The sequence below is a fragment of the Corythoichthys intestinalis genome, unplaced genomic scaffold (genome assembly GCF_030265065.1).
Source record: "Corythoichthys intestinalis isolate RoL2023-P3 unplaced genomic scaffold, ASM3026506v1 HiC_scaffold_23, whole genome shotgun sequence".
Taxonomy (NCBI): Eukaryota; Metazoa; Chordata; class Actinopteri; order Syngnathiformes; family Syngnathidae; genus Corythoichthys; species Corythoichthys intestinalis.
Genome location: NW_026651592.1, coordinates 1,182,276 through 1,758,991, shown reverse-complemented (window position 1 = coordinate 1,758,991; position 576,716 = coordinate 1,182,276). Strand labels below are relative to the sequence as shown.

The window sequence follows — 576,716 nt, the reverse complement described above, 5'->3', positions numbered from 1 at the left end:
GCTCTTAGACATGAGTCATTGTGATAATAACAATATATAGGTAAAATAAATATTTAGGAGAATCTATTTAAAGAGTATTTTGTGTGCTCCAGCTTCTATTTTGTTACTTCCAGTCTCCAGTCATGTGAATTTGCATATTAAGCTAAATATTTAGTTCCAACTGTCTCCAGATTAAGCATTTAGGATATAGGATATAAATTTAGGATTAAAACATTCAGGTAAAAAACCTTTTATTTAAAAATGAATATTTAGGTTGCTAAATAATGTTGTAAATGTGCAAAAAAAAGTGACACTAAAATTTTCACACCACGTTTTCAATAATGTGTGGCGCTAAATGTGAGAAAACGTCGTAATTTTCAGCATGTGCTGCTTTACAAACGGCGCCCCATAACAAATTGCCAATTTACACAACCACTAAACCAACAGCCAATCCAAGCAAAGAGTTGAAATTAAAAAATAGCGAATATTCAAATCCAGTAAGCGGCATATTAATGAAAGTACAACTTTTACAGAAACTAAATTTGAAAAACTAGGAAATCGTCACCAGGCCCCCCACATGGTGTCAACTGGAAATACAATTACTAACGATAGTTCAAGTCTAGGTTAACATTGCGTTTGAATTCATTTCTTGTTGTTTTTGTTCTTCTCTTCTGTCTCTCTCCTTTTATAATTCCCTTTCTGTCCGCATCACCTCTTCCTGCTCACTGCTTTCTCGTAATAAACGAAACACAATGAATAATCATTATAATGGGAGTATATCATACTCCCATGTGATACACTAATCCTGTTCAGACCAATAGGACACTCAGATTCTCATTGTCCGTGTCAAGCAGCTGAGCAGGACAGGAAAAAAAAATAAAAATAAAAACTAGAAAATGCCATTTCAGGAGAAATTGTTGTAGTAGCTTTGCTTTTGCACTTAATCCCCTTGGGGTCACGTCCTGTTGATTTCAGGGCACGTTCTCTTGATTTGAGGACATTTCAGGGTCACTTCTTGTTGATATCAGGTCACTGTCTGTTGATTTGGGGACGTTTCAGGGTCACTTCCCGTTGATATGAGGTCATTTCCTGTTGATATTTTGACGTCAATGGCATGGACCTACATGGCCATCAATGGCAAGAGCATACGGTGTATCACAAAAGTGAGTACACCTCTCGCATTTCTGCAGATATTTAAGTATGTTTTTTCATGGGACAACACTGACAAAATGACGCTTTGACACAATGAAAAGTAGTCTATGTGCAGCTTATATAATAGTTAATTTCCTTTCCCCTCAAAATAACTCAAAATATAGCCATTAATATCCAAACCCCTGGCAACAATAGTGAGTACACCCCTTAGCAGTACTCAATTTGGACATTTAAGGGTGTAGTTTCTAAGGGGTGTACTCACTTTTGTTGCCAGGGGTTTGGATATTAACGGCTATATTTTGAGTTATTTTGAGGGGAAAATAAATGATTCAATTGAAATGAAGATGGAAACGAAAGAAAAATATGAGCATGGTGTCTGCGTCCGTGAACTGGCTCGACAATACGTCCATAGAATGTTGATCACGACGGTTCTCCTCCGACCTCCGTTCGCCAGACTTTATAAGTCAAGGTGACAATTATTTTTTTTGGTCACATCGCCAAAGAAATCACCAGCTTCCTCAGGTTTCTAATCATTTATTCCATCAACTTGTGCGACAACCAAACGCCTATTCTCCGCTGCAGTTGACGCCACCGACCAGCCAGCAACAAAACATTAAAAGAGAATAAAGAGAGAGTAAAATAGAGCTGCACTCACTCTCACCCACCAAAGTAGAACTTTTTGGGAGAAAAACAGCTTCTCGTGTTTGGAGGAGAAAGAATACTGAATTGCATCCAAAGACGTCGTTAAGGCATCGTTAACGTTAATAAGCAACTCCAGTGCACTGCCTGACCAACAAAGAGCAGGGAGAGGGAGTGAGACCACGCGATCAGCTCATCACAGCTTGTCTGTATTTTTTTGAAAATCCGCGATGGACTGTTTGAAGGAAAAAGTAGAGGATCCCTGTATTTTATTTTGTTTGTTTTCTAATATTTGATATTTTAATGCACATTATTTTAATACTTTAAAGTCACATGCTGATTGTTCTGTATAATACAAGTATTGTTGTTTACCTCTAATAAATGCATGTACGTTGAAGTACATTGGATTTATTGTCGATTTAATTTTGCCGTGGTATCGAAATGGTATCAAGAATCGTGAAATTTAAATAGTATCGGCTAGAGATGTCGGGTCCGATCACGTCATTTTAAAAGTATCGGAATCGGCAAAAATATATCGGCCATGCCTTTTTTAATTTTTTTTTTTTTTTTTTATTAAATCGTTTTCTAATTGTATTTAACGTTACAGACATAATATGTTACACTTATCCAGAGTCTTTAGTTTAGGCTTAAGGTAGGGTTATCAAATTTATCACAATATCCGCGGTGTTTAATTTTTTTAAAAATGTATCATGTTTAAATTTTGAACGCAATTAATGCATGCGCTGCATGATCCACTCACACATTGTCGCGTTCCATCCATAATAGCGCCGTTTAGCCTAAATAGAGAGCTAAAAGGCAGCGTATAATGAGTAGAGTGAATTTGGGCAGCCTTTGGAACCTTATTTTAATTGGCTACAGTCTTACAATCCCTCTCCCTACAATTAGAAATATCATGGGAAATGCGGGGAAGCAAGGTAGCAATTGATCTTTACTTGATACCTTAAGTTATATACCATCGCAGAGAAGATAAATGAATTGGTAGCACTACGCACAGTCGTGGTTTCACTTGTCATGGTTCCACTTCCCATCATGCATTGGGCATGGCCTTCAGTATCATTTACTGAAAGCTCAACAAATACACTAGATTGCAATATTTATTCACAATATACAAAGTCACAGGTCTTTCTATCCGTGGATCCCTCTCACAGAAAGAATATTAATAATGTAAATGCCATCTTGAGGATTTATTGTCATAATAAACAGATACAGTACTTATGTACCGTATGTTGAATGTATATATTCGTCCGAGTTTTATTCATTTTTTTCTTAATGCATTGCCAAAATGTATATGATCGGGAAAAATTATCGGGAATGATTGGAATTGAATCGGGAGCAAAAAAAAAAGCAATCGGATCGGGAAATATCGGGATCGGCAGATACTCAAACTAAAACGATCGGGATCGGATCGGGAGCAAAAAAACATGATCGGAACAACCCTAGTATAGGCATCGACTACTAAATTTCTGGTACCGTGAAATCCCTACGTAGGCGCAGCGGCGCCAGCTAATCCATGATTGTTTTCTGCCAGAGCAGAGGTAGAAGTGATTACTGTAATAAGACGCTCCCGACTGGGATAAAGAGGATTATCTCATTGGACCCGCGGGACATTGAGCCACGGTGCTAAACACAAGATGTAATAAAGATGTCTAATTGTGAAGCGCTCGGTAAAAACAAATGTAGGGAAAGATGTTGGACGTTCTCGTGACAAACTCATTTAAATTCACAGCAGAAGGATGAGAAGAGCCAAATGATTGGACACCGATTATCATCGATGCCAGTGAAAAATCAATGGTGTTTCTTATGTGAATATTGGGGACAGACAATCACTTGAATTATTATTTGGAATTATATTTTCAAAAACATTTCATGGTCCCTGATTTCAGTTAGTGGATTATAAAATTATAATGACATGGCTCACAGGGTGTCCCCACTGTACATAAAGTCATGACTACTTTTTAACGCTACTTATTAATGTAGCATGTATATTCTATTACGCTTATGTTGCATTATGTATCTATTCTCCGTGTCTGTTTTTTCTATCTGTCCCTTTGAATCCTTTTCTGGCTGGCTGCATTTTATATAAACATCACAAAACAAACAACCACAGGGGGAGTATTTCAATCTCCCCTGCGGCATAGCAAAACTGTTTCAGCATGAAATGGCATTTAAAGCTGTTTCCAAGCAGCTGAAAGGGACAGCATTTGCATTAATTAGCAGGTGTGCAAAAGTGAAAAGAAATTTGTCTTTTAGTGCACAATATGTGTAATTTTCTTTGTTTGTTTGGCTTTACAGAGATCGATCTGATGTTTTTTTTTTTTGTTTTGTTTTTTTTGCATTTTCCATCTTTCATCACGATCTGAACAGCAACCTAGCCCTAAATCAAAGTACCAAATCTTTCAGTCCATAAATTGCACCTGTGTATAAGCCCCACCAGCCAAAAAATGCACAATGAAAAGGGAAAAAAAAACATATTAGTAGCACTGGTCGCATTTTTGAGGAGACAGTTTTTTAATTCATCAGAAACCAAGATCAAACTATCAGTTAAAGGTTAAAGTGCCTATGACACCAAAAAGCATGTTTTTTTCATATTTTCCGCGGTATTTTATGCTCCTGAATGAAATGGACTGCTTGGATGTGTGTAGAAGCGATCGCTATATTTATTTAGTTTTTTTTTAATTCCGCGCCATGAAAATGAGTGACTTCCGGCTCCACTCTCAAGTTGAGAAAGAGGGCGCTGTGCCGTGTACGGTTGAAGAAGTCCTCTTCACCAGCAGTACTGTTGTATGAGAAGGACTAAGGATTCAGCTGATTTAGCGGATTTATTTGTTTATTTTTCGCATCATGCCAGCCAAACGGCTGCAGATAAATGTTGTTGCACCAGGGAGATGCGTGTGAACCTTTTTGGGGTTTCAAAAGGTTCCCATTCACCGGTGGATATTGGCCAAAACAAGCCCTACGACTGTGGGACCATGGGATTTACGAGGAAATGAGTAAACATTGTGTTTTGTATTACGTCAAATACTGGGATCATTTTAATACGTAGGTACAGTGGGGCAAATAAGTATTTAATCAACCACTAATTGTGCAAGTTCTCCCACTTGAAAATATTAGAGAGGCCTGTAATTGTCAACATGGGTAAACCTCAACCATGAGAGACAGAATGTGGGAAAAAAAAAACAGAAAATCACATTGTTTGATTTTTAAAGAATTTATTTGCAAATCATGGTGGAAAATAAGTATTTGGTCAATACCAAAAGTTCATCTCAATACTGTGTTATGTACCCTTTGTTGGAAATAACAGAAGCCAAACGTTTTCTGTAACTCTTCAAAAGCTTTTCACACACTGTTGCTGGTATTTTGGCCCATTCCTCCATGCAGATCTCCACTAGAGCAGTGATGTTTTGGGGCTGTCGTTGAGCAACACGGACTTTCCACTCCCTCCACAGATTTTCTATGGGGTTGAGATCTGGAGACTGGCTAGGCCAATGCAGGATCTGGAAATGCTTCTTACGAAGCCACTCCTTTGTTGCCCTGGCTGTGTGTTTGGGATCATTGTCATGCTGAAAGACCCTTTCACGTCTCATCTTCAATGCCCTTGGTAATTGAAGGAGATTTTAACACAAAATCTCTCGATACATGGCCCCATTCATTCTTTCCTTTACACAGATCAGTTGTCTTGGTCCCTTTGCAGAAAAACAGCCCCAAAGCATGATGTTTCCACCCCCATGCTTCACAGTGGGTATGGTGTTCTTCAGATGCAATTCAGTATTGTTTCTCCTCCAAACACGAGAACCAGTGTTTCTACCAAAAAGTTCTATTTTGGTTTCATCTGACTATAACACATTCTCCCAGTCCTCCTCTGGATCATCCAAATGCTTTCTAGCGAACCGCAGACAGGCCTCGATGTGTACTGGCTTTAGCAGGGGGACACGAATGGCAGTGCAGGTTTGAGTCCCTGGCGGCGCATTGTGTTACTGATAGGAGCCTTTGTTACTGTGGTCCCAGCTCTCTGTAGGTCATTCATTAGGTCCCCCCCATGTGATTCTGGGATTTTTACTCACCGGTCTTGTTATCATTGACGCCACGGGGTGAGATCTTGCATGGAGCCCCAGATCGAGGGAGATTATCAGTGGTCCTGTATGTCTTCCATTTTCTAATAATTGCTCCCACAGTTGATTTCTTTACACCAACCGTTTTACCTATTGCAGATTCAGTCTTCCCAGGCTGGTACAGGTCTACAATTTTGTCTCTGGTGTCCTTCGACAGCTCTTTGGTCTTGGCCATAGTGGAGTTTGGAGTGTGACTGACTGAGGTTGTGGACAGGTCTCTTTTATAATAAGTTATAGTTTACTGTTATTTTTGTATATTTGTTTACTGTTATATTGTTATAAGTTATAAATATACTTGATACTGAAATAGTAGTTTGGTTTAGCCTGAGAGGATTTTTGAACAATTTTGGAACTAATGTACAAAACATTAAAAAAAAAAAAAAAAAAAAGGAGGGGGGTGCATCAATAATCGTTTTATAATCGAATCGGAGCCTCTGAATCGTAATCGAATCGTTAGGTGCCCAAAGATTCCCAGCTCTAGAAAATATGGTACTCTTAATTTTTTTCCCCAATATAGGATGAGAATCGAGGGTTTCAAACTGTGAAGACTATAGTCGTGGGTTAGGGCTCACCTTGGTCACAGTTGACAAATGTGCTGACAAGGCCGGTCCCCGCAGCCCACCTGGGCCCCTTGTCACAGTGATGAAGAAGTAGCAAATATGCAATCAGGTTCCCAGAAGAAGAAGGCGGCGGGTCAGAACCGCTCTGAATGAACCCGTCCATGTGTATTAATGTGTTTGTAATCTCCCGCTATAGATAATAAATCTCGCAGCAAGAGAAGAGGAAATTGCCATGAACCGTTCGCAGGCCCGACCCGCGGACGATTCGGGAGTCTCTCGTTTTCAGCGGCGCGTCCCGAATGACTATGAGTGAGCCCGAAAATTTGCAATTAAGATGGGTTGAAGGACACTTTCTCAAAGGGGGAGAGGTGAACAGATGTGAAATCAAGTCGTCGTTATTAAGTCGGGCCTGGCAGCCCGAACGCCGCTGGGAGAAGGAGCGGGACCTACCGCGGGCACCTTATGGAGGGTCGAACGCCATCCAGATGGGGTGGGCGCCTCGGTGTCAACGACGAGGTCGGTGCAGCATATTGTTGGCATGAGTCCAATTAGAATATTAATACAGTGATACGCTGACTTAAGAGTTTAATTAGTTCCTTGACTACAGATGGTTTGGATCTCAAGTCAACTTTCCTCATTTAATAGAAGATCAGACCCACATGCATATTAACGCATGCTTTAAAGGGTATTAAAACACTAAGGGGCTGTGAGATATCAATAGAACTGTTATGTGGCAAGATAACAAATATTAATAAAGTTAACAAAAAAATAAATCGCATTCATGAGCAATTATCCAAAATAGATCGAAAATTACGAACATTTCCGAAAGTATTCCGGAAACAGCCGAATGGGGCAGAGACGTCATAACAAGGAAACGAAAGGTCGAGGCAGGTGCAATCGTTGTTTATCGACGAGAGAGTTGCGTTCGTGTTTTATCAAAAAAAAATCGCTAAAATGGTTCAAACCTGTCATGCTATGTGGTCTACAAATAGCCATTTGTCGCAATGTAGTACTCATGAGTTCCCGAACGCGAGAAAAAAGAGCTGGACCACGCAGACAATAAGTAAAGTTCTTCTGTGCTAAGAGGGCTAATTTTGCAGACCCAGCCTCCGGCACGGTTTTGTGTGGTGCGCGTTTTACACCTGAGAGCTATTCGAACCATACACGCGCAGCCACCTAAATGTCCCGAGATATCAAGAAAGAGGACGACTGGCTCAGATGAGACCACCCCAGGTTAACCAAAGGAGCGGAGCAGCCAAGCTCGAAATGGCCAGAGTGAGTACTCTTTTATAATAAAAACATATTACGCATTGGATAAAGGACTGGACACATGTATAAATTATCGCTCGTAAAATATATAGAACAAATTCTCGAATCCCATTCATATTTGTCTGTTGGCAGATCGAAAACCTATGATAGCACAATAAATGATAATTATTTTATACATTACATTATTTTGCAGTCACGGTGTATCAGCTTCACAAAAAGAAATGCAAAACAAACCATTTGGTGTTTCCCAGCTGATGTTGCCAGTGTTTCATCAGTGTGATTGCTCCTCTCAATGATCCTTTCATTAGGCTGCATTGGCTTTCGTTTGGGCTCAAATTGATAATCCAAAACACCAAAGAAAGGTTCATAACTCTCCTCGTCACCATTAGAAGAATGTTCGTTAGGTCGGATTCGTCGCTGCAACTAGAAACAAAATTGTCCGCTATCATTGCCGCCATTCAGTATTAAGCACTGAGCCGGTTGTTTCCTTGTAGTGACGTCGCGCACACAATATGCTAGATTTCCGGGATCTCGTGGGCGGGTGCTTTTGGCTTGACAATCGATCCAAATTTCTATCATTTTCTTGGTGTTGCGATTTGTGTAATTACATGAAGTGGCATGATATGAATCCAAAAGGCATGCATTTATGGATAAATGATGGAATATTGGCATTTCCCCAGGTGTTGTCATACCCTTTAATCAGTAAACTAGCACTCAAAACAAGAAAATGCTGGTAGGGTTTACTTGTTAATAGCGGGTAACTTCCTGTTGATATCGCTTCACTTCCTGTCATTTCCTGGGTTGCTTACTGTCGATATCAGATCACTTCCAGTTAATTTTGGGGCATTTCATGGTCCCTTCCTGATTTCGGGTCACTTCCTATTGATTTTAGTACATTTTCTGTGTCACTTCCTGTTGCTATGAGTTCACTTGGACTGTATTTTTCATAACGGAGGACACGTTATTTGTATTTTCTGTCGGTTATGTTGGAGGTATTCCCTCGTGAGCAACTGATACGAAATATGAATGTGATGATGTCTCTCCCCTACGCTTTCCTGTCATCCATAAATATGACAAGCTCCACTCTCTTGCAACCTCAACTAGTTTTCAGCCTGTGCGCTATTCGCTGCGGTCGCCGCTCAACACGTTTGGGAATAAATCAGCAATGGGGTATGAGGTGATCGATGGAGGTCTTTATTAAAGGAGATGTGGTCCCTTTTTCCATCGGTGGCGCTTTCGGAAACACTTCTGCAATCATCTGCTGTGGTGACCGGACGCCGTTAAAGCAGGATGAATGACTAAGCAGCCGGCTGCTGTTCCACGGGGGCGTCTATTAGGTATGGCCTTGCATTCACCGGACTCATTAGGTCGTAACCATTTGGTCCTGAGCTGAGTGATCAGGCTCTGATCCTGCCCTGAATACACACAAGGGTGATACAGTGCGGCAAGTAAGTATTTAGTCAACCACCAATTGTGCAAGTTCTCCTACTTGAAAAGACTAGAGAGGCCTGTAAATGTCAACATGGGTAAACCTCAACCATGAGAGACAGAATGTGGAAAAAAAAAAAAAAAAAAAAAAAAGGAAAATAACATTTTTGATTTTTAAAGAATTTATTTCCAAATTAGAGTGGAAAATAAGTATTTGGTCACCTACAAACAAGCAAGATTTCTGGCTGTCAACGAGGTCTAACGAGGATCCACTTGTTACCTGTATTAATGTATTAACTCATTATCGGTATAAAAGACACCTGTCCACAACCTCAGTCAGTCACACCCCAAACTCCACTATGGCCAAGACCAAAGAGCTGTCGAAGAACACCAGAAACAAAATTGTAGACCTGCACCACGCTGGGAAGACTGAATCTGCTATAGGTAAAAACGCTTGGTGTAAAGAAATCAACTATGGGAGCAATTATTAGAAAATGGAAGACATGCAAGATAATCTCCCTCGATCTGGGGCTCCATGCAAGATCTCACCCCGTGGCGTCAAAATGATAACAAGAACGGTGAGCAAAAATCCCAGAACCACACAGGTGGACCTATTAAATGACCTACAGAGAGCTGGGACCACAGTAACAAAGGCTACTATCAGTAACACAATGCGCCGCCAGGGACTCAAATCCTGCACTGCCAGACGTGTCCGCCTGCTGAAGCCAGTGCATGTCCAGGCCTGTCTGCGGTTCGCTAAAGAGCATTTTGATGATCCAGAAGAGGACTGGGAGAATGTGTTATGGTCAGATGAAACCAAAATAGAACTTTTTGGTAGAAACACAGGTTCTCGTGTTTGGAGGAGAAAGAATACTGAATTGCATCTGAAGAACACCATGCCCACTATGAAGCATGGGGGTGGAAACATCGTTTGGGGCTGTTTTTCTGCAAAGGGACCAGGATGACTGATATGTGTAAAGGAAAGAATGAATGGGGCCATGTATGGAGAGATTTTGAGTGAAAATCTCTTTCCATCAGTAAGGGCATTGAAGATGAGACGTGGCTGGGTCTTTCAGCATGACAATGATCCCAAACACACAGCCAGGGCAACAAAGGAGTGGCTACATAAGAAGCATTTCAAGGTCCAGAGTGGCCTAGCCAGTCTCCAGATCTCAACCCCAAAGAAAGTCTGTGGAAGGAGTTAAAAGTCCAACGACAGCCCCAAAACATCACTGCTCTTTTGATTTCATCTGACCATAACACATTCTCCCAATCCTCTTCTGGATCATCCAAATGCTCTCTAGCGAACAGCAGACGGGCCTGAATGTGTACTTTCTTCAGCAGGGGGGCACGTCTGGCAGTGCAGGATTTGAGTCCCTGGCGGCGCATTGCATTACTGATAGTAGTCTTTGTTACTATGGTCCCAGCTCTCTGTAGGTCATTCACTAGGCCCACCCGTGTGGTTCTGGGATTTTTGCTCCCCGTTCTTGTTATCATTTTCACGCCACGGGGTGAGATCTTGCATGGAGCCCCAGATCGAGGGAGATTATCAGTGTTCTTGTATGTCTTCCATTTTCTAATAATTGAGTTGAAAGTCCGTGTTGCCCAACAACAGCCCCAAAACATCACTGCTCTAGAGGATATCTGCATGGATGAATGGGCCAAAATACCAGCAAGAGTGTGTGAAAAGCTTGTGAAGAGTTACAGAAAACGTTTGGCCTCCGTTATTGCCAACAAAGGGTACATAACAAAGTATTGAGATGAACTTTTGGTATTGACCAAATACATATTTATTTATCATTACCCATGATTTGCAAATAAATTCTTTAAAAATCAAAAAATGTGATTTTCTGTTTTTTTTCCCACATTCTGTCTCTCATGGTTGAGGTTTATCCATGTTGAAAGTTACAGGCCTTTCTCACATTTTCAAGTGGGAGAACTTGCACAATTAATGGTTGACTAAATACTTATTTGCCCCACTGTATAACTGAAGTCATTATGTAATGCAAATAAAGTGGGGACAATTTGAGCATCCTGAAAAGTTGATAGTGTTATGTCCCTACCGTCCCTATGCAAACCTATGCACTTGGTTGAACGTCCATAACCGTCAAGGACAATGTAAAAGTTCAAAACAGACTGAATATTTTTGCAAATTCTGTTCACCTAGCACATAAGAAGATCAGTCATGAACTGAGTTATCATCCCCTGTCCACATTTCCCCCCTCCTCTACCCTACCAGCGGGGTCCTAAATAGCCTGCATTTGTTCACGCTGCTCTTAAAAAGGATAAAAATCAATGAGCAGCACAGCCGGACTGTAATGACGACAGTTCATTTAGCTCTGCTGATCATCCCAGTAATGAGCACGGTCACAGTGATTGGTCATCGTGTCTCCATTCGGCATCGCCTCTAGGGAGTACATGGCTCATTTGGGCGAGGCGTTCAGGGTCCGAGCACATTTTTTTGGGGGGTGATTCAAGTGTTTTATACAGTAAATCACATCGGGGAACTTGTCACTTGAGTGTTTTTCTGTTGTATACCTTCAAGAGATGCTGAGTTTACTCATTGCTATTAACAGCAATAAACATTTTAACTGGGATCGCTAGCGTTGAATGATCTTGGTTCAGTTCAGTCGCTGCCAGCCCAATTTTATTAGACGTCTATTGCCATCAGATGGATTTGTGTCCAAGATAGACTCTGCTCTCATTTTAAGGTCACTTGCTATAGTATTTCTTTCCACCTTTAAGTCGCAATTTCACCAAAATGTTTGAAATAATGCTTTATTTTTTCCAAAAACTGTTATGAGAATGCAGCTAGAGGTTGAAGTGAGAATGAATAGAGATATGCAAATGAATTGTGATGATGATCAATCACGGTTTTTGGACTGTACGCAACGTTATTTCACTATTGACTAGAATTCTCTTACTTTCTTGTCTTTCATTGTTATAAAAGAGCTCTAATTTTAGATCTAAGTCATATAGATTTTCTAATCTGATTCATCTGAAAACAAAGTCGAAGAAGCACAAAGAATCAAAACATCTCTTTATTCATGCTTATTCGCTCCAATGCAGCCCTCCCTGTTCAAATGGATTGGAATTGCATCCCCATCAATTGTAGTGAATGAGTTAACATTAATCCATGTAGACCACGTTAATTAATTGAATTCCATCCAAATGAATTGCCGGATGATTGGACGGAGTTGCTAGAAGACAACTCGAGGGAAACCACACCAGATATTGTCCAGAGGAATTTAAAAGAACAATCTCCACCTGTCAGAAATGGCGGAAGACAAATTTCTTGGTAACGAGAGGCGCCGAGCCACACGCGTTGCCTTCCAAACCGCACGACAGACGGCTTCTTTATCAACACTGGCACTGAATTACAGGAAACGGAGAGCTAATGGCTTCAGATGAGAAAAGTTTCTCTTCTGTGGTTCTTCCAAAAGTGAAACTCCTCAATCTGTGCATCTTTCCATTTCCAAATGGGAGTCAGAAAACGATTTGATGGTTTCAGCCCGTGTCGGAGGAGTTCCAAAACGGCGAAGGCTTCGGCTACATCGTGGCTTTCCGTGCAAACGGCACCCGAGGCTGGAAGGAGAAGATGGTGACGTCGCCCGACTCCACCACGTACAAGTACCGCGACGAGACCTTCCCGCCGCTGACGCCCTTCGAAGTCAAAGTGGGCGTGTACAACAACAAGGGCGACGGGCCTTTCAGCCCCGTTGTCATCATCCACTCTGCCGAGGGTGGTAAGAGTCGATCTGACTTCCCCTGATATGCTTTTAAAATGCTGAAACAGTCCAAATATACGTTTTTTTTTCCACATAGAACCCAGAGAAGCACCATCTGATGTGAAAGCTTACGCTATTTCAGCTTCACAAATAAGAGTCACGTGGAAGCCACCTCTCCCCGGTCCTGGAAGACCCAAAGGATACGAGGTACGCTCGCACTTATCTATCCGCCAGAAACAACATTGGTAGGGACAATATAACAGCATAAACTGCATGTACACATTTTGCTTGGGATGGGACAAGCCCTCGACTTTGACTTAGCCCAGCCCACAAGAATCGCTGTACGAAGGGAAACACAGACCCTCTAGGGAGGTCCGGGGGCATGACCTACCGGGAGAATTTTTTTTTTTTTACATCATATTGTAAAATGCATCAATATACAGTATAGTTTATGACTTTCTTCGCAGTATGTTAGCCATTTTCTATCTGTGCCATCTTTGCGTATGAATACTCTTTGTACAGTCAGGTGTTTTGTCTTCTTCTGAGGGTGCTACAGTGGGGCAAATAAGTATCAACCACTAATAGTGCAAGTTCTCCCACTTGAAAATATTAGAGAGGCCTGTCATTGTCAACATGGGTAAACCTCAACCATGAGAGACAGAATGTGGGGAAAAAAACTATTTAAAGGATTTATTTGCAAATCATGGTGGAATATAAGTATTTGGTCAATACCAAAAGTTAATCTCAATACTTTGTTATGTGCTCTTTGTTGGCAATAACGGAAGGCCAAACGTTTTCTGTAACTCTTCCCAAGCTTTTCACACACTGTTGCTGGTATTTTGGCCCATTCCTCCATGCAGATCTCCTCTAGAGCAGTGATGTTTTGGGACTGTCCTTGGGCAACACAGACTTTCAACTCTCCTCCACAGATTTTCTATGGGGTTGAGATCTGGAGACTGGCTAGGCCACTCCAGGACCTGGAAATGCTTCTTACGAAGCCACTCTTTTGTTGCCCTGGCAGTGTGTTTGGGATCATTGTCATGCTGAAAAACCCAGTCATGTCTCATCTTCAATGCCCTTGCTGATGGATGGAGATTTTCACTCAAAATCTCTCGATACATGGCCCCATTCATTCTTTTCTTTACACAGATCAGTTGTCCTGGTCCCTTTGCAGAAAAACAGCCCCAAAGCATGATGTTTCCACCCCCTTGCTTCACAGTGGGTATGGTGTTCTTCGGATACAATTCAGTATTCTTTCTCCTACAAACACGAGAAACTGTGTTTCTACCAAAAAGTTCTATTTTGGTTTCATCTGACCACAACACATTCTCCCAGTCCTCTTCTGGATCATCCAAATGCTCTCTAGCGAACCGCAGACGGGCCTGGACGTGTACTTTCTTCAGCAGGGGGACACGTCTGGCAGTGCGGGATTTGAGTCCCTGGCGGCACATTGTGTTACCGATAATAGCCTTTGTTACTGTGGTCCCAGCTCTCTGTAGGTCATTCACTAGGTCCCACCGTATGATTCTGGGATTTTTGCTCACCGTTCTTGTTATCATTTTGACGTCACGGGATGAGATCTTGCATGGAGCCCCAGATCGAGGGAAATTATCAGTGGTCTTGTATGTCTTCCATTTTCTAATAATTGCTCCCACAGTTGATTTCTTTACACCAAGTGTTTTACCTATTGCAGATTCAGTCTTCCCAGCCTGGTGCAGGTCAACAATTTTGTCTCTGGTGTCCTTTGACAGCTCTTTGGTCTAGGCCATAGTGGAGTTTGGAGTGTGACTGACTGAGGTCGTGGACAGGTGTCTTTTGTACCAATAATGAGTTAAAACAGGTGCCGTTAATACAGGTAACAAGTGGAGCCTCATTAGACCTCGTTAGAAGAGGTCAGACATCTTTGACAGCCAAAAATCTTGCTTGTTTCTAGGTGACCAAATACTTATTTGTGTGTGGTTATTTTTTTTCTTTCTGTCTCTCATGGTTGAGGATAACCCATGGTGACAATTACAGGTCTCTCTAATTTTCAAGTGGGAGAACTTGCACAATTAGGGGTTGACTAAATACTTATTAGCTCCACTGTATATTGGTATGGGTTTGATATCCGCATCGGATTTTTGGAGGTGGACAATGGTTGCTGGATATCGGTTATCGGTTAAAAGTCATTATCAGACAACTGTAATGGTATGACATTTACCGAGATGACTCAGTTTGCCACAATGCAAACTGATTCAAGGGCTTTAAGGCATGATGACGTTTTACACACACAGTAGGAAAAAGTGTTGGCAGAACTTGAAATTTCAGGTCAACCAATTTCACTTTAATTTTCAAATTTTGATGGAAAATCCATAAAAACAAGTTAACAGTTTAAAACTCAGTATTTTAAGCAACTGGATTTGGTTAACTCATTGCCTGCCATACACGGTGATAAACGTGCAATTCATTTGAAATGGCATTGGCTGACACTGAGTTAAATAGTTAGAATTCTAGATTTTACGTAAATCGGACTTCAGTCGTTTGAACGCACTATTTTAAGAAAACTTTTGCTTTGCATTAAATTGCCTCAGAAAATTTTGCTGACATTGTAGGGGATTCTGATTGGATTTTGATTTTTTGGGGGGCAGAATTGGCTTTAAATTCTGTTCCAAGCAGTTTTGTAAAGGTCTTATTAATTTTATTTGATGAAATCCAATAGGAACCCTATTAACCAATCATGATATCAATCTCAAGCGATGTTACTTTGCACTCCTAATTAGGATGCTATACACTTTTAAAATTATTGGAAATTTAGCAACTCCACCTACCACTTAGATACTCACTGAGATTCTTTGTGTTAACAGGTGAGCTACTGGAAAGCGTCAGAAAAGGAGGATTCTGGTTGGAAACAGAGAACCACCAAAAACGAGACCTCCATGGTCCTGGGTGGTTTGGAAGGTAACAGCCTGTACGAACTCACCGTCCGGGGCTTCAATAGCATCGGACAAGGTCCTGCTAGCACCTCCGTCACGGCCAAGACCAGGAAAGCCCGTAAGTTTAGTAGTTTTGCTTTTCAACCCCTTTTTTGGCAGCTGATTATTTCTTCTTCTTCAGCTCCTGTGCAGCCTCCAGGCAACCTGCTGTGGATCCAAGAGGGCAACAACGTGTCTTTAAGCTGGGACCCGGTCAAGGCCAAAGAAAATGAATCTGATGTCATTGGCTACATGGTAATTGTGCTATTTTTCGGACCTAAAAGGAGAGCAATTGTTCCACGTGCTGGCATTAGAAATGCCATTTTTCAGAACATACAGGATCTGAAAAAAAAAATCCTTCATGACTTTACCTCGGTCATTGCCATTGACAGAGATAGACGTCCAACCATTTGAAATGGAAGAGCCTTGCAGCAAATAAATGTTGCTAGCCCTCCCAGTTCAAAGGGACGGTACATGTTTATGCTTGCGTCAAAAAATGGGCAAATTTATGATAAATATTCTTTGAAAACTTAGTTTCTTACCATACAGAACTTCTTGTTCACGCTCCACCATTTTGAAAGAAAAAAGTCGTCCCATCTCGAAAACTCAGGTACAGTGGGGAAAATAAGTATTTAGTCAACCACCAATTGTGCAAGTTCACCTACTTGAAAATATTAGAGAGGCCTGTAATTGTCAACATGGGTAAACCTCAACCATGAGAGACAGAATGTGGAAAAAAAAAACAGAAAATCACATTGTTTGATTTTTAAAGAATTTATTTCCAAATAAGAGTGGAAAATAAGTATTTGGTCACCTACAAACAAGCAAGATTTCTGGCTGTGAAAGAGGTCTAACTTCTTCTAACGAGGTCTAACGAGGCTCAACTCGTTACCTGTATTAATGGCACCTGTTTTTACTCATTATAAGTATACAAGACACCTGTCCAAAATCTCAGTCAGTCACACTCCAAACTCCACTATGGCCAAGACCAAAGAGCTGTCGAAGGACACCAGAGACAAAATTGTAGACCAGCACCATGCTGGAAAGACTGAATCTGCAGTAGGTAAAACGCTTGGTGTAAAGAAATCAACTGTGGGAGCAATTATTAGAAAATGGAAGACATACAAGACCACTGATAATCTCCCTCGATCTGGGGCTCTTTGCAAGATCTCACCCCATGGCGTCAAAATGATAACAAGAAAGGGGAGCAAAAATCCTAGAACCACACGGGGGGACCTATTGAATGACCTACAGAGAGCTGGGACCACAGTAACAAAGGCTACTATCAGTAACACAATGTGCCGCCAGGGACTCTAATCCTGCACTGCCAGACGTGTCCCCCTGCTGAAGCCAGCACACGTACAGGCTCATCTGCGGTTCACTAGAGAGCATTTGGATGATCCAGAAGAGGACTGGGAGAATGTGTTATGGTCAGATGAAACCAAAATAGAACTTTTTGGTAGAAACACAGGTTCTCGTGTTTGAAGGAGAAAGAATACTGAATTGCATCCGAAGAACACCATACCCACTGTGAAGCATGGGGGTGGAAACATCATGCTTTGGGGCTGTTTTTCTGCAAAGGGACCAGGACGACTGATCTGTGTAAAGGAAAAAATGAATGGGGCCATGTATCGAGAGATCTTGAGTGAAAGTCTCCTTCCATCAGCAAGGGCATTGAAGATGAGACATGACTGGGTCTTTCAGCATGACAATGACCCCAAACACACAGCCAGGGCAACAAAGGAGTGGCTTCATAAGAAGCATTTCAAGGTCCTGGAGTGGCCTAGCCAGTCTCCAGATCTCAACCCCATAGAAAATCGGTGGAGGGAGTTGAAAGTCCGTGTTTCCGAACGACAGCCCCAAAACATCACTGCTCTGGAGGAGATGAAATACTTGTTACGAAGCCACTCCTTTGTAGCCCTGGCTGTGTGTTTGGGATCATTGTCATGCTGAAAGGCTCAGCCACGTCTCATCTTCAACGCCCACTCAAAATCTCTCGAGGTGCCATTAGTACAGGTAACGAGTGGAGCCTCATTAGACCTCGTTAGAAGAAGTTAGACATCTTTGACAGCCAGAAATCTTGCTTTTTTTGTAGGTGACCAAATACTTATTTTCCACTCTAATTTGGAAATAAATTCTTTAAAAATCAAACAATGTGATTTTCTGTTTTTTCTTCCACATTATGTCTCTCATCGTTGAGGTTTACCCATGTTGACAATTACAGGCCTCTCTAATCTTTTCACGTAGGAGAACTTGCACAATTGGTGGTTGACTAAATAGTTATTTGCCCCACTGTACCTTCCATAACAGCAGCAGCATGACTACACTAACGCCCGGGACCCGCAATACATGTACAGCCTGCAGTTTGGACGTCCCCCATCATTTTTTACCAGAACCCATGCTTTGTGGTAAGGAGCATTGAAGCACTGGCTTGGTTCAACATACACCGTCATGAAGACACATTCAACTTTGCGGCTGTGCAGGTACTGGAATGCCTCAGAGCGTTTCAGGTTCCTGATGGTGTTTCCTTCCAATGCCATAGTCAATAAAATACGATAATATTTTACTTTCGGTCACCCTCGGCCATTTCTCAATCTTGTCTTTCAATTTTGAGATGACAGAAGGATACGGTATTTCCAAATCGTGTTTTTTCAGGGTTTTTTTTTTGTGAGCGATGCCACTCCAGCACCATTGGGGTCAATGGCAAAAAAAAACGTGAAAACGGAAGTCGCTTGCAGAAATACGGAAGTAAAGCAGAAGTAGTTCGGAAACCTGTCGATAAGAAAACATATTTTGGGTTAAAAAAAAACTGGAAGCACATTCTGAAACCTGTGAGCACTGCTACAATGCAGGCTGATGTACTCCGCATACAATATGAAAATGTCACAGGTTGTCAACATATGACAGAAACTGTCGCATTTTTGTGTCGTTCTCGTCTCTTCAGACGAAAACTAGCATTCGTCTAGTTATGTTTTAGTCTCCCATTGCAAGTTTTCAGCTCGTAGTCATCCCCAAAAAATTATTCGTCGACGAAACATTTTTGTTCGCGTCATGGTTGACGAAAACGTCGACCACCAACATGGCGTCTACAACCACAATCAGCCACCCAAAATAGCGCTCATGTCGCTTCCGTGCAGGTATTGCTGAAGCAGGAGGGCCGAGGCCACAACCAGGTGACTCGCACAATCAACCCGTCCACCACGTTGTCTCTACCAGAGGGCGGCACATACGCCATCGAGGTGCGGGCCCTCAGCGAGGGTGGCGAAGGGGCGGTCAGCTCGCAAGTGCGACTCGTTACCTCCTCGGGTAAGATAACAGCAACTGATTCTTATTTATATCATCTGTTCTAATTAAGCAGTCAAAGCTGTTGCGTGGGCAAAGTTTTCTTTGCCTAATACTCTGTTAATTACCTCGCCGACGCACACACAAAGCTTGAGCGATTTATTCGGCCAATTAACCCGCTGTTTTGCAGCGCTGTGACCAGGCGAGTCGAAAGCGGCAGATGTTTTGTCCTCAAACGCCGGTTCACTTGCTGTATTTATTTGCAACTGTAATTAGTTGGACTCAGTTGTTTGCCACGATAAATGGAGCTTGATTGCACCCCGCTGGTCAAATGAAGCTTGTTTGAAATGAAGACAATGCAATGAAATTCAACATGTTTTTTATTTTCTTTTTGAGTGTCTTTACAATTGTGTTGTCCAGGAAAATAAATAATAAAAATCATGAAGTAATAACAGGTTGAATCCAGTCTAATTTCGTGTTTTCAAATTCAAAAAAAGTAAATGCAAAAATATCTTTTTTTTTTTTTTTAAATTCCAAATACAGATGCATATTTTTATTCATAAAATTTTATCACAGCACTTGGAATGGATCATTTAAATCAGTCATGTCCAAAGTCCGGCCCGGGGGCCAAATGCGGCCCGTGGACAAATTTGATTCCGGCCCCCAGCCTCTGTCCAAAAATTAATAACGTCTGGCCCACACACAGACTTAATAGATTGGTCAGCAGTACTGCTACCAACATATGAAGTGGCTTACACACTAAATGCTGCCCCTCATTTACCCACTAAAAGGCAGCAGCACTCTAAGCAACATTACCCCGTGTGACCCTTTACTCCGAAATTTCTAAAATGGCGACAATCAGCTGCGATGGCCGACGCTTCAAGGATAGGTGGAAATTGGAATATTTCTTCTCTAAAATACGCAACAACTGTGTCTGCCTCATTTGCAAAGAGACGGTCGCTGCTTTTAATAGTTCAATGTGAGGCGATATTACCAAACAAGACACACTGACATGTAAAACAAGATTACAGGGTAAATACGTAGCTATAAATTGAAGCAACTTGAAGCTAGTTTAATTTCACAGCAGCAGTATTTCACAAGAGCCCGAGATTCAAAAGAGTGCGCCACAAAGGCTAGTTGCGAGATTGTTGAAATTATTAATTAAAAATAAATAATAAAGCAAATGTGACACACAGAATGGCTTGCTAAAATTTGCTTAAATATATTGTTCTACGTAAAGGACGTCAGCCAAGGTCGGCCCCCCACATTTTTACCTCACCAAATCTGGCCCCATTTGCAAAAAGTTTGGACTCCCCTGATTTAAATGAAACCATGACTAAAAAAAGTACCCTAATTTTCGCACTATAGGGCGCACCAGACTATAAGCCGCAGCCCACCAAATTTGGCACGAAAACGGCATTTGTTCATAGATAAGCCGCACTGGAGTATAAGCCGCAGCCGTCCTCACTGTATCATGGGATATTTACACCAAAAGATATAAACCGGTAAAATTTTATCTGACAGCGGCATCATACGACTCTCATAAGACCAAATGAAGCACCATGAAGCTTTGAAGCAATTGGCTGCAAAGCTTTATTGCTTCAAGAAGCTTCATTTGTCCATCACTGCTTCCTTGGGGGAGACAGTCAACCTCTGCTGCCACCTGGTGTCAACACTGTTGTCATCCAACATGCCTCTTAGCATGCACTGCAGCGCCAGAGATGTAAATAACAATCAAAAATCATGTTCTGTAAATATTTCTTCAGTTACTGTTCCAGTTGTTTCATCAATTGCTAGTTATGGTATGTGCTAACACTTTATTTGACAGTGGTGCCATAAGACTGACATTACACAATCATAATTATGACACGTCTCTGTCCTGAGCATTCATGAATGCTTATAACAGATGTCATTAAGTGTTATCCGGCAAATGATCCCACTTTTGAATGGATGTAAGAGATCTAAGATGGACATAAATGGAGTTAGTGACATAATTTGCAAATGACACTTAATAACATAAGCATTCAGTAATGCCCATGATAGTGTCATGTCATAATTTAGACGGTCTTATGATGTCGCTGTCAAATAAAGTTACCTAAAAAAAATCAACAAATAAGCCGCACTGGACTATAAGCCACAGGTATCAAAATGAAAGAAAAAATGTAGCGGCTTATAGTTTGAAAATTTCGGTACGTAAAATCCCCTACTGCTGCTCCTACGTCGGATGAACAGTGCGGGCCGAAAGTATTGGCACCCCTGCAATTCTGTCGGATAATGCTCAATTTTTCCCAGAAAATGATTGTAATTACAAATCCCTTGGTAGTAATGTCTTCATTTATTTTGCTTGCAATGAAAAACCACGACAGAGAATGAGAAAAATAAAATTAAATCATGATCATTTTACACAAAACTCCAAAAATGGGCCGGACAAAAGTATTGGCACCCTCACCCTAATGCTTGGTAGCACAACCTTTAGACAAAATAACTGCGAAAAACTGCTTCCAGTATCCATTAATGATTTTCTTAAAATGCTCTGCTGGAATTTTAGACCATTCTTCTTTGGCCAACACCTCCAGGTCTCTGAGATTTGAAGGGTGCCATTTTCAGATCTCTCCACGGGTGTTCTATGGGATTCAGGTCTGGACTCATTGCTCGCCACATTAGAAGTCTCCAGTGCTTCCTCTCAAACCATTTTCTGGTGCTTTTTGAAGTGTGTTTTGGGTCATTGTCCTGCTGTAAGACCCATGACCTTTGAGGGAGACACAGCTTTCTCACATTGGGTTGTTGTTGTCGTCGTCCTTTCCCTCTTATCCGAATCCGGGTCGCGGGGGCAGCAGCCTCAGCAAAGAGGCCCAGACAGCCCTCTCCCCAGCCACTTCCACCAGCTCGTCTGGGAGAATCCCAAGGCTTTCCCAGGCCAGCCAAGAGATATACCCTTATTTTCGCACTATAAGGCGCACATGACTATAAGCCGCAGCCCACCAAATTTGGCCCGAAAACCGCATTTGTTCATAGATAAGCCGCACTGGACTATAAGCCGCAACTATCCTCACTGTTTTATGGGATATTTACACCAAAAGATAGTAACCGGTCACACTTTATTTGACAGCGGCATCATACGACTCTCATAAGACCAAATGAACCACCATGAATCTTTGAACCAATTGGCTGCAAAGCTTCATTCCTTCAAGAAGCTTCATTTGGCCATCACTGCTCCCTTGGTGGAGACAGGCAACCTCTGCTGCCATCTGCTGTAAACACTGTTGTCATCCAACACGCCTCCTAGCATGCATTGCATTGTACAGATGTAAATTTTAATCAAAATTCATGTTCTGTGCTAATTATTTCTTCAGTTACTGTTCCAGTTGTTTCATCAATTGTTAGTTGTGGTATTTGCTAACACTTTATTTGACAGTGGCGACATAAGACTGTCATTAGACAATCATAATTATTGACATGACACTGTCCTGAGCATTAATGAATCCTTATAACAGATGTCATTTAGTGTTATCCGGCAAAAGATTTCACTTTTGAATGGATGTAAAAATCCAAGCTGGAAATTAATTAAGCTAGTGACATAATTTCCCGGATGACACCAAATGACATAAGCATTAAGTAATGCTCATGATAGTATCATGTCATAATTATGACTGTCTTATGACAGTCTTATGATGCCGCTGTCACATAAAGTGTTGCCTATTAACTCAAATAAATCAACATATAAGCCGCACTGGACTATAAGCTACAGGTATCAAAATGAAGGAAAAAAGTAGCAGTTTATAGTCCGAAAATTACGGTAATCCCTCCAGTGTGTCCTGGGTCGCGCCCGGGGTCTCCTCCCAGTTGGACATGCCTGAAACACCTCCCGAGGGAGGCGTCCAGGGGGCATCCTAACCGGATGTCCAAACCACCTCAACTGGCTCCTCTCAACATTGAGGAGCAGCAGCTCTACTCAGAGTCCCTCCCGGATGACCGAGCTCCTCAGCCTATCTCGAAGCCTAAGCCCGGCCACTCTGCGAAGGCAACTCATTTCAGCCGCTTGTATCCGCAATCTGGTTCTTTCGGTCATTACCCAAAGTTCATGGCCATAGGTGAGGGTAGGAACGTAGATTGACCGGTAAATCGAGAGCTTCGGCTTCCAGCTCAGCTTCACCACGATAGACTGGTCAAGCGCCCGCAACACTGCGGACGCCGCCCCAATTCGCCTGTCAATCTCACGTTCCGACCTACCCTCACTCGTGAACAAGCACCCGAGATACATAAACTCCTCTACCTGGGGCAGGAACTCACCCCTGACCTGGAGCAAGCAATCCACCCTTTTCCGGCTGAGAACCATGGCCTCAGACTTGGAGGTGCTGATTCTCATCCCAGCCGCTTCACACTCAGCTGCGAACTGTTCCAGCGAGAGCTGGAGGTCACTGTGTGATGGAGGCAGAAGGACCAAATATTCCGCAAAAATCAGAGATGTGATCCTCCCACCACCGAACTCGACCCCTTCCTCCACCCGGCTGCGCCCAGAAATTCTGTCCATGAAAGTCACAAACAGAACCGGGGCCAAAACATTGGGCCTATGCTCTAAAATTTGCTGGTAGTCTTCAGACTTCATAATGCCATGCACACGGTCAAGCAGCCCAGTGCCAGAGGCAGCAAAGCAACCCCAAAACATCAGAGAACCTCCGCCATGTTTGACTTTGGGGATCGTGTTCTTTTCTTTGAAGGCCTCGTTTTATCCTCTGTAAACTCCCTAAAAGCTCTACTTTTGTCTCATCTGACCAGAGAACATTCTTCCAAAACGTTTTTGGCTTTCTCAGGTAAGTTTTGGCAAACTTCAACCTGGCTTTTGTATGTCTCTGGGTCAGAAGTGTTCCTAGGTATCTTACCATAGAGTCCATTTTCATTCAGACACCAACGGATGGTACAGGTCAACACTGTTGTACCCTCGGACTGCAGGACAGCTTGAAGTTGTTTGGATGTTAGCCGAGGTTCTTCATCTACCATCCGCACAGTCTTTCGATGAAATCTCTCGTCAATTTTTCTTTTCCGTCCACATCTAAGGAGGTTAACCACAGCACTGGGAGGGTGGCAGAGAATGAACGTTAATTCGCTGCCATCCCTCCCACTCCAAACGGATAGAACGTCTATGGCCGTCAGTGGCAGCCAATGCCAGGCAATGAGGTAATTTTGGGCCATTTAAGGTCAATTACCTCTTGATTTTCTGTTACTTCCTGTTGATTTGGGGGTATTTTATGGGTCACTTCCTGTTTATTTTGAGTTACATAACAGGAAGTGACCTGGGAATCATCCAAATACATAGGCAGTGACTCAAACTCAACAGGAAATGACCTGTAAATGCCCTAAAATGAACTGCAAGTGACCTGTAAATGCCCTGAAAATTGGACAGAATGACTGGGAATGCTCTGGTTTCGAATGAACGAACGTTTCGAGTCTAAATGGATTGGGCGTCGAGCACCGTCAATGCAGCCTTAGAGTTAACTGAGACACTATTATGGTGAAAAATTTTGGTAGCAACTTTTTTATTCCTTTTTATTTATTTATTTATTGTGACATTGACACCTTTTTAAAACGATATCTCGATTCTTGGCAGAAGCATATCGATAACCTTTGGGGATACAAAGTATCACGATATATCATCATTTCGATATTTTGTCACATCCCTACCCCAGACCGTCACTGATTGGGGTACTTGACACTGACTTCAGGCATTTTGGCATTTCCTCCTCCCCAGTCTTCCTCCAAATTCTGGCACCTTGATATCCGAATGACATGCAAAATTTGCTTTTATCTGAAAAAAGTACTTTGGACCACTGGGCAACAGTCCAGTGCTGCTTCTCTGTAGCCCAGGTCAGGCGCTTCTGCCGCAGTTTCAGGTTCAAAAGGGGCTTGACCTGGGGAATGCGGCATCTGTAGCCCATTTCCAGCACACGGTGACTCTGGATGTTTCTACTCCAGACTCAGTCCACTGTTTCTGCAGGTCCCCCAAGGTCTGGAATCGGCCCTTCTCCACAATCTTTCTCAGGCTGCGGTCACCTCTTCTGGTTGTGCAGCGTTTCCTGCCACACTTTTTCCTTCCCACTGAGGTGCCTTGATACAGCACTCTGGGAACAGCCTATTCGCTCAGAAATTTCTTTCTGTGTCTTAGCCTCTTGCTTGAGGGTGTCAATGATGGCCTTCTGGACAGCAGTCAGGTCGGCAGTCTTGCCCATGATTGTGGTTTTGAGTAATCAACCAGGCTGGGTGTTTTTAAAAGCCTCAGGAATCTTTCGCAGGTGTTTGAGTTAATTCGTTGATTCAGATGATTAGGTTAGTAGCTTCTTGAGAGTACCTTTTCATGATATGCTAATTTTTTGAGATAGGGATTTTTGGGTTTTCTTGACTTTTTTGCCAAAATCATCAATATTAAAACAAGAAAAGATTTGAACTACTTCAGTTGTGTGTAATGGATCCAAAATATATGAAAGTCTATTGTTTATCAGTACATTACAGAAAATAATGAACTTTATCACAATATGCTCATTTTTTGAGAAGGACTGTATTATGCAGAATAGAGTTGGTTCCCTATTCTGGCTCAGCAGGTGACCTTTTCTCTGCAAAAAAGCTGCCCAAAGACGTCTGTTTTTCAGTCATCTTCGCTAATGTAATGCAATAAGGTTGCTTCATAGTTGGTGGAGACAATTTGACCATCCTGAAAAGTTGGTAGTGTTATGTCCCTACCGTCCCCATGCAAACTTTAGCCCCCATGCAAACCTAAGCCCTTGGGTTATAGTAAGTAAAGTATAATACTAAGAGTTCGCATGGATGAAGTTGTGCTGGGAAAAAAATATGTACCATTAATTTAAAAAATTAGGGCTGTCAAAATTATCGCGTTAACGGGCATTAATTATTTTTTTAAATTAATCACGTTAAAATATTTGACGCAATTAACGCACATGCCCCGCTCTAACAGATTAAAATGACAGCAGTGTAATGTCCGCTTGTTACTAGTTTTTTGGTGTTTGGCGCCCTCTGCTGGCGATTGGGTCCAAATGATTTTATGGGTTTAAGCACAATGAGTGAGCATGGTGTAATTATTGACATCAACAATGGCGAGCTACTGGTTTATTTTTTGATTGAAAATTTTACAAATTATAATAAAACGAAAACATTAAGAGGGGTTGTAATATAAAATTTCTATAACTTGTACTAACATTTATCTTTTAAGAACTACAAGTCTTTCTATCCATGGATCGCTTTAAGAGAATGTTAGTAATGTTAATGCCATCTTGTTGATTTATTGTTATAATAAACAAATACAATACTTATGTACCGTATGTTGAATGTTTATATCCGTCTTGTTTCTTATGTTTCCATTCCAACAATAATTTACAGAAAAATATGGCATATTTTATCGATGGTTTGAATTGCGATTAATTATGATTAATTAATTTTTAAGCTGTAATTAACTCGATTAAAAATTTTAATCGTTTGACAGCTCTAAAAAAAAAAAATACACGTGGTTGTATGCATCACAATGTTACTCATTACTTGAGTAGTGGTTTCAACAAATTCTTTTTTACTTGTACTTGAGTAAAATTATTTAAACGTAATGCCACTCTTACTTAATAAAAAAAAAAAAAAAGGCTACTCTACCCACCTCAAAAAGCTCAAAAGTAACAACAAAACGCCACTTTAGCATTTTTGCTTCAGACCCTTTCCGTCTAAACGTGGCTTTAGACTGAAAATGTCTTTTGTTCCTCATGTTAGGTGTGCGGGCAAAGAGCTGCAAGTGCAAACCCAAGCTGACGTGGCCCGTGTTGCTCTTGGTTCTGCTGGTGCCTTCAGCGTCCTGGTGAGGCCGCTTCACTCCCCCGTTTTTCTGATTCCTCTTGACGCCTGCTTTGGCCTTCCCGAGGAGGAGGAGGAACGCTTCTAGAAGGGGGTCGCGTCATCCGCTCACTCGTTTGTTTACGTGTTCGACATAGCGCATCGTGTTGTTGTCATGTGCTGTGCGAGGAGAGGTTCTTTTTCTTTTTTTTTTCTACTGCTCATCTCACTGACTCACAGGTTCTACAGAGCGTGACAACATCTCAGAGAGATGCGGCGTCCCCCTTTTGCCGTCCTCTGACTGGCAAAAATACTCACTCGAGGAAAGAAGGAATTTTTTTTTTTTTTTTTACAGATTACACCAAGATGACTGGGACTGCTTTCCAAGACTTGCTTTTTGTACATGGTGTTACCTTTTAGAAAAGAACACCCGTGGTGTGTATCAGCTTTGTTTCTGTGGGTAGCAGCGCTTCGGTACTCGGTGGTCAAGTTTGGTGAAAGTGCAGTCGGATGACTAATAAATGTGATGTATATTTTTGAATTTGGTTTTCTTGTCATACTCTTGTCGCGATATTAACTCATTCACTCCCAGCCATTTTCACCGGTGCAACCCCCTTCGCTCCCAGCCATTTTACTGGATTTGGACTGATTTTGCAAGGCCCACAGAAAATTCTGTTCTATTGCTATAGACCCCAATCACGTGACGTCACAACTCCGCCCCCCTTACTGGTGCCGCCATATTGTCCGTCAGCTCATCGTGTTTACATATTACCGATACGTACATTCCTCCTATTAATGCGTGTTTTTAAGCTTGTCTAAGGAATGACCGCCAAGTAAACAAACCCAAAAACCTTCTTGACAATCGTTAACATTGATTAATCAAAATGGTGAAGGCATGTGTGGCAGTTGCTTGCAGTAACAGAGAAGATAAACGGTCATTTTAGTAGTTGCTGTGTGCCCATTGTTAAAAGGGCAAATCTCGAAACGCACGGTTTGTTTATCTCGGTCCATGATGTGTTTGTGTCGACAGCCGTTAGACAGCGGCGAAAACATCAATATGATGCCAACACGATCGCAGACATCATCAGACGGAGACTACGAAGCTCGTCGCCACGTTCGCGCAGCAAGAGGGTGAGCGCAACAACAGTTGTTGTCCCGAAAAATAGCCGCCCTGCGTGAAATGTCCCCCTTGACGGGAGCGCCTACACGGAAACGACTTTCTTGTACCGTAAATATGTATTATTTTACTCTGAACTAATAAATGTCATACCTGTGTGATTGTCATTGGGATATGGTCGTGAAAACCTGTAGACTAATACATTTCTGTTCAAAGATGGTTATGTGGCCCAGTCCACGATTTGTTACTAAAATACAGTACTAATATTTTGTGTAATTTAATTATTTAAAACTGATCTTACGGTCGAAAACCCATTACTGTAATGCGTCCATGAAAGCATTTGATGTTTTCACGTCAATAAAGCGTTATAAATAAGCGCTCCTGTCAGGGGGGACATTTCACGCGGGGCAGCTATTTTTCGGCACACACCGGCACCGATCAAGTTTTATTTTACAATCTTGACAACGGTGACGCTCAGCTGACCAAATGTCGGTTTATATTCGGGCCGGTGCCGATTTTGGGTACCCGACTGACTCTTCATCGTGACATAAACTGGAGTATGATTGGAAATTTTGTGGTCTCAGGACGAGCTCTGACGCACGGGACGGGACCGGACGAGAGGAAACATCAGTTTTGGCATCAAATATGAATCTGGCGACTAGATCAACCAAAGCTTTTCCAAATAACGGCTTTTATGCAACTCATCCAATGAGTTTACAACGTCTGAAAGCACCGGGGCTTCCATAATTTGCAAGTGAATCCACCTTTAGAAACTACGACCATTGACAATACGGACACACAATGACAGACAATATGGCGGCACAATACAGCGATCACGTGATTGTGTGACGTTGGTGATTGGGGTCTCTATAAACATGGAACCTACCAAAAGAAAGACTCTCTTCTTCCAGCAGGAAAAAAAGTAAGTTCATATCTTTTTCCATTCTTTAGAAATCAGCATTAGAAAATAGCTTAGTTTGAGCAATTTTCCAAATCCTGATGAAAAAACAGAGAAATTGAGCTTTTTGTGACAGCATACATTTCAAACATAACTTTGACTTTAACACAGCTATTTTTTGCTTTGGTTACAGTACATCCCAAACATCTGAATAATGTTTTCCTTTTACTAAATAACATCAACAACAAGACAAATAGAGCTTTTGATAGCAAAGTAACAATTTATTTACACATAACTAACTGAGAGATGACGCTGTTGACACCGCAACAGCCGGGTAAACTTTTCCCTTGTCACCGCCTGTCTCATGAAGATGGATTTTTTTAAGTCTCTGCGGGGTCTGCTCGGCGAGCAGCACGGACTCAACGACATTGTCTGCTGCACTGGTGGTCCCGGTCGTTCTGCTCGGTCATCCAGCGTCTGGCATGCCGGTCGTCCTCTAGGTTGTTCTGCTTGGTCGTCCCCCGCCTGGCATCCTGGACGCCATTCGGTTGTCTTCCGCCAGCGGCCCGGCCGCTCGTTGCTGTTGAATCGGGTCTTACCAAATGCGCTACTGCCCTCCAGTGGCCAGTTGTATTTCTTTAAAATGGATTTTCAGCTTTGTGCTTTCGAGCTAAATTGAATCAGAACCCAGAGATGTCTCTTGTAAAACAAAAAAACATAAAAGACATATAAATACGTCTTTGGGACACTGAAACAATTAAAAATAGAACGTATTTATACATTTATGGGAGCAAATGAGTTAATATTTTACACTTCATATCGCTACTCAAAGAAATACAGTGGTACCCCTACTTACGAAATTAATTGGTTCTGGAAGTAGTTTTGAAACTTGAAAATTTTGTAAATTAGGAGTGGGAACCTCTTGGTACCTCACGATACGATACGATTTGCGATATAAAGCTCACGATAACGATGATCTGACAATATGACAATACAACGATTATCGATACATTGGTTAGGAAATCATTGTAGAGGACACTTTTTCCCCAATCTGGTGTTTTACAAGTGCAATCAGTTGATTGCAGTCAGGTGTGGCTTGTTTTATCAGAAGCCTCATTGGTTCAACTGCCTCTGCTGGATCGGCTGGAACAAAAACCAGGACCCACAGTGAGCCTTGAGGACTGGGTTGGAGACCCCTGTCGTAGAGAATGACTGTGAATGCTCTGGTTTCGAATGAACGAATGTTCCCAGTCTAAATGGATTGGGCGTCGTGCACCGTCAATGCAGCCTTAGAGTTAACTAAGGCACTATTATGGTGGAAGGTTTTGGTAGCAACTTGTTGGTTCCATTTAATTTATTTTTCTTTTTAAAACGATATCTCGATTCTTGGCAGGACCATATCAATAACCTAGTAGCACGATATATTACCATTTCGAAATTTTGTCGCACCCCTACTGTAAATAGAGCCGCGTTTTTCATGTAACGTATTGGCCCGAATATAAGACTGCCCCGATTATAAGACAACCCCCTCTTTTTCAAGACTCAAGTTTGAAAAAAAGACTTTTTGAACATCAAATGAATTTTTATACAGAAAATAATTAGAGTACATACGAAACAAATGATTATAACAATATATTTGAGAGAAAAAGCATGTTATTTTCCTTCATTCAAATCTTAATATCTGAAGAGTTAAATGTGTAAAAGTGCAATCACATTCGTAAATGAATGGCTTCTGGTTTTTGAAATGTAAATAAACCAATCTATTGTGATAAAACAACAAAATTGCAATAACTGCATTAACCATCAAAGTGAAGTCTAACTGTAACTGGAGTCTTGAAACAAATCTGAATAAGGAAAAACATTGCAATAAAATAATGCAAACTGGTTTAACTTGAGAGTAGCTGAGATCTGTCATGACAGAACATCGCTTCAATGATATCTGGCGCCATCTAGTGTCGTGAATGGGTATAACGTTTTGACCCCAATATAATTCTAATTTCAATGCAAAAAATACCGTCTTATATTGGGGCCAATACGGTAAATGCCCTAATTCATTCCATCCCCCATAAATTCAGACGTAAATCTTCTATAATGCATAAAAATACATGAAGACATGTAACAATTAGATAATTGCACAATAAACATATAGTGTGTCACAAAGTGAGTTCATCACTCGCATTTCTGCATATCTTTTCATGGGACAACACTGACAAAATGACACTGACACAATGAAAAGCAGTCTTTGTGCAGCTTATATAATAGAGTTTATTTATTTTCCCCTCAAAATAACCCAAAATATAGCCATTCATATCGAAACCCCTGTCAACAAAAGTGAGTACACCCCTTAGAAACTACTTACATCCCTAAATGTCCAAATTGAGTACTGCTTGTCATTTTCCCTCCAAAATGTCATGTGACTTTACAGGAGTGCTGTCAGCATTGCTGCAGAGATTGAAGAGGTGGGGGTCAGCCTGTTAGTGCTCAGACAATACACCGCATTCTACATCAAATTGGTGTGCGTGGCTGTCACCTCAGGAGGAAGCCTCTTCTGAAGACGGTACACAAGAAAGCCCGCCCGTCTCATCAGACCATAGGACATGGTTCCATGTGCTTTGTTGACATATCTTCAGCAAACTGTTTGCTGGGGGTGTACTCACTTTTGTTGCCAGGGGTTTAGATATTAATGGCTATATTTTGAGTTATTTTGAGGGGAAAATAAATTAACTCTATTATGTAAGATGCACAAAGACTACTTTTCATTGTGACAAAGTGTCATTTTGTCAGTAGCCACGTTTACATGCTGACTTTTATTCATACCGATTCAAATCATTCCGAATGGAAATTTCAGATCAGCTGTTTACATGTCACTTCATCTATTCCGATCCAGCGTTTACATGTGACTGCCATTATTCCGAAAGGACGTTTGACAACTGCCGTCTGACATGCGCAGATTAATCAAAACAAAGCGTCACGTTGCAAAACATGGAGATCGATCGTCGGAGTGCTGCTGTTTTAACTGTAACCCACTTGTTGTGTTTGTGGGGTCGTATCCGCTTCTGCTGTTTTCCTCTTTTGCCTTGTAGTAGCCGGTTTTCCACCGGTGTTCGGCCATTCCTTACTACGCGGCGAAACGTCCTACACAATGCTCAGGGCGCTTGCGCATGCATCTACACGCATGCGCACATCGGTTAGAAGCGGCGAGTACGTCACAGCGCCCTCTTCCTCAACTTGAGACTGTTGTCGGAAGTCACTCATTATCATGGCGCGGGATTCAAAAAACTAAATAAATATAGCGATTGCTTCCACACACATCCAAGCAGTCCATACCATTCAGGAGCATAAAATACCGCGTGTATGTTGAAATAAACATGTTTTTTCGTGTCACATGCACTTTAAATATCTGCAGAAACTGTACTCACTTTTGTGATACACTGTAAAATCTGAGTTGTGCGTAACGTAAAAAAAAAAAAAAGGAAAAAAAATAGAGTAAAGAATAAAAGTTAATACACTCATGTAAAGCTGTTGGAACATGAGGGGCGAATGAAGACGCTGTGATACACACATACAGGAGAAGTCCCCATTGAATGCCAGGAATGCAGTAGGTACGATAGATTACAGAATAGATTACGTTCAGTAAACTCTGGGAGCTGCGGGAACCAGCCCTACTGAATTTTTGCATTTCTTATCCTGAAACTTCTTTCATAACAAGAGGCAATATTGTCCCGTTGAGGCGTGTCTCAACCTGAAAATTCTGTATGTAGAGACGTTCATAAGTAGAGGTACCACTGTACTAGTTTTGCTTCTACATGAATAAAAAAACTATATTTTTTTCAGGCTAGGCGAGTTAACTCAGAGTCAACTCGCATATTAATTAATAATCATTTTAACTGTGTATTAACCCGTTGCAGGATAATATATTGTGGATTTTATTTAATAAATATGCCTACATTAACAAAAGAAAAGTGTTAAAATAGCCTTTTCAATTCATTGTTAAACAGAATGCAATTAATTACTTTTAGTGCTGTCAAATTTATCGCGTTAACGGGCAGTAATGATTTTTTAAAAATTAATCACGTTAAAATATTTGAGTGCAATTAACACATGCACGGAATGACCCATTCATGCGTTGCCTCAAACAGTTTACAATGACGCCGTTTTAGCACATTGAGAGCGAAAAGGCAAGAACTATAAGTATTGTGGCGAACAACGTGGGGAAGTATGACAGGAGACGATCATTTTCTTAACACGCTTAATTGAACACAAAGCTGAACATACTGTTTACCATTTGCAGCCACCACTGACAGTCATGGTTGCCCAATTTCCCATCATGCATTTGGGAGGAACAGTTAAGTCGCTACAGTATCATTTGTGACTGCCCAACAAAATTAATATTCCTATCTCTCAAAAAATAATGTTCACAAAAAAAAAAAAGCGCTCAATGCAATGCAATGCAATCAAAACTTACTCACTTACTTTGCCATGGCTAGATCTCTAATTAATTCAAAACTCGCCAGTGACACCTTGTGGTGTATTTCAATCACTGTCTTAAGTAGTTAAAAACACTGTGGAAGAACGGCAGGGAGCCCACATAACGTCCCGCTCGGCGACGTCAACAATGGCGAGCTATTAGTTTATTTTTTTTTATTGAAAATTTTACAAATTTTATTGGAACGAAAACATTAAGAGGGGTTTTAATATAAAACTACTATAACTTGTATTCAAATTTATCTTTTAAGAACTACAAGTCTTTCTATCCGTGGATCCCTTTAACAGAAATAATGTTAATGCCATCTTGTGGATTTATTGTTATAATAAACAAATACAGTACTTATGTACAGTATGTTGAAGTTTATGTCCGTCTTGTGTCATATCTTTTCATTCCAACAATAATTTACAGAAAAATATGGCATATTTTAGAGATGGTTTGAATTGCGATTAATTACGATTAATTAATTTTTAAGCTGTGATTAACTTGCTTAAAAATTTTAATCGTTTGACAGCCCTAAAATTGATTTTATCTGCATTATAGACATATGATCCATTTGAAGTGCAGCAAATGAACGAAACGTCTATCGTTGTCAACAGAAACTAATGAGTTACGATGGATTATTATTCAGGCTGTCAAAATTATCACGTTAACGGGCGGTAATTAATTTTTTTAATTAACCACGTTAAAATATTTGACGCAATTAACGCACATGCCCCGCTCAAACAGATTAAAATGACAGCCCAGTGCAATGCCAACTTGTTACTTGTGTTTTTTGGAGTTTTGTCGCCCTCTGCTGGCGCTTGGGTGCAACTGATTTTATGGGCTTAAGCACCCATGAGCATTGTGTAATTATTGACATCAACAATGGCGGGCTACTAGTTTATTTTTTGATTGAAAATTTTATTAAAACGAAAACATTAAGAGGGTTTTTAATATAAAATTTCTATAACTTGTACTAACATTTATCCTTTAAGAAGTCTTTCTATCCATGAATCGCTTTAACAGAATGTTAATCATGTTAATGCCATCTTGTTGATTTATTGTTATAATAAACAAATACAGTACTTACTGTATGCTGAATACTTATGTTGAATGTATATATCCATCTTGTGTCTTATCTTTACATTCCAACAATAATTTAGAGAAAAATATGGCATATTTTATAGATGTTTTGAATTGCGATCAATTACGATTATTTACGATAATTAATTTTTAAGCTGTAATTAACTTGATTAAAAATTTGAATCGTTTGACAGCCCTAATTATTATTATTATTATTATGGCAGTACATTTTAAACAAAAGTACAAATTGGTACCTTTTGAATTCATTATTTTACAGCTTGTGATCATTCGCGATTACTCTCATGCAATTCATCACGTCATCACTACTACTATTAATCATGACTACAAGTAAAATCCACAGCCAAACACAGAAAAGATCCAAACTGGCACCGACGGTCAGGGACCTTTTCTGGTCGGCAGCTGGCTTAAAATGTCAGCAAACATTTCATTTGTCACGGCGTGCTGCCATTTCGTTTCGTCGGCCCAACAGGACGTGTTCCAGCGTTCGGTACCCGCGAGATGCGGGATCATCAGGCAATTGCAACTCAAGTACATACAGTACAGACTAGGGCTGCAACAACTGATTATTCTGATAGTTGATTAATCACCGTTTACTTTTGCGATTAGTTGACTAATGAGCTCACATAAAATTTACACTATTTATTGTTTTAATGCTGTGGGATTTACATTTTAGCTGAAAATGTGCATTAGAACTGAGAAGTACGTGCTGAAAAATGTTTAATTTGTTCCAGGACCTAGTTTATAAAGGCAGAGTTATGCTTCTGCGTTAGACCTGCGCCGTCAAGGAAGACCCGATTTACGACCCTCCGCCGTAGCCTCTCTGGCTCCTTGCTTTTTTTTCTGACTTCGCGTCACGTCACTACGTGTGACGTGGTGGAAATGAACTATGATTGGTTGCGATAGGAATCAAAATCCGATTCCAATTCCGAACCGGTTCCTAGTGTTTCGAGGCCTCGACATCACAATTAAAAAGCCTTAACGATCCCTTTAACGATTCCTAAAGACGCATATTGCGTCGTGACGTGTCTTGTTGTCCAGACGCATCAAACTAGCATGGTGCCAAGAACCACTCGCTCCAAAGTTTGGCTACACTACACCAGGAAAGAGAAAGTAAAAATGAAAGGTTACAATGGTTTAGCACGAGCATTGCAGCCGTAAACATAACAATGACAGCACGTAGGTTCAAACGCTCGAAAGTGTGTCTTCACTTCACGAGGAAAAATTACAACAAAGCGACTTGCAGTCTATGGAGGACCAGGAGTGCAAAAATTCAACAAATAAATACACAATTAAATAAATAGTTAAAAGTGTCATTAAAATGTTTTTATTTCAATATTTATTTATTTATTTCAATATTTATTGCAATTTTTATTTATTTATTTAAATTTATATTTATTTATTTCAAGTTGTATTAATTTATTTATTTCAATTTGTATTTACTTATTTCAATTTGTATTTATTAATTTCAATTTTTATTTATTTCGATTTATATTTTACTTATTTCAATTTATATTTATTTATTTCAATTTATATTTATTTATTTCAATTTATATTTATTTCAATTTTTATTTATTTATTTCAATTTATATTTATTTATTTCATCATTTATTTATTTATTTCAACATTTATTTATTTCACTTTTTATTTATCTCATTCTTGCACTCTTGTTCCCCATGTGGCCGCATGAAATAATTTTATCTGTCATTGGCTCATCAAACTCGGTGGGCGGGCGTGAACTAGGCGGGGTTTGAGTTGATCGAGTAATAAGCGATTGCTTCGTCCTATTTCTTCCCAACATGGCGTCGTTGTCTGAGATTTTGCATGAGCTCTATCGGGACATGTTAAATTTCTCAGAACAAATTGAAGCAGGACATTTGGACCCTGAGTACGTGTCCCACAAAACAGAGCAATTAATTAACGTTATTGGCATCATCTCGGCTCTGTCAGATCAAGATGTTGATCGAAGAGTTTTCGATAGTTTAGAACTGCGGTCAAGCCAGCCTCCACTTGTAAAAACGAAGTCAAACCAGCCGCCCCTCATTTGGATTATTGTTTGCATTCTGTGCATTACGGTAATGCAATGCGCTGGCTTCAGAATGCAATGAGGTGGCTTCAGAGCGCAAGTCCCTTTATTAAATATATGAAAAAAAACGGTGACCTATTCGACAACGGGTCCACTTTAGAGAGACACTGGAGCACCCCTAGACCCAAACTAAATCATTATGATGTAAAAATGATGTCGGAGTTCAGAGTAAAGCTACTTAGAAAACTGCTAGTTACTGTATTTCTGTCATTTAGCCTTATTTCAAAACTTGATTTAAAAGAAATAATAATAATAAAATCTGGGAGATATCCTAGGACCGTTCCACTTCTGAGGTATACTAGAGTTTCCCGTAAGCAGACATAAGCCCGCTTAAAGGCGCTGGCCCGCGCGATGTAAAAGTCACAGACTGGACTCCACCATGGGCTGCTGGTGGAGTTCTCCTCAGAGTTTCCTCGATTAAATTTGCTGCTTCTCTGAGCAGCTGTGGGCACGTTTTGGACATATGTATGTTTTGCTTGGACAACACTCGAAATGCGTCAAGGCCTACTACCGCTACACTGACCACGCTACTAATCTTCGTCGTCTTTGTGATTTTGAGGGAGCAATTATTTTTCAGATTATACGGATCTACACTGCCACCTTATGTATCGGGTGTACATAAAAATTAGCCAATGCCTCAGGCGTCAATCTATTATCTGAGATCGACTAGTTAAGACTTTGCTGAGCAACCAGTCAGACGTTAGAAACTTTGACGAGCAAACGTGACAGATAAAATTATTTCATGGTTGCACCTCCGGAGGAACAAGAGTGCAAGAATGAAATAAATAAAAAGTGAAATAAATAAATGTTGAAATAAATAAATAAAAATTGAAATAAATAAATAAAAGTTGAAATAAATGAATAAAAACTGAAAGAAAGAAATAAAAATCGAAATACATTTTGAAATAAATATAAATTGAAATAAATAAATAAAAATCGAAATAAATAAATAAAAATGGAAATAAATAAATAAAAGTTGAAATAAATGAATAAAAATTGAAATAAATAAAAATCGAAATAATTTTTGAAATAAATAAATATGAATCGAAATAAATATAAATTGAAATAATAAAAATTGAAATAAATATAAATCGAAATAAATAAAAATTGAAATAAATAAATATACATTGAAATAAATAAATAAATAAAAATTGAAATAAATAAATAAATATTGAAATAAAAGCATTTTAATGACACTTTTAATTATTTATTTAATTGTGTATTTATTTAGTGAATTTTTGCACTCCTTGTCCTCCATAGCAGTCATTGCAAGGTGGAGATAACTGCATCGGGAGGGAAAATACGACTGCACTGTCCTCACCGAGACACTAAGGCTCAGTCCTGGCTATACAGCTAGCTAAACTCCATAATGACGATGCAGAAGACGTTGGTATAATTTGTAGGGCTGTCAAAATTATCGCGTTATCGGCCGTTAATTAATTTTTTTAATTAATCCCGTTTAAAAATTTGACGCAATTAACGCACTTAGCCCAGCTCAGACAGATTTAAATGACAGAGGAGTGAAAGGCCCACTCGTTAATTGTGTTTTGCGGAGTTTTGCTGCCCTCTGCTGGCGCTTGGGTGCGACTGATTTTATAGTGTAAGTAATTATTGCCATCAACAATGGCGGGCTACAAGTTTATTTTTTGATTGAAAATTTTACAAATTTTATTAAAACGAAAACATTAAGAGGGGTTTTAATATAAAATTTCTATAACTTGTACTAACATTTTTCATAAAGAACTACAAGTCTATGGATGGACCAACAGTCCATGGATCACTTTAACAGAATGTTAATAATGTTAATGCCATCTTGTTGATTTATTGTTATAATAAACAAATACAGTCCTTAAGTACCGCATGCTGAATATATATATATCCATCTTGCGTCTTATCTTTCCATTCTAACAATAATTTACAGAAAAATATGGCATATTAAATAGATGGTTTGAATTGCGATTAATTGCGATTAATTACGATTAATTAATTTTTAAGATGTAATTAACTCGATTAAAATTTTTAATCGTTTGACAGCCCTAATAATTTGCTGACTTTATTCAACCATCACTTGAAGAGTGAAACTAAAAATAGAAATGAAACAAATCAATTTCGTCCTCAATAACAAACAGGTTTGCTTCAACGTAAATCAGCGATGATTAGCTGCGAATACAGTACTAACACAAATGGTTAGCATGCGTTCGCTAGCATTAGCACATCGTTCAAACCATTACACAATTGGATTTAAGTGCCCGATCGCGAGTGGAAACGCACAACAACAACACAAAAGATGACACATATAGGCGTTGCCTCTGTAGATGTTTTACAAACATTAACAAAGAACGTAAACAGTGTTTTCCCTCTCTCTCTAACTCGCTCCCTCGCTTGGATGCGGCACTTCTTCGCGTGTAAGCACCCTCTTCTTCACGTGAGTGCGTTCTTCTTCGCGTGAGGAATCGCAAGGGTGCCCCCACTTGAGCGTGAAAGCACAAAAACCTCTGTTATTGAGAAAGTTGGTACGCCTCATTAAAATAACAGAGGGAGAGAGTTGGTACGCTCCATTAACATACGTAACATAACAGAATTGGTGTCCTAACAAGTGGCACAAACGAATGGCACAAATTCGGAACCATTTTGCAGTAAATGAGGGACTTAGAGGGACGTCATTACTCGAAATTAATATCTCAAGCCCCCAATTTACCTCAAAATGGACCCGAATTTTTTTGTGCTCTGTTCGTGCTAGTTGTTAGGACACCCCTCTGTTATTGAGAGAGTTGGTACGCTCCATTAGCTGAGGGAGCTAAGGTAAGAAAAAGCTACGAGTGACGTACCCACTAGAAATTAATAACGCAATAAAAGCATAATACTGTATCTACAAAACCGTTGCAGCACAACGATTAACATCATTTTTATATAAATTTGCGTCTGATGGGGGGGGCAACTTTACAGAGGCCCGTAGAGATGGTCACAAAGCACTTATTTATTATTATGATTTATTTATTTATTTTTTTTTACTCCTGGGTCATCGTCTTTGCAATTGTCATGCGAGCCTTTTGCGGTCGTGCTGTGAGCCATTTGCTGTCGTGTTGTGGCAATTGGCGTTCGTGCTTTTGCCAATTTGCAATCGCGCTTTAGGAATTGGGGATTGTGTTGTGGCAGTATGCTTTTGTGCATTTTTTCTTTTGCAAAGCGTTTGCAATTGGGGTTCGTGCTTTTTCTATTTGCAAAGTGTTTGGACTTTGCATTTCGCCTGACACCTCTCGGCCACCGTACAGCACAGATCCAATTCATTGGCAAAAATATTAACTCGGGGAAAGGAGAAGTGCCTTTTTTCTTCTTTTTTTCTCTTTTTTTTTGTAAGCGGATTCCAACAAGATGACTTTCTACTAGACTTTTTACTAGACTACGACTTTCTATACTGAGACTGTGTTATCATACATCCAGTTCTGCGTTAACAATGTTACAGTCGTTAAGCACATTCGTATATTTTCCAATCAAAAGCCCTGGATGACTCGCGAAGTTCAGAGTCTCCTTAAAAATCGTAATAGCGCCTTCAGGTCAAAAGATAAGGCACTCTACAGCACTGCCAGAGCGGAACTGAGGAGGGGCATCAAGGTGGCAAAGGAGGCCTACAGGAGAAGAATAGAAGCCCATCTATCACAGAACAACCCTCGGGGGATGTGGCAGGGGATACAACACATAACAAACTATAAAGGCAGCGGCAACAGCACCACACATGCTGACGCCTCACTGGCTGAGGAGCTGAACTGTTTCTTTGCCCGTTTAGAGGCTAACAGGCCCGCTCCAGTATCCCCGCCCCCACCAGCCTCCGACACGCGCACACTCTCACTGCAGGAACACGATGTGAGGCGTGTCATGAGGTCTTTGAACCCGAGGAAAGCTGCTGGACCGGATGGGGTTCCAAACAGAGTACTCCAGTCCTGTGCTGACCAGCTTGCCGGCGTATTTACCAGGATTTTCAACATCTCCCTGTCACAAGCCTGCATTCCACCCTGCTTAAAAACAGCCACCATCATTCCTGTGCCGAAACAGTCAGGCTCCACAGACCATAACAACTTCAGGCCAGTTGCACTCACTCCTGCTGTGATGAAGTGTTTTGAAAAGTTGGTCTTGCGTCACATCAGAGCCAGCCTTCCTCCCTCCTTTGATCCTTGTCAGTTTGCCTACAGAGCCAACCGGTCAACTGAAGATGCTATCGCCATAGCAACCCACACAGCACTGAGCCACTTGGAACAACAGCAGTGCTACGTCAGGATGCTTTTCATTGACTTCAGCTCCGCATTCAATACCATCATCCCCGACATCCTGGTGACCAAATTGCTTAACTTGGGCCTCCTCCCCTCCATTTGTTCCTGGGTCAAGGATTTTCTGATTAACCGCTCACAGTATGTTAAACTCGGCCACTACACATCCCATACCATCAAACTTAGCACTGGAGCCCCTCAAGGCTGCGTGCTGAGCCCGCTTCTCTATTCCTTGTATACCCACGACTGTACACCTGTCCACTCATCAAACACCATCATAAAATTTGCTGACGACACAACTGTTGTTGGTCTCATCTCCAGAGGAGACGAAACCGCCTACAGAGATGAGGTACAGCGACTGTCAGCATGGTGCTCGGAGAACAACTTGGTTCTGAATTCCACCAAGACCAAGGAATTAATAGTGGACTACAGGAAGGTGCCTGCCTTGGAACCGGCACCTCTCTGGGTAAACGGAGTACGTGTGGAGCGTGTAAAGACCTTTAAATTCCTCGGCGTACACCTATCTGATGACCTCTGCTGGTCAGCTAACTCCTCGGCCATAGTGAGGAAAGCTCGCCAGAGACTCCACTTTCTGAGGGGCCTCAGAAGGAACAACACGGGCAAGGAACTAATGACTGCCTTCTACCGAGCAGCTATTGAGTCCATCCTCACCTACTGCATCCCAACGTGGTATGGAACCTGCTCGGTAGCGGACAAAAAATCACTGCAGAGGGTGGTGAAAGCAGCGGAGAAAATTATTGGCTCCTCTCTGCCACCTCTGGAGGACATTGCTGCTGCGCGACACCTTAAAAGAGCTAGGAACATTATTAAAGACTCTTCCCATCCTGCCCATCACCTGTTTGAACTGTTGCCCTCTGGCAGGAGATATAGGGCGATGAGGTCACGTACAACTAGACTCAGAGATAGTTTTTTTCCTAGGGCCATCCGCGTTCTTAATACTGAACAGCACTAATTCCTCATGATGCTGCTATGTAGCGACTTTTGCACAATAATTTATTCTTGTCTTTTATTCAGTGCTATATTTTAGTTGTATGTTATTTTATAGTCTTGTGTTTTATGGTCCCACGGAGTAGCTTTCCAATTTCGTTGTTTGCTCTGCTTGCAATGACAATAAAGGAATTGAATTGAATTGAATTTCCAAAACTTGCTTTTTTTACATGATGTTTCCTTTAAAAATAAATAAATAAATAAAGTGGTGTGTATCAGCCCTCCCACCGACTGTAAATAAAATTCCAGCAAAAAGTCATTTTTTCAGAACTTTCTGAAAGAAGCTGATCTCAGCAGGTCGACCGTTCGGGACTGGAGCACACTGTGTACTCACATTGCTCCGAGCGGTTCCTTGAAAAACTTTTTTTATAAGTAGTTCACTGGGAGGACGGTGGTAGTTAGGCGAATCTGTTCCAACTTGTGTCTGGACTGCACAAGCATTGATTTTATTTTTAATGCATTCAATTTGTTGTGCAGCTTTTCGACTCACGCGCACACAAGTGCTAATGTAGCGACCTTTAATTATTCATGCAGCTGCTGTCTGCGTTGGCACATGTGATTTATAATAATGGATTATGTTTCGAGGAATGGGGAGAGCCACAAGCTACAGTGTCAGCAATTATGGCGCAAGACCCATCCGTGTGCACGTGAGTTTGAAAAAGACTATTTCAAAAACACTGAAACTGCATTTCAGTACACTAGTTTTGGCCTTTGAGTATTACTGCCGTAAATTCCACCTATAAACCTTTTACATCAAGTATCACCCAAAACAAAAGTTTTTACCTCTCCAACATTAGCCTATAATAGAGCAATCATTTGACTCATTGGCTGCCATTGACGGCATTATACTTATTTTGCCCGGACAAGTCCTACTTTCACGTAGTATCCTCGTCGTCCGGGCGGGTTTTATAAATTCATAAAAATGTCCGGTCTATATGATTTTTCACGGGACCAATTTGAAAAGAATCCCTCCGGCCGCTGGGTGGCAGTGCCTGCCTGCGATGACATGGCTCCATGTAGTAGGGAGGAAAGGAGTAGTTCTTCTTGTTTTTGTTGGCAGTTTACCCCAATCATGAGGCATTACCGCCATCTACTGGGTTGACAATTTGGCCAAAACGCCTGCCCAGTTGTTAAGTATTTTTACGATAAATAAGTATATAAAGGCAACTGTTGACTTCTGTCGGAGCTTTGACTGTAAAATCCTGTTCGGTGTCGTATCGTTGCGCTGCCGATGATTGTAAACTTTTATAGCAAAGTTAGAATTTTGCCTCAGCTAGCTATCAGTAAGCAAAACTACACTAGGCATTATGGGAAACGTAGTTTTTGATCTGCTACGTTTGGAAACATGCTGGTTGAATAGTTTGTCAGTTTATTTCGGTTATATATACATATATATATAATATATATATGTATTAGGGCTGTCAAAATTATCGCGTTAACGAGCGGTAATTAATTTTTAAAATTAATCCCGTTAAAATATTTGACGCAATTAACGCACAAATGCCCCGCTCAGACAGATTAAAATGAGAGCACAGTGAAAGGTGTACTTTTGTGTTTTTCGGAGTTTTGCCGCCCTCTGCTGGCGCTTGGGTGTGACTGATTTTATAGAGTTCAGCCCCCATGAACATTGTGTAAGTAATTATTGACATCAACAATGGCGGGCTAATAGTTTATTTTTTGATTGAAAATTTTACAAATTTTATTAAAATGAAAACATTAAGAGGGGTTTTAATATAAAATTTCTATAACTTGTACTAACATTTTTCTTTTAAGAACTAAGTCTTTCTATCCATGGATCGCTTTAATAGAATGTTAATAATGTTAATGCCATCTTGTTGATTTATTGACATAATAAAGAAATACAGTACTTATGTACCGTATGTTGAATGTATATATCCATCTTGTTTCTTATCTTTCCATTCCAACAATAATTTACAGAAAAATATGGCATATTTTATAGATGGTTTGAATTGTGATTAATTACGATTCATTAATTTTTAAGCTGTAATTAACTCTATTAAAAATTATAATTGTTTGACAGCCCTAGTAATTATTGACATCAACAATGGTGAGCTACTAGTTTATTTTTTGATTGAAAATTTTACAAATTTTATTAAAACGAAAACATTAAGAGGGGTTTTAATACAAAATTTCTATAACTTGTCCTAACATTAATCTTTTAACAACTACAAGTCTTTCGATCCATGGATCGCTTTAACAGAATGTTTATAATGGTAATGCCATTTTGTTGATTTATTGTTATAATAAAGAAATACAGTACTTATGTACCGTATGTTGAATGTATATATCCATCTTGTTTCTTATCTTTCCATTCCAACAATAATTTACAGAAAAATATAGCATATTTTATAGATGGTTTGAATTGTGATTAATTGCGATTAATTACGATTAATCAATTTTTAAGCTGTAATTAACTCGATTAAAAATTTTAATCGTTTGACACCCCTAATATATATATATATATGTATATATATATATATATGTTACACTTATATAGCGCTTTTCCATATACAAGGGCTGTCAAAATTATCGCGTTAACGGGCGGTAATTTTTTTTTTTAACTAATCACGTTAAAATATTTGACGCAATTAACGCGCATGCCCCACTCAGATTGACAGCAGTTGAAAATGACAGCAGTGTAATGTCCGCTTGTTACTTATGACATGTTTTTTGTTGTTTGGCGCCCTCTGCTGGTGCATGGTGTAATGACATCAACAATGGCGAGCTACTTGTTATTTTTTTGATTGAAATGTTTACAAATTTTACTAAAACGAAAACAAGCTTTGCTGCATGTGCAAACCAATTGGCTGCAAAGCTTCATTGCTTCATGAAGCTTCATTTGGCCATCACTAGTTTTAATATAGAATTTCAATAACTTGTATTAACATTTATCTTTTTAGAACTACAAATCTTTCGATCCATGGATCGCTTTAACAGAATGTTAATAATGTTAATGCCATCTTGTCTTGCCAAAGGGAAACAGAGGTGATTAGGAAGCGTTACATAAGTGATAACACATGTGCATTATTCACACAGGCCTATGCCTCATTATTAACCCCTACAATAGCTCCAGTGGAAGAACTTGTAAATAGTTTCAGTTCCGGTGTGATGACTGTAATGGACACTATTGCCCCGATTAAGACAAAAACTTTGTCAAGAAAGAAGAGGTCACCCTGGAGAAATGCCATACTAGCTATAAAACAAAAGCAAGTTTGTAGACGAGCAGAACGCAGATGGCGAAAAAACAAACTCCTAGTTTTTTATGATATCTACAAAGAGAGTCTTCGCAAATACAACCAGGAACTGAAAAATGCTAGACAATCATATTTTTCAGAGATCATTAGTAGAAACACCAACAATACTCGCACACTATTTCTGTTGTTGACAAACTGACAAACCCACAAGCATCAATACCTCAGGAATTGGCATCTGAGGTGTCCTGTAATAATTTCGCAGCATTCTTTACACACAAAGTACTAATGATTAGACAGACTGTGTGCAACTCCGGATTAACAAATGTTACACTAAATGCCTCCCAACATGTCCCCCACGTCAATCTTAGACAGTTTAGCCTCTTGGACTATGCCACTTTAACAGAAATTGTGTCGAAACTAAAGCCCACAACATGCTGCCTTGACATCCTTCCTTCAAACTTTTTCAAAACTGTTTTTCATGGCATAGCCCCAGACATACTTCAGATTATAAATACTTCCCTCCAAACAGGAGAGTTTCCTCAGACTTTAAAAACTGCAGTAATAAAACCTCTCCTAAAAAAACCTAATCTGGATGCCTCAACCATTAGTAATTACAGGCCAATATCAAATCTGACATTCCTGGGGAAAATTATCGAAAGGGTTGTGTTTGAACAGATCCAGACTTTTATGATCCAAAACAATCTTTTTAACTCATTTCAGTCTGGATTTCGGCCACAACACAGCACCGAGACTGTGCTTATCAAAGTCCTAAATGATATTCGTCGGAATACCGATGCAGGCAAATCATCTGTTCTGCTACTATTGGATCTCAGCGCCGCATTTGACACGGTTGATCACAACATACTACTCAGCAGATTGGAACAGTGGGTAGGGCTTACTGACACTATTCTTCAGTGGTTCACATCCTATTTACATGATAGGGATTTCTTTGTGTCAATCGGAAATTATCAGTCAGAACGAACCAAATTCACGTGTGGAGTCCCTCAAGGGTCAATTCTTGGACCACTCTTATTTAACATCTATATGCTTCCGTTAGCTCAGATAATGGAACAGTATGACATCTCCTATCACGCCTATGCAGATGACACACAACTGTACATTTCTGTGTCCCCACATGATTATAGTCCCTTAGTCTCCCTGAGTAAATGCATTCATCAAATCAATGAATGGATGTGCCAGAATTTTCTCCAGTTAAATGTGGAGAAAACAGAGGTGATCATTTTTGGGCCAAAAAAGGAAAGGTCAAGATAAGCAGCCAACTTAGCACAATGTCACTTACAGCTACAAATCAAGTCAGAAACCTTGGCGTAATTATTGACTCAGACCTAAAATTTGATAGCCATCTAAAGTCCGTCACTAAATCCGCTTATTACCACCTAAAAAATATAACCAGAATTAAGGGGCTTCTGACTCAACAAGACATGGAAAAACTTATGCATGCATTCGTTTTCAGCAGATTGGACTACTGCAACGGTATATTTACAGGTCTTGATAAAAAATCAGTCAGGAAGCTGCAGCTAGTAAAGAATGCTGCAGCCAGAGTCCTCACAAATACAAGGAAGCTGGACCACATTACACCGGTTTTGAAATCGCTACACTGGCTTCCAGTGAGTCAAAGGATAGACTATAAAATTCTACTGCTCGTCTACAAAACACTTAATGGCCTTGGACCAAAATACATGCTTGACTTGTTAGATTCCTATGAGACATCTAGACCCCTAAGGTCGTCTGGAACGGGTCTTCTGCATGTTCCAAGAACAAGAACCAAGCAGGGTGAGGCAGCATTTAGTTATTATGCTCCTCACCTCTGGAACAAGTTACCCGAACGTCTGAAGTATGCTCAAACTGTTAGCTCCTTTAAATCAGGGCTAAAAACGCTTTTGTTTAGCACTGCATATCCATTACTGTCTATATATTTCAATCTACCTGCCTTCTATTCCTCTTGTGCTTATCTCCGTTGCTGATTTCAATGATTATTAGTAGTAGTAGTTTTTGCTTTATTTCTATTTTTGTTTTATTTTTATTTATTTATTTTTATTCTGTGATTAAATGCGATCTTTTGTCTTGGTTTTTACGTTGTGTTGATTTAAATGTGATTTTTATGGTTTTCATGTGATGTAAAGCACTTTGAATTGCCTTGTGTTGAATTGTACTATATAAATAAATTTCCCTTGCCTTGCCTTGCCTTGCCTTGCCTTGTTGATTTATTGTTATAATAAACAAATACAGTACTTATGTACAGTATGTTGAAATTATATATCCGTCTTGTGTCTTATCTTCCCTTTCCAACAATAATTTAATGAAAAATATGGCATATTTTATAGATGGTTTGAATTGCGATTAATCACGATTAATTAATTTTTAAGCTGTGATTAACTCGATTAAAAATTTTAATCGTTTGACAGCCCTAATATATATATATTTTTTAATGATTATTTAATTCCTTTTTTTTTTTTTTTTTTTTTTTTTTTTAGGAATAATAAAGCCTTTTGAGTAACCTCTGAGAATTTGAATTTGTGTCTTTGGTTATATACCATATGGATATAATTTAAAACCAAAAAATAATAATAATAATAATTCTTCCATCCATATAGAGGAGGCACACTTTTAATATATTCAAGTGACATTGGCATCTTTGAGTGAACTTCGAGTAAAATTCAAGTATCTTGAGGCCAGGCCAAGTGTCTTCTTTTTTGGAAATCAAAATATGGTCACCCTACTTTAGTCACATTGTTGGTGTTTGTGCCTTTTGCTTGTTTATGCTAATGTACTTCTTCTTCCTCCATGATGTTTGGTTTTTCAGCCTCTTGCTGTTCGGAGGTAAGAATTATAGGGACGCATGCAATGTGCGGACTAACGTGAACAAAAGGATTAAACGGCAGCAGCTGCTTTGGAGCTCGAGTCAACACATCCCCCCCCCCCGCGCTTTCGCCAGCCCGCTAATCGTGGCCGCCTTAATTGAAGTCGTCTTGTGACCTCCAAAGCAAAGAGAAGCGTGCGGGGGAGAATAAAGGCAAACTGCTTGTCCTGCTTGACTTTGACATTCATTTGTTTGCTTCAACTTTGGATTTGTGTTCCTTGGCAACACTGAAGAAAAAAGAAAGGCAGCCCAAGTTAGCCGTGTTTAGCGATTTTGCCCCACAGTCACGTTTATCTGTCAAAATTGTTTTTACCGTATTTTTCGGACTATAAGTCGCAGTTTTTTGCAGAGTTTGGCTGGGGGGTGACTTATACTCAGGAGCAACTTATGTGTGAAATTATTAACACATTATGATATCATTTCACATGTTATTTTGGTGTTTTGGAGTGACACTGGTGGTTTGGTAAACTTGTTAGCATGTTCTTTATGCTATAGTTATCTGAATAACTCTTAATACCTATGGCCACGTTCGCGTTCTGCCTTTGACAATGTGCGTTCAATGGCGTACCGCAAGCAATACGTCACTTCCGCTCATTGATATTCATGATATTAGCTACTGTTGCTAAGTAGGGACAAGCCACCATTTATCCCTAATTAGAAATGAATGGAAATCATGTAAGAAGGAGATGTTTACAGAGCTAAACCTACCAATTCTCTCCGAAAATGATGTTCCTGGTGCCAAATTGACTGGCAAAGATGTGGAAGAACATAAAAATGTTCAGTTAAAGAGATGGCTTTAGTGTCGAAGGCTGAAAAAGACGAAAAAAAACGAGCCGAACTAAGCATAGCTTTAGCTTTTTTATCGATGTCTTTCTTATATATCCTCTGGTTGTCCTACGTCTCTTACCGTTCTTGGGGGTAATTTAGTTAGCTTTGTGTAGCGATCGCAAATGCTACTCAGTGGTAGCCAACGAACACTTTTAATTTTTTCATTGATAACACATCTTAATCCTATAATTTATTTACTCTATACATATATATATATATATATATATATATATATATATATATATGGCGGAAAACACAGACCAGACTGAAAAAACAGTTTCTGCTCTTGGACTCCTCTTTAAAAGAAACTGCTGTATTTTAAGCCAAAACAACTATTGGGTTTGATAGAACAATATGTCTCTATGCTGCCATAGCAGATTCATGGCGCATTAAGCCCCAGAACTATTTTTAATTTATAATTTTTACCCTGAAAACTCCCATTTACAGACGTCGCGCAACCGCTTTTGTTTCAAACAAAGGTAATTAATTATATTTAGTATTCAAAATGTCTGTCGTTTTTACCTTGGAATAATTAATTGATGTCTCATATTTCATTTAAAAAAAAAAAAAAAAAAAAACGACTATAAAAAAATATTCACTCACATATTTTAAACAAATTATGTCACAATGAAAAAAAATGGCGTCTGTAAAAAAGTCACGGATATCTACCTCCTAACTATCGCTCAATTGTATTTTTTTTTCGTTATTGTCGCATTTTCTCCGATTTGTTAGATGATAAATAATCGATCCAGACAAAGAAAAATAGGAAAAAAAAGTTTAAAAAGGTAAATATATGAAAACGAAAATCTCGACCACTCCTTGATGTCTGCGATTCCTGCATCGCGACCCTTGTCATATTACCATGTTTCACACATAAAATTCCAAAAAAAATCCAGCTGTGGCCATTCACAGCTGGGACTTGACACTCAGTAAGACATGCTACATGGAGTTTTTGGATCGAAACAAGGTCAGTACGCGATAATATCTCGTTAAAGTCGCGGCGTCTGTAATTCTGCTCTTGCGTGCTCTCACCTCCAGATAGGTTTTTGCTGTTTAAAAAACTTTTTTTTTTTTTTTAAATGCCCTCCTGTTCATAATTTTCCTCCCCCCAGAAAATTGAGATTTTAAGCTTTCCAATGATATATCGCACATGCATATCAGACAATTTTGAAAGTTGGCCAATTTGGACATCTCAGAGCTGAACTTCAAGTCACCTGAGTGTTTTCCGCCGTATATATAACAGAAACGGTAACAGTGGCAGTCAGATACCATTGTAATTCTTTTATGGTCATTCATTGTCAGACAGAAGCAGTACGGCACAACGTTACGCTAAAAAAATAAGTTAAAAATATAAAAATGGCTAACTTCTTTGTCCTCTGAAAGACAATGCCAACCCAACATAATGTTTACTGCATATGAAACGTGAATGGATTCGCCGAGCTGGTGTTAAAGTCCGCGCAAGTCGATTCGGTCTTCACATTTTTTTCCTCCTGAGTTTTTGGTTTCCGGAAACGTATGAAGAAAAAATCCTTCATGTGTCATAATGTCTAGAATCGTTTCTCCAAGTTCCAAAAAAAGCAATGCGTGATCGGCATGTTCGTTTTTGAAAGATTACCGGAGAAAAGTAGCACTAGTTGCGTTGTGTCAGTGCGAGGGCGGATCTATAATGTCCCACTTCGGCATTACTTCCGCTTTACGATGTGACGTCACGGTCTAAAAATAGCCTGCGTGCGGTACGCCGTTGTGTTATTGACTTTTTAATATTGAAATGCATGCTTTTAGTTTGTGGTGCTTTCACGCCCACGTGGGGGCGCACTCGCACTTGTTTACACGAAGAAGAGCGCTCACACGACAGAAGAAGATGGACAGCTACGCAGCTCTGAGTGAGAGAATGAGTAAGTGGGCGAGTTAGCGAGAGAGACACGGCTGCGAACCTACGTTCATTGTTTATGCTTGTAAAATATCTCTACAGAGGCAACACCTGTGTGTATCATCTTCTCTGTTGTTGTTGTGTGTTGCCTGTCGCAATATGCAATAATTCCATTTATCGCACGATAAATACAAATGAAGGCGGTAATTTTTCTGGTGCGATATATCGCCTAGCGTGCATGAGCATGCACGCGTGCAGCAGACGTGCTGTTAAAAGTTTGGATTCCTTTCTACCAACTGTGCAAAATGCATCTTCGTTCCAGGTCTGGCAAAAAATAGCGCCGGCGCCAATAGTTCCTATTATATCCTATTGTTCAACGTATAACCTACCGGCCACGTCAGCGCTTCGGTTTGACTGCGGACCATCTCCGGCGCGCCGGTGTTGTTAACGCGTGGGTGCTCCCGTCAAGGGTGACATTTCCCGCGGTGCGGCTATTTTTCGGCACAATGCCGGATATTTACAACTAAGTCCGCCAAAACATTGTTGCCGACTTGGCTGCTATGAACAACCACGCTTTGACACCAGACAGCTGAATGGAAATGATGAACATTGAGTGGCAAATTATGAGCGCTACGCTTCAAACTCGTCCTGTTTATGAAAGTCAATTGTCATATGCTGGTGTTGTGCAGTAATGAGCAAACGTGACTTCAGCAGCATTTGCTAACTTTTTTAATGCGCGCACACACTGGATATCATGAAATAGCAAACTAGATGTGCTACGTCCCATGAGATAGGCTACGTGAGCCCAGAGTGATTATGGGACACGTAGTCCATATACTACATCTATGAATTATAAACCGCCATGACTGAATGGAAGTTAAGAAGGCCAAATCAATCCATACCAGTGACTATAGATAATGCTGCAAATATTGTTAATTCAGTACGTGACACAGATGGATTCGGACCACAAATAGGATGTTTTGCTCATGTAGTAAACCTACCTGCTAAGAGAGCTGCGTGTGTGTGTGTGTGTGTGTGTGTGTGTGTGTGTGTGTGTGTGTGCGTGTGTGTGTGTGTGTGTGTGTGTGTGTGTGTGTGAACAGTGTGCCCCGCCTCAATTTACAAACAGTATTGTTCTCAGCACTTTTATACGAGATTTCTTCAGATCAGTAAGAAGTAAGCACATAGATATTATGCACTAAAACGCATGTTTATATGATGGCAATTTAATTTTTTAAGGATTAAATGTATTGAATCAGATCGAAAATCATGTCCCCCGTATCGAAAATCGTACCGAACCGTGACTTAACTGTATCGTTGAATCCCTATGGAACACCATTGCAGAAGCTATGAGGGGAAAACTTTTCATTTGCCTAAATGCTTAAGTTATTAAGTGCATTTTTTTTTTTTCTTGAAAAACACATTTTATTTATTCTGTTTCTATGCGGTATTAATATTGTTGTTTTTTACTTAAGAGGCATGGTCTATTGTTTTTAGTTGTGATTCCTTATAGTATTCAAGTATTTTGTGAATTTAAGAGTAAATATTTATCACGTTTAAATGGGTGTACTTGATCTATTAATATATACCATATTCTTACTGTGTTATTGTAAATTGTTTTTAAAAAACAAAAAAATTGGGGGGCGCAATAATATCGCATATCGCAATAATTTATGAGATAAATTATCGCACACTAAAATTTGTTATCGCGACAGGCCTAGCGATCGGACACTTAGAGCCAGTTGTGTGGTTGTTTGAACGATGTGCTAATGCTAGCAAACGCATGCTAACTGTTTGTGTCATTGCTGTAATAGCACCTAATTATCATTTATTTACGTTGATGCGAACCTGTTTGGTATCTTGGACGAAATTGATTCGGCAAGTTATACGGACGTCCAGCATTGTCATTTGGGAGTTTAGCTCGCCGTATAGCCAGGACCGAGCCGTAGCGTCCTGGCCGTAGCTCCATGACGTCACTTCCTTCCAATTTTCATCACAATTATATTGGAAATATGGCATCACAGCAACAAGGCAGGGGTAGAAGAAGGTATTGAACTCCAGGAGAAAACCATCCAGTCCGTAGGAGGTGAGTACAAGCTGTAAATTATGCCGAGTCTGATGAGGAGCCTCCAGAAAGATCGGACATGGATTTGAAGAGAAAGGAAGAGGAGTTGATAAACAATGGGATTGGTCCCCTCAAAGAAGGTAATACAATGAAACAAAAAAAAAATAGCCATTTATCATAAACATATCAAAGACCCAGTTAAATTGGATCAGATTTAAGCCCTCCAGACCTACCTTTAACCTAATAATGCTAAGAATCAATAACATCTCGTATTATTGCCCATATTAGCAAAGACAAAAAAATATTTTTTTTTCTGTTTGTGTACTGCCTGCTCCATTAGAAACCAAAAAAAAATTGATAGATTATGACATTACATTATTATATTTTACTTTTATAAGATACTCATGTGTGAATTTAAAAATACAGTGTGAAAATGGCTATTCGTAAACAATCGAATATATAGAATTTGTTTCTCTTCAGATTGACCCTGTGCCAGAGCTCCAAGGACTGAGAGGCCAAGAGGAAAAGCCAGAGGCATGAACAGAAATCTAAAAGATGAAGTTTCATTTCATTGAAATGAATAGAAAATGTTATTTTCCAAATTTCATGACAATAATGTATATTGTTTACAAACTACTGTCAAAAAGTGCCGTTTTTGGAATGTAAATTACTCCGTGCTTATTTGCTCAACCTCGATGCGTAATATGTTAAATGAAAGTGAAGATGTTAAATTTTTATGATCAGTTGTCAAAACCTGAGATTTATACACTCACCGGTCACTTTATTAGGTACACAATGCTAGTAACGGGTTGGACCCCCTTTTGCCTTCAGAACTGCCTCAATTCTTCGTGGCATTGATTCAACAAGGTGCTGGAAGCATTCCTCAGAGAGTTTGGGGTATAAAATTTCAGACGCACCTTCTGATGATGATCCAGTTGTTTTTTATTGCGATCCAGGTGTTTCGAAGCTTGTTCACAATCCAAATAATGGTGAGGGATTTCTTAATGCAAGTTTTGTAAATGGTCAGTGGTTATGAGTCATGGTCGTATGTCTTGTAGGTTATAAAAAATGTTCAGATGGTTTAGGTGGTCAAAAACTGGCTACCCCGTCTGTGTCCAAAACAAAACTGGCTTCTCACTTCCATTGAAACACACCTGATAGGTGTCAGTTGATTAGTGCACCATTTGCAGCTACCGTACCATCAACTACAAAAAGGGGGAGCCATCTTTCCATAAACCAAACCAATTTCTTTCCAAAATGTAACAAACCAATACAATGAGTGACCAACACCGAAACAACACAACTTTGCCAATGACTAATATGGCTCCAACAGTCAGCAACAATATTCAGGTAGGCTGTGGCGTTCCAACAATGCTCAATTGGTACCATTGGGCCCAAAGAGTGCCAAGAAAATATTCCCCACACCATTACACCACCACCACCAGCCTGAACCGTTGATACAAGGCAGGATGGATGCATGCTTTCATGTTGTTGACGCATAATTCTGACCCTACCATCCCAATGTCGCAGCAGAAATCGACTCATCAGACCAGGCAACGGTTTTCCAATTTTCTATTGTCCAATTTCGATGAGCTTGTGCAAACTGTAGCCTCAGTTTCCTGTTCTTAGCTGAAAGGAGTGGCACCCGGCGTGGTCTTCTGCTGCTGTAGCCCATCTGCATCAAAGTTCGACGTACTGTGTGTTCAGAGATGCTCTTCTGCCTACCTTGGTTGTAATGGGTGGTTATTTGAGTCACTGTTGCCTTTCTATCAGCTCCGACCAGTCTGGCCATTCTCCTCTGACCTCTGGCATCAACAAGGCATTTTTGCCCACAGAACTGCCGCTCACTGGATATTTTTTCTTTTTCGGACCATTCTCTGTAAACCCTAGAAATGGTTGTGTGTGAAAATCCTAGTAGATCAGCAATTTCTGAAATACTCAGACCAGCCCTTCTGGCACCAACAACCATGCCACGTTCAAAAGTCACTCAAATCACATTTCTTTCCCATACTGATGCTCGGTTTGAACTGCAGGAGATTGTCTTAAACCATGTCTACATGCCTAAATGCACTGAGTTGCCGCCATGTGATGTGCTGGTATGAAATTAAGTGTTAACGAGCAGTTGGACAGGTGTAAAGTGGCCGATGAGTGTAGTTTATCAGTAATCAAGCAATGTGTGTGATTTTCCACATTTGGCATTTCAATTTCTTCAACTTTAGCTGGTTGTGACACTTCTAAAAATATAAACATTTTGGAATAAGTTAATGGCATAATCCTTTGATGATTTAGGAATAAAAAGTTGTGCAACAAGGCATGTTTGAACTGTGTTTTTAGTATATAAATAATCAAACCCTAATTTCCTCTCCCAAAAAAATGCTCAGAGTGTAAAAGGTTAAGCGGCGGGTTACATTACACAGCTACCCCCTGCCCCCTTTCCCCACCGTGCAAGAACATAAACGAAGAATAGGTACATTAGCGTAGCAGACATGCCGTGTAGTCGAACTATACACTTTTAAGGCTATTATCCGTCAAAGTGCAGCTGTAGTCTGACATTTTGAGAATAACGTAGTCATGCTGTACGAGTGAAATAAAGGCTTCAAAATTATTTTGAGGGCGTGAGTGATAAAAATCACCTTTAACAAAGATGCTTTACAACCAAAATAGAAACAGTTGAGTGCGAGCAGGTGGGCCTGAGAGCAGATCTCAGCAGGGGTGTTAAAAAGTGAGCTGTTGTTCTCAGCAACACCCCGACAGAGGTAAGAAGTGAAGGCGAGAATATAAAGTGACAGACTAAACACACTAGAACTCAAATCTTGGCTGTGAATAGAGTTAGGTTAGTCGCACCTTTTGTTTTTTCGTATCTCGTTTGCTGCTTTTAACAGCTCCAGACATCCAATCCAATTTGACTGGGGGGCTGGCAGCCATTGAACAATCGTGTGAAACATGATCACTCACTCAGCAATCCCAATTGAAATGAATTTGATGTCTATAATTGTTAATGGCAATGAATGAGTTGATGATTATTTTGCGTTTTTGTTGTTGTTGTTTTTTTTAATAATTGGACACCTACTTTTGTGTCCCCTTCACTGCCATTGATGAGTTTACTCATCAGTGTTGTTAATCTCACTTTAAAAAAGTAATTACCGGTAGTTACAGTTTCAAACTACTTCTCCCAAAAATGTAGTAACTCACTTACCTCTTTGTAAGAGTAATTAGTTACTCAGCCAAGTAACTGATGTTACTTTTCATGTTCTATACCAGGGGTCATGAATTAAAAATCCTCTGGGTCCGAAATCAAAAAATTAGAACAATCTCGGGTCCGGAAATATTTTTAATGCTTTTTTTTTTTTTTTTTTTTTCCAAAAAAGTAGACATGGTGTACTTGGGGGTTAAAGGCCTCACCTTTTCTCCTCCAAACATATTGCTGGGCGTTTGCTGCTGATCATATGGACAAAGATAAGACCTTCTGGAGGAAAGTTCTGTGATCAGACGAAACAAAAATCGAGCTGTTTGGCCACAATGCCCAGCAATATGTTTGGAGGAGAAAAGGTGAGGCCTTTAACCCCAAGTACACCGTGCCTACCGTCAAGCACGGTGGTGGTAGTATTATGCTGTGGTTCTGTTTTGCTGCCAATGGAACTGGTGCTTTACAGAGAGTAAATGGAATAATGAAGAAGGAGGATTACCTTCAAATTCTTCAAGATAACCTAACGTCATCAGCCCGAAGATTGGCTCTTGGGCGCAGTTGGGTGTTCCAACAGGACAATGACCCCAAACGCACATCAAAAGTGGTAATGGAATGGCTAAATCAGGCTAGAATTAAGGTTTTCAAATGGCCTTCCCAAAGTCAAAGTTAAACCCCATTGAGAACTTGTGGACATTGCTGAAGAAACAAGTCAATATCAGAAAGCCATCAAATTTAACTGAACTGCTCCAATTCTGTCAAGAGGAGTGGTCATAGATTCAACCAGAAGCTTGCCAGAAGCTTGTGGATGGCTACCAAAAGCGCCTAATTGAAGTGAAAATGGCCAAGGGACATGTTACCAAATATTAGCGCTGCTGTATGTATATTTTTGACCCAGCAGATTTGATCACTTTTTTCTGTTCACCCATAATAAAGTCATAAAAGAACCAAACTTCATGAATGTTTTTTGTGACAAAGAAGTATCTGTTCCAATCACTCTATCAGAGAAAAATCAGAGTTGTAGAAATAACTGGAAACTCAAGAGAGCCATGCAGTGGGAGGCATTAAGTCTTCCTTGGAAAGTGACGCTGGAGCGATTTAGCAGTGCACTAAACCGTTCCACGTTGCTTCAAAAGATGATTGAGGAACACAGGTCTGACGTTTCCAAGCTTAAGGTGTCCACATTGATAGCTCAAAATGAAGTGGTACATGCAGCCAAGGAAATTGAGCAGGAGTCTGCTCATCATTGGTGGGATATATTTACTGGTATGTCTATGACAGCAAGACAATATTTTGTACCTCCGATGTTTATATTAATCATTGTATTAAGTATAATCACTGCTTTGAACGTATGTGTTTTTTGCTATGTCCGAAAGGTAAAACGGTCATTAACTAATAAAATGTATACTCTAGCCTATCAATGAGAATAATAGTTCGAACAACAAATTCTTGGTACAATCGTTATGTATGTGAATTGACTTTGCATCCCGAAGAGGTAGGGATGATAGACCCAATCCGGGTCAAAGGGTGGGATGAATGGAGAAAAACACTTGTATGACCTTTGTGACCTTGATGAATGGAGAAAAACACTTGTATGACCTTTGTGACCTTTTTACGACCCAAATTGTGTTCTACATATATAACTGCACATATATTGTATGACTAGCAATGACTGTCTTTGAGAGTAAGAGGAACTAACTGTGTGCTCAATGTGCGCACATTCTTTTGGACTGACTGTTACTTCTTATCAGGTTATTCTCGCCACTCTGGCATAGTTTAGCTCATTGCTATGGTACCCAAGATATTAGATGCTGCTAAAGAGGTACAACGAGTGAACCAATTATATTTGGACACGAGACTCATGTCCTTAAGATGTTGAGCAAAACCTTAAAATTACCATGTTTGGGCAGGCAGTGTGTCTCCTGAGAGCAGAGGTCGGCCCCCTCTGTTCTCACGTGACACATGCCAATAAAGAGCGGACATTTCCGGGCCACGCCAGGGTCGGTCGTAGGATTTTACGCGTCAATCGCTCGGCCGTGGTTCCTTGATTGCTCAGACCAGGAACGTGTGGCCCTCCGTTCATTGTCGACAGGTAGGAGCTTGATTCATTATCATGGAACTCGTTGTGCTTTAACTTTGGCGTGGGGGTATTTTAGCTTCGACAACTGATTTATCTAGCGTCATTGTTTCTTGTGCTTGTGTGTTTTAACTGCATCGTGGGTTTTTTTTTTGACGGACAATCTGGACCTAGCGTTGTAGTTATTCTGAGTTATGTTTGTTATTCTGAGTCATGCTTGTTTTTGCTTGCTTTTGTGGGATTGTAATCAATAAAACTTCATTTATTCATTTATTTGCAATTTCTAATCAATAAACATTGTCTATTAAGCAAAAGTGTGCCTGTTGCTGACTCACTGCGAACCTTGACTTTTTCGTAAAACATCTGTCATGACATTATGTTCTTCACAAGTGTATGTAAACTTTTGACCACAACTGTATATATATATGTCTCCATCCCTGTACCCGTTTATAATGTGCACCATGTATATATATAGGTATAGGTATATATCTTTTTTTTCCTCTTCGTTGGGCATTTTATGGCTGGTGCGACTTATACTGTACTCAGGTGAGACTTATAGTCTGAAAAATACGATAGTTTCAAGATCTTATTCATCCTGAATGGACTTCTTGTATTAAGAATTCTAACCAAGCCAAAAATTGCTTGTTCCATTGGTAGAATTTTGTTGTTAAAAGCAAATCTAATCTTATTTCAAGTAATTTTTTTTACTCATTTGAGAAGTGGCATTTTTTTTCCAGACTGACCCTTTTAGTCCAAATGGATTGCGCATCTATAGCTGTCAATAACATTTATAGATTGCCTTTTGAGAATCTCTGTCACGGTCATGTAATTGGTTCACCTCCAAATCCAAATGTGCCCTTGATTTTTCTCTGAGAAAGTAATCATTTCTCTCAAGGTCACGCTGTGAAATGCGCACCTGTCATCCGGCGCAGCTGGAAATGCCGTTTTCAAGCCCCTTTTGAGCTTTCTGTGTAAATTGCACGGAATCATCCCGTGGCCCTGCTCGCTCAGTTTTTAAGACCTTAATAACAAGTGGATCTGAGCGTAATACCTCATGGTTTATTCATGGTATTTAGATCAAAGTCTAATCTGTTCCTATAATGCACTGGCTTCTCCGCGGATTGAACCGTCCTGACCTGTCCCCCGTCCGGCCGGAGGAAAGGTAAACGCGGCAACCTTTCTTGGTGCTGACATATCGGTTGATTTAAAGGTTCCCTGAGCTCCAGCCGAGTATCAGTCGGGGCCAATCCGAAGGTTCCTTTAAACTGAAAGAGAGTGGTAAAACAGTAAAAGGGTCGCCGTGCACTCGCTTCCTCACCGTAGCCAATCTCTGCTCTGAAATTGGCTCTTGTGAAAACGCATCTGCGGGCCACACAAAGATATGACAACTAATAACGCCAGCCAGCAGTGACATTCTTCTCACAGTCTATCGACTCCAAATCAAAGTGGGGTGCACACATCTTTCACGTCTTAATAGATATGTCAACTTGTTACAAGGGAAATGAAAAAAAAATCAAGTTTGTGCTTACTGCTAGTGCATTTTTTAAAATAACATTCAGGCTACAAAAATATATCATGTTTGATGAACAAGGAATCAAAGTGAGATAGAATTTCAAACCTTGTGTTTGGTGGCGCTCATTTTAATGAAAGCAGGCCATGAAACCGTCGGCAATTAAAACAACATTGCTGTTAATGTTTAAGCTTTAAAGAGAACCTCAGACTTAAAGACTTGAAGGCTCTAATAAGCCACAATTGTTCCCTTTTGATTTAAAAATGTATTACATTTAGTACATGTTTTGACCTATGGAGGGCGCCATGTTATATGGACACTCGGGGTGATGACTTAGTTTGTCACTGTCACAAGACGAACACTACCGGTGTTCTGCAATTCCTTTCTACACGGAGAGACGTCAAACACATGTGCACATCGGTTAAAGACCAAATGTGAAGTAAGTTTGGCCAACCATGTTTTTGAATAATATCAATGGCTAAACAATTATAAGCACACTTTCGTTATTTTTTTTTTACACAAACCTTCCAGATTCTTTGTTTAACCCATAGCAACGCCCTTGACAACGAAAATGCTTTTCTTCGACAATCTTCGGAAATCTTCGGAAATGACGTCACACCGAGAACTGCGAGGCAAGTCTGCCATAGAACAGTATTGTTGCATTGCTTCTCGGTAAGATGCCACTGCGGTGTGTGGCGATGTATTGTTTTCAATTTAAAGAAAAATTGTATGAGTGGCCAAAGGATAGCAGGGCACGTAAATGGATATCTTTCTTTTGCACGAAGCGAATCAATTTTACGCCATCATCGAGTCGTGTTCTCTGCTACAAACACTTCGAAGATGCCTGCTTCCTCAACTGGTCTGCTTGTGATCAAGGATTTGCAAAAAAATAAGTGTAATTTTTGGATAGATGACTGATGACTGTTGTGGAATGAACAGCAGAAGGTAGCGACGCTAGCCAAAAGGTAACTCGAGGCAAAACCCCGATCATGTTGTGGAATAAACAGCAGAAGCAAACTCGTGGCAATCTCCGATCATAGTTGTATTGAGTTCATTTTGCCAACACTTATAAATTTGTCAAAACTTTTTTTCCCAGGCAATAGTAGGTGGTTTATTTACCTGACATGCCTCGGCGAACACCCCCGCCCCCGTCAGAGGGTCCGAAAGTGGAAGTGTTCGCCGAAACATGCCAGGCAAACAAAGGCTAACGTCGCTAGCCTCCCCCGTTCATTCCACAACACGATCGGGGATTTGTCAAAACTTTTCCTTTATCCCAGGCAATAGTAGGTGGTTTATCCAACTGACATGCCTCGGCGAACACCCCCGCCCCCGTCAGAGGGTCCGAAAGCGGAAGTGTTCGCCGAAACACGTCAGGCAAACAAAAGCTAACGTCGCTAGCCTCCACCGTTCATTCCACAACATGATCGGGGATTCGTCAAAAGTTTTCTTTTATCCCAGGCAATAGTAGGTGGTTTATCCACCTGACATGCCTCAGCGAACACCCCCGCATCCGTCAGAGGGTCCGAAGGCGGAAGTGTTCGCTGAAACATGCCAGGCAAACAAAGGCTAACGTCGCTAGCCTACACCGCTCATTCCACAACACGATCGGGGATTTGTCAAAAGTTTTCTTTTATCCCAGGCAATAGTAGGTGGTTTATTTATGTGACATGCTTCAAATCATAAAAATAATAACAGCCTATATCTTACCAATCTTGTAATCTCGATGGGTCTTGTCTCCATTTCATGTCAGGTAGTCTGGGCACATTGTTTGCATCCTGATTAGCGTCTGGCTAATACATGTACGGTCCAACATAAAATTCCAACCTCCTCCTCTTCCTCCAACTCTTCAAAAACTTGGATCTCCTCACTTGCGCTCGATCTATCGCTTATATCGCTGTTTGAATCATCGTTTGAAGGGCTTTGTATGGCAGCCGTATGGAGCGCTGTCATCGCCGTTCTCGGTGTGACGTGTCACTTCCGGGTTCGTCCCCTTTCAGGCTCGAACTTCGGAAACGCGATTATTTTGTCAAATATACAACATATAAATTATTTTTTCATGCTTTATTTGTTGGACAATGTTAAATTACTTTAATTGTGACCCTATTTCATGAAATTACTTCACATTTGGTTTTTAAAGGCGGCGAGTAATTACTATTTGTTTTTATTGAGTCTTTTATAACCTTTTCATTGCGTCAAAATACTTTTTGCATTTGTTTCCTTCTTATAATTTTAAGCATTGTGTTTTCTTGAAGAAGCTTTAAAGCAGATTGTTGACCTGTTGACCACATTAGTCAAGTCGCATATTTAAACCAAACTTATATGATATCACGACGTTTAAGTATTTTATTAAGGCATCTTTAAACAAGCTCACAGCGTACAGTAGTACTTTGGGTGTCAAATTCGCCTTTTGTATTACGTTTCGCCAGTGTAGCACGTTTTGGCAGAACACCTTTTTTTTTCTTCTCTCGTCTCATCCCGTCTTTCCTGTTCATTTTGCTTTTGTTGCTCATTTTGTGAAATATCGACAGTGCTGTCATGCTCATTAATGTTCCTCTCGGGTTCAAATTGAAAGGATTGAACAGATGACATGTTTATTTCGCTAGAGTCATACTCTGTGTCAGGCCGACATGACGAGGCGGGCTCACCTGCGGAGTTTCAGGCAAAAACTTTTATTGAGAAAACAGAGGTTCTTCCGCAGGCATGCGGGGATGAGGAAAAATACCAAGAAAAAGCTTTCCAAACGGAGGAATAAGTCAGGATAATCACAATCAAAAGCTCAAACAAAAAGCACTCCAAAAGGAGGAAAATTACAAACATAAAATGCTCCCAATGGAGGAAAAAGCCAAGATAACTATGATCAAAAGTTCAAACCAAATGCACTCCAAATGGAGGATAAAATCTAGACAACTATGACTGCTGCGAAACCAGGCCGAAGTGACTAACATGGGTGTAAATGGCGTGTGGGTCTGTGAATTGCGGGCACTTCCGTTTTTGCATTTATTTTGAAAGGCACCGCGCACAACCCCATGCTCCCGTGTTTTTCTTAATGAGGAAATTTAGCACACCTGTCTGTAAACCTGTACACACGCTGCACTGTCTGAGAAGCAGCGCAGCCGCATCGTAGGTGAGTCCACAAATAAATTGCAAGGGTTATTATTACTGAGGGAATTTATGTTTATATTCGTTTGGCTTGTATTTGTTTGTGTAAAGACTGTAGTGTGGAGAGGTTATATTGGTCCGATTGAAGATAGCGCGCTTGGAAAGCAGATGGAGGTAGGAGAAATGGAAATGTTTATTGTTGGTTTTGTGAATTGTATTTTAATGCCACACCGTTGTTACGTTTCTGAAATTTTGTAGTTTTCACGGTGTCAACTAAAGAACAAAAAATGACTGAAAATAAAGTTAAAGAACACCCGTCGAAGCCCTCTGCGTGTCGCATCATTCCGAGCGGTCAGCTACAGTGAAAACTCCTCGGCGGCGACCAGCGCATGTTTCCCGGCTGCAACGGATTGCCATTTCTGTGGAGGCCCGGACGCCCTACTACCTTAAATTCATCGATCGTCCAACAACAAGCCAACTAAACTAACTCCACTCCCATCGGCATCTTGCGCAGGGAAAAGCGCATTCAAGGTAATCTACGGACACAGACACATGACACAGAGCGACAAGGAGCAAAGAGGAGGGACATACGCACCCAATCTGGCAGTGGAATTGAAGATCCAGCCATGACAGCTCGCATTAGATGACGACAAAGTAATTTGTGGCGTAAATTAAAAACTTTGGGGCGCAATTTTGGTTCAAATGTTTATGGTATAATATTACATGACATGTCTGTTTATAAAAGGGAAATACGGTTGAAGCTCTATAGCTATTAATGTCTATTTAGGGATTTCCATTAATGGCATTTTTTGATTGTCACTGTGTATGCTGAAATTCTATTTGAAGGTCCATAAGTTTTAAATGCTTGACAAAGTGTTACTCTGTGGTGTAAAATAACTGCAGCTTATAAGTATAGTTTCAAGCGTGGGACAATAAAAGGTTTCAAGCAAATAAGACAGTCAGAAAAAAAAAAAAGAAAAAATTAAAATGTCACTTCAACCCGAGAAAACAGACAATCCCATAGACATGCCACTCAGGTCTAGCTCACGTGAGAGAAAATTAACAGAAAAGGGCCAAGAGATGCAGAAGCAAATGGCTAAAAAACATGCTAAAATATTTCATAAAGCTTATAACTCTTGGAAATTGACGGCGAGGGATGTAAGGACACAATTAAAGAGCCTCTGCTCAGCAGAAGAACTCAACAAATTAAAGCAAGATGTTGAAATGAAGCACAATGCCGTAAGAGAGCAATATGAACCTATTTTGAGGAACAGTAACACCACACCTGAAATTGTCAACAAAATGGACGCCTGTGTTACTTTAACTAAGGAAATAAGTAATTTAATAGTTAACCGCCTTGAAACTGTCAACGAAGATTATAATGATCAACTTGAGAAAGAAAGAGTCAGAGCTGCTTTAAATAAAAATGAATATGGCTCAGTTTTTGGGTACACCATAACGGAAACTACAAGTTCATCTGAAACAACAAGTGATCATTCTGGGTCAAGCAGCACTCAAAGCAGCAGAGTAGAGGCCAAAGCAGAGTTAGCCGCTAGGATTGAACGATCCAAGTCCATGGAAGAAATTCAAGCACAGCAAGCCCATGTCCACAAACTGGAAAGTGAATGGAAGCTTAAAGAAGCAAAAATGATGTCGGAAATGAAACAAAGGGAAGTTGAAACGCAGCAGCAGCTAGAGCAGGAGAGGGCCAAACTGCAGCAGTTACAAGCAAAAAAGGAGGTCGCTATTGCAGCAGCTCGTGTGAGAGCATATGATGGTTTTGATGGCTATGAGAATCGCAACGAAGGAATCAATGACAGAATTAACCCAGTATGTCACAGACGACTTAAAACTGAGCCTTCATTGAATCCAGGTGCAGCACCGTTTCAACCTCGCCAAGCATCGTTTGACAATACGACGCAAGAGGAAAGTAGCCTAGCACAAGCAATTGCTAGTTCTTTGAGTATGAATCGGTTACCAGTGCCTGAACCCACCATGTTTAGTGGCGATCCTTTAAAATTTACAGATTGGAAAATGTCGTTCATGACTCTCATTGACAGAAAGCCCCTCCCTGCAAGCGAAAAAATGTTTTATTTAAAAAATTATCTTATTGGAGAGGCGCGCAGAGCTGTGGAAGGTTTCTTTTACCGAGATTCCGAAAATGCTTATAACGGAGCTTGGAAAGTTCTACAAGACAGATATGGAAATCCGTTTATTGTACAAAAAGCGTTCCGTGATAAGCTCTTAAAATGGCCAAAGATAAACACTAATGACCCACGAGCACTACAAGAGTTCTCTGACTTCCTCCAAAGCTGTGTTGAAGCAATGCCACACGTCAGTGGTCTAGCTATTCTTAACGATTGTGAAGAAAATCAAAGGTTGCTCAAAAAACTACCTGAATGGATTGTTAGAAAGTGGAGTCGAATTGTGGTCGATGAACTCGACACAACAGGCAACTTTCCAGACTTCGCATGCTTCACTGAGTTCCTAAGTAAAGAAGCGAGAATCTCTTGTAATCCCCTTACTTCTCAACTGTTGACAAATTTCAGAACTATAGATGACAGGAACCTAAAGAGAGCTAAAGCCTTCAATACAAACACACAACCAAGAGATCTTGCACACGAAAGCCAAGTAGCAATTAGCAGTAAACCCAAATGGCCTTGTTTTGTGTGTAAAAATGAGACACATGTCATCACAAAATGTCCCACCTTTGCAGCTAAGAGCATTGAGGATAAAAGAGCCTTTATACATGAAAACAGACTCTGTTTTGGATGCTTGAGAAAGGGTCACATGACCAAGGATTGTAAAAGACGACACACCTGTAGCACCTGCAATCGACGTCACCCAACCTGTTTGCATGAGGACCGAAGGCAAGAACTGGTGGAAGCACGAACTAGTAACTCTGCTGCCACAGAAGGACATGAAAGTCAAGTGCCACACCATGCTGTGTCACACATATCAACACAACATACGTCTGCCACCTCAAGTATTGTACCAGTTTTTGTTTCATCAGTTCAAGAACCACACAGAGAAGTACTCACATATGCAATGCTGGACACACAAAGTGATTCAACATTTGTTTTAGAAGATGTGCTCGACAAATTAAGTGTAAACGTCCAACCAGTAAACTTGAAACTTAGTACCATGACCGCAATTGACACAATTATACCCAGCAAGTGCGTTCATGGTCTACAAGTACGAGGACTCAATTCTGAGATCCTCATTCAAATACAAAAAGCCTATAGTCGTGACTTCATCCCAGTAGATAAGTCTTATATTCCAACAAAGGAGACAGCATTGCGTTGGCCTCATCTCAAAACTTTGGCATGCAAGATGCCACCTCTTCAAGACTGTGATATAGGGCTCTTAATCGGATACGACTGTCCTACAGCACTGGCTCCTCGTGAAGTAATTTTAGGTGACACAAACCAGCCGTTTGCACAACGATCAGAACTAGGATGGAGTATAATAGGTTCAGCAAACCCCCACCTAGACAGACAAGGAAGTCATAGCTTTGTGCACCGGCTCACAGTCAAGGAGTTGCCATGTCCAACAACGACAGATGTTATAAAGGCCCTTGAAGCAGACTTCAGTGAGAAAGCGTACGAGGATAGGTACGTGTCACAAGAAGATGTCCAGTTTATACAGTTTCTCAGTAAAAATATTAAGCAAAATCATGACAGCCATTATGAGATGCCCCTTCCTTTTAAAGGTGACAGTTTACCTAATCTGCCAAACAACAAGAAATTAGCTATGGTTCGCTTACAGTGTCTCAAAAGAAAATTGAAGGCCAATAAACAATATTATGATCAATACAAAACATTCATGGAGGAAACTATTAATAAGGGCGATGCAGAGCCTGCCCCTACAACATCGCAAGGTCAAATAGAGTGGTATCTGCCGCATCATGGCGTTTATCATCCTAAAAAGCCAGATAAGTTAAGAGTTGTGTTTGATGGTTCTTCAAAATTTCATGGAATTTCTTTAAACGACACACTGCTAACTGGACCTGATCTAATTAATCCCTTAGTAGGAGTGCTTTGTAGATTCAGAAAGGAAAAGGTAGCCATTATCTGTGACATCGAAAGAATGTTTTATCAATTTTCTGTCTCTCCGGAGTCAAGAAATTATTTGAAATTCCTTTGGTGGAAAGGTGGTGATCTGGAGAAGGAACCACAAGAGTACAGAATGACAGTTCATCTCTTTGGAGCCGCATCGGCTCCGGGATGTGCCAATTTTGGCCTCAAGCATCTAGCAAAACAATACAAGGATAATCATCCACGGGCATTAACATTTTTGGAGAAAAACCTTTATGTCGATGATGGTTTAGCTAGTGTGTCATCAGTGGAAGAAGCCAAGAAACTGATCACCGAGTCACAAGAGTTGTGCAAAATGGGAGGCATGCGCCTGCATAAGTTCAAGTCGAATGAAGATGTATCTCCGTCAGAACAGTGTCTCTGTGTTCAGTGGTCAATTAAAGAAGACGCTTCCAACTTTAACATATCTGCAAAGGATCAGCCTTCCACCCGCCGTGGCTGTTTGTCCGTCATCGCCTCTCTCTTCGATCAACCTGGATTCATTGCCCCATTCATTCTAACAGGAAAGCGAATCCTTCAAGAGCTTAGTCAACGCAACACTGGATGGGACAAGCCATTCTCAGAAGATATTAGACCACGGTGGGAGGAATGGAGGAATGATCTTCTCAAATTGAAACAGGTTGTGAATCGTGCTGAATTAATTAGAAATGACAATGATCCACAGACTTGGGAACTTTTAACACCAAACCATCTCATGTTGAAAGCACAAGTTTCCCTTCCTCCTCCTGGAGTATTTGTAAAGGAAGATTTATATGGGACAAAGCGGTGGAGGAGAGTCCAATATCTTATTGAACAATTGTGGAGTCGGTGGAAAAGGAAATACTTCCTTAACATATGCACAAGAAAGAAATGGCACTTACCAAAGCGCAACCTAAATGTCAATGATATTGTTATCATAAGGAACGATCACCTTTCAAGAAATCAGTGGCAATTAGGACGAGTAGTTGAGGCAGTCCAAGATGGCAATGACTTAGTTCGGCGAATCAAAGTTGGCGCACGCAAGGCGCAAGAAATTCAGAGTTCCTCCTTTAAAAAGTCCGTTATCGAGACACCAATTCAAAAACTAGTTCTTCTCATGGAGAATTGACAGTAGTTGTACACGCACACAGTTGAGAAATTCTGTACAATTCATTTTACTGTTGTGTGTTCATTGTAACAGAATTTGGTGGGAGTGTAAATGGCGTGTGGGTCTGTGAATTGCGGGCACTTCCGTTTTTGCATTTATTTTGAAAGGCACCGCGCACAACCCCATGCTCCCGTGTTTTTCTTAATGAGGAAATTTAGCACACCTGTCTGTAAACCTGTACACACGCTGCACTGTCTGAGAAGCAGCGCAGCCGCATCGTAGGTGAGTCCACAAATAAATTGCAAGGGTTATTATTACTGAGGGAATTTATGTTTATATTCGTTTGGCTTGTATTTGTTTGTGTAAAGACTGTAGTGTGGAGAGGTTATATTGGTCCGATTGAAGATAGCGCGCTTGGAAAGCAGATGGAGGTAGGAGAAATGGAAATGTTTATTGTTGGTTTTGTGAATTGTATTTTAATGCCACACCGTTGTTACGTTTCTGAAATTTTGTAGTTTTCACGGTGTCAACTAAAGAACAAAAAATGACTGAAAATAAAGTTAAAGAACACCCGTCGAAGCCCTCTGCGTGTCGCATCATTCCGAGCGGTCAGCTACAATGGGTAGTAAGACAATTTGGCACAAGACAAGGGAGATGCAGAATTTTTATACACAAGAGGTAATGGGGAACAGGTGGAAACAATAGGTGATTAGGTGACAAGAGGAAGGGAAAGTGTAGAGACACAAGGAGGGTGAAGCCTTCAGAATAAAACAGGAAATGACATGACACACTGGAAGCCCGGCAGCGTAACCATGTGACGTCACTGCCCTGCGACGTCAACACCAATGGCGGACCTATTAGTTAAACTAATTTTACAAATTGTATGAAAACGAAAACATCAAGAGGAGTTTCAAAATCAAATTATTTTAACTCATAATGCTTATATTTTAAGAACTACAAGTCTTTCTATCCGTGGATCCCTTTAAGAAAAACAATAAGGCCTCATTTAGGTTCCAAAAGTCTGACCGTTTGCCATGTATACGATATTCTTTTAAAGGGATCCTCTATTTTTAAGACAAGTAATTCTTAAAAGATAAATGTTAGTATGAGTTATAATAATTTGATTTCAAAACCCCTCTTAATGTTTTTGTTTTAATAAAGTGTGTAAAATTATTTTAAGTGATAGGTCGCCATTCTTGTTCCGTCGCAGTGCGTGACATCACTGGGCCTGTTGCCGAAATTCCAGCGTGTCACTCGTTAGCTTTCCCAACATGTCGTCAGTTCTACCCTTCCTATTTGAACCAGATCTGAAAAGTGAAGAGCAGGACAGCACTGTCGGTCATTCACAAGACGTGCTTCAGGGAAAAATGCGTGCAGCAAATACCTGATAAGACAAAAGTTGGGCAAAAGTCTCAATGACAACAGAGCGAGAGAGCGTATGCTATTGGGAACTCTGGTTGGGAGCGAGAGTATGCTGTTGGGAACTCCGGTTTTATTAGCAGACATTCAAGGTAAGCATATTGCGTTTTCAAACTTATCCCAATATAATTATGTAGATTGTTAGCATCCAGAGCTGTCGTGTGCTTTACATACAGTACAGGCCAAAGAGCACAACTTGTGTAATCCATGTCTTGTACATTGTAACGCGTGGTAGGTAGGATACGTGTATAAAAGTACCAAAAAGGGGAGAAGCTTCCACTTATGCACATTTATTCACAAAAAATAATATTTCCACCTTGACCACTCTTCACTCGGGAGCTCAGCAGTACGCAAACACGTATTCCCTGACGAACTCCAACATTGTTGTAAGGTCCACGTCAGAGTCACTGTCGTCACTGTAGCGTGCCATAGTGCTTTAAATATTTAGTATGATTTGGGGAAAACTCCCACGAAGAATAGTCAACAAAAAAGATAGCAATAGTAATCCAAATCCGTGTTTTCACTCACTTGAAGATCCAGGAATTAGACCGATCTCATGGCAATGTTGCAGCCGCGATCAAGCCATCGATTCCACAAAATAGACTGATCCGAAAAGCCGCTGTGGGACCGACGAATCAAAAAAATGGACAGATCCGAAACCAACATTGTGGACGCGGTGGGACCGTCGGATCCAGAAAATAGACGGATCCCTTACTTGACTGAGGATCCAGGAAAAATGTTCGGGCGCCAGTTGTAACGCGTGGTGGGTAGGATACGTGCATACAGGGACCAAAAAGGGGGAGAAGCTTCCACTTATGCGCATCTATTCACTAAAAATAATAATTCCACATTGACCACTCACTTCACTCCCCTTGTTTCCATTTGACTGGAAATTGCATCCAAAAGCAGCACATCGTGGCATTTTACTTCGCGAGTTTAGGCAGCAATAAGCAATTGATGAACACGCAACACATTTGGAAAGATCCAAATGACGTCATCACTGCGAGCCCGCAAACCATGGTGCCAACTAACAGTCAAAATATGTAGTAAATATTATAAAATATTGCCATTGATTTAACATTTTATGTGTTTCTAACAACATATTTCAGTACAAGAGAACAATTGTGGTTTATTAGAGCCTGCATGTATTTAAGTTAGAGGATCACTTTAAAGGTGCACAATGTAAGATTGAAGGCCAAAAATGATACTGCAACTATATCAAAATATTGACAAGCACAAAATGCCCTCACCCTTCGGGTTGCCAGAATACTGCCTCACATTGGAGAACTTGCAGAAAAGAACTTTAAAGGCCTTTTCACAATAGCGTCAGCCCAGTGTGAAGAGCGGTCCACTGCAAGCGCAAAACGGGAGGAGCCAAGTAGCCTGACGTACACGCAGTTATTATCAGATCCAGCAAGGGGGCCGCTGTCATCCCTCCGGGACCCAGGGTGGTCCCCCGGAGCATCCGCGCCCCCATTCACTGGCCTCCAGGGAAGGGATGAGTAGACACGCCACCACCACCCACTCACACGGCCCACCATCCACTGCTCCAACCCCCCAGCCGACACAGCATACCGTGGGACCCCCACAGCCCACTTGGCCCGGGGCAGGACAGGATCGCCACCCAAAGTGGGCGACATCCCGCCAACCCCAACCAGCACCCAGGCAGAAAAGAGAGGAGAAGGCAGAAGCAGGAGACCGCTGAGAAGCCACCCCAATTCTCGCCCACCACCGCAACCGGCAGTCAGGCAAAGAGGGGGCCATGCCCCGGGAGCGATGCCATAGAGAAAAAATGTGGGACTCACCTACCGCCCTATTACTGTGGCTACCAGGTCCCTGACTGGCAGCCATTACCCAGTAATGTCAATAAAAGTCACTAAAAACTCAAATATTAAGTACTCGTCGCTTTTAACCGATGTGCGCATGTGCAGTGTTGTTAATAACGGCGTTAGAATATAACGGCATTACTAACGGCGTTATTTTCTTCAGAAGTGAGTAATCTAATTAATTACTTTTCTCATCTTGGCAACGCCGTTACTGTTACTGAGACGGGAAAGACGTGCGTTACTATGCGTTACGATGTTGGTTGACTGACACGAGAAAAGTCTGAAAAAGACGGACTCACGGAAACGAGAGAGCAGAGCAGGAGTGGGGACGAGGCAAGGGAGTGTGACGCCGTTGCAAACGCGATGCTACTATGCTAGGTGGCTCCAATAATACCTGACTGTAGCCGATAGCCTACAAACTACGCCCACATGATGCTTCGGTAGATATCACATATATACAGAACTAGATGCAAATGACCAACACGGCGGCATTAGCAACATGTATAATAAAGAACTAGATGCTTTAGTAAACAGCCGCCATCATAAAGCAGTAGACTTCTCAGGAAGGCTCTGTTGTAGAGAACCTTCCTAGCGAACCTAAGTAACTTCGTATCTAAAATGCTCCTAAATCGGAAAAAATTAACTTAAATCTATTTTTAAATGATGAAACCGTTTTAAAACTTACACATGTCGAAAGTAGACAGAAGGGAACTAATGCAATAACGGGAGCAATATTAACAACTTTAAAGGTTGATTCACAACATTAAATGACTTCCACACAGAGCAAAGGTTACGACCTATTTATTGCAATATCCGCAATACCCCTGTGTCTAGTTAAGTTTAGGGTAAAATTGCCTAGGGCCAACTGTCCCCAAAACCCTTTAAACTTCATTTTGTGTGACCTGTTTTTATTTATTTATTTAAATTTTTGAGAAAAAAAAAAAAAAAAAAAACATGAAAAATATCACCAGTTACTTTGCCAAGTAACTAATTACTCTTACATTCAGGTAGCTGAGTTACTAACGCAATTACTTTTTGGGAGAAGTAATTTGTAACTGTAATTTCTTTTTTAAAGTAAGATTAACAAGACTGCGCATGTGTTGGACGTTTCGCCGTGTAGGAAGGAATTGCAGAACACCAGTAGTGTTTTTTCTAGTGATAGTGACAAACTACGTCATCACCCCAAGCGTTCATAAAAAATGGCGCTCTCTGTAGGTCAAAACAGGTACTGAATATTATAGATTTTTAAATCAATGGCAATATTTTATGTTTCTAATAACATATTTTAGTAAAAGAGAACAATTGTGTCACATCTCGGAAGTCTTGTTAATGTTTTATGTTGGTTCATAAAAGATTATTTTATACTGGTAGTGGCGTGCCTCCTTGAGTTAACTTTACTTCCTGCTCTCGCCAATCCGGCCGATCGTGTCCACCTGTGACCCTCTGTATATACTAGTCCTTCTAAAAAAATTAGCATGTTGTGATAAAGTTCATTATTTTCTGTAATGTAATGATAAACATTAGACTTTCATATAGTTTAGATTCATTACACACAACTGAGGTAGTTCAAGCCTTTTATTTTCTTAATATTGATGATTTTGGCCAAAAAAAAAAAAAACAAGAAAAACCAAAAATCCCTATCTCAAAAATTAGCGAAAGATTCCTGAGGCTTTTAAAAACTCCCAGCCTGGTTCATTTCTCAAAACCAGAAGGCCATCATTGACACCCTTAAGCAAGTGGCTAAGACACAGAAAGAAATTTCTGAACGAATAGTCTGTTCCCAGAGTGCTGTATCAAGGAACCTCAATGGGAAGGAAAAAGTGGAAGAGGTGACCGCACCCTGAGAAAGGTTGTGGAGAAGGGCCGATTCCAGACCTTGGGGGACCTGCAGAAACAGTGGACTGAGTCTGGAGTAGAAACATCTAGAGCCACTGTGCTCAGGCGTGTGCTGGAAATGGCAGAAGCTTCTGATCTGGGCTACAGAGAAGCAGCACTGGACTGTTGCTCAATGGTCCAAAGTCATTTTTTCAGATGGAAGCAAATTTGTTCATGTCATTTGGATATCAAGGTGCCAGAGTTTGGAGGAAGACTGGGGAGAAGGAAATGCCAAAATGCCCGAAGTCCAGTGTCAAATACCCACAGTCAGTGATGGTCTGGGGTGCCATGTCAGCTGCTGGTGTTGGTCTACTGTGTTTTATCAAGGGCAGAGTCAATGCAGCTAGCTATCAGGAGATTTTGGAGCACTTCATGCTAGCATCTCCTGAAAGCTTTGTGGAGATGAAGATTTCATTTTTCGGCACGACCTGGCACCTGCTCACAGTGCCAAAATCACTGGTAAATGCTTTACTGACCATGGCATTACTGCGCTCAATTGCCCTGCCAACTCTCCTGACCTGAACCCCATAGAGAATCTGTGGGATATTGTGAAGAGCATGTTTGGAGACACCACACTCAAAACTGTGGATGAGCTTAAGGCCGCTATCAAAGCATCCTGGGCTTCCATAACACCTCAGCAGTGCCACAGGCTGATTGCCTCCATACCACTCCGAACTGAAGCAGTCATTTCTGCAAAAGGTTTCCCGACCAAGTATTGAGTGCATAGCTGATATAATTAATTGAAGATTGACATTTTTTTGGTATTAAAAAAACACTTTTTTGTATTGGTCGGATAAAATATGCTAATTTTTTTTTGATAGGGATTTTCGTTTTTTCTTGATTCTTTTTGCCAAAATCATCAATATTAAAACAATGAAAGGCTTGAACTACTTCAGTTGTGTGTAATTAATCTAAACTATATGAAAGTTTAATGTTTATCAGTACATTACAGAAAATAATGAACTTTATCACAATATGCTAATTTATTTAGATGGACTAGTATAGCCTGCTTCTATCCTTGCCCAGTGTCAGTTTGGCTGCTATCCTGCCACGTCCTCCGCCATCTCCTTGTGTAAGCCCTTTTTTGACAACGATTGATGTTTTTTTTTTAACCTATGCCTTTTGGTTTTTTGGAGCTGACTCTGTTGATTACTTTCCAGCTATTGCTGTGAATTTTTGTCATTTCCTTTTCTGAACTTTACTAACTGGAGAATAAACACTTTTGTTTGAGCACAACTATTGAGCATTTGGGTCCTTGATGCATCCTTGTCAAATTGTGGTTTTTTTTTAGAGCCTACAAGTCTTGAAGTCCAAGGTTCCCTTTAAGAATTTCGAAAGCAAAAATGTCTCAATTGACGTCAGACTTCTGGACCACATGATCAATGAGTGTGGGGGGGGGGGGGGTCCATTTGCCCTCCAGAAATGTGCATTTTAGAGTCTTTACTCACAAATTGCGCCAAAATAGATTGCTGATTATCGAAATGAATACCAATTTCATTTGAGATGTGACCACAGTGTCCATAGGCGAATTAGATTGACGGTGATGCTGAAAACTAATCGTCTACAACATCCGACGCGTGTCGATACGTTACCCTAATTGAAGGCCAGAGGAGCTGTGCCACATCTCCAGCTGCATGTAGATGCACAAAGCACTCAAAGATTCACACCTAATGAGCTCACGCCCGGATGCTGACTTTTCCTTTTTTTTATGTTAGCAGCGATGATTAATATTGTGGATTTGACCTTATTGACTTTAAGTTGAGTAGAGGAAATGGCTATCAGTAGTGCCTGCGGTTGGAGTCGACGAATCCATTCCATTTTATTTTTTGTCTGGAGAAAGTTTTTTTTTTTTTTTTAATACTTTTTAAAGTCATCAATCATGATGTTTTATTTCAAGAAACAACTGATTTGGGTCCAACCTAGATGACCAAGAAGTAAAATTGACGTTGGTCGGCAGGGCATCTGCCCCTGATGTCCTAGTCGATTACGCTAGCAAAGTTTCAATGATAGCTCCCTTTCTATGGTAGGACAAGATTGCGCTGTTGGTGAAGATTTATGAGGGGCCATACAAGATATTTTTCATTCTGGCACTCTCACACACATACATACTCCTCTCACATACTGTACATAAATATTCACTCTCACACACTTACAGTATATTCTCCTCTCACATACATATATATTCACTCTCACACTTACAGTATACATTTTCAATCTCACATACATTCTCCTCTCACATACACATGACGGAAAACACAGACAAGGCTGAAAAAGCAGTTTCTGCTCTTGCATTCCTCTTTAAAAGAAACTGCTGTAGTTTAAGCCAAAACAACTGCTGTGTTTGACATAGCAATATGTCTATATGCTGCCATAGTAGATTCATGGCGCATTAAGCCCCCGAACTATTTTTAATTTGTCCGTTTTATCCTGAAAACCCTCATTTACGGACGTCGCGCAACCACTTTTGTTTCAACCCAGCCACAGAACGAAGGTAATTAATTATATTTATTATTCAAAATGTCCGTCGTTTTTAGCTTAGAATCATTAATCGATGTCTCATATTTTGTTTAAAAAAAAAAAAAAAACGATTTAAAAAAATTATTCATTCACATATTTTAATCTTTTAAACAAATTATTTCACAATGAAAAAAAAGTCTGTAAAAAAGTCAAGGGTATCTACCTCATAACTATCGTTTAATTGTATTTTTTTTTTGGTTACTGTCCCATTTTGTCCGATATGTTAGATGATACATATTCTATCTAAACAAAGAAAAATTAACAAAAAAAAAAAAAAAAAAAAACATTGAAAGGGTAAATATATGAAAAAGAAAATCTTGACCACTCCTTGATGTTTGCGATTTCTGCATCGCGACCCTTGTTATATTATCGTGTTTCTCCCATAAAATCCCCCAAAAATCCAGCTGTGGCCATTCACAGCTGTGCCTTGGCACTCAGTGATACATGCTACATGGAGTTTTTAGATCGAAACAAGGTAAGTACGCGATAATATCTCGTTAAAGTCATGGTGTCTGTAATTCTGCTCTCGCATGCTCTCACCTCGAGGTAGGGTTTTGCTGTTTAAAAAACATTTTTATTTAAATGCCTTTCTGTTCAAAAATTTTCTTCCCCCAGAAAATTGAGATTTTAAGCTTTCCAATGATTTATCACACATGCATATCGGACAATTTTGAAGGTTGGCCAAATTGGGCGTCTCAGAGCGGAACTTCAGGTCACCTCAGTGTTTTCCACCATATACAGTATATTCACTCTCTTACACACATATATTCTCCTCTCACATCCATACATTCTCCTCTCATATACATATAAATTTCACTCATACACCTACAGTTGTGGTCAAAAGTTTACATACACTTGTGAAGAACATAATGTCATGGCTCTCTTGAGTTTCCAGTTATTTCTACAACTCTGATTTTTCTCCGATAGAGTGATTGGAACAGATACTTCTTTGTCACAAAAAACATTCATGAAGTTTGGTTCTTTTATGACTTTATTTTGGGTGAACAGAAAAAGTGATCAAATCTGCTGGGTCAAAATATACATACATGGATCTGAAAAAGCGAATCATTGACTTGAACAAGTCAGGTAAGTCACTTGGAGCCATTTCAAAGCAGCTGCAGGTCCCAAGAGCAACAGTGCAAACAATTGTAAGTATAAAGTGCATGGCACTGTTTTGTCACTGCCACGATCAGGAAGAAAACGCAAGCTATCACCTGCTGCTGAGAGAAAATTGGTCAGGAGGGTGAAGATTCAACCGAGAATCACCAAAAAGCAGATCTGCCAAGAATTAGAAGCTGCTGGAACACAGGTGTCAGTGTCCACAGTCAAGCACGTTTTGCATCTCCATGGACTGAGAGGCTGACGTGCAAGAAGGAAGCCCTTGCTCCAAAAGCAGCACCTTAAGTCTCGACTGAAGTTTGCTGCTGATCACATGGACAAAGATAAGACCTTCTGGAGGAAAGTTCTGTGGTCAGACGAAACAAAAATCGAGCTGTTTGGCCACAATGCCCAGCAATATGTTTGGAGGAGAAAAGGTGAGGCCTTTAACCCCAAGTACTCCATGCCTACCGTCAAGCATGGTGGTGGTAGTATTATGCTGTGGGGCTGTTTTGCTGCCAATGGAACTGGTGCTTTACAGAGAGTAAATGGGATAATGAAGAAGGAGGATTACCTTCAAATTCTTCAAGATAACCTAACGTCATCAGCCCGAAGATTGGGTCTTGGGCGCAGTTGGGTGTTCCAACGGGACAATGACCCCAAACGCACATCAAAAGTGGTAATGGAATGGTTAAATCAGGCTTGAATTAAAGTTTTCGAATGGCCTTCCCAAAGTCCTGACTTAAACCCCATTGAGAACTTGTGGACAATGCTGAAGAAACAAGTCCATGTCAGAAAGCCATCAAATTTAACTGAACTGCACCATTTCTGTCAAGAGGAGTGGTCAAAGATTCAACCAGAAGCTTGCCAGAAGCTTGTGGATGGCTACCAAAAGCGCCTAATTGAAGTGAAAATGGCCAAGGGACATGTTACCAAATATTAGCGCTGCTGTATGTATATATTTGACCCAGCAGATTTGATCACTTTTTTCTGTTCACCCATAATAAAGTCATAAAAGAACCAAACTTCATGAATGTTTTTTGTGACAAAGAAGTATCTGTTCCAATCACTCTATCGGAGAAAAATCAGAGTTGTAGAAATAACTGGAAACTCAAGAGAGCCATGACATTATGTTCTTCACAAGTGTATGTAAACTTTTGACCACAACTGTACATACATTCTCCTCTCACATTCACACATATTTTCGCTCACACGCACACATATTTTCTCCTCTCACGACATACATTTTAATTCTCACACTCACATATGACATATTGACTAGCTTCAAACTTCAGAAGCTGTGAGGTCTTTTGACCCCAAACCAGTGCAGGGTTGAAGTACTTTACTTGGAGATCAAGGCCCACCTCTTAGTTTTCCTATGTATCTATTCATAATTTTTTAATGTTTTTTTTTTTTTAGTTAGTAACTTCAAACTTCAATAGCTCCTAGACCATATGACCTTTTGACCCAAAACCAGTGCAGGTTAGAAGTACTCTTCTTTTAGGCTGGAGCACACCTCTTAGTTTTCCGATTTAGCTCTATTCATTCATTTGTTTTTTTGACTACATTTTCACTTGAATAGCAAATTGGTCTAGTGACCTTTTTTTTATCAGTGCACATTCATAGAACTCTCCTTGCTGTTTCTCGAACATATTTTTATCATTAAGACAGCTACATATTTTCTATTTGTTGCTGTAAATCATAGCACAAATTGAATATGATCTGTCAAAATACTTGACACAATTATAGAAAGTGCATGCTTGATTTTACAATATTGTCTTCATTAGTCAGGCAGCCATTATTAACTTTTTATTGAGAAAAATACAAGTAAACGAAGGTCTCTAGCAGGATTTCAACCCACACTGTCCGAGCCACAGATGACCGATTTTACCACTGGACTATTCTACTGCTATGAATTCCACATTACCAAACGCGGCTCAGTTCACCGCAGTTTTTCCAGTGCTGGGAGTTCCAGTTGTTAAAATGGTGCGTCTGATATCGCAATAACTGCCGTGACGATCCTCCAGTTTGGGCACGTGTCACGTTAGCTCCCGCTTGGACTGCTAAAAGGATTTGGGAGTTGCTTGGTCGGAAAATTTCTCTCATCTCACTTTCAACTGCGTTATTATGAGTGAAGTTGGGTGAAGCTGATCTTGTCCTCTCCCGCTCGAGACAGCATGACAAAGATGTGACTGTTTCAGAGGTCGACAAAATATTTCGTAATAGCCCAACTGCTTGCCGAAGTGCTTATGTCTCCTCTTCCATGTTAACCCGCCTCAACAGGAATTGTTTCAGCTTCTCAGCCAATCAAAGCTAGCCATTCAGAGCTGCCTTCCGTTTCCACTATACTCCTTCCGTTTCCACTATACTTTCACTCACACATACATATATACTTTCACTCACACATGCATATATTCTCCCCTCACACAGATATATATTAACTCTTATACCGAAATATTCTTCTCTCATTTACATACATTTTCTTTAGGGGTGTCAAACGATTCAAATTTTTAATCGAGTTAATTACAGCTTAAAAATTAATTAATCGTAATAAATCGCAATTAATTGCAATTCAAACCATCTATAAAATATGCCATATTTTTCTGTAAATTATTGTTGGAATGGAAAGATAAGACACAAGATGGATATATACATTCAACATACGGTACATAAGTACTGTATTTGTTTATTATAACAAGAAATCAACAAGATGGCATTACCATTATTAATATTCTGTTAAAGCGATCCATGGATAGAAAGACTTGTTGTTCTTAAAAGATAAATGTTAGTACAAGTTATAGAAATTTTATATTAAAACCCCTCTTAATGTTTTCGTTTTAATAAAATTTGTAAAATTTTCAATCAAAACAATAAACTAGTAGCCCACCGTTGTTAATGCCAATAATTACTTACACAATGCTCATGGGTCTGATGCCTATAAAATCAGTCGCGCCCAAGCGCCAGAAGAGGGCGACAAAACTCCGAAAAACACAACAAGTACACGTTTCACTGTGCTGTCATTTTAATCTGAGCAGGGCATGTAAGTGCATCAAATATTTTAACGTGATTAATTAAAAAAAAAAAAAAAAAAAAATTACCACCCGTTAACGCGATAATTTTGACAGCCCTAATTTTCTTTCTACATACCTATACACACAGGGTGAAAATGAATGAATGTGAGAGTAAAAATTAATTAATATGAGATCGAGAACGTATGAATGTGAGAGTAAAAATGTATTAATATGAGAGTGAAAATATATGAATTTGAGAGTGAAAATGAATGAACGTGAAAGTAAACATGTATGAATGTGATAGTGAAAATGTATGAATGTGAGAGTGAAAACAAATGTGAGAGTGAAAATATATTAATATGAGAGTGAAAATGAATAAATGTGAAAGTAAAAATGCATGAATGTGAGAGTAAAAATGTATTAATATTAAGGGTGTAACGGTACATGTATTTGTATTGAGCCATTTCGGTACGGGGTGCTCGGTTCGGAACGGAGGCGTACAGAACGAGTTTCTGACGTAATGTAACCCTTGCTTTTCGAGGCTGTGAGTCGATCGGGTTACAGTTTCTTTGTGTAGATTAGATTTACTCCGTCTTCTCTACTATAATGAGGACCAACACGGTAGGACAAAACGTCAACGGCGCGACAACGTGGCCGCCGCGAGAACGCAGTGAAACGCGGGCGTTAAAGTCAATCAGCCAATGTACACCAGTCGCAGTGCGGCCGCGTGTTAGACACAACCCAGAAGCGGCTCAACGCGACGCACGCAAAAAAAACGGCAGAGTTTCTTATTTGACGCGAGACGCGGCCCTCCTGCGTCAATACTACTTGCTAGGATCGGGCAGACCGGAAGTCACTCGTGTAAAAATACGATGGATCTGGTCGATTTTCAAACTAATATGCAATTGTAACCCACTTTTTGAGTCCATCAGATCTCTTGAGTGGTAAATCGGGGCACAGTTGACTTGTCTTTGTTGATTTACTGCTGTCTCCTCTGCTATAATAATAACCAACACGGCCCCGTGTTCAATACAAAACCCTCCTACCACAACAAAAGAAGTAGGAACTAATATTCAAATAGGAAATAAGGTTATTCAACATAAAATATACAATATAAATGAATACTACATCACATTTGTAAAATATAAACACATAATAAAATAAATAATAGCCCATTTAAATGAAATAAATTGAAATGAGCTAAAACACCTGTAATTAAATAATAAGAATAATACACAGATCCTGCTTACACAATTACATTTTTTAATTTCTGTGTGGCGCTTTAACTTGAGAAAATCCACCAACAAAGCTTTTTAAAACAGTTCATAAGAAAAAAAATTTGATTCATTGAGGCATTTCATTTGTAAAATACATGTTAAAATCTTTGTCATTGGGATTGCTTTTCTCTTTAGCACAGGACTTCTTTTTTCTTCTTTCTTTCAGAAAGAAAGCTGACCAATACGCGCGGTCTGAAAGGCAAATTGTTGGAATAATTGGATTATTATCTTTAAATACCCTCTACTTTTTGAATAGAATTCTAGCCTACTTTCGGCTAATGATCCTATTGTTGAAAGCATAAAAGTATGTAATATACAACTTGTACATTTAGCACTTTCTCTTTAGCACAGGACTTCTTTTTTCTTCTTTCTTTCAGAAAGAAAGCTGACCAATACGCGGGGTCTGAAAGGCAAATTTTAGTTGGATTATTATCTTTAAATACCCGCTACTTTTTGAGCAGAATTCTAGCTTTGTATACGCTAATGTTCCTGTTGTTGAAAGCACAAAAGTGTGTAATAAACAACTAGCACATTTGTATTTTGCATTTTGTTTTCTTACTGTACCGAAAATGAACCAAACCGTGACCTCAAAACCGAGGTACATACCGAACCGAGATGTTTGTGTACCGTTAGACCCCTAATTAAAATGAGAGGGAAAATATATGAAAATGAGAGTGAAAATGAATGAAGGTGAAAGTAAAAATGTATGAATGTGAGAGTGAAAATCTATGAATGTGAGAGAATATATGTGTGTGAGAGTGACTATATACTGTATGTATTTGAAAGGAGAATGTATGTGTGTGAGAGGGCCAGAATGAAAAATGTCTTGTACAGCCCCTCATAAAGATTCTCTTCCATTTGGAGCTGCAAAAAATCAATGCAAAAGTGCCGGTGTCCCAACTACGGTCCAACGACCGAGTGGACAAGCTCATGGGGCCTTGTGTCAATCTCTATTTAGCATTTGCCACACAAAAGGAGAATGCTAGGGTCGGGATGTGACAAGTTTTATGCGGCTCATCAGACAAATGTGACGAGAGATTATTCGCAGGAAGAATGCTGAAGAAGATTAAGTGGATTAGTAAACAGGCAAAAAGCCACTGACACAAGAACTGAATGGTTTATTCCAGCATTGGAGGACATTTGGCTTCCAAATTCTTGAAAAATAAATAAAAAATAAGCCTTTTCTGATTTTCTGCTACATACTGATTAATAATAGGTAATAAACTATCAAAGTAAACGTTGTCAAACTCGTGGCCCGGGGGCCAAATCCAGCCCGTCGCATCATTTTGTGTGGCTCGTAAAAGTAAATCATGTACATTAACCTCATTTTTTTTTTCGTTCAAGAAAATGTATGTAAAATTTCCTTTTTTATTCGCGTCATTTTTTTTTTTTTTTGTATTTTTTGTGCTGAATATTTGTAAAGGAATTAAATATAAAAATAGGAAAAACATGGGAAAAAAATTACATTTCCCCTTTTTCAATTTAAGTAAAAACATACTATTTTAATATAAATAAAAAAAGAATACAATTTTGTCCTTTTTTCTAATTAAATGAAAACATAAATTGGATAAAAATTACGAGAAAGTTTTTTGCTTTTTTTACTACTTTTTTTGTTGTATTATTAATTGTAAATAAATAGCAGGCAAAACAAAAGAATAAATAAATTCATTAAACAAGAAAGTTTTTTATTAAATTAAATTCAAATTTAAAAAAATACTATTTCAGTTTTTTTTAAAGGGAAGTAATAAAAGAACAGTGGAAGCGAAGAAAGAAATTTCTTTTGGAAAACTGTCTGATGCTTAATTAAGTACAAATATGAAGTAGTACTTTTTACTTTTACTTCACTATATTTTACAGCAGGCATCTGAGCTTTTTACTCCACTACTTTTCAAATTGTGGCTTACGTTACACGTTAATTTGTTTTCTTTTTGGCACAATCGATAAGCCCCGTGCAACTATACCGTAACTGAGCACTGGAGGCAGCAACACAAGTACAAGCAAGATTGGGCTGACATTGACCAATAAAAACCACCACACTCTTGTACAGTAGGTAGCAGTATGCACCTGATAGTTGCTTGCAATCCGCCATTAGGAGTTTTTGGAGCTTGTTAAACTTCTGTTTACAGTGCAGCCAATTTTATTTCTTTTGTTTTTCCATTCTGCTCAGTTCCAAATAAAACTGAGCAGTACATGAATGTTTTCTTTCTTTGAATATTGACTCAGATCTCTGTTTGTACAGCGGTACCTCGACATACGATCGCTTCGACATATGATCTTTTCGACATCCAAAATATGACTTGCCATTTGTTTCTACATCCGACGACATGCTCAAAATACGACGATTTATGACAGCACCGCAGTTTCTTTGTTTTGCTGCAAGACGGACACACGGCGGATTTTCATGTGAGAGAAATATACACTGGTTCCAAGAAGGTTAGTGCAGCTGGTGAAAAAATGAAAACGCTTACCATGGAAATTAAGCTCAAAATGATAGAAAAATATGAGCGTGGTGTGCGCATTCGTGAACTGGCTCGACAATACCACCGTAGAATGTCTGCGAATTATTGTGGTAACATTGGCAAAGAAATCGCCAGGTTCGTCAGGTCTATAATCATGTATTTCAGAACTTGTGCAACACAACACGCCTTCTGTCCGCACAGTTGACGCCAATAACGAAACATTAAAAGAGAAAGTAAAGCTGTCATGTCAGCTACGCAGTAATCTAATAGCTAATTCTGAGTTGCAAATAACTACTGAAGGTCTACCAATTGAAAATGTACATGAAGCAAAATTTCTCGGTGTTATAAATGACAACAAGTTGTCTTGGAAACCTCATATCAGATACACGAAAAACAAAATCTCCAAATGTATGTCAATCATAAATAAAGCAAAACAATACGTTGATGCACTTCGTATTTTATACAGCACTTTGGTACTCCCATACTTTTCATACTGTGTCAAAGTATGGGGGAACGCTTACCAAAAGTGCATTAAATCCATTGGTTATATTACAGAAACAAGCAATTCAGATTATACACAAAGTGTTTTTTTTTTTGACCACACTCATAATTTATTTACTCAATCTGAACTGTTAAAATTTAATGATCTTGTAAAATACAACACATCAATATTTTTATTTAAAGCATTTCAAAAATTATTACCCCTCAACTTACAATGTCTTTTTACAGTGCGAGAGCAAACTCATAATTTGAGAGGATTTGCCAACTTTTTACGACCAAAATTTCGTACTACCATATTTTTCGGACTATAAGTCGCACCTGGGTATAGGTCGCACCAGCCATAAAATGCCCAACGAAGAGGACAAAAAACATATACAAGTCGCACTGGAGTATAAGTCGCATTTTTGGGGGAAATTTACTTGATAAAATCCAACACATAGAACAGATATGTCACCTTGAAAGGCAATTTAATATTAAAATACAATAGAGAACAACATGCTGAATAAGTGTACAGTATGATGTTACATGATGCATGAACAACGAAATGCGAATATGCTGTCCTCACCAGGACGCTACGGCTCGGTCCTGGCTATAAGGCGAGCTAAACTCCCAAATGACGATGCTGGACGTCCGTAGAATTTGCTGAATCAATTTCGTCCTCGATACCAAACAGGTTCGCATCAACGCAAATAAATGTTAGTTAGGTGCTATTACAGCAATGACACAAATGGTTAGCAAGCGTTCGCTAGCATTAGCACATCGTTTAAACAACCACACAACTGGCTCTAAGTGTGCGATCGTGGGTGGAAAACACACAACAACAACAGAAAAGATGATACACATAGGCATTGCCTCTGTAGAGATATTTTACAAGCATAAACAATGAACGTACTGTAGGTTTGCAGCCGTCTCTCTCTCTCTCTCTCTCTCTCTCTCTCTCTCTCTCTCTCTCTCTCTCTCTCTCTCTCTCTCTCTCTCTCGCCCACTCGCTCAGAGACGCTACGTAACTGTCCGTCTTCTTCTGGCATGTGAGCGCTCTTCTTTGCGTAAACACGTGCGAGTGCACCCCCACGTGGGCGTGAAAGCGGCACAAACTAAAAGCATGCATTTCAATATAAAAACAGTCAATAATACAATTGAACACACAATGCCAAAGGAAGAACGCGAACGTGGTCATAGCTATTAAGAGTTATTCAAATAACTATAGCATAAAGAACATGCTAACAAGTTTACCAAACCATCAGTGTCACTCCAAAACACCAAAATAACATGTGAAATGATATCATAATGTTTTAATAATTTCACACGTAAGTCGCTCCTGAGCATAAGTCGCACCCCCAGCCAAACTATGAAAAAAACTGCAACTTATTAGTCCGAAAAATACGGTACTTGGAAATGATTCTGTGTGTCTGTATGTGGGGTAAAACTCTGGAACAGTTTGGGATTACATTATAAACAGTGGCATAGTATCCAGAGATTCAAATTGCTGTATAAACATCAGGTCAGGTCACGATATACAGAAAGAGGTCTCGAAATGTCTTGAGTATATACTGTATAGAAATACTACATGTTTATGTTTTATGTATAATAATTAGTACACATGTGATAGTTACTCATATGTATTATTACTGATGTGTATGTACACACACACACACACACATATATGTATATATATGTATATATATGTATATATATATATATATATATATATATATATATATACAGTATGTATACATGTACTATACGACTATATATACTGTATGTACTTTTACTTGAACAATGTTTATCTTCAGTTCAAAAAGCCAATGATGTAAGCCATTTTACTCTTTTTCTCAAATGACATTGATGGATTCCTTGCTATCAGTTTGGGTTTTTGCCACTCAGTGACTAATTGTCTCCTAACGACGTGATTGCACACTAAAACGTGCGTGGACACTTTTCATGTACCCGAGTAAGGATTTTTAGTATTCCCGCGGCACACCTGGCAATGTTGCAGAGACGATGTTGATTAGATAAATCACTCCAAGCGCTTTCCATCAGCCCAAAAGAATTAGTTTTTTTTTTCCTAACGCTTTCTCTGGGAGCCTGAAATGCGATTCTGCATTCTGGCTTTTGCTTCAAAATGAAAAGCCCTTCAGTTTCCTTCGCTTTCCCAATACCACTTGAGTTTTTATATAAAATGAAAAAAAGACCTCTCAGTTTAGTAAGTGGCTTCTCCTGGTAGCGATCACCATCCAAAATGTGTGCAGAATACTGAGTTTATTTCTTTTGATGAATAAATGGTCATTTAGTAGAACGCAAGGAAGGGGGGGGGCTTTCTTCTTCTTCGTTTTTGATCATTCGTATTTGATCATACCGTGTGCAAGTAGAATACAATACATGGAACAATTGTGATCACTTTTATGAAAATCCATGTTAAACACGAAAAGCAGCAATACTAATATCTAACATACTTTAGAAAATACATCTATCTCTTTCTCGCCCCAAAAAAGAAGGATTCGCAGATTTGCATTCTTTGTGCTAAAATGGGAATAAAGGCACTTCATTCCATTCTAATTAGAGGTGGGACCAGTCGCCATGTAGCCACAATCCTAAAACTGAAAACTTTGTGCTGAGAAAAAAATACCATTGTTTATTCTACATGTGACACCATAAAAAATCTTAAATAGCGTGAATTAAAATCATATTTTTAGACGATTCAACTATATCGATTTGGCAAAGCGAAGATAACGAGAAATACGTCTTTTAATCTGCCGTTTAGCTGCGCCTGTCATTATAGTGCTCTGGGGCCTCCATCTGGGTGATGAACAGTAGAGTAGCAATTTCAGCTGATTTAGAATTCAGCCCAATGGAGGAGGAAGATTCAGAATGAGGAAAAAGGCAGCGGAGAGTAGACTGAAAAATGTCATCATTGTTTTGATCTCTCTATTCCATTATTTTTACAGGATATTCTTTGTATTTTTCCCCTAAAGCATAAAACAGCTATGTAACCATTCAGATTTAAAAAAAAAAAAAAAAAAAAAAAAGAAAAACATCCTAGATGGTCTATAGCAGGGGTCCCCATCTGCCACCACCGCGGACCGGTACCCGTCCGTGGCATTTACTACCGGGCCACACAGAAATAATAATTTATTCACGACCGCATTCCGGCCGAATTAACCCTGTGCCCCTGCTTAACACACCAATATCCCTGTCTACTCTAGATATAATAATACATGATTGATTAAAATGTCGACATCCATTGATTGGACTGCGAGCAGTACATCTTGTTTTGTGTATATATAATATACAGTGGGGCAAATAAATATTTAGTCAACCACTAATTGTGCAAGTTCTCCCACTTGAAAATATTACAGAGGCCTGTAATTGTCATCATGGGTAAACCTCAACCATGAGAGACAGAATGTGGGGAAAAAAAACAGATTCTCCAATGTTTGATTTTTAAAGAATTTATTTGCAAATCATGGTGAAAAATAAGTATTTGGTCAATACCAAAAGTTCATCTCAATACTTTGTTATGTACCCTTTGTTGGGAATAACGGAGGCCAAACATTTTCTGTAACTCTGAACAAGCTTTTCACACACTGTTGCTGGTATTTTGGCCCATTCCTCCATGCAGATCTCCTCTAGAGCAGTGATGTTTTGGGGCTGTCGTTGGGCAACTTTCAACTCCCTCCACAGATTTTCTATGGGGTTGAGATCTGGAGACTGGCTAGGCCACACCAGGACCTTCAAATGTTTCTTACGAAGCCACTCCTTTGTTGCCCTGGCTGTGTGTTTGGGATCATTGTCATGCTGAAAGACCCAGCCACGTCTCATCTTCAATGCCCTTGCTTATGGAAGGAGATTTTCATTCAAAATCTCTCGATACATGGCTCCATTCATTCTTTCCTTTACACAGATCAGTCATCCTGGTCCCTTTGTAGAAAAGCAGCCACAAAGCATGATGTTTCCACCCCTATGCTTCACAGTGGATATGGTGCAATTCAGTATTCTTTTTCCTCCAAACAAGAGAACCTGTGTTTCTACCAAAAAGTTCTATTTTGGTTTCATCTGATCATAATACATTCTCCAAGTCCTCTTCTGGGTCATCCAAATGTTCTCTAGCGACCCGCAGACAGGCCTGGACGTGTTCTTTCTTCAGCAGGGGGACACGTCTGGCAGTGCAGGATTTGAGTCCTTGGCGGCGCATTGTGTTACTGATAGATAGTAGCCTTTGTTACTGTGGTCCCAGCTCTCTGTAGGTCATTCACTAGTCCCCCCGTGTGGTTCTGGGATTTTTGCTCTCCGTTCTTGTTATCATTTTGACGCCACAGGGTGAGGAGGGAGTTGAAAGTCCGTGTTGCCCAATGACAGCCCCAAAACATCACTGCTCTAGAGGAGATCTGCATGGAGGAATGGGCCAAAATACCAGCAACAGTGTGTGAAAAGCTTGTGAAGGGTTACAGAAAACGTTTGGCCTCCGTTATTGCCAACAAAGGGTACATAGCAAAGTATTGAGATGCAAATAAATTCTTTAAAAATCAAACAATGTGATTTTCTGTTTTTTTTCCCACATTCTGTCTCTCATGGTTGAAGTTTACCCATGTTGACAATTAGAGGCCTCTCTAATATTTTCAAGTGGGAGAATTTGCACAATTCATGGTTGACTAAATACTTATTTGCCCCACTGTAAGTAATGGTAGGCAATGTGAGGAAATTAAGAAGTGATGTAGGTGGGGAGTGTGGGCACTTTTCTGTATGCATCAGCTGAGGCGAGAATTATTTTTATTTTATGGAACATCTTTGTGCTCGTGGTCTTAAAACACATTTCTCAGACAGGAAATAAAAGATTCTCGCCCATTGCCATGGCAACGCCAAATGTTGGGAGGCTAATGTTGAGAAAAGACACCCTCACTTCATAACTGTCAGATATGTTTATAAGGTGCTTTTGCAGGATGTGATGTTATAGTATGAATGATAAATAGAGGTGTTTACTAACATTGTTAAACCTTTGAAAGTGTCATTTCACAAGTATTCCTTTTACAGACAAACATTCCTCTTGTCTCATTACAGCAAATGTCAAGTTGTTACATTCCGGCAGGCCCGAAAGCGAGGTCGCCAGCGAGCGCTCGCCTCCGAAGACGGTGCCAAATGCGGCCGTCCATCCATTTTGTCTTCAAACAGCAGCCGGTGACAGACGCTCGATAATCCAAGGTCGCGCCATTTAACACACACAAAACAAAAAGGGCTTATCCGACCGCTTCACTCAGGCCTTCACGCCGTTTGGCACGCATCGACGACAGGTCGCATAGATTTATGCAAAGTAGAAAGGTTGCGTTTGGCATGCTGGCCATGCTGTTGTTTGTTCTGGAGAAGAAGAAACAACAAAACTTGCTCAGGGAGATTTTTTTAAGGGAGCATTTTCTCAAAGAAAACAAGAACAATGGAAAGGGATTTTGGCACATTAAACTGTCTGTCATTCATCATAAATGCCTTAAGGGAACGACTCCTGAAGGTCAAAATGGGGAAAAAAAACGTTTTCAAATGTCTAAAAGCAAGACAAATATATGACAAAAATAAGTAACACTTTATACGGCACTCATTTAACTCATTGGCTGCCATGAACTGTGTTAGACGTCCAGTTCATTTTGACTGGGAGATGATGGCAGCAAATGATGGCCTCTCCTAGTCAAAATGAATTGGACATCTAACACTGTCAATGGCACTGAAAGATGAGCATTCACAGCCAGTCCTTCCAATCTAAATGGATTAGATGTCTATCATAGTTAATGGCAGGCAATGAGTTAAATACTATGCAATTTCAAAAAATTTAAAATAAAACCTTTAAAAAATACTAGGGGTGTCAAACGATTAAAATTTTTAATCGAGTTAATTACAGCTTAAAAATTAATTAATCAAAATTAATCGCAATTAATCGCAATTCAAACCATCTATAAAATATGCCATATTTTTCTGTAAATTATTGTTGGAATAGAAAGATAAGACACAAGCTGGATATATACATTCAACCTACGGTAAATAAGTACTGTATTTCTTTATTATAACAACAAATCAACAAGATGGCATTACTATTATTAACATTCTGTTAAAGCGATCCATGGATAGAAAGACTTGTAGTTCTTAAAAGATAAATGTTAGTACAAGTTATAGAAATTTTATATTAAAACCTCTCTTCATGTTTTCGTTTTAATAAAATTTGTAAAATTTTCAATCCAAAAATAAATTAGTAGCCCGCCATTGTTGATGTCAATAATTACTTACACAATGCTTATGGGTGCTGAAGCCTATTAAATCAGTCGCACCCAAGCGCCAGCAGAGGGCGCCAAAACTCCGAAAAACACAACAAGTACACATTTCACTGAGCAGTCATTTTAATCTGTTTGAGCGGGGCATTTGTGCGTTAATTGCGTCAAATATTTTAACGTGATTAATTTAAAAAATTAATTACCGCCCGTTAACGCAATAATTTTGACAGCCCTAAAAAGTACTATTAAAAAGAATATGGTGGAAAACACAGACAAGGCCGAAAAAACAGTTTCTGCTCTTGCACTCCTCTTTAAAATAAACTGCTGTAATTTAAGCCAAACTGTTTTGTTTGATTGAAGGCAGAAAACACTCAGGTGACTTGAAATTTGGCCAAATTTCAAAACTGTCCTATATGCATGTGTGATACATCATTGGAAAGCTTAAAATCTCAATTTTCTGGGGCAACAAAAATTTTGAACGGGAGGGAATTTCAATAAAAAAAAGTTTTAATTTAACTGCAAAACCCTAATTGGAGGCGAAAGCACGTGAGAGCAGAATTAAAGACGCGATGATTTTAACGAGATATTATCGCGTACTTACCTTGTTTCGATCAAAAAACTCCATTTAGCATGTATCACTGAGTGTCAAGACACAGCTGTGAATGGCAAAAGCCATATTTTTTTTTTTTTTTTTTTTTTTTTTTTTTATGGGTGAAACATGGTGATATAACAAGGGCCACGATGCAGAAATCGCAGACAACAAGGAGTGGTTGAGATTTTCTTTTCCATATACAATGCCCTCCATAATTATTGGCACCCCTGAAAAAGGTGATTTTCAGCATGCGCATCTTTCGTGGCACGCCAGACCCACTTAGAGTGTTTGTTGCCAAAAAGCTCAATCTTGGTCCCAGGCTTCAACTGGGACCGTGTGCTTTGGTCAGATGAGACCAAGATTGAGCTTTTTGGCAACAAACACTCTAAGTGGGTCTGGCGTGCCACGAAAGATGCGCATGCTGAAAAGCACCTCATACCCACTGTGAAGTATGGGGGTGGGTCAGTGATGCTGTGGGGCTGTTTCGCTTGCAAAGGCCCTGGGAACCTTGTTAGGGTGCATGGCATCATGAATGCTTTAAAATACCAGGACATTTAAATCAAAATCTGTTGCCCTCTGCTCCAAAGATGAAGATGGGTCGTCACTGGGTCTTTCAGCAAGACAATGACCCTAAACATATGGCCAAATCTACACAGAAATGGTTCACCAGACACAAAATCAAGCTCCTCCCATGGCCATCTCAGTCCCCAGACCTTGTTCTGTTGGCAAAAGGGGGTTGTACAAAGTATTAACACCAGGGGTGCTAATAATTGTGACACACATTATTTGATGTAAAATATTTTTTTCTTTATGTGGGATTTTTTTCCCCACTGAATGAATGCACTTGTATTGAAGGTTGGATTTTTCTCTTTTTTCGATTTAGGTCCCATATTATTTGAATTTTTTAAAAAAATGATTAGAAGCCAAAAAACACATCTTTTTCAGGGGTGCCAATAATTATGGAGGGCACTGTAATTACCCTTTTAAACGTTATTTTTCAATTTTATTTATTTTTTTTTTTGGATCCATTATTTATCATCTAACATATCGGGTAAAATATGACAGTAACAAAAAAATACAATTAAGCGATAGTTATGAGGTAGATATCTGTGACTTTTTTACAGACGCCAAATTTTTCATTGTGACGTAATTCGTTTAAAAGTTTAAAATACGTGAGTGAATAATTTTTTTTAAGTCTTTTTTTTTTTTTTTTAACTAAATATTAGACATCAATTAATGATTCTAAGCTAAAAATGACAGACATTTTGAATAATAAATATCATTACTTACCTTCTTATTATGGCTAGGTTGAAACAAAAGCGGTTGCGCGACGTCTGTAAACGGGGGTTTTCAGGGTAAAACGGACAAATCAAAAAAAGGCTTAGTGCGCCATGAATCTGCTTTTATCAAACACAACAGTTCTCTTGGCTTAAAATACTTCGGTTTATTTTAAAGAGGGGTGTAAGAGCAGAAACTGCTTTTTCAGTCCTATCTGTGTTTTCCGCCTGAACAATATGTCTATATGCTGCCACAGCAGTTTCCTGGCACATTAAGTCCCCAAACGATTTTTAATTTGTCTGTTTTACCCTGTAGACCCCCGTTTACAGATAGCGCCCAACCACTTCTGTTTCAACCCAGCCATAAAAAGAAGGTAAGTAATTATATTTATTTTTGGAAATGTCTATCATTTTTAGCTTAGACTCATTCATTGATGTCTTATATTTAGTTAAAAAAAAAAAAAAAAAAAACTTTAAGAATTATTAACTCGCATACTTTTAACTTTTAAACAAATTACGTCACAATGAAAAAATAGTGTCTGTAAATAGGTCATGGATATTATACCTCTTAACTATTGCTTAATTGTATTTTTTGGTTACTGTTGCATTTTCCCCAATATTTTAGATGATAAATCCAAACAAAGAAAAATTGAAGGAAAAAAAGTTTAAAAGGGTAAATATTTGAAAACGAAAACCTCGACCAATCCTTGATGTCTGCCATTTGTGCATTGCGACTCATGTCATATTACCGTGTTTCACCCATAAAATCCCCAAAATGTCCGGTTGTGGCCATTCACAGCTGTGTCTTGACACTTGGTGAGACATGCTACACGGAGTTTTTGGAGTGAGACAAGGTAAGTACGCGATAATATCTCGTTGAAATCATGGTGTCTTTAATTATGCTCGCTCATGCTCTCACCTCGAGTTAGGATTTAGGGTTTAGGGCAGTGGTCCCCAGACTATGGCCCGCGGGCCGGATACGGCCCACCTCCACATTTGCTCCGGCCCCTGAACAATACCAGAGAGCATTTTGATTTTTTTTTTTTTTTTTTTTTTCCTCAATAGTATTATTTCTTTCCTGGCTTTTTTCTGTGAAGAACCGAGAGAGGGTTACTTGATTATTATCTATTGAATTAATAGTGTTATTATTATTACATTACATTACATATTTTTATTTTATTTACTTTTGTTCCGTGAAGAATCCAGAAAGTGTTATTTGATTGTGGCTTTCTGAAAAACAATACGTTTTTACATTTACGGAACTCCTGCAATCGTCACTAGGGTTGTTCTGATCATGTTTTTTTGCTCCCGATCCGATCCCGATCGTTTTAGTTTGAGTATCTGCCGATCCCGATATTTCCCGATCCGATTGTTTTTTTTTGCTCCCGATACAATTCCAACGATTCCCGATAATTTTTCATGATCATATACATTTTGGCAATGCATTAAGAAAAAAATGAATAAAACTCGGACGAAGATATACATTCAACATACAGTACATAAGTACTGTATTTGTTTATTATGACAATAAATCCTCAAGATGGCATTTACATTATTAACATTCTTTCTGTGAGAGGGATCCACGGATAGAAAGACTTGTGACTTTGTATATTGTGACTAAATATTGCCATCTAGTGTATTTGTTGAGCTTTCAGTAAATGATACTGTAGCCATTAGTGATGTGGTGGTCGCGAACGATCCGGTACAAAGAGCACGGTTTGTAGGCCTTCAAAATGAGCCGAAAACGCAGTAACATTTGGAGACATTTTAATTGGTCAGATGACAATAGGGCAGAATGCCGTGTCTGCAAACTTAACCCCTTATAGCCTAATGCATCACATTTGTGTATCACTTAGAATTTCATTATTTTGAGACTCTAATTTAGAAATTTGAATTTCTTTTTTTTTTTTTTTAAATGATGGATGCAAGTCAACACATGCATCTGCCGGTTCCATGAGGGAAAAAAATCTGGATTTAGCTAAAAGACTGGACAAATAATTACTGAGAGAAGGAGCTGGATCAGTCCGTTCAAGTTGAAGTATTTAGTTTTCTTGAATGCAAATTTAAAATAAAGCAAGGAGTAGCTTATGTTTGTTAAAATAAAGCAAGGAGTAGCTTATGTTTGTTTTTTTCGCTGCCACTGTATCAGTTACTACTCACTATTTTTGTTATGATGCAGCATGTTTGATTGTTGTTGGTTGAAGCTTAATTTTGTTGCTTGTTTATTTATTGTTTGGAGCCATTTTAATGTTCAATAAAATAAGTAAAAGCCCTTTTCTTTGCTTGAAAATTGTTTCTATTTGCAGTCAGTAGAGTGCAATATTTAGTTCACCAAGTAATTTATCAAAATATATGCTAAATTTGTCATAAATATTTAGAAGAAAAGCTAAAGTTAAAAGAGCCATTTGAAAGCCAAAAAGAGCCGGCTCTTTTCACTGAGCCGATCCAAATGAACCGGATCACCGAAAAGAGCCGAAAATCCCATCACTAGTCGCCATGCCCAACTGCATGATGGGAAGTGGAACCATGACTGTGCGTAGTGCTACCAATTGATATATCTTCTCTGGATTGGGAAATAATATAAGGTTATAAGAAATAAATCAATTGCCACCTTGCTTCCCCACATTGCATCCCATGATATTTCTATTCGTAGGGAGAGGGATTGTAAGACTTTAGCCAATTAAAAAAGGCTCCAAAGGCTGCCAAAATTCACTCTACTCATTGTACGCTGCCTTTTATCTCTCTATATAGGTAAAACGGCGCCATTACAGATTGAGCACGACAATGCGTGAGTGGGTCATGCAGCGCATGCATTAATTGCGTTAAATATTTTAATGTGATACATTTTTTTTAAAAATTCATTACCGCCGTTATCGGGATAAATTTGATAACCCTACCTTAACCCTAAACTAAAGACTCTGGATGAGTGTAACATTATGTCTGTAACGTTAAATACAATTAGAAAACGATTTAATTAGAATATATATATATATATATATATATAAAAGGCATGGCCGATATTTTTTGCCGATTCCGATACTTTGAAAATGACGTGATCGGATCGATCGTGACATCTCTAATCGTCACACTTTTTCTGTTACAAACTGACCCGGCCCCTCATCAGAGAAGGGAAAAGTTATGTGGCCCTCACCGGAAAAAGTTTGGGGACCCCTGGTTTTGTTAAGGTGGCTGGATGGTGTGACCCAAAAGCAAAGCAATGAGAAGTCTAGAATTCAAAATCCAAGGATGTGTTTATCAGACAAAGAGAAAAAAAAAAAGGAAAGTTGGTGGGAAGTGGTGGCAGATTTCTTGATTGTGCTTGAAGGCTGAGTTGGCTCAGTATTGCTGTAAGAGAGCAAGTAAAAATGAGTCACAAAGTTAGTAATTAGAGTGGCCTGTACTTTTACCATAAGAGGTGAGATGAAGCTCTGGCGTTGAATGACGTGCAGACTTGTCTCTTATAGTGGCAGGCAGTTGATTGGGAAGTGGAGGCAGGTGTGGAGATTGGTGACAGCCTGACAGGTGTGCACAGCTGAGTCAGTGAGGCGGTGGAGGAGGATGTGACGGTGAAGTTGAGCAAGCCATAACAGGTTTAGGGGTTTAATTTATATTTTTTAAAATGCTCTCCAGAAAATTTCAAATGATATATCACACATGCATAAAGGACAATTTTGAAATTTGGCCAAATTGGGGGTCTTCGAGCGGAACTTCAAGTCACCTGTGTTTTCCGCCATAAACAAAAATACATTGATGATTAATAACAACAAGTACTCCTCCGCGTTAAGAGGAGCCAACTGAGGTGGCTCAGGCATCTGGTTCGAATCCCTCCCGGACGCCTCCCTTGAGAGGTGCTCCGGCCTGTCCCACCGGACGACTCAGGACACGCTGGAGGGACTACGTTTTTCGGCCGGCTTGGAAATGTTTTGGGAGCCCGCTGGAGGAGCTAGTTGAAGTGACTGGGGAGAGGGAAGACTGGGCTTCCCTGCTAAAGCTGCTGCCCCCGCGACCCGACCTTGGATTAAGTAGTCAATAATGGATGGACTTACCCTGTAAAGGGTTCAGATTTGTTTATTTTTATAATGTACAATATTTAAATAATAATGATAATATATTTTTTTTTAAAGACAAGGCAAATTTAGTTGTACAGCACAACTCAACATATGATAAACTGCTAGCATGACAGAAAATTACTACCGTAATTTTCGCACTGTAAGGCGCACCTGACTATAAACTGCCACCCACCAAATTTGACACGAAAACAGTATTTGTTCATAAATAAGCCGCACTGGACTATAAGCCACAGCTGTCCTCACTGTATTATGGGATATTTACAACAAAAGATTTTAACCGGTAACCTTTGTTTGACAGTGGCATCATAAGACCAAATGAAGTTTCTTGAAGCAATGAAGCTTTGCAGTCAAAGCTTCATGGTGTTTCATTTGGTCATCACTGCTCTCTCGGAGGAGACAGTCAACCTCTGCTGTCAACACTGTTGTCATCCAACATGTCTCCTAGCATGCATTGCATCACTACAGATATAAATAACAATCAAAATTAATGTTCTGTGCTAATTTCTTCAGTTACTGTTCTAGTTGTTTCGTTGTTGTTCCAGCAAATGATCTCACTTTTGAATGAATTTAAGATATCAGAGCTGGAGTTCATGACATAATTTGCTGGATGACACTTAGTGACATCTGTCATAAGCACTTCTTATGGCGGCCGTATGACGCCATTATCAAATAAAGTGTTATCTATGAACCCAAATAAATCAACAAATAAGCCGCACTGGACTATATGTCGCAGGATTCAAAATGAAGGAAAAAAGTAGTGGCTTATAGTCTGAAAATTACGGTAAATTGCTAGCAAGAAATCAGCAAGACAATTATAAAAAATAGTCAATGAAGACTATCCATCTGTCCGTCCATCATCCATCCATCTATCATTAATTTTCTCCCGATTATGCAAATGAAATAAAGAGAAAATCAAAACTTACCTACATTAAAGTGACGTTTAAATCAAGTCACAGTTTTAAAAAACATTTAAAATAGAATATTTACATTTATTACAATGTTTATTTATTACAAAAAAGGGTGAATACAGTAGAATATAATTGTCCAATATTTTTGGGTAGCCAATAATATTGCCCAATAAAAGCATTTCAAAATTATATCGGATAATATCGGTATCTGTTTTCATCATTTGGGCCATGCAGGTTGGATTTCTCGCAAAGACAACCTGAGGGACAAACGCCGCAGGAGGAAAAAACGCGAACCCTCAGCGGTCGTATCTGATGTCACCTTCGACTACAGCTATTGCGGCCGCACCTGCTTATGTCGCATTGGCCTTGTCAGCCGCGAGCGTGCCTGCATCGTGGGCAACCCCCCTTCATGAAATCTTTGTTTGCAAAGCCAAGTCAAGAGAATGTAGAAGCCTTCTGCCTTTGTACAGGGGCTGCTCACGGCTTAGCATAGAAGTTACGCTTATTGACCAATAGATACAGTATATCCAAACTAAGATGCTTGGGATTTATTTTGTGAGCAGACCATTTGCATTCCTGGTGCAAAAATTAAAAGAATAATAAATGATTGAAAAATGAATACGTTCCATGACCGCATATTCAGTATCGGTTTGATATCGGTATCGGATTTTTGGAGTTGGACAATATCGGTATATTGCTTTTCCGTTAAGGTTTAGTATGCTACAGCATACAATATATGTATTCAGGAAAAAAAAATACTTAGGCAAATTTTGGTCAAATGATTGATCAACTTTTGAAATACTTGTCGATTGTTTTGATAATTGATTTGTAGTTAATTAATTAATTAATCGTGGAAGCCCTAATGGCAGCTAAGTGTGGTATGAGCAGAGGTGGGTAGAGTAGCCAAAATGTTTACTCAAGTAAGAGTAGCGTTACTTAAAAATAATATTACTCGAGTAAAAGCAGTCATCCAGAAAAATATACTCAAGTACAAGTAAAAAGTATCCAGTGAAAAGAATACTCACGTATTGAGTAACATTTTGAGTATACTGCTTATTTTTGTTTGATTTATTTTTCAAACAATGGTATTTTTTTTCTCTCAGCACAAACTTATCTATATGAACTGTTGTTATAATGATACTGTACAATAACCCATTACGTAACCACATTAAGCCAAATAAAAAAATTTTTAAAAAATCATTAAAGAGAGAAAAAAAACAGTAATGAAGCATTATTCATCCAAAGAGCATGGGAGCCCTGCCCTCTAATGGCGAAAATAGTTTGGAGTTTGAGTAATGAATACTGTAGTAGTTACTATTATGAAATTAAAAGGATCATATATCCGGTTTTCCGTGGTCAATCAGTGCCAAATAAAACCTTAGAGAGAATTTTAAATCCACAATTTCAATTCATGTTGACGGCAGCCCTCTATGTCAAATACTTCATTTGTTACGGTCAGTGTTGTTAATAACGGCGTTACAATATAACGGCGTTACTAACGGCGTTATTTTTTTCAGTAGTGGGTAATCTAATTAATTACTTTTCTCATCTTGGCAACGCCGTTACCATTACTGAGGACGGAAAGGCATGCGTTACTATGCGTTACTATATTGGTCGAAAAGTCTGAGGGAGACGGACTCACCGAGACGACAGAGCAGAGCAGGAGCGGGGAGGAGGCAAGAAAGTTGTGACGCCGAGCAAACGCGATGCTAGGTAGCTCCAATAATACATGTTGTAGCCGATAGCCGACAAACTACGCCCGCATGTTATGGTAGATATGGTAGACATGGTAGATATCACATGTACTGTATATAGATAAAACTAGATGCAAAATGACAGACATGGCACTAAATGAGTTAGTAGACAGCCGCCATCTTAAAGCAGTAGGCTTTTTAGGACGGCTCTGTTGTAGAGAACCTTCCTAGCGAACCTAAATAACTTTTTATCTAAAATACTTCTAAATCGGCAAAATCTTGACTTGAATCTATCTTTAAATGATGAAACAGTTTTAAAACTTTCATATGTCGAAAGTAGAGAGAAGGGAACTAATGCAATAATGGGAGCAATTCTAACAACTTTTAACAGTTGATTCAGGGTAAAGGGTAAATTAGGGTAAAGAATTGGGCTCGGGCCAATTGTACCAAAAACCTCCACAAAAAACTTCACATAGTGTGGCCAATGTTTTTTTTTTTTTTTTTTTGAGGGAAAAAAAAAAAAAAAAGTAATTATCACCAATTACTTTGCCAAGTAACTAATTACTCTTACATTCAGGTAATTGAGTTACTAACGCAATTACTTTTTGGGAGAAGTAATTTGTAACTATAATTAATTACTTTTTTTCAGTAAGATTAACAACACTGGTTACGGTGCTTTAAAGGCGCGATTGAACAGGCTTGTGTCTCATTGGTGTAATGGAGTCATGTGATTATTTTTGCGACATCTCATTGATGAAATTAGTAGCGCTACTCTTAGCAATAGCATCGCTAGAAAGAAGAAAAAAAAAACCAATATGTAGAATAAAGAGGAAAATGTAACGACCCTTGTGTAGCCCAAAGTAGCGGAGCAAGAGTAGCGTTTTTTTCTTCACAAATCTACTCAAGTAAAAAGTATGGCTTAGTAAAACTACTCGTAGAAGTACATTATTCTCAAAAAGTTATTCAAGTAAATGTAACGGAGTACATGTAACGCGCTACTACCCACCTTTGGGTACGAGCAGCACTAGTGAACTCTAGTGAATGCAAAAGCACTACATTTCAACTAAATCCTATTCATACCTGTCAAGTTGTACGGTTTCGGCTTAATTTGTACAAGTGAGCAGTGATTTTTAAATGTGTACGCCGTACGTTCAAAATCTGTACGTTTTTTGTGCATTACGTTTTTTTTCTCCGTTCTTATTTTGTCACCATTTCGACAACAAGACAATGTGCGTTACTATCCGTTACTACGTTGGTTGAATGACGCGAGAAAAGTCAGCAACACGGAGAAAGAAGAGCGGGAGTGGGAAGGAGGGAAGAGTGTTGTTGCAAACGCAATGCTAGGCTAGGTGGCTCCAATATTTCCTGACTGTAGTTGACAGCCTACAATCTACGCACACTTAATGCTACACTACATATCATATGCATATAGAACTAGATGCAAAATGACAGACTCGGCGACGTAAGTAAACAACCGCCATCTTAAAGCAGTACAATTCTCAGAAAGGCTCTGTTGTAGTGAACATTCCTAGCGGACCTCAGGAACTTTTTATCTGAAATACTCCTAAATCGGAAAAATCTTGACTTGAATCTATCTTTAAATGATAAAACAGTTTTAAAACTTTCACATGTCGAAAGTAGACAGAAAGGAACTAATGCAAAAACGAGAGCAAGTTTAATAACTTTAACGGTTGATTCACAACATTAAATGATTTTCAAACATAGCTGAGGTTAGTATGTTTTTTTTCTTTTTTCTTCTAATTACTGTTACATTCAAATAACCGAGTTACTAACTCAATTACTTAATGGGAGAAGTAATTTGTAACTGTTATTAATTACTCTTTTTAAAGTAAGATTAACAACACTGGTCACAAAGATGCAGTCTGCAGAATGAAAAGTGATGAAAGCGGAGATTTTATTCTGTCAATTTGTTGCCAAACACAATTTGACTGCAACTATTGTTGATCACCTCTCAGAATTAAAATGGTCCCTGACTCAAAGATTGTAATGGTAAGTTAATTTTATCAATAGACCTTTTTAATTTATAATTGGACACACTTACCTTCAAGTCTAACTGAATTGCGAGCTGAAGTGCAGCCATCAAAATACATTATTGAAATTGCCAAAAGTCTACATACGATTATAACAAAAGACACTGTTAAATTTTTGTAATCATGATGTAGCTGAAGATATTGATTGTTCTTTGATTGTACCAGGTTATAGGTGACAATATTACCAATAAATTCATATTATTTTAAAAATTGAGTTTTATTTTTGTTTCATATTGCACGCAATACATAACGTTGTAAGATTTGTCATCAATTTGTAAGGGCATACATCACTATTTGTAAGATTGCCAACGGCCTCGGGTTGACAGGTATGCCTATTCAACAGAAAATTTACAATTTTTTATGAACCCCAAAAACTGTGCATTCAAAGACCCCGTTTCAAGAATAACTGTCCCATTTCAGTCTGGCTCTGCGGATAATGAAAGGGTCACCGGATGCATCGTTGGTGTGCGTCGGTGGAGGTAATTGCGTGGAACGGCTCATCGTCTCGGCGACTCATAAAGCCGACGCCGGCGTGAGATTGCTCTGTCAAGAGGTAAACAACACGCGAATGAGGAAGGACTCATTTGATAGGAAATGTCACAGCATGATTGGATTTATTTTTTTCTAAAGTGTAAATTAGGGTCATTAATCATTAGCTGGGAAAACAGCGGCAGCTTGGAGAAGGAGCAACGATGCGCCACCCGGCAACAACCTTCAATCGGCTCCACGCTAATTTGACTGAAGACCTCTTAAGTGGACAAAACACATGATGAGATTGAGATAGAGCCACCTCGCTCAAGGCTTGTTATGCCCCTTTTAAATGCAAATGTTTGGTCAATGGCGTCAGAACGGCACATTTTCTCAAATTAACAGTCATATGAGAACATTTTCACGAGGGAATCAAAATTACGGTAACATGAAGAGGAATGAAATGTGCATCGGCAGATCTACGAGCGGCATTCAAAAAGTAATGCACTCAAGTGCATTGCTCGTACAGGATTTTACCAAACTTGTTTATATTTGGCACAAACATGATACGACACACTTTTTTGCGATTGCTGTATGTATTTTCTTATTTTTAGATTTTTAAAGCTTAAACTACCTTCCAAAATGGCTGCCCCTATTGAAGCTCGTCAAAAAGTTCAAGGCCCAAAAGTCAACTGGCAAAATTATGACCACCGTTTTTTGGGATTCTTAAAACGTAATTCTGTCATGCCTGGGTGAGGGTTGTCGTGTCTTGGTCCATATCCTCTTCCTGCTTTATTTTGAAGCCTCACCCTCCTGTTTCCACCGCTCACCCTTCCTGCCGTCTCACCTGTCACTGATTATGATTACCTATTGTTCCCACCTGTGCCCCATTCCTCATGTGCTTAAATTGTTTGTCTCGTGCCAAAGTGTCTTCGCCCTTCGTTGCCACCAAATCCAGACCATAGCAAAGATATTCTAAGATGTTTATAGTATTTTTGTCATAGCTCTTTGTTATTTTGTGCCTCATGCATACCCCTTTGTTGTAGTTGTAAACTCCAGTGCATTTTGCCTGGCTCTCTTGTTTCACGTTTGTTACATTTTATTTAATAGCTTGTTATTTCCTCCTTCTGGAGCGCCCTCAGTTTGTTGCTGCTTCTTATAGTTTGTGTTAAATAAAAGACTGAACTGAATTCTGCACGTGAGTCTGCTCCGTTCCGTCCAAGTGTGACAAATCCTTGTGGATTTTTTGCCGAAGGGGGAAACCATTAACCCTGAGGTATACATTGACACTCTCAGGAAGCTCAAAGCAAGAATGCCCAACTTGGACATGGCAAATGTGCTCGTCCAGCATGACAATGCACGTCCTCACACAAGCATCAGGACCATGGAGGTCATCACTTCATTTGGATGGACTGTGATACCACATCCACCATATTCTCCTGATTTGGCACCGTCAGACTACCACCTCTTTGGTCCAATGAAAGAAGGACTCCAGGGCAACCGATATGGCAATGACGACGAAGTGAAAACTGTCAAGAATTGGCTTAGAGATCAACCGGCTGAGTTCTACAACACTGGTATACATGTCCTCGTTCATAAGTGGACTGTAGCTCTTGAGAGGGGTGAAATAAAAATGTAATCCTCACACTTGTACCATTCTTTTGATGTATAGTAAATGTTGCTATTATAATTTGTTTGTACACAATAAAGTTGGGTGCATTACTTTTTCAATACCCGTCGTACTATTCAAGCAAAGTAGACCATCGTCTTAGGCACACAACCACTAGGGGCCCCAAACCAGATGCCCTTGGCCCAACGAGCAACGGCTTGGGCTACCGGAGCCAGCAGCACCCCCAACTATTCGTCAGATATAATTATGTCAGCATACCAAACAAACAAATAACAGCACAAAAAAGAAAGCCCTTTGAATGCTGCATTTATATTACCCCCCCCCCCCCCCCCCACACACACACACACACGCACTACAATGGACTGTTCCAAGACCAAGACGACGGACTGAGTATCAGTCGCTTAGCTTCATTTAGTGCCGTTTAGCATCGCTTAGCTGTTCGTTAGCTTCACTTAGCTCTCTCGCGGTTTTCACGCCACTAAGCTCGCTATTTTTACAGCTCACTTGCTACTTTGCACGTCGGCGATCATTTATTTCGAACACATGAGCGAACGTGCTCTCCATGAGAGCCAAAGTGCAGTGAGGGAGAAGTTGAGAACTGGCCTCTAATGCATCTTTTAACTTCTTCTTCTTCACACCGAACTAAAATACACGACAGCACACCTTGTGGCGAAACAATGTAGTACAGTTCCAATCAGTCATACAATAACACTCAACAGCTGGTAAACAGCAAAAGCACAATATGTTTGTCATATAAATAATGATTTCTGGAGTTATTCCCACATACTTCAGAATTAATATTATAATGTGTTGAGTAAATACTACATAATACAGATTCTACACTAAGAATAGCTTTCAAATGACACTCTTCATGACAAATATGATTGGCGATGAATAATTATTATAATTATTATGCTACTATTATATATAGTAGTATACTATAATAATATTGCTAGAATTTTTTTTTTTAAAGAATTGTTTTGAATAATCTTGGAAAGGCAAAGTCAGTGTTCTGAATCTGTTTACTTTCCATTCTTTTGCACTAGTAAATGCTATCAGCATTTAACCCTATTGTTTATTTGTGATCAATTATTGTTATTTACATGATTATTTGTACTTTAATAAAGAATTTGTGTTCCAAAATAGTTTTGTGAATTAATAAGCGTCAACAAAAATTTCATTGCTAAATTAGTAAAAGAAAATGAAAATTATTAGATTAGTCGATTAATCGTAAAACTAGTCGGCTGACTAATCAGGAGAAAATTTGTCGTTTAGGACAGTTCGAGTGTACCAGAACATATTTTTTTTCCACACTCTTCTCCCCTTTTTAACCCCTGACCCATGAAGAAGGCCCCTGGATATGTTCACCTTAGGCCCCAAAATTGCAAAGCCCACCACTGGAAATGTGTAATGCTGAATGTGACAGGGGGATGCAATGAGAGATTTCTGGTCAAAGATGGTCAAATTTGGTCAAAAATTTTGAAAATTTTGTTAATATTTTCTCATGCCAATGTGTGAATCGAATATAATATCAAATTGTCATGTGTGATGCTATATGTGCCAATGGGATTTATTGGGAAGCTTTTGGTAAAAAAGTGAAATGGTTTAAAGCAGCCAATGTTAACCTTACCTACAAACCGGAAATTCAACTTTGTTCTGATTTCAATACAAAAAAAAAAAAAAAAAAATCTAATCTCATGTTCAAATTGTGTTTTTTTCTCAGATACAATCAGAATAACAAGCTCTGCCAATGTTAGCTTCTCTGTACTCGAACGTTTTTTCCTTTTAAATAAACTCTTTGTGGCGGAATTATCGGGCTTTTTCTCGCTGCTAGGTGCAACCACTCACATCTTCACGACCTCTTCACACTTGGAGCTGCACTTTCAAATACCTAATTAAAATATAACACATATGTACTAATGATACAGTCAGTCGGCTATAGAACTTTTACAGTTGTACCACAGTGGAAAACACTTTGAAATCCAAGAGAGAAATTCCAAGCATCACTTCAAACTTTTCCACAGGCTGCAAAGTGTAATTGGAAACCTAATGTCTTAAATCTTAACCTTAGTTTGCTGCCAGACCTCCCAGTTCAAATAGATTGGACCATAGACTTCATAATTATATTGACGGGACACATTCCACAGACACTGCGCCACACCTGCAAGTAGGGGGCCGTCCCACACTCCGCTTCAGTTACTCACAGTCGGTCACAGTTATTCAAAACATGCAGCAATCCAAGGCCAGATTTACAAAAGCTGTACCGCATACAAACAGGAAGGTTTGTCTCAGGAGTGATTTGTTCGAGGATTCAAGGTAATTATAATGTTTTTCGTGCCATGCATGCATTATGAAACGTTGTGAAAAAAAATCAATGAGAGAAATTAACCCTTACTGCATTGGCGTCATATTTCGCAATATTGAGGTAAATTAAATGCCTCGGCTGGGCAGCACAGGCCACTTCTCTTGTCGTCCGCTTCTCTGGCCACGCTTTGGCAGTGCTGCACGATGCGCCCCTCATCCTGGACGTCCACCCGAAGATCCTGCTTGGTCGTCCAACACCTGGCATCCTGGACGTTCATTCTGCTCCGTCATCCCACACCTGTTGTTCCGGACTTCCTCCCGATTGCCCCGTTCGGTCGTCCCACGCCTGGCATCCCGGACGTCCTCCCGATCGTCCCATTCGGTCATTCATCGCCTGGCATCCCGGACGTCCTCTCGATCGTCCCGTTTGGTCGTCTTCTATTTGGCGCCCCGGGCGTCTGCCCCATTATTCCTTTCAGTTGGGTTACATCTAGGGCTGTGAAACGATTAAAATTTTTAATCGAGTTAATCACAGCTTAAAAATTAATTAATCTTAATTAATCGCAATTCAAACTATCTCTAAAATATGCCATATTTTTCCGTAAATTATTGTTGGAATGGAAAGATAAGACATAAGACGGATATATACATTCAATATACTGTACAAAAGTACTGTATTTGTTTATTATAACAATAAATCCACAAGATGACATTAACATTATTAACATTCTTTCTGTTAAAGGGATCCACAAGAAAGACTTGTAGTTCTTAAAAGATAAATGTTAGTACAAGTTATACTAATTTTATTTTAAAACCCCTCTTAATGTTTTCGTTTTAATAAAATTTGTAAAATTTTCTATCAAAAAATAAACTAGATACACTAAATACACCACAAGGTGTCAATGGCGAGTTTTAAATTAAATTAAAAATCAAGCCAAATAGTGTGTTTTGTCCCTCGACTGATGCCGTAGTTTCCTGTTTACTGGTCAATCCATTGTAATTCACGTCATTTGAGTGCTGGCTTCACACTACGAGACCTCTGATAGTTTGTATATTGTGAAATAAATATAAATATATATAAATATAAATATTGCCATCCCGTGTATTTGTTGAACTAAAATGTTTGAACAGAGTTTGACCAAAGTCTTGAGTAAGTTTTATGTGTATGTTGCATAGCTATTTTGATTGGGAATGCCAGTTTTCTTTACGCTGTTGTTTAGCTGTGTGAGAATAGGGCCTCATTAATTCAGATTGAAGCGCTTTTCTTTTTGTGAACATTATTTTTTTGAGAGATATTATTTTTGTTGTGCTTTCACTAAATGATACTTAGGTTTGTTGTGAAGGAGTTGCTGAAGCTTATGCCAATAAACGGTGTGGTCCAATGAAAGCCTGTGTCCACTCGCCTTTTGTAATATTCTGATATAGAATTATCCAAGGCACCTTGAAGTGCACGTGGCGCCAAAATGTTTACTAGCATGATGCAGGAGTGAGTTAGAGTTACGGCCTGCCGAGAGCCGTAATCTATGTTAATGTTGAAGCTAAATGTGCTAATAAAGCAGTGCTTCTCAATTATTTTCTGTTACGCCCCCCCCAAGGAAGACGTAAATGTTTCACGCCCCCCCAAACTCTGCCCCCACTGTAAATAGTATCATTTGTCTATAAAATTCCTATTATAAATACGCATCTGCCTAACACTGTGTACTTTTTTTCTAATAAAGAAAAAAAGTAACATAGATCAACTTCTAATAAGGTAAAACTTTATTAACATTGTTTTGTTTGTAACAGAGAAGACTTGACGCGCATCAATTTGCCTGAATTTTAAAAAAAGTCACATCCAAACTGTAAAAATACACTCAAGGTACATTTTTGACTATTTGATACAGAAAAATAAAATGTAATAAAATCAGTAAATAATAACAAATTTAAATTGATTAGAAACATTCACTCATAGGACAATATGCCCAAAAATTTGACCGATACATACCGATAAATACAGTACAGTGATTCCTCGCTACTTTGTGCTTCAAACTTCGCGCCTTCAGTCCATCGCAATTTTTTTTTCAATTAAAAAAAAAAGAAGAATACAGCTGTCCCGTGCCAATAGCGCAGTCTCACACTCCCTCCCTCCCTGCTCTTTGTTCGTCAGAGAGTGAACTGGAGTTGCTTATTAAAGTAAACGATGATTGACAGATGGTTGAGCTTTGATCTTGCCAGAGACTCGACCTTCAAAGCGCCCCATGTGTCACTCATCGCTTAACTTGTTATACAGTTGCTGTGGCAACTCATTTTATTTTCAGTGGACACTTAATGAAGCATTTAATAAAGACAAGCTTCTTTTTTTTTTTTTTTTTTTAACTTTTTATTTAATGGATAGGGCATCTACTTTTTTTTCTTTTATGAAAATAATTCTGTGGTACAGTAACATGTTCAAAACGTCATTATTACATTTTAACTCATTTGCTCCCAAAAACGTACAAATACGTTCTATTTTTAATTGCTTCAGTGTCCCAAAAACATATTTGTTTTACATTTGTTTTGCATTTGTTTTGACAATCGGTATCATTAGGTTTCGATGTATCTAAGATGGAATGCACAAAGCTCAAAACCCATTTTAAAGCAATAAAACTGGCCACTGGAGGGCAGTAGCGCATTTGGTAAGACCCCCAACCCAATTCAACCAGTAGAGCGTAGTTGAGTCCGTGCTGCTCGCCGAGCAGAGCTCGCGCCGCCATGCTCACCGCTCGCGTCCCCCGCACCCTCCAGTGTCCCGAACGGAAATGCGCACCGCTAAACCAGTTCCCCCCAAGGAACACAAGTTCCCCAGGCAAACGAGACAGTGGTCACCACAGAAGAAAGACAAAAAAAAAAAAAAAAAAAAAAAATCCATCTTTACGAGTCAGGAGGCAATGAGGGAAAAGTTTAACCTGTTGTTGTGGCCACCAAGCGTCATCTCTGAGTTAGTTATGTGCAAATAAATTGTTACTTTGCTATCAAAAGCTCGATTTGTCTGGTTGTTTATGTTATTTTGTAAAAGGAAAACATTATTCAGATGTTTGGGATGTAACGAAAGCAAAAAATAGCTGTGTTAAAGTCTAAGTTATGTTTGAAATGTAATGCATTTACAAAAAGCTCATTTTCTCTGTTTTTTCATCAGAAATTGGAAAATTGCTCGAACTAAGCTACTTTCTAATGCTAATTTATAAAGAATGGGAAAAGATATGAACTTACTCTTTTTCTGCTGAAAGAAGAAAGTCTAATCTTTCTTTTGGTGGGTTCCATGTTTATATAGTATATTACATAAGTTTTTTAAATTATAAGTCTTATATGTTTCTCTTTCCGATGATACATCTGAATAAATACATTGAAAAAAAAAGGGGGGTGATACTTTGCGGTTTTGCACTAATCGCCACCGGTTCTGGTCCCTATTAACCGCGAAAAACGACTGATCACTGTAGTGTAAAAACACTACAATTCATCCTAATTTGGATCACATAAAACAATGGGCAATTGTGTCAATTGGGCCGAAATCATTGTTAATATTTCCTCATAAGCAAAGTTTAAGGGGGGGAGGGGGCAGCCCCCCCCGTGGCCGAAAAGTGTCATTGCATGTAATTGACTTTCCTACATATGTAAAAGTTGTAAAGCATTAAAGCAAACAACAAAAATGAATAAAAAAAAAAAAAAAATGTATAATGGGTCAAAATTATTTTTCGAACAGATCATGTGAATAGCACGTTAGACGGTCATTTGCTTTGCATATTATTAAAAAAAAAGTAGGGGAGGGCAATTTTATTTTTAAAATGATTTTTTTCTATGTTTGAACATTTTTTTTTATTGAAGCAATTTGTTTGAGGATTGAATGATTTAGACACAAATGCCCCACACATAATATTAATAATAAATTATAACATAATAAAAAAAAAATTATTAAAAATTAAGTGTTCTAATGCAAATATTTGAGTCTCAAATAGTTTTTCGCATTCAAAAACTTTTTTTCTATGATTGAATTTTTTTCTTTTTTTGATTGAAGTGATTTTTCGTTTGAAAATATATATGTTTTGTTTGAAGCAACTTGTTTTTTGATTGGATAATAAAGGCAGAAATGTCCTGGCCAAAATGTGGCCCAAACGCAAAACAACATAACTTATATCAAAAAAATTGCTTCAAAAAAAAAAAAAAAAAAAAAATTCAAAAGAAAAATAGCTTTCAAATGCATTTTTTTGAGTTTCAGATTAATTTTAGTATTCAAACACATTTTTTTTTTACTGAATAATGAAGACAAAAATCTACCTCCATATGGCTCCGCCCAGGGGATACAATTTTTGACTAGGGTAACTACATTGGCATGACACCGGCGGGCGTACCAAATTCAATGGATGACGATCTTGGCGAAAAGTATTGCTTTAGCAGCCTGATTTAGAATTCCCCTCAAGAATGATGGCAAACAAAAAAAACGCTCATGGTCAGCTTATTATTTTAAATATTCTTGTAAGTTAATTTTATTGCTTACACTGCGTTTTGGGGTCATCAACATGTTGTGCCGCCCCCCCCCACCAATAAAGTCAAACTCCGCCTATGTATGTCCTCCTAATAACTTCATTTATATTTAGAATTTTTGAATGAAGTAAAAGGGGCCAACAATGGTTAGGTAAAACGGATTACTTAAAAAAAAAAATATATATTTTTTTGTCAGAGTGCCTACTAATTTGCAAGCCTATTTCATTCACCAGCAGGAGTCACACGACCACCGTGATTACTGTGGATGCCCCCCACCCGACTACAAACACCAGAGACCCGGAAGAGAGAAGCAGAGCCGCCGAAACTTGGCTGCCAGCGGCGGCGTCTTCTCTCCTTGTACTTTATTGCTGGAAGGAAAGTTATCAAGTATGGGCCTCCCCACGCTGGAGTTTAGCGACTCTTTTTTGGACGGTCCAGACTTCCGAGAGCGCCTCAAGTGTCACGAAATCGAGCTGGAGAGGACCAACAAGTTCATCAAGGAGCTCATCAAGGATGGAAATCTGCTCATCGGCGCGCTAAGAAGTGAGTCCAAAAACTTTAGCTAAGATGTTTAGCTTGTGTTAAACGCAAAAAAAAAAAAAAAAAGGTTTGTTTTTGTTTGATATTAGTTCCACGTGGAAACAAGCGCAGTGGTTTGTTTGTGGAGATTTTCTGTCGGGTTGCATGCTGAGACCTGTCTTAATAATGAGCCAGCGTGAGGCCCACAACTGTATTTTGTTTTTCCCTGCGACAGTACATTTGTCATGAAATAACACTTCAAAAATGGTCAAACAAATAAGAAAAGTTGTTTTGAAATCATTCATTTGGACGCAAATGGGTTTTTAGGAAATTACGCCTTATTTAAGTTGTCACATTTACAGCTGAAAATTGGCATGAAAATGTCAAAACAACCACAATAACAACAATTTCAAATGTTTTAATTGAACTGTCTACCATTGACAGTGAGTAAACTGTACTACAGTGCCCTCCATAATTATTGGGACCCCTGAAAAAGATGTGTTTTTTAGCTTCTAATATATATATTTTTTATTGAAATGATATGGGACCTTAATGGGAAAAAAGAGAAAAATCCAACCTTCAATACAAGTGCATTCATTCAGTGGGGAAAAAATCCCACATAAAGAAAAAATTATTTGTGTGTCACAATTATTAGCACCCTGGTGTTAATAATTTGTACAACCCCTTTTGCCAACAAAACAAGGTCTGGGGACTGAGATGGCCATGGGAGGAGCTTGATTTTGTGTCTGGTGAACCATTTCTGTGTAGATTTGGCCATACGTTTAGGGTCATTGTCTTGCTGAAGGACCCAGTGACGACCCATCTTCAGCTTTCGGGCAGAAGGCAACAGATTTTGATTTAAAATGTCCTGGTATTTCAAAGCATTCATGATGCCATGCACCCTAACAAGGATCCCAGGGCCTTTGGAAGCGAAACAGCCCCACAGCATATCTGACCCACCCCCATACTTCACAGTGGATATGAGGTGCTTTTCAGCATGCGCATCTTTCGTGGCACCCCAGACCCACTTATAGTGTTTGTTGCCAAAAAGCTCAATCTTGGTCTCATCTGACCAAAGCACACGGTCCCAGTTGAACCCTGGGACCGTGTGTATTTTTGTGTGAGACCAAGATTGAGCTTTTTGGCAACAAACACTCTAAGTGGGTCTGGCGCGCCACGAAAGATGTGCATGCTGAAAAGCTTGTCAATAATTTTTTCTTTATGTGGGACTTTTTTCCCCACTGAATGAATGCACTTGTATTGAAGGTTGGATTTTTCTCTTTTTTCCCCATTAAGGTCCCATATTATTTGAATTAAAAAAATATATATTAGAAGCTAAAAAACACATCTTTTTCAGGGGTGCCAATAATTATGGAGGGCATTGTATAAAGTAGCATTTACTCCAGATTATGTCAAGCAGAATACACCTACCTCCAAAATGACAAACTTTGACAAAATGGGAAAAAATGCTCTACTGGCATTTCTTTAACCATGACATTACTTTAGAACTTAAGCAATAGAAAACACCTACTATAAATGACTCACTATAAGACAAAAGCTTGCACAACGTATTTAAGTACCGTATTGGCCCGAATATAAGACGGCCCTTATTATAAGACGATCCCCTCTTTTTCAAGACTCAAGTTTGAAAAATGACTTTTTGAACACCAAATTAATTTCTATACAGAAAATAATTACAGTACATCTAAAACATGATTATAACAACATATTTGAGAGAAAAAGCATGTTATTTTGCCTCATTCAAATCTTAATATCTGAACATTTAAATATGTGAACTAAAGTGCAATCACATCCGTAATGTTTTCGAAATGTAAATAAACCAATCTATTGTGATAAAACAACAAAATTGCAATAACTACATTAACCATCAAAGTGAAGTCTGAGTGTAACTGTAGTCTTGAAACAAATCTGAATAAGGAAAAACATTGCAATAAAATAATGCAAACTGGTTAAACTTGAGAGTAGCTGAGATCTATCATGACAGAACATCGCTTCAATGATATCTGGCGCCATCTAGCGTCGTGAATGGGTGTAATGTCTAGAACGCTAATATAAGACGACCCCCACTTTTTCAGTCTTGTTTCAATGCAAAAAACACCGTCTTATATTCGGGCCAATACGGTATATAAATTTCCTTTTTCTTAGATGTCTAATAATGAAGAAAATGTTTACACCCCAAAAATGACATCACTTAATAGGGTTTCCCATAGTATTTTTTTAAACTGTGAGCTGCATTGGAGTCAGACAGCCCCACCATGTTGTGCTGAGACGAAATTATTTCATATAATGATAAATACATTTTTTTTAACAACAACATTTATTTCTTTCCAAGAAGAACCATTAAAAATATCTACAGGTAGTCGCATGGTTACGAACGAGTTCCGTTTCTACGCTGGCGACGTCACCGGAATTTCCGCGCAAGTCGGAATTAACCCCTTAAATATCAAAATAACTATCCGAAAAGTCCAAAAGTATTGTATTTTGTTTAATGATGGAGGATACACTGCCCTCTGGTGGCAGCGTTCAGTCTGGCTGGACTGACAGAGGAGCTTACACATTTGTTTGACATTGGTAAAGGATAGCTGCACTTTGGTTTGGGCCACATAAGGCTGTAAGTACTTTCAACTAATATGTTTGTATGCATTTGTAATTCAGTGTAGAGCTAGTTTGTGGAGTTATGTGTGAGCGATTTGCTATGAGAATTGTAGAGGTGCACGTCTGCACGATAATTATCGGTCCGATAATAGGAATTATGACGTCATCCCAATAACGCCAATAACATTATATATTATCGGGCCTATTAGTAATATTTTTGGCGCGGTGTCGGATTGGGATGTGAGCGTTTGTTTCCACTCCTGTTTTGCCAGTATGCAAAATTTTGTCAGTGTTCTAGAGGCTGTATTTTTACTTCAATGAGTTATAAACCTTACTATGGCAATTAGCAAATGTTTGCATTTTACAGTGCTATGTTTACAAGTTCTTGAGAGGCCTTTTGGTTATTGATAGGCTTGCTGTTCTATAATTGCCAGGTTAAGAAAGTTGTTTCATTGACCAAGACGACAAAAGTCTCCTCTCCTCTGGCACCAAATGTTTTATCTGCTGACAAAGCACAATACATGTTGGGTCTATGTTTGTTTTAGATCAGTGCTCATTGTTAAGGGCAACACATCGTCAATGATATTGACTGATTGATTGTAATTGACTCAAATTTATTCGAAAAAAATAATATGGGCACTTTTTTGAAGTCAAAACTGTTCTTGTCTTTGTTTTGTTCATTATAATAATGTTCATGTCATCATAAACATTGTGGTTTGGTCAAAGGCAAATCCATGCTGAATCAACCACGAGTATTTTTGACCTACAGGTGTTCAAAAACTCAGGTAAATATACATTGGAAAATTATATATATATTATCAGTTCTCGATAGCGGTATCGGTGTCAAGAAATGGATATCGTGCACCCCTAGAGAATTGTAAATACCTTAGCATTCATAGCTATTAGGATAGCGGTCCTTTGCTTGGCAAATTTAATCTAAATTTGCATATTGATCAGACTAAATGGACGTTCGAACACCAATTGTTTTGTATCAAGTGTTTTATTTTTAAAATGTGTGTCGTTTTGAACATAAGTGTACATATGTGTGTTACAGTTTAAAAAAATTTCAAGAGTAAAAGAGGTAAAAAGCTTCAAAAAGCTGGCGTCGTAAAGTCGAAATCGCATAAGTCGGGTATGTCGTAACCCGGGGGACTACCTGTATTTGCAAAATGTGCATCCTGCCTGGGAACGCTTGATTTTTAGGTGGCCCTTTTAGGGCACTATCACATTAGATCAGGCTCCGGTTTGAGAGCGTCCTTTTGACAACACTTGCAAATGACTTGTTGAAAAGGTTCAGTATTCACACTGCGCCAACTGAACTTCCCGAATTGCATCACGTGGGTGAAAAGCGCGCTCATTGATTGAACAAATTTAGAAGAGGAAATACCTCCCTCCAGGGAGGGCAGGGAGCGTGGAGAAGCACCATGCTGTGACGCTACTTGTAATGTAACATTAAATTAATTAACTGATCAAAATGAATGAATTTAATCAATTTAATAGGACAAGTAACAAGTAAGTAATTTTAACAAATTAAAAGTCATGTCGTGCCATTGGTGGTGGTCACATTTAGTACTTGTAAAGCATGAACTAAAAACTTGAAGTTATGTACAATACTTGTATTCAGCTAGTTACGCTTTTTAATTTTTAATTTTTTTTAAATTTTTAAATGTACCGCAATGGATTTGGCACATTCTTTTTGAATCACGCTGTATATATTTTGGCTTTTATTTTGGTGTGGCGGTACATCACGATCTATTATATGTAGGGGAAACCCTGCTTACAAGTTCAGCCTTTGTGTGACGAATGTAGTGGTGCAACGATAAATCGATTAATTTGAGTATTCGTTTAAAAAAAATTCAAATTAAATTTATTGCTTTGAGTATTTATTTAATTAAAGTGGCATTGTAATGGTTTGTTTTGAAAGTGTTTGCATTTACTTTTATTGATTAGGGTGGATACACTGCCCTCTAGTCTGCCTCATTTCACATGGCTGAATCCAACTGCTCCCTGTTAAGACCAACGTAAGCTAAGTTTTTGTTTGAGCAAATTTTTTTTTTTTTTTTTTAATGCATTTGTAATTTAGTTTATTGGTATATTTAACCTGTTTTTGTGGGAATATGTGTCTGAACCATTTGTTAAGAGTATTGTTAAAAAAAAAGAGGAAAAAAAGTTAGCATTTTATAGCATTTAAGCTAGCTGACTTTTGCTATACAAGTTAGCCACTTGTTCTTTTGTTGTACATAGATCCTCATTTTTTTTTTTAATACTGTTTGAGGCTCAGCTCAGGTATTTTAATTTTTCATATTCCTTATCCGATTACTCGATTATTCGAACTAACCAGCCAGGGTGGCCATGGCCACCCCTATAAATTGGTTGGCCACCCCACTGGCCACCCCACTTGCCAGTATATCGTTAGATTGTTGGAGCATCAGTTATGCATTTCATCCCAAATGAATGCATTTATTTTGAATTGTTAAATGTAGGGCTGTCAAATTTATCGCATTAACGGGCGGTAATTAATTTTTAAAAAATTAAACCTGTGAAAATATTTATCGCAATTAGCACATTCGCGATACGACTTATTCACGCATTGCCGCAAACAGCCTACAATGGTGCCGTTTTACTTATATACAGAGATAAGAGGCAGTGTCAAGTGAGTGGAGTAGATACAAGCATTCATTGGGGCCGTGCTTTTAATTGGCAAAAGCTTTGTCATCTCTCCCGCAGCAACTATAAATATTGTAGGAAGGGACGTGTGGAAGAATGACAGGAGTTGAAATTTTTCTTAACACCCTGTAGTGTACCCAACGCAGAGAAGATCTAGCATTTGCAGCCACCATACACAGTCATGGGTGTACCACTTCCCATCATGCATTTGAGCAGAACAGTTAAGTCGCTACAGTATCATTTACTGAAAGCTCAACAAATACACTAGATGGCAACATCTAGTCACAAAATACAAACTCACATTTATCCTTTAAGAATTACAAGTCTTTCTATTCGTGGATCCCTTTCACAGAAAGAATGTTAGTAATGTTAATGCCATCTTGTGGATTTATTGTTATAATAAACAAATACAGTACTTATGTATTGTATGTTGAATGTACTCTATATATCCGTCTTGTCATATCTTTCCATTCCAACAATAATTTACAGAAAAATATGGCACATTTTAGAGATAGTTCGAATTGCGATTAATTACGATTAATTAATTTTTAAGCTGTCATTAACTCGATTATAAATTTTAATCGTTTGACAGCCCTAGTTAGATGTACACCTTATGCCTAATATATACATAACACAATAAAACAATTGTTGTGGAACTCAAAATGTTGACTGGACAGTTATGAACGATGCACATTAAATCATTAGTAACATCAAATATTACACAATACACCAAAGTATATTAGTAGCCGTGTCCTTAAGTCTTTCTGATAGTTTTCCCCTGACCTTTTTACTGCAATAATATAATGAAAACCTGAAATTATGGCTTTTAGTTTTGGCCGCCCCAAGATTTTAAGTGGCCCCATCCGGCCACCCCTCTGAAAAATTTCTGGAGGCGCCACTGGAACTAACTATTTCATCGATTAAGCGACGACTAAAATAATCGATAGCTGCAGCCCTAGACGAATGTGACGTCAATCATGCCACACGCAGACAGCACATGAACGCTAGCCTGTTACACCCAAAACAGGTAAAAAGTAGCTAAGAAAATAGGCACATACACTTTATATATTCTGTATCCGTTCAATCTGTCGTTTTCTTTCTCCGTCTGAGATGCAGACTCCTCGGTCCATTAGAGCCAGTTTCTCCAATAGCCGCGCGTATCACAGTGAATAGCCAATGCGTGACGAGTCGGCAGGATAATCTGACATAGGCTACTCACTCTCACTCTCACTCTCACTCACTCTATTGGTTAAATAGTATTGGCATTTAAAAATGTATGATGATGGCTAGATCACCTACTTACATGAAATATTGGCTTTTATTTACATTTTCTCCAAACATCGGAAAAAGAAATTTAGCATTTTTTCACTTTATCAAACGATACTTTCTGAGTTCCCTGAGCGCTTGATCAGGGTATTTCCTATCATTTTAAACCTTTAATTTGAAACTCTAACCTAGATTTGACAAATTTAAAACCCTTAAGCAAAAGCGAAACTACCCGGAAAATTCCTTGCTGAACTGAATCCCTGCAGGAATTGCTGAAAAAGCAAATTTTTGCATGAATTGATTCACTTGATTCCATTGTGGCCCTTCAAGGTTTAATAGTCAGCAAAAGCGACTAGTCAATAAAAGAAAAAAAAAACATCCTGCCTTTATTCAAGGCTCCTTAAATTCTAGCGGCTGGCTGATAGTCAACTTCCTGTTATCTTGCCTTTCGCCAAATAGGCCCTCATTAGACCTATTTGACCCATTTTGTGTGGAAAAGCTCTGGAAATGGGTTGAATTGTGTCTCCGGAGTTATGAGGCGAAATGGAATGCAGGTATTTATACGGAGAATGGAAGTCAATCATTGATTTTCTTTAACTTTGACTGGTCTAAAAGCCAACATCAGCAGGAAAATTTGCGCAAGACCTTTTGTCATTTCCTTTTTAGCAATTTTATCAACATCCTTTTTGGCATTTACACAATTAGCTGTTATTGTATGGCGAAAAGAGAATTATTGATTACATGGTTGACGGTCATGCTGACATATTAAATGTCGTTTCATTAATGCTTTTTTTGTTGATGTTGTTTTTTTTTTCTGTTAGTAAATTCATTTTGTTTTCACATATTATTTTAAAAAATGCCAAATTTCAGATTGATGTTAGTATATTTTGGCCTTTAGTTTTATTAGTAAGAGATAAAACAACAATCCATAAAGCAGAAGTTTTACAATAACAAACGAAAATAAAAGGTAAAAATTCAATAGAAACAGTTCAATATGACATTTCAATATTGGAAGAAATAATAATAACTAGGCCTGCAAGCAGGACTGAACGGGCCCTCGCAGTGTGGCACAATGCCGACGTTACGCCGCCCCCCTCTTATTATCTCATGAGAAACTAACCTATGCTCGAAACTCACCTCATCTTTTATGTGGAACGTCTTTTGTCTTGTGGCTATGGCTGACAGAGATGTTTTTGTATTACCCGGAGATGATAAATACATTCACACACCTAGGTGAAATATACCCTATTGAAGATGGTTCTACAAAAAAGGAGGCGCTACTGTGCTGTGCAGCCACATCCTTTTTCAAAAACAAAATGAATCTTTTAATTGAGCCAATTCGACCAAGTGTCCCATATTTTGTGGCTTTATAAGCTGCCTATGTCCCTGAAGAAATCTACTTCCTTTCAATGGCGAAGAAAGCGTCATCATGGTAACAGACGGGGACATGTCACATGAGCCTTAAAATGTAGTATTACAAAAGGGCTCGTAACAACACTGACCAACCTGAGAGGAACTGAACATGCAATGCAAAATGATTGACTTTCTGTTGCCAGGAGTCTGCACTGTAGGGTTGATGCAAATGACCCCTACAGGACCCTTCAGGGTACGACTCACATCAAGCATGTGAAGTTTGGTGCAGTTTGCCAAGTTATGATTGTTCAAAATTTGTGGGGAGACAAAATGGCGATGGTCATTTTCACTTTCCTATTTGGACCCCGTTGCTTCAACCAAATGTCAATATTTTTCATCAAGCATGTCTTGAGGCTCCCCTGATGCAGCGTTGAGGTCAATTGATGTTTTTTTCCCTTGGGAAGGAGCTTGTCTAGTAAATAAGGGTGTTTCCTGTTCCCAGCAGGGGGCGCCAGGGCTAATGGGTAATATTTCAATGCAGTCGTGTTCAGGCTGGGATACCTCTTATACCTCTTATAAACGCCAGGTATGAAATAGACTGAAACTTGGATCTGGGTGCTATTAGTCATTTAATGAATTTGGCGTGTTGCCAAAAAAGGTCGAATCTGGCCCCCAGCCTAGGTCAGGCCCGTGAATGAAAACTCACGATTTTTATAACTTTAGATGTCATACGTCTCATGAACCATCTCATCAATTTTAAGGAGGATCAAACTAACTCCCTAGGCGCCTATGTCTCAAATGTGCACCCTATAAGTTGACTAAAATTGCAATTTTTTTCACATACAATCCAAAATACCCGATTTAGTTAGCATCATGCTTCCAGTGTTTCCCACAGGATTTTAAGAGACTGTGGTGGGAGGGTCTCTGACCATAGGATTTTTTGAAACTGTGGTGGTGGGCTGCATCGGAGTCGGACAGCCACACCATGTCGTGCCACGGCGAAATTTTTTTTTTTTTTTCATTATTTTTTCCCCCAAAAAGAACCATAACAAAGATATATTTGAAATATTTCATTAGCTAGGCTAATGTTATAGCTCTCAGCTACGGTACATGTATGTAAAATGCGTTGCTGATTACAGCTACGTTACCCTATGTAATAATGCGACTTTTTTTCTCGTAGCAATAGTACGACTTACATCTCGTAGTGACTCAGGGTTGGCAACCCAAACTGTTGAAAGAGCCATATTTGACCCCCCCCCCCCCAAAAAAAAAACTGATACAGTATGTCTGGAGCAGCAAAAAATTAAAAGCCTTGTACAAGCCTTATAATTATCAATACTAGCTATATTAGCCTACTATAAAAATGAATAAGTTGGCTAGAAATACATAATTAGCCTTCATGATTAAATGTTTATTTTCCCTGCAGTGGATCCTATAGCGCACCACGTGACTACTCTGTTGTAAGATGACACCACAAGTTTAACTTCATTACAATATTAATGAATTGAAAGAATGTTTGTATCATGTTTGTCCTCCTAGAAATCCTATTAAAACAAAAAATATATTTCCCTCCCCCATCTTTTTCCATTAAAAAAAAAAAAAAACTCCGAAGCAGCACTAAAGAGCCGCATGCGGCCCAAGAGCCGCGGGTTTCAGACCGCCGTCGTAGCCCTCCTTTTTCCTTTTTATTTGACCCTCATAAGTACTACATTACCACAACAATAACAGTCCTTCTGTCAACTGACCCATTTACAGGACTGGGGGAATTCTAATGGCCATGTAAAGTTTTTCTTGATTCGGTGAGAAGGTGAATAGTTTTTTCCCCGTTGTCCGTGAACTAAATTTCCACACAAACGCACATCGAGGTACCATTAACTTAGCAAGGAGAGGTATGAGAGTCATTTTTCGAGTGTCCCAGAGCTCGCGAAATTGGGGGGGCGGGGGGGCGCATTTATCCAACTTTCGTCAGCCGTAATTGTCTGAAGTTGGCGCGTCGGTGTTGTGCCGAAAAATAGCCACTCCACGCGAAATGTCCCCCCGACGGGAGCGCCCACACGTCACTCGTACAAACAGCCTTTTCTTACCAATCGATGGACACGGAAACGACGTTCTTGTACCGTGAATATGTATCATTTTACTTTGCTTGAACTAATAAATACTTTACTGTGACCAACGCTCTGAAAATAGAGCAAGGCTTTATTTTGGGCCCCGCCTCTCTGCGCAAGTTCAATCAAAGTTTGCTTTCCGTCCAAGACGGCCGTCCACCGCTCACTTTCGCCGAAAAGTCCGATCCAAACTATTGTAATGCCCCGGATATGGGGAAGAAGGAGAGAAGTCTGTATTTGCTTACCCACTTGATTGTGGTAACAATAATAAAGAAAAACAATAACAAAATAACAGCGGGCTGCTACGACATGCGACCGCTATCTCTCGCTATCTCGCTCGTTCTCCCATTCTTCCTACTCGTTCCCCTTGCCTCTCTTAAATGAATAAAAAAATAAATAAAATACTACTCTAAAATGCTGCTCTCACTCGCGCGGGTAGTAGAGTGGAGTGGGCTACAGCTGTGTAATCGGCTGACTGACGCATCTGATTAGTATCTTTTTTTTTTTTTTCCCGGCGGGGGGGGCGCAAACGAGACTGGCGGGCCCAAACGAGACTGTGGCGGGCCGCCACAGTCTCTTTCATTGGTGGGAAACACTGTGCTTCTGTTTGATTTTCTGATAGCCACGTGACTTCACGTGTAAGCACACTGGCTGTACTTTCTGAAAGGGGAATGAGCATATCCTAACTACGTATAGTGAATGTAGGCTGAAAAGACTTTCATTTTATCGTTTCATTAAAAAAACAAATTTACGGACATGGTCAAAATTACGTCGGTCATCGTGAATCAACTCGTGAACAGTACATTTTCGGCATACCACCGGCTCTACTTTAAGCGTCTGTGAGTGTAGGTTTTGCTTCGAAGTACCCTCGATAAGTATCGAAAATCGATCATCGAAAAAATCGGGGTACAGAAGGAATTGCCTGATTTTAACCAAATTTGACAGACTTTCAGAGTGTGACATCAATCGTGTTTCTCAGAAGTTCCAACGTTGCAGAGCTTTCAATAGTGGAGAAAATTGACAAAATCCCCAAACTGTTATAGTCCGATTGCTCCCGAACCGTATGTCATATTTTTAACAATAATTGGCAGATTCGTTGTTTGGGTCATTGACAGTCACCATGAGTATTTTTACACCGGAGCGCCCCCAAGTTGAGTGACAAATTGTCAGTCAATAAACCGTTAATAGGACTACTTTCAAAAGTGTTTTTGGAATATAGGTAAATGTAACCAATAAACTCTGCCTTTGAGTTTTCTTTCTGGTAAAAACCTGTTGCACGCAATAACACAGAATCTACGTATACGTGTAAACCAAAAATCGGGGTTAAAATAAACTGAATCCATGTCAGGGGTTAACAAATTGAATTTGAAAAAATGACATTCCCCTGACTGTGTTAAACAGTATTTGGGCCTTAGAATGATATGGTCTGCATTTGGTCCTGCAAACTGACTTTGAGACTCATTTTTCAAAACTTTTTACCATTTTAACAACTTGCGGCCCAAGGTGGTAGGAATGGAATAACTCAATTGACGGCAAAATATCACAAGGAAGCCCTTATTTCAAGGTTTCCTACAGTGGGGCAAATAAGTATTTAATCAACCACTAATTGTGCAAGTTCTCCCACTTGAAAATATTAGAGAGGCCTGTAATCGTCAACATGGGCAAACCTCAACCATGAGAGACAGAATGTGGAAAACCCCCCCAGAAAATCACGTTGTTTGATTTTTAAAGAATTTATTTGCAAATCATGGTGGAAAATAAGTATTTGGTCAATACCAAAAGTTAATCTCAATACTTTTTTATATACCCTTTGTTGGCAAAAACGGAGGCCAAACGTTTTCTGTAAAAGTCAGGGGGCCAAAACTGACATTGTCACTGATGCGGCCATTTCAGGGTACAAGCTGACAACCTATAAAATATGAATATTTGACCCCTCGGGATGTAATCTAGACTGGTTGTCAGCTTGGAAATTTAGATTTTGTCCATTTTATGACTGTATCTTGGCCAAATCGGAATTAATCCCTAAGTATTTCCTTATTCTTCTTAACCCCTGCTGTACTCTTGGACATACTTCCAATATAATCAATCTTATGTGCAAATATAACCTTTAATAAAATGAATAATAAGCATAGCAAATGAGTATTCCACCACAGGGGCACTGTTTTGTTACCACAGCTGTGCTGAGGCCGGAAGAAAGAGGTTCAGTGAAGATCACAGAAGGTGTTTTCATAGGAATTCATTGATTAGATTCACATATAGTGGGGCAAATAAGTATTTAGTCAACCACTAATTGTGCAAGTTCTCCCACTTGAAAATATTAGAGAGGCCTGTAATTGTCAACATAGGTAAACCTCAACCATGAAAGACAGAATGTGGAAAAAAAAAAACAGAAAATCACATTGTTTGATTTTTAAAGAATTTATTTGCAAATCATGGTGGAAAATAAGTATTTGGTCAATATCAAAAGTTCATCTCAATACTTTGTTATGTACCCTTTTTTGGCAATAACTGAGGCCAAACATTTTCTGTAACTCTTCACCAGCTTTTCACACACTGTTGCTGGTATTTTGGCCCATTCCTCCATGCAAATCTCCTCTAGAGCAGTGATGTTTTGGGGCTGTCGTTGGGCAACACGGACTTTCAATCCCTCCACAGATTTTCTATGGGGCTGAGATCTGGAGACTCCAAGACCTTGAAATGCTTCTTACGAAGCCACTCCTTTGTTGCCCTGGCTGTGTGTTTGGGATCATTGTCATGCTGAAAGACCCAGCCACGTCTCATCTTCAATGTCCTTGCTGATGGAAGGAGATTTTCACTCAAAATCTCTCGATACATGGCCCCATTCATTCTTTCCTTTACACAGATCAGTCGTCCTGGTCCCTTTGCAGAAAAACAGCCCCAAAGCATGATGTTTCCACCCCCATGCTTCACAGGGGGTATGGTGTTCTTCGGATGCAATTCAGTATTCTTTCTCCTCCAAACACGAGAACCTATGTTTCTACCAAAAAGTTCTATTTTGGTTTCATCTGACCACAACACATTCACCCAGTCCTCTTCTGGATCATCCAAATGCTCTCTAGCGAACCACAGACGGGCCTGGATGTGTACTTTCTTCAGCAGGGGGACACGTCTGGCAGTGCAGGATTTGAGTCCCTGGCGGCGCATTGTGTTACCGATAGTAGCCTTTGTTACTGTGGTCCCAGCTCTCTGTAGGTCATTCACTACGTCCCCCTGTGTGGTTCTGGGATTTTTGATCACTGTTCTTGTTATTATTTTGACGCCACGGGGTGAGATCTTGCATGGACCCCCAGATCGAGGGAGATTATCAGTGGTCTTGTATGTCTTCCATTTTTTTTTTTAATAATGCTCCCACAGTTGATTTCTTTACACCAAGCGTTTTACCTATTGCAGATTCAGTCTTCCCAGCCTGGTGCAGTCTACAATTTTGTCTTTGGTGTCCTTCGACAGCTCTTTGGTCTTGGCCATAGTGGAGTTTGGAGTGTGTCTGACTGAGTTGTGGACAGGTGTCTTTTATCCCAATAATGAGTTAAAACAGGTGCCATTAATACAGATAACTAGTGGAGCCTCGTTAGACCTCGCTAGAAGAAGTTAGAACTCTTTGACAGCTGGAAATCTTGCTTGTTTGTAGGTGAACAAATACTTATTTTCCACTCTAATTTGGAAATAAATTCTTTAAAAATCAAACAATGTGATTTTCTGTTTTTTTTTCCACACATTCTGTCTCTCATGGTTGAGGATTTCCCATGTTGAGAATTACAGGCCTCTCTAATCTTTTCGTAGGAGAACTTGCACAATTGGTGGTTGACTAAATACTTATTTGCCCCACTGTATGTGTCGATTTGTGAAACCTTGGCCCTAACAACCCAGCACAAGTAGTACCTGTACGCTCGGCTATACTGCTTGTGTATTTATATATGCGCGTTATATATGTCTTTCATACATTCGCGTTGCGTATGTGATATTGATGTAAAATTCAGAATCCTCTATGAGTGTAAGCAGTCTCTGAATGTAAACACGAGTTACATATATGTATGACATTTGAACATATTTTGTCACAGGCAGTGAGGTTTCGACTGCTAAAAAACAAAACAAAGCGAAAAACTGTAGTTATAGATGTACACATGTCCACGCATCAAATGTAGAATTCGCAAATCTTCACTTCGGTCGGAGTTTTTAAAAACCCAAATTTTTAATATACGTCTGCGTGTGGATGACAGGCCAAAACCTAGAAAAAGTTCTATTTGCGAGATGCCCTGCAACGTGTGGACACTGTCTAAGTCAAGGAACTACATTTCCCTCAAATTTTTTTAATAGATGCTGATGCTAAAATCAAAACTATATTTAATTCTGCTTGAGTCGTAACGATAAAAATTCCTCTTTGGAGCACCAGCTGTTTGTCCTGTCGCTTTAATAAATGAGAGTCCAAAGCATCCTGAACTTATTGTGCCACGGATAATTGATTCCAGCTGCAAGTGAAATCAATCTGCATCCGCCCAGCTACTTGATATTCACACCTGCTCTCTGTAACCACCGCTGACTTGTATTAATTCCCTCGGTGTGGCCGCGCTAATTGAATACACTAATTACGTCTTTGCGGGCCTGGGGAGAATGAGGCCAATAATGATGCATCTTGGGTCAGTTTCAAGGAATGAACATGTTTCAATGCCATTGACGGCAATAGGCATCCATTTGCTGCCGGGCTGCCATCCCTCCTAATTCAAATGGATTGGATGTGTCTAGCCCTGTAAGTGGCAATGAATGGGTTAACTCTTTCAATCCCATTGACAATGACAGACATCCGAATATGTGGCGCTTAAAAGCGAAAAACTCTATAAATGAGTTTATTGCTAGTAGATATCCAATCCATTTGAACTTGAAGGATTGGTCAGGCGTCCCAGTTCAAAATGACTGGCCCTCAATGGAAGTGAATAAGTTAAGAAACCTGCCAAAAAAAAAAAAAAAAAAAGAAAGAAAAAAAAAAACAGCACAGGCCAGCACCAGCTTAAACTAAGATCCAAATAAATGCAAAAAGAATTGATACCAGATTGTATACAGTTGCACCTCTTCTCATGAAATTAATTTGTTCTGGAAGTAGTTTCTTAATCTGAAAATTCTGTAAGTAGAAACTCATTTTCCATGTAAATGCCCTGTTCTAACACACATCTTTTATAAAGCATAAAAATGCATCAAAACATGTAATAAATATATGATATGATAAGATTATTGTACAAATTGTGCTTCGAATTGTGCTTTATTTTTAAAAAATAAACAGTAAAAATGATGGTCATTTACCTTTTATCTAATTTGCTCCAAAAAACGTAAAAATACGTTCTATTTTTAATTGTTTCAGTGTCCCAAAGACGTATTTGTAGGTCTTTTACGTTTTTTTTTCATAAGAGACATCTCTGAGTTCTGATTCAACTGAGCTTCAAAGCACAAAGCTGAAAATTCATTTTAAAGCAATAAAACTGGCCACTGGAGGGCAGTAGTGCATTTGGTAAGATTCAACGGCAGCGAACGGCCGGACCACACTGCCTGGGCCCGGTGGAAGGATGCCAGGCGCTGGACGACCGAGCAGAAAGACCGGGACCACCAGTGCAGCGGACGATGTCATTGAGTCCGTGCTGCTCGCCGAGCAGACCCTGCAGGGACTCAAAAAAATCCATCTTTATGAACCAGGCGGCAATGAGAAAAAAAGTTAACCCTGATGTCGTGGCCACAACAGTGTCATCTCAGTTAGTTATGTGTAAATAAATTGTTACTTTGCTATCAAAAGCTCTATTTCTCTTGTTGTTTATGTTATTTTGTTAAAGGAAAATATTATTCAGATGTTTGGGATGTAACTAAAGCAAAAAATAGCTGTGTCAACGTTATGTTTGAAATGTATGCTTTCACAAAAAGCTCTATTTCTGTTTTTTCATCAGAAATTGGAAAATTGCTCAAACTAAGCTATTTTCTAATATTGATTTCTAAAAAATGAAAAAAGATATGAACTTACTGTTTTTTCCTGCTGAAAGAAGAGAGTCTAATCTTTCTTTTGGTGCATTCCATTTTGATATAGCAATAGAACAGAATTTTCTGTGGGCTTTGCAAAATCAGTCAAAATCCAGTAAAACGGCCAGGAGTGAAAGGGGTTGCACCGGTGAAAATGGCTGGGAGTGAATTAGTTATTTGCAGTCCTCATCTCCTTTTGCCCTCACCAATTGTTTGAATTTTTGCACAAATTCGTTGGTCTCTTTGTGGTCGGTGCTACTCTCCTCACCATGTTGAACAATGGTCCTCTTTTTGATCTTCTCGAACCATTCACACGATGCCTTAAAGTGCATGTGACATGAAAAAGCATGTTTATTTCATAATACACATGGTATTTTATGCTCCTGAATGATTTGGACCGCTTGGATGTGTGTGGAAGCGATCGCTATATTTATTTAGTTTTTTTAATCCCGCGCCATGAAAATGAGTGACTTCCCGCTTCGGTCTTGCATTGAGGAGGAGGGGGCTGTGACGTATACGAATAAAGGCGACCTCTTCACTATACAGTCGTACTGTTGTGTATGAGGACTAAGGGGGTTCAGCTGATTTTGCGGATTAATACGTTTATTTTTCGTATCACGCCAGCCAAACGGCTGCAGAAAAATCTTGCTGTATGAGGGAGAGGCGTGGGCGCCTATTTGTAGTTTCAAAAGGTTCCCATTCACCGTTGATATTGGCCAAAACAAGCCTTACTACTGTGGGACCATTGGACTTACGAGGAAGTGAGTAAACATTGTGTTTTGTATTATCTCAAATACTGGGATCATTTTAATATGTAGGTGGCTTGCATTTTGTGGCTGACATGCATGCGGGGCGGCTATTTTTCGGCACAACTCCGGCGGCTTGTCGCACATCCACCCGCCCAGAGAGCACTATATTCGGCTTATTGTGCTCAAGTGCCCGGTGTTCTGTCAAATTTTCCGACCAATCAGAAATTGCAACTTTGAGTTAAAAATAGCCGCGAATACAGCGATTACAAAGTAAACACTACAAACTTTCTTTAAATTAAGGACTACTTACGTTTGATCATTGATAGGCATGTTAAAAGCTCTCCTCATGCACATTAGCTGCACGTTAGCTGCACATCAACTGCAGCCGCCCTCCTCCGGGGAACGAGCTGTAAATTGCTCTCCGGCGAAGACAATCGACAACCCAGTAGTCATGTCAAAACATCCGGGCTAGTTATGTGTGATTTTTCCGCTTCAAAGACTTTGAAACATCACTCTGTTCGGGTTAGCATGTCGGCTAGCGGTCACGCCTCTTGGTTTGTTTACATTCTCCGAAGCCGGGGAAGGGAAATGACATATGTCCGATTTAGGTGTCACAAAATATTGTTCGGGAGGTGCGACAGTAAAGGTGAAGTCGACAGTTTTTTGTCAATAATTTTACCATTTGGTCCTGAATAAAGAGCATTTTTATTATTTCATATTCCATTTTGCACAAGACTGTTATTTGTCATGACCATGCCATTTATTTAGCGATTCGGGAAAATACTTGGATAAAAAGAATATCCTGTCAAAATATTGAAGTAAAGAGACAGAAACAAAGAAATTTTGCAGCTCTCTTTGTCGCGTTTTCCTCGTTGTGAATAGTTCCCCCTCGACGGGCTGACTGGTCCTTTTCAAACCATTTATTTAGTTATTGGGGAAAAATATTTGGATAAAAAGAATATCCTGTAAAAATATTGGAGTAGAGAGACTGAAACAATGACATTTTTCGGCTCTCTTCGTCGCGTTTTCCTCGTTGTGAATAGTTCCCCCTCGACGGGCTGACTGGGCGTTTTCAAGCCATTTATTTAGCTATTGGGGAAAAATATTTGGACAAAAAGAATATCCTGTAAAAATATTGGAGTAGAGAGACTGAAACAATGACATTTTGTGGCTCTCTTCGTCGCGTTTTCCTCGTTCTGAATAATTCCCCCTCAATGGGCTGAATAGTAAAACTGATGAGCCCAGTCTCCCGCTGACGTCATCCACCTGTTGGGGACGCTAGAGCCCTATAATGGTAGGCGTGGCTAACCGGCAGATTAAAAGACTAATTTCTCGTCATCTGCGCTTTGCTAAATTGTTGTATATAGTCGAATCGTCTCAAAATATGATTGTAATTTGCATAATAATGCTGTTTAAGACTTTTTTTCTCCTGTCGTATGCTCTTTAAACCCACGGTGTTGTTTTTGCACCGACGTTTTAATAAGATGCCGATTGTTGATTTATTATGGCCAGATTCCTTGGTGAGATTAAACAAACGCACTTTTTTTTCATACTTTTCTGTTATCTCTTGCTTCTCTTGTTTATTAGACCTCGTTAGAAGAAGTTAGACCTCTTTGACAACCAGAAATCTTGCTTGTTTGTAGGTGACCAAATACTTATTTTCCACTCTAATTTGGAAATAAATTCTTTAAAAATCAAACAATGTGATTTTCTGTGCCCAACCCTAGTGACCAAATGAGAAAGAAGGCTGCGCTCAAGTGTTATAGATTACTGGTACATTGTGTCGGCGCCCTATTTGTACTCGTCGATACAGATACCGCCATTTTAGTGGCGGATCGGCCCTCCAGCTGATACTGGTATAGGGGCATCATTAGTTATTATGCACAAGAACATGCCATTGTTCCGTAAACAACCTTTTCACTTGTCCTGCCACATTGTACAGTTTCGCCAAGCGACACCATATGGGCTCAGTTTCGAAAATAATAATAGGGATCTGTTATCACATTTTTAGGGAGCTCTGGGACATTTCTGTGTTGATATGAGGACAGATGACGCTTCTGAGGCTCGGCCAAAGGAAGTGTGCTGTAAACACACTTGCTTGTGCAATTGTCAGCCCCCTCTCCTGTCCTCGCGCTGCAGTTGGCTTGACATCACTCTGCTTTGCTGCGGGGGAGTGTTTTCTTCTAAGTGTGTGGGTGTGGGTATGCGTGCAGGACTACAGTTGTTCTGTTTGATGTGGAATTTGATATTGTTAAGTAAACCAGCACTATTTGCGGGAAAAAATGTGAATCATCTTATGACAATATTAGAGCTGCACACCAATCGACAATATTACAGCTGCACACCAATCGGTGGTGTAACTTGGAAGTGTCTACATTAGGAGTGGGAACCTCTTGTTACCTCACGATACGATACGATTTACGATTCAAAGCTCACGATAACGATGATCTGACGAAATGGCGATACAACGATTATCAATACATTGGTTAGGAAATCATTCTAGGATATTCTACAAACAACTGATAAACAGAAAAACAAGCTTCTGCTGCAAATTTGAATGAGTTTATCACTAATAGACGTTCAATCCGTTTGAAGTGGGAGGGATGGCAGCGAATGAACGAATATATGGCCGTCATTGGCAGCCAATGGCAGGCAATGAGGTCATTTTGGGCCATTTAAGGTCATTTACCTGTTGATTTTCAGTTCCTTCCTGTTGATTCTGGGGTATTTTATGGGTCACTTCCTGTTTATTTTGTGTTACAGAACAGGAAGTGACCTGGGAATCACCCAAATGATTAGGCACTGACTCAAACTCAACAGGAAATGCCCCGAAAATCAGACAGAATGATTGCGAATGCTCTGGTTTCGAATTATTGCTGCAACAATTAATCGATTAACTTGAGTATTAGACTAGAAAAAAAGATTCAAATTAAATTTTGATGCTTTGAGTATTCGTTTACTTAAAGTGGCGTTGTAATGCTTTATTTTGAAAGTGTTTGCATTTATTTTTATTTATTTGGGTGGAAACACGGCCCTCTAGTCTACCCTATTTCACATCGCTGACTCCATCGGCTCCTTGTTAAGACCAACATAAGTAAAGTTTTTGTATGAGCTAATAATTTTTCTGAATGCATTCGTAATTTAGTTTAAAGGTATTTTTAGCCATTTCTTGTGGCAATAGGTGTCTGAGCCATTTGTTAAGAGCATTGTAAAAAAGCGTTAGCATTTTATAGCATTTAAGCTAGTGGACTTTTGCTATCTAAGTTAGCCAATTGTACTTTTGTTGTACATAAGTCCTCTTTTTTTTTTTTTACATTTATATATATAAACCGTGGGAGGCTCAGGTTAATTTTTTTATGTTCCTTATCAGATTACTCGAATATTCGAATTAAATAGTTAATCAGTTCATCGACTACTAAAATAATTGATAGCTGCAGCCCTATTTCGAATGAATGAATGTTCCCAGTCTAAACGGATTGGGCGCCGAGCACCGTCAATGGCAGCCTTAGTTACCTGAGACACTATTATGGTGGAAGATTTTGGTAGCAACTTGTTGGTCCCTTTTTAAACATTGACACCTTTTTAAAACAATATCTCGATTCTTGGCAGGAGCATATCGATAACCTTTTGGGATACATAGTATCACGATATATCAGCATTTCGATATTTTGTCACACCCCTTGTCTACATTGCCGTGGAACTAGATACTGTGAGAGAATTTTATTCATGCTTAAAACACAACCTTTATACATCATATTTTGTATGGTTTTGTTATGCGTGCATGAGAACATTGTAGCGTAGAACATCATTGTTATATTAACCTGTTTGAGTGTGCCTTCCCATAGCCTTGACTATTGTAGACTCTATCACAATATGCCCAAATATGGACTGTTATGTTCCTGTGTTTTCCAATATGCCCTGAATGAATACAATGGGCGATTGTGGCTTATCAGACAGAGCTCATCATCGTTCTAGCCAGAGCCGGTGTTCAAGGTCATAACTTGAGGTGTTTTTCCCCTACTAGAGATGTTTTTCTGTAACTTCAGATGTTTTTACCTGGATATGGTATAGTAAGTTTTCGGTTTTGTTTCTATGATGTCAACCCATAAATAGAGGCATGCTCTGCATTTCTCTTTTGTCCACATGCGGAGAGGAAGCTTTTTGCGTGGCTCCGCGTCTGTATCCGAGAGCTCTTGTTCATAAAGCCTTCGAAGCAAAGCAATCCATGGTTAGGGTCTGATTCATTTCTCATCGAGCTATCGAGTTGACACTTGTCTTGGAGTTCAAAGTTGAATTTCCCTGACAGATACCCAGATAATTATGCTGTATTTGAGGAAGGTGGGAAGTCAACATTTTCCAACAGCTGACTAGGAAAAATATCATTGGAAAACCACTCAAACAGGGCGGTTCTAGTCGCGAAGTCCGGAAAAAAAAGGTACTCCGACTTCACGAGTTGATGGCCAAAATAAAAAAAAAAACAACATGTCGCGATCAGCCATCTTTGCTGTTTACATTCGCTTAAAACGCTTTGAGGTCGCACCTGGTACCATCCGAGTGGTAAGTCCGACTTCCGACATTCCTCAAATGCAGCATTAGTAAGTGTTCACACTGATGTGTTGAACCGTTTTGGTTTTATTGTTTTGCATTTTTTGTCCTCATAAATTTATTATTAATGTGAGTGAAGTGTCTTGTGCGGAACCGAAGTCCTTTTGGAGTTTCCGCAAGGGCGCAATAAGTGTCTGACACTGAATAACGAGTTTAGAATTTACAGCCTGTAACGTCCTGTAAATAACAGGCATGACAAATGCACGCGAGAGGCAAGAGTACCTGTCAACTGATATACCGGGCCAATATATGGACTTTTTTCCAACATTGGCCATCGACTGATTAACACCAACAACAACAAAAAAAGCTGACAAAAAAGATTTTGATCAGGCAATTGTCGCCACCACTGACTGACGGTAAGACTGGGCAGCAGCTTGAAGGCAGGCTGCTACAGGAAGCTTCAGGCTTGCCTGTTTTGTAAATACAGTGCCTTGCAAAAGTATTCGGCCCCCTTGAATCTTGCAACCTTTCGCCGCATTTCAGGCTTCAAACATAAAGATATGAAATTTAATTTTTTTGTCAAGAATCAACAACAAGTGGGACACAGTTGTGAAGTGGAACAACATTTATTGGATAATTTAATCTTTTTTAACAAATAAAAAACTGAAAAGTGGGGCGTGCAATATTATTCGGCCCCTTTACTTTCAGTGCAGCAAACTCACTCCAGAAGTTCAGTGAGGATCTCTGAATGATCCAATGTTGTCCTAAATGACCGATGATGATAAATAGAATCCACCTGTGTGTAATCAAGTCTCCGTATAAATGCACCTGCTCTGTGATAGTCTCAGGGTTCTGTTTAAAGTGCAGAGAGCATTATGAAAACCAAGGAACACACCAGGCAGGTCCGAGATACTGTTGCGGAGAAGTTTAAAGCCGGATTTGGATACAAAAAGATTTCCCAAGCTTTAAACATCTCAAGGAGCACTGTGCAAGCCATCATATTGAAATGGAAGGAGCATCAGACCACTGCAAATCTACCAAGACCCGGCCGTCCTTCCAAACTTTCTTCTCAAACAAGGAGAAAACTGATCAGAGATGCAGCCAAGAGGCCCATGATCACTCTGGATGAACTGCAGAGATCTACAGCTGAGGTGGGAGAGTCTGTCCATAGGACAATAATCAGTCGTACACTGCACAAATCTGGCCTTTATGGAAGAGTGGCAAGAAGAAAGCCATTTTTCAAAGATATCCATAAAAGGTCTCGTTTAAAGTTTGCCACAAGCCACCTGGGAGACATACCAAACATGTGGAAGAATGTGCTCTGGTCAGATGAAACCGAAATTGAACTTTTTGGCCACAATGCAAAACGATATGTTTGGCGTAAAAGCAACACAGCTCATCACCCTGAACACACCATCCCCACTGTCAAACATGGTGGTGGCAGCATCATGGTTTGGGCCTGCTTTTCTTCAGCAGGGACAGGGAAGATGGTTAAAATTGACAGGAAGATGGATGCAGCCAAATACAGGAACATTCTGGAAGAAAACCTGTTGGTATCTGCACAAGACCTGAGACTGGGACGGAGATTTATCTTCCAACAGGACAATGATCCAAAACATAAAGCCAAATCTACAATGCAATGGTTAAAAAATAAACGTATCCAGGTGTTAGAATGGCCAAGTCAAAGTCCAGACCTGAATCCAATCGAGAATCTGTGGAAAGAGCTGAAGACTGCTGTTCACAAACACTCTCCATCCAACCTCACTGAGCTCGAGCTGTTTTGCAAGGAAGAATGGGCAAGAATGTCAGTCTCTCGATGTGCAAAACTGATAGAAACATACCCCAAGCGACTTGCAGCTGTAATTGGAGCAAAAGGTGGCGCTACAAAGTATTAACGCAAGGGGGCCGAATAATATTGCACGCCCCACTTTTCAGTTTTTTATTTGTTGAAAAAGTTTAAATTATCCAATAAATTTTGTTCCACTTCACGATTGTGTCCCACTTGTTGTTGATTCTTGACAAAAAATTTAAATTTTATATCTTTATGTTTGACGCCTGAAATGTGGCGAAAGGTTGCAAGGTTCAAGGGGGCCGAATACTTTTGCAAGGCACTGTATTATATTTTATATTGATTTTTTTTTTATCTTGCATGAGAGAATATGCAATGTTGCTTTCGCCTTTTGAGGTGCTTACTGAGTGATCCTTACACTGTAAATGTGACTCGTAGCGTTAGTTAGCGTAGCACTCGCGTTAGCATTAGCTTTAGCATGGCGAGCCTCTTAAACTTTACTCTCTTTTGTTTACATCTTGTCGTGATGTCCTGTGGTTTTTAATTATTGACCTGGTGTTTTTAATTATTTGAAAATAATGTACTGTTCTTAATGAGTGTGCATAATCATAAAAAGTTCTGCATTTGTTGGTTTGGTAGCACAAGACCGAATTAATCCTTTAGGTCTCAGGTCATAATTGTAAATTTGAAGCTGTTGAAGCTATTTAAAAAAAAAAAAAAAAAAAAAGCCTTTCATAATGTACGTGCTTTAAAAAAAAGGATACTGGCTTACAAAATCGGCTTTGGTTACCGGCAGTCAGCTGAATTTTTTTTTTTTTTTTTTTTTAGATATCTGTATCGTCCTCGGCACTTGAAAATCCCATATTGGTCGACCTCGAGTCTTTAGCTAAAAGACTGTGTTACTTCACTACTGTTGGGCTGGCCTACCTCGAGCGATCTTAAATCCCCAAATCAGGTGTTTTCTTTGATGAAGACTAAGGTTGGGCGTCAAGCATCGATGGGATCCGGTTCTCACACGCCAATGCTCCCGGAACCGATCGAATTTTTAAATTTCAATTCCGTGTTTCGATGCCCTGACCCCCGAGCGGAAAAAATTGCTCCCAAAAACCACGAAGAAGAAGCCACAAGAAGCGTGTATTTGTGCATTGCAACTTGATTACAACCATGGACACGGTGCTGCGGCGCTCAAATGTTTGGCTCAATTGTACAAAAAAAAAAAAAAAAAAAAGACCAGTCAACTCAGTGCCACATTTGCAACACAACTGTATCATGCAAAGGTGGCTTCACGACCATTATGATTAAACACCTCCAACTTCATGGAATACAAGTGCTGAGTACTTGACACGCTGCACTGTCAGAATCAGGTAAGTAAAACAATAAATTACATCTGCTGTCCCCGTGACCCGACCCCGGATTAAGCAGCAGATGATGGATGGATGGAATAGTACGAGAATAAGTTGTATTACGTCGGGCTTTGGTAGATATCTCATGTATATAGAACTAGATGCGAAATGACAAACTCGCCGGCATTAGTAAACAGCCGCCGTTTTAAAGCAGTAGACTTCTCAGTCTATATAGCCTATATAAGCAGATACGTACTTTACGCATCGTGTTGCCGCCTAAATTATACAAATTAAAAATTAGAATGGATCTTTAAATCATTAAAAAAAATGCATTTGCAAGGCGTGGCAGCTTTTATTTTGGTGTGGCGGCCCGCCACGATAATTCCTATGTAGGGGAAACAATGCTACCTGTCTGCAAAGTAATTGTCAGCAAAATGCTCGGCCCTAATATGGTTAAAGACATTGATAAAGTCCTCCTGTCTGATAATTCTGAGCTTTTCAAGCCTAACTGATATAAAAAAATAAAAACAGAGACCGAGAGCTGTTGAAGAAGATTCCTGCCAGCATATCGGCTTTGTATTAATCTAAACAGACTTAAGTTTCACACTGAGTAAGTATAAATTCTGGGAAATAATTTTATAGTTAAATAAACTGTACAGAAAGTAATTTTGGAACATTTTTGTTTTGTGGTGCACCGCGAGATTTTTTCCAATGTAAAAACGTGCCGTGATTCAGAAAAGGTTGAAAAACACTGTGTTAAGAGTCGTAAGTGAGGAACCCGTTCAATCGTTACAATCCCAATATTAAGTCTGACATGAATAAAGTTGGTTTTTGTTTCCCAGACTGCAGATGGTGAGAAAGATTGCATGCGCTTGATGATCTCACAGGCTTGTCTTTGGACCCCGCTGTGCGACTGACAGGCTTACGCAATGAAGAGTTACCTGAAGTCGGTCTTCTTCTCTGTTTCATTTCCATCAAATTGCCACAATGCATTCCAACGTTTCTTCACCCACCTCCCTGTGGAGCTGCGCAGGATAATAGAAAGCCTCCCCTTTGGAAAACCTCTTCGCCCCCAATCAGCAGTGATGAAATGGTGTTTTTTTTGCACAATGTAACCGGGGATTGAGCGTTGGCGGGACAAAAAGAAGCTCATTGTTTCCAGGATGCTTTTGTGCTTGTGTTCTCACCTTTGTAGGAGACTGCTCGTGAATAGTGTTTGTCTGGTTGTGAATGAAGAATAACACCTTGACCACTTTCTCATGAGAGACAAGAAGGTAGATAGAAGACGGATAGTACTCAGAGCACTTCTTTTTCCCCTTTGTGGTTCCAATCCAGACCTATTCCAAAATGGAATAAATTCACGTTTAGCTCTAAATTCAACTGACAACATTCCTTGACATTATGAAATGTTGTGCACTCGAGACCCGTCTTGGTTGAAGATAATATTTTGAACTCCCAAAAGTATTAGCCCTGAACTTCGTTTTTATCTTGTTTCGGCTTTGGTCTCGGTCCTGGTTTGTTTTAGTCTTTGTTTTGGTCTAGGACTTGGCGTTTTCTTACAGAAGTCTTAGTATTTGTCTCGGTCTGTATCTTGTTCTGGTCTTGTTTTTTTCCTCTTAGTCTTGCTGCTGGTCTTGAAATTGTTTCTTTTTCATGGTCGAGGTTTCGGTCTTTACTCCAAAAGACTTGGTCTTGTTTTGGTTTTGGTCTTGTTTCCATCTTTGTCTTAGTCTCTACTACTGGTGCACGATAATTATTGGTCTGATAATTATCGGTCCGATAATAGGAATTATGACGTCATCCCGATAAATCCAATAACATCATTAATATGACCGATAATATGTACTGTGCTGGTTTTACAGTTTACACACGCACTAGTATTGGAAATCAGTTGACCATTTGCGGGGCATTGCTCCCACCTGCTGGTCAGAATAATTTGCTGCATCCATTTTTTGTTACAGTCTGGTTCACATTACAAACTCATTCACTTACACATTGCGGTGTCTAGCGGTAGCATTGACAATCGTGAATGCTTTCTGTTACGTTTCCGCCTTGGAAATATATGTCTGTATTTTATGTTTACTATAACATATGGATGTGCAACACGTTTACTTCTGTGGTGAAAGGTCATATGTACGGAACTTCATAAGTTGTTGTGTTATAGAAGCCAGCAAATGCTTTAGTAGCTCAAGTTAGTGTGCTATACTATACATATAGACCCTACTCACCAACGTCACAAAATGACGTGTCGCTGTATCCGGCTGCCATATTGTCCGTCATTGTTTAGCCCTATTCTCAATGGTTTCAATTAGTCGTGCAATTTATAGAGCCATTTATGGAAGCCCCGGTGTTATCTGACGCTGTAAACTGATTGGATGCGTTGCATAAAAGGCGTTATGTGGAAAAGCTTCAGTTTATCCATTCGCCAGATCCATATTTGATGCCTAAATCGATGTTTTTCGACCCGCTGTCTTCGCCGTCTCTGCCTGACATCTGCTACCCTGATATCTACAACTATCTTGTCCACAGAAACTCAGCCTATTCTCAAGAAACTTTGAAAAACTTTAAGAGCAGCACTCTAAGCAACATTACCCCGTGTGACCCTTTACTTCCAATTTTCTAAAATGGCGACAATCAATAAAAAAAAAAAGTTGACTGCGACGCGTCAAGGATAGCTGCATATTGGACTATTTCTTCAATAAAATACACAACTGTGTCTGCCTCATTTGCAAAGAGACAGTCGCGGAAGATACGCAACGAGAAATTAAAGCAACTTGAAGCTAATTTAATTTCACAGCAGCTGTATTTCGCAAGAGCCCGAGGGTTGAAAGAGAACGCCACAAAGGCGAGATTGTTGAAATTATGTATTAAATAAAATAATAATAAAGCAAATGTGACACACAGAAGGGCTTGCTAAAATTTCTTTAAATGTATTGTTCTACGTAAATCAGCCCAGGTAGCCCCCCACATTTTTACCACACCAAATCTGGCCCCCTTTGCAAAAAGTTTGGACACCCCTGTTTAACCGATGATCCGTAGACGAGGCCAGCTTCTTTCACTTGTTACCAGCTAAATATTATTAAAAAAATAAAGACGGTGGAAGAAATAAGCATCTTGAATTTGAAACGGTATGTTGTCGGCGATTAGCCTAGCAATGATCTTAATTGTGGTTGTCAGCCCCAAACCCTCTAAATATATATTAAAGGCATCTTACCACATATAAAATGACTATTACATAATCTGTGGTAATCGTTTGGAGCCCAGTTTTCTCGTCCAATTGCAGCAGTCCATCTCACTCTTCTCTCTGGGTCTCTCGGAATACGGTAGAACTTCAAGTCTCTCCATCGATCTTCTCTGTTATTGCAACCGACCACCACACACGCCTTAACCATTTTGATTATTAATGTTAACGAGCAGAAAAACACGCCATAATAGGAGGAATTTACGTAGCGGTAATGCATCAACACGACGAGTTGACGGACAATATGGCGCGGGGGCGTGGTTGTGACGTCATGTGAGTAGGTTCTATAATAGTTGTGTATATACTGTAAGTGTATTGTGCAGTTTGTTGTATATTGAGTACTGAATATGTGTATTTTTCTGTTGTACTTTCACTATATTAAGACGAGTGTCTTCCCATAAAAGCAAGAAAAGACCAAGCCTTGTGATTTATGGAAGTGCATTCATTTTTAGCTGGCTGTTGGGCAGTGCAGAAGTGAAACGCACTGTTTTGTTCATGTCATTATGGTGAAATCAAAGGCAAATCTATGCTGAATCAACCACATATTTTTTAAACCTCCAGGTGTTCAAAAACTCAGGTTATACATTTAAAAAATTATATATTTATTATCGGTTATCGATATCGGTATCGGCTTTTAAGAGCAGGAAGTTATCGATATCGGTATCGGTTTCAAAAAATGGATATCGTGCACCCCTAGTCTCTACACCCTTAAGGCTTGATCTTTTTTCGTTGTAGCCTCTGTGTTTGTCTTGTTTCAGTTTTTGCTTTGGTTTTGACTCCCGGACGTCTTAGTGATTTGTGTTTTCAGTCGAGTCGTGGGAATGTCTTTGACGTGGTCTTGATCACCACTACCAATGGATTGAGAATGGCAAAATTAAATCTCATTAGCTTAAGTCGTCAATGCCTTTGTTCGGAAAAAAATTTCATGCACATTTGAACACACTTCCAGTCTAAAGTCTTTCATGCCATGAGCTTTGAACACTTTGCAGCATCTCTTAGACTCCCTCAGTTTGGAATGGGGCTAAATGGTTGAAGTCTAGCCTCTAGCTAAGAATAGTGTCATTGTCATTGAAAGAAAATCTGTTTTATTCGAGTTCAAAAGCCTTCTGGAATAGTTTTACATCGGTGAAATTTCTCAGTTTCTGCCACTAAAAATATCTCCACAGAATAATATTTGGCCAGATCAATCAATCAATCAATCAAATGTATTTATATAGCCCTTTACAAAACCCGCAAGGTCCCCAAAGTGCTTTACAACAAAGACAAACATGGCACATAGTAAATAAAAGGCAGGAAAGTATTATACAATGACATTAGGAAGGAAAAAAAGAAAAAAAGAAACGAACAAGGATATTTGGCCAGATGATGAGCATTACCTAGAATCTAACAAACAGGACAAGACTGAGTTCAATCTTTCCTTCTGTCTTTGTCTCAGAGCTGATAATTTTGTCTCACATGGTCAGAGTCTTCCTGGGGCTTTGGGAAAACTCCAGGCAGACAGGCTGCTATGATGCGTTGACTATAAGGAGTGACTTCTGTCTTACCAGTCTGACTATAGGCTGATCGGCAATTTGCTGTAAAGATGTTTGTCTTTCTAGAAGATTCTCCCCCTACTGCTGATGAATACTGCAGGTCTGTCAGTGATATTCAGGTAATTAGTTAGAATCCTGAGCCATAGTTCCCCTAATTCCTTTGAGTTCATGCTTAGTTTGTGCTCTGACACACACCGTCAACTCCGGGACCTTGTATATTTGGTGTGTACATTTTCAAATCATATTGAGGTAACTGCATTCACCACAAGTGGAGTCCAAACAAGCTGAACTATCTAGGAATGTCCCCGATCTGATCATGTGATCGGAAATTGTGCCTATTGGCCCGTTTAGTTAGAGGATCGGGATCAGGTTTTTAATTAAAAAAACAAAAAAACTTATAGTACCGGCGAGAGTCGCCGGTGTTAACAGCCAGTTGACATTTTACAGTACATTACTGCCACCTTGTGGTCATAATAATTCATTGGAGCACAGGCTCACTTACTTGCACTCTTCATAGCCTGTCGGCGTCCTACCCTGTGCCGTCCCGTCGCCGGTCCTGGCCTTGTCTAGTTGCGTTTGGTCATGCGTGAATCCCGTCGGGCGCGCGCTGGTCTCGCAGGTGGGTGGGGGTGCCGCACGGGTGCCGGTCCGGGGCCGCGGCCCTTCCCCGGCCGGCCGGAGTGGGGGTTGGGTGGTGTAGGCGGCTGCCATAGTTTCCTACCGGGACGGCCCGGCCGTAGCGGCGTCTCCTTGTACCATGTACCGGGGAGGTGCCCCCTGGTGTCATACCGCACCCCCCCCCGGCCCGGGGGTGGGTTGGGGGGGTTTGCGCCTCCGTCCCCTTGGTCTGTCTCCGGCCCTGTCCGCCTCTCTGGACCGCGGCTTCCTCTTGGGGCCCGCGGGGCCTTGGGTGGGGCTTGCTGTCCCTTGCCAGTGGGGTGGACATCCCCTGGTCTCCCGCGCTTGGCATAGTGCCTGCTCGGGGTGTGGGGTGGGTGCTCGGGCGGCGGGGGGAGGGATGGGCGGTTGCGGGTGCGCCGCGGGTGGTCTAGGGTGGGGGTTGATCGGGGCCCTGGCGCTTCTCCCGCCCTGCGGCCGGTGGTTCTGGTGGATGGGGCCACGCCCGCGGGAACCTGCCTCTTAACTCACGCACTCCTCACTTCAGCACTGTAAATACTCTTTCATTTCTCCGGGAAGAGTTGGGACGGGGCCATACAGTCCCGGCCCGGCTCCACCCTGTGGGGTAGGTGGTGTGTCCCCTCTTGCCATCCCTGAAGGCCGGTTGATGGGTGGATGGATTTATGACAGCGCCGCAGTTTCTTTGTTTCCCGCAAAGAGGGACGCACGGCGGATTTTCTTGTGAGATTAATCAACATGGGTTCCAAGAAATTGAGTGAAGGTGATTAAAAAAAAAAAAAGAAAAAGGTGACACTTACCATTGAAATGAAGATGGAACTTACAGAAAAATATGAGCGTTGTGTGCGTGTCCGTGAATTGGCTCGACCATACGGCTGTAGAATGTTTACGATCTCGACGTCCTCCTCTGACCTCCGTTCGCCAGTCTTTATAAGTTAAGGTGACAATTATTATTGTGGTAACATCGCCAAAAAAATCGCCAGCTTCGTCAGGTTTTTAATCATATACCATATTGGCCCAAATATAAGACGGCCCTGATTATAAGACGACCCCCTCTTTTTTTAACACTCAAGTTTGAAAAAAGACTTTTTGAACACTAAATTAATTTTCATACAGAAAATAATTACAGTACATATGAAACAAATGATTATAACAATATATTTGAGAGAAAAAGCATGCTATTTTGCCTCATTCAAATCTTAATATCTGAACATTTAAATATGTACCGTAAACTAAAGTGCAATCACATTCGTCAATGAATGGCTTCTGGTTTTTGAAATGTAAACAAACCAATCTATTGTGATAAAACAACAAAATTGCAATAACTGCATTAACCATCAAAGTGAAGTCTAACTGTAACTGTAGTCTTGAAACAAATCTGAATAAGGAAAAATATTGCAATAAAATAATACAACTGGTTAAACTTCAGAGTAGCTGAGATCTGTCATGACAGAACATCACTTCAGTGATATCTGGCGCCATCTAGCGTCGTGAATGGGGAGAGTAGCTGAGATCTGTCATGACAGAACATCGTTTCAATGATATCTGGCGCCATCTAGCGTCGTGAATGGGTATAATGTCTAGACTGAGAATATAAGACGACCCCCTCTTTTTCAATCTTATTTCAATGCAAAAAAACACCGTCTTATTTTCGGGCCAATACGGTATTTCAGAACTTGTGCAACACAACATGCCTACTGTATGCCGCAGTTGACGCCAGCAACAAGACATTAAAAGAGAAAGTAAACTCTCTACCTCACCTCTCTCACCGGTGCGTTCAGGTACCGGAGGCAAAACACATCTGCTACATTAGAACCCGATTCGTTACATTATTACAGGAATTATTATTATTTAGTATACAGTATTATTCTGATTTTCATTTATTTTTTTATACTATGTGTATTTGCCCTTTGTAATAGTCCCAGCAGTATTTATTAAGGATTTAGTGTAGGTTTTCGAGCTGTGGAACGAATGAATGGAATTATAAGGTATTCTTATAGAAAAATCGTGCTCGACATACTACCATCTCGACTTACAAAGAAGGTCCTGGAACGAATTAACTTTGTATGTAGTAAGTATTGTAAGTACTGTAAGTATTTTACATCTATATCAACCTCTTAATATGCAGTATATGTGTGTTATTGGGAAAAAGCTATATGAACAAAATTTGTTAATAAGTCCTGTTTTATGGAAGCTAACCTATACTTATAGCTTGAAGCTCAAGTGAAGTATGGTGTCTATTAGAGATGTCCCGATCCAATATTTGGATCGGATCGAACGCCGATATGGGCAAAAAAATGCGCATCGGTATCGGATCGGCCGACACGGAAAAATTCCGATCCAGAATTCCGATCCAGTTTTTTTTTTTTTAAATCCTGTCCATGTTTTCCAGGGCACCGATTTACATAATCCATTCCAGTTTTTGCTTCGGTTTCCCTAAAATCCGGTCCGCATTTTACGGCACACCTTCAACACACTACATTACCGTCTCCCAATTTACCGAGAGACTATCGGTAAAAATGTCAGCTGTGTGGGATCATTTCACCTTAAAGGACGACAAAGACGAAGAGGCAGAGTGCAACATACAGTGCTGCTCAAAAGTTTGTGAACCCCCTCAACATTTTGGAATTTTCTATTATTTCAACCTGATTTCCTAATCAATCAATTCAGTAGTTTTTTTTTGTTTTTTTAACAGTTGTGTTGTCGAGACTAAATTAAAAAGAGTTTTCATCAACTGATGTAGGTGCAAAATTGAACTGTTTGGTCACAACCAAAACCGCCATGTCTGGCGAAAAGTCAACACTGCATACCACCAAAAGAACCTTCTCCCAACAGTGAAGCATGGAGGTGGGAATGTCAAGATCTGGGCTTGCTTTTCATCCTCAGGACCTGGACAACTCCACATAGTCCAGGGAATCATGAATTCTGAGGAATATTGTCAAATCCTAGAACATAACGTGACGCCATCTGTTTTGAAGTTAAAGCTTGGCAGAAGGTGGATCATGCAACATGATAATGATCCAAAGCATTCCAGCAATACAACCAAGGAATGGCTGAAAAAGAAGAAGATTCGTGTTCTGGACTGGCCCAGTCAAAGTCCTGACCTAAATCCCATTGAAATGCTGTGGCGGGACCTGAAGCGAGCAGTTCATGCCAGACGCCCATCAAACCTCTCTCAACTGACTGCGTTCTGCAAGGAAGAATGGGCAAAAATCCCCCAAAGTAGATGTGAGAGGCTGATTAGTCACTACAGAAACCGTTTGGTTGAGGTAATCTCTGCAAAAGGAGGCGCAATATCCTATTAACTGAAGGGGTTCACATACTTTTGCACACATGATATCTGAGTTTTTCTTAAATCAACCACTTTTGTTAAATAAAGAATGACAATATAACTATTTCTTTTGTTTCAGTCCATTATTTGGAATGTCAGTATTGTGGATTTGGGTATAACTTAACATTTAATAAGGTTATTTTAGTTTTTTTTACAAAAAATCTGACCATCGCTGTGGGGTTCACAAACTTTCGAGCAGCACTGTATGCCACAATAAAGTCAAGCGTGGTGGTAAAGCTGTAAGAAGTTTTAATACAACCAACCTAATCAAGCATTTAGCGAAATACCACCACAAACAATATGAGGAGTATGTTAAGAAAACCGAAGACAAAAAGAAAGGTCCTACGCAACTAACACTGGCAGAAACTTTTGCTATACGTGACAAACTGGCACTCGACAGTCCCAAAGCCCAGGGAATAACAAGAGTCATTGCCGAAGAATTCATTCTGGATGACGAGCCATTATCTCTCGTGAGTAAAGACGCACCATCCAACACTTAGAACCACGGTACAACATGCCCAGCCTTCATTACATCCTTGAGCGATTCGGCCGTGGAAGATTTGAGAACGAGTCACAAAGATCCAAATTCCGATTATTGAAATATGTCAAGTAAAGCGGAACTAATACACAGCGCGGTCTTTGGGACGCAATGAGAAACGGACCGCATTGCGTCCCGAGAGTAAACATCATGCTTGTCATAGACCCGGGTAATGCCAATGCTCAACTCACGGCTTTAGCTCAACTCATGCCACTAGATAAAAAACACAACAATACCTGACTGCTGCTGACAGCCGCTACAAACTACGTCAACGTCGTTTTACTGTAGATAATAGATTTCATATGTATATAGAACTAGATGCAAGATGACAGACTCGATGGCGTTAGCAACATTGAAGTATTGAAAACTAGATGCGTTAGTAAACAGCCGCCATCTTAAAGCAGAAGACTTTCCTAGTAGGCTGTTGTAATGAACCTTCCAAGCTAACCTAATTCACTTTTTATCTAAAATATTCCTAAATCGGCAAAATCTTGACTTGAATCTATCTTCAAAACAGTTTTAAAACTTTCACATGTCGGAAGTAGACAGAAGGGAAATTATGGAATAACGGGAGCAATTTTAAATGAATTGAATGTAGTTTAAATCTGCTGATACAGAATGGGGACTTGAGTATTTTATTTAGTTTTGAAATGTTAACTTGATACTGAAATAGTCGTTTATTTAAACCTGAGAGGCTTTTTATACATTTTTTGTAACTAATGCACGAAACATTAAAAGCATCTAATAGCTTCGGGGGTTTGTGGGATTTTCCACTGATGTTGTTTGTGTGTTTTGCTTTTTTAAGACAGTCAACAATATTATTTGCACGTTTTACTGACTGACTATGCCATTTCTGTTTGTTATTTTTAATGTTTTGTGTTTGTCACTGAATAAACAGCTGAGTTTCTTGTTACCAACCATTGTGTGTTATTCAAACTCACCTAATTCAGCTGGCTAGTTGTTATCAAGAGTACTAAAACCCTTTTCAACATGAGTCTGACAACTAAGTAAGGAGGCTAAATAACTTTAAACTTTAATACATGCTCAGATAGGCCGGTATCAGTATCGGCCAGTATTGGTATCAGATCGGAAGTGCAAAATAATATCGGTATCGGATCGGAAGAGCAAAAACCTGGATCGGGACATCCCTAGTGTCTACATGGTATTTTTATACCGGCGTGTATTATGCAGTTGTGTTGACTGCAGGCATGTTTCTTTGTTACAGTTTCAAAACCGTAAACGAATTACTTCATATAAAAAAAGAAAAGATCAAGCCTTGTGTTTTATTGAAGGACATTGAATGTTAGCTTCCTGTCGGGCAGTGCACAAGGAAACAAAATGTTTTGGGCAGCGTACTTTATTTTTCAAGGGCTAAAAAGTAACAAACTATTGCAGAAGTACAGTGGCCTTGCCAAAAGAAAACAAAAATAGATACATTTTATACTCTACAACACTCCCGGAAGAAGAGGAAGTACTGTAAACAGTACAGTACTGTATAACATATTTGGAAGTTTTGTTCAAAATAAAAATTCCGCATCGGATTGGCAGTCTGTATCGGCAGATTCTCAAAATCAGGTGTGCAAAATTATGGCATCAGAACATCCCTTGTTGTAGTATCACATTTTGGAAAATGAGTAGCTGTCTTTTTAATCCGAATTTCAACACTGAGGGAGCATGTGGCGAGTTCTGACAGGCACGGCCTCCATGCATGCTGTTGCCCAGGAGATGAAATTGCTGCGGTCCCCCGAGGCGCAGCGAAGCGGCATCTCATACTCCGGCTGCTAACTGACATAGCCATGCCATTGGAAAGCCGAGAACATCTATTTGTGATTATACCTGCTCACAAAGATGCCCCCGTGGCTAATATTGTTCTCGCTCCGGACCCCCGCAGAGCTGAAGGATCATTTCAGCACAAAATAATCACACGCTGGGCTCCATCAAATGCTTGTCGAGCATAATAAAATTAGATGCGGCTATTTTAGGATCCTGGATGATCTTCTAATGAGAGCAAAATGCTTCATTTTACAGAAGCGAGATGCTTTCATCATGTTGCTCCACATGGCAGGCTTCGTGTTCTCTGTAAGTCCATGTAGTCCTTGAATATCTTACATACCTCTTTTTTTTTCCCTTATTACTCCTCCACGCTCGCCACAGCTTCTCTTCGCCACATATAATAAAAAGTGTAGCACACCAAATTCGCTCCTCTGTCAGACGAGATGAAGACGAGCTATCTGGGGAGCCGTGACATCTCTACTTGGCACGCAACACTTCAGAGTGGCCGCTTCATTTGGTGGTTTTATCCCTTATTTCCCTGCAGCCTTGCAGAAGATAAGCTAATGGGACCTCTTGTGTTTGTCGCTGTATACCAGTTAGGCCTTTCCTTCTTGTTGACTTCATGCTGAGATCAATCATTTTACTGGAAAATTCATGTGGAGAAGAAATTATGCTGAATTGGTGACAAGCGGTGTGAGAGCCTTTTGTCCAAGCTTTCAAGGCTCGCATATAGGGGTGTGACAAAATATCAAAAATGGTGATACAGTGGGGCAAATAAGTATTTAGTCGGCCAGCAATTGTGCAAGTTCTCCTACTTGAAAAGATTAGAGTGGCCTGTAATTGTCAACATGGGTAAACCTCAACCATGAGAGACAGAATGTGGAAAAAAAAAACAGAAAATCACATTTTTTGATTTTTAAAGTGATCCTCTTACTTAAATACATGTAGGCTCTAATAAACCACAATTGTTCTCTTGTGCGAAAATATGTTGGTAGAAACACATAAAATGTTAAATCAATGGCAATATTTTATAATATTTAGTCCATATTTTGACCGTTAGTTGGCGCAATGGTTTGCAGGCTCGCAGTGATGACGTCATTGGGATCTTTCCAAATGTGCAGCGTGTTCAACAATTGCTTATTGCTGCCTAAACTCGCGAAGTAAAATGCCACGATGTGCTGCTTTTGGATGCAATTTCCAGTCAAATGGAAACAAGGGGAGTGAAGTGAGTGGTCAAGGTGGAATTATTATTTTTAGTGAATAAATGTGCATAAGTGGAAGCTTCTTCCCCTTTTTGGTCCCTGTATGGACGTACCCTACCCACCACGCGTTACAACTGGCGCCCGAACATTTTTCCTGGATCCTCAGTCAAGTAAGGGATCCGTCTATTTTCAGGATCTGACGGTCCCACCACGTCTGCAATATTGGTTTCGGATCTGTCCATTTTTTTGGTTCGTCGGTCCCGCAGCGGCTTTTCGGATCAGTTGATTTTGTGGAATCGACGGCTGCGACATTGCCATGGGATCGGTCTAATTCCTGGATCTTCGAGTGAGTAAAAAACGCGGATTTGGATGACTATTGCTATCTTTTATGTTGACTATTCTTCGTGGGAATTTCCCCCAAATCATACTAAGTAATTAAAGCACTATGGCACGCTACAGTGACGACAGTAACTCTGACGTGGACCTTACAACAATGTTGGAGTTCGTCAGGGAACGCGTGTTTGCGTACTGCTGAGCTCCCGAGTGAAGAGTGGTCAAGGTGGAAATATTAAATATTATTTTTTTGTGAATAAATTTGCATAAGTGGAAGCTTCTCCCCTTTTTGGTACTTTTATACATGTATCCTGGCTACCACGCGTTACAATGTACAAGACATGGATTACACAAGGTCTGCTCTTTGGCCTGTACTGTATGTAAAGCACACGACAGCTCTGGATGCTAGCAATCTACATAATTATATTGGGATAAGTTTGAAAACGCAATATGCTTACCTTGAATATCTGCTAATAAAACCGGAGTTCCCAACAGCATACACTCTCGCTCCCAACCGGAATTCCCAACAGCATAAGCTCTCTCGCTCTGTTGTCATTGAGACTTTTGCCCAACTTTTGTCTTATCAGGTATTTGCTGCACGCATTTTTCCCTGAAGCTCGTCTTGTGAACGACGTACAGTGCTGTCCTGCTCTTCACTTTTCAGATCTGGTTCAAATAGGAAGGGTAGAACTGACGAGTGACACGCTGGAATTTCGGGACATTAAGAGGGGTTTTAATATCAAATTATTATAACTCATACTAACATTTATCTTTTAAGAATTACTTGTCTTAAAAATAGAGGATCCCTTTAAAGAATTTACTTGCAAATTATGGTGGAAAATAAGTATTTGGTCAATACCACAAGTTTCTCTCAATACTTTGTTATGTACCCTACCCTTTGTTGGCAATAATGGAGGCCAAACGTTTTCTGTAACTCTTCGCTTGGTGTAAAGAAATCAACTGTGGGAGCAATTATTAGAAAATGGAAGGCACACAAGACCACCGATAATCTCCCTCGATCTGGGGCTCCATGCAAGATCTCACCCCGTGGTGTCAAAATGATAACAAGAACGGTGAGCAAAAATCCCAGAAACACACGGGGGGACCTAGTGAATGACCTACAAAGAGCTGGGACCACAGTAACAAAGGCTACTATCAGTAACACAGTGCGCCGCCAGGGACTCAAATCCTGCACTGCCAGACGTGTCCCCGTGCTGAAGCCAGTACACGTCCAGGCCCATCTGCGGTTCGCTAGAGAGCATTTGGATGATCCAGAAGAGGACTGGGAGAATGTATTATGGTCAGATGAAAGCAAAATATAACTTTTTGGTAGAAACACCGGTTCTCGTGTTTGGAGGAGAAATAATACTGAATTGCGTCCGAAGAACACCATACCCACTGTGAAGCATAGGGGTGGAAGCATCATATTTTGGTGCTGTTTTTCTGCAAAGGGACCAGGACGACTGATCTGTGTAAAGCAGGGGTGTCCAAACTTTTTGCAAAGGTGGCCAGATTTGGTGTGGTAAAGATGTGGGGGGCCGACCTTGGCTGATGTCCTTTACGTAGAACAATATATTTAAGCAAATTTTAGCAAGCCATGTTGTGTGTCACATTTGCCTTATTATTTTTTTTTAATCAATCATTTTAACAATCTCGCAACTAGCCTTTGTGGTATTCTCTTTCAACTCTCAGGCTCTTGCGAAATACTGCTGCTGTGAAATTAAGCTAGTTTCAAGTTGCTTCAATTTCTCGCTGCGTATCTTCCCTGTAATCTTTTCGTACATGTCAGCGCGTCTTGTTTGGTAATATCGCCTCATATTGAACTCTTTAAAAACAGCGACTGTCTCTTTGCAAATGAGGCAAACGTAGTTGTTGCGTATTTTAGTGAAGAAATAGTCCACTTTCCACCTATCTTTGAAGCGTTGGCCGTCGCAGTCAACTTTCTTTTTTATGATGCTGATCACCATTTTAGAAAATTGGAAGGGTCACATTGGTAATGTTGCTTGGAGTGCTCCTGCCTTTTAGTGGGTAAATGAGCAATAGCATTTAGTGTGTAAGCTACTTTATATGCTGGCAGCAGTACTGCTGACTGCTTATTAAGTCTGTGTGCGGGCCATATATTATTGATTTTATGACATTGGCTGGGGGCCAGATTAAATTTGACCGCGGGCCGCATTTGGCCCCCGGGCCGGACTTTGGACATGGTGTAAAGGAAAGAATGAATGGGGTCATGTATTGAGAGATTTTGAGTGAAAATCTCCTTCCATCAGCAGGAGCATTGAAGATGAGACGTGGCTGGGTCTATCAGCATGACAATGATCCCCAACACACAGCAAGGGCAACAAAGGAGTGGCTTCGTAAGAAGCATTTCAAGGTCCTGGAGTGGCCAAGCCAATCTCCAGATCTCAACCCCAAATCTGTGGAGGGAGTTGAAAATCCGTGTTGCCCAACGACAGCCCCAAAACATCACTGCTCTAGAGGAGATCTGCATGGAGGAATGGGCCAAAATACCAGCAACAGTGTGTGAAAAGCTCGCGAAGAGTTACAGAAAACATTTGGCCTCCGTTATTGCCAACAAAGGGTACATAACAAAGTATTGAGATGAATTTTTGAGATTGACCAAATACTTATTTTCCACCATGATTTGCAAATAATTTCTTTAAAAATCAAACAATGTGATTTTCTGGATTTTTTTTTTCCAGATTCTGTCGCTCATGGTTGCGGTTTACCCTTGTTGACAATTACAGGCCTCTCTAATATTTTCAAGTGGGAGAACTTGCACAATTAGTGGTTGACTAAATACTTATTTGCCCCACTGTATTTGGTTTAATGAGTAAAACAATGTTAATTTTTGTTGTTTACCTTTTCTAGAGAAACATAAAAACAAGATCAGACATTGAAATGTAAACATTGCTTAAGAAAGAACTGAATATTTAATGGGGTGTCCTAATTTTTTCACATAACTGTATTGATGTGTCACGAGGCACAGGCCAAAGTTAATTCAGCCAGAATGCGGTCATTAATTATTTATTATCTCTGTGCGGCGCGGTAGAAAATGCGCCACAGACGGGTACTGGTTGGTCCTTGGCATGGCAGTTGGGGAGCCCTCATTTATGGCAAAATCATTTTTCAATCATGATTTTTTTTAAATTCAAAAAGAAAAGACAAATGTATGTTAATCATTGAATCTATCAGGGATATATCTATGTATCTATGGGATATATCAACCCTCAAGGGGATGTGACGTCTGTTCACACATGTGCAGTAGTAATCCATCGCAATTCGGTAGCGACAGATGTCACTTACAGACATTACACCCAAAAAACACAAATAATCCACCAGTGTTATTGTTTCAGTGAATACATGCCGAATTCTGTCCTTCTGTTTTACCAGAAACTCCACAAGAAGCATACAACACGCCACCCGTGTTTGTTTGTGAGGTTTACGCCTGTCTGAATGTCAGAGCTCAGAGATCATCCATTATTGATGGCCCTGCGAGCGCGTTTAGACTGCTAGCGAGGTATTGATCCCAAAATCTGCAGCCTCACAGACAAAGTGAGAGCGCGTCAGCGGCGTAATACATCTTGTGGAAACGTTGCTCTCAGCGGCACTCGGGGCGGCCTTTGCCGCATTTCAAGCGCTCATCGTTCACTATAATGTAGATGCCTCAAAAGAGGCTTTCAATCTGAGGTCTGGCTGAGTAACTCTCATATACAGTGGGGCAAATAAGTATTTAGTCAACCACTAATTGTGCAAGTTCTCCCACTTGAAAATATTAGAGCGGCTTGTAATTGTCAACATGGTTAAACCTCAACCATGAGAGACAGAATGTGGAAAAAAACCCGGAAAATGACATTGTTTGATTTTTAAAGAATTTTATTTGCAAATCATGGTGGAAAATAAGTATTTGGTCAATACCAAAAGTTCATCTCAATACTTTGTTATGTACCCTTTGTTGGCAATAACGGAGGCCAAACGTTTTCTGTAACTTTTCACAAGCTTTTCACACAATGTTGCTGGTATTTTGGCCCATTCCTTCATGTAGATCTCCTCTAGAGCAGTGATGTTTTGGGGCTGTCGTTGGGCAACACGGACTTTCAACTCCCTCCACAGATTTTCTATGGGGTTGAGATCTGGAGACTGGCTAGGCCACTCCAGGACCTTGAAATGCTTCTTACGAAGCCACTCCTTTGTTGCCCTAGCTGTGTGTTTGGGATCATTGTCATGCTGAAAGACCCAGCTACGTCTCATCTTCAATGCCCTTGCTGATGGAAAAAGATTTTCACTCAAAATCTCTCGATTCATTCTTTCCTTTACCCAGATCAGTCGTCCTGGTCCCTTTGCAGAAAATCAGCCCCAAAGCATGATGTTTCCACCCCCATGCTTCACAGTGGGTATGGTGTTCTACGGATGCAATTCAGTATTCTTTCTCCTCCAAACACGAGAACCTGTGTTTCTACCAAAAAGTTGTATTTTGGTTTCATCTGACCATAACATATTCTCCCAGTCCTCTTCTGTATCATCCAAATGATCTCTGGCGAACCGCAGACGGGCCTGGACGTGTACTTTCTTCAGCAGGGGGACACGTCTGGCAGTGCAGGATTTGAGTCCCTGGCGGCGCATTGTGTTACTGATAGTAGCCTTTGTTACTGTGGTCCCAGCTCTCTGTAGGTCATTCACTAGGTCCCCCCGTGTGGTTTTGGGATTTTTGCTCACCGTTCTTGTTATCATTTTGGCGCCACGGGGTGAGATCTTGCATGGAGCCCCAGATCGAGGGAGATTATCAGTGGTCTTGTATGTCTTCCATTTTCTAATAATTGCTCCCGCAGTTGATTTCTTTACACTAAGCGTTTTACCTATTGCAGATTCAGTCTTCCCAGCCTGGTGCAGGTCTACAATTTTGTCTCTGGTGTCCTTCGACAGCTCTTTGGTCCTGGCCATAGTGGAGTTTGGAGTTTGACTGACTAAGGTTGTGGAAATCTTGCTTGTTTGTAGGTGACCAAATACTTTTTTCTAGTGTTGCACCGATACCATTTTTTGGGCCCGATACAGATACAGATACCTGGCTGTGCAGTATCTGCCGATACCGACACCATTCCGATACCACTCTGTTTGGGAAAAAAAAAAATACATATATATATGTACGTATAAGGGATGCAACAATACAGTTAAGTCACGGTTTGGTACGATTTTCGATACAATTCAATACATTTAATGCTCTGAAACAGAAAATAGAACTGTTATTATTATTATTATTTTTATTTATTTATTTTTATTTGCTAACAAGCAAAAATAACTGCCATCATATAAACAAGCATTTTAGTGCATAATATTTATGTGCTTACTTCTTACTGAGCTGTAGAAATTTTGTATATAAGTGCTGAGAACAATCTTTACTGTTTGTAAAGTGGGGCACACTGTTGATTGCTGCAGCTCTCTTAGCAGCTATATTTACCATATAAGCAAAACATCCTATTTGTGGTCCGAGTCCATCTGTAACATACTGAATTAACAGTATTTGCATCATTATCTATAGTCACTGGTATGGATTGATTTGGCCTGCTTAACTTCCATTCAGTCATGGCGGTTTCTAATTCATCAATGTAGTATATGGACTACGCGTCACTCTGGGCTCACGCAGCTAATGGCATGGGATCTAATGTAGCACATCTAGGTTTCTATTTGATGATATCTAGTGTGTGCGCGCGAGAGTTGGCATGGGATCTAACATAGGACATCTAGGTTGCTATTTGATGATATCTAGTGTGCGCGCTGCGCCGCTAGAGTGTTTTCTGGCCACAGAAGTCACTTCTGCTCATTACTGCACAACACCAGCATATGACATTCGACTTTCATTAACAGAACGACTTTGAAGTACGCCGCTCTTAATTTGCCACTCATTGTTCATCATGAAACCATGAGTTTGCTTCGTCTCCCACGGTCTTAACCTTTCTGATCCCATCGGCGCTACAACAACAGGCGTTAGCTTACGCATGCTAATCACTTGTGAATGCCATGTTAGATGAGCAGTGTAACATCGCAGATATGCGTTGTAGTTTACATCCTTAATGTTGAAAACGAAGGTGTTAATTTCGTTTGGTAGTTTCGAGACAAAGACATACAACTGTCATGCATCGGGATTCGCGAAGTTAGCTCACGTGGAGAGGACAGTACATTTGCGTCCAAGTGATGCCAGTAGATGGTATCGGCGCCCTAAATGTTGGTACTCGTCGATACTGATACCATCAATTCACGTCGGATCGGCGCCCCCTGCCGATACTGGTATCGGTGCAACTTTACTTTTTTCCCCCTCTAATTTGGAAATAAATTATTTAAAAATCAAACAATGTGATTTTGAGTTTTTTTCCCACATTCTCTCTCTCATGGTTGAGGTTTACCCATGTTGACGATTACAGGCCTCTCTTTTCAAGTAGGAGATCTTGCACAATTGGTGGTTGACTAAATACTTATTTGCCCCACTGTATATCATGGAATTCTGTGTGTTTTTCAAATGTATTCACAACGCTACTCTGTCAATTTCATAGAAACAATTTTCCATGTTATAGAACAAGTAAACTTCTGCTACAGTCATTGCTAGATACACTTTTGCTTGTTTAATTATCTTTCAGCATGTGAAAGACAATTATCACATAGTGTGAAACTGCACACTGGCTTCGTAATCACTCACTAATGAAGGTTTGGGAAAAGATGTGAGAGGGTGTAAATGGTACAAGGTGTCAAGAGCTCTGCAAGAAACTTCATAGCAAGCAAAGATGAAATGGTGTCATGTTAAAGTGCATGTGACATGACGAAAAAGTTAAATAGCATTATTATTGGAATTAAAATCATATTTTGAGATGATTCGACTCTCTGCAACAATTTGGCAAAGTGCAGATGACAAGAAATTTAAATCTGGCGTTTAGCTCCTCCTGTCATTATAGCGCTCTGGCACCTCCATCTTGGTGATGATGTCAGAGAATGAGCGATTTCAGCAGATTTAGCATTGAGCCCAATGGAGGAGGAAGCGTTTTTGGTTCAAGTGCGGATTTTTCGAACGATATTGTTGATTCCAGAGGAAGTATGTGACATACAGCCATATATGTTTGAGTCGTATTTGGAGGAGGAGTAAGATTCAGAAAGAGAAAAAGAGAAAATTAGAGAAAATTAAACCTCCGCTAACTTGAAGACTAAGATTTATGTGAACAAATTCGATCTTATTCAATTCAATTATTGGATAGTCAAGTACATGCGATGATACTTTTCTGTTGTCATTCTTTTGTTGAGGCGGCAAAAGTTGAAAAATTGGTAAAAAATAACTGATGAATTACTTGTAAAGTAACTTAATCAGTAAAGTAACTAAATTACTTTTTTGAGGTGTAATCAGTAATCAGTAATTACCTTTTCAAGTAATCTGTGACAACACTGGTCAAATAACTGACAAATAACGGTATTGTGCTAAATGGTATATGAAACATAAAAAAGCATTTATCAAGTTCGACGGGGCTAAATTACTGCATAATGGTCAAAACTGCCAATTTTTTAAACCTCCAACGTTGTGCCAACGGAGTTAGTCCGGCTCTTGTCATTTCCCAGCCAGGGACTCTGAGAAAGAGGAAAGAGTGTTAACAAAAGAGGAGGATGAGAGCTAGGCTACATGCTAACCCAAACTCAGTGGCTCTTCCAAGTCTCTTCCTCGCCTTTTGAACATGAAAAATCACACAAAACTACCCCAACTCATGCCACGTGCTTGCCTTCACCAATCGGCCAGCCCCTGGCGGCGAGCAAGTTTCAGCTTGTTGTTGCCCTGCTGCGGCCCCGGCAGGGGTACTCGTTGCCTGGGATGTAGCAGGGGATTGAATGCCAAAAATGGCGAATTTTCGGTGGACAAACCGGCCGACGTCGGAGCACGTGGCTGCCCGAGCCCAAGCCGGGTATAGCGCTCTCTAGGCGGGCACGCTAAGAGGGCTGAGTGGGGTGGAAGTCTCGAGAACTGGCGGGAGACGGGAGCACATAGCTGCCCAAACACAGGCGCTTCCTCCTACATCGGCTGCTGACCATGGTGTGTGACAAGCCGCCATACGGCTAGGTGACCGAACTTTGTCATTTGGGTGCGTGGTTTTGCAATAGTTCCATTAAGGAGATGATTCTTAAAATTCTCCTCATACGCTGTGGCACACAAACACTTTGACACAGCGCCGCCAACTGGCTGTTTAGCCATGCATAGTTCTAGCTTGATGGCTACCTTTTTAGGAATGAGGAAATTTCAATTGCCCCAAATAGCCACTATTGATGCTTACTCTCTATTATTTATTTATTTATTTATTTATGTATTTATTTATTTATGTATTTATTTTCCCTTCAGGTATGACAAATCCAAACATACAGCATTTATATGTGTTAACAATTAATTCAACCCAAAAAAAAAAGGGCTGACGGGAGAAGCCGAAGCTTATTGAAACTCGTCCCCAGTATACCATATAGGACGCAGAAAATATCAAATATCGTAATTTGACATTCAGATTTTGTAGTGCTTACAAGTTTTTATTTATTTATTTATTTATTATTATTATTATTTTTTTTTTATAATAACCATCCCCTCTGATTATTTTCCCAATAGTCCATTGTCGATCGTGGCAATGTGCTCGTTATGATGATTAGATCCAGTAGATTAGTTCATAATTCAGTAATTAGTTTATTCCGTTGATTCGATCCAGAGGATAGGGGATAGCTGAGGACCGATGGTAGGCTGTGTCCGCCACCCCCCCCTCTTGTCGACTTAATCCTCGTCGCAGTTTTCATTCCTTGCTGGCTCCTGACGGACATTCATCTCAAGGTTGGGCAGCTTCGTAGTAGGTTGCATCGCCATTCCGGTTGTGGACTGATGGCCTGGGGGACTGGCGTCGCTAGGTTCTTCAGTAAGGACCATCCCAGCGATCACTGTCCCACCTGGCACAATCAGAAGTATTTGATACACTGCCAATGGGAAAACCCATTGGCAGTGTATCAAATACTTGTTCTCCCCACTGTAGGTAAAACGGCGCCATTACAGATTGAGCGCGTCAGTACGTGAGTGAGTCGTGCAATGCGTGATACATTTGTAAAAAAAAAATAATTTCCGCCGTTATCGGGATAAATTTGATAACCCTACCTTAAGCCTAAACTAAAGACTCTGGATGAGTGTCACATATTATGTTTGTAATGTTAAATAGAATTAGAAAACGATTTAATAAAAAAAAAATTATATATATATATATATATATATATATATATTAAAAAAAAGGCATGGCCGATATTTTTTTGCCGATTCCAAAATTTTGAAAATGACGGGATCGGACCCGATTGATCAGGATGCCGAACGATCGGGACATCTCTAGTTTTGGGTATTTTAAAGTTAAATGATGTTTTAAGTCACGACCACATAGCATTCCTATGCAAATATATGGTTAGATGTCTGACTTTCTGGATTTGGGGGCATGGTTTTTCGATGAGTCCATTGCACATGTAGAAATTTAAATAATGTATTCTTTATATAACGTATGCCGTCTGTTCAGAGCTCCTGATTATAGACCCTACCCACCGACGTCACAAAATCACGTGCTCGCTGTATGGTTCCGCCCACTTGTCCGTCATTTTGTGTCTGTATTATCAATGGTCTCAATTGATCGAGCAATTTATAATGCATTTCATGGAAGACCCGGTGCTTTCGGATGCCGTAAACTCACTTGATGCGTTGCATAAAAGGCGTTATGTGGAAAAGCTTCAGTTTATCCATTCGCCAGATCCATATTTGATGCCTAAATCGATGTTTTTTGACCCGCTGTCTCACCCGTATTTGCCTGACATCTGCTAGCTACCCTGTACAACTATCTTGTCCACACAAAATCAGCCTATTCTCACGAAAGTTTGAAAAACTTTAAGAGCTTGGAGGCTTATAAATACTTCGTTGCTGGTTGGGTGAAACAGGTCCTCGTCCACGAAAATTCGGCAGGAATCTATTTTGTGCTTGGAAAGGTGAGTTACGAAATTTTCAATTCAAAATCTTTTGTTATTGCTAACATCCACTGTCAAGGCTAATGTATTTCATGTCGTTTGTCAATGGAGTTAGGGCTTTTAATGTTTATATGGTTTAGCGATAGCACTCTCACTACATACATACGTGTATGTTGTCGGCGATTAGCCTAGCAATGATCTTAATTGTGGTTGTCAGCCCAAAACCCTCTAAATATATATTAAATGCATCTTACCAGATATAAAATGACTACTACATAATCTGTGGTAATCGTTTGGAGCCCAGTTTTCTCGTCGAATTGCAGCAGCCCATCTCGCTCTCTTCTCTCCGGGTCTCTCGGAATCCGGTAGAACTTCAAGTCTCTCCGTCTTCTCCGTCTATCTTCTCTGTTATTGCAACCGACCGCCACACACGCCTTCACCATTTTGATTATTAATGTTAACGAGCAGAAAAACACGTCGTAAATAGGAGGAATGTACGTAGCCGTAACAGGGAAACATGATATGTTGACGGACAATTGGGCGCCACCAGTCAGGAGGAAGGAGTTGTGACGTCACGTGGGTAGGGTCTATAGTGGGCGTGAAAGACGAACAAAGAAAGTGGGTACTTGCATACTTCAAATCAGCACGAGGACGTGATTGTAATCACGTAATATATATATAAAAAAAAAAAAAAAACACATGGAAAAACACACTGTCATTTAGACCAATCTTTAACATGAAATAGTTCGACATATTGGACTTAGAAGAGTGCCTTTTATCATATCAGGTTTATGTGTGTTAAAAATTATTACAGTAACTGAAAGACTAAATATGATCTTCATGATAATTACAATTTGTAACTGTATCGCTAATTTTCTGAAATTATAGTTTGATTTGTCAATAAACAATTTCATACTAATCAGAGAGATGCTTAGGGAGCCATAAATCATTAGCTAACAATGACATTTTCTTACAGTCTTCCTATACAGGCATAAGTCATTAGAGCTTTTTTGGAGACTACTCGTTTAGTTCAATAAACAATTAAATGTTCATGAACGATGATCAATGAAAAGTAAACACTTTTGTACTTCATGTAACAATTAGACAATATGTTAAAGCAATTCGTATTCATTTTCCTGGTTTTGAGGCTTTCTTGGTTGTATCGTTGTCCAGATCTTTCTGCCGCTGTCCAGAAGTTCTCCCAATCGCTGCAGGAGTTCCAGTTTGAGTGCCTTGGCGACGCCGAGACTGACGACGAGGTTAACATAGGTGAGTTTTTTGGAGTTAATTGCAGTCTTCTTTTTTGTAGAAGTATGGATGCTTACTGTACTTCAAATTAGTTTCTGAAATATTAGTGATTTGTTTTAGAGTTATGTTCTGTGAAATTTTTAAGATGACTTACAGTAATAGTATAAATAGAAAAAACAACGTATAAAGTGCCAGCTATAGTCATACTGGAATTTCTCACATTTCTGCATAAAATTACCATCAAATGTGATCTGCTCTTTGTCAAAATCACACAGATAAAAAAAGCAGTGTTGGCTTTAACTAAAACCACCCAAATATTTATAGGTTTTCATATTTTAATGAGGATAGTATGCAAACAATGACAGAAGGGGGGAAAATAAGTAAGTGAACTATCACATTTAATATTTTGTGGGCCCCCTTTGGCAGCAATAACTTCAAACAGACGCTTCCTGTGGCTGCAGATCAGTCTGGCATATCAATCAGGACTAATCTTGGCCCATTCTTCTCTACAAAACTGCTGTAGTTCAGTCATATTCCTGGGATATCTGGCATGAACCGCTGTCTTTAGGTCATGCCACAGCATCTCAATGGGATTCAAGTCTGGACTTTGACTTGGCCTCTCCAGAACGTGTATTTTGTTCGTTGGAAACCATTCCGAAGTTGATTTACTTCTGTGTTTGGGGATCATTCTCTTGTTGCAGCATCCATCCTCTTTTAGCTTCAACTGCCTGATAGACAGCCTCGGGTTTTCATGCAAAACATCCTGATTAAACTTTTGAATTCATTCTTCCATTAATGATTGCAAGTTGTCCAGGCCCTGTGGCAGCAAAACAGCCCTAAATCATGTTGCTCTCTCCACCATGCTTCACGGTGGGGATGAGGCTTTGATGTTGGTGAGCTGTTCCATTTTTCCCCCACACATGAAGTTGTATGTTACTCCCACACAATTCAACTTTGGTTTCATCAGTCCACAAAATATTTTGCCAAAACCTCTGTGGAGTGTCCAAGTGCATTTTTGCGAACATTAAACGAACAACAATGTTTTATGTTTTTGGTTTTTTTGGACAGCAGTCGCTTTCTCTGTGGAGTCCTCCCTTGAACACCATTCTTGCCCATAGTTTTACATATAGTAAATGTGTTCACAGAGATATTGGACTGTGCCAGTGATTTCTGTAGATCTTTAGCAGACATTATAGGGTTCTTTTTTTACCTCTCTGAGTATTCTGCGCCGAACACTTGGCGTCATCTTTGGTGGACAGCCACTAATTGGGAGAGAAGCAACAGTGCCAATTTTTAGACAACTTCTCTGAATGTCGATTGATGAACATCCAGACTTTAGAGATATTTTTTGTATCTTTTCCCAGCTTTATACGAATCAACAATCCTTGATATTAGGTCTTCAGACAGCTGTTGACCGAGCCATGATGCACATCAGACAATGCATTCCATCAAGACATTTCTTAGCATGTGTGTGTTTTGAAGTGGGCACGGCAGCTTTAAACCACTCATCAGTGATTGGGCACACAACTGACTTCAAATTTTGGGTAAAAATTGCTTTCAATTGCTCTTCAAGTCTCCTTACGCGCAGGGTTCACGTACTTATTTTATAGCCTTATGTCATTGTTTGCATGCTATCCTCATTAAAATATGAAAGCCTATGACTGTTTGGGTGGTTTTAGTTAATGCAGACACTATTTTTTTTATGCAGAAATGTGAGAAATTCCAAAAGGTTCAGATACTTTTTCATACCACTGTAGTATTCTGCAAGTGCTGTCTAACAGTGAATACATGAAACAGTATTCGCCTTGGTGTCCAGCTTGAAATGTTCCCACACTTTTGACATTTTCTGCTTTGTATGTGTGCCTTTCTCTTCGTTTTCGTCTGTGTATTCGTCGTTACCTCTATATTCATGCATGGTTGAAATCAAATATATGCGCCGCCTCTGTCGTCTTCCTGTATGCACGTGACATCAGCGCATTGTGCCGCATTAAAAGTTGTTTTGGCAAAACGTCACGCTTTGAGCTGGCAAAAAAAAAAACGATTCCTCGAGGTGGGGAAAATTCCTCGGTCAACGTTTAAAATTGAGTCACTCGAATTTTTCCAGTTATCGTTTCAGCTCTAGTTAACTCTTTCAGTGCTATTGGACGACGATGGATGTCCAGTCATGTGGCTGTTTTGTTCCTTTTGTCTTAAAATTTAATATTTATTTGTCACTGGTAAATTGCTGTCAGCTGTCCAAGTTTGAGTGTATTGGACGTCTATAGCCGTCAATGGCAGCAATTTAATTTATCATTTATCAGATGAGGGGCACGAATGTGTATGGTGTGTTATCGTTTTTTTTTTTTTTTTTTTTTTTTTTTTTTTTTTTTTTTTTTGTGACACCCTTGGTTGTAGATTTTCTACAGTAAAAATGTGTCCAAGTGAAAATTGGATTCAGCTGTCAGATTTACAGCCCTTCGCCATTTGCTCTTCCTCTACGGTTGATAAGTGTGAAGAACAATCATTTAACAAAATCTACAATTCTAAGCCATTAATTAATCAATTATAAGAGCCACCTTAAATGCAAATCTTGACTGTATGTTCTCAGCCTCTCCCTCTCAGATTGTCTGTTTGCCACATTTATAATTGATGCTTATGTGGCTTCCTCTGTAGGAGATCAAGGTGACTAATTGTGTGACCAGTGTCGGAGATTAATGAAGGTCTGAACTGTTGAGCCTCCAGGAGGAGTATGAAAGCATCTGTGCAGAAATCTGTCAGTCTGGATTTTCTTTCTCTTTTTCTCCCATCGTCATTGTGCCGCTCATTATCCTCAGTTTGAAGCCTCGACTATATGGCGGGGAGGCTGCAGAATTACTGTCCATCTGCGAGGGGATAGCGACAGTCGACCTCCTCGACATCGTAGCCGCCATAAAGGCTCCCTGAAAGGCCGCTTTTTGCGAGGGGCCAATTACACTCGCCATTGTAGAAAGAAGACATGCTGAAAATCCTCAATAACAATGGGCTCCCTTTCTACAGGATGTCAGTCAGGAACGAGTTTGTTTACCCTGATAGCACAATTGACAGCAGGACTGTTTACCACTCAGGGACGATGTGTAATTAAAGAAAATGTGTTTCTTTATTGGGAACAAAGAATGCATGGACACTTGGCAAGGGAAAAACATTATTCTGGCATTGGTTGGGCTTACACAATATACAGTAATGAGACCCAACACAAGGCCTATGTCAAGAATATCGCCTTCATAAAGGCTACGTTCATACTGCAGGTTTTAATGCACAAATCCGATTTTTTGTCGTATGTTTTTTTGGCATGCCCGTTCAGACTGCCTTTGTCCATTGAGACCGTTCAAGTATTACGCATGGACACTAAAGGCCGAGTTATACTTCCGCGTCAGACCTGCGCCGTCAAGGAAGACCCGATTTACAACCCTACGCCGTAGCCTGACGCGGTCCTATTGATTTTTCAAACCCTAGCGTCACGTCAACGCATATGACGTGACGGAAATGGACTGTGATTGGTTCGCTCAGACTGTTGTTTCCGGTTCAGCGCGAAATCGCCGCCATTGTAAAACATTATTTTTCTAGACGCAAAAATGGACCAAGCCGATGGGAGTATAATTGAAGAGCAAGTCTCGTAAAGACATCATAAAGTTTGCCAAATGGCAAGGTCAGCGATTGAATGCTAAAAAATGGAAGAACCACCGAGACGTGTGTGTTCGGAATCGAGTGGCCACACGAAGCGGTGACCCAGTCGGCCAAAAACTGTCAGCTTTTTATCACTTGATGTCGTATTTCTGGTTGGTGCACTTCATCATTTATTGGGTACATGTGTTTGCTGTAGGGATGTCCCGATCCAGGTTTTTGCTCTTCCGATCCGATACCGATATTGTTTTGCACTTCCGATCCGATACCGATACCGGCCTATCTGAGCATGTATTAAAGTTTAAAGTTATTTTACCTACTTAGTTGTCAGACTCATTTTAAAAAGGGTTTTAGTACTCTTGATAACAACTAGCCAGCTGAATTAGGTGAGTTTGAATAACACACAACGGTTGTTAAAGTGATCCTCTAACTTAAATACATGTAGGCTCGAATAAACCACAATTGTTCTCTTGTACTAAAATATGTTGTTAGAAACACATAAAATGTTAAATCAATGGCAACATTTTATAATATTTAGTACATATTTTGACCGTTAGTTGACGCCATGGTTTGCGGGCTCGCAGTGATGATGTCAATGGCATCTTTCCAAATGTGTAGCGTGTTCAACAATTGCTTATTGCTGCCTAAACTCGCGAAGTAAAATGCCACGATGCGCTGCTTTTGGATGCAATATCCAGTCAAATGGAAACAAGGGGAGTGAAGTGAGTGGTCAAGGTGGAATTATTATTTTTAGTGAATAAATGTGCATAAGTGGAAGCTTCTCCCCCTTTTTGGTCCCTGTGTGCACGTATCCTACCCACCACGTGTTGCAACTGGCGCCCGAACATGTATCCTGGATCCTCAGTCAAGCAAGGTCCCACCGCGTCTGCAATGTTGGTTTCGGATCTGTCCATTGTTTTGATTCGTCGGTCCCACAGCAGCTTTTCGGATCCGTCTATTTTGTGGAATCGACAGCCTGATCGCGGCTGGAACATTGCCATGGGATCGGTCTAATTCCTGGATCTTCGAGTGAGTAAAAACCGCGGATTTGGATTACCATTGCGATCTTTTTTGTTGACTATTCTTCTTGGGAGTTTTCCCCAAATCATACTAAATAATTAAAGCACTATGGCACGCTACAGTGACGACAGTGACTGACGTGGACCTTACAACAATGTTGGAGTTCGTCAGGGAACACGGGTTTGCGTACTGCTGAGCTCCCCAGTGAAGAGTGGTCAAGGTGGAAATATTATTTCTTTGTGAATAAATGTGCATAAGTGGAAGCTTTTCCCCTTTTTGATACTTTTATACACGTATCCCAGCTGGATGCTAACAATCTACATAATTATATTGGGATGTTTGAAAACGCAATATGCTTACCTTGAATATCTGCTAATAAAACCGGAGTTCCCAACACTGTCGCTCCCAACCCGAGTTCCCAATAGCACTCTGTCGCTCTGTTGCCATTGAGACAGCGAGTGCATCACCAGTTTTGCCCAACTTTTGTCTGATCAGGTATTTGCGGCACGCATTTTTCCCTGAAGCTCGTCTTGTGAACGACCGACAGTGCTGTTCTGCTCTTCACTTTTCAGATCTGGTTCAAATAGGAAGGCTAGAACTGACGACATATTGGGAAAACTAACTATTGACACGCTGGAATTTCGGCATCGGGCCAGTGACGTCACGCACTGCGACGTAACAAGAATGGCGACCTATCACTTAAAATAATTTTACAAACTTTATTAAAACAAAAACATTTAGAGGGGTTTTAATATCAAATTATGATAACTCATACTAACATTTATCTTATAAGAATTACTTGTCTTAAAAATACAGGATACCTTTAACAAGAAACTGACCTGTTTATTCAGTGACAAACACAAAACATAAATAACAAACAGAAATGGCATAGTCAGTCAGTGAAACGTGCAAATAACATTGTAAACTGTCTTAAAAAAGCAAAACACGCAAACAACCTCAGTGGAAAATCCCACAAACCCCCCAAGCTGTTAGATGCTTTTAATGTTTCGTGCATTAGTTACAATAATTGTATAAAAAGCCTCTCAGATATAAATAAACGACTATTTCAGTATCAAGTTAACATTTTAAAACAGTAAATAAAATACTTAAGTCCCCATTCTGTATCAGCAGCTTTAAACTACATTCAATTCATTTAATTTTGCAAATCAACTGTTAAAGTTGTTAAAATTGCTCCCGTTAATCCATAATTTCCCTTCTGTCTACTTTCGACATGTGAAAGTTTTAAAACTGTTTTGAAGATAGATTCAAGTCAAGATTTTGCCGATTTAGGAGTATTTAAGATAAAAATTAGGTTCGCTTGGAAGGTTCACAACAGCCTACTAGGGAAGTCTTCTGCTTTAAGATGGCGGCTGTTAATTAACGCATCTAGTTTTCAATACTTCAATGTTGCTAACGCAGTCGAGTCTGTCGTTTTGTATCTAGTTCTATATACATATGATATCTATTATCTCCAGTAAAACGATGTTGACGTAGTTTGTAGCGGCTGTCAGCACCACTCAGGTATTCTTGTGTTTTTTATCCAGCGGCATGAGTTGAGCTAAAGCCGTGAGTTGAGCATTGGTATTACCCGCGTCTATGACAAGAATGATGTTTACTCTTGGGACGCAATGTGGTCCGTTTCTCATTGCGTCCAGAAGACCGGGCTGTGTATTAGTTCCGCTTTACTTGACATATTTCAATAATCGGAATTTGGATGTTTGTGAATCGTTCTCGAATCTTCCACGGCCGAATCGCTCAAGGATGTAATGACGGCTGGGCATGTTGTACTGGGGTTCTAAGTGTTGGATGGTGCGTCTTTACTCACGAGAGATAATGGCTCATCATCCAGAATGAATTCTTCAGCAATGACTCTTGTTATTCCCTGGGCTTTGGGACTGTTGAGTGCCAGTTTGTCACGCATAGCAAAAGTTTCTGCCAGTGTTAGTTGCGTAGGACCTTTCTTTTTGTCTTCGGTTTTCTTAACATACTCCTTATATTGTTTGTGGTGGTATTTCGCTAAATGCTTGATTAGGTTGGTTGTATTCAAACTTCTTACAGCTTTACCACCACGCTTGACTTTATTGTGGCATATGTTGCACTCTGCCTCTTCGTCTTTGTCGTCCTTTAAGGTGAAATGATCCCACACAGCTGACATTTTTACCGATAGTTTCTCGGTAAATTGGGAGACGGTAATGTAGTTTGTTGAAGGTGTGCCGTAAAATGCGGACCGGATTTTAGGGAAGCCGAAGCAAAAACTGGAATGGATTATGTAAATCGGTGTGCTGGAAAACCCGGACCGGACTTCAAAAAACTGGATCAGAAGTCTGGATTGGATTTTTTCCGTGTCGGCCGATCCGATATCGATGCACATTTTTTTGCCCATATCGGCGTTCGATCCGATCCAAATATCGGATCGGGACATCTCTCGTTTGCTGTGAGTCTGTGACTTATTTACGTGTCACACTTCAAGTACAGTATATGAAGAAAAAAAGCACAGTTTTGGTGTCAAAAGAGTTGTTTTGATCTTTAATTTTCAATAACAAACAGTTCACACACGATACCATCATCACTGATTGAGAGTGCCTCGGTGCTTTTTATGATAACGTTAACATCAAGGCTTCCAACGCAGTTTGGGAAGTTCCATAGACGCCAAATATCTGCTTTAGCTTCCAACTGACTGGTTGTAGGACACGGCAAACAAATCGGGCCGGAGGGCTTTGCAGACCACGGACAAAACGCCGGACGCAGTGTTCGATGCCAGTTTGAAGTCAGCCGCCACAGCTAGCTGGTTTTCACCCGAGGCTAGAAGAACACTATGCGGCATCAAAAGTTGGCCAGACCACCTCAAAACAGTCTTCTGCGTCGCCTGCGCCTCCACATCTGTACGATCAACATTTATTCAATGTTGATGAGCTGAAGATCCACATTCAAGCGTTCCATCTTGCATTGTTTTTTTTTTTTTCCCCGTTAAACTAGACAAGAGGAAGTCAACAAGCATGCCCCACTGTGCAAACATAATGCAACACTCCTCTAGTGGCGTGGCGGTGAATTACAGAGCAACGCATCACCTGGCCGGAGAACTATCGAATGTTGAATGACGCCGTAGTCGCTGCTCAGTCACCGCAACGCAGGAGCATAACTCAGGCTTTATTCACAGTCCGCCACGCGCTGAGCAAGAAGACCCGCATGCGCAGAAGCATCAAAACAAATGACTACACATGCTGGCTATCATTCGTCATTCCAGGGCGATCATATTTTGATTTCCAAAAAGAGGACACAAATAACAGACATAAATAATCATAAGCCGTTTAGGCTTATGTTCAAAGTTTCTGTGGACCGATAGCATGCACGCAACTGTCCGTGCATGTCAAGCACACATACGGGCAGTTTGCTTACACGGCCGAGAGTTGGGCAATCTTGAAATATTCCTCATATAGAGCTAGGGCTGCATCTATCGATTATTTTAGTAGTCGATTAATTGATGAACCATTAGTTCGAATAATCGAGTAATCGGATAAGGAACATGAAAAATTAAATTACCTGTGCTGAGCCTCAAACGGAATAATAAATAAATGAGGATCGAGTTTAAATGCTATAAAATGCTAACTTTTTTACAATGCTCTTAACAAATGGTTCAGACACATACAGTGGGACAAATAAGTATTTAGTCAACCACTAATTTTTCAAGTTCTCCCACTTGAAAATATTAGAGAGGCCTGTAATTGTCAATATGGCTAAACCTCAACCTTGAGAGACGGAATGTGGGAGAAAACAAAACTGAAAATCACATTGTTTGATTTTTAAAGAATGTATTTGCAAATCATGGTGGAAAATAAGTATTTGGTCAATACCAAAAGTTCATCTCAATACTATGTTATGTAGAGGTGTGTGAAATTTCCGATTCTTAGATTATTCGGATTCGGCCGTGGAAGATTCGAGAACGATTCACAAACATCCAAATTCCGATTATTGAAATATGTCAAGTAGGCATGTGCCGGTATGACATTTTGACGTTACGATAACCGTGGGCAAAAATACCGCGGTTTCACGGTATCACGGTATTGCAATTATAGCTCCAAAATGTGTTATTCTGAGATGTATGGGTTAAAAGTAAAGTTGCACCGATACCGATACCAGTATCGGCAGGGGGCGCCGATCCAGCCCGAATTGGTGGTATCGGTATCGAAGAGTACCAACGTTTAGGGCGCCGATACCATCTACTGGCATCATTTGAAAGCAAATATACTGTCCTCCCCACGTGAGCAAACTTCCCATATCATTACCTCTGTATGACTTTGTCTCGAAATTACCACACGAAATTTACACTTTCGTCTTCAATATTGCTTATGAACACTACAACGCATATCCGCGATGTTACGCTGCTCATTTAACATGGTATTCACAAACGAATACCATGCGTAAGTCAACGCTTGATGTTGTGCCACCGATGGGATCAGAAAGCTTAAGACCGTGGGAGACTCAGCAAACTCATGGTTTCATGATGAACAATGAGTGGCAAATTAAGAGCGCCGTACTTCCAACTCGTCCTGTTTATGAAAGTCGATTGTAATATGCTGGTTTTGTGCAGTAATGAGCAGAAGTGACTTCTGTGGCCAGAAAACACTCAAGCCGCAAAGCGCGCACACTAGATATCATCAAATAGCAATCTAGATGTCCTATGTTAGATCCCATGCCAACTCTCGTGCACACACAGTAGATATCATCAAATAGCACCCTAGATGTACTACATTAGATCCCATGCCATTAGCTGCGTGAGCCCAGAGCGACGCGTAGTCCATAGACTACATTGATTAAATAGAAACCGCCATGACTGAATGGAAGTTAAGCAGGCCAAATCAACCCATACCAGTGACTATAGATAATGCTGCAAATACTGTTAATTCAGTACATGTTACAGATGGACTCGGACCACAAATAGGATGTTTAAATATAGCTGCTAAGAGAGCTGCAGCAATCAACAATGTGACCCACTTTACAAACAGTAAAAATTGTTCTCAGCACTTATATACAAATTTTTTCTTCAGATCAGTAAGAAGTAAGCACATAAATATTATGCACTAAAATGCTTGTTTATATGATGGCACTGTTATTTTTGCTTGTTAGCAAAAAACAAAAGCAAAATAATAATAATAATAATAATAACAGTTGTATTTTCTGTTTCAGAATATTAAATGTATTGAATTGTATCGAAAATCGCTCCGAACCGTGACTTAATGGTAACGTTGCATCCGTTATACGCACACACACACATATGTATATATATATATATATCTACTGTATATATATATATATATATATAATATATATATATATATATATGTTTTCTTTTTTTTTTTGCAAACAGAGTGGTATCGGTATTGGCCGATACTGCACAGCCAGGTATCTGTATCGGTATCGGGCCCAAAAAATGGTATCCGTGCAACACTAGTTAAAAGGATTTTTTTTTTTTTTTCAGAACATAGTTGCAAATTGGAACATGAATATATTGTTAAAATAATTAGCAATTAAAAAAAACACAAATATTTTAAATACAATTAAAATAAATATAACTTGTAGACTATACCCGCAGCCACAGCTCAAGTTACTCAAGATTAGAGCAAGAACAAAATAATTTCTGTAAAAAAGTAAAAACACTTCTGAAAAAATTTTTTTTTTAAATTCTTCTGCATGACTTTTTTTTGAGGGTGGAAAAGCTCAAGTGAAGTTTCGCCATTTTCAGCCACTGTGTCAGCTCCACTCTACATGATGTCATGCCTATGTGTTAAAAAAACATAAAGAATTCATAAGTTAATAAGTTAGTTAAAAATGTATAAGTTAATTTAAAGTGTAAATATTGTTGTGGATAGGTTTCATCAAAAAAAAAAAAAAAAAACTGGGAGTGAGACCTCTCCTTGATCCAGCGAACGTGGATTTGTGCTTAGGGCAAAAGCATCTTTCTCAATTAGCGATCTTTGATGCTATCCCCTTTTCCCCTTCATTCAAGCGAATCAAGCTTGTTTTCTCACTCTGCGGCTGTAACACTCGACGAAGTTGCTCTCCCAGCTCAACCTAGGCTAACATTCGTCTTTGTAAGCTTTTAGTTAGTTTGTATATTGAATTTGAAAGGAAAATGTGTGTTTTGTTTTTGGCGAACTTTTCATGACGCTAATCTGTTGAAGCTACTCACACATGGAAAAATACAATTGTACGTTTTAAATGTATTCATTTTGTATATTCCACTTACCACGATTTGAGAGCTCAATACATTGAAGAAAAGTACGCCTTATGTTTGGAGTATTTGTTTTTGGGTTCACTGGCTGTCTAGCCGATAGCGTCACTTTGACACACAGCAACAAACGGGAGGGGGTGAGCGCTGCTGCGCCAAGCCACTTCTGGCTGCATTTTTGACACATGAAAAACAGCGAATACCGCACTACGGTCTGACGGAAAATTTTAGTGGTTTTGAAACCGCGACGTTTTCACACCACGGTATACCGTGAAACCGGTAACCAGCACGTGCCTAATGTCAAGTAAAGCGTTAAGTAAAACACACTCAACGCGCCGCGCGGTCTTCGAGACGCAATGAGGAACGGAGTGAGAGTAGCTAAACACCATGCTTGTCATTACCCGGCCCCTCGGGTAATGCCAATGCTCAACTCACAGCTCTAGCTCAACTCATGCCGCGAGATAAAAAAAACAACAACAACATACCTGACTTCTGCCGACAGCTGTTACAAAGTACGTGCACATAATTGTACGGTAGCTATCATATTTATATAGGACTAGATGCAAAATAGACTCGGTGGCGATAGCAGCACACGTACAGAAAGCTAGATGTGGGCGTTAGTAAACGGCCGCCATCTTAAAGCAGTAGACTTCCCTGCAAGGCTGTTGTAGCGAACCTTCCAAGCGAACCTAATTAACTTTTTATCTAAAATACTCCTAAATCGGTAAAATAATCACTTGAATCTATCTTTAAAATAGTTTTAAAACTTTCACATACATGTCGAAAGTAGACAAAAGGGAAATTATGGAATAACAGGAGCAATTTTAACAACTTTAACAGTTGATTCACAACATTAAATTAATTGAATGTAGTTTAAAGCTGCTGATACAGAATGTGGATTTGAGTATATTATTTATTGATTTTAACTGTTAACTTGATACTGAAATTGTCATTTATTTAAGCCTGCGAGGCTTTTTTTGTTTTGTTTTTGTTTTTACAATTTTTGTAGCTAATGTACAAAACATTAAAAGCAGCTAATAGCGGGGGGGTGGGGGTGTCTTCAATAATCGATTTATAATCGAATCGTAGCTTCTGAATCGTAATCGAATCGTTAGGTGCCCAAAGATTCCCACCTCTAATGTTATGTACCCTTTGCTGGCAAAAACGTTTTCTGTAACTCTTCACAAGCTTTTACACACTGTTGCTGGTATTTTGGCCCATTCCTCCGTGCAGATCTCCTCTAGAGCAGTGATGTTTTGGGGCTGTCGTCGGGCAACACGGACTTTCAACTCCCTCCACAGATTTTCTATGGGGTTGAGATCTGGAGAATGGAGGGATGGCAGCGAATGAACGAATGTTCATTCGCTGCCACCCTCCCAGTTCAAATGGATTGGATGTCTACAAGTGATAAACTCATTCGAATTCACAGCAGAAGCTTGGTTTTCCCGTTCATTAGTTGTTTGTAGAATATTCTAGAGTGATTTCCTGACCAATGTTTCGATGATCGTTGTATCGCCATATCGTCAGATCATCGTTATCGATCGCTTTGTATCGAAAATCGTATCGTGAGGTTCCCACTCCTCATTCAAAATGTACATATTTTTCTTTTATTGAAACCAATTTTTTGACAAATTAGGGTTGCATCCCTAATGTTGTGGGCGTTGTATCTCCAGCCACTGAAGGTGGCAAGAATAAAAAAAAAAAAAATAGACCTTGATTACTTTTTGAAAGACACTGTAGAAATCAATGGAGGCAGAAGGGTGAACCCGGCCATGAAACTCCCCTGACCGACACGGGTGGACCTCGGTGTGAATGCCAGCCGTCATCGGAGTGCCTTTGTTTGATGCTTCCAACTTCCAACACGTCACGTCAGAACCCCGCAGGCGAGTTGGCCTGACCTTCCATCGATTTGACTCTGTGACATTCTCCGGTGAATCGATGCCACCAAAGGATTGATGCTAAGATAGAAATTTTATGAAATTTTAAAAGTTGCCTGCCCTTTTTGTGGAAAGTCGATAGAAAAGCCTCCGCCAACGAGCCGAACTTTAAATCTCCATCAACCCTCTAACCTGAGTTACTATATATATTGTCTATTGGAGCAAAGTCTTGATAGGGTATGGATCCACTTGTGCTGTTGGAGAGAGTTTGGCATTACTAACCATTTGAAAAAAGTTGAGTTGTTTTTTCGCTTTTCCACCCTTTTGCATTCCCTTTTCTCATTAAAGGAAATGTGGTACCTCTGGGTGACCTGTCAATTATCATTGCACTGTATGTGCCACTGCCACAATCTTTTTATGTTCCTTTGGCAGGTTGAAACCAGGGCTGCAGCTATCGAATATTTTAGTAATCGAGTATTCGACTGAAAATTCTATCGATTAATCGAGTAATCCAATGAAATATTTTTTTTTAGGTAAAGAGCAATTATAAATATGGCGGAAAACACTCAGGTGAGTTGAAGTTCCGCTCTGACACCCCCAATTTGGTCAAATTTCAAAATTGTCCGATATGCATGTGTGATACATCATTGGAAAGCTTAAAATCTCAATTTTTGGGGGGAGGAAATATTTTGAACAGGAGGGCATTTTTAATTTTTTTTTTTTTTTTTTTTAAACAGCAAAACCCTAATTTGAGGCGCGAGCACGCGAGAGCTGAATTAAAGACGCCAAGATTTTAACAAAATATTATCACGTACCTACCTTGTTTTGATCCAAAAGCTCCATGTAGCATGTATCAGTGAATGTCAAGACTAGAGCTGAAACGAATACTCGAGCAACTCGAGTTTAAAAAAATGATCCGAGTAATTTTATTCACCTTGAGCAATCGTTGAATTTTGCCAGCTCTAAGCATCACGTTTTGCCCGGACTACTTTTAATGCGGGACAACGCGCTGACGTGACATGCGTAGTGGAAGAAGCAATAAAAAAAATACCTTACTGCAGCCGACAGCCGTTACAAACTGTCCCGACGTTGCTAAAAACTACGCCCGCATGTTGCTACGTGGTAGCAGGTAGCGTCTGTATGCGTGTCATAGATATCACATGTACGTAGAACTAGATCAGAAATGACCGACTCGGCGGCGTTAATAAAACAGCCGCCATCTTAAAGCAGTACACTTCTCAGCGCTCATAAATAAGATTAACGTTACTGTCACTCGCTAACGTAACGTTATCCCTGTGGAGGGCTAGGTTTCTATTCACTATGACTACTGTCGATGCGTGGCTAACTCTTACATACAGGCTTTATTTAATATGTGAAAACAGTGCTGTAGAGTGATTAGGGTGTAAAATAAAAATTTAGTAATGCTAACTGTCAATTTTAGCTCAGTAGTCATTGCTGGATAAAACACCAAGTAGCACTGGTGCCTAATGTGCTCCAATACATTCATTCATTCATTTTCCATGCCGCTTTTCCTCACGAGGGTCGCGGAGGTGCTGGAGCCTATCCCAGCAAACTACGGGCAGTAGGCAGGGGACACCCTGAACTGGTTGCCAGCCAATCGCAGGGCACAAGGAGACATACAACCATTCACGCACACACTCATACCTACGGACAATTTAGAGTGTTCAATCAGCCTACCATGCATGTTTTTGGGATGTGGGAGGAAACCGGAGTTCCCGGAGGAAACCCACGCAGGCACGGGGAGAACATGCAAACTCCACACAGGAAGGCCGAAGCCCGGGATTGAACCCTTGATCTCAGAACTGTGAGGCAGACGTGCTAACTACTCAGCCACCGTGCCGCTCCAATACAGCACAACATTTATTTTGAACACTGCAAAAACTCAAATCCTCTAAAGACATACAGTTTAGCCTAACTTAAAACTTAACTAGAACTTATAGCTTGACACAAGTGGAAATTCAATTGAAACACGTGGGAAAAACACCTAATTTTTAAGTGATGTGTGTTATCAAGCGTAATGACATTTTTAGGTAAGAAATATATATATTTTTTTTTATAAGATCTGTAAGTTTTTTGAGTGAAAGCAGTGAATTAGTCTTTTTTTTTTTTTTTTTTTTTAAAGTCACATTTGAGACACAATTGTTGGCTGTTTTCAACAATGTAAGTCGAAAATAAAGTTATTGATTGACTGAAAATGGTTCAATATTAGATGAAATGTCTTGTTTTCTCATCTATATTTATAATTGCTCTTTACCTAAAAAAAAAAAAAAAAAAAAAAACTTTTATCCGATTACTCGATAGAATTTTCAGTCGATTACTCGATTACTAAAATATTCGATAGCTGCAGCCCTAGTCAAGACACAGCTGTGAATGGCCACAGCCAGATTTTTGGGGAATTTTATGGGTTAAACATGGTGATATAACAAGGGTCGCGATGCAGAAATCGCAGACAACAAGGAGTGGTTGAGATTTTCTTTTTCATATGGTTACCCTCTTAAACGTTATTTTTCAGTTTTTCTTTGTTTGAATCGAGTTTTTATCATCTAACATATCGGGGAAAATGCTACAGTAACAAAAAAAATACAATTAAGCGATAGTTATGAGGTAGATATCCGTGACTTTTTTACAGACGCCAAATTTTTCATTGTGACATAATTTGTTTAAAAGTTTAAAATATGCGAGTGAATAATTTTTTAAAGTCGTTTTCTTTTTTTAAACTAAATGTTAGACATCAATTAATGATTCAAAGCTAAAAATGACATTTTGAATAATAAATATAATGACTTACCTTCATTTTATGGCTATGTTGAAACATACAAAAAGTGGTTGTGTGACGTCTGTAAACGGGGGTTTTCAGGGTAAAACAGACAAATAAAAAATAGTTCGGGGGCTTAATGCGCCATGAATCTGCTATGGCAGCATATAGACATATTGTTCTATCAAACACAACAGTTGTTTTGGCTTAAAAAACAACTGTTTCTTTTAAAGAGGAGTGCAAGAGCAGAAACTGCTTTTTCAGTCTTGTCTGTGTTTTCCGCCATATACATGAGGAAAAAAAGACATTTAATCCAATATTGAACCATTTTCAGTCAATCAATGTCTTTATTTTCGATGTACATTGTTGAAAACAGCCAACAATTGCATCTCAGATGTGACTAGAAAAAAAAATTCACTGCTTTCACTCAAAAAACTTCTAGATCTTATAAAAAAAAAACAACAACAACGTATTTCTTACCTAAAAATGTAATTACGCTTGATAACACACATCACTTGAAAGCTATGTGTTTTTCCCCACGTGTTTCAATATAATTTCCATTTGTGTCAAGCTATTTTTAAGTTCTAGTTAAGTTTTAAGTTAGTCTAAACTGTAAGTACTCATAGGATTTTGAGTTTTTGCAGTGTTCAAAATAAATGTATGATACCTGCTGTATTGGAGCACATGAGGGACCAGTGCTACTTGGTGTTTTATTCAGCAATGACTACTGAGCCAAAACTGACCGTTAGCTTTATCACGTTTTAATTTTACACCCTCATCACACTACAGCGCTGTGTTTTTACAGATTATATAAAACCTGTATGTACAACACGTTAGCCACGTATCGACAGTGGTCATAATTAATAGAAACCTAGCCCTCCGAAGAGCTAACGCTACGTGACCAAGTGACAGTAACGTTGTATTTATTAGCGAAGTGTACTGCTTAAAGATGGCGGCTGTTTACTAACATTGCCCAGACGTGGCCGAGTCTGTCATTTCGCATGTAGTCCTAAATGCATGCGACATCTATGAGACACATCGGACACTACCTGCTACCAAACTAGCATCATTCGGGCGTAATTTTTAGCAAGGTTGGCGTAGTTTGTAGTGGCTGTCGGCCGATGTAAGTTTTTTTTTTTTTTTTTTTTTTTCTGCATTTTCCACTATAATTTGGAAATAAATTCTTTAAAAATGATCAATGTGATTTTCGTTTTTTTTTTCCAGATTCTGTCTCTCATGTACGAGGTTTACCCATGTTGATAATTACAGGCCTCTCTAATATTTTCAAGAAGGAGAACTTGCACAATTGGTGGTTGACTAAATACTTATTTGCCCCACTGTAGCTTCAAATTTGTTGCATGCGCATTTTGCAGGACAAGATGAAAGTCACTTTGAATCAAATTAACACTTTTTAATGGGCTCTAATTGGCAGACAATAAAAATGACTGCAGGTTTCTCACCTATTTCATATTCTGCACCTAACTAGCTTTAAAATGACTCATTATGCATTGTGTGTGTGTGTGTGTTTTTTTATTTTTATATAAATTAGGGCTGTCAAAATTATCGCGTTAACGGGCGGTAATTTTTAAAAATTAATCACGTTAAAATATTTGACGCAATTAACGCACATGCCCCGCTCAAACAGATTAAAATGTACAATACAGTGTAATGTAAATGGTAAATACTTGTATAGCGCTTTTCTACCTCTCAAGGTACTCAAAGCGCTTTACACTACATTGCCATCTACCTACTGGTGACACAGCACCAGGAGCAGTGCGGGGTTCAGTACCTTGCTCAAGGATACTTAGGCGAGTTCATCAGGGTGGAGAATCGAACCCACAACCTCTAGGTTGGGGGACAACTACTCCACCACTTAGCCACGCCATCCTCAATGTCCGCTTGTTACTTGTGTTTGGCGCCCTCTGCTGGTGCTTGGGTCCAACTTATTTTATGGGTTAGTACCATGAGTCAGCATGGGGTAATTACTGACATCAACAATGGCGTGCCACTAGTTTATTTTTTGATTGAAATTTTTAAAAATTTTAATAAAACGAAAACATTAAGAGGGGTTTTAATATAAAATTTCTATAACTTGTACTAACATTTTTTTTTTTTTAAGAACTACAAGTCTTTCTATCCATGGATCGCTTTAAGAGAATGTTAATAATGTTAATGTCTTCTTGTTGATTTGTTGTTATATTAAACAAATACAGTACTTATGTACCGTATGTTGAATGTATATATCCGTCTTGTGTCTCATTCCATTCCAACAATAATTTACAGAAAAAATATGGCATATTTCATAGATGGTTTGAATTGCGATTAATTATGATTAATTAATTTTAAGCCGTAATTAACTCGATTAAAAATTTTAATCGTTTTACAGGCCTTATAATCATACATTTTATTATAGTTTGTGTTTTATTTAAAAATAATTTATTGTCTTGCAATAGGTGATTTATTAGGATTTATTCTCACAATATTCATGGTTGAATAGGTTAAAAAAAAAAATGGCAATAATAGCAGTAATTTATGAGACAATTTATCGCCTACTAAAATTTGTTATCGCGACAGGCCTAGGTGCAGCCATACTAGAAATTGTATTGATTCACCTGGGCACTGCTTTTAATTGTGGAAATATCTGAGGCATAATGTCATGTAGTCTCTTGGTGCATAAGGTTCCTTTTTCAAGGTTGTCCGTACTTATCTTTCCTCCATTTGAGTGAACTGCAAGTCGTAACCACCTTTGACTCCAATTGGCTGTCTTTTGAGTGCCATCAGTGACTCCCTGAGAGCTTTTGTGTGCCTGATAAAGGAGCCGCTGGATTTAATGGGAGGCCGGGTGAGCAAAAATCATTGCCCCCTTCACTTTAAGGCTTTGCTGCGGAAATGGGCCAACATTTCTACAGTGATGCATAGCTTCCGACGCCCGGCTGGTAACGGTGTCAGTTGGCCGACACGAGGGCTGGTCGAGGAAGTTGCTTCATCCGACCCCGCGGCTTGTAATATACTGTAAGCTTCCTATTGGCAATAAGGCGTCGTTAAACAACCCAGCAGGGGAAAGAAAATAAAGCGAAGTAATCAATGCTCTTCCCTCAATTTCAAGTATTGCTTTTTTGGTTCATTTTATTGCTCTACTTTGGACAGCTGCGCAACTTTATTACGTTTTAAAATATGCTGTGGCGAAAGCTCTGAGGCTACGCTTCCATAAAGATTTTAGAGTTGCGCCACTGCGCTCGCGCCGAGCATCTGACGTTTAACGACTCCATTGCGACATCAACGCCCCTTGTTTAACTAACAGTGTTGCATCTGTAAACTGATGTTAAAAGTTTCTTTTTGGTTCCATTTCAGCCCAGTCTTTTAAGGAGTTCTCCAAGCTGCTCAACACGGTGGAAGAGGAGAGACGTCGCTTGGTAAGAATGCGGTTTGGATCATTTTTACTCGTTCTATACTCAGGTTTGTCGCTCGGCTTTTAAGAGCAGTCGCCGAGTTGTGATTGAAATAAATCTTTTGAAAACAACGAAGACCTGACATCGTTACTTGGGATGTTACAATCGATGCTCAGTTATACTCTCACCACTTGGAAAATAAGAAATAGAAACAAACGGTGTGGCGCTACGAAATGCCGTGTGCCGTAAGGCAGTCAGCACATTTCTATTTTTTTGTGTGGCAGGGTTCCTGCCACCCTCCTCAAAGTCAATCAGTGCCATTGAAAGCAATACAGACCCCCTCAAGATATAAGATACAGTGGGGCAAATAAGTATTTAGTCAACCACCAATTGTGCAAGTTCTCCTACTTGAATGTTACTCCTACAGAATGTGGAAAGAAAAACAGAAAATCACATTGTTGACACAATCACATTGATTTTTAAAGAATTTGTTTCCAAATTAGAGTGGAAAATAAGTATTTGGTCACCTACAAAGAAGCAAGATTTTTTGGCTGTCAAAGAGGTCTAACTTCTTCTAACGAGGCTCCACTCTTTACCTGTATTAATGGCACCTGTTTTAACTCATTATCGTTATAAAAGACACCTGTCCACAACCTCAGTCAGTCACACTCCAAACTCAACTATGGCCAGGACCAAAGAGCTGTCGAAGGACACCAGAGACAAAATTGTAGATCTGTACCAGGCTGGGAAGACTGAATCTGCAATAGGTAAAACGCTTGGTGTAAAGAAATCAACTGTGGGAGCAATTATTAGAAAATGGAAGAAATACAAGACCACTGATAATCTCCCTCGATTTGGGGCTCCATGCAAGATCTCACCCTGTGGCGTCAAAATGATAACAAGAACGGTGAGCAAAAATCCCACAACCACACGGAGGTTACCTAGTGAATAACCTACGGAGAGCTGGGACCACAGTAACAAAGGCTACGATCATTAACACAGTGCGCCGCCAGGGACTCAAATCCTGCACTGCCAGACGTGTCCCCCTCCTGAAGAAAGTACACGTCCAGGCCCGTCTGCGGTTCGCCAGAGAGCATTTTGATGATCCAGAAGAGGACTGGGAGAATGTGTTATGGTCAGATGAAACCAAAATAGAACATTTGGTAGAAACACAGGTTCTCGTGTTTGGAGGAGAAAGAATACTGAATTGCATCCGAAGAACACCATACCCACTGTGAAGGATGGAGGTGGAAACATCATGCTTTGGGGCTGTTTTTCTGCAAAGGGACCAGGACGACTGATCAGTGTAAAGCAGGGGTGTCCAAACGTTTTGCAAAGGGGGCCAGATTTTGTCTGGTAAAAATGTTGGGGGCCGACTTTGGCTAACGTCTTTTACAAAGAAGAATATATTTAAGCAAATTTTAGCAACCCATTCTGTGTGTCACATTTGCTTTATTATTATTTTTTTAATTATTAATTTCAACAATCTCGCAAGTAGCTTTTGTGACGCTCTTTCGACTCTCGAGCACTTGCAAAGTACTACTGCTGTGAAATTTAACTAGCTTCAAATCGCTTCAATTTCTCGCTGCGTGTCTTCCCTGTAATCTTGTCGTACATGTCAGCGTGTCTTGTTTGATAATATCGCCTCACATTGAACTTTTTGAAAACAGCGACTTTCTCTTTGCAAATGAGGCAGACACAGTTGTTGGGTATTTTAGTAAAGAAATAATCCAATTTCCACTTATCCTTGAAGCGTTGGCCATCGCAGTCAACTTTTTTTTGTTGATTGTCGCCATTTTAGAAAATTGGAAGTAAAGAGTCACACGGGGTAATGTTGCTTAGAGTGCTGCTGCCTTTTAGTGGATAAATGAGGAGCAGCATTTATTGTGTAAACTACTTCATATGCTGGTAGCAGTACTGCTGATTAATTTATAAAGTGTGTGCGGGCCAGACATTTATTGAGTTTATGAGAGAGGCTGTGGGCCGGATGAAATTTGACCACGGGCCGCATTTGGCCCCCGGGCCGGACTTTGGACATTTGTGGTGTAAAGGAAAGAATGAATGGGGCCATGTATCGATAGATTTTGAGTGAAAATCTCCTTCCATCAGCAAGGCCATTGAAGATGAGACGTGGCTGGGTCTTTCAGCATGACAATGATCCCAAACACACAGCCAGGGCAACAAAGGAGTGGCTTCGTAAGAAGCATTTGAAGGTCCTGGAGTGGCCCAGCTGGTCTCCAGATCTCAACCCCAGAGAAAATCTGTGGAGGGAGTTGAAAGTCCGTGTTGCCCAACGACAGCCCCAAAACATCACTGCTTTAGAGGAGATCTGCATGGAGGAATGGGCCAAAATACCAGCAACAGTGTGTGAAAAGCTTGTGAAGAGTTACAGAAAATGTTTGGCCTCCTTTATTGCCAACAAAGGGTACATAACAAAGTATTGAGATGAACTTTTGGTATTGACCAAATACTTATTTTCCACCATGATTTGCAAATAAATTCTTTAAAAATCAAACAATGTGATTTTCTGTTTTTTTTTTCCCCCACATTCTGTCTGTCATGGTTGAGGTTTACCCGTGTTGACAATTACAGGCCTCTCTAATATTTTCAAGTGGGACAACTTGCACAATTAGTTGTTGACTAAATACTTATTTGCCCCACTGTATGTCATATTGAAAGGCGATTTAAAATAAAAATACAATAGACAACAACATGCTGCATAAGTGGACAGTATGATAATGTTACATGATGCATGAACAACGAAATGCGATCATGGCCGGTATGTTAACCTAACATAGCTATTAAGAGTTATTCAGATAACTATAGCATAAAGACCATGCTAACAAGTTTACCAAACCATCAGTGTCACTCCAAAACATCAAAATAACATGTGAAATGATATAATATTGTGTTAATAATTTCACACATAAGTCACTCCTGAGTATAAGTCGCACCCCCAGCCAAAGTATGAAAAAAAACTGCGAACTATAGTCCGAAAAATACGGTATATCCTGTACCATTGACGACAATAGACGTCCGATCAGTTTTGACTGGGAGGGGTGGCAGCTTATGAACGCTGGCAGCCTCTGAGTCCAAATGCATTCAACGTCTATCACCGTCAATGGCAGCAAATGAGCTCACTAGATGCATTTTACCTCCGACTCCGAGCCTTTCCAATCTTTACATTTTGCTTAGTTTATTATTTTGATTGTTTAAGCGAAGTGTCGTACAGCGACCGAGAGGCTGAGTGTGAACTTCAAAAACATTTTCGAACAGTTAATAATCCTTCGGTACATCAGCTGTGTGTTTACCAGCCACCAACTGGGAAAACAATAACAGGCGCCCTTGATCAAGATGAAGCATCGCTATTCAAGCGTTTCTCTTCAAGAATAAAATTACAATTCTATGTGGAAATTACATTGAACAACACAGTCTTCCATTTATGTTGACAGCTAATTCAGTTGGAGCACTGATTTTGTTTATCGTGATGAATTACCAGTGATCGTAATGCAGTGAGGAAAATAAGTATTTGAACACCCTGCGATTTTGCAAGTTTTGAAATGATGGGCGGGTTTGAAATTTTCATAGCACGTGCTTGTCCACTGTGAGAGACAATCAAAAACAAATCCAGAAATCACAGTGATTTTTTAACAATTTATTTGTATTATACTGCTGCAAGTAAGTATTTGAACACCTGTCTATTAGCTGGAATTAAGAGCCTCAAAGACCTGTTAGTCGCCTTTAAAAAGTCCAACGAATAAGTGAAGCGGAGGTAGACTTTTTGAATCTGACTTTTTGACCTGTTTGAGACTTTTAGCTGCATATAAGCACCTGTCAACCCCATACAATCAGGAAGACTCCAATAGCTAATATGGTCAAGACCAGTGTTGTTAATCTTACTGAAAAAAAGTAATTAATTATAGTTACAAATTACTTCTCCCAAAAAGTAATTGCGTTAGTAACTCAATTACCTGAATGTAAGAGTAATTAGTTACTTGGCAAAGTAATTGGTGATAATTACTTTTTTTTTTTTTTTTTTTTTTTTTTTTTTTTTTGAGGGAAAAAAAAAAAAAAAAAATATTGGCCACACTGTGAAGTTTTTTGTGGAGGTTTTTGGTACAATTGGCCCGAGCCCAATTCTTTACCCTAATTTACCCTTTACCCTGAATCAACTGTTAAAAGTTGTTAAAATTGCTCCCATTATTGCATTAGTTCCCTTCTCTCTACTTTCGACATATGAAAGTTTTAAAACTGTTTCATCATTTAAAGATAGATTCAAGTCAAGATTTTGCCGATTTAGAAGTATTTTAGATAAAAAGTTACTTAGGTTCGCTAGGAAGGTTCTCTACAACAGAGCCGTCCTAAAAAGCCTACTGCTTTAAGATGGCGGCTGTCTACTAACGCATTTAGTGCCATGTCTGTCATTTTGCATCTAGTTATATCTATATACAGTACATGTGATATCTACCATGTCTAACATATCTACCATAACATGCGGGCGTAGTTTGTCGGCTATCGGCTACAACATGTATTATTGGAGCTACCTAGCATCGTGTTTGCTCGGCGTCACAACTTTCTTGCCTCCTCCCCGCTCCTGCTCTGCTCTGTCGTCTCGGTGAGTCCGTCTCCCTCAGACTTTTCGACCAATATAGTAACGCATAGTAACGCATGCCTTTCCGTCCTCAGTAACGGTAACGGCGTTGCCAAGATGAGAAAAGTAATTAATTAGATTACCCACTACTGAAAAAAATAACGCCGTTAGTAACGCTGTTATATTGTAACGCCGTTATTAACAACACTGGTCAAGACCAAAGAGCTGTCCAAAGACACCAGAGGCAGAATTGTAGATCTCTCCAAGTCTGGAAAGGGTTACGGGCAGTGTTGTTAATAACGGCGTTACAATATAACGGCGTTACTAACGGCGTTATTTTTTTCAGTAATGAGTAATCTAATTAATTACTTTTCTCATCTTGGCAACGCCGTTACCGTTACTGAGGCGGGAAAGGCGTGCGTTACTATGCGTTACTAAGTTGGTTGAATAAAAAAAAGTCTGAGAGAAACGGACTCACGGGGACGAGAGCAGAGCAGGAGTGGGGAAGACGCCGTTGCAACCGTGATGCTAGGTGGCTCCAATAATACCTGACTGCAGCCATAGCCGACAAACTACACCCACATGACACGGTAGATATCATATTATAGAACTAGATGCAAATGACAGACACTGCTGCATTGCCAACATGTTTTAAGGACTACATGCGTTTGTAAACAGCCGCCATCTTAAAGCAGTAGACCTCTCAGGAAGGCCCTGATGTAGAGATCCTTCCTAGCGAACCTAAGTAATTTTTTTTTTAATCTAAAATGCTCCTAAATCGGCAAAATCTTAACTTAAATCTATCTTTAAATGATGAAACAGTTTTAAAACTTACACATGTTTAAAGTAGACAGAAGGGAACTAATGCAATAACGGGAGAAATTTTAACAACTTTAACGATTGATTTACAACTTTAAATGACTTCCACACATAGCAAAGGTTACTAGCTAGTTATCGCAATACCCTTTTGTCTAGTTAAGTTGAGGGTAAAGAATTGGGCTAGGGCCAATTGTCCCCCAAACCCTTTAAGCTTCACATTGTGTGACCTGTTTTTTTTGTTGTTTTTTTTTTTTGAGAAAAAAAAAAAAATATCACTAGTTACTTTGCCAAGTAAATAATTACTCATACATTCAGGTAACTGAGTTATTAACGCAATTACTTTTTGGGAGAAGTAATTTGTAACTGTAATTAATTACTTTTTTAAAGTAAAATTAACAACACTGGTTACGGGGCAATTACTAAGCAGCTTGTTTCTATAAGAGCCACCATTGGAACAATTACTGTATTTTTCGGACTATAAGTCGCACCTGAGTATAAGTCACATTTTGGGGGGAAATTTACTTGATAAAATCCAACACATCAAACAAATATGTCATCTTGATAGGCAATTCAAAATAAAAATACAATATAGAACAACATGCTGAATAAGTGTACAGTATGATAATGTAATGTGAACATGATGCATGAACAACGAAATGCAAACGTGGCTGGTATGTTAAGGTAACAGAGCTATTAAGAGTTATTCAGATAACTATAGCATAAAGTACATGCTAACAATTTTAGCAAACCACCAGTCTCACTCTGAAACACCAAAATAACATGTGAAATGATTTAATAATGTGTTAATAATTTCACACATAAGTCACTCCAGAGTATAAGTCGCACCCCCAGCCGAACTATGAAAAAAAAAACTGCGACTTATAGTCCGAAAAATACGGTATTGGAAAATGTAAGAAGCCAAACATGAATGTCATTCTCCCACGGACTGGGGCTCCATGCAAGATTTACCTCGTAGCGTCTCAAATATCCTAAGAATGATGAGGAATCAGCCAAGAACTACTCAGGATGAGCTGGTTAATGACCTGAAATGAGTTGGGACCACAATTTCCAAAGTTACTGTTGGTAATACACAACTACGTCATGGTTAAAAATCATTCATAGAACGGAAGGTTCCCCTGCTAAAAGCAGAACATGTTGTTGCCCGTCAAAGTATTCCAATGACCATTTGGATGATTTAGAGGAGTCATGGGGGAAAGTCATGTGGTCATATAAGATTAAAATTGAACTTTTTGGTCTTACTTCCACTCATAGTGTTTGGAGGATGAAGAATGATGTGTACCATCTAAGCTTGAACAATATATCGTTTAAACATCGCCATCGCGATGTGCGCATGCGCAATAGTCCCATCGCAAGGACGTGCGATAGATTTTTTACATTTTTTTTTTCCAATCCACAAAATTTTGTTCTTCATTCGCTCGCACAGCCTCCCTCACTCCCTCTCCCAGCTTTCAGTCACTGCGGCACTTGCTTATTAAAGTTATCGATGGCTTTGATCTGGCCAAAGAAGCCGACTTCACACGGCAGCAATCTATCAATCATCGTTTAACTTGTTAAAAAGTTTCTGCAAGGAAGTGCGGGCTGGAATGAATGTGTGTGTCTGTGGGGGGGAGTTCGAGACATAAAATAAACGCCAGGAGTGATTATGAGGAGTTTGTAATTTGTACATGTCACTCCAAGAGTCACAGCCATGTTAGGTAAACAGAAGCATTTAATAAAGCCAAGCATTTTTCTACTACAGTACTTTATTCTTGTTAAAAAATGATTCGGTGGGACAGTTATGTTTAAAACTGATCATAATTATTACATTTGAAGTGCTTAAAAAGCATTTATTAAAATATATAAATATATGTATATATTTACATTTTTTTAAATCATACTTTGGGGGAAAAAGTGCGAAAAAAACATGTCTTATATGTATCTCTTTCCAGTGCTAGATCTGAATAAATACATTGAGCGCACACACGCACACACACAAAAATGAGGGGGGGGGGGGGTGTTATGCACTCTACTTCGCGGTTTTTCACTTATCGCGGCGGGTTCTGGTCCCTATTAACCGTGAAAAACAATGGAATACTGTACACTGTGGTCATGATGAGTCATCCAAAGTCTTTCCAAGCAGCTATTTAAGTAATCTAGTAAAAGTTTCTTTAAAAAAATAAATATTTTTTTAGTATCGTAATATAATATTGCAAACCCCCCAAAAAATCACAGCAATAGTTTTTTTTCCAATATTGTTCAGGCCTAGTACCATCCCAAGAACACCATCCCTACTGTGAAGCATAGGGGTGGTAGCATCATGCTTTGGAGGTGTTTCTCTGCAAATGGGACTGGACGACTGCACTGTATTAAGGAGAGGATGACCAGGGCCATGTATTGTGAGATTATGGGGAATAAACTCCTTCCCTCAGTTAGACCATTGAAAATGGGTCATGACGAATTCTTCCAACATAACAATGGCCAGAAGCAGACAGCCACAAATACCAAGGAGTGGCTTCGTAAAAAGGTTCTGGAGGGCCCTAGTCTGTCTCCAGACGCAAACCCAAGAGAATCTTTGAAGGAGGTTCAAACTCCATGTTTCTCAGTAGCAGTCCAGAAACCTGATTGATCTAGACAGGATCTGTGTGGAGCAGTGGTGCAAAATCCCTGCTGCATTTAGTGCAAACCTGGTGAAAAGATACAGGACTCGGGTGCAAAAATATGTGATCGAAACATCCCTATTTTTCATAACTGTCATTGTTAACCAGTGTTGGGCATGTTACTTTAAAAAAGTAATTAGTTATAGTTATTCACTACTTCTTCCAAAAAGTAACTGAGTTAGTAACTGAATTACTCTGTAGTAAAAGTAACTAGTTACCAGGGAAAGTAACTATTTCCGTTACTTTAAAAAGAAGTTGTTGTATGTCAAAGAATTTGAAATTCTCTAAGCAGTATTCGAGTCAGTTGAATAGAGAAGAACAGACAGGTAGTTGTGTTATAGTAACACAATATGTAATATAACATTGTATTATTGTAATAATACAATATTGTAATATTTGTAATATTTATTGCACCTCACCAGCAACAGATGTATCCTACACTTGAAGTGCAACAAAAATAAACAGTAAACAATATAATAAAATAACAATCAGCAGTAAACAATATAAAGTGAATTTAATAAATTAAATCTAACTCTCACAACCTGAGACAACTGGTCAAGTAGACCTGATTGGCTTACCATGACACATCACTCTAACCCTCAGCCAATCACAATCACTTCCATCGCATCTGTCCGGGGGTGCATTCATGTAGCCTCGTCCCCCTACTCGTCCCGTCACCCTCAAAGCGTCTGCCGTCCTCAAGATGGAAGCAGCATTCTTGCTGGCTGACAGTGGGGGATGGGAACGAGGCTAGCATTCCGGTGTAGCAAACACAGAAACGTTAGCAAGCTTTGGAAAGCATTGTCTAATTGAATGAGCAGGGACAAACAGCCTGGAGTCATAAGAAGTACGTGCTGTAATATTCTGATACAGAATTATTCCAGGCACCCTAAAGTGCACACGGCGCCATTATTGTTTTGCTCACATGATGCGGGAGTGAGTTAGAGACACGGCCTGCCGAGAGCCGTACATTTGTGTTAAAGTTATATGTGCTATTAACCCTTTAACACTGAACGTGTCGGATGCGACACGTTTACGCATACCATCTTTGAAGACTTGCAACGCTGTAATTACGTCACCCACGTGCCCCTGGTTGTTCTCATTTGAAAGTTTGGAAGTTGATGTCCACACCAGTTTTTATTTGAAGTCAATCGACCAAGTAAAACGGGAGATAATGTCATTTGAGTTTTATAGTTTTATTGCACTCATAAATATGCATTAAAACGCTGCATGGACCTTATGTCTATTTCCATATTTCCATCATTTCTTGTCCTTTTTCAAAACCGAAGGCAGCACAAAAGACTACATATAATACACCTAATGTGAACATTTTTAATAAATTGCCGAGCTAGGCGCCAACTAAGGAAAAGGAGACACGCAAAGCAAGCAACGGCCGGTTGGAATGAGCGAGCGACTTTGAAACGTGCATAATGAATCGAAAACTAAATTTAGCGCAAGCTAATGCATTTTTTCATTAACTCAAGGAATTGGATGAGCTGTATATGTCGTTGTTTTCCTCGGATTAGTCGGTGTCTCGGCTAGTAGAAGTGACAGCAGTGCTCAAACGGCGGAAGAGTGACAGCTGTGTGACGTATGTGACGCAGCTCGGTGACCTGTTCAAAAACAAACTTTATTGAGTGCGCAAAAAAATAAAAAAAACTTTATTGGGTCGCATGCCTGAAAAAATTGAATTGAACTGAAGTCATTCATTACTTGTCAATATTTTTTAAAATACGTTTTTTCAATGTATATATATTTTTTTCTTCACTATGAATCTTTTCAATTTTTATATATACTGTAGATGTGTGTTCGAGAAGCTTGATTGCATGTACATATACAGTGTACCTTTGATAAGGTGATGGGTACAATAACTAACTTCACAAAGAGATATCCTCCAAACCCTTTTTTCTGTTGGATGATATATATGATTTTTTTTCTCACAATTTTGCACTGTATATAACCTGTTTTGACCATAGTATGTGTAAAGGCCAAAAACGCCTATGACCATACCTGCTGCTTGTGTTGAATTGTCAAACATAAAACTATTCAATCTTATTTTTTTCTATTGAATGTTTATCCTAGCAAGTTAAATAAATATTATCAAGCTTCAAAACGGTTGGTCGAGCATGTTTGCTTGTCAGTGGGACATCAATATTACAAATTTGGAGAAGAGATTTTGGGATTTTTTTTGTCTTTTTGGGTCCAAAATGTGGATTAAAATTGGTCAGTGAAGAAAACAAACAGTTTGTACATGAAGTTCAAGGTATCCTGAAAAAAGACGGACCCAACTTGGCCATTGTGAACAATTTTTTCTTTGAATTATAAAGGCAACATCAAAGGCATGCAAATTCGGCCAAAATAGGCTTAGGTGTTAAAGGGTTAAAGAAATAGAGTGCCAGCACGTCCTGTGTGGTATATCTTTGCTAAGAAAAAGCACAAAACAAAACACGTGCGCTATTCCCGAACCTGAAGTCTTGGATGACAAATAAACAGACAGACAGACAAACAGAGCAGACTCTCTACGGCTGGTAGTTTCTTCAATTTATTCAGCGTAAGTAACGCACCGCTTTTGACCGTCAGTAACGGTAATGGCGTTGTAACGGTGGAAAAATTAATTGGTTAGATTACCCCATTACTGAAAAAAATAACGCTGTTATGTAACAGCGTTATTCCCAACACTGTCGTTAACGGATACAATAATGATCAGGACTAATTGTCATTAGTGTCTATTCGGTCCAATGATGGCAGCCTGAAAAGCGGTGCATCATGCGGGTTTGTCCGACATTGGATGCGTGTATGCCTCAAGCAGTCCTGAAATCAGAAGGCAATCTCAATTTTACCTCATTTTAGAGCTTTAATTTTATGTACTTGCTGATATTTTTATCCATTTTGATTTTGTTTTAGTGCAACAAGCATTTACAAGACATGTTTTCATCACTTTAGAGGATGTTTAAATGCGCAGCATGAGTTTGCCATATTTTAGTGAGCTCGTGTCATCCTTGACGTCCTTGTTCTTGCGGGTAAAAAATGGCACCCACAGCTTCATCCAAAGGTCAAGAGATGAGCACACGACGTGGGTGGGTGTTCACAGACAAAGCAGGCGTGGCGTTAAATGCCAAGGTCATGTCCGCAACCACTCCAAAAAAAGTTTATTTTTAGATTTCGCCCTATTTTAACACTCTATTTCTATTACAGTCTACAACCTAACTGCAAATCCATAAACCAAATGGTTTTGACTTTGTCACTCATATTGAAATAAAGTATATTCGCATTGTGCTTTTAACATAGAGTACAAAGACTGTTAAATTAAAAGCATTTCAGGCTGTAGAGATGTGATATAATTTATTCAAGCTCTGGCTGTATTTTTTTTTTCTTCCCTCCTGATGTTCAGAGGACAGCTAAATGTTTACGACAGAGTTGCCCTTTAAATATATGGGTCACCTGTGTGCCAGTGAAAGATGATGTAGTGCGCTGATGTAGCATTTGTGACCCAAAGTCAGACCATCAAAGGTTTTACTACCTGGTTGGATTTCTTATATATTCATTTTTGCACTATACACTTAACTTATTGGCTGCCATTGATATGATCGGATGTCTTTTAGCTAGGGCTGTCAAACGATTAACATTTTTAATCGAGTTAATTACAGCTTAAAAATTAATTAATCGTAATTAATCGCAATTCAAATGATGTCCCGTCATCCGGGATATCATATTTTGCTTTTCAAAAAGAGGACACAAATAACAGACATAAATAATCCCTGTTTCGGCTTATAGTCAAAGTTTATTTATATGGATCGATAGCATGCACGCACTGTCCGTGCATGTCACACATACAAACAGGCAGTTTGCCCCGACTCTCGTCCGTGTAGTTAATGTTAAAATATTGCTCACATAGAGCAGAGAGAAAACCAATCATTCTCATGCTTATCCTCGCCCAGCCATTCCCAAAAAAAGCCGTGTTCACTGCAAGCTAGGCGCTAATAACGCACAGCTGCACCGCTACTTTTGCGTCATTCTCGCTATATGATGACGTAATTGCTTCATGAATTCCGATTTGGGAGACTGGACAGAACAGACCGCCACGACAGTCTGGAAAAATGTGGCCCAGATCGGATTTGAACCACATACCAAATTGACCCAAATGGGATTGAAATGGTCCAGTTCTATGCGACTTGTTACGTTCAGACTGTCAAGTTAATGCCTGACTCGAGTTGGAAAAATACGAAAACATCAAGACCTGTAGTATGAACTAGGGATGTGACAAAATATCGAAATGGTGATATATCGTGATACTTTTTATCCCAAAAGGTTATAGATACGCTCCTACCAAGAATTGTGATATCGTTTTAAAAAGGTGGCAAAGTTTAAAAAAAAAAAAAAATAAAAAAAAATAAAAAAAATAAAATAAAAAGAAAGACCAACAAGTTGCTACCGAAATCTTCAATCATTAGAGTGTCTCAGGTAACTGTAAGACTGCCATTGACCCTGCTCGACGCCCAATCCATTTCGACTGGGAACGTTTGTTCATTCAGAATAGGGCTGCAGCTATCAATTACTTTAGTAGTCCATTAATCGATGAACTATTTAGTTGAAATAATCGAGTAATCGAATAAGAACATAAAAAATTCAAAATACCTGGGCTGAGCCTCACACGGTATATGGGAAAAAAAAAGGATCTATGGACAACAAAAGAACATTTGGCTAACTTACATAGCAAAAGTCCGCTCCCTTAAATGCTATAAAATGCTAACGCTTTTTTACAATGCTCTTAACGAATTGCTCAGACTAGGCATGTGCCGGTATGAGATTTTCACGGTACGATAACCGTGAGCAAAAATACCGCGGTTTCACGTTATCACGGTATTGCAAATATAGCTCCAAAATTTTGAGATGTATGGGTTTAAAAAAATAATAAAAAATTCCATTGAACAGGATTTTTTTTCAAAACATATTTGCAAATTGGAACATGAATATAATGTGAAAATAAATAAACAAAAAATAACAAATATTTTATATAAAATTAAAATAAATAGAACCTAGACTATACCCACAGCCACAGCTCAAGTTGCTCAATATTAGAGTAAGAACAAAATAATTGCTATAAAGAATAAAAAGACTTCTAAATAAAATTAAAATTATATACCGTATGACTTTTTTTGAGGGGGGAAGCTCAAGTGAAGTTTCGCCATTTTCAGCCACTGTGTCAACTCGTCTACATGATGCCATGCCTTTGTGTTAAAAAGAACAAAGAATTCATAAGTTTATAAGTTAGTTAAAAATGTATAAGTTAGTTTTATAAATTAGTTAAAATGTAAATATTGTTGAGGAAAGGTTTCATCTAAAAAAAAAAAAAAAAGTGAGGAGTGAGATTTCCTTTATTCAATTAGCGATCTTTCACGCGATTCTTTTTCTTTCCCCCTTTCATTCAAGCTTGTCTCTCACTCAGCGGCTGTGAAACCTCGACGAAGCTCCTCTCCCAGCTTAGCCTAGGCTAACATTCGTCTTTGTAAGTTTTAGTTAGTTTGTATATTGAATTTGAAAGGAAAATGTGCGTTTTGTTTTTGGCGAACTTTTTAATGGTGCTACTGCTATCCTGTTGAACCTAATCACACGTGGAAAAATACAATTGTACAACGTTTTAAATGTATTCATTTGTGTATTTCACCACGATTTGAGAGCTCAATAAATTGAATAAAAGTACGCCTTGTGTTTGGAGGGTTAGCTGGCTGTTTAGCAAAATAGCGTCACTGACACGGCAACAAACAGGGGAAGGGTGAGCGCTGCCGCACCAAGCCACTTCGGCTGCATTTTGGCACATGAAAAATAGCGAATACCGTACTAAGGTATGACGGAAATTTTTAGTGGTTTTGAAACCGCGACGTTTTCACACCACGGTAAACCGTGAAACGGGTAACCGGCACATGTCTAGCTCAGACACATATTCCCACAAAAAATGGCTGAATATACCTTTAAACTAAATTACGAATGCATTAAAAAAAAATCATTAGCTCAAACGAAAACTTATCCTGGTCTTAACAGGGAGCAGATGGATTCAGCCACGTGAAATGAGGTAGACTAGAGGGCCGTGTATCCACCCAAATCAATAAAAATAAATGCAAACACTTTCAAGACAAACCATTACAACGCCACTTTAAATAAACGAATACTCGAAGCAGCAAAATTTAATTTGAATTTTATTTTCTAATCGAATACTCGAGTTAATCGATTAATCGTTGCAGCACTAATTCGAAACCAGAGCATTCGCAGACATTGTCCGATTTTTGGGGCATTTACAGGTCATTTGCATTTCTTTTTAGGGCATTTACATATGATTTTCTATTGAGTTTGAGTCACTGCCTATTCATTCGGGTGATTCCCAGGTCACTTCCTGTAATGTAACTCAAAATAAAAAGGAAGTGACCCATAAAATACCCCAAAATCAACAGGAAGTAATTGAAAATAAACAGGCAAATGACCTTAAATTGACGAAAATTACCTCATTGGCTGCCATTGACGGCCATAGACGTTCAGTCCGTTTGAAGTGTTCAAAGTTCAAAAGTTCAAAAGTTCAGTTCAAATGGATTGGACGTCTACTAGTGATTAACTCATTCCAATTCACAGCAGAAGCTTGATTTTCAGTTTATTAGTTGTTTGCAGAATATCCTAGAATGATTTCCTGACCAATGTATCGATAATTGTTGTATCGCCATATCGTAAGATCATCGTTATCGTGAGCTTTGTATCGCAAATCGTATCGTATCGTGAGGTAACAAGAGGTTCCCATTCCTAGTATGAACCCAGCCTTAGTCGCTATCGAAGTTGATCAGAGCTGCACATATCCCAGCTTTCTACATGGCAGTGAGAACAGCCATATCGGCTTAAAAAAACAGCCCAGGAAAGAAAGTTCCAGAAGAAAATACATATTCATGCAATTGTTACGCCGGCATTCCATTTTGTATAGAGATGGCAACGGCGCGGACTGTGGAGGATAACAGAAATTGAATAGTGGAGGAGGAGATGAGGGGGAGACTTGCAGTGTTGCATTTGATAAGACGGAAACTACAATTACACACACGCACAGTAGCACACACACACACACGCATGGATATCTCTTGATATTGTCTACGCTTCACCTCAACAGACCTTGGAGTGATTTTGCCTTGACGAAGTGGCCTCTAAAGTCAATCAAATAACAGAAAGCCGGGGTTTTGGGGGGGTCCAGGGATCCCTTCAGAGGGAAATGCCGCAGAATATTTGGTTCCGTGAAATAAGAATCTACCTGGACAAAGTGTAGAGTATATGGCGGAAAACACTCAGGTGACTTGAAGTTCCTCTTTTAGACCCCCATTTTGGCCAAATTTCAAAATTCTCCGATATGCATGTGTGATACATCATTGGAAATCTCAATTTTTTGGGGGGGGGGGGGAGGGGGATTTTGAACAGGAAGGCGTTTTTGGGAAAAAAAAAAAAAACCAGCAAAACCCTATCTGGAGGTGAGAGCACGCTAGAGCAGAATTACAGACGCCATGACTTTAATGAGATATTATCGAGTACTTACCTTGTTTCGATCCAAAAACTCAATGTAGCATGTATCACGGAGTGTCAAGAAACAGCTGTGAAAGGCCACAGCTGGATTTTGGGGGGATTTTATGGGTGAAACATGGTAATATAATAAGGGTCGCGATGCAGAAATTGCAGACATCAAGGAGTGGTCGAAATGTTCTTTTTCATATATTTACCCTTTTAAACGTTTTTTTTTTTTTTTTCCAATTTTTCTTTGTTTGGATCGATTATTTATCATCTAACATATCAGGGAAAATATGAAAGTAACAAAAAAAATACGATTAAGTGATAGTTATGAGGTAGATACCCGTGACTTTTTTACAGACACCATTTTTTTCATCGTGACGTAATTTGTTTAAAAGTTTAAAATATGTGAGTTAATAATTTTTTTGTGTTTTTTTTTTTGTTTGTTTTTTGTTTTTGTTTTAAACAAAATATCGGACATTAATGAATGATTCTAAGCTAAAAATGACATACATTTTGAAATATAAATAGAAATACTTACCTTCTTTTTATGGCTGGGTTGAAACAAAAGTGGTTGCGCGACATATGTAAACGGGGGTTTCCAGGGTAATACGGACAAATTAAAAATAGTTCAGGGGCTAAATATGTCCCAAAAAAATAAAAACAAAATTAACAGCAAAACCCTATCTGGAGGTGAGAGCATGCGAGAGCAGAAATACAGATGCCATGACTTTAATGAGATATTATCGCGTACTTACCTTGTTTCGATCCAAAAACTCCATGTAGCTTGTATCATGTAGTGTCAAGACACAGCTGTGAATGGATTTTTGGTGGATTTTATGGGTGAAACATGGTAATATAATAAGGGTCGCGATACAGAAATCGCAGACATCAAGGAGTGGTTGAAATGTTCTTTTTCATATATTTACCCTTTTAAACTTTTTTTTTCCCCCCAATTTTTCTTTGTTTGGATCGATTATTTATCATCTAACATATCAGCGAAAATATGAAGGTAACAAAAAAAATACGATTAAATGATAGTTATGAGGTAGATACCTGTGACTTTTTTACAGACACAATTTTTTTCATCGTGACGTAATTTGTTTAAAATATGTGAGTTAATAATTTTTTTTTAGTGTTTTTTTTTTGTTTGTTTGTTGTTTTTTTTTTTAAACAAAATATCGGACATTAATGAATTATTCTAAGCTAAAAATGACAGACATTTTGAAATGTAAATAGAAATACTTACCTTCTTTTTTTTTTTTTTTTTTTTTTAATTTTTTTTAAAAACATTTTTTAATAGATTTATTAAAAATAATAAATAAATAAATAAAATAAAAAAAATAAATAAAATAAATAAAATTAAAAAAAAAAGAAATACTTACTTAATACGGACAAATTAAAAATAGTTCAGGGGCTAAATACGCCCAAAAAAAAAAAAAAAAAAAAAAAAAAAAAAAAATTAACAGCAAAACCCTATCTGGAGGTGAGAGCACGCGAGAGCAGAATTACAGACGCCATGACTTTAACGAGATATTATTGCGTACTTACCTTGTTTCGATCCAAAAACTCCATGCAGCTTGTATCATGGAGTGTCAAGACACAGCTGTGAAAGGCCACAGCTGGATTTTTGGGGGATTTTATGGGTGAAACATGGTAATATAACAAGGGTCGTGATGCAGAAATCGCAGACATCATGGAGTGGTCGAAATGTTCTTTTTCATATATGTTTACCCTTTTAAACATTTTTTTTTCAATTTTTCTTTGCTTGGATTGATTATTTATCATCTAACATATTGGAGAAAATGCGACAGTAACAAAAAAAATACAATTAAGCGATAGTTATGAGGTAGATGTCTGTGACATTTTTACAGACGCCATTTTTTTCATTGTGACATAATTTGTTTAAAAGTTTAAAATATGCGAGTGAATAATTTTTTGAAGGTTTTTATTTTTTTATTTTTTAATCCTCAAAAAGATATATCCTCCAAACCCTTTTTGTGTAATATGGTAAATATATGGTATACAGTGTACCACAAAAGTGAGTACACCCCAAGCATTTGTGCAGATATTTAAGTATATCTTTTTAATGGGACAACACTGACAAAATGACACTTTGACGCAATGAAAAGTAGTCTGTGTGCAGCTTATATAAGAGAATTAATATGAGTTAATTTATATTCCCCTCAAAATAACTCAAAATATAGCCATTAAAAGCTAACCGCCTGGCAAAATATATATATATATATTAGACATCAATTAATAATTCTGAGCTAAAAACGACACACATTTTGAATAAGAAATATAATTTATTATCTTCGTTTTATGGCTGGGTTGAAACAAAAGCGGTTGCGCGACGTATGTAAACAGGGGATTCCAGGGTAAAACGGACAATTTAAAAATAGATCGGGGGCTTAATGCGCCATGAATCTGATATGGCAGCATATAAACCTATTGTTCTATCAAACACAACAGTTCTTTTGGCATAAAATACAGCAGTTTCTTTTAGGGCTGCAGCTATCGATTATTTTAGTAGTTGATTAATTGATGAACTAGTTAGTTCGAATAATCGAGTAATCAGTTAAAGAACATAAAAAAATTAGAATATCTGAGCTGAGCCTCAAACGGTATAAAAATTAATAAATAAGGATCTAAGTACAACAAAAGTACAATTGGCTAACTTACATAGCGAAAGTCGACTAGCTTAAATGCTATAAAATGCTAACTTTTTTTTTTTTTTTTTTTTTTTTTTTTTTTTTACAATGCTCTAAACAATATACCTATAAACTAAATTACAAATGCATTAAAAACATAGACTTTTGCTATTCAAGTTAGTCAGTTGTTATTATTATTATTATTTTTTAAACTGTTTAAGGCTAAGCTCAGTTATTTTAATTTCCTTTTAAATGAAAGGGCAATTCTGCATAGTTTTTGAGAAACACTCAGGAAATTTGCGTTTAATGCTCTTTTGAAAGTGCAATCTTAGCAAGCCTTTGTTTTACGTTTCCTAAAATGTATTATGCAGTGCATTAAATACTCCTAATCTGATTACTTGAACTAAATAGTTAGTCGATTAATCGACTTCTAAAATAATGGATGGCTGCAGCCCTAAGAGTAGTAGGAAAGACAAATGTAGCCAAATGTTTTCTTTTTTCCAGATAGTTTTCTAGGAAAGTGTTATTTTAATAAGTGAATTTCAAAAACATTATTCTTGTACTATAGAGCCTACCCACCAACGTCATAAAACCACGTCCTCGCTGTATGGTTCCGCCCACTTGTCCGTCATTTTGACTCTGTATTAGCATTGTTTTCAATTGATGGCGGAATTTAAAATGCATTTCATGGAAGACCCGGTGCTTTCTGATGCCGCAAACTCACTGGATCTGTTGCATAAAAGGCGTTATGAGGAAAAGCTTCGTTCAATACAGTCGCCAGATCCATATTTGATGCCCAAATCGATGTTTTTCGACCCACTGTCTTCGCCCTGTCTGCCTGACATCTGCTACGCTGATATTTACAATTATCTTGTCCACACAAAATCAGCCTATTCCCACAAAAATTTGAAAAACTTCAAGAGCTTGGAGGCTTATAAATACTTCGTTGCTGGTTGGGTGAAACAGGTCCTCGTTCGGCAGGAATCTATCTTGTGCTTGGAAAGGTGAGTTACGAAATTTTCAATTCAAAATCTTTTGTTATTGCTAACATCCACTGTCAAGTCTAATGTATTTCATGTCGTTTGTCAATGGAGTTAAGGCTTTTAATGTTTATATGGTTTAGCGATAGCACTCTCACGACATACATACGTGTATGTTGTCGGCGATTAGCCTAGCAATGATCTTAATTGTGGTTATTTGTCAGCCCCGTAGACGAGGCCAGTTTCTTTCGCTTGGTACCAGCTAAATATTATTCAAAAAAATAACGATGGTGGAAGAAAGGGAAGTCACAAACATCTTGAATTTGAAACTATGTCGTACTACGTCGCGATTAGCCTCGCAATGATCTTAATTGTGGTTATTTGTCAGCCCAAAACCCCCTAAGTATATCTTAAATGCATCTTACCGGATATAAAATGACTACTACATAGTCTGTGGTGATTTTTTTGGTGCCCAGTTTTCACGTCGAATTGCAGCCGTCCATTTCGCTCTCCTCTTTGGATCCCTCGGAATACGGTAAAACTTCAAGTCTCTCCTTCCATCTTCTCTGTTAGTGCAACCAACAGCCACACACGCCTTCACCATTTTGATTATTAATGTTAAGGAGCAGAAAAACACGCCGTAAATAGGAGAAATGTACGTAGCCGTAACAGGTTAACACTATGTTTTGACGGACAAGTGGGCGGTACCATTCAGGAGAGCGGAGCTGTGACGTCACGTGGGTAGGGTCTATTGCATCATTTATATTGAAAAACATTTTTTTCTCAAATTAGTCCAATACCCAATTAAGATTCCTCGTAAGTGTTCTACGAAAATCAAAGCAAGCCAACCTCTGTTAGTATTAACAGGCAAAAATAACTGAAAGACAGAGGAATACTTTCTTGCCATCAACTTAAACGTTATCATTCTTTGCCAAGTAACTTTGTGTGTAGTCCAAAATTAACCAGGATAGTAGTGCTGCAACGATAAATCGATTAACTCGAGTAGTTTGATTGGGGAAAAAAAGCTTTGAATTTTGCTCCTTCGAGTATTTGTTTAATTCCAGTGGCGTTGTCATGTTTTGTTTTGAAAGAGTTTGCATTTAAAGTTATTGATTTGAGAGGATACACCGCCCACTAGTGGAAACAGTGAATATGACATAACTCATTTAATATGTCTGAATCCAGCTGCTCCCTGATAAGAACAACATAAGGTAAGTTTTTGATTGAGCTATTTTTTTAATGCAGTTGTAATTTAGTCTATAGGTATATTTAGCCGTTTTTTTGTGTGTGTGTGTGTGCGAATACTGTATGTATTTGAACAATTTGTTAAGAGAATTGTAAAACAACGTTAGCATTTTATAGCATTTAGGCTAGCACACTTTTGCTATCCAAGTTAGCCAATTGTTCTTTTGCAGTTCTTAGATCCTCATTTATTTATTTATTTTTTTATGCCATTTGAGGCTAAGCTGAGGAATTTTAATTTATTTTTAAATTAAAGTCCAATTCTGCATAGTTTGAAGAAACACACAGGAATTTTATTTTGTATTTGCATTTAATGCTCTTTTGACAGTCCAGTCTTAGTAAGCCTTTGTTTTACTTCTCCTAAAATGTATCCTGCATTGCATTAAATGTTCCTAATCCGATTTCTCGATTATTCAAACTAAATAGTTGATAGATTAATCGACTACTAAAATAATTGATAGCTGCAGCCCTAAAAGTAGTAGTAAAGACAAGTAGCAAAACATTTTATTTTTCCAGATAGTTTTCAAGGAAAGTCTTATTTTAATAAGTACATTTCAAAAACATTATTCTTGTACTTGTTCTTGCATCATTTATATGAAAAACTTTTTTTCTCTCAAATTGGTCTAATACCCAATTAAGATTTCCCGCAAGTGTTCCACGAAAATAAAGTCAAGCAAACCTCTGTTAATATTAACATGCAAAAATAACCCAAAGATGCAGGAGTACTTTCTATCGCCATCAACTGAAACTTTATGCTTCCCTGCCAGGTAACTTTCGTCATTTGGGTGACCAGTCATGGGTGTAGTCCAAAAATCAACCGGGATAGGCTCCATTTCAGCAGAATAAACAACGGATGGATGGGCCAAACCTGCTTTTCTGCTTTACTGCCCATCACACTGCCACCTTGGCGTGAATCGAACTGTCATAAATAATTGAAGACCATTTTTTATTTTATTTATTTATTTTGGGCGAGTTGTGTGTGTCTGGGCCACATAAATATAGAGCTGGCATTGAAACACACGCTATTAACTGATCCTATTCCGGCCCGAGTGATTTAAATGTCCATTAGGCGAGAGGTCAGAGACTCGTATCAACCAGTTGTAAATTCAAACAAGACGGATGTGCTTTTATGGAATATACCATTAGATTACCCACTCGCTGCCAATAAACTGCTGCATGGGTGAAATGTAATTTGCACTGTTGGTTGCTGGGCTAATTTACAGCAAACAATAAAGGAAGTGAATCGAGGGAAACTTTGCTTTGCAATTTAAACACAGCCTGGCAAGCCCTCGTACGCTATAGGTAGTCCACCGGTTACGATCGAGTTCCGTTGCTGTGCTGGAAACATAACCCGAATTTCCGAGCAAATTGGAATTAACCCCTTACAGGGATCCACGGATAGAAAGATTAGTAGTTCTTAAAAGATACAGTAGGGCAAATAAGTATTTAGTCAACCCCTAATTGTGCATGTTCTCCCACTTGAAAATATTAGAGAGGCCTGTAATTGTCAACACAGGTAAACCTCAACCATGACAGACAGAATGTAGAAGAAAAAAAAAAAACTGAAAATCACATTGTTTGATTTTTAAATAATTTAAAATCAAGTTTTTAAAAGAATTTTAAATCATGGTGGAAAAAAAGTATTTGGTCAATACCAAAAGTTCATCTCAATACTTTGTTACGTTTTCTGTAACTCTTCACAAGCTTTTCACACACTGTTGCTGGTATTTTTGCCCATTGCTCCATGCAGATCTCCTCTAGAGCAGTGATGTTTTGGGGCTGTCGTTGGGCAACACGAACTTTCAACTCCCTCCACAGATTGTCTATGGGGTTGAGATCTGGAGACTGGCTAGGCAACTCCAGGACCTTGAAATGCTTCTTATGAAGCCACTCCTTTGTTGCCCTGGCTGTGTGTTTGGGATCATTGTCATGCTGGAAGACCCAGCTAAGTCTCATCTCCATTGCCCTTGCTGATGGAAGGAGAGTTTCAATCAAAATCTCTTGATACATGTCGCCATTCATTCTTTCCTTTACACAGATCAGTCGTCCTGGTCCCTTTGGAGAAAAACATCCCCAAAGCATGATGTTTCCACTCCCATGCTTCACAGTGGGTATGGTGTTCTTCGGATGCAATTCAATATTCTTTCTCCTCCAAACACGAGAACCTGTGTTTCCACCAAAAAGTTCTATTTTGGTTTCATCTGACCATAACATATTCTCCCAGTCCTCTTCTGGAACATCCAAATGCGCTCTAGCGAACTGCAGACGGTCCTGGACGTGTACTTTCTTCAGCAGGGGGACACGTCTGGCAGTGCAGGATTTGAGTCCCTGGCGGCGCATTGTGTTACTGATAGTAGCTTTTGTTACTGTGGTCCCAGCTCTCTGTAGATCATTCACTAGGTCCCCCCATGTGGTTTTGGAATTTTTGCTCACCGTTCTTGTTATCATTTTGACGCCACGGGGTGAGATCTTGCATGGAGCCTCAGATCGAGGGAGATTATCAGTGGTCTTGTATGTCTTCCATTTTCTAATAATTGCTCCCACAGTTGATTTCTTTACACCAAGCGTTTTACTTATTGCAGATTCAGTCTTCCCAGCCCGGTGCAGGTCTACAATTTTGTCTTTGGTGTCCTTCAACAGCTCTTTGGTCTTGGCCATAGTGGAGTTTGGATTATGACTGACTGAGGTTGTGGAAAGGTGTCTTTTATACCGATAATGAGTTAAAACAGGTGCCATTAATACAGGTAACGAGTGGAGCCTCGTTAGGCCTCGTTAGAAGAAGTTAGACCACTATGACAGCCAGAAATTTTGCTTGTTTGTAGGTGACCAAATCCTTATTTTCCACTATAATTTGGAAACAAATTCTTTAAAAATCAAACAATGTGATTTTCTGTATTTTTTTTCCACATTCTGTCTCTCATGGTTGAGGTTTACCCATGTTGACAATTACAGGCCCCTCTAATCTTTTCAAGTAGGAGAACTTGCACAATTAGTGGTTGACTAAATAGTCATTTGCCCTAATGTAAGTGTTATTACGAGTTAAAATAACTTAACAGAAACATGTCATCTGTTCAACCCTTTCAATTTTAACCTGAGAGGAACATTAATGAGCATGAAAGCACTGTCGATATTTCACAAAATGAGCAGCAAAAGCAAAATGAACAAAGAAGACGGGATGAGATGAGACAAGAGTAGGGAAAAAAACTAGAGGTGCTCGATAGTTATTGGTCCGATAATTATCGGTACTATAATAGGTATTATGACGTCTTCCCAATAAATCCAATAACATTATATATTATCGGGCCTATTAATATTAATTTTAGCACAATGTCGGTGGATTGGGATGTGTGAGTTTGTTTCCACTCCTGTTTTGCTAGTATGCAAAGTTTTGTTACTGTTCTAGAGGCCATATTTTTCCATCACTGAGTGATGAACCTTAGTATGGCATTTAGCAAATGTTTGCATTTTACATTGTTATGTTTACAGGTCATTGAGAAGCTGACTCGAGTCGGAAAAACACGAAAAAATCGGATTCGTGCATTAAGACCTGTAGTATGAACCTAGCCTAAAAGACTCAAAACACAAATAGTAAGTACAGTGCCTTGCAAAAGTATTCGGCCCACTTGAATCTTGCAACCTTTCGCCACATTTCAGGCTTCAAACATAAAGATATGAAATTAAATTTTTTTGTCAAGAATCAACAACAAGTGGGACACAATCGTGAAGTGGAACAACATTTATTGGATAATTTAAACTTTTTTAACAAATAAAAAACTGAAAAGTGGGGCGTGCAATATTATTCGGCCCCTTTACTTTCAGTGCAGCAAACTCACTCCAGAAGTTCAGTGAGGATCTCTGAATGATCCAATGTTGTCCTAAATGACCGATGATGATAAATAGAATCCACCTGTGTGTAATCAAGTCTCCGTATAAATGCACCTGCTCTGTGATAGTCTCAGGGTTCTGTTTAAAGTGCAGAGAGCATTATGAAAACCAAGGAACACACCAGGCAGGTCCGAGATACTGTTGTGGAGAACTTTAAAGCCGGATTTGGATACAAAAAGATTTCCCAAGCTTTAAACATCTCAAGGAGCACTGTGCAAGTCATCATATTGAAATGGAAGGAGCATCAGACCACTGCAAATCTACCAAGACCCGGCCGTCCTTCCAAACTTTCTTCTCAAACAAGGAGAAAACTGATCAGAGATGCAGCCAAGAGGCCCATGATCACTCTGGATGAACTGCAGAGATCTACAGCTGAGGTGGGAGAGTCTGTCCATAGGAGAACAATCGGTCGTACACTGCACAAATCTGGCCTTTATGGAAGAGTGGTGAGAAGAAAGCCATTTCTCAAAGATATCCATAAAAAGTCTCGTTTAAAGTTTGCCACAGGCCACCTGGGAGACACACCAAATATGTGGAAGAAGGTGCTCTGGTCAGATGAAACCAAAATTGAACTTTTTGGCCACAATGCAAAACGATATGTTTGGCGTAAAAGCAACACAGCTCATCACCCTGAACACACTATTCCCACTGTCAAACATGGTGATGGCAGCATCATGGTTTGGGCCTGCTTTTCTTCAGCAGGGACAGGGAAGATGGTTAAAATTGACGGGAAGATGGATGCAGCCAAATACAGGAACATTCTGGAAGAAAACCTGTTGGTATCTGCACAAGACTTGAGACTGGGACGGAGATTTATCTTCCAACAGGACAATAATCCAAAACATAAAGCCAAATCTACAATGGAATGGTTCAAAAATAAACGTATCCAGGTGTTAGAATGGCCAAGTAAAAGTCCAGACCTGAATCCAATGGAGAATCTGTGGAAAGAGCTGAAGACTGCTGTTCACAAACACTCTCCATCCAACCTCACTGAGCTCGAGCTGTTTTGCAAAGAAGAATGGGCAAGAATGTCAGTCTCTCGATGTGCAAAACTGATAGAAACATACCCCAAGCGACTTGCAGCTGTAATTGGAGCAAAAGGTGGCGCTACAAAGTATTAACGCAAGGGGGCCGAATAATATTGCCCGCCCCACTTTTCAGTTTTTTATTTGTTAAAAAAGTTTAAATTATCCAATAAATTTTGTTCCACTTCACGATTGTGTCCCACTTGTTGTTGATTCTTGACAAAAAATTAAAATTTTATATCTTTATGTTTGAAGCCTGAAATGTGGCGAAAGGTTGCAAAGTTCAAGGGGGCCGAATACTTTTGCAAGGCACTGTACTTGCCGCCTTTAACCGATGAGCACATGTGTTGGACGTCTCACCGTGTAACCTGGCAGTATTCGTCGAGTGACAATCTACATCAGGGGTCCCCAAACTACGGCCCGCGGGCCGGACACGGTCCGCCGCCACATTTGGTCCGGCCCCCTAAACAATACCAGAGAGCATTTTCTCAATAGTGTTATTTATTTTCTGGCTTTTTTCTGTGAAGAACCCAGAGAGGTTTATTTGGTTATTATCTATTTAATTAATAGTGTTATATTATATTACACTATATTATATTATATTATTTTTATTATATTTACTTTTGTTCCGTGAAGAATCCAGAAAGGGTTATTTGATTGTGGCTTTCTGAAAAACAATTTTAAAAAATTTTACATTTAGGCACTCCTGCAATCGTCAAACTTTTTCTGTTACAAACTGACCCCGGCCCCTCATCAGAGAAGGGAAAAGTTATGTAGCCCTCAAAGGAAAATGTTTGGGGAACCCTGATCTACATCATCACTCCGAGCGTCGATCGCGTGCTTAAAAAAAAAAAGGCGCCCTCTGTAGGTCAAAACATGTACTAAATATTATAGATTTTAAAATCAATGGCAATATTTTATGTGTTTCTAATAACATATTTTTGTATAAGACAACAGTTGTGGCTTGTTAGAGCCTACAAGTATTTCAGCCCGAATGTCGTATTAATAAAATTAAGGAAAAAATAAGATACTCTGAGATACATTGTGTAAAAACCCATTATATTCAATATTCAAGAAGAGTCACCGGGGAAAATCAGCAGCAGCCTTAGGAGAACAAGAAATTTGGATCTGAAGGCAGAACTCCTGGTCAAAAGCAACTGCAGGATGGCAGCGACCCTGCTTTGGGGAGGAGGGGGATCCTGACGTGAAGAACGGCATCGGGAACTAGGTACTCTTTATGCGACTGAAAAAAAAACAAAAAACGACTGGAGACAGAATACCGGACTATCAGGCGTCCCCTTAACCCTAACCCTAAGACGAAATCACGTAAATCAGGTACATCGCAACCCAGGGACTATCTGTACTTGCAAGAATACGCAAGCTTTTGATTCCGACCTCCAAAGTGGAACAATTTTTGGTCCGGTTTGGACACCCCTGCACTAGAGGGCAGTGTATCCACCCAAATCAATAAAACTAACACTTTCAAAACAAACCACTACAACGTCACTCTAATTCAACGAATCCTCAAAGCAGCAAAATTTGATTCAAAGCTTTTTACCTAAGCAAATTACTCGAGTTAATCGATTAATCGTTGCGGCACAACTTTAATGTCAATTGTGTGTGTGTGTGTGTGTGTGTGTGTGTGTGTTATTTGTATATATTTTTTTAAATCATTTAGGTCAATATCAATAAACTTGACTATAGTGTTTAGGTTAGGAGTTAAAATTAAAGTATCAAGCCTTAGTAAGTGTTTCCCAGTTTTGTCAAATTTGAAAATCACATTTTCAAGCAATGGTTAGGATTTCCAACCAAGGTTACAATTTCAAATAATGCTTCTAAGATTGTCAAAAGGTTATTGGAGAGTTTCAAAAGGTCAATTCAGTTTGTTAACTGCGGCAGACAAAAATAATGACGCTTGACGCTGTGTTATTAATAAAACCTGGCATTATCTTGGATGTTTTTAGGTACATGTGTTGGTGGGACTATTTTCTTTTTCTTCTACTTTTCCTTTTTCATGTTTCAGAGGAGTGTCAAGTCTAATCCAGATTGGCCCTTTGTCATTTTTCTCCAATTTCCCATCTGGACTCAATAAGTGACCTAAAAATAACTTCACTGATAAGCTTCCTCGTCAAAAGCCAAACCTTTCAGAACAAATAAGGAAGAAACTTTTTTTTTTTTCCCTCCCCTCATTTTCCCTTTTCCCTCACATTTAGGATTGACTTGTTCCACAAGTCCAATTTGCACTGTGTCAGGCATGACACTATTTATTGTCTGCTGGCTTGCTGGGAGACCAACCTTGAAATCATGTTGTGACTGCCGGACTGGAGAAGACTAAATTCTCTCTCTCTTTTTTTTTTTTTTTTTTTTTTTTAAATAATACTTTTCTGAGTTAATTCCAACCTGTTGGTGAAAGTCTTAGCACCAAAATCGTAGACGGGTTGTGCTGGTAAACTGTGATTTAAATTACAATTCTCCCTAAATAATATGCTTATTTACCGTAATTTCCCGAATATAACGCGCACTGTTTTCCCCAAAATCAACTTGTAAAATCATGGTGCGCATTATAAACGGGTAGAGGGATGGAGACAAAAATTGATATATATATATATATATATATATATATATATATATGTGTGTATATATATATATGTATGTGTATATATATATGTGTGTATATATATATATGTGTGTGTATATATATATGTATATATATATGTGTGTGTATATATATATATGTATATATGTGTGTGTATATATGTATATATAAAGACCAATTTTTTTTTTTGACACGGCCATGTTGTGTTGAAGAAACGTATGCGGTGATCTGTTGCCGACCATTACGGTACGTGATGTCACCATTTTGTTTCGGTCGTGGCGAGCTAGGGAAGGAGTCGGAGGTGGGGTATCAAACAACGGCGCTAATCCGCGTTGCTTTATTGACATTTATGCTGCAACAAAATACGGTAGCAATGTCTGTCTCACATGCAACCCGCGGAATATAAATCTTTCCGGCTGTTCCCTCAACAAAATACTTCCCCCCGGGAACTATACAACGTGCCAACATAAGTTCCGCCGGTGAATTCTATTATAACTCGTTACATGGTAATACCTCACTCTGATTGGTCGAATAATTTCGTCTGTGTTAAATGCTTTTTTCACTCTTCATAAAGCACAAAATTTAGTTTCTTGAACTCATTTGAGTCAACGTTTATTGTAGCTCCGCAACTCGGACCGTAACAAATATAACACAACACAGACTCATTGTCCTTCAACTATATCTGTCCCTCGGGAAACTGAAACCCAAATAACAATAATTCCTATTGTTACTGTCGTGTCGAAAGCGATGAGCTCTCTCGGATTTCCGACTTATGTTCTCACTTTCATTTTACTGTGTCAATACATGGAAGAAACATTTATTCATCATGATGAAACGGGCAAGTTATACAGCAGCCTTTAAAAGAAAAGCCACATCTGTTTTGTTTTCTCCTGGATTCTGGTAAGTTGGAGAAGTTGTCAAATGATATTATTACCGTACATATTGTCAGTTTAGGGTAATGTTTTGAACTACCAATGTGCTATGCTTGTGCTGTGTTTCAAGAGTCAGTAAAATGACATTTCTGTATCTGTACACAAGCTCTGTTTTCTTGTATTCTTCTATTTATTGGTGCTAAAATTAGGGTGTGCGTTATACACGGGTACAATAATTTCCCCTAGATTTTACAAGTAAATTTGGGGTGCGCGTTATACACGGGTGCGCCTTATATTTGGGAACTTACGGTAACTAATTCACTGCTATTGGTCGCAATAGATGTCCAATAACATTTTACTGGGAGTTTGTCAAAATGAATTGACCGTCTGGCGACACAACACGAAATTCCATGTGAATCAGAATTAAACCATCAAATACCCTTAAATCTCCTCCAAATCTCAAAATATGTATCCAAAAACCTGCGTTATACATCATTTTACTTTCCTCGCCAAGACGTTGGAGCTAAGTCCTAACTAGACAGCAGTGTTCTTTTTGGCAGCCATTTTAATTTTCGTTTTAGTCTTAGTCTTTTGGACGAAAATACTTACTAGTCTTAGGCTAGGTTCATACCGCTGGTTAATGCACCAATCCGATTTTTTGTCATATCTGTTTGTTTGTTATTATATGTTATTCTTTGGGGTGTAATGGTACACAAAAATCTCGGTTTGGTACGTACCTCGGTTTTGAGGTCACGGTTCGGTTCATTTTCGGTACAGTAAAAAATACAAAATGCAAAATATAAGTGTGCTAGTTGTTTATTACACACTTTTATGCTTTCAACAATAGGAACATTAGCCGATACAAAGCTAGAGTTCTGCTCAAAAAGTTGCGGGTATTTAAAGATAATCCAACAACAATTTGCCTTTTAGACCCCGCGTATTGGTCAGCTTTCTTTCTGAAAGAAAGAAGAAAAAAAGAAGTCCTGTGCTAAAGAGAAAAGCAATCCCAATGACAAAGATTTTAACATGTATTTTACAAATGAAATGCCTCAATGAAATTTTTTTTTCTTATGAACGGTTTTCAAAAGCTTTATTGGTGGATTTTCTCACGTTAAAGCGCCACACAGAAATCAATAAATTTAATTGTGTAAGCAAGATGTGTGTATTATTCTTATTATTTAATTACAGGTGTTTTAGCTCATTTCAATTTATTTTATTTAAATGGGCTATTATTTATTTTATTATGTGTTTATATTTTACAAATGTGATGTAGTATTCATTTATATTGTATATTTTATGTTGTATAACTTTAGTTCCTATGTGAATATTAGTTCCTACTTGTCCCAAAAAGCTGTGTTCAAGGCAAGCTAGGCGCTAACGCACAGCTGCACCGCTACCGTAGTGCGCCACCCTTCTCGCGCTTCGATGACGTAATTGCCGAATGAATTTCGATTTGGGAGACTTGACGGTTCCGACCGCTCGCGACAAAAATGTGGCTTAAATCGGATTCATGCCACATACGAAAGAGACTCAGATCGGATTTGAAATGGTCCACTTTTATGCGACTTGTCCCGTTCAGACCGTCAAGTTAATGCCTCACTCGAGTCGGAAAAAATCGGATTCGTGCATTAAGACCTGCGATATGAACCTAGCCTTTGTCATATTTTAGTCAAAATGTTTTCGTCTTCGTCTAGTTTTAGTCAACGAAAACAAATTTCGTCAAGTTTTAGTCGACAATTGTCATAATGTTTTTGGCTATAAACTTCAAAAGTTTTAGTCCACGAATAAATAAATCAATAAATAAAAGGTTTCCAACAATTTTGAATGAAAATGACCGATAAGCACATAACTGTAGAGTCTACAGCAGGGGTGTCCAAAATTTTTGCGAAGGGGGCCAGATTTGGTGTGGTAAAAATGTGGGGGACCGACCTTGGCTGACGTCCTTTACACAGAAGAATATATTTAAGCAAATTTTAGCAAGCCATTCTGTGCGTCACATTTGTTTTATTATATTTTTTAAATTAATAATTTCAACAATCTCGCAACTAGCGTTCTCTTTTGACTCTCGGGCTCTTGCGAAATACTGCTGCTGTGAAATTAAACTAGCATCAAAAGTTGCTTGAATTTCTCGCTACATATCTTCCCTGTAATCTTGTCGTACATGATAGCGTGTCTTGTTTGGTAATATCGCCTCACATTGAATTCTTTAAAAAAGGCGACTGTATCTTTGCAAATGAGGCAGACACAGTTGTTGCATATTTTATTGAAGAAATACTCCAATTTCCACCTATCCTTGAACTTCAGCGTCGCAGTCAACTTTTTTTTTTGTTGATTGTCGCCGTTTTAGAAAATTGGAAGTCAAAGATCACACGGGGTAATGTTGCTTAGAGTGCTGCTGCCTTTTCGTGGGTAAATGAGGAGCAGCATTTAGTGTGTAGGCTACTTCATATGCTGGTAGCAGTACTGCTGACCAATTTATTAAGTCTGTGTGCGGGCCAGACAATATTGATCTTATGACAGAGGCTGGGGGCCGGATGAAATTTGACCATGGGCTGCATTTGGCCCCCGGACTGCACTTTGGACATGTCTGGTCTACAGGGACGTCAGAATTTTCATGATGATAATATACACTCAGCAGGAAAACAGCTTATTATTTGCAATTAATTAAACCCACCTGGACGCCACGAACTGTATTTAAAATGTTTTCCCAAGAGTTTAAGACGACACCGAGTCACCGCGCTAAATAGTAATGCTACCGTGTGCACTATACCAACGCTACAAGTTAGTGTATGATGATTGCTCAGCAAATACCTTTAAAGGCTAAAGCAACATGGCATATCTAGCTAAAATAAGAAAGCAAAACTTACCAGGCAGCACCTCACACACAGCTTGGAATGGGCAAAGGCTAGTAAGCGTGTGTGTGGGGCAGGGGGTCGGCGGATATGCGCAGCACATCACATGAGTGACATGAACAAACACTGCTAAATGTGTTGTAACTACACATACAACAATAAAATATCACACATTGAGCATTTATAACGCAAACTATGGCAATTTTTCATCTTGTTCTCGTGTAGTCAGACTTCAACTGGCATCCATCTCGTTATGTTTTAGTCTTCCAAGACATGTTTTCAGCGCGTCGTGACGTTATCGTCATGAAAAAAATTGTTTGTTGACAAAATATTTCTGTTATCGTCATCGTTGACGAAAACATTGCTAGGCAGCGAGCTAAGCTCCAAAATGACGATGTTGGACGTCAGTGTGGTTTGCTGACTTTATTCAGCTGCACAGGACATTAACACTTGAATGAAAATAAAAATAAAAATGAAATTACATCCGTTTCATCTTCAATAACAGTGTTAATGTGCGCTGGGAAGTGGACCCCAAAGCAGACAAGAGAGTGGCTGTGGTGATTCTCAAAAGTTTATATTAGGGCTGCCAAAATTATCGCGTTAACGGGCGGTAATTAATTTTTTTAAAATAATCACGTTAAAATATTTGACGCAATTAACGCACATGCCCCGCTCAAACAGATTAAAATGACAGCAGAGTGTAATGTCCGCTTGTTACTTGTTTTTTGGTGTTTGGCGCCCTCTGCTGGCGCTTGGGTCCAACTGATTGTATGGCTTTTAGCACCATGAGTGAGCATGGTGTAATTATTGACATCAACAATGGCGAGCTATAGTTTATTTTTTGATTGAAAATTTTACACATTTTATTAAAATGAAAACATTAAGAGGGGTTTTAATATAAAATTTCTATAACTTGTTCTAACATTTATCTTTTAAGAACTACAAGCCTTTCTATCCATGGATAGCTTTAAGAGAATGTCAGTAATGTTAATGCCATCTTGTTGATTTATTGTTATAATAAACTTATTCCAACAATTATTTACAGAAAAATATGGCATAATTCATAGATGGTTTGAATTGCGATTAATTACGATTAATTAATTTTAAAGCTGTAATTAACTCGATTAAAAATTTTAATCGTTTGACAGCCCTAGTTTATATATGAGCGCACGAGGGTCGCAGCAGCGCACGTGCACTTGAGCTTGTAGCTGGCAGGTGTTGGCGGGAGGTCAATCAGGCGTCGGTACAATTCTGCGAGCAGGCACAGGGAATCGGGAAAGCTGAAAGTTTGGTCTGGCGATGAGCGGCAACAACAAGCTGGCTTATAAAGGCGGCTGATTCTGATGGCTCGCAGCTGTCGTTGTCTCCAGCCTGCAATCAAGGAGCCCTAACAAACAGCGATTCAAATTTGCGTTTAAAACTAGTTGCTTATACAGCAATAACAATCCACACAAACGATTAGTATGTATCAGTTAACGTCCTCACATCATCAAAAACAATCACATAAACTCGCCCCAAGTGTTCGACCACAATTGCAAACGCACATTACACAGTACAAAAGGTGTGATATACAGGTGTTGCCTCTCTGGATGCTTCACAAGCAGCCCCCCTCTCTCTCACTAGGCTCCGGGACTTCTTCGTGTGTGCACACATGCGCCCTTCTTCATGTGTGCGCGTGTGCTCTTCTTCGTGTGCGCTATTACACAAATTTTTGCACTGTAAGTGCACCTGACTATAAGCCGCCACCCATCAAATTTGACCCAAAAAGGGAATTTGTTCATAGATAAGCCGCACTGGACTACACGCTGCTGCTGTCCTCACTGTTTTATGGGATACTTACCCCGAAATATATCAACTGGTTACACTTTATTTGACAGTGGCATCATAAGACTTTCAGAAGACCAAATAAACCACCATGAAACTTTGAACCAATTGGCTGCAAAGTTTCATTACTTCAAGAAGCTTCAATTGGCCATCGCTGTCCTCTTGGGGGAGACAGTCAACCTTTGCTGCCACATGTTGTCAACACTGTTGTCGTCCAACATGCCTCCTACCATGAATTACAGTGCTACAGATGAAAATAACAAATCAAAATTCAGTGTTTATTATTTCTTCATTTACTGTTCTAGTTGTTTCATTAATTGCTAGTTATGGAATTTTGTAACTCTTGATTTGACAGTGGCGACATAAAAATGTCATAAGATCATCATAATTATGAAATGACACTACCATGAGCATTAATGAATGCTAATGGCGTACCACACGCATGCTATTTGTAGACCGTGACGTCGCATCGTAAAGCGGAAGTAAAGTAGAAGTGGGACATTATAGACCCACCCTCGCATAGAAGCAATGTAAATTTTGCTACTTTTCTCCGGTAATCTTTCAAAAACGAACATGCTGATCACACATTGCTTTTTTGGAACTTGTAGAAACGACTCTAGACGTTACGACATATGTAGGTTTCTTCATACGTTTCCCGAAACTAAAAACTCGGAGGAGAAAATGTGAAGACTGAATCAACTTGCGCAGACTTTTAACGCCAGCTCGGGAGTAAACATTTATGCAGTAAACCTTTTGTTGGGTTGGCATTGTCTTTCAGAGGACAAAGATACCTCTTTGTCCATTTTGATTTTTTTAAACTTATTTTTTGGCTTGACGTGCCGTGCTGCTTCTGTCTGACAATGAATGACCTGAAAAAAATTAAAATGGTATCTGACTGCCACTCTTATTTTTTCTGTTGTAAAAAAAAAAAAAAAAATGTAGTAAGGGGGAAGTGTAAATAAGTTATAGAATTAAGATTTGTTAACAATGAAAACATTAAAAGTGTTCGTTGGCTGTCACTGAGTAGCATTTGCTAACGCTACACAAAACTAACTAAATTACCCCCAAGAACGGTCAGAGACGTAGGACAACCAGAGGATATAATATATAAGAAAGACAGGGCTATTCGTAAAGGATAGCTTGTTGAAACAGGAGAATATCATTGTCAGTCACGTCGATAAAAAAGCTAAGGCTATGCTTAGGTCGGCCCGTTTTTTTTTCGTCTTTTTCAGCCTTCGACACTCAAGCCATCTCTTTACCTGAACTTTTTTATGTTCTTCCACATCTTTGCCAGTGAATTTGGCACCGGGGACATCATTTTCTGAGAGAATTGGTAGGTTTAGCTCTGTAAACATCTCCTTCGTACATGATTTCTATTCATTTCCTATTAGGGACAAACGGTGGCTTGTCCCCACTTAGCAACAGTAGTTAATGTCATGACTATTAATGAGTGGAAGTGACGTGTTGCATGCGGTACACCATTACAGATGTCACTTGGTGTCACCAGGCAAATGATCTCCCTTTTGAATGGATGTAAAAGATCTAAGCTAGACATAAATAAAGGTTAGTGACATAATTTACACTGATAATATCTGTCATAAGCATTCATTAATGCCAATGATAATGTCATGTCATAATTATGACTGTCTTGTGGCAGTCGTATGACACAGTTATCAAATAATGTTTTACCTATTAACCCAAATAAATCAACAATTAAGCCGGACTGGACTAAGTCGCAGGATTCAAAATGAGGGGGGAAAAAATTGTCAAAAATAATTAAATAATGTCGGGGCTCACAGCACAAATAGGGCAGAGAAAGATATTTGAGACAGACGTTTTGCATTTTCTTTTCGTAAAACCTTTAAAATTTGCTCCAAACAAAAAATGTAAATCAAATTCATGTTGAAAAAAAACCTAGGATGTTATTTTTAAGCCATATTGTGCAACTCTTCTAAACGTGACATTTATATAACTTATGAACTGTTGTTATAACTGCAGTACAATTTTGCTGGTGGTGGCTTGTAATGCGATAAAGTTCTAATCAATAAGACTTCGTTTTGTCCCCACTAAAAGACAAATGTCTTACAAATACTGCAACACAGTCGTTTCAGACCGCTCGAGGGGAGATCGGTCGACAGATTTTGTTTTTTTCCCTTCCTGTATAAACTTTAGGAAGTCAATAAAGCCCGGAGCATTAGAGAGTACATTCTCAATTTCCTTTTTTCTTTTTTTAAAATTTATTAGAGTACATATTGTACACACATATTATATTCTCGGCAATAAGTGCCAGGTTTTAATTCACATTGTAATTCACGCCTTCTCCTGCTGCTTTTTAAAATGAACAACAAAAGCCTCCTGATCCCTTAAGTGCTGTTTGGCTGTGCAGACTGGTATTTATTTCCCACGTTGACACTTTTCTTTAGCTTTACATTTCCTTCAATGGACTTTAAACACGTTTAAAAAGCATTTTGACGCCTGGGCCAAAGTTTGTATCTGTGTGAAGCGGGGATTTTTTGCGTGTGTGTTTGCGCAATGACTTGACTCTGTGGGCACCTTTTGTGTGGACCCGTGACTTCAGGAATGTTTCCAATGACCCTGAAACAACAGTGCCAAATAAAGGCAGCCCTTGTTCTCAACAGACTTAGGCCAGTGTGTGTTTGATGAGCGTTGGAAAACTATTTGGAGCAGATGATAAAAAGTTGCTCCACAATGAGACTCGGAGAATGAGTGGCCAAATGAGAATATCAGCCCAAACCTCAATAATGCTAAGAACTGCCAAATGTCAACACTAATGAATGATGTATGTAAAATGAAAGCTCGCAGATTGGTTGTAAAATGTTTAAATTTGATTTTGGGATATACAGCGGTACCTCAAGATACAAAATTAATTCAGTCCATAGGGGCTTTAGTGTCATGATTTTTTTTTTTTTTTTTTTGTATAATGAATCGCATTTTACATGTAAATTGTAAATTTATTAATTTGTTCCAATCTCTATTGAAACACCACATTAAATGTTATAATCACAATAAGACCAGAATAAAATAAGAGCCAAACACATTTGATCTAGGGCTATCAAACGATTAAAATTTTTAATTGAGTTAATTACAACTTAAAAATTAATTAATCGTAATTAATCGCAATTCAAACCATCTATAGAAAATGCCATATTTTTCTGTAAATTATTGTTGGAATGGAAAGGTATGACACAAGACGGATATATACATTCAACATAAGGTACATAAGTACTGTATTAGTTTATTATAACAATAAATTAACAAGATGGCATTAACATTATTAACATTCTCTTAAAGCGATCCATGGATAGAAAGACTTGTAGTTCTTAAAAGATAAATGTTAGTACAAGTTATAGAAATTTTATATTAAAACCCCCTCTTAATGTTTTCGTTTTTTATTAAAATTTGTAAAATTTTCAATCAAAAAATAAACTAATAGCTCACCATTGTTGATGTCAATAATTACACAATGCTCATGGTGCTGAAACCCATAAAATCAGTTGGGCCCAAGCGTCAACAGAGGGCGCCAAACACCAAAAAACAAATAACAAGTGGACACTACACTCTGCTGTCATTTTAATCTGTTTGAGCGGGGCATGTGCGTTAATTGCGTCAGATATTTTAACGTGATTAATTTAAAAAATTAATTACCGCCCGTTAACGCAATGATTTTGACAGCCCTAATTTGAATCATTCAATATACGTAACTCGGGCTGCAGCTATCGAATATTTAGGTATTCGATTAATCCATCAGTTTATTCGAATAATCGTGTAATCGGATTACAAACATTTAATGCATTGCAGGATAAATTTGGAGATATGTAAAACAAATAAACAAATGTTTATGCTTGAAATAATAATTATTTTGGCTTACTAAGATTACACTTTCAAAAAACATTAAATACGAATACAAAATAAAATTCTGTGTTTTTTCAAACAATGCAGAATTTCCCTTTTATTTCACAAGAGCAATAAATGCATTTAAAAATGAATTAAAATACATTATATAAAAAAATGAGGATCTAAATACAACTTAAGAACAGTTGGCTGACTTGCATAGCAAAAGTCCGCTAGTTTAAATGCTATAAAATGCTAAACTTTTTTTTTTTTTTTTTTTTTTTTTTTCACAATGCTCTTAAAAAATTATCCAAACACGTATCTCCACAAAAAAACTGCTAAATATACTTCTAAACTACCGTATTTTTTCGGACTATAAGTCGCACCTGAGTATAAGTCGCACCAGCCATAAAATGCCCAACAAAAAGAGAAAAACATAAGTCGCACCTGAGTATAAGTCGCATTTTTGGGGGAAATTTACTTGATAAAATCAAACTCGTATAACAGATACAGTGGAGCAAATAAGTATTTAGTCAATCACTGATTGTGCAAGTTCTCCCTCTTGAAAATATTTTAGAGGCCTGTAATTGTCAACATGGCTAAACTTCAACCATGAGAGACGCAATGTGGAAAAAAACCCCAGAAAATCCCATTGTTTGATTTTTAAATAATTTATTTGCAAACCATGGTGGAAAATAAGTATTTGGTCTATACGAAAAGTTCATCTCAATACTTTGCTATGTACCCTTTGTTGGCAATAACGGAGGCCAAACGTTTTCTGTAACTCTTCACAAGCTTTTCACACACTGTTGCTGGTATTATGGCCCATTCCTCCATGCAGATCTCCTCTAGAGCAGTGATGTTTTGGGGCTGTCGTTGGGCAACACGGACTTTCAACTCCCTCCTCACCCTGTGGCGTCAAAATGATAGCAAGAACGGGGAGCAAAAATCCCAGAACCACACAGGGGGGGACCCAGTGAAGGACCTACAGAGAGCTGGGACCACAGTAGCAAAGGCTACTATCAGTAACACAATGCGCCGCCAGGGACTCAAATCCTGCACTGCCAGACGTGTCCCCCTGCTGAAGAAAGTACATGTCCAGGCCCGTCTGCGGTTCGCTAGAGAGCATTTGGAGGATCCAGAAGAGGACTGGGAGAATGTGTTATGGTCAGATGAAACCAAAATAGAACTTTTTGGTAGAAACACAGGTTCTCTTGTTTGGAGAAAAAAGAATACTGAATTGCACCATACCCACTGTGTTTTTAAAAAGCTTCAAAAAGCAAAATTGCTTTGTTTGCTGTCTGTCAAGATGAACAACTTCCTGTTTAGTGAGGACAGAGCAAGTCATGTTAATGAAGGAAAGGTATAATTAGGTACTGTTTGTAAAAAAAAAAAAAAAAAAAAAAGACTGGAGTCGTAAAGTTGAAATAGCATAAGTCGAGTACTTCATAACCTCGGGACTACCTGTATCTCATTTTTTACTTTATTTTATTAAAATGACGTATAATGCATCTTTTTGGATAGTTATTTTGAGATTTGGGTCATACTTAGGGGCACTTAAAGGTTAATTCCGAACTAAGCGGAAATATGGGATACGTCGCCAGCGTAGGAATGGAACGCGTTCATAACCCTGGGTCTACCTGTACTTAAATTTCGTTGCATTTATTGTCAAAAGCTCGCATTGAAGTCCAATTTCTTCTCGTCACACAAAATTTAAAAAATTGATCAATCAAAAGATCCTAAGTCTGTGGACTCGTAAATTTTTGTGGGTCTTTTTGTGGGGCAAAAAGCCAATATCTTTGCTGGTACTCTTCCCAACATGGTAGAAGGATGTTTCTAGAACCGTTTAAAGCTTACTACTCATTATGGCTGTAGTCGTTAAATTCATCCATGCATGAACTTCAATATCAAACGTTATTTCCAACTGTTAACAGTTGGTGGACAGTGCTTGGGAAGCCAACTGGCATTTCTCCAGGAAGCACTTTCAATTTTCCGGGAATGGCCAGTAAGCGGGTCCACTGCTTTTTCTGTCTGGGGAATTTTCCACCTTCCAGTCTCAAAGCCAATTTCTTACAGCGTGGATTTGTCAATGTTGGTTAATAAGTGCCTTCGGGGTGGTGCGATCGGTTAAAGATCTACATTGCTATAGACCCAAATTTGTTTTGTCACGCCACAATCCACGATGCACTGTCATAAGGGTGTAATGGTACAGGTATTTGGATTCAACCATTTCGGTACGTGGAGCTCGGTTCGGAACGGAGGCGTACCAAACGAGTTTCTGACGTAATGTAACCCTTACTTTTCGAGGCTGTGAGTCGATCGGGTTACAGGTTCTTTGTGTAGATTATATATACTCCGTCTTCTCTACTATAATGAGGACCAAAACGGTAGGACAGTATAACCCAGAAACGTCAATGCGAGAACGCAGTGAAACATGGGCGTTAAAGTCAATCAGCCAATGCACACCAGTCGCAGTGCGGCCGCGTGTTAGACGGGTCCCAGAAGCGGCTCAACACGACGCACGCGAAAAGAACGGCAGAGTTTATTATTTGATGCGAGACGTGACCCTCCTGCGTCAGTATTGCTACCGGTAGCTAGGATCGGGCAGAACGGAAGTCATTCGTGTAGAAATACGGTGGATCCGGTCGATTTTTAAACTAATATGCAATCGTAACCTACTTTTTGACTCCATCAGATCTCTTGAGTGGTAGATCGGGACACAGTTGAGTTGTCTTTGTTGATTTACTGCTGTCTTGTCTGCTATAATAATAACCAACATGGCCCCGTGTTCAATACAAAACCCTCCTACCACAACAAAACAAGTAGGAACTAATATTCACACAGGAACTGAAGTTATACAACATAAAATATACAATATAAATGAATACTACATCACATTTGTAAACTATAAACACATAATAAAATAAACTAGCCCTGCAAGCAGGACTCAACGGGCCCTCGGGAGTCCTGTGTTGATTTCTCCAATTTCTTTTCGGTGATTTTTTGGGGGGGTCATTAGGTTCTTTCCCCTTCGAGGAGGAGTCGGTCTCGTAAAAAAGGCCATTTCCTGTTCCCAGCAGGGGGTGCCAGGCCTAATGGGTGATATTTCAATGAAGTCGAGTTCAGGCTGGGATACATCACGTACATGCCAAATATGAAAAAGATTGAAGGTTGTGTGGGGGAGTTAGTCATTTTCTGAATTTGGTGTTTTGTCAAAAAAATGTCCGACTTTGGCACGATGAAAAATACATCGAATCTTTTTTCTCCTACAGATGAAGTAGCAGCGTGTGAAGCAACAGCCTTAATGAGTCAAAGCAGTTCTTCACTGCTGTCATCAGATGAACCAATTTATCCCTGATATATTTCATTGAGAAGTACATAGTATTTTTTTCTTCCACAGAAGTCGTTTTATCCCTAATATATGTCATTGAAAAGTACATAGTATTTTTTTTTTCTCCCACAGAAGAAGTAGCAGAGTGTGAACCCTAAACCCTAACCCCAAAAAAACGCCCCGCACAGGTCAGCCCGTGAATGAAAACTCACCATTTTGATATGTGCAAAATTTAGTGAGTTTTCGAGCATGTTCAGAACTTCAAATTGGCCATTTTCATTTGCCCTGAAGAAGCCCTAACCCTAAACCCTAACCCTAATCTCCAAATAAGCCCGACTTTGGTACTCCGCCCAGGTCAGGCCCGTAAATGAAAACTCACCATTTTGATAACTTAACATCTCATATGTCTCATGAAGAGTCTCACCAATTTTGAGGAGGATCCAACTAACTGCCCCGGCGCACTGGTCTCAAACGTGCACCCTGGTTTTCCACAAATATGGCATGTTTTTCAATATTCAACCCAAAATACCCGATTTCCTGTTGGGTTTGGAATATGGGTGCAAGAGACTTTTTGAAGGATTTTGGCCCAAGGTATCGACTCCCCAAATTTCATCGCTCTAGGTTGAAAAACCTAAATTGAGAGGCATTTTTTAAAAAATTCCAGGGGCGCCAATGAGCCATTTTTTGACATTTTTTCACAACGTTACCAAATTATCAAAATTTTCACGAATCTGCATGTTTGTGCAAATTTTGGTGAGTTTTTGAGCATGTTAAGACCTCCAAATGGGCCATTTTCATTTGCCATTAAGAAAGAATGATAATAATCCTTTGCAGAACAATAGGGCCTTCACACCATGTTGGTGCTCGGGCCCTAATAATAGCCCATTTAAATAAAATAAATTGAAATGAGCTAAAACACCTGTATTTAAATAATAAGAATAATACAGATCCTGCTTACACGATTAAATTTATAAATTTCTGTGTGGTGCTTTAACTTGAGAAAATCCACCATTAAAGCTTTTGAAAACCGTTCATAAGATTGGGATTGCTTTTCTCTTTAGCACAGAACTTCTTTTTTCTTCTTTCTTGCAAAAAGAAAGCTGACCAATACGCGGGGTCTGAAAGGCAAATTGTTGTTGGATTATCTTGAAATACCCGCTACTTTTTGAGCAGAATTCTAGCTTTGCATAGGCTAATGTTCCTATTGTTGAAAGCACAAAGGTGTGTCATAAACAGTTTTGTTAATTTTACTTTTAAAAAGTAATTAATTACAGTTACAAATTACTTCTCCGAAAAAGTAATTGTGTTGGTAACTCAGTTACCTGAATGTAAGAGTAATTAGTTACTTGGCAAAGTAACTAGTGATAATTTTCATGTTTTTTTTTTCTCAAAAAAAACAAAACAAAAATAAAAGCAGGTCACACAATGTGAAGTTTAAAGGGTTTTGGGGTAAAGAATTGGCCCTAGCCCAATTCTTTACCCTCCACTTAACTAGACACAAGGGTATTGCGATAACTAGATACTAAAGTAACCTTTGCTATGTGTGGAAGTCATTTAAAGTTGTGACTCAACCGTTAAAGTTGTTGAAATTGCTCCCGTTATTGCATTAGTCCCCTTCTGTCTACTTTCAAAATTTGTAAGTTTTAAAACTGTTTCCTCATTTAAAGATAAATCAGATTTAAGTCAAGACTTTGCCGATTTAGGAGCATTTTAGATTAAAAAAAAAAAAGTTACTTTGGTTCGCTAGGAAGGATCTCCACATCAGAGCCTTTCTGAGAGGTCTACTGCTTTAAGATGGCGGCTGTTTACTAACGCATGTAGTCTTTAAAACATGTTGCCAATGCAGCCGTGTCTGGCATTTGCATCTAGTTCTATAATATGTGATATCTACCATATCATGTGGGCGTAGTTTGTAGGCTATGGCTACTGTCAGGTATTATTGGAGCCACGTAGCATCGCGTTTGCAACGGCGTCTTCCCTACTCCTGCTCTGCTCTCTCGTCTCCGTGAGTCCGTCTCTCTCAGACTTTTTTTACTCAACCAACTTTGTAACGCATAGTAACGCACACCTTTCCCGCCTCAGTAACGGCGTTGCCAAGATGAGAAAAGTAATTAATTAGATTAGTCATTACTGAAAAAAATAACGCCGTTAGAAATGCAGTTATATTGTAACGCCGTTATTAACAACACTGGTCATAAACAACTAGCACATTTATATTTTGCATTTTATTTTCTTACTGTACCGAAAATGAACGGAACCGTGACCTCAAAACCGAGGTGCGTACCGAACCGAGATTTTAGTGTACCGTTATACCCCTACACCTCAGCATCAAACAGATCACGTTAATGGAAGCTCAGTCATATTTACATTGCTGTTCCTGGAAAAAAAGAACAAAGGATCCTGTTCATGTTCAGCACTGCAGGCAGCAATCATTTTCTTTTTTTTTTTTTTAGTCCCGCAGCCCGTCGTCGTACATTTCCGACAACAACACCGGAGCGAGCAGCCATTCATGTCAGTGTTGCTAGCTCGCAGCGAGGAATCCATTGCTTCAGTAGGGCACATCAAACAGCTGCAGGGAAGTAAACTGCAGCCTCAAACCCTCCATTCAAGCGGCATCGCAATCAAAGAATCGTACGGGGAAAATCCCCCGAGGAGCCGCAAAGCAGGTCCTACGCGCACTTGTTTAACAGCCTACGCCAATGAAACGTAAGGCGCCCCTGTCCTGTTGACTGGCCTGTTTTGAGGGGTGGTTGGCCTTCATCTCCACTCGCTCATAAAGTATTCATACCAGCGAGGTCGTGCTTCACATAGAAAGAGAAATAGTGCAGCTTGACCTTTCCGACTCTGGTAGTTGCTCGTCCGCCCAGGGAAATACAGGCCAGTAAAAAATAATTGGATTAGATTAAATCGTATCAAATTATTTTTTGGTTGCTGCTGCACTGTGAAGCTATTTCTCGTTCTTAATTGGTTTCTAGTACTCATTTTTTATGTTATTGCCATGGAGGAACCCCAGATTGGCTGCCATTGACAGTGCAAAACGTTCCAATCCATTTTGACTGGGAGAGGCTGGCAGCAAATAGCAAGCAATGGATTAAATACAGGTAGTCCCAATTTACGAACGAGTTCCGTTCCTGCGCTGGCAACGTACTCCGGATTTCCGCGTGAATTGGAATTAACCCATAACTCATTCACTACCAGCCATTTTCACCGGAGCAACCCCCTTCGCTCCCGGCCGTTTTACTGGATTTTGACTGATTTTGCAAGGCCCACAGAAAGTTCTGTTCTATTGCTATTTAAACATGGAACCCACCAAAATAAAGATTAGACTGTTCTTTCAGCAGGAAAAAAACAGAGTTGAAAAACTGTTCGGAGTAATTTTATTCACCTCGAGGAATCGTTTAATTTTGCCAGCTCTAAGCATCACGTTTTGCCCGGACTACTTTTAGTGCCGGACAACGTGCTGACGTCACATGTGTAGAGGAAGAAGCAATTAAAAAAAAAAAAAAAAAAAAAACTTACTGCAGCCGACAGTCGCTACAAACTACGCCAACGTTGCTAAAAACTACGCCCACATGATGCTAGTGTGGTAGCAGGTAGTGTCCGATGCGTCTCATAGATATTTATTATTTATTATTATTATTTATTATTATATTCATAGATACAGTGGGGAGAACAAGTATTTGATACACTGTCAATGGGAAAACCCATTGGCAGTGTATCAAATACTTGTTCTCCCCACTGTATTTCATAGATAGACACTTCTCATCGCTAATAAATACAACGTTACTGTCACTCGCTCACGTAACGTTAGCCCTTCGGAGGGCTAGGTTTCTATTGATTATGACCACTGTCGATGCGTGGCTAACGTGTCTTACATACAGGCTTTATTTAATCTGTAAAAACACAGCGCTGTAGAGTGATGAGGGTGTAAAATTAAAACATAATAAAGCTAACCGTCAGTTGTAGCTCAGTAGTCATTGCTGAATAAAACACCAAGTAGCAATGGTCCTTAATGTGCTCCAATACAGCAGGTATCATACATTTATTTTGAACACTGCAAAAACTCAAAATCCTATCAGTACTTACAGTTTAGATCAGGGGTGTCCAAACTTTTTGCAAAGGGGGCCAGATTTGGGGTGGTAAAAATGTTGGGGGCCGACACCCTTTACGTAGAACAATATATTTAAGCAAAATTTAGCTAGCCATTCAGTCTGTCACATCGTTTGGCCCAAATACGTACTACATTACCACAACAAAAATAGTCCGTCTGTTAACGGACCTTTGTCCGTTGACAACTTAAATATTTTCTTAATACTTCAAAATACTCATCTGAAGTACACGAAGATTCAATTTTGTCTCTGGTGTCCTTCGACAGCTCTTTGGTCTTGGCCATAGTAGAGATTGGAGTGTGACTGACTGAGGTTGTGGACAGGTGTGTTTTTTACGGATAATAAGTTAAAAAGGGTGCCATTAATACAGGTAACGAGTGGAGCCTCATTAGACCTCGTTAGAAGAAGTTAGACCTCTTTGACAGACAGAAATCTTGCTTGTTTGTAGGTGACCAAATACTTATTTTCCACTCTAATTTGGAAATAAATTATTTAAAAATCCAACAATGAATTTTTCTGTTTTTTTTTTTTTTTCCACATTCGGTCTCTCATGGTTGAGGTTTACCCATGTTGACAATTACAGGCCTCTCTAATCTTTTCAAGTAGGAGAACTTGCACAATTGGTGGTTGACTAAATACTTATTTGCCCCACTTTATACCCACACATTCCAGTCTTCTTCCACACACATACAAATACATCAACATCTTTCCACGCATACTCTTATCTGCTCATTGAGTGATTGTCATATCAAGTGCCATTGCCTGTATATAATTGTGCCTGTTGCCAAGTTGGATTTAAAAGTGCCAAAGACCAACTCCGCTCCTTTTGTTCTAACTGACACACCGAGGCGTATGAACCATAAAACATATTGAACCCAGAACCTCATACAGTCCATTAGTCCAAATTAGAATTGATAAGGGAATCGATAAAGAATCGAATCGTTAAGCAATATCGATAATGGAATCGTAAAAACCTTATCAAATCCCATCCCTACTCACCGCCTTGCGACGTCAACAACAATGGCAACTAGGGTTGTTCCGATCATGTTTTTTTGGTCCCGATCCAATCCCGATTGTTTTAGTTTGAGTGTCTGCCGATCCCGGTATTTCCCGATCCGATTGCTTTTTTTTTCTCCCGATTCAATTCCAATCATTCCCGATGAGTTTTCCCGATCATATACATTTTGGCAATGCATTAAGAAAAAAATGTATAAAACTCGGACGAATATATACATTCAACATACAGTACATACTGTAAGTACTGTATTTGTTTGTTATGACAAAAAATCCTCAAGATGGCATTTACATTATTAACATTCTTTCTGTGAGAGGGATCCACAGATAGAAAGACTTGTAATTCTTAAAGGATAAATGTGACTTTGTATATTGTGACTAAATATTGCCATCTAGTGTATTTGTTGAGCTTTCAGTAAATGATACTGTAGCCATGCCCAAATGCATGATGGGAAGTGCGACTGTGCGTAGTGCTACCAATTGATATATCTTCTCTGCGTTGGGAAGTAAAATAGGGTGTTAAGAAAAAGATCAATTACTACCTTGCTTCCCCACATTGCTTCCCACGATATGTCGAATCGTAGGGAGAGGGATTGTAAGGCTTTAGCCATTTAAAAAAAGGCTCCAAAGGCTGCCAAAATTCACTCTACTCATTTTACGCTGCCTTTTAGCTCTCTATATAGGTAAAACGGCGCCATTATAGATTGAGCGAGAGAATGCGTGAGTGGGTCGTGCAGCGCATGCATTAATTGCGTTAAATATTTTAACCGCCGTTATCTGGATACATTTGATAACCCTACCTTAAGCCTTAACTAAAGACTCTGGATAAGTGTAACATATTATGTCTGTAACGTTAAATACAATTAGAAAACGATTTAATTAAAATATATATATATATATGTTAAAAATTGGCATTTCCGATATTTTTATGACGATTCCGATACTTTGAAAATGACGTGATCGGACCCGATCGAACCTACTAATACTCGTAACTATTTTTACAAATTGTATAAAAACGAAAACATCAACAGGGGTTTCAATATGAGATTATTTTAACTCATAATAACGTTTATTTTTAAGAACTACAAGTCTTTCTATCCGTGGATCCCTTTAAGATCATGGTTTGGTTAAATCTGAACCCAATTCAAAACCAAGAGAGGTAAAGCTTTATGTAGTTTTGTTATGCAAAAGCCTAACTTTCTAGTCTTGCTGCAGGTACCATTTGTGCACAAGATAAACTTTTCACCGTGCAATGAGATTGTTCCGCCGGCCTCCTCCTTCTGCACGCCTACCGAAACTAATCTACACTCTGCTTTTTTAATAAAGGTCATTTCACACCCTCGGCATGAAATGGGAGATTTTATTCGATCGTAATGACGAGGGTGGAATGTTTATTAGGCATTCATTCGGTTTTCGAATCAATTTAACGAGCGAGGCTAATTTCTTGAGGGCAGCGCGTCTGTCGTTGTGATTATAGTTGCAAGTGGTAGCTACTGTACATTTTTTATTCCATGCTGCTGGCGATCATTTGCGGATATATGGCTCAAAACCAAGAAACGGAGAAAAGTTTTTTCTTTTCGTGAGCGCAGCATGTTTTATTAACAATTGACACCTAAAAATTTGTCTATATTGTTATTTTAAACTGCTAATGTAGCTAAATATTGTTTTAAACTCTTACAACTTAAGATATAACAGCCTGATTGGCTTCCTAATGTCAAACTGTTCACTAAAACCCATGTTTCAGACCTGTTTTTTGTTCACACATCTTTACATCCTTTAGTGACACGACGTAACGCCTGCGGGTTTTTCCTCTTGAAATCGAAGCCGAGACTGGCCCTGAATCGATATTCAGCTTTATATTTGATGTCGACTTTGGTTGTCCCTGCAAGATGCTGTTATTTTGGTACTTCTTGACTTTTCTACACTTCATTTGCTCGGCAGACTGCCTGTTTGCTGCAAGCACCACGACCTTAAAGAAATCAATATCAGACTGAGAGCTTGCTCCTCGTTACTGATAATGCGTCATAAATATGCCCCTGCCAACATGGATAATAATGGATTTGGAAAAGACTTAACACCGTGTGCAACAGAATTACGGTTGTTATCTGGTCTAATGATTGTTTAGAAAGGTCTACTATAACTTATTTTTTAAATAATTTACTCAAAACCGGAATGAATTGAACCCTTACACACTGCTTTCCTGAGATGTGCGTTATATCACAGGGCTATCTCGAGACTACAATAACAAGTAGGAGTGGGAACCTCAGGGCACCCTACGATACGATACGATTCGCGATACAAGGCTCACAATAAGGATTATCTCACGATATCACGATACAGCGATTATCAATACAGTGCCTTGCAAAAGTATTCGGCTCCCTTGAATCTTGCAACCTTTCGCCACATTTCAGGCTTCAAACATAAAGATATGAAATTTAATTTTTTTGTCAAGAATCAACAACAAGTGGGACACAATCGTGAAGTGGAACAACATTTATTGGATAATTTAAACTTTTTTAACAAATAAAAAACTGAAAAGTGGGGCGTGCAATATTATTCGGCCCCTTTACTTTCAGTGCAGCAAACTCACTCCAGAAGTTCAGTGAGGATCTCTGAATGATCCAATGTTGTCCTAAATGACCAATGATGATAAATAGAATCCACCTGTGTGTAATCAAGTCTCCGTATAAATGCACCTGCTCTGTGATAGTCTCAGGGTTCTGTTTCAAGTGCAGAGAGCATTATGAAAACCAAGGAACACACCAGGCATGTCCGAGATACTGTTGTGGAGAAGTTTAAAGCCGGATTTGGATACAAAAAGATTTCCCAAGCTTTAAACATCTCAAGGAGCACTGTGCAAGCCATCATATTGAAATGGAAAGAGCATCAGACCACTGCAAATCTACCAAGACCCGGCCGTCCTTCCAAACTTTCTTCTCAGACAAGGAGAAAACTGATCAGAGATGCAGCCAAGAGGCCCATGATCACTCTGGATGAACTGCAGAGATCTACAGCTGAGGTGGAAGAGTCTGTCCATAGGACAACAATCACTCGTACACTGCACAAATCTGGCCTTTATGGAAGAGTGGCAAGAAGAAAGCCATTTCTCAAAGATATCCATAAAAAGTCTCGTTTAAAGTTTGCCACAAGCCACCTGGGAGACACACCAAACATGTGGAAGAAGGTGCTCTGGTCAGATGAAACCAAAATTGAACTTTTTGGCCACAATGCAAAACGATATGTTTGGCGTAAAAGCAACACAGCTCATCACCCTGAACACACCATCCCCACTGTCAAACATGGCAGTGGCAGCATCATGGTTTGGGCCTGCTTTTCTTCAGCAGGGACAGGGAAGATGGTTAAAATTGACGGGAAGATGGATGCAGCCAAATACAGGAACACTCTGGAAGAAAACCTGTCGGTATCTGCACAAGACCTGAGACTGGGACGGAGATTTATCTTCCAACAGGACAATGATCCAAAACATAAAGCCAAATCTACAATGGAATGGTTCAAAAATAAACGTATCCAGGTGTTAGAATGGCCAAGTCAAAGTCCAGACCTGAATCCAATCGAGAATCTGTGGAAAGAGCTGAAGACTGCTGTTCACAAACACTCTCCATCCAACTTCACTGAGCTCGAGCTGTTTTGCAAGGAAGAATGGGCAAGAATGTCAGTCTCTCGATGTGCAAAACTGATAGAAACATACCCCAAGCGACTTGCAGCTGTAATTGGAGCAAAAGGTGGCACTACAAAGTATTAACGCAAGGGGGCCGAATAATATTGCACGCCCCACTTTTCAGTTTTTTTATTTGTTAAAAAAGTTTAAATTATCCAATAAATTTTGTTCCACTTCACGATTGTGTCCCACTTGTTGTTGATTCTTGACAAAAAATTAAAATTTTATATCTTTATGTTTGAAGCCTGAAATGTGGCGAAAGGTTGCAAGGTTCAAGGGGGCCGAATACTTTTGCAAGGCACTGTATATTGGTCAGAAATGTGATACATGATATTCTACGATACAACTGTTGAAACGAGAAAAAAAGATATTTCAAAATAGAAAAAAATACTGTTTAAGTCATTTACTAAACAGTGACACCTTCTCAGTGCATCATTGCTGTAAAACAGTGCTTCTCAATTATTTTCTGTTACGCCCCCCCCCCCCCCCCCAAGGAAGACGTAAATGTTTCGTGCCCCCCCCCCCAACTCTCTGCCGCCACTGTAAATAGTATCATTTGTCTATAAAATTACAATTATACGTAAGGCACAGACACATAGCGTTCAGTGTCTGGTAGGGATGGAAAAACTGAGGCTTTTCGAAACAATGAACCACTTTTGAGACAATTGCCCTAAATCGAATCACTGTTTCAAGGCGTTTGACACATTGTAAGAGCTCCATCTACTGGATAAACAGTGAACGTTTCTTTTTAAAACTAAACTTTTCAAATTGCCTCAGCATTGCATATCTTCAATAGAATTAAGTGGATGTCGTCTATTTCAACCGTGGGATCGTGTCGTCATTAAGTGTTATTTACACAATTAAAGTTGACCTTTTTAAGCCTGTGTCATTGCTTTGTCTGTGAAGATGTGTTCAAAGTAGGGCTGTCAAACGATTAAAATTTTTATCCCATGGATAAAATCCATGGATAGAAAGACTTGTAGTTCATTGTTGATGTCAATAATTACACCATGCTCACTCATGGTACTAACCCATAAAATCAGTTGGACCAAAACGCCAGCAGAGGACGTCAAACATACACACACAAAAAAACAAGTAACAAGCGGACATTACATTGTACTATCATTTTAGTCTGTTTGAGCGGGGCATGTGCGTTAATTGCGTCAAATATTTTAACGTGATTAATTTTAAAAATTAATTACCGCCCGTTAACGCGATAATTTTGACAGCCCTAGTTCAAAGCAGTATTTGTAATACACGACAGTGCTAGTCTTGTAAGTTGCTCGTCCTAGATGTCGGGGAGTAACTCTGTATTGTTAGTTTTTTGTAAAAATTACAGTACAGTAAGCACAGTGTTTGGGAACAGGTATATTATTTATTGCATACTATAAGGATTCCAAAATCATAAGATGGAAATAATTGAGCAGAATAAAAAGCAAATGTTTGTGAATTGTTTTATTTTATTTTTTAATTAAGTATCATTTCTGGGGCGGTGGATGTGTCGTATTTGTATATATTCTAGGGCTGTCAAAATTATCGTGTTAACGGGCGGTAATTAATTTTTTAAATTAATCACGTTAAAATATTTGACGCAATTAGCGCACATGCCCCGCTCAAACAGATTAAAATGACAGCACAGTGAAATGCCAACTAGTTACTTGTGTTTTTTGGAGTTTTGTCGCCCTCTGCTGGCGCTTGGGTGCGACTGATTTTATGGGCTTAAGCACCCATGTGCATTGTGTAATTATTGACATCAATAATGGCGGGCTACTAGTTTATTTTTTCACTGAAAATTTCACCAATTTTATTAAAACGAAAACATTAAGAGGGGTTTTAATATAAAATTTCTATAACTTGTACTAACATTTATCTTTTAAGAACTACACGTCTTTCTATTCATGGATCGCTTTAACAGAATGTAAATAATGTTTATGCCATCTAGTTGATTTATTGTTATAATAAACAAATACAGTACTTATCTACCGTATGTTGAATGTATATATCCATCTTGTGTCTTATCTTTCCATTCCAACAATAATTTACAAATATGGCATATTTTATAGATGGTTTGAACTGCGATTAATTAATTTTTAAGCTGTAATTAACTCGATTAAAAATTTTAATTGTTTGACAGCCCTAATATATTCTAAATATCTAAACGTATGCCACTATCTAGTGTATAACAATGTGAAGGAATTTAACTAAATTAAAGTGATACTGATATTCTCACTCCTCAATTGAAACTGAGCAAATGTTTGTAGCAGTCGCAAAAATTCCTCCTCTCCTGCCACTTTTTATTGCGTTCATACCAATTGAACGGGCGGGCTCCCATCGAGTTTTAATTTTCCCATGGAAACAGTGTGACTCGCTGACACATCTATGACGTACGATGCCTTCGTCAGCAGCGGTCACACGATTTTTGGCTTGCTCAACGCCATTTTCGGAACACTGCTTTCACACGCCTCTACTTTATTTGCTCGAATCGGATTCGAGCAGGAAGGCTCGAGCGTCCTATCTCTCGTTTCAGGTCGTCAGCGATTCAGCAAACTCTTGCGTGTTGACCGTCCATTACCGATTCGGCACACTCTTGCGTGTTGACCGTCCATTACCAATTTACCTGTTTGTTCTCTGTGCCTGCCAACATCAATAAAATCCTGTGTTCGCGTTACCCAACTGGTTCCTCCGTCTCGTACCTGACACACATGTTGCTCAGGGCGTTTCGGACCGCGACTTTGTGCGCATGCGTACTACATTTACAGGCTCAATGGAAAAAGGCAGTCTGAACGGGTACGCCAAAAAGACAGATATGAAGATAATTCAAATTTGTGCATTCAGAACTGTGGTATGAATAGGGTTGGGCATCGTTTGAATTTGAACCATTCAGATTTCACGTTTCGATTCCGGTTTCAAACAATTCTTGATTCTGATTCTTTTAATAGGCAGGGTAAAAAAAATTGCATACCGTATTTTTCGGACTACAAGTCACACCTGAGTATAAGTCGCACCAGCCATAAAATGCCCAAAGAAAGAGAAAAAAAACATATAAGTCGCACCGGAGTATACTGTAATTTCCCAAATATAAGGCACACCCGTGTATAATGCGCACCCCAAATTTACTTGTAAAATCTAGGGGAAATTATTGTACTCATTTATAACGCGCACCCTAATTTTAGCACCAATAAATAGAAGAATACAAGAAAACAGAGCTCGTGTACAGATGCAAAAATGTCATTTTACTGACTGGTGAAACACAGCACAAGCATAGCACATTGGTAGTTCAAAACATTACCGTAAACTGACCATATGTACGGTAATAATATGATCTGATAACTTCTTGAACTTACCAGAATCCAGGAGGTAACAAAACAGATGTGACTTTTCTTTTAAAGGCTGCTGTATAACTTGCTCGTTTCATTATGATGAATAAATGTTTCTTCCATGGATTGATACAGTAAAATGAAAGTGAGAACGTAAGTCGGAAATCGGTAAGAGCTCATCGCTGTCGACACGACAGTAACAATAGGAACTATTGTTATTTGGGTTTGAGTTTCCCGAGGGACAGATATAGTTGATGGACACAGGAAGTCTGTGTGCTTACGTTTGTTATGGTCCGAGTTGCGGAACTGCAATAAACGTTGACTCAAATAAGTTCAAGAAACTAAATTCTGTGCTTTATGAAGAGTGAAAAAAGCAGAATTTAACACAGATGAAATCATTCAGCCGAATAGAGTGAAGTATTACCGAAATAAAATGGTGACATCACGTACCGTAATGGTCGGCAACGGGTCGCCGCATACGTTTCTTCAACACAACGTGGCCGTGTCAATTTTTTTAAAAAATCGGTTTTTATATATATATGAAATATATACATATTTCTATCTCCATCCATGTACCCATTTATAATGCGCACCATGATTTTACAAGTTGAATTTGGGGAAAAAAAGTGCGTGTTATATTCGGGAAATTGCGGTAAGTCTCATTTTTGGGGGAAATTTACTTGATAAAATCCAACACATAGAACAGACATGTCATCTTCAAAGGCAATTTAATCTAAAAATACAATAGAGAACATGCTGAATAAGTGTACAGTGCATGAACAACAAAATGCGAATATACTGTCCTCACCAGGACGCTACGGCTCGGTCCTTGCTATTCAGCGAGCTAAACTCCCAAATGATGATGCTGGACGTCTGTATAATTTGCTGAATCAATTTCGTCCTCGATACAAAACAGATTCGCATCAACATAAATAAATGATAATTAGGTGCTTTTACAACAATGACAAAAACAGTTAGCATGCATTCGCTAGCATTAGCACATCGTTCAAACAACCACACAACTGGCTCTAAGTGTCCGATCGCGGGTGGAAAACAGACAACAACAACAGAAAAGATGACACACACACACAGGCGTTGCCTCTGTAGAGATATTTTACAAGCATAAACAATGATTCGCAGCCGTGTTTCTCTCTCGCTAACTCGCCCACTCACTCAGCTACGTAGCTGTCGGTCTTCATGTAAACAAGTTCAAGTGCGCCCCCACGTGGACGTGAAAGCACCACAAACTAAAAGCATGCATTTCAATATAAAAAAGTCAATAATACAATTGAACACACATTGCCAAAGGCAGAACGCGAACGTGGCCATAGCTATTAAGAGTTATTCAGATAACTATAGCATAAAGAACATGCTAACAAGTTTACCAAACCACCAGTGTCACTCCAAAACACCAAAATAACATGTGAAATGATATAATGTGTTAATAATTTCACACATAAGTCGCCCCTGAGTATAAGTCTCACCCCCAGCCAAACTATGAAAAAAAACTGCGACTTATTGTCCAAAAAATACGGTAATTTAAATTAATTTCTTAACGCCTCGATTATTTTTTTCCTCCTCATTTTCCTCCTTTTTTATGTATTACACTGGATCAGAGTGGAATTGGTGATCTGTCCAATAAAATGCATTTACAAGAACGCCCCCACTATTTGCGGCAGGGTTAAGGGTCTGTGTTCTTGTTTTAATTCAATGGCTTGGATTTAATTGAAGTGCCCCTTGTCTCATTCCCCTATATTTAGGGCCCGAGCACTAAGCGTGCGAAGGCCCTATTGTTTTGCAAAGGATTATTTTTTTATTTTATTTTTTTTTTTTTTTCAGGGCAAATGAAAACGGCCAATTCGGAGGCCTGAACATGCACGAAAAGTCACCAAAATTTGCACATACGTGCGGAAAATTGTAAATTTCGATAATTTTGCAACGTTGCAAAAAAATCTAACAAAATGGCTCAGTGGCGCCCCCTTGAAATTTTAAAATTGGCCTATAACATTAGGGTCTGTCAGCGTAGGGCGATGAAATTTGGGGAGTCTATACCTTGTCCAAAACCGCTCCAAAAAAGCATTTACACCCATATTCCAAACCCAACAGGAAATCGGTTATTTTGGATCGAATATGAAATTTTTATCGATTTACAGGGTGCACATTTGAGACCTTTTCGCCGAGGGAGTTAGTTGGATCATCTTCAAAATTGGTGAGAATGTTCAGGAGACATATGAGAGCTTAAGTTTTCAAAATGGTGCGTTTTCATTCACGGGTCTGACCTGGGCGTGGTGCCAAAGTCGGCCATTTTTTCGGCAAAATGACAAGTTCAGTAAATGACTAATAGTTCTTTGACACAGCGTTCAATCTTTTTCATATCTGGTATGTATGTGCGGTATCCCACCCTTAACACGAGTGCATTGAAGTATTACCCATTAGGCCTAGCGCCCCCTAGTGAGAACAGGAAATGCCTTTTTTTACGCGATAGGTTCCTCCTCCAAGGGAAAAAAATCTGTTGACCTCAAACCTGCATCAGGGGAGCCTTAAGACCTGTGTTCAGGCGCCTGATAAAAAATATTGAGGTTTCGTTGAAGCGGAGGGGTCCAAACAGGAAAGTGAAAATGACCGTCAACAATTTGCCTTGCAAAAAACTTTGAACAGTCATAACTCAGCAGATATACAACATATCTGCGCCAAACTTCCCATGCTTGTTGAGAGTCATACCCTGAAGGGTCTTGTAAGGGTCATTTGCATCAACTCTACAGTGCCAACTAGTGGCGACAGAAAGGAGTTTTAAAAAAGGCCTTTCCTATTGGGTTTTTTCAACATAGAGCAATGAAATTTGGGGAGTCTATACCTTATGCAAAACTGTTCCAAAAAGTCTCTTGCACCCATTTTCCAAATCCAACAGAAAATCGGGTATTTTGGATCGAATGTGATATTTTTATCCATTTGTAGTATAGTTTACATTTGGAGGCCTAAACATGCACGAAAACTCACCAAATTTTGCACATACATGTGGCTTTGCGTGGATTTTGATAATCTAGTGATGTTACAAAAAAATGTAACAAAATGGCTCAGTGGCGCCCCCTTGAATTTTTCAAAGAGGCGTTTCCTATTAGGTTATTTTAACGTAGAGCAATGAAATTTGGGGAGTCGATACCTTGTGCAAAACTGCTCCAAAAAGTCTCTTGAACCCATATTCCAAACCCAACAGGAAATTGGGTATTTTAGATCGAATGTGAAATTTTTATCAATTAACAGGGTGCACATTTGAGACCTTGTCACAGAGGGAGTTAGTTGGATCATTTTCAAAATTGGTGAGACTATTCAGGAGACATAGGAGATCTAAAATTTTCAAAATGGTGCGTTTTCATTCATGGGTCTGACCTGGGCGTGGTGCCAAAGTCGGCCATTTTTTCGGCAAAATGACAAATTCAGTAAAACACTAATAGCTCCTTGACACAACATTCAATCTTTTTCATATCTGGCATGTATGTGCTGGATCCCACCCTTAACATGAGTGCATTGAAACATTACCCATTAGGCCTAGCGCCCCCTAGTGGGAACAGGAAATGCCTTTTTTTTACTAAACAGGCTCGTCCTCCAAGGAAAAAAAAAATTTATCTGAAACCTGCATCAGGGGAGCCATAAGACATGTTTTCAGGTGCCTGATGAAAAATACTGAGGTTTGGTTGAAGCAGAATAGTCCAACAGAAGAGTGAAAATGACTGAAGCCATTTTGTCTCACAACAAGTTTTGAACAGTCATAACTTCTACAACATATCTGCGCCAAACATCTCGTGCTTGTTAAGTCATACTCTGAAGGGTCCTGTAGGGGTCATTTGCATCAACCCTATAGCGCCAACTAGTGGCAATAGAAAGTCACTCATTTTTCTAATATATTTCCTGTTCTTTTCAGGTTGGTCATTGTAGTTTCAAGACCTTTTGAAATACTTATTTTACGGCCCATGTCCACATGTCTCTGTCTGTTGCCGTGATGACCCTTTATTCACTCCTTTTTTGTAGTACTCTCTCCAATAGGGGTTTTTATCTCTTAGGTGTGTGAATGTAAAGAGGCAACTTTCGAGCATGTTAGGTTCTAATGAGATGATTAGAGAGGATGATCTGCCACCACCCTGACCTGCACACTGTCCGAGTTGCGCTAGATTGCGAGGGCCCGTTCAGTCCTGCTTGCAGGCCTAGTTCTTTATCGTATCTTGTCTTTTTCATTATTGATTCTCAGTTGTTCTTTGTGCCTTAATAAAGGGTACACAGTACATGTGACGAAAGCTTTGTGATGCATGAGTGTGATGCAATATGCTGAAACATTAATAGCTGAAACATTAACACATAACACCTTTCTCATTCTACGCCCTCTCCAACCATGGATTGACCCTTCAAATGTGGCAGTCAAGCTGACATTTGAGCCAATAGTCCAGTCTAACTTAAGCTACCAGCAGCCTAGATGTGCTAGGTTAGATCCCATGCCAACTCTCACGCGCACACAGTAGATATCATCAAATAGCAACCTAGATGTGCTACGTTATTCTTAAACCTGAATGCACCCCAAGTCTTGGATGACAAATAAACAGCAGAGTAGACTCGCTACGGCTGGTAGTTTCTTCAATTTATTCAGCGTAAGTAACGCACCGCTTTTGACCGTCAGTAACGGCAACGGTGTTGTAACGGCGGAAAAAATAATTAGTTAGATTAGACCGTTACTGAAAAAATAACGCCGTTATGTAACCGCGTTATTTATAACGGCGTTATTCCCAACACTGATCACGATACATCACCATTTCGATATTTTGTCCCACCCTTAGACATAATGTGCTACAGCAAAGCTGCTATGCTAGCACTGATAGCTGTTAGCCCTGAGTTTTATCAAATAGGCCTACTAAGAGGATTTGTCGTGCGGAAATTACGGTAGCTGCGAGCTACATATTGTTTTACTCACATTACCATTTTAGACATTAACCTCTCCGGTTCATCAAGCTGCGTATTTAACAATCCTGTCTGTTCAACTGGAATTGGACAAGTGAGAACTATTAGACGCCTTTATTGGAACGTGCAACGACACACACTGCAGGCTCAATTAGAAGCAAGCACGGTGGAGATAAAGCGTAGGAAATGACATTACTGCACGGGCAGATAACTCCCGTGCTTGCAGATAACACTTTCAGTCGGTGGAGGGATTACAACCGGGCGCCGTTTGACGACCGCCAAACGTCCTCCAATTGAGTGTCACACAAGTGCTCTCGCGGTGATTCTGTGATTTAATACCTCCATCTTTTCTTCGCTCCCATTTCCAGCATTTGAATGGATTTTTTTTTAATATACGTGTGAACAGGCAATACTAAAAATGGAACTGTCACCGCTGGCGAGGAAAACAAGTTACGAATTCGCTGACCTTATCTCCGATGGAGTGCATATATCACATGCTACGCTAATGAGAGCGAGGCCGATCTTCCGGCAAGTGGGAAGAGAAAAAGACTCTGTCGCGTCAGCCAATTTGTCACCGAAAGCTGTGCACATTTAAAACCAAGCTATATTTTAATGAGTCCTGCAGTGGAGGAAAAAAATACTACACTGTGTTGGTTCAAATGTTAATCACCAGAAAGCAAATTAAGCAGCTTGAATGTCAGATCTTCTCTTTTGCACTTTGTACTTTTTGGGAGTTGTAATTGGAGGCAAGTAAGTTGGGCTACTATACGTTCAAGACAAATCAGCTTTCATGTGAAACATACAACAGGAGAGTCAGGTTTCTATTTATTGAGTAGATAGCAAAGTATAAATACCACGAGTTTCTTTTGACATTGATAGACGTCCAATACATTCCAATTTCAAATTGTTTGTGTTTTTTATGGCTTCAGGTGTGTACACGTATCAGATTAAATCGATCAAAGGTCCTTGAATCGACTCTTATCAACGAAAACTTTGAAATATCAGCAGGGTACATGTATAGTGGGGCAAATAAGTATTTAGTCAACCACTAATTGTGCAAGTTGTCACACTTGAAAATATTAGAGAGGCCTGTAATTGTCAACATGGGTAAACCTCAACCGTGAGAGAGAGAATGTGGAAATAAAAAACAGAAAATCACATTGTTTGATTTTTAAAGAATTTATTTGCAAATCATGGTGGAAAATAAGTATTTGGTCAATACCAAAAGTTCATCTCGATTCTTTGTTATGTACCCTTTGGTGGTAATAACGGAGGCCAAATGTTTTCTCTAACTCAAGCTTTTCACACACTGTTGCTGGTATTTTGGTCTATTACTCCATGCAGATCTCCTCTAGAGCACTTATGTTTTGGGGCTGTCGTTGGGCAACACGGACTTTCAACTCCCTCCACAGATTTTCTATGTGGTCAAGATCTGGAGACTGGCTATGCCATTCCAGGACCTTGAAATTTTTTTTACGAAGCCACTCGTTTGTTGCCCTGGCTGTGTGTTCGGGATCATTTTCATGCTGAAAGACCCGGCCACACCTCATCTTCAATGCCCTTGCTGATGGAAGGAGATTTTCCCTCAAAATCTCTCGATACATGGCCCCATTCATTCTTTCCTTTACACAAATCAGTCATTCTTGTCCCTTTGCAGAAAAACAGCCCCAAAGCATGATGTTTCCACCCCCATGCTTCACATTGGGTATGGTGGTCTTTGGGTGCAATTCAGTATTCTTTCTCCTCCAAACACGAGAACCATTGTTTCTACCAAAAAGTTCTTATTTTGTTTCATCTGACCAATACACATTCTCCCAGTCCTCTTCTGGATCATCCAAATGCTCTCTAGCGAACCGCAGACGGGCCTGGACGTGTACTTTCTACAGCAGGGGGACACGTCTGGCAGTGCAGGATTTGAGTCCCTGGCGGCGCATTGTGTTACTGATAGTAGCCTTTGTTACTGTGGTCCCAGCTCTCTGTAGGTCATTCACTAGGTCCCCACGTGTGGTTCTGGGATTTTTGCCCACCGTTCTTGTTATCATTTTGACGCCACGGGGTGAGATCTTGCATGGAGCCCCAGATCGAGGGAGATTATCAGTGGTCTTGTATGTCTTCCATTTTCCAATAATTGCTCCCACTGTTGATTTCTTTACACCAAGCGTTTTACCTATTGCAGATTCCGTCTTGCAAGCCTGGTGCAGGTCTACAATTTTGTGTCTGGTGTCCTTCGACAGCTCTTTGGTCTTGGCCATAGTGGAGTTTGGAGTGTGACTGACAGGTGTGGACAGGTGTTTTTTATACCGATAATGAGTTAAAACAGGTTCCATTAATACAGGTAACGAGTGGAGCCTCGTTAGACCTCGTTAGAAGAAGTTAGACCTCTTTGACAGCCAGAAATCTTGCTTGTTTGTAGGTGACAAAATCCTTATTTTCCACTCTAATTTGGAAATAAATTCTTCAAAAATCAAACAGTGTGATTTTCTGTTTTTTTTCACATTCTGTCTCTCATGGTTGAGGTTTACCCATGTTGACAATTACAGACCTCTCTAATCTTTTTAAGTAGAACTTGCACAATTGGTGGTTGACTAAATACTTATTTGCCCCACTGTATTTCCAAGGCAGAAACGTAGCAGAAAGCACTCACGAGTGTCAATGCGACCGACAGACACAGCACTGTGCAAGAAAATGACAAGGCGTGGCGGCTTTTATTTTTGTGTGGTGGGGAAACCCTGATCAGTAAATATCCGATCATTAGCGACTTTTAATGGGATGTCTTAAGTATTATTATCATCGTAACAATTATCAATCACATTTTGCTCTATGTTTATATTTAAAATATCACTGTAGGCAAGTAGTATCATCAATTTCAGAGGAATGTCTTTTTTTTTCATGGAAATTTAATATTTTATATTATTAAATATTTTATATTTAATATTTTATCAGGGTCTTTTTTCTTTAGTAAAAAAAAAAAAAAAAAAGTCTTCCTATAACATTCACCACAATATGTTGGAATCGAAATAGCTTTTATTTTTGCAATGGTTTGAGCCGCACCTCAGGGGCAGGACACATTTGCAGAGGACAGTCCAGAGGGATACCCCAGGGGTCCTTTTCGGCCCCGCTGCTATTTTGCATGTATATGAATGACCTATCTGAAGGACTTCCTGTGGGTTAGCCAGCAGATGCATGCAGATGATAGCATGATTTATACATGCTGGAAAAGGTCTGGCAAGGACAATTGTAACCCTTTTGCATGTCTCATGGCCACCGTTTGAAAGTGCATTTGTGGTCATTAAAATAAAGAATGGCGCAATCAACGAGGTCCAAAGCACCTCTTGGAGCTTCCATGTAGGCCAAACAGATGTTTGTGATGCCAATATTGTTACTGCTTTGATTAATGATGCCAAACAAAAAAACTCGAGTTCTGCCGTGCAGAGGTCCCCGAACAGCAGGGCATTTAAGAACTACTTTTTCCAAGTGATTTCTTTCACATTCATCCGGTATATTACTCCAAAAGAAAATTGCTTTAGGAGAAATTGGGAGATACAGATCTTAGACCTGCCCAGGTTGAATTTGGGACATTTCTGGCAGTGGCGCCACCAGGGGGTGGCCACGGCCACCCCTATAAATTGGTTGGCCACCCCACTGGCCACCCCGCTTGCCAGTATATCGTTAGATTGTTGTAGCATCAGTTATGCATTCCATCCCAAATGAATGCATTTATTTTGTTTTGTCAAATGTAGGGCTGTCAAATTTATCGCGTTAACGGGAGGTAATTATTTTTTTTTAATTAATCACGTGAAAATATTTATCGCAATTAACGCATTTGCGGTACGACTCATTCACGCATTGCCGCAAACAGCCTACAATGGTGCCATTTTACTTATATACAGAGATAAAAGGCAGTGTCAAGTGACTGGAGTAGATACAAGCATTCATTGGGGCCGTGCATTTTAATTGGCAAAAGCTTTGTCATCTCTCCCACAGCAACTATAAATATTGTGGGAAGCGACTTGGGGAAGAATGACAGGAGTTGATCTTTTTCTTAACACCCTGTAGTGCACCCAACGCAGAGAAGATATAGCAGCATTTGCAACCACCACACACAGTCATGGTTGCATCGCTTCTCATCATGCATTTGGGCAGAACAGTTAAGTCGCTACAGTGTCATTTACTGAAAGCACAACAAATACACTAGATGGCAATATTTAGTCACAATATACAAAGTCATATTTATCCTTTAAGAATCACAAGTCTTTCTATCTGTGGATCCCTTTCACAGAAAGAATGTTGATGCCATCTTGTGGATTTATTGTTATAATAAACAAATACAGTACTTATGTACAGTATGTTGAATGTATATATCCGTCTTATCTTTCCATTCCAACAATAATTTACAGAAAAATATGGCATATTTTAGAGATGGTTTGAATTGCGATTAATTACGATAATTTCATTTTTAAGCTGTGATTAACTCGATTAAAATTTTTAATTGTTTGACAGCCCTAGTTAAATGTACACCTTATGCCTAATAAATCCATACCACAATAAAACAGAATTGTTGTGGAACTCAAAATGTTGACTGGACAGTTATGGACTATGCACATTAAATCATTAGTAACATCAAATATTACACAATACACCAAACTATATCAGTAGCCGTGTCCTTAAGTCTTTCTGATAGTTTTCCCCTGACCTTTTTACTGCAATAATACAATGAAAACCTGAAATTATGGCTTTTAGTTTTGGCCATTACAAGATTTTAAGTGGCCCCATCCGGCCACCCCTATAAAAAATTTCTCGAGGCGCCACTGATTTCAGGGACACTTCCTGTTGATTTGAGGACATTTAGGGGCCACGTACCTGTGCAAATCGGCGTCACAGGCGGTTTTTGCTATGGGCAATGTGGGCGACCGCCCAGGGCGCAATCTATTTGGGGGCGCACAAGCGCCCTCGAGAGAGAAAAAAAAAAAAATCTGCTTGTTTTTTAGACGAATACCGCTCATTTTCACGTCGAGTTAGTAGAGTAGACACTAGGGCGCCCCTTACTATATTGTAAACTGCTGCTGAGAGTCGTAATTGTCAGAGGAAACGGCAGGGCAGTCGAATCAGCTGCTCGCATCCACAGAAAGAGTGACCAGAATGAGTCTCAATCTCTCACAGAGGAATAGCAAGGAGGGGGGCGGGGCCTCATACCCTGTATATACCCTGTACAGTTTTTCACAGGCGGGGCCCCATACCCTGTACAGCTTTTCACAGGCCACCTCATTATTCATGTGACTACTTAAAGAAATGGTGATTTTTTTCCAAGAAAGTCCATTAATGGGTCTATCATATTCCTCGTTCAATACTCTATAAGAAAAATATAACATATATGCATCTAAAATAATCCTAAACGATTTTATTAGCAATTTTAATACTCCTTTTAGCAAGGTTACTTGGGTATGCGGTATGCCGCTGCGTACGTTCCCATAGCAACCAGTCCTGTTATTGTCCTACGTCAAAAGCGCTGCATATTCTGAGAACGAGAATAGGCGTAAGCGTAAGGTGCGCATTTTGAGCAGAGGACGGCCACCCCACCTGTTAGGATTAATCTGTGTGTCCATGAACGAATGTAAGTATTTCCTCTTCATGCCATAAAGTTCTTATGATAAGTTAGAGCCGTCATCAGCGCGACCGTTTCGTGTTTTTCCTGTTACGTCAGCTGGTTGATCACACTCGTTCTCGCTGCGTCGAGGAGAGCGTTCTTTACTTTATATTCGCATTGCACATTTGCTTTAAGAGGGAAGGTGTTAGTTTAGCATCTTAAAATGATGTTGTACATCCATATGAGTGTAAAGTGCTTAGTTTTCGCCACTTATATGGCCAAGATGACCGCACGCAGCGTGCACTCGAACCCCCCGCCCCCACCTTCGTGTTCATTTTATGGCACAAATATGTATGTGTGTCACGTGACTCAGAGTGAGTGGGCGGTGATCGGGCCCTTTTTTAATTGGCAAAATGAAAAGTTATCCATCTGGAAATAAAAAAAGAAAGAAAAAAAAGCAGAAGAGGAGAAAAGGAAGCAAGACAGCGGTGAGTGTACTACTGGGGTACTGTTATTGTAGTTTTATGTCCTAATGTAGTCGAAGCACTGCAGACTAGTAGTAGTAAACCAATTAACTGCCTTAACTTGTTGTAACTATCTATTTAGCGTTTGCTAACAGCATTGCAGCATGCTAGCATTTCTTCATACATAAAGATGTTACCTAGAACATTAAATCAGTGTTTAGAATCACCATACACACTGATCAGCCAGACTGATAAGATGTTACATGATTCACTTCTGTGCCAGAATGTTATCCTTATTAAGTAAAAGCAATATAACTTACCAGCTAGTCAGTAGAATACGGTATGTGTAAAGGTATGTGTACTAAGCACAATAATAATAATATTAATAATCTGAAGTACATTTTGTTTATTAAGGCAAATGTGTGTAAATAATTAAGGATAGTGTGAAGTGAATGAATAATGCAATGGGGGGGGGGGGGGGGGCACTTTGAGTGTCCAAAAAAGCGCTCTATGAGAGCGAGGCTTTATTAGACTTTTATTAAATATGCTATTGCTACAAGTCCAACTGTCCCCCTTACTTGCACATGCTCAAAGGGCCCCATGTTGCCTGTTGCCTAGGGCCCCCGGGGACCCTAGCTACGCCTCTGGGCGGGGGATAGACTATTTTCATAAAATAACGTAAAAAACGTAACACATTCTTGTGTTTGATGTCGGCGGGGGGTTGGGTAGTTTGGATGTCGGGGGGGAGGGGGGTGCTGACGGGGTGGTTCACCCAGGGCGCAAAAGTAGCCAGGACCGCCACTGATCGGCGTCCACGCAATGTAAATGCCATTGGAAATGAATGGGAAATGTGGACGTACATGGCCATCAATGGCATTGACCTACGTATGCGTTAGTGGAATCAGAGTACATTAGCATCAATAGAATTGACATACATGGCTGTCAATGGCATCCGTGTACATGGGCGTCAATGAAAAGTAAATGCCTTTGGAAATGAATGTCCAATTTAGAGTTATATGGCTGTCATCGCGATTCCATTAGAAATGAATGGGAATGTTTAGGGGGAACCGTAAATTGTTTTCCAAATTCTGTATTCAACTTTTATGACCCCTCACCGTCCCGGAATTTTTGATGTCCAAATTATGTGATTTGGTCAAAAACTGTAGGACTAGATACATTTTTAAACTTTTTTTTTTTTTTCCCAAAAAAAAATCTGCGTTTACGGGTGAACAAAAAATATTTTGGGGCCGTTCGAAAAATTCCATGTGTCACAAAATCCCGTCGTTTCCATATTTGAACGGTGCCGCTCGGTCAAATGGTTTGGGCTGTGCGGCGCGCCGACAAAACACAGAGAATAAGACTATGACAGAAAGAATACCCCATTGGCTCGAATATAAGACAGTGTTTTTTGCATTGAAATAAGACTGAAAAAGTGGGGGTCTTATATTCGCGGTCTAGACATAATACCCATTCGCGACGCGATATGGCGCCAGATATCATTGAAGCGATGTTCTGTCATGACAGATCTCATCTACTCTCAAGTTTAACCAGTTTGCATTATTTTATTGCAATGTTTTTCCTTATTCAGATTTGTTTCAAGACTACAGTTACAGTTAGACTTCACTTCGATAGTTAATGCAGCCAATTTTGTTGTTTTATCACAATAGACTGGTTTATTTGCATTTCAAAAACCACAAGCCATTCATTTACGAATGTTATTGCACTTTAGTTTACATCAGGGGTGTCCAAAAAGTTTTTGCAAAGAGGGCCAGATTTGGTGTGGTAAAAATGTGGGGGGCCGACCTTGGCTGACGTCTTTTACATAGAACAATATATTTAAGCAAGTTTTAGCAAGCCATTCTGCGTGTCATATTTGCTTTATTATTTATTTTTAATTAATAATTTCAACAATTTCGAAACTAGCCTTTGTGACGTTCTCTCTCGACTCTCGAGCTCTTGCGAAATACTTCTGCTGTGAAATTAAACTAGCCTCAAGTTGCTTCAATTTCTCGCTGCGTATCTTCCCTGTAATTTTGTACATGTCAGCGTGCCTTGTTCGGTAATATCGCCCCACATTGAACTCTTTAAAAACGATGACTGTCTCTTTGCAAATGAGGGAAACACAGTTGCTGCGTATTTTAGTGAAGAAATAGTCCAATTTCCACCTATTCTTGAAGCGTCGGCCATCGCAGTCAACTTTCTTTTTTTTTTTTTTTTTTGTTGATTGTCGCCATTTTAAAAAATTGGGAGTAAAGGGTCACACGGGGTAATGTTGCTTGGAGTGCTGTTGCCTTTTAGTGGGTAAATGAGGAGCAGCATTTAGTGCGTAAGCTTCTTCATATGCTGATAGCAGTGCTGACCAATTTATTAAGTCTGTGTGCGGGCCAGACGTTATTGATTTTATGACAGAGGCTGGGGGCCTAATGAAATTTGACGATGGGCCGCATTTGGCCCCCGGGCCAGACTTTGGACATAACTGCCCTCAAATGAACATCAAGTGACATATACATGCCCCCAAAACCAGGAACATTGGCTGCGAATGTGCTGTTTCAATGCCGACTTTAGACGTCATCTCGATCTTTGACCCTCCCAGTCATAATGGATTGGACGTCTAGCACAGTCAATGGCAGCCAATGAGGTAAAACCGACTCTATTTTAGTGAAAGATTTTGGTAGCAGGCAACCTGTTTTTTAAAAAAGATTTATCGATTTATAGCGTAAGCATATCGATAGCCTTTTTGGGATACAAAGTATCGTGATACATCATCATTTCGATGTATTGTCACAGCCCTATTTGAAACCCTAACCAAGATTTGAAACCAACTTGAAAACCGCAACCCAAACTCAAACACAGACTCGAGCTCTGGTTATTGTATCACCGTCAATGGCAGCCAATGACTTAAAGACCTAAACCTGTTATAGTCAAATTAAATTCCAAACCTTTCTTGACAGTGAATGTAGAAATCTTAGACCTCTTTGGTTAGATACCTTCTCTTAGGTTCTAATACATACATTGAAACTCAAACCATGCCTTAGAACCACTCATTGAAACCCTAAAACTTTATTAAAAACCTGGTTTTAAATGCTTCACTTAGGCTTGAAACCTAAAGAATGCAATAAAACCCAAACCCAGATGACTTTAAACCCCAGGTTGAAACAATATTTTTACCATAATTTCATGATTCCCCCTGCATCTGTCAAACACTGAATATGTCAAATGCTGCCGATCGTTTACAGCAACTATATAAAGCCTTTTAATTTTCACAGGCTGACATTTGTCTTGATTTGTTTTGTCTCCCTCCAGATTCAAAACGCAGACGACGTCTTGATCACTCCGTTGGAAAAATTTCGCAAGGAGCAGATCGGTGTCGCCAAGGTAAGCAAAAGTGCCGCCGCGCACGAATTATGATTTGACGGCATTGCACTCTGCAGGATGATTTTAGCTTGACACCCCTGATTTGAACTTTCAACTCAATTTTGAAATTCAGATTCCAAACAAGGATTAGTGTTCGAAATTAGGGTTTCTTTCTAGGAATGAATTCAAATTGACACCACAACTAGGATTAAGGTAAACCTGTGTTGAGTCCCTTTAAGGTCTGTGCCTATTTTGTCCGATTTTGCATGCCACTGATGTTGCCTTTATATTTCAAAGAAAAACATGTCCACTATGGTCTGGTTAGGTCTGTTTTTTCAGGACATCATAACCTTCATGTTTAAACTGTTGTTTCCGTCACTGACCAATTATAATCAACATTTTGGACCCAAAAAGACAGGGGGGAAAAAAAAAAATCCCTCAAATCTTTGTCAAAATTTCCAACATTTATGTCCTATTGACAACCAATCATTCTCAGTGAATCATTTTGAAGCTTGATAATATTTATTTAACTTGTGAGGATAAACATTCAACTGAAAAAATAAGACTGAATTGTTTTATTTTTGATAATTCAATAGAAACAGCAGATATGATCATCGGCGTTTTGGCTTTTACACATACTATGGCCAAAAAGGTTATCTACTAGTCCTTCTCAAAAAATGATCATATTGTGATAAATATTATTATTATCTGTAATGTGTGATAAACATTAGACTTTCATATATTTTAGATGCATTACACACAATTGAAGTAGTTCAAGCCTTTTATTGTTTTAATATTGATGATTTTGGCAAAAAAAATCAGGAAAACCCAAAAATCCCTATCTCAAAAAATTAGCATATTTCATCCGACTAATACAAAAAAGTGTTTTATAATACAAAAAAAGTCTATCTTCAATTAATTATATGAGCTATGAACTCTTGGTCGGGAATCCTTTTGCAGAAATGACTGCTTCAATGCGGCGTGGCATGGAGGCAATCAGCCTGTGGCACTGCTGAGGTGTTAAGGAGGCCCAGGATGCTTTGATAGCGGCTTTAAGCTCATTCACAGTGTTGGGTCTGGTGTCTCTCAACTTGCTCTTCACAATATCCCACAGATTCTCGATGGGGTTCAGGTCAGGAGAGTTGGCAGGCCAATTGTGCACAGTGATGCCATGGTCAGTAAACCATTGACCAGTGGTTTTACACTGTCAGCAGGTGCCAGGTCATGCTGAAAAATGAAATCTTCATCTCCATAAAGCTTTTCAGCAGATGGAAGCATGAAGTGCTCCAAAATCTCCTGATAGCTAGCTGCATTGACCCTGCCCTTGATCAAACACAGTGGACCAACACCAACAGCTGAGATGGCACCCCAGACCATCACTGACTGTGGGTACCCGACACTGGACTTCGGGCATTTTGGCATTTCCTTCTCCCCGGTCTTCCTCCAAACTCTGGCACCTGGATTTCTGATGAATGCAAAATTTGCTTTCATCTGAAAAAAGTACTTTGGACCACTGAGCAACAGTCCAGTGCTGCTTCTCTGTAGCCCAGATCAGGCACTTCTGCCATTTCCAGCACACACCTGAGCACAGTGACTCTGGATGTTTCTACTCCAGACTCAGTCCACTGTTTCTGCAGGTCCCCCAAGGTCTGGAATCGGCCCTTCTCAACAACCTTTCTCAGGGTACGGTCACCTCTTCTGGTTGTGCAGCGTTTCCTGACACACTTTTTCCTTCCCATTGAGTTGCGTTGATACAGCACTCTGGGAACAGCCTATTCGCTCAGAAATTTCTTTCTGTGTCTTAGCCTCTTGCTTAAGGGTGTCAATGATGGCCTTCTGGACAGCAGTCAGGTCGGCAGTCTTGCCCATGATTGCGGTTTTGAGTAATGAACCAGGCTTGGAGTTTTTAAAAGCCTCAGGAATCTTTTGCAGGGGTTTTGAGTTAATTCGTTGATTCAGATGATTAGGTTAGTAGCTTTTTTAGGGTACCTTTTCATGATATGCTAATTTTTTTAGATAGGGATTTTTGTTTTTTCTAGACTTTTTTGCCCAAATCATCAATATTAAAACAATAAAAGGCTTGAACTACGTCAGTTGTGTGTAATAAATCTAAAATATATGAAAGTCTAATGTTTGTCAGCACATTACAGAAAATAATGAACTTTACCACAATATGCTATTTTTTTGAGAAGGACTAGTACAGTCTTGGACTATGCCACTTTAACAGAAATTGTGTCAAAATTGAAGCCCACAACATGCTGCCTTGACATCCTTCCTTCAAACTTTTTCAAAACTGTTTTTCATTGCATAGCCCCAGACATACTTCAGATTATAAATACTTCTCTCCAAACAGGAGAGTTTCCTCAGACTTTAAACACTGCAGTAATTAAACCTCTCCTAAAAAAAAAAAACCTAATCTGGATGCCTCAACCATTAGTAATTACAGGCCAATATCAAATCTGACATTCCTGGGGAAAATTATCGAAAGGGTTGTTTTCGAACAGATCCAGACTTTTATGATGCAAAACAATCTTTTTAACTCATTTCAGTCTGGATTTCGGCCACAACACAGCACTGAGACCGTGCTTATCAAAGTGCTAAATGATATTTGTCGGAATACCGATACAGGCAAATCATCTGTTCTGCTACTATTACATCTCAGCGCCGCATTCGACATGGTTGATCACAACATACTACTCAGCAGATTGGAACAGTGGGTAGGGCTTACTGACACTATTCTTCTGTGGTTCACATCCTATTTACATGATAGAGATTTCTTTGTGTCAATCGGAAACCATCAGTCAGAACGAACCAAATTCACGTGTGGAGTCCCTCAAGGGTCAATTCTTGGACCACTCTTGTTTAACATCTATATGCTTCCCTTAGCTCAGATTATGGAACAGTATGACATCTCCTATCACACCTATGCAGATGACACACAACTGTACATTTCTGTGTCCCCACATGATTATAGTCCCTTAGTCTCCCTGAATAAATGCATTCATCAAATCAATGAATGGATGTGCCAGAATTTTCTCCGGTTAAATGTGGAGAAGACAGAAGTGATCATTTTTGGGCCAAAAAAAGGAAAGGTCAAAGATAAGCAGGCACCTTGGCACAATGTCACTTACAGCTGCAAATCAGGTCAGAAACCTTGGCGTAATTATTGACTCAGACCTAAAATTTGATAGCCATCTAAAGTCCGTCAGTAAATCTGCTTATTACCACCTAAAAAATATAGCCAGAATTAAGGGGCTTCTGACTCAACAAGACATGGAAAACTCATTTTCAGCAGATTGGACTATTGCAACGGTATATTTACAGGTCTTGATAAAAAAATCAGTCAGGAAGCTGCAGCTAGTACAGAATGCTGCAGCCAGAGTCCTCACAAATTCAAGGAAGCTGGACCACATTACACCGGTTATGTAATCGCTACACTGGCTTCCAGTGAGTCAGTGGATAGACTATAAAATACTACTGCTCGTCTACAAAACACTTAATGGCCTTGGACCAAAATACATGCTTGATTTGTTAGATTCCTATGAGACATCTAGACCCTTAAGGTCGTCTGGAACCGGTCTCCTGCATTACAAGAGCCAAGCAGGGTGAGGCAGCATTTAGTTATTATGCTCCGTCTGAAGTATGCTCAAACTGTTATCTCCTTTAAATCAGGGCTAAAAACGCTTTTGTTTAGCACCGCATATCCATCTGTCTATATATTTCAATCTACTTGCTTTCTATTCCTCTTGTGCTTATATCCATTGCTGATTTCAATTATTATTAGTAGTAGTAGTTTTTGTTTTATTTTTATTTATTTTTTATTCTGTTTGTGATTAAATGCGATTTTTATGTATAATTTTATTTCCTATTTTGATTGTCTTGGTTTTTACGTTGTATTGATTTAAATGTGATTTTTATGATCTTCATGTGATGTAAAGCACTTTGAATTGCCTTGTGTTGAATTGTGCTATATAAATAAATTTGCCTTGCCTTGCCTACAGTCGACCAACAGTGCAAAATAATGGAAAAATATATATACCGTCTCACACAAAAAGAGTTCGAAGGATATGTCTTTGTGACCTTTTAAAAAGTATATAAGTATTTTTCACACTATAAGGCGCACCTGACTATAAGCCACCACCCACCAAATTTGACACAAAAACGGCATTTGTTCATAGATAAGCCGCACTGGACTATAAGCCTCAGTCGTCCTCACTGTATTATGAGTGTCTATCATAAGACCAAATGAACCACCATGAAACTTTGAACCAATTTGCTCCCAAACTTCATTGCTTCAAGATGTTTCATTTGGCCATAACTGCTCCCTTGAGGGAGACAGTCATGCCTCCTAGCATGCATTGCAGCGCTACATATGTAAATAACAATCAAAATTCATGTTCTGTCCTAATTATTGCTTCGGTTACTGTTCCAGTTGTTTCATTAATTGCTAGTTATGGTACTTGGTTACACATTATTTGACAGTGGTGCCAAAAGACTGTCATTAGACAATCATAATTATAATATGACACTGTCATGAGCAATAATGAATGCTTATAACATATGCCATTTAGTGTTATCCCACAAATTATCTCACTTTTGAGTGGATGTAAAAGATCCGAACTGGACATAAACGTTAGTGTTAGTGACATAGTGTTAGTTAGTGACATAATTTGCCAGATGACACTTAATGACATCTGTCGTAAGCAATCAGTAATGCCCATCATAGTGTCATTTCATAATTATGACGGTCTTATTACAGTTTTATGACACCGCTTTTAAGTGTTACCCATTAATCCAAATAAATCAACAAATAAGCCGCACTGGACTATAAGCCGCAGGGTTCAAAGTGAAGGAAAAAACGTAGCGGCTTACAGTCCGAAAATTACGGTACGTACATACAATCAAGCTTTATGAACACACACATCTATTTACAAATTCAAAAGATTGATTGTAGAAAGTCAGTGGTTATGGTCAGTTTTGTGTTGTGATATCAAATCACGGCTTCAAGATAGTACAAGGATTTTGCAGTTCTTTGGTGGAGGTCACAAAGTAAATAATGCATACGCCATCTCAGATCTTCTGCGTGTCATGAAAAAGATGTCTGAGATGCTGCGGTGGACTCACGAGGGTCAAAACCAAATAACGACACGCCGAAAGGCCGAAGCGAGCTCAGCGAGTCGGCAGGGAGTCACGGGAACAACCGCAAACGAGGCGAAAGCCTCCAAATGAAAGGCGCGCTGGTTTCAGAGCAGCAAAGCAACTCTGCTCTTTAGAAGTCAAGCTCACGGTTGCCCTGCAGCAAGCACTCGCTCGCAAATCAATCCTGCGTGTCCGCTCGGGTGTGGAGCACGTAACCGGATTAGAGTAATCTGATTAGAAAAAATGGCTAATACTATAAATTAGATACTGTCGGGTTGGCACAATAAGATCAGCGAGGCTTTAAAATAGGAAATGCTGGTCTGCAGGATTGAGAAAAAGCATCCTTGGAAAGAATGACAACCGAGCAGAAGTATTTATAAATTCAATTAGGGCAGTCAAAAGTCATCACTTTCATAGTCGATTAATTAGCAATTATGTCTACAGTTTGTCAATTAACCAGCTCTCGTATAAATCAGTTTACAGTTATATTACTCTGGGTTTAACATTTTAGCAGTAAATGTGCATTGTAACTATGAGTAATCGACTGAAAATCCTATCGATTAATCGAGTAATCGGATGAATTTTTTTTTTTTTTTTTTTTTTTTTAGGTAAAGAGAAATTCTAAATATACATGAGAAAAAAAAGACATTTAATCCAATATTGAACCATTTTCAGTCAATCAATGTCTTTATTTTCAATGTACATTGTTGAAAACAGCCAACAATTGCATCTCAGATGTGACTAGAAAAAAAATTCACTGCTTTCACTCAAAAAACTTATAGATTGAAGCGGTATGCAATGTTAAGAGTCTTGTTAGCTCGAATTGCTGTGTCCAGCCGCTGTTACTCTGCTGCTCTCTGTGAACTTAAGTGTCTGTGTCACGTGACTGTGACATAGCCGGTAACACGCTCGGCCAAATGGACACACAAGTTTCGTGGTTGAATTATGTTATATACTGTAATAAAGGGTCACCACAAGATCGTATTTAAAAAAAAAACTTATTTCTTACCTAAAAATGTAATTACGCTTGATAACACACATCACATGAAAGCTACGTGTTTTTCCCACGTGTTTCAATTAGGGCTGTCAAAATTATCGCGTTAACGGGCGGTAATTGATTTTTTTTTAATTAATCACATTAGAATATTCGACGCAATTAACGCACATGCCCCGCTCAAACAGATTAAAATGTCAGCACAGTGCCATGTCCACTTGTTACTAGTGTTTTGTCGCCCTGTGCTGGCGCTTGGGTGCGACTGATTTTATGGGTTTAAGCAACATGAGCATTGTGTAATTATTGACATCAACAATGGTGAGCAACTAGTTTATTTTTTCATTGAAAATTTTACAAAATGTATTAAAACGAAAACATTAAGAGGGGTTTTAATATAAAATTTCTATAACTTGTACTAACATTTATCTTTTAAGAACTAGAAGTCTTTCTATCCATGGATCACTTTAACAGAATGTTAATGTTAATGCCACCTTGTAGATTTATTGTTATAATAAACAAATACAGTACTTATGTACAGTATGTTGAATGTATATATCCGTCTTGTGTCTTATCTTTCCATTCCAACAATAATTTACAGAAAAATATGGCATATTTTATAGATGGTTTGAATTGTGATTAATTACGATTAATTAATTTTTAAGCTGTGATTAACTCGATTAAAAAATTTAATCATTTGACAGCCCTAGTTTCAATTGAATTTCCATTTGTGTCAAGCTATTTTTAAGTTCTAGTTAAATTTTAAGTTAGTCTAAACTGTAAGTACTGGTGTCATTTTGAGTTTTTGCAGTGTTCAAAATAAATGTACCTGTTGTATTGGAGCACATTAGGGACCAGTGCTACTTGGTGTTTTATTCAGCAATGACTAATGAGCTAAAACTGACAGTTAGCTTTATTATGTTTTAATTTTACACCCTCATCACTCTACAGCGCTGTTTTTTTACAGATTAAATAAAGCCTGTATGTAAGACACGTTAGCCATGCATCGACAGTGGTCATAATCAATAGAAACCTAGCCCTCCGAAGAGCTAACGTTACGTGAGCGAGTGACAGTAACGTTATATTTATTAGCGCACTAACGCTGCCCAGACGCGGCCGTGTCTATCATTTCGCATCTAGTCCTAAATGCATGCGATATCTATGAGACGCATCGGACACTACCTGCTACCACACTAGCATCATGCGGGCGTAGTTTTTAGCAACATCGGCGTAGTTTGTAGCGGCTGTCGGCTGCAGTAATTTTTTTTTTTTTTTTTTTTTTTTTTAATTGCTTCTTCCTCTATGCACGTGACGCCTGCGCGTTGTCCTGCATTAAAACTAGTCCGGGCAAAACGTGATGCTTAGAGCTGGCAAAATGAAACGATTCCTCAAGGTGAATAAAATTACTCTGATCAGTTTTTAACCTCGAGTTAATGGAGTTGCTCGAGCATTCGTTTCAGCTCTAATTGTAACCATAAAAATGTTGGAGTTAGAATACTATACCTGAACTATTATTTTTGTTCATTGGCTGCCATCCTCCCATTTAAAATGGATTTGGTGAAATTCACAGCAGGAGGATGATTACACTCCACATTGTTGGACGTCTATCACTATCATATGTGTAGCTGGCGGCCATCTTGGGTTGAGTGACGAGCGGTTGGGTGATTCTCATTAAAGCTATGCATTACGGTCATAAAGGGCATTTACCAAAGCTAGCTTCGAATAGCAGAATGCTATGAGTATGCTATCAGTATTTTTTTTTTCATCAACAGTTTGAGTTCCCGAATATTTTATTTACAGTCAAAAAATCTAATTGATTATTGTTTAAAAATGTGTAATATTACACTTTATGGTAATGATCACCTTTGGTGGGGAAGTAGGCATATATAAAAACATACTATTAACAATATCAAAAAAGCCCAAACAATGTTGCCAGGTAGCAGTCTTTTGTCTAGTCTTCTTTTTGGTTCATTATGGGTCAGAATAATTTCATTTAAATAAAATGAAATAAAAACCACTCTGATTATGACATAGTACAGTGGGGCAAATAAGTATTTGGTCAACCACCAAGTGTGCAAGTTCTCCTACTTGAAAAGATTAGAGAGGCCTGTAATTGTCAACATGGGTAAACCTCAACCATGAGAGACAGAATGTGGGGAGAAAAACTCCAGAAAATCACATTGTTTGATTTTTAAAGAATTTATTTCCAAATTAGAATGGAAAATAAGTATTTGGTAACCTTCAAACGAGCAAGATTTCTGGCTGTCAAAAAGGTCTAACTTCTTCTAACGAGGTTTAAGGAGGCTCCACTCGTTACCTGTATTAATGGCACCTGTTTTAACTCATTATCGGTATAAAAGACACCTGTTCACAACCTCAGTAGTCACACTCCAAACTCCAGTAAGGCCAAGACCAAAGAGCTGTCGAAGGACACCAGAGACAAAATTGTAGACCTGCACCAGGCTGGGAAGACTGAATCTGCAATAAGTAAAACACTTGGTGTAAAGAAATCAAAAGCAATTATTAGAAAAATGGAAGACATACAAGACCACTGATAATCTCCCTCGATCTGGGGCTCCATGCAAGATCTCACCCCGTGGCGTTAAAATGATAACAAGAACGGTGAGCAAAAATCCCAGAACCACACGGGGGGACCTAGTGAATGACCTTCAGAGAGCTGGGACCACAGTAACAAAGGCTAGTATCAGTAACACAATGCGCCGCCAGGGACTCAAATCCAGCACCACCAGACGTGTCCCCCTACTGAAGAAAGTACACGTCCAGGCCCGTCTGCGGTTCGCCAGAGAACATTTGGATAATCCAGAAGAGGACTGGGATAATGTGTTATGGTCAGATGAAACCAAAATAGAACATTAGGTAGAAACATAGATTCTCGTGTGTGGGGGAGAAAGAATATTGAATTGCATCCGAAGAACACCATACCCACTGTGAAGCATGGGGGTGGAAACATCATGCTTTGAGGCTGTTTTTCAGCAAAGGGACCAGGACGACTGATCTGTGTAAAGGAAAGAATGAATGGGGCCATTTATCGAGAGATTTTGAGTGAAAATCTCCTTGCATCAGCAAGGGCATTGAAGATGAGACGTGGCTGGGTTTTTCAGTATGACAATGATCCCAAACACACAGCCAGGGCAACAAAGGAGTGGCTCCGTAAGAAGCATTTCAAGGTCCTGGAGTGGCCTAGCCAGTCTCCAGATCTAAACCCCATAGAAAATCTGTGGCAGGAGTTGAAAGTCCGTGTTGCCCAATTACAGCCCCAAAACATCACTGGTGTAGAGGAGATCTGCATGGAGGAATGGGCCAAAATACCAGCAACAGTGTGTAAAAAGCCTGTGAAGAGTTACAGAAAACGTTTGGCCTCCGTTATTGCCAACAATGGGTACATAACAAAGTACTGAGATGAACTTTTGGTATTGACCAAATACTTATTTTCCACCACGATTTGCAATTAATTTCTTTAAAAATCAAACAATGTGATTTTCTGGATTTTTTTTTCCAGATTCTGTCTCTCATGGTTGCGGTTTACCCTTGTTGACAATTACAGGCCTCTCTAATATTTTCAAGTGGGAGAACTTGCACAATTAGTGGTTGACTAAATACTTATTTGCCCCACTGTAACTGTGCTGAGAGAAAGAAATACCATTGGTTACAAACATTCAATCAAACATTGTAAGTAGTTACTCACAAAGTTACTCATTGTTTGAGTATTCTTTTCACCAAATGCTTTTTTACTTATACTTGAGTACATTTTTTGGATAACTACTTTTACTTGGTTAATATAAGTAACGCTACTCTTACTTGATTAAAATTTATGGCTACTCTCCCCAACTGCATCGGTACGTTATTTAATAGTTGAATAATTTTAGTAACTCGAGTTAAAAAATTGATCAATTTTCTCCGCCTCGAGGAATCGTTTAATTTTGCCAGCTCTAAGCATGACTTTTTGCCCATACTAGATTTAATGTGGCACAACGTCACATACGTGGAGGAAGAAGGGAGAAGCAGCGGATATATTTGATTTTAAGCACGCATGAATATAGAGGTAACGTCGAAGAAGCCAAAGAAAGTGAAGAGAAAACCACCAACAAAAAGCAGCAAATGTCAAAAAGTGTGGGAGCATTTCAAGCTGGAGACCAAGGCGAACACTCTTTCATGTACAGTATTCACTGTAAGAGCGCTTGCATAACACGCATTCCGCCTTTTAATCAAAAGATAGGCATGAGACATTTACTGTACCACTTTTTAAGTTCATAAGAAAGAAGTGTCAGAAAAAAGTCCTCTAAGACACATTAATCTTCCAGATGCCAACTTTTCAGTGGAGCTCTTTAGCTCCATCCCTCTTCCTTGACTGCACTTCTCTGTGTTATTATTGCACATGTTTACAGAGGAGCTCTTTAAAAGCCCACAATCCACGTCACTCCCGCTCGCTGCGCTTCCTCTTAATGGCCTTCTTCCCCCGTATCGCCAAACATTAGCCCAAACTGGAGGAAGGCAGATAAAACACCGGTGACTTTTCCATGCGGTCGTCCCGGCCCCCTCCCCTTTCGTGCAGCCCCTTCCAGTTAGCGCCTTATTTGGCTGCACAGTAATCCCTGGAGGTCACGTATGGATGCTTGCACTTGGCAAGCACTGAGGCATGACGCTAGCGCCGCACCGGCGCAGAGGCTACAACTTTGCTGGGAAATCCACATGCGACCCGTGACAGCTTCTTAAGGAACGCTGTTGGCATAACAATTGTAAATACACAAAGGACGTGCAAGTTGGGGAAAAAGGACTGACTTGATGGTTTAATTTAGTGCTGCAACAATTAATCGATTAACTCGAGTATTCGATTAGAAAAAAATATTCGAATTAAATTTTGTTGCTTCGAGTATTCGTTTATTTAAAGTGATGTTGTATTGGTTTATTTTGAAACTGATTGCATGTAGTTTCATTGATTTGGGTGGCAACAATGAATATGATATAACTCATTTCTCATGGCTGAAACCAGCTGCTCCTTGTTAAGACCACCATTAGCCAAATGTTTGTTTAAGCTACTGTTTTTTAATGCATTCATGATTTAGTTTATAGGTATATTTGACCTTTTTTGTTGTTGTTGTTGTTTTTGTTTTTTTTTTTTTTTTTTTTGGGGGGTGTGTGTGGAATATGTCGCAAATCGCATTTTATAGCATTTAAGCTAGCAGACTTTTTCTGTGTAAGTTCGCCAATTGTTCTCTTGTTGTACATAGATCCTCATTTTATTTTATTTTTTTAATACCGTTTTAGGCTCAGCTCAGGTATTTTAATTTTTCATGTTCCTTATCCGATTACTCGATTATTCGAACTAACTAGTCCACCGATTGCAGCACCACTTGCAGCTATCCATTATTTAACTACAGTGGTATGAAAAATTATCTGATACTTTTGGAATTTCTCACATTTCTGCATAAAATCACCATCAAATGTGATCGGATCCTTGTCAAAAAGACAGATGTAAAAACAGTGTCTGCTTTAACTAAAACCACCCAAACATTTATAGGTTTTCATATTTTAACTCATTTGCTCCCAAAAATGTGTAAATATGTTCTATTTTTAAATGCTTCATTGTCCCAAAAACGTATTTATACGTCTTTTGCGTTTTTTTTTTTTTTTTACAAGAAGCATCTAGAGCTTCAGATCTATCTAAGAAACAAATAACAAAGCTCAAAACCTATTTCAAAGCAATAAAACTGGCCACTGGAGGGCAGTAGCGCATTTGGACGCCCGGGATGCCAGGCGATGGACGACCGAGCAAAACGACTGGGACCACAAGTGCAGTGGGCTCGCCGAGCAGACCCCACAGCGACTAAAAAAAAAATCCATCTTTATGAGACAGACAACGATGAGGGAAAAGTTTACCCGGCTGACGCGGCGACAACATCGTCATCTCAGCGACAACAGCATCATCTCTCATTTAGCCATCTGTAAATAAATTGTTACTTTGCTATCAAAAGCTCTATTTGTCTTGTTCTTTGAATTTTTTTTGTTAAAGGAAAACATTATTCAGATGTTTGGGATGTCACAAAACCAAAAAATAGCTGTGTTAAAGTTATGTTTGAAATGTATGTGTTTGCAAAAAGCTAATTTTCTCTGTTTTTTCATCAGAAATTGGAAAATTGCTCAAACTAAGCTATTTTCTAATGCTGATTTCTAAACAATGGAAAAAGATATCAACTTACTTTTTTTCTGCTGAAAGATGAGAGTCTAATCTTTCTTGGGTTCCATGTTTATATAGCAGTAGAACTGAATTTTCTGTGGGCCTTGCAAAATCAGTCAAAATCCAGTAAAACGAAGGGTCTTGCTCTGGTGAAAATGGCTGGGAGTGAATGAGTTAATGAGGATAGCATGCAAACAATGACAGAAGGGGGAAAAATAAGTAAGTGAACCATCACATTTAATATTTTGTGGCCCCCCCTTTACCCACTTTACCCCTCATGAATTCTTTAATTAATCACGTTAAAATATTTGACGCATTTAACGCATGCATGTAATGACCCGCTCATGCATTGCCTCAAACAGATTACAATGACCCCGTTTTTAAACATTGAGAGCTAATAGGGAGAGAAATCCGAGTGGACACAGGCGTTCATTGGACCGCGCCTTTAATTGGGATAAGCTTTGGTAGCTCTGTCATAACAAACATAACTATTGTGCCGAGCTATGTGGGGAAGGATGACAGGATATGAGCTTTTCCTTAACACGTTCAATTGAACACAATGCAGAACATATACCATTTGCAGCCACCACTGACAGTCATGGTTGCCCCAACTTCCCATCATGCATTTGGGCGGAACAGTTAAGCCGCTACAGTATCATTTAGTAAAAGCACAACAACAAAAATATTCCTATCTCTCAAAAAAATAATGTTCACAAAAAGAAAAGCGCTCAATGCAAAGAGAACTGACATTCCCAATCAAAATAACTCTGCTAAAAATACACATAAAACTTACTCAGACTTTGCCTTGGCTAGATTTCTAATTCATTTAAAACTTGCCATGGACACCTTCTGGTGTATTTCTATCACTACCTTTTGTAGTTAAAGACAACTGTGGAAGAACGGCAGGGAGCCCATGTGACGTCCCGCTCGGCAACGTCAACAATTTCGAGCTATTCGTTTATTTTTTTGATAGAAAATTTTACAAATTTTATTAAAACAAAAACATTAAGAAGGGTTTTAATATAAAGTTACAATAACTTGTACTCACATTTTTCTTTTAAGAACTACAAGTCTTTCTATCCGTCGATCCCTTTGACAGAAAGAATGTTAATAATGTTAATGCCATCTTGTGAATTTATTGTTATAATAAACAAAGACAGTACTTATTTACAGTATTTGATACACTGCCAATGGGTTTTCCCATTGGCAGTGTATCAAATACTTGTTCTCCCCACTGTGTGTGTGTGTGTGTATATACTGTATATATATATATATTGCAGAAAACACTCAGGTGACTTGAAGTTGATGTGTGTTACATCATTGGAAAGCTTAAAATCTCAATTTTCTGAGCAGGACGACATTTAAAAAAAATGTGTTTTTTTTTTTAAACAGCAAAACCCTATCTGGAGGTGAGAGCACGCGAGAGCAGAATTACAGACACCATGATTTTAATTGAGATATTATCGCGTACTTACCTTGTTTCGATCCAAAAACTCCATGTTGCAGGTATCACTGAGTGTCAGGACACAGATGTGAATGGCCACAGCTGGATTTTTTGGGTATTTATGGTTGAAACATGGTAATATAACAAGGGTTGCGATGCAGAAATCGCAGACATCGAGGAGTGGTTGAGATTTTCTTTTTCATATATTTACCCTTTTAAACATTTTTTTTCTTTCAATTTTTCAATTTTTCTTTGTTTGGATCAATTATTTATCATCTAACAGGAGAAAATGCGACAGTAACAAAAAAATACAATTAAGCGATAGTTACGAGGTAGATATCCGTGACTTTTTTACAGACACCATGTTTTCCATTGTGACGTAATTTGTTTAAAAGTTATTTTTTAAGGTTGTTTTTTTTTTTTTGTGTGTGTGTGTTTTTTTTGTGTTTTTTTTAAACGGGGGTTTTCAGGGTAAAACGGACAATTTGAAAATCGTTTGGGGGCTGAACGCGCCATGAATCTGCTATGGCAGCTTCTAGACATATTGGTCCATCAAACACAACAGTTTTTTTTGGCTTAAAACGCAGCAGTTTCTTTTAAAGAGGAGTGCAAGAGCCGAAACTGCTTTTTCAGTCTTGTCTGTGTTTTCCGCCATATATATATATATATGTATATATATATCTATATATATTTATTTTATTTTATTATTTTTTTCCCCAAAACACAACCTGAGATGTAACGGACCTTAGCTGCCTGAAGCTGTTTATATTTTTCTCTCTTTTTTTCAAGTTCTATTTGGACTTTACTGCTTTTTGTTGTCTTTCTGCCCCAAAGCACCGGAGGAGCTCGGAACTTGCCGGTGGCATTTCAAAACTGTTGTTTAAGGAAAGGGGAAAAATAATCACATTATCACGTTCCGGTCCAGTGTTTTTGTCAGCGAGGTCACCAAGGAGGTCCTTCCCTAGCTGAGTGCGAAGAATGCAAATACACATGGGAGCCATGTGACCTGTGCGAGTTAATTAAACCACACAGCTCACATAGTTTTCTTACTATACCTTGAGCAGATTGTGACATTTGCACTTTTTAATGGGAAATCTGAAATGTCATACTTATACTGTACATGTATAAATAAAGCTATTGCTCACAAGTGATCGTTCAGCCCTCATTTGCTTGCTTGTTACTATGGCGACAAAAGCAAGGACATAACAATCGGGTGGCTAATTAGGTGCCTTTGACAAGAAAGGCAATGTTAGTGGGGTGTATCCTGTATATTCCTGACACGGTTCTCATTTCACCTCGTTATTAGAGACAATATATATACTCGCTGACCATACGTTAGGTACACCTGCATAACTAATCACATGTTGTACTGCAGGGTTTTGCCTTAAAGGGGAGACTTGAAACAAATGTATATGGCGGAAAACACTCAGGTGACTTGAAGTTCCGCTCTGAGACTCCCAATTGTCCAAATTTCAAAATTGTCCAACATGCATGTGTGATACATCATTGGAAAGCTTAAAATCTCAATTTTCCGGGTGAAGAATTTTTTTTAATTGGAGGGTATTTAAAAAAAGAAAAAAAAATAACTGCAAAACTCTATCTGGAGGTGAGAGCATGGGAGAGCAGAATTACAGACGCCATGACTTTAACGAGATGTTATCGCTTTCTTACCTTGTTTAGATCCAAAAACTCCATGTAGCATGTATCACCGAGTGTCAAGACAGAGCTGTGAATGGCCACAGCTGGATTTTTGGGGTGATATTATGGGTGAAACATGGTAATATAACTAGGGTCGGGATGCAGGAATCTCAGACATCAAGCAGTGGTCGAGATTTTCTTTTTCATATATTTACCGTTTTAAACATTGTTTTTCAATTTTTCTTTGTTTGAATCGATTATTTATCATCTAACATATTAGAGAAAATGTGACAGTAACAAAAAAAAGCAATTAAGCGATAGTTATGAGTAGAGGCGTGCGAAATTTCCAATTCTTAGATTATTCGCGATTCGGCCGTGGAAGATTCGGGAACGATTTACAAATATCCAAATTCCGATTATTGAATTATACCAGGTAAAGCGGAAGTAAAACACAGTCAGCGCGGTCTTTGGGACGCAATGAGGAGCGGACCGAGAGCAAATATCATGTTCAACTCATGCCGCTAGATAAAAAAACAATCATACCTGACTGCGGCTGACAGTCGCTACAAACAACGCCCAGTTGCTAGTTGCTACAAACATACGGCTACAGTAGATATCATATATATGTAGAACTAGATGCAAAATGACAGACGACGTCGGTGTTAGAACATGTATTATTGAACAGAGATGCGAAATGACAGACTTTCCGGCGTAAGTAAACAGCCGCCATCTTAAAGCAATAGACCTCTATAGAAGGCTCTGTTGTAGCGAACCTAATTAACTTTTTATCTAAAATACTCCTTAATCGGCAGAATCTTGTCTTGAATTTATCTATAAATGATGAAACAGTGTTAAAACTGACAAAAGTAGACAGAAGGGAAATTATGGAATTACGGGAGCAATTTTAACAACTAACAGTTGATTCACAACATTAAATTAATTGAATGTAGTTTAAAGCTGCTGATACAGAATGGAGACTGGAGTTTTTTTATTTACTGTTATTTTTGTATATTCGTTTACTGTTATATGTTAACTTGATACTGAAATAGTAGTTTGGTTTAGCCTGAGAGGATTTTTGAACAATTTTGGAACTAATGTACAAAACATTGCAAACACTGCTATGGCAGCATATACACATATTGTTCTATCAAACACAACAGTTGTTTTTGCTTAAAAAAAATGTATATATACATATATATATATATATATATATATATATATATATATATATATATATATATATATATATATATATATACACAAATTAATGTAAATAATAATCTATTCCTATGGGGAAAAACTTTGTATGTAGAGGTACCACTGTAATCCCATTAATTCGTTCTACAGCCTGAAAACCTTGACTAAATCTTTAGTAAATGCTGCTGGTACTATTGCAAATAGAAATTACACTGAGCAAAACAAATACATTTTGAATAAAAATCGGAATATTAACATGATAATAGTAATCATAATAATACCTGTAACAATGTAACGAATGGGGTTCTAATGTGGCTGATGTGTTTTGCGTAGTGTACCTGAACGCACCGTGCGACTGACTTGACAGAGTGAGGGAGGAAGGACTTTTTATTTTCACTTTGTTCAGCTGGGTTGGACAATAGGCATGTTGTGTTGCACAAGTTCTGAAATCAATCATTAAAAACCTGACAAAGCTGGTGATTTCTTTGGCAATGCTACCACAATAATTGTCACCTTAACTTATAAAAACTGGCGAACGGAGGTTGGAGGAGGACCGTCGAGATCAGTTTCGGTTCAGTTTATTCGCACATCAAAATATAGTACATGATCATACGCTAGCAGTTCACATGTTAAGATGGGCAAATAGGACACTCCAAAGAAGCTATTCAAAGCTTTTAGCAGGGCCCAGAGATCCTAGACATTCTACGGCCATATTGTCGAGCCTGTTCACGGATGCGCGTACCACGCTCATACTTTTTTATTATTTCCATTTTCATTTCAGTGGTAGGAGTAACCTTTCTCCTTTTTTCACCACCTGCATAAATCTTCTTGGAACCAATGTTGATTTTTCTCACAAGAAAATCTGGTGTGCGTCTGTCTTGCTGGAAAACAGAAACTGTGGCGCTGTCACAAATCGTCGTATTTCGAGCATGCTGTCGGATGTTGAAACAAATGGCGAGTCAAATTTTATGTTGGATGTCGAAAAGATTGTGTGTCGAAGCGATCGTATGTCGAGGTACCACTGTAGGTCTATCGTATTGGCCCGAATATAAGACGGCCCTGATTATAAGACGACCCCCTCTTTTTCAAGACTCAAGTTTGAAAAAAAGACTTTTTCAACACCAAATTAATTTTTAGACAGAAAATAATTACAGTACATCTGAAACAAATAATTATAACAATATATTTGAGAGGAAAAGCATGTTATTTTGCCTCATTCAAATCTTAATATCTGAACATTTAAATATGTAAACTTAAGTGCAATCACATTCGTAAATGAATGGCTTCTGGTTTTTGAAATGTAAATAAACCAATCTGTTTTGATAAAACAACAAATTGCCATAACTGCCTTAACTATCAAAGTCAAGTCTAACTAACTGTAGTCTTGAAACAAATCTGAATAAGGAAAAACATTGCAATAAAATAATGCAAACTGGTTAAACTTGAGAGTAGCTGAGAATTGTGACGACAGAACATAGCTTCAATGATATCTGGCACCATCTAGCGCCGTGAATGGGTATAATATCTAGACCGTGAATATGAGACGACCCCCTCTTTTTCAATCTTGTCTCAATGCAAAAACACTGTCTTATATTCAGGCCAATACAGTATTTTTCAAGAAAAGAAAGTTGCAATCTTTTTAAGTACAAGAATGTTGTTTTTTTGCCAGGAAAAAATGTTATAATCTTATGAGAATAGTATTTTTCCTGGCTGAAGTTGTGAAAAAGTTTATCTTGGGGAGACTTTATTTTTGTAATATTTTGCCTTTTATTTTTGGAAACGACACTTTTATGCTCTAAAGGAAAATAAAACTCAACCTTTAAAAAAAATAAAGGACTTTATATCATATTGGAGGTTTTTGCTCATTGACAGGGATCGAAATAGTTTGGCCTTCAATGGTAGAAAATTAGTTAATTGGCCCAAAGCTAAGGTAGGTAGACCTAATTGGTCTAGTATGTTTATTTTCTTAGTCCCCATAGATACACATTTTAAAATATACCACATCATTATTTATTCATTCAATCGACAGCTTGCGGGAAAAATAAATCAACTAGTGTATTAGCATTTGTAAAGCCATATATATATATACTGGACTGTCTCAGAAAATTAGAATACACAATATTCTAATTTTCTGAGACAGTCCTGTACATTAATCCACCATTTAAAGCAGGGGTGTCCAAACTTTTTGCAAAGGGGACCAGATTTGGCGTGGTAAAAATGTGGGGGGCCGACCTTGGCTGACGTCCTTTACATAGAACAATATACAGGACTGTCTCAGAAAATTAGAATATTGTGTATTCTAATTTTCTGAGACAGTCCAGTATATATATATATATATATATATATATATATATATATACTCTATATATATATATATACTCTATATTATTTTTGATCTGCGCTTCTCTTGATACTTGCAAATGCTGAATTTTGTGCGTACAGCTCATGTATTGGATCTTGTTAAAATATTGCTAGGTTGTGTGTATTTTATACCAAGGCTGTGACGTCCATATACACACACAGAAGACATTCCAGCATTGCTCTGCATCGGGATATTCTTTCCCTGCGTGTGATTTATTCATGAGGGAGAACAAAGCCGTCCCAGGTGGTACAGTACTGGATAGACCAGCGTGTGTGTTTGCACAGTGTGGACGTGGAAGTGTTTTGTTTCTGTTCTTTTCACAGTCAACTGATTACTCCTGGGCAGCCAGGATGAGTTTGGGTCAAAGATGCCTTCTCAGGTGCGCGGCAGGTGGATAAACACTACGGTAACACTTGTAATGCGTCAATTGAGGCTAAAGTGTCTAATAGGGGAATGTAAGCGGGTAAAGCAGCAATGCTTAGTGAGAGCTATCATTGATATTGCTATTTATGTGAACTCGAATATCTCAATACTCGTCTTACGCAGTCACAGGATTTTTTACTTCGCACCTTTTTAATTTTAAATAAACCACAAGCATTGTACAGTACGTACACCTCCACTTGCCAGCAATAACATTAATAGTGCTACTTAGGGATGGGGTGGCGCGGTAGACTAGTGGTTAGCACATTTACAACAAAGTTCTGAGATCAAGGGTTAATTCCCGGGGTTCAGTCTTCCTGTGTGGCGTTTGCATGTTCTCCTCGTTCCTTCCATCCCTCATTATCATGGGAGCAGCAGCTTTAGCAGGGAAGCTCAGACTTCCCTCTCCCCAGCCACTTCAACCAGCTCCTCCGGTGGAATCGTAAAGCGTTCCCAGGCCAACCAGCGTGTCCTGGGGCCTCCCGCTGGTGGGACATGCCCGGAATACCTCTCCAGGGAGGTGTCCAGGAGCCATCCAAACCAGATGCCCGAGCCCCCTCAGCTGGCTCCTCTCAACGCGGAGAAGTAGCGGCTCGACTCCGAGTCCCTCCCACATGATCGAGCTTCTCACACTTCTCACATCTTTGAGAGAGAGCCCAGACACCCTGCAAAGAAAACTCATTTTGTGACCATGCTTGATGCAATGCTTGAGGCCACCAAACCGGACCCGGTCAACGCCTCGGCTGCTCCTTGAAATTCTGTCCATAAAAGTTAGGAACAGAGTCCAACCCTCACTGGGAACGAATCTGACTTACTGCCGGCAATGTGGATCAAACTCTGACACCCATCGTACAGGGACCAAGAAGCCCTAACCAAGGGGCTTGGTACTCCGTACTCCCGAGGCACCCCCCACAAGACTCCCCGAGGTACCCAGTTGAACGCCTTCTTCAAATCCACAAAACACATGTAGACCAGTTTGGCGAAGTTCCATGAACCCTCGAGGACCCTGCCAAGGGTGTAGAGCTGGTCCACTGTTCCACGGCCGGGATGAAAACCACACTGCTCCTCCTTAATCTGAGATTAGACGTCCCGACGGACCCTCCTTTCCAGCACCCCTGAATGGCGTACCGCACGCAGGCTATTTTTAGACCGTGACGTCGCATCGTAAAGCGGAAGTAAAGCCGAAGTGGGACATTATAGACCCGCCCAACCATCGACTTAACGTAATTTGTGCTACTTTTCGCCGGTAATCTTTCAAAAACGAACATGCCGATCACGCATTGCTTTTTTGGAACTTGTAGTAACGACTCTAGACATTACGACACATGAAGGATGTTTCTTCTTACGTTTCCGGAAACCAAAAACTCGGGAGGAAAAAAATGTGAAGACCGAATCAACTTGCGCGGACTCTAACACCAGCTCGGTGAATCCATTCACATTTCATATGCAGTAAACATTATGTTGGGTTGGCATGGTCTCTCATAGGACAAAGAGGTAAGCCATTTTTATATTTTTAACTTATTCTTTTAGCGTAACGTTGTGCTGTACTGCTTCTGTCTGACAATGAATGACCTGAAAAGAATTACAATGGTATCTGACTGCCACTTTTACCGTTTCTGTTATATAACAACTTCAGTAAGGGGGAAGTGTAAATAAACTATAGAATTAAGATGTGTTATCAATGAAAAAATTAAGTGTTCGTTGGCTGTCACTGAGTAGCATTTGCGATCGCTACACAAAGCTAACTAAATTACCCCCAAGAACGGTAAGAGACGTAGGACAACCAGAGGATATATAAGAAAGACAGGGCTGATGCTAAAGGATAGCTTGTTGAACAGGAGAATGTCATTGTCAGTCGCGTCGATAAAAAAAGCTAAAGCTATGCTTAGGTCAACTAGTTTTTTTTTCGTCTTTTTCAGCCTTCGACACTCAAGCCATCTCTTTAACTGAACATTTTTATGTTCTTCCACATCCTTGCCAGTGAATTTGGCACCAGGCACATCATTTTTGGAGACACGATTTCCATTCATTTCCTATTAGGGGCAAACGGTGGCTTGTCCCTACTTAGCAACAGTAGGTAATGTCATGAATATTAATGAGCGGAAGTGACATGCTGCTTGCGGTACGCCATTGACTTTACCGGGGAGGCTGAGGAGTGTGAGTCCTCTATAATTGGAACACACCCTCCTGTCCCCCTTCATAAAAAGGGGGACTACACGCCCTTTTTTGCCAATCCAAAAGCACTGTCCCCATAGTCCATGCGATGTTGTAGAGACTTGTCAGCCCAGACAGCGCTACAACATCCAGAGCCGTTAGGAACTCCGGGCAGATTTCATCCACCCCCGGGGCCCTGCCACCGAGGAGCTTTCCAACTACCTCAGTGACTTCGAGCCCAGAGAAAGGAGAGCCCGCTTCGGCGTCTCCAGGCTTCCAACAAGGAAGGCGTGTCTGGAATTGAGGAGGTCTTCGAAGTATTCTCCCCATCGACTTATGACAGCCCAAGTCAAGGCTTGCGGCACCCCATCTCCATTATACACAGTGTTAATGGTGCACTGCTTTCCTCCCTTGAGACGCCGGATGGTGTACGAGAATTTCCTCGAAACTGTCCGGAAGTTGTTTTCCATGACCTCTCGAACTCTTCCCATGACAGAGTTTTTGCTTCAGTGAATGTCGAAGCCACATTCTGCTTGGCCAGCCAGTACTTGTCAGCTACCTCCTGAGTCCCCCAAGCCAGAAAGGCCCTGTAGGTACTCCTCTTGTCTCCTTGTTCCTGCAATGGTTTTTACTAGTTAGCTGGGATAGGCTCCAGTACCCCCGCGACCCTCATGTGGGTAAGCGTCTCAGTGCCACAACATAGAACAACATAACATAGAATACCAATATGTCACAGTGTTGACAGCGATGAGCTCTCTCGGATTTCCGACTTACCTTCTCACTTTCATTTTACCGTATCAATTCATGGAAGAAACATTTATTCATCATGATGAAACGAGCAAGTTATACAGCAGCCTTTAAAAGAAAAGTCACATCTGTTTTGTTTTCTCCTAGATTCTGGTAAATTGGAGAAGTTGTCAAATCATATTATTACCGTAAATATTGTCAGTTTATGGTAATGTTTTGAACTACCAATATGCTATGCTTGTGCTGTGTTTCACCAGTGAGTAAAATGACATTTCTGTATCTGTACACGAGCTCTGTTTTCTTGTATTCTTCTATTTATTGGTGCTAAAATTAGGGTACGCGTTATACAAGGGTACAATAATTTTCCCTAGATTTTACAAGTAAATTTGGGGTTAGCGTTATACACGGGTGTGCCTTATATTCGGGAAATTACGGTAAATCACATAATTGCACTCAATACATTTTTTGTCAGATGTGTCAATATTTTATTTATAAATTAATGAGACCATTTATCAACCAAATGCTTAAAGAACATAAATTCCTTTCTCGGGCCAACACATACTGTTGAGTTAATTATCGAGGGTTGATTGAATATTTGCTTGATTGATTGAATATTTGTTTGTGCTCATATATACCTAATACATACATAATACATATTGCCATATTTTTTCTTATTTGATATAACCAGTAAATGATTATTGCTTGCTATACTAGGCTGTAGTATAATGTTTAAGTGTTACAAAGTGTTAAAGTGGGTCTGGGTGACAACTGTCTTGCTTCATGGCCGCAACATTGCGTAACTAGACGTTCTAGGACATCTTCAGCATCTTACGTCTAGACTTTCGTCTAGACTTTCGAGGACAATCTTCCATTCGAGGACATCTTCCATGGCCGCAGCGTTGCATAACTGAAGTGTCTGGGCCATTCTGACCACTTTACCTAAGTGTCTTTGCTTACACACGTGTATTTAGTTAGTTCCACCTACATGCTCACACATAGCCAACCAAAATCACATGGGTGTCTCCAGCTTGCTTTCCCCCTTCCTTTAGGTCAGCAACTTTCTGTGTTAGGACAAACCCCTAATAAAAGAAAGAGCAAGGAGGTTTTTTTTTTAGATCAATTTTGGTGACTATACAGCGTAATCCAGCATTTCACTGTCTAGTCCCTCCTTGCTCTCCTTGGCCAAGAAAACTGAGTGTCTTCTCTCTTTATTTTTGGGTAGTTTTACAAATGTCTACCTAAGGGTCTATTTTTGAACTTGACACAACACATACTCCTCCAGCAACTTTGACGACCGTGGTAAGCACACACGTTTATTGTGTTAGAGCGATCAGTGGCAGTGAAAATTCATCTTCCCTGGCAACTTATAAAACTGCTCTCCTTCTATTTTTGGTCTGCAGGTGGTCTTGAACCACCCCTGCTCTCCTCTTTCCAGCAAAGACCTCCTTGAGCGACACACACAATGACATTAGTTTGAAAACTGGCTGGATTTTGTACTGTATGATTCCCTCACCTGCACCAGCAGGCAAGAATAGTTATGTGATGGAGGTGACATGCTCATTACTGGGACTGATCAGAGCGCACCTGGTGCTCTTTTGTGAGGATGCTTTCTGCTCTACCAACAGAGCTGACAAAAGTATTAACACCCTTAATGCTGATTTTCTATATTATTCATTCTTGACTGGATACATGAAACACAAAGATTGTAGCGGTTCTTTGTGTAACCTTTATGCCGTTAGAATGAATAAATAAAATTTAAAACAAATAAAAAAAATTATTTAAGAAAAATGAATGAGAAACTCTAAAGTTTCTTTTCTATATTATGTATATATATATGTGTATATATATATATATATGTGTGTTATATATATATATATATATATGTGTGTGTGTGTGTGTGTGTGCGTGTGCGTGTGCGTGTGTGTATATATAGTATATATAAAACTATTTAATTTCATTGTATTTACAGTGGTATGAAACAGTATCTGAACCTTTTGGAATTTCTCACATTTTTGCACAAAACCATCATGGAATGTCACCTAATCTTGGTCAAAATCACACAGATGAAAAAACTGCTTTTACTAAAACCACCCATTTATAGGTTTTCATATTTTAATGAGGATAGTATGCAAACAATGACAGGGGTGGGGAATAAGTAATTGAACTATCTCATTTAATGGCCCCCACTTTGGCAGCAATAACTTCAACCAGACGCTTCCTGTAGCTGCAGATCAGTCTGGCACATTGATCAGGACAAATCTGATCAATTCGTCCATCCCACAGCACCGAGACAGCACTCATCAGAGTCACCAATGACCTTCTGATGAGCTCTGACTCCGGTTCGACTTCTCTCCTTATCTTTCTCAGCCTCTCTGCTGCATTTGATACTGTTGATCATCACATCCTCCTTCACCGCCTCCGACACGATATAGGTATCTCTGGCACTGCCCTTCAGTGGTTTCATTCATACCTCACGGGAAGGACCAAGTTTGTAGCCCTGGGGGATGCTAAATCCCGCCGTAACACTGTTATCTGCGGAGTCCCCCAGGGCTCTGTGCTCGGTCCAACCCTCCTCACCATTTACATGCTACCCCTCGGTCGTGTCGTCAGCAGGCATGGAATTCAATTCCATTGTTATGCTAACGACACACAACTATGGGGCCGTTTACATGGTGACTCTCCGAGAATACGAAAAATTTCAAATTTGCATTTGCGTCTCCATTCGAACAATGTCACAATTCCACATGAAAACAATGTAGTTTTCATGCCAGGCCCTCGGGGGTAGTGCAGATTTACAAGGCGAAAGAGAACGATGCACTTTGACCCCACCAAGCTCCCTCAGCCCGGAAAAAAACATGCCCGCCCACTCGAAGCAATGGCATTTTTCTTTTGTTCAAAAAGGCACAAAAATGGAAACATTCAACATATTTAATTTAAAAATATTATTAAAACAGTAAATTAAAGCTGACATTCCGCCATATTTGCTGTTTTTAATGTTTAGTAGCACCGCTGCACACACACAATGCGACGTGTACGAGTGCTGACGTTATAGGCGTGGTCTCGCGCCGCGGGAGCCTTTGATATGCATGCCGAGGAAGCCCCCCTCAATCCCCCACAATCGGATTCTTCCACTTTGGAGGCAGGATTCAGAATTTTTCATCTTCGCCGACACCATATGCACGCGAGGCGAGTCCGCTACTCAGTCATTGCGTCTTTGTGTCGCAGAGTCGCCATGTAAACTGTATACATATAAATATATGTGCCTATATCTCAAGGTCACTCTGTCCTCCACCCCCTACTCCTCTGTTTCTCAACTTGACTCCTGCCTGGAGGAGATTAAGGCTTGGATGAGCGAAAACTTCTTGCAGCTGAACAGCTCCAAAACAGAAGCTATTCATATTGGTACTCCTCACCAGCTCCGTTCCTCCCCCATTTCCTCAGACTCCTCTTTCGGGCTCAAATTTTCCTTCTCCCCTTCTGTGACTAATTTGGAAGAGGTAAAAGGCAGCGTAAAATGAGTAGAGTGAATTTTGGCAGCCTTTGGAGCCTTTTTTTTAATTGCCTAAGCCTCACAATCCCTCTCCCTATGATTAGAAATATCATTCGAATCAATGTGGGGAAGCAAGGTAGTATGTTACTTCCCAACGCAGAGAAGATATATCAATTGGTAGCACTACGCACAGTCATGGTTCCACTTCTCATCATGCATTTGGGCATGCCTACAGTATCATTTACTGAAAGCTCAACAAATACACTCGATGGCAATATTTAGTCACAATATATAAAAGTCACAAGTCTTTCTATCCGTGGATCCCTCTCACAGAAAGAATGTTAATAATGTAAATGCCATCATGAGGATTTATTGTCATAATAAACACAGTACTTATGTACTGTATGTTGAATGTATATATTCATATTCATATGTGAGTTTTAATTCATTTTTTTCTTAATGCATTGCCAAAATGTATATGATCGGGAAAAATGATCGGGAATGATTGGAATTGAATCGGGAGCAACAAAAAGCAATCAGATCGGGAAAAATCGGGATCGGCAGATTCTCAAACTAAAACGATCGGGATCGGATCGGGAGCAAAAAAACATGTTCGGAACGACCCTAATTATTATTATTATTACTAATCTTAGCCCATTCTTCTCTACAAAACTGCTGTAGTTCAGTCAGATTCCTGGGATGTCTGGCATGAATCGCTGTCTTTAGGTCATGCCACAGCATCTCAATGCGGTTCAAGTCCATCTTCTTTTTACTGTAGCTTCAACTGTCTGATGGATGGCCTCAGATTTTCCTGCAAAACATCCTGATAAACTTTTTCATTCATACTTCCACGAATGATTGCAAGTTGTCCAGGCCCTGAGGTAGCAAAACAGCCCCAAATCATGATGCTCCCTCCACCATGCTTCACGGTGGGGATGAGGTGTTGATGTTAGTGAGCTGTTCCATTTTTCCTCCACACATGACATTGTGTGTTACTCCCAAACAATTCAACTTTGGTTTCATCAGTCCACAAAATGTTTTGCAAAACTTCTGTGTAGTGTAAGAGTTAAGCCTGTCGCAATATGCAATAATTCCATTTATCGCACAATAAATAAAAATGAAGGCGGTAATTTTTTCCACTGCGATTTATCGCCTCGTGCACGTGCGTGCGCGCGTGCGGCAAACGTGCTGTTAAAAGTTCGGATTCCTTGTTACCAACTGCGCAAAATGCATCTTCGTTCCAGGTCCAGCAAAAAATAGCGCCGGAGCCAATCAGCTCTCATTGTATCCTAATGTTCAACCTATACCGGCCGCGTCAGTGCTCCGGATTGACTGCGGACCATCTCCGGCGTGACGTAGTCCACCGAATGGTTTAGGTGATTTTCTATTTTTGTTGGGGACACATCCGTCAAAATGGGCGGATCCAGGCCTGGCGTCAACAGCCCAGTGTCTTATCAACAGTTTAAACACCAGCGAACATGGACGAAGAACGTTTCATCATGGAGGTGGAAAGTCGTCCGTGCACTTCCGGATATTTACAACAAAATCCGCCAAAACATTGTTACCGACTTGGCTGCTACGAACAACCTCGCTTTGACAACGGACAGCTGAATGGACATGATGAACATTGAGTGGCAAATTAAGAGCGCTGTGCTTCAAACTTATCCTGTATATGAAAGTCGATTGTCATATGCTGGTGTTGTGCAGTAATGAGCAGACGTGACGTCTGTGGCGCTTGCTAACTTTTTTAATGCGCGCACACACTAGATGTCATGAAATAGCAAACTAGATGAGCTACGTCCCATGCCATTGGCTGCGTGAGCCCAGAGTCATTTTGGGACACGTAGTCCATATACCACATCGATGAATTATAAACCGCCATGACTGAATGGAAGTTAAGAAGGCCAACTTAATCCATACCAGTGACTATAGATAATGCTGCAAATATTGTTAATTCAGTACGTAACACAGATGGATTTGGACCACAAATAGGATGTTTTTCTCATGTGGTAAACGTACCTGCTAAGAGAGTAATAGCAATCAACAGTGTGCCCCGCCTCACTTTACAAGCAGTAAAGATTGTTCTCTGCGCTTTTATACAAAGTTTCTTCAGATCAGTAAGAAGTAAGCACATAAATATTATGCACTAAAATGCATGTTTATATGATGGCAATTTCATTTTTGCTTTTTAGCAAAAAAAAAAAAAAATACAATTGTGACCCCCCCCCCCCCCCCCCCCAGAGCTTTAAATGTATTTAATCGAATCGAAAATTGTGTTGCCCGTATCGAAAATCGTACCGAACCGTGACTTAACTGTATCGTTGCATCCCTATGTAACACCATAGCAGAAACTATGAGGGGAAAAGTTTTCATTTGCCTAAATGCTTAAGTTATTAAGTGCAATTATATTTTTTTCCCTGAAAAATACATTTTATTTATTCTGTGTTTCAGTGCCGTATTAATATTGTTGTCTTTTACTTAAGAAGCATGGTCTATTGTTTTTAGTTGTGCTTTCTTAAACAGTATTTTTGAATTTAAGAGTCAACACTTGTTGCGTTTAAATGGGTGTACTTGATCTTTTAATATATACTGTATTCTCACTGTGTTCTTGTAAATTGGTTTTAAAAAAAAATTGGGGGGCGCAATAATATCACATATTGCAATCATTTATGAGATAAATTATCGCTCACTAAAATTTGTTATCGCGACAGGCCTAGTCAGAGTGCCTTTTTGCAAACATTAAACGAGCAACAATATTTTTTCTAGACAACAGTGGAGACCACCCATGAACACCATTCTTGGCCATAGTTTTACAAATATTTGATGTGTGCACAGGAAAATTGGACTGTATCAGTGATTTCTGTAAGTCTTTAGCAAACACTCTAGGGTTCCTTTTTACCTGTCTGAGTGTTCTGCGCTGAACTCTCGGCATCATCATTGGTGGACAGCCACTCCTTGGGAAAGAGGCAACAGTGCCAAACTCTCTCCATTTGTAGACAACTTCTCTGACTGTCGATTGATGAACATCCAGACTTTTAGAGATGGTTTTGTATCTTTTCTCAGCTTTATACAAATCAACAATCCTTGATCGCTGGACAAGACATTATGCACATTAGAAAATCCAAAAGGTTCAATTACTTTTTCATACCACTGTAACTCATTACCTGGCATTGACAACAATGCACGTCCACTGCATTTAAACTGGGAGGATTGGCTATGTATGCCCACATTTCAGTCCAATTCATTTCTACTGAGAGGGGCAAATAAACGAACCTCCCAGTCAAGATGAATTTGATGTCTAGTCTAGCGCCATCAATGGCAGCCAATGAGTCAAATGTTTGCTCTATCAAGGCTTGTTTTGAACTTTTCTCTTTTGTTCTTGTTTTCTTACAAGTTACAACCCAAATTTTGGGTGGAAAATGTGTTTATTTCTATTTATTTTTAGGACAAATTGCTCAACTTTAGACTAGCATCCGCTTGTGGTACACTCGCGCTGTGGCACTATGGCTTTGCTACATATTAAACTCAACTTCTTAATTTCTTGTGATTCTTGCGTGAGTGTGTGTGTTTGTTTTCTCCTTCCCGGGGGGCTTCACTTCACTCGTACGTGTGCTTCCAAAATATTGCCACGTCAACGGCACTTTACCAAAGCTGGCAGTTTAGTTTTTTGTTTATAAGAAAAAGTCCACTCTGGATTCTTGTGGGAAATATATTGGCTGTCATTGTCATATCATACTTAATTATATTTATTTAGCTCGACACCTGTTTTTGTTACTTGTCTCTCGACAGCAGCACCCCCGTCATCCTCTGCCGCCAAAAATCAATGGTACACCAGACAAGACGGCTGCGATAGAAATCAGGAACCGCGTGAAATTATATATTGATTTTTTTTTTTCTCTCGCTCTCTCTCATTGTTGCGTCTCGAGTTTGAACTCGCTCAAGCGGAACGCTCCTGTGGGTCCGGCCGGCTTGCTGAACATCGGGGCCATGGGAATGAAAACAAACAAGAGAGCTCGGGTTTCAAGCCCCCCTCATAAGCTCTACCCCCTCTCTTCCCTCTTTAAAGTGGCTCGGCTTGAGAGGTCAAAACACACAAATGCCTTCATAACTCTGATTTGGATGATTTTGGAGGGAGGGGGATAGGGATGTCCATGATCCGATCACAAGATCGGAAATTGGGTCCGATTATGTCATTTTCAGAAGATCGGAATCTGGTGTAAAAGATCGGGTGACTAAAATGTTTATTTTTATTTTTAAGTATTAAATCATGAGAATATGTCTGTTCTATACTTACTAATTGTGAAGTTATTCAGTTCGACAGGAAACTATGGTTCTTTGAAGTTCTTTACTTGAATTCCTTCACTTTGATTTTGACATTTTGACTTTTTTAGTAAAGCTTTAACATAAAAACTAAGGCTGTCAAAATGATTGCGTTAACTAATTTTTCGCGGTAATAAATTTTTTAAATTAATCACGTTAAAATATTTGACGCAATTAACTCACATGCCCCGGTCAAACAGACTAAAATGACAGTACAGTGTAATTTCCGCTTGTTACTTGTTTTTTGGTGTTAGGCGCCCTCTGCTGGCGTTTGGGTCCAACTGATTTTATGGGTTAGTACCATGAGTGAGCATGGTGTAATTATTGTGGTGCTGCAACGATTAATCGATTAACTTGAGTATTCGATTAGAAAAAAAAAATTCGAATTAAATTTTGCTGCTTCAAGTATTCGTTTAATTTAAGTGCCGTCTTAATGGTTTATATTGAAACTGTCTGCATTTAGTTTTCTTGATTTGGGTGGATACATTACCTTCTAGTCTGCCTCGTTTCACATGGCTGAATCCAGGTGCTCCTTGTTAAGACCAACTTGTTTTTTTGGCGCTAATGTTTTTTTTAAATGCATTCGCAATTTAGTTTAGGTATATTTAGCCTATTTTTGTGGGAATATGTGTCGAAACCATTTGTTAAGAGCATTGTAAAAAAGTTAGCATTTTATAGCATTTAAACTAGCGGACTTTTGCTATGTAAGTTAGTCAATTGTTCTTTTGTTGTACATAGACCCTCATTTATTTTTCACACCGTTTGAGGCTCAGCTTAGGTAATTTAATTTTAAATGTTCCTTATCCGATTACTCGATTATTCGAACTAATGGTTCATCGATTAATCGACTACTAAGATAATTGATGGCTGCAGCCCTAAATTATTGACGTCAACAATAGCGAGCTACTAGTTTATTTTTTTGATTGAAAATTTTACAAATTTTAATAAAACGAAAACATTAAGAGGGGTTTTAATATAAAATTCCTATAACTTCTACTAACATTTATCTTTTAAGAACTACAAGTCTTTCTATCCATGGATCGCTTTAAGAGAATGTTAATAATGTTAATGCCATCTTGTTGATTTATTGTTATAATAAACAAATACAATACTTATGTACCGTATGTTGAATGTATATATCCGTCTCGTGTCTTATCTTTCCATTCCAACAATAATTTACAGAAAAATATGGTGTATTTTATAGATAGTTTGAATTGCGATTAATTACAATTAATTAATTTTTAAGCTGTAATTAACTCGATTAAAAAATTTAATCGTTTGACAGCCCTAATAAAAACTTTGAGCAAAAAAGATACATATTTCAACAATAAAACACTTCACACAAAACAAATGGAGTTCAAGTGTCTAGTTAGTTGAACTGATATGTAAATTTTGGAGAATTTGCATAGTAAATATCCGCCAAATTCTATATAATGCTAACATTATTACAGATTTCTCAACATATCGTTCACACATATATTCCACAAAAACTGCTAAATATACCACTAAATTACGAATGCATGAACAAATATATTAGCTCAAACAAACACTTCCAGTGGGGCAAATATGTATTTAGTCAACCACTAATTGTGCAAGTTCTCCCACTTGAAAATATTAGAGAGGGCTGTAATTGTCAACAAGGGTAAACCTCAACCATGAGAGACAGAATGTGGAAGAAAAAAAAGAAAAAAAAAACAGAAAATCACATTGTTTGATTTTAAAAGAATTTATTTGCAAATCATGGTGGAAATTAGGTATTTGGTCAATACCAAAAGTTCATCTCAATACTTTAAGTACCCTTTGTTGGCAATAATAGAGGCCGAACGTTTTCTGTAACTCTTCACAAGCTTTTCACACACTGTTGCTGGTATTTTGGCCCATTCCTCCATGCAGATCTCCTCTAGAGCAGTGATGTTTTGGGGCTGTCGTTGGGCAACACGGACTTTCAACTCCCTCCACAGATTTTCTATGGGGTTGAGATCTGGAGACTGGCTAGGCCACTCCAGAACCTGGAAATGCTTCTTACGAAGCCACTCCTTTGTTGCCCTGGCTGTGTGTTTGGGATCATTGTCATGCTGAAAGACCCAGCCACGTCTCATCTTCAATGCCCTTGCTAATGGAAGGAGATTTTCACTCAAAGTCTCTCGATACATGGCCCCATTCATTCTTTCCTTTACACAGATCAGTCGTCCTGGTCCCTTTGCAGAAAAACAGCCCCAAAGCATGATGTTTCCACCCCCATGCTTCACAGTGGGTATGGTGTTCTTCGGAGGCAATTCGGTATTCTTTCTCCTCCAAACACGAGAAGCTGTGTTTCTACCAAAAAGTTCTATTTTGGTTTCATCTGACCATAACACATTCTCCCAGTCCTCTTCTGGATCATCCAAATGCTCTTTAGCGAACTGCAGATGGGCCAGGACGTGTACTTTCTTCATCAGGGGGACACGTCTGGCAGTGCAGGATTTGAGTCCCTGGCGGCGCATTGTGTTACTGATAGTAGCCTTTGTTACTGTGGTCCCAGCTATCTGTAAGTCATTCACTAGGTCCCCCCGTGTGGTTCTGGGACTTTTGCTCACAGTTCTTGTTATCATTTTGACGCCACGGGGTGAGCTCATGCATGGAGCCCCAGATCGAGGGAGATTATCAGTGGTCTTGTATGTCTTCCATTTTCTAATATTTGCTCCCACAGTTGACTTCTTTACACCAAGTGTTTAACCTATTGCAGATTCAGTCTTCCCAGCCTGGTGCAGGTCTACAATTTTGTCTCCGCTGTCTTTCGACAGCTCTTTGGTCTTGGCCATCGTGGAGTTTGGAGTGTGACTGACTGAGGTTGTGGACAGGTGTTTTTTATACTGATAATGAGTTAAAACAGGTGCCATTAATACAGGTAACGAGTGGAGCCTCGTTAGACCTCGTTAGAAGTTAGACCTCTTTGACAGCCAGAAATCTTGCTTGTTTGTAGGTGACCAAATGCTTATTTTCCACTCTAATTTGGAAATAAATTCTTTAAAAATCAAACAATGTGATTTTCTGTTTTTTTTCCCACATTCTCTCATGGTTGAGGTTTGCCCATGTTGACAATTACAGGCCTCTCTAATCTTTTCAAGTAGGAGAACTTGCACAATTGGTGGTTGACTAAATACTTATTTGCCCCACTGTATGTTGGACTTAACAGGGAGCAGCTGGATTCAGCCACGTTAGACAAGTTATGTCATATTCACTATTGCCACCAGAAAGCATTGTATCCTCCCAAATCCACTAAATGGTGTTACACTTATATACCGCTTTTCCACCTTTCAAGGCGCTCAAAGCGCTTTACACTATCTCGCCATTCACCTACTGGTGACGCAGCACCAGGAGCAACGTGGGGTTCAGTATCTTGCTCAAGGATACTTAGGTGAGTTCATCAGGGCGAAGAATCGAACCCACAACCTCTGGATTGGGGGACAACTACTCTACCACTGAGCCACGCCACCCCAGTAATGGTGTGGAGTAAACACAGGTAGTCCCCGGGTTACAAACGAGTTCCATTCCTACGCTGGCGACGTCACCCGAATTTTCAAGTAAACTGGAATTAACCCTTTAAGTACCCTTTAATACCTCCCAAATCTCAAAATAACTATAAAAAAACATGTATTTTACATCATTGTACCATCCTTGCCAAGACGTTGGAGCTAAGTCCTAGCTAGACAGCGAGCTAAGCTCTGAAATGACGATGACAGATGTCCATGTGGTTTGCTGACTTTATTCAGCTGCTCACAACAACAACACTTGCAGAATGAAACTAAAATAAAAATGAAATTCAATCTGTTTCATTTTCAATAACAGCAATTCAAATGTGCGTTTATAGCTAGCTGCAGATACAGCAACACTAATCCAATTTCATGATTAGCATGAACAAAACAATCACATAAACTCGCCCCAACTATTCGACCACAATTGAAAACGCACTATTACCACTGCAAAATATGGTATATACAGGTGTGGCCTCTGTGGATACTTCACAAGCAACAAATCTGCGCGCAGGCTTAAAGGCTTTCCCCTCTCTCTTTCACGCGGCTGCGGGACTTCTTCGTTCAAACAAATGCGCTCTTCCTCGTTTATGCGTCCATGCACTCTTCTTTATGTGCGCTTTATTAAGGATTTAGCGTAGGTTTTTGGGCCGTTGAAAAAACATCATCGAATTATAATGTATTCTTATGGGAAAATCCTGCTCGATATACGACCATTTCGAACCACAAAACAGGTCCTGGAACAAAATTAATTCGTATGTACAGGTACAACTGTACTGCGTTACCAGAAAGAAATTTTGTAGTCACTAAGAAGTAGTCACAAAGAAAACTAGAAAAGTAATAAAATACAAAAATGTGTGCAAAAGCCAAGCAAAATGCATCTTGTCATTTTGTCATTGCATTGGCATGTCCTATGATTGCCTGCCTGTATTTGTAATGCTTTGGTCGTTCCCTAGTGGCTTTTTGGGGTAACTATTGTAAATGTGATTTAATTGTGAATGATTCCTTTTATTTAATTATTGACATTTTGGCTCATTTCAATAGATATTATTTATATAGGACATTTATTTCTAGAACTTCAGTTGAAATTGTTTTCTTATTTTTCAGAGAATTTTTATTTGGAAAACCTTGACATTTTTATATTTATCATTATTAAAGCATCCAGTGGGGCATCACAATAGAATTAGCAATAATACATTAAGTGCAGAACCGCATATTCGGTATTGGTTTGATATCTTTACCGGATTTTAGGATTTGGACAATATCGTTTATCGGTTCAAATTTCATTATCGGACAACTCTATAAATTACGGTAATTTGTTTGCAACCGTATTTTGTACTACATAACTGATTTGCTAAAACAAAAGGGATTTGTGATTTTTGTTAAAACAAAAAATAAATAAAAAATATAGCTATGATTTTGGGATAGCTTAAATACATTTTCCTGAGATAGCCGATTGGGACTCGGCAAAATCAGGTGACTCAGAGTAGGACTCGCATGCAAAAGTATGGGATTGGGACATCCCTAGAGAAGGATGTTAAAAGTTGAATCTTGAGGGGTTACATATTTGCGAGATGGCCGTCTGGCATGAAAAGCCCATTTCCTGTTCCTCTCCTGGGAACCTTCTGTGGGACCTCAAGGGCCATCTTGGAAAATACAAATGTCATCTAGCCACTTTTTAGAAAAAATGAAATCAGCCCTAACCAGAAAAGCTGCTAAATTTATGCTGCTGTTGAGGGTTTACTGTAAACCTGCCCCCACCCTTCTGCTCCACTCACTGAAATAGGCTATGTTCACAATCTTTCAGTCTCATTCCAGATTCCCGAATGACTCTGCACGGATGTTTTTTCACGGTGGACTTTATAGTTCATTGAAAGGGCATTTAAAGTCCCTATCTAGCGATGATGTCAAACTGACAGCCCAGAGGCCAGATCCGGTCTGCTACATTATTTTGTGAGGCCTATGAAAGTAAATGATCGAAGTCATGTTTTTGGCTAACATATATATATGTACATGTAAATATGTATTTGTATATATATATATGTTTAACAGCTTGAATATTTTTAATCCAAATTTTAAAAATATTTTTTTTTCTTAGGTTTTTTTTTTTTTTTTTGTATACAATCCCACATTTAAAAAAGATAATATTTACCATTTTCCCCTCTGTTGTTTTTTTTTTCCCAAGTAAAACCATAGTAAAATAAAGGATAAAAATGAATGAATCAATATTTAAAAAGAGAATATATTTTTACTTTTATAATTAAAACTAAATGTATAAAACACATTGTAAAAAAAGAATTATTGTTCCCTTATTAAATAAGATACAAATGAAAATGAAATTTAAAAATCTTGCTTTTTAGAGGCTCCAGAAAAGCGTACAGTGGTACAATGCTGGCCAAAGGTATTGGCACCTTTGCCATCCTGTCAGATAATGCTCAATTTCTCCCAGAAAATGATTGCAATTACAGATGCTTTGGTAGTAATATCTTCATTTATTTTTGCTTGCAATGATAAAACACAAAAGAGAATAGGAAAAAAAATAAATCATTTATAAAACATTTATCTTTTAAGAATTACAAGTTTTTCTATCCATGGATCGCTTTAAGAGAATGTTAATAATGGTAATGCCATCTTGTTGATTTATTGTTATAATAAACAAATACAGTACTTATGTACCGTATATTGAATGTATATATCCGTCTTATTTTATCATTCCAACAATAATTTACAGAAAAATATGGCATGTTTTATAGATGGTTTAAATTTCGATTAATTACGATTAATTAATTTTTAAGCTGTAATTAACTTGATTAAAAATTGTAATCGTTTGACAGCCCTACATTTTACACAAAACTCCCAAAATTGGCTGGACAAAAGTATTGACACGCTTTGAGAAATCATGTGATGCTTCTCTAATTTGTATAATTAACAGCACCTGCTACTTACTTGTGGCACATAACAGGTGGTGGCATTAACTAAATCACACGCGCAGCCAGTTAAAATGGATTAAAGTTGACTCAACCTCTGTCCTGTGTCCTTGTGTGTACCACATTGAGCACGGAGAAAAGAAAGGAGACCAAAGAACTGTCTGAGGACTTGAAAGCAACATTGTGAGGAAGCATGGACAATCTCAAGGCTACAAGTCCATCCCCAAAGACCTGAATGTTCCTGTGTCCACTGTGCACAGTGTCATCAATAAGTGTAAAGCCCATGGCACTGTGGCTAACCTCCCTAGATGTGGACGGAAAAGAAAAATTGACGAGAGATTTCAATGAAAGATTTTGCAGATGGTGGATAAAGAACCTCGACTAACATCCAAACAAGTTCAAGCTGTCCTGCAGTCCGAGGGTACAACAGTCTCGACCTGTACTATCCGTCGGTGTCTGAATGAAAAGGGACTCTATGGTAGGATACCCAGAAAGACCCCACTTCTGACCCAAAGACATAAAAAAGCCAGGTTGGAGTTTGCCAAAACTTATCTGGCAAAGCTAAAAACGTTTTGGAAGAATGTTCTCTGGTCAGATGAGACAAAAGTAGAGCTTTTTAGGAAAAGGCATCAACATAGAGTTAACAGGGAAAAAAATGAGGCCTTCAAAGAAAAGAACACGGTCCCCACAGTCAACCATGGCGGAGGTGATCTGATGTTTTGGGGTTGCTTTGCTGCCTCTGGCACTGGACTGCTTGACTGTGTGGGCGGCATTATGAAGTCTGAAGACTACCAACAAATTTAGCAACATAAGGTAAAGATGCACCGATACCGATACTAGTATCGGCAGGAGGCGCCGATCCGGCCCAAAATGGTGGTATCGGTATTGGCGAGTACCAACAAAGACGGCGCCGATACCATTTACCGGTCCATTATTGTAACATTTGACCGCAGCCTTTTTTTTTTCTCCTGGTGCTCACTACACTTTGTCTCTGTGTTGTGTGATGACACGTGAACACAAAACAGCTATCGCTATTGGCCTGCTCCAGACCAATGAAAACGGGCCAATAGCCACTTCTGACCAATGACATGGCCGACATGGCCGACATGGCGGCATGGCGACGGTCGGGAAATATTTCAAAATAGAAATCCCGTCAATTAAAATCAATGGCTGCGTGCAAGATTTGCGGCCTGAAAGTTTCAAGATGTGGAGTTAAATCGGCCAGTTTCAATACCTCGAACCTGATAAAACATGTGAAGACGAAACGTGAACGAACACAAGTTTGAGCCTGCAAGAGCAGGTCTGCTATCCAGAGGAAGGGCGCTGGACAGGTGCAACAATCTCTGGTCAGTTCACTACGTCTACTTTACTTTTATTGTCTTTTACTGAAAGAAATGCTGCAGTAATTTGGGAACTGTTTCCAAAGTAGGGTTGCCACCTTTCAGAAATAGAAATAAGGGACCCACCCCCTCCCGAAAAAACGAGGCTAATAGAGAGACTGGATGCTGTGGTCAATTATTATTACTGATAATTGTGAGCGTCCGCAAATGCGGAAACAAGGTTGGACCTCGAAGCGGACAACAAGTGGGGGATAAGTACAAGGGTTTAATGATTGCAAACAAAAAATAACACGCGATCGCGGGATAGTAGAAATAACAAAAGGAGTCCGTGACAGCAGGTCGACGGAGCTCAATACTAAAAACTCGAAGATTAACTAAGACGATAGGCAGCGAGCCAAAAAGCCAAAATAAAAACACTCAAATACCTGCACAGGGTAGAGGTTACAAACGAGTGCAGCACACTAACAGAAAAAACCCAATGCAGGGGCGTAACAAGCAAATGTAGCGAGACGATAGTGCGAGATGTCAAATGGCGATCAGCAAAGCAAATATCTCGGCAGCCTTCTCTGAGCTCACCCGTGCTTAAATGCTGCGTTGATGAGCCCGCATTGGATTCAGGTGCGACGTCAGGAACGCCCCCACTAACAGCCCAGCAACAAAACACAATCTAACCAGCAGCAGAATGTGACAATAATTTCATGAAAGTTGCACTGTTTGGCCTTTGAGAGGTTTAAAAAAATTTACTCAGTTCATTCAGAGTTTATTATTATGAACTTATTTTTACTTTCTTACTGTTGGGCTAGTATTATACTTTGTACTAGTCTTTTTCCTATTTTGCAAAGGTAAGCAACAGCCTGACAGAGCCTTGATAGCAATGATTTCACATCCAATTATGTAGCTCTTTGGGGAAAAAAAAGAAAAAAATTATATTTATATATATATATATATATATATATATATATATATATATATATATATATATATATATATATATTAGGGCTGTCAAATGATTAAAATTTTTAATCGAGTTAATTACAGCTTAAAAATTAATTAATCGCAATTAATCGCAATTCAAACCATCTATAAAATATGCCATATTTTTCTGTAAATTATATATATATTCTGTAAAATAAATTGTTGGAATGGAAAGATAAAACACAAGATGGATATATACATCCAACATACGGTACAAAAGGACTGTAGTGGGCATTTCACTCTACTGTCATTTAAATCTGTCTATGCTGTCCTCACTCCGAAGTGTCTACTTTTTCCAAACCTAGACAGCTAGTGAACGACGCCTTAATAATTAGACTTCTTCCTTTTTCATCTGATTTATTAATAAAATGGCCTCAAACCATTGTCCTCTTTAGACTGTTGTAAAACTACAAAAAAATGTACACAAGCATTGCATTAGCAACAACGTTAGCTTAGCACGCTATACAGGTTCACTAAACATAAACAAAAAGCGTCTCATACAAAAAATATAACATTTCGCTTACTAACATAATATGTACATTCTTTACAACAACCATACTTACGGACAAATCTTGTCCAAGGATCATATAAGCACAACATTATCAGCCCGAGACGTCGTGCAGCCATAATGAACTGGAAAGAAAACAATAAACCATGTCGCAAAGCGACCACAAGAGTTCGCTGTTTGACAGCACAAAAAGTCATGCTGTAAAACTTACCAAAAGGCAGAATACTTTCTGAGCGGGACATGTGCGTTAATTGCGTCAAATATTTTAACGTGATTAATTTAAAAAATTAATTACCGCGTGTTAACGTGATAATTTTGACAGCCCTAATATATATATATATATATATATATATATATATATATATATATATATATATATATATATATATATATATATATATATTATATATAATCGGGGTGGTATCGGTATGGTATCGGCCGATACTGCACAGCCAGGTATCGGTATCGGGGCCAAAAAATTGTATCGGTGCAACACTAACATAAGGTAGGGCCCAGTGTGAGAAAGCTGAGTCTCCCTCAGAGGTCATGGGTCTTCCAGCAGGACAATGACCAAAAACACACTTCAAAAAGCACTAGAAAATGGTTTGAGAGGAAGCACTGGAGACTTCTAAAGTGGCCAGCAATGACTACAGACCTGAATCCCATAGAACACCTGTGGAGAGATCTGAAAATGGCAGTTTGGAGAAGGCGTTTTCCATGTAAATGCCTTAATCTGTTCCAAGCCCCCCAAAATTCAGACACAAATCTTTTGCAAAGCATAAAAATGCATCAAAACGTGTTACAATTAGATTATTGCACAAAAAATGAGAGTTGTGCATCATCTAAAAAACAAAAAAAATAAAGAATAATATGATGGTAATTTACCTTTTAACCGCGGTCCTCCTTTTTGCCCTCATCAATCACCAATTGTTTGAATTTTTGCACAAATTTGTCAGCCGCTTTGTGATCAGCGCTACATGCCTCGACGTGCCGAACAACAGAGTGAATCCCGGTCTCTTTTTGAACATCTTGAATAGGGTTGGGCATCGTTTGAAATTGAACGATTCCGACTCCACGTTTCGATTCTCTTTCCGAACGATTCTCGATCCAGATTCTTTTAAGAGGCAGGGTTAAAAAAAATTGCATAGTGTACAGTAGAAGTGGGAACCTCTTGGTACCTCACGATACGATACGATTTGAGGTACAAATCTCACGATAACGATGATCCGACGATATAGCAGTCCAAAGATTTTCGATACATTGGTCAGGAAATCATTCTAGGATATTCTACAAACAACTAATAAACAGAAAAACAAGCTTCTGCTGTGAATTGGAATTAGTTTATCACTAGTATACGTCCAATCCGTTTGAACTGGGAGGGTGGCAGCGAATGAACATTCACTGCCATCCCTCCCACTTCAAATGGATTGAACATCTATAGCAGTCAGTGGCAGCCAATGCCAGGCAATGAAGTAATTTTGGGCCATTCAAGGTCATTTACTGGTTGATTTTCAGTTACTTCCTGTTCATTTTGGGGTATTTAATGGGTCACTTCCTGTTTGTTTTGAGTTACTGAACAGGAAGTGACCTGGGAATCACCCAAATTAATAGGCAGTGACTCAAACTCAACAGGAAATGACCTGTAAGTGCCCTAAAATGAAAAGCAAGTGACCTGTAAATGCCCCGAAAATCAGACGATCGAGGGAGATTATCAGTGCTCTTCTGTTTTCCATTTTCTAATAATTGCTCCCACAGTTGATTTCTTTGCACCAAGCATTTTACCTATTGCAGATTCAGTCTTCCCAGCCTGGTGTAGGCCTACAATTTTGTCTCTGGTGTCCTTCAACAGCTCTTTGGTCTTGGCCATAGTGGAGTTTGGAGTGTGACTGACTGAGGTTGTGGACAGGTGTCTTTTATACCGATAATGAGTTAAAACAGGTGCCATTAATACAGGTAATGAGTGGAGCCTCATCAGACCTCGTTAGAAGAAGTTAAATCTCTTTGACAGCCAGAAATCTCGCTTGTTTGTAGGTGACCAAATACTTATTTTCCACTCTAATTTGGAAATAAATTCTTTAAAAATCAACAATGTGATTTTCTGGGGGGGGTTTCACAGTCTGTCTCTCATGGTTGAGGTTTACCCATGTTAATGGTACAATTACAGGCCTTTCTAATCTTTTCAAGTAGGAGAACTTGAACAATTAGTGGTTGACTAAATACTTATTTGCCCCACTGTGTGTTACTTTCAGTAAACTATGGGAGCTGTGTGTATGCAAGTAGCTGCCTATACACGCAGCTCCCCATACTGTGCTGTATTTTTGCCTGTTGTAACAAAAGGCAATCTTTTTTTCATCGTGTATGCGCGTCGTAACCTGAAAATATCTTTTGGAGAGACGTTCGTAAGTAGAGGTACGACTGTATACGGATTACTTTGAGGTCAAGAATGTCTTTAAACAATTAATTGACGATCAAAATAGTTGTTGATTCCTCTTACAGTCGTTTACTTGTCAACTAATCTATTAATCGTAGCAGTCCTCGTTTCACTGCCTTTCACGACGGTCGATGTCCAATCCATTTGAATTGGGAGGAGTGGCTGTGAAAACTCAGTTCTCTTCTTGAACATTTTATCCTACTGAGCTACTGCCCAGTATTTCAATGTTGCTCTTAACGTTGAACAAATAATTCGGTAACACTTTACAATAAGGGTCCCTTAATTAACATTAGCTAATGCCTTTGTAGACAGTAATTTATGTTTGAGTAACATGACAATAATTCATTTAATCCCTTATCTAACATTTATTAATATATTAATTAACATGAGGTAATGCATTAGTTAATGCATTTTAAGACAATAACTAATGTTTAAGTAACATTACAATAATTAATATAATTGCTCACCCTACATTTATTAATATATTAATTAACATGAGTTAATGCATTAGTTAATGCATTCGTTAATGCATAACCAGACAGTAACTAAAAGTTTGGTAAAATTAAAAATATATATAGGCCTATATGGGGTTGGGGTTAGGGTTTAGGTTGGTTAACTTAAGCATTTATAATTTCTTAGTTAAGGGTCACATGAGCTACACTTTACAATAAGTGTCCAAAAAGCATTCAGTAATGGTTAATGAAGGTTAAGGGGGGTAACTTAAGCATTTATAATTTCTTAGTTAAGGAATACGTGTGCTACACTTTACAATAAGGGTCCAAAAAGCATTCAGTAATGGTTAACCCTTTAACACCGAACGTGTCGGCAGCGACGCGTTTACGCATATCATCTTTGAAGCTTCGTCACGCTGTAATTACATCACCCACGTGCTGCTGGTTGGTCTCGTTTGAACGTGCAGAAGTTGATGTCCACACCAGTTTTTATTTGAAGTCAATCGGCCAAGAAAAACGGGAGATAATGTCATTTGGGTTTTATAGTTTTATTGCACTCATAAATATGCATTAAAACGCTGCATGGACCATGCATCCATCTCCATATTTCCATCATTTCTTGTCCTTTTTCAAAAGCAAAAGCAGCACAAAAGACTATTTATCCCAAGAGTCGTTGTGATGTCAGGAAGGACGAACCGAATGTGATCATTTTTAATAAATTTCCGAGCGAGGCGCCAACTATTGAAAGGGAGGCATGCGAAGCAAGCAGCGGCCGGTGTCGTGCCGAAAAATGCACAACACCGGTTGGTTTGAGCGAGCGACTTTGAAACGTGCAGAATGAATCTAAAACTACATTTAGCACAAGCTAATGCATTATTTCATTAACTCAAGGAAGAAGAGGAGTCGTATTTGTCGTTGTTTTCCTCTGATGAATCGGCGTCTCGGCGAGTAGAAGTGACAGTAGAGCGCAAACAGCGAAAGAGTAGGCTGTGTGACGTTGTGTGTGACGCAGCTCCGTGACCTATTCAAGAAGCTTTATTGAGTGCGAAAAAAAAAAAAAAACTTTATTGGGTCGCATGCCTGAAAAATTTGAATTGAACTACTTGTCAATATTTTTGAAAATACTTTTTTTCAATGTTATATATATTTTTTCTTCACTATAATCTTTTCAATTTTTATGTAGATGTGTGTGCGAGAATGATTGCGTGTACGTATATACTTTTGATAAGGTGATGGGTACAACACCAAACTTCACAAAGAGATATCTTCCTAACCCTTTTTGTGTTAGATGATATATATAAAAAAAATTCTCACTATTTTGCACACTGTATAGACTTTTTTGACCATAGTATGTGTAAAGGCCAAAAACGCCTCTGACCATACCTGCTGTTTGTGTTGAATTGTCAAACATAAAACTATTCAATCTTGTTTTTTTTCTATTGAATGTTGATCCTAACAAGTTGAATAAATATTATCAAGCTTCAAAACGGTTGGTCGAGCATGTTTGGTTGTCAATGGGACGTCAACATTACAAATTTTGAAAAAAGATTTGGGGATTTTTTTGTCTTTTTGGGTCCAAAATGTGGATTATAATTGGTCAGTGAAGAAAACAACAGTTTAGACATGAAGTTCAAGGTGTCCTGAAAAAAGGGACTCAATTTGGCCACTGTAAACAATTTTTTCTTTGAAATACAGTATAAAGGCAACATCAAATGCATGCAAATTCGACCAAAATAGGCTTAGGTGTTAAAGGGTTAATAAAGGTTAGGAGGCGGGAACTTAAGCATTTATCATTTCAAACATTCAGTAATGGTTAATTTAGGTTAATTAATACTTACCTTAGCATTTATAATTTCTTAGTTAACAAACCCGAAACCCTCACCCTATATAGGCCTATGTATAGTTTTAATTTTACCAAACCATTAGTTACTGTCTGGTTATGCATTATCTAATGCATTAACTAATGCATTAGCTAATGCATTAACTCATGTTAATTAATATATTAATAAATGTTAGATAAGCAATTAAAAATAATTATTGTAATGTTACTTAAACATTAGTTATTGTCTAAAAATGCATTAACTAATGTTAATTAAGGGACCCTTATTGTAAAGTGTTACCAATAATTCTTTAAGTGTAAAAATATTTTTGAACCACTGCTCTGGGTCATTTCACCAGCAAGCATCGTTAAGCTGAATGTGGCTTGACCTCCATCTAGCGGCAGCTGCATCACACATTTTTAGAACACACTCCTTCAAAGCTAACCTTTTATTCATCCCTTCAAATGTGATTTTAGGAAGGCAAGAAGAAATTTGATAAGGAGACAGAAAAATATTACTCCACGCTTGAGAGGCACCTCAACCTGTCGTCCAAAAAGAAAGAAGCTTATCTTCAAGAGGTAAAACCCGAACAAACATTCTTTATTTTAATAACTAATGCAGCTTTGTCTGCCATCTCAAGATGAATAAAGCTCGGACTGACCTTTGTTTGACACCGAGACGTGTTTTTTTTTGTCTGCTGGTTCGCAGGCCGACACACATATGAATAAAGAGAGGCAACTTTTCTACGACGCGTCACTCGAGTATGTTTTCAAAATACAAGAAGTGCAAGAAAAGAAGAAGTTTGAGTTTGTAGAACCGGTAAGTTAAACTTTGCTGAGTTTTTTTTAGCTAATTTTCTGACATTGACAACAATCTATCATAATCAGTGTAAGCAGGGGCGGAATTCAGTGGGGGGGCTGGGGTTGTGACCGAGGCCCGGTTTGCTGGCGTAAAGTGGGCATGGTTGGGCGAACGAAGGGTCAAACGCTGTAATATAGTCAGTGTTGTCACAGATTACTGGAAAAAGCAATTTAATCACTGATTACGCCTCAAAAATGTAATCTACTTACTTCACTGATTATTATCAAGGTAACCAAGTTACTTTAAAAGTAATATATTGGTTACTTTTTTACCAACCCCTCCACCCCCGCCTCAATATAAGAATGGCAACAGAAATATTTAATTACATGTAATTGATTTTTCACATAAGGCCAGGGGTGAAAGTGGGCCAGAACGGTCAGGAACGCAGGTCCAGTATAAGATTCAGAGCCGGAATGCTGTTCCGGTACACGGTGCTTTAATTCCGAAAACATGACGGCCACTGTCAAAACACTATGTAAAAAAAAAAAAAAAAAAAAACTGCTAGGAAGCCACACATGCATTTTATCTCCAAGAAGAAAACAATCTACCAACATCAGATTTACATACACAAGTGTTAACAACAAGCATAATAAAGTGCTTGAGTAGTGTAATCTGTTTCCACCAATATTTATTATTTATTTTATTCCACGGACGGCATGGAGGTTTCCCCAGCTGCTACAGTTATCTGAGTCTGACGATGATGAGTCACGTCAATGTGCGAATGCACGCAGCAAAGCAAAACAACTGGACTCATTTATCCGTTCAATTTGCTGACATACTGACATATGATCAGCAGAGACAGTTGGCTCTGATTCATTCAAATGTGCATGTTTTCTGGAACAGCAAAAAAAAAAAAAAAAAAAAAAAAAATCTTGTTGAATTGATGCGACAAAAAAAGGGCAATGCAACATAAAATGGATCAAATCCTTAAGAGCAACGAAAGAGTTGAGGAGGCTCATTTTTTCATATTTAGTTTTATTTGCTCTAATGGGGAGGTTCAGAACATCTTAGCTGTCAATGTGCACTTTGGACTTATATTTGTTCATTTATGTTAGGCTACTTATTCATATCCTTATGATTTTAAAAAGTCAATGTTAGTGCGATCTTCTAGACTGCCTTCTGGTCTGCCTCATTTCACATGGCTGAATCCAACTGCTCCCTGTTAAGTTTTTGTTTGAGCTCATGTTTTTTTATGCATTCATAATTTAGTTTATAGGAATATTTAGCCATTTTTGGGGGGGAATATGTGTCCGAACCTTTTGTTAAGAGCGTTGGAAAAAAACCTTAGCATTTTATAGCATTTTCTTTTGCTATGTAAGTTAGCAAATTGCTATTTTGTTGTACATAGGTCCTCCTTTTTTTTTTTTTTTTTTTTTAATACCGTTTGAGGCTCAGGTATTTTAATTCTTCATGTTCCTTATCCGATTACTCGATTATCCGATCATACTAGTTCATCGATTAATGGACTACTAAAATAATCGATAGCTGTAGCCCTAAAGTAAATGTTTACATTAAATTTAATTTTAATATACATCCTATGTTCTTAAGTAGTTAAAAATTGAGATTTGTCATTTCGTATGTGAGGAAATGACGGAAAATAAAAATTAGGAGATGGAGGTTGGGGTTATTGCTGTTTTTGTTAACTTTTGTTTTGCAAATCATTGAAAAAATACAATTTTGAATGAAAATCAGTTTTTGTATGTGTTATAGAAATAACTGTGCTAAAACAGTTTTCTTTGCATTTCAGTAGTTTAAGAGGTTTGACCCCCCCCCCAAAAAAAATGAAAGAAAATAAATAAATAAAATAAAATTTCTGGCTCCGTGGCAACCTTCACGTCGGGGAGTTCCGGCAAGAAATTCTAGCCACTTTCACCCCTGCATAAGGCTTAATCTTCGAATTAGCGGAGGTTTAATTAGTCGATGGAGTTGATTTCAACCACCATTGACTCATGCAAGTTTGGCCACTCCGGAGCCCTGAAACCAACAAAGAACAGACAAACTGCATGGAATTTGTTGAAATCAACTCCACCGACTAATGAAACGCCGCTAACTCGAAGATTAAGCCTAATGTAAAAAATTCTGAATTTCAGGTTAGGGTTAGCAGCATATCAGTGCCAAAATTCTGAATTTCAGGTTGGGGTTTAGGGGTTAGGGTTAACAGCATATCAGTGCCAATGTAAAACATTGCAAATTGACTGCACACAACATCACACAAATGAATTGGACAGTGCAATAAACACAAAGGTGGAGGCGGGCGCGGATGCACTCGCACAACCCGGAAGTACGCCGTACACAAACGCGGTCAATTTTGCCTCAAACCCTGGCAGCAACTAAGCACTATACACTTACCGTATTGGCCCGAATATAAGACGGTGTTTTTTGCATTAAAATAAGATTAAAAAGATGGGGTCGTCTTATATTCGCAGTCTAGACATTATACCCCTTCACGACGCTAGATGACGCCAGATATCATTGAAGCGATGTTCTGTTTTGACAGATCTCGGCTACTCTCCCCATTCATGACGCTAGATGGCGCCACATATAATTGAAGATATGTTCTGTCATGACAAATCTCAGCTACTAGTTTAACCAGTTTGCATTATTTTATTGCATTATTAATGTTTTTCCTTATTCGGATTTGTTTCAAGACTAGTTATAGTTAGACTTCACTTTGATGGTTAATGCAGTTTTTGCTGTTTTGTTGTTTTATCACAATAGATTGGTTTATGTACATTTCAAAAACCAGAAGCCATTCATTTACGAATGTGATTGCACTTTAGTTTACATATTTAAATGTTCAGATATTAAGATTTGAATGAGGCAAAATAACATGCCTTTTCTCTCAAATATATCATTATAGTCATTTGTTTCAGATGTACTGTAATTATTTTCTGTATAAAATTTAATTTGGTGTTCTAAAAGTCTTTTTTCAAACTTGAGTCTTGAAAAAGAGGGGGTCGTCTCATAATCAGGGCCGTCTTATATTCGGGCCAATATGGTAATTGGACTTGCAACAAATTCAAAGATGCTAAACGAACACGTCACCTCACGGCATAACCGTGCAACACGAATATGATGTAAACCAGGGGTGCCCAAGTCCAGTCCTCGAGAGCCCCTATCCAGCTTGTTTTCCATGTCTCCCTCCTTAAACACACCTGAATCAAATGATCAGCTCATCAGCAAGCTCTGCAGGAACCTGATAATCATCCTGATTATTTGAGTCAGGTGTGTTGGAGGAGGAAGAAATGGAAAACAAGCTGGATAGGGGCTCTCGAGGACTGGACTTGAGCACCCCTGATGTAAACAATGCTCATTAAAAGTTGCGATGGCACGCTACATGACACTCGATTATTATTAAACGGCGGATAATATTAGCCGGCTAACGACCGTAATTTCTGGACTATTGGGCGCCCCTGATTACAAGCCTCACCCAGTACATTTTTAAAGGAAAAACCATTTTGTACATACATAAGCCTCTCCTGGCTATAAGCCGCGTGTGCCCACTTAGTAACATGAGATCTTGACAAAGAAATACACACAGTTTTCAAAATTTTAATAACACACCTTATCATCGTTCCAAACAGCGCCAGCAAACACGGCAGTTATATAGCAGCGGCACGGAAGTTAAATAGCATTAGCACGGCGATACAGCACAAATTGGGCTGGTTATTAGAAACATAAAAGTCTTTGTTAGCAATCTTCATCTTCCTGCTGTGCACTCAAACCATGGAAGTCTTCACCCTCAGTGTCGGATATGAAGACGCTCAGATACACTTCGCCACGGACGTACTCAGTCTCTCCTTCGCCGTCGCCTTCAATGATGCATAATGAGGCAAATGCACTCCTGAGCCCGTGCAGTCCTATTCGGCACGCAGCAGACTGGCCCCTCGAAACCCATTGGTGATGGCGGGCTTCTTTCACACTGCTTCATGCTGCCAGGCTCCCCCGGCATACCTGCGCAATAGCTGCTCTTTGCATGAGGCGAGTCTTGGCAAACGATCTCTCGCCACGAGTTGTCAAAACTTCCCATACAACTCGGATGGCCAATTTAATGTTTTTCTAGCGTTCTCCATGATGCAGATCTGCCAATTCTACTCATGCACAAAGACGAGGGTCCGCCACTTCTATTCATGCACAACGTACAAAGTTAAACCACCGGTCATAGTGCAAACAGGCGTCTTCCTCGACACTTATAATCCACGTGTCTCACTCCCACATTCCATGCTCGAGCGCCCTGGGCAGCCGTCAGAAAAATGCACAAATTGGCCGCATCATTGCACACGCCGCAGGATCAAAAATGAGGGGAAAAAGTAGCAGCCTGTATTCCGGAAATTACGGTACTCAATGCAAGAATTTACACGGATTAGAGGTACATTAATGCAGCCGAGATGCCGTATATTCTAACTAATTACACGTTTAAGGCCATTATCCTAGTGTAGATGTAGCTAATAGTGTTAAAATATCGCTGCTATTCTGAAGAGGCCCGCAAAAAAATTCCACTTGCCCCCACCCACACACACACGCACTAGACTAGTCTTGAGTGGCCTGCAAAAGTGTGGATGGGCCCGCGAATTGTCCATTGGCACCCCCGCCCCATCCCCGTTTGATGGTCCACTCGAGGGGTCCCGTTTATTTGTTCCGCCACTGAGTGTAAGAGGCCGTTTACATGGTGACTCTCCAAGAATACGAAAAATTTTTAATTTGCATTTGCATTTGCGTTTCCATTCGAACAATGTCGCAATTCCGCATGAAAACGATGTAGTATTCATGCCAGGCCCTGGGGGGCAGTGCAGATTTACAGGGCGCCAGAGAATGATGCACTTTGACCCCACCAAGCTCCCTCAGCCGGAAAAAAATATGCCCGCCCACTCGAAGCAATGGCATTTTTCTTTAGTTCCAAAAGGCACAAAAATGGAAACATTCAACATATTTAATTTAAAAATATTATTAAAACAGTAAATTAAAGCCGACATTCCGCCATATTTGCTGTTTTTAATATTTACTGGCACCGCTGCGCACGCCTAATGTGACGTGTACGAGTGCTGACGTTATCGGCACGGTCTCGTGTCGCGGGAGCCTTTGATATGTATGCCAAGGAAGCCCCCCCTTAATCCCCCACAATCTGATTCTTCCACTTTATAGGCAGGATTCAGAATTTTTCGTCTTTGCCTTGTCTTCGCCGACACCGTATACACGCGAGATCACTCGGCAACACAGTCATTGCGCCTTCATGTCGCAGAGTCGCCATGTAAACTGCCCCTTAGTGCATAATTCACCACCAAGTGATTTTAACAAGAAAATTGCTGTTACAGTCTTTGCCAAAAGCTACTCATCTGTGGGGGAGTTTGGACCAAAAAGGTCACACGACCTCATCTCCAACTTTTCCTATTTGTGTGTACTTAGACTTGCATTTAATTTGTCAGTTCTTCTCCTCCACAGCTCTTGGCTTTTGTGCAAGGCTTGTTTACGTTCTACCACGAGGGATACGAGCTGGCTCACGAGTTTGAGCCATACAAGCAGCAGCTCCAGTTCAACCTACAGAACGTAAGTTTGAACAAGCATCTCACCGTGCTCTGAATGGTCAACAGGTTTTTCTGTTGTTGGTTCTGAAGGAGTTGTAGCATTTTTTTAATGTGCTGTTTGAAAGAACAGCAACCAAGTAATCCTATGGTAAATAATAGGGTAGTAACGATATATTGATCTGGATCGATACATCGTTTGGTTTGGCATTGTTTTCTTGTGGTAGCTTCAAAGCAGATTGTTGATCTGTTGATTACATTAGTCACGTAGCGTATTTAAATCACCCTTATTTGATATTTCTACGTTTATTTTACGTCTCTTAAAGCATTTTTCGTATGTTATGCCTGTATGCATCTAAACAAACCAAGCTGAAAGCGCACGGTAGTACTTTGGGTGTCAAATTCGCTTCTTGTAGACGTTTCGCCGGTATAGCATATTTTGGCAGAACACTGGTTTCATCATACTCTCGTCTCATCCTGTCTTTCCTGTTCATTTTGCTTTTGCTGCTCGTTTTGTGAAATATCGAGAGTGTTGTCATGCTCATTAATGTTCCTCTCGGGTTCAAATTGAAAGGGTTGAACGGATGACATGTTTATGTCGCTAGAGTCATCCTCTGGAAGCAGCATAACCCAGTGACGTCACCGCCCTGCGCTGTCAACAACAATGGCGACCTACTAGTTAAACAAATTTTACAAATTGTATAATAACAAAAACATCAAGAGGGGTTTTAATATCGAATTCTTTTAACTCATAGTAACGTTTATCTTTAAATTACCACAAGTCTTTCTATCCGTGGATCCCTTTAAAAGTATGAGAGGGAAACCCATGCAAAAAGTGTTTTGAGGCAACGAAAAGGTAATAAAAGACTCGAGCACAAAACACAAATAGTAAGCACTTACCCCTTTTAACCGATGTGTGCATGAGTTGGACGTTCGCCGCGTAAAAAACCAATGCAAGCAACGAAGGGATCAAGAATACAAACTGTCAGATGGCAGCAAGTCAATATCTCGGCAACCTGCCTAGGATCGTTTTAAAGACACTGCTGATGAGCTGGAATTGGATGCAGGTACAACGTTGGGAACTCATCCCACATCTCTTTAACAAAACAATCTGACCAGCAGCAGAATGTGACAAAATCATGCCAGTCGTCATACTAGCTTCGCTTGCTTGGTAGCACAGCTGTTCTCCTAATCCAGGCGAACTATGTCATCACCCCGGGCGTCCATTGTGCGCGGAAAACATGGCGCCCTCCGTTGGTCAAAACAAATGAAGTAAATATAGATTTTTAAATCAATGGCAATGTTTTACGTGTTTTTCATAACATATTTTAGTAAAAGAGAACAATTGTGGCATATTAGAGCCTACAAGTCCGAGGTTCCCTTTAAAAGTAAACTAAACTGTAAATTGCTGCTGTAATTTCATTCTCTTAATAAGCCATGCAACTTGCTATGATCCAAGGTTTTGAACAGGCATGATAACTGGTGTGTGTGGCCACAATGTACACATCTGATTTTGTTCACCGTGGTCCACAGTGTGCTTGGGGGGCTTGTGTGTCTGCTGAGACTAGGGCTGTCCCAAACGACTAATTTTCTCCCGATTAGTCAGCCGATTATTTTTACGATTAGTCGACTAATCTTTACAAAAAATTTTTTTAAACTAATTTAGAAATGAAATTTTTGTTGACACTTATTAATTCACCAAAACATTTTGGAACACTTAAATTCTTTACTAAAGTACAAATAAACAGGTAAATAACAATAATAAATCACAATAGCATTAACTAGTGCAAAAGAATGGAATGTAAACATATTCAGAACACTGACGTTGCCTTTCAAATATAATTCAAAACAATTCCTAAAAAAATACATATCTAGCATTAATATTATAGTATACCACTATATATAATAGTATTATAATAATTAGGGCTCTCAAATTTATCGCGTTAACAGGCGGTAATTAATTTTTTTAATTAATCACATTAAAATATTTGACGCAAATAACGCATGCGCGGAATGACCTGTTCATGCATTGTCTCAAACAGTTTACAATGACGCCGTTTTAGCACATTGAGACCGAAAAGGCAGAGAAATGCGAGTGGACACAGGCGTTCATTGGACGGCGCCTTTTATTGGCTTAAGCTTTGGCAGCCTCTACTAACAGTCATGGTTGCCCAACTTCCCATCATGCATTTAGGCGGAGCAAGTGACGATCTTTTTCTTAACATGCTTACTTAAACACAACACAGAACACATTGTATACCATTTGCAGCCACAACTGACAGTCATGGTTGCCCAACTTCCCATCAAGCATTTGGGCGGAGCAGGAGACGATCATTTTCTTAACATGCCTAATTGAATACAACGCAGAACATACTGTATATCATTTGCAGCCACCACTGACAGTCATGGTTGCCCAACTTCCCATCATGCATTTGGGCGGAACAGTTAAGTCACTACAGTATCATTTAGTGAAAGCACAACAAAAATAATATCCCTATCTCTCAAAAAAAAAAAAATGTTCACAAAAAGAAAAGCACTCAATGCAAAGAGAACTGGCATTCCCAATCAAAATAGCGATGCAAAATACACATAAAACTTACTCAGACTTTGCCTTGGCTAGATCTCTAATTAATTCAAAACTCGCCGTTGACACCTTGTGGTGTATTTCAATCACTACCTTGCGTAGTTAAAGACGCCGTGGAAGAACGGCAGGGAGCCTGATGTGACGTCACCGCTCGGCGACGACAACAATGGTGAGCTATTAGTTAATTTTTTGATAGAAAATTTTTAAAAATTTATTAAAACGAAAACATTAGGAGAAGTTTTATTATAAAACTACTAGGGCTGTCAAAATTATCGCGTTAACATTTTCACTATTCTAATAAACCAGGGGTCCCCAAACTACGGCCCGCAGGCTGGATACGGCCCATATCCACATTTGGTCCGGCCCCCTGAACAATACCAGAGAGCATTTTGACCATAGTGTTATTTATTTCCCAGAGAGGGATATTTGGTTATTATCTATTTAATTAATAGTGTTAGGATCCCTTGTATTCGTTACCCACCACGAGCTAACCGCTAGCCGCCGTGTGCTAACCGTTAGCCGCTAGCGCTAATCGCTAATGCTAATCGCTAATGCTAATCGTTGGCTACATGGTGGAGGCTGAATTTTGTTTGTTGCCAATTCACTTATCTAAATTGTTAGTTATTTTCCTGCTTAATGTGTATGTTCATTATTGTGAATGATTAGCATTGTATGCATTATGTAAGCAGTGTATTTCATTTATATTATATTTAATGTAGTTTCTCTTAATTTAGATATGTTTATAACACAGTATATGTTTATAGGTTATATATATTACTGACATGTTATATGGTTATCTTGTATTCACAGAAACCACAATACAACAAAATAAATCTCATACTCCTTTTATCATCATTAAAGGAAACAAATCCTGAACGTCCCCTGTTGATTCTCTGATCGGAGTCAAAACTCCATAGCGTCGCCGGCTTTATACCACACACCCACAGAGGGATCCCCAGTCAAATTAACCCTCTTTTTCAGTTCTTAATTATTATTATTATATAATATATTATTATTTTATTTACTTTTGTTCCGTGAAGAATCCAAAAAGGGTTATTTGATTGTGGCTTTCTGAAAAACAATACATTTTTACATTTAGGCACTCCTGCAATCGTCACACTTTTTCTGTTACAAACTGACCCCGGCCCCTCATCAGAGAAGGGAAAAGTTATGTGGCCCTCACAGGAAAATGTTTGGGGACCCCTGTAATAAACAGTATTTCTAATGCCAAATAGGCACCACTGCTCAAGAAAGCTCGAAAATCATTGGATTAACGTTAGACTCGACGCGCTCAGACTTCACAGGCTTTAAACAGAACAGTGTCATAATCCCAGGAACCCTTTCGTAAGCGATTAAAAAGTCACTTTTTTAATAGCATGTCCCCTTTAATGTGTCCCGCCCTAATAATAAAAAAAGAAGATGGGTTAAGAGTCAAAGAACAGCAAGCTGTGTCGGACGGCAGTGGCAGCCTCAGGGCACCTGAAAATCGGCCTGACGCAGCAGCCGTTGCACTGACATTTTACACTCGCTCTCCACGCCCCGCAAGGCTGAGGGCTCTGATACCAATGCAAGGCTGCATCAGCATCTCGCGCTCCACACTATGACACACTGCAGTGCTGGAAAAGGAACAAATAATACCAATACCTAGCTTTACTTGACTGCAGTATTTGCATTTCTGGTGGATTTCCACAGCAGCAACATTCCCACAAACAATTATTTTGATATCTGACTAATCTTAATTGATTTAGTGATTCGTCAACTAATCGGTTCATGTATGAATCGGCTGTTATGTAATGCTGGACTATATACAGTCTGCTTTTGTCAAGGACTGCAGAAATCAGAGAATACCTATTCTTAAAGTTTTTGGTAAAAAATGTCTCTAAACGATTTATCGACGATCAAAAAAAGTTATATCTTATTAATCGATTAGCTACCAGCTATTCAATTAATTGTACAAGCCCCAAATTATACATGTACTCATAATTGGGGCTGTCAAACGATTAAAATTTTAATCAAGTTAATTACAGCTTAAAAATTAATTAATCATAATTAATCGCAATTCAAACCATCTATAAAATAATTCATATTTTTCTGTAAATTACTGTTGGAATGGATAAGACACAAGATGGATGTATACATTCACTATACGGTACATAAGTACTGTATTTGTTTATTATAACAATAAATTTAAAAATATGGCAATAACATTATTAACATTCTGTTAAAGCGATCCATGGATAGAAAGACTTGTAGCTCTTAAAAGATAAATGTTAGTACAAGTTATAGAAATTTTATATTAAAACCCCTCTTAATGTTTTCGTTTTAATAAAATTTGTAAAATTTTCAATCAAAACATAAACTTGTAGCCCGGCATTGTTGATGTCAATAATTACACATTGCTCATGGGTCGCACTCAAGCACCAGTAGAGGGCGACAAAACTCCAAAAAACACAAATAACGAGTGGAGATTACACTGTGCTGTCATTTTAATCTGTTTGAGCGGGGCATGTGCGTTAATTGCGTCAATTATTTTAACGTGATTAATTTTAAAAATTAATTACCGCCCGTTAACGCGATAATTTTGACAGCCCTATTAATAATATTAAATTAATAATAGTTGTTAATTATTCGATAACCCATTAGTGGTTGATTAATCGCAGCAGCCCTAATTTGCAAACATAACCAGGTTTTAGGAATGTACTCTAATTTGACAGTCGATTTGTTGTTTAGTCGATTAATCGTGGCAGCCCTAATTTGCATTTGTACGCGTGTATAAATAATGCCAATTTACTTGATAATCAATTAATTAAGTAATCATGACAGATCTAATATGAACATAACCACTCATATTAACTCATTTGCTCCCAAAAACGTATAAATACGTTCTTTTTTTAATTGTTTCAGTGTCCCAAAGACGTATTCATACGTCTTTTATGTTTTTTTTTCCACAAGAGACATCTCTAGGTTCTGATTCAACTTAGCTCCAAAGCACAATGCTGAAAATCCATTTTAAAGCAATAAAACTGGCCACTGGAGGGCAGTAGCGCATTTGGTAAGACCCGCAACCTGATTCAACGTAGCGAACGGCCGTGCCGCACACCTGGGGCGCCGGTGGAAGACGACCAAATGGACCTCCAGGATGTCAGGCGGCAGACGACCGAGCAGAACAAATGGGAGGATGCCCGGGATGCCAGGCGCTGGACGACCGAGCAGAATGACCGGGACCACCGGTGCAGCGGATGATGCTGTTAAGTCCGTGCTGCTCGCTGAGCAGATCCCGCGCCGCCGTGCTCAGCCGCTCGCGTCCCCCGCACCCTCCAGTGTCCTGCACGGAAACGCGCACGGCCAAACCCAGGCGAATTCTGCCACAAGGCAGTGGTCACCACAAAAGAAAGACTCAAAAAAATCCATCTTTATGAGACAGGCGGTGATGAGGGAAAAGTTTACCCCGGCTGTCGCGGCCACAACTGCGTCATCTCTCAGTTAGTTATGTGTAAATAAATTGTTACTTTGCTATCAAAAGCTCTATTTGTCTTGTTGTTTCTGTTATTTTTTTAAAGGAAAACATCATTCAGATGTTTGGGATGTAACTAAAGCAAAAAAAATAACTGTGTTAAAGTCAAAGTTATGTTTGAAATGTATGCGTTTACAATAAGCTCAATTTCTCTGTTTTTTCATCAGAAATTGGAAAATTCCTCAAACTAAGCTATTTTCTAATGCTGATTTCTAAAGAATGGAAAAAGATATGAACTATTTTTTTTTCCAGATGAAAGAAAAGAGTTTAATCTTTCTTTTGGTGGGTTCCGTGTTTATATAGCAATAGAACAGAATTTTCTGCGGGCTTTGCAAAATCAGTCAAAATCCAGTAAAACGGCCAGGAGCGAAGGGGGTTGCACCGGTGAAAATGGCTGGGAGTGTATAAGTTAATAGCCAGGTAGGCGATAATATGTGGCAATAAAAGCACTTTAAAATGATATCGGATAATATCGGCATCGCTTCTTCTTTATCGGTTTTGTGCCAATACGCATGTTGCCTTCAAAGTGAATTTTGCCTTTGTACAAGGACTGGTCACACCTTAGCAAAGCAGTTATTTTTATTGACCATTAGATGTCTCCAAACTAAGATGTTTGGGATTTGTAATGTGAACAGACCATTTCCATTCATGGTTCAAATATTAAATTAACAATAAATGATTGAAAAATAATGAATTGTTTAAAAAAAAAAAAAAAAAAAAAAAGGAATTTTCAACAGTAAATATAGTGGTGCAATATAGGCACTTTTTCCAAACCTTCAGTTGAACGTCTTTTATTTTTCACACAATGTTTATTTGGAAAACCTTGAAGTTGTTACATTTATCATTATTAAAGCATTTGATATCAGTATCTGATTTTTGGTGACAGGAAACATCGGGAAATCGCTTAAAAAGTCATTATAGGACATATCTCCATATTAATAACATACTAGTAGTTGTCAATTAATTTGATCATAGATGCCGATTAATCGATTAATTGTGGCATCCCCAATACGCACATATACACATATACTGTATTTTCCGCACTATAAGGCAAATCGCATTGTAAGGCGCACCTTCAATGAATGGCCTATTTTGAAACTTTTTTTTTCATATATAAGATGCATGAGTAGTCGTAGTAGCAGTAGTTGTGGTTTGGGGTTGCGTGTAATGCATCCACTAGATGAAGCTGCGCTAAATAGAATGTCATGCCATGATGAACCAATGTTGATCCAAACTGTACATAAAATTAAAATTAAATGGTTTTTAGGTGAGCCATAAAGTACAGAAATTACGGTACTTGTATTAATATTATACTAATAGTTGTCAATTAAATTGTTAGTTTCTTAGTTATTGATTAGGCGATTAGTCATCGCAACCCTAAGAAGCCCCTAAAGCAGGAGTGGGCAAACTATTCCACAAAGGGCCGCAGTGGGTGCGGGTTTTCGTTACAACCTATCAAGAGGAAACCTTTTCACCAATCTGGTGTCATACAAGTGCAATCAGTTGATTTCAATCAGGTGCATCCTGTTTCCCCGGACTTACAGTTGTGGTCAAAAGTTTACATACACTTGTGAAGAACATAATGTCATGGCTCTCTTGAGTTTCCAGTTATTTCTACAACTCAGATTTTTCTCCGATAGAGTGATTGGAACAGATACTTCTTTGTCACAAAAAACATTCATTAAGTTTGGTTCTTTTATGACTTTATTATGGGTTAACAAAAAAAGTGATCAAATCTGCTTGGTCAAAAATATACATACATGGATCTGAAAAAACGACTCATTGACTTGAACAAGTCAGGAAAGTCACTTGGAGCCATTTCAAAGCAGCTGCAGGTCCCAAGAGCAACAGTGCAAACAATTGTTTGTAAGTATAAAGTGTATGGCTCTGTTTTGTCACTGCCACGATCAGGAAGAAAACGCAAGCTATCACCTGCTGCTGAGAGAAAATTGGTCAGGAGGGTGAAGGTTCAACCGAGAATCACCAAAAAGCAGATCTGCCAAGAATTAGAAGCTGCTGGAACACAGGTGTCAGTGTCCACAGTCAAGCGTGTTTTGCATCTCCATGGACTGAGAGGCTGCCGTGCAAGAAGGAAGCCCTTGCTCCAAAAGCGGCACCTTAATTAAAGAGCATACGACACCAGAAAAAAAGTCTTACATGGCATTATTATGTGAATTAGAATCATATTTTGAGACGATTTGACTATATACAACAATTTAGCAAAGCGCAGATGACGAGAAATTACTCTTTTAATCTGCCGGTTAGCCACGCCTACAATTATAGGGCTTTAGCGTCCCCAACAGGTGGATGACGTCAGCAGTAGACTAGGCTCATCTGTTTTACTATTCAGCCCATTGAGGGGGAATTGTTCAGAACGAGGAAAACGAGACGAAGAGAGCTGCAAAATGTCATTGTTTCAGTCTCTCTACTCCCAATATTTTTACAGGATATTCTTTTTATCCAAGTATTTTCCCCAATAGCTATATAAATGGCTTGAGAAGGACCAGTCAGCCCGTCGAGGGGGAACTATTCACAATGAGGAAAACGCGACGAAGAGAGCGGCAAAATGTCATTGTTTCTGTCTCTTTACTTCAATATTTTTACAGGATATTCTTTTTATCCAAGTATTTTTCCCCAATAGCTATATAAATGGCTTGAGAAGGACCAGTCAGCCCGTCGAGGGGGAACTATTCACAATGAGGAAAACGCGACGAAGAGAGCGGCAAAATGTCATTGTTTCTGTCTCTTTACTTCAATATTTTTACAGGGTATTCTTTTTACCCAAGTACTTTCCCCAATTGCTAAATAAATGGCATGGTCATGACAAATAACTTGTGCTAAATGGAATATAAAATAATAAAAATCCATTTATTCAAGACGACATGGCAAAATTACTCCATAATGGTCAAAACAGTCGACTTTACCTTTACTGTCACACCTGCCGAACGATATTTTATGACACCTAAATCGGACATATGTCATTTCCCTTCCCCGGCTTCGGAGAATGTAAACAGACCAGAAGGAGTGACAGCTAGCCGACATGCTAACCCGAACCGAGGGATGTTTCAAAGTCTTCGAAGTGGAAAATCACACATAACTAGCCTGGATTATTTGACATGACGACCCGGTTGTCGAGTTTCTTTGCGGATCGGCAAACCGCCCGGCGGAGAGCAATTTACAGTTCGTTCCCTGGAGGAGGGTGGCTGGAATTGTTGTGTAGCTAACGTGCTAACAGCTAACTGCTAATGAGCGTGAGGATAGCTTTTTACATGCCTATCAATGATCAAACGTAAGTAGTCCTTTATTTAAAGGAATTTTATAGTGTTTACTTTGTAATCACTGTATTCGTATTTGACATAATACAAAACAAGATGTTTACTCACTTCCTTGTAAGTCCAGTGGTCCCACAGTAAATATCCACGGTGAATGGGAACCTTTTGAAACTCCAAAAAGGCGCATACGCCTCTCCCGCATACAGAATGATTTTTCTGCAGCCGTTTGGCTGGCGTGATGCAAAAAAATAAAAGTATTAATCCGCAAAATCAGCTGAATCCTTCGTCCTCATACACAACAGTACACTGTAGCATGAAGAGGACGTCTTCTACCGTACACGTCACAGCGCCCTCCTCCTCAATGCAAGACCGAAGCCGGAAGTCACTCATTTTCCTGGCGCGGGATTCAAAAAACTAAATAAATATAGCGATCGCTTCCACACACATCCAAGCGGTCCATATCATTCAGGAGCATAAAATACCGCGTGTATTATGAAATAAACATGCTTTTTCGTGTCACAAGCACTTTAAGGCTCAACGGAAGTTTGCTGCTGATCACATGGACAAAGATAAGACCTTCTGGAGGAAAGTTCTGTGGTCAGACCAAACAAAAATCGAGCATTTTGGCCACAATGCCCAGCAATATGTTTGGAGGAGAAAAGGTGAGGCCTTTAACCCCAAGTACACCATGCCTACCGTCAAGCACGGTGGTGGTAGTATTATGCTGTGGGGCTGTTTTGCTGCCAATGGAACAGGTGCTTTACAGAGAGTAAATGGGATAATGAAGAAGGAGGGTTACCTTCAAATTCTTCAAGATAACCTAACGTCATCAGCCCGATGATTGGGTCTTGGGCGCAGTTGGGTGTTCCAACAGGACAAACAAACACACATCAAAAGTGGTAATGGAATGGCTAAATCAGGCTAGAATTAAGGTTTTCGAATGGCCTTCCCAAAGTCCCATTGAGAACTTGTGGACAATGCTGAAGAAACAAGTCCATGTCAGAAAGCCATCAAATTTAACTGAACTGCACCAATTCTGTCAAAAGGAGTGGTCAAAGATTCAACCAGAAGCTTGCCAGAAGCTTGTGGATGGCTACCAAAAGCGCCTAATTGAAGTGAAAATGGCCAAGGGACATGTTACCAAATATTAGCGCTGCTGTATGTATATTTTTGACCCAGCAGATTTGATCACTTTTTTCTGTTCACCCATAATAAAGTCATAAAAGAACCAAACTTCATGAATGTTTTTTGTGACAAAGAAGTATCTGTTCCAATCACTCTATCAGAGAAAAATCAGAGTTGTAGAAATAACTGGAAACTCAAGAGAGCCATGACATTATGTTCTTCACAAGTGTATGTAAACTTTTGACCACAACTGTATTATTGGTTAAACTGCCTGTGCTTGATCAGTTGTAACAAAGACCAGGACCCACTGCGGCCCTTGAAGACCGGTTTGCCCACCCCTGCCCTAAATGGACATCGACAGAAATGAAATAAATGTAAACCATCTAGTGCGCACCAGATAGTTTGTGGTGCAAACTAGAAACTATCTGGCTCTGGACAGCAATTAGACATGCATTTTCATTAATTACTTAATATAATAACAAGAGAAATTGCAGTTTTGATGAGAAACCTGAACTGTAATGATGTCGATGATGCCAAGATAATTTTTTTTTTTCACGCAGACGCGCAACAATTTTGTTAGCACCAAACAGGAAGTGGAGAAGCTAATGAAAAGAATCCGGTCGGCAGACCAGGACTACAAAGCTCCAGGCCCGTGGAGCATGGAAGGATTTCTGTATGTACAGGAAAAACGTGAGTTACAATCCTATAGCTAAATCACTCACTGTCATTGACGAAGATATAGTGTTGGCTAAAAGTATTGGCACCCCTGCAATTTTTTCAGATAATGCTCTATTTCTACCAGAAAATGATTGCAATTACAAATGATTTTGTAGTAATATCTTCATTTATTTGGCTTGCAATGAAAAAATTGGAACAAAATTAAATCATTATCGTTTTACACAAAACTACAAAAATGGGGAGGACAAAAGTATTGGCACCCTTAGAAGAATCATGCAATGCTCCTCTAATTTGTGTAATTAACAGCACCTGTTACTTACCTGTGGTACATAACAGGTGGTAGCAATAACTAAATCACACTTGCATCCAGTTAAAATGGAATAAAGTTGACTCAACATGTGTCCTTGTGTGTACCGCATTGAGCATGGAGAAAAGAAAGAAAACCAAAGAACTGTCTGAGGACTTAAGAAGCAAAATTGTGAGGAAGCATGGGCAAGCTCAATGTTTCAAGTCCATTTCCAAAGACCTGGATGTTCCTGTGTCTACCATGTGTGGTGTCATCAATAAGTGTAAAGCCCATGGCACTGTGGCTAACCTCCCTAGATGTGAACGGAAAAGAAAATTTGACGAGAGATTTCAACGAAAGATTTTGCGGATGGTGGATAAAGAAACTCGGCTAACATCCAAACAAGTTCAAGCTGTCCTGCAGTCCTAGGGTACAACAATATCAACCCGTACTATCCGTCGCCATGTGAATGAAAAGGAACTCTATGGAAGGATACTCAGGAAGACACTACTTCTGACCTAGAGACATAAAAAAGCCAGGCTGGAGTTTGCCAAAACCTGAGAAAGCCAAAAAACGTTTTAGAAGAATGTTCTCTGGTCAAATGAGACAAAAGTAGAGCTTATTGGGAAAAGGCATCAACTTGAAGTTTACAGGAAAAAAACGAGACCTTCAAAGAAAAGAACATGGTCCCTGTAGTCAAACATGGCGGAGGTTCCCTGATGTTTTGGGGTTGCTTTGCTGCCACTGGCACGGGACTGCTTGACCGTGTGCCTGACATTATGAAGTGAAGGAATTCGGCTCTCCCCCGCTAAGCCGCGGAAACAGCACCAGCCGAACGAAATGCTGGTCCGCTGGCACCGCTCCCCAAGCCAACCGGTGGGGGCCGAAGATTCTGCACGTTCACTCCCGTGTTAACCCTTTGGACTGACTCCGTGTTCCAAAAGTTTGAAGAAGGCTCACCGAAAGCAGGTTGACAATTTATTCGTCGACAATGGTCAAACACAAGGCAAAAAAACAGACGAGGGAGAGGCAGTGTCGGATCCAAGGTCCGCAAAACAACGGACACATTGGAATGTTCCCGAGCAGCGACCGTGTTATCTAAATTTTCAGTTCTTTTTGAAAGCTGCGGTGGCGTGGGCCGGGCCAAAGGCGTGGCTGGGTGTTGTCTTAGGATCATCCCTCAGGTTCGTGCTTCATCCTCCGTGGTTGCCACGGCGACCGACGCAGGTCTTGACGTCCAAGGCGCCCGTGTTATCAACTTGTTATCTTGGTTGGGCGAGGGTGCTCTCCGATGCCACTTGTTTTAGGACAGAGCGCCCTGCTCTTGGTCCTGGAGTGCCCGGGAGAACTGATTGCAAGAGTTGGTCCGTCAATCTTGCTCATGATGCGTTGGGCTTCTGTGATAAGATGGTGTTGTGTATCCTCTATTCTGCTTGTTTTCATTAAACTATGGTTTAAGTGCTATTTATTTTATATTACGTGTGTTAGAGTAATATAAACAGCCTTACAGTAAATATGAGAAATGATACTATTCCCTGATTATATTACCTGTGTTAGAGTAATGCAAACAGTTATATGGTGTGTGCGAGAAAGGTAACTATTCCCTTCAGACGTCTGAAGACTACCAACACATTTTGCAGCATAATGTAGGGCCCAGTGGGAGAAAGCTGGGTCTTCCAGCAGGACAATGACCCAAAAACCACCTCAAAAAACATTAGAAAATGGTTTGAGAGAAAGCACTGGAGACTTCTAATGTGGCCAGCAATGAGTCTAGACCTGAATCCCATAGAACACCTGTGAAGACATCTGAAAATGACAGTTTGGAGAAGGCACTCTTCAAATCTCAGAGACCTGGAGCAGTTGGCTAAAGAAGAAAGGTCTAAAATTCCAGCAGAGCATTGAAAGAAACTCATTGATGGATACTGGAAGCAGTTGTTCTCAGTTATTTTGTCTAAAGGTGCTACGAAGTATTACGCCGAGGCTACCAATACTTTTGTCCGGCCCGTTTTTGGAGTTTTGTGTAAAATGATAATGATTTTTTTTTTTTAATTCATTCTCTTTGGAGTTTTTTCATTGCAAGCAAAATAAATGAAGCTATTACTAGCAAAGCATTTGTAATTGCAATCATTTTCTGGGAGAAATTAAGCATTGTCTGACTGGATTGCATGGGTGCCAATACTTTTGGCCAGCAGTGTACAGTACATTTAATCCATTGGAACTGGGATGATAAGACGTCCAATCCATTTGAATTGGGAGAGGTTGGCAGCGATCATTCATCCCAGTTAAAATGGATTAGACGTCTATTGTCGTCAATGGCAGCATGTGAGTTGGAACTTCACTCTTTAGGTCCTCTTGGCTGCACGTGGGCTAGACACTATTGCACGTATGAAAAAAGCAGCAAGACTTTAACAATGAGCAACACTGACAACAAGTCAGCCAATAAGCAGGTAATTTATACCCTCCGTTTTTTCAATTTTCGATCAGCATAGCTTTAACTTTGTTGAATTTTTGCTGATTTTAACCACATTTTAGAATGGTGTCGCTCCCAACCAACAAGAGATGTTCAAGCTCAAATCGTGCATTCGGAGGAAAACTGATTCCATCGACAAGCGCTTTTGTTTCGACATTGAAGTGGTGGAAAGGTCTGTCATTTTGCGTGGGAATTATGTTGAGGAAAAAAAGTGATTTTTATTTGACCTTGAACTGCATGTTCAGATATTGTTTCCTGTCAATTAACCCAGTGTGTGTCCCGCCAGAGATTCTTAGTATACACGCTGACGTCGTTTGGCATTCATTGACATCCTTTAATGTTTTTCAGCTTCCTTTAAGTCTGGCATGAAACCCCCCTCTCTGTAACTCTTTGTTGCGTAATACGGTAATCCCCCGTTCCATTCGCGATGGATTGGGATTGAATCATGATGGGAATTTTTAGTTAATCACGTTACAGCAAGTTTCATTACTACTCTTCTTTTTGAGCTCATGTAAGATTTTCGATCACTCAAAACATAACTAGACAGAGCAGACCCCTACTTAAGCAGCAAAATTCAAAGCATTGCCATATTTGGTATACTTGACTCTCCTTTTAAGTACGAAACAAGTCATTGTGAAATTCTTGTTCGGACCTCTGTGACCTTTAACCTCATCACCTCAAAATGTAATGGCCTCTTCAGTTTCATATTAAAAACAACCTGCAATTTTGGTCATGATCCCTTTATTCGTTCTCAAGTCATTAAGAAATTCCTTTTCAGACCTCTCTGACCTTGGACCTTATGACCTCTAAATACAAGCATCTTTTCCATTTCAGTTTACAAACATATCCTGCAATTGTGACAATCCCTTAATTTGTTCTTAAGTCTTCGACTTTGTCGTCCCAAAATGGAATCGCCTCCTTCCGTTTCATACAATAAACAAAACCTGCAAATTTAGTAATGATCCCTTAATTCGTTCTTGAGATATCACAAAATTACATGTCTGGCCCCTGTGACCTTTGACCTCATCTCCCTGAGATACAATCACGTCTTCCATTTAATATTACAAACACATGTAAGTTTGGCAATTCCTTTATCTGTTCTCGAGGTACCGCAAATTCCCTTTCTGACCCCTGTGACTTCTAAACGTCATTATTGTCGCATATTGCCCTGTCTGCCCTCTGTGAACTGTTAAACCTAACAGACCTAGCAGATTCCCTTACAAAACCATTACCCCAAAATGTAATTACCTCTTCCGTTTCATATTACAAACATATCCTTCAAGATTGATCATAATCCGTTCATTCGATTGAGTTTTCGCGAAATTCCTTTTAAGACCTTTGTGACCTTTGACATTGTTACCCAAAAATTTAATCACTTCTTCCGTTTAATATTACAAACATATCCTGCAAGTCTCATAACAATCCATTCATTCGTTCTTGAATTATCATGAACACAAACATACAGACATTCAGCACCGAATATAAAACCTTCTGTACACTGCAAATTCCTAATAAGATTATTTTTATTAAATCTAGTCAAATAATGTTCTCCATTTTGTTTTTAGTGTTAGAGACTAGTTACCAAATTAATGTGTAAGATTATTGTACTTACTAATTAAATACAGGTAGTCCCTGGGTCATAGGGCTGCAACTAACGATTATATTCATAATCGATTAGTCGGATAAATGTCACTTTTTTCACTTACCTTCACAGTTTAGCTTGAAGTTGTTTTAGGCATGTTGTAAGTAAGAAAGAAGACAAAATGGATGACTATTTCCTTTTAAAATAATATTTTATCACAGCTTCCTAACTTAATTATGTTCTACAACTGTTACGATTATCAAATTTTTGGCAACTAATTTATTAATCAATTTTTATCAATAGTTCGATAGTCATCGATAGTTTAGGCAGATGTCCTAAAATTTTTGCTGTCCAAAGTAAAAGCAGATTTTTGCTCATGTCGTACTTTGACTTAACAAAAAATATAATGAAGAAATCTGACAATATTTACGACTGAGAAGTTATATGTATGTTATAATTTCAAGAATTTGAACAAGTTTAAGGTGAAGAAGATTAATTGGTTATCAAAATAGTTGACAATTAGTTTGCGAATCGATTAGTTGATTGATTAATTGTTGCATCTCTACGAATTTCCGCGTAAATTGGAATTAATCCTTTAAGTACCCCTAAATACCCCCTAAATCTCAAAATAACTATTCGAAAACATGTATTATACGTTATATTAATAAAATAAAAAAATAAGATACTGTATTTACTGTCAATGCTGAGAGATGGCTGGACAAAACACTGGCCCCCTTCAGACATACTCTGAACTCCGATTAAGTCCCGGGATTTAAACGGGTAGACCTTATGTCTGAAAACAATCCTAGTATATCTCGTCCTAGTATAATGTCCAGTTAATTAATGGAAAATAAGTATTTGGTCAATACCTTATACCAATACCAATACTTTGTTGGCAATTACAGATGCCAAACATTTTCTGTAACTCCTCACAAGGTTTTCACACACTGTTGCTGCTGTTTTGGCCCATTCTTCCTTGCAGATCTCTTCTAGAGCACTGATGTTTTGGGGGTGTCGTTGGGCAACACGGACTTTCAACTCCCTCCACAGATTTTCGATGAGGTTGAGATCTGGAGACTGGCTAGGCCACTCCAGGACCTTGAAACGCTTCTTACGAAGCCACTCCTTTGTTGCCCTGGCTGTGTGTTTGGGATCATTGTCATGCCGAAAGACTAAGCCACATCTCATCTTCAATGCCCTTGCTGATGGAAGGAGAATTTCACTCAAAATATCTGGATACATGGCCCCATTCATTCTTTCCTTTACACAGATCAGTCGTCCTGGTCCCTTTGCAGAAGAACAGCCCCAAAGCATGATGTTTCCACCCCCTCTCTTCACAGTGGGTTTGGTGTTCTTCGGATGCAATTCAGTATTCTTTCTCCTCCAAACACGAGACCCTGTGTTTCTACCAAAAAGTTCTATTTTGATTTCATCTGACCATAACACATTCTCCCAGTCCTCTTCTGGATCATCCAAATGCTCTCTGGCGAACCACAGACGGGCCTTGACGTGTACTGGCTTCAGCAGGGGGACACGTCTGGCAGTGCAGGATTTGAGTCCCTTGCGGCGCATTGTGTTACTGATACTGTGGTCTTACTTTAATACTTTAATACTGTGGTCCCAGCTCTCTGGAGGTCATTCACTAGGTCCCAGTTTGGTTCTGGGATTTTTGCTCACCGTTCTTGTTATCATTTTGACGCCACGGGGTGAGATCTTGCATGGAGCCCCAGATCGAGGGAGATTATCAGTGGTCTTGTATGTCTTCCATTTTCTAATAATCACAGTTGATTTATTTACACCAAGCATTTTACTTATTGCAGATTCAGTCTTCCCAGCCTGGTGCAGGTCTACAATTTTGTCTCTGGTGTCTTTCGACAGCTCTTTGGTCTTGGCCATAGTGGAGTTTGGAGTGTGACTGACTGAGTTTGTGGACAGGTCTTTTATACTGATAATGAGTTAAAACAGGTGCCATTAATACAGGTAACGAGTGGAGCCTCGTTAGACCTTGTTAGACCTCGTTAGAAGTTAGACCTCTTTGACAGCCAGAAATCTTGCTTGTTTTTAGGTGACCAAATACTTATTTTTCACTTTAATTTGGAAATAAATTCTTTAAAAATCAAACAATGTGATTTTCTGTTTTTTTTTTCCACATTCTGTCTCTCATGGTTGAAGTTTACCCATGTTGACAATTACAGGCCTCTCTATCTTTTCAAGTAGGAGAACTTGCGCAATTGGTGGTTGACTAAATACTTATTTGCCCCACTGTACACCATCTTTAGCATCAGCCTTCCCCCAGGGTAACCGTTCAGTTGAGAGCATGACTAAGCAATATGACTGTCTTTTCTGTCCATAATGAAACAAGGACTTGTCGTTCTGACAGCACTGACATGTCCATTGACACAGAAATTTAATTTTGAGCGATAGACTGAGTATTTTGCACACAAAAAACTGTCTTTTGCAGTTGTTTTGCTACTTGTGCAACATATGAGGATTGAACAAGTAGTTTTGAGAACTATTCTAAAATTAATAACTACTTTTAAGGAGGTGTGTCTTTGCTGTGTATGTTTTCACATACGGGCGGAGGTCAAACGAACAAGTGAGGACTCTTAGAGCATGTAATGTTGCATAATGAACATAATAGCTGCCAATTTTCTTTTTTCAAGAATAATAAATCAGAATGAACATAGGAGCTGCAATTTTTTTTTTTTTCTCTGATTTTCTCTATTGTAATCTTGATTGCTCATACCCGTTCCCAGTCTTTTCTTCCTCTGTTTTCATCTCTACGTAGAAACGCCGTCTGCCGCGGAACACTTTTCAGGCCGCTTCGGTTATTCTATAAAGTCCGGTACGTGAGCGGACTCTCGTGGCATGTACACATGTGTGCGTGTGTTTGCTGTGATTCTTGCCTTCTACCTGTACTGCAAGGGTCCCCAAACTTTTCCACATCGAGCCTCAGTGGGTGCAGGATTTTTTTGGACCAATCTGGTGTTTTACACAAGATTACACAAGTGTAATCCATTGATTGTAGTCAGGTGCTTATTGTCTTAGCAGAAACCTTATTGGTAAAACGGTCTTTGCTCGGTAGGAACAAAAACCAGGACCCACGGCGGCCCTTGAGGACCAGTTTGGACACCCCTGCTCTACTGCCTTGTTTGTTGCCTCACTGGGGCAAAAAGATGCTTCAATTAAGTTTTCATTGTTTTTTTTCTTATGCACATTTGAGATGAAAATACCTTTCAGTTTAGTTTTTAACCCATTTTATCGACAATAATTGGCCGCCACTGACGGTGACGTCCAATTCACTTTCCTTCCCAGTCAATGGATTGGACGTCTCACGCTGTGAATGGCACTGAAAAATGACCATTCACAGCCAGTCTTCACAGTTTAAAAATATTATCTTTACTGTGTTATTTGGGGCCATAACCAGTGGTTTTCTGTTTTCATTCATTTTTATTAATTTGCTTATATTAATATTTTAGACACTTATAATGTTCTTTATTCAATTAAACAAATATATTAAAATAAAATCACAAACTACGAAAAAATGTGTGTGTGCATTTATAAATATAGAATCTGCCGATACAGAGTCCCCGATCTGATACCGAAAATACTTTTTCTGGAAGTGTTGTGTGTGTTGCATATAAAACGTAGGGCCGCAGCTATCGAATATTTAAATAATCGATGATTCTATCAACTATTTAGTTCAAATAATCGAGTAATCAGATCAAGAAAATTTAATGCTTTTCAGACTAAACTTAGGAGATGTAAAACAATAGTTTGCTAAGATTGCACTTTTTAAAAGACATAAATTGGAATACAAAATAACATACCTGAGTGTTTCTTCAAACTACACAGAATTGCACTTTTATTTCACAAGAGCAAGAAATGCATTCAAAACTAAATTAAAATACATGAGCTTATTAATAAATAAATGAAGATCTGAGTACAACAAAAGAACAATTGGCTAAGTTGCGTAGCAAAAGTCCGTTAGCTTAAATCCTATAAAATGCTTACGTTTTTTACAATGCTCTTAACAAATCTTCACTTGTTCTCAAAAAAAATAAAACCTGCTAAATATACTTCTAAACGAAATAACGAATGCATATAAAGGCTTACTGGCTCAAACAAAAACACCTTATGTTGGTCCTTACAGGGAGCAGCTAGATTCAGCCATGTTAGACAAGTTATGATATATTCACTGTTTCCACTAGAGGGCAGTGTATCCACCAAATCAATACTAAATGCAACACTTTCAAAACAAACCATTACAACGTCACTCTAATTAAATGAATCGTCAAAGCAGCAAAATTTGATTTGAAGCTTTTTTCTCATCGAATTACTCGAGTTAATCGGTTGAATCATTGCAACACTAGCTATATTTTGTATCTTTTGGAAATCCTGTTGTATATTTTTTTTTTATTAAAAACCCGATCCTTTTCACCCGATTCCGATCCTCTGAAAACCGGTGCGATCATGCCTGGTGTACCAGACTCACCGCTGTTCCAGCAATTGAGTCTGGCGACCGGAGCAAGCCACAGCAAACAGACAGCGGAGTGGACCAATTAGCGACGGGCAGACGTGACGTTGTTAAAGCGACAAGTAATCAGCGTGAGCGGAGAATGGAGTAGTTTTTTCAACATGGCTAGCGCGAGCCATGTTGACTGTTGTCAATGACTTGTTTCGATGTGTTTTTGGTCATTTAAAACTGGTTTTACCGCAGATTGGAACAGATTCTCAGCTCTCCTGTTCGCCATCTGTGTTGTTGTAGACACGACTTTCAGCGCGCAAGAGTGACGTTACTCGTTAAGAACATGTCACGCAAATAAACGAATCTAATTGGACGATTGATTTTGTACCTTGCTCGAGAGGCCGCTAATGGGCTGAGTCCCAGACTATTTCTCACAGTGTTTGAAAAATACAGGGAGAATAGTCTGGCTGTGCCAGGCAAGGTGCGATCGGCCCGATTTCCGACCACGTCAACGGATCGGGGACATCCCCAATATATACGGTACATATACTGTAGAGAACATTATGGAAATGACAGACACGGCGGCATTAGCAACATGTACAAAGATCTAGATGCGTTAGTAAACAGCCGCCATCTTAAAGCAGTAGACTTCTCAGGAAGGCTCAGTTGTAGAGAGCTTTCCTCGCGAACCTAAGTAACGTTTTATCTAAAATGCTCCAAAATCGGCAAAATCTTGACTTAAATCTATCTTTAAATAGTGAAACAGTTTAAAAAACTTACACATGTCGAAAGTAGACAGAAGAGAACTAATGCAATAACGGGAGCAATTTTAACAACTTTAACGGTTGATTCACAACATATGAATGTGGAAGAGGTTTACCCATGTTGACAATTACAGGCCTCTCTAATCTTTTCAAGTAGGAGAACTTGCACAATTGGTGGTTGACTAAATACTTATTTGCCCCACTGTATCTAGTTATCGCAATATCTGCAATACCCCTGTGTCTAGTTAAGTTTAGGGTACAGAATTGGGCTGGGGCCAGTTGTCCCAAAAACCCTTTAAACTTCAGCAGTTAAAACCTTAACTCAGTTACCATTCAAGTAACTGAGTTACTAACGCAATTACTTTTTGGGAGAAGTAATTTGTAACTATAATTAATTACTTTTTTAAAGTAAGATTATCGACACTGGTTATGTCAAATAAGGACGGTTTAAATAGGCTACGTGACTAATGTGGTCAACTGCTTCAAACCTAACACAAAAAAACACAATGGTTAAAAGTATGAGAGGGTAGTATATGCAAAAAGTATTTTTGAGGCAATGAAAAGGTTCTAAAAAACTAAAAACAAAAATAGTGAATACTCGCGTCTTCTAACCGATGTGCACATGCGTGCGGACGCTTGCGCAAGCGCGCTGAGCATTGTGTAGGACGTTCCACCGCATAGTAAGGAATGGCCGAACACCGGTTTAATTTGAACAGTAGGACAGAATGGACACGGACTGGCTCTATATCTTGCTGGACTGGACCACAAACGCGTCTGGTATAATTTGCTTTTTAGTCAGATTAAGACTTGACTGTAAAATGGGGGAAAATAATAAAGATATTTGAAGCTGAAATCTATGAAAGTCTCAACTGTGTCGAAACGCAAACACATTAAAAAGTTATTCAATAGATTCTATCAGAGTGACTTTACCTTGGTTTCTTTGTGTAGTTATTACTTCAATACAGGTTTTCCACTTTTAATTCTAATATGGAAATATTAATAAGAAAAAAAAATTCTTATATAATCTGTTATACTGGTCCTTCTCAAAAAAAAAAAAGCATATTGTGATAGTTTATTATTTTCTGTAATGTACTGATAAACATTAGACTTTCATATATTTTAGATTCATTACACACAACTGAAGTAGTTTGAGCCTTTTATTGTTTTAATATTGATGATTTTGGCAAAAAAAGTCAAGAAAAAAATAAAAATCCCTATCTCAAAAAATTTGCATATCATGAAAAGGTACTCTAAAGAAGTTACTTACCTAATAATCTGAATCAACGAATTTACTCAAAATCCATGCGAAAGATTCCTGAGGCTTTTAAAAACTCCCAGCCTGGTTTATTACTCAAAACCGCAATCATAGGCAAGACTGCCGACCTGACTGCTGTCCAGAAGGCCATCATTGACACCCTTAAGCAAGAGGCTAAGACACAGAAAGAAATTTCTGAGCGAATAGGCTGTTCCCAGAGTGCTGTATCAAGGCACCTCAGTGGGAAGGAAAAAGTGTGGCAGGAAACGCTGCACAACCAGAAGAGGTGACCACACCCTGAGAAAGATTGTGGAGAAGGGCCGATTCCAGACCTTGGGCGACCTGCACAAACCTGGAAATGGGCTGCAGGTGCCGCATTCCCCAGGTCAAGCCACTTTTGAACCTGAAACAGCGGCAGAAGCGCCTGACCTGGGCTACAGAGAAGCAGCACTGGACTGTTGCTCAGTGGTCCAAAGTACTTTTTTCAGATGAAAGCAAATTTTGCATGTCATTCGGAAATCAAGGTGCCAGACTTTGGAGGAAGACTGGGGAGAAGAAAATGCCAAAATGCCTGTAGTCCATTGTCAAGTACCCACAGTCTGTGATGGTCTGGGGTGCCATGTCAGCTGCTGGTGTTGGTCTACTGTGTTTTATCAAAGGCGAGTCAATGCAGCTAGCTATCAGGAGATTTTGGAGCACTTCATGATTCCATATGCTGAAAAGCTTTACGGAGATGAAGATTTCATTTTTCAGCATGACCTGGCACCTCCTCACAGTGCAAAAACCACTAGTAAATGGTTTACTGACCATGGCATTACTGTGCTCGATTGGCCTGTGAAGGAATTCGTCTCCCCGGCCAAGCCGCACGGAAACGGCGACAGCTGAATGGAAATGGTGTTTTGCTGCTCACCGCTTCCGTGAGTCAACCGGGAGGGCTGAAATTGCACGCGTTCACCTCTTATGTTAACCCTTTGTACTGACTTCATGTTCCAAAAGTTTGAAGAAGGCTCACCGAAAACAGGTTGATAATTTATTCGTCGACAATGGTCAAAAAACAAGGCAAAAACAGACGACAGAGGAACAATGCTCGATCCAAAACAAGGCTACATAGAAAAGTTTCCGAGCAGCGAATCTGTTTGTTATCTCAGTGTCCAGTGTTTTTTAAGGCTGCAGTGGAGTGGGCCGGGCCGAAGGGTGTTGTTTCGGGATCATCCGGCTGTGGCAGGTTTTGGGCGGTTAGGTTCGTGCGTGGATGGGACGTGGTTCGACGCTGGTCTTGACGTCCCAAGCGCCCGCTAACAACTTTGTTATCCGGGCTGGGCGAGACGCTACTTGTTTTAGGACAGAGAGCCCTGCTCTTTGTCGTTGGAGTGGTCGGGTGAACTGATTGCAAGAGTTGCTGCGCCAATCTTGCTTGTGACACATACGTTGGGGCTTCTGTGATAAGATGGCGTTGTGTATCTATTCTGCTTCATTTCATTAAACTATGGTGTGTTATTTATTTGATATTAGGTGTGTTAAAGTAGAGAATCTGTGGGATATTGTGAAGAGGAAGTTGAGAGACACCAGACCCAAAACTGTGGATGAGCTTAAGGCCACTATCAAAGCATCCTGGGCCTCCATAACACCTCAGCAGAGCCACAGGCTGATTGCCTCCATGCCACGCCGCATTGAAGCAGTCATTTCTGCAAAAGGATTCCCGACCAAGTATTGAGTGCATCGCTGATGAAATTAATTGAAGGTTGACTCTTTTTTTTTTTTTTTGTCTTGAAAAACACTTATTGTATTGGTCAGATGAAATGTGCTATTTTTTTTTAGATAGGGATTTTTGGTTTTTCTTGAATTTTTTGCCAAAATCATCAATATTAAACTACTTCAGTTGTGTGTAATGAATCTAAAATATATGAAAGTCTAATGTTTATCAGTACATTACAAAAAAATTCACTTCATCACAATATGCTTATTTTTCAAGAAGGACTAGTATTATTTTCAAGCCATTTTCTGTTGCGCTTCTCACTCGGGACGCAGGTGTGCTAAAGCTTATTCAAGCTGATTTTGGCTGAGAGTGCTTTTCCTGAGTAATAAAAACATGAATTATGTGGAGAAACTGATTAAGCCACACGTCTCATGAAAAAGCAGATGCATGTTGGGTGTGCAGTTGTGAATCACGCTGGAATTATGCAGCTTTGAATCAATCAAGAGTGAAATTTGAAGCACCGGCAAAATCGTGGTCACAGTGACCACTGTAAATGCCCCCGAGGCAATGGAATCGAGCTGAAACCAGTGATTTTTTTTTCTGTTTTTGGTGGGTCCCACAGGCATGGTGTGATGACGCTGCAGGCGCTGTCCGAGTCTAACAGGAGGCTGTGGCTGGAGGCCATGGATGGCAAGGAGCCGGTAAGGAATCCCGTCGGTGTTCTTGACCATCCTGCAGGACAGACAAACTGGTTGTAAGACTGCTGTAATACTCAATCGTGTTCCACGGGCTCCCTCATGTGTCTGCTGTGGGAAGTTGCAGTCTACCTCATATACCGTCTAGGATGGTCAGAACAAACTTAACAAGTAGGCCATGTAATTGTAGATATGTAGGTAAAATGTGTGAAATGGTTCATTTAAAAAATTAGGTGATAACTGTTCAAAATACGTGTGTTTTTAGCCATCCATCCATTTTTTTCTGTTTATCCTCATTCATTTAGTCAGAAATGATTACTTGAAGGTTAACTAAATCTAAAATGCATTTATAAAGATACATAAAATTGACCTTTTATGAAATTTTGTCAAATTTATGAATTTAAAATTCGTTCTCACGTATTCCTGGTATTGTGGCCAACTATTTTAGTTCCACTGGAGTATATCAATCAATTGTTATCCCACTCTTACTTCAAATTGTAACATCATATCAAGGACGTATGTTTGGTCTCAACATTGGTCGGGACGATATCACAGCATAACCTGCATGTACACTTTTTGCTGGGGACCGGACATTTATAAGACCAATCAAATTGTGTGAACGGGGGTCAGGGCTACATTTCTCACAAATATAAACCTAATTAATTGATAGGCTAAATGATCAATGCAAAATAAATCTGTATTGACTTATACTAACACTTATGTGTATTGGTTCAGGTGATACAACGTTCGATTCAAACCTTTGTTTTCAAAAACTACTCAAACATTTTGAAGTGCAAGTCCCTTTAAGAAAAAAAACAGGGAGCTATCCAAGAATGGGTCAACTTCTGGGTGACACTGGAGCACCCCTAGACTCAAACTAAAGTATTGTAACCAGGGCCGGCCCAGGCCATTTGGTGGCCCTAAGCAAAATAATGCAAAGGGGCCCATATTTTTGGCCCACCATTTCGTCACAGTGTACTGTGAAACCCATACATGTAATCCAACCCATACGTCCATATTTTGTATATTAATCAGATTTTGTTGCACTGCATACTTCAAACTTCTCACCCCAAATGATTGTCAGTACTTACAGTAGACAGCGCCAAACCTTTTTCTAAAAGAGGAAAGAAAAGTTAAGGAACTTTTATTTTTTTAAGCTTGTAATCAAGTATCAAAACTCAAAAATGTCAAATAAGGCAAATTGTAGAAAACAAAATAGAATATAAATGGGGTGGCGTGGCTCAGTGGTAGAGTAGTTGTCCCCCAAACCAGAGGTCGTGGGTTCGATTCTCCGCCCTGATGAACTCGTCTAAGTGTCCTTGAGCAAGATACTGAACCCCATGTTGCTCCTGGTGCTGCGTCACCAGTAGGTAGATGGTGAGATAGTGTAAAGCCTTGAAAGGTGGAAAAGCGCTATATAAGTATAACACCATTTACCATAAATTAAACAATTGCCAGATTGGGGGCCCCCTAGTGGTCAGGGGCCGTAAGCAGCTGCATAGTCTGTGTATAGGCTGGGCCGGCCCTGATTGTAACAAGTGGGTGAAAGTGGGCGAGTACGGTCAGGAACGCAGTTCGGGTATAAGATTCAGGCCCGGAAGGCTGTTCCGGTATGTGGTGCTTTGATTCCTAAAATATGACGGCGACTGTCAAAAGGCTTTGTTAAAAAAAAAATTTTAAAAAATAAATTAAAAAAAAAAAAAAAAAAACTGCCACACATGCATTAAATCTCCAAGAAGAAAACAATGTACCAACATCATATTTACATACACAAGTGTTAACAACAAGCATAACAAAGTGCTTGTGTAGCGTAATCCGTTTCCACCGATATTTATTATTTATTCTATTCCAATATTTATCATTTATTTTATTCCACAGACGGCACGGAGGTTTCCCCAGCTGCAGCAATTATCTGAGTCTGACGATGACGAGTCACGTCAATGTGCGAATGCATGCAGCAAAGCAAGACGCCTGCACTCATTTATCCGTTCAATTGGCTGACATACTGACATGTGATGACCAGATAATTAGCTCTGATTAGTTCAAATGTGCATGTTTTTCTTAAACTGCCAAAATAAAAAATAAAAAAAGGGCAATGCAACAGAAAATGGATCAAATCTTTAAAGGCAAGGGAAGAGTTAAGGTGGCTTATTTATCATATTTAGCTTTATTTGCTCTGATGGGGAGGTTCAGAACATCTTAGCTGTCAATGTGCACTTTGGACTTATATTTGTTCATTTCTGTTAGGCTACTTATTCATTTCCTCATGATTTAAAAAAGTCAATGTTTGCGCAATCTTCAAAATATATCCCATGTCACTCTGCATAATACAAGTCATTTGTACTTATTTTTCTGAGTGTAGGTTACTTATATCTTTATTATTTAAAAAAAAAAAAAAAAATACATGTTTACATTATCTTCAGTTTTAATATACCACACATCCTATGTTCTTAAGTAGTTAAAATTGAGATTTGGCATTAAGTATGTAGGAAATGAGGGAAAATAAAAATTAGGAGATGGAGGTTGGGGTTACAACTGTTTTTGTTAACATTTATTTAGCAAAAATTGTGAATGAAAATCATTTTTTGTATGTGTGATAGAAATAACTGACCAAAAAGTTTTCTTTGCATTTCAGTTCATTTTCAATAAAAAATAAATAAATAACAAAATTCCTGGCTCAGTGGTGACCTTCATGTCGGGGAGTTCTGGCAAGAAATTCTAACCACTTTCACCCCTGTATAAAAATGATATGGGAAAAAAAATTAATGAAAAAAATCCGAGATATCCAAGGACCGATCTACATCTGAGGCATATTAGACTACCCCAAGACTCGAACCAAAGTACTCTCATCAAATTCTCATGCGTGATTTCATTTCACAGATTTTTTTGATTTTTTTTATGTCAGTTCATGTTTATGTCAGTGTCCCCCTGAAGGGGACCCATTCTTGGACAGCTCCCCATTTTTTTAATAAAGGGACTTGCACTCTGAAGCCACCGCGTTGCATTACTGTAATGCACATATTGCAAACAATGATCCAAATGAGGGGATGGCTAGCTTGATTTTGTTCTTCCTTTTGGAGGCTGGCCTAACCACATTTTGCACAATATATCGTTTCAACATCACCATCACAATATGTTCATGCGCAATAGTCCTATCACAGGAAGTGCAATTGTTTTTTTTGTTTTTTGTTGTTGTTTGTTTGTTTGTTTGTTTGTTTGTTTGTTTGTTTTTTAACATGTAAACTTTTGTTTTGCTTCATAAAAGCACAAGTGTGCGGACACATGGTCTCCTGGATCCCTTTTATATATATCAATCTTCATAATTCGTAGAGGAATCCCCTTAGCCTGGAGTAAACTGTATTATATGAATACAATGTGGTCATGGTGAGTCAACCAATGTCAGCCCAAACAAAGCTATTCAAGTCAATAGGTGAAAATTATTCTAGTTTTAATATTGCAATATACAGTATATCGCAATATATCACAAACCCCCAAAAAGTCGCAATGTAAGTTTTTTTCCAATATTGCTCAGTCCTATTAGCAAGTTCACACAGTTTAATGTTATGCTAACTCTCGATGCAGGTTGGACTTTCAGTAGCAAAATCAGTGGTGTTTTCCCTACCTCCACAACATTGACGTCTCTTTACGTTACTTACTACTTACTACTACTACTACTAAGACCAACGTAAGCTAAGTTTTTCTTTGGGCTAATGGTTTTTAATGCATTTGTAATTTAGTTTATATGTATATATAGCTGTTTTTTTGTGGGAATATGAGTCTGAACCATTTGTTCAGAGCATTGAAAAAAAAAAAGTTAGCATTTTATAGCATTTAAGCTAGCGGACTTTTGCGATATAAGTTAACCAATTGTTCTTTTGTTGTACATAGATCCTCATTTATTTATTTTTAATACCGTTTGAGGCTCAGCTCAGGTATTTTAATTTTTCATGTTCCTTTTCCGATTAATCGATTAATCGGCTGCTAAAGTAATCGATAGTTCAGCCCTAATGGAATTTAAATAAGGTTGCTTAAAAGTTGGAGGGGACAAATTGAGCATCCTGAAAAGTTGGTAGTGTTATTTCCCTACCGTCCCTATGCAAACCTACGCCCTTGCATCATACCACAATTGTTTTCTTTACCATCTAAAAAAATCAGTTTTTAAAATGTTTCATTTTCAATTTTACATATTTATTAACTGATAAGAAATAAACTGAATAATTGTTTAATGAAAGTGGGTAATTAACAGCGGTGAATTAAGTACTCACTTTTTTAGTAAGGTAAAAGTACAGATAGAGGTGCAAAAATTACTTAAGTTAAAAAAAACAAGGATCTAAGAAAAAATTTACTCAAGTACAAAAAAAAAAGCATATGGCGGAAAACACAGACAAGACTAAAAAAAGCAAGTCACTTTTGAGATTTTAAGTTCTCCAGCACTGTAAAGGGAGATTCTCCACACTTTCATTGTACAACTGTATAATGACAATAAAGGGCTATCTATTCTATTCTATTTTATTCTATTCTATTCTATTCTATTCTATTCTATTCAAGATGAAGCTGAGCTCAGAGTTGCTTTGAGACCTGTTGCAGCTCAATATTGATTCATATATAATGCGCAACGAATTATAAGGCACACTGTTGGTTTCTGAGAAAATTTAAGGCTTTTAGGTGCGCCCTATAGTGCAGAAAATACAGTACTAATTCATTGCTTAAAATAGGTCCCTTGAGCTTATTTTCAGCTGGCTAGCTATTTATATTTCCAGAAATGTGATTGAAATTTACTTGAAGCACTGGCAGATAATTTCACTTATTTCTAGTAGATTTACACTGAAAACAAGGGAATTTAACTGGTTTTAAGGAGGTGTTTTTTTGCAGTGTATTTACAGTATAGGCCAAAAGTGGACACACTTTCTCATTTATGTGTTTTCTTTGTTTTCATGACTATTTACATTGTAAATTCTCTCTGAAGGGAATAAATCTATGAATGAACACATATGGAATTATGTACTGCAAAAAAGGTGAAATAACTAAAACATGATAATCTTGTATGCTAAAGTAGCCACCCTTTGCTCTGATTACGTTTTTGCATACTCTTGCCCTTCTCTTGATGAGCTTCAAGAGAGAGTCACCTAAAATTGTTTTTGACTTCACAGGGATGTCTTTTCATTAGTGATGCACGATAATACATTTTTCAACCGTTACCGATAACCGATCATTTCCTCCCCGTTCTAACCGATAATGTCAAGCCGATAATTCTATTAAAAGATTTATTGTAAAATTTTAAAGTATACACATGAGAAAATATTACTGTGCAAAAATAAAATTTGTTGCTCCTTTTTTCGACATCAAATGTGAACAAGTAGTAAATTCCAACATCTAAATACAGATTGTCTGACATTGTGTGATGGTAAACTTTTGGCAACGATTACTTAAATACCTAAGTTGCACAAAAATGTGTTTAAAAGTAAGCCATTCCTAACATATAACATTACTACAGTGCAAAAACACACCTCCTTAAAACTAGTTAAATTCCCTTGTTTTCAGTGTAAACCTTTTGGAAACTAGAAACTGCAATTTCGGGAGAAATTACACCTTGGTCTTTCCTCTGTGGAGATACAGATCTTAGCCCCACTCAGGTCTATCAACAGAATGGACAATAATGCCAGTCAATGGCACGAAACAAAGTAAAAGCCATTAGAAATGAATGGGAGAATTGGACGTCAATGGCCGCACCCTTCATAATTGTTAATGGAATCGGGGAAGTTTGGGGTAAACGTCTTATTGATATCTAGTCATTTTCTGTTGATTTGGTGGAAAAAAAAATTCCCATTGAAAATGAATGGAAAAATTTTGGACGTCCATGGACGTCAATGGTATCAACTTACATAAGCGTCAATGGAATCCAAGTACATTGGCATCAATAGAATGAACAAACATGAAGAAATGCCATTGGAAATTAATGGGAAGTTTGGACGTCCGTGGACGTCAATGGCATCACCCTCCATAAGCAGCTATGCAATCGGGGACATTTGCGGGACACGTCCTAATGATATCTAGTCATTTTCTGTTGATTTGGGGAAAAAAAAAAAATTCCCATTGAAAATGAATGGGAAAAATTTTGGACGTCCATGGAAGTCAATGGCAGCACCCCCCATAAGCGTCAATAGGGTTGGGGACGTTTGGGGTATACGTCCTATTAATATCTGGTCATTTTCTGTTGATTTGGGGAAATTTAGTTTTTTCCCCATTGAAAATGAATGGGAAAAATTTTGGACGTCCATGGACGTCAATGGCGGCACCCTTCATAAGCGTCAATGGAATTGGGGAAGTTTGGGGGACACATCCTATTGATATCTGGTCATTTTCTGTTGATTTGGGGAAATTTAGTTTTTTCCCCATTGAAAATGAATGGGAAAAATTTTGGACGTCCATGGCCGTCAATGGCATCGACATCCATATAGTCAATAGAATCCAAGTACATTGGCATCAGTATATTCGACATGCATGGCCGTCAATGGCATCAGTGCAATGTAAATTCCATTGAAATCCCATTGAAAGTGAATGGGGATTTTTCCCATTAGAAATGAATGGGATAGTTTTTGGCAAATATCCGGGGAACCGTAAATTTTTTCCAAATTCTGTATACAATCTTTATGCCCCTCACCGTCCCGGAATTTTTGATGCCCAAATTATGCGATTTGATCAAAAATTGTAGGACAAGTAGCGTTTTGAAACTTTTTTTTTTTTCCGGAAATTTGCCGTTTACGGGCGAACGGAAAATTTTTCGGGGCCGTTTGAAAAATTCCCATCGTCACGCAAAAATTCCGGTCGTGCCGATACTTGAACGGTACCGATCGGTGGTACGGTTCGGGCTGCGCGACGCGCCGAAAAAAACGTCAACAATTATTGAATAATAATAATAATAAACTAGAAACTGCAATTTCGGGAGAAATTACACACCTTGGTCTTTCCTCTGTGGAGATACAGATCTTAGCCCCACTCAGGTCTATCAATAGAATGGATCATAATGCCAGTCATTGGCAAAAAACAAAGTAAAAGTCGTTAGAAATGAATGGGAGAATTGGACGTCCATGGACGTCAATGGCGGCACCTTTCATAATTGTTAATGGAATCGGGGAAGTTTGAGGGACACGTCCTAATGATATCTAGTCATTTTCTGTTGATTTGGGAAAAAAAAAAAATTCCCATTGAAAATGAATGGGAAAAATTTTGGACGTCCATGGACGTCAATGGTATCAACTTACATAAGCGTCAATGGAATCCAAGTACATTGGCATCAATAAAATGAACAAACATGAAGAAATGCCATTGGAAATGAATGGGAAGTTTGGACGTCCATGGACGTCAATGGCATCACCCTCCATAAGGGGCAATGCAATCGGGGACATTTGGGGGACACGTCCTAATGATATCTAGTCATTTTCTGTTGATTTGGGAAAAAAAAAAAATTTCCCATTGAAAATGAATGGGAAAAATTTTGGACGTCCATGGACGTCAATGGTATCACCTTACATAAGCGTCAATGGAATCCAAGTACATTGGCATCAATAGAATGAACAAACATGAAGAAATGCCATTGGAAATTAATGGGAAGTTTGGACGTCCGTGGACGTCAATGGCATCACCCTCCATAAGCAGCAATGCAATCGGGCACATTTGGGGGAAACGTCCTATTGATATCTAGTCATTTTCTGTTGATTTGGGGGAAAAAAAAAAAATTCCCATTGAAAATGAATGGGAAAAATTTTGGACGTCCATGGACGTCAATGGTATCAACTTACATAAGCGTCAATGGAATCCAAGTACATTGGCATCAAAAGAATGAACAAACATGAAGAAATGCCATTGGAAATTAATGGGAAGTTTGGACGTCCCTGGACGTCAATGGCATCACCCTCCATAAGCAGCAATGCAATCGGGGACATTTGGGGGACAGGTCCTATTGATATCTAGTCATTTTCTGTTGATTTGGGGAAAAAAAAAATTTCCCATTGAAAATGAATGGGTAAAATTTTGGACGTCCATGGACGTCAATGGCAGCACCCCCCATAAGCGTCAATGGAATTGGGGACGTTTGGGATATACGTCCTATTGATAACTGGTCATTTTCTGTTGATTTGGAGAAATTTACTTTTTTCCCCATTGAAAATGAATGGGAAAAATTTTGGACGTCCATGGAAGTCAATGGCGGCACCCTTCATAAGCGTCAATGGAATTGGGGAAGTTTGGGGGACACGTCCTATTGATATCTGGTCATTTTCTGTTGATTTGGGGAAATTTAGTTTTTTCCCCATTGAAAATGAATGGGAAAATTTTTGGACGTCCATGGACGTCAATGGCAGCACCCCCTATAAGCGTCAATGGAGTTCGGAACGTTTGGGGGAGACGTACTATTGATAACTGGTCATTTTCTGATGATTTGGGGAAATTTAGTTTTTTCCCCATTGAAAATGAATGGGAAAAATTTTGGACGTCCATGGCCGTCAATGGCAGCACCCCCCATAAGCGTCAATGGAGTTGGGGACGTTTGGGGTATACGTCCTATTAATATCTGGTCATTTTCTGTTGATTTGGGGAAATTTAGTTTTTTCCCCATTGAAAATGAATGGGAAAAATTTTGGACGTCCATGGCCGTCAATGGCATCGACATCCATATAGTCAAATGAATCCAAGTACATTGGCATCAATAGATTCGACATGCATGGCCGTCAATGGCATCAATGCAATGTAAAGTCCATTGGAAATACTATTGAAAGTGAATGGGAACTTTTCCCATTGGAAATGAATGGGATAGTTTTTGGCAAATATCCGGAGAACCGTAAATTTTTTCCAAATTCTGTATACAATCTTTATGCCCCCCACCGTCCCGGAATTTTTGATGTCCAAATTATGTGATTTGGTCAAAAATTGTAGGACAAGTAGCGTTTTGAAAAAGTTGTAAAAAATCGGAAAATCGCCGTTTACGGGCGAACGAAAAATTTTTCGGGGTCGTTTGAAAAATTCCCATCGTCGCGCGAAAATTCCGGTCGTGTCGATACTTGAACGGTGCCGATCGGTGGTATGGTTCGGGCTGCGCGGCGCGCCGAAAAAACGCGGAGAAACCATTGCATAATAATAATAATAAAGTTGTAGAATAACATAACCTTGTTCTTTCTTTCAGAAAGACCAAGGTAATAAATAAATAAATAAAGAAGTACAATAAAGTTGTACAACAACATAACCTTGTTCTTTCCCTTGGAAAGACCAAGGTAATAAGTGAAATTATCTACCAGCACTTCAAGTATATTTCACTCAGATTTCTTGAAGGAAAATAGCTAGCTGAAAATAAGCTTAACAGCGTAATTTTAAGCAATAAATTATTATACTTAATCCTAAAAAAATAAGTCAGAAATGTTAAAAAATGTTCAAGAATATGTATGTTTAAAACATTATTTGAAAGCATTTTATTCTTGATTTAGGTGAAAAAATGACAATTTTTTAGATGTATGTGTTTAATAAGAACAAGTGGCAATATTTACTTCAAGAAAATGGAAAAATCTGGAGCATTCATCTGTTAATTAGTCTTTAACACTCAAAACAAGATGGGAAAAATTATTTGACTAGATTTAAGAAGAATGATCTGATTAAGTTGTCATAAATTTACAGCGTGTTGAATGCATTACTGGTCTGGTTGATTTCTTGTGAGTGGTTTGATGCATGTTACAATTATCATCTAACCACTGTGCCGAAGCATGCTTACTTGACATCACTTGTCCAAATGTCCGTGCTGAAACTTATGTAATCGGCATGTTTTTCACGAAGAATGGTGGTCGTATAAACTGCATTATTTTTTTATCCGGGGCTTGGGCTCTCCGGTCACTTCCGGTCAAAAAACGTCTCTCGACCGGCATCACCTCCCACCGGAGATGAGTGGCGGCGGCAGCTACGTTCGTACCAGTGTTATATCCGCCCGCCCCGCCCGTCTCGCCGCGGCGTATTCGGGGCATGGCTCTGCTCCGGACGGAGGCGCGCGCTTGAGAGAGGATGGGTTGAGGGGGCGGCAGTGGAGAAGTGGACAAAACTGCTTCGTTTGCGCACATTTGGAGGCTAAATCAAGTATATAATTATCAGATTGCATTATCGGTTGAATTTTTGTTTATCTGGATTATCTGTGTGATGTCATTATTGCCATTATCGCCGGTAATTATCGGTAACCGATATTATCGTGCATCTTTACTTTTCATGGTTGATTAGTGGAATTTATTGCTTGATCATTGGGGTTGGGACCTTCATTTGCGTTGCATTGAATGAGGTGTGTCCAAACTTTTGGCCTGTACTGTACATACAGATATCTGAGCCAATATTCAAAGAAAAATTCCGATTAATGTGACAGATTATTCTATGCAATATTACTATTTGTTCTTATTAAACGCATACATCTAAAAGTTGGCAATTAATCACCTAAATCAAGAAAAATATGGCTGTCAAATAATGTTTTGTTTACAATGGGTTTTTTCCGAGTTTTGATCAAGTAAACTGGCTGGATTAATCAAAGAAGCCGGTTTGATTTATAGAATGACAGTTCTAAAATTTGCAAATTAATGTTTGCTTTTTTTTTTTTTTTTGTAGATTTACAACCTACCTGCCATACTTAGTAAGAGAGAAGAGAGTAAGTGTGGCTTTAAATCTCTCCCATCCTCGATTTTATGACAGTAAAACACATATATTCACACACTGTGTTTCCCCTTAATTGCCAAAGAATTTATAGAGTTGCCTATTATTGATATGAAATGTAAATATCTGTTGACGCTTAGCATTCCTCAACGATGCCGGCTTCAACTTTGTGAGGAAATGCATCACCCTGGTGGAGAGCAGAGGTGACGCATGTTTAAAATTTTGCTAAATAATCAACATTACGGCTTAACATTGTCCTTATTCCATGCCAGGCATAAATACGATGGGCCTCTACCGGATCGGAGGCGTCAACTCCAAAGTACAGAAGCTAATGGCTACGGTGTTTTGTAAGTGTATTTTGGAGGGTTTTGGCTGAAAGCATCAACTTCTTTTATCCCAACAGTGTGTTTTTTTTCTCGAAGCATCCAAAGCCCCCGCCGACATGGACCTGGATCCCGACACGTGGGACAACAAAACTATCACTAGCGGCCTGAAAAATTACCTCAGGTCGGCTCGCCCTCGTCTGTCGCCAGTCACGAAGCCAGGCTGCTGACTCACAAAGGATTTTTATTTTTTTTCTTCAAAATCTTTAGATGTCTCTCTGAGCCGCTCATGACCTTCAAGTTGCATAAAGAATTCATCATGGCTGTCAGTAAGTTGATCGCAAATGATCGCTTCCATTGACAATGATAAATGTCCAAAGTAGACGTTTGTTATATTGTCGTCAATGGTCGTGAATGAGTAAATATTAATTTGGCACATTTAATTTAAGAGGGAAATGACAACAATATTGTTTTTTTTCTCAAAGTGTTTAATAAAGCCCTCCAAAAATTGTCGCAATACATTGAAATACAGTACATTGTAATTGTATTACAGGTTGTGGTTGCCATGGTAAGCACACACATTCTTGTGTTTGGTTATCACAAAACCTAATTACCAAACTTACTAATGTGGTACTTTTTGTTCATATTTGGTCATACATTTTTATGGATTTTTTTTAAATAAAATTATTTACACTTGCCATTGCAACTGGCAATGTCCAATCAGGATTCAGCATCTGATAACCTGAAGACTAAAGCACATTATGTCAAAATACTCAATGAGTACTGTATGTGCTTGTTTGTAAGTGGGCCAAATTTGAGAAGAAAATATTGAAGCATTCTTGAGTTATGGCAAAATATGTAAACAAATGTGTATAAAATAGGGTTGTTCCGATCATGTTTTTTTGCTCCCGTTCCGATCCCGATCGTTTTAGTTTGAGTATCTGCCGATCCCGATATTTCCCGATCCTATTGCTTTTTTTTTTTTTTTTTTTTTTTGCTCCCAATTCAATTCCAATCATTTCCGATCATTTTTCCCGATCATGTACATTCTGGCAATGCATTAAGAAAAAAATGAATAAAACTCGGACGGATATTTACTGTACATTCAACATACAGTACATAAGTACTGTATTTGTTTATTATGACAATAAATCCTCAAGATGGCATTTACATTATTAACATTCTTTCTGTGAGAGGGATCCACGGATAGAAAGACTTGTAATTCTTAAAGGATAAATGTGACTTTGTATATTGTGACTAAAATTGCCATCTAGTGTATTTGTTGAGCTTTCAGTAAATGATACCGTAGCCATTTAACTTCTGCCCAAATGCATGATGGGAAGTGCAACCATGACTGTGCGTCGTGGTACCAATTGATATATCTTCTCTGTGATGGGAGATAACATAGGGTGTTAAGAAAAAGATCAACTATTACCTTTCTTCCCCACATTGCTTACCACGATTATTTTAATTGTTGGGAAACGAATTGTAAGGCTTTAGCCATTTAAAAAAAAAAAAAAAGGCTCCAAAGGCTGCCAAAATTCACTCTACTCATTTTACGCTGCCTTTTAGCTCTATATACTGTATGGGTAAAAAAGGCATCTTTATAGATTGAACGCGACAATGCGTGAGTGGGTCGTGCAGCGCATGCGTTAATTGCGTTTAATATTGTAACGTGATGAATGTAAAAAATATTAATTCTCGCCGTTAACGCGATAAATTTGATAACTCTACCTTAAGCTGAAACTAAAGACTCTGGAAGAGTGTAACACATTATGTCTGTAACGTTAAATACAATTAGAAAATGATTTAATTAAAAAATATATTTAATAAAAGGCATGTCCGATATTGTTTTGCTGATTCCGATACTTTGAAAATGACGTGATTGGACTTGATCGTTCGGCATCCCGATCGATCGGGACATCTCTTGTATAAAAATATAACTTTTAGAAACATAACCACACGCAATATATGTGCCACTACCGGTATATGGTTTTAGGGTTGTTGTTGTTGTTTTTTTGTTATGTTTTTAAATATATTGAACATTAAGAAATTGTGAAATTGTTGTCATTTTCAAACTCATTTTTCAATAATATGTCACCATTAAGTCTTTATAGGTAGAGCAACTATTTTTGCTCATCTAAAAAAACTGAACTTAAATATCATTGTTATTAGAGGTGTGCAAAATTTCCGATTCTTCGATTATTCGCGATTCGGCCGTGGAAGATTCGAGAACGATTCACAAACATCCAAATTCCGATTATTGAAATATGCCAAGTAAAGCGAAAGTACAACACACTCAGCGCGCCGCGCGTTCTTCGGGGCGCAATGAGGAAGAACGCAGCGAGAGTAGCTAAACATCATGCTTCTCATTACCCGGCCCCTCGGGTAATGCCAATGCTCAACTCACGGCTCTAGCTCAACTCATGCCACGACATAAAAAAACACAACAACATACCTGACTGCTGCCGAAAAGCTGCTACAAAGTACGTCATCCACATAATGTTACGGTAGATATCATTTATATAGGACTAGATGCGTTAGAGATTTGGTAGCGTTGGCAGCACATCTACAAAAAGCTAGATGCGGGCGTTAGTAAACAGCCGCCATCTTAAAGCAGTACACTTCCCTGCAAGGCTGTTGTAGCGAACCTTCCAAGCAAACCTAATTAACTTTTTATCTAAAATACTCCTAAATCGGTAAAATATTGACTTGAATCTATCTTTAAAATAGTTTTAAAACTTTCACATGTCGAAAGTAGACAAAAGGGAAATTATGGAATAACGGGAGCAATTTTAACAACTTTAACGGTTGATTCACAACATTAAATTAATTGAATGTAGTTTAAAGCTGCTGTTACAGAATGGGGACTGGAGTTTTTTATGTACTGTTATTTTTGTATATTTGTTTACTGCTATATTATGTTAACTTGATACTGAAATAGTAGTTTGGTTTAGCCTGAGAGTATTTTTGAACAATTTTGGAACTAATGTACAAAACATTTAATTTAAAAAAAAAAAAAAAAAAAAAGGAGGGTGGGGGTGCATCAATAATCGTTTTATAATCGAATCGGAGCCTCTGAATCATAATCGTAATCGAATCGTTAGGTGCCCAAAGATTCCCAGCTCTAATTGTTATATTACCGTAATTTCCCGAATATAAGGCGCACCCCAAATTTACTTGTAAAATCTAGGGGAAATTATTGTACCCGTTTATAACACGCACCCTAATTTTAGCACCAATAAATAGAAGAATACAAGAAAACAGAGCTCGTGTACAGATACAGAAATGTCATTTTACTGACTGGTGAAACACAGCACAAGCATAGCACATTGGTAGTTCAAAACATTACCATAAACTGACAATATTTACGGTAATAATATGATTTCACAACTTCTCCAACTTACCAGGATCTAGGAGAAAACAAAACAGACGTGACTTTTCTTTTAAACGCTGCTGTATAACTTGCTCGTTTACATCATGATGAATAAATGTTTCTTCCATGGATTGACACGGTAAAATGAAAGTGAGAACGTAAGTCGGAAATCCGTGAGAGCTCATCGCTGTCAACACGACAGTGACAATAGGAACTATTGTTATTTGGGTTTGAGTTTCCCGAGGGACAGATATAGTTGACGGACACAGGAAGTCTGTGCGCTTACGTTTGTTATGGTCCGAGTTGCGGCGCTGCATTGCAATAAACGTTGACTCAGATGACTTCAAGAAACTAAATTCTGTGCTTTATGAAGAGTGTAAAAAGCAAAATTCAACACAGACGAAATCATTCGGCCGATTAGAGTGAAGTATTACCGTAACAAAATGGTGACGTCACGTACCGTAATGGTCGGCAACGGGTCGCCGCATTCGTTTCTTCAACACAACGTGGCCGTGTCAATAAAAAAAAAAAAAATCGGTTTATATATATATATATAGAGTATATACAGTGCTGCTCAAAAGTTTGTGAACCCCCTCAACATTTTGGAATTTTCTATTATTTCAACCTGATTTCCTAATCAATCAATTCAGTAGTTTTTTTTTTGTTTTTTTAACAGTTGTGTTGTCGAGACTAAATTAAAAAGAGTTTTCATCAACTGATGTAGGTGCAAAATTGAACTGTTTGGTCACAACCAAAACCGCCATGTCTGGCGAAAAGTCAACACTGCATACCACCAAAAGAACCTTCTCCCAACAGTGAAGCATGGAGGTGGGAATGTCAAGATCTGGGCTTGCTTTTCATCCTCAGGACCTGGACAACTCCACATAGTCCAGGGAATCATGAATTCTGAGGAATATTGTCAAATCCTAGAACATAACCTGACGCCATCTGTTTTGAAGTTAAAGCTTGGCAGAAGGTGGCTCATGCAACATGATAATGATCCAAAGCATTCCAGCAATACAACCAAGGAATGGCTGAAAAAGAAGAAGATTCGTGTTCTGGACTGGCCCAGTCAAAGTCCTGACCTAAATCCCATTGAAATGCTGTGGCGGGACCTGAAGCGAGCAGTTCATGCCAGACGCCCATCAAACCTCTCTCAACTGACTGCGTTCTGCAAGGAAGAATGGGCAAAAATCCCCCAAAGTAGATGTGAGAGGCTGATTAGTCACTACAGAAACCGTTTGGTTGAGGTAATCTCTGCAAAAGGAGGCGCAATATCCTATTAACTGAAGGGGTTCACATACTTTTGCACACATGATATCTGAGTTTTTCTTAAATCAACCACTTTTGTTAAATAAAGAATGACAATATAACTATTTCTTTTGTTTCAGTCCATTATTTGGAATGTCAGTATTGTGGATTTGGGTATAACTTAACATTTAATAAGGTTATTTTAGTTTTTTTTACAAAAAATCTGACCATCGCTGTGGGGTTCACAAACTTTCGAGCAGCACTGTATATATTTCTGTCTCCATCCGTGTACTCGTTTATAATGCGCACCATGAATTTACAAGTTGATTTTGGGGAAAAAAAGTGCAGTTATATTCGGGAAATTACGGTATTCAATATTAGAGGTCGACCGATATATGGACTTTTTTTCTAACATCGCCCATTGGTTGATTAACAAGAAAATCGTCCGTTTAACAAAAAAAATAAGCCAATAAAAAGGGTTTTGATCAGGCAGCTGTGGCCACTGCTGACTGACGGTAGGACCCCGGAAGGACCCCTCAGCAGCTTAAAGGCAGGCAGCTACAGGAAGCTTCAGGCTTGTCTGTTTTATAAATATCGCAAGAATTTTTTTTTTTAATGTATCTTGCATAAGAGAAATGCAATGTTGCTTTAGCCTTCTAATCTAAGGTGTTTACTGAGTCACTCCAAATGTAACTTGTAGCGTTAGCGTAGCATTCGCGTTTGAACTAGTTTTAGCATGGTAAGCATCCTCTAAATCTCTCACTTGTTTCCATCTCGTCATGACGTCCTGGTGTGTTTAATTATTTGAAAATAATGTACTGTTCTCTTGGGTGTGTATAATCATAACAACAAGTGCTGCGTTTGTTTGTCTGGTTTGGTAGCACTAGACTGAATTAATTCTTTAAGTCTCAGGTCATCATTGTAAATTTGCAGCTGTTAAAGCAATTTTTGAAAAATTGCCTTTATAATCTATGTGCTTGAAAAAAAAAAAGTATCGACCTCAAATATCAGCTTACAAAATGGGCTTTGTATATCGGCAATTGGCTGAGATTTTTTTTTAGATATCAGTATTGGCACTGGCATTTGAAAATCCCATATCGGTCGACCTCTATTTAATATATTTATTTTTAATTATTAATGGATTTCATATTTTTTTTTATCTTGTACAAATTAATACGCTTATAATTAGGGATGTCACGATACCAGAAATTTAGTAGTCGATGATGATGCTATTGAAATTCCATGTTTCTCGATACAATTTCGATACCACAGTAAAAATAAACAATAGATCCCAAGTACTTAAACGTACACTGCTTTATTAGAAGTCAACAACAATAATGTGTGATTACACAGAATAATCGGCGTGTGACTTTAAAGTTTTATAGTGATCCCTTGCTACTTCGCGCTTCAAACTTCGCGCCCTCAGTCCATCGCAGATTTTTTTTTAATTAAAAACAAAAAAAGAATACAGATGAGCTGTCCCGAGCCGATCGCATAGTCTCACTCTCGCTCCCTTCCTCTCCCTGCTCTTTGTTCGTCAGGCATGACACTGGAGTTGCTTATTAAAGTTAGCAATTTTGACAGATGTTAGTGTTAGATCTTGCCAGAGTCACGGGCTTCAAAAGCGCGGCATGCGTCAATCATCGTTTAACTCGCTAAACAGTTGCTGTGGCAACTCATTGTGTGCAAGTGAGCAGCTTGGGAGGATTTGGGTAGAATCACTATGAAGCATTTAATAAAGCCAACCATTTTTGTACAACTTTATCTTTTAAAGTCATTCAGTGGGACAGTAACATGTTTAAAACGTGCCATAATTATTACATTTGAAGTGTTTAAAAACTATTTATTTAAAATTTTATATATACATATATACAGTGGGGAGAACAAGTATTTGATACACTGCCAATGGGAAAACCCATTGACAGTGTATGAAATATTTCTTATATATATATATATATATATGTTTTTTTTTGTTTTTTTTAATTATACTTTGGGGTAAAAACTGAAAAAACATATCTTACATGTATCTCTTTCCGATGCTTAATCTTAATCACATTGAACACGGGGGGGGGGGGGGGGGGGGGTGCCTAGGTGTGCACTACTTAGCGGTTTTTCACTTATCGCGGCGGGTTCTGGTCCCCACTAAACGTGAAAAATGAGGGATCACTGCAAAATAAAATAATCTACATTAAAGTACCAAACGATATAATAAACAAAATAAAATACTGTGCATGTACTGTCGGGTAGCATTGGAAAATTAAACAGTAAAATAAAAGATACAGGCCAAAGACCCGTCCAGTTGATTTTGGTGGGGGGCACTCCCTGCTTCTATCAGGTCACCTCCTGTTGATATTTTGACGTACATGGGCAACAATGGAATCGAAGTACATTGAGTAAAGCCTGAGTAAGAAAGTACATTGAAGTACATCAATGGCAAAGACGTACCTTAATTTTCGCACTAGAAGGCGGACCTGACTATAAGCTGCCACCCACCAAATTTGACACGAAAACGGCATTCCTTCATAGATAAGCCACAGCTGTTCTCACTGTATTACGGGACATTTACACCAAAAGATATTAACCGGTAATGCTTTATTTGACAGCAGCATCATATGACTGTCATAAGACCAAATGAACCACAATGAAGCTTTGAACCAATTGGCTGCAAAGCTTTATTGCTTCAAGACAGTCAACCTCTACTGCCACCTGCTGTCAACACTGTTGCTGTCCAACATGCCTCCTAGCATGCATTGCAGTGCTACAAATGTAAAAAACAATCAAAATTCATGTTTTGTGCTAATTATTTCTTCAGTTACTGTTCCCGTTGTTTCAGTAATTGCTAGTTATGGTATTTGGTAACACTTTCTTTGACAGTGGCAACATAAGACTGTCATTAGTCAATCATAATTATGACATGACACTGTCATGAGCATTAATGAATGCTTACAACAGATGTCATTTGTTCTGATCCGGCAAATTATCTCCGTTTTGAATGGATGTAAAAGATCCGAGCTGGACATAAATGAAGTTAGTGTCATAATTTGCCGGATGACACTTCATGACATCGGTCATAAGCATTCAGTAATGCCCGTGATAATGTCATGTCATAATTATGAAGGTCTTATGACACCACTGTCAAATAAAGTGTTAACTATTAACCCAAATAAATCAACAAATAAGCCGCACTGGACTACTATAAGCTGCAGGATTCAAAATGAAGGAAAAAAGTAGCGGCTTATTGTCCGAAAATTACAGTACATGGCTGTCGATAGCACAGACATCCGTGGCTGTCAGTGGCATGGACGTACATAGCTGTCAATGGAATCCAAGTACACTGGGATCAATGGAATCAACATACATGAATCTCAATGGCATCAGCGTACATTGCCACCAATGACCTGGATGTATAAAAGTATGAAAAAAATACTTTTTACTAAGACTACACGCACGCGCACACAGATTGCAATCTGTCATTTTCAGACATGGTAAAGGCACTGGCAGCAGACGCTGCGTGGGTTGCTATATAAACGCTCATTTACAACCCCCATTTTGGAGTGTGAATGACCGGTTATCTGGCAACTTGTGTCACCCAGTATGACACACAGTATAACACAAAAGAAGCGGCTAGATCTGCCACCTCGGCACAGACGATACTTCGAGCATTGCAGAAAAAGCAGAACCGTCACATTTTCAGAATCTTAGTATCGACTTAGTACCGAAGTATCGGTTTTCGTTACAACCCTATTTATAATTCAATAACATGATGATTAATACCAAAATGAATGCATGTTTGAGTTAAGTACGTTACCACGGAAATCCTTTTCTGACCTTTGTGACCTTTGACCTCACGACATCAATATTTAATCACATCTTCTGTGCTCATGAAAAGGTTAAACAATTGTTTGTAATCGGTAACTTTTACATCTTATCAGAATCAGATGACCAGAACTACCGAGTATGCGCCGTCCACTCTTTGGTCCACAAGCTTCCAGAGAGGAACAAGAAGATGCTGGAGATGCTCATTAAACATCTTGTCGTGTATGTACATTAACCATATGAGTGATTAGGGATGGGAATCGAAATCCGATTCCAATTCCGAACCAGTTCCTAGTGTTTCGAGGCTTCGACATCACAATGAAAAAGCCGATCCCTTTAACGATTCCTAAAGACGTCGTCACGTGACGTGTCTTGTTGTCCAGACGCATCAAACTAGCATGGTGCCAAGAACCACTCGCTCCAAAATTTGGCTACATTTCACCAGGAAAGAGGGTGAAAATGAAAGGTTACGATGGTTTAGCACGAGCATTGCAGCTGTAAACATAACAATGACAGCACGTAGGTTCAAACGCTCGAAAGTGTGTCTTCACTTCACGGGGAAAAATTATAACTAAGCGACTTGGAATCATTGCAAGGTGGAGATAACTGCACTGGGAGGGAATACCACTGTACTGTCCTCACCGAGACACCAAGGCTCAGTCCTGTCTATACAGCTAGCTAAATTCCCAAATGACGATGCAGAAGACGTTGGTATAATTTGCTGACTTTAATCAACCATTAGGTTGAAGATTGAAACTAAAAATAGAAATGAAACAAATCAATTTCATCCCCAATAACAAAAAGGTTCGCGTCAACGTAAATCAGCGATGATTAGCTGCTAATACAGTAATAACACAAAGGGTTAGCATGCGTTCGCTAGCAGCACATCGTTCAAACCACTACACAATTGGATTTAAGTGTCCGATCGCGTGAGGAAACACACAACAACAACACAAAAGACGATACATACAGGCGTTGCCTCTGTGTTTTACAGACATTAACAAAGAACATAGGCTCGGTGCAGTGTTTCCCTCTCTCACTAACTCGCTCACTCACTTGCGCTTGGATGCTTTGTAGCTGCACTTCTTCTTCGCGTGTAAGCGCGCTCTTCTTCACGTTACACCCCACTTGAGCGTGAAAGCACCATAAAAACGAAAAGGCATACATTTCAATATAATGGTAAATAATACATATTGCCAAAGGCAGAACGACCTCTATGCCAATATATACCAATATTTTTATTTTATTTTATTTTATATTTATATTTTATTTCTATTAGAAAAATGTTTCAGAGGCGTGGCCTCCTCTCTGCCTGGGCTGCCGGCTGCGGGAGTGGGCGGAGGTCGGGGCTCCAGTCTCGCGTCGCCCAACGGCGGCTCCTCAGCGTTCTCCTGCCTCCGCCTTCCCCTCTCTTCTCTGACTGGATATCCGCTTTGTGCTCCGCCGCGAATCGCTGGCTGGGCGGCGGTGTATCGGCTGGATGTTGCCTGCTACGGCGGGGGACCCTGCCCTGCCCTGAGCTTGGTGGGCCACTGGGAGCCCCGTGGCGTGCCGTGCCGGCTGGGGGGCTGCAGCTCGTGGCCTGGGTGGGCGGACAGGGTTGGGGACAGGCGTGGGGTTGGTGGTGCGTCCCTTCTTGCCATCCTTGAAGGCCGGTAGTTGGGCGCGCGGGTGGCCCGGGGGACTATGCTGGATTCTGGGGGGGAATGAGGGCTCCTTTGCTGGGCAGCGGGAGAAGGGATGGGCTGTGCTGTCCAACCCCCCAACCCCACCCCCGCCCCCGTGGTTCCCGGTGCCGGGATTGGCGATGGGACGGCGTAGGGTCGGTCGCCAACGGACTTCCACTCACAAGGGATTCAGACGATTACTAGGTTCTAGATCACAGAGATGATTTGTGTACACTCTACCCCTTTCTATCACTTAGCTTATAGACTCCCCCACGTCCTTCCCCCTCTTTCCCTGGTCAACAGGCCCCCCACATGGTGTCAACCGGAAATACATTTAGCTGACGATAGCACCAACATATTAGTAGTTAGTGTAGTTAGGCGTTCAATGTATTTCTTGTTGTTGTTTGTGTTTTCTTTCTTCTCGTTTCTTTTCTTCCTTTTCCCCATAACCCCGTCCTGTTCGCCGTTTTGTCATAATAAACGAGGTATGTTGAATGATCACAATGGGAGTATGTCAGACTCTCACTGTGAAACATTAAAACTGTTCAGACTATCCGGGCACTTAGACTTCCATTCTCTGTGTCAAACAGCTGAACAGGACAGGTTTAAAAAAAAAAAAATGTTTCAGTAAAATGTTACACATTCTTGTGTATTTGCCACTTACTGCCACAATTACACATTCTTGTGTATTTGCCACTTACTGCCACAATTAACACTGAGGCTTTGGGCCTCTTTTGACCTCGTTGTGAGTTTGTAAGGTTGTGACTTCATATTAAACAAACTCGATGCCAATCAAAACGTTTGTTCTTCTTTTTCCCCAAATTAGAATCGATAAAGAATCGAATCAGTAAGCAATATCGATAATGGAATCGGAATCGTAAAAATCGTATCAATTCCCATCCCTATGAGTGATTATTTGGTGGTTATTGCTGTAGAAGTCATGTTTTTGGTGCGCAGCGTTTCCGCGCAAAGTCAATCCAATATGATGACCGTGTCCAACCTGGGCGTCATCTTCGGGCCCACGCTGATGCGCTCGCAAGAGGAGACTGTGGCCGCCATGATGAACATCAAGTTCCAGAATATCGTGATGGAAATTTTGATTGAAAATTTTGGAAAAGTGAGTCAATGAGATTTGAAATTATAAAAACACAAAAGGGATGAGTTAGTGTTGGGGCTTTGCCATTTGCAGATCTTCCATCAACCGCCGGACCCCAACGTGCCGCTGGTGCAACCGCAGAGTCGGCCCGGTTCCCGCAGGAGCAGAGCCATTTGTCTGTCAAACGGCCCTCGCAAGCCCAGAAGCATCTATACGCCCACACTCTGCCTGGCTGATGCCGAAAGTGAGTACCAAGAGGAGATGACATGATATGAGTTTGTCACTAGTTGACGTCCAATCCATTTGTACTGGGAGAGTTGCCAGTGAAAAAAACAGTTGCCTTTAGTCCTGAACGATATTGTAAAAAACTATAGGTATCCGATCGAATATTTTTGCACCCGAGTCGGAGTGCCCTGATTTTACGAATACGGAGTCCCGATCTGATACTGAAAAAAATAGTTGTTTAGAAAAAAAAGTTCCAAACATGTTACCGTCACACTGTGCCGCCTTAATAAAGTGAATTATTTTTTGACAAGAATAATGGAGAAATATGTTTGTCTTCATTAAATGCTTCATTGAGACAGTCTACTCAAATCCAGTCACGCTTTGACACTGCTGAGAACAGCCTCTCACTTACACAATGAGTTGCCACAGCACATTTATGCAAGTTTAACGATGATTGGCACATTTGTGCCTTTAATCATAGAGCTCCCAAGCTTCTCTGGCAAGATCAAAGTTACAAACCTTTCAATCATCGTTAAGTACCAATCCTAAGCTGAACAGTTTGGCCACACTGCTTAGCAGTGGGAAAGGAGAGAGGTTGTGGCGCTGTAGTAGCATAAAGCAGAAAAAATAGGGCTGTAAAATGATTAAAATTTTTAATCGAGTTAATCACAGCTTAAAAATTAATTAATCGTAATTAATCGCAAATCTCTAAAAAATGCGATATTTTTCTGTAAATTATTGTTGGAATGGAAAGATAAGACACAAGACGGATGTATACATACAACATACTGTACATAAGTACTGTACTTGTTTATTATTACAATAAATCCACAAGATGGCATTAACATTGTTAACATTCTTTCTGTTAAAGGGATCCACGGATAGAAAGACTTGTAGTTCTTAAAAGATAAATGTCATCGTTACAAGTTATAGTTAGGCCTGTCGCAATAACAAATTTTAGTGTGCGATAATTTATCTAATAAATTATTGCGATATGTGATATTATTGCGCCCCCCCCCATTTTTTTTTAAACCAATTTACAATAACACAGTGAGAATACAGTATATATTCATAGACCAAGTACACCCATTTAAACGCGATAAGAAATCACAACTTGATACAATAGACCATGCCGCTTAAGTAAAAGACAATATTAATACTGCACAGAAATACAGAATAAATGAAATGTGTTTTCAAGGGAAAAAAAATACAATAGCAGTTAATAATTTAAGCACTTAGGCAAATGAAAACTTTTCCTCTCATAGCTTCTGCAATGGTGTTCCATAGGGATGCAACGATACAGTTAAGTCACGGTTTGTTACGATTTTCGATACGGGGACACGATTTTCGATCTGATTCAATACATTTAATCCTCAAAAAAAAAAAAAGTCAACTGTTTTTTTTTTTTTTTTTTTTTTGCAAACGAGCAAAAATTAAATTGCCATCAGATAAACATGCATTTTAGTGCATAATATCTATGTGCTTACTTCTTACTGATCTGAGGAAATTTAGTATAAAAGTGCTGAGAACAATACTGTTTGTAAAGTGAGGTGGGGCACACTGTTGATTGCCAAAGCTCTTCTAGCAGGTAGGTTTACTACATGAGCAAAACATCCTATTTGTGGTCCAAATCCATCTGTGTCACGTACTGAATTAACAATATTTGCAGCATTATCTATAGTCACTGGTATTGATTGATTTGGCCTTCTTAACTTCCATTCAGTCATGGCGGTTTATAATTCATCGATGTAGTATATGGACTACGTGTCCCATAATCACTCTGGGCTCACGTAGCCAATGGCATGGGACGTAGCACATCTAGTTTGCTATTTCATGATATCTAGTGTGTGCTCGCGCATTAAAAAAGTTAGCAAATGCCACAGAAGTCGCGTCTGCTCATTACTGCACAACACTAGCATATGACAATCAACTTTCATAAACAAGACGAGTTTGAAGCACAGTGCTCTTAATTTGCCACTCAAATATCCGGTGTAGCCGCTCCGCGTGAAATGTCACCCCTGACGGGAGCGCCCACACGTCAACAACACCGGCACGCCGGAGATGGTCCGCAATCAATCCGGAGCACTGACGCGGCCGTTTTACGTTGAACAATAGGATATAATGGGAACGATTGGATCCATCGCTATTTTTTGCCGGACCTGGAACGAAGATGCATTTTGCGCAGTTGGTAACAAGGAATCCGAACTTTTAACAGCATGTGTGCCGCACGTGTGCAAGAAGCGATAAATCGCAGCGGAAAAATTACTGCGTTCATTTTTATTTATCGTGCGATAAATGGAATTATTGCATATTGCGACAGGCTTAGTTATAGTAATTTTACATTAAAACCCCTCTTAATGTTTTCGTTTTAATAAAATTTTTAAAATTTTCAATCAAAAGTAGTTAATATACCGTATTGACCCGAATATAAGGCAGTGTTTTTTGCATTGAAATAAGATGGAAAAAGAGTGGTTTGTCTGATATTCGCGGTCTAGACATTATACCCATTCACGACGCTAGATGACGCCAGATATCATTGAAGCGATGTTCTGTTGTGACAGATCTCAGCTATTCTCCCCATTCACGACGCTAGACGGCGCCAGATATCATTGAAGTGATGTTCTGTCATGACAGATCTCGGCTACTCTCAAGTTTAACCAGTTTGCATTATTTTATTGCAGTGTTTTTCCTTATTCAGATTTGTTTCAAGAATACAGTTACAGTTAGACTTCACTTTAATGGTTAATGCAGTTATTGTAATGTTGTTGTTTTATCACAGTAGATTGGTTTATTTACATTTCAAAAAACAGAAGCCATTCATTTACGAATGTGATTGCACTTTAGATTACATATTTAAATGTTCAGATATTAAGATTTGAATGAGGCAAAATAACATGCTTTTTCTCTCAAATATATTGTTATAGTTATTTGTTTCAGATGTACTGTAATTATTTTCTGTGTAAAAATGAATTTGGTCTTGAAAAAGTCTTTTCTCAAACTTGAGTCCTAAAAAAGAGGGGGTCGTCTTATAATCAGGGCCGTCTTATATTTGGGTCAATACGGTAATAATAATAAGAATAAAAATAACAATAATAAGAATAGAGTGACCAAAGTCTGAGTAAGTTTTATGTGTATTTTGCATAGCTATTTTGTTTGGGAATGCCAGTTCTGTTTGCATAGTTGTTTAACTGTGTGAGAATAGGGCCTCATTAATACAGATTGAATTGCTTTTCTTTTTGTGAACATTATTTTTTTTTGAGGGATAGGAATATTGTTTTTGTTTTACTTTCACTAAATGATACTTTGTTGTGAAGGAGTTGCCGAAGCTTATGCCAATAAACGGCGCGGTCCAATGAACGCCTTTGTCCACTCACCTTTATAACATATATATCTCTGTACCAGAGGTTGCGCTAGACATTTTCGTTGTCTGTCATTTTGACTGACAGGGTCATAAAAATCCGGTCATAATCTATTTTTAATGATTGCATGAATGCATGAATGCATTTTCAATGACAATGATGACATATTCAATAGTATTTAGTTTTCATTCATTTTTAATTAATATTGTAACGCTTGCTTGGCGGTGAAAAATTAGACACGGAAGTCGTGGTATTTTTCTCCCTCTTTTTACTCTGCTTACCGCCAACAACACCAACAAAACAACAACTCCACCCCCAAAGAAAGAGAGGCAACTATATAGACCCCAGTCACCAACGTCACACAATGATCTTAATTGTGGTTGTCAGCCCAAAATCTTCTAAATATATAATTAAAATACATCTTACCAGATATAAAATAACTACTACATAGTCTGTGGCGATCGTTTGGTGCCCAGATTTCTTGTCGAATTACAGCAGTCCATCTCGCTCTCCACTTCGGGTCTCTCAGAATACGGTAGAACTTCAAGTCTCTCCGTCTATCTTCTCTGTTACTGCAACCAACCGCCACATACGCCTTCACCATTTTGATTATTAATGTTAACGAAAAACACGCCGTAATAGGAGGCATGTACGTAGCGGTAATGTGTAAACATGACGAGCTGACGGATAATATGGCGGCTCCAGTCAGGGGGGCGGAGTTTTGACGTCATGTGATTGGGGTCTATACACAGGCGGCAATCTAGTCCACCAATTGGATGACGTGCTGGCACACGGGGTGCACCAATAAGAACCTCGCGTTGATGTGTCAATCAGGGTGCCGCCGCCAGACCCCGGTGACGCTACAATATTCTGACAGAATAGCCAACGACGTCATGCATTAAGAGAGACAATAGCTAATTCATATGCTCACTCGCCACCCTGTGGTCTGGGGTGTGAATTGCAACCTGTCAAAATGACGGACGGACTTCAGTTTTTTCCGTCACCGTTTCAAAAAACCGGTCAACGACGGAAAATATTCGGTTAACGCGACCCCAGCTCTGTACATATCTTACCCAAAATACAACAAGAGGCACATAATTGCCACTAAAAGAAAGTAAACTTACAGAAATACAGTATGTGTGGAGCACAAATAGCACAATGCAACAGCATTCACAGTCTCACTATTAGGAGGAATAACATTAATATGGAACGGCGCTGCCCCCAAGCGGCCGGTGGCATTCTTTTCACTCTCAATGTGCATAAACGGCAATATATATATTGTAATATTAAAACTAGAATAATTTTCACGAGATAACTTCAATAGTTCTGTTTGAGATGAACTAAATTGGAAAAAATTAACATTGCCATATACCGAGGCTCCACACTTACTTTTTGCATTGGTTGCACTGGTAAGCTTAACTTTTTTCTTAAGGTGCTCCAGCTCAGAATGGAGGCACACCCACATTTTGATTTGCATCACCTTTAACAGCATACTTTCAATCACTCTCCATAACATTTATATCCCGCAATTTTCGGACTATAAGTCGCTACTTTTTCCCCTTCATTTTGAATCCTGCGGTATATAGTCCAGTGCGGCTTATTTGTTGATTTATTTGGGTTGATAGGTAACACTTTATTTGACAGCGGCGTCATAAGACTGTCATAATGATGACATAACACTATCATGGGCATTACTGAATGCCCAGTTCAGACTTGAACCCCATTGAGATGCTGTGGCATGACAGCGATTCATGCCGAGGAATCTGACTTAAATACAGAAGTTTTACAGAGAAGAATGGACCATGATTAGTCCTGATCAATATGCCAGACTGATCTGCAGCTACAGGAAGCATCTAGTTGAAGTTATTGCTGCCAAAGGGGTGGGCCCACAAAATGTTAAATGTGATGGTTCACTTACTTATTTTCCCCCTTCTGTCATTGTTTGCATACTATCCTCATTAAAATATGAAAACCTATTAATGTTTGGGTTGTTTTAGTTAAAGCAGACACTGTTTCTTCATCTGTGTGATTTTGACAAAGATCAGATGACATTTGATGTGGATTTTATGCAGAAATGTGAGAAATTCTGTATAATTAGATAGTTTGTATGCAGTATTTTGTTTTTTAAATATTCTACTTAAGTTTTGCAATTGATTTTATTGCCACTGATAATTATTCTTCATGTTTCTTTTTGATTGTTTGGGTTTCTCTTAATTGGAGTATGTCATTCACATTTTTTACTTGAATTTTAGCGCAGGTTTTTTTTTTTTTTGTGTGCGTTTTTTTAAATCTTTTTTCATATTATGTCTTATCTTACAGTTATTATAATTTATTTCTTGTAATTTTTCACAGTTTTAATACAACTTTTTATTTGATTTTTATTTTAACTTCGCAAGGTTTTAATTATTTGTTTCCTTTTAAATCAACGGTAACACTTAATAATAACTATCCGTTTTACTAGTTAATAGATCATTAGTAAACTGTTGATAAATTATTTATTGTTGATTTGTGAAGTATTTGTTAACAGTTTGTTAAGCATTTACAGGTTGTTCCAATATGGTTGACCCCATTCTAAATGCCCATGCTAGTTGATGGATCTTAATAAAACTATATACACTTCAAGTTTTATTGGTTAAATATACAAAGAAAAGTACAAATATTTGTTGGTTCTATGGCAGATTTTCATAAATGTGCAACATGAGCGCTGCCTGCAAAATGCCTTATCAAAATGCCTTTTCTTTTGAAGTGAACCTGAAAAGATAGAAATGCCAAACGTTACTCACAAAAACTTGAAACGTTTCTATACAAACTGTGTTTCAGGTTAAGAATACCCTGTAAATGCTTAACAAACTGTTAACAAATACTTCACAAATCAACAATAAATCATTTATCAACAGTTTACTAATGATCTATTAACTAGTAAAACGGATAGTTATTATAAAGTGTTACCAATCAACATATTCTTTCATGTTATATTATTGATAGTCTCGTTATTTTCCGTGTTTATTTTACTATGCAATATCCATCTTTGCTGATTTTGGTTATTCAAAAAAAAATAGAATTTCAGTGTAATTCCTGTTGGAATCAAATTGCTTTTCTGTAAACAACATTATGTCAGTAAACAATGAACCGTTTGAATGGATGTGTCAGATTTTAATGAGGGCCTGTTACGCCTCCCCGCTGGTCCGTGCATAGGCGACCCGTGCAGCAGCAGTCCAGGCAGCACCCCTTCGGGCAGCCTGGCGTCTTTGTCGTCACACTCTTCTGAACACGACGGACCTCTAAAGCCGGTGACGCCACTCCCCGAAACTGCGTCCCTACGCTCCCGCGGCACCGACTCCGGGTCCAGTCCGGCTGGTCCGACTGACGCGGAATCGGAGGACGCCCTTAGCGTACCCACAGTCACCGTCGTCGCCCCCAAAAAGGCCCCCCACCGCCACTTTCTTCAACCCAAACCCCCCGATCTCACGGCTGCAACCTCGCTCAAGTCTCTACACGTGTCTGAAGGTGGTGTGTAAATCTTTGGTGCCGCCCAAAAAATATTGTTCTGTTATTGATTCGTTGTGCGCAGTATGTGCGCTCATATTCATCATTTTTACTCATGTTTTCTCATAAGGCCAAAGGAAATACTCAAAATCCACCCAAAATCTCTCCACACTGGACCTCATCGATCACCTGAAGCCGGCGGAAAACCCGGAGCTTCCGCCTAAGCTCGTGATTCGGCGACGGGGTGCGGCGGCAGCAGCTGGAAATGGATATCAAAGACCAGGCTCAGTGTAAATAACAATTATCAAATTAACCAAGCAGTCAATAGGTAATCGTTTGGTAAAAAGTGTTGAAATCCTCTTTTTTTTTAACCGCTTAATTTTAGGGCTGCCAAAAATATTGCGTTAACTGGTGGTAATTATTTTTTTTAATTAATCACATTAAAATATTTGACGCAATTAATGCACATGCCCCGCTCAAACAGATTAAAATGGCAGTCCAGTGTAATGTCCGCTTACTTGCTTTTTGGTGTTTGGCACCCTCCGTTGGCGCTTGGGTCCAACTGATTATGGGACCAATTGATATAAAATTTATATAACTTGTACTAACATTTATCTTTTAAGAACTACAAGTGTTTCTATCCATGATCGCTTTAAGAGAATGTTAATAATATTAATGCCATCTTGTTGATATATTGTTATAATAAACAAATACAGTACTTATGTACCGTATGTTGAATGTACAGTGCCTTGCAAAAGTATTCGGCCCCCTTGAATCTTGCAACCTTTCGCCACATTTCAGGCTTCAAACATAAAGATATGAAATTTAATTTTTTTGTCAAGAATCAACAACAAGTGGGACACAATCGTGAAGTGGAACAACATTTATTAGATAATTTAAACTTTTTTAACAAATAAAAAACTGAAAAGTGGGGTGTGCAATATTATTCGGCTCCTTTACTTTCAGTGCAGCAAACACACTCCAGAAGTTCAGTGAGGATCTCTGAATGATCCAATGTTGTCCTAAATGACCGATGATGATAAATAGAATCCACCTGTGTGTAATCAAGTCTCCGTCTAAATGCACCTGCTCTGTGATAGTCTCAGGGTTCTGTTTAAAGTGCAGAGAGCATTATGAAAACCAAAGAACACACCAGGCAGGTCCGAGATACTGTTGTGGAGAAGTTTAAAGCCGGATTTGGATACAAAAAGATTTCCCAAGCTTTAAACATCTCAAGGAGCACTGTGCAAGCCATCATATTGAAATGGAAGGAGCATCAGACCACTGCAAATCTACCAAGACCCGGCCGTCCTTCCAAACTTTCTTCTCAAACAAGGAGAAAACTGATCAGAGATGCAGCCAAGAGGCCCATGATCACTCTGGATGAACTGCAGAGATCTACTGCTGAGGTGGGAGAGTCTGTCCATAGGACAACAATCAGTTGTACACTGCACAAATCTGGCCTTTATGGAAGAGTGGCAAGAAGAAAGCCATTTCTCAAAGATATCCATAAAAAGTCTCGTTTAAAGTTTGCCACAAGCCACCTGGGAGACACACCAAACGTGGAAGAAGGTGCTCTGGTCAGATGAAACCAAAATTGAACTTTTTGGCCACAATGCAAAACGATATGTTTGGCGTAAAAGCAACACAGCTCATCACACTGAACACACCATCCCCACTGTCAAACATGGTGGTGGCAGCATCATGGTTTGGGCCTGCTTTTCTTCAGCAGGGACAGGGAAGATGGTTAAAATTGACGGGAAGATTGATGCAGCCAAATACAGGAACATTCTGGAAGAACACCTGTTGGTATCTGCACAAGACCTGAGACTGGGACGGAGATTTATCTTCCAATAGGACAATGATCCAAAACATAAAGCCAAATCTACAATGGAATGGTTCAAAAATAAACGTATCCAGGTGTTAGAATGGCCAAGTCAAAGACCAGACCTGAATCCAATCGAGAATCTGTGGAAAGAGCTGAAGACTGCTGTTCACAAACACTCTCCATCCAACCTCACTGAGCTCGAGCTGTTTTGCAAGGAAGAATGGGCAAGAATGTCAGTCTCTCGATATGCAAAACTGATAGAAACATACCCCAAGCGACTTGCAGCTGTAATTGGAGCAAAAGGTGGCGCTACAAAGCATTAACGCAAGGGGGCCAAATAATATTGCACGCCCCACTTTTCAGTTTTTTATTTGTTAAAAAAGTTTAAATTATCGAATAAATTTTGTTCCTTTTCACAATTGTGTCCCACTTGTTGTTGATTCTTGACAAAAAATTAAAATTTCATATCTTTATGTTTGAAGCCTGAAATGTGGCGAAAGGTTGCAAGGTTCAAGGGGGCCAAATACTTTTGCAAGGCACTGTATACTGTGTATCCGTCTTGTCTTATCTTTCCATTGTAACAATAATTTACAGAAAAATATGGCATATTTTATAGATGGTTTGAATTGCGATTAATTACAATTAATTTTTAAGCTGTAATTAATTTGATTCAAAATTGTAATCGTTTGACAGCCCTACTTTTTTTTTCCAGCAACCTCTAACAACATTTTATAGGGTTGTTCCGATCATGTTTTTTTCTCCCGATCGTTTTAGTTTGAGTATCTGCCGATCCAGATATTTCCCGATCCGATTGCTTTTTTTTTTTTGCTCCCGATTTAATTCCAATCATTTCCGATAATTTTTCCCGATCATATACATTTTGGCAATGCATTAAGAAAAAAATGAATAAAACTAATATATACATTCAACATACAGTACATAAGTACTGTATTTGTTTATTATGACAATAAATCCCCAAGATGGCATTTACATTACTAACATTCTTTCTGTGAGAGGGATCCACGGATAGAAAGACTTGTGACTGTGTATATTGTGACTAAATATTGCCATCTAGTGTATTTGTTGAGCTTGCAGTAAATGATACTGTGGCCATGCCCAAATGCATGATGGGAAGTGGAACCATGACTGTGCGTAGTGCTACCAATTGATATATCTTCTCTGCGTTGGGAAATAACATAAGGTGTTAAGAAAATGATCAATTGCTACCTTGCTTCCCCACATTGCTTCCCATGATATTTCTAATCGTAGGGAGAGGGATTGTGAGGCTTTAGCCAATTAAAAAAAGGCTCCAAAGGCTGCCAAAATTCACTCTACTCTTTTTACGCTGCCTTTTATCTCTCTATAGAGGTAAAACGGCGCCATTACAGATTGAGCGCGACAATGCGTGAGTGGGTCGTGCAGCGCATGCATTAATTGCATTAAATATTTTATTTAACGTGATACATTTTTTTTAAATTTTTTTTTTAAATTAATTACCACTGTTATTGGGATAAATCTGATAACCCTACCTTAAGTCTAAACTAAAGACTCTGGATGAGTGTAACATATTATGTCTGTAACGTTAAATACAATTAGAAAACGATTTAATCCAAAAATATATATATATATTTTAAAAAGGCATGGCCGATATTTTTTTGCCCATTCCGATACTTTGAAAATGACGTGATTGGACCCGATCGATCAGGACATCTCTAACATTTTCGCAAATGATCAATCCAAATATAAAGTGGAAATACAAATGAAATGACAACACAAAAATATAATACAGGTAACCCCCGGGTTACAAACAAGTTCGGTTCCTATGCTGGCAACGTAACCCGAATTCCCGCGTAAGTTGGAATTGACCCTTTAACTCATTCATTCCCAGCCATTTTCACCGGTGCAACCCCCTTCGCTCCTGGCCGTTTTACTGGATTTTGACTGATTTTGCAAGGCCCACAGAAAATTCTGTTCTCTTTCTATATAAAATTAGACTCTCTTCAGCAGGAAAAAACTAAGTTCATATCTTTTTCCATTCTTTAGAAATTACCATTAGAAAATAGCTTAGTTTGAGCTCTGTGTTGTCCGTGGAATAAATAAATAAAAAATATCCGTGGAAACGGATTATGCTTCGCGAGCACTTTATTATGCTCGTTGGGAACACTTGTATATGGCGGAAAACACTCAGGTGACTTGAAGTTCTGCTCTGAGACCCCCAATTTGGCCAAATTTCAAAATTGTCCCACATGCCATCATTGGAAAGCTTAAAATCTAAATTTTCTGGGGGAAGAAAAATTTTGAACAGGAGGGGATTTAAAAAAAAAAAAAAAAAAGTTTTTTAAACAGCAAAACTCTATCTGCAGGTGAGAGCACGCGAGAGCAGAATTACAGACGCTATGAATTTAACGAATTAATATCTCGTACTTACCTTGTTTCGATCCAAAAACTCCATGTAGCATCTATCACTGAGTGTCAAGACACAGCTGTGAATGGCCACCGCTGGATTTTTGGGGAATTTTATGGGTGAAACATGGTAATTTAACAAGGGTCGCGATGCAGAAATCGCAGACATCAAGGAGTGGTCGAGATGTTCTTTTTCATATATTTACCCTTTTAAACGTTTTTTTTTTTTTTTTTTTTTTCTTTGTTTGGATCGATTATTTATCATCTAACATATCGGGGGTAATGGGAAAGCTACAAAAAAATATACAATTAAGCGATAGTAATGAGGCAGATATCGGTGAAATTTTTACAGACACCATTTTTTTTCATTCTGATGTAATTTCTTTAAAAGTTTAAAATATGCGAGTGAATAATTTTTTAAAGTCGTTTTTTTTTTTCCTAACCAAATATTGGACATCGAATATTGATTCTAAGCTAAAAAATGACAAACATTTTGAATAATATAATTACTTCTTTTTATGGCTGGGTTGAAACGAACGCGGTTGCGCGACGTCTGTAAACGGGATTTTCCAGGGTAAAAGGGACAAATTAAAAATAGTTTGGGGGCTTCATTGGCCATGAATCTGCTATGGCAGCATATAGACATAGTGTTCTATCAGACACAACAGTTGTTTTGGCTTAAAATACAGCAGTTTGTTTTATAGAGGATTGCAAGAGCAGAAACTGCGTTTTCAGTCTTGTCTGTGTTTTCCGCCATATGTAAAGCTGACGTTATATTGTTTTGTTCTTGGAGATGAGATGCATGTCTGGCAGCCAGGCAGTTTTTTTTTAAGATAAGGTTTTGACAGTTGCTCTCATATTTTCAGAATCAAAGCACCGTTCCGGCCCTGAATCTTTTACCGGCCCACTTTACCCCTGCATCTGTGGCACTGAAAAAGTTAATTGTGTGCTCCACATCAATAAGGACAATTAGGTTGGGCGCATTTCTGCCTCCGCCGCCTCATCGGGCGGGCAGCTGGCGAGCGCGGAGAGGATTTATGTGTTCTCGTTTGCGGTGGGAGAGCTGCTCTTAATTCTCGAGGTTGCTGTGACCCAGCCCAGACTGCACTCCTCCTCCTTTTGCTTGACGTGTGTGTGCATAGAGCACAAAAAACAGGGCTCCGAATAAACAAGAAGCTAATGAAATTTAAGCCAATCGAAGATTCCCGGTTCTTATGGGACCAGGACGCATTGACGTAACGAGATATTTTTAGAGTAAAGATTCTTCGCTATTATCAACGGTGTGTTTGTGTGTCTACTTGAGTCATTGCCTCGCTCGGCGTCACCTCGACTCCTATGTCGGAGTGGCACGCGAGGTCAAGTGTGTCATCGTAATGCCACCGCCTCGCTTTTCACCTGAGGAAGGAAGGAAACGTCCCGCATTGTGTCGTTCCGCCTTTCACTCTCGAGCCAAACAATAAGGAATGCGGGCGGTTAAATCAGCGTGTGTTCTCACAGGTCTAGGGAGAAAGGTCAAGGAGACTTCACATGAACAGAATTTTTTATCCATACAGGGTGGCAGCCAGAGCGATGCTTTTCGAACACGGCGGTAACCAGCAGATGAACGCTCTCGGGAGGTAAGCATCACAACCACTGCGTACAGTGGGGCAAATAAGTATTTAGTCAACCACTAATTGTGCAGGTTTTCCCTCTTGAAAATATTAGAGAGGCCTGTAATTGTCAACATGGGTAAACCTCAACCATGAGAGACAGAATGTGGAAAAAAAAAAAAAAACAGAAAATCACATTGTTTGATTTTTAAAGGATTTATTTGCAAATCATGGTGGAAAATAAGTATTTGGTCAATACTAAAAGGTCATCTCAATACTTTGTTATGTACCCTTTGTTGGCAATAACGGAGGCCAAACGTTTTCTGGAACTCTCAGCAAGCTTTTCACGCACTGTTGCTGGTATTTTGGCCCATTCCTCCATGCAGATCTCCTCTAGAGCAGTGATGTTTTGGGGCTGTCGTTGGGCAACACAGACTTTCAACTTCCTCCTCACCCCGTGGCGTCAAAATGATAACAAGAACGGTGAGCAAAAATCACAGAACCACACGGGGGGACCTAGTGAATGACCTACAGAGAGCTGGGACCACAGTAACAAAGGCTACTATCAGTAACACAATGCGCCGCCAGGGACTCAAATCCTGCACTGCCAGACGTGTCCCCCTGCTGAAGAAAGTACACATCCAGGCCCGTCTGCGGTTTGCTAGAGTGCATTTGGATGATCCAGAAGAGGACTGGGAGAATGTGTTATGGTCAGATGAAACCAAAATCGAACTTTTTGGTAGAAACACAGGTTCTCCTGTTTGGAGGAAAAAGAATACTGAATTGCACCATACTCACTGTGAAGCATGGGGGTGGAAACTTCATGCTTTGGGGTTGTTTTTCTGCAAAGGGACCAGGACGACTGATCTGTGTAAAGCAGTACTTCTCAATTATTTTGTATTACGCCCCCCTTAGGTAGACATAAACATTTCATGACCCCCAACTCTGCCGCCACTGTAAATATAATCTGTCTATAAATTATTAAAAATACACCTCTGCGTAACATTGTGTCCTTGTTAATAAAGAAAAAAATAATATAGCTGAACTTACAATAAAGTATAACTTTACTAATATTGTTTTTGTTTTTAACAGAAAAAACGCATAAATTTGCCTGAATTAAAAAAGTCACATCCAAACTGTAGACATACACTCAAGGTACATATTTTAACTATTTGATACTGAAAAATCCAATTTAATAAATTCAATAGTTAATAATAAATTCAAATTCATTTGTTACATTAACTCAGACTACAATAGGTCTTTCCTCATACCCCACTGTATTAAAAGTGAAGCCAAATGCCAAAAACGCATAGTCATATTTCCGCTTCTTAGCTCTTCATATCTCCGTGCTCGTTGCTGTGTGCTCTTGTTCGGTTCACATTTACGTGCACACTCTGAAAATGAGAGCGACACTGTCACCAACTGAGCGGGTGTGCAATTACACATTATTCTATAAAGGAAAAAAAAAAAGTATGTTCCACAAGGTCACTTGCACCCCCCTCAACATCGCTTTGTGCCCCCCTGGGGGGGCCCGCCCCACTATTTGAGAAGTACTGGTGTAAAGGAAAGAATGAATGGGGCCATGTATTGAGAGATTTTGAGTGAAAATCTCTTTCTATCAGCAAGGGCATTAAAGATGAGACGTGGCTGGGTCTTTCAGCATGACAATGATCCCAAACACACAGCCAGGGCAACAAAGGAGTGACCTGGAGTGGCCCAGCCAGTCTCCAGATCTCAACCCCATAGAAAATCTGTGGAAGGAGTTGAAAGTCCGTGTTGCCCAACGACAGCCCCAAAACATCACTGCTCTAGAGGAGATCTGCATGGAGGAATGGGCCAAAATACCAGCAACAGTGTGTGAAAAGCTTGTGAAGAGTTACAGAAAACGTTTGGCCTCCGTTATTGCCAACAAAGAGTACATAACAAAGTATTGAGATGAACTTTTGGTATTGACCATATACAGTGCCTTGCAAAAGTATTCGGCCCCCTTGAACCTTGCAACCTTTCGCCACATTTCAGGCTTCAAACATAAAGATATAAAATTTTAATTTTTTTGTCAAGAATCAACAACAAGTGGGACACAATCCTGAAGTGGAACAAAATTTATTGGATAATTTAAACGTTTTTAACAAATAAAAAACTGAAAAGTGGGGCGTGCAATATTATTCGGCCCCCTTGCGTTAATATTTTGTAGCGCCACCTTTTGCTCCAATTACAGCTGCAAGTCGCTTGGGGTATGTTTCTATCAGTTTTGCACATCGAGAGACTGACATTCTTGCCCATTCTTCCTTGCAAAACAGCTCGAACTCAGTGAGGTTGGATGGAGAGTGTTTGTGAACAGCAGTCTTCAGCTCTTTCCACAGATTCTCGATTGGATTCAGGTCTGGACTTTGACTTGGCCATTCTAACACCTGGATACGTTTATTTTTTAACCATTCCATTGTAGATTTGGCTTTATGTTTTGGATCATTGTCCTGTTGGAAGATAAATCTCCGTCCCAGTCTCAGGTCTTGTGCAGATACCAACAGCTTTTCTTCCAGAATGTTCCTGTATTTGGCTGCATCCATCTTCCCGTCAATTTTAACCATCTTCCCTGTCCCTGCTGAAGAAAAGCAGGCCCAAACCATGATGCTGCCACCACCATGTTTGACAGTGGGGATGGTGTGTTCAGGGTGATGAGCTGTGTTGCTTTTACGCCAAACATATCGTTTTGCATTGTGGCCAAAAAGTTCAATTTTGGTTTCATCTGACCAGAGCACCTTCTTCCACGTTTGGTGTGTCTCCCAGGTGGCTTGTGGTGAACTTTAAACGAGACTTTTTATGGATATCTTTGAGAAATGGCTTTCTTCTTGCCACTCTTCCATAAAGGCCAGATTTGTGCAGTGTACGACTGATTGTTGTCCTATGGACAGACTCTCCCACCTCAGCTGTAGATCTCTGCAGTTCATCCAGAGTGATCATGGGCCTCTTGGCTGCATCTCTGATCAGTTTTCTCCTTGTTTGAGAAGAAAGTTTGGAAGGACGGCCGGGTCTTGGTAGATTTGCAGTGGTCTGATGCTCCTTCCATTTCAATATGATGGCTTGCACAGTGCTCCTTGAGATGTTTAAAGCTTGGGAAATCTTTTTGTATCCAAATCCGGCTTTAAACTTCTCCACAACAGTATCTCAGACCTGCCTGGTGTGTTCCTTGGTTTTCATAATGCTCTCTGCACTTTAAACAGAACCCTGAGACTATCACAGAGCAGGTGCATTTATACGGAGACTTGATTACACACAGGAGGATTCTATTTATCCTCATCGGTCATTTAGGACAACATTGGATCATTCAGAGATCCTCACTTAACTTCTGGAGTGAGTTTGCTGCACTGAAAGTAAAGGGGCCAAATAATATTGCACGCCCCACTTTTCAGTTTTTTATTTGTTAAAAAAGTTTAAATTATCCAATAAATGTTGTTCCACTTCACTATTGTGTCCCACTTGTTGTTGATTCTTGACAAAAAAATTAAATTTCATATCTTTATATTTGAAGCCTGAAATGTGGCGAAAGGTTGCAAGATTCAAGGGGGCCGAATACTTTTGCAAGGCACTGTACTTATTTTCCACCATGATTTTCAAATAAATTCTTTAAAAATCAAACAAAGTGATTTGCTGTTTTTTTCTCCACATTCTGTCTCTCATAGTTGAGGTTTACTCATGTTGACAATTACAGGCCTCTCTAATATTTTCAAGTGGGAGAACTTGCACAATTCGTGGTTGACTAAATACTTATTTACCCCACTGTATATAATATGATAATATTAGAAAAACACACATCTGGTTTTCTATACTTCTGGTAGGGAAGCCCAGGCCGTCTACTCGTGCGAGGCCGAGCACAGCCATGAACTCAGCTTCCCCAAGGGGGCGCACTTCACTAATGGTGAGTGATGTGAAATTATTCTAAAATACACAAACACCAGAAATGGGTAGTAATTATGGATGTCCCGATCCAGGTTTTTGCAGTTCCGATCCGATACCGATATTGTTTTGCACTTCCGATCCGATACCGATACTGACCGATACCGGCCTATCTGAGGATGTATTAAAGTTTAAAGTTATTTAGCCTCCTTACTTAGTTGTCAGACTCATGTTGAAAAGGGTTTTAGTACTTTTGATAACAACTAGCCAGCTGAATTAGGCGAGTTTGAATAACACACAATGGTTGGTAACAAGAAACTGACCTGTTTATTATGTGATAAACACAAAACATTATAAATAGCAAACAGAAATGGCATATTCCGTCAGTAAAACGTGCAAATAATATTGTAAACTGTATTATAAAAAGCAAAACACACAAACAACCTCAGTGGAAAATAAACTATTAATTCAGCATCAGTTCTCTTGCTCCATTAAAATAATACTATTTTAAATCAAAAATGGCTTCTACTCCCCAATCCTCTCCACACTTTGTTGCTCCATCTCCATCTATTATACACACTCCCTTCGGCTGTTTTCCCTGAATGCAGTCCCAGCATGATGGGGAGATTTTTTTTTTGACCAAGCATTTCAAGATGCTCAGGTGACAGCTGACATTTTTACTGATAACATTTAAATTTACATTGCAGTCATAATGTAGGAGATGCCACGTAAGTAAATTGGGAGAGGGTAATGCTAGAGTGCTGAAGGTGTGTGAAAAAATACAGACCGGATTTTAGGGAAACGAAAGAACAAACTGGAATGGATTATGTAAATCTGTGCGCTGGAAAACCCGGACTTTCAAAAAAACTTGATCGGGAGTCTGGATCGGAATTTTTCCGTGTCGGCCGATCCGATATCGATGCGCATTTTTTGTGCGCATATCGGTGGTTGATCCGATCCAAATTTTGAATCGGGACAACCCTAGTAGTAATGTGTTAAATTTACTTCAATACATATACTTGAGTCACTGAGAAAAATATACTTTCAAGTGTAGTTTTACCACACCATACGTTTTACAGGAGTTGTCCAATAATTACTTTTTAACCAATATCCCGATATTGTCCAACTCAAAAAAATCCGATAGTGATATCAAACCGATACAGATATATGCGGTCGAGAACTTAACATATTATGGCTAATTGTATTGTGATGCCCCACTGGATGCTTTAGTAATGATAAATGCAACAACTTCAAGGTTTAACCATTCTGTGAAAAATAAGAGAACAATTTCAACTGAATTTATGGAAATAGTGCATATTGCATCACTATATTTATTGTTGAAATCAAATTAGCGCATTAGTTAAGTGCAACGTGCCAATAAGACACATATTCTGTCCTCAATGTGTGTGTGGGTACACAAATCGACAGATAGCGAACAAATCAGTCTGCAAATAGAAGTCAGACTCTGGTGTAAAGTAGGCATGTGCCGGTTACCGGTTTCAAGCTTAGGGTTAGGGTTAGGTGGTATAAAAACGTCACGGTTTCAAAACCACTCAAATTTTCCGTTATACCGTAGTTGCAATTTTTTATGACCCAAAATGCAGTGCGCCCCTTCCCTGTGGTTTATCGTGCAGCTTATATACGAACAAATTTTTTTTTTGTCCAATTTGTGGAGCGTAGCCTGTAGTCCTGTGCGGCTTATTTATGGATAAATGTCGTTTTTGTGTCAAATTTGTGGGATGTGGCTTATAGTCCAAAAATTACGGTAATAATGTGTTAATAGTTTCACACATAAGTCGCTCCAGAGTATAAGTCGCACCCCCGGCAACACTATGGGGAAAAAAAATAAACGACTTGTAGTACGAAATATACGTAACTTGCAGTGTTACCTTGCTCCACTGGTTGTTTATCGGATTTTCAGTGACTCATTTGAACCCATTTGGCTTCATCCAAGGCTTTCAATGTGAGCACCGTTCTAAAATTCAAGCAGCCGTTTTTTTCCCTTCCTCATTTTATAGCCTTTTCCGTGACGAGTCTGCTTGGCCTGCGAGCAGCAGGGAGGCAGGTCACAGTAACCTAGTGATGGAAGGCACCCGGGCCCGTTAACCCCCCTACTGCGCCTCTCTGGTCCAGCAGCGCCTGCAGTCAGAAACAAACACAAAAAAAAAAAGCGACAACGAAAAGCTCCTCGCCATTTAGCAGAAGGCTTTTTTTATGGCTCGGCTTTAGCAGAATGGCAGTACTTCATCATTTTTAGAGCTGCTGTGAGCGATTCTCCACAATGTCGTCTTGTTTGCGCTTAATTTCTTGGTTGCGATGTGCGCATGCACAATAGTCCTATCGCAGGATGGGTGATTCTTTTTTTTTTTTTTTTGAACACATGAACTTTTGGGTGGTTTTCTTACAAGCAACAAGGGTGCCCGTTTATATACAGAAATCTTCATCATTCACAGATCAACCCCCCTAGCCTGGATTAAATGGTATTATATGAATACAATTATATATCGCCTTTTTTCAAATTTTTGCACTTTCAATTTTTAAATAAATACAATTAAAAGCAGTAGTGTGAAGTAATTTCATAACATGCCAAATAGGGTCACAATTAAAGTAATTAAACATTGTCCAACAAATAAAGCATGAAAAAATAATTTATATGTTGTATATTTGACAAAATAATCGCGTTTCCGAAGTTCGAGCCTGAAAGGGGACGAACCCGGAAGTGATACGTCACACCGGGAACAGCGATGGCAGCTCCATACATACGGCCACCATAAAAATCCCTTCAAACAATGATTCAAACAGTCATAAAGCGATAGATCGAGCGCAAGGGAGGAGATCCAAGTTTTTGAAGAGTTGGAGGAAGAAGAGGAGGTTGGAATTTTATGTTGGACCTAACATGCATTAGCAAGATGCTAATGAGGATGCAAACGATGTGCCTAGACTACCTGACATGGAATGGATACAAGACCCATCGAGATTACAAGATATCGGCTGTTATTATTTTCATGATTTGAAGATGCAGGCATTTGCACATAATTTTATGTTTTTGTCTATCTGATGACATTGTTAAAAAAATAATATAAAAACATTGGGGGGAAAGAAGGAGATGAGTCGGTGATGGGTTTCTCCACTTTATTGTGGCAACAATAAGAAAACAAAATAATAGCGGACTGCCGCCACATCCGATTGCGAAGTTTTGCTTCTCGCTGATCTCCTCCTCGCCTCCTACTACTCCAGCGTCTCTTAAACGGATCGTGCATAGTGTCTTGTTATGAGCTTTTTGTTTACAAATGTATCGAACACACGACGTGCTGACAACTTTGTTTCTTTATTAACACATGGAGCTAACAGTACACACAGAACATAGCTCGGGGCTCTCGGGAGGAAGTGGCGTCTAATGGCGTGAGGAAATGTAGTTTTTTCACACAAGCGAACAGATTACAAAGCACCACTTCAGTGTTGTCCCGAGACTACATTTCCCATGATTCACTGCGTGACCTGCGCGTTCACTGATTCGCTGCCAGACATTAAAAGCAACACACGTTTTTGTCACCTGTCAGCGCCACGGCTCTCGTACGTAAAACACAAACTAAAAGGCTATTAAGCTATCACCGTGAAAGAAACGGCAAACCGTACAAATGCAATGCAATGCTTGAAGCATGAAGGTGGAAATACATAATACAAATACAAAAAAATGTGCACAAATTCACCGGCGGTGTGTGTCTCATATGGCAACGTGACCGTGAATTACCGCGACGCCGACCCGCTTATATGCACATCCACACCCCTTTCCCGATTGACAGTGGATTAACCCTTTCGGACAAGATCGTAGATGATGCACAATTTATGCTGTTCATTCCACAACAGTTGGCAGATCTGCTTTGACAAAATCATCAGTCATCTATCCAAAAATCACAATTACTTTTTGGCAAATCCTTGATCATAAGCAGACCGGTTAAGGAAGCAGGCATCTTCGAAGTGTTTGCAGCAGAGAACAACACTCGATGATGGCGTGAAATTCATTCGCTTAGTGCGAACAAAAGACGTGCCCTGCTATCCTATGGCCACTCATACAACTTTTCGTTTGAGTGAGAACAAAACATCGCCACACACCGCCGTGGCATCTTACCGAGAAGCAATGCAACAAACAATACTGTTATATGGCGGACTTCCCTCGCACTTCCCGGTGTGACCTAATTTCCGAAGATTGCCGGAGAAAAGCATTTTTGTTGTCAAGGGCGTTGCTATGAGTTAAACAAAGAATCTGGAAGGGTTGCGTTAAAAAAAATAATGAAAATATGCTTATAAATGTTTAGCCATTGATATTATTCAAAAACATGGTTGGTCAACCTTACTTCACATTACTGCTTTAAAGTATACTGAAGCACCTTGAATCTATCACGCAACAATAACATTTTTATAACTAGCAACTCTATAACGCAACAATAACATTTTTATAACTAGAAACTGCAATTTCTGGAGAAATTAATCTGGGGCTTTGCTGTATGGAGATACAGATTTTAGCTCCGCCCAGGTTGTTTTGGGGACAATTCCGAGACACTAACAGATGACATCCTGTTGATTTGGTGACTTTTGGGGGACACGCCCTATTGATATCTGGTCATTCCCTGTTGATTTTGGGACACACTTTTTGTTGCGTTTGAAAATGATTAGCAAATTTGGACGTAAAGTGGCACAATTAAGTATTTAGTCAACCATCAATTGTGCAAGTTCTCTAATCTCTAATTTTTTTATATATGGTGGACTGCCAATGGGTTTGGTGGTTGCATGATTTACTTTCGTGGGCCACACAAAATGATGTGGCAGGCCTATTCTGGCCCGTGGTCCACAAGTTTGACACTAGTTCTGTAAACCTTATGTGTGAATGAAATGAATCTGTGTTTTGAATAAATCGTAATATCGTAAAACGATACTACTTGGACATTCTGACCCACATTTTCACTTGTCGTCTTCATCTGTCTTTTTTTCTGGCAGTGTACCCGTCTGTTGAACCAGGATGGCTGCAAGCGACGTACCACGGAAAAAAGGGTTTAATCCCTGAAAATTATGTTATTTATCTGTAATTTTTTCCCTCCCTCCATGGTATCCATGGAAAAGTGCAGGACTGGTGGTTGTAACTGTGTAGTTTCTAGCTGCTTAAATGGTGGCTAGAACATGACAAACATACCTCCTTTTACTTCTTTATTTGGACAAAACGTTCTTTAAACGTGTTTTTAATAAGACAGGCATAATTTGTCTTTTTTCCAATACATTTTTACGACCTCAAAAGACACACGAGAACCACTCGACAAGTTTTATTGCCCTGAAATAGCTTCAACAATTTGTGATTCATGCTTTTATGTAAAAACAGATCGGCAATCGGCCCTCGCAGCCTCACGAGTCATGAAGTTTCCGACTAAATTTGAAACGAGGACTCTTCAAGTCCTGGAAAAACAGTTTGATTGAGTCTTTTTTAGTTCTATGTATTGAGCAGTCAAACATCAGTTAATTCAGGGGTGTCAAACTCATTTTGGGGTGCCATTGACAGCACCAGATGTCCAATCTACTTTGACTAGAAGGGCCAAATGAACATTTGTTTTAAAATAAAAATAAAAAAAAGTAAGTACTGTAAATATACTTTTATTTAACTCCTTGATGCCTCAATTTATATTTTACAAATATATTCATTGTTACCTTATTTTATTTACAGTTTTGAATAAGGAATAAAAGTGAGTCAGTAAACAGTCTTCATTTTTTTTTTTAAATAAACAATAAATTAGGGCTGCAGCTATCGAATGTTTTAGTAGTCGATTAATCAATGGACTAGTTAGTTCGAATAATCGAGTAATTAGATAAGGAATATGAAAAATTAAAATACCTCAGCTGAGCCTCAAACTTTTTTTTTTTCTTTTTTTAAATGAGGATCTATGTACAACAAAAGAACATTTGGCTAACTTGCATTGAAAAAGTCCACTAGCTTAAATGCTATAAAATGCTAAAGTTTTTTTTTTTTTTTTTTTTTTTTTTTTTACAATGGTCTTAACAAATGGTTTAGGCACATATTCCCACAAAAATGGCAAAATATAGCCATAAACTAAATTCTGAATGCATTAAAAAACATTAACTCAAACAAAAAGCTTACGTTGGTCTTAACAGGGAGCAGTTGGATTAAGCCATGTGAACAGAGGGCAGTGTATCCACACTAATCAATAAAACTCAATGCAAACACTTTCAAAATAAACCATTACAACACCACTTTTATTAAACGAATACTCGAAGCAACCAAATTTATTTCGAGTTTTTTTTTCTAATCGAATACTCGAGTTAATCGATTAATCGTTGCAGCACTACAATAAATATACACTTTTTACAGGCATTTACCGAGTTGCGACGTACTCGATTTACGCGTTTTCGACTTAACCACGTCAGAGTCTCGTCCACCATTTTGTCTCCAGTTGTTGTTTTTTTTGTCCTCACAGTACAGTGGTACCTCTACATACAAAGTAAATCCATTCCAGGATCTTGTAAGTCGAAATGGTCGTATGTCGAGCAGGATTTTCCCATAGGAATACATTATAATTCCATTAATTCGTTCCATATCTCAAAAACCTACACTAAATTCTTAATAAATACTGCTGGTACTATGACAAATTGCTATTACCCATAGCAAAACAAATAAATTACAAATCAAAATCGGAATAATATAATAAAAACAGTAATAATAATTCCTGTATTAATGTAACGAATCGGGTTCTAATTTGGCGGACATTTTTTGCTGTACCTGAACGCACCGCGGGGCTGACGTGCCAGAGACAGAAAGCGGTGACCTTGAGAGTTTCACTTTCAATGTTACACCGTCATTTGCGGCAGACAGTAGGCGTTTTGTGTTGAATAGGTTGTGAAATAAATGATAAAAATGTGGCGAAGCTGGCAAAGATGGATTATTTTTGCGTCTCTGCGGGGTCTGCTCGGCGAGCCGCTGCACTGGGGGTCCCACTCGTTTTGCTCGGTCGTCCAGCGCCTGGCCGCCCAGGCGTCCTCTCGGTTGTTTTGTTCTTCGGTCGGAGCGCCGCCTGGAATCATGCCGCCAGTGCTCTGACCGTGCTGCCCAGCTGTTCATTGTTGTTGAATCGGGTTGCGGGTCTTATAAAATGCGCTACTGCCCTCCAGTGGCCAGTTGTATTGCTTTAAAATAGGTTTGGAGCCTTGTTTTTTGTTTCTCAGATAGATCAAAAGTTATAGATGCTTCTTGTAAAAAAAAAAAAAAAAAATTTTTTTTATGCGAAAGACGTATAAATACGTTTTTGGGACAATGAAGCATTTAAAAATAGAATGTATTTATATGTTTCTGGGAGCAAATGATTTAAAGGGTTAATTCCGATTCACGCGGGAATTAGGATTACGTCGCCAGTGTAGGAACTAGTGTTGCACCGATACCATTTTTTGGGCCCGATACCGATACAGATACCTGGCTGTGCAGTATCTGCCGATACCGATACCACTCCGATACCACTCTGTTTGCAAAAAAAAAAATAATAATAAATACATATATGTATATATATGTACGTATAAGGGATGCAACAATACAGTTAAGTCACAGTTCGGTATGATTTTCGATACAATTCAATACATTTAATGCTCTGAAACAGAAAATACAACTGTTATTATTATTTTGTTTTTTTTTAATTTTATTTTATTGTTTTTTTTTTGCTAACAAGCAAAAATAACAGTGCCATCATATAAACAAGCATTTTAGTGCATATTATTTATGTGCTTCTTACTGAGCTGTAGAAATTTTGTATATAAGTGCTGAGAACAATCTTTACTGTTTGTAAAGTGGGGCACACTGTTGATTGCTGCAGCTCTCTTAGCAGCTATATTTACCATATAAGCAAAACATCCTATTTGTGGTCCGAGTCCATCTGTAACATGTACTGAATTAACAGTATTTGCAGAATTATCTATAGTCATTGGTATGGATTGATTTGGCCTGCTTTAACTTCCATTCAGTCATGGCGGTTTCTAATTCATCAATGGACAATATGGCGTCGCTCTGGGCTCACGCAGCTAATGGCATGGGATCTGATGTAGCACATCTAGGTTTCTATTTGATGATATCTAGTGTGTGCGCGCGAGAGTTGGCATGGGATCTAACATAGGACATCTAGGTTGCTATTTGATGATATCTAGTGTGCGCGCTGCGCCGCTAGAGTGTTTTATGGCCACAGAAGTCACTTCTGCTCATTACTGCACAACACCAGTATGTGACATTCGACTTTCATAAACTGAACGAGTTTGAAGTACGCCGCTCCTTATTTGCCACTCATTGTTCATCATGAAACCATGAGTTTGCTTAGTCTCCCACGGTCTTAACCTTTCTGATCCCATCGGCGTTACAACAACAGGCGTTAGCTTACGCATGCTAATCGTTTGTGAATGCCATGTTAGATTAGCAGCATAACATTGCGGATATACGTTGTAGTTAACATCTTTAATATTGAGTTCGAAGGTATTAATTTCGTTTGGTAAATTCGAGACAAAGACATACAAATGTCATGCATCGGGGTTTGGGAAGTTAGCTCACGTGGGGAGGACCGTACATTAGCGTCCAATTGATGCCAGTAGATGGTTTTGGCGCCCTAAATGTTGGTACTCGTCGATACCGATACCATCAATTCGGGCCGGATTGGCGCCCCCTGCCGATACTGGTATCGGTATCGGCGCAACTTTAGTAGGAACGGAACGCGTTCCTAACTTGGGGACTACCTGAATTTGTTTTCAGTTTGTTTTTTGTTTTTTTATTTCTGATATTGCCTGAATTCTGGACAGCAGAAATTTTGTAAAATTTCATTTTAGTTAATGCGCATGATTTAGTTTCACGGGCCACACAAAATGATGCGGCGGGCTGGATCTGGCCCCCGAGCTGCCAGTCTGACACCCCTGACTTAATTAATTGAACAAAATTCAGCAATTTCTCCCAGAAATCTCTCACATGGAATGACAAAGTTGGCTAAAATTATGCATCGAATGCATAAAATTCCTTCAAAGTAATCCATAGTTACACATTTTCAGCCTTTAATCACGTTTCAGTGAAATTAAGACATAAGATAATGGACGTCTAATTCACTGTCTGGCTTGCCGTTTTCTTTATCATGAATGATTTTCTTGACCGTTTCCAAACCACTGCTGTAAATGGAGCAACTTCACTTTACGAATCTACTTACGGTACACGGGTGTACCCGCTTTTCCATTTTTTTTATTTTTATTTTTTATTAACTCATTGACTGCCACTGATATTGATAGACGTCCAGTCCATTTGAAGTGGGAGGGCGGCAGCGACCCTCCCACATGAAATGGATTGGATGTCTACTAGTGACAAACTCATTTAAATTCACAATAGAAGGATGAAATGAGCCATGTGATTGGACGTCAAATGGCATCGAACTGAAGAGTTAACATACTCCCGGGAAGGAGAAGAATGTCAGGTGGCCTTAAGTTTTGATAGACGTGGGAATAAACATCGGTAAACTCCTAAAAAGTCAGGAGTTGAAGGGTGCGTGGTGGAAATCCTGACTGTAACATGTCTATGTATGTGGGGGTTGTTTCCTCTGCAAGCAACTACTGTACGGTCTGTAAAGGGCATTCACAATTTTACACCTTTATAAATAAACACAATGATGAATCAAGGCGGGAGTGTCAGTTATTTTTGCTTGTTTGGCTACGTTTTTCGTGGTCGAGATTTGAGAATGCTCAGGATTTGCGACAAAAATTTCCTGACAAAAGTCTTGTCACTCATCCATTTTGTAGAAAAAATTGCTAATAACCTGACTTTTAATAATTCAATTGGTTTCAGAAATGGCTCATATGAAAGCTAAGACTCTCCCAAATATTGCCAACTATTTATGTTGCCTTCCAACCTGCAGATCTCTCGCACACCCCAATACTGGATGTAACCCCAGACCATGATTTTGGTAATGATGTAACCACCAAACTTCACTGTTTTCTGAGTGAATCTCGGATCCATGCGGGCTCCAGTATGTCTCCTGCAATATTTGCGGCGACTGTGGTGTAATTCAATGGAAGATTCATCTGAAAAATCCACCTTTTGCCACTTTTCCAGCGTCCATCCTTTTGACAGGCTGTGGGCCTTGGCAAATGCCACACAGTTTTTTAAATTGTCTGCACCCTGAGAGATAAATAGTCTAAAATATCAACAAATCTTAGGTGCCTTTTACATTCCTAACCATAAAAAGGGACAAATTCTGCAGCAGGATGGTGCTCCATCGCATACTTCAATATCTTCCTCAAAGTTCCTCAAGGCAAGGAAGATCAAGATCCTCTAGGACTGGCCAGCCCAGTCACCAGACGTGAACATCATTGGGCATGTCTGGGGTAGGATGAAAGAGGAAGCATGGAAGACGAAACCCAAGAATGTGGATGAACTCTGGGAGGCATGCAAGACTGCTTTCTTTGATGGAGCACCATCCTGCTGCAGAATGTGTCCCTTTTTATGGTTAGGAATGTAAGAGGCAGCAAAGATTTGTTGCTATTTCAGATATTTATGTTACCTTCCACCCCGCAGATCTCTCGCACACCCCCATACTAGATGTAACCCCAGACCATGATTTTGCCACCACCAAACTTCACTGTTTTCTGAGTGAATCTCGGATCCATACGGGCTCCAGTAGGTCTCCTGCAATATTTGCGGCGACTGTGGTGTAATTCAATGGAAGATTTATCTGAAAAATCCACCTTTTGCCACTCTTCCAGCGTCCATCCTTTTGACAGGCTGTGGGCCTTGGCAAATGCCACAGTTTTTTAATTGCACCCTGAGAAATAAATAGTCTGAAATACCAACAAATCTTAGCTGCCTCTTACATTCCTAACAAGGGATGGGAATCGAAATCCGATTCCAATTCCGAACCGGTTCCTAGTGTTTTGAGGCCTCGACATCACAATGAAAAAGCCTTAACGATCCCTTTAATGATTCCTAAACACGTATATTGCGTCGTGACTGTAAATATCTTAAAAACAATAGTAGCACAAACGATTGACATTATTTTCATATAAATTTGCGTCTGATTGGGGTGCCTATTTCACGAAGGTGCATTCATCTCGTTACGTTCTAGTCTCCCGAGCCACGTTTTTAAGCTCATCATCGTCATGTTGTAATCATGAAAAAAATGTGTTCGTCTAAGAAATAGTTTCGTTAACGTCGTTGTTGACGAAAACACTGCCTCTAAGCAATCGTCTGTAAAGATACAGTGGGGCAAATAAGTATTTAGTCAACCACTAATTGTGCAAGTTCTCCCACTTGAAAATATTAGAGAGGCCTTTAATTGTCAACATGGGTAAACCTCAACCATGAGAGACAGAATGTGGGAAAAAAACAGAAAATCACATTGTTTGATTTTTAAAGAATTTATTTGCAAATCATGGTGGAAAATACAGTGTGTATTTGGTCAATACCAAAAGTTCATCTAAGTACCTTGGTATGTACCCTTTGTTGGCAATAACGGAGGCCAAACGTTTTCTGTAACTCTTCACAAGCTTTTCAAACACTGTTGTTGGTATTTTGGCCCATTCCTCCATGCAGATCTCCTCTAGAGCAGTGATGCTTTGGGGCTGTCGTTGGGCAACACGGACTTTCAACTTCCTCGACATATTTTCTATGGGGTTGAGATCTGGAGACTGGCTAGGGCACTCCAGGACCTTGAAATGCTTCTTACGAAGCCACCCCTTTGTTGCCCTGGCTGAGTGTTTGGGATCATTGTCATGCTGAAAGACCCGGCCACGTCTCATCTTCAATGCCCTTGCTGATGGAAGGAGATTTTCACTCAAAATCTCTCGATACATGGCCCCACTTTTTCTTTCCTTTACACAGATCAGTCGTCTTGGTCCCTTTGCAGAAAACCAGCCCCAAAGCATGATGTTTCCACCCCCATGCTTCACAGTGGTTATGGTGCAATTCAGTATTCTTTTTCCTCCAAACACAATCCTGTGTTTCTACCAAAAAGTTCGATTTTGGTTTCATCTGACCATAGCACATTCTCCCAATCCTCTTCTGGATCATCCAAATGCTCTCTAGCGAACCGCAGACGGTCCTGGATGTGTACTTTCTTCAGCAGGGGGACACGTCTGGCAGTGCAGGATTTGAGTCCATGGCGGCGCATTGTGTTACTGATGTAGCTTTGTTACTGTGGTCCCAGCTCTCTGTAGGTCATTCACTAGGTCCCCCCGTGTGGTTCTGGGATTTTTGCTCACCGTTCTTGTTATTATTTTGGTGCCACGGAGTAAGGAGGGAGTTGAAAGTCCGTGTTGCCGAACGACAGCCCCAAAACATCACTGCTCTAGAGGAGATCTGCATGGAGGAATGGGCCAAAATACCAGCAACAGTGTGTGAAAAGCTTGTGAAGAGTTACAGAAAACGTTTGGCCTCCGTTATTGCCAACAAAGGGTACCTAACAAAGTATTGAGATGAACTTTTGGTATTGACCAAATACTTATTTTCCACCATGATTTGCAATTAAATTCTTTAAAAATCAAACAATGTGATTTTTCGGGGGGGGGGGGGGGGGGGGGGTCCACATTCTGTCTCTCATGGTTGAGGTTTACCCATGTTGACAATTACAGTCCTCTCTAATATTTTCAAGGGGGAGAACCAGCACAATTAGTGGTTGACTAAATACTTATTTGCCCCACTCCAGTTATCAATGAAATCAATAATTGATAGTTCATTAGTCATGGCAGCCATAAGTTAAATGAGTAACATGTAAAGGGTTAAAAGAAAAATAATACCCGTAAAATGTGAGTCAACCATTTAATTTACCTTCTTACTAAGATCCTTTTATTGATTAATTGTTCTGATTGATCCCAAACAGTAGGAGTAAAAATTCAGGAGGAGCACAAGAGGCAGTTTTGGCAAAAGACTCATTTTGAAAGAAAAAGAAAATTCACTATATTGAGGGGTCACTTGGGGTGGAAGAGCAGCGGCCTCACCATGCCCGCCAGGACTTTGGGCAGCTGCGAGGCGATCACCTCGGTCATCATTTCGGGAAATTCCACTTTCATGGCGTCAGCTTGGATGAACGTGCTCAGGCAGAACAGGTTGACCTTCTTTACTATCTGTTGAAATGGGGGAGAGTGTCATTTCGGTTACAAAAATATGTGTAGCATTTGTTCTTTTCACCTGAATCATGATGGTCTGTTTTTCGAATTATCATCAACTATCATTGCAAAGTTCATGTGGTGTTGTAAATGTAAAAATCTTGATACAATGTTTTAAAAAGGCATTGAATTTTGTCTGCTAAGTCTTAACCCTTTCAGGGACAGTGGTCACTGCAGTTATTCAAAAGTTGTTTGAAGTATTTTAAGACCTTTGGCCCATTTTTGGAAATTAAAAGAACTTAAGGGTACAGTGGGGCAAATAAGTATTTAGTCAACCACCTGTTGTGCAAGTTCTCCTACTTGAAAAGATTAGAGAGGCCTGTAATTGTCAACATGGCTCAACCTCAACCATGAGAGACAGAATGTGGAAAAAAACAAGCAAGATTTCTGGCTGTCAAAGAGGTCTAACTTCTTCTTACGAGGTCTAACGAGGTTCCAATCGTTACCTGTATTAATGGCACCTGTTTTAACTCATTATCTGTATAAAAGACACCTGTCCACAATCTCAGTCAGTCACACTCCAAACTCCACTATGGCCAAGACCAAAGAGCTGTCGAAGGACACCAGAGACAAAATTGTAGACCTGCACCAGGCTGGGAAGACTGAATCTGCAATTGGTAAAACGCTTGGTGTAAAGAAATCAACCAATTATTAGAAAATGGTAGACATACAAGACCACTGATAATCTCCCTCGATCTGGGGCTCCATGCAAGATCTCACCACGTGGCGTCAAAATGATAACAAGAACGGTGAGCAAAAATCACAGAACCACACGGGGGGACCTAGTGAATGACCTACAGAGAGCTGGGACCACAGTAACAAAGGCTACTATCAGTAACACAATGCACTGCCAGGGACTCAAATCCAGCACTGCCAGACGTGTCCCCCTGCTGAAGAAAGTACACGTCCAGGCCCGTCTGCGGTTCGCCAGAGAGCATTTGGATGATCCAGAAGAGGACTGGGAGAATGTGTTATGGTCAGATGAAACCAAAATAGAACATTTTGGTAGAGAAACAGGTTCTCGTGTTTGGAGGAGAAAGAATACTGAATTGCATCTGAAGAACACCATATCCACTGTGAAGCATGGGGGCTGAAACATCATGCTTTGGAGCTGTTTTTCTGCAAAGGGACCAGGACAACTGATCTGTGTAAAGGAAAGAATGAATGGGGCCATGTATCAAGAGATTTTGAGTGAAAACCTCCTTCCATCAGCAAGGGCATTGAAGATGAAACGTGGCTGGGTCTTTCAGCAGAACAATGATCCCAAACACACAGCCAGGGCAACAAAGGAGTAGCTTCGTAAGAAGCATTTCAAGGTCCTGGAGTGCTCTAGCCAGTCTCCAGATCTCAACTCCATAAAATATCTGTGGAAGGAGTTGAAAGTCCGCATTGCCCAACGACAGCCCCAAAACATCACTGCTCTAGAGGAGATCTACATGGAGGAATGGGCCAAAATACCAGCAACAGTGTGTGAAAAGCTTGTGAAGAGTTACAGAAAACGTTTGGCCTCCGTTATTGCCAACAAAGGGTACCTAACAAGGTATGGTGATGAACTTTTGGTATTGACAAAATAATTATTTTCCACCATAATTTTCAAATAAATTCTTTAAAAATCAAACAATGTGATTTTCTGTTGTTTTTTTTCCCCCACATTCTGTCTATCATGGTTGATGTTTACCCATGTTGACAATTACAGGCCTCTCTAATATTTTCAAGTGGGAGAACTTGCACAATTGGTGGTTGACTAAATACTAATTTGCCCCACTGTACCATCCAAGTCCAAGTCAAAAAATGAAAATGCACACATGTAATTTTAAATGCAGAAGACAAATTTGTCACTCAATATGGCCCCCCCCCCCCCCCCCCCTTTCCATTATTCCACCCAAAACAATGCATTAGGGAATGTCCAGTTTTTTTCGGCAGTTCTGGTTCTGGTTGTGCCATCACAACCAGAATTATTCTTAGCTTAATAGTGCAGCGCTAGCTAGTAAACGTTGACAAAATGGTCACACGGCAACAAGGGAATGGATAGCATGCTAGCAGGAATCTGCTGCTCATTCTGGGTGTGACATCATCTTCTGTTTGGAGATTGTTTAGTGGGTGGGGCCGAGGCAGCTGAGAAAGGAAGACTAATTAAGATCTAATGTCATTAATTAAGGGAACCACGGAGAGAAAAGACTTGTAGTTCTTATAAGATAAAGTTTATTATGATTTGAAATAATTTGATATTAAAACCCCTCTTAATGTTTTCTTTTTTATACAATTTGTAAAATTAGTTTAACTAGTAGGTCGCCATTGTTGTTGACGTTGCAGGGCGGTCACGTCACTGGGTTACGCTGCCGGCTTCCAGAGTATGACTCCAGCTAAATAAACATGTCATCTGTTCAGCCCTTTCAATTTGAACCCGAGAGGAACATTAATGAGCATGACAGCACTGTCGATATTTCACAAGATGAGCATCAAAAGCAAAATGAACAGGAAAGACTAGATGAGACAAGGGTAGGACAAAACCTGTGTTCTGCCAAAATGCGCTACACCGGCGAAACGTCGACAAGAGGCGAATTTGACACCCAAAGTACTACCGTGCGCTTTCTGCTTGTTTTGTTTAGATGCATGCAGACAGAACATACTAAAGATGCCTTAAGAAAATATTTAAATCCTTAAAGCCTTTTCTGTCACTTTTTTTTCGGATGCAATTTTGTCCAAAATACAGAGCTGGAATGTTGTGGAACTTAAGTTCATTTTTTTGTGTATCAGTACTTTACTTCAGTACAAATATGAAGTGGTACATTTTACTTTCACTAACTACATTTTACACCACGTATCTGTAGTTTTTACTTCACTACTTTTCAAATTGTCGAATGCGTTACACGCGACTCAGCCCCCCTACCCGCCATTGTGACTTGACAGTTTCGTTTTCATGCCTAAGGCGTAGTCGATAAGCCTGCCAGAGGCAGCAACACATGTACAAGCATGGTTAGACAGGTGAACAAGATATTGACAAATAAAAATCAACAGTGAAAGTAGCCCGCCTTCAGATGGGTGCTGCACACTCTTGTACAGTAGGTGGGGGTGTGCACAGTTAATTGTAATCCGCCATTAAGCTTTTCAGACATCATTTTGTCGGGAGATATTTAGTTTCGTTTTGGACTTTTTTTTAGCTTGTTAAGCTTCTGTTTACAGTGCAATCAATTTTATTGTTTGTTTTTTCCATTTGCACAATTTAAAATAAAATTGAGCAGTCAATGAATTTTCTTCTTTTCATCGTATTTAAAGCATTTCCTACCGTTGACAATAATCAACATTCAAGTCATTTAAACCGGGAGGACCAGCTGTTAATGCTCATGTTTCATTGCCGTTGACAGGGATAGACGTCCAATCCATTTTGACTGAGAGTCAAAATGGATTGGACGTCTAGCGCTGCCAGTGGCAGCCAATGTGAGTTGCATAATTGCTTTTTAAAAGGTTCATTGCCCTGTTAACCCATTAGCTCCCCCTTGATGAGATTTCCAAAGCATGTTACGATTTTCCACCGGCGTACTTCGTGCATGGCGTCCATGAGCTTGGTGAGATGGTAGAAGCGCTGCGAGCTGGCCAACACTCCCTTCTCCTTCACATGGATGGCCTTGGTCAGCTCACGGATGTAATTCTGACGCATCTCCTCGAACGCCCCCTGGCTTTTCAAACCCTCCAAAGGCACTGAGGGGAAAACAAAAATACTCAAACCTTGAATTTGGGAAGTATTTGAAGTTTGCTATGATGCCAGTTTAGGTAATATAGGCTTGTACATGAATAAGTTGCTCTTAAATCTGAGCGCAAATTTTCCTTTATCCTTGATTTTGGAGGAAAGACTTGGCAAGGGCCGACGAAGAGACGTGTGAGCTTTGATAAGAGTACTGACAGCCGTCCTGTCAAGGTCACACAATTTTTTGTTTCTGCTACTTTGCATGAAATGTGAAAAACTCAAGAGGTGGGTAGTAATGCGTTACATTCACGCCGTTATATTTACTTGAGTAACTTTTTGAGAAAAATGTCATTCTAAAAATGGCTTTACCACACCTACATTTTACTTTTACTTGATTTGTGAAGAAGAAACGCTACTCTTAATCCATTACTTTGGCTACACTAGAGTCGTTACATTTTTCCTCTTTATTTTACGGATTACAAATCAGCTGCCTGCATCATAACCCGTACTCCCTCCATCTACCACATCACTCCAGTCCTCCACCAGCTCCATAGGCTCCCGGTCCACTTTCGCATCGAGTTCAAAGTTCTCCTCCTCACATTCAAGGCCATCCACAACCTCGCACTGTCAACGGCAGAGATATTTACACACGACTAACACTATATTACAGCTCCACACTAGAGATGTCCCTATCGACCCATCGATTGGGTCCGATCACGTCATTTTCAATGTATCGGGATCAGCAAAAAAATATCGTACATGCCTTTTTTTGATATATATATTTTTTTAAATAAATCATTTTCGAATTGTATTTAACGTTACAGACATAATATGTTACACTCATCCAGAGTCTTTCGTTTTGGCTTAAGGTAGGGTTATCAAATTTATCCCGATAATGGCTGTAATTAATTTTTTTTAAATTGTATCACGTCAAAATATTTAACGCAATTAATGCATGCGCTGCACGACCCACTCACGCATTGTCGCACTCAATCTGTAATGGCGCCGTTTTACCTATATAGAGAGCTAAAAGGCAGCGTAAAATGAGTAGAGTGAATTTTGGAAGCCAAAGGAGTTTTTTTTTTAACTGGCTAAAGCCTTACAATCCCTCTCCCTATGATTAGAGCTATCTTCGGAAGCAATGTGGGGAAGCAAGGTAGTAATTGATGTTTTTCTTAACACCCTATGTTATTTCCCAACGCAGAGAAGATATATCAATTGGTAGCACTTCGCACAGTCATGGTTCCACTTCCCATCATGCATTTGGGCATGGCTACAGTATCATTTACTGAAAGCTCAACAAATACACTAGATGGCAATATTTAGTCACAATATACCAAGTCACATTTGTACTTTAAGAATTACAAGTCTTTCTATCCGTGGATCCCTCTCACAGAAAGAATGTTAATAATGTAAATGCCACCTTGAGGATTTATTGTCATAATAAACAAATACAGTACTTATGTACTGTATGTTGAATGTATATATTCGTCCGAGTTTTATTCATTTTTTTCTTAAGGCATTGCCAAAATGTATATGATCGGGAAAAATTATCGGGAATGATTGGAATTGAATCGGGAGCAAAAAAAAGCAATCGGATCGGGAAATATCGGGATCGGCAGATACTCAAACTAAAACGAACGGGATCGGGTCGGGAGCAAAAAAAACATGATCGGAACAACCCTACTCCACACATCATCTTAATGCTCTGTTTGACCCTCTCTACGCCCGCAATGCAGTTGCACCCCTCTAAGTTCCGCCTCTGCATGATTCCATTCAGTGTTGTTTTCGTCAACAATGACGATACTGGAAATATTTCATCAACAAAAAATTTTTACATGACGATGACGCGCTAAAAACGTGTCTTGGGAGACTAAAACATAACCAGATGGATGCCAGTTGTCGTCTGAAGACGCGAGAACAAGATAAAAATTCGCCATGGTTTCCGTCATAAATTCACAATGTGTGATATTTTCTTATTGTATGTGTAGTTAGAATGCATTTAGCAGTGTTTGGTCATGTCACTCATGTGACGTGCTGCGCTCCCCACTCCCTCGCCCCACACACAGGGGCGTGTGCCCATACCAGGCTCCTTTTGGGAAACATGTCAAGAGCTGCTTGCTAAGTTTTGTTTTCGTATCTTGGCTATGCCACGTTGCTTTAGCCTTTAAAGGTCTGTGCTGAGTGATCATCACTAGGTTGTAGCGTTAGCATAGCGTTTGCGTTAGCATTAGCATTTAGCGCGACGACTCGGTGTCTGCTTAAACTCTTGGAAAACATTTTACTTATAGTTCGTGGCGTCCAGGTAAGTTTAATTAATTACAAATAATGTGCTGTTTTCCTGCTGAGTGTGTATTATCATCATGAAAATGGTTGTAATCAGTGTTGATAATCTTACTTTAAAAATGTAATTAATTACAGTTACAAATTACTTCTCCCAAAAAGTAATTGCGTTAGTAACTCAGTTACTTAGATGTAAGAGTAATTAGTTACTTGGCAAAGTAACTGGTGATAATTTTCATGTTTTGTTTTTTGGTTTTGTTTTCCAAAAAAAAACAAAAAACAGGTCACACAATGTGAAGTTGTAAAGGTTTTTTGGGGGGGACAATTGGCTCTAGCCCAATTCTTTACCCTAAATTTAACCAGACACAGGGGTATTGCGTATACTGCGATAACTAAATAGTAACCTTTGCTATGTGTGGATGTCATTTAATGTTGTAAATCAACCGTTAAAGTTGTTAAAATTGCTCCCGTTGTTGCATTAGTTCCCTTCTGTTGACGTTTGACATGTGTAAGTTTTGAAACTATTTCATCATTTAAAGATAGATTTAAGTCAAGATTTTGCCGATTTTGGAGCATTTTAGATAAAAAGTTACTTTGGTTCGCTAGGAATGTTCTGTACAACATAGCCTTCCCTAGAGGTCTGCTTTGAGATGGCGGCTGTTTACTAACGCATCTAGTTCTTTATTATACATTTTGCTAATGCAGCCGTGTCTGTCATTTGCATCTATTTCTCTGTATACAGTATGTGATATCTACCGAAGCGTCATGTGGGCGTAGTTTGTAGGCTATCGGCTACAGTCAGGCAGGCTATTATTGAAGCCACCGAGCATAGTAGCATCGCCTTTGCAAAGGCGTCACCCTCCCTTGCCTCCCCACTCCTGCTCTGCTCTCTCGTCTCCGTGAGTCCGTCTTTCTCAGACTTTTCTCGCGTCAGTCAACTAACTTAGTAACGCACGCCTTTCCCGCCTCAGTAACGGTGACGGCATTGCCAAGATGAGAAAAGTAAATAATTAGATTACTCACTATTGAAGAAAATAACGCTGTTAGTAACGCCGTTATATTCTAACGCCGTTATTAACAACACTGGTTATAATACACTGAAATACTGTGATAATTGTAGACCAGGGGTAGCCAACGTTGGTCCTCGAGGGCCCCTATCCAGCTTGTTTTCCATGTCTCCCTCCTCCAACACAGCTGACTCAAATAATCAGGATTGTTAACAGCCTCCTGCAGAGCTTACTAATGAGCTGATCATTTGATTCAGTTGTTTTAAAGGAGGGAGAAATGGAAAACAAGCTTGATATGGGCACTCGAGGACCGTAGTTGGCTACCCCTGCTGTAGACTTTAGAGTTATGTGCTCTTCTGTCATGTTTAGAAATTGCTGGAAACCTTTTATTTATGCATGGTCTAAAACGTTTGAAGTTTATACGTAACCGGTGTTGCATGGATCCGCGCCGCGATCCGTGCCCCTCGTCCAGGTCAGGACTCGCACCCGCGCGCACAACGCGTCCAGCACGGCAGGCAAGTGCACTGACCACTTAAGCCAGCACACTCTCTTGAAGGCAACGGGAGGGAGGTTTCTCTGCACCGCTCACAACGGACACACGTGCACCCGTTGCATCTAAACAGTGTTGGGCAAGTTACTTTAAAAAAGTAATTAATTATAGTTACTCACTACTTCTTCCAAAAAGTAACTGAGTTAGTAACTGAATTACTCTATAGTAAAAGTAACTAGATACCAGGGAAAGTAACTATTTCCGTTACTTAAAAAAGAAGTTGTTGTATGTCAAAGAATTTGAAATTTTCTGAGCAGTATTCGAGAAGAGCAGACAGGTAGTTGTGTTATAGTCTGTAATATTTATTGCACCTCACCAGCAACAGACTTATCCTACACTTGAAGTGCAACAAAAATAAACAGATTTGAATTGCTTACCACAGATGTCGACAAAAGCTTTGCCCCGGGACATAAATTACACTTTACATGCACGTTCATTCCATTAATTTCGACCAACTTGAAATAGTGTTTATATCGCCGCCTCGTAAAGGACAAATTTAACTATGAATGCTCTGCCATCATATCCCTCTGCATCTGTTTTGCGTGTGTGCGTTTGCCGCACGCGCTGTCCCGGTTTGCGTGTGAAAACACCGTCTCTGAAGTATGTGCGCTATTAGACTCGAGCGTTTACGTCACAGAATGGGGGATCACGTGAGATTTGACAACAACGCAGCCATATTGGAAGCAGGTCTGGCTCGCGGGACATTAAACTTTAACTTGCCAGTTCGATAAAGAGACAAACTCGTTACTAAGGCGAAGAACAGATATGTGATCAAACTTAAGGATGTGAACTATGTTGACCCTTACGAGCAAGCCAAAGACAAATGGAGTAAAGATGTCGACGGGCTTCCACAATTACGCGAAATGGACATTCTGCTGTATTTATTGTTTGGTGTATGTTACTTAACTCATCAGCGATTCCGAAATTACAAATCGCGACAAAGTTACGAACAGTTTTGCTGCGGATGGGTCCAGGACCTGCACATTATGACCGTATCAAACGGCAAATCCATCGTTCTTGCAAAGGTAGGCTATGTGTGTTTACTATTTTCATTGCCATGAACCTGAACGCACCCCAAGTCTTGGTAGTTTCTTCAATTTATTCAAAGTAAGTAACGCACCGGTTTTGACCGTCAGTAACGGTAACGGCGGAAAAAAATAATTAGATAGATTACCCCGTTACTGAAAAAAATAATATAATAATAATATAATTAGGGCTGTCAAATGATTAAAATTTTTAATCGAATTAATTACAGCTTAAAAATTAATTAATCGTAATTAATCGCAATTCAAACCATTTATAAAATATGCCATATTTTTCTGTAAATTATTGTTGGAATGGAAAGATAAGGCACAAGATGGATATATACATTCAACATATGGTACATAAGGACTGTATTTGTTCATTATAACAATAAATCAACAAGATGGCATTAACATTATTAACATTCTGTTAAAGCGATCCATGGATAGAAAGACTCGTAGTTCTTAAAAAAAAAAAAAAAAAACGTTAGTACAAGTTATAGAAATTTTATATTAAAACCCCTCTTAATGTTTTCGTTTTAATAAAATTTGTAAAATTTTCAATCAAAAAATAAACTAGTAGCCCGCCATTGATGTCAATAATTACACAATGCTGATGGGAGCTGAAGCCTATAAAATCAGTCGCACCCAAGCGCCAGCAGAGGGCGGCAAAACTCCATGGACACAACAAGTGAGCGTTTCATTGCACTGTCATTTAAATCTGTCTGAGCGGGCCATCTGCGTTAATTGCGTCAAATATTTTAACGTGATTAATTTAAAAAATTAATTAACGCCCGTTAACGCGATAATTTTGACAGCCCTAAATATAATATAATAATATTCAAACACTGCATCTAAACGAAAATATTTTTAGGATTGTCGACTAAATCTAGACGAAATTTGTCTGAATTTTCGTCGACTAAAACTAGACAAAGACGAACACATTTCGAAATGACTAAAATATGACTAAGACTAATAAGTAATTTCGTCCAAAAGACTAAGACGAAAATTAAAATGGCTGCCAAAAACAACACTGAATCCGTTATGCCAATTAGATCCAACAATACAGTCTAATGACCACACAAAAGCTTGCAGTCGGAAGTCCTATGACCACCCCAGCCTGTTCAATCACGCGGCTTCTTCAAAGCACCATGAAAAATAAACTATTTCACATCGAGCACTGCCGTCATCATGACTTGAAAATGCCGTTTTAAACCTCTTACTCAGTTTTTATTTGGCACCAATAGACCACGAAAAACAGGAGATATGATCATTTTAATTTCATGGTGGGAAATCATTTTTCTACACTAGAGGGCACTCTTTGGGTCGGTGATATTTTATTTTTGTAGATTTTTCTAGATGGAATTCAATGACTTTTGTGTATTTATTTTGGCCTAATATGGTCATTAAATAGGATATAGTATAGCATAATAATAACAACTCATATAGATGGTGTTGTGCTGAGATAAAAAATGTACTCTTGTTTAATAAGACATTGTACGTAGTTACTCATTCAGTATTTTTTTCATGGAATACTTTTCAGTTGTACTTCAGTTTTTTTACTCACGTAATATTATTTTGAGGTAACCCTACTGTTAGTTCTGAGTAAAAATTTTGGCTACTCGACTCACCCCTGGAAAAACTACACTTCCAAGCAAGCACTTTGCGAAGTTCCAGCCGCTGGACTCGGCAGCTGCGACAAAGCCGGCATCTGAGTAGGCGCTTTTGTGTTTATCTATGATGTCATGCAGTCGAGCCAATGCTCATCAGCCCGCAATAGGATGTAAACAGAAAGAATGCAGCACTCCGCTATGTTGGTTTTCACCCAAGACAGCTGTGCAGCATTTTTATTTCACTGTTTCCATTTCACTTTGGGTTTTATTTGGCAACCCTGCCTGTAATCCTTGAAGAAGACTCAATGATTTTGAAGTTGTTTCTCTTAGAAATCCATTTTTCATGTTAATTTTCTTGTTTCTAAATTCCGTTTTTTTGCAGTTTTACCTGTGTTGAGCAAAATGATGGCCTTCATGCAGAGGAACTCCTCACGAGTCACTTGCAGGTTGGCGAACTCCTGCGGGATGAATTGGATGGCCAGGCACAAGTCGTAAATTGGGGATCTCCTCATTTGTTCCCTGTGAAGGATGGGGGAGGGGCGCAGCAATAGAGGGCGGCACCCGAAAAAAATTGACACACTCAGACAAATCGTAACTTGGATTTTTTGCTCTTCTTTTAAATACAAAATAAGCAAAAATAATGTCAACGTATAAGTAACCTAGTTTGTTGAAATTTGTTGAAAGTTTCAAAATTCGTACTGTTACGATTAGTGCTGCCGCGATCAATCAAATATTTGATTAGGAGGTTAATCAACAATAGTTTTTAAAATTGATTTGTCGTTTACGGAAAGTGTTTATAAAAAAGTGAAAAGTAAAACGTGGAAATAAAGACAAACGTATGAACAAATTTAAGAGGGAAAAAAAATGGTCCGAAATTTGTGACTTCCAAATATTATGATTAAGGCTGCAACGATTAACCAATTATACGTTTATGAGATTATTCGACAAGTACTTTGATCATCGATTAATCGTTCATATAAGCCGATTAGCTGACTCGTCACAAAAATTACTGGTGATTTTCTGAAATAACGTATTGGCCCGAATATAAGACGGCCCTGATTATAAGACGACCCCCTCTTTTTCAAGTTTGAAAGAGACTTTTTGAACACCAAATTAATTTTTAAGACTCAAGTTTGAAAGAGACTTTTTGAACACCAAATTAATTTTTATACAGAAAATAATTACAGTACATCTGAAACAAATGATTATAACAACACATTTGAGGAAAAAAAGCATGTTATTTCACCTCATTCGAATCTTAATATCTGAACATTTAATTATGTAAACTAAAGTGCAATCACATTCATAAATGAATGGCTTTCGGTTTTTAAATGTAAATAAACCAATCTATTGTGATAAAACAACAAAATTGCAATAACTGCATTAACCATCAAAGTGAAATCTAACTAACTGTAGTCTTGAAACAAATCTGAATAAGGAAAAACATTGCAATAAAATAATGCAAACTGGTTAAACCTGAGAGTAGCTGAGATCTGTCATGACAGAACATCGCTTCAATGATGTCTGGCGCCATCTAGCGTCGTGAATGAGTATAATGTCTAGACCTCGAACATGAGACGACCCCCACTTTTTTCAGTTCCCTTATATTCGGGCCAATACGGTAATCGTTTCTGGCAGCCATTAATCACAATAACATTTTATTTTTTATTCATAGATTAAACCAGAAAAAAAGTGAATGTCGCGAGAATGAAGAAATATTATTTTCAAGAAAAAAACATTTTGTTAGGATAGAAAAGTCTAGAAAAGTAAGAAGTTGAAGGAATTCATAAAACTGTTTAAACACTTCAATACAAACAAAAATTTATCTGCCCGACCCAGTCAAAACGGATTGGATGACCACTGCCGTCAGTGGCAGTTTACCAAATGATGAATTCATACTTACAAACTTAGAACGAGGTCGGGCGCAAAGTACATATATTCCCTGGTGACGTTCTTAAAGGACCGCCAGCCGAGAGAAAACACCATCAGGTTCATCCACGAGTACTGGATGAGCGTCATCTGGTCGGTGATGTGAAGATTACGAAAGCCTTCGCAAAGGAAACCAAAAGTGTCAATGTCAAGATGGGAATCAACTAGCACTAGAACGATTAAATATTGATTAAAATGATCCAATTTTAGGTGTAAATATTTGATTACAGGGAGTCCTCGGGTTATGATGTTCTCGACCTATAACGTTTCGACTTGATGGTGCCCGTCCTTCGTCCAACATTTGGTCCCTAGCACCTATCTTTCTGATTAGCTTGTGCATAGTGCTTGTCTGTGTTTGTGCGGCGGGAGTATCTTTGAATTCTAATTACCATAGAAACGAAGCTTAAAATCATAATATCGTAAAGACCTAAGTTAAACTGTCACGTGAAAGCGACTTGCTTGTCGGCAAAAACGGTTTTGTGTTCACAGTTGAAGTCTGTGAAACCAAACAACTTCCGGTTCGCATAACGTAAAACATAGACTTCTTAATTATATTGACGGGACACATTCCCCAGACACTGCGCCACGCCTTCAAGTAGGGGTCCGTCCCACACTCTGCTTCAGTCGGTTGAAGTCGGTCACACTTATTCTCAAACATCCCAACGCCGGATTTAGGTTGAAAAAAATACGAAAGCTGTACCACATACACACAGAAAGGATTTTCTCAAGAGTGATTTGTTCGAGGATTCAAGGTAATTATTATATTTTTCGTACCATGCATGCATTTTGAAACGTGAAAAAAATCCATGGGAGAAATTAACTGCTACAGCATTGGTGTCATAATTTGTAATATTTACATAAAATAAATGCTAACTGCCCAATTTTTTGCTTTTAACCAAGATTTGAGACTATTTACATAAAATAAATGCTAACTGCCCGATTTTTTGCTTTTAACCAAGATTTGAGACTGTTTTACGTTCATATATATATATATATATATATATATATATATATATATATATATATATATATATATATATATATATATACATACATACAGTGGGGAGAACAAGTATTTGATACACCTCCAATGGGTTTTCCCATTGTGAGTGTATCAAATACTTGTTCTCCCCACTGTATATATATATAGTGGAAAACACAGACAAGACTGAAAAAGCAGTTTCTGTCACTCAAGACTTTCCGCTCTGTCCAAAACAGCCGCCGCCGCTCACTTTCGCACATACACAGTGAATGGATTGAGGTGCACTTTCACATGAGGATGCCGCTAGTATGAAATGGCCTTCACTCTCCATCCACTTCTCAGCAGTAATGGTAAGCAGAACATCTTATATTATTATTGCTGTCAAACGATTAAAATTTTTAATCGAGTTAATTACAGCTTAAAAATTAATCGTAATTAATCGCAATTCAAACCATCTATTAAATATATGCCATATTTTTCTGTAAATTATTGTTGGAATGGAAAGATAAGACACAAGATGGATATATATATTCAAAATACGGTACATAAGTACTGTATTTGTTTATTATAACAATAAATCACCAAGATGGCATTAACATTCTGTTAAAGCGATCCATGGATAGAATGACTTGTAGTTCTTAAAAGATAAATGTTAGTACAAGTTATAGAAATTTTATATTAAAACACCTTGTAATGTTTTCATTTTAATAAAATTTGTAAAATTTTGAATCAAAAAATAAACTAGTAGCCCGCCATTGTTGATGTCAATAATTACACAGTGCTCATGGGTGCTTAAGCCCATAAAATCAGTCGCACCCAAACGCCAGCAGAGGGCGGCAAAACTCCAAAAAACACAAGTAACAAGTTGGCGTTACACTGTGCTGTCATTTTAATCTGTTTGAGCGGTGCATGTGTGTTAATTGCGTCAAATATTTTAACGTGATTAATTTAGAAAATTAATTACCGCCCGTTAACGCGATAATTTTGACAGCCCTAATTATTATTTTAATGCATTTTAAAGTTTCTTATACTAAGTATTTTGACGTAACTTTAGGTGAAATCCAAAATACTTGGAAAATGATGTGATTGCTCTAAGACTGCAAGGGAAGCTCACAAAGCAGAAAGGGAAAAAAAGTAAGCGAACCCTCTGCCTAAGGAGAATTAAATAGCAATTGAAACCCAATTTTTACCAAACAATTTAAGTCAGGTGTGTGCCCAGTTACTGATGAGGGGTTTAAAGCTGCCCTTCCCACTATAAAACACACACCCGGTAAGAATTGTCTTGATGAGAAGCATTGTCTGATGTGCATCATGGCTCAGTCAAAAGAGCTGTCTGATGAACTGCGATCAAGGATTGTTGATTTGTATAAAGCTGGGAAAAGATACAAAACCATCTCTAAAAGTCTAGATGTTCATCAATCGACAGTCAGAGAAGTTGTCCACAAATGGAGAGAGTTTGGCACTGTTGCTTCTCAACCAAAGAGTGGCAATCCACCAAAGATGATGCCAAGAGTTTGGCTCAGAATACTCAGAGAGGTAAAAAAGAACCCTAGAGTGTCTGCTAAAGACTTACAGAAATCAATGGCACAGTCCAATATCTATGTGCACATATCAACTCTACGTAAAACTATGGCCAAGAATGGTGCTCATGGAATGACTCCACAGAGGAAGCCGCTGCTGTCTAAAAAACGTTGTTGCGCGTTTAATATTTGCAAAAAGGCATTCGGACACTCCACAGAAGTTTTGGCAAAATATTTTGCATATTTTGAATTGTTTGGGAGTAATACACAACATCATGTGTAGAGGAAAAATGGAACAGCTCACCAATGTCAACACCTCATCCTCACCGTGAAGCATGGTGGAGCGAGCATCATGATTTGGGGCTGTTTTGCTTGGACAACTTGCAATCATTAATAGAAGAATGAATTTAAAAAGATTATCAGGATGTTTTGCAGGAAAACCTGGGGCTGTCTGTAAGACAGTTGAAGCTAAAAAGAGAATGGATGCTGCAACAAGACAATAATCCAAAACACAGATGTGAATCATCTTCAGAATGGTTTCAGAAGAACAAAATACATGTTTTGAAGTGGCCAAGTCAAAGTCCAGACTTGAACCCCATTGAGATGCTAAAGACTTCATGCCAGACATCCCAGGAATTTGACTGAAGTACAGCAGTTTTGTAGAGAAGACTGGGCCAAGGTTAGTCCTGATCGATGTGCCAGACTGATCTGCAGTTAATGGAAGCATCTGGTTGAAGTTATTGCTGCCAAGGGTGGGGAGGGGGACAAAATATTAAATGTAATGGTTCACTTAGTTATTTTTATCCCCTTTCATCAAAACATGAAAACCAATAAATGGTTGGGTGGTTTTCGTTAAAGCAGACACTGTTTTTTCATCTGTGTGATTTTGACAAAGATCAGATCCCATTTGATGGTGCTTTTATGCAGAAATGTGAGAAATTCCAAATGGTTCACTTTTTTATACCACTGTATTTTTACCCTTAAAGTGTTATTTTTGTATTTTTTTTTTTATATGCTGTAGTTTGAAATTTAAATTAAAAAAAGCAAGAAAAATAAATTGTGTCAAAGCCACTCTTCTTAATGTGATTATTTTTTCCTTCACAAAACCGCTGTTCTTGAAGAAACTGAACCATATTCCTCTGCTGGTTACTAAAGAATGGAAAAAGTTACAAAGTCGTTTATTTCCCTAAACGAAAGAAGAGAGTGGGTTTTTCCTGGTGGTAGGTTCAGCGCATAAATAGTGACAGGACATAATATTATCAAAATGGGATGGACTGCCGAAATGGGAAAATGTGGTTTTGGCATGCTTATACTTTGGTGAAATCTTACCCGGCAGAGACTTGGACCATTTAACGATCCACCGCAGTTGCTTTTCGCACAGCCTATTGAGGCTGGTGAGCAGTAGATGTGGCACATCAGCCTGGGCGCCGTCATAGCCCGAGAAGACAGTCTCGGGTTCAATGTTCTCCAAGATGTTGATGATCTGCTGCGAAAATGTCATCTCCTGCACGCCGGGAACACCTGCCGCCGTGCCGAGGGCTTGGCCGTCCGCAGACACTGACAAGTGCGGTGGGAAGACTGCGGACGCCGACAAGCCTAGTGCCTTCAGGGCCCCGAAGCGTTTCAGTTTCCTGCCTGAAAGGGCGGAGCCAAATATTTGATTTGAGAACCGTGTTACAAATCAACTTAATTGTTTTCACTTTAGCGCCAAATACTTCAATAAATCTGCTAACGGAGGATTAAGACACATCCAACATGGATAGTTCTTCAGACAGGAGAGAAAAAAATGATGAGCCGCTGTTTTTTCCTGGGAAATTTTGCTAAAAATGTATTCCTATAAAAATGAACACCAAATTTATGGGGGGACTTTTTGCAAAATTGTGTTTCAAAAATTTGAAAAATTAAAGCGCTGTGTCATTGAAATTACTTTTAAACTGAGATTTTTTTCTTTCTAACGCAGATTGTGATTGTGATATTTGGCCGAAAAAATGATAATTGAATGCCTGTTTTTTTTTATTCTGGATTTTTCGCAAAAACTTGTTCAAAAAAACATGGCACATCATGAGTCGGTGGGGAGAATACTTCAAAGACCTCGGTAGTACAGGGTACCAAGCCCCTCGGTAAGAGCTATTCGGTCCCTGTACGACTGGTGCCAGAGTTTGGTCCCCATTGCCATCAGTAAGTGGGATTCTGTGAGAGAATTTCATTCATGCTTAAAACACAACCATTATACATCATATTTTGTATGCTTTTATTACGCTTGCATGAGAACAATGTACTATATGCTATAGTAAGTTTCGGTTTTGTTTCTATAATGTCAACCCATAAATAGAGGCACGCCCTGCATTTCTCTTTTGTCCACATGCGGAGAGGACGCTTTGTGCGTGGCTCCGCGTCTGTCCCCGAGAGCTCTTGTTCATAAAGCCTTCGAAGCAAGCAATCCATGGTTGGGGTCTGATTCATTTCTCATCCAGCTATCGAGTTGACACTTGTCTTGGAGTTAAAAATTGAATTTCCCTGACAGATTCCTTCCCAGTGAGGCCTTGACTCCGCCAAAGTTGCCTTTTGTCACTTATTCTGTCGCACAACTTTCATGGATGGAGTTTCTAGGCGTAGCTGAAGCGTTGAGGGGGTCCGGATTGGTGGCCTCAGCATTGCATCTCTGCTTTTTGCAGATGATGTGGTGCTGTTGGCTTCATAAAGCCGTGATCTCCAACTCTCACTGGAGCGGTTCACGGCCGAGTGTGAAGCGGTTGGGATGAAGACCAGCATCTCCAATTCCGAGACCATGGTCCTCAGTTGGAAAAGGGTGGCGTGCCCTCTCCGGGTCGGGGATGAGATCCTGTCCTAGATGGAGGAGTTCAAGTATCTTGGGGTCTTGTTCATGAGTGAGGGTAGAAGTGAACGGGAGATCGAGAGGTGCAGCGTCTACAGTGATGCAGACTTTATATCGGTCCGTTGCGGTGAAGAAGGAGCTTGGCCAAAAGGCGAAGCGCTCCATTTACCAGGGGATTTACGTTCCTACCCTCACCTATGTTCACGAGCTGTGGGTCACGACCGAAAGAACAAGATCCCGGATACAAGCGGCAAAAATGAGTTTCCTCCGCAGGGTGTTCGGGTTCTCCCTTAGAGATAGGGTGAGAATCTTGGTCATCCAGGAGGGACTCAGGGTCGAGCCGCTAATCCTCCGAGTTGACAGGAGCCAGGTGAGGTGGCTCGGGCATCTGATTCGGAAGCCTCCCTGGAGAGGTGTTCCGGTGGAAGGACTATGTCTCTCGGCTGGCTTGGGAACACCTTGGAATCCCTGCCAGAGGAGCTGGTTGAAGCGGCTGTGGAGAGTGATGTCTGAGCTTCCCTGGATGAATGGATTATTCCAAAATGTCGAAAGTTAAAGAACTTTGACATCAAAGTGAAAATTTTAATAGAGCATACATTTTTTAAGGCGGATGCCAATTACATGATTTGGCTAACCCAAAAAAACTGCTCGCTTGCTTTTTTTCTCAGGCAGACAGAAATGTTAGTGAACAAGTGAAGCAACGAATTGTTTGTGCAATAAAATCCAACATTTCCACACGATATAACCCAAAATGCGTATTTTACCTCCTAGCATCATCCCCGCTTGATAGCACTTGCGCAGGCGACACGCCGGGCAGTTTTTCCTCCGGATCTTGTCCACGATGCAATCATTCCGCCCGGCACACAAATAGCTGTGATGGCCTTTGGGGCACAACAAACAATACATATCATTTCAATTGCTCTTGTTTTCTTTTCAATTACAAAAGTAGAGCCTGAAGACGAGGCAAAAGACATGTTGAAGGGCTCCTGAGTGTTTTGTAAAGAGCTCTGAAGGAGAAAATGAGATAGCGGCAAGGCTGTAAGGACAGAGTGACACGGCCGCGGTGAGACACGATGGCTCCAGAGTATCCGCCATGGCGCGATAATAAGCAAAACAAAACCTAAAAGAGTGAGATAGCGTTGCTAAGCACCTCCAGCAGTTACCAAAGAAGGTTAACGGACACGTTTTGAGGGAGAAAACAAATGGACAAGAATGTTTGGGGTTAACTCCCCCACACTCATGTAAAATGTCTACTCCTTGAATGTAATGTAATGTTTGTTGGGTATACTGTATATACAAGAAAAAAAATACCAGAAAAAAGCAACAGTAAAATACTAAAAATGTCCGATTGGCTGGGAACCAGTTAAGGGCAAAGGTGGGTAGAATAGCTGAAAATTTTACTCAAGTGAAAGTCATGTTATTTCAAAATAATATCACTCAAGTAAAAGTAGTCATCCAAAAAATGTACTCAAGTACAAATAAAAAAGTATTTGGTGAAAAGAATACTCAAGTAATGAGTAACATTGCGAAGAACTGCTTACATTTTTGTTTGATTTTTTTTTTTAAACAATGGCATTTTTATTCTCTCACCACATCTATATGAACTGTTGTTATAATGATACTGTGCAATAACCATTTACATAGCCATATTGAGCCAAAGAAATACAAATTTTAAAAAATCATTTAATTCTTGCGAGAGAAAAAAAATGACAGAAATGAAGCATTATTCGTCCAAAGAGCACGAGTGCCCTCTAGTGGAGAAAATAGTTCCTAATTTGAATAGTGAATATTTCCTTCATAGTTACTATTATAAAATTGAAAGGATCATATCTCCGGTTTCCGTGGTCAATCGGTGCCAAATAAAAACTGGGAGAGAGGTTTAAATATTGATAGCAACGCCCTATGTCAAATATCATATTGGCCCGAATATAAGACGGTGTTTTTTGTATTGAAATAACACTGGGAAAAGAGGGGGTCGTCTTATATTTGCAGTCGAGACATTATACCCATTCACGACGCTGGATGGCACCAGATATCATTGAAGCGATGTTCTGTCATGACAGATCTCAGCAACTCTCCCCATTCACGACGCTAGATGGCGCCAGATATCATTGAAGCGATGTTCTGTCATGACAGATCTCAGCTACTCTCAAGTTTAAACAGTTTGCATTATTCTATTGCAATGTTTGTCCTTATTCAGATTTGTTTCAAGACTACAGTTACAGTTAGACTTCACTTTGATGGTTAATGCAGTTATTGCAATTTTGTTGTTTGATCACAATAGATTGGTTGATTTACATTTCAAAAACCAGAAGCCATTCATTTACGAATGTGATTGCACTTTAGTTTACATATTTAATTGTTCAGATATTAAGATTAGAGGCAAAATAACATGATTTTTCTCTCAAATATATTGTTATGATAATTTGTTTCGGATGTACTGTAATTATTTTCTGTATAAAAATTAATTTGGTGTTCAAAAAGTCTTTTTTTCAAACTTGAGTCTTGAAAAAGAGTAGGTCGTCTTATAATCAGGGCCGTCTTATATTCGGGCCAATACGGTACTTCATATTTTACGGTGCTTTAAAGACCCCACGTGATTGAACAGGCTGGCAAGCTTGCGTCTGACTGGTGTAATGGAGTCATGTGATTATCATTGCGACGTCTCATTGGTGAAATCGGTAAAGCTAGTATTGACATATCTTGCATTCAATAATAAATCTAATATGTAGAATAAAGAGGAAAAATGTAACGACTCTTGTGTAGCCCAAAGTAGTGGAGTAAGAGTAGCGTTTTTTTTTTCTTCACAAATCTACTCAAGTAAAAGAAAAAATTATGGCTTTGTAAAACTACTCTGAGAAGTCCATTTTTCTCAAAAGGTTACTCAAGTAAATGTAACAGAGTACATGTAACGCGTTACTACCCACCTCTGGTTAAGCCTCCTGCCCATTGTTAGCTGGGATAAGCTCCAGCACCCACACGATAATGAGGGAGGATAAGGATAAGCAGTACAGAAGTTGAATAAATAAAAATATCAAAAATCTCATATACTGTATTATTTATTACATTACATAACAATGAATTGAAGAACTGTTAAAAGTAAAAAAAAAAAAAAAAAAAATTGAAAAGCTTACATTTCACAGTATTATTTTTGGCCAAAGCTGTTTTTATCATTATTTTTTTTTTTTTTTTTTTTTTTTTTTTTTAAACAGTAACATTTGCACTATGAGTTTGGAATGTCCCGATCAAATATTTATGCATGTGAGTCCAAGTCACCTAATTTTATAAATCTGATCTGCCTACTGTATAACAAGTCTCAATACGATACGTTGGAAATAGAGTACATTGAGGAAAAGAGCGCACATCCAAATGTGTTTTTTTGTTTTTTTTGTTTGTTTGTTTTTTTAACATTTGAGCCATATAACAGGGTTATTAGTCCTGCGGAGAAAAATATATATTTTTTGTTTGCAAACAAATTACTACTCTAAGTGAGTAAAATTTACTTGAAGCACTGACAGATAATTTCACTTATTTCTAGTGGATTTACAATGAAAACAAGAGAATTTAACTAGTTTTAAGAAGGTGTGTTTTTTGCCGTGGATGCTTGATATGTTTGACCTCTATGAAGCATATAGACCCCTAACGTCATCTGGAACAAGTCTGCTGTACAGTGTATCACAAAAGTGAGTACACCCCTCGCATTTCTGCTGATATTTAAGTAGTCTGTGTGCAGCTTATTTAATAGAGTCCATTTATTCTCCCTTCAAAATATAGCCATTATTATGTAAACCCCTGGCAACAAAAGTGAGTACAATGCATGGGAACTATGTACATCCCCAAATGTCCAAATTGAGTACTGCTTGTCATTTTCCCTCCAAAATGTCATGTGACTCATTACAGGTGTGCTGTCAGCATTGCTGCAAAGATTGAAGAGGTAAGCTGCACACAGACTACTTTTCATTGTGTCAAAGTGTCATTTTGTCAGTGTTGTCCCATGAAAAGATATACTTAAATATCTGCAGAAATGCAAGGGGTGTACTCACTTTTGTGATACACTGTATGCTCTGCAGGGTGAGGCAGCATTTAGTTACAGTGTTCCTCAGCTCTGGAACAAACTACTTCAAGGTCTGAAATGTGCTCAGACTGTTAGCTCCTTTAAATCACGGGTAGAAACACTAACGTTACCACAGCATATTCAAAACTGCCTATTTATTTCAAATTTCAAGTGATTTGCTTTTTATTATTTTTATTTTTTAGGGTTTTTTTTTTTTCAATTTCAATTGCTTTTAACTCTCTTGATGATTTAATGTGATTTGTATGTATGATTTTATTTCCAGTATCAACTGTTTTTTTTAATTCATTTTCTAGTTTTATTTCTATTTCCTGTTTCAATTGCCTTTATCTTTGTTAATTTAATGTGATTTTTATGTATCGTTTTATATCTGTTCGTGGATCTTCATGTGATGTAAAGCACTTTGAATTGTGTTGGACTGTGCTGTACAAATAAATTTGTTTTGCCTTGCCTTAAAATAAAACCCCGATCTTTTGCCCTCGAATCTGATCCCCTGAAAAATGGCCCGATTTCCTATCACGTGATCAGATTGAGCACATTCCTACAAATTATGTTTTAATATTTTGCTTTACATGAATATATTTATATTTTAACAAATCACGTTGGTCATCCAATTTGATAAATTATGCTACCTTGAATGTGATTTTCTTTGCCTTTTCTTGTTTGTTTGTTTTTTTGTTATTGTTTTTTTTTGCAAAATCCTTATACCGCAGGATTATTTTGTTGCTTCTAGCACTTAACTTATTCGCTACCATTTCAACTGGGAAGGCTGGCATCGAGTGATCATTTTTCACTGCCATTCACGGCGATAGCTGTCCAATCCAAAATTTACTGGGCGGTCCTGCCAACCCTCCCAGTCAAAATGGGTTGGGCGTCTATCGCCGTCAATAGCAGCCAATGAGTGATACTTAAAAATAAAAATAAATTCATTTTAAAAACACGATCTTTTACACACCCGATTCTCTGAAAATGACATGATCCGGCTCGATTTCCAATCACGTGATCAATCACTGCCAACCCTCCCAATCAAAATGGAGCACTGCCAATGGCAACGAAAGAGTAAAGGTACATTGCAGTTAATTTAAAAGTACATAAACATTTCACGGTTTTCGGAAGTAAAATTGCGGCAACCGTATCGACCAGTATTTTGATACAAATTTTACGTCTTTTTTATACCATGGCCAAAAATGTCTGCTGGGATACACTCACCTTCTACTGCTCTTTTAAAAAAGACTTTGCAGCTGCCACATGTTAGAACGCCGTAGTGGCAACCGGATGCCTCGTCGCCGCAAATCACGCAGGCCCTTTGAGGAGGTAAACTGCAAAAAAATATTTTTTCAAAATACAGAAGGTATTATAAATAGTAAAAAGTGTTCTATAAAGTTTTATACATTGTAGATCAAGAATAAATCATTGTTGAGCACCTAAAAGACGTCCAAACTCCTGAGAAAGAAGCAGTACGTTAGTCGGGGAGGGTTTACATGCAAGTGAGCATCGTTATAATGAATGGAACTTTTCACACACACCTCGCATATCGTCATCAGTGCTTCAGACTGGTGTTGCACCGATTTTTTGGTTACCAGTTCTATGTGAAATCCCCGAAGCCGGTAATGTACCAAAACCTCGGCCCCTTCTATGAATTTGTTGGCCACCCCACTCACCAGTATAATGTGGTTGTAGTAGCTGTGGAACGCAAAATGTTGACTGGACTGTTATGGATTATGCACATTAAATCACTAAAAACATTAAATACTGTATGACACAATACACCAAAGTCTATCAGCAGGTGTGTCCTTAAAGCAGACATGTCCAAAGTAAGGCCCGGGGGCCAAATGCGGCCCGTGGTCAAATTTCATCCGGCCCCCAGCCTCTGTCATAAAATCAATAACATCTGGCCTGCACACAGACTTAATAAATTGGTCAGCAGTACTGCAACCAGCATATGAAGTAGCTTACACACAAAATGCTGCTCTTCATTTACCCACTAAAAGGCAGCAGCACTTTAACCCTTTATTGCCAAAAGTATCACATTTGATACACCTAAAATTTCATGATTTTCAGACTAATTTAGAATTTTGACATTTCTTTTTGGAAAAAAAAAAAAAGATGGATGCAAGTCAACACATGCATCTGCAGGTTCCATAAGAAAAAAAAAACATGATTTAGCATGGGTTATAGATATTAGAGCGCTTATTACACATATTAATTTTGACTTTTCACAAATTTGAAAAAAAAAAAAGGACCTTATTAGGCCTTATTACCTCATTAGGACCTTATTTTTCAAATTTTGGGATTCTCTGATAATTGCTTCATGTTGCAGGTATTTAAGGGCTAAGCAACATTACTCCGTGTGACCTTCTACTTCCAATTTTCTAAAATGGCGACAATCAACAAAAAAAAAAAGGTGACGGTGACAGCCGACGCTTCAAGGATAGGTGGAAATTGGACTATTTCTTCACTAAAATACGCAAAAACTGTGTCTTGCCTCATTTGCAAAGAGACAGAGAACGCTGCAAAGGCTAGTTGCGAGATTGTTGAAATTATTCATTAAAAAAAAAATAAAGCAAGTGTGACACACTGAATGGCTTGCTAAGTTTTGCTTAAATATATTGTTCTACGTAAAGGACGTCAGCCAAGGTCGGCCCCCCACATTTTTACCACGCCAAATCTGGCCCCCTTTGCAAAAAGTTTGGACACCCCTGCCTTAAAGTGATCCTCTACCTTAACTACATGTAGGCTCTAATAGACCACAATTGTTCTGTTGTACTAAAACATATTGTTAGAAACACATAAAATGTTAAATCAATGGCAATATTCTATAATATTTAGAACACATTTTGACCGATAGTTGGCGCCATGTTTTGCGGGCTCGCAGTGATGAGAAAGGGGATCTTTCCAAATGTGTCGCGTATACTACAATTGCGTATTGCTGCCTAAACTCGCGAAGTAAAATGCCACAATGTGCTGCTTTTGAAACAAGGGGAGTGAGGTGAGTGGTCAAGGGGGAATTATTTTTTTTTGTGAATAAATGTGCATAAGTGGAAGCTTCTCCGCTTTTTGGTCCACGTGTCCTACCTACCACGCATTACAACTGGCGCGCGAATATTTTTCCTGGATCCTTAGTCAAGTAAAGGATCCGTCTATTTTCTGGATGCGACGGTCCCACCGCGGCTGCAATATTGGTTTCGGATCTGTCTATTTATTTTCTGGATTCGACGGTCCCGCAGCGGCTTTTCGGATCCGTCTATTTTGTGGATTCGACGGCTAGATCGCGGCTGCAACGTTATCATGGGATTGGTCTAATTCCTGGATCTTCGAGTGAGTGAAAAAAAACGCGGATTTGGATTACTCTTGTTATCTTTTTTGTTGACTATTCTTCGTGGGAGTTTTCCCCAAATCATACCAAATAATTAAAGCACTATGGCACGCTACAGTGGCGACAGTGACTCTAAAATGGACATTACTTTTATGTTGGAGTTCGTCTGGGAACGCGTGTGTGTGTACCGCTGAGCTCCCGGGTGACGAGTGGTCAAGGTGGAAATATTATTTTTTGTGAATAAATCAGCATAAATGGAAGCTTCTCCCCCTTTTGGTACTTTTATTCACGTAACCTTCCTACCACGCGTTACAATGTACAAGACATGAATTACATTCGATTCCAGGATTTGTTAGCACACGACAGCTCTGGATGCTAAAAATCTACATAATTATACTGGGATAAGTTTGAAAACGCAATAGCTTACCTCGAGGTAGGGCTGCAGCTATCGAATATTTTAGTAATCGAGTAATCGACTGAAAATTCTATCGATTAATCGAGTAACCGGATAAAACAAATATATTTTTAGGTGAAGAGCAATTTTAAATATACATGAGAAAACAAGACATTCCAGCTAATCTTGAACCATTTTCAGTCAATCAATGTCTTGTATATTGTCAGTCATGATCAGATCCTATTAATTTCATAATAGTAACTATGAAGGAACTATACACTATTCAAACTAGGAACTTTTTTCACCACTAGGTGCACTCATGCTCTTTTGACAAATAATGCTTCATTTCTGTCATTTATTTCTCGCTGGAATTCAATGATTCGTATTTTTTTCCTTTGGCTTAATGTGTTTATTTAATGGGTTACTATCAATGTTCTTAATAACGGCGTTAGAATATAACGGCCTTACTAACGGCGTTATTTTCTTCAGGAGTGAGTAATCCAATTAATTACTTTTCTCATCTTGGCAACGCCGTAACCGTTACTGAGGCGGGAAAAGTGTTACTACGTTGGTTGACTGACGCGAGAAAAGTCTGAGAAAGACGGACTCACGGAGATGAAAGAGCAGAGCAGGAGTGGGGAGCAGTCAAGGAAGGGTGACGCCGTTGCAAACACGATGCTACTATGCTAGGTGGCTCCAATAATACCTGACTCTAGCCGATAGCCTACAAACTACGCCCACATGATGCTTCGGTAGATATCACATATATACAGAACTAGATGCAAATGACAGACACTGCTGCATTAGCAACATGTATAATAAAGAACTAGATGCGTTAGTAAACAGCCGCCATCTTGAAGCAGTAGACTTCTCAGGAAGGCTCTTTTGTAGAGAACCTTCCTAGCGAACCTAAGTAACTTTTTATCTAAAATGCTCCAAAATTGGCAAAATCTTGACTTAAATATATCTTTAAATGAAATAGTTTTAAACTTACACATGTCAAAAGTAGACAGAAGGGAACTAATGCAATAACGGGAGTAATTTTAACAACTTTAACGGTTGATTCACAACATTAAATGACTTCCACACATAGCAAAGGTTACTATTAGGGTTGTCCCAAATGACTAATTTTCTCTCGATTAGTCAGCCGACTATTTTTACAACTAGTTGACTAATCTATTAACATTTTTTTTTTTTTTTTAAACTAATTTAGCAATGACATTTTTGTTGACGTTTATCAATTCACAAAAACATTTTGGAACACTTAAGTTCTTTATTAAAGTACAAATAACCACGTAAATAACAATAATAAATCATAAATAAAAAATGAGTTCAAATGCTGATAGAATTAACTAGTGCAAAAAAATGGAATGTAAACAGATTCAGAACACTGACTTCGCCTTTCCAACATGATTCAAAACATTTCTTAAAAAAACACCTAGCATTAATATTATAGTATAGTACTATATATAATAGCATTATAATAATTATTCAATGCCAATCAGATTTTTCATAAAGGGTGTCATTTTAAAGGTATTCTTAGTGTAGAATCTGAATTCTGAAGTATGAGGGATTAACTCCAGAAATCGTTATTTATATGACAAACATGACATGCTTTTATTTTGAAATGTTCACCGGAAGTACGTTCGCTAAACCGCTAACTTCAGCTTTACACTCAGCTTAAAAGCACTTTTTGTCATTGCATGTAGTGTCAGTAATAGATTATTTTCTTCATTTTTTTCGTTTGCAAATGCTGTTAACCAGCAATTTTTCATGTTTGAAGTGTCACCTTTTGACTGCAAGTTTGCTTTCACGAGACAACTGCCAATGTTTTATAGCAGGCTAAAGTAGGTTGCCTTTTTTCCCCCCATTCACCTGAGTATATCAATGCTAACGTTACAGTGTTTAATATAGATGTGTTTTCTTATTTTGTATGTCTGAACGTTAATTCTACAGCGTGTTGATTAGAGAAAGGAACTGGAGTCTCATATGCATGCACGCACCAATGTAGTATGCACGCAGGCACGCACGCAGCGATAAAAGCCGTGAATATTACCGCCCTTATTTTTATTTGCCGTGCGATAAATGGACTCATTGCATATCGTGACAGGCTTAGCAACTTCAATAAAACATGTTGTTAGTTAGTTAGATGGACTTACCAACTGGGTGACGGCGCTTTAGGTGTTTATTCACGGCCGACATGCAGCCAAGCTTGGCATTGAAGAGACAGGACACAAGAGTGTACCCTCCTTTGTTTCTTTGAAATAAGTCAATGTTTTGGACACTCTGGTGCACTTTTTTGGCTTTGTGCCGCTTTCCCCACTTGCAGACAGAACGTCCGACATTCTGAACTTTCCACGCATATATTTTTTAGCCCTTCATTAACCGTCGACGGGATGTTGTGCTCGTTGACGGATTTACGTCATCGATGACATTGACTATGTTGACTAGTCGGGACAGCTCTAGTTACTATCTAGTTATTGCAATATCCGCAATACCCCTGTGTCTAGTTAAGTTTAAAGAATTGGGCTAGGGCCAGTTGTCCCAAAAAACCCTTTAAACTTCACACTGTTTTTTTGTTGTTGTGGTTGTTTTTTTTTTTTTGTTTTTTTTTGGGAGAAAAAAAAACATGAAAATTATCACCAGTTACTTTGCCAAGTAACTAATTACTCTTACATTCAGGTAACTGAGTTACTAACGCAATTAATTTTTGGGAGAAGTAATTTGTAACCGTTTTAATTACTTTTTTAAAGTAAGATTAACAACACTCGTTACTATACAGCAGTGGTCCCCAAACTACGGCCCGCGGCCACATTTGGTCTGGCCACCTGAACAAAAAAAAAAAATATTTTTTTTTTTTTAAACCAAAAAAATATATATATATATATATATATATATATATATATATATATATATATATATATATTTTTTTTTTTTTTTTTTTTTTTTTTTTTTTTTTTCCAATAGTGTTATTTTTTTCCTGGCTTTTTTCTGTGAAGAACCCAGAGAGGGTTATTTGGTTATTACCTATTATATTATATTATATTATATTATATTATATTATATTATATTATATTATATTATATTATATTATATTATATTATATTATATTTATTTTATTTTATTTACTTTTGTTCTGTGAAGAATCCAGAAAGGGTTGTTTGATTGTGGCTTTCTGAAAAACAATACATTTTTACATTTAGGCACTCCTGCAATCGTCACACCTTTTCTGTTACAAACTGATCCTGGCCCCTCATCAGAGAAGGGAAAAGTTATGTGGCCCTCACAGGAAAAAGTTTGGGGACCCCTGCTATACAGTATAACTGTAACAACAGTTCATATAAATAACTGTGTTGGGAAAAAAAAAAAAATCAAACTCATTTGTAAGCAGTTACTCACAATGTTACTCATTACATTAGTATTCTTTTCACCAAATACTTTTTTTACTTGTACTTGAGAACATTTTTTGGATGACTGCTTTTACTTAAGTTATATTATTTTTGAAGTAACGCTACGCTTACTTGAGTAGAATTTTTGCCTACCCTACCCACCTCTGCTCCAGACCCACCCAAAATGAAAAAGACGTGAACTTTACAAACCCCGCAAAGGCGTTAAAGGTCGTCTGGTTCCGCGCGACGACAGCCTGGCTGTGCATCCCGTTATAGCCGAACGGGTCCTCCGTCACCCCGGCCGGTTGGCACCAGAACTGCGCCTCTCCGGGCGCAGCGGCAGGTACCTGCCAGCGGCCCACCTCGCTCTTGTACACGGCCAGATGAACCGGTGACGGTGCACTGGCGTCCAGGTGGTAGGCGGCGCCCTTCCCGGCTAAGGTGGACCCGCGGGCCTCGACCCTCGGCTGCCCATGACCCATCTGCTCCGCGGGGCTCATATGCACCAGGAAGTTCGGCGAAGCCTCCTGCGCCGGGCGAGGACCCACCGGAGCGAAGCGCGCGCACTCCGGCTCTCCGAAGCCGAAGTGCGGCTGCTTTTGGACGACTTGGGAGCAACTGTCCAGGGCGTCAAAAGCTGGACACGGAGCGTCCATGATGACCGACGCCTCCTGCTCGTCTTTAATGAACTTGGACGACAGGCTGGAACCGACCGCGTTGTCTTTGACGAAGTGCTCCCACTTTAAAATGTCACTTCCACGCTCGTACGGAGCCGCCCCCTGTTGCTCTTCTTGAGGACCGTCCGACAGGTTGGCGCAGTCTCGGAACACCGAACCGTCGCTTTCTTGGCAATCCTGCCCGGCGCCTGTGTAGTCCTCGTCGGGGAGTTTCATATTGTTGAAATCGATTATGTCGCCCACGGATTCGAGCATCCTGCCGTGGACTTTCTCCATCTTGCCGTGCGTAAATCCTTTGCGCCTCTCAGTAGGACGGAGAGTGAGGACTTGAGGGCTAAGGGGAGGTTCCCTTGATTAGCACCCTCCCCGCCTTCTAATGTCTCCCCCATCCGACTGACTGGAAACGAACTATGACGCTACATCAAACAACGTGAGAACTGTAACCCTGACCCCCATTCACCCTTATTAATGTCCCGTCCCCAGCAAAAGGTGTACATGCTGATATGCTGATATATCGTCCCTCCCAATATTGAGACTGAACCTACGCCCTTAAATTAACTGATTAAATTGAACTGATTTTTTCCTTAAAAAAAAAAGTAGGTCACAAGTTTTAAGTTTTGAAAAAAAAATGTATTTCACCTATATAGTAGTGTAACGATATACAAACTTTAACTTTCAAATGCTATGAGGGAAAAAAAGCCTTTTTGTTTTTCCTGTTTTTCCTTTCTTCATACCAGAAAATTAATACTTGAGGAAAACATGCAGAATCAATTATAAATAATTAATAAATAGATTATTAACAAATTCTATATGCAATCATAACTTATTATAGAATAGAATAGGCCTTTACTGTCATTATACAGTTGTATAGTTGTAATGAATGAGGCTAATGGCCACCTGATGTAAACATAGCTTTTCTGGTGAAAATTCTTGTGAATAAATGTTTAAATTCCCGAATTCTTCATAGATATGGATGTATAACTGTTTCGATTCTTGGTTAAAAGCAAAGAAACTGTGCAGTGAGCGTTTATTTAACGTAAATATGTCAAAGTACAATGCTACTCTTTTAGCGAATGAGGCTAGCGGCCGCCTGACGTAAACAGGGCTTTTCTGGTGAAAATTCTTGTAAATAAATGCTTAAATCCCCGAATTCTTCATAGATATGGACATATAACAGTCTCGATTCTTGGTTAAAAGCAAAGAAACCGTGCAGTTAGCTTTTATTTTACATAAATATGGCGAACTATGATGCCAATGCAGTAGTGGCTGATTTTCTCGCATTGATTTTTTTCACAATGTTTAAAAATGTATGCATGGTACGGAAAATATAATTATTACCTTGAATCCTCGAATAAATCACTCCTATGACAATCCATCCTGTTTGTGTGCGGTACAGCATTCGTACTTCTTCAAAAATCCAAGCTTAAATACGGCTTGGACATGAGTGTGTGCCGTCTCCAAATGACTATTACTAAAAGAAGCTCAGCCCCCTATGGTAAGGCGTGACGCAAAGAATGACGAAGTGTCAGGTCAATAGAGTTTTGAAATCTATGATCTACAGAAAAATAATATGTTTGAAATATCAAATCTTTGTGTATAATACATATAAATCTATGATTAAATATGAGTCCAATGAAGTGAACATCATGCAACCCCCAGTATATTTTTGAACATGTTACATAATTGTGCCACTCTTATTATGACTGTTTTAGTTCAAAGTTAGTATGTGATTGTCATTCATAAGCAGTTCCCAATATACATGTTTGTGCAGATTAGCTTTAGTTTGCATTACTATATGGCAGAAAACACAGACAAGGCTGAAAAAGAAGTTTCTGCTCTTGCACCCCTCTTTAAAATAAACTGTTGTATTTTAAGCCAAAACAACTTTTGTGTATAATAATACAATAAGTCTATATGCTGCCATAGCAGATTAATGGTGCAATAAGCCCCAAAACTATTTTTAATTTGTCCGTTTACCCTGGAAACCCCGGTTTACAGACGTCGCGCAACCGCTTTTTTTTCAACCCAGTCATAAAACGTAGGTAATTAATTATATTTATTATTCAAAACGACTGTCATTTTTGGCTTAGAATCATTAATTGATGTTTAATATTTCGTTTAAAAAAAAAAAAAACGACTTTAAAAAATTATTCACTTGCATATTTTAAACTTTTAAACAAATTATGTCACAATGAAAAAAAATGGTGTCTGTAAAAAAGTCACGTATATCTACCACATAACTATCGCTTAATTGTATTTTTTTGTTACTGTAGCATTTTCTCCGATATGTTAAATGATAAATAATTGATCCAAATGAAGAAAAATGAAAAAAAAAAAAAAAAAAACGTTTAAAAGGGTAAATATATGAAAAAGAAAATCTCGACCACTCCTTGATGTCTGTGATTTCTGCATCACGACCCTTGTTATATTACCATGTTTCACCCATAAAATCCAGCTGTAGCCATTCACAGCTGTGTCTTGACACTCAGTGATACATGCTAAGTGGAGTTTTTGGATCGAAATAAGGTAAGTACGCGATAATATCTCGTTAAAGTAACGGTGTCTGTAATTCTGCTCTCGCGTGCTCTCACCTCCAGGTAGGGTTTTGCTGTTTTAATTTTTTATTTATTTTTTTAAATGTCCTCTTGTTCAAAATTTTTCTTCCCCCCCAAAAATTGAGATTTTAAGCTTTCCAATGATGTATCATACATGCATATCGGACAATTTTGAAATTTGGCCAAATTGGGGGTCTCAGAGCAGAACTTCAAGCCACCTGAGTGTTTTCCGCCATATGCATTTTATCTTAGCTGTAGTTTGATTTACTATTTGCATTTTATCTATTCTGTAGACTTCAGAAGCAGCAACAAATTAGGCAGTTTACAGAATATCCCAGGAAATTCCATTCAGCTTCAGTTCACTGATGACTGTCGTGACAACAGTGATGAAAAGTGGCTGCCAGACAACAACAGAGACATTGGTGCTTAGGTGTGGTAGTCACAACTATAAGTTTCATTGTTTTGTTTTTTTTCAGGCCCATGCATTGTGCCTGTAGTGTTGAACGTGTAGAAATTTCCCCAAAATTGTTGAATTGTTTATCAAAGCATAAAAGAGATCACATTTTATATTGAGTGTGCAGGTGCCTGGAGTCCCTGGATCGGGCATGCCTGTAACATAAAGGGATTCACGGATAGAAAGACATGTAGTTCCTAAAAGATAAACGTTATGAGTTAAAATAATTTGATATTGAAACCCCTCTTAATGTTTTCGTTTTTATACAAATTGTAAAATTACTTTAACTAGTAGGTCACCACTGTTGTTGAAGTCGCAGGGCTGTGACATCACTAGGTTACGCTGCAGGGCTTCCAGTGTATGACTCTAGCGACATTCGACGCTTTCAATTTGAACCCCACAGGAACATTAATGAGCATGACAGCACTGTCGATAGTTCACAAAAAGTGTAGCAAAAGGAAAATGAACAGGAAAGACGAGACGAGAGGGAGGGGGGAAAAAAATGTGTTCTGCCAAAACGAAACGTCCTACAAGCGGTGAATTCGACACCCAAAGTACTACCGTGCGCTTTCAGCTTGTTTTGTTTAGAAGCATACAGACAGAACATACTAAAGATGCTTTAAAAAAATACTTAAACATAGTAATATCAAATAAGGGTGGTTTAAAATTGCTACGTGACAAATCTGGTCAACAGACTAACAATCTGCTTTAATGCTACCACAAGAAAACACAATGCTTAAAGCATGAGAGGCAAACACATGCAAAAAGTATTTTGAGGCAATGAAAAGGTAATAAAAAACTCATTAAAAACACAAATAGTAAGTGCTCGCCGCTTTTAAACGATGAACGCATGTGCTGGACGTCTCGCCGTTTAGAAGGAATTGCAGTAACCGGTAGTACCGTATTGGCCCGAATATAAGACGGCGCTGATTATAAGATGACCCCCTCTTTTTCAAGACTCAAGTTTGAAAAAAGACTTTTTGAACACCAAATTATTTTTTATACAGAAAATAATTAAAGTATATAGGAAACAAATGATTATAACAATATATTTGAGAGAAAAAGCATGTTATTTTGCCTCATTGGAATATTAATATCTGAACATGAAAATATGTCAACTAAAGTGCAATCACATTCGTAAATGAATGGCTTCTGGTTTTTAAATGTAAATAAACCAATCTATTGTGATAAAACAAAAAAATTGCAATAACTGCATTAACCACCAAAGTGAAATCTAACTAACTGTAGCCTTTAAACAAATCTGAATAAGGAAAAACATTGCAATAAAATAATGCAAACTGGTTAAACTTGAGAATAGCTAAGAGCTGTCATGACAGAACATCGCTTCAATGATATCTGGCGCCATCTAGCGTCGTGAATAGGTATAATGTCTAGACCTCGAATATAAGACGACCTCCACTCTTTCTGTCTTATTTCAATAAAAAAAAAACACTGTCTTATGTTCGGTCATCACCCTGAGCGTCCATTGCTGGTATAAAAACATGGCGCCCTCCTTAGGTCAAAACATGCACTAAGTATTATAGATTTTTAAATGAATGGCAATATTTTATGTTTTTCTAATATTATATTTTAGTAAAAGAGAACAATTTTGGGTTATTAGAGCCTACAAGTCTTTAAGTCAGAGATTCCCTATAATAGAAAAAATAAATCAAAAAAATAAAAAGAGAAATTGAACATTATTTTCATGTTCCAAGAAGAATAAAAACATATCGGAAAAAAATCTTGACCAAAGATTTCATAATTAATGCATCAGAGGGTTAAATATTCGCAAACATTTTTATTTTTAGTCATTATTGTATTTTATTTGATAAATTAATACAATGTCAATAAAAGCTAAATTAATTGAATTGAAATGAATAAAAACTGAAATGCACTCTGGTTACAGCCCAAGTAACGCTCTAAAGATTTTTTTTCTTCAAAGTTTTTAACTCATTACATGCGAATGAGTTGCCCTGTAACAGTAAAAAAAACAAAAAAAATAATCGTTGTGGTAATTTGTGCATGAAAGCTATTTCTCAATGGAAAACACAAGTATTTCTTTTGTTTGTTTCTTGTTTGATTTCTGAGTGATGTTGTGGGATGTCGCTGTTGGGTTTGGTGCTGATGTGCACTTAGGCCTTGGCCCTATCTCCTGCGTCATAGCCACGGAGCTATCAGTAAGGAGAGTTCTCATGTCGTGTCCTACTTTTTGACTGTACGATAACACTGTCATGTTTATATCAGCGTAACAGTGGCCCCGATTTACAATCAGAAAAGTCAAATTAGCAGTTTTGACTTGGACTAGAATTAAGCTTTGATTTGAAATAAAGTTGCTTCAAATATTTACTTGCACACAAATTGTCAATTTCAGCTTTAAGGTCAAATTTTAGGATTATTGTCATTTCTTTTCACACCATTTACATCCAAATTAAAAGTTATTTACTTATCCATCCATATATTATCTACCGCTTAATCCAGGGTCGGGTCGCACGGGCAGTAGCTTTAGCAGGGAAGCCCAGACTTGCCTCTCCCTAGCCACATCAACCAGCTCCTCCGGCGGGATCCCAAGGCATTCCCAAACCAGCCAGGAGCAGGGGTGAAAGTGGCTAGAATTTCTTGCCGGAACTCCCCGACGTGAAGGTCGCCACGGAGCCAGAAATTTTGTTTATTTATTTATTTATTTTCATTTTTTGTGGGGGTCAAACCTCCTAAAACTACTGAAATGCAAAGACAACTGTTTTGGCACAGTTATTTCTATAACACATACAAAAACTGATTTTCGTTCAAAATTGTATTTTTTTTAAGATTTGCAAAATAAAACAAAAACAGCAATAACCCCAACCTCCATCTCCTAAGTTTTATTTTCCCTCATTTCCTCACATACTAAATGCCAAATCTCAATTTCAACTACTTATGAAGATAGGATGTATATTAAAATTGAAGTTAATGTAAACATTTACTTTTGCTTTTTTATTTATTTTTTTTATTTTAATTATGAAGATATAAGGAACATAAATTCAGAAAAATAAGTACAAATGACTTATTGTATGCAGAGTGAAATGGAATATATTTTGAAGATTTGAAGCAATCAGAGCTAACTATCTCTGCTGATCACATGTCAGTATGTCAGCCAATTGAACAGATAAATGAGTCCAGGCGTTTTGCTTTGCCGCGTGCATTCGCACTTTGACGTGACTCATCATTGTCAGACTCAGATAACTGCAGCAGCTGAGGAAACCTCCATGCCATCCGTGGAATAAAATAAAAAATAAATATCGGTGAAAACGGATTACGCTACACAAGCCATTTATTATGCTTGTTGTTAACACTTGTGTATGTAAATCTGATCTTGGTAAATGTTTTTCTTCTTGGAGATGAAATGCATGTGTGGCAGTTTAGGATTTTTTTTTTTTTTAAACATAGCGTATTGACAGTTGCCGTCATATTTTTGGAATCAAAGCACAGTGTACCGGAACTGCGTTCTGGCCCTGAATCTTATACCGAAACTGCGTTCCTGACCGTTCTGGCCCTCTTTCACCCCTGGCCAGGAGACATAGGCTACGTTCATACTGCAGGTCTTAATGCACAAATCCAATTTTTTCGTGTTTTTCCAACTCGAGTGAGGCATAAACTTGATTGTCTGAATGGGACAAGTCGCATAGAAGTGGGCCATTTCAAAGCCGATTTGGGTCACTTTAGTATGCGGTTTAAATCTGATCTGGGCCACATTTTTCCTGAACGTCGCGGTGGCCTAAACTGGCAAGTCTCCCAAATCGGAATTCATGCAGCAATTACGTCGTCAAAGAGCGAGAAAGACTGTGCGCTACGGTAGCGGTGCAGCTGTGTGTTAGCGCCTAGCTTGCCTTGAACGCGGCTTTTGGGGAAGGGCCAGGCTTGGCAACAGTCATAAAAAAATAAATGAAAATGGGTTGAGGATAAGCCTGAGAATGACCGTTTTCTCTCTGCTCTATATGAGCAATATTTCAAGATTGCTTACACACCTGAGAGTCAGAGTGTATGTGTGTGTGACATGCACGGACAGTGCGTGCATGCTATCGATCCACAGAAACTTTGAATATAAGCCTAAACGGGGATTATTTACAGTGGGGCAAAAAAGTATTTAGTCAACCACTAATTGTGCAAGTTCTCCCACTTGAAAATATTAGAGAGGCCTGTAACTGTCGACATGGGTAAACCTCAACCATGAGAGACAGAATGTGGAAAAAAAAAACAACTGAAAATCACATTGTTTGATTTTTAAAGAATTTATTTGCAAATCATTCATTCATTTTCCATGCCGCTTTTCCTCACGAGGGTCGCGGAGGTGCTGGAGCCTATCCCAGCAAACTACGGGCAGTAGGCAGGGGACACCCTGAACTGGTTGCCAGCCAATCGCAGGGCAGAAGGAGACATACAACCATTCACGCACACACTCATACCTACGGACAATTTAGAGTGTTCAATCAGCCTACCATGCATGTTTTTGGGATGTGGGAGGAAACCGGAGTTCCCGGAGGAAACCCACGCAGGCACGGGGAGAACATGCAAACTCCACACAGGAAGGCCGAAGCCCGGGATTGAACCCTTGATCTCAGAACTGTGAGGCAGATGTGCTAACCACTCAGCCACCGTGCCGCCCATTTGCAAATCATGGTGGAAAATAAGTATTTGGTCTATACCAAAAGTTCATCTCAATACTTTGTTATGTACCCTTTGTTGGCAATAACGGAGCCCAAATGTTTTCTGTAACTCTTCCCAAGCTTTTCACACACTGTTGCTGGTATGTTGGCCCATTCCTCCATGCAGATCTCCTCTAGAGCAGTGATGTTTTGGGGCTGTCGTTGGGCAATACGGACTTTCAACTCCCTCCCCACCCCGTGGGCATCAAAATGATAACAAGAACGGTGAGCAAAAATCCCAGAACCACACAGGGGGACCTAGTGAATGACTACAGAGAGCTGGGACCACAATAACAAAGGCTACTATCAGTAACACAATGCGCCGCCAGGGACTCAAATCCTGCACTGCCAGACGTGTCCCCCTGCTGAAGAAAGTACACGTCCAGGCCCGTCTGCGGTTCGCTAGAGAGCATTTGGATGGTCCAGAAGAAGACTGGGAGAATGTGTTATGGTCAGATGAAACAAAAATAGAACTTTTTGGTAGAAACACAGGTTCTCTTGTTTGGAGGAAAAAGAATACTGAAAAGCACCATACCCTCTGTGAAGCATGGGGGTGGAAACATCATGCTTTGAGGCTGTTTTTCTGCAAAGGGACCAGGATGACTGATCTGTGTAAAAGAAAGAATGAATGGGGCTATGTATCAAGAGATTTTGAGTGAAAATCTCCTTCCATCAGCAAGGGCGTTGAAGATGAGATGTGGCTGGGTCTTTCAGCATGACAATGATCCCAAGCACACAGCCAGGGCAACAAATGAGTGGCTTCGTTAGAAGAATTTCAAGGTCCTGGAGTGGCCTAGCCAGTCTCCAGGTCTCAACCCCATAGAAAATCTGTGGAGGAAGTTGAAAGTCTGTGTTGCCCAACGACAGCCCCAAAACATCACTGCTCTAGAGGAGATCTGCATGGAGGAATGGGCCAACATACCAGCAACAGTGTGTGAAAAGCTTGTGAAGAGTTACAGAAAACGTTTGGCCTCCGTTATTGCCAACAAAGGGTACATAACAAAGTATTGAGATGAACTTTTGGTATAGGCCAAATACTTATTTTCCACCATGATTTGCAAATAAATTCTTTAAAAATCAAACTATGTGATTTTCTGTTTTTTTCCCCCACTTTCTGTCTCTCATGGTTGAGGTTTAACCATGTTGACAATTACAGGCCTCTCTAATATTTTCAAGTGGGAGAACCTGCTCAATTCGTGGTTGACTAAATACTTATTTGCCCCACTGTATGTCTGTTATTTTTGTCCTCTTTTTGGAAAACAAAATATCATCGCCCTGGAATAACGGATGACAGACAGAATGTGTAGTCATTTGTTTTAATGCTTCTGCGCACGCGGGTCTTCTTGCTCAGCGCGTGTCGGACTGCGAATTAGTGCACATGCGTAATACTTGAATGGTCTCAATGGACAATGGCAGTCTGAACGGGCATGCCAAAAAAACAGATATGACAAAAAAATCGGAGTTGTGCATTAAGACCTGCGGTATGAACGTAGCCATAATCTCTCCAGCGTGTCCTGGGTCGTCCCCAGGGCCTTCTGCCGATGGGACATGCCCGGAAAACCTCTCCAGGAGGCATCCAGGAAGCATGTGAACTAGATGCCTGAGCCACCTCAGCTGGCTCCTCTAAACGTGGAGGAGTAGTGGCTCAACTCTGTGTCCCTCCCGGATGACCGAGCTTCTCACCCCATATCTAAGGGAGAACCCGGACACCCCACGGAGGAAACTCATTTCAGCCGCTTGAAACCTGGATCTTGTTCTTTCGGTAACGACCCACAGCACGTGACCATGTGAGGTTAGGAACGAAGATCGACTGGTAAATTAAGAGCTTCGCCTTTTGGACCAGCTCCTTCTTCACCACAATGGACCGTTACAGAATCCGCATTACTGCAGACACTCCACTGATCCGCCTGCCGATCTCCCGCTCCCTGCTACCCTCACTCGTGAACAACACGCCACCATTTTCCAACTGAGGACCATGTTCTCGGATTTGGAGGTGCTAATCTTCATCCCAACCGCTTCATACTCGGCTGCGAACCGCTCCAGAGAGAGTTGGAGATCACGGCTTGATGAAGCCAACAGCACCACCTCATCTGCAAAAAGCAGGGATGCAATGCTAAGGCCGCCAAACTGGACCACCTCAACGCTTCATCTGCGCCTAGAAATTATGTGAATAATAGTTATGAACAAAATTAGTGAAGAAGGGTAACCTTGGCGGAGTCCAACCCTCACTGGGAACTAATCCGACTTACTGCCGGCAATGCTCACCAAACTCTGGCACCGGTCGCCCTTACGATAATCTACTTATCTAACAAGAAAAACATTTGTAATTCATGACTATTAAATTATAGACATAAGTGAAATTGTATTTTTTCAAGACAGGTCAAAATGTTATCGGTTAAAACCTGCACTAGACTAACGGTCTGATTAAAATAATTTGTATTTAAAAGTTGAATACAAATTGTATGAAAAAAAAAGTTGGAAAATAAACCGTTTTTCACGATGGAATGCAAATGTATGGAACTTAAACTTGAAACACAAATGAACTGTGCTTTGTGATTCATTCACATTCCACTACAGTAGTGGTTCTTAATCTGGCTTCGATGGAACCCCAGGGGCTCGGTGAGTAAAGCCTGAGTTATGCTTCTGCGTTGCGGTGACGGCGAAGCGACTACGGTGTTAATGACCACTCGATTCTGCGGCAAGGGAACGTGTTGCTCTGTAATTCACCGCCAAGCAACTAGAGGGTTGTGGCGTTGTGTTTGTACGGTTTTGGGGGACTTGCCAACTTCCTCTAGTTTTCTTTTGTTGAGGCGCAGGCGACGCAGAAGACGGTTTCGGAGGTGGTCTGTCCGACTGTTGATGCCGCACAGAGACTTCTAGTATCAGGTGGAGACCAGCAAGCTGGCAGTTTTTGGCCGACAGTGTCACCGCTTCGGGTGGCCATTCGCTTCCGAACACACACATACTTGTCTCGGTGGTCCTTCCATTTTTTTATGCAAACGCTGACCTTTCCATATGGCAATCTTTATAGTGTCTTAACGAGACATTATAGAAGTTGTCGTACTTGCTCTTTGATGATACTCCTGTCGGTTTTGTCCATTTTTGCATTTAGCAAAACAATGTTTAAAAAAATGGCGGTGAATTCACGCTAAACCGGAAAAAACAGTGAGCGGACCAATCACAGTCCATTTGCGCGACGTCACCACGCGTTGACGTCGCACAAGTCAAGATTTTTTTTAGGTGCATGGCAGACTACAGCGGAGGGTCATAAATCGGGTCTGCCTTGACGGCGCAGGTCCGCCACAGAAGCACAACTCAGCCTTAAGTCTACTGGGTTCGGAGAAGGTTAAGACACACGGTGCCCTATTTTCATACGCTGACTAAAGGCAAAGTGTTGTTTTAGATTAGATTTTGGACTGGTTTGGCCCCAATTTACAGGCTTTATTCAATCTTTTTAAACTGCAAGCCTTCTATCTCATGAGAGGAGAAACTGGTTTGCTCAGTAGAAGGTTGACTCGCACTTGGTATGAGGAAGTATACAGTAACTGGCCTACAGGTAACGTGGACTGATGCAGATAACACATTTACTTCACATTTTAAGTAAAATAGCATGTGATGCAAGGATATGACAGCAAAATAAGAATGTAGACATGAAAACAAAAACATGAACTGAGGTTCATTTCATTTTCAACGTGAAAATCAACAGCAAAAAGCATTATTTGTTGTAACTTTGAAATTTAAGAAAATGTAAATGGGAATTCACTTAGATATTAGATATTATTGCTAGCATAGCTGTATTGGTTTTGAATTTCAGAAAAAAGAAAAAAATGCTTAATTATACTGTATATTCCGAAGAGTTCGTTGAATGCACATGTGAAATCTTTGGGGCCCACAAACCACGAAATCATTTTAAAACTTTATATTTAGTAGGACAGCCAATTTATTGCTTCCTGTAAGTCACCCAGTGTAGAGATGTTGATGGATGTTCACCCTACATGTTTACATTTAAATTCAGAAAGCAAGAGATTTACATTTCTTGTCAGTGCTATACTGAATTTGTCTATTAATTGCAATAATCCCTTTAGGGGGAGACATTGTCAAACTGACTGATGAGTATCATAATAATGTACACAGCCATACCTTTTTAACATCCTTAAGGAAACAATATATTTTGATTGAGGAAGCCTATGTAGAAGTCAAGTGGCAAGCCCAACAGCGTCCTCGTGTGGTTGACTATGATATTGACAATTTGCCTTGCACTGCTTGCATCCTAGAACTTTTGTGAACCTTGCTAGAATTCCTTTTTTCTACTGTTGGTGTTCTGGGGGGTTTCTTCGCTCTTTTGGAGGTCCAGATCAGTGGATGTTGTAATTGTTTGTCAACTGTCCTCCTGTGAAGCCCTTTTTGATTAAGGGCTACTGTATACAGTGGGGCAAATAAGTATTTAGTCAACCACTAATTGTGAGAGTTCTCACACTTGAAAATATTAGAAGCCTGTAATTGTCAACATTGGTAAACCTCAACCATGAGAGACAGAATGTGGAAAAAAAAACAGATAATCACATTGTTTGATTTTTAAAGAATTTATTTGCAAATCATGGTGGAAAATAAGTATTTGGTCAATACCAAAAGTTCATCTCAAAACTTTGTTATGTACCCTTTTTTGGCAGTAACGGAGGCCAAACGTTTTCTGTAACTCTTCACAAGCTTTTCACACACTGTTGCTGGTGTTTTGGTCCATTCCTCCATGCAGATCTCCTCTAGAGCAGTGATGTTTTGGGGCTGTCGTTAGGCAACACGGACTTTCAACTCCCTCCACAGATTTTCCATGGGGTTGAGATCTGGAGACTGGCTATGCCACTCCAGGACCTTGAAATGCTTCTTACGAAGCCACTCATTTGTTGCCCTGGCTGTGCTTTTGGGATCATTGTCATGGTGAAAGACCCAGCCACGTCTCATCTTCAATGCCCTTGCCAATGGAAGGAGATTTTCACTCAAAATCTCTCCCCCATTCATTCTTTCCTTTTCACAGATCAGTCGTCCTGGTCCCTTTGCAGAAAAACAGCCCCAAAGCGTGATGTTTCCACCCCCATGCTTCACAGTGGGTATGCTTCACAGTGGGTATGGTGTTCTTCGGACGCAATTCAGTATTCTTGCTCCTCCAAACACGAGAACCTGTGTTTCTATCAAAAAGTTCTATTTTGGTTCATATAAACATAACACATTCTCCCAGTCCTCTTCTGGATCATCCAAATAATCTCTAGCAAACCGCAGACGGGCCTGGACGTGTACTTTCTTCAGCAGGGGGACATGTCTGGAAGTGCAGGATTTGAGTCCCTGATGGCACATTGTGTTACTGATAGTAGCCTTTGTTAATGTGGTCCTAGCTCTCTGCAGGTCATTCACTAGTTCCCCCCGTGCGGTTCTGGCATTTTTCCTCACCATTTTTGTTATCATTTTGACACCACGGGGTGAGATCTTGCATGAAGCCCCAGATCGAGGGAGATTATCAGTGGTCTTGTATGTCTTCCATTTCTAATAATTGCTCCCACAGTTGATTTCTTTACACCGAGCGTTTTACCTGTTGCAGATTCAGTCTTCCCAGCCTGGTGCAAGTCTACAATTTTGTGTCTGGTGTCCTTCGACAGCTCTTTGGTCTTGGCCATAGTGGAGTTTGGAGTGTGACTGATTGAGATTGTGGACAGGTGTCTTCTTTACCAATAATGAGTGCCATTAATACAGGTAACGAGTGGAGCCTCGTTAGACCTCCTCACAAATACTTATTTTACACCATGATTTGCAAATAAATTCTTTAAAAATCAAACAATGTGATTTTCTGGGGGGGTTTTCCTCCACATTCTGTCTCTCTTGGTTGAGGTTTACCCATGTTGACAATTACTAATCTTTTCAAGTAGGAGAACTTGCACAATTGGTGGTTGACTAAATACTTATTTGCCCCATTGTAATTGTAAAATTATAATGATCCCTCACTTGTCGCTCTTAACGTGAAAAACCGTGAAGTAGTGTCACCCCCACCCCTATTTTTAACATACATTTTTTTTTTTAGTATATATAATATCGATAAGCACCAGGACGTCACGACAAGATATAAACAAGTGAGAGTTTAAGAGTCTTGATAAAAAAAATAAATGAAAAAAAACAGTCAGGAAGCTGCAGCTAGTACAGAATGCTTCAGCCAGAGTCCTCACAAATACAAGGAAACTGGACCACGTTACACCGGTTTTGAAATTGTTACACTGGCTTCCAGTGAGTCAAATGATAGACTATAAAATACTAATGCTCGTCTACAAAACACTTAATGGCTTTGGACCAAAATACATGCTTGATTTGTTAGATTCCTATGAAACATATACAGTAGACCCTTAAGGTCATCTGGAACCAGTCTCCTGTATGTTCCAAGAACAAGAACCAAACGCGGCAGCATTTAGTTATTATGCTCCTCACCTCTGGAACAAGTTACCTGAAGGTTTGAAGTATGCTCAAACTGTTACCTCCTTTAAATCAGCTTTTATTTAGCACAGCATATCCATAACTGTCGATATATTTCAAGCTATTTGCTTTCTATTCCTCTTGTGCTTTATCTCCATTGCTGATTTCATTTATTATTAGTAGTAGCAGTAGTATTTTTTTTCTATTCGTAATTAAATGCTATTTTTATGTAAAATTTTATTTCCTGTATCCAGTGTTGTTAATCTTACTGAAAAAAGTAATTAATTATAGTTACAAATTACTTCTCCCAAAAAGTAATTGCGTTAGTAACTCAATTACCTGAATGTAAGAGTAATTAGTTACTTGGCAAAGTAATTGGTGATAATTACTTTTTTTTTTCCTCAAAAAAAAAAAAAAAAAAAAAAAAAAAAAAAACATTGGCCACACTATGTGAAGTTTTTTGTGAAGGTATTTGGTAAAATTGGCCCGAGCCCAATTCTTTACCCTAATTTACCCTTTACCCTGAATCAACTGTTAAAAGTTGTTAAAATTGCTCCCATAATTGCATTAGTTCCCTTCTCTCTACTTTCGACATATGAAAGTTTTAAAACTGTTTCATCATTTAAAGATAGATTCAAGTCAAGATTTTGCCGATTTAGAAGTATTTTAGATAAAAAGTTACTTAGGTTCGCTAGGAAGGTTCTCTACAACAGAGCCGTCCTAAAAAGTCTACTGCTTTAAGATGGCGGCTGTCTACTAACGCATTTAGTGCCATGTCTGTCATTTTGCATCTAGTTATATCTATATACAGTACATGTGATATCTACCATGTCTACCATATCTACCATAACATGCGGGCGTAGTTTGTAGGCTATCGGCTACAACATGTATTATTGGAGCTACCTAGCATCGCGTTTGCTCGGCGTCACAACTTTCTAGCCTCCTCCCCACTCCTGCTCTGCTCTGTCGTCTCGGTGAGTCCATCTCCCTCAGACTTTTCGACCAATATAGTAACGCATAGTAACGCATGCCTTTCCGTCCTCAGTAACGGTAACGGCGTTGCCAAGATGAGAAAAGTAATTAATTAGATTACCCACTACTGAAAAAAATAACGCCGTTAGTAACGCCGTTATATTGTAACGCCGTTATTAACAACACTGCCTGTATCATGTATTTATTTTATTTCCCTTATTTCGATTGTCTGTTTTTACGTTCTATTGGTTTAATGTGATATTTATGATCTTCATCTGATGTAAAGCACTTTGAATTGCCTTGTGTTGAATTGTGCTATATAAATAAATTTGCCTTGCCTAAGAAGATGCTCGCCATGCTAAAGCTAATGCTACACTAACGCTACGAGTTACATTTCGAGTGTAAAGATCACTCAGTAAAACCCTTAACTCATTTGCTCCCAAAAACGTATAAATACGTTCTATTTTCAATTGTTTCAGTGTCCCAAAGACGTATTTATATGTCTTTTACGAGCTTTTTTTTTTTTTTTCTTCTTCTTCAAAAGACACATCTCTGGGTCGTGATTCAATTTAGCTCCATAGCACAAAGCTGAAAATCTATTTTAAAGCAATAAAAGAGGGCAGTAGCGCATTTGGTAAGACCCGCAACCCGATTCAACAGCAACGAACGGCCAAGCCGCACGGCCATGTGCCAGTGGAAGACGACCGATCGATGCCAGGCGGCGGACGACCGAGCAGAACAATTGGTAGGATGCCCGGGATGCCAAGCGCTGGACGACCGAGCAGAACGACTGGGATCACTAGTTCATCGGACGTAGCCTTTGAGTCCGTGCTGCTCACGAGCAGAACCCGCAGAGACTCAAAAAAATTCATCTTTATGAGACAGACGGCGATGAGGGAAAAGTTTAACCGGCTGTCGCGGTCAGAACAGCGTCATATTTCAGTTAGTTATGTGTCAATAAATTGTTACTTTGATATCAAAAGCTCTATTTGTCTTGTTGTTTATCTTATTTTGTAAAAAGAAAATATTATTCAGATGTTTGGGATGTAAGTGAAGCAAAAAAAATAGCTGTGTAAAAGTCAAAGTTATGTTTGAAATGTATGCTTTCACAAAAAGCTCAATTTCTCTGTTTTCTCATCTGAAATTGGAAAATTGCTCAAACTAAGCTATTTTCTAATGCTGATTTCTAAAGAATGGAAAAAGATATGAACTTTTTTTTTTTTTTGCTGAAAGAAGAGAGTCTAATCTTTTGGTGGGTTCCATGTTTATTGCAATAGAACAGAATGTTCTGTGGGCCTTGCAAAATCATTCAAAATCCAGTAAAACGGCCGGGAGCGAAGGGCCTTGCTCCGGTGAAAATGGCTGGGAGTGAATGAGTTAAAAGGCTAAACCAACATTGCATATTCTCTCATGCAAGATATAAATCTAACAATATATACAATACAGGGAAGCCTGAAGCTTCCTGGAGCAGCCTGCATTCAAGCTGCTGCAGAGTCCCTCCAGGGTCCTACTGTCAGTCTGCGGCAGTCACAGTTGCCCACACAGATGCCTGATCAAAATTCGTTTTTTATTGCCTTTTTCTTTACTTTCTTTTTTTTAATCAGCCGATGGCCAATATTGGAAAGATGTCCATATATTGGCCCAATATATAGTAAATAGTATTAAATTAAAATAAAAATTTAAAGTATAATTAAAAGTATATTTAGAATTAGTTTAACTAACTCATTGGTCTGTAACTGTCAATGACAGCCATAGTTGCACAGTTAAAAAAAAAAAAAAAAAAGCTCTGTTTTTGCATTGACCATGAAGTCATTTTAACATGTTACCACTTACAACAATCAAACAAAGTAAATGCATCAACAAACTTCCAACTGTCGGATCAGTCTGAATGTTTTCATAAATGAATTTATTGGCTGTTATTGACGGTGATAAACATCCTGGCAGCGATTGTTCAACCACTGAAACATGATCACTTACTTGGCAGCCCTCCCAATTAAATGGATTGGACATTTGTTAAAAAAAAAAAAAAAAAAAAAAAAAAACATCTATACGTTTACGACAAATTATTACATTAACCTTATACGTTTTATGAGGTTAGAATATTAGGGACAGCTCTCAATATCATTCAGTTATTGGCTATCGTGAACCACAATCTTTCTACCAGTGCCGATCAAAACCCTGTTGACTTCTCATGTTGTTGTTGTGTCACTTGACTCAATCGCCTCACGAGCTCAGCCAGGTTCTTCACTTCACGTTTGTTTATCCCCAGCAGCTCGTAACGCAGGCTGGAGATGTCCCTCTTGATCTCATTCAGTTCACCTGCAGGACAGTATGTTTTGTACCCAGAACATGGTGTGTACTGTATCTTCGTCTGCATATGTGTGAGCCATTCACCTTCATTCACCTCGTCGTTTTCTTTGTCCCGCTGTGCTTTCAGGATGTATCTCCTGACAAGGCGGGTCATGATCTTCTGGAAATTGGAAATAAAGGTTGGTAATTTAAAATGACACGCTTGTGACCAATAATGTCATGGTGTTCGAGGGAAAACAGTAAATACAAGCCTTGGAAATAACCAAAATGTGTCTTTCTGGGCATGTTAGAAAATGTTATCAGGCTTTTTCAAATAAAAGTACATGAATTTGCAATAGGAAAGTACTGCAACATAGTAAGAGAGTTAGTTAGATGCACACTTAATATAACATTTTTTTTCCTGTAAATCCTCATTTAAAATTCTTTTTTTTTTTCAGATTAAAATCTAGGGGAAATAGTAAATTATGCCATGAAGGATGCAACAATACTCGGTTTTATATTGAACCGTTCGATACTCCCTCTTCGATTCAATACGCAAGAACATTCGATCCAAATGAAAAGCTCCCAAAATGTATTTTCCGAATTTATTTTTGTAGTCTCTCTCGCTAAAATGTCCGGCGCAGCTTTGCCTTGAAAAAACAAAGTGGGAAGTGTGGCACATGAGAATCATTGCTCATGAAGAAAGACAGAAAAAGGAAGCTTGCCGGCTTCAACGTCGTACTGAACCGTTGTTTGGCAGCATTTTGGGTGAGCTGATATGCTATCCCCACTCGTACATATTTAACAAAGACTGTCTTTACGGATACGTGCAACAAAGTCCGCAAATACAGTGGGGCAAATAAGTATTTGGTCAACTACTAATTGTGCAAGTTCTCCCACTTGAAAATATTAGAGAGGCCTATAAATGTCAACATGGGTAAACCTCAACCATGAGAGACAGAAAGTGGGAAATAGAAAAACAGAAAATCACATTGTTTGATTTTTAAAGAATTTATTTCCAAACAAGAGTGGAAAATAAGTATTTGGTGACCTACAAACAAGCAAGATTTCTGGCTGTCAAATAGGTCTAACTTCTTCTAACGAGGTCTAACGAGGCTCCACTCATTACCTGTATTAATGGCACCTGTTTTAACTCATTATCGGTATAAAAGACACCTGTCCAAAATCTCAGTCAGTCACACTCCAAACTCCACTACGGCCAAGACCAAAGAGCTGTCGAAGGACACCAGAGACAAAATTGTAGACCTGCACCAGGCTGGGAAGACTGAATCTTCAATAGGTAAAACGCTTGGAGTAAAGAAATCAACTCTGGGAGCAATTATTAGAAAATGGAAGACATACAAGACCACTGATAATCTCCCTTAATCTGGAGCTCCATGCAAGATCTCACCCCGTGGCGTCAAAATGATAACAAGAACGGTGAGCAAAAATCCCAGAACCACACGGGGGGGCCTAGTGAATGACCTACAGAGAGCTGGGACCACAGTAACAAAGGCTACTATCAGTAACACAATGCGCCGCCAGGGACTCAAATCCTGCACTGTACACGTCCAGGCCCGTCTGCGGTTTGCTAGAGAGCATTTGGATGATCCAGAAGAGGACTAGGAGAATGTCTTATGGTCAGATGAAACCAAAATATAACTCTGGTAGAAACACAGGTTTTCTTGTTTGGAGGAGAAAAAATACTGAATTGCATCCGAAGAACACCATACCCACTGTGACGCATGGGGGTTGAAACATCATGCTTTGGGGCTTTTTTTCTGCAAAGGGATCAGGATGACTGATCTGTGTAAAGGAAAGAATGAATGGGGCCATGTATCGAGAGATTTTGAGTGAAAATCTCCTTCCATCAGAAAGGGCATTGAAGATGAGACGTGGCTGGGTCTTTCAGCATGACAATGATCCCAAACACACAGCCAAGGCAACAAAGGAGTGGCTTCGTAAGAAGCATTTCAAGGTCCTGGAGTGGCTTAGCCTCTCTCCAGATCTCAACCCCATAGAAAATCTGTGGAAGGAGTTGGAAGTCCGTGTTGCCCAACGACAGCCCCAAAACATCACTGCTCTAGAGGAGATCTGCATGGAGGAATGGGTCAAAATACCAGAAACAGTGTGTGAAAAGCTTGTGAAGAGTTGCAGAAAACGTTTGGCCTCCGTTATTGCCAACAAAGGGTACATAACAGTATTGAGATGAACTTTTGGTATTGACCAAATACTTATTTTCCACCATGATTTGCAAATAAATTCTTTAAAAATCAAACATTGTGATTTTCTAATTTTTTTTCCACATTGTGTCTCTCATGGTTGAGGTTTACCCATGTTGACAATTACAGGCGTCTCTAATCTTTTCAAGTGGGAGAACTTGCACAATTATTGGTTGACTAAATACTTATTTGCCCCACTGTATATTGTTGTCGATATGGCTGGCACGAACAACCTTGCTTTGACAATAGACAGCTGGACACCCCGGGACCCGTGCCGTCCATAAGGCGATTTAGGCAACTGCCGAAGGGTGGAGCAGCGTCTTAAGGGCGTCAAGAAAAATATTCAAATAATATTAATGATAGCAGTATTCAAAAAATTAAAACAATAAAACAAAAGAACAACAAAACCATTCATAATAAGTCTTTAAATAATAATGAAATCATTTTTCTAGTGTGCCTTCTGCCCGTTTCACTTTTTCCTGTGATGCGATAATTTCACCTCAGACCCTAGTCTCCCTCACCACCCAGCAGACGAGCGAGCTACCTGAAGGTGCTATTTTTAGCCTCCACAATTGAGCGACGTTACGGTGACAAGTCAACTTCATGAAAAGACAAAAGCCCTCTGGGTCAGAAGAAAAAGAAAGAAGAGACCATAAACGTGAAGAAAAACAGAGGTTTGTTGTGATTTTTTTTCAACAGCATAAGCACGTAGACTTAGCGCAACTGCAAGCTAGCGGTTATTTACATAGAGTTTATATGACTTAGTGCTAAAGCAAAATTATACTGTATCATTAGCCAGGCTGTTGTTTTAGAAATATTTTCAGTATTCAGCCAGCTGTTGATTAGTTTCAGTTAAATTTACTCCCCCTCCAATTTTTGAGAAATTTGGAAAGTCTATGGGGGACTAAAATTGTCTTGCTTACTTTCATGTGATGTGAACCACTTATACCTTGTGTTAAATTGTGCTTTTCAAATAAATTTGCCTTGCCTAAAAGTGCCAAGGTTAATTAAATAGATACACCATTAAATATGCAATTAATAATTTCAAAGTTCTGTGATATGGGGGACTAAAAGTGGATTCAAATGCAAACATTTGTTTTCGCGTCATTAATTCATTAAAATGGCGATCACGTTCATGTAAAAACATATTCAATTTATTATTATTTTTTTTTGCTATCATATATTATTTAATTCATTATTATTGGATAGTCCTGTGTAGTTGCAGTGCTTCAAGAATTTATTTTCTTTCAACTACGCCCATCAAAGATAGTGATCGGATCCAATAGACAGGTACAGTAGGCTTCAAGAATTTAGGCGCTATTATGGTTATGTCATGCTGGTTTCACAATCAGCAGCTATTTGAGTAATATACTGTAATGTAACAATCCACTTTCTTCTCTTTGTAGATGCTCTTCTGAAATATTTTTCCTTCTACCTCTGTACATCCTGGACCATCTTTTACAGCAAACTCATCCACATCAGCACCAAGTCCAAGCCAACCAAGTCCAGGAAAGAAGTGCACCTTCCAAAACAACTGTCATATGAAAGTGCAATAGATGCTGAACAGACGTGTACATTTGTGTTTCAGCTTTACAAATTGTCAAAAGGGAAAGAAGTAAAAAGCTTCAAATAGCGCAATTGCTGTGTTTGCTGTCTGTCAAGCTGAACAACTTCACATTAAGTGAAGTAACAAGTCATGTTAATAAAGTAAAGTAAGAAAAACAAGACACTGTGAGGTAGAATTAGGTGCTATTTGTGTGATTAATATAAAAAAATAAAAAAAACTGGAGACAAAATGGCGGACAAGACTGAGGCGTCGTAAAGTCGATATCATGTAAGTCGAGTACGTCATAACTCGGGCACTACCTGTATTTCTAAACTACAAATACAGGCAACCCGTAAAAAACAAACAGACAGTTTCCCATACAAACATATGGGAAACTGTGTCCCATCTATTGATTTTCCACATATCAAACATCGAAAGAACAAATTAGGCAAGCAGGCAGGTAAATACGAAACAGATAGATTGTTTACTTGATAAGGTGTTGGAAAAGCAGATGCGTCCATCCCAGAGTCTTCTTTTTGACGTAACTAAAACCAGAATCAGCAAAAGAAGAAAACATGAGGTAAAACGAACTTTGAAAGACTAATTTTTGTTCTTCCACCTTGTTTCGTTCCATTTCGTCACCCAGTGTAGTTTCACTGACTTTGCCTTGAGCTGCTTTCCACAGAGATCTTTTTAGTCCCTGCAGAAGTGAAGCAATCGGGCCAAGACTTGGGAGCAAGTTGAAGGGCACGGGCAGCGAACTGCTCTTCTCAAAGTATGAGAACCACAGTTTGGCCCGAGCAAACTTCCACTCCACGTCAGCCTCACCCTGCACAAGACACAGTGCCAGTTGCGAATGCCTCCAAAATTTTGGCAACAAAGCATACCTCGATTTCCTGAAAGGAGCTATTGAACATGGCGATGAGCATGTTGAGCAAGACAACCACCATGATGACATTGTAGACACCATATAAGATGTAGCCGATGTTTTCGATGAATTTGTGGTCAATGTCAATCACCACCGACTTCACTTCCGACAGACCAAAAATGGCCCAGAAGAGTGTTTTGAAGCTTTCCTCTAGCCTGTGGCGAACATATCTATTAGGTAACAATACATTACTTGACAAATGACTGTTTAGTTTTACAGAAATCATTTGACAAAGAAGTAAATGGTCAAAGCACACTAAAAGTGCGACTCACGTGGTAAAGGCATCGTTGTGCTTGGCCCCGAGATAGTCTGAATACAAGTTGAACATCCCCACCATGAACGCCACGAAGACTGTGATGAAAATCACCAGGAACTTGAAGATATCCTTCACCGCCCTGCCGAGAGAGATCTGCAATGGGCCGAAACTCTCGTTGGCGGGCAGGATGTAGGCGACCCGACAGAAACTCAACACCACCGCGATGGCGTACAGGCCCTCGGAAATGAGCTGCGGATCTGACGGTAGCCACTTGACTCGAGCTGGAAATCAGCGATACACTCATGCAGTGAAACATACGGAACCCGACAAATTATTAAACTAAATACACCATAGAGATAATAAAATGACATCACCTCGGCGACTTACCGAGCTGAAAATACTTAACGTCTGAAGGTAGAGAGGTGTTGGAAAGGTCGACGTGGTGCTCGTCCACATAACGCTGAGCGGCATACACATGCCAAAAGGCCATCATCCGTGCACTGAATGAGCTAATGAATATGGCTAAAATGTTGAAATCCAGTAAGTTCCACGGTTCTGAAACATATTCTCCAATGTCCTGCAGCCAAATGTTTTTGCATTCTTCCCAAATTTTACCTAGAGACGCAGAAAAACATAACCACATGACAAGATCGGTAAATACGGTGGGGCAAATAAGTATTTAGTCAACCACTAATTGTGCAAGTTCTCCCACTTGAAAATATTAGAGAGGCCTGTAATTGTCAACATGGGTAAACCTCAACCATGAGAGACAGAATGTGGAAAAAAAACAGAAAATAAAATTGTTTGATTGTTAAAGAATTTATTTGCAAATCATGGTGGAAAATAAGTATTTGGTCAATACCAAAGGTTCATCTCAATACTTTGTTATGTACCCTTTGTTGGCAATAACGGAGGCCAAACGTTTTCTGTAACTCTTCACAAGCTTTTCACACACCGTTGCTGGTATTTTGGCCCATTCCTCCATGCAGAACTCATCTAGAGCAGTGATGTTTTGGGGCTTTCATTGGGCAACACAGACTTTTAACTCCCTCCACAGATTTTCACAGGGGTTGAGATCTGGAGACTGGCTAGGCCACTCCAGGAACTTGAAATGCTTCTTACGAAGCCACTCCTTTGTTGCCCTGACTGTGTGTTTGGGATCATTGTAATGCCGAAAGACCCAGCCACGTCTCATCGTCAATGCCCTTGCTGATGGAAGGAGATTTTCACTCAAAATCTCTCGATACATGGCCCCATTCATTCTTTCCTTTACACAGATCAGTCGTTCTGGTCCCTTTGCAGAAAAACAGCCCCAAAGCATGATGTTTCCACCCCCATGCTTCACAGTGGGTATGGTGTTCTTCGGATGCAATTCAGTATTTTTTCTCCTCCAATACGAGAAACCTGTGTTTCTACTAAAAGGTTCTATTTTGGTTTCATCTGACCATAACACATTCTCCCAGTCCTCTTCTGGATCATCCAAATGCTCTCTAGCGAACCGCAGACAGGCCTGGACGTGTACTTTCTTCAGCGGGGGACACGTCTGGCAGTGCAGGATTTGAGTCCCTGGCGATGCATTGTGTTACTGATAGTAGCCTTTGTTACTGTGGTCCCAGCTCTCTGATGGTCATTCACTAGGTCCCCCCGTGTGGTCCTGGGATTTTTGCTCACCGTTCTTGTTATCATTTTGACGCCACAGGATGAGATCATGCATGGAGCCCCAGATCGAGGGAGCTTATAAGTGGTCTTGTATGTCTTCATTTTCTAATAATTGCTCCCACAGTTGATTTCTTTACACCAGACATGTCCAAAGTCCGGCCCGGGGGCCAAATGCGGCCCTTGGTCAAATTTCATCCGGCCCCCAGCCTCTATCATAAAATCAATAACGTCTGGCCCGCACACAGACTTAATAAATTGGTCAGCAGTACTGCTACCAGCATATGAAGTAGCTTACACACTAAATGCTGCTCCTCATTTACCCACTAAAAGGCAGCAGCACTCTAAGCAACATTACCCTATGTGACCCTATGCTCCCAATTTTCTAAAATGGTGACAATCAACAATAAAAAGAAAGTTGAATGCGACGGCCGACGCTTCAAGGATAGGTGGAAATTGGACTATTTCTTCACTAAAATACGCAACAACCGTGTCTGCCTCATTTGCAAAAAGACAGTCGCTGTTTTTAAACAGTTCAATATGAGGCGATATTACCAAACAAGACACGCTGACATATATGACAAGATTACAGGGAAGATACGTAGCCAGAAATTGAAGCAACTTGAAGCTAGTTTAATTTTACAGCTGCAGTATTTTACAAGAGCTCGAGAGTCGAAAGAGTACGCTACAAAGGCTAGTTGCGAGATTGTTGAAATTATTCATTTTAAAAAATAATAAAGCAAATGTGACACAGGGAATGGCTTGCTAAAATTTGCTTAAATATATTGTTCTACGTAAAGGACGTCAGCCAAGGTCGGCCCCCCACAATTTTACCACACCAAATTTGGCCCCCTTTGCAAAAAGTTTGGACACCCCTGCTTTACACCAAGCGTTTTACCTATTGCAGATTCAGTCTTCCCAGCCTGGTGCAGGTCTACAATTTTGTGTCTGGTGTCCTTCGAATGCTCTTTGGTCTTGGCCATAGTGGAGTGTGACTGACTGAGGTTGTGGACAGGTGTCTTTTATACCGATGATGAGTTAAAACAGGTGCCATTAATACAGGTAATGAGTGTAGCCTCGTTAGACCTCATTAGAAGAAGTTAGACCTCTTTGACAGCCAGAAATCTTGCTTGTTCGTAGGTGACCAAGAAGTTAGACCTCTTTGACAGCCAGAAATCTTGCTTGTTCGTAGGTGACCAAATACTTATTTTCCACTCTAATTTGGAAATAAATTCTTAAAAAGTCACACAATTTGATTTTCTGTTTTATGTTTCCACATTCTGTCTCTTATGGTTGAGGTCTACCCTTGTTGACAATTACAGGCCTCTCTAATCTTTTCAAGTAGGAGAACTTACACAATTGGTGGTTGACTAAATATCCTTTTGCCCCACTGTAGGTTGATAAGCTTAAACCTAACCTAGAATCCAAGACATGATCAGAATCTCCATCCAGGTAAAGGGAGTTATTTTCATGCGAAAGAGCTGCAAGGACCTATCGTGGACTGTTATGTTGGCCAGAAACGGCGGTCCGTTGAAGCGATCAGCAGCATTTAGGACCAGCAAACACAGGAACGTCACAAATGAGGCAGCATGAGCCACAAACTTTAGAAACGGTCTGGACATCAGCTTCCCTAGCTGATTGGTAGATAGGGAAAATACATAGGTAGATACGTAAAATGCAGAGCTAACTGTTGGACTCCAAATTAGATCTTTCCTGACCAAGATTCATTTTCTGGGTCCATCCTAACCTTACAGGAGGGTGCAATCCAGGACACAAAAGCCAAAACAGGCAGGCCCACCGCGACCCCAAGTACAAGGAGGATCTTAAACAGTGTGGTCCGCTGACGAAGTCCATACACATCCTGGTACCAGTTGGAGAGCAGCTGTTGCTGGCAGTTGGGGTGGGCTACAAACTGGCAGACATGTATTACAACAGTGTATAGAGCAGTGGTTCTTGGCCTGGGTTCAATCGAATCCCAGGGTTTCATTGAGTAAGTTTAAGGGGTTCGGGGAAAGTTAACACTCGTAGGGCTCTATTTTCATACACTGACTAAATCTAGACAAAGTGATGTTTTAGACTAGGTTTCTGAACTGTTTTCCCCCAAATTCATAGGCTTTATTCTATTTCTTTCAACTGCCAGTTCTCTATCTGACCGGAGAAGAAACTAGTTTGCTTAGTGGAAGGTTGACTCGTACTGGGTATGAGAAAGTGCAACAGACCTACAGCAAGTGTGTACTGAAATTTTGGCCTGTTTAAAATCATGATTTCAAAGTATGAAGAATCTGAACAGGATTTTGCCTAGATATTAGTTTACTAGTTAGGGCTGTCAAACGATTACAACTTTTAATCGAGTTAATTACAGCTTAAAAATTAATTAATCGTAATTAATCACAATTCAAACCATCTATAAAATATGCCATATTTTTCTGTAAATTATTGTTGGAATGGAAAGATAAGACACAAGACGGATATATACATTCACTATACGGTACATAAGTACTGTATTTGTTTATTAAACAATAAATCAACAAGATGGCATTAACATTATTAACATTATCTTAAAGTGATCCATGGATAGAAAGACTTGTAGTTCTTAAAAGATAAATGTTAGTGCAAGTTATAGAAATGTTATATTAAAACCCCTCTTAATGTTTTCATTTTATTAAAATGTGTAAAATTTTCAATCCAAAAAATAAACTAGTAGCTCGCCATTGTTGATGTCAATAATTACACCATGCTCACTCATTGTGCTGAAACGCATAAAATCCCAAACGCCAGCAGAGGGCGCCAAACACCAAAAAACAAGCGGACTTTACACTGCTGTCATTTTAATCTGTTTGAGCGGGGCATGTGCGTTAATTGCATCAAATATTTTAACGTGATTAATTTTAAAAATTAATTACCGCCCGTTAACGCGATAATTTTGACAGCCCTAGTATTTTAAATGTATCAGTTTTGAATTTGGAAAAAAAAAAGGCTTTATTATCAATGTCTGGAGTCTTTGGTGAATGCACATGTGAAACTTCTGTGGTTTGGCACCTTTAGCAAAGTTAAGAACCACTGGTATACAATCTAGAAGAGAGTTTTTGTTAACGACTCACCTTCTTAACTTCATACTTGATGGCAAGTTTTAACCTGGCAAGGTTTTGCATGCTCTCCATTGAGTCACCATGCAAAATTGCCTCTACTTCTTCTGTGTTCTGACACATGTCCAGTAGGCCCACCATGAAGTCTTTGCATTGCATGGACAATTTCTTATAGTCATTCTAGTGCGGAAGGATGAAATACAGGTTAGCATGAGGCATTGGTTTCATATTGAAATTTTCAAAGCAAGTCAATGTTTTAATGGTTCCATAATGACCATGCACTTTTAAACCAGTGGACTGATTTCAAGATCCTTGGAAGTGGTTTAGAGTAAGGATTCTGGTTATTGGTGGACCACCTCTACAATCCCTGACAAAAGTCTTGTCGCTTATCCATTTTGTAGAAACAATTGCTAATAACCTGACTTTTAATTATTCAATTGGTTTCAGAAATGGCTCATATGAAAGCTAAGACCCTCCCAAATGATGTTGAATGTAGAAAAATATATTTGTTTCACATCCTTTAATGAAGACATAAAGGTCAAATTTTGGCAAGACAAAAGTTTTGTCACCTACAGAAAGTAGTGTGAAAATTGAACAAAAAATGTACTTCAAATACAAAAATATGTTACATAACATAAGCGAACTAAGTAGTGGTGCTGTGAGATCTAAATTTAATATTTTGTATGATTTCCATGGGCTTGAAGGATTGCATCCATGCGGTTTGGAAAGGATTCATACAATTTATTGATGAAGTCATCAGGAACATCAAAGAAAACAGTCTTGCATGCCTCCCAGAGTTCATCAACATTCTTGGGTTTCGTCTTCCATGCTTCCTCTTTCATCCTACACTGTAAATGCAAAAATTGTCCTGACTCAAGATTAAATAGTTCATATCACTTAATTCATACTAGTTTTTAAAGTTTACTTTCTCATATTGAGTTGTCTGCACTTTTTACCTGCTTACTTGTTTTATTAAGTTGTATGAACTTGAATCTACTAAGTGAGTAGCATGGTTTGTGGTATGAGAGCTGCGCACCTGTGGTGCGCATGTCCATTTCCGGGTGGCGCGAATCTACCTCGGGAGGAAAATTCGAGAAAGCGGTCAGAACAGAACCATTACGCCAACTGAATGTTCCCTTGGCTTGGTTTGGGTAAGTAAAGCTTGTGGTGACCCTTTGTTGGACATAATTCACCCACCGTACTTGTCTGTTTGGCCGAGCGCGTTACCGGCTGCGTCACAGTCACGTGACGGACCTTATAAAGAGCCGCGCGCGTTCCGGCTCATCAGGGACAGAGAGCATGCACGAGAGTTACATAGCTGGACACAGCACTTGAGCAATAAAGACTCTTTAGCAAAGCATCCCGCTTCAAGCTTTTGTTTCTAACCTTTTCAATATCATTTAATGTTTAAAATGAGAATTGTTGGAAGGAAGTCCACTCTTAGACTTCGTGTTGGCATGTTCGCATGTGTGTGTCTGCCTGCGGGTTCAAAGACCAGTCGGTGTAGCCGTGAGCTACGTGCCGTGCTAACATGTGTCCGCCGGCTGGTCCTGTCTGTTAGCTGTTTGCGTGATGCTTCTGAGTTAACTGGTTAGCTCAGTGTAACAAGCTGTAATGTCGGGTGAGAAGTGTGTGTGGACGTGGGGGTGCGGGGGTGTTCGCGCGTGCGTGTTTGGAGGGGGGGGGGGGGGGGGGCTCCGTGAAATCATGCTAGTGCTGGGATGTAAACGTGTGTAACGTCAGTTATGTTACATTTGTAAGCGCCTTTTCTCTGAATCAGTACACGTCCAAAAAGTTGTTAAAATTGGGATATCGTCTGACACGATATCTTTTGAAGTGCACCAAATGCGAAAAAAGTTATATGGGTGAGTAAAATGATGTGTTTTACTTTAAAAAATAAGGTGTCAAATGATAAAAAAGTGATATGAGTGAGTTAAATGTTTTTACTTCAAAAATAAGGTGCCAAATGCAAAGGAAAAAAAATACTTTTTCCAATTTAAGTGGGGATGTCACAAAAAGTGACGTATTCTGAATCATTTGGGAGTTACAAATTTGATGTCCCACATGTGTTTTTTTTTTCAAAAATCTTTTTGTGCATATTTAGTGATGAAATGCAGCCATTTCCACCTGCTCGTAATCTAAAGAGGTCTCTAAGACTGTATTACAGAGTTTTGGTTTGTTCTCTGTGATTTTGTGCAGGCACTTCAATAAGCAAAGTGAACACACTATAATGTGTGTGTGCTATCTTACCATCTTAATAGAATTTATTTGTGTTTTTATTTTAAATGCAGGATTCAGACTCTTCCGATGACTTTGTCCAAGTTCCTGTTGGGGTTCTGCAAGTCATACCGGAGGACATGCCACTAACGCGATGCAGCAATGTGATCATCCTTGAAGGGAACCTTGTTATGAATGAGGTTCCCAACAATGTCGAAAGCAATTTGTCTGGTTTTTGCTTTAATTTTTGCACTGCATTTTGAATACCCCAAAACTATGAAAAACATGTTTGAGTTCTTTGAGAAGGTTTTGTTGAACATGGGACACCAAAAGCTAAGCCCAAAACTGCAAACGTTAAAGAATGCACTTTTGGTCTAGGCCTAGTGTTTGCAGCTTGCAGCTCTAGGCCGTAGATGTTGTAGCAAGGAATATGTGTAATGGGAAACGATGTGTTCTGAATGTTAGTTTTTATTTATCAGTTTGTATTTTTATTTTTACAGACTAAATGTTGCCAAGCCTTTTTGTTGCGAAGTCTGTTTGTTGCTGTGTTGTCATATTGTTTGGAAATACTGAAGTAAAAAAAAAACACAAAAATAAAACATGTTCATAATGCCATTTTGTGAATTCTTATTTTAAAGTTGGCGAAACTAGGTATGTTATAGATTCGGCAATTTCGGTAGAAATTTTTCTGGACTTTGCTGTGTCAAGATGAAGATCTTAACCTCGCCCACATTGGTGTATGGACATTTCAGAGACCATTTCTGGCCAGCTCCTGCTGATTTGGGGTCATTTCTGGGACATGTCATGGTCATATTAGGTCACTTCCTGTTGATTTGGGGACATTTGGGGGACATGTCCTGGTCCTATCAGGTCACTTCCTGTTGATTGGGGGGACATGTCCCAGTAATATCAGGTCATATGGGGACATTTGGGTGGCGTGTACTGGTCATATCAGGTCATTTGGGGGGCGTGACCTGGTTATTTTGGGACATTTAAGGGGCGTGTCCTATTGATATTTGGTAATTTCCTGTTGATTTGGGGACATTTGTTTTTTTGCCATTGAAAATGAATGGGCAGACAATTTAAGTACTGCCCACTTACTTCGGCATAGTATATTAAGTTATTGTTATTTATCTTAATTGAGTTTCTGTCAACTTTATTGAAGTGGATTACACTAAGATACCTCAAGTAAAGTAATACAAATTTCAAGTAAAGCCCACTTGATTTGGCACAATATATTAAAGTTCATTCGACTCAAAGTAATTGCGTTGTAACAACTTGATATGAATTTAACTTTACTAAGATACATTAAGTTCTCACAACTTAAAAAAAAAAAGTACCACTCACTTAAATTTGATAATTCCACACTACTTAACACAATAAGTTTGTTTACTTACTTTTCCCAAGGTAATCGGTTTCCTCAATTTATTTAAGTAAACTTAACTTGTTAGAATTTACAGTGTACCCCAGACATGCTCAATGATTTTCATGTCTGGTGACTGGGCTGGCCAGTCCTGGAGGATCTTGATCTTCTATGCCTTGAGGAACTTTGAGGTAGAGATTGAAGTATGCGATGGAGCACCATCCTGCTGCAGAATTTGTCCCTTTTTATGGTTAGGAACGTAAGATGCAGCTAAGATTTGTTGATATTTCAGACTATTTATGTTGCCTTCCATCCCCCATATCTCTCACGGTGTAGACAATTAAAAAAACGTGTGGCATTTGCCAAGGCCCACAGCCTGTCAAAAGGATGGACACTAGAAAAGTGGCAAAAGGTGGATTTTTCAGATGAATCTTCCATTGAATTACACCACAGTCGCCGCAAATATTGCAGGAGACCTACTGGAGCCCGCATGGATCCGAGATTTACTAAGAAAACTGTGTAGTTTGGTGGTGGCAAAATCATGGTCTGGGGTTACATCTAGTATGGGGATGTGCGAGAGATCTGCGGGGTTGAAGGCAACATAACTAGTCTAAAATATCAACAAATCTTAGCTGCCTCTTACATTTCTAACCATAAAAAGGGACAAATTCTGCAGCAGGATGGTGCTCCATCGTATACTTCAATCTCTACCTCAAAGTTCCTCAAGGCAAAGAAGATCCAGATCCTCCAGGACTGGCCAGCCCAGGCACCAAACATGCACATCATTGAGCATGTCTGGGGTGGGATGAAAGAGGAAGCATGGAAGAAGAAACCCAAGAATGTTGATGAACTCTGAGAGGCTTGCAAGACTGCTTTCTTTGATGTTCCTGATGACTTCATCAATAAATTGTATGAATCCTTGCCGAAGCCCAAGGAAGCCATACAAAATATTAAATATGGATCTCACAGCACCACTACTTAGTTCGCTTATGTTATGTGACATATTTTTGTATTTAAAGTACATTTTTTTGTTCAATTTTCACACTAATTTCCGTAGGCGACAAAAATTTTGTCTTGCCAAAATTTGACCTTTATGTCTTCATTAAATGATAAATCTTGTTTCAGTGAAACAAATATATTTTTGTACATTCAACATCCTTTGGTAGGGTCTTAGCTTTCATATCAGTCATTTCTGAAACCAATTGAATAATTAAAAGTCAGGTTATTAGCAATTGTTTCAACAAAATGCATAAGCGACAAGACTTTGTCAGGGACTGTAAGGACTTGGCTTGTGGACTGCACTATGTTTGAAGGCCCCTAAATACTAAGATTTGGATATTTCAGAATCCCTTCTGCTCAGACATTCCATAAGCACAGCATGCCAATTCAAACAAGCATGATAATCATTATTTAAAGGGATCCTCTATTTTTAAGACAAGTAATTCTTAAAAGATAAATGTTAGTATGAGTTATAATAATTTGATATTAAAATCCCTCTTAATGTTTTTGTTTTAATAAAGTTTGTAAAATTATTTTAAGTGATAGGTCGCCATTCTTGTTACGTCGCAGTGCGTGACGTCACCGGGCCCGTTGCCGAAATTCCAGTGTGTCACTCGTTAGCTTTCCCAACATGTCGTCGGTTCTACCCTTCCTATTTGGACCAGATCTGAAAAGTGAGGAGCAGGACAGCACTGTCGGTCGTTCACAAGACGAGCTTCAGGGAAAAATGCGTACAGCAAATACCTGATAAGACAAAAGTTGGGCAAACGTCTCAATGACAACAGAGCGAGAGAGCGTATGCTGTTGGGAACTCCGGCTGGGAGCGAGAGTGTATGCTGTTGGGAACTACGGTTTTATTAGCAGATATTCAAGGTAAGCATATTGCGTTTTCAAACTTATCCCAACATAATTATGTAGATTGTTAGTATCCAGAGCTGTCGTGTGCTTTACATACAGTACAGGCCAAAGAGCACACCTTGTGTAATCCATGTCTTGCACATTGTAACGCGTGGTAGGTAGGATACGTGTATAAAAGTACCAAAAAGGGGATATGCTTCCACCTATGCACATTCATTCACAAAAAATATTTCCACCTTGACCACTCTTCACTCGGGAGCTCAGCAGTACGCCAACACGCGTTCCCTGACGAACTCCAACATTGTTGTAAGGTCCATGTCAGAGTCACTGTCGTCACTGTAGCGTGCAATAGTGCTTTGATTATTTGGTATGATTTGGGGAAAACTCCCACGGACAATAGTCAACAAAAAAGATAGCAATAGTAATCCAAATCCGTGTTTTTACTCACTCGAAGATCCAGGAATTAGACCGATCTCATGGCAATGTTGCAGCCGCGATCAAGCCATCGATTCCACAAAATAGACTGATCCGAAAAGCCGCTGTGGGACCGACGAATAAAAAAAATAGACATATCCGAAACCAAAATTGCAGACGCGGTGGGACCGTCGGATCCAGAAAATAGACAGATCCCTTACATGACTGAGGATCCAGGAAAAATGTTCGGGCGCTAGTTGTAACGCGTGGTGGGTAGGGTACGTGCATACAGGGACCAAAAAGGGGGAGAAGCTTCCACTTATGCACATTTATTCACTAAAAATAATAATAATAAATAATAATAATAATAATAATAAAATAATAATTCCACCTTGACCACTCACTTCACTCCCCTTGTTTCCATTTGACTGGAAATTCACAAGCAGCACATCGTGGCATTTTACTTTGTGAGTTTAGGCAACAATAAGCAATTGTTGAACACGCTACACATTTGGAAATTATTCCAATGACGTCATCACTGCGAGCCAGCAAACCATGGCGCCAACTAACGGTCAAAATATGTAGTAAATATCATAAAATATTGCCATTGATTTAACATTTTATGTGTTTCTAGCAACATATTTTAGTACAAGAGAACAATTGTGGTTTATTAGAGCCTACATATATTTAAGGTAGAGGGTCACTTTAAAAAGAAATTGCACTGAATAACTGTCTGCAGGGTCTCAAACACTCCCGTCCTGAAGCCAAGTGTCCAAAGGCAAGTCCTTGAAGAATAAGCTCCTGCCCTTTCAAAAATCTTTAATTTACCTTGAACTCTTTCTCAGTGCTGGCCAAGACTGCCAGGTCATTGCTCAACTCTAGTGCCGTCATTACTGGATCTTCATTTGAAAGCGACAGATAGGCCGGACTGGCAAGACCTTTGTAGGCATCGATGCGGAACTGCGCGTGTCTGAAGGAGTCCTCAGTCTGCTGCTGGGTACAAGTACTGCACTGGCAGAAGTAGTCGTGGGGTTGCTGGATACGGGCCCCCTTGGCGAGGAGCAGTTGCAATATCTCATAGTTGTGGAGCTGTGAAGCCAGAATGATGGGTGTAATGTCATTAGAGAAAAGGCTGCCATTCTCATCGTAAGCAAATAGGTCTCGATGTATGTCCACTTGACTTGGACAAGATGACAACCTCCGAACATCCGTAAAAGCCTGGTGGCTCAAAATGGCTTCCACGATGCGTACGTAACCTTTACGAATGGCTAGGAGCAATGCGTCGCCCACCCTGGTCAGTTCTTTCCGCTCCAGAAGCAACTTGGTGATCTCCAAATTCTCATTGGACACTGCCAACTGCAGAGCTGTTTGGCCCATGAAGTTGACACTATTGACATTGAGGTCCAGCAGGTTGTCTAGCAGGCGCCGCACCTTGGGAACGTCACTGCTCATAACAGCCTCTAGGAAAGCTTCGTCAGTCAGGGAGAGACTGGAGCAAGAATAGGCGTGAAAGAGGGAGGCAGTGCCTTGTAAGGCTGGTCTCGAGAGACTGGTTGACATTTGTCACATTTGCTGTGGCACCTGGCATCTGAGAAGAACGTAAGGTTGACTCAATTTGTGCAATTAAATATGTTTCTTAGTGCCATTGACAGTGACAGACATCAAATCAATTTTAACCGGCCAACGAGTTAATTCATGAAATAACAATAAAGCTGTAGGAACAGTAGTAAGATTGTTGATATGTTTCCATAGTGTTGGAAATGGTGATATGCCTTAGTTGCCTTGGTCAAGGTAAAAAGAATTCATTTTTGGAGCAGATTTGGTTTGTCTATCACCGTCAATGGCAGCCAATGATTAATTGGGAACTCAACTCAAATATTTTTTTTCTATGAGATTCTGTTGTATATTGCGGAAAAACACAGACAAGACTAAAAAAGCAGTTTCTGCTCTTGCCCTCCTGTTTAAAAGAAACTGCTGTATTATAAGCCAAAACAACTGTTGTGTTTGCTAGAACAATAAGTCTATATGCTGTCATAGCAGATTCATGGCGCATGAAGCCCCCAAACTATTTTTAATTTGCCCTTTTTACCCTGAAAACCCCCATTTACAGACGTCGCGCAACCGCTTTTGTTTCAACCCAGCCATAAAACAAAGGTAATTAAACATATCTATTATTCAAAATGTCTATCATTTTTAGCTTAGAATCATTAATTGACATCTATTTTTTTTTTTTTTAAAGCGACTTTAAATAATTATTCACTCGCATTTGTAAACTTTTAAACAAATTACGTTACAATGAAAAAAATGGCATCAGTAAAAAAGTCACAGATATTTATCTCATAACTATCGCTTGATTGTATTTTTTTTGTTTCTGTCGCATTTTTTCCGACATGTTAGATAATAAATAATCGATCCAAACAAAGAAAAATTGGGAAAAAATGTTTAAAAAGGTAAATATATGAAAAAGAACATCTCTGGTGTCCGAAAATGTCATTGCGTGTAATAGGCCTGAACGATATTGGAAAAAACTATTGTTGCGATTTTTTGGGGGGTTTGCGATATATTGCGATATTATATTGCGATATTAAAAAAATATATATATATACATATATTTTTAAAGAAATTTTCACTAGATGACTTGAATAGCTGTTTGGAAAGACTTTGGATGACTCACCATCACCACAGTGTACAGTGATCCCTCGTTTTTTGCCGTTAATGGGGACCAGAACCCGCCGCGATAAGTGAAAAACCGCGAAGTAGCGCATCCCCCCCACCCCATTTTTGTGTGTGTTTTTTGTGCTCAATGTATTTATTCAGATTTAGTATTGGAAAGAGATACATATAAAACATGTTTTTTTTCTCACTTTTTCCACCAAAGTGATTTTAAAAATGTATATAAATAAATGGGTTTTATGCACTTCAAATGTCATAATTATGATCAGTTTTAAACATAACCGTCCAACCAAATCATTTTTGAACAAGAATAAAGTAATGTAGTAGAAAAATGCTTGGTTTTAGTAAATGCTTCTGTTTATCTACCTTAGCTGTGACTCTTGGAGTGACATGTAGACATTTCAAACTACTCATGATCACTTCTGGCATTTATATTATATGTCTCCAACGTCTCCACACATACACACATTCATCCAGCGCGGCTTCCTGGAGAAACCTCCATGCCGTCCGTGGAATAAAATAAATAATAAATATTAGTGGAAACGGATTACACTACACAAGCACTTTATTATACTTGATGATAACACTTGTGTATGTAAATCTAATGTTGGTAGATTGTTTTCTTCTTGGAGATGAAATGCATGTGTGGCAGCTTAGTATTCAAAAAAAATGTTTTTCTTTTACATAGCGTTTTGACAGTTGTCATATTTTCGGAATCAAAGCACCGTGTACCGGAACAGCATTCCGACCCTGAATCTTATACCGAAACTGCGTTCTGGCCCTGAATCTTATACCGGAACTGCTTTCCTGACCGTTCTGGCCCACTTTCACCCCTGTGTATATAGTCCTATGGTCTCATTCATTTTCATCTAAACAACTGTCCATATGTCCTGCAGAGAGCTTTCGATAAGTGATTATTACTGTCTCCCCACGAAGGACACCACCAACAGACTGATCATCTGCCTTCCTGACTGACGCCCTCGAACAGTGTCGAAGGAGGTTGCACCTTGCAAGGACACCCGTCGCGTGTCACACAGCCTTTTATACATTTAGTGTAAGAGCTACATTTGCTTTCTTTGCATGCAAGAGTCCCTCAAGATCAGCACATAATGTTCGGTGGGGGCCATGTGTAAAAGTGAATCACAGCCTGGAGTAAATCTAATTTTTCTAATCGGTGATTGCATTTGAATAATGCGCAGCTTGTAATTGCAGTTTATGATGATCGAGCGAGACTTCCCCTTTCATCTAATTGTAAGCATTGTTGGGAAGGATTAACTCATGGCCAATTGACATAGCGGATGTGCACTCACAAATCACAAAATTAGGTACAGGTGTGCACGCCAAGAAAGATGCCGACTTTTGATTGATAATGTTCATGTCAAAGACGTATTAATCAAAGCAATTATCGTGGTTGTTGACAGTGCTGTACTCTGCCAATATTAAAACCCAATTAAACTTTGAGGACATTTTTACATTTTGAGAAAATATTTACCTTTTATTAATACAAATCTGATTCCTTTAGTAGAGATGCACTAGATTTAAGACTGCGTTGTCTCATTTTATACTCATACAAAAGCAAGCAGAAATTAATTAGCCGGCGCATCTTGGTGGTAATACAAAAACAAAAAAACAAACAAACAAAAAAATTATCCTACTCTATTTATTCACTCACCTCAATCAAGTCAAATCTGTCCTTCAATTCTCCATCAGTCCCTTCACAATGGAGTTGAATTCAATTAGAAATAATTACGGTAGCTCTTTTGAAACTGAATCCTGTCATTCTCATTTGCCTGCCAGGGACTGTTTAACCGACCAAGAGGTTGTGGTCACCAACCACACCGCATTTTTGTGTGAGGTCACACTTGGGATGTGCTATGTGCAGCCGGTGTCATCCCACTGAGCGCAATCTTTTGAAATGAGAGGGTGTTGAGATTTAATTATGGAGGTACCATACTTACACAGTTACAGTTACGTGTATAGTATTCACATAATATGTGTTATAGTAGTTATTAAAAGGAAAATGTGCTTTATTAAAAACATTTTCATTCATTCATTCATTCACTTGTTTATTTCCGGCCATGACTTTCCTTGTCAAGACAGCAAGTATATACAGCTCAAATAAACATATAACAAAAAGAGGAGCAAAACTAAGTAACATAACAACATCAACTACATGCCTGAAAAGGAGTGGGAAGAAGAAAACTTATTGAATCCCACCCCTATTCTCATCTAATTAGGAACAAAAAAAAAATCTAGCTACTTCCTTCCAAAAATGTAGGCAACCAAAAATCAATTCAAACAGTTATGTACAATTACATTTTTGTAACAAATGTTGTCCCTTGACATGAAGTTTTGACATCTATCGCCATCAATGGTAGCCAATAAGTTAATAACTACAGATATCAATAGTTAAAAAAAATGGCATGGGTTGAGTATAAAACCGCAAGTGTATATTCATATAATCTTATCTTATATAGTAAATCATTTTTTACACCATGTACCCGCAAGTATCATCATGGTAATCCACATGAAAAAACTGTGCCATAGTAGGACCAAGTTTTTATTAAAAGTTAGGCTATCATATTACTCCATATTTTAAATTGCTTTGAGACACTGTAACATCATGCATGTATAAAATATACAGTAAGTGACAGAAAACAGCTAAAATATGACTTACGTAATCATTCAATTAAAATAACGCCCACCTTCTCCAGGGGCGCTGGAAGTCACTCACAGCATGGGGGTGCTGAGCATCTTATTCTGTTTTTCCCATCCAAAAACAGCCATTTCGGTCCAAATTTCTAATGCTCACTTTTTCTACTGAAGCATGCTGGATAGTTTACGCACTACTACCAGGCTACTTCAAAGACAGCGTTCTATTTTACCTACAGTGTGTGTTGGAGTTTTTGTATTGGAAATAAAAGTGCTCGTGTATTATAATGCAAAATCCCGCAGCTAGACGGCGCAATGACACAAAAACATGTTAGAAAACTAAAATTTCCAATAAGACTCAGTTAAATAACCACTTTTCACAACACTCAAATAAACTGCACACAAATATATCCAACAGCGCTCTGCACTGCGGCAGCTCAACAGCAACAACAAACAATAATATCGCTACAATATAAGTTGTAGAAGTTCTCCACAGCCTAAATCTGCAGCTAACATTTCCTCGCACTATTATAAATGATCATAATCTTCATTTTCAACCTCAAATTGAATAATAGAACATTTCACTGTTTTTGAAAAGAAAAATTCGTTAATTCATTTGTGCTCAATGTTAACGCCGGCTCTGTCAACTTGTTAATTTTTCCATTCCAATAGCTCCTTATCCAACGTGACCTGGTAGCAAGCTAGGTGTTGGTAGCAAGCTAGGTGTCAAAGAAAAAAAACATTTTTTCAAAAATATATACTTGTATTAAATACCCAAAGTTAAATACGCTGTTGTTTCAATATTTTATTTATTGATTTATTTTCAACACACACACAAAAAATCTACCAAAACATTTTTTTCCCTCCCCAACACCTCTTCACCCCACTTCCCGTAAGGCAAGGCAAGGCAAGGCAAATTTATTTATATAGCACAATTCAACACAAGGCAATTCAAAGTGCTTTACATCACATGAAGATCATAAAAATCCAATTTAAATCAATACAAGGTAAAAACCAAGACAAAAGATCGAATTTAATCACAAATAGAATAAAAATAAATAAATAAAAATAAAACAAAAACTACTACTACTAATAATAATTGAAATCAGCCATGGAGATAAGCACAAGAGGAATAGAAAGCAAGTAGATTGAAATATATAGCCAGTTATGGATATGCAGTGCTAAACAAAAGCGTTTTTAGCCCTGATTTAAAAGAGCTAACAGTTTGAGCATACTTCAGACGTTCAGGTAACTTGTTCCAGAGGTGAAGAGCATAATAACTAAATGCTGCCTCACCTTGCTTGGTTCTTGTTCTTGGAACATGCAGAAGACCGGTTCCAGACGACCTTAGGGGTCTAGATGTCTCATAGGAATCTAACAAATCAAGCATGTATTTTGGTCCAAGGCCATTAAGTGTTTTGTAGACAAGCAGTAGTATTTTATAGTCTATCCTTTGACTCACTGGAAGCCAGTGTAGCGATTTCAAAACCGGTGTAATGTGGTCAAGCTTCCTTGTATTTGTGAGGACTCTGGCTGCAGCATTCTGTACTAGCTACAGCTTCCTGACTGATTTTTTTATCAAGACCTGTAAATATACCGTTGCAATAGTCCAATCTGCTGATAATGAATGCATGCATAAGTTTTTCCATGTCTTGTTGAGTCAGAAGCCCCTTAATTCTGGTTATATTTTTTAGGTGGTAATAAGCGGATTTAGTGACGGACTTTACATGGCTATCAAATTTTAGGTCTGAGTCAATAATTACGCCAAGGTTTCTGACTTGTACCACTGACCTTCTCAGTATTATTACCGGTAATTACTTAATCCTGTTTTGAGTAAAATTAATATTACCTGTATATATGTATAATTTAAAAAAAAAAAAAAAAATTAAAGCAAGGGCGTAGGTTTGGTCTTAATATTGGTAGAGATGATATAACAAAATAACCTGCATGTACACTTTTTGCTGGGGACGGGACATTAATAAGACCAAACATATTTGGTGAATGGTGGTCAGGGCTACATTTCTCACCAATATGAGCCTAATTAATTGATAGGCTAAACGATTAACGTAAAATAAATCTGTATTGACCTACAGTGCCCGCCATAATTATTGGCACCCCTGAAAAAGATGTGTTTTTTAGCTTCTAATATATATATAGTTTTTTAATTCAAATAATATGGGACCTTAATGGAAAAAAAGAGAAAAATCCAACCTTCAATACAAGTGCATTCATTGAGTGGGGAAAAAATCCCACATAAAGAAAAAATTATTTGACATCAAAAAATGTGTATCACAATTATTAGCACCCCTGGTGTTGATACTTTGTACAACCCCCTTTTGCCAACAAAACAAGGTCTGGGGACTGAGATGGCCATGGGAGGAGCTTGATTTTGTGTCTGGTGAACCATTTCTGTGTAGATTTGGCCATATGTTTAGGGTCATTGTCTTGCTGAAAGACCCAGTGACGACCCATCTTCAGCTTTCGGGCAGAGGGCAACAGATTTTGATTTAAAATGTCCTGGTATTTCAAAGCATTCATAATGCCATGCACCCTAACGAGGTTCCCAGGGCCTTTGGAAGCGAAACAGCCCCACAGCATCACTGACCCACCCCCATACTTCACAGTGGGTATGAGGTGCTTTTCAGCACACGCATCTTTCGTGGCACGCCAGACCCACTTAGAGTGTTTGTTGCCAAAAAGCTCAATCTTGGTCTGACACAAAAATACACACGGTCCCAGGCTTCAACTGGGATCGTGTGCTTTGGTCATCTCAGTCCCCAGACCTTGTTTTGTTGGCAAAAGGGGATTGTACAAAGTATTAACACCAGGGGTGCTAATAATTGTGACACACATTATTTGATGTCAAATAATTTTTTCTTCATGTGGGATTCCCCCCCCCTCCCCCCCACTGAATGAATGCACTTGTATTGAAGGTTGAATTTTTCTCTTTTTTTCCACTAAGGTCCCATATTATTTGAATTAAAAAAAAAGAGGCTAAAAAACACATCTTTTTCAGGGGTGCCAATAATTATGGAGGGCGCTGTATACTAACTTTCACACTTCAAATTTATAACGTCTTAATCTGATATTTTTTGTTAAATCTGGTCAAATAATTTTCTCCATCTTTTTTTTTGAGTGTTAAAGGCGAGTTAAAAGATTAATGCATCAGATTCTTCCACTTTAAGTAAATATTACTACATTTTTTATTGAGCCCATACATCGAAAAGTTGGTCATTTTTCACCTAAATCAAGGAAAAAGTTCTTTCAAATATTGTTTTGAACAATATTCTTGAATTGAGAACATTTCTGACAAACAAGTTTTTCTTTTAAGATTAAACATACCAACTTTTAGCTTAAAATAAGTCCGTTAAGTTTCTTTTCAGCTAGCTGTTTTTCCTATTTCAAGAAATCTCAGTGCGTAAAATCGACTTGAAGCACTGTAGCAGTAGCAAAATTAGTGGAGTGTTCCCCACCTCCCCAACATTGACGTCTTTTTACATTACTTACAGTGGCTGCTGCTGGCGGAAAAAGAACTTCTAATATCCCTCGTCTTTGAAGGGGGCGGGGAAGGCGGCAAGTTGTATTCCTGTCGGGCTGTGAATGGGTGTGTGTGTGGGGGGGGGGGGGTTCAAGTCATCAGCCAATCAAACGTGCGTTTGAGGGGAAAAAATGGACTGGCCTATTCAGCGAGTGAAAACGGGTCAGTGTAAGTCTGAACATAATGAAAGTACTGTAATCCACATAATAATGGTAGGATCAATTCTATCCTGACAACATATCGGCAGACAATCTAAATTACCTATATAACTGAAGTCATTTTATAATGCAAATAAGGTTGTTTGAAAGTTGGTGGGGATAATTTGAGCATCCTGAGAAGTTGGTAATGTTATGTCCCTACCGTCCCTCTGCAAACCTACGCCCTTGAATCAAGGTTAGTTAAAGTTGCATTGAGTAAATGCATTCATCAAATCAGTGAATGTATGTGCCGGAATCTTCTCCAGTTACATGTGGAGAAGACAGAAGTGATCATTTTTGGGCCAAAAAAGGAAAGGTCAAAGATAAGCAGGCACCTTAGCACAATGTCACTTACAGCTACAAATCAAGTCAGAAACCTTGGCATAATTATTGACTCAGACCTAAAATTTGATAGACATCTAAAGTCCGTCACTAAATCTGCTTATTACCACCTAAAAAATATAACCAGAATTAAGGGGCTTCTGACTCAACAAGACATAGAAAAACTTATGAATGCATTCATTTTCAGCAAATTGGACTATTACAACGGTATATTTACGGGTCTTGATTAAAAAAAAAAAATCAGTCAGGAAGCTGCAGCTAGTACAGAATGCTGCAGCCAGAGTCCTCACAAATACAAGGAAGCTGGACCACATTACACCGGTTTTGAAATCGCTACACTGGCTTCCAGTAAGTCAAAGGATAGACTATAAAATACTTCTTCTCGTCTACAAAACACTTAATGGCCTTGGACCAAAATACATGCTTGATTTGTTCATTCCTATGTGAAATCTAGACCCCTAAGGTCGTCTGGAACCGGTCTCCTGCATGTTCCAAGAACAAGAACCAAGCAGGGTGAGGCAGCATTTAGTTATTATGCTCCTCACCTCTGGAACAAGTTACCTGAACGTCTGAAGTATGCTGAAACTGTTAACTCCTTTAAATCAGGGCTAAAAACGCTTTTGTTTAGCACTGCATATCGATAACTGTCTATATATCTCAATCTACTTGCTTTCTATTCCTCTTGTGCTTATCTCCATTGCTGATTTCAATTATTATTTAGTAGTTTTTGTTTTATTTTTATTTATTTATTTTTATTTTTATTTATGATTAAATGCGATTTTTATGTATAATTTTATTTCCTATTTTGATTGTCCTGGTTTTTACGTTGTATTGATTTAAATGTGATTTTTATGATCTTCATGTGATGTAAAGCACTTTGAATTGCCTTGTGTTGAATTGTGCTATATAAATAAATTTGCCGTGGAAATGAAGCACACATATTTTCCCCCTTTTTTTTTATTTATTTATTTATTTTTTTAGCTTTGTCGCCTTCTGCTGGACATTTGTGGTACCTACTACCTGCACAGCAACCGTCGCCAAGGAAGTGCGTCCTGACCTGTTGAATTATGGCTACAGCGTACACAAACCGACAGGTGAGTGTGTTTCTTTTCAACTAAATTTGTTAAATAAGTCAAAGAGGAGGTTGACTAAAACACTATTAACGTTTTGCCAATGAGTGTGTCAAATTTTGGGGCAGTTTTATGAATATTTTTCATCGTGAACGTGCTGGTTAGCTTGCTAAACTTGCCACTAGTAAAAAAAAAAAAAACCTCAGGGTTTTACATATATTTTTATTATTTTATTTAAAATTACGGGTTCACATTCTACATCACTTTGACATCATAAACGTCACGGCTCTACAACAAGGATGCGGTACGCAGGGAAAACTTCCTCAGCCGAATGTTTTTTTTCTTTAAAAGAAATTAAACGACGTCATGTCAACTATTACAAAGCTCGTGTAGAGCAGCTGGCGGATAGGATGTTCGGTCGAGTTCACGAGGGCAGCGAGATTATTCCTGCTCCCAAATGGCTGAAATACGTGTGTTTGTTGTTCCCACACAGAGATGAGTAATGTCGAGCCTCCAGCAGGAGAGAGAAGCTCTCGTTAAGGAGCAAAAGGTGAACAGAGAGCGAGTTCGCAAATGTGTGCAGGAGACCAATCGCAGACGCAGGTATGGCAGACTAAAACATCTTTTTAAAAAAAAAAAAAAAAAAAAAAAAAAAAACGGTGTGCATAAAACATACAAAGGGATTAGACGTCTATTGCTGTCAATGGCATTGAATCATTAGCCTTATCAGAGGCAGTTGTCAATACGGACAGGCATTCAAAAGTTAATACCTTTAACCTTTTATATGGCAAGTGAATATTTTTGGGCATTTAAAAAACAGGTATTTGCAATTGTTTTAATATATATATTTTTTTATTTATTTATATTTTGAGGGGTTTTTTTAGATTTAAATATATACAGTGGGGCAAATAAGTATTTACTCAACCACTAATTGTGCAAGTTCTCCCACTTGAAAATATTAGAGTGCCCTGTAATTGTCAACATGGGTAAACCTCAACCATGGGAGACAATGTGGAAAAAAAAAAAAAAAAAACAGAAAATCACATTGTTTTATTTTTAAAGAATTTATTTGCAAATCATGGTGGAAATAAGTATGGTCAATGCCAAAAGTTCATCTCAACACTTTGTTATGTACCCTTAGTTGGCAATAACGGAGGCCAGACGTTTTCTGTATGTCTTCACAAGCTTTTCACACACTGTTGCTGGTATTTTGGCCCATTCCTCCATGCAGATCTCCTTTAGAGCAGTGATGTTTTGGGGCGGTCGTTGAGCAACACGGACTTTCAACTCCCTCCACAGATGTTCTATGGGGTTGAGATCTGGAGACTGGCTAGGCCACTCCAGGACCTTGAAATGCTTCTTACGAAGCCACTCCTTTGTTGCCCTGGCTGTGTGTTTGGGATCATTGTCATGCTGAAAGACCCAGCCACGTCTCATCTTCAATGCCCTTGCTGATGGAAGGAGATTTTCACTCCACTCTAATTTGGAAATAAATTCTTTGAAAATCAAACAATGTGATTTTCTGTTTGTTTTTTTTTCCACATTCTGTCTCTCATGGTTGAGGTTTACCCATGTTGACAATTACAGGCCTCTAATCTTTTCAAGTAGGAGAACTTGCACAATTGGTGGTTGACTAAATACTTATTTGCCCCACTGTGTACAGTATTATTTCATTGCATGCCATTGACAATGGTAGACATCCAATCAATTTGAAGAAACACTAGGTAACCTTTCAACCTTTAAAATATTTCCATAACGTTTTCTGATGATATATTGACAGACAACTTGTTGAATGACACCTGTTATGGCCTCAGGGGGTATGTATCGCTTTCACCGGCACAAATTAACTTTGAGGAGGGTGGCAGGAACCCTCCCACACAAAAAACTACAAATGTGCTGACTGCATTACGGCATACGTCACTTCCCCCTTTCTGCAAAGATGGCAGAGCAACAAAAGAGATTAAACCAAAATAAAAAGGGAGGCTACCAGGATAAAAAGAGAGTTAAGAGTAAATATTGGCCCGGCTTTCACTCGTTGGTGTGACCCCTCCACCCCCAACACCCGAACTCGTCAGTGACTGACTCGCTGACGAGTTCGTTTGAGGGCAGAGGGCTGGTGGGGGCATAAGGTACAAAATCAAACGTCTTTTTTTTTTCAACATCCCCATATGATATTATTTAGCCACAACTCGATTCATTACCTCATCACTATTCATCCTTCACACAGCCACTGGGAACAGACATGTTGTTCAATCCACCTGCAGGCGTTCGGGAGATCAGGATTTTACGACACTGTGCGCTGGTCCTCTTGGTAAAGGCAGTCTTCCTTAAGACAAAACACTACCGCTTTTGTCCACCTGCGCCGTTAAAATTGACCAAAACTGAAAAGTTACCGAGTGTTGCTTTAAACTGGAAGGATCGACTAAAATTAACACAATATGATTAAAGTACTGGAACCTTGGGAAACCCTGTAGTGATCAATAAAGTATTTACAGTGTATCACAAAAGTGAGTACACCCCTCGCATTTCTGCAGATATTTAAGTATATCTTTTCATTGGATAACACTGACAAAATGCAACTTTGACATAATGAAAAGTAGTCTGTGTGCAGCTTATATAATAGATTTGATTTATTTTCCCCTCAAAATAAATAAAAATATAGCCATTAATATCTAAACCCCTTACAACCAAAGTGAGTACACCCCTATGAAAAAATGCACATCCCTAAATGTCCAAATTGAGTACTGCTTGTCATTTTCCTTCCAAAATGTCGTGTGACTCTTTATAGGAGTGCTGTCAGCATTGCTACAGAGATTGAAGAGATGGGGGGTCAGCCTCTTAGCATTAATGACGTCACCAGCCACAACAAAGCGTTGCCATATTGAAAACGGGGCAAAAGACAAGTCACAAGCAGTTGCTCTGTCGTGCATTGTAGGACAAACGCGTTGAACTTTTGTCTTATTTGCGGTCTTTTTTCCGTCGGAATGACTAAAAGTTGCTGTGTTGCGGGTTTTCACACAAGGAAGAGTTCGGAGCCGCATTTGAAGTTCTTCATTCTTCCTTGTGAGAAGAAAATGAGAAACAAATTGCTGAAAGCAATTAATTGAGGAACAGTAAAAGAAGACGGTTCCGTGGACTATTCTCGCCTGTGGGAACCTAAATCCAAGCACATTTACGTTTGCAGCCGACATTTTATCACTGGTGAGTAAACCTTAATTGATCTTTTTTTGCCCCCCAATTAGCTGCTAGGATTCAATAAACTAGGCAGTGGTTATTATTACCGGAACCGACAACTTGCAAAGCGTTATTTTTCTTTTGCTGTGAACTGCTCTGATCGGTCAATCGGTATATTATTGGCCTGGCGGGAATTGGTTATTTTGCCGTGACGTGTTCACGGCTAAATAACGCTAGGAGGCGAATTACCGGTTACGGCAGAAATAATAACTCCGTATATACTACCAGTTTTCTTAGTTCCACAAAGTACGTATTTCACGTAATTGATAAAGGTCAACTTACTGGGTGACTTTATGAGGTAGTTGTAGATGTTTCCGAACTCCACTGCAGGCCATTCCTTTGTTTATCCAGCTATCAACTGTGACTTTGTATGGGCAGATTTGCAAGCCAATAAACGCTAATTTTAAGTTGTATCGCTTCCTCGCGTCTGTCGGCAGTGACTCGTGATAAGAGAAAGTCATGTTTAAGACATTTTTATGAAAAAAAGACGCAAAACACAGCTGAAATATATGAATGTCAGACGTTTGTCTACGGCTGTTTAGCTGTGCAGGCCCCTTCACAAAATGGCGACACGTTGCTAAGCGAGGTGACGTCATCGTGACATCAAGCCGACTTCCTCCATACGCCGCACTCTACATCAAATTGGTGTGCATGGCTGTCACCCCAGGGGATAGCCTCTTCTAAAGACGGTACACAAGAAAGCCCGTCCGTCGCATCAGACCATAGGACATGGTTACAGTAATCCATGTGCTTTGTTGACATGTTTTCAGCAAACTGTTTGCAGGCTTTCTTGTGTACCGTCTTCAGAAGAGGCTTCCTCCTGGGGTGACAGCCATGCACACTAATTAGATGTATAGTGCGGCGTATGGTCTGAGCACTAACAGGCTGACCCCACACACCTTCAATCTCTGCAGCAATGCTGACAGCTCTCCTGTAACGAGTCACATGACATTTTGGAGGGAAAATGACAAGCAATACTCCATTTAGATATTCACGGGTGTGCATTTTTTCACAGGGGTGTACTCACTTTTGTTGCCAGAGGTTTGGATATTAATGACTATATTTTGAGTTATTTTGAGGGGAAAACAAATAAACTATTATATAAGCTGCACACAGACTACTTTTCATTGTGTCAAAGTGTCATTTTGTCAGTGTTGTCCCATGGAAAGATATACTTAAATATTTGCAGAAATGCGAGGGGTGTATACACTTTGTGATACACTGTATCTGTCTATCTGTCTATCTGAATGCTCATCTTTCAACGCCATTGACGATGCTAGATGTCCAATCAATTTTGATTTGGAGGGGTGTGCAGTCCCCTCTCCCAGTCAAAGTGGATTGGATGATGAGCGCCGTCATTGGGAACCAACGAGTTAAAAGTGATCACCCCTTAATGCGGTTTCTGACCTTTGTCGATTGCAGGGATCTGAGAGAGAAACAGAGACTCTGGGTTATTCAGGAGCAACGCCGGCGCGAAGAAGTGCTCCAACAGCGCCACAAGAAGATCCAAGATGTCACTGAACACTTCCAGAGGGCTTACGTTCACCCTTCTCAGAGGCCTGCCCTCCCCGAGCGGCTAACCTTAGTAAGAGACAATCCAAATTTGGAAGATGCTCTCAGTCAAATCCGAGGCCCAAAGATAGCATCTACCATTAACAGGTAACACCAACTAGGAACACCTACGCTCATGTTACAGTTTTACCTTGGAGCCAACTATTTTCTTTGTCTTCAGTACAACGAGCGGCAATCTGCCTTCCAAACTCCCTGTTACATTGTCAGAATCACCTGCTCGCCACACACCGGTTGGGTTGCAATCATTTATGGGACGACGAGAGAACAGCCCTGTTGTCAAGAGGTGGCAAGAGCTTACGAAAAGTCAAGAGAAGCCACCGGATCACAGTGGGCAGGTTCGTTCTGGTCACCGGGATTAGACAAATGTCTTTCAGAGAGTAAAATAATTCCGCCTTTTCGCTTTATGTTTCAGGACGATAATGTGTCCGACAGCCTGTCCAGTCAGGACAGTCTGGAGAACGAGGAACCCACTAAAACCGCTGTCTTGCACTACTCGGAAAAGCCCCTCCAAGACTTAAAATGCCCCAACGACGTTGGTCCTCTGCCGTCGGCGCCTATGCCGACCTTTGTCGCAGTGAAGCCGCACCTCCACAGATTACCCGCGGACCTCAACTACAACCTGCCCACCCAGAAGGAAACCTGCGCCACCATGAACAACCTCAACAAGTTGTCAGCGGACATCAGCACGTGTAAGCACGTCAACACGGAGAGTCCAAAGATCCCCCACCATCTAGAATCCGGCGAGTCAAAGTCCTCATCGCCAGCACCCTGCAAGGTCCAATTCATGAAAGGCATCCTTAAAACTCTGCCTGGTGAAACGCCGTTGGAATCCCCACAATTTCTTAACAATGCCGTCAAACCTGTTCAGTTTCTTGTGTGCGACAGCATTGAATTAGCCAAAGCCAGAACCAAATCTGCCGACTTCAAGAACGCTTCTAAGAAGCTACGCTGGTTCGATGAGGAGGCGGGGGAAGGCAGGGACATACGTTCACAGTCCTTGGCGGATATTAGTGCTCCGGTATCCCAAGATCTACGAGGGGATTACTTGGCCAGAGTCGGGGCAGGTCTGGTTTCCATGGGTGTTGTTTCCCAATCGCCGATCCCGGTGGCCAGAGTCCGGGGGGAGGTGCAGAAACAGGGGAGCCACGTGAGAAGCTCTTATGTCGGGGACCAGGCTCGTGTAGGCCATCAGCTTGCCCCTCCACTTACCGACGACGCTCCACACAAGGACACTTCACGGCTTATAACGGGCGACAGTGGCGTCACACACGCACGCTCTATTCCGTCATTAGGGCGACCCACACCTGAGAGCAGCTGGAAAGGCTCGCCCGCTTTCAGCAATCCGCCAACACCGGGGGACGGTGGCAGAGCAAGAGGGTGTTCGCAATTGGAAAAGGTTTTAAACCGCACCCCCACAGACGACGAGATATATCAGCTGTGCCGGGACGTCAGCAACGCCTTCATCGGGATTGGTGGACAACGTGTTGATGCTTCAATAGGTAGACTTGCCACCTGATAAAAGTCGGATTAACCCATTTGTGCATTAATATGACATGCCCATATGTATGGCGTATCATCATATCAATTGATAGCAAGCACTTGGAAAAGATTTTCTAAAAGTCGAAACCTTTTCTGAGTTGTCTACTAGCATATACAGTGGGGCAAACAAGTATTTAGTCAACGACTAATTTTGCAAGTTCTCCCACTTAAAAATATTAGGCCTGTAATTGTCAACATGGGTAAACCTCAACCATGAGGAGACAGAATGTGTTTCTTCCCCCAGAAAATTGAGATTTTAAGCTTTCCAATGATGTATCACACATGCATATCGGACAGTTTTGAAATTTGGTCAAATTGGGGGTCTCAGAGCAGAACTTCAAGTCACCTTAGTGTTTTCCGCCATATTATATGGCTTTAAAGCTCCATCCCAACATTTTGAAAGACTTGCTCAATATCTATATATTTGTCTCTCAGTCCAAATTATGATGCAGGAATGTGGGTTAAGTTTGGAGCGGTGAGGTGAGAGGAATCTAGCCGTCTTGGCATGCTAACCATTAATTAACTAATAATGTGGCATGCCACATTATCTGCCTTTTTAACAAGCTTACGTTATAGTACCGTATTTTTCGGACTATAAGTCGCACCTGAGTATAAGTCGCAACAGCCATAAAATGCCCAATGAAGAGGAAAAAAACATATATAAGTTGCACCGTAGTGTACTGTAAGTCACATTTTTGGGGGAATTTTACTTGATAAAATCCAACACATAGAACTGATATGTCATCTTGTAAGGCAATTTAATATAAAAATACAATAGAGAACAAAATGCTGAATAAGTGAACAGTATGATTTTACATGATGCATGAACAACAAAATGCGAATATACTGTCCTCACCAGGACACTACGGCTTGGTCCTGGCTATACAGCGAGCTAAACTCCCAAATGACGATGCTGGATGTCCGTATAATTTGCTGAATCAATTTCGTCCTTGACACCAAACGGGTTCGCATCAACGTAAATAAATGATAGTTAGGTGCTATTACAGCAGTGACACAAACGGTTAGCATGCGTTCGCTAGCATTAGCACATCGTTCAAACAACCACACAACTGGCTCTTAAGTGTCTGATCGCGGGTGGAAAACACAGAACAACAACAACAGGAAAGATGATACACACAGGTGTTGCCTCTGTAGAGATATTTTACAAGCATAAACAATGAAGGTAGGTTCGCAGCCGTGTCTCTCTCTCTCTCGCGCGCGCCCACTCACTCAGAGACGCTGCATAGCTGTCCGTCGTCTTCTGACGTGTGAGTGCTCTTAATTCCCGTAAACAAGTGCGAGTGCGCCCCCACATGGGTGTGAAAGCGCCACGAACTAAAAGCATGCATTTCAATATAAAAAAGTCAATAATACAATCAAACACACATTGCCAAAGGCAGAACGCGAACGTGACCATAGCTATTAAGTTATTCAGATAACTATAGCATAAAGAACATGCTAACAAATTTACCAAACCATCAGTGTCACTTCAAAACACCAAAATAACATGTGAAATGATATCATAATGTGTTAATAATTTTACACATAAGTCCCTCCTGAGTATAAGTCGCACCCCCAGCCAAACTATGAAAAAAACTGTGACTTATAGTCCGGAAAATACGGTATTTGTTTTACCATCGCAAGACACACTAAACACGTTAAACTCTCGCAGCTGTTGGGAACGTTCATGACAGCGTTTACTTACGTCAAATTTTATGTAAAATGACGGATGGTGGTCACGTAAATGTGAAATCATGTTTGAGGTGTTGCCCCCCCTTGCACGTTGCTACCTCCGCAAGCATGTCTTGCACGTCGGCTATCCTTTCTCCTCTAAGCCGCGGCTCTGTGTTTCTTTTCGGTAGCTCACATGAAGTTTTGCCACTTTTAGCAATTGTGCCAACTCTAGTCTACAGCGAAGACAATTTCGTCACTGACAGACACGGCAACAACCGAAGGGGGAGGGATGAGCGCTTCCTCTCCAAGTCCTTTCTGGCTTCATTTTTGGGACATAAAAAAATAGCTAATACTGTATTATGTTATGACGGCAAATTTTTGTGGTTTTGAAACTACGACATTTTCATACCACAGTAAACCAAGTGGATTTTAAGGGGGGTGGGTGGGGGGGCGGGGTCCCCCCTGATGGCCGAAAAGTGTCACTCCATATAATTGACTTTCCTATAGATATATAAAAATTGTAAAGCAATAAAAGTGCAACAAAAATGAATGAAATGAACAAAAATATATATTTTTATAATGGGTCAAAAGTATTTTCCGAACAGATCATGTGACTAGCACCTTAGACGGTCATTTGCTTTGCATATAATTGTCATTTTAAAAAATTTAAAATAAATATTAGGGGAGAGCAATTTTACTTTTCTAATGATTTTTTTCTTTAATTAAAAAATATTTTAAATAATAGACATAGCTTTTTGAGGGATTGAATGATTGAGACACAAATGTCCTACCCTTAATATGGCCCAAACACTAAAAGGATTGCTTCAATCAAAGAAAACTTTTTCAATGAAAAAATAAGTGTTCAAATGTAAATTTTTCAATCTCAAATATTTTTTCGCATTAAAAAACGTTTTCTATGATTGAAATTTTTCTTTTTCTTTTTTTTTTTTTTTTGATTGAAGGGATTATTGTTTTTAAACATATATTTTTTTAAGCAACTTATTATTTGATTGAATAATAAAGACAAAAATGTCCCAGTCAAAAAAAGAAAAATAGCTTTCACGTGCATTTTTTAGGAGTTTTTTGAGTTGCAAATTTATTTTTACATTCAAACACTTTTTTTTTTATTGAGCAATTTTTGGGGGGGTTGACAATATACATTTTGATTGAAGCAACTTTTTTGGATTGAATAATACAGACACAAATCTACCTACATATGGCTCCGCTCAGGGGATACAATTTATGACGGTGGTAACTACATTGGCACGACACCGACGGGCGTACCATATTCCATGGATGACAATCTTGGTGAAAAGTATTGCCCAAGCAGCATGATTTAGAATTCCCCTCAAGAATGATGGGGGAAAAAAAAAAAAAAAAAAAACGCTAATTGTCAACTTATTATTATAAATATTCTTTAAGTTAATTTTATTGCTGACACTGCGTTTCGGGGTCATCAACATGTTGTGCCTCTCTTGCCCCAAGTCAAACTCCGCCTATGAACCTTGAAACCATTAACCGGCACATGCCTACTGAATGAGTTAATGTTTGGACCCTCTGGTGTCATTAGTAATCAAAACATTTGGAACTAACACTTACAATGCTGTGTACTGTAAACTACTGTTCAATTAATCCAAATCTTGAAAGTGTCAATCAAGTCTTATTTAGTCTGTTTTTAAATCGTGTCACAAAGTCAACAAATGCCATTTGCGCTTATGTTTTCAATGTTAAATTTTCCCTTTGCCTTCTCTCAGTCAAAGCCGGCACTCCCCGCTCTCAGTCTTTGGTAAGCGGGCGCTCTGGGAACAAAACTGGTGCAGATCAGAACCGACGACCTTCTTGTCCTATCAATAAAAAAAAACCTGAAGTATTGAAGGTAAGTACAAACTTGCAGTTTTGTTTGGTGGTTTCATCGTTTCATTTTTTTGTATTATGTATATGCAGGGTTGAAAGTGGGCCAGAACGGTCAGGAACACAGTTCCGGTATAAGATTCAGGGCCAGAACGCAGTTCCGGTATAAGATTCAGGGCCGTAATGCTGTTCCGGTACACAGTGCTTTGATTCAGAAAATATGACGGCAACTGTCAAAACGCTTTGTAATTAAAAAAATTTTTTTTTTAAATGTTTAAATGCTAAGCTGCCACACATGCATTTCATCTCCAAGAAGAAACAATCTAACAACAATAAATGCGACAAAAAAAGGACAATGCAACATAAAATGGATCATATCTTTAAGAGCAACGAAAGAGTTGAGGAGGCTTATTTATCATATTTAGTTTTATTTGCTCTGATGGGGAGCTTCAGAACATCTTAGCTGTCAATGTGCACTTTGGACTTATATTTGTTCATTTATGTTAGGCTACTTATTCATTTCCTTATGATTTAAAAAAGTCAATGTTTACGCGATCTTGAAAATACATTCCATTACATTCTCTATTGTAAGTCATTTGTACTTATTTTTCTGATTGTACAGTTGTGGTCAAAAGTTTACATACACTTGTGAAGAACATAATGTCATGGCTCTCTTGAGTTTCCAGTTATTTCTACAACTCTGATTTTTCTCTGATAGAGTCATTGGACAGATACTTCTTTGTCACAGATAACATTCATGAAGTTTGGTTCTTTTATGACTTTATTATGGGTGAACAGAAAAAAGTGATCAAATCTGCTGGGTCAAAAATATACATACAGCAGCGCTAATATTTGGTAACATGTCCCTTGGCCATTTTCACTTCAATTAGGCGCTTTTGGTAGCCATCCACAAGCTTCTGACAAGCTTCTGGTTGAATCTTTGACCACTCCTCTTGACAGAATTGGTGCAGTTCAGTTAAATTTGACGGCTTTCTGACATGGACTTGTTTCTTCAGTATTGTCCACAAGTTCTCAATGGGGTTTAAGTCAGGACTTTGGGAAAGCCATTACCTTAAAACCTTAAATCTAGCCTGATTTAGCCATTCCATTACCACTTTTGATGTGTGTTTGGGGTCATTGTCCTGTTGGAACACCCAACTGCGCCCAAGACCCAATCTTCAGGCTGATGACTTTAGGTCATCTTGAAGAATTTGAAGGTAATCCTCCTTTTTCATTATCCCATTTACTCTCTGTAAAGCACCAGTTCCATTGTTAGCAAAACAGCCCCACAGCATAATACTACCACCACCGTGCTTGACGGTAGGGATGGTGTACTTGGGGTTAAAGGCCTCACCTTTTCTCCTCCAAACATATTGCTGGGCATTGTGGCCAAACAGCTCGATTTTTGTTTCGTCTGACCACAGAACTTTCCTCCAGAAGGTCTTATCTTTGTCCATGTGATCAGCAGCAAACTTCAGTCGATCCTTAAGGTGCCGCTTTTGGAGCAAGGGCTTCTTTCTTGCACGGCAGCCTCTCAGTCCACGGAGATGCAAAACATGCTTGACTGTGGACACTGACACCTGTGTTCCAGCAGCTTCTAATTCTTGGCAGATCTGCTTTTTGGTGATTCTCGGTTGAATCTTCACCCTCCTGACCAATTTTCTCTCAGCAGCAGATGATAGCTTGTGTTTTCTTCCTGATCGTGGCAGTGACAAAACAGTGCCATGCACTTTATACTTACAAACAATTGTTTGCACTGTTGCTCTTGGGACCTGCAGCTGCTTTGAAATGGCTCCAAGTGAGGTTCCTGACTTGTTCAAGTCAATGATTCGCTTTTTCAGATCCATGTATGTATATTTTTGATCAAGCAGATTTGATCACTTTTTCTGTTAACCCATAATAAAGTCATAAAAGAACCAAACTTCATGAATGTTTTTTGTGACAAAGAAGTATCTGTTCCAATCACTCTATCGGAGACAAATCAGTTGTAGAAATAACTGGAAACTCAAGAGAGCCATGACATTATGTTCTTCACAAGTGTATGTAAACTTTTGACCACAACTGTATGTTACTTATATCTTTGTTATAAAAAAAAATAATAATATTTTTAATATACATCCTATTTTCTTAAGTAGTTAAAACTGAGATTTGGCATTTAGTATGTGAGGAAATGAGGGAAAATAAAAATTAGGAGATGGAGGTTGGGGTTATTGCTGTTTTTGTTAACTTTTATTTTGCAAATCATTGGAAAACTATTTTGAATGAAAATCCGCTTTTGTATTTGTTATAGAAATAACTGTGCTAAAAGTTTTCTTTGCATTTTAGTAGTTTAAGAGGTTTGACACCCCCCCCCCCCCCCACTCCCCTCCCCAAAAAAATAAATAAAATAAAATAAAATAAATAAATAGATGAATAAAATATCTGGCTCCGCGGCGACCTTCACGTCGGGGAGTTCCGGCAAGAAATTCTAGCCACTTTCACCCCTGTGTATATGGCTGCCAATTGAAAATGAACTCTGCGGTTTGACATGAATATTCACATTCCAGATTGCAAGTGTCAAGCCAGGTAATCCAGTAGGCACATCCCCCAAAGGGTTTTGCACCAATAACCCAAACAAAGGTTCGTATGAAGAAAAATAGTCAAGTCCAAACTGAAAAGTGACTTACACAATGATTATAATCTGTCACAGCTGTCAAATCTGCCGGCCAACGCCGCCTGCCCGACACGTACGCTCACAGTCCACTGGACGACCGGCTTGTCAAACCGCACAGGTCGTCGTCTCAGCCGCACCAGTACCAGCGCCGCCCCCCGGCGCCCACATCCATCTCCATTGAGGAGCAGAAAATCTTTCAGTCTTTGGACCGACTTAACTGCCAGCTGCACCGCAAAGGTGGTTTGCATTGACAAGTGCCTGGACTGAAGGCATTGATCGTCCGAGCAAGATGGACTGCTATACATAGCACTTTGCTTCCAGGTGAAACTGCTTCCGCTACCATGAAACCAAGAGTGCCTTATGGAAGAAAATGAAGAGCCAGGAGCGCAATCATAAGAAGAATTAGACATCTGAATTTATCACTAGTTGTAGACACTTGAGCTATCACTCAGTGGAAGTTTTTTTTGCATGGATTTACACTGCAAGTGGTCCTAGATGGGCACTTTTTACTGTCCTTTAACCCATTAGCTGTCATTGATGTTGCTAGACATTCAATTTTGGATGTCTAGCGCATTCAATGGCAGCCAATTTGTCAATATAAATACTGTACAGAAATGAATTCAAAGAAATGAGCCAAGCAACCAACCAATAATTGAATTTTTACTTTAACCTACCTGTTTAAATCCAGTTTATACTGTATGGCATTGTGGCCTTTGACACTAGCTACCTCTGACAATCTTGCTTTCACATGCTACAGTCACTGAATTTTCTAAATATATGACAACATCTAGTTTCAGGACTCCCACTTAACTCATTGGCTGCCAATGATAGTGACAGACGAGCCAGAGTTGTTCTTAAATTTAGTTGTTTTATAATGACATATTAGCACTTAAAACACTCAAACTAAGGCTTGGTTCATACTGCAGGTCTAAACGCACAAATCGATTTTTTTGTGTGTTTTTACGACTCGAGTCAGGCATTAACTTGACAGTCTGAATGGAACAGGTCGCATAAAAGTGGACCATTTCAAATCCGATCTAGGTCACTTTTGAATGTGGTTAAAATCCGATCTGGGCCACATTTCTCCAGAACGTGGCTGCGTCTGAACTGTCAAGTCCCCCTAATCTGAATTCATGCAGCAATTACGTCATCAAACAGCTAGGTGCTAATGCGTTAGCACCTAGCTTGAATGCGGCTTTTAGGGAAGAGGCGAGTCAAAAGAACAGATATGACAAAAAAATCGGAATTGTGCATTAAGACCTGCGGTATAAACCTATCCAAAGGGAACACAGCAACACCTTCCAAATGCAATAGTGGCTTAAACGTTTCAACAAATTCACTGGCTAGAATTGACAGTGAAGACATAAAATGCTGTTTTAAACTCATTCATTGCTATGGAGCCCTGAAAGGGACATCGACAGTAATAAAACAAATTTAAACCATCTGGTTTGCACTAGATAGTATGTGGTGCGGACCAGAAACAATCTGGTGTAATGGTGACAATGTGCAAGTAATGCTGTAGTATCTTTATAGTTGAGTCCAAGATTGAAGTAAAGCTCAACTAAATCCTGTATTAATCATTTTTAGCACAACAAAACTGCTGGTGTCAGTTGCACGCCTGCAGTTTGTGGCCTATAAAAGGGAACTTTGTGGTGTGCACCAATAGTTTTCTGGTGCGCATCGGATAGTTTCTAATGCGCACCACATACAATTTAGTGGTACTCACCAAATAGTTTTCTAGAGCGCACCAGATAGTTTCTAGTGCGCACCACATATTTGGCGTGCACCACATAGTTTGAATTTATTTTATTTCTGTCGATGTCCCTTTAGAGGCTCCGTACATTATTATTGTCAGCTATTATGTGACTGTGCAGCTGGGTGAATAACCTCATGTCGTAGAGATGAAAACATTTTAAACTCATGCATTGCCATCGACAGCAATCGACGCCTTATCCATTTGGACAGGGATCGGATCGCTGCTTACCCTCCCAGTCCAAATGGATGGGACGTCTATTACCGTCAATGGCACTAGAACAGGGGTCGGCAACCTTTAGTCCTCAAAAAGCCATTATGGCCCATTTTCCACAGAATAGAAAGCCTGTGAATGGCACAAAGACATGTGGGTACACCTTTCTAGTTGGCAACTATGAATTTACATAGTTGGTGAATTATTGACCTGTGTGCGTGAACTATGTAAAGTCAGTTTCCACTTGCAAGATGTCCCCAAATGTCTTGATGTCTGAAAGTCTGTGATGACTAAGAATTTTAAAAAATATATAAATCAATAAATAAAACATTGAAACAATAGCGTATTTAACTTTGGGAAGTAAATACAGTGATCCCTCATTTTTGCTGATAATGCCCCCCCCAATAATCGTAAATCCAGTGCATTCAATGTATGTATTCAGATTTACCATTGGGAAGAGATACATATAAAACAATTTTTCCCTTTTTCCCCCAAAGTATGAAAAAAAAGTTTTAAAAATGTTACTGTCCCACCGGAATATTTATGAACAAGAAAAACGTGGCAAAATGCTTGTCTTTATTAAATGCTTTATTGAGTGAGTCCACTCAAATCCACTCACGCTGCTGCGACCAGCCTCTCGTCCCTTACACAATGAGTTGCCACAGCACACTACTGCTGCGTTTAACAAGCGAAACGATGATTGACAGATCTGGGGCTTTGAAGATAGCACACAACCAAGCTCCTCTGGCAAGATTGAAGCAGCACCCCTGTCACTCAGTTAGAGTTAGAGGCTGTAAGTGATCGGATCGGGACATCGCTATAAAATACTATATTAATTGAAAAAAAATCCAAGATGGACTGAGGAGGTGGGGTTTGAAGCGCAAAGTAGGGAGGTATCACTGTACGGCGGACAGTGTTGTTAATAACTGCGTTAGAATATAACGGCGTTACTAACAGCATTATTGTCTTCAGTAGTGAGTAATCTAATTAATTACTTTTCTCATCTTGGCAACGCCGTTACCGTTACTGAGGCGGGAAAGGCGTGCGTTACTATGTTGGTTGACTGACGCGAGAAAGGTCTGAGAAAGACGGACTCACGGAGACGAGAGAGCAGAGCAGGAGTGGGGAGGAGGCAAGGGAGGGTGACGCAGTTGCAAACGCGATGCTACAATGCAAGGTGGCTCCAATAATACCTGACTGTAGCCAATTACCTACAAACTACGCCCACATGATGCTTCGGTAGATATCACATATCTACAGAACTAGATGCAAATGACAGACACGGCTGCATTAGCAACATGTATAATAAAAAACTAGATGCATTAGTAGACAACCGCCATCTTAAAGCAGTATACCTCTCAGAAAGGCTCTCTTGTAGTGAACCTTCCTAGCGAACCTAAGTAACTTTTTATCTAAAATGCTCCTATATCGGCAAAATCTTGACTTAAATCTATCTTTAAATGATGAAATAGTTTTAAAACTTACACATGTCAAAAGTAGACAGAAGGGAACTAATGCAATAACGGGAGCAATTTTAACAACTTTAACAGTTGATTCACAACATTAAATGACTTCCACACATAGCGAAGGTTACTATCTAGTTATCGCAATATCCGCAATACCCCTGAAACTGGTTAAATTTAGGGTAAAGAATTGGGCTAGGACCAAGTGTCCCAAAAAACCCTTTAAACTTCACATTGTGTGATCCGTTTTGAGAAAAAAAAAAAACATGAAAATTATCACCAGTTATTTTGCCAAGGTACTAATTAGTCTTACATTCAGGTAACTGAGTTACTTACACAATTACTTTTTGGGAGAAGTAATTTGTAACTAATTACTCTTATGAAGTAAGATTAACAACACTGATGGTGGAAAACACTCAGGTGACTTGAAGTTCCGCTCTGAGACCCCAAATTTGGCCACATTTCAAAATTGTCCGATAGGCACATGTGATACATCATTGGAAAGCTTAAAATCAAAATTTTCTGGGGGAAGAAAAATTTTGAACAGGAAGGCATCTAAAACAAAAAACAAAAAAATTTTTAAACAGCAAAACCCTAACTGGAGGCGAGAGCACGCAAGAGCAAAATTAATGACTCCACGATTTTAACGAGATATTATCGTGTACATGCCATGTTTCGATCCAAAAACTCCATGTAGCATGTATCACCAAGTGTCAAGACACAGCTGAATTTTTTTTTAACTTTTTATTTTTTATTTTTGGGGTGAAACAATGTGAAATAACAAGGATCGCGATGTAGAAATCACAGACAACAAGGAGTGGCTGAGATTTTCTTTTTCATATAGTTACCCTTTTAAACGTTATTTTTCCTTTTTTTTTTTGTTTGGATCGATTATTTATCATCTAACATATCGGGGAAAATGCGACAGTAACAATTAAGCGATAGTTATGAGGTAGATATCTGTGACTTTTTTACAGACGCCAAATTTTTCATTGTGACGTAATTTGTTTAAAAGTTTAAAATATGCAAGTGAATCATTTTTTTAAGTCACTTTTTTTTTTTTAAACTAAATATTAGACATCAATTAATGATTCTAAGCTAAAAATGACATTTTGAATAATAAATATAATTATTTACCTTCTTATGGCTAGGTTTAAACAAAAGCGGTTGTGCGACGTCTGTAAATGGGTGTTTTCAGAGTAAAACGGACAAATTAAAAATAGTTCGGAGGCTTAGTGTGCCATGAATCTGCTATGGCAGCATATAGACATATTCTATCAAACTCAACAGTTCTTTTGGCTTAAAATGCAGCAGTTTATTTTAAAGATGGGTGCAAGAGCAGAAACTGCTTTTTCAGTCTTGTCTGTGTTTTCCGCCGTACAGTGGGGAGAACAAGTATTTGATACACAGTCAATGGGAAAACCCATTGGCAGTGTATCAAATACTTGTTCTCCCCACTGTGTATATTTTTGAAAAAGTTTTTTTTTGTGTGTTTGACACCTTGCTTGCTACCAGGTCACGTTGGATAAGGCGCTATTGGAACGGAAAAGCTAAGTATGACAGAGTAGGCATTAACATGAGCACAGATGAATTAGTGATTTTTGTTCTTAACAAAAACAGCAACAATTTCTAAAATTCAATCCGAGGTCGAAAATAAAGATTACGGTAGTTTATAATAGTGCCCAGCGAGGAAAAGTTAGCTGCAGATTTAGACACTGGAGAACTCCAAATAGTTTGCATTGTAGCCATTTTATTGTTTGTTGTTGCTGATGAGCAGTCACCGTGCAGAGCGCTGTTTGATATTTTTGTGCAATTCATTTGAGTGTTGTGAAAAGTGGGTGTTAAACTGAGGTTTATTGGGCCTTTTAGTTTTCAAATGTGTTTGTGTGTCATTGCGCTGTCTAGTAGCGGGGATTTGCTTTATAACATAAGGACACATTTATTTCCAATACAAAAACTCCAACACACAATGTAGGTGAAATACAATGCTGTCTTTGTAGTAGCCTAGTAGTAGTGTGTAAACTATCCAGCATGCGTGAGTACTGTGCACGAAAAAGCATGAGCATGACAAATATGGACCGAAATGGCTGTTTTTGGATGGGAAAAGAGATTCTTAGCACCCCTGTTTTGAGTGACTTCCAGTGCCCCTGGAACCGTGACTTTACAGAGTGATTCTGTTAACAAACACTCAAAACAGTGTGCCTGACTTGATCTGCCAACTAAAGGGAAGTTAAACGTATTTGTTAAATCTGGCAAGTGCAAGAATAAATTTCAATTAAATATTCATTTGTTAAATATAAAGCTGAGCTGCATCAGAGGGTTCAAAGAGCTGTGGTTTGCAGACCCCTGTACTAAAATATGAGCATTAATGCCAATTCGCACATTTCAAATGTCCATCACTGTCAATGGCAGTGAATGAGTTCACGAACTATAGGCGAAACCTAACGAAACAAAACTTGTTTCCTATTCAAATCGCATCATTTCAGCTTATTTCAGTCACACTTATTCTTAATTCTTGAGGCTTTGTAGATGTACAGTGGGGCAAATAAGTATTTAGTCGACCACTAATTGTTCTTGCAAGTTCTCCCACTTGAAAATATTAGAGGCCTGTAATTGTCAACATGGGTAAACCTCAACCATGAGAGACAGAATGTGGAAAAAATAAACCAGAAAATCACATTGTTTGATTTTTAAATAATTTATTTGCAAATCATGGTGGAAAATAAGTATTTGGTCAATACCAAAAGTTCATCTCAATACTTTGTTATGTACCCTTTGTTGGCAATAACGGAGGCCAAACGTTTCTGTAACTCTTCACAAGCTTTTCACACACGGTTGCTGGTATTTTGGCCCATTCCTCCATGCAGCTCTCCTCTAGAGCAGTGATGTTTTGGGGACTTTCAATTCCCTCCACAGATTTTGTATGGGGTTGAGATCTGGAGACTGGCTAGGCCACTCCAGGACCTTGATTCTTCTTACAAAGCCACTCCTTTGTTGCCATGGCTGTGTGTTTGGGATCATTGTCACGCTGAAAGACCCAGCCACGTCTCATCTTCAATGCCCTTGCTGATGGAAGGAAATTTTCACTCAAAATCTCTCGATACATGGCCCCATTCATTCTTTCCTTTACACAGATCAGTCGTCCTGGTCCCTTTGCAGAAAAACAGCCCCAAAGCATGTTTACACCCCCATGCTTCACAGTGGGTATGGTGTTCTTCGGATGCAATTCAGTATTCTTTCTCCAAACTAGAGAACCGGTGTTTCTACCAAAAAGTTCTATTATAGTTTTATCTGACCATAACACTCCCAGTCCTCTTCTGGATCATCCAAATGCTCTGTAGCGAACCGCATATGGGCCTGGACGTGTACTTTCTTCAGCAGGGGGACACGTCTGGCAGTGCAGGATTTGAGTCCCTGGCGGCGCATTGTGTTACTGATAGTAGCTTTTGTTACTGTGGTCCCAGCTCTCTGTAGGTCATTCACTAGGTCCCCCCTGTGTGGTTCTGGTATTTTTGCTCACCGCTCTTGTTATCATTTTGATGCCACGGGGTGAGATCTTTCACGGAGCCCCAGATTGAGGGAGATTATCTGTGGTCTTGTATGTCTTCCATTTTCTATTAATTGCTCCCACAGTTGATTTCTTTACACCAAGCATTTTATCTAATTGTAGATTGTCTTCCCACAGATTTTTGGTCTTGGCCATAGTGGAGTTTGGAGTCTGACTGATAGAGGTTGTGGACAGGTGTCTTTTATACCGATAATGAGTTAAAACAGGTGCCATTTATACAGGTAACGAGTGGAGCCTCGTTAGACCTCTTTAGAAGAAGTTAGACCTCTTTGACAGCCAGAAATCTTGCTTGTTCGTAGATGACTAAATACTTATTTTCCACTCCAATTTGGGAATAAATTCTTTAAAAATCAAACAATGTGATTTTCTGTTTTTTTTCCACATTCTGTCTCTCATGGTTGAGGTTTACCCATGTTGACAATTACAGGCCTCTCTAATCTTTTCAAGTAGGAGAACTTGCACAATTGGTGGTTGACTAAATACTTATTTGCCCCACTGTATGTGCAGTATATGCTTTGTGATGACAATTTTTTTTTTTTTTCCCTCCAGTATAGCTGTTGCAAAGTGACTGCTGTGCTTTTGGTGAGTAACAAATCTTTATAAAAAAAATGTTTTTAAAATAAATGTTTTAAAGCATTATATTCTTAAAAGGACCAAAATTACAATCTGTGAGGAAATTTTGAATTGTGTAAACTGCTGTATAATCCCGAAATGGGCGTGCGCAGGAAGGTGGGGGTTCGAGCTTTCCCAGCCACTTATGGGGGCTTATGTTGCTCCACCTTCAACATGTCTGGTTTTGCCCTATTGTCGGCCTGTTTAGACTTGCAGCCAAAGAGGAAGCCCACCAAAAGTGTCAAGGGAACCTACATATTAATGACACTCTTGTTTTAAAATATTTCCAAAATGCACAATCAGTGCATACGGTGAATACAATCTAAAAACTTGAGTTGCATGTTCGATAAAGTGATTCATCAGCACCAAAAAGCACATTTTGTACTGTGCTCCATATTGCTGACAGGCAGTGGCGAGCTTTCGTGACATTTAAGCCCAAAGCCGAGACAACACCCAAGAAAGACAGAAAACGGTGGAAGACGTCTTCACTTGCTTGCAAGTTGCTGCTTGTGCCTTAATCTCATGTTTTCTCACAGTCCATTTGAGCTACTTTGGAGAAATCTGCTGGTAAAGGAAGAGATCACTGGAGATGAAAAGTGTTGTATGCTTGTAAATGGGCATGATTGCAGTATTGCTCCAAACTGATGATAACATTAAGCCCATCTACAAAACCATACTGAAAATATCCATGTGTCAGAATGAACTGGTGCATGTTGATTCATTCACTGCCACTGACGATGATCGACGTCTCATCCATTTGAAGTGGGAGGACCTTCTCAGTCAAAATTGATTTGAATGGACTGAAACTTCTTTACATTGTTTAGGGCCCTTTAATAGGGCTCCATCATAACCATCTATTCAGTGAATGGGTATGGGAAACAGAGCTTTCGCGTCCACAGTCAGTGGATCTTGACAAAATGATTTCTCAGTTGAAAAGGCGTCTCATTATCATGGTGGACTTTCAATTCATTTGAACTAGGAAGGCCTTCCCAGTTGAAATGGCTGGGACGTCTACTAATGATGAAATCATTGAAATCCACAGCAGACGGATGAAAAAAGCTACTTGATTGGACGTCTATCGTCATCAGTGGGGGATGAAGTACCCACTTTTTTTTTTTTTTTTACTTAAGTAAAATTACAGATACAGGTGCAAATAATTACTTAAAAGTACAAATATCTAAGAAAATACTCAAATACAAAAGTACTTGCTTCATAGAATAGAATAGAATAGAATAGAATAGAATAGAATAGAATAGAATAGAATAGAATAGAATAGAATAGAATAGGTCAATAGCAACTACAGTGCCCTCCATAATTATTGGCACCCCTGAAAAAGATGTGTTTTTTAGCTTCTAATATTTTTTTTTTCACTGAAATAATATTGGGCCTTAATGGAAAAAAAGAGAAAAATCCAACCTTCAATACAAGTGCATTTATTCAGTGGGGGAAAAATCCCACATAAAGAAAAAAATATTTGACATCAAATAATGTGTGTCACAATTATTAACACCCCTGGTGTTAATACTTTGTACAACTCCCTTTTGCCAACAAAACAAGGTCTGAGGACTGAGATGGCCATTGGAGGTGCCTCATTTTGTGTCTGGTGAACCATTTCTATGTAGATTTGGCCATATGTTTGGGGTCATTGTCTTGCTGGAAGACCCAGTGACGACCCATCTTCAGCTTTCGGGCAGAGGGCAACCAATTTTGATTTAAAATGTCCTGGTATTTCAAAGCATTCATGATGCCATGTACCCTAACAAGGTTCCCAGGGCCTTTGGAAGCGAAACAGCCCCACAGCATGCCAGACCCACTTAGAGTGTTTGTTGCCAAAAAGCTCAATCTTGGTCTCATCTGACCAAAGCACACGGTCCCAGTTGAAGCCTGGGACCGTGTGTATTTTTGTGTGAGACCAAGATTGAGCCTTTTTGCAACAAACACTCTAAGTGGGTCTCGCGTGCCACGAAAGATGCGCATGCTGAAAAGCACCTCATACCCACTGTGAAGTATGGGGGTGGGTCAGTGATGCTGTGGGGCTGCTTCGCTTCCAAAGGCCCTGGGAACCTTGTTAGGGTGCATGGCATCATGAATGCTTTGAAATACCAGGACATTTTAAATCAAAATCTGTTGCCCTCTGCCCGAAAGCTGAAGATGGGTCGTCACTGGGTCTTTCAGCAAGACAATAACCCTAAACATATGGCCAAATCTACACAGAAATGGTTCACCAGACACAAAATCAAGCTCCTCCCATGGCCATCTCAGTCCCCAGACCTTGTTTTGTTGGCAAAAGGGGGTTGTACAAAGTATTAACACCAGGGGTGCTAATAATTGTGACACACATTATTTGATGTCAAATAGTTTTTTCTTTATGTGGGATTTATTCCCCCACTGAATGAATGCACTTGTATTGAAGGTTGGATTTTTCTCTTTTTTTCCATTAAGGTCCCATATTATTTGAATTAAAAAATTATTAGAAGCTAAAAAACACATCTTTTTCAGGGGTGCCAGTAATTATGGAGGGCACTGTAAATTCAGTGTATTGGTTTCAAGACACTTACACGTCATGTCCTTCAGCAGCATGCTTAGGTCTGAAGGGGTTAAAACAGTGCAGAATGGAAAAATAAGCAATCAAATTGACTGACAAAAGCCTAACAAGCTCAAGGACTCCAAAACTTAGCTTTATGGCAGATTGCAAGCAACTATCAGGTGCATACCGACATCTACTGTGCCAGAGTTTGGTGGTTTTTGGTCAACATTTTGTTCACTTACCTAATCTTGCTTGTACTCGTGTTGCTGCCTCTACTGCTCAGTTATGGTATAGTTGCACCGGGTTTATCGATTGCACCGGAGGCATGAAAATGAAACTATCCATTCAGAATGTGAAAAACAGAAAACAAACAAAAGTAACGTGAAACGTATGCGACCATTTGAATAGTAGTGGAGTCAAAAGTACAGATACCTGCTGTAAAATGTAGTTAAGTAATTGTATAAAATACCACTTCATTTTTGTCCTCAAGTAAACTACAGATACACAAAACTGTACTTAACTTTAGTAACTTAGCTTAGCCCAATCTACTTAAAATTGGTTCACAAATGGGTTCAATTGGGGTTGAAAGACCATGTCAATCTGAAGATTGTATAAAATAACAAACTAACAACATTTTTAATGGGTTCTAAAATTTTAAAAAAGTCATTTTCATCAACCTTACGACTTTTAGAGTCCCAGTATTATGATGTTTTGCAAACTATTAAATGACTGAATCTTGTCAAAGAGTATTTTAAAAAATCAAGACTCACACAGAGCTACAACTATTGAAATTGTGCGATAAAAACAGTAAATGTGAAAATCTGCAAGTAATTAAGGTCTAAAAAAATAACACCTTTAAATGCCATTTGGTGGTGGCAAAGCACAACTTTTGTGTCCAAGTGAAGCTCCTCAACTCACTTCAATATCAACTTGCCAGAATGCAGTATGTTTATTGCATTTGACGTGTTCACAAAAACAGTTTTTCCGGCTAAAAATTTGTATGTTAAATTAATTTAAGACTTGTTTAGCTCATTAGCAGCCACTGAATGTGATTTACATCCAGTAACTGAGCGCTAGTTTGCCAATGTATGATTGATTACTCACCTGTAATAACAAATGCGCACGAGTAAATTACACATCATAGACTATCGGGGCAGGGGTCCCCAAACTTTTTCCTGTGAGGGCCACATAACCCTTCCCTTCTCTGATGAGGGGCCGGGGTCAGTTTGTAACAGAAAAAGTGTGACGATTGCAGGAGTGCCTAAATGTAAAAATTAGGGCTGTCAAACGATTAAAATTTTTAATCGAGTTAATTACAGCTTAAAAATTAATTAATCGTAATTAATCGCAATTAATCGCAATTCAAACCATCTATAAAATGTGCCATATTTTTCTGTAAATTATTGTTGGAATGGAAAGATAAGACAAGATGGATATATACATTCAACATACGGTACACAAGGACTGTATTTGTTTATTATAACAATAAATCAACAAGATGGCATTAACATTATTAACATTCTGTTAAAGTGATCCATGGATAGAAAGACTTGTAGTTCTTAAAAGATGAATATTAGTACAAGTTATAGAAATGTTATAATAAAACGCCTCTTAATGTTTTCGTTTTAATAAAATTTGTAAAATTTTCAATGAAAAAATAAACTAGTAGCCCTATTCTGTCCTCAATGTGTGTGAGTACACAAATTGACAGATAGCGAACATAAGTTCCAAAAAGAAATCAGACGGTGTGGCAAAGTTGCATGGGCTTTACTGAAGTCATCTCTTTTTGACAGGAGCACATTTCTTGTATTTTTGTAAAACTGAAAATAACAAGGCAATGTGTCAATAACTTGCATAAATCACAAAACAACATAAAATGTACACACACGTGTCCATTTGAGCAGTAGCACTAGCCAATTAGCTCACAAGCATCTAACAATGTAACTGCATTTGACCATATATGTGAACAAATTCAAATACACATCATCAATAACTATCTAATGCTCATGAATATAAACAAAGGAGGAATATAACTCACAAGCGATGCATGTATTAGACACAAACAGTGTGATGGGGCTATGAGAACTGCCACTGAATACTGGATGCGGACGTTAGCTGGTCTGAATAGCACTGTCTATTAGTGTGAGTTCGCGTCGACATATAATCACGTCAGAAAAGCGCGCCGAAACCCAAAAAATCAGCTGCACTGAATCGGCAGCAGAGGGCGACATTACACACCCAAGCGCCAGCAGAGGGCGGAAAAACTCCATAAAACACAATTAACAAGTTGGCCTTTCACTGTACTGACATTTAAATCTGTCTGAGCGGGCCTAGTGCGTTAATTGCGTCAAATATTTTAACGTGATTAATTAAAAAAATTAATTAACGCCCGTTCGCGATAATTTTGACAGCCCTAGTAAAAATGTATTGTTTTTCAGAAAATCACAATCAAATAACCCTTTCTGGATTCTTCACGGAACAAAAGTAAATAAAATATATATATAATATAATATGATGTAATGTAATATAATATAATATAATATAATATAATATAATACAATTAGGGCTGTCATAATTACCGCGTTAACGGGCAGTAATTAATTTTTGAAATTAATCACGTTAAAATATTTGACGCAATTAACGCACATGCCCCGCTCAAACAGATTAAAATGACAGCACAGTGAAATGCCCACTTGTTGTGTTTTTTGGAGTTTTGTCGCCCTCTGCTGGTGCTTAGGTGCAACTGATTTTATAGGCTTCAGCACCCATGAGCATTGTGTAAGTAATTATTGACATCAACAATGGCGGGCTACTAGTTTATTTTTTGATTGAAAATTTTACAAATTTTATTATTAAAACGAAAACATTAAGAGGGGTTTTAATATAAAATTTCTATAACTTGTACTAACATTTATCTTTTAAGAACTACAAGTCTTTCTATCCATGGATCGCTTTAACAGAATGTTAATGATGTTAATGCCATCTTGTTGATTTATTGTTATAATAAACAAATACAGTACGTATGTACCGTATGCTAAATGTATTTATCCATCTTGTGTCTCATCTTTCCATTCCAACAATAATTTACAGAAAAATATGGCATATTTTATAGATGGTTTGAATTGCGATTAATTGCAATTAATTATGATTAACTAGTTTTTAAGCTGTAATTAACTCGATTAAAAATTTTAATCGTTTGACACCCTTAAATATAATATAATATAATATAATATAATATAATATAATATAATATAATATAATATAATATAATATCATAATAACACTATTAATTAAATAGATAATAACCAAATAAACCTCTCTGGGTTCTTCACAGAAAAAAGCCAGGAAATGAATAACACTATTGAAAAAAAATATATATGTATATATATATATAAATATATATATATATATATATATATTTATTTTATTTTTTTTTTTTTTTACAACATTTTTTTTTTGTTTTGTTCAGGGGGCCGGACCAAATGTGCCTGTGGGCCGTTTCCGGCCCGCGGGGCGTAGTTTGGGGACCCCTGCTATAGGGAACCCATGTCTTGTAACAAGATCCATCCCATAATACCGTCACATCAGGCAGTGTAACACAAGTGACCTGAAGATTGATTGGCAGTGATCCAGCTTGAGTACAGCGCATAGCCTTAAATGGGGGAGCAGTTGGGGGAAGCAGGGGTGTTACGGGGGGACAGATGCCTGAAAAGATGTTGACTAAACATGAGAGCACCTCCGAGTGGGTGGTCCGCTCGCATCACTGAAGACTGTCGCTTTAATGTGTCCTACTGTGTTACAGTGATGACCACAAACAAGGCGGACAGTTTAAAGTCTGCACGCGGATTACTGCTAGCTACTTTTCTTACGTTCACAATAAAAGCTATGTTTGCACCCCAAAAATAATCACTTTTTGCACTCCTCCACATTGTTTTAACAAAGATCCAATTGAGTACATGTAACAATGAATACGCCTTTTAGAACACACACGCACAAAAATGAGCATGTGATTGGTGGGCCAAGCCCTTAATCTGCTTTACATTGTTTAGGGCCCTTTAATAGGGCTCCATCATAATCATTCATTCAGCGAGATGTATGGGAAACAGACCTTGCGCGTCCACAGACAGTGGATCTTGACAAAATGATTTCTCAATGGAAGAGGGGTCTCATTAGCATGACAATTGTGGGAACCGCATGGATCTACTTTTTGTGAAAGACTGTAACAAAAAAAAAGAAGAAATAGTGCCATTATGTGTCACGCTTGAGGGAAAGATGGGATTTTTGGGAAGAGGAGGGAGGGGGCGTTATGTTGAAATGTAATATTTTGTACTGTACATGACACAAGTGGGCTTTTACAAAGATGCTAATGAACTGACACTTTCAGTGGTATTCATGAAACAACTCCAACTGAGTTTTTAAAAAATATATAAGAAGACTAGCACGTAAAAAAATACTGTTGCATTATCAACTTATTTGAAAACTTTGAAAACTCATAAAGTCGTATAAGCAGCAGTCCAAATATTGACTTAGGACGGAATGTGTTAAGAATGAACCAAACACAGCACATGCCATGTCGACTTGCACATTTGAGCACGTTGGGGTCACACTTTGCAAACCGGCCACATGTCACTGTTGTTTCACACGCTGGTGGTCCTGCCAGGTGGGTACGACAGGCAGTAGGCATAAGACTCAACAACTATTTTTAGAATAATACAGTGGGGCAAATAAGTATTTAGTCAACCACTAATTGTCCAAGTTCTCCCACTTGAAAATATTAGAGAGGCCTGTAATTGTCAACATGGGTAAACCTCAACCATGACAGACAGAATGTGGAAAAACCCCCAGAAAATCACATTGTTTGATTTTTAAAGAATTTATTTGCAAATCATGGTGGAAAATAAGTATTTGGTCAATACCAAAAGTTCATCTCTATACTTTGTTATGTACCCTTTGTTGGCAATAACGGAGGGCAAACATTTTCTGTAACTCTTCACAAGCTTTTCACACACTGTTGGTGGTATTTTGGCCCATTCCTCCATGCAGATCTCCTCTAGAGCATTGATGTTTTTGGGAGATCGTTGGGCAACATGGACTTTCAACTCCCTCCACAGATTTTCTATGGGGTTGAGATCTGGATACTAGCTAGGCCACTCCAGGACCTTGAAATGCTTCTTACGAAGCTACTCCTTTGTTGCCCTGGCTGTGTGTTTGGGATCATTGTCATGCTGAGAGACCCAGCCACGTCTCATCTTCAATGCCCTTGCTGATGGAAGGAGATTTTCACTCAAAATCTCTCGATACATGGCCCCATTCATTTTTTCCTTTACACATATCAGTCGTCCTGGTCCCTTTGCAGAGAAACAGCCCCAAAGCATGATGTTTCCACCCCCATGCTTCACAGTGGGTCTGGTGTTCTTCAGATGCAATTCAGTATTTTTTCTCCTCCAAACACGAGAACCTGTGTTTTCTACCAAAAAGTTCTATTTTGGTTTGATCTGACCATAACACATTCTCCCAGTCCTCTTCTGGATCATCCAAATGCTCTCTAGTGAACCGCAGACGGGCCTGGACGTGTACTGGCTTCAGCAGGGGGACACGTCTGGCAGTGCAGGATTTGAGTCCCTGGTGGCGCATTGTGTTAATGATAGTAGCCTTTGTTACTGTGGTCCCAGCTCTCTGTAGGTCATTCACTATGTCGCCTCATGTGGTTCTGGGATTTTTGCTCACCTGTCTTGTTATCATTTTGACGCCACGGGGTGAGATATTGCATGGAGCCCCAGATCAAGGGAGATTATCAGTGGTCTTGTATTTCTTCCATTTTCTAAAAATTGCTTCCAAAGTTGATTTCTTTACATCAAGCATTTTACCTATTGCAGATTCAGTTTTCCCAGCCTGGTGCAGGTCTACAATTTTGTCTCTGATGTCCTTTGACAGCTCTTTGGTCTTGGCCATCGTGGAGTTTGGAGTGTGACTGACTGAGGGTTGTGGACAGGTGTCTTTTATACCGATAATGAGGTAAAACAGGTGCCATTAATACAGGTAACAAGTGGAGCCTCGTTAGACCTCGTTAGAAGTTAGACCTCTTTGACAGCCAGAAATCTTGCTTGTTTGTAGGTGACCAAATACGTTTTTCCATTCTAATTTGGAAATAAATTATTTAAAAATCAAACAATATGATTTTCTGTTTTTTTCCCCCCACATTCTGTCTATCATGGTTGAGGTTTACCCATGTTAACAATTACAGGCCTCTCTAATCTTTTTAAGTAGGAGAACTTGCACAATTGGTGGTTGACTAAATACTTATTTGCCCCACTGTTTGTCATGACAATTGCCTATTGTTTTAAAGTTATTACCGTACTTATTCAAAACTTTGTGAGGTTTCAAAAGCAGGAGTGATGAGAATGTTACAAAAAGTTAGGGTAGATTGTAACACATCTGGTTTTGGGCATGCAACTTTTGCTGGGTTGTTGGGGACAAGGTTTGTTAAATCAACACAGAATAAACCTCAAAATGTTGCCTTCCCCATGATTTTATTTCATTTTTTTAGGGCTGTCAAATTTAACGCGTTAATGGGCGGTAATTGATTTTTTAAATCAATCACGTTAAAATATTTAACACATTTAACGCATGCGCGGAATGACCCGCTCATGCATTGCCTCAAACAGATTACAATGACGCACTTGAGAGCTAAGAGGCAGAGAAAGGTGTCTTGTTTTGTGCTTTTTCTTAACAAAGGTATACCACACGCGACGTGCTCTCACTGTTTGTTTATTAGCACATTCAGCTTCAACATTAACACAGCTTGCGGCTCTCGGCAGGCCGTAACTCTAACTCACTCCTACATCATGTGAGTAAACAACATGTTGGCGCCGCGTGCACTTCAAGGTGCCTCAGATACTTCTATATCAGAATATTACAAAAGGCGAGTGGACAAAGGCGTTCATTGGACCGCACCGTTTATTGGCATAAGCTCGGCAACTCCTTCACAACGAACATAAATATCATTTAGTGAAAGCACAAAAAAAAATAACATCTCTCAAAAAAAAAAAAAAATGTTCACAAAAAGAAAAGCGCTTCAATCTGTATTAATGAGGCCCTATTCTCACACAGTTAAACAACAGCGCAAAGAGAACTGGCATTCCCAATCAAAATAGCTATGCAACATACACATAAAACTCACTCAAGACTTTGGTCAAACTCTATTCAAACATTTCGTTTAGTTCAACAAATATATTGGATGGGAATATTTATTCACAATATACAAATTATCAGAGGTCAAGTACGTTGTGAAGCCGGCACTCAAATGACCTGAATTACAATGGGTGGACCAGTAAACAGGAAACTACGGCGTCAGTCGAGGGACAAAACACACTATTTGGCTTGATTTCTAATTTAATTTAAAACTCGCCATTGACACTTTGTGGTGTATTTAGTGTATCTAGTTTATTTTTTTATAGAAAATTTTACAAATTTTATTAAAACGAAAACATTAAGAGGGGTTTTAATTTAAAATTAGTATAACTTGTACTAACATTTATCTTTTAAGAACCACAAGTCTTTGAAGAACCCTTTAACAGAAAGAATGTTAATAATGTTAATGCCATCTTGTGGATTTATTGTGATAATAACCAAATACAGTACTTAAGTACAGTATGTTGAATGTATATATCCGTCTTATGTCTTATCTTTCCATTCCAACAAAAATTTATGGAAAAATATGGCATATTTTAGAGATGGTTTGAATCACGATTAATTATGATTAATTAATTTTTAAGCTGTGATTAACTCGATTAAAAATTTTAATCGTTTGACAGCCCTAATTTTTTTATGTATGCAGGTTGATTTATTGAGCAGTATGGCCCAGTGTGTCTTGTGCGAAAAGTGAAAATTTTGTATTTTAATACCGCGAAACACTTTAATCCAAGTTTATTACCTATATTATAATGCTTCCCTGATAGCAGACCGACATTGAATAAACGTTGATTTTCCTTCAAAATCATCAGTATGGTTGACATCGAAATTTTTTACGTCAAGTGACGTTGAAATAAACGTTGTTCTATGGTATGTCAGGTGATGGTTGGGTTAACATTGTTGTATGGTTGATGAACCAATGTTGACAAATAGTTGATTTATGATTGACCAGGATATATGATTGAAAAGTCATTGAATTATAGATGAGCGGGTGCTTTGGTCGAAAAGATAACACTGACTCGGCGTTGTTCCAATATTATTAATAATCGAAATGACGTTTAGGTTTTGTAAGGATTTCAACGTTGAAACAACATTAATTGAGAGTGCAAAAGTGACGTTGATTCAATGATATAAGATCGGCAGCGGAATGTTGATCCAACAGCTTTTCAACGTCGGTCTGCTATCTGGGTTACTATATGTTTAACGTCAGTGGCAAATGCCAATACACTTAAATACGTACACACTTGTATATGCTCATGCTAAACAGACTGTAGAGCGCATTCATTTTACATTCAATTCTTACAGTCTTAAGGTATTAATATAAATACAGTATAAGTGTCACTAGAATGCAGACATGTTCAAAGTCCGGCCCGGGGGCCAAATGCGGCCCATGGACAAATTTCATCCGGCCCCTGTCATAATCTGTCATAAAATCAATAACGTCTGGCCCACACACAGACTTAATAAATTGGTCAGCAGTACTGCTACCAGCATATGAAGTATTTTACACACTAAATGCTGCTCCTCATTTACCCGTGAAAAGGTAGCAGCATTCTAAGCAACATTACCCCGTGTGGCCTTTACTCCCAATTTTCTAAAATGGCGACAATCAACAACAAAAAAAGAACGTTGACTGCGACGGCCGACTCTTCAAGGATAGGTGGAAATTGGACTGTTTCTTCACTAAAATACGCAACAACTGTCTGCCTCATTTGCAAAAAGACAGTTGCTGTTTTTAAAGAGTTCAATGTGAGGCGATATTACCAAACAAGACACCCTGATATGTACGACAAGATTACAGGGAAGATCCGTAGCGAGAAATTGAAGCAACTTGAAGCTAGTTTAATTTCACAGCAGCAGTATTTCGCAAGAGCCCGAGAGTCGAAAGAGAACGCCACAAAGGTTAATTGCGAGATTTTTGAAATTATTAATTAAAAAAATAATAAAGCAAATGTGACACACAGAATGGATTGCTAAAATTTGCTTAAATATATTGTTCGACATAAAGGACGTCAGCCAAGGTCGGCCCCCCAAATTTTTACCACACCAAATCTGGCCCCCTTTGCAAAAAGTTTGGACACCCCTGCTAGAATGTATATTTGTATTATCAAACCCAAATCCAAACTTTTAAAGTGGACACTAATAAATTGTGTTTATTATTTAACCCCTTTTTATTTATTTATTTTTTATAACATTTAACTTAACTAAAACAGAAATAAATTCTCAAAAAAATAAAACCAAAAAAACCTACTATGCTCAAGTAGGTTTAAATCCAGCGTAGGGCTACTGCACCTTAAAACATGTTTTGTTTTCTCCTTGAGATAACTGTTGTTGTGGTTTTGTGTAAACAAATAAAAGTTGATTTGATTTTATTTGACTTAGAACACATCCATAACTGAACAGTATGGACATGCAGGTGACAATGTTTTTTTTATTTGTTGTTATTTGTATGATTTTTTTTTTTTTATTGTGGTTCCTTGGTTTTATTATTATTTTTATTATAGTTATTCTCCGCAGCCCCTTTGAGCTCAATTTGACCCCCTTAGAATGCTTTAAAATGGACCAAAATTGACAGGCAGGTCAAGACAGGTACAATCTTTGATACCGTGTAAAGGCAAATTCCAAATACACTATGTAGTGCCCCCTAGCAGTCATTCTTTGTCCCGCCGATTGCTTTGAGCCCTACTTTGACCCCCTCAGAATGCTTCAAAACTCACCAAACTCAACAGCCAGGTGATCACTGGTGAAAACTTTGATAAAATGTAAAAAAAAAAAAATGTTTTTTAATCAAAATATGCGTGAATATGTGTAGCGCCCCCTAGGAAGACAATCGACAACCCAGTCGTCATGCGAAATGATCCGAGCTAGTTATGTGTGATTTTCCGCTTCGAAGACTTTGAAACATCACTCGGTTCGGGTTAGCATGTCGGCTAGCTGTCACGCCTCTGTGTTTGTTTACATTCTCCGAAGCCGGGGAAGGGAAATGACATAAGCCCGTATTAGGTTGCATATTTGACCATTATGGAGGGATTTTGCCATGTCGTCTTGAATAAATGCATTTTAATTATTTCATATTCCATTTAGCACAAGACTGTTATTTGTCATGACCATGCCATTTATTTAGCTATTGGGGGAAAATACTGGGATAAAAAGAATATCCTGTAAAAATATTGGAGTAGAGAGACTGAAACAATGGCATTTTGCGGCTCTCTTCGTCGCGTTTTCCTCGTTGTGAATAATTCCCCTTCAACGGGCTGCATACTCAATCAGATGAAATTGTGACTCCGCTGTCGTCATCCACCTGTTGGGGACGCTAGAGCCCTATAATGGTAGGCGTTACTAACCGGCAGATTAAAAAACTAATTTCTTGTAATCTGCGCTTTGCTAAATTGTTGTGTATAGTTGAATCGTCTCAAAATATGATTCTAATTCACATAATAATCCTATTTAAGACTTTTTTTCTCCTGTCGTACGCACTTTAACCATAAGCGGATTTTAAGGGGGGGGGCAGGCCCCCCTGGTGGCCGAAAAGTGTCATTGCATGTAATTGACTTTCCTATATATATAAAAGTTGTAAAGCAATAAAACTGCAACAAGGATGAATGAAATGAACATTAAAAAAAAACATCTATATAATGGGTCGAAATTATTTTTCGAGCAGCTTAAACACTCATTTGCTTTGCCTTTAATTAAAAAAGGGGGGGAAAAAAAAAATATATATATATATACATATATAAAGTAGAGAAAAAAAATATTTTTTTTAAATGATTTTTTTCTTTGATTGAAATTTTTTTTTTTTTTTTTTTTTTTGATTGAAGCAACTTTTTGGGGGATTGAATGATTTAGATACAAATGTCCTAATCATAATATGGCCCAAACACAAAAAGGATTTCTTCAATCAAAGAAAACTTTTTCAATGAAAAATTAAGTGTTCATACGCAAATTTTCCAATCTCAAGTATTTTTTCGCATTCAAAAACTTTTTTCTATGATTGAAATTTTTCTTTTTTGGATTGAAGTGATTTTTCTTTTTGAAAATCTATTTTTTTTAAGCAACTTATTCTATTTTTTGTTGGAAGCAACTTATTTTTTGATTGAATAATAAAGAGAAAAATCCTAGCCAAAATGTGGTCCAAACACAAATCAACGTTACTTCAATCAAAAAGCTGTTTCAATCAATCAATCAAAAAAAAAAAAAACCCTAAGAAAAATAGCTTTCATATGCATTTTTTTTTTTAGATTTTTGAGTTTCAAATTTATTTTTGCATTCAAACACATTTTTTTGACTGACATGACTTTTTTGTTGTTGAAAATATATATTTTGATTGAAGCAACTTTTTTTTTTATTGAAGCAAGTTTTTTTGTTGTTGAGTGAATAATAAAGACACAAATCTACCTCCATATGGCTCCGTCAAGGGGATACAATTTATGATGGTGGTAACTACATTGGCATGACACCGGCGGGCAGACCAAATTCAATGGATGACGATCTTAGCGAAAAGTATTGTCTAAGCAGCCTGATTTACAATTCCCCTCAAGAATGATGGGAAACAAAAAACACTCTTTGTCAACTTATTATTTTAAACAGGGGGCCAGACCATTTGGGGGCCCTAAGCAAAATAATGCAAAGGGGCCCATATTTTTGGCTCACCATTTCGTCACAGTGTACTGTGAAACCCATACATGCAATCCAACCCATACGTCCATATTGTGTATAATAATCAGATTTTGTTGCACTGCATAGTTCAAACTTCTCACCCCAAATGATTGTCAGTACTTAGGGTAGATAGCGCCAAACCTTTTTCTAAAAGAGGAAAGAAAAAAGTTAAGAAAGAACTTTTATTTTTTTAAGCTTGTAATCAAGTATCAAAACTCACAAAACTCAAATAAAGCAAACTGTAGTAAACAAAAGAGAATATAAATTAAACAATTGCCAGATTGGGGGCCCCCTAGTGGTCAGGGGCCCTAAGCAGCTGCATAGTCTGCGAATAGGCTGGGCCGGCCCTGATTTTAAATATTCTATAAGTTAATTTTATTGCTGACGCTGCGTTTTGGGGTCATCAACATGTTGCGCCCCTCCTGCCCCAAAAGTCAAACTCCGCCTATGACTTTAACGTAAGTAACGTGTCAATCGAATGTTGAAAGTGTCTCCTGTCGGGAAGTTGATGGAGTCGGCGGAGCCCGGCTGCTTGACCTCCCGCCGGGCTTGTACCTTTAAAGGCTCCCGTCCCGGTTGGAGGCAAACTCCGCCCCCGGAGCAGCCGTCCCATGAGTCATAAAGTTTAATGTCCTGCCCAAAGTTTAGACTCGACTGGGGCGAAACTTTTTTTCCCCTCTGTCTCCCTCCGCCAAAGTGAGCAGCGGAGATTTATCCCACAAGCAACCAGCGGGCTCAATTCCGGCACAAACTACAACTTTCAGAACTCATTGTTGTTTTCCCCGCTTGTCGTCGTTCGACATTTTGAGTAGGAAAAGTTTTAGAACGGGACGGAGGACGGTAAGAGTTCCAGATATGCGCTTTGTTGTCTCCTGGAGAATGCCCGCAAGAGACAACCGCAAAACTTCGACTTCGTGTGCACACTTCGACAGCTAACAAACAACTTTTTTTTGTTGTGGGGGAAAAAAGTTTAGGATGAGCCGGGACAACTTTTACTGAGCGCTGTCGACATTCTTGCACATTTCCTGCTGCGTGAAAATCTCAGGAAAACAAACTCGGGATTAGATTCTTTTTTCCCCTCTCTTTCGGGGGTTGTTTTTTTCCCCTCAACTTTCGTTCGACTTTTTTGGGGCCAATGGAACCGAGCCAGCACAACCCTCCGGCCGGACACCAGGTCGTCCACGTCCGGGGCGACTCGGAGACAGACCTGGAGGCTCTCTTCAACGCCGTGATGAACCCCCAAAATAACGTGTCCACCTCGCTGCCTATGAGGATGAGAAAGCTGCCTGATTCCTTCTTCAAACCACCCGAGCCCAAGTCCCACTCCAGACAAGTAAGTCGTCGACCGCTCCCGTGGGCCTCCGAGGTTCGGCTCGGCTCGGCTCGGCTCGGTTCGGTTCGGTTCGGCTCCGACCCAGACAACAGGCCCGTCCCAACTTCCCCTCGGCTCGTTTAACATATTTTACCTCCTCATTACATTGCATCTATTCTATAAAAGTCCAAATAACCATTTAAAGCACTTAAACATTTTATTAATATGAAAAACTGTCCCAAAAAAATAACAAATCACAGAAACTGAGCGTGTTTAATAACAATCACTTGTCATATTGTGAGTTAATACTGACAATGTATTTTTGTCACGCCATGAATGGCTAATTTGAAGCCCACAGATTTTTTTTTTGCCCTATTTGTGCCTCTTTTCCTCCCCCACCCTCAAACCCACAACTGTTGCTGCTCCCCTTTGGACGTTTGTGGTACAGTGCGCATGCGTCAGCAATCCCCCCAAACTCCATCCCCCTTCAACCCTCCCTCTTTCCTCCTCCATCCCTTTCTACCAGCCCCCCCACTTCCTTTCTCTTCCTTTCCTTTCCTTGCAGGGCCTACTACAAGCTTGCCTTTATACACACAGACTCCAAATATAGATATAAAGTTGTAATTAAAACATAAAGAATGTCGGGAAAAAAATGTTACCGCCACTGCTTTGTGGTAAAAATAAAGATATGCAGCTGGGAGGTCATTTGGGTCCACTCAGCATACAATTTGTAACCATTTTGTGCTAAATCAAAATGCGGTTTCCTGTCAAATCGGAAAAAATGTGTCGTGTAATGTCATAAGTTTGATAATGATAAAATTAAAAGAGCAGGGATCTTTTTATATACCGTATTTTTCGGACTATAAGTCGCACCTGAGTTTAAGTCGCACAAGCCTTAAAATGTCCAACGAAGAGGAAAAAAACATATATAAGTCGCACCGGAGTATAAGTCGCATTTTTGGGGGAAATTTACGTGATAAAATCCAACACATAGAACAGATATGTCATCTTGAAAGGCAATATAAAATAAAAAATAGGGTTGTTCCGATCATGTTTTTTTTGCTCCCGATCCGATCCCGATCGTTTTAGTTTGAGTATCTGCCGATCCCGATATTTCCCGATCCGATTGCTTTTTCTTGCTCCCGATTCATTTCCAATCATTCCCGATAATTTTTCCCGATCATATACATTTTGGCAATGCATTAAGAAAAAAATGAATAAAACTCGGACGAATACATACATTCAACATACAGTACATAAGTACTGTATTTGTTTATTATGACAATAAATCCTCAAGATGGCATTTACATTATTAACATTCTTTCTGTGAGAGGGATCCACAGATAGAAAGACTTGTAATTCTTAAAGGATAAATGTGACTTTGTATATTGTGACTAAATATTGCCATCTAGTGTATTTGTTGAGCTTTCAGTAAATGATACTGTAGCCATTTAACTTCTGCCTAAATGCATGATGGGAAGTGCAACCATGACTGCGTCGTGGTACCCATTGATACTGTATATCTTCTTTGCGTTGGGAAATAACATAGGGTGTTAAGAAAAAGATCATCTACTACCTTTCTTCCCCACATTGATTCCCACGATTATTCTAATCGTTGGGAGAGGGATTGTAAGGATTTAGCCATTAAAAAAGGGCTCAAAAGGCTGCCAAAATTCTCCCTACTCATTTTACGCTGCCTTTTAGCTCTATATACTGTATGGGTTTTAGCTCTATATACTGTATGGGTAAAACGGCACCATTATAGATTGAACGCGAAAATGCGTGAGTGAGTCGTGCAGCACATGCGTTAATTGCGTTAAATATTGTAACGTGATAAATGTAAAAAATATTCATTCTCGCCGTTAACGCGATAAATTTGATAAGCCTACCTTAAACTTAAACTAAAGCCTCTGGAAGAGTGTAACACATTATGTCTGTAACGTTAAATACAATTAGAAAACAATTTAATTAAAAAATATATGTAAATATTAAAAAAAGGCATGTCCGATATTTTTTTGCCGATTCCGATACTTTGAAAATGACGTGATCCCAATCGATCGGGACATCTCTAATAAAAAAATACCAATGGAGAACGACATGCTGAATATGTGTACAGAATGATAATGTTACATGCTGGCCGGCATGTTAACTTAACATAGCTATTAAGAGTTATTCAGATAACTATCGCATAAAGAACATGCTAACAAGTTTACCAAATCATCAGTGTCACTCCAAACCACCAAAATAACATGTGAAATGATAAAATAATGTGTAAATAATTTCACACATAAGTCGCTCCAGAGTATAAGTCGCACCCAAAGCCAAACTATGAAAATAACTGACTTATTGTCCGAAAAATACGGTACTGACAATTGATGAAACTTGCCAAACCGTGCACACTACAGATAAAAAATGTCACAAAAACAAATCACGAATGCTCGTTAAAAATTACATTCCACTACCAATCTTGAACAACTCATGCAAAAACTTCTCGATGTTAGGCATGTGCCGGTGTGAGATTCTGACGTTATGATAACCTTAAGCCAAAAATATCACGGTATCACAGTATTGCAATTACAGCTCTATAATGTGTTACATTATTACCATCAGAACAAAAATAATTAAATTATTTTCCATAAAAAGCACGTGTGTATGACTCGTATCATGTTTACATTATACACGCACACTCTTTCTCAACACAGTTGCCAGAGAGAGAAAAAACACGTTTTAGCACCGCTAGACATACTGAACATGCTGGAGTTAACTCTCGCAGCTGGTGGGAAACGTTCATGACAGTGTTTACTAGAGGCGTGCAAAATTTCTGATTCTTAGATTATTCGCGATTCGGCCGTGGAGGATTCAAGAACTATTCACAAACATCCAAATTCCGATTATTGAATTATACCAGGTAGAGCGGAACTAAAACGCAGTCAGCGCGGTCTACCGGACGCAATGAGGAACAGACCGAGAGTAAATATCATGTGCAGCTAATGCCGGTAGGTTAAAAAAAAAAAAAACAATAATACCTGACTGCGGCTGTCAGCCGCTTCAAACAGCGCCCAGTTGCTACAAACATACGGCAACATACGGCTATGGTAGATATCACATATATCTAGACTAGATGTGAAATGACACTTTCCCGCGCTAGTAAACAGGCGCCATCTTAAAGCAGTAGACTTCTCTAGAAGGCTCTGTTGTAGAGAACCTAATTACTTTTTATCTAAAATACCCCTAAATCGGCAAAATCTTGACTTGAATCTATCGTTAAATGATGAAACAGTTTTAAAACTTTCAAGTGTCGAAAGTAGACATGAGGGAAATTATGGAATAACGGGCGCAATTTTAACAACTTTAACGGTTGATTCACAACATTAAATTAATTGAATGTAGTTTAAAGCTGCTGATACAGAATGGCGACTTGAGTATTTTATTTACTGTTTTTAACCGGTAATTTGATACTAAAATAGTAGTTTGGTTTATCTAGCCTGAGAGGATTTTTGAACAATTTTGGAACAAATATACAAAACATTAAAAAAATAAATAAATAAATAAAAAAGAAAGAAATGGGGGGGGGCATCAATATTCGATTTATAATCGAATCGGAGTCTCTGAATCGTAACCGTAATCGAATCTTTAGGTGCCCAAAGATTCCCACCTCTAGTGTTTAATTTTGTATAAATGCGAAATCATTAGAGGCGTGCGAAATTTCCGATTCGCGATTCGGCCGTGCAAGATTCGAGAACGATTCCCAAAAATCCAAATTCCGATTATTGAACTATACAAGGTAAATCAGACCTAAAGCACAGTCAGCACAGTCTTCGGGACGCGCTAAGGAATGGACCGAGAGTAAGTATCATGTTCAACTCATGCCGCTAGATAAAAAAAAAACAACAATACCTGACTGCGGCCGACAGCTGCTTCAAACAACGCCCAGTTGCTAGTTGCTACAAACATACGGCCACATATATAGTAGATATCACATATATGTAGAACTAGATGCAAAATGACGGACGACGACGCTTGTAGAACATGTAAAAAGAACTAGATGCAAATTGACAGACTTGCCGTTTAGTAGTTGCCGCGTTGTTGACAGCAGCCATCTTAAAGCAGTAGACTTCTCTAGAAGGCTCTGTTGTAGCGAACCCTAATCAATTTTTTTATCTAAAATACTCCTAAATCGGCAAAATCTTAACTTGAATCCATCTTTAAATGATGAAACGGTTTTAAAACTTTGACATGTCGAAAGTAGACAGAAGGGAAATTATGGAATAACGGGAGAATTTTAACAACTTTAACGGTTGATTCAAATCATTAAATCAATTGAATGTAGTTTAAAGCTGCTGATACAGAATGGCGACTTGAGTATTTTATTTACTGTTTTTAACCGGTAATTTGATACTAAAATAGTAGTTTGGTTTATCTAGCCTGAGAGGATTTTTGAACAATTTTGGAACAAATATACAAAACATAAAAAAAAATAAAAAATAAAAAAAAAGAAAGAAATGGGCGGGGGCATCAATATTCGATTTATAATCGAATCGGAGTCTCTGAATCGTAACTGTAATCGAATCTTTAGGTGCCCAAAGATTCCCACCCCTAGTGTTTAACATTGTATAAATGCGAAATCATTAGAGGCGTGCGAAATTTCGGATTCGCGATTCGGCCGTGCAAGATTCGAGAACGATTCCCAAAAATCCAAATTCCGATTATTGAACTATACAAGGTAAATCAGACCTAAAACACAGTCAGCACAGTCTATCGAAAATACTCCTAAATCGGCAAAATCTTAACTTGAATCCATCTTTAAATGATGAAACGGTTTTAAAACTTTGACATGTCGAAAGTAGACAGAAGGGAAATTATGGAATAACGGGAGAATTTTAACAACTTTAACGGTTGATTCACATCATTAAATTAATTGAATGTAGTTTAAAGCTGCTGATACAGAATGGGACTTGAGTATTTTATTTACTGTTTTAAACTGTTAACGTGATACTGAAATATTAGTTTGGTTTAGCCTGAGAGGATTTTTTAACAATTTTGAAACTAATGTACAAAACATTAAAAGTGCGGGGTGTAACATCAATAATTGATTTATAATCGAATCGGAGCCTCTGAATCGTAATCGTAATCGAATCGTTAGGTGCCAAAAGATTCCCACCTCTAGAAATCTTATTGGAGGTATTGCCTCATCGATAGCCGCCCTCCGGAAATAAGTTTTACATGTAGGTTGGCCCTCCTCTAAGCCGCGGCCGTCTGTAACTTTTCATTGCCGAAGTATTCCCATGCCAGCGATTTCGTTTTCTTCAATGGGGGAAAATGTTCAGGAGTTTCACCTCCTCCAGCCATCGTGTAGCACAGCTGACACACTGACACTGAGCAACAACTTTTGGGGGAGGGTTGAGCCTTGCAGCTGCAAGCGAGGGATTTCTCCCTGCATTTTTGGGACATAAAAAATAGCTAATACCTTAGGGACGGTATGACGGAAAATGTTTGCCATTTTGGAACCGTGACTTTTTCCAACCACGGTATACCTTGAAACCGGTAATCGGCACATGTCTAGTCGATGTTAACAGTGTTTCCAAAATGTTGGTAAAACATTGATACGATTTTTCGAATGGGGAAAAATCTGGACAAAAACAGCTCAATTGTCTTTCGGTGTGAATGTGGCTTGAGATTAGGGCTGCAGCTATCGAATATTTTAGTAATCGAGTAATCGACTGAAAATTGTATCGATTAATCGAGTAATCGGATAAAACTTTTTTTTTTTTTTTTTTTTAGGTAAAGAGCAATTATAAATATACAGTGGTACCTCTACATACGAAGTTAATCCGTTCCAGGACCTTGTTTGTAAGTCGAAATGGTCGTATGTCGAGCAGGATTTTCCCATAGGAATACATTATAATTCCATTAATTCGTTCCACAGCCCAAAAACCTGCACTAAATCCTTAAAAAATACTGCTGGTGCTATTACAAATGGCAATTACACGTAGCAAAACAAATAAATTATAAATCAAAATTGGAATAATGTAATAAAAAGAATAATAATAATTCCTGTAATAGTGTAACGAATCGGGTTCTAATAAGGCGGACGTTTTTTTGTGTACCTGAACGCACCGCGGGGCTCACGTGCCAGAGACAGACCGGTGAGCTTGAGTTTCACTTTCACTTTGAATGTTCTCTTGAGAACACCATCAATTGCGGCAGACAGCAGGCGTTTTGTGTTGAATAAGTTGTAAAAGAAATGATGAAAACGTGGCGAAGCTGGCGATTTCTTTGGAGACAATAAGAATTGTCAGCTTAATTTATAAAGACTGGCGAACGATGGTCGGAGGAGGACCGTGGAGATGTATTGTTGAGCCATTTCATGGATGCCCACCCCACGCTCATATTTTTCTGTCATTTGCATCTTCATTTCGAAGGTAAGCATCAACTTTTTCCTTGTTTCACCACCTGTACCAACCTTTTCTGAAACCTGTGTTGATTTGTGACACAAGAAAATCCGCCGTGCATTCGTCTGCGGTGCTGCCATTGTTTGTATTTCGAGCATGTCGTCGGATGTAGAAACAAATGGCGAGTCAAATTTTACGTCGGATGTCGAAAAGTTCGTGTGTCGAAGCGATCGTATGTAGAGGTACCACTGTACATGAGAAAAAAAGACATTTAATCCAATATTGAACCATTTTCAGTCAATCAATGTCTTCATTTTCAATGTACATTGTTGAAAACAGCCAACAATTGCATCTAAGATGTGACTAGAAAAAAAAAATTCACTGCTTTCACTCAAAAAAACTTCTAGATCTTATTAAAAAAACCAAACATATTTCTTACCTAAAAATGTAATTAACGCTTGATAACAGACATCACTTGAAAGCTACGTGGTTTTGCCACGTGTTTCAATTTAATTTCCATTTGTGTCAAGCTATTTTTAAGTTCTAGTTAAGTTTTAAGTTAGTCTAAACTGTAAGTACTGATAGGGTTAGGGTTAGGTTAGGTGAGTTTTTGTAGTGTTCAAAATAAATGTATGATGCCTGCTGTATTGGAGCACATTAGGGACCAGTGCTACTTGGTGTTTTATTCAGCATTGACTACTGAGCTAAAACTGACAGTTAGCTTTATTATGTTTTAATTTTACACCCTCATCACTCTACAGTGCTGTGTTTTTACAGATTAAATAAAGCCTGTATGTAAGAGACGTTAGCCACGCATTGACAGTGGTCATAATCAATAGAAACCTAGCCCTCCGAAGGGCTAACGTTACGTGAGCGAGTGACAGTAACGTTATATTTATTAGCGATGAGAAGTCTACTGCTTAAAGATGGCGGCTGTTTACTAACGCTGCCCAGACGCGGCCGAGTCTTTCATTTCGCATCTAGTCCTAAATGCATGCGATATCTATGAGACGCATCGGACACTAGCTGCTACCGCACTAGCATCATGCGGGCGTAGTTTTTAGCAACGTCGGCGTAGTTTGTAGCGGCTGTCGGCTGCGGTAAGTTTTTTTTATTTTTTCATTGCTTCTTCCTCTACGCATGTGACGTCAGCGCGTTGTCCCGCATTAAAAGTAGTCCGGGCAAAACGTGATGCTTAGAGCTGGCAAAATGAAACTATTCCTCGAGGTGAATAAAATTACTCGGATCAGTTTTTAAGCTTGAGTTACTTGACTTGCTCGAGTATTTGTTTCAGCTCTACTTGAGATGCTAAATCCGATACTGCGTTATAACAAACGAACGCCTTACCAAGGTAGTACTATACCAGTGGTTGTTTTCGTCAACAAAGACGAAAATGAAAATATTTCGTCAATGAACACTTTTTTTTCATGACGATAACGAGACGATTGCCAGTTTTTGTCTGACGACACGAGAACGAGACAAAAATGCGCAACAGTTTTCTGTCACATGTTCATAATGTGTGACATTTTATGTGGAGTAAGCCTGCATCGTACAATCTCTGGTTGTGTCACTCGTGACGTGCTGGCCACACCCCTCCTGCCCGACTCACCAGTGTGTCATCTCCATGCTCCATGCAGGCTTGCACACACGGTAAGATTTGTTGTCTTGGCCAGAGAGACTATGCAATGTTGCTTTAGCCTTTAAAGAGCTGTGCTGAGAGATTGGCACACACTAAATGTAACTCGTAGCGTTAGTATAGCATTCGCGCTAGTGTAGGCTAATGCTAACGGCGAGTGTCCTCTTAAACTCTTGGACAACTTTTTTTTTTTACTTATAGTTTGTGGCGTCCAGGTGGGTGAAATTATTTGAAAATGTACTGATTTCCTGCTGAGTGTGTATTCTCATCAAGTTGGCGTTGTCCTTGTAGATAGACGCTACAATATGTGCTCGAACGGTCAATGTTAATTCGAAATACTTGAAAACCTTTATTTATTTATTTATTTTTGGAGTAAAATTTTGTAATTTTACAGATGAAAACATTTTAGTAGACGTCAACTAAAACTACATGAAATTTGTTTCGTCAACAAAAACTAGACGAAGACAAACACATTTTTAGATGACTAAAATATGACTAAGACGAAAATTAAACCGGCTGCCAAAAACAACACTGTGCAGTACAAACGATGCCCCCCCAAAACTATGTTGGCGAAATCAAAGCTCGCCTTCGAACTGAACTGTACTATTCGACAGAACCCACAGAAGCAAAATGGTGCTTTGTCGACGACAACATGACCGCTGTGGCTTCACGCATTTTAGATAATTAGACGCATTGTAAAATCATCACAAACTTTGCAAAATTGTTGGCTGTCAAACATCAAAAACTGTGATGGTACCTTCCGCACATCAGTTGAAATAGTTGACATTCCAAGGAGCAGTGGTTTGTAAACTTTTTGCGCCAACTACCACTTAAAAAAAATACTTTGCCGTCCAAGTACCACAATCTTGACCACCATTCAAATACAGTAGCGCAAAAGGCCACTCATCAAAAACGAGATAGAGGTTGTATTCCTTAAAAAGTTGATTACAAGCTACTGTAACAAAACAAGAATTTTTAAAGATTAAATGCAATATTGCAATATGTAAAGCACATATTTTTGGGGAAATGTATACGTGTAGAGTATACAGTTGTACAGTTTGATACACATTTCTTCATGTGGTGATTTTTTTATTTTTATCTATTTATTCTTATATCTATGTGTGTATTTCATCTCCTGTATGTCAAGGTGACAGTAGAATATGCCAACAAGTTCTGATTGAAATTAATAGTCACTGTTTGTTGTTCATTGAAAATGTTTGTAAATAAGCATGGTTAAAAAAAAAAAAAAAAAAGATTAAATGCTATGATTTTAAAGCTAAATACAAGTGAATTTTACTAAGACAAAGGAGCGGAACAATACATCAATCTGGAAAGATGCATCAATCGAAAGCCCTTGTATGGAATTCAATTGTGGCAGAACGTGTAATATTTTCAAATATTGTTGTAAAAAAAAAAAAAATCAATATTTTATGATCATTAATTCACTGATTACACCCTTACTAAGGAAGATATTCAATTACTAATCATACCTGTTGTACATGTTGGTAATTAAAGGCAACTTAAATTCGTAACACTAGATGTCCGATCATGCACTTTTCTCGTTTTCGTCCTTTCGCAGGCTAGCACAGATGCGGGCACCGGCGGCACGCTCACTCCGCACCATGTCCGCGCCCACTCTTCGCCCGCATCCCTGCAGATGGGCGCCGTCTCTGCAGGCTCCCTGTCTGGCATGCCGCCAGCAGGCGCCTCTCCCCAGCACCTGAGACAGTCTTCGTACGAGATCCCCGACGATGTGCCTCTGCCACCGGGGTGGGAGATGGCCAAGACCGCCTCGGGCCAGAGATACTTCCTCAAGTAAGGATGTCAAGTCTCTTTCCTTACTGGCTATGTTCTAACTTGCGAAGGTTTTTTGTCATTGTCAGTTACATGAAAGTGAACAGATTCAAACAGAAATCTTATCTCTAACAGAAACTAAACACAACTCCTATTTTTGAAATTTAAAACATAAATTATCCTGACTTTGTCGTCTAACTTCACCAAATTGAATGTAATATTTATCCATCTTTGCTGTTGTCTTTGACTAAGATCACAATGATATTAGCTGTAAAATTTGCCCAAAGCAAAACAAGGGAGTGGTAATTGGGGTAACAAGTTTATGTGTACGCCACTCCCAGTATGTAGGTATGCTCTTATAGAATACAATCCTTTTTTTTTTTTTTTTTTTTTTTAAATTTTGTAAAATATAGCTGTTTAAAATACCAAAAAAGGCCCAACTTTTTGGTCAGTGTTGGTAATCTTACTTTAAAAATTAATTAGTTACAGTAACAAATTACTTCTCCCAAAAAGTAATGGAGTTAGTAACTCAGTTACCTCAATGTAAGAGTAATTAGTTACTCAGCAAAGTAACTGATGTTAGTTTCATTCATTTTCTACATTTTATTACCTTATATATACATCTAACATCTTTCACATCGAAGATTTTTCTATTAACTGATTAAAGAATAACACAATTCACAGTATGTAACAACATTTGTTATTTATTTGGATCAAATACATTACACTCTGTAAAGAAAACATATGTAAACTGACAATTAACCAGTGCAAATCTCTGAAACTGTACGTTAGGCCTACTGCACAATAAGCAGAACACTATCTTTAAATATTCTGTAAAGCAACAATATTGACTAGGCCTGCAAACAGGACTGAACGGGCCCTCTTAGTTTGGCGCAACTCGCCGCAGGTCAGGGTGGTGGCAGATCGCCCCCCTTTCATCATCTCATGAGACCCTAAATTGCTCGAAACTCGCTTCATTTTTGGGGGGGGGGAGGGGGTAAAAATACATGCACACACCTAGAAGAAAAAATAGCCAATTAATGAGCATCCTAAAAAAAAGGAGGACCTACCAAGCTGTGCAGCCATGCCCTTATTCAAAACCAAAATGTAACATAAATAACATAAATAGGACTGCAGCTATCGACTATTTAAGTAATCGATTAATCTATTAATTAGTTAGTTTGAATAATCGAGTAATCGAACATTTAATGTGTTGCAGGATAAATTTTAGGAGATGTTAAACAAGTAAACAAGTGTGCTTGCAATAATATTTATTTTGGCTTGCTAAGATTACACTTTCAAATGAGCATTAAATATGAATACAAAATGAAATCTTGAGTGTTTCTTCAAACTATGCTGAATTGCATTTTCATGTCACAGGAGCAATAAATGCATTCAAAAATAAATTGAATTACCTGAGCTTAGTCTCAGACAATATTAAAAAAACAAAACAAAACAAAAAAAAAGCGCTAAGTACAACAAAAGAACATTTGGCTAGCTTGCATAGCAAAAGTCCGCTAGCTTAAATGCTATGAAATATCAACTTTTTATTTTTTATTATTATTTTTTTTCTACCAATGTTCTTTAAAAAATCGTTTAAACACATATTCCGCCCCAAAACTGCAAAATATACTTCTAAATTAAATAACGAATGTATAAATAAATATTTTAGCTCAAACAAAAACATACCTTAGGTTGGTCTTAACAGGGAGCAGCTGGATTCAGCCATGTTAAACAAGTTATGCATATATGTTGCCACTAGAGGAATGTATCCACCCAGATCAATAAATCTAAATACAACACATTCAAAACAAACCACTACAACGTTACGCTAAACGAATCCTCGAAGCAGCAAAATTTGATTAGAAGCTTTTTTTCTAATCGAATTATTCAAGTTAATCGATAAGTCGTTGCAGCACTAAACATAAATACATTTTTAAAATTCAAAACCTGATCCTTTTCACCCGATTCCGATCCTCTGAAAAATGGTGCGACTAGCCCAATTTCCGATCACGTGATCGGATCGGGACATCCCTAAAAATTACATTAGTGCAGTCATTTTCATTTTCTTGACATGGTCAACATTTCATAACAACTTTAAGGTGAAATGTAAATGATTTTGTTAATGTGTGAATATTAACGATTGAAACTGATAAGATGTCCTTGAACCAAATCAAAATAGAATCTTGGCAGACTTTTGGGCGTGAAATCAAAGCTGTGCGTTATGCTAACGGGGGTTTGCAGGCCTGTACGGCGAACAATGCTTGACATTCCTCCCACATGCAGTCAATTGCGGGTTATTACATTTAGTCAGCAAACAAGACGAGCCTTTAGCGGGCCGTGTGTAGCGTTCATCAGGTTTCGCTGCGAAGACAAAAGGTCCTCTGTGGTGGCCTCTGCAGACGAGACTCTGTCAGCATCATCTGCTTACCTGCGGATCTGAATGCCGGTCACCATCGTTAAGGTTGCAGATTAAGTCTAGATTCACGGCTCTCATTTATGCACTCTTTAGGACCTTGCTTAAAAAATAGATAGGGGAAAAAAAAGTAGAAATTTTAAACCAGGGGTCCCCAAACTTTTTCCTGTGAGGGCCACATAACTTTTCCCTTCTCTGATGAGGGGCCGGGGTCAGTTTGTAACAGAAAAAGTGTGACGATTGCAGGAGTGCCTAAATGTAAAAATGTATTGTTATTCAGAAAGCCACAATCAAATAACCCTTTCTGGATTCTTCACGGAACAAAAGTCAATCAAATAAAAATAATATAATATAATATAATATAACGTAATGTAATGTAATAATAACACTATTAATTAAATCGATAATAACCAAATAACCCTCTCTGGGTTCTTCACAGAAAAAAGCCAGGAAATAAATAACACTATTTACATTTTTTTTTTTTTTTTTTTTTTTTTTTTTTACAAAAATTGTTTTTTTTTTTTTTTTTTTGTTCAGGGGGCCGGACCAAATGTGGCTGCAGGCCGTGTCCGGACCGCGGGCCGTAGTTTGGGGACCCCTGTTTTAAACTAAGGAGAATAAAATTACCTCACCAGACAAAAGGGATTTTATTTAATAGCAGTGTTGGGCACGTCACTTTAAAAAAGTAATTAGTTATAGTTACTCACTACTTCTTCCAAAAAGTAACTGAGTTAGTAACTGAATTACTCTATAGTAAAAGTAACTTGTTACCAGGGAAAGTAGTTATTTCTGTTACTTTAAAAAGAAGTTGTTGTATGTCAAAGAATTTGACATTTTCTGAGCAGTATTCGAGTCAGTTGAATAGAGAACAGTTTTACTTTTGTGGGCCTGGGGGCAAAGCATGTTGATGACTGAAACAAAAGTCAAAAGTTTTGACACGCTTAAACATTTTTACGTTTTATATATTTCCCTACTATTGTAAATCCTCACTGAATACATCAAAACAATGAACGAACATGTGGAATGGCAAAAAAAAGTGAAATAACTGAAAACAGGTTTTATATTCTACATTCTTCAAAGTGTCCACCTTTGAGGTGTCGCCAAACTTTTGGCCAATACTGTATATATACATATAGATAAAACTGTTCAAGCTCAGTTGTTGTTGGTTGCGTTTGAAAGCTTAGGTTTACAGAAATTCTAAATACCCATCTTGCCTCCACAGGTGTAGTTTTGGCTTAGCAAAGCAAAAGCTAGTGTCTTAGGTGCTAGTCACATGATCTGCTCGAAAAATGATTTTGACCCATTATGAAATACGTTGGAGGATTCTTGTTCATTTCAAAAATTTTTGTTGTTTGTTTTATTGCTTTACAACTTTTTTATAGACAATATTTTAACAGCTAGGTCTTTATTTTAAAGGGGAAGTTCAGAATTTTTGACATTAGGCTTTATCTTTGAGTTAGCGGGGGTTTATTTAGTCGTTGGAGTTGATTTGAACAAATTCCGTGCAGTTTGTCAGTTATTTGTCAGTTTCAGGGTTCTGGGGTGGCTAAGCTTGCGCGAGTTAATGGTGGTTGAAATCAACTCCATCGACTAATTAAACCCCCGCTAACTCAAAGATTAAGCCTTATGTGAAAAATTCAATTAAATGCGATGACTTTTTTGCGTGTCATTTTTATGTTGAGGCAGCAAAAGGAGAAAAATTGGTAAAAAGTAACTGATAAGTTATTGTTAAAGTAACTTAGTTACTTTGATGATAAAGTAATCGGTAAAGTAACTAGATTACTTTTTTTTAGGTGTAATCAGTAATCAGTAATTAAATTACTTTTTTAAGTAATCTGTGACAACACTGTTCACGGTACAAGAATGTTGTTTCCGTGCGGGCGCTCCTGTCAGGGGGGACATTTCACGCAGGGCGGCTATTCTTTGGCACAACACCTGTTGTTGCGCTCACCTTCTTGCTGCGAGACCGTGGCGACGAGCCTCGATGATGTCTTGTGTTGGCATCATATTGATGTTTTCGCCGCTGTCTGACCGCCACACATGCCTTCACCATTTTGATTAATCAATGTTAACGATTGTCAGGAAGGTTTTTGGGTTCATTCACAAGGCGGTGATTCCTTAAACAAGCAGAAAAACACGCAGTAATAGGAGGAATGTATGTAGCGGTAATATGTAAACATGATGAGCTGACGGACAATATGGCGGCACCAGTCAGGGGGGCGGAGTTGTGACGTCACGTAATTGGGGTCTATATTTAATTATGAAATAATTCCTCAATATTTATACTTACTCAGTATGAAACTTGAGCCTGTATGGATGAACACAGAGCCGATATCCTTGCTGGAATCTTCGTGAACAGCTCTTAGTCTCTCTCTGTTTTTATTTTTTCTTATAGCAGTTAGGCTTGAAAATCTCAGAAATGTCAGATGGGGACTTTAGAAATGTCTTTTAATTGCAAGCATCTCACTGACAATGGCTTTGCAGGCAGGTAGTATTGCCTCTTTTTGGATTCAGCAACAAGTTTAGCAACAAGGTAACTGGCTATGAGGGCTTTTTCGTAGTGTTTCTCAAAAAAGTTGCCTTTCTCGCTCTGTGTTTTCATGGAGGCGAACAAAATAGTCAATCGACTTCATTTGAAACGAGAGCAAATGCAACTGCTCGTGTCACGTTCAATAACTGCTCAGATTTTTAGCCATCAGCTACCTTGCTGTCCTCGACAATGCGTTGGAATGAAACACATGGGGAGGATTGACTGTCTCAAATATGGATGAAATGGAAAGGACACTTCCGTGTATATTGACACTTGACGACTCTAATCAAATGATGTACAGTAGACGTGCTGGGGTCCACATTTTCGCTGACAGCTCGGTACCTGATGGCTAAAAATCTGAGCAGTTCTTGAACGCGACACAAGCAATACATTGTTCATTTGCACACGACCGCAAGCTTCTACCTACTCCTCCTTTCCTCCTGCAGCTTATAACGGGTGGAAAGTAGGATGCGTGCATAAAAGTAACAAAAAGGAGAGAAGCTTCCACTTATGCACATTTATTCACAAAAAAATAATAATAAATCCACCTTTACCACTCGCCACTCGGGAGCTCAGCGGTTCGCACACACGCGTTCACAGAACTCCAACATAAAAGTAAGCAGCAACAGAAGAACATTCAATGTAAATAAAGCAGCGCCACCGCGTGGTGGATGTCGGGAGGAACACCGTTTAAGGAGGTTACTGTGACAAACTCCGCCCGACGACGTAAAAAGTGCTGCAACAATTAATCGATTAACTCGAGTATTCGATTAGAAAAAAAAGATTCGAATTAAATTTTGCTGCTTCGAGTATTCGTTTAATTAAAGTGGCGTTGTAATGGTTTATTTTGAAAGTATTTTCATTTAGTTTTACTGATTTAGGTGGATACTGCCTCATTTCACATAGCTGAATCCAGCTGCTCCATGATAAGACCAACATAAGCTGTTTTTATTTGAGCTAATGTTTTCTTGAATGCATTCGTAATTTAGTTTATAGGTATATATATATATATATATATATATATATATATTGTAGGAATATGAGTCTGAACAATTTGTTAAGAGCATTGTAAAAAAAAAAAAATAATAATAAAAAAAAACGTTAGCATTTATAGAATTTAAGCTAGTGGACTTTTGCTATTTAAGTTAGCATTAGCTAATTGTTCTTTTGTTCTACATCATTTATTTATTTTTATACCGTTTGAGGTTCAGCTCAGGTGTTTTAATTTTTCATGTTCCTTATCTGATTACTCGGTTATTCGGTTATAGTTTTTGTTTGAGCTAATGTTTTCTTTAATGCATTCGTAATTTAGTTTATAGGTATATTTAGCCCTTTTTTGTGGGAATATTGTGGGGGGAAAAAATTGAGGGAAAAAAAAATGTTAGCGTTTTAATAGCATTTAAGCTAGCGGACTTTCGCCATGTAAGTTAGCCAATTGTTCTTTTTTTGTACATAGATCCTTATTATTATTATTATTATTATTATTTATACCGTTTGAGGCTCAGATCAGGTATTTTAATTTTTCATGTTCCTTATCCGATTACTCGATTATTCGAACTAACTCGTTCATCGATTAATCGACTACGAAAAAAATCGATAGCTGCAGTCCTAAAAAAAAAAAAAACACCTGACGATTTCTCACGGCACACTAGTGTGCCGCAGCACACCGTTTGAAAAACACTGTCTAAGACGTTTGGCCTCACATCTGAGAAGGCGTCATCAGTTCATGAAACAAGGCCAAATGTCTTCTAAGACAACCGCAACAGTCTAATTGGAGTCAAAATTCCCTGAAAGCGCTCAGTATTTTGGCAACATCAGATTATTATCAGTTTCAGGACGTAAAAGCAATTGTGTAAATCTTTGTGTTTGTCGCAGAGAACAAACACAAAGTGATTCGTATAAAAATCTGACTTTAATCTTGGAACTCACGCAACTTTGTTTTGGAAAATACACAACTTTCTTTAAGACTTCGCTAATGTTTCCCTTCTTGGCTGGCGCGAAAACTCTTTCGTCACTTCTCAATACCTCCTAAAGGCCATCAGTTTTAATGTGAGCGACCTACCGCCTTGCTATTACATAATGATTCTGGAACATCTCATTTTGACGCCAGAGGTTGGCACTTCTTCTATCTCTGGTGCAACAAATTAAACAAAAAAGTGACTACGCAAACACGATCCGCTCCGATTTACTGGGGATCAAAAGAGAGATTTCGCTGCCAGATGTTGAGAGCTTTCACATCTGGACCACATCTGTAGCCTTTCAAAGAAATTTGTGTCTTTAAGATGGTTGGGGGTGGTGTTTTGCAGACTCTCCCAGGATGGTTGATGTTGTTAAGAAACTGATCATTATTCAATTTGGTGAGATAAATAAGGGCTTGAGTCGAGTAAAAGCCAGTGGTCGCGTTATTGGTTTCGACTCGACTCAAATTATTGTGCGTTTGTTTCATGTGGATTCATTTGTCCGTTGGCTCGCTGTCAGGAAAGAAGTAGTGGGAACCTCGGGGTACCTTCTGACATGATATGATTTGCGATACATGACTCACAAAAACAATTATCCCACAATATGGCGATACAGCAGTTACTGAATTTGACACATGAGTCAGGAAATCAATCTACGATGTTCTACGATACAACTATGCAAGAGAATGGGGGGGGGGGGGCGTTTATTTTTTTGCTTGTTTTCCACACAGTCTATGAGAACCTTTCAGTGCAACGTTTCTGTAAATATATTAAAAGTCAACCGATATATCAGTCGGCCGATATATCGGGGAGACATATGGACTTTTTTCAAGATCGGCGAATATATAAAAGTTGTACTGTAATTGGATCACTGCTACAGTATGTTCATGTTTGGGTGATAATCTTTCTAAAGAAGATCTGCCAATATATGTCAGGCCGATAAATGGATTATTATTATTATTTTTTTCAAAATCAGCAGATCATTTACCATCAGCCGATATATAGCCGATATAGGATAACTGCTATGTTCACTGGATGATGACCTGCAGATATGTATCAGACCAATATAGACCCTACTCACGTGACGTCACAACCACGCCTCCGCGCCATATTGTCCGTCTACTCGTTGTGTTGACGCATTACCGCTACGTAAATTCCTCCTGTTATGGCGTGTTTTTCTGCTCGTTCACATTAACAATCAAAATGGTGAAGGCGTGTGTGGCAGTTGGTTGCAATAACAGAGAAGATAGACGGAGAGACTTGAAGTTCTACCGTATTCGGAGAGACCCGGAGAGGATATCTGGTAAGATGCATTTAATATATATTTAGAGGGTTTTGGGCTGACAGCCACAATTAAGATCATTGCGAGGCTAATCGCCGACAATTCAAATTCAAGATGCTTATTTCTTCCACCATCATTACATTTTGAATAATATTTAGCTGGTACCAAATGAAAGAAGCTGACCTCGTCTACGGATCATCAGTTAAACAGGTGTGTCCAAACCTTTTGCAAAGGGGGCCAGATTTGGTGTGGTAAAAATGCGGGGGCTACCTTGGCTGATTTACATAGAACAATATGTTTAAACACATTTTAGCAAGCCCTTCTGTGTGTCACATTTGCTTTATTATTTTTTTTAATTCATAATTTCAACAGTCTCGTCTTTGTGGCGTTCTCTTTCGAAACTCGGGCTCTTGCGAAATACTGCTGCTGTGAAATTAAACTAGCTTCAAGTTGCTATAATTTCTCGCTGCGTATCTTCCCTGTAATGTTGTCGTACATGTCAGCGTGTCTTGTTCGGTAATATCATTATCGCGTCACATCGAACTCTTTGAAAACAGCGACTGTCTCTTTGCAAATGAGGCAGACACAGTTGTTGCGTGTTTTATTGAAGAAATAGTCCAATATCCACCTATCCTTGAAGCGTCGGCCATCGCAGTCAACTTTTTTTTTTTTTTTATTGATTGTTGCCATTTTAGAAAATTGGAAGGGTCACACGGGGTAATGTTGCTTAGAGTGCTGCTCTTAAAGTTTTTCAAACTTTCGTGAGAATAGGCTGATTTTGTGTGGACAAGATAGTTGTAGATATCAGGGTAGCAGATGTCAGGCAGAGAGGGCGAAGACAGTGGGTCGAAAAATATCGATTTAGACATCAAATATGGATCTGGCGAATGGATAGACTGAAGCTTTTCTACATAACGCCTTTTATGCAACGCATCCAATGAGTTTACAGCATCTGAAAGCACAGGGGCTTCCATGAATTGCACTATAAATTGCACGACAAATTGAAACCATTGAGAATACGGATATACAAAGACGGACAATATGGCGGCCGGATACAGCGATACGTCATTCTGTGACGTTGGTGAGTAGGGTCTATAAGGATTTTTGGTAACACTTTACAATAAGGGTCCCTTAATTACCGTAATTTCCCGAATATAAGGCGCACCCGTGTATAACGCGCACCCCAATTTTACTTGTAAAGTCTAGGAAAAATTATTGTACCCGTGTATAACATGCACCCTAATTTTAGCACCATTAAATAGAAGAATGCAAGAAAACAGAGCTCGTGTACTGATACAGAAATGTCATTTTACTGACTGGCGAAACCCGGCAAAAGAATAGCACATTGGTAGTTTAAAACATTACCGTAAACTGACAATATGTACGGTAAAAATATGATCTGACAACTTCTTCAACTTGCCAGAATCCAGGAGAAAACAAAACAGATGTGACTTTTCTTTTAAAGGGTGCTGTATAACTTGCTCGTTTCATCATGATGAATAAATGTTTCCTCCATGGATTAATACGGTAAAATAAAAGTGGTGCTTTAGGTAGGAAATCAGAAGAGTGCATCGCTGTTGACTAGAATGTAACAAAAGGAACTATTGTTATTTGGATTTGAGTTTCCCAAGGGACAGCTATAGTTGACGACACAGAAAGTCTGTGTTATGTTACGTTTGTTACGGTTCGCGTTGCGGAGATGCAATAAACATTGACTCAAATGAGTTCAAGAAACTAAATTCTGTGCTTTATGAAGAGTGAAAAAAGCAGAATTTAACACAGACTAAATTATTCGACCAATCAGAGTGAAATATTACCATGTAGCGAGTTATAACAGAATTCCCCGGCGGAACTTATGTTTGCACGTTGTATAGTTCCTGGGGGGAGGTATTTTGTTGAGGGAACAGCCGGAAAGACAGTTATATTCGGCGGGTTGCATGTGAGACAGACATTGCTACCGTATTTTGTTGCAGCCTAAATGTCAATAAAGCAACGCGGATTAGCTCCGTTGTTTGATACTCCGCCTCCAACTCCTTCCCTAGCTCACACGACCGAAACAAAATGGTGACGTCACGTACCGTAATGGTCTGCAACGGATCGGCGCATACGTTTCTTCAACACAACATGGCCGTGTCAATAAAAAAAAAAAAAATCGGTCTTTATATAAATATATATTTATATTTTTGTCTCCATCCCTATACCCTTTTATAATGCGCACCATGATTTTACAAGTTGATTTTGGGGAAAAAAAGTGCGCGCTATATTCGGGAAATTACGGTAATGCATTTTTAGACAATAATTCAATAACTGTTTAAGTAACATGACAAAAATTTATTTAATCCCTTATCTAACATTAATTAATATATTAACTTGAGTTAATGTATTGAATTAATGCATTAGTTAATGCATTTTAAGACAATAACTAATGTTTAAGTAACCTTACAATAATTCATATAATCCCTTCTTTAACATTTAGTAATATATTAATTAACATTTGTGAATGCATAACCAGATAGTAACTAATAGTTTGGTAAAATTAAAAATATATATAGGCCAATATGGGGTTAGGGTTTGTTAACATTTGCATATATAATTTCTTAGTTAAGAGACACATTTGCTACACTTTGCAATAAGGGTCCAAAAATAATTCAGTAATGGTTAATTAAGGTTAGCTGAAACAACTTAGTCTTATATGGGCTAAACCAGAGCGCAGCTATCCTTTATCCATCTCAGACGAGTCTGCTGGTCAGCCATAAAAGACGACAGCCCAGCCAGACCCAACACTGTCACCAGAGGGCAGTGTGTCCTCCATCATTAAACAAAATACAATACTTTTGGACTTTTTGGATAGTTATTTTGATCTTTACTTAGAGGGTTGATTCCGATGTATGCGGAACTTCGGGTTATGTCGTCAACGTAGGAACCAAGAGCGTAGGTTTGCATAGGGACGGTAGGGACATAACACTACTAATAGATGACCAATTCATTTAAACTTGGAGTCTGCCTTTGAATGTTCATGTTTCAGTGCCATTGACTGTGCTAGATGTCCAGTTCATTTTGACTGGGAGGGGGCGAATGAATGAACTTTCATTCATGTTAACATCAACACTGTTCTAGTGAAAAATTTAGCGGACATTTTTTATAGCAACTAGTTGGTTCCGGTAATAAACAGTGACATTATTTTAAACAATGTATCGGTTATGGGTGGGAGTATATTGATAACCCATTTGGGGTACAAGGTATTGCTGTGTAACACCATATTGATATATTGTCACATTTCTAGAGGAAAGCCGAAAACCTGAAAATTCTGAAGCAATGCTTAAAGCAGAAAAACTGCTACGTCTGCAGTGTTGGCTTGTGATACAAAAGACACATCACAGTGCCGACACTCGATCCGGAGCACAGACGGCCTTCGGCTACCGCTGCTGGAAAATGCACTCCCCTATTTATAAACAGCCCAACTCTGACACCCAAGTGTCGAGGCCGAGCGGCGAAGAAGGGGGCAGGGGGCGGACGGATGAGAGGCACGTCGGCTCACGTTTCCGTCAGTTGTCCCCGTATCAATCCGGAATTCCCTCTGCAGTTGTTTATGAGCGCACTGTTGGAAGGCAGCACGGTGGGTGATGGGCCCAAGAGTCTTGTCGACCCTACGGGTGCCGACATCCCGTCCCCTTTAAAGCGTCGTCGTCAATAGAGAGCCACTGCGCTGTGACGGACCCTCTTTTGTGTAAGCGGAGTTAAATGGCAGCCGTGTGGAGACGAGCAGAAAAGCGGGGGGAGTTTCCTTTTGTCCTGCCGATGAAATAGTGATCTTTATTCACACTGTGGGTTCATGTAGGCTTTCCTAAAATACAGGGTGACTCACTCTGTGACTGAATATTACTCATATATTTTTTAGCTGCAAAAAAAAGTTTCAGATCGAAAAATTCAAAAAAACAAAATTTTATCCATCTCACTGATCAGCCATGTCATATTTAAGCGATTACATGGTGATTACACGTTTATGCAGATGCCATCTAAGGCTAAGTTCATACTGCAGGTCTTCAAGCACAATTCCGATTTTTCGTCATATCTGTTTTTTTGGGGGGCGTTCCTGTTTAGCCTGCCTTTTTCCATTGAGTCCGTTCAAGTATTGCACATGCGCCCTAATAAGTAGTCTGACACGCGCTGAGCAAACTGACCTGGATGTGTGAGAGCATCAAAACAAATGGCTGGCTCTACGTTATTCTAGGGTGATCATATTTTGATTTCTAAAAAAGGACACAAATAACAGACATAAATAATCCCTGTTTGCGCTTACATTCAAATTTTATATGGATTGATGTAGTGCTGCAACGATTAATCGATTAACTCGAGTATTCGATTAGAAAAAAATATTCGAATTAAATTTTGTTGCGTCGAGTATTCGTTTAATTCAAGTGGCGTTGTAATGGTTTATTTTGAAAGTGTTTACTAGAGATGGGAATCTTTGGGCACCTAACGATTCGATTACAATTACGATTCAGAGGCTCCGATTCGATTATAAAACAATTATTGATGCACCCCCCTCCCTTTTTTTTTTTTTCTTTCTTAAATGTTTTGTACATTAGTTCCAAAATTGTTCAAAATCCTCTCAGGCTAAACCAAACTCCTATTTCAGTATCAAGTTAACATATAACAGTAAACAAATATACAAGAATAACAGTAAATAAAAAACTCCAGTCCCCATTCTGTATCAGCAGCTTTAAACTACATTCAATTAATTTAATGTTGTGAATCAACTGTTACAGTTGTTAAAATTGCCCCCGTTATTCCATTATTTCCCTTTTGTCTAATTTTGTCAAAGTTTTAAAACTGTTTCATCATTTAAAGATAGATTCAAGACAAGATTCTGTAGATTTAGGAGCATTTTAGATAAAAAGTTAATTAGGTTCGCTACAACAGAGACTTCTAGAGAAGTTACTGCTTTAGTACTGCTTTAAGATGGCGGCTGTTTACTAACGCCGGAAAGTCTGTCATTTCGCATCTTGGTTCAATAATATTTGTTCCAACACTGCCTTCGTCTGTGATTTTGCATCTAGTTCTACATAGATATGATATCTACTGTAGCCGTATGTTTGTAGCAACGAGCAACTGGGCGTTGTTTGTAGCGGCTGTAGGCTGCAGTCAGGTATGATTGATTTTTTTTTTTCTAGCGGCATGAGTTGAACATGATATTTACTCTTGGTCCATTCCTCATTGCGTCCCAAAGACCACGCTGACTGTGTTTTACTTCCGTTTTACCTGGTATAATTCAAGAATCGGAATTTGGATGTTTGTGAATCGTTGCCGAATCGCGAAGAATCTAAGAATCGGAAATTTCGCACGCCTCTAGTGTTAACATTTATTTTATTGATTTGGGTGGATACACTGGTCTGGTCTGGTCATGGCTGAATCATACTGCTTCCTGTTAAGACCAACGTAAGTTTTTGTTTGGGCTAATGTTTTTTTAATGCATTTGTAATTTAGTTTATAGGTATATATTATATATTTATATATATTTGTGGGTATATAAGTCTGAACCATTTGTTAAGAGCATTGTAAAAAAAAAAAAAAAAAAAAAAAAAAAAAAACGTTAGCATGTAAAGAATTTAAGCTAGCGGACTTTTGCTATTTAAGTTAGCTAATTGTTCTTTTGTTGTACATCATTTATTTTTTTTTTAATACCGTTTGATGCTCAGCTCAGGTATTTTAATTTTTCATGTTCCTTATCAGATTACTCGGTTATTCAAAGTAACTAGTTCATCAATTAATTGACTACTAAAATAATCGATGGCTGCAGCCCTAGATCGATGACGCACATACATTCGGTCAGTTTGCCCCGACTCTGAAATCCCTGAGAATTCTCAGGCTTATCATTTTTTTTCTTTTTTTTTATAACTGTTGTGAAGCCCGCCTCCTGCCTAAAAGCAAAGTTCAAGCTAGGCGCTAATGCTAATGTACAGCTCAGTCATTAACGCCATCCTCCCTGCATATCTTGCTCTTTGCTAACGTTAATGCTGCACGAATTCCGATTTGGGAGGCTTGAGAGTTCAATCCGCCGCTACATTTTGAAAAATGTGGCCCAGATCGGATTGTGACGGCATACTGAATTGACCCGGATCTGATTTGAAATAGTCCACTTCTATAGAGGAAGTCTGACATCCAGGCATTTAATGATGTCACCAGCCACAACAAAGCGTCGCCATATTGACAATGAGGCAAAAGACGAGTCACAAGTAGTTGCTCTGTTGTGCATTTTATTACAAACGTGTTTAACTTTCATTTTATTTGCGGTCTTTTTTCCGTCGGAATGACTAAAAGTTGCTGTGTTGCGGGTTGTGACACAAGGAAGAGTTCGGAGCTGCATTTGAAGTTCTTCATTATTCCACGTGAGAAGAAAAGGAGAAACAAATGGCTGAGCGCAATTAATCGAGCAACAGTAAAATAAGACTGTTCCGTGGACTATTTTCACCTGTGGGAACCTAAATCCAAGCACATTTACGTTTGCAGACGACATTTTATTACTGGTGAGTAAACTTTAATTTTTGCCCCAATTAGCTGCTAGGATTCAATAGACTAGGCAGTGGTTATTATTACCGTAACCGGCAATTAGCAAAGCGTTATTTTTCTTTTACCGTGAACTGCTCTGATTAGTCAATTGGTATATTATTGGCCTGGTGGGAATTGGTTATTTTACCGTGACGTGCTCACGGGTAAATAACGCTTGGAGGTGAATTACCGGTTACGGCAGAAATAATCACTTTGTATATACCACCAATTTTCTCAGTTCCACACAGTACATATTCCACGTAAATGATAATGGTCAACTTACTGGGTGACTTTATGAGGTAGTTGTGGATGTTTCCGAACTCCACTGCAGGCCATTCCTTTGTTTATCCAGCTATCAGCTGCGACTTTGTATCGGCAGCTTTGTAAGCCAATAATCGCTAATTTTAAATTGCATTGCCTCCTCGCGTCTGTCGGCAGTGACTCGTGATAACAGTAAGCCACTTTTAAGACATTTTTAGGAAAAAAGACGCAAAACACACCTGAAATATATTAATTTCAGACGTTTGTCTATGGAATGCTTAGCTGTGCGTTCCCCCTTCACAAAATGGCGACACGTTGCTAAGCAAGGTCACGTCACCGTGACATCACGCCGACTTCGGAAAAACACGAAAAAATCAGATTTGTCCATAAAGACCAGTGGTCTCAACCTAGCCTAAGAGGTTTGGCAGATTTATAACAGTTCCTCAAAAACATTCAAATGTTGCTGGTTTTCAAGCAGTTCATGACATGCTAGGTGAGGTGAACTAAAGCTAGACAAATAAGTAAGAAAATTTCAAATATTTTACATCAAATTACAAAATATTATATAAAATAGAATACAAAATATTATATTTTGGATTTTAATGCACAATATGCGTGAAAAAAAATCATATGTATATATTTTGCACGTCCGCTAGCTTATTGCTAATATACAATTGTAAAGGCTATTGCATAAAAACTACCAGGTTAAAAAACAACAACAAAGGCAACATAAAAAAGAAAGTTAAAAACAAATGTAAAAAGAATTTAGATTGAAAGATATGAACAAAAACAATAGTTATTATTGGGCCAGATTCATAATTTTTTCAGACCCATCCCTAATATCAACTCTATAAACCTAGAGCACTGATTATCAACAGATGGTAGTTTTTTTTAAAGTTTTTTTTTTTTAGTGTATTTCCCAAGTGCTGTTGAGTTTCATTTAACTTTTAGGTACATTCTTGTTGAGTGGTTTCTTTTCAAACAAAACATTTACATGTTACAATAATAATAATACATTTGATTTCAAAGTGCCTTTCAAACACTCAAGGGCACTGTACAATAGAGATTAGAAATTAACAAACACAAATTAAAAGCAGGATACACAAATTAAAAGCAGAGTAAAAATGTTGAGATACAACAAAGTTAAAGATTAAGATGGGTAAGCCGGGTTGAACAGGTGAGTTTGGAGTGAGAGGGTGGATATGTGGCAAAATTCTGGGGTTAGGGATTTCCAGAGCTGGGGGGCAGAGTGGTTAAAGGCTCTAGAACCGAAGGTGGTGAGCTGGACACAAGGGACAGAAAGATGGATGGAAGAAGAAGAATGAAGTGAATAGTGGGTGGAGTGTTAATAGAAAGGAGGTTGGATACATAGGGTCGGGCTAGGCCGTGAAGTGCTTTGAAGGTGATGAGGAGAATCTTGTACATAATTCTTTGTTTAATTGGGAGCCAGTGGAGTTGACTAAGGATGGGGCTGACATGGTGGGGGTTTGAGTAATGAGGTGTGCTGCTGAGTTTTGGAAGAGCTGCAGTTTCTGGAGGGATTTATTTGGGAGTGAATTACGCCGAGGAGTGAATTACAGTCAATCCGGGAGGTGACTAGACTGCAAACGAGAGTGGCGGCGCTGTTGGCGGTGAGAGAAGGAAGGAGACGTGAGATGTTACGGAGGTGGAAGTAGGCTGACCTGATAATGTTGTCAATATGGGAGCGGAAGGAGACCTTGTTGTCAAGGATGTCACCCAGACTCAATATCTAGTTTAACCCTTTAAGGTCTGGGCCTATTTTGTCTGATTTTGCATGCCTTTGAAGTTGCCTTTATATTTCAAAGAAAGAATTGTTTACGATGGCCTGGTTTGGTCCCTTTTTTTGTGACACCTTGAACTTCATGTCCAAATTGTTGTTTCCTTCACTGATCAATTATAAATCATCATTTTGGGCCCAAAAAGACCAAAAATTCCAAAATCGTTTTGTCAAAATTTTTAATATTGATGTCCAATTGACAACCAAACATGCGTAACGAACCGTTTTGAAACTTTGTAATATTTATTCAACATGTTAGGATGAACATTCAACCAAAAAAATTTAGAATAAATAGTCTTATATTTGACAATTCAACATAAACAACAGGTATAGCCATAGGCGTTTTTTGCCTTTATATATGCTCCAGTCAAAACAGGTTATATACAGCAGACCTAACAGTGAAGAACAGTGAAAAAATATATACCATCTAACACAAAAAGTGTTTAGAGGCCATCTCTTTATGAGTTTAGGTATTGCGGCCCATCGCCTGATGAAAACTATGTACACACAATCAAGCTTCTTGAACACACATTTATATACACAAATTGAGAAGATTGATGTGGGAAAAAAATATATATATAACATTGGGGGGAAAAAAGCATTTTCAAAAATATTTACAATAAACAAGTTAAATTTTTTTCAGTCATGCCACTCCGAAAAGCAGTTTCGTCCTGGAATTAGACACGGCTACATCACACAGCTCACACTTCCATGGGGTGTCGGTCCTCTTTCCACCCTTCCATTTTCATTTCACTTTGCTTTCATTGTCACTATAAATGTACATGAAAATAAGTCAGTATTTATGAAAATAATAAAGTATAAAATAAAAATATATACAGCAATAAATAATAATGGAAATCTATATGTATGACAATAGAAAGAATACCATAGCTGAATATGTGCTACATCCCTAATCTTCATATAGAAAGAAGAACACCACAAATTATAAATTCCTGCCTGGGATACCCACAGTGCACGTACGACTTTGATCTGATATGCACATTTTATTATTATATACACAAACACACACTTATATTGCATCAAAATTAACTTTGTCTTGCAATATCAAAAGAAACTTTCAAAAGAAACGTTTTCAGCATGAAAAAAAAGAGTGAGTTGGTTTACCTCTGCTCGTCGATGGCGTCACCCACGTGTTCAAATCCGTCACTATCTTCACTCAAGGACTCTTCCGAAGAAGACGATGATGACGAATTTGGACCATCCTCTTCCTCAAGTTGATCAGAAGCACAATTGCTTGCGCTAAATTTAGTTTTCCGTTCATTGTCAAAGTCACACAAAGTCGCTGCTCGATCCAGCAGTATCCAACTGGCCGTCGCTCGCCACCTCGCTGCTTCAGAACACTCCTCCTCCCTCTCGTTCGGTTGAACCTTGCACCGCAGTTATATTTATAAAAAAAAAAAAAAAAAGCATTTTGTGCTTCCACTGTGACTTCGAAAGGGTTCGTTTGATTTGTGTTTTTTTCATGGAGCTTCCGTTTTGAAAAAGGACTAGAAATGATGGAAATATAGACATAAACAAATGATCCATGCAGCGTTTTAATGTTTTTTTGAGAGGACAATAAAACTATAAAACTTAAATGACAATATCTCACGTTCTAGTTGGTCGATTGACTTCAAATAATAACGAGAGTAAACCGCAACTTCCGCACTTTAAAACGAGACCAACCAACGGCATGTGGGTGACGTAATTAAAACGTGAGGGCGCTTCAAAGACGACGTGCGCTGAGGACGCGCCGGCGCGTCCTTCGACTCTCAAGGGTTAACTGCCAATGACGGGCCGTGAAAGTGATTAAATAAATAAATAAATAAGAATTCTCCTAAAAAGACAAAAAAATACTTCCATAATTTCGTCATGAATCATGGTCTTTACAGCTTTTACAGTGCGGTGCATGTTAGCGATGGAGGCAGCAATAATTTGCCATTGGTGACGGCAGGCGTCCAAGTAATTTGAAATGAGAGGGCTGACAGCGAGGAATTTGGTATGACTTGGCTGTCTATTGGCATGAATGGCAGCCAATGTTACAAACAAAAATCAAGAAGATTGCAGCTTCTATTTATTGCATTGCAATCCAAATGACAGATTATAAAAATACAACTATAATTGGAGCAAGGCCTCGAGGAGCAATTATGACGTCGATGGAGTTGCACAATTGTTGCATGAGAAAGGAAAACACCTCCAATTTAAAGAGCGCTCCAACATCAACAAAGTCTGTTGACCTTTCCTCCTCTTTCTTCCAGCACTTAGCTGTGGCCTTTGATTTATGACAGCAGGGAGGTTGGGTCACCTTGCGTAGTGCTGGTTGTATGGGATAGAAGGGGGGCGGGGGGTCGAAGTGAAGGGGCCGGGTCATAAACTAATGAAGGTTTCTAATTTAGACACACCGGCCAACTAGGAGGGGTAATCACCATTTCCGGACGCTTATTAAATGCAGCTTTTGATGAGCTTTTAGTCCGTGGGAAGTTGGCCCTTAGCTTCTTTGGGGGGGGGGGGGGGCGGGGGTTGCGGCTGGGGGTGAGCTAGTTATTGTCTGGCCTCAGGGGCAGGTAGAGCTGTGCATCGACGGCTGCTTTTGTTTTCGCCCAATTGGATTTTAAACTCTTGGGAAGGGTCGACTTTTCCCACGTCCACTTGTTTTGTTGTGAAGCATCACAAGTAGTGACATACACAAACTAAAACTAAAAAATATTTTTGTCAAGTGAAATAAAAATATGTTCACTAATAGTTTTAAGACACTAATCCCTTTAATGTAAACAAGTCAAAATGCCAAAATTCAATGACTAAATCCAATTTTTTAATTGTTATCTTTTTTTGTTTTATTTTATTTTGATCCCGCACTTGAAAAGTAACCCAAAATATGAAGAACTAAAACTATGTATTTTTCAGACTATAAGTTTTTTTTTATAGTTTGGCTGGGGGTGCCACTTATACTCTGGAGCGACTTACAGTATGTGTGAAATTATTAACACATTATTATTAGGGCTGTCAAACGATTAAAATTTTTAATCGAGTTAATTACAGCTTAAAAATTAATTAATCGTAATTAATCGCAATTAATCACAATTCAAACCATCTATAAAATATGACATATTTTTCTGTAAATTATTGTTGGAATGGAAAGATAGGACACAAGACGGATATATACATTCAACATACGGTACATAAGGACTGTATTTGTTTATTATAACAATAAATCAACAAGATGGCATTAACATTATTAACATTCTGTTAAAGTGATCCATGGATAGAGGGACTTGTAGTTCTTAAAAGAAAAATGTTAGTACAAGTTATAGAAATTTTATATTAAAACCCCTCTTAATGTTTTCGTTTTAATAAAATTTTAAAATTTTCAATCAAAAAATAAACTAGTAGCCCGCCATTGTTGATGTCAATAATTACTTACACAATGCTCATGGGTGCTGAAGCCTATAAAATCAGTCGCACCCAAGCGCCAGCAGAGGGTGGCAAAACTCCATAAAACACAACAAGTGAGCGTTTCACTGTACTGTCATTTAAATCTGTCTGAGCGGGGCATCTGCGTTAATTGCGTCAAATATTTTAACGTGATTAATTTAAAAAATTAATTAACGTCCGTTAACGCGATAATTTTGACAGCCTTAATTATTATATCATTTCACTTATTATTTTGGTGTTTTGGAGTGACACTGATGGTTTGGTAAACTTGTTAGCATTTTCTTTATGCTATAGTTATCTGAATGACTCTTAATACTTATGTTACGTTAACATACCGGCCACATTCGCATTTCATTGTTCATGCATCATGTAACATTATCATACTGTACACTTATTCAGCATGTTTTTCTCTATTGTATTTTTATTTTAAATTGCCTTTGAATATGACATATCTGTTCTATGTGTTGGATTTTATCAAGTAAATTTCCCCCCAAAATGCGACTTACACTCCGGTGTGACTTTTTTTTTTGTTTTTTTTTGTGTTAACCTCTTCACTGCGCATTTTTGGGCTGGTGCGACTTATACTCCGGTGTGACTTATAGTCCGAAAAATACGGTAAACAAGTCAAAATGACAAAATTCAATGACTACATCAATTTTTTAATTGTTGTCTTTTTTGTTTTATTTTAGTTTGATCCTGCACATGACAAGTAACCAGTGTTCATTTACATCTAGTTCTGTATGTATGTGATATCTACCGAAGCATCATGTGGGCATAGTTTGTAGGCTATCGGCTACAGTCACCTAGCATAGTAGCATCACGTTTGCAACGGCGTCACACTCCCTTGCCTCCTCCTGCTCTCTCTCTCGTCTACGAGTCTTTTTCAGACTTTTCTCGTGGTCGTCAACCAACATCGCAACGCATAATAACGCACGCCTTTCCCGCCTCAGTAATGGTAACGGCGTTGCCAAGATGAGAAAAGTAATTAATTAGATTACTCACTACTGAAGAAAATAACGCCGTTAGTAACGTCATTATATTCTAACGCCATTATTAACAACACTGCAAGTAACCCAAAGTATAAAGAACTATACTAACTACTAATTTAAAATAAAACAAGAAAACAACGAATAAAAAAAAAACAAAAACGCTTAAGCTATTTATTTCAAGAAAAATGAAAAGTAATTAAAATACAACTAGCAAAATCACTCTTAAAAACAAATTAAAACTGAGTTAAAGATGAAAGACTCAAAACTGAATAAAATTAAAACAATATTGAAAATCCATTGCAGCCAATTTAAAGTTTGTTCAACAAGGTTAATATGTTGTTGTTTGGACTTTAGTGACTCAAAAGTCTCATTACCCATTGTACAATAATAGTTAATTTCACACTTGATGAACAGGTACTCAAGAGCCTATTCATTTTACGCTAGGCTACGCTACGCTAAGCCTCTCTTCGCTACTCTACTCTATGCAATGCTTCTCTACCTAACTCTATGCTATTCCTATTCTATCTACATGTTGAAATAGGGATGGGTATTGATACGATTGTGATTGTTGCTCACAAAAATATCGAGGTCGATTTTGGTGATTAGCTGTGATCATATTTCCTCGATCAAATATGATCGAAATGTGCGTAGTAGCCAATCACAATTAACGTTATCCTGATGCTTTTTAAATCGAAAATAAACAAAAAAAATGTAATTATTTGACAAAAATGACTCATTTGAATAAAACAGTGATAAATTAAGTGACAACAGCTAATCAGTCGATTTTTAATGTTGTTCACCATTTACTTCAAGGTTCATAAAAGTTGAACTACGCGCTAGTTTCTTAAGCTGAGTCGTTCAGTTAAGATACAATATAAAAACAAAACAAAACTGATAAAAATCACAATAATAATAACCAAGATTGGACGATATTTTATACTGCTAGATAGTCCACTCCTATGTTAAAATGTCAATTTTTTATCACAAAACTTTCAAAATTTGCAAAGTGCACACTGAGCCATTAATCGGATTTCACCACCGACCATACCGACCCTGCGGCTGCCCAAATGGTTCTCGGGAAGACGGCGTCACGGGCCAGTGTGAAGAGCTCATTTGGACTAACTTTGTGTTTGACAAACTTTTGCTTTATTGACCACACACACAGACAAGACCCTTCCTGTTCAACCGGGGGGCCTGTCAGCTCAGCACACAAATGGGACTGTGAGAAAGTCGAGCCCCGTGTTTACCAGAGTCTTGATGTAACACCTCTGTCCCAGACATCAATGCCTCCACTGTCAGCTGAGGGCATCTCCGGCCTGCCTGGGAAGTGGGTCCACACAGGTGGGATCAGGGGTTAAACTTACCCAAAAAGATTCACTTTTTTCGGGGTAGTAAATGATCGTTTTTCAGTGCCACTGATGACGACAGATTTCCAATCCAATTTAAAAGGGAGCATTAGGCAGCAAAAGATAGCTGAATGGATTCGCTGGGTGAATTTCCAATTGACCTTAACTAATGCATTAGCTAATGCATTAACTCATGTTAATCAATATATTAATAAATGTTAGATAAGCAATTATATTAATTATTGTAATGTTACTTAAACATTAGTTATTGTCTAAAAATGCATTAACTAATGTTAATTAAGGGACCCTTATTGTAAAGTGTTACCAAAATTTTAGTGGTTTTGAAACCGTGATGTTTTCATACCACGGTATACCTTGAAATCAGTAACCAGCACATGTCTAATGGTGTCCGATATAAATAAATTAAATAAATAAATGGTGTTCGATCAACTAACACCTTATAACGACCTGTTAAGCTGACAAAAACACATGATTTGTGGGAATAACAGCAGCGGGGCTAAAGCCCCACAATCCCCCCTTTTTAGCCACATCTTGTCGAAACAAACGTCTCTTCAAAGGGAAACTTAAAGCCACAATGGGGTCACGGAGGTTGCCCCAATAATCTCTCTTGATGATGTCCTGCTGATAGAGAGGCAACCAGGCATCCCCCAGCCAAACCAGAGCCGAGGTGGTCATCCCAATCTTTGGGGCTTGATTACATCTGGTCCCCCTCGGTGGGCTCTTTAGTCACCGGCTTAACCCAACTTTGTGAGCTGATTCTGAAACCTTGGAACCGCCCTTTCTAAAAACCTAGCATTTTTCATGACCGAAATTTACTTTTGGATGTTCAATCTGGTTCAACTCACTGACTCGGCCATTGTTTTCTATCCTAATGATTCTGTAGCTCTGAGCAACTGAATAAATCACAGATAGCCTTGATGAAAACAGTCCGTCACACTTCTCAGCAGGACATTATAAATAACACCCGCACAATAAACGCTACCTTGATAAGTGGGCTATCCGTCAAGGCCACGTCAAGATTCCGGGAAAATCAAGAGTCATTGCTTTAGGCTCAGCTGAGCCATACGAGACTGTGATGACAACTCAAATGAGCATCATAATGGCAATCTATTTTGATGATGATGGGGCCATAATTTTTTAAAAACTAGAACATGGGTGCTGAGGGGTTAAAAATCATGACTTCATTCTCCATGGCTGTTTGTCAACAACAAGCACTCCTTTGAGTGGACAAAAATGGCACAACACTGGCTTTTCATCCGCCGCCAAAGTAAGTCTGCTTCCATGTGATCAGTGTTGTGTTTGTCAGCATATCCGAACAAATTACCTAAAGTTAGCCAACAAGCTGAAACTCCTTATTGAAGCCAATTTAGCATTTACTAGTGATCAAATGGAAATGGGTGGAAAAGATCGTTTAAAAAAATGTTTTTTTTTTTTTTAAAGTATCAACTCATCAATAGCTTCCAGCCCTCCCTGTCAAAATAGATTGGATGTCTATCGCAGTCAATGGCAGTGAAACCTGATTACTCAATGCCAGCCTTCCCAGTTCAAATACTTTTTAACATCTACAAAATAATTAGAGCTGGGAATCTTTGGGCACCTAATGATTCGATTACGATTACGATTCAGAGGCTCCGATTCGATCATAAAACGATTATTGATATACCCCCTTCCCTTTTTTTTTTTTTTTTTTATAATGTTTTGTACATTAGTTCCAAAATTGTTCAAAAGTACTCTCAGGCTAAACCGAACTACTATTTCAGTATCAAGTTAACATATAGCAGTAAACAAATATACAAAAATAACAGTAAATAAAAAACTCCAGTCCCCATTCTGTATCAGCAGCTTTAACCTACATTCAATTAATTTAATGTTGTGGATCAACCGTTAAAGTTGTTAAAATTGCTCCCGTTATTCCATAATTTCCCTTTCGTCTACTTTCGACACGTGAAAGTTTTAAAACTATTTTAAAGATAGATTCAAGTCAATATTTTACCGATTTAGGAGTATTTTAGATAAAAAGTTAATTAGGTTTGCTTGGAAGGTTCGCTACAACAGCCTTGCAGGGAAGTGTACTGCTTTAAGATGGCGGCCGTTTACTAACACCCGTATCTAGCTTTTTGTAGATGTGCTGATAACGCTACCGAATCTATATTGCATCTAGTCCTATATAAATGATATCTACCGTAACATTATGTTGATGTACTTTGTAGCAGCTTTTCGGCAGCAGTCAGGTATGTTGTTGTGTTTTTTTATCTTGTGGCATGAGTTGAGCTAGAGCCGTAAGTTGAGCATTGGCATTACCTGAGGGGCCGGGTAATGAGAAGCATGATGTTTAGCTACTCTCGCTTCGTTCCTCATTGCGTCCCGAAGACCGCGCGGTGCGCTGAGTGTGTTGTACTTCCGCTTTACTTGGCATATTTCAATAATCGGAATTTGGATGTTTGTCAATCGTTCTCGAATCTTCCACGGCCGAATCGCGAATATTCTAAGAATCGGAAATTTTGCACACCTCTAAAAATAATCAAGACATATTAGCATTAGGGATGTACCCAATCCGATCAAGTGATTTATTATTATTTAACGATTTTTTTAATATAATCAATTAATCGGCCGATTAAACAATTAATCGGCCGATTAAACAATTAATCGGCCGATTAAACAATTAATCGGATAAGTGTCACTTTTTTCGAAAACCTTCCAGTTTAACCAGTTTAACAATAAAGACAAATCCCATTACAAAAAACACTCAATTTACAGTTTGAATGGGAGTTTGTGTTGAGACAAAGTTTTTTTAAATATGGGTTTATGTGTGTGGTTTCTTTACAAAAAGAAATGAGACAACTTTACTACCTAACAATAACAAGCACCAATATACTTCTCCAAAATATAATACAAACGGACTAGTAGTACTTTGATTAGCATAATCACTAACTAACTTAGCTCTCCATGCTAAGTAGTAACGTCTCATCAACAAAGAATACTAACAATAAAATTGGCTTCATTTACTCACCTCTGACGGCACACAGGATCTAACAACACAAAAATTACAATCTAACTCATTGGCATTTCGTAATATCATTGGTTCAGCAACCTAACCTGAGTGTAACTGTGAACTCTCTCTCTCTCTCTCGCTCTCTCGCTCTCTCTCTCTCTCTCGTTCTAATCACTGGCACGCACGCGTGCAGCCTCACATTCCATACAAACAAGCACCCAAAAGGGACTGCTCATAGCTGCTGGCAAAAATCGATTATCAAATTCTATGGCAACTAATTCATGAGTCCATTTTAAACAATTACCATACTTTCCTGAATATAAGGCGCACCCGTGTATAACGCGCACCCCAAATTCACTTCGAGGGAAAATTAATGTACCCCTTCATAACGCGCACCCTAATTTTAGCACCAATGAATAGAGGAATACAAGAAAACAGAGCTCGTCTACATATACAGAAATGTCATTTTACTGACTGTTGAAACTCAGCACAAGCATAGCACAGTGGTAATTCAAAACATTACCGTAAACTGACAATATGTACGTAATAATATGATTTGACAACTTCTCTAACTTACCAGAATCCAGGAGAAAAATAAAACAGATGTGGCTTTTCTTTTAAAGGCTGCTGTATAACTTGCTCGTTTCATCATGATGAATAAATGTTTCTTCCATGGATAGATACGGTAAAATAAAAGTGAGGCTAGAAGTCGGAAAACCGAAAGCGCGCATCGCTGTAGACTAACAAGAGTTGTTATTTGGGTTTGAGTTTCCCGAGGGACAGATATAGTTGACATACACAGAAAGTCTGTGTTGTGTTACATTTGTTACGGTCCGAGTTGCGGAGCTGCAATAAAGGTTAACTCAAATGAGTTCAAGAAACTAAATTATGTGCTTTATGAAGAGTGAAGAAAGCTGAATTTAACACGGATGAAATAATTCGACCAATCAGAGTGAAGTATTACCGTGTAATGAGTTATAACAGAATTCACCGGCGGAACTTATGTTGGCACGTTGTATAGTTCCCGGGGGGAGGTATTTTGTTGAGGGAACAGCCGGAAAGATAGTTATATTCCGCGGGTTGCATGTGAGACAGACATTGCTACCGTATTTTGTTGCAGCCTAAATGTCAATAAAGCAACGCGGATTAGCTCCGTTGTTTGATACTCCGCCTCCGACTCCTTCCCTAGCTCGCCACGACCGAAACTAAATGGTGACGTCACGTAGCGTAATGGTCTGCAACGGATGGCCGCATACGTTTCTTCAACACAACATGGCCGTGTCAATAAAAAAAAATCGGTCTGTACATTTATATAATATATATTTATATTTTTGTCTCCATCCCTGTACCCGTTTATAATGTGCACCATGATTTTACAAGTTGATTTTGGGGGAAAAAAAGTGCGCGTTATATTCGGGAAATTACGGTAGTTATTATTAGTTATTAATTAAGAGGCTAGTTTAGATAGTAAGATATCTGAAAATTGGCAAAATTGTGAATTGTTGTTTTCCAAAAAAACAAAAATGTGCTACTTTGACTTAAACATATAATGAAGAAATCAGAAGTTATCTGTTATAATTTCAAGAGTTATCTGTTATAATTTCAAGAGTTCAGACAAGTTTAACGTGAGGCTGTCCTAACCGATTAATTGGTTATCGAAATAGTTGTTGATTAATTTGCTAACCGATCAGTTGTCGATTAATCGATTAATTGTTACACCTCTAATGTACAAGGATATTGTCAAAAGAAATTTAAAAACGTGTGTTTTGTACATTTTTTATAAGATTGGAATCGGGTAAAAAAAAAAAAAGGATCGGATTTTTTATTTTTTTTAATGGTTACAAAGAAACAAAATAATCAAATACACAAAGGATATTGTCAAAAGAAACGAAAAAAAGAAACAGTTTGTCATAAGTTAAAAAATTACCAAGGTATGGGATCGGTCCTTGTTATCGGCAGGTCCTCAAAAATCACGTCACCTGGACTCAAGCCCAAAAATATGTGATCGGGACAACACTACTATTTACAATTGATATGTACCAAGATAACACTCAATGTAAAGCCTTAACTTGACAAGTTGAAGCTAAAATTGATTTGTTAGGCAGCGGCCGGTGTTTGGCCCCAGGGGGAACAGAGGTTGGGGGAAGGGTGCCGCCCCCCACCACATTCGAGTAAAGACAGCACTGAGCAGTTGCGGCCAGTCTGGGTTTGAGGATCAATTACTCACAGCAACTGGTGCAATATCCACACCCTTACAGTTGCCACCAAGTTTTTCTTGTTTCATGTTTGGCCCGCCGGAAGCGACATCCAGCTCAAGCCATATCGGGCCAGTTTGAATGGATTATCTTTTAGATTTACAGCCTGGTGATGAATTACCGGGAGCTTGTAACTCATTGACCCGCTCTCCGATTTACCAAATGTTTTCAATACAGACTACCGGTGAGGCGGAAAATATTGGATTTAATCACTAATTCCTTTGATCATCAACTTCTTTGTCGATTTATGCAACAAATGATTTGATCGGAAGGTCAATAATAAGATATTGAGAAAATAAGTTGGAATCTTAATTTTGAGGCATATGACGAAGCAATATGTTAAGTTATAAAGTATAAATGTGCTTTCAAAAAATAATCAAGTTGATTTATATTTTGTAAAAAATATTATGTTAAAAAATTGTGTTGTTGCTTGTAATATTAAAAAAAAAATCTATAAATATTCTGAAATATTTATAGTTTAACTAAAAAAATGCCATTAGTTTTCCGTTAAAGATAATTTAAAATGTTATGTCCAACACAAAAGCTCATAAATAATTTTGAATGAACAAATTATTAAAACAAAAAATAAAATTATCATATTTTTCCACTTTAAAAGTTATTGTGGGGAAATTAGGTTGACAAACTTTGAGTAAGCTTTTCTAAAAATTTAATTCAAAATAATCAAATATTTAGTTTAAGCTGGAAAAAAAACACGACATATGTCTTTAAACTTGGTTTTACATTGAATAAACTAGACGGTGAAATACTAATAAAGTCACATGACAAAAATCAGTGAACTAGACTTTGCATTGACAAATTATTTAAAATATGGAAAATTATGATCTTTTTGTAAGTGAATTTTGGGGAAGTAAGGTTGACAAAATTTTTCAAACTTCCAAAACATTTATCTTTGCAACAAAAAAAGGTTAAAATGATCGCATAAAAATGATCTTTACCTTTTTAGGAACAGCGGTCATCATAAGGGACAGCTATTCAACAGTTGCTTTCTCCAAAATTAATGTAATAAAAACATGCATGAAAGGGTTCATTTAGCTTACAGTTAAAAAAAAAAAAAAAAGTGACAACTTGCAGAACATGTTTCTTTCTTTTCAAAGTCTGATCTCTTAACTTTGATTTAACTTTGAATTTATTGTTCATATTATTATTTTTAAGTGTGAGATTTCAATATGTTCAGGCCAATAAAAATCTTGCAAAAGGCCCACTTATGGCCTTTGGGCCAGACTTTGGAAACCGAGTTCTTAAAATGACTTGAAGGGGAAGAAAAGAATGGGGAAAACGTAAACATTTGTAGTTGTAGGTAGGGTTGTTCCGATCATGTTTTTTTGCTCCCGATCTGATCCCGATCGTTTTAGTTTGAGTATCTGCCGATCCCAATATTTCCCGATCCGATTGCTTTTTTTTTTTTTGCTCCCGATTTAATTCCAATCATTCCCGATAATTTTTCCCGATCATATACATTTTGGCAATGTACTAAGAAAAAAATGAATAAAACTCGGACAATATATACATTCAACATACAGTACATAAGTAATGTTTTTGTTTATTATGACAATAAATCCTCAAGTTGGCATTTACATTATTAACATTCTTTCTGTGAGAGGGATCCACGGATAGAAAGACTTGTAATTCTTAAAGGATAAATGTGACTTTGTATATTGTGACTAAATATTGCCATCTAGTGTATTTGTTGAGCTTTCAGTAAATGATACTGTAGCCATTTAACTTCTGCCCAAATGCATGATGGGAAGTGCAACCATGACTGTGCGTCGTGGTACCAATTGATATATCTTCTCTGCGTTGGGAAATAACATAGGGTGTTAAGAAAAAGATCAACTACTACCTTTCTTCCCCACATTGCTTCCCATGATTATTCTAATCGTTGGTAGAGGGATTGTAAGGCTTTAGCCATTTAAAAAAAAAAAGGCCCCAAAGACTGCCAAAATTCACTCTACTCATTTTACGCTGCCTTTTAGCTCTATATACTGTATGGGTAAATCGGCGCCATTATAGATTGAACGCAACAATGCGTGAATGGGTCGTGCAGCGCATGCGTTAATTGCGTTAAATATTGTAACGTGATAAATGTAAAAAATATTAATTCTCGCCGTTAATGCGATACATTTGATAACCCTACCTTAAGCTTAAACTAAAGACTCTGGAAGAGTGTAACACATTATGTCTGTAATGTTAAATACAATTAGGAAACGATTTAATCAAAAAATATATATATATTAAAAAAAGGCATGTCCGATATTTTTGTGCCGATTCCGATACTTTGAAAATGACGTGATCGTACCCGATCGATCGGCACGGGACATCTCTAGTTGTAGGTATTAAAACTTATTAAAACTTCCTTCCCTCACCCCATTGTTTCACCGCCATTCTCTTCCCCCTTATAATAAATGTCATAGTTTCCATAGTGGGAAAAAGGGTGGCAGGGAGGAGTATAACGGGACCCCGGCAACTCGGGCAGCCAATCATGTTACGCGGGGTAAAAAGCATCCCTGGATGTTTTTTCCCTCTTTCAGCCCATTTCTCTATTGGACAGTTGTATCACCCCGCTCTCTGTGACCCCTCTTTCTCAAGGGGGCCCCTTCAGTCTGAGCAGTTCCAGCTACTTTGCTTGCTTTGCTATGTGTGTGTGCGTGTGTGTGAGGGCAGCGAAGGGGAGGGAGGTCAGGGATTTGGCAGCTCCTTTGATCAGTAAAGCATAAACAAGAGGGGGGCTTCAAAATGGGTTGCATTGTGCAGTGGAGGGTAGTAGGGGTTGGGGCGGGGGGCTGGAGGAGGAGTGCTGAGTCAGGACCTCTCGCTCTCTGGCCCCCTGGGACTCAGGGACTGATGGGCAGGTTGGGATTACGGCTGAAGTGAAAACTAACAATCTGATGACGCTTCAGTTTGATTTTCAATTGAGGGTTAGTAGTGAATGATCATGTTCCAGTTCCATTGACGGAGATAGACGTCCAATCATTCTTGTTTTTGGCAGCCCTTTTAATTTGTGTCTTAGTCTTTTGGACGAAAATACTTATTAGTCTTGGTCATATTTTAGTCATTTCAAAATGTGTTCATCGTCGTCTAGTTTTATTCGATGGAATGTCATGCAGTTTTCGTCCAAAAATATAAAAAGGTTTCCAACAATTTCGAATGAACATATACAGACAAGCACATATTATAGGGCTCTGGTGCCCAATTGCGGTCCTCGAGGGCCCCTATCCAGCTTGTTTTCCATGTCTCCCTCCTCCAACACACCTGAATCAAATAATCAGGATTGTGATCAGGCTCCTGCAGAGCTTGCTGATGAGCTGATCATTTGATCCAGGTGTGTTAACCCAGGTGTGTTAAAGGAGGGAGACATGGAAAACAAGCTGGGTTGCGGCTCTCGAGGACCAGGGTTGGCCACCCCTCTTGTAGACGCTACAACACCTGAATCAAATGATCAGCTCATCAGCAAGCTCTGCAGTTGCCCGATAACAATCCTGATAATTTTATTTAGGTGTGTTGGAGGAGGGAGACATGGAAAACAAGCTGGATTGTGGCTCTCGAGGACCAGGGTTGGCCACCCCGGTCTACAAGGGCACTCCAACTTCGTGTTGAAAATACACAATCAGCAGGAAAAGCAAATCAGTGGTACCTCTAGGTATGAAGTTAATTCGTTTCAGGACCTTGTTTGTAAGTCGAAATGGTCGTATGCTGAGGAGGATTTTCCCATAGGAATACATTATTATTCCATTAATTCATTCCACAGCCCCAAATCCTACACTAACTCCTTAATAAATACTTCTGGTACTATTACAAATGGCAATTACACATAGCAAAACAAAGAAGTTATAAATAAAAATGAGAACAATATAATAATAATAATAATAATATCCTTGTTTTACCACCTGTACCAACCTTTTTGAAACCTGTGTTGATTTCTCACACAAGAAAATCCGCCGTGCGATCGTCTGCGGTGCTGTCATGTCGTCGTATTTCGAGCATGTCGTCGGATATAGAAACAAATGGCGAGTCAAATTTTACGTCGGACGTCGAAAAGATCGTGTGTCGAATTGATCGCATGTCGAGGTACCACTGTACATTATTTTTAATTAAACCCACCTTGAAGCCATGGACTGTATGTAAAGAAAAATAATAATTAAATAGTCTGAGCGGTAAGACTATGCTCAGCAATCTAAAGTTGATGCTAATGCTCACGTAAATGCTATGCTAACGCAATGAGTTACATTTAGTGTGTGACAATCACTCAACAAAGACCTTTAAAGGCTAAAGCAACATTGCATATTCTCTCTTGTCAAGAATAGAAAACAAATCTTACCATGTGTTTCAAAACAAGCAAGATTGAGCGCAGCCTAGCTTGAAACATATGCAAAACTCCGGTGATGAGCTAGGGAGAGGCGCAGCACATTCCACATGAGTCACACGACCCAAACGCTACAATATGAAAATGATACGCATTGTGAACATAGGAAAAAAACTATGTTGCCTTTTCGTCTCGTCAGACGAATGCTGCCGTTCGTCTCGTTATGTTCTAGTCTCCCAAGCTACGTTTTTAGCTCGTCATCGTCCTAAAGAAATTGGCGACGAAATATTTTCGTTATCGTCATCGTTGACGAAAACAACAATACATCCAATTCATTTGAACTAGGAAGGTCTGGAAGCAATCGTTTGATAAAATCATCGCTGCCAGCACTTCCTAGTCCAAATAGATTGAACGTCTATCTCCGTCAATGGCAGACAGTGAACAAGTCAAGCTAAACCAGCTATGAAATAAGTATTTGCTTTTATAAATCCAAGGTAAAACAGGGTCCATGTGAGATTTTAAAAATTCTTAAATTTCGTAATTTACTTAATTTTCCAATAATTTAAAGGTTTGTGATTTATTTATTTATTTCGAGGTTGGCTGCGTAATTTAGCATTAAATTCTGTTTTAAGTGCCCTAATTCAATTCAATTCAATTCAATTTTATTTGTATAGCCCTAAATCACAACAGATGTCTCAAAGGGCTTTCCAGAGGCAATATGATACACAATTAGAAATGAAGCAACAAAAATGAATAGATACAGTTCAAGTCCTGGGTATCCCCTATCCTTAAGACCCTCCATGCCGGCAAGGAAAAACTCCAAAAACTCCAGAGTCAATTGGGAGAAAAATGAGAAACCTCGGGGAGTACTAGAGCTGGGCGGTAAACCGAAAATTTACCGTCACCGAAATTCTTCACGATAACCGACGTAATTTTGACCATGTCGGTAAATTCGGTAAATTAACAAAACAAGAAAATAGGCTTTTCATCCCGCTTTGACTCTGTGTTGTTCGTCTATGTTCATTCCCCTTTAAGAAACCACTCAATGTACTTACGTAGGGAGTCACGTGATCATCAGGAAGCCAATCAAACAGAAGCCCGGTAAGCTAACGCTAGACGCTAGCAGCTAACGCTACAAGCAAAACGTGATGGAGTGTGGCTTAAGGGAGGTTCGCCAAACTTTCACCCGACATTTAGTAGACTCTTGGTGGCATCCAGACGGGCTTTCACCCGCTGTCCTCCCTTGTTCTCACGATTTCCGGAGATGGTGCTTTCAGTGCTTTCTACTGGTAGCCAGGCCAGTCTAACGTTAGCGGCTAACGCTAGCGGCCGCTAGCGGCTAACGCTAAAAATGAACGTGATGGAGTCGGATAGCGGCTCTAACCTTGTCGAAAATGCTGAACTTAATGAGTGGATTGGGCACGGACTGCATCTAGGAATTACTATGTCGCGTTATTTTGTATCTGACTGTGTGTGATTTCTCTGATAGCTTTTTTGATGGTAAAGCATTCAGCATAAAGCACAATCCAACGGTGAAACTTATAATATGGCCGAGAAATGGCCCCAGCTATTTTTCTGTATGTGCTTGATTCTGTGTCATTATTGCTATCATAAAATCTTAAGTGTTTCACTTGCAGAAGATCAATATAGCTTTAATGTGTGTCTGTCTGTCTGTTTGGGGGTTCATGTATGCGTGCATATATTAAGAAATGCACTGGGTGGGGGGGGGTGGCCTGAAACCATAAAGTAAACACTTGTATTGAATAATTATGTCACAGCAGCCATTAACAATAAATTGTCTTTTTGAAGTGTACTGTTCAAGCTGCAAGTCATTTGTGTTACAATGACATGTTTGCACAGGCATATTGATTTTGACAATGTACATTGTTCAAGCATTACACGCTGTTATAAATGCTCATACTTGAATTCTTATTGTTTACAATACATTTTAATAAACTTAATGTTTAGACTGCATGTACAATTGTTAAATATATCAAATTGAATGCTGGTAACTAAATCAACAAGAAACTGTTAATCTGTATTTCATGCATTGATTCAGATTTTCAAATTATATAACAGTCCGCTTGGGCGACTTTATCGTCATTTATCGTTATCGAGGTAATCTGCTCAATTTATCGTGATACGTGTTTAAGGCCATATCGCCCACCCCTAGGGAGTACCACAGTCAGGAGAGATCCACTCCCAGGACGGATAGACAGGAACCCCAGAACTGCTAATGGGAATTAGCAGGCGAAGTTACAGTCCGTAAAAATGCAGTGGAGTAAAGGAGCAAGAAGAGGTCCATCTAGCCAGATGAGACGGGGGAAGCAGCGAGGACGTCTATCCAGCCAGGGGTCCGGACAGTCCGGACAGGGACAGCCCTAAAAAGCTCATTAAAAGTTTTAAATTTCACTTAGTAAAGCGACCTGTAAAATGTTATATGTTTGCCAATAAAATTTTGCCTTGACAAATTTCAGCACAATGCTAAAACATCAAAACAAGGCAAAAGAGATGGTTAGTTAGCCAGTCGGCCATGTTGTAAACATACCAGTTGCTTCCTTTAAAAAATCCCACACCAACCAGGTGCTTGGTTAGAGGTTAAATGGTTGTTTAGCTAGTTGGCCGTGTTGTAAACACAGGAGCGCAATCCTTAAGAAAAATCCCTAACCAGCAGAGTGCTGGTTTAGTTAGTTTGTTATTTAGCTAGTCGGCCTTGTTGAAAACACACATGTTGCATCCTTAAAAAATTCCCAGACCAACTAAATGCTTGGTTAGTCAGTCGTTAGTTAGCCAGTCGGCCATGTTGTAAACATACCAGTTGCTTCCTTTAAAAAAATCCCACACCAACCAGGTGCTTGGTTAGAGGTTAAATGGTTGTTTAGCTAGTTGGCCGTGTTGTAAACACAGGAGCGCAATCCTTAAGAAAAATCCCTAACCAGCAGAGTGCTGGTTTAGTTAGTTTGTTATTTAGCTAGTCGGCCTTGTTGAAAACACACATGTTGCATCCTTAAAAAATTCCCAGACCAACTAAATGCTTGGTTAGTCAGTCGTTTTTTTAGCTAGTCGGCCATGTTGTAAACACACAAATTGCGTCCCCGATGTAAACAAACTGCCTGAATCTTCCGTCTATTTTGTTTGAGCTGATGGGGGTCCCAACAAAAAAAAAAGAACATGTGAATGGTGTGGGGTTTTAGGTCGTAGCTCAGTCTGCGCTTTTGTCAAGCAGGTGAAAGCTTTGTAAATGTGGCGCCAGATTGTTAAAGCCCCTGACACTCCACAGTGTCCGAGGGGGCTTCCAGGAAAGAAAAAAAAAATAAAGAAGGACCCCCTGCGTTGAGCCCTGGGACTGACCCTCCCTCTATAGCGAGGGTCCTGCTCGGGAGAGGAGGGCTTCCTGTATTAGCTTTCCATCTTAATCGAGCAACAAGTACCAACAAAGCACTAATTATCAATGCCTTCACAGAATGCGACACAATACCCATGACACCCACCGCAATCCTCCCCGAAAGCTTCTACGGCTCCCCCCATGCTGCCAGGCAGAGAGGAGCCATCAAATAGATGCAGAAACAATGTTCCGCCCTTCACTTGTTGTTTTCAAAGCCTGGAGACGGCGCCTCACCTGAGGCCACGCATGCCTTTTCCTACCGCAGCCAAGCACTGACGCCAGTAGGCTTTTTTGGATCCAGAGATGGAAATTTAACATCATGGACGTTGTGGGCAAAATGATCCAGTTATCAGTATTATTGCCAAGAAAAATAACACGGTCAGGGTCAGTTCTGTTTTCTAATGGGAGTGGCAGGAATCATAGCACTACAATACTTAGGCTTGGCAAGTTAGCAATTTAACTTGCAAATTAACGCAGTTAATTATTTAATCGCGCATACACATCAAAGCCAACAAAGAAGTAAAGCCTTCAGTTTGATTTGTTCTAAACATGGCATAAATGTGGTGTTGACAAACGTAATTTTGAATTTATCGGATTTTGTGATTTGATTAATCGCAAGGCACCCTAGCAAACAATTATGATTAAGCTTTTCATTCATTTCCCAGCCCTTACAAATGCAAATGTTCTCAACATCTAATTACAAAAACATCTTTTAATATACACATGTTAGGCTACCAAAATATAAAAAAAAAAAAAAAACACTACAAAGTATTGGCAGAAAAATTTGATCATATTCAATTAGTGCTGCAACGATTAATCGATTAACTCGAGTTTTTGATTAGAAAAAAATGTTTGAATTAAATTTTATTGCTTCGAGTATTCGTTTAATTAAAGTGGTGTTTTAATGGTTTATTTTTAAATTGTTAGTTTTATTGATTAGGGAAGATACACTGCCCTCTGGTCTGCCTCATTTCACATGGCTGAATCCAACTGCTCCCTGTTAAGACCAACGTAAGCTAAGTTTTTGTTTGAGCTAATGTTTTTTATGCATTCATAATTTAGTTTATAGGTATATTTAGTCGTTTTTTGTGGGGATATGTGTCTGAAACATTTGTTAGGAGCATTGTAAAAAAAAAAAAAAAAAAACATTAACATTTTATAGCATTTAGTCAAGCGGACTTTTGCTATGTAAGTTAGACAATTGTTCTTTTGTTGTACATAGATCTTCATTTTTTTTTTTTTTTTTTTAAATACCATTTGAGGTTCAGCTCAGGTGTTTAAATTTTTCATGTTCTTTATCCGATTACTCGATTATTCGAACTAACTAGTTCATCGATTAATCGACTACTAAAATAATCGATAGCCGCAGCCCTATATTCACTATAAATGATGTATTTTTACAGTACGTCAGTGGTGTTGAACTAATTTTTGGTATGGGCTACATTGTAGTTATGGTTTCCCTCGGACGGGCATTGTAAATGGGAGCTGATATGATTACCTCATATACATATGGCAACAAATTGAATGATACCTTCTGACTCATAAGCTAATGGAAATTGTTCAATAATTATTCAATTGTTTTTAAAAGGGGGACTGAAAATTTAAAAAAAAAAAAAAAAATTAGGTGATTTTAGTTTTAAAGTCTGCAATTTTTGTATTATAAAAAGAAAGACACGTGCAATACATCTGTTACATGTTTTAACAGGAATGCCTAGGACTGGTCTTGTATGAAATCCAGGTGTGTAGACAAGTTTATGCATCGGCTGCCATTGACGGTGATAAACGTCCAATTTATTAGAATAATGGTTGTTGCCAGCCCATCCCAGTTCAAATGCATTGGACTTTTATCGCCATTAATGGCACTGAAACATAACCATTCACTGCACTCTGTTGAAACAGTCGCTTACCGCTGTTCTGCTTTTCTCCATTCTGCCGATTTCCCGAGAATTAAAGGCAAACATGTTTTTCAGGCGTATGTAAGCTGATGTTGGACGCTTGCCGAATAACTCCCATTGTCCAGTTGAAAGCTCTCTGTCCGACTGACTCATCGGTTCCCGCACGTGCCCAGCCTCCACTTTCAATTCTCCCTAAACTGACTCTTATCTTTTTGTCTTTTTACAGCCACATTGATCAGACCACCACTTGGCAGGACCCCCGCAAGGCCTTGCTCCAGATGAACCAGGCTCCGCCACCCAGCTCCGTGCCAGTTCAGCAGCAGAACCTAATGAACCCGGCCAGTGGTGTGTTATTACTGTTAATTCAGTTTTGTTTTTGAATGTGAATTTTTTTATTTTTTTTTTCAAACAAAAATTTGTGTTAAATGTTTTATAATAAGTTTTGGTTCAAATGGTGATGCTACGATGAATTGACGAATCGACAGCTGATTATCAAATTAATCAACAACTACTTTGATAGCCGATTAATCGTTTTTGAGACCTGTACTTAAAAATTATACAAATCCTCTTCGTCGAGCCTCTTAATACTAGTCTCAGTTTATGTAGTTCTCAATAAAAGCAGAATGTAAATAAATCAAAATAACATATTTGCAAACATCTGCTTTTACTTTAGTAAATGATGATAGAATTTACAGTTACATAGTACTCATAGTCCAACCTCTCTTTGTTCATCGTGTTTGTTCCCATTCAGGTTTACAGTTTAGTCCATTTCAGTGGGGCAAATAAGTATTTAGTCAACCACTAATTGTGCAAGTTCTCCCACTTGAAAATATCAGAGAGGCCTGTAATTGTCAACATGGGTAAACCTCAACCATGAGAGACAGAATGTGAAAAAAAATCATGGTGGAAAATAAGTATTTGGTCAATACCAAAAGTACATCTCAGTACTTTGTTATGTACCCTTTGTTGGCAATAACGGAGGCCAAACGTGTTCTGTAACTCTACACAAGCTTTTCACACACTGTTGCTGGTATTTTGGCCCATTCCTCCATGCAGATCTCCTCTAGAGCAGTGATGTTTTGGGGCTGTTGTTGGGCAACACGGACTTTCAACTCCCTCCACAGACTTTCTATGGGGTTGAGACCTGGAGACTGGCAAGGCCACTCCAGGACGTTGAAATGCTTCTTACGAAGCCACTCCTTTGTTGCCCTGGCTGTGTGTTTGGGATCATTGCCATGCTGAAAGACCCAGCCACGTCTCATCTTCAATGCCCTTGCCGATGGAAGGAGATTTTCACTCAAAATCTCTCGATACATGGCCCCATTCATTCTTTCCTTTACACAGATCAGTCGTCCTGGTCCCTTTGCAGAAAAACAGCCCCAAAGCATGATGTTTCCACCCCCATGCTTCACAGAGGGCATGGTGCAATTCGGTATTCTTTTTCCTCCAAACACGAGAACCTGTGTTTCTACCAAAAGGTTCTATTTGGGTTTCATCTGACCATAACACATTCTCCCAATCCTCTTCTGGATCAGCCAAATGCTCTCTAGCAAAACGCAGACGGGCCTGGACGTGTACTTTCTTCGGCAGGGGGACACGTCTGGCAGTGCAGGATTTGAGTCCCTGTTTGAGTCCCTGGCGTAGCATTGTATTACTGATAGTAGCCTTTGTTACTGTGGTCACAGCTCTCTGTAGGTCATTCACTAGGTCCCCCCGTGTGGTTCTGGGATTTTTGTTCACCGTTCTTGTTATCATTTTGACGCCACGGGTGAGATCTTGCATGGAGCCCAAGATCGAGGGAGATTATCAGTGGTCTTGTATGTCTTCCATTTTCTATTGCTCCGACAGTTGATTTCTTTACACCAAGCATTTTACCTATTGCAGATTCAGTCTTCCCAGCCTGGTGCAGGTCTAAAATTTTGTCTCTGGTGTCCTTCGACAGCTCTTTGTTGTTGGCTATAGTGGAGTTTGGAGTGTGACTGACTGAGGTTGTGGACAGGTGTCTTTTATACCGAGAATGAGTTAAAACAGGTGCCATTAATACAGGTAACGAGTGGAGCCTCGTTAGACCTCTATGACAGCCAGAAATCTTGCTTGTTGTAGGTGACCAAATACTTATTGTCCACTATAATTTGGAAACGAATTCTTTAAAATCAAACAATGTGATTTTCCGTTTTTTTTTTCTACATTCTGTCTCTCATGATTGAGGTTTACTCATGTTGACAATTACAGGCCTCTCTAACCTTTTCAAGTAGGAGAACTTGCACAATTGGTGGTTGACTAAATACTTATTTGCCCCACTGTATATCAGGGGTGTCCAGCAGAGGGTCCAATCCGGCCTGCTGTAGCTCATTCATATTTTATATCGAAAATTACATGCTTTTATTTTGACATTGGCACAGTAAAACTGTAAATTTGTGTGATCGAGTGCGTGCACTTGGTTCACTTTCGTATCCGCAGTTACATTCGTCCATTTGTCCCCGCCCTGACAAAATGGCCTGGGCATCTAGCGCCGTCAATGGCAGAGTTAAAAAGTGGCCCAAAATGCCCCAAATCACACCAAATCAACAGGAAGTAACCTGGAAATGACTCAAAATCAATAAGTAGCTATCAGGAAATGCCCGAGAAATCTTGGGGAAATGATCCAAAATTTACAGGCAGTGACCCGTAAGTATCTTAAAATGACATGGAAATTATGCAAAATGCATGCCATTAGGAGTGGGAACCTTTTTGGTACCTCACGATACGATACAATTTGAGATACAAAGCTCACGATAACGATGATCTGACGATATGGCGATACAACGATTATCGATACATTGGTCAGGAAATCATTCTAGGATATTTTGCAAACAACTAAAAAACAGAAAAAAACAAGCTTCTGCTGTGAATTGGAATGAGTTTATCACTAGTAGACTTCCAATCCATTTGAACTGGGAGGGTGGCAGCGAATGAACATTCGTCAAACGGATTGAACGTCTATTGCCGTCAGTGGCTTCCAATGCCAGGCAATGAGGTAATTTTGGGCCATTTAAAGTCATTTACCTGTTGATGTTCAGTTACTTCCTTTTGATTTTGGGGCATTTTATGGGTCACTTCCTGTTTATTTTGAGTTGCAGAACAGGAAGTGACCTGGGAATCACCCAAATAAATAGGCAGTGACTCAAACTCAAAAGGAAATGACCTGTAAATGCCCTAAAACAGGGGTAGCCAACCCTGGTCCTCGTGAGCCGCAATCCAGCTTGTTTTCCATGTCTCACTCCTTTAACACACCTGAATCAAACGATCAGCTCATCAGCAAGCTCTGCAGTTGCCTGATATCAATCCTGATAATTTAATTCAGGTGTGTTGGAGGAAGGAGACATGGAAAACAAGCTGATTGCGGCTCTCGAGGACCAGGGTTGGCCACCCCCGCCCTAAAATGAACAGCAAGTAACCTGTAAATGCCCTGAAAATCGGACATAATGACTGTGAATGCTCTGGTTTCGAATGAACGAACGTTCCCAGTCTAAGGGGCTGTTTACATGGTGACTCTCCGAGAATACAAAAAATTTCAAATTTGCATTTGCATTTGCGTCTCCATTTGAACAATGTTGCATGAAAACGATGTAGTATTCATGCCAGGCCCTAGGAGGCAGTGCAGATTTACAGAGCGACAGAGAATGATGCATTTAGACCCCACCAAGCTCCCTCAGCCCGGAAAAAAATATGCCCGCCCACTCGAAGCAATGTCATTTTCCTTTGGTTCAAAAAGGCACAAAAATTGAAACGTTCAACATATTTAATTTAGAAATATTATTAAAACAGTAAATTAAAGCCAACATTCCGCCATATTTGCCGCTTTTAATGTTTAGTAGCACCGCTGCGCACGCCCAATGTGACGTGTACGTGTGACGTTAACGGCGCGGTCTCGCGCCGCAGGAGCCTTTGATATGCATGCCGAGGAAGCCCCCCTCAACCCCCCGCAATCGGATTCTTCCACTTTGGAGGCAGGATTCAGAATTTTTCGTCTTTGCCGACACCATATGCACGCGAGGCGAGTCCGCTACTCAGTCATTGCGTTATAGTGTCGCAGAGTCGCCATGTAAACTGCCCCTAAATGGATTGGGCTTTGAGCAACGTCAATGGCAGCCTTATAGTTAACTGAGACACTATTATGGTGAAAGATTTTGGTAGCAACTTGTTGATTCCTTTTTTTTGTTTGTTTGTTTGTTTTTTTTTGTAAACATTGACACCTTTTTAAAACGATATCTCGATTCTTGGCAAGAGCATATCGAGAACCTTTTGGGATACAAAGTATCACGATATATCACTATTTCGATATTTTGTCACACCCCTACCTGCCATTGTCAATGATAGATGTCCAATTCACTAATATTGAACTTGAATGCTCATCTTTCAGTGCCATTGCCATCACGTGCGGTCAATGGCAGCCAGCGACTTAAATTATTTTGCCAAAAATAAACTCGTCTGTCCCACATAAGATCTAATTGCCAAACAGTAAATGCAGCCCGCGAATCAAAATGAGCTTGACACCCCTGAATTACTTAATATACATTACATTAATATAGATTAGTCAATCACAATAATAATCGGTGCTCGAGAAGGCTAGAACGGGTTCAACGAGCAGATTTGAGTTTGTGGGTGGAGGTTGCGTAAATTTTGCTCATTATTTCCATGAACTCGATTACTACTGTCTGGGCCTTTTTGCACTACACGCTAGTCGCTACACGTCAGCGAGGCTCAGCTTAGCTCGCTGGAGGTTGCGCTTCTTGGAATTTGCCTCGAGTGACTCGAGGCCAACGTAGAACGTGACGGGTCCTGTCTGACATGTTTTTCGACTCCCAGATTACTATTAAGTATCTTTAGATTGCCACTCGTGTCTAAATCGGGTTTTGTGGATGGGAAAAAAAATGGGAGCGAATCAGGGGTGGGAGGGTTGTCAAAGAATGATTATTTCAATACCACTGACAGCGATAGATGTCCAATCCATTTTGAACTATCAGTTCAAATGAATTAGACGTCTTCTTTCATCGTAAATGGGAGCCAATGAGTTAATCTTCTGTCAGTATACACATAAGCGGAGTTTAAGAGGGAGACAGGGGGCCCAGCCCCCCCTGGTGACTTTCCTCTATATATAAAAGGTGTAAAGCAGTAAGGCAACCAAAAATGATAAAAAATGATGTTTGTACTGTATAATAGTTCAAATTTATTTTTCAAACAGATCATGTGACCAGCACCTTAGACGGTCATTTTCTTTGCATATTATTTTTTAAAAAAATAGAGGAGGGCAATTTATTATTCAGATGATTTTTTTTCTTTGTTTGAAAATATTTTTTACAATTGAAGCAAATTTTTGGGGGATTGAATGATTTAGACACAAATGCCCTACCCATCATATGGCCCAAACACAAAAAGTATTGCTAAAATCAAAGAAAACTTATAAAATTAAGTTTTCAAATGCAAATATTTGAGTCTCAAATATGTTTTTCGTATTAAAAAACTTTTTTTTCTATGATTGAAATTGTTCTCTTTTTTTTTTTTTTTGATTGTTGAAGTTATTTTTCGTTTAAAAAAATATACATTTTTTGTTTGAAGCAACTTATTTTTTGATTGAATAATAAAGACCCAAATGTCCTAGCCAAAATATGGCCCAAACGCAAAACATTACTTCAATCAAAAAAGTTGCTTCAATCAAAAAAAAAAAAAAAAAATCTAAGAAAAATGGCTTTCAAATGCATTTTTTTTTTTTTTTTTTTTTTTGAGTTTCAAATTTATTTTTGCTTTCAAACTGAAATATTTTTTTTAATCGAATAATGAGGACACAAATCTACCTCCATATGGTTCCGCCCAGGGGATATAATATTTGACTGGGGTAACTACATTGGCACGACACCAGCGGGCATACCATAGTCAATGGATGACGATCTTGGCGAAAAGTTTAGCTGTCCTAAGCAGCCTTATTTAGAATTCCACTCAAGAATGACGGGTAACAAAAAAAAAGGTAATTTTCAACTTATTATTATAAACATTCTTGTAAGTTAATTTTATTGCTGACACTGCGTTTTGGGGTCATCAACATGTTGTGCCCCCCCTGGCCCAAAAGTCAAACTCCGCCTATGAGTATACACGCCAGCAAAAGGTTAATTTAAAGATGATTAGACGCAGTTACGTCATCGGCCTTGTCGGCTCTCCCTCAGGTCCCCTCCCTGAAGGCTGGGAACAAGCGATTACATCAGAGGGTGAAATTTACTACATCAACCACAAGAACAAAACCACTTCCTGGCTGGACCCACGACTCGACCCCCGCTTTGGTGAGTTCTGAAGAGAAAATTTTGGACATTTATCGTAAATGGAAAGCAAAACATCAAACCCGTCGTCATGGAAACACCATCTCTCCTCCCTCATGTGAAGTTCCTTCCAGCTCTGGCGGCCTTAAAGCCCTAAAAACTAACTGTATGTCAAATAAGGACGGTTTAAATACGCTATGTGACTAATGTGGTCAACTGCTTCAAAGCTAACACAAAAAACCACAATGGTTAAAAGTATGAGAGGGTAATACATGCAAAAAGTATTTTTCAGGCAATGAAAAGGTTCTAAAAAAACTAAATAAAAACAAAAATTGTGAGTACTCGCCGCTTCTAACCGATGTGCGCATGCATGTGCAAGCGCGCTGAGCGTTGTGTAGAAGTTTCGCCGCGTAGTAAGGAATGGCCGAACTTGTAAAAAGCAGCCATTTGAAAAGGCACTATGAAACGAAGCACGCAGCTTTTTCGCAAAGTTTCCCTATGAACTCTGCCATCTGTTCTCAAAAAATAGTGGAATTAAGGGCTCAATATGATCGCTTTATTATTTATTACTAATAAATTATTATTAAATATTATTTATTACTTACTATACATTTATTTTTTTAATATTTTATTTACATTTTTGAATGTTGTAATTATCAGCATGGCCACGTAAAGATACAAGCATTAAAAATATTTCCGGACCCAGAGGATTTTTAATTCATCACCCCTGGTCTATGGACATTTTTAGCCCGTTGTGAATCCTCAGAGGGGTTTCTCCCTATCCATTTTCAATTCAATTGCAGCTCTTTGTTTCTGACGAGCTTCAAGAGGGGCAGCCATGTTGGAAGCTAGTTTAAGCTTTAAAACTCTGAAAATAAGAAAAACACATATAACAATCACAAAAAGGTGTGTCCTATCATGTTTGTGCCAAATATAAACAAGATTGGTAAAATCCTGTACGAGCAATGCATTTGAGTGCATTACTTTTTGAATGCCCCTCGTACATAAACTAGTACAACTCTTTACACGGCTATTATAATGCCCCCTACTCCTTGAAATAGGAAAAGCCACTTCTTTTTGTGCAACAATGAAAAATAAACGCATTGCTGCTTGAGACGATAGTAAATGTTTTTCACTTCCTGACAGCCATTACATCAGTCTACGTTTTGAGCTCGCTGTGTACCGCTCTTCACATTGGGCTGACGCTAGTGTGAAAAGGCCTTTACTTTGATTTTAATTTGGACTCCTCTATGTCCTCCCACCCCCCTACTTCCACTTTGTTGCTCTTGCTCTAAAGCAGCACCTAACCTTTTGTCAACCATTTTAGTGTTGGAACAACAGCTGAGTTGGCCATTAATCCTACCAGCATTGCACACACACACCCAAGCTAAAGTTTGACAGGATTTTTTCTGTGGGGTTAGCAGATAAGTGACAGGACTCCTTGTTTGTGATAAAAAAAACAAAAACAAAAAGCGTTCAATTTTAATACTGTCACATTCTGTGTCAGCACAGCGTTGGAGCTGTCTTGTAAGTGAACGCAGGCCGAGTCCAAAACAGTTGGAAGGGGAGCGGAGCAGCTGGGAGGGGAGACGGCGGCTTTGAAGATTTACTAATTGTGAACACACACAAATACGCACACGGCTAGCGGGCGCCTGATAGTGAGTTTCACCATGTTAACTGTTCACGAGCCACCACACAACGCCTTGGACAGTACTTAAGGGACATCTAATATCCATTAACGTTATGTGAAAGAATGTTGCTCAAAGTATTTAACTCTTAATAGTGCACTCTTCTAACTCATTGGTTGCCATTGAAGGCGCTAGTCAATGCGTCGTCAATGCACACTGAAAGGTGAGTATTTATAGCCAGCACTCCCAGTTATGAATTAATTGGACGTCTATCTTTGTCAATGGCAGGCAAAAAAATAAAAACTATAAAATAAAAAAGTAGGGCTGTCAAAATTATCGCGTTAACGGGTGGTAATTAATTTTTTTTAATTAATCACGTTAAAATATTTAAATATTAAATATTTATTATTTTAAATTTATATTAAATAAATATTTATTAAAATAAAATAAATATTAACGCACATGCCCCGTTCAAACAGATTAAAATGACAGCTCAGGGTCATATGGACTTGTTACTTGTGTTTTTTTGGAGTTTTGTCGCCCTCTGATGGCACTTGGGTGCGACTGATTTTATGGGTTCAGCACCATGAGAATTGTGTAATTATTGACATCAACAATGGCGAGCTACTAGTTTATTTTTTGATTGAAAATTTTACAAATTTTATTAAAACGAAAACATTAAGAGGGGTTTTAATATAAAATTTCTATAACTTATACGAACATTTATCTTTTAAGAACTACAGGTCTTTCTATCCATGGATCACTTCAAGAGAATGTTAATGTTAATGCCATCTTGTTGATTTATTGTTATAATAAACAAATACAGTACTTATGTACAGTATGTTGAATGTATATATCCATTTTGTGTCTCATCTTTCCATTCCAACAATAATTTACAGAAAAATATGGCATATTTTATAGATGGTTAGAATTGCGATTAATTACGATTAATTAATTTTTAAGCTGTGATTAATTCGATAAAAAAAATTTAATCATTTGACAGCCCTAAAAAAACAGTCAATCAACTTATTATTGGTGGCAATAACCAAAGCAGACTTCCACTTAAAGGGGAAGTTCAGAATTTTGACTTTAGGCTTAATCTTTTAGTTAGCTTTTAGTTAGGTTTAATTAGTCAGTGGAGTTAATTTCAACAAATTGTGTGCAGTTTGTCCGTTATTTGTATTTTTCAGAGCTCCGTAGCGGCTAAGCTAGCGCAAATCAATGATGCATGCCAATAAAAAAAACATATAAACATATCTAACATAGTCAAATAAATTCAAAAGGCAGATCAATTTTCGAAATACGCATGCGGCCAAAACAGCGTTACACCGAACTTCCGTAATTCATTTCATCCTGAAGGACTATATTTTTAGACGCGTAATGCGACCACAATAGAGAGGAGTGCTTCGGCCACTTGTGCTTAGTCTGCCGGGTAGTCCCTTTCACCCCCCCTCCCCCTCCCCAAAAAAAAAATCAGCGGTGAAAAAAACAATGTGATATCCCGCCGCCCTCCTTACCTAGACAGCCTGTTCCCTGCAGAGCGGCCGGATTACAAAAGTTGCTGTTCATACTACAATTATTGACATGCAATGGCAAGTTTTTAAAAACTTTATCCTGAAAAAATAGCCAGCACTATTGATTGCATGGGTAATTGGTGATTCTCATGCGTGCATATGTTGTTTTTTATTGCTATGCTAAGCAGGCACCATTGACTCGCGCTAGCTTAACCACTTCGGAGCCCTCAAACCAACAAATAACTAACAATATACGCATAATTTGTTGACATCAACTCCACCAGCTAATTAACCCCCCGCCAACTCGAAGATTAAGCCTTATTTCAAAAATTCTGAACTTCCCCTTTAAGCAGCCAAATTCAAAGCATTGCAATATTTGGTGAGGTGGGTAGTCCCCTTAGGTATGAATATTTCTCTTTTCATCACCTATGCTTCAAATTATAGTTCAATACCCAATAACCCTAACCCCAAATTTAATCACCTCTTCTGTTTCATATTATAAACACCTGCAAGTGTGATTGTAACTCAAGAATGAATAAAGAGATTATCTTGAATCCATACATAATACAAACAAAATATATAAGGCGGAAAACACTCAAGTGACTTGGAAGTTCTGCTCTGAGACCCCCAATTTGGCTAAATTTCAAAATTGTCCGATATGCATGTGTGATACATCATTGGAAAGCTTAAAATCTCAGTCTTCTGGGGGAATAAACATTTTGAACAGGAGGGCATTTAAAAATTTAAACAGCAAAACCCTATCTGGAGGTGAGAGCATGCGAGAGCAGAATTACAGACGCCATGACTTTAACGAGATATTATTGCGTACTTACCCGGTTTCGATCCAAAAACTCCATGTAGCATGTATCACTGAGTGTCAAGACAGAGCTGTGAATGGCCACAGCCGGATTTTTGGGGGATTTTATGGGATAAACATGGTAATATAACAAGAGTCGCGATGCAGAAATCGCAGACATCAAGGAGTAGCCGAGATTTTCTTTATACATTTACCCTTTTAAACATTTTTTTTTTTTTTTTTTCAATTTTTCTTTGTTTGGATTGATTATTTATCATCTAACATATTGGAGAAAATGCGACAGTAACAAAAAAAAATTAAGCAATAGTTACGAGGTAGATATCCGTGACTTTTTTTAAAGACATTTTTTTCATTGTGACGTCATTTGTCTAAAAGTTTAAAATATGCAAGTGAATAATTTTTCAAAGTTGTTGTTTTTTTTAAACGAAATATTGGACATCAATTAATGATTCTATGCTAAAAATGACAGACATTTTGAATAAGAAATATAATTAATTACCTTCGTTTTATGACTGGATTGAAACAAAACCGGTTGCGCGACATCTGTAAGCGGGGATTTTCAGGGCAAAACAGACCAATTAAAAATAGTTCGGGGGCTTAATGCACCAAGAATCTGCTATGGCAGCATGTAGACGTATTGTTCTATCAAACACAACAGTTGTTTTGGCTTAAAATGCAGCAGTTTCTTTTAATGAGGAGTGCAAGAGCAGAAACTGCTTTTTCAGCCTCGTCTGTGTTTTTCGCCATAAGTATAAATGCGTGGCCTATATAACCCAAAATGTGACGTCCACGCACAGCATGTTCAGATTTTATTTTTATTTTTATTTTTTATTGCCACCAAAAATAGTCTTAGACTGCTGATTATGGACAAAATATTGTTTAAACTAAATTTGATATTGCTTAAGAGGGCAGCCATTTTGTGACGCCAGTTGTACCCACGCCCATACACATTGGAAAACTCTAGCTCGGGACATGTAATAATGAGTATTAATGATGTCACGAGGAAGGGCTGGATTTAGGGCTGCAGCTATTGATTACTTTAGTAGTCGATTAATCGATGAGCTAGTTAGTCCGAATAATCAAGTAATCGGATAAGGAACATAAAAAAAATAAAATACCTGAGCTGACCACCAAATGTTATTTAAAAAAAAATAAATAAATGAATAAAGATCTATGTACAACAAAAGAACAATTGGCTAACTTACGTAGCAAAAGTCTGCTAGCTTAAATGCTATAAGATAGTAAAGTTGTTTTTTTTACACTGCTGTTAACAAATGCTAAATATACTTTTAAACTAAATTACCAATGCATTAAAAAAAAAACATTAGCTCAAACAAAAAGTTAGCTTCGTTGGTCTTAACAGGGAGCAGCTGGGTTCAGCCATGCGTAATGACGCAGACTAGAGGGCAAGTTATCCACCCAAATCAATAAAACTAAATGCAAACACTTTCAAAACAAACCATTACAACGCCACTTTAATTAAACGAATACTGAAAGCAGCAAAATTTAATTTGAATCTTTTTTTCTAAACTAATACTCGAGTTAATCGATTAATCGTTGCAGCACTAGCTGGATTTGGTTGGCAATCATACCAGCGTTGATAAAATGGCTGCTATCACTTACGATGGCCACTTCCTGGAAATATTGGCCTTTATTTAACATTTTTCTCCTCTATTTCACATCAGAAAAATGAAATTCAAATGTTCAATTAAATACTATTTTTTTCTACTGGGATGTACGTGATAAAGTATTGTCTGTCCCTTTAATTTATCATTTTCTACCCGGTTTGAGGACCTTTGCTTGCAGCAGAAAGCCCTAAAATGCTGCTCTGTTATGGAACATATTCCTCCACGCAGAACCATGCTGCCATGCAGGTGTCCGATCGCCGACCAGCTGCTTTGATAATGAAAGCTAATTTGAGCTTGGAGGAGAAAAGCAGCAGAGCGCCTTTAACAGAGGCCTGTTGCCGGCTGTTTCGCACACACACCAACATCCAACACCCCCTCCTGGCCCTTTTCGTGAGGCCCAGCGAAGGCACGGTCTCGTTGTGCTGTTGCTCCAGACAGACTTGAATCTCAGCCAGGCCTCTTTATTCTGCACTCCAACTCTTAATCTGTTCCAGACCTTTTCAGTAAAAGAACTCCAATGTGTGTGTACGTGTGGGGCAGGGGAAAAAGGAAAAAGGGGGCAGGAGTAAGTAGGGGGTGGGCTCGGGTTCAGGGTTTGAGAGGAAGAAAGGAAAGCTGGGAACAGAGGGGACATCTAGACGAGATAAGTGTAAGTTGTCAAAAGGGGAGGAGGTAGGAGACCAGCGAGGACATGTTGTGTTCTGTGTAGCAAAGCGTTAACTAGCTAGCCCGCTAACTTCTAAAGCTCCTTTGTTAAATGCGGCCTACGTGTCATGTGATGGTCTTCCTACTCTTCTGAAAGTTTTCAGGGAGCAGTAATGTAATTTTCAAAGTGCCTTTTTATTGGAATTGCGGTAATGCTCTCTAATTGCCGTGAAAGTAGTTGCAGTAAGTCAGTGGCTCTTTCCGGAATCAAAGGAGCCACACGAATATACTCCCAACGTGGCAAGTTGGCAAACAAATGTAATTCAGAAAACACATGACTCGTGATCTGACCACCTGAATGTAAAATGACAATTCTACCTCACAAATTAACTCATCAGTTGAAATTAATGAAATTATCATGTTTCAGTGCTATTGAGGCCAATTGACATCAATTCCATTTTAACTCTCTCATTTGAATTGGATTAGACGTCCATTCTGTCAATGGGAACTAATGAGCTGCGTGTGGGTGGTCACAAACCAAATTAGCTATGTATGCTAATGTTTTTGTTTAGGCTATTTTTAATTGTAATGTATTAGCATTTGTACCTTAGCTTGGGGCCTTGTGTTCTTTTTGTGTGTTGGTGTAATGATGGCCTGATATAGCTGGTGTTGCTGGCTCGTTTTGTTGCGGGCGAGCGTGAAGAAGACAAAAGGCAGACGGCATTAACTTGGTCTCTTATCTCCCTCGCTTGGCAGCTACGGCCCCCTCATGTGTTGCTAGTGCAAACCCTCTGAAACGCACACACACATGCATACGGCTGTGTGTGCTATCAGGCTGGCCCTGAAATGAACCTGTCCTTCGCTCCTATCTCGTCCTCTCACGCCAAGCTTGTTCGCGGTGGCGATTTTTCTCATTGTTGCCGCATGCTCGCTAAGCTAGCTCGGCTTTGCTGTTTGGTCTGCGAGGCGGGCCTTTATTTTGGTTTATTATGTCATTTCTACTCTAAAGGGAGGCCTCGAAGGACATGTTGGAGACTCTTATGGAAGGCCGAACAAGCTTAATTTGAGTTGATGCATAACATTGATCGTTATTATTCTTGCGGCAATCACAATATAAAAGTATTTATGTTATCTAAACTAAAAATTTATTGACCTTGCAGGCGGGCGGCCTGGGTGGTAAATACATTTTCTGAATTGATTTTTTTTTATTGCAAATGATTGAAAAAAATAAATCATTTCAGGTCTTTTTTGTTGGTTTATTTTTGCCCAAAATAGAATTTAGCAACTAGTTATTCAATAGATAATTTCATGGGAGACTTTATTTCTTTAAGTGTTTAGGGCAGTGCTTCTCAATTATTTTTTGTTATAACCCCCCACAGGAAGATGTAAACGTTCGCCCCCCCCCCCCCCCCAACTCTCTACCGCTACTGTAAATATACTGTAGTATCATTTGTCATGTTGCAACGATTAATCGATTAACTCGAGTATTCGATTACGAAAAAATATTAAAATTACATTTTGCTGTTCGAGTATTCGTTTAATTAAAGCGGCGTTGTAATGGTTTGTTTTGAAAGTATAAATTTAGTTTTTCTTGGGGGGGAGGGTGGATACACTGCCCTCTAATTTGCCTCATTTCACATGGCTAAATCAGCTGTTAAGACCAACATAAGCAAAGTTTTTTTTTGAGCGTATGTTTTTTAATGCATTTGTAATTTAGTCTAAAGGTATATTTAGATGTATTTTGTGGGAATATGTGTTTTAACTATTTGTTAAGACAGCTTTGTTTAAAAAAAAAAAAGTTGGCATTTTTATAGCATTTAAGCTAGCGGACTTCCGTTACGTAAGTTAGCCAATTGTTCTTTTGTTGTACATATATCCTCATTTTATTTTATTTTTTTAAACCGTTTGAGTGCTCAGATCAGATATTTTAATGTTTTGTTCCTTATCCGATTACTCGATTATTCGAACTAACTAGTGCATCGATTAATCGACTACTAAATAATAGATAGCTGCAGCCCTAATCATTTGTATACAAAATTGTTATTATTAGAAGTACACATCTGCATAACACTGTGTTTTTAATATTAAAGAAAAAAAGTAATATAGATCAACTTACAAAAGTGTAAAACAACAAAACACATCCACTTTTTTGACTGTTTGATACTGAAAAATAAAACAAATCAATAAATAATAATGTTGCTAATCAATTTGATTTAATTAACTCACGAGGTCAAGATGCCAAACAATTAGACCGAAAAAACAAAAATTAATAAAACAAAAACGACAAATGTCATTGGACAGAGGGACAGTTTTTATTTTTGCTGCAGGCAGTATCAGCTCCTTTCTTATAGTGTGAGGTTCTTTGCACTTAGCAACTTGGTATGCCACTTTATATGATGCTGACAGTGCTCGCTGGTTTACTGATGTAACACTGACAAAGCAGGAGGATTGTTGGCAATATTCGGCAAGTTTTCGCAGAAAAAAATAATTCCTGCTGTCCGCTGCAAACATTTTTAGACAAAGTAAACAGACTGGCCTTTTTCATTTCCCACTGTTCTAAAAGTCAAAGCCAAAAGCCAAATGCTACATACGCTTTGTCATATTTCCTTGTCGTAGCTTTTCATATCTCCTGTGCTCTGTGCTGTGTGCTCTTGTTTGGTTCAAAAATATTGCGCACATGCTGAAAATGAGAGAGACACTGCCACCCACTGAGTGGATGTGCAGTATCACTTTATTCTAGTATGATTCCCCAAGGTCACATGCGCCACCCCCAGCATTGCTCTGCGCCCCCCTGGGGGGGGCCCGCCCCACTATTTGAGAAGTACTGGTTTAGGGGATGACAGCGCAAATGGGGGAGAGATATAGATTTAGCTATTTAAGATATTTAGATATTTAAGAAATTTTCCACCTTATTTATATCGCTTTTGCTCCACATGCAACATTTAACTTTTTTTTTTTTAAACTTGTTTTGAACTTTCTGTGTATTGTTCTTTGTACTTTCTTAAATGTAAAATTAACAAAAATAGCTTACCTTTAAAATTCTGTTTATATGAACTAAGTATGATGAAATAAGTATTTATATATTGATTTTTAATAATGGATTTATTAATTATTTTTATTATTTCATTATTTTTGCGGTTATGTATAGTCCCCAAAAACATTTTTCGCTATTTAAATGCTATTTAATTTCTTTTGGAATTAAACGTTAAACCGTAATTTCCCTCATGATACTAAAATATCATTTGCTATTTCTATCATTGCTATTTTTTTTTTTTTTTTAACATTTAATTATTTGATGAAAAAAAAGTTGATAGTCTACACGAAACCTAGCTGGAATTGTTTAGCGGTGAGTTATGTCTTCAATGAACCAACAAAAAAAATCATCAGAATATGGTTGACAATTAAGTGTCGCGAATTTCAAAACGGATGCCAAAATATTTTAATCAGTTTCGCTGTCTACACTGAAAGCAGTTAAACCTATATAGGAGACTCGTTTAACTCGTTCGCTGCTATTGATGGCACAGGATGTGCAATCCATTTTGACCGGCTCGCTGTGATCCTTCCAGTCAAAATGGACTGAACGTTTAGCATTGTCAAAGGGAGTGAATGAGTTAAATGCTATGAAAAACAAAAACAGAGTGTTATTGGGGGACATAACCTTAGTGTATTGCTGTTTTTATTCATTTTAAAATTGTATAACATTTATATATTCCTAAAAATTACAGTATATTAAAATAATGATCAATAATGAAAAAAAAATGTACATATGATGGGGACCTGGCATCTACATACTGTATGTAGACATGTACCAAATGTTAATATTGTGGCCAACATCACCCTAAATATGATGTCCACTTATGTAGATACCAGATCTTTATGGGGTTCAATTTTTTATTGAATAGTCATTTGCCCTGGCTGGATTTGCTAGGTCACTGGTAGATGATATATGGAATGAAGGTCAAATGATGTTTTGTTTTGTTTTGTTTTTTTGCTCATGAATAAATTAATCATTCATTTAAAAATGTATCATGGCAAAGGCCAATGCATTACTTATTACAGGACTTTTGGTGACTAGGCCTGCTCAACTGTTAGGACAGTGGGGAAAAGCAACCAAAGTGCAAGTATAATATGTTCCAAATCAATTTAAAAAAATTTTTCATACTTTTCTGAGTTAGCTAGTGCCTGACTGGGCGGAGGGAGCGAATGTCCCTATGAGTGGCAAAGATAAGTGTAGAGAAGTAGCACTCTCTCCCATGACTGCATGCGTGTGGGAGAGAAGGGGAGGCAGCGGCTCTGTGACTGTGTGGGTGGGGCTAGGGGTGGCTTTTGGGTTCGCTGAGAGTGGGAGGCGAGCGGATGGATGCATTCGGGAGTCGGGCGGGGGAGTTAGTGGTGGTGGCGGTGGGCCTCCAGTGCTTCCCAGGGAGCGCCCTGGGCCGCGCTCCATTCAGTTGCGGGAATAGTGTAAACACTCAGTGATTGAATGGTGATGAGGAAGGTGCCGAGGGCGGGCGGGACGGCACAGGGGGGCCTCCATTCCCCTGCATGGGCTTTGTTGTGGTTGGGCGCTCCGGCGCATAAGCAAACAGTGCATGCATTTACTGTTACACCACTTGTGGTCAGGCGCATTTGCTTGTCTCGCTGATAAAAATACAACCGTGACCCATTTTGTATGCATATATTACCATTAGGCTTGTTTATTAGAAGACCCCTCTCACCCCCCTAGGGGCGGAAAATAACAAAGATGTGGCTGAGGAACAGCTGTGTCGCCAGTACACACGCACACAACTTTTGTTGTGACGTTGTCACCATGCTCTAAGCTTGTTTGACAAGCAAGCATAATTGCAGCTAAAGGGAAAAGTGCCACAACGTTAGAGACACCTGGAAAATCTTGTATTGTAAACTTAATCATCATTTGATCGCTACCAGCCTCCCAGTCAAAATGGATTGGACATCTAGCACCGTCAATGGCTGGAATGTTTTAGATAGGTACCGACTGTCTTTTTAAAATATCTTTTTAACCATACATGTCATATCAGTTGTATGTTTTAATTAGAAGTGCAACAATTAATCGATTAATAGACAACTAATCGATTAGCAAATAAATCGACAACTGTTTTGATAACCGATTAATCGTTTGGACCTTCAACTTCTCAAAATTCTTGAAATTATAACATATATATAACTTCTCAATTGTAAATATTATCATATTTCTTGGTTCTATTTTTGTTAAGTCAAAGTAGGACATGAACACAACTCTGCTTTGACTTTGGAAAATAACTGTCTAAACTAGCTTGTTAATAAGGCTGCAACAACGAATCGATTAATTCCATTGATAAATTAGGTTGCCAATGAATTTGATAATCGATACAGTTGAATGAAATCGTCATCCATTTTGTCTTCATTGCTACTTACAACATGCCGAAAACAACTTCAAAATAAATTGTGAATTGAAAGAAGTCATTTATCCAATTATTTGATGAATCGTTTAATTATCCATCCGATTAATCAATTATGAAAATAATCCTTAGTTGCAGCCCTAGTTTTAATCATTAATTTAATTTCGGCTTCCACAAACAGTTATTTTGATAATGCAATCATCCATCTAAAGGAATCACCGATCATTTTTGCAACAAGTCGACTAATCCGCTCATAAATAAATCACATTTTTTACTGTTATATTACTTGGGCTTAACATTTTAGTTGTAAATGTCCGGCGGAAGCAAAACCTCTGATAAAGCTGATGAACTGATGAAACTGATAAAAGTTGGACTGGTTTGTTGCTAGGATAATAATGGAAAACAAATATATTGTTGCAGTGATGCAACCACTTGTTGTTTGATTTTGGGGTGCTGAATGCAAATCTGACCTTAGTTTTTTCCTGTCAACTCTAATTCTATTTGCAAGTAAAGTGATGACTTTTTAGCACAAAGGGATATTTTTTACAAAGTGGGTATGTATTTGGCACTTAAAAATATCCCAAAAGTGAATATATGTAGCAAAATAATACATGTTATGCCTTGATTTAGACAACTGTAGACACAGGAGACAAATAATAGGGACAATGTGACTATTGTGCACTGCTGCCAATACGTGAAAATGATTCAAGTGTGACAAGCTAATGTTGAAAACCAATCACAAAAATGTATGTAACGATTTAAAGGACTGAAAAGTTAAACTGGTAATAGGTGAAAATATGTGGAAAATCTATATTATTCCACGAATATAAGAAACTCAAAAACGCTGATTGCGTGAAAACTTAAGCATAGAGACAGCGATCAAAAATTGTATAGAATCAATTAAAAACAGCAACAGCCACGCAAAAGAAATGGGAAAACAAAATTGGCTGTCTGTATTTGCTGTTAAGACGCCCAAAGAAGATCTTGACACTAACTGTAGGTAAAAATATCTCTATTATCAAACTATAATCATTAAATTTACAATTGATTAATTGTGAAATCCCTTATGTAGGTATGAATCAATGTCAAATCCATAATTTTGAAAGTTTTCCCGTTTTCATTGCAAATCATTAATACTCAACGCCTCACAAGAACTCAGTGGTACGAAGCGTAGCGGTTTAGCTTTGTTAATTATCTGCTTCGGATACCTGCTTCTGATTGGTGCTGATTTGGGGGAATTTCCCTAGTAGATATTCATAGGCTGGTTGGAATTGACCCAAAATGGCTGAATGTGTTCAACTGAAGTAAGTTTTGAGTGTTGTTTCAGAAACCCAACAATACATTTACACAAGAGTGCACTCTTGCTAAAGATACAGTATTTTTAAGCATACTGAGTCAGAAGTTCAATATTAAATATGATTTTAAGACCTACATATTAACTGATTTACTGCCATTGATTGGTTTAGTGGTTTAGCTTTGTTAATTATCTGCTTTGGATACCTGTTTCTGATTGGTGCCGATTTGGGGGGATTTCCCTAGTAGACATTCATACGCTGGTTGGAATTGGCCTAAAATAACTGACTTTTCTCAATTGAAGTAAGTTATTGGGGTTGAATCAGACGCCCAACAATACATTTGCACAAGTGTACACACTAGCTAAAGATAGTATTTTCAGGCATGCTGAACAGGAAGTTCAATATTGAATATGATTTCAAGACCTACATATTAAAGACCAAATGTGAAGTAATTTCATAAAATGCCAAATAGGGTCACAGTTAAAGTAATTAAACATTGTCCAACAAATATAGCATGAAAAAAATAATTTATTTGTTGTATATTTGACAAAATAATCGCGTTTCCGAAGTTCGAGCCTGAAAGGGGACGAACCCGGAAGTGATACGTCACACCGACACAGCGATGGCAGCGCTCCATACGGCCGTCCTTCAAACAATGATTCAAACAGCGATATAAGCGATAGATCGAGCGCAAGTGAGGAGATCCAAGTTTTTGAAGATTTGGAGGAAGAGGAGGAGGTTGGAATTTTATTTTGGACCGTACATGTATTAGCCAGACGCTAATCAGGATTCAAACAATGTGCCCAGACAAACTGACATGGAATGGAAACAAGACACATCGAGATTACAAGATTAGTAAGATAAAGGCTGTTATTATTTTTATGATTTGAAGCATGTCAGGTAAATAAACCACCTACTATTGCCTGGGATAAAAGAAGAGTTTTGACGAATCCCCGATCATGTTGTGGAATGAACAGTAGAAGCTAGCGATGTTAGCTTTTATTTACCTGACATGTTTCGGCGAACACTTCCACCTTCAGACCCTCCGCCAAAGGCGGAAGTGTTCGCCAAAACATGTCAGGTAAATAAACCACCTACTATTGCCTTGGATAAAAGAAAAGTTTTGACGAATCCCAGATCATGTTGTGAAATGAACAGTAGAAACTAGCGACGTTAGCTTTTATTTACCTGACATGTTTCGGAGAACACTTCCACCTTCGGACCCTCCGACGAAGGCGGAAGTGTTCGACGAAACATGTCAGGTAAATAAACCACCTACTATTGCCTGGAATAAAAGAAATATTTTTACGAATTTATAAGTGTAGGCAAAATGAACTCAATACAACTATGCAATACAACTAGCTTTCGGCTAACGTCGCTAGCTTCTACTGTTCATTCCACAACGCGATCGGGGTTTTGCCTCGAGTTACCTGTCGGCTAACGTCGCTACCTTGTACTGTTCATTCCACAACAGTTGGCAGCTCTGCTTTGACAAAGTCATCAGTCATCTAGCCAAAAATCACACTTACTTTTTTGCAAATCCTTGATCATAAGCAGATCGGTTGAGGAAGCAGGCATCTTCGAAGTGTTTGTAGCAGAGAACACTACCCGATGATGGCGTGAAATTCATTCGTTTCATGCGGACAAAAGATTTACATGCCCTGCTATCCTTTGGCCACTCATACAACTTTTCTTTAGAATGAGAACAATACATCGCCACACACCGCCATGGCATCTTACCGAGAAACAATGCTACAATACTGTTCTATGGCAGACTTCCCTCTCAGTTCTCTGTGTGACGTAATTTCCGAAGATTGTCGAAGAAAAGCATTTTCGTTGTCGAGGGCGTTGCTATGGGTTAAACAAAGAATCTGGAAGGGTTGCGTTAAAAAAAAAAAACAACGAAAATATGCTTATAATCAGGGGTGCACATAAGTGGTCCACATGCGCACATGCGTACTGGACGTAGACAAGCGCGCTGGCCCTCAACGGCTTCCATACGCTTTTGCGTACCGATGGCTGACCACTGTATTTGTGGCGGACACGAGAAAATAACTTCTCAAAATGTCGAAGAGGCAGGCCACACTGAGTAATTACTTCCGTGTTCCCCCACCCCCGTCAAAAGACAGACAGACGACAGAGACGTCACCGGAGCTACCGAAAAAAAGGACTTTTGCTGAATAGTGGCTACAGGAGGTACCATGGCTAGAAGCAAATGATGCTCGCACGGAAATGCAGTACAAAATGTGCCGTGAGAATCCCAATGTCGCCGATAAGAGCAGCGCATTTTATGTAGGGTCAAAGAATTTCAGCCATCCAAACTTTGAAAAGCACGAAAAAAACAGAGAGCATGTGGCAATTAAGCAAACTATCGATGTCAAACAGGACCCCACTCGCCCTATGGACAAGTGGCGGAATAGGGCGGAATAAAGGTAATGAACAGTGACATGCACTGACAAACGTGTTTTTGCTTGCATTTTACAAAGCTAAACATCCACGTTCAATGAGGTCTTATGAGGAGGACATCCCACTTTTAAAAAGGCTTGGAGTTAATGTGGGAGCCGCATAATGCCCTTTATTTTGAATTGGTGCTTTTTATTTCTTTACATTTCACTTCAAAGTAATGGCAATTTTGTTGTGCCAGTTGATGTTAATCAAGAATTAATTGTTAATATAATTAATTAAAGTTAATTGGCTCTAAGTAAAGCTTGTCATAAATTTATCGCATCAGGTGGGTTGGCTCTCAAGCTCAATGAGGACCAAGTCACATCTCCAGGTCCTCCTCTGAGAACCTGGGCAAAAAAATTATGTGCACCCCTGCTTATAATTGTTCAGCCATTGATATTATTCAAAAACATGGTTGGCCAACCTTACTTCACATTTGGTCTTTAACTGATCTGCTGCAATTGATGGCAATTGAGGTCTAAGCCATTTGGAATGGCTGGCAGCGAACGGTTGCTGCCAGCCTTCCCAGTCGAAATGGACTAGACCTCTATCTCCTTCAATAGCAGCCCATGTGTCAAACATTTCTCTGTACTAGTATTCTAATTTTCTGTAATACACTCTGAGTGTTCACTTGGTGTCGTTAAATTACGCAAATGTACATTATAAAATGTCCTGCTGATTGCATCAGAGGAGCCTCAATGTGAGATAAAGACACACAGGCAGCCTCTAATCAGTTTTGTTTGGACGGAAACAGAAAGTCACAATGAACAGGATAAGTCACGACTGATGCAACGTGGCCGAGCAACAATAGCCGTCTTAGTCAGCGAGTGGGAGGGGATCAGGTCTTACAGGAATTGCGCTTGTTTGGAAGCGCGAGTGCTCCGGGACTTCCTTTATCTGACATAACCTGCTGCACTGGCTTGCCTCCAGCTTTTTTTCTGTCTGAAGTAAACTTGCAAGTCCTGTTGTGCAGTTTTTTTCTTCCCTAAACATGACCAAGCACTGAAAGGCTTGCCCTCTTGATCTGTCTCACACACATGCAAATTTCCGCTCACCATTGAATCACACCAAGAGATCCAGAGACTCTATGAATCCCTGCAGTAGGAAATGATGACCATTTGATTATTTACAGGCTGTTTTAAAAGCAGTTGCGAATGCACGTGCTAAATGCATTATGATAAAAGGCTTCTTATATTTAAGTTTTTTGCAATGCTGTAATCCTCTTATTCATGTATTTTTAACCCTTAAATACCTGCAACATGAACCAATTATCAGATTACCAATTATCTTTTATTCTAACTTGTAAAAAGAAAAGTGAAAATAAATATGTGTAATAAGTGCTCTAATATCTATAACCCTTACTAAATCCTGTTTTTTTTCTAATGGAACCTGCAGATGCATGTGTTGACTTGCATCCATCAATTTTTTTCAAAAAGAAATGTCAAAATTCTAAATGTCTCAAAATCATGAAATTTTTGGTGTATCAAATGTGATACATTTGGCAATAAAGGGTTAATTATTCTGTTAATTGCAAAAAAAAAAACAACAACCTCTTTTTGTGACACACTAAAATGCCAAATGAGGGCCCCATATTATTCACGTTGTGCAATTCGTAAAATTACATTTAAACTAAAGGCAAGGCAAGGCAAATTTATTTATATAGCACAATTCAACACAAGGCAATTCAAAGTGCTTTACATCAAATGAAGATCATAAAAATCACATTTAAGACAATCAAAATCGGAAATAAAATTATACATAAAAATCGCATTTAATAACAAATAGAATAAAAATAAAACAAAAACTACTACTACTAATAATAATTGAAATCAGCAATGGAGATAAGCTCAAGCGGGATAGAAAGCAAGTAGATTGAAATATATAGACAGTTATGGATATGCAGTGCTAAACAAAAGCGTTTTTAGCCCTGATTTAAAAGAGCTAACAGTTTGAGCATACTTAAGACATTCAGGTAACTTGTTCCAGAGGTGAGGAGCATAATAACTAAATGCTGCCTCACCCTGCTTGGTTCTTGTTCTTGGAACATGCAGAAGACCCGTTCCAGACGACCTTAGGGGTCTAGATGTCTCATAGGAATCTAACAAATCAAGCATGTATTTTGGTCCAAGGCCATTAAGTGTTTTGTAGACGAGCAGTAGTATTTTCTAGTCTATCCTTTGACTCACTGGAAGCCAGTGTAGCGATTTCAAAACCGGGGTAATGTGGTCCAGCTTCCTTGTATTTGTGAGGACTCTGGCTGCAGCATTCTGTACTAGCTGCAGCTTCCTGACTGATTTTTTATCAAGAAATGGTGGGACTTAAAGGCGTAAAAGGCATTTTTAATTGCATTTGCTTGGAACGCAGAACCTTTTGTCACTGTTTGCGCAATTCCTGGTACATTAATCATGCTGCTCAATATCTAAACATGAAAAAAGAGAGACTGAGGGTTTTTATTACACTCCATCGGAATTTGACTGCAACATTTACACAAATAACAAGCAAAATTACACATATTGAGGATTAAATTACAAAATATATTTCATTTTCACAACGTGCTTGCTAGCTGAATGCTAATATACAATAGAATACGCTATTAATGTGCTAACAGAAATAAGCATTAACTCTCAAATGAGATGGTGAAGTGGCTCGGGAGAGGGAAGTCTGCTGCCCTCATGACCTGACCTCGGATAAGGAGGCAAAGAAAGATGGATGGATAAATATGAACACACATAAACGTCACCACATTTCTTGTCATAGACACTCACAGGCATATGCTGTTTGTACACGTCCAAATGCAAAACATATCAACAATTATATGTTTAAAAGAAAAAAAAGTGTTCTTATTGTTCCACTATTGTGGAACAATGAAGCCGCTTCGTTTTAAAGTGCTGCCTCCCAGTGGTCATGGTGCACACACTCTTGAGACTGTTTTTTGTTTTTTATAAATTAACTGCAATTCAGCGTTGTTTTTGGCAGCCCTTTTAATTTTTGTGTTAGTCTTTTGGAAAAAATACTTATCAGTCTTAGTCATATTTTAGTCATTTCAAAATGTTTTCGTCTTAGTTTAGTTTTAGTTGACGAAATCTCAAACAAATTTTGTCTAGTTTTAAACGAAAGGTACTCGAAATTTTAGATAAATTTCAATTCTAAAAGTTTGAGTCTGAAAATACAAAAAAGTTTTCCAACAATTTCGAATAATATAAAGATGGGCACATATTGTAGGTCTACAAGGACAACGCCAATTTTGTAATGATAATACACACTCAGCAGGATAAACAGTAGATTATTTTCAGTTAAACCTACCTAGTAGCCACAAACTGTATGTTTAAAAAAAAAAAAACTGAGGGTTTTTATTACACTCCATCGGAATTTCACTGCAATATTTAAACACATAACAAGCAAAATTACACATATTGAGGATTAAATTACAAAATATATTTCATTTTCCGAAAGCGCTTGCGAGCTGAATGCCAATATACAATAGAATACGCTATTAATGTGCTAACGGAAAAAAGCATTAACTCTCAAATGAGTTGGTGAAGTGACTCGGGAGAGGGAAGTCTGCTGCCTCCGTGACCTGACCTCGGTTAAGGAGGCAAAGAAAGATGGATGGATAAATATGAACATACATAAACGTAACCACATTTCTTGTCATAGACACTGACAGGCATAAGCTGTTTGTACACGGCCAAATACAAAACTTATCAACCATTATATGTTTAAAAGAAAAAAAGTGTTCTTATTCTTTCACTACTGTGGAACAATGAAGCCGCTTCTTTTTAAAGTGCTGCCTCCCAGTGGTCATGGTGCACACACTCTTGAGATTGTTCTCTTTTTTTATATAAATTAACTGCAATTCAGCGTTGTTTTTGGCAGCCCATTTAATTTTTGTGTTAGTCTTTTGGACAAAAACCTTATGTTGGTCTGAACAGGGGGCGGCTGGATCCAGCCATGTTAGATGAGTAGATGACTGTTGCCAGTAGAGGGCAGTGTATCAAACCAAATCAGTAAAACTAAATGCAAACACTTTCAAAACAAACCTTTGCAACGACACTCTAAATAAACGAATCCTCGGAGCATCAATCGGAGCATCAAAACTGGATTTGAAGCTTTTTTTCTTATCAAATTACTCAAGTTAATTGATTAATTGTTGCAACTTAGTCATTTTGATAGTAGGCTAATATAGCTAATATACTGTAGATACATACAGCATATGTTGCCTTCATTATAAGGCTTATATAAGGCTTTCAATTTTTTTGCGGCTCCAGACATGTTTTTTGTTTCCAATATGACTCTTTCAACATTTTGGATTGCTGACCCCTATTCTAGACTCCTGAGCCACATTTTTAGCTTGTCATCGTCGCGTCATAGTCATGAAAAAAATTGTTCGTCGACCAAATGTTTTTGTTATCGTCATCGTTGACGAAAACAAACTGCTGCAATTGTGAGGAAATTTCTTATCTTAAAAAAAAAATTATATAAATAGTAGGGATGTACCGAAAGCAAGATTCTTGGCTGAAACCGAACTTTGGAACCGTATGGCAGGAAAACCGAAAGGCCGAATAATCCACATGTATACACTTCATTTTTTATTTTTTTATTATTATTATTTGATTTTGTTATTTTTCGTTATTTCGTTTGTTCGTTATTTTTAATACATATTATCACTTAACAGAATTTGCGACTGTGAAATATATTTTTGGGACGAATAGTATTGTGTGATTAAATGTGTTAGAAAAAAAGTAACCATGTGGCTAATTCTTACCCCTAATTTAAATATAATGTACTAACCCTCCCCTCTCCCAACACAGCGCTGAACCAGCAGAGGATTTCCCAGAGTGCACCTGTGAAGCAGAGTGGTCAGCTGCCCTCTGCCACCCTCGGTGGCGTCAACCAGCTAAGGCTGCAGAAGATGGAGAAGGAGAGGCTGAGGCTGAAACAGGAGCTGTTGAGGCAAAGACCGCAGGTCAGGACTTGGGCTGTTAATGTCAAATGATTTAAAAAAAAAAAAAAAAAAGGACAACCCTTATACCAGTGGTCCCCAACTTTTTTTGCACCACGGACTGGTGTGATGTGGGCCTTTTTTTTCCCACAGACCGGCAACGTGTGGCAGAAAATTACAGTAAATATAAAAAACACGATGGGGCTGAAAACGAACGTGTGCAGGGAAAATGTAACTCACCATATGCTGACTCAACCTTTAACAGCAGCCTCTCCTAAAACCTGACGGCAAATATCCTTGGCATAATGAGTACTTCTCCATTCGTGAAAGGTTTCTTGGCTTTAGCAATATTGTTCGCCATGAGGTATGATGCTCTGAGTGCATTCGCTTTTGTTGCCTCGTTTGCTAGCTTTTAGCCACATATTATGCAGAATAGATTGTTTGTAGGCTCCTCTTCTGGCTCAGCAGGTAGCCTTTTCCCTGTAAAAAAGCTATCCAAAGACGTCGGTTTTTCAGTCATCTTTGCTAAGGTGTGGGCTTTATTGTTTCCGGGAACAAATCTGATTCGCTTATGTTATTATCGAGGACAATCGCACATCGATAGCTAAACCGAGCACAATGACAGTAAATACCCTGTCCGCCTTCTAAGGTGTGCTGCCTGCAACACATACCCAACAGCAGCTAACTTTACTGTTTACTTTGACTGACGCTAGGGCTGCTATTGGTGTGCAAACACCCCAGTAATGGCGGCCAACCACTAGAGGAAGACTTACACAAATCTACTCAGTTTAGTCAATAGAGTAGACATTAGCAGTGCAACGGTTCGCGGTTCAAAACCGAACCGAATGGTTCGCCCTGTTCGGTTCAATATGCCTTTATGAACCGCGCCTTTTTGGTTTTGCAATTACAGTAATTTATTCCGAACGCTTGTGAAATGAATTGGTCAAACTCTGTGTGCCTGTGTGTGACGTGAAGCGCAGCTGTGGAGAAATTCCCGCCCCACGAGTAAATCGCTGTCAAGCACCTGTGTAATAGGAGCCGAGTAACGCCCTCTCTCGCTTACGAGCGAGGTGAAAGTGAAACAAGAAAGAAAACAAAAAAAGTTATGGCGAGCGGAGGAGTCGACAGACCGAATTTTGAGGAAGCACCGGCTTCTTTCAAAATCTGCGGTGTGGCAACATTTCGGTTTCCCCGTGGACTACAATGCAGACGGAGAGAAAATATTGAAAAAAACATAAAACAATTTGCAAGCAATACTCAGCGCTTGTTCCCTATGCTAACGGCAAGACTTCTAACTTGACTCAGCAGTCAGCACTTCAGCCGGCATCACTCACAGACATCGTTTTCTCAGAGCAGGACAACCCCGAAGATGACACCAGTGAAAACACACGGGTCTATAGAAGAGGCGTTCCAAAAGCATTACAATATCAGGTCAGAAAAACATAAGAAAATAACCCACGCAGTGGGGATTTGCATTGCAAAAGACATGCAACCATATTCCGTGGTTGAAGATGCGGGCTTCGTTAATTTAATTGCAACGCTTGACCCGCGTTATATTGTTCCCTCGCGGACATATTTCGCCCACAACATAATCCCCGACATTTAAGAAATGGCACGCAAAGCCATTGAAGATGATTTCACGAAAGCACATAATTTCGCCCTGACTGCTGATAGTTGGACGTCCCGTGCTACAGAGTGCTACGACCTAACTGTGACGGTCCACTATAATCATACCTGTCAAGTTGTACGGTCTCGTCGTAATTTGTACACGTGAGCACTGGTTTTTAAATGTGTACGCCGTCCGTTACGTTCAAAATCTGCACGTTTTTCGTGCATTGCGTTTTTGTTTTTTTTCATCCGTTCGGATTTGGTCACCGTTTCTGCAAGGAGCCAATGTTCGTTAATACTTGAATGACACGAGAAAAGTCGGAGAGGGAAGAGTGTTTGTTGAGACGCTGTCGCAAACGCGATGCTAGGCTAGGTGGCTCCAATTTCCTGACCGTGGCCGACATCATACAATCTACGCCTAGATATCTCATGCATATAGAACTACAAGCGAAATGACACTCGGTAGCTTTAGTAAACAGCCGCCATTTTAGAGCAGTATACTTCTCAGAAAGGCTGTTGTAGTAAACCTTCCGAGCGAACCTAAGCAACTTTTTATCCAAAATACTCCTCAATCGGCAAAATCTTGACTTGAGTCTATCTTTAAAGGATGAAACAGTTATAAAATATTCACATGTCGAAAGTAGACGGAAGGGAACTAAGGCAAAAACGGGAGCAATTTTATCAACTTTAACGGTTGATTCACAACATTAAATGACCTCCAAACATAGCAAAGGTTACTATGTTTTTTTTTTTTTTTTTTTTTTTTTTTTTTTTTTTCAATGAAAAAAAAAAACATGAAAGGTATCACCAGTTACTTTGCCAAGTAACTTTTTTACTACTGTGTGTGTATTTCAGTAGTCAGTCACTACACTTTCCAAAGAGCTAAGAGGCATTTTAACAGTCTAAAATGTTTACATTTTAAGTGTTTATTTCTTTTTTTTTTAAAGCAAAATAAAGGCAGTTAAAAAAAAAAAAAAAAAAAAAAAATGCAAAACGAAACCGAACCGAAACCGTGATCCCAAAACCGAGGTTCAAACCGAACCGTGGGCTAACTGAACCGTTGCACCCCTAGTAGACATGCATTTTGTTGTGTCAAGAGGCACTGGCCAGATTGCGGTTGTTAACAAATTATTTATTATTATATTATAGCAAATGCACCATGGACCGGTAGGGGTTCCCGGTCCAGTGGTTGGGGATTACTGCCTTAAACCTCTCAAATTGTTAGAAAGGAGGCAAATTTCCAAGGATGTCATCCTGTCAGCTAAACTAATCAAAATGCTGACTCTGTCCAAGAAAGTCACAACCTCAAATTTTATGGAGGAAAACGACTTGTAATGTGGAAGACTTAGTATTTTTTTAGCATCTTAACAAGAACAAAGGCCTATTTTGTCTGAGTGAAAAGTCTTAGAAGTCGTATCTTTCCCAAAATTGTAATCTTATGATAGTGAAAGTCAAAATGTAATAAGAATGAAACGTCATTTTAATTGTAAATTTTAAAAACAATCCAACAATATTACCCTTTTTTTGGTGGAAGAAATACTAAATGAAAAAAAAAAAAAAAAACTTCCCGTTGTTTGAGATTTGTTTCTGTCAAAATGCCTTTCGTTCTTAATGAACTGATTGTCTGCCATTGAAGGCATTTAAGGATTAAAAATAGCAACATGATTGGACATCTGTCATCATTATTGGCTCTGTAACGGTTAATGACCTAATTCATTCAGGGATGTCAATAATTTTAGGTATTTTTTGTGGGCCAAAGCAAAGGTAAAGGGAGTACAGTGGAACCTGAAGATACGAAATGAATTTGTTCCAGACTGGCTTTCGTATCATGGTTTTTCACATAATGAATCGCGTTTAACCAAAGCACCACATTAAATTTTATAATGAGGGTGAAACCAGAATGGAATAAGCCAAATACCTTCGAAGCATTCAGTATACCTAACCCAGGGGTGGGCAACCCAAAATGTTGAAAGAGCCATATTGAACCATAATAACAAATAAAAACAAATATGTCTGGAGCCACAAAAAATTAAGCCTTGTATAAGCCTTATAATGAAGGCAACACATGTTGTATGTATTGTGCTCCTCTAATTTCTCCAGAAGTAATGCAATCGCACTTACAGGGTACTCTGCTGCAATAGTAGTATGCCTTGCCTGGAAATGTCTTTCCGAATGACTCTTTTTGTGATTTGACAACTTCTCGCTACTTCATCGTGGGTGTAAATGCGCTTTTCCCCGTGTGTGCGCGATCGTTCTTCTTCGCGTGTACATGTGCTCTTACTCGCGCGTGGAAGTACTCCCTGCTCTACGCTTCCTGCGCCAAAATAAAAGCATGCATCACAAAACAAAAGTCAACAATATACTCTTTTATTTATTTATTTTCTTAACCGACCGGAGACAAAATGGCGGACGAGACTCCGGCGTTGTAAAGTCAAAATCTTGTTGGGTACGTTGTAGGGCTGCAGCTATCGAATATTTTAGTAATCGAGTAATCGCCTGAAAATTCTATCGATTAATCGAGTAATCGGATAAAACATTTCTTTTTTTTTTCTTTTTTTTTTTGTTTTAGGTAAAGAGTAGCGGTGCAACGGTTTGCGGTTCAAAGCCGAACCATTCGGTTCGCCCTGCACGGTTCAATACGCCTTTATGAACCGCGCCTTTTCGGTTTTGCTATTAATGTATTCCGAATGCTTATGGAATGAATTGATCGAGCTGTGTGTGACGTGAAGCACCGCTGTGGAGAAATCCCCGCCCCGCATGTAAATGTCGGATCGCTGTCAAGCACCTGTGTAATAGAAGCCGAGTAACGCCCTCTCTCGCTTACGACTCACGAGCGAAGTGAAAGTGAAACAAGAAAGAAAACAAATAGCTTGGCGAGCGGAGGAGTGGAGAGACCTAATTTTGAGGAAGCACCGGCTTCTTTCAAATCTGCGGTGTGGCAACATTTTGGTTTCCCCGTGGATTACAATGCGGAGGGAGAGAAAATATTGAAGAAGAAAAAAAATTGCAAGCATTGCTCAGTGCTTGTTCCCCATGCTAATGGCAACGCTTTTATAACATGACTCCGGCACCTCAGCCAGCATCACCCACAGATATCAATTTCTCAGGGTAGGGCAACCCCGAAGATGACACCAGTGAAAACAGACGGCGGGCTTCGTTAATTTATTTGCAACGCTTGGTCCGCGTTACATTGTTCCCTCTCGGACATATTTCTCGCAACAACGTAATCCCCGACATTTATGAAATGGCACGCAAAGCCATCGAAGATGATTTCGCTAAAGCACATAGTTTCGCTCTGACCACTGATAGTTGGAAGTTGGACGTCCCGTGCTACAGAGTGCTACTACCTAACTGTGACGGTCCACTATAATTCATACCTGTCAAATTGTACGGTCTCGTCGTAATTTGTACAAGTGAGCACTCATTTTTTAATGTGTACGCCGTACATTACGTTCAAAATCTACACGTTTTTCGTGCATTACGTTTTTTTTTTCATCCGTTCGGATTTGGTCACCGTTTCTGCAACGAGACAATGCGTTGCTTGAATGACGTGAGAAAAGTCAGAGACTCAGAGAGGGAAGAGTGCTTGTTGAGACGCTGTAGCAAACGCGATGCTAGGCTAGGTGGCTCCAATATTACCTGACTTAGCCGACAACATACAATCTACGCCTAGATGTCTCATGCATATAGAACTATGTGCGAAATGACAGACTCGGTAGCGTTAGTAAACAGCCGCCATTTTAGAGCAGTAAACTTCTCAAAAAGGCTCTGTTGTAGTAAACCTTACAAGCGAACCTAAGCAACTTTTTATCTAAAATACTCCTAAATCGGCAAAATCTTGACTTGAGTCTACCTTTAAAGGATGAAACAGTTTTAAAATTTTCACATGTCGAAAGTAGACAGAAGGGAACTAATGCAAAAACGGGAGCAATTTTATCAACTTTAATAGTTGATTCACAACATTAAATGACCTCCAAACATAGCAAAGGTTACTATGTTGTTGTTGTTTTTTTTTAAATGGAGAAGAAAAAAAAAACATGAAAAGTATCACTAGTTACTTTGCCAAGTAACTTTTTTACTACTGTGTGTGTATTTCAGTAGTCAGTCACTACACTAGCCAAAGAGCTAAGAGGCATTTTAACAGTCAAAAATGTTTACATTTTAAGTGTTTAATTCATTTTTTAAAAAGCAAAATAAAGGCAGTTTAAAAAAAAAAGCAAAACGCAAACCGAAACCGAACCGAAACCGTGATCCCAAAACTGAGGTTCAAACCGAACCGTGGGCTAACTGAACCGTTGCACCCCTTTTAAAGAGCAATTATAAATATACATGAGGAAAAAAAGACGTTTAATCCAATATTGAACCATTTTCAGTCAATCAATGTCTTTATTTTCGATGTACATTGTTGAAAACAGCCAACAATTGCATCTCAGACGTGACTAGAAAAAAAATTTACTGCTTTCACTCAAAAACCTCTAGATCTTATTAAAAAAAAACAAAAAACATATTTCTTACCTAAAAATGTAATTACGCCTGATAACACACATCACTTGAAAGCTATGTGTTTTTCCCACGTGTTTCAATATAATTTCCATTTGTGTCAAGCTATTATTCAGTTCTAGTTAAGTTTTAAGTTAGTCTAAACTGTAAGTACTGATAGGATTTTGAGTTTTTGCAGTGTTCAAAATAATTGTCTGATACCTGCTGTATTGGAGCACGTTAGGGACCAGTGCTACTTGGTGTCTTATTCAGTCTACTGAGTCAAAAACTGACAGTTAGCTTTATTATGTTTTAATTTTACACCCTCGTCACTCTACAGCGCTGTGTTTTTACAGATTATATAAAACATGTATATGAGACACGTTAGCCACGCATCGACAGTGGTCATAATCAATAGAAACCTAGCCCTCCGAAAAGCTAACGTTACGTGACCGAGTGACAGTAACGTATTTATTAGCGCCGAGAAGTCTACTGCTTAAAGATGGCAGCTGTGTACTAACGCTGCCCAGACGCGGCCGAGTCTGTCATTTCGCATCTAGTCCTAAATGCATGCGATATCTATGAGACGCATCGGACACTACCTGCTACCAAACTAGCATCATGCGGGCGTAGTTTTTAGCAACGTCGGCGTAGTTTGTAGCTGTCTGCAGTAAGTTTTTCTTTTTTTGCTTCTTCCTCTACGCACGTGACGTTAGTCCTATGCCTTATCTGAGCATAAACTATGTATAGTTCAGAATGTAATGTAGTGCAATAGTTATAATTACGGTTGTTCCGATCATGTTTTTTGCTCCCAATCCGATCCCGATCGTTTTAGTTTGAGTATCTGCCGATCCCGATATTCCGCGATCCGATTGCTTTTTTTTGCTCGCGATTCAATTCCAATCTTTCCCGATAATTTTTCCCGATCATTACATTTTGGCAATGCATTAAGAAAAAAATGAATAAAACTCGGACAAATATATACATTCAACATACAGTACATAATTACTTTATTTGTTTTTATGACAATAAATCCTCAAGATGGCATTTACATTAACATTCTTTCTGTGATAGGAATCCACGGATAGAAAGACTTGTGACTTTGTATATTGTGACTAAATATTGCCATCAAGTGTATTTGTTGAGCTTTCAGTAAATGATACTGCAGCCATTCAACCCAAATGCTTGATGGGAAGTGGAACCATGACTGTGTGTAGTGCTACCAATTGATATATCTTCTCTGCGTTGGGAAATAACACAAGGGGTTAAGAAAAAGATCAACTGCTACCTTGCTTCCCCACATTGCTTCCCATTATATTTCTAATCGTAGGGAGAGGGAGTGTAAGGCCTATTAATAAAGGCTCCAAAGGCTGCCAAAATTCACTCTACTCATTTTACGCTGCCTTTTATCTCTCTATATAGGTAAAACGGCGCCATTACAGATTGAGCGCGACAATGCGTGAGTGGGTCGTGGAACGCATGCATTATGTGCGTCAAATATTTTAACGTGATACATTTTCAAAAAAATTAATTACCGCTGTTATCGGGATAAATTTGATAACCCTACCTTAAGCCTAAACTAAAGACTCTGAATGAGTGTAACATATTATGTCTGTAACGTTAAATACAATTAGAAAACGAATTAATTAAGAAAAATATATATATTAAAAAAAAGGCATGGCCGATATTTTTTTGCCGATTCCGTTACTTTGAAAATGATGTAATTGGACCCGATCGATTGGCATCATCTCTAGTTATAATGGTAATTAAAGTAAATGTTTGTCTGACAAAATTGTTATATTTTTATAAAGGTTGAAAAGTTACATAGTGTTGCTTTAAAAGCAAAATGGTAAAATGACATTAAAAAGAAATTACAAAATAAGCGAATAAACAAACTTTCCTAATTTACAACAGAACCACTGTAAAACAGCAAGCCCTTGTAAGTAAAGAATGTGACGCTGGTATGCAAATAAAGAAGTCTAAAAATGTCCCACAAATACAAAAACAACGCTGTGGCCCACCGCAGTTGTTTTGCTTTTGACAAGCTCAATCTGTTTTCAATTAAAAATTGTGTCATGTAAACATTCCCGAAGCATGCAGATGTTTTCAGAAATGTCTTGTTGTAATCGGACGGACAGCGGCAAACGCTTTCTTTTTACAGCAGCACATCTGGAATAGCCTTTAAATCCTGACTCATCTCACACAGAGGATCAGACTTCCAAAGCCCGCTTTGATCGGCCTCTGTTGTTACGCCACGTTGCCACCAAGTCTCGTGACTCATCGGTGGTAATTTTACCACTTCCTAGTGACACATCGCCGCCTACTCACGGGGCGGCACAGGCCCCGAGTTCAAGAGTTTACTCAAGGCAGCGTCCTGACACCGGAATGGTTTTATGATGAGGATAAATGAGCGCCGCTAGTGACCCCGTGACGCTGGCACAGATTGCTTGATGTTTACAGTGTCGGAAGTGACTCGAACATGTGCATACACAAGGCTTAAATGTGATCTGACGGTCCATAAAGAAGGACACTTGTTTATTGTGCAGTATATATTGGTTGGTTACGCCTTGATATGTCTACATTTAAAAATCAAAATGGCTGCCAAGGACTCTTTACGTTTGTGAGCCATAGTTTTGGCCTCAGCAAAATATCAAATTTACATGCCATCATGACCAAATGAAATATTTTGATGGGCAACTAATCAACAGTCATTTTTGCAGTTTGTCATTTTTTTGTTCAAAGATGATTTGGACTGTTTTCAGGCAAATTGTGTATGAAAATAAAAGTCTATTCACTCCATAATTGATTAGGTGTTGATTATTTGATTAATCATGGCAATTTGAGGTCAAGTCACAATTAATTATATAGCGCTTAATCACGTCAAGGCCTCAAAAGATTTCACAGACCCACAATTAAGGTTAAAGTATGAAATAATAAACAACAGTAAATAATTATAATAATATATATTTTTTAAATGATATATGTTGATCTACCCATATTGTATGAGTTATCCTTATTAAGATAATTGACTATTTTGGTAATTAAAAATAAAAAAAACTTGACTTATACATTATCGATTATTATCTTTTTAAAAAATATATTATTAATATTAATTATTGATTTTTTTATATTTATAAATAAAACACATACATTTAAGAAACGCTAATTGAAATATTTATACAATCACAATGTTTTTTTATGAATTCCTAAAATAGTAATAAAACAAAAATAATGGAAAAAAATAAGAACAGGTATTTATTATACAGTGGTCCCTCGTTTTTTGCGGTTAATGGGGAACAGAACCTGCTGCGATAAGTGAAACGCCTCAAAGTAGTGCCCCCCCACCCAAAAAATATATACCTATATAAATATATATATATATATATATATATATATATATATATATATATATATATATATATATATATATATATATATATATATATATAGTCTATATATAATAGTGTTTTGTTTTTGTGTGTGTTCAACATAATTATTCAGGTTTAGCATTGGAAAGACATACATATAAGACATAAGTTTTTTTTCTCCACCCCCCCCAAAGTATAATTAAAAAAGTGTTTATTTTAATAAATGTTTTTTAAGCACTTCAAATGTAATAATTATAAGTTTCAAAGATGCTACTCTCCCACAGAATTATTTTTAAACAAGAATAATGTGTAAAAATGCTCGTCTTTATTAAATGCTTCATTGAGTAAGTTCACTCAACTCTGCTCCATCTCCTCACTAAGACACAGTGAGTTGCAACAGCAACTGTTTAACAAGTTAGACGATGATTGACGCATGCAGCGCTTTGATGCTGAGGCTTCCAGGGATCTGTTGCAAGATGAAACAGAAGACGTCCAGTGCATTTCCTGAACAACAAAGAGCAGGGAGAGGGAGGGAGGTAGAGTGAGACTACGCGATCGGCCGGGACAGCTCATCTGTATACTTTTTTTTTTTTTTTTAATTGAAAAAAATCCGCACTGGATTGACGGCGCGAAGTTTGAAGCACGAAGTAGCGAGGGATCACTGTATTTTTATTTCATAGTCTTAACCTCATTTGCTGGCATCAGTGTTGTTAATAACTGCGTTAGAGTATAACGACATTGCTAACAGCGTTATTTTTCTCAGTAGTGAATAATCTAATTACCGTATTGGCCCGAATATAAGACAGTGTTTTTTTTAAAAAGTGGGGGTCATCTTATATTCGCGGTCTAGACGTTATACCCATTCACAATGCTAGATGGCGCCAGATATCATTGAAGCAATGTTCTGTCATGACAGATCTCAGCTTCTGTCAAGTTTAACCAGTTTGCATTATTTTATTGCAATGTTTTTCCTTATTCAGATTTGTTTCAAGACTACGGTTACAGTTACAGGGTACCCGCGGGTTATTAAAAGTATTAAAAAAAACATTGAATTTAGTTTTCCATTATTAAAGGTATTAAAAGTATTAAATTAGCTGTCGTAAGTCTGGAATTTTTTCACCGTGGTTTTAATTTTCAAGAACATCTCAGTGCAACCTAAATTATATCTGTGACGATGTTTTTTTTTTTTTTTTTTTAATCCATAACGAAGATGACGAGTAGAATTTTTACGATGCACTGCTCCTCGTGCGTGCGCGCCGTTAGGATCATTAGCATCGACATCACAACAGCAGGCAATCGCACAATACTGTGTGCTAACGCAAGGAACTGCTCAGATGCCTTAGTTGTTATGTTCGACGAAAGCCTCAACAAGACAACCAAGTCCAAACAGTTGGACCAGCATGTGTGGTATTGGATCGGCGACCAAGTCGCATCCAGATACTTTGGGTCGCAGTTTATGGGTCATGCGAAGGCAGTGGACCTGCTTAACATTTCAAAGTAAGTTGCCTTTTTCTCCAATTAAAATGTGTTAGATGCAATAATGTATTTCTGCACGGTTTGCCTTTCGAATGAATGTGAATTTCGCAGTTTTAACTCAAGAGTTAGCCATGTTTAATGGGGTATCGGCAGGTACACTAGCCTTAGCATGGATAAACCGGAGTCGTAGATTCACCATCACTCTCAGATACACAACACGGTTGACACTGTCTATTATTGGAACGAGTACGGGGTAACGTTGATCTGAATAAAATGGCATGGTGATAGGCAAATTATAATGTAGGTGATAGTAAAACACCTCCTGGTATATTTAAATGTTTTTCTTGATTAAATAAGAGTGGATTTTCTCTATCTGATTAAAAGAAATGTCTTCAATAGCTAACAAAGGATTAACATGTGTTTTGTATACTTCTTGTAATGTGATTAGAAAAAAACGATTACCAAGGGAAATGGTCATGTGTAGCTTTTTTATTTTGTGGTAATTAATTGTAAACTACTGCCATTTAGTGGCTGTTTTTTTAACTTTCACTGCCAATTGCAAGCAGTTCACAGTTAAGGTGGCCAACTTGACAATCACCTTACCTACCACCTTGACTAGGTCCTCTTAAAAGGGAAACCTGTTGTATTGCAAATGTAATTTCTGAAGTTGCTTTACAATAATAGTGTAAAATCTATTTTATCCTGGGGGAAAAAAATTCTGACAGACCTTATATTTAAATGTTTTAATTGTATCTTCAATAAATGTGCATTCTTTTGTCAAACACACTTAGTAAGTGAGGTTAAATTTGATGTTTAGTGCTTTATTTTTTTAACTATTCAATATTATCTAAATAATGGGTGCGAGAAAAGTATTAATTTTCAGTTGAAATGGCATTAAAAAAGGTCTTAAAAGTCTTGAATTTAGATTTATCAATCCTGGGGGGACCTTGAGTTAGACTTCACTTTGATGGTTAATGGAGTTATTGCAATTTTATTGTTTTATCAAAATAGATTGGTTTATTTACATTTCAAAAACCAGAAGCCATTTATTTACGAATGTGATTGCACTTTAGTTTACATATTTAAATGTTCAGATATTATTATTTGAATGAGGCAAAATAACATGCTTTTTCTCTCAAATATATTCTTATAATCATTTGTTTCAGATGTACTGTAATTATTTTCTGTATAAAAATTAATTTGGTGTTCAATAAGTCTTTTTTCAAACTTGAGTCTTGAAAAAGGGGGTCGTCTTATAATCAGGGTCGTCTTATATTCGGGCCAATACAGTAATTACTTTTCCCATATTTGCAATGCAGTTACCGTTACTGAGGATGTGAAGGCGTGCGTTACTACAATTTGGTTGAATAACGAGAGATGTTTGAGAGACACGGAGAGAGCAGAGCGGGACCGGGGTGGAGGGAAGGGGGTTGTGACGCCGTTGCTAACGCAGTGCTAGGTGGCTCGGAGTGTTAGTTTTTGTTTTTATTTGGTTGTGGCATTCAGGTGGGTACAGTTAATTGACGATAATGGACTGTTTTTCTCTTCAGTATGCATTATCATCACAAAGTGGGAGTTGTTTTTGTAGATGCTACAATAAAATAATAATTTGTTATCGGTACACACAAGTGACGGTTCAGTGTACCTCGTTAAGGGGTTCACGGTTTGGTGCGGGCTCAGTACAACAGCAAAAACAAAAAAGGCTTTTTTTCTCACAGCAGTTGAAAGTTTGTATGCCATTATACTCTTAAACAGGTGAAATTAAAAAAAAAAAAAAAAAAAAAAAAGTAAAACGGGTGATCTATGCTTTTTTTCTTTGGAATGAAAAAGACAGTTCAATTCAATCAGTTAATATAAACATATTTGATGTGAAAGACGTTATAGAATGGATCATGTAATAACGTGTAGAACATGAAAAGTAATGTCAATTATTTTGCCGAGTAACTAATTACTCTTACGTTAAAATAAATAACTCAATTACTTTTTAGGAGAAATCATTTATAACTGTAACTAATTACTTTTTTTAAAGTAAGATTAACAACACTGGCTGGCATTGACAAAGATAGACGTCCAGTTCATTTACAGTAGGAGGACTTGCTGTGAATACTCATGTTTCAGTGCTGTTGCAGGCCTCCACACTGCTCCTAAATGGGGGCATTTCACCTCTTAACTTTGACATAACGCAAGTAAATTTGTCATCGACTTGCGCCTGTGCAAATAGGACTTTTGCCGATTTTTTTTTTTTACATTATTTTTCTTGAATTTTTTCATGGCTGACAAACTTCTACTCCACACTTAAGCCTAATTGTTGGCAGCAATGCGCAAATAGGTTGCTAAAGCATTGCATTTATCAGTAATAGAGTAAAAATGAGTGGAAATGAAAATGTTGACATTTCCTGCCAGCCTCAACCGGTCAAAATGGATTGGACGTCACGCGCTGTCAATGGCAGCCAATTAGTTAAATTAGTACTCTATAATGGGTTAATGAAGCATACTGTGACCTCTGAAAATATCACTACGATCACCCCAATATTTAGGATTTTATGAAGTTGGCAAAAATGGCACAGAAGCGTCTCATTCATAATTGTTGGTCTTTGGGGTCCACAGGAGCTCGCTCTGAGGAACCAGCTTCCCACCAGCATGGAGCAGGATGGTGGCACCAACCCCGTGTCCTCCCCGATGGCCCAGGACGCCCGCACCATGACCGCCAACAGTTCAGACCCATTCCTCAACAGGTTGGTTGGGAAACTGCTTAACCTTTTGTGTGGGATTCGATCGCGTGAGTACAGCGAAAGACCGAGTATGAAACTGGCTGGGAGCACAAGGTCCAGTCAGTAGACGGGCTGAGCTAATCTCCCCCCCCCGCCGCCCACCGGCACCGCTCCCCAACCCCCAATGCTCACAATAGCCTCATTCATGTCGTCTCTGCTGAACTCTGCCTACATATTTTTCCTCTGCTAATTAGAGCAGCCTCTCTTCTTTGTCCCTCTCTTTTCCGTGGTTTTCCCCCGCCGCATCCGATAACGCTAGAATTAAAGCGTCCACATCAGTGGTCTCAAACCGGTCCTCAAAGGGCCGCAGGGGGTACTGGATTTTATTCCAACCAAACGAGACAAATACCTTTTCACCAATCTGGTTTCTTACAAGTGTAATCAGTTGATTGCAATCAGGTGCTGCTTATGTTAGTAGAAACCTCATTGGTTGAACTGTTTGTGCTGGATCTGTTGGAACAAAAACCAGGACCCACTGCGGCCCTTTGTGGAGTCGGTTTGAGACCGCTGGTCCACATCGTACGTTTAGCAGCGGCCTGATGGTTTCCTGTTTGTATCCCACAGCGGGACGTACCACTCCAGGGACGAGAGCACAGACAGCGGCTTGAGCATGAGCAGCTACAGCGTCCCTCGTACTCCCGATGACTTCCTTAACAGCGTCGACGAGATGGACACAGGTAAGGATGCAGGATGCAAGCTGACGCGGTGGCTACGATGTGTAATTGCTATGCTCGCAACAAAAAAAGATGGACTCAACTGTAGGAGTGTGACAAAATATCGAAATGGCGATATATCGTGATACTTTGTATCCCAAAAGGTTATCGATGTCCTCCTGCCAATAATCGAGATAACGTTTTAAAAAGGTGTCAATGTCTAAAATAAAAAGAAAATGAACGAACAAGTTGCTACCAAAATCTTCCATCATGATAGTGTCTCAGTTAACTTTAAGGCGGTGCTTGACGCCCAATCCATTTAGACTGGGAACGTTCGTTCATTCGAAATGAGAGCTTTCACAGTCATTCTGTCCGATTTTCAGGGCATTTATAGGTCACTTGCTGTTTATTTTAGGGCATATACAGGTCATTTTCTGTTGAGTTTGAGTCACTGCCGATTCATTTGGGTCATTCTCAGGTAGGGGTGCACGATATCCATTTTTTGAAACCGATATTGATAACTTCTTGCTCCTCAAAGACGATACCGATATCAATAACCGATAATAAATATATAATTTTTAAATGTAAATTCAGTTTTTGAACCCCTGGAGGTTAAAAAAACTAGTGGTGGATTCAACACAGATTTGCCTTTGACCTAACTAGAGCTGAAACGAATACTCGAGCAACTCGAGTAACTCGAGTTTAAAAACTGATCCGAGTAATTTTATTGACCTCGAGGAATCGTTTAATTTTTCCAGCTCTAAGCATCACGTTTTGCCCGGACTACTTTTAATGCGGGACAACGCGCTGACGTCACGTGCGTAGAGGAAGAAGCAATAAAAAAAAAAAAAACTTACTGCAGCCGACAGCCGCTACAAACTACGCCGACGTTGCTAAAAACTACGTCCGCATGATGCTAGTGTGGTAGCAGGTAGTGTCCGATACGTCTCATAGATATCGCATGCATTTAGGACTAGATACGAAATGACAGACTCGGCCGCGTCTGGGCATCAATAGTAAACAGCCGCCATCTTTAAGCAGTACTCAGCGCTAATAAATATAACATTACTGTCACTCGCTCACGTAACGTTAGCCCTTCGGAGGGCTAAGTTTCTATTGATTATGACCAGTGTCGATGCGTGGCTAACGTGTCTTACATACAGGCTTTATTTAATTTGTAAAAACACAGCGCTGTAGAGTGATGAGGGTGTAAAATTAAAACATAATAAAGCTAACTGTCAGTTTTAGCTCAGTAGTCATTGCTGAATAAAACACCAAGTAGCACTGGTCCCTAATGTGCTCCAATACAGCAGGTATCATACATTTATTTTGAACACTGCAAAAACTCAAAATCCTATCAGTACTAACAGTTTAGACCAGGGGTGTCCAAACTTTTTGCAAAGGGGGCCAGATTTGGCGTGGTAAAAATGTGGGGGGCCGACCTTGGCTGACGTCCTTTACGTAGAACAATATAATTAAGCAAAATTTAGCAAGCCATTCAGTGTGTCACATTTGCTTTATTATTTTTTTTAATTAATAATTTCAACAATCTCGCAACTAGCCTTTGCGGCGTTCTCTTTCGACTCTCGGGCTCTTGGGAAATACTACTGCTGTGAAATTAAACTAGCTTCAAGTTGCTTCAATTTCTCGCTGCGTATCTTCCCAGTAATCTTGTCGTACATGTCAGCGTGTCATGTTTGGTAATATCGCCTCACATTGAAATCCTTTAAAAACAGCGACTGTCTCTTTGCAAATGAGGCAAGACACAGTTGTTGCGTATTTTAGTGAAGAAATAGTCCAATTTCCACCTATCCTTGAAGCGTCGGCCGTCACAGTCAACTTTTTTTTTGTTGATTGTCGCCATTTTAGAAAATTGGAAGTAGAGGGTCACACGGAGTAATGCTGCTTAGCCCTTAAATACCTGCAACATGAAGCAATTATCAGAGAATCCCAAAATTTGAAAAATAAGGTCTTAATGAAACCTTTTTTTTTTTTCAAATTTGTGAAAAGTCAAAATGAATATGTGTAATAAGCGCTCTAATATCTATAACCCATGCTAAATCATGTTTTTTTTCTCATGGAACCTGCAGATGCATGTGTTGACTTGCATCCATCATTTTTTTTTCCAAAAAGAAATGTCAAAATTAGTCTGAAAATCATGAAATTTTAGGTGTATCAAATGTGATACATTTGGCAATAAAGGGTTAAAGTGCTGCTGCCTTTTAGTGGGTAAATGAGGAGCAGCATTTCGTGTGTAAGCTACTTCATATGCTGGTTGCAGTACCGCTGACCAATTTATTTAGTCTGTGTGCGGGCCAGATGTTATTGATTTTATGACAGAGGCTGGGGGCCGGATGAAATTTGACCACGGGCCGCATTTGGCCCCCGGGCCGGGCTTTGGACATGTCTGGTTTAGACTAACTTAAAACTTAACTTGAACTTAAAAATAGCTTGACACAAATGGAAATTCAATTGAAACACGTGGGAAAAACACATAGCTTTCAAGAGATGTGTCTTATCAAACGTAATTACATTTTTAGGTAAGAAATATTTTTTTTTATAAGATCTAGGAAGTTTTTTGAGTGAAAGCAGTGGGGTTTTTTTCTAGTCACATCTGAGATGCAATTGTTGGCTGTTTTCAACAATGTACATTGAAAATAAAGACATTGATTGACTAAAAATGGTTCAATATTGGATTAAATGTCTTTTTTTCTCATGCATATTTATAATTGCTCTTTACCTAAAAAAAAAAAAATGTTTTGTCCGATTACTCGATTAATCGATAGAATTTTCAGTCGATTACTCGATTACTAAAATATTCGATAGCTGCAGTCCTAATGTGTTACAAATTGCAAGTGAACCGTTCTTCACCGACAATTAAAAAAAATCCCACACAACCGACGCCATGCTTGTTGTTTACCAGCCAACCGTGCTGCACACTGCCGTCACTTAAGCGTTACGTCACAGAAAGCGAGCACTTTGTTGTAAAACTCCCTCTTCCCAAACCACAAACAGTCACTGATACGTTGTACTGGCAAAACAGGAGTGGAAACAAACGCACACATCCCAATCCGTCAACACCGTGCCAAAAATATGATACGTACTAGCATATTATCGGTCCTATTAATAATGTTATTGGATTAATTGGTTTGACATCATAATTCCTATTATCGGAACGATAATTATCGGGCCAATAATTATCTTGTATCTGTATTCCCAGGTCACTTCCTGTTCTGTAACTAAAAAATAAACAGGAAGAGACCCATAAAATACCCCAAAATCAACAGGGATTAACTGAAAATCAACAGGAAAACGACTTTAAATAACCCAAAATGACCTCATTGCCTTGCATTGGCTGCCACTACTGGTCATAGACGTCCAATCCATTTGAACTGGGAGGGTGGGCCGTTGAATCGGGTTGCGGGTCTTACCAAATGCGCTACTGCCCTCCAGTGACCAGTTTTATTGCTTTAAAATTGATTTTCAGCTTTGTGCTTTGGAGCTAAATTGAATCGGAACCAAGTGATGTCTCTTGTTAAAAAAAAACAACAAAAAAAACGTAAAAGACGTATAAATACTTCTTTGGGACACTGAAAGAATTAAAAATGGAACATACATTATTGGCCCGAATACAAGACAGCCCTGACTCAAGTTTGAAAAAAGACTTTTTGAATACCAAATTAATTTTTATACAGAAAAAAATTACAGTACATCTGAAAGAAATGATTATAACAATATATTTGAGAGAAAAAGCATGTTATTTTGCCTCATTCAAATCTTTATATCTGAACATTTAAATATGTAAACTAAAGTGCAATCACCTTCGTAAATGAATGGCTTCTAGTTTTTGAAATGTAAATAAACCAATCTATTTTGATAAAACAACAAAATTGCAATAACTGCATTAAAGAAAAGTGAAGTCTAACTGTTACTATAGTCTTGAACAAATCTGAAAAAGGAAAAACATTGCAATAAAATAATGCAAACTGGTTCAGCTTCAGAGTAGCTGAGATCTGTCATGACAGAACATCGATTCAATGATATCTGGGGCCATCTAGCGTCGTGAATGGGTATAACGTCTAGACCGCGAATATAAGACAACCCCCACTTTTTCAGTCTTATTTCAATGCAAAAAACCACCGTCTTATATTCGGGCCAATAGGGTATTTATACGTTTTTGGGAGCAAATGAGTTAAAAGTAGGGCTGTCAAACGATTAAAATTTTTTAAATTGTGAGTTAATTAGAGTTTGAAAATTAATTAATTGTAATTAATCGCAATTCAAACCATCTTTAAAATATGCCATATTTTTCTGTAAATTATTGTTGGAATGGAAAGCTAAGACACAAGATGGATTTATACATTTAACATACTGTACATAAGTATTGTATTTGTTTATTTTAACGATCAATCAACAAGATGCCATTAACATTATTAACATTCTCTTAAAGCGATCCATGAAGAGAAAAACTTGTAGTTCTTAAAAGATAAATGTTAGTACAAGTTACAGAAATTTTAAATTAAAACCCCTCTTAATGTTTTCGTTTTATTAAAATTTGTAAAATTTTCAATCAAAAAAATAAACTAGTAGCTTGCCATTGTTGGTGTCATTACACCATGCTCACTCTCCAAACCCATAAAATCATTTGGACCCAAGCGCCTAGCCTGGTACCCCAGAATCACCGCTGTTCCAGCTATTGAGTCTGGCCACCATTCAGCGGATAAAATTTCCAGGGCGGAGCAAGCCACAGCAAACAGACAGCGGAGTGGACCAATCAGCAACGGGCGGGATGAGGGGACTTGCGCGCGGAAGTAAACATACGAGGAGAGCGGAGTTTATTCAACATGGCTAGCGCGAGACAGACTGTTGTCAATGACTTGTGTCGATGTGTTTTTGGTCATTTAAAACGGATTTTACCGTGGATTGGAACATATTCTCGGCTCTCCTGTTCGCCATCTGTGTTGTTGTGGAGACGACTTCCGACGCGGAAGAGTGACGTTGCTCGTTAAGAACACGTCACGCAAATAAACGAATCCGATTTGTCGATTGATTTTGTACTTGCTCGAGAGGCCGTTAATTGGCTGGGTCCCAGACTATACTCTCAGTGTTTGAAAAACACAGGGAGAAAAGTCTGGCCGTGCCAGGCAACCAAGCGCCAGCAGAGGGCACCAAACAACAAAAAACAGGTAACAAGTAACAAGCGGACATTACACTGCTGTCATTTTAATCTGAGCGGGGTATGTGCGTTAATTGCATCAAATATTTTAACGTGATTAATTTAAAAAATTAATTACCGCCCGTTAACGCGATAATTTTGACAGCCCTAAGAGAGTAATTTCTTAACGGTTGGGCTTTTTTGGTCCTTGCAGGGGACCCGCTCCCGACCTCCATGGGCACGCAGCCCAGCCGCTTCCCCGACTACCTGGACGCCATTCCGGGCACAGACGTGGACCTTGGCACCCTGGAGGGCGAGAGCATGGCAGTGGAAGGCGAGGAGTTGATGCCCAGCCTGCAGGAGGCGCTGAGCTCCGACATCATCAACGACATGGAGTCGGTGCTGGCGGCCACCAAGATCGACAAGGAGAGCTTCCTCACGTGGTTATAGAGGGGGGAGCCCGTCTTCCTCCTCTTTCCATGCTTTCGACACGAGACATTTCAGCGAGCCTGTCTGGACTTTCCCGTTTTCTATGGCAGTATTCTTCTCGTCTCTTACCGTCTCTTCACTCTTTTGACTTGTCTGCGTCTTCAAGGCTGGCCCATGAGCAGACAGTTACGCAAAGGGTCCCCCGAAACTCCATCTCGGGCTCTCCTGAGGTTAGCTTTACCTTCTGCCTTTTAGTTTGGAACCAAAAATGATGTATTTGACAAACAATACGGATTTGGAGTCAAGGTATCAGGAGGCCACCGTGTTAGGACAGGTGAAGGTTTTTCGTGGGGGAGTTAGCAAAGCCCGACCACATCGCTGCTTGGCTGTGCCAGCGTGTCTAAGTTAAACTTTTTCTTCTTGTTGTCGTTAGATCAAGTGCCTTCAGCTTTTGTTTTAAGAACGCGAGCAACACGAACAACTTTCTTCACTTTCTCATGTTCTTAAGTTGATTTATAAACGCATTTTAACGGGATGTAGGGATTTTTTTAGCGTCCGTATCGCAGTCTTACCGGCTTTTATCCCTAGTTTAGTATTCTTTGACCTTTTTTTAGACAACAAAATGTGTTTTGATAGCTGAGATTCTTATTATTGTTTGCTTCTTTTTTCTTTTTGACTTTACCACATGAAGAAAAACATTGATGATTGGCTTTTGGCGCCACGCCTCATTGTTTAAACGCAACGATTACAAGCTCATGTCTTTCCACGATAAGTATTCCTTAACTTAACCAAAAGAAAACGTGAATAAAAAAAGAAATTCATAGTCGGAATGATGCGAAAAGATGTTTTAGGGCAGCTCGGACGTGTCGGAGCAGGTTTGAGTCATGTCGAAGGTTGAGGTCTGTTCGAGGGCAGTCGAGGTTCGCCGTTTTTCTTTTTTTGGGAGGAATAATTAAGAAACAATCAGTTATGATCTCAGTCAGGATTGTTGTGGCAGATTCCAAAGATGTTGTTGTTTGTAATGACAGTTACTTTGCTTCCAGTTTCACAGTGATTTGTTAATCAGCCTGTGTATGAACAAAATGTATCATAAGCTAGCGAGAAGAAGAAAAAACAAATGGTAGTAGGTTTACCGGAGAGATTTCTTTTCTTTCTTTTTAGTTTTCAGACAGTGACGGGCGTTTTGAGTGACTAACTCTGACATTTTTAAGGATTTTGTGATTTTTTTTTTAGTTTTCACCGTGTTTCTGATGTTTACGCCACGTCTTTGCGCAGATTTGAGCTCTAACCTTAAGTATCCTTTGGTAGCATTAACTTTGGAACTTGATGGAACAATTTTATATCGAGCAAAGAACTTTTTTTTATATATATATTTACACACCTTGTGAGAACCTCCTTTCTAGAATTGAATTTACTGTTCGGTTAAATCGATGAATTATAAGATGGACAACAGTGTTGGTTAGAACAATGCAATAACAACAACAACAAAAAGTACACTACAAGTGCTTGTATTGCACGGCTACGCTTTTCAGTTTGGATGCAACTCGGCGTTGGTTTTATGCTTCATTTAGCGCAGAACTGTCATCACGTAAATTAGTTTGACTGTCGTTGTAGCCGTAGAATTAATTACACCAAGTAAGAACAAAAAAATTTGGTATTCAGAATTTTCTAAATGCGCACGGAATTAATATTCAACGATGATCTGTTTTTTTTTTTTGTTTTTGTTTTTTGGTAGATATGTGCATGTGTTTTAGAACCATAAAATCTGTTACATTATAAATATATATATAAATATATATCTCTTCATATACAAACGTTTAAATTGGCTTGAAATAAAGTATATACTTTGTGGTAATACTTTCTTTGTGTGTAGTTCTTATTTATACTTACAGTGGTATGAAAAAGTATCTGAACCCTTTGGAATTCCTCACATTTCTGCATGAAATCACCATCAAATGTGATCTGATCTTTGTCAAAATCACACAGATGTAAAAACTGTGTCTGCCTTAACTAAAACCACCCAAACATTTATAAGTTTTCATATTTTAATGAGGAAATAGCATTGAAACAATGAGAGAAGGGGGAAATGCGTAAATAAGTGAACCCTCTGCCTTGAGAGACTTAAAGAGCAATTGAAACCAATTTATACCAAACGATTTAACTCAGCTGTGTACCCAATCACTGATGAGTGGTTTAAAGCTGCCCTGCTCACTATAAAACACACACCTGGTAAGAATTGAAGGGGCCGTTTACATGTTGACTCTCCGAGAATATGAAAAATTTCAAACTTGTATTTGCATTTGCTTCTCAATTCGAACAATGCCGCAATTCCGCATGAAAATGATGTAGTACTCATGCCGGGCCCTAGGGGGCAGTGCAGATTTACAGGGCGACAGAGAATGATGCACTTTGACCCCACCAAGCTCCCTCAGCGGAAAAAATATGCCCGCCCACTCGAAGCAATGGCATTTTTTTTGTCCAAAAAAGCTCAAAAATTGAAACATTCAACATATCTAATTTAAAAATATTATTAAAACAGTAAATTAAAGCCGACATTACGCCATGTTTGCTGTTTTTAATGTTTAGTAACACCGCTGCGCATGCCCAATGTGACGTGTATGAGTGCTGACGTTAACGACGCGGTCTCGCGCCGCAGGAGCTTTTGATATGCATGCCGAGGGAGCCCCCCTCAATCCCCCGCAATCGGATTCTTCCACTTTGGAGGCAGGATTCTGAATTTTTCGTCTTCGCCGACACCATATGCATGCGAGGCGAGTCTGCCACACAGTCATTCCATCTTTGTGTCGCAGAGTCGCCATGTAAACTGCCTCGAAGATTTGTCTGATGCGCATTACGACTCTGTCAGAAGCGCTGTCTGAAGACCTGCGATCAAGGATTGTTGATTTGTATAAAGCTTGGAAAGAATACAAAACCATCTCAAAAAGTCTGGATGTTCATCAGTTAACAGTCAGAGAAGTTGTCTACAATGGAGAGAGTTTGGCACTGTTGCTTCTCTCCCACGGAGTGGCCGTCCACCAAAGATGAAA

At 39.1% G+C, this 576,716-nt stretch overlaps 6 protein-coding genes across 15 annotated transcripts in view; 4 read left to right on the top strand and 2 right to left on the bottom strand.

Moving 5' to 3' along the window:
* The window catches only part of LOC130911131 (contactin-5-like), a 405,498-nt gene extending 378,038 nt beyond the window's left edge, over positions 1-27,460 (top strand). For all 4 annotated transcript variants that reach the window (XM_057828867.1, XM_057828868.1, XM_057828870.1 and 1 more), the window contains 6 exons: positions 12,669-12,903; positions 12,983-13,092; positions 15,729-15,915; positions 15,979-16,091; positions 18,974-19,142; positions 26,880-27,460. In XM_057828867.1, coding sequence (XP_057684850.1) covers positions 12,669-12,903; positions 12,983-13,092; positions 15,729-15,915; positions 15,979-16,091; positions 18,974-19,142; positions 26,880-26,968 — 903 coding nt within the window. In that variant the 3' untranslated portion in view covers positions 26,969-27,460. The remainder of the gene's footprint in view (positions 1-12,668; positions 12,904-12,982; positions 13,093-15,728; positions 15,916-15,978; positions 16,092-18,973; positions 19,143-26,879) is intronic.
* An 82,309-nt stretch (positions 27,461-109,769) lies between these two features.
* LOC130911124 (rho GTPase-activating protein 42-like) lies at positions 109,770-367,881 on the top strand. 7 transcript variants are annotated; one of them, XM_057828847.1, is made up of 25 exons: positions 109,770-110,036; positions 158,210-158,305; positions 177,174-177,235; positions 244,333-244,404; positions 288,923-289,024; positions 289,155-289,265; positions 294,747-294,851; positions 305,882-306,011; positions 308,632-308,732; positions 308,818-308,927; positions 313,126-313,182; positions 319,143-319,221; positions 329,842-329,881; positions 330,027-330,089; positions 330,159-330,233; positions 330,309-330,393; positions 330,480-330,538; positions 338,769-338,874; positions 341,277-341,436; positions 341,509-341,659; positions 348,195-348,506; positions 348,616-348,775; positions 354,270-354,332; positions 358,142-358,221; positions 363,195-367,881. In XM_057828847.1, exons 1-25 carry the CDS (start codon positions 109,883-109,885, stop codon positions 363,281-363,283), a joined length of 2,622 nt encoding a protein of 873 aa, XP_057684830.1. In that variant the 5' UTR covers positions 109,770-109,882; the 3' UTR covers positions 363,284-367,881. The 7 variants fall into 7 exon arrangements, with proteins under 7 accessions (XP_057684830.1, XP_057684829.1, XP_057684828.1 ...); XM_057828846.1 differs by having other exon boundaries at positions 348,195-348,509; XM_057828845.1 differs by having other exon boundaries at positions 341,509-341,661; positions 348,185-348,506.
* Positions 367,882-370,899: 3,018 nt separating this feature from the next.
* Positions 370,900-401,016, bottom strand: LOC130911211 (progesterone receptor-like). The gene is made up of 8 exons (XM_057829020.1): positions 400,175-401,016; positions 394,075-394,184; positions 389,558-389,674; positions 387,287-387,592; positions 383,430-383,574; positions 381,915-382,045; positions 374,908-375,065; positions 370,900-371,324 (listed from the first exon to the last, which is right to left on the bottom strand). Exons 1-8 carry the CDS (start codon positions 400,915-400,917, stop codon positions 371,169-371,171), a joined length of 1,866 nt encoding a protein of 621 aa, XP_057685003.1. The 5' UTR covers positions 400,918-401,016; the 3' UTR covers positions 370,900-371,168.
* Positions 401,017-417,921: 16,905 nt separating this feature from the next.
* Positions 417,922-437,973, bottom strand: LOC130911253 (short transient receptor potential channel 6-like). The gene is made up of 12 exons (XM_057829100.1): positions 437,931-437,973; positions 434,414-435,173; positions 427,750-427,914; positions 426,396-426,560; positions 426,066-426,282; positions 423,380-423,607; positions 423,009-423,273; positions 422,696-422,891; positions 422,428-422,637; positions 422,297-422,353; positions 418,146-418,221; positions 417,922-418,070 (listed from the first exon to the last, which is right to left on the bottom strand). Exons 2-12 carry the CDS (start codon positions 435,143-435,145, stop codon positions 417,922-417,924), a joined length of 2,460 nt encoding a protein of 819 aa, XP_057685083.1. The 5' UTR covers positions 435,146-435,173; positions 437,931-437,973.
* A 6,482-nt stretch (positions 437,974-444,455) lies between these two features.
* Positions 444,456-457,176, top strand: LOC130911252 (uncharacterized). Its single transcript, XM_057829099.1, has 7 exons — positions 444,456-444,660; positions 448,714-448,950; positions 449,024-449,198; positions 449,276-450,362; positions 453,831-453,952; positions 456,474-456,546; positions 456,617-457,176. Exons 1-7 carry the CDS (start codon positions 444,560-444,562, stop codon positions 456,829-456,831), a joined length of 2,010 nt encoding a protein of 669 aa, XP_057685082.1. The 5' UTR covers positions 444,456-444,559; the 3' UTR covers positions 456,832-457,176.
* A 22,025-nt stretch (positions 457,177-479,201) lies between these two features.
* Positions 479,202-575,514, top strand: LOC130911136 (transcriptional coactivator YAP1-like). The gene is made up of 8 exons (XM_057828873.1): positions 479,202-479,896; positions 489,483-489,718; positions 527,354-527,472; positions 533,328-533,441; positions 553,600-553,754; positions 567,269-567,396; positions 567,997-568,109; positions 573,455-575,514. The coding sequence occupies exons 1-8, from the start codon at positions 479,699-479,701 to the stop codon at positions 573,688-573,690; spliced, it is 1,299 nt and encodes a 432-aa protein (XP_057684856.1). The 5' UTR covers positions 479,202-479,698; the 3' UTR covers positions 573,691-575,514.
* Positions 575,515-576,716: the final 1,202 nt, after the last annotated feature.

Coding starts and splice junctions, on each gene's coding strand:
- LOC130911124 (XM_057828843.1), top strand. CDS start 109,883: ATGGGCCTCCCCACGCTGGAGTTTAGCGACTCTTTTTTGGACGGTCCA. Junction 319,222..329,841: donor CCATGGATGGCAAGGAGCCG/GTAAGGAATCCC, acceptor TTTTTTTTGTAG/ATTTACAACCTACCTGCCAT. Junction 329,882..330,026: donor ACTTAGTAAGAGAGAAGAGA/GTAAGTGTGGCT, acceptor GTTGACGCTTAG/CATTCCTCAACGATGCCGGC.
- LOC130911211 (XM_057829020.1), bottom strand. CDS start 400,917: ATGGAGAAAGTCCACGGCAGGATGCTCGAATCCGTGGGCGACATAATC. Junction 394,185..400,174: donor ACCTTTAACGCCTTTGCGGG/GTTTGTAAAGTT, acceptor ATTTTTTTGCAG/TTTACCTCCTCAAAGGGCCT. Junction 387,593..389,557: donor AGCGGGGATGATGCTAGGAG/GTAAAATACGCA, acceptor CCGCCCTTTCAG/GCAGGAAACTGAAACGCTTC.
- LOC130911253 (XM_057829100.1), bottom strand. CDS start 435,145: ATGTCAACCAGTCTCTCGAGACCAGCCTTACAAGGCACTGCCTCCCTC. Junction 423,274..423,379: donor CGTTAAGTATTTTCAGCTCG/GTAAGTCGCCGA, acceptor GCTGATTTCCAG/CTCGAGTCAAGTGGCTACCG. Junction 422,892..423,008: donor CACAACGATGCCTTTACCAC/GTGAGTCGCACT, acceptor TGTTCGCCACAG/GCTAGAGGAAAGCTTCAAAA.
- LOC130911252 (XM_057829099.1), top strand. CDS start 444,560: ATGTCGAGCCTCCAGCAGGAGAGAGAAGCTCTCGTTAAGGAGCAAAAG. Junction 444,661..448,713: donor GAGACCAATCGCAGACGCAG/GTATGGCAGACT, acceptor TGTCGATTGCAG/GGATCTGAGAGAGAAACAGA. Junction 448,951..449,023: donor ATAGCATCTACCATTAACAG/GTAACACCAACT, acceptor CTTTGTCTTCAG/TACAACGAGCGGCAATCTGC.
- LOC130911136 (XM_057828873.1), top strand. CDS start 479,699: ATGGAACCGAGCCAGCACAACCCTCCGGCCGGACACCAGGTCGTCCAC. Junction 527,473..533,327: donor CCTAATGAACCCGGCCAGTG/GTGTGTTATTAC, acceptor GCTCTCCCTCAG/GTCCCCTCCCTGAAGGCTGG. Junction 553,755..567,268: donor TGTTGAGGCAAAGACCGCAG/GTCAGGACTTGG, acceptor TGGGGTCCACAG/GAGCTCGCTCTGAGGAACCA.